General features: G+C 41.0%; 4 protein-coding genes and 3 long non-coding RNA genes across 21 annotated transcripts; 1 reads left to right on the top strand and 6 right to left on the bottom strand.

The window, feature by feature from the left end:
* Positions 1-339: 339 nt before the first annotated feature.
* On the bottom strand, positions 340-149678 carry MTHFD1L (methylenetetrahydrofolate dehydrogenase (NADP+ dependent) 1 like). Of its 5 annotated transcripts, none has more exons than XM_068677083.1 (28): positions 149528-149673; positions 148509-148593; positions 145067-145117; positions 144937-144990; positions 142069-142193; positions 140875-140975; positions 139865-139989; positions 132148-132259; positions 127568-127647; positions 126756-126853; positions 122515-122688; positions 112610-112746; positions 111337-111383; positions 110080-110187; positions 109106-109180; positions 107565-107667; positions 104617-104693; positions 101240-101380; positions 92387-92455; positions 86762-86873; positions 66427-66566; positions 64701-64742; positions 63128-63228; positions 62533-62710; positions 50092-50199; positions 48227-48379; positions 6732-6840; positions 340-3196 (listed from the first exon to the last, which is right to left on the bottom strand). In XM_068677083.1, the coding sequence occupies exons 1-27, from the start codon at positions 149626-149628 to the stop codon at positions 6751-6753; spliced, it is 2787 nt and encodes a 928-aa protein (XP_068533184.1). In that variant the 5' UTR covers positions 149629-149673; the 3' UTR covers positions 340-3196; positions 6732-6750. The 5 variants fall into 5 exon arrangements, 4 of the variants coding, with proteins under 4 accessions (XP_068533184.1, XP_068533186.1, XP_068533188.1 ...); XM_068677084.1 differs by lacking the exon at positions 340-3196 and adding an exon at positions 6200-6540; XM_068677085.1 differs by lacking the exons at positions 112610-112746; positions 122515-122688; positions 126756-126853; ... (7 more) ...; positions 148509-148593; positions 149528-149673 and adding an exon at positions 111857-111960.
* Positions 149679-149797: 119 nt separating this feature from the next.
* Positions 149798-348081, bottom strand: PLEKHG1 (pleckstrin homology and RhoGEF domain containing G1). 9 transcript variants are annotated; one of them, XM_068677079.1, is made up of 20 exons: positions 348059-348081; positions 271496-271564; positions 246201-246275; positions 201006-201544; positions 182092-182192; positions 176127-176196; positions 169248-169294; positions 168566-168716; positions 167439-167570; positions 164921-165103; positions 164737-164832; positions 164534-164620; positions 162258-162291; positions 160974-161069; positions 159690-159728; positions 159202-159224; positions 158129-158347; positions 157581-157697; positions 155123-156791; positions 149798-152986 (listed from the first exon to the last, which is right to left on the bottom strand). In XM_068677079.1, the coding sequence occupies exons 3-20, from the start codon at positions 246247-246249 to the stop codon at positions 151884-151886; spliced, it is 4755 nt and encodes a 1584-aa protein (XP_068533180.1). In that variant the 5' UTR covers positions 246250-246275; positions 271496-271564; positions 348059-348081; the 3' UTR covers positions 149798-151883. The 9 variants fall into 9 exon arrangements, with proteins under 9 accessions (XP_068533180.1, XP_068533175.1, XP_068533176.1 ...); XM_068677074.1 differs by lacking the exon at positions 348059-348081 and adding an exon at positions 308495-308689; XM_068677075.1 differs by lacking the exon at positions 348059-348081 and adding an exon at positions 288642-288718.
* On the top strand, positions 185416-190051 carry LOC137854090 (uncharacterized). The gene is made up of 3 exons (XR_011094952.1): positions 185416-185568; positions 186137-186766; positions 189525-190051. It is a non-coding gene; the product is annotated as an uncharacterized lncRNA (long non-coding RNA).
* Positions 348082-354125: 6044 nt separating the features above from the next.
* On the bottom strand, positions 354126-382762 carry IYD (iodotyrosine deiodinase). 2 transcript variants are annotated; one of them, XM_068677072.1, is made up of 6 exons: positions 382715-382762; positions 382147-382294; positions 361006-361200; positions 358822-358981; positions 356767-356923; positions 354126-354747 (listed from the first exon to the last, which is right to left on the bottom strand). In XM_068677072.1, exons 2-6 carry the CDS (start codon positions 382172-382174, stop codon positions 354565-354567), a joined length of 723 nt encoding a protein of 240 aa, XP_068533173.1. In that variant the 5' UTR covers positions 382175-382294; positions 382715-382762; the 3' UTR covers positions 354126-354564. The 2 variants fall into 2 exon arrangements, with proteins under 2 accessions (XP_068533173.1, XP_068533172.1); XM_068677071.1 differs by lacking the exons at positions 382147-382294; positions 382715-382762 and adding an exon at positions 370702-371079.
* An 8981-nt stretch (positions 382763-391743) lies between these two features.
* On the bottom strand, positions 391744-400479 carry LOC137854087 (uncharacterized). 2 transcript variants are annotated; one of them, XR_011094949.1, is made up of 2 exons: positions 399885-400479; positions 391744-392660 (listed from the first exon to the last, which is right to left on the bottom strand). It is a non-coding gene; the product is annotated as an uncharacterized lncRNA (long non-coding RNA). The 2 variants fall into 2 exon arrangements; XR_011094950.1 differs by lacking the exon at positions 399885-400479 and adding an exon at positions 398990-399126.
* Positions 400480-415640: 15161 nt separating this feature from the next.
* On the bottom strand, positions 415641-417007 carry LOC137854085 (uncharacterized). Its single transcript, XR_011094948.1, has 2 exons — positions 416870-417007; positions 415641-416778 (listed from the first exon to the last, which is right to left on the bottom strand). It is a non-coding gene; the product is annotated as an uncharacterized lncRNA (long non-coding RNA).
* An 8571-nt stretch (positions 417008-425578) lies between these two features.
* PPP1R14C (protein phosphatase 1 regulatory inhibitor subunit 14C) lies at positions 425579-474615 on the bottom strand. Its single transcript, XM_068677070.1, has 4 exons — positions 474150-474615; positions 437843-437926; positions 436470-436502; positions 425579-426906 (listed from the first exon to the last, which is right to left on the bottom strand). The coding sequence occupies exons 1-4, from the start codon at positions 474414-474416 to the stop codon at positions 426832-426834; spliced, it is 459 nt and encodes a 152-aa protein (XP_068533171.1). The 5' UTR covers positions 474417-474615; the 3' UTR covers positions 425579-426831.
* Positions 474616-487587: the final 12972 nt, after the last annotated feature.

Here is a 487587-nt window from a genome sequence, read left to right as displayed (position 1 = left end):
GGGGAGCCCTCCTGTGCACAGCCCCTTGCGGCAACAGCCAGCAACAAAACGCCTTCCTGGCTTCTTGGGGCTGGCTTGGCTCTGCTGACTGCCCTGGTCACTGAGGGAACCTGGAGAGCGCCCCACACCTTGCTCACTTCTGGCACTCCACCATGATGCTGCTGAGCTCCCTCCTGCCTTGCTGTGGTCGTGTTCGGCTGGAGCTGGGGCCAGAACAAGATGAAGTGACTTAAGAGAAAAAAAATAGGTCGCTATGTAAGTAGACAGGACGGTGGGTAAGAAAAATATTAAATGATGGATGTTCGCTGTTGATGAAACCAGACTTGAGACAGGAGCCACTTCTGCAAACTGAACATCAGCACACATTCTTTATTTTTACGTTTACAACAACTGAAAACCCAGAGCTTTTAATTTTAACGTACAAACCAAGAAACCTGTTTTAATCAGGCTGAAATATTCCAATCTCATTAGTTTTCAGCAGCAGCAATAACAAAATACTCAGTGCCTACAAAAAGCAGACTTGGATAACAAACACCCGTGTGGTTTTTAACGCGCTCTAGGCAAGCCACCCCGCAAAGCTGCGGGTCTGCAATGCTGCAAAATTGGTCAGAGTCGACGCAAAGGCAGAAGTCCCACATCTGCAAGCCCAGCTGTGCAGCAACAAGTGACACACCTAGCCATAGCACTCACCTTGCAAAGATTTCATTTTAAACCCTTCTTGATGAAGGCATTTGGCCTCAGAAATAGGGTGGCCCAAGGGAAGGCACTGTGACTGTTTCTGCAGCTCAGCTGATGGCCAATAACTCAATCCCTGCAGACTGCGAGGCAGAACCTGCAGGCCAGCATGGATTACTCTTAACAAATCTTCTGCTAAAATATAAAATGAAGAGCCAAAAAATGGAATAGCTCGAGGGATTTTGCAGATAGTTAACTAGAAGGGGGAAGAAAGCTAGGACGAAACAAAAGAGAGTCATTCCAGCTTTCCTTCAATTATTGAAGCTATCAAAATAGTGTAACAAATCCTAGGCATGTAACAGTAGAAAAATTACAGGATGTTTTTTAACTCTAAACGAACAGAGTTGGAATGGTGCTTTAGGGAGAGACCAGCGGGTCAGAAAGACAGCCCCAGTGTGCGTGGCCTGAAGGGACAGTAAGCACGTTAAGGATGCTCCACAAGTGGACAGCTAGCACCATGTTCAGCAGCCCACACTGCATGGTCCCATCAGGTAGGTCCCACACACCAGCCAGGGAGCCATGGTGACCCCAACTAAGGCAAGGGTATGGTTTTCTGAATTTCACTGGGCAAGACAGAGGGAAGACCTCATTTATATGTCTTGAACGAACTGCTGGAACTATAGGAAAACTATGCCTGGAAACCACTCTTAATTTCCTTCCAGAAGTCTTTGGGTTTTTCCAGGCTATGTATGTGTGTGTGCACAAGACGGAATTACAACACAGTTGTGTATACAAATAGTGCAGCTGTATTCTGGGGCACAATTTAATAGAAAATACCAGAACTCTCTGTCCGCAGGAGCTGTGAATCCATATTAAAGCATCCACAGTGTTATGAGCTCTATCACCTAATCAGGCTAGAGTATCAGATAGCTTTATTTTTTATGTTTACCATCACAGCGATCCCTCTGGTGCTGGGAGACAATGCTATGAATACAGCCGTCCTGCAATGCAGTCAGCAGACATTTCCGTACTACTCCAGGGAAGGCACAGATAATTACTTTAATTGCCCCCAGTTTGTTCTTTGGTCCATAATTACAGTTTGGGGTTTATAAATAACCAAGCGTGATTTTAAAAACCAAAACACACCCCTCAATTACCTCAGGAACTGTGCTGCAACTCAGGCTCCAAAGGTGGCTGTGCAAAAGGGAGCCCAAATGGCATTGTATCGGCCCACAACATACAGATGTGCGTAAGCGGAGCAAAGCAACAGGATGGGAAACGTCACCAGGAAAATAAACTCCCTCATCATTATTTCGCTGCTTTTTACCTTAAAAAAACCAATGGCCTATTGTCTCGAATAAACCTATTGTTCTGCCACATTTTTTGTTATTGAGGGAACCAACAGTCCGTCAGTGAGAGTTTCCTGAGGAGCAGCAGCTTGGAAAGCTAATCGCAGTATCAGAAGCTTAAGGCACGTTTTGCTGCAGATTTGGGAAACTGGAAAAGATAAGTTACAGAGGTAAATTAACACACACTGCTGAGGATTTAACTTGTTTGAATAGCCGCTTCAAATATAAAACACATTCCAGTTTTGCTAGGTGGCTGAAAACTGCACAGCAAAGTCCTGTCCTGTCGCATCCTCGCGTGATGGGCATTCCTCTCATTCCCAGGCGTTGTACGCTGCCAGGGACAGGGTACAGAAACCTCCAGGTCTGGAACCAGCACAGCAGGAGTCTTCACTAGCCAGGAACTGGAGCATAACAGGGCTTCTGATGGAGCAATGCCCTCTCTGAGCAACCAGCTCCACCACAACAAGCACATCATCAGCCGGACAGCCTCTAATATATGCTTCAGATACAGAGACCCATGGATATGAGACAGCTCTGGCTGAAGTGTTTCAAAGGACATTTGCCCACCAAGGAAACAAATTATATATTAGAAACCCTTCACAAAATACATGCTCTGCTCTTTCTCTACTTAATATCTTCCTTGCTTGAAGCTTGGCTGTTGCCCAAATGCATCCAGAGCAACACTTGATGATAACTCAAAAATGTGCAGTTAATCTGTGTATAGTTTCAGCTCCTGAATGCCAGGAGCCAAAGTGTATTTTTTTGAGAGAAACAGGCTCAATCACACAGCATAATCATGTTTGCGTAAGTTTTTAGATGGCCAAGGATAAGGGAAATAGTTCTGTTAACTCCTTTGAGAAAAGATGAAAACTCTAAAGGCAAAAAATCCAGTTTTTTTCAATGTCAGTTTATCCACAAACAAGTATAAGACCCTGCAGAGAGCTTTCTGCACTACAGTGAGAAACATTTAGCTTGTCTTTTTTTTTTTTTTTTTTTTTTTTAACCTCACAACTATATTTCATCATAAAAAACTAGTTTGAAGAAAGAGTAAACTTTTGCTCTTTGGTCTATCTTGACATTCCTCCAGAGACACATAACAGGAATACTTCAAATTCATTTTTGTCTCCTATTTGCAGGAAATAGGAAAGCTGCAGCTCTTAATTTCCAGACTTCTGAAACGAGAAAGATAAAGAAGTTATAGGCTGAAACAAAAAGTCATTAAAGAAGAAAAGAGACAGAAATATAATCTAAAATGTACTTGCAGTGTTTTAGTGAAACTGGATATTTTTGCCTTAACCATAATATACAAGAATGGAGGATGCATGTGGCATAAATAAACATTTGTTATCTGTGTATCCACACCAGGAGGGAAACAGAAATATGAACTCATATTCCCGTCTGATATGGACTTCAAGTTCTACATTATCACAATAATTGCTGCTAACTGAAACCCCGATATGTAATACTGCAGAATGAGACTAAAGCAAGTCAGCTTTTTCTTTCATAGGATCAATCTTGTGGGCACAAAGAAAAGATCTTCAAACAACTTCTATTCATATCTGAATGAATTAAGATGAAAACATCCAGCAAATATTTCCCAATTTTACACCAGTTTTGGCGTCCTCCTCAAGAGCTTCTTTACAGCTATGTAGATGTTCACAGGCTGAGCCCTGGGATTCCTCCTGCATTCAGTAAAGCTCTCAGGGTGGAAAAATACCTGTGCTGTGTATTGCAAGTGCTCTGATGCTCTGCCAATTTTGAAGAGGAGACAAGTGCAAGAATATATCTGCAACTGTGGACAGTCATGGCCTTACTCAGTCAGAGCCAACTGAGGAAAAGCACCGCCTCCCCCAGCAACCCAGATTCCCAAAGCAGTGCTGGCACAGTAAAAGCAGACACCTGCTGCCGCTGATTTCATTAGAGGAAGCCCTAGAGCTCACAAGGGTCCTTAACAAACTGTACTTTTGCAGAGTGGGTTGGGTTCATAAATTCTCCTCACTGGGCAAATAACACTTTTTTTTTTTTTTAATAGTTCTTCCTCCTGGCAAGCTTGTCTGCATTTAAATAATTATTATTATGACCAGTGCTATCTACAGATAGCTCCCGAGGAAATGATTTCAAATTTCCTCTAAGTGTAAGCTGGGCAGTATAGGATAAATAGGGTAATGGCCAGTGACAAGGAACTAGCCAGATTCTTTTGGGTTCATTCCCTGGTATTCAATTTTTTTTAAACAAAATTTTTATTGCTCCTACAGAGAGAATGCAATAGCTTATGTATTAACTATTTGTCAACAACAACAACAAAAAGCTTCAGTTCAAGAAGAGCACCACACAGTTACCCTACAGCAGAAAGTTTTGTCTGCAATTCCTTCACAAGTGTTATGAAGCTACACATTGCAGAAGAGGATATAAATGCACACTAACACAAGAGTTCTCAGCACTGACCATGTTTATAATGAAACATCTGCAGCTCTTAACTAATCTCTAAATATATTTCAATTACCGCATCTTAAAGATCTGAATCAATTCTAATGAGTTGGCTAAATATTGTATTACTGGAAATTTTACATTGTACACTACAACTTTAAGAAAAGAATTCAAACCAAGTAGAAAAGAATCCCTCAATCTGCCATTGCAGAAACAAACCCAGATACCTTGAAGTGTAATATCAGCTACAGTGTGGGTTCACTTCAGTGAAATTGTGAAAACAAAGAACTATACTAAGCTTCTCGAAAGAAAGTTGTGAGTAAAGATTATCTGGGGATGTATTTTCTCTCTTTATCCAAAATGACAAACGTACAAATCTAGTTCATGAACTGGATGAGTTTTATAGCTGATGAACAGTGTCTAGCCTGTATGGTGCTCCCTGGGTGTTACAACATTATCAATACAGAACATGTATTTAGATAGTCGAAAGCAGGAATACGGGTGAACATGTTCCATTTTTCTCTTTAAAAGGCTCAAGTTTACTGAATCATCTGTTCATCTGATGCCACCAACACCACCAAAATGAAATTAAAATAATTTATTTGCAGTTGGATATACACCATTTTTTTGCCTGACTACTATGTTTTTGTTAGCATTTCTTTTTATAGCTAAGAAACCACCATCACTGATTGAAAGCCAAGGTTAACATTTTAATTTCATGCACTACTTCAAAAGAAAGACATTCACGATTGGAACAGAACATTTTATCCGCTTATTCACTATTGTTCTTTGTAACACACCAATCCAAGGGTTTGATGGATTTGTGAATGACCAGGCAGTAACCACTCAAGCAGGTTACGTGAATCTGCATACAGATTTTACATTAGGATCCTGCAGTCACTTTAGATGATTCAGAGGTAATTACATGATTGACACATGATAAACTAAAATGCATGCAAAAAGCCATCAGGCATGTAATGTGTATCAGTAACAAAGACGGAATATATGTCAAGAAGTGGTAAACAATGGAAGAGTCAGGGACGGTTTGCATGTGTGTAAGCACTGCTTATTACTAGCATGTCAGGTAGTAACTACCTGTGCATCCCGTTTAATTTTCAAGCTAAAATTTTTTCACTTCTCTTGATGGGTACATGTGAAGTGGCAGAATACATTCTCACCAGGTATTATGTGAGTGCTGTGAGGGAACTAGTGGTTAATTTGGTCTGAACAGTATTCTCCTTGGGCTATGCAAACCTCTCCCCTCCTCCAAATAATCCTTCAAAACACAGAAACAGAAAATGAAAGCTGGTTCTCTTAAACCAGAGTAAACAAGGATTGCTCTGGGCACATCCAACTCAAAGCTCAGCTGACCTGGGCTGTCACCGCAGCCCTATGAGCTCATAGTGATATAGTTATTCTGTGTAAAAGTAACCACTTTGCTTTCCAGACTGATTTACTGGGTGGGGAGAGAGAGAGGAAAGTAATAGGAGAGTCCCACCACAGACGCACGTGGTTTATTTCAGGTAGGGTTACATCGCTTCTTATTCCACTTATTATAATGCAAGGTTAAAATGAAGTAGCATGAAATATTTTAACTTGGATTTTCAAGTAAGGAACATGTGCTACACAAAATTAAAATTGGACACCATGAAAATTAAGTACTTAAGAGAAGAAATGGTGGGAGAACTGCAGCATTCAGGGAAAGAGAGAGAAGCCAGGGTGAAAAATGCACAGCCTAAGAGGCCAGATTTGTGTTCCTGAAATGTTTATTATCATTTGAGAGAGATGACAGCAATCAGGAAAAACAAACAAACAAACAGAAACAAAAAAACACACACACACACAAAGCAAAGCTCATGATAAAGCAGAGAAACGTCTCCTCTGATATCTGGGTAATGACAGGAACACACTGCCACATGATAATATCAAAGATGAACTAGATATTTCTTTTTAGGTGACTAACAAGACACGAGTTCTTCAGACTAACATTTTCCACAGCCAAAAGCAGTATAATTGCAGAGCCAGCTCCTTCTCAAACTGGCAGAGTCAGGAAATCCAAAAGGCATCATCAATGCACACCAGTAAAGTGCTGGCAACCACGCAACAAAGGAGAAAGACACATTATAAACTGCACATTATGAAACTTCTTGCCAAATCCCCGTGTGAAGTCCTCAGTGAAACTAGGGCTTATATAAACTCCTGATAGTCTTTTTCATGCACCTACCAGAGACAAACATCCTCCCCCAAACTGGAATAGGAAAATAATGTCTGTTGACCCACCTGAAGTTGGACGTCAGTCTCAAAACAATCCCTTCACTTGCTCTGTGACGGGGTCGAGGTCAATGTCATAGAAGCACGGCCTCGTGGGCAGTCCTGGCATGGTGCTCATCTGAGGGAACAATGAAACAAAGTTATACGCCTGTACCTGTAAGGAGATAAATCACTCCATCCACATAAACCTCAGAGTAAGAGAAAGGGGATTGTTCATTGCGGATTCAACTATAGATGTGAACTTCATCACATTTTTTGTTTCTGTTAAAAATGTCAAGCTCTGCACTTATTCAATTCATTTTAAAGCATACACGTACATTTCTAAAAAGGCAGAAAAGAGGAAATAAAAGCCACAAAATAGAGGCTAGTAAACTAAACATAAAAAGTAATCTCCTTAACAAAATTACAACACTCTGGGACTTATTTGCTCCTCAGAATATTCATCCATAATGCTTATCCATTCATATCTACTTGGAAATTCACACAGCAAAGAGCAAGGACACAGCTGACTGAATTCACCTGGTTTTACAAACATGCTAAACCACAGACCTTTGCCATACAAATTCAGAATATAGGAGCAGAGTTAACCACAACACTTTTATGACTGAATACTTAATATGAGAAACAAATTGAAACAGTTCAACGAGACATACATGGATTGTAGTTGAATCCTAATTCAGTAGTTAGAATTGGTAGGCTGAGATATGAAGCCAAAGCAACCCAATTATCTCAAGCTATTTACAATTAAGATCCTGATCTAGCATAAAACACCAGCATCTGCATACTTTCTAATGTGAATAATCTCATGGACCTAAATTACACAATTTACTACAGTTCTGCTTACGCTACTTATATTGTTATTTACAATTAACATTTTAGCAGCAATTAAAGGCACATGAGTGACTTGGAAATCTTGAGGTGCAAGCCCACCACAGTTTATGCCACATTAAACCAGATGTACCCCAGTTTCTTACCTTCCCTACCTCAGCCCTCCCACCTGCTCCCTCATGCAGATGATGTCTGGAAAGCAAGTTCAGCAAAATAATTCTATTTTTTGATCCCCTTGGGCCAGAAGGGGCTTCTATGGCTCTAATACCAGCACTGGCACAAGGTGAAAGATGCAACTGCAGGGCAGTTTTAAGGCAGCACCAGACTGGATCAACCTGTGCAAGCGTGGGTTCCCACCCTGAGTCTTTATGAAGTAAATATCTCACCCTATCTCCACTAAGTCAAAGCACTCCACAAATAGCATTTGTCCTTACGAACTCCATAAACCTTTTCAATATCCTAACCTCAGAATCAGAGTATATCCCTAGTATATTAGGTTCTACATTAATACCCAAAGGGATGAGAAACGTTACAACCTCTAGAAAGAAGCCTGCAGTTCAGCGTTAGCTGACCTGTTTGCTAGCTAAGAGCCTTTAAACATTAAAAGTTCTTTAAGAGATGCTAGATTCTGACGAGCAGATTTTTAGGTGGGGCCAGTCAGCTGGGACCTCACTGAAGCTGGTGGTTAATCTGACCCCAGGAGGTAACCTTCAAACAGGGTTGTACAGGAACAAATCACATGGGCTTGAGCACCAAAACCACCAGACACCATATCCTAAGGACAGGGGGAAACTGGCCCAGGCGGGTGGTGAGAGGGCCACAGCAGGAGGGCTGCCACCTAGCAGAGCCCTCAGCTAAAATGGCCGGGCCGCTTCCCACCGCTGTCCTCCCCAATTCCCCAAGGAACACAGCTCAGCAACAGTGATTTTCCCGTCCAAAGGCAGGCTGTAACAGGCTGATCAGCCTCAAAGGAGAAAAAACAAATGACCACTATCTTAGTTGCTCCAGAGAGATGGACTCAGTCTCCTCTCCGGCTGGAGCAGGCTGTATTTCTTCATAGGCCAACCGGCACCTCCAGTGACCAGTTTGCATCTCCCCTGGGCTTCAGCTCTGCTCTCAACGCTCAGCACAGTGTTCCCATCACGGGGACACGAGGACAAACACGTCTCTTCGTGCTGCCCTGCCTCACCCCACAGCCCTGCCATCGCAGAGGTTAATCCCGTTGCTGCAAGGGGAAAGCAGCTCGGGGGGTGCAGTGCCGACACAGCCATCATCCTACTTGAGGTCTGAGAAAAAACAATGCAACCGGCTCTTCTGCTGGACACAGTACATTTCCCCTGGTTTTAAATATAGCCCTTCCTGAGAGCTTTTGTTATCGCACACAGTAGGATTAAAAGACAAAACTGTCTGTTTGCATTCACTGAAACCCTTCCACTGATTGTAGGACATTGTTTTATTGGCAGACGTTGTCTCGGCACCTAAGTTAAGTACTAAAACACCTTGCTGCTATTGTTTATCTGTTGGCCACACCAGTCAGACTACTCCATTATTCAGGTTACTGAATTATTTTCTGCCCCAGATTCATCCCTGTTTATGTTTTAACTCTTGACAAGGAACAGCCATAATGAATTAAATTTCCCTGGGATGGGAAGGGAATGAACACATCGCCAAAGACAACTTTCTGGTTACTCCGTGTAAGTCAGTTCTACGTCTACATCTACATCTGAGAGTAAACTCCCAAATTACATGCCTCTCCCTTGTTAAAAAAAAAACAAAAACAAAAACAAAAAACCTATATCTACAAGCTTGGCCAGTCTTCGTTTTCCCTGTATAATAAAAACAATAATAAGTTCAGTGGAGTTTTTCCTTATTATTATGTTGTTAAATAAATCCTGTAATCCTGTATGTGCTTGGAGGTTTGGAGGTTTCTTTTTTTTTTTTTTTTTTGTCTACAAAAATCAGAGTGGAGTAACCGGGCCCATATTAACTAATGGAAATCTATTACATCTATAAAATGTAAATATCAAAACAGTTTATTGCCAGTTCAGGGAGTATAACTAGTCTTGTATTGAAAATTTAAGTCAACAAAAGGGAATAAGTTCATCTGAATTAAAATTACTGCTACACAAAATGAAGTACAAGGCACAAAACCAGAGAGGAAACACTTTCGGACAAATAGTTATGTGAACTGCAGAGTGCAAATAAAACACATCCTGTCATTTTCCCCATGGCCCAGACTTCCAAACAGGCAAAGCCATGCAGATTTACGACCATGTCTCTCTGCTCTCATTATTTGGACATGCAGAGGTAACACGCAGCAGAATCTATCCCTTTTTCATTACTTCACGGTCAATAGCAGGAGACAGCTGGCTGGTCGAGGAGATTACTACCACTTATTCCCTCACCAGCACTCTGTTTCTTTCTTGAGGCCAAAAAGGCATGGGAGCAGAGGGCTCGGTAGGCTGCAAGGCTGAACGAGGCTTCAGCTGGCTGGCTTTCCACAGGGCTGCAGACTCAAAGTAATCCTCTCCCCCTGCACTGGGGAACAACAACATATGCCCTCTATGCACTGCACAGAGATCATCGGGAATCTCCACACCCATATAGTCTTGTTTTGGTTATAATTTGGTGGCTACTCTACAGCACGTGATGTGGCTGTGGGGAAAGGCAGAATAAGAAGTAGTGAAAGAGACCACATTATCCACTTCAGACCACAAACTGGATTTACGCAACCAAAATAATACTGAATTTGACCCAAACTGTTTTTATCACACTTCCCTTGAGAGAAGGAACATATAAAGGCATAAGCTTTGTATCTTAAGACTTAATGCAATTCATCTGAAAGTTTTATGCAGGGGAGAAAAAAAAAATTAAAAAAAGGTTTAAGAAGAATTCATCCAGCTACTGCCCAAAATGTATCATGAAGGAATTAACAGGAATTAGTTCCGTAGGAACTCAACGGAACCAATCAATTTCTTTACAAACTCTGCAGCTGTCTACACATCCATGAGAGCAAATCAGCTTCAAAAAGACAACATGAAAAATACAATGCATATTTCTTACTATGCCATTCTATGTTTAGGAGATAAAAAGTTCAAGTCTTAAATCAACCATCCTGAGAACCATTTATGATCCTGGAAACGAACATCTAGTGGAAGATAAAATATGATTCAAGTTAAGGAAGTCTGTAATCTACCATTATTTACACCAGGCACTTACTATCTTCCAGAGTCATGCTTCTATGACTAGACAGAGTAAAACATAATGCGCTTCTTTATGAAAGGAAAGTGTCAGTTATTTCCAAGGAAGCTGTATGAGAGTGGTGTTTCACACTCTCTCCAAAAACACATCTAGGGTCACTGGATGAGTGATTAAGCTGAGCTTCATTGGACTTTAATTTAAATTACAATTGCATGTTCCCTTGTAATTTTGTTTGGCAATCAGGTCTATGTAACAGTTACCATCAAGTCCTGAGGCTCTGCTAGCCAGGTTTGCCACCGTGCCAATAGGAACTATCCTGCTACAGTTCCTTTTTTATAGTACAAATTAGTACAAATGCCTATTAGTGGTTGACGCATCCTGCCTTGTACTTCAAGTGTGCATATACACATATGTACAGACATTTATTTATTAAAAAAAAAAAATACTAATAGGACCTGTGATCACATTAACAGGTTTAGCACAATGGCATAATTTGCAAAACAGATGTCCTGAGGACTAAATCCAACTCACGTTTAGTGTCTTTTTCAGCTATAAGACAACATGTGGCCGCATAGTAGCATGATTTATAAATACAGAAGAAACAAACAAGCAGGAAAAAAAAAACACCCCCAAAACCAGAGAAATCTGTACTTACATGAAGTAGGCAAAATAGAAGACTAGAAGATAACAAAAAATAAACAAACACCTTACTGAGGAAACATCTCTGTTATGTGGCTTATGGAGTTAATCTTGCATTTGACAAGAAATACAAGTAATTCACATTGTCTCATTGTACCCTTTTGTTAATTGAACAAGTTAGGACAAGGTGCAACCATCTGAAACTTGAAATACTGCGGAAAACAGATGTTGTTTCTCAGGAGAATCTAGCAGACATGACTGCGGATAACTCCTTAATAAAATCTGATGGGGTGAATTGCACACTCCATACTCCCTCATCAAGAAACAATACAAGAGGAAACTCAAGGGATTTATAAATAGCACTGTAAACCTGCAAGCATAATGTTCAACGTGCTAGCATTTGTTGGACCCTTGAGGCGTGGCACAAAGGAGCTCCACTTGAGGGTTTCAATAATGTCTCTTAGTATGAATTAGAGCTCTGAAAGACAGATCCACTACCAGAAATTTGCTTCCCTGAAGTTCATCTGTCAGTCCCAATGCACGAGAAACTGAAAGAAAGTTTCTCTCCTTACTTCTGAAAGCATCCTCACAGGTCCCCAGCCCTGCATACGTTTAGTCACGTTCTTTATCTCCACCATCAGATTACCTCCACTGACTTCTGTGGTGCTGGGCATGCACTGGAAGTTGGCACCAGGGGAACTGCACCCATGGGCTGGGAGAGAGAGATTAAACAGTTGCACGACTACACTGCACGACTGGAGAAGTGCAGATGTTAATGCTGGATGCCTTAAGATCCCTGTACTCTCCATAGGACCACAGCACTCCATAATATGCTCTTGTGCAAACCCTTCCATGGAGAGTTATTTCATCTTCAGACTGGACTTTGCTACACTGCACAGAGACATTCAATGTGTACTGAAAAGGGATGCTAGTGCACAAAAATTAGGCAGCATATCCTAGACAGCTCCAAGTTCAGCTTTTCGCTTGTTCCATAGAACCTGAAAATTTCCCCCAGTTTGCAGAGCATCAAAAATCAGCTCACGTTTGGAATGACAGAATAAATAATTTAACAGGAAAATGAAAGAAAAGAATATTTTGGCTTAATTAAAAGAAAGAAATGTAACAGACGTGAAATGGCTAAAACAAAATAGGCACAATATAGTATAAATAGCCACCCACGTATTAGAGAGGGGAACAACACTGTACCAGACAAAACCAACTCAAGTGATCTTTCACCACCTCTGAAAGGTGGAAAAAAAAACACAAAAACAACAACAATAAAAACACATCCACATTAGGAAAAGCAGACACACAATGAAAGCAAACTAGGGCTTCCTTCAAAAAGTACTAACCTTTAAAGACAAACTAGTAAATTCAGCCTTGGAAATTGCATTAATTTCAAAAAAATCTACTTTAATAACTACATAAGGCTTAAGAAACCATTATCTCATTATTTTTCATTGCCTGAAAATAACGGGGATTTCTAAAAGCCGTTAAGCAACAATTTTTAGTCAGTGTTTAAATAAAGGTTCACTCACAAGTTTTAATGAAAATTTGCCAAACCTGATGATAGCCAGAGGTGGTAAGGAGAGGGAAGCTCATATTTCATTCTCAGGAAATCTTTAACAAAAAATGAATCTTGTTGTAAGGTATAACAACAGTCACACTAAGAAACTCCACACATTAACAGCTTTCAAAATGACCAAAATAATGTTGGAAAAGGTGATGATCCTACTCCGACACAGGTTGCAGTATTCCTTGCAAGAAATAGCTCCGTCTCACTGGCATGCTGGCTGATATCAGGTGCAGAAGTCCATCTGGCATCAATTATTCTATTATCATTTTCTCTTGCATTAACATTTGCACATTTTTGGCAACTGTCCAATATTGGGAAAGTATTTACAACAACAAAACGCACAGACATTGTTCTTCTGCTATCAGCATCTGGATGAAGTTACAGCAGTACAGAACACCGAGTATGCAATCCCAATTGACCTTGCTGCCAGGTGCTCAAACGAGGTGGAAGTAGCTTGTGTTCAGTAATGTTCTCTGGGGGATTTCCAGGACCCTACGATTTACTCATCTTGAGCGGAAATCGTCTGAATCTGAGAGCAATCCCCTGGGCATCCTGAATTAAAACACAAGCCCTCACAAACAGTCCTCATCTGTCCAGAACAGTTTTTTGAAACTGCTACGGGTACATATCCCAAAGGAAGCAGGGGACGAGATGTTTGGCCAGTGCTCGGTTGGCCAAGTTCTTAGCGAACAGCACTGTGCAACATTGCTGAAACTCGAACGTTGCTGTTAGCGACGTGCTAAGGCACTGAAGACCCAGAACAGGCATTTTGTTAGTTATTAAATAAAATACTTCGGCAGAGATGTAATCTGTAAAAGAATGAGTAAATTTTCCCTTTAAGTAAAACATTTGTGACTCACATACATGACTGCAGTTCCTCTTAGCAGAGTTGTCTCAACTCAAACATTTTCATCTTAGAGGATATAAAACCATATTTGTAGTAGAAGAAAATAATCTCCCTAATAACAGCACAATAGTGTAAATATTTTAGGTTTTACTCAAAAAATGCATCCTTCTGAGGTTGCATATTAGATGGGTTAAATATTTGGTGTGTTGTTTGCACTACTGACAGTGCAGTAGGATGTTTCACAGGGAATTCAGAACTGTTCTCTGCCACGGACAGTTCAATAGATAACCAAAATGCTACAATCTCCCACCACCCAAAAAAAAAAAAAGAAAAAAAAAAAAAAAAAAGGAAAGAAAAACCACCAACAGAGGAGATACAGCCCAAGAGAAAAAACAGTTACAAATGCCAGGTAACTCATTCCAAAACGGCCCCCTCCATCCCATCCCACTCAAATCCTTTTCCAGCAGTAACTGCTCCCTTGGGCCAAGGCCTACATCCTGATTTTCCCTCCCTCTGAGGCTTTTGACAGAGCCCCTGGCAGAGAACTTGCTCTCTGCGTCTCATACAAAATCACCTCCTCGGTCAGAAGAAATCCTTCTCTTCAGCTCACTCCTGAGGGTCAGAGGCTGCCAGGGCTGTTCCCATTCCTGACGAGCAGCCAGCACATCAGAGTGCTGGAAACATGCCCCTGGGGGAATAAATCTAGAAGATGTTTTATAGAAAGGTGCTCCTCTCACGTACTGTTTCAGCAACAGGAATGTCTGAAGTATCTGACGCTTATGGGTACAAGATCCTCCTGTTTTATCCACTGCCTGGGTCTCCTGGTGACCAGGAGGTGATCAAGCTGTACAAGCACCTCAGGCTTTACTTGCTCAGAGCAGAGGATCACAGGGTATTTGGGAAGGAGAGGTCTTGGGTGGGCATATGCCAATCACCTTGCCTTTGCCCAGGGACTGTGCACCCTTCACTTCTTCTGAAACCTGTTTATTTTGTACCAATTGTTTCTCTAGAAGGGCCATCCCTCACACCCTGGAAGCAAGTCTCACTTTGTGCTCTTGATCATCACTATGCCGTTTTGTTTAAAAGTTTCATAACTTTCAGGAGACTTCCCTTGCTGGTCAGACAGCCTGACCTGCTGACAATGGGAAGTACAGAGCTTTGGCTGTAGCCCAGAAGCTGGAGTTGGTGGCACCAGGAGACAATGTAAAGCACGTATGAGTTCTACACGCAACAAACTTTGTCCTTCCCATGTAAGTCATGCTAGGAAGTGCATTGGGAACAAGTGCATTGCAGACCTCTAGCAGTAGGTAACATTCAGTACCATGTGTCCTCTAAAATCATATCAGAATATACTTTCTTTGTTGACAAACAAATAAAGAATGGAGGATATTACTTAGATCAGCAATTTTCATCCTATAGTCAACCAACCCACTATTTTAAGAAGTTTCTGAAAAGGCTGCTAAGAAAAGCAAGCCTTGAATAACTTTTGCTGAAGCTAACATTTTTACTGGAAGATGAAGGAGAATACAAATGCTTTGAAAAAGGCTGAGACCACCATCTTAAATTTTGTGGGTGAACTGATAAAGAGAGAAGTGTGATCAAGAACAGAGTTGTGAAACAACACCCAGTATGAATGCACCCAATTTTCCATAAGTCTTATGTTGTTAACTTCAGGTATAAAAACGGACCTCTAATTTCAGTGAGGAATTCACTATTACTATATGAAAGGGAAGAAAAAAATAACTCATCTGCAATATTTTGGCTTTAGTTTCTAGAAAGAAGGAATGCACAGGTAATGCACTAGTGACTTCAGAAGAAGCACCTTCTTTGCAAGTTTCCTGAACTGCAGTAATAGCTGTAAGGAGAAAGTAAAAAAATAATAATAATAATAAAATAATATATATATATATATATATATATATATATATATATAAATCTAGGCATGAATATGCAACTTAACTCTCTTGTTGTAATACTGATTTCCAAAGTTTCTCTGAGGAGATACTAAAATTTGAATTTCTATTTGCTGAATTTACACCAGGAGTTAATGTGGTCAGATAGATTTAATTTTCAAAGGAAACCAGAGAAACCATTTTGTTAATTAAGGGCACAGTCTTTATCCTACAAACTTTTATATACTAAAGATCTGCTTCTATATATGGATAAAGAAAATATTTTCCAAAGTACTTAAAAACATGAATTAAATACATCTGGAAAATACATGAAATAAAATCTCCATTTTAAAAGGTGTGTGAGATAAGAGGCAGAAAAGGTAAAATGATTTGCCAAAAGTTAGAAAGGGAGCTGAGGTGATGCCAGGAGAATGGAACTTGGAATAGGTAAATCTCATTCTCATCTTCATCTCATGTAACTGAAACTCCAAAATAACTATGCCAAATAGCTACAGTCCGTGAAACATCTCTTTCGATTACATAATGAAGTCTTTGCATCAGTGTTTTTTAAATGAAATAAAACTTCCTCCATTTCTCACACTTTGCCCTGAAGTACTCAGTTTAAGCCTGCAGCAAGTTGGGTTTAAAATCAGATTTCTGCAACACAACAAAGGATAACAATACATAGAAATAACAACAACAACAAAGAAGTTACTAAAGCATACAATTAAAATCAACCATATTTGGAAATGCACCTACTTTTCAGTGTGGAAAAGAAAAACAAACACCACCAAACAACCTACAAACAGATGTTTTGTGTGGGGCATTAAGTATTTTTCCCAGATGAAGTATGTGAAAGGACAAAAAAAGGGTTGGGTAGTACTGAATTTCTGCATCCTAACACAGAACAAGTTAACAGTTCTGTCTCGCTTCTTCACTAAGACCTAGCAGAGGATAATCTATGGGAAATTTTTCTTGAGTATTTAAAAACATGTAACACATACATCATCACAGAAGCGAGAGAGTCCATTTGTGCATGTACACACAGGCTAAATCATAAAAAGACTAAAACAAAATGATAACAGAAATTAAAGAACAGTGAGAATACCATCTCTGCAGTACCAGAGTGAACAAACTGGCACACAAAGCTGTAGGCTTTAGTTGTTCTCCAGGCTGCTCCTAATCAAAACAAGGCCAGCTTGTAATGAACTCTCATTTTTGGCAAACAGATCCTTCACAGCTTCGCTGCTCAGCCAAAGGCACAACAAACACAGCCTGCAACACATCCGCTCACGCTCAACTCGCCTCGTCCCCTCCCGGTGTCCCTGCGATGGCACGCCGGCCGTGGCCGCAGAGCTGAGCTGCCAGCCTGCGGCTGCCCACCCGCTTTGGCATCATTCAACCTTGGTGACAGGCCACCAGCAAGTAAGAGCACTCGCCCTTGGATCCAGCCACAGGTTGCCCTGTGGAGTTGTCATCAGCACCCCTGACAGTCAGGACTTCAGCAGTTTCCCTCGGAAAATCGTTTGTGGTTTATCTGTGGGAAAATTCTGCTTGATCTTTGCTTCCACGTTACATCTCTCCTTCACCAGACTGCTTAAGTACTGTGAAGCTAATATTGAAATTGATTTTTGTGAAAGTTATTAAGATTTTTTTTTCCCCCCAGAGAAGAGCAAAGAGAACAGGAGCTTCATGAACACAGAGGGAGCTTCCCTGCACTGCCACCAACATGCCTTGATCCCATTCTGGACAGATTATCTGCAGAGCTCTTGGTTTCTGTGTCTGCTCACTGCTTCACACCCTAACTGCTGCTGCCAAATACCACGGCACTGATGCTCTTTCTTACAGACAGGATCAGGGCTCATGCAAGGTCCCAGGCAGACAAACAAATCTGAGTTACGTAGTGCCTGACACATCTGACACATGCAGGCACAACCTGCACTGTCCTGGCCACTACTGAGGAAGGAAGGAGTGGGAAAAAGTCATCAAAGGCTGAGGAAGATGGGAAATACTTGTACTATCTTTGCTGCATTTGTTTGTGAAGCATCATCTTTTAACTTCATTTGATCTAGTCTACTACCAAAAGCTCCTGGTGCCCTGCTTTCTAGTTGTACAGAGCAGCAGGGTGTCGTGCACGCACAGAAAACTAGCGCAGTACAATCTATTAATACAGAAGTTACACATTTTAAATCAGGCAGAAGGCAGGCAGGGAAGGTCTTGTATCAGATCAGAGCAATGTGCATCTTCAAGGCTTTTGTCTCTGACAGCGGCTGATGCCAGATGTTTTACGGAGGAAAGCTAAAACTACGGAGGCTGACAAAACAAGCTCTGTGCAATGGTGGGAGCTGGCAGCTGAAGACTGGCCGAACCCCTGCACGCTACGCTTAGCGCTTTTTCCAAATTACTTACCTATATTAATTACTACCCTGCGTATCGTTGATGGCTATATCCTTTTATAAATCTTGTTAAATTCTTGGCCTCAGCAGCTTTTCCTGTGTTAATGACTTCCACATTTTAATCACACGTGAGAAAGTATTTCCTTCTTTTATAGAGGTATTAATATGGACACTTGGCAACCTCTCTTCACAGACCAAAGAAATATTTCAAAGAGAAACTGGCTTCCAGGCAGTAAGGTGACAGTTTTAGATAACCTCTAACTTCTCCGTAACAGTGTGGGGACATAATACAGGTATAAATGCAAGTCTATGAAATGCACACGGCTTCAGATGTTAGAGACATAAATTTTATGTGAATACAGCAAATTACAAATTCTAGGCTTTATCAGTATTTCAAGTATTCGAAATGAGTTAACATGTTAGAGTCCTAAAACTGTTTCTGTGTTAAAGAAACTGAAAATGACCCAATAAGGTTTAATTAACTGAGAGAAGAAAAAAGGTCAAATTGCTAAAGAACATGAACCTATTACCAAATTGATTTGGGGATAACAGCCAAGGTCAGATAATAGTAATTAGCTTTGAACACACATTTTAAATTAGCAAGTCTATTAAAAATACTATACATAACAGTGTGTGCAAACCAATGTTTAAAAACAACTTCAGTACTCCCTAATTTCAGAAGAAAATGCTTGAACATTTATGGATTGCTGCATTAGCAAGTCTGTAATATTCGCTTGCTTTTCAAGATTGCTGTATGGCTGCTTACCCACTAATTAAAATTTTAGCTGAAAGAGATACTTTAAATGAATTTTCATTTTATGGGATATAGGTTATAACACAGAAGTAGCTTGGATTACATACGCCTAACAAATATGGTAACTTTCAACACTGAAAAATTTTCTTTCTTGTGACTAGCACATCATTGCTCCTCCAGTTCTACAGTAATTTCTGAGTTTCAGCAAGCCAGACGAAGTGACTGTAATGTCACATGAACAAGGATCTTTAATTTTTATGTATCTGCTGGGATTACTGGGGAGGGCGATGCGAAGCCCGGCAGAACACCGAAAAAGCCAGCACAGGTCAGGAAGTCATTTCTAGGAGCAGATGTTTGTTCTTAATTGCATTTACAGATGGATGCCATACAAGGGAAAGCTGGCATTTAGCAGGTACTGTACTCACATCCATTTTGCTGTCATTAAGGCTATGATTAAAAAGAAAAGACTCAATGAGAGGGAAGGAAAACTGTTGGCATTTGCAGGGCATGTCCATATGACCTAGAGATGCTCTGTGACATCCTCGTTATTCATTTGCTCTCAGATTGCGACTCTTGCCTAGCTCATTCTGGTATTTAAGGCTTGCAGTCTCTTTGCTAGTGAAGGCCCCTAAAAAAGCTGCAGGAGACTGAGGTGAGCCCTTCACAGCACTCTGCCCTGGGAGAGGGCTATGGTGGGCAGGGCAGGGGTGCCCAGCATGGATTTACTGCTTCCAGAGTGCAGGCACCTGTGCCCAAATTGCTACAGAGAGGGCTGCAAGCCTGCCCATCTGGCTATGTTCTAGTTCATTTAGGGGCTGCAAGAGGTCTAGGACACCAATTAACCAGCAAGAGCCAAGCTTGGAGCAAGGGGTGAGATAGACCCTCCTGCTACGCCTCTCTCAGGTCCTGCCGCCTAAGTCACTCCTCAGCCAGCTCTTAGACAACTGCTTTATTTGGCAGGAGTGGTATAAGACAAATTGAAAATAGCAGAGGCTTACCTACCAAACACTAAAAAGTAAATTATAACCACTGTGGAGCTGACTCATGAGCAGATCAGATGTCCCAGCACTCACGGCACCACCATCCCACAGAGAGGCAAGGGCTGCTACGGCTTCGGCAATCTGATTTTCATTTGCAGACATGTCTGTCAGAACCCTAAATCTCGTACTGCATTACCTTTGTGCTTGATATTAAACATGTGTTTGGAAAGAATAAAAGGGCAGTCAGTTGTCTTGAATTTGGGAAAACGCAAGAATTTTTCTTACTCAGGTGTCAGAAAATATGAATGTAACTTTGTACTTTGGAGCCTTTCCACTTTATAAAACCAGTCAGTGCTCCATCTACCTGCAGCGATAAGCAGAAGAATGTTTAGCTAGGATACAGTCCTATAAAAGTCTCCCTAGTAAATCCCTTTCCCATCTGGGAGAGTACTACAATTCCTCCAGGAGAACACCAGCAGTAAACTGCAATGCCAAGATTTCCTCTGCAGTGCATGTTTGGTTCTGAATCACTTCCAGAGAAGATACCAGACAGCATCAGAACAGCAGCTTTTAATTGCTCCATAAAATGTAGATGACTTTATCCCTTTCAAGCTGAACTTTTATGATTAAATCCCTGGAAAATGGTATCCCATGCAACCACGAGGCATTGCACTGCAGTTTTCTGTGATTCATCTTTTTTTTTTTTTTCTTTCTTTCTCTAACTGTACTGGAAATCATGTTGAAAGGCCTACAAGAAATCACATTCCTGGATTACCAAGGCTTTTGTATCTGGGAAATAAGTTCAGAACACATATTTAATTAAATGGTCCATTTGACATAATCCAAGGAAAGAAAGAAGTTGCTCCATTTAGAAAAAGTCAGTTTAAAGCATATCCACTCTTCTTCAGTTGCATGGCATACACAGGCCTGGCTAACATTTCAGAGTGGATTCAGATTACCACAGAAATCCCCCTTTACCCTGCAGTAACATTGCTTGCAGACAGATGTACTAGAATTGCCACTCTGCTTAAATTTTAGCCGTACCTCATACCAGCATGGCACATGTGCACGTGTGTGGTGGGCATTTGTGTACATAGTCACCAACTCTCTCACTTCAGTTTCTCTCTTTTCGACTAGGGAGCAAGTGGTCCCAATTTTTGCCCATTTGAAATGATTGCTGTTGTTTCCTTCAAAACCAGTGAGAAAACCTGATCTTACCCCAAATTTCTGCCAGCAGCACGTTTAACAACAGTGCAAGGACATGTTGTCACTGATGGCCACAGCCTGTCCAGCTGCCTGGGTTTCTCGTGCAGGTGGCTTTCTTCAGCCAGCACAAGGCAAAACTCTTCTGGTAGAACTACATTGATGGAATAGAGGTAAAACACATCTTTCAGCAAATGTGGCCTGTCTTTAGGAGCTGCCATTCCCCGGCCTATTAGCTAACTCATTAAAATGGGCACGTCAGGAAAGGCAGCAAGGCTCCAGCTCTCAGAAAACACCATTATGGGACTTGATGGTCCTTAGCCAAGAGGGGAATTTTGCATTACTGACCAACCCAAGCTATTAGGAAGCCTTATTTGCACTTGCGGTCCGCCCTATTTGATGCTTTTCCTTGTAGGAAAGACAAATAAGTGCTTCAAAATGAGCTACCTACAGCTTTTAATCACAGCTTCTCCTTTACTCCTGAGTGGCTCCAGCTCAGCCAGGAAAATGCAGAGCTGCTAGCACAGCGCTGCTGCTTCTGTCCAGCCTCACTGGGGGAAGGCAAACCTGCACCTGCCCTTGGAGGTTGCAGCTTAGGCCACGGCAGCTCTTTCCCCCGAGATGACGGCCAGAGCATAAGTATTTGGGTATTTTTATTTCCTTTGTGATTGAGCGTCTAGGAGAGAGAAGTCTAGTCAGTGCACTTTGGAGGCATTCTTATGAGTTGATGTCTCTGAGACATTTTTTTTTTTCCTCTTCTTCTGGCTTTGATCACGTCAATAAGCTTCAGTGTTGCTATGTTTCTCTCTCTTACATATTAATCTCTTATGGAGTACATGTCCTGTTCACCAGCAGGGGAATATTTGAACTAATACATCTATTTGTATAGCTGTGCCAGACATTCCTCCCATGCTCTTCCTGTGCTGTGTTTGTAATTGTATCTGTCTTTCAAAGATTCAATTAAGGGACAGTTAATGAAAATTAATTAAATTACTCTTCTGACAACACAGAGCAGCGCTGCGCAGATGACATATTACAAGTTCCTGATGGAGCAACGAGAAAGAAACAGCAAAGTACCAGTAAGTCTCATCTGCATCCCTCAAAATACAAGGGAAGGGTCACGGGATCACAGAACAGCTAGGGTGGGAAGGGACCCTAAAGATCGTCCAGTTCCAACCCTCTGCCATGGGCAGGGATGCCACCCGCCAGACCAGGCTGCCCAGGGTAGCTTGTTACAAAGGATGTGACATGACAAAGTGTGAAACAGTTGCTGGTTTCTAAATGAGACAAGAGAGAAGCGAAATGAAGCAGAAAGGTAAAAAGGACACACATGTTGAGTCCACAATAAAAAAATGGATACCTTCTCTTTACTCCCAATGAAAACAACATCTCAGCATTTTTTTGAGGAACAAGGGTGTAAACATGTCATAATCCTACTAATGAGGTTAAAAAAGGCTATGTTCTTTGGATGAAGACAGGCAAGCTGGGATTTAAAAAGAAATCTAAAACACTAAAACACTGCATCAGGGAATTCACTCTTCTACTGCCCAAAGGGTTTTGTTTTCCTTGAAAGATGCAAAAATACTCAAACATGTTACAGTGCTTTTTGATTTGACTTTTGTATTTGATTCTTTTCCAGCACACCCAATGCATTAGGGTGGAAGGAAAGAGAAGAAAAGAGGGGGAGAGATATCCTAATGATCAGAAAGGCAGCCACTGTGAAGTATGACAAATTTATTTGCCAAATCAAGATGAACATGAGAATATGCATGGGTATTTTCTCCCCATGAACACTTACTAGATTTTTTGTTATTGTAGTCAAACCATTCATATTTGCGACTATGCAAACAAGTTGTGAATGTTTCTAAAATCTGATTCAAGTGGCTTAATTTATGCTGAAAGTACAAATTCAGAACTGAAAGCATCCTTAATTGCATCCTGTTGTTACTAAGTGTATGTAGGTATGTGGATAAGTAGGTATGCCCGTATGTGTGGGTAGTTATTCCCATTGCTCTGAGTACCCGTGAAGGAAATGTTTTCTCATAAAACATAAGCGATTTAATAATTATATTGCAATTTTGATTCAAGTTTTCTTACAAAGTCTTTTCCTACTTGTACACATAAGATCTCCTTTTATAATTCGGATTTACACCAGACTCAGTGTGTTTATTTTTTTCCTTTGTGCTCTCAGCTATCCCAAAGCAGGACAATGAGTGACAGGCTGGGGTGACACAGCTGACTATGCAGAAATGCTCCTGCCATTTCTGGCTTGTCACACCTGTGGTTCACAGCACGCTGGTCACAGCGCATGCCACAGACCTCCTGCATGCCACATCTCCAGGGTCTCGCACTACAAATTGAGTTGAGGGACACGGCCAAGCAGCTTAAAACCTTAAGAAAGCAGTGCCGGGCTGCAGCTCTGGGTACAGCTTCAACGAGCAGCTCTGAATGCTGGAGGGTGGTGAGCGAAAGCCTCCTAAGTGGGTATTTTGAGAAAATGAGAATCAAATGATGCATTTAAACACAGCTCATTACAGTTATGTTGTAAACAACCAATTAACCTTCTCTGAAGTATCAGGCAACCTAAGGTTTCAAGAAATCAAATAATATTAGTATACTTCATGCTAGTTCATCAGCTGCTATTAGTAGTATACTGTGTTTTATCATAGTAGCTCTCCTCTTACTTCACAATAAAGCAACACTGAGTATCAATGTTTTTGTCTGTGTGGACTAAAAAGAGGATTAAATAAAGTTGCAACTTAATATTACTAAAAACAAGTTATTGAAAGTAGCAATTATATTAAAAATCATATAAAAATTAATTATTGCTAAACCTAGCACTTACTTTTCAGCTGTTTTTCCCCTGAACCACTCTGGGTACAAGCAACAAAGTCCATCTGAGCTCCAGCCTCATAGCCATAGCTTGTCGGTTCGCTGTGGGTAACCAGCAATAAATTTATACGACCAAACCCACTGAGGCACTACTGAGGTCGTTTGGATCACAATGCAGGAAAACAGCTAACACAAATTTTATAGCTTTCAATAATACTGTGTGTTTCAAAGACCAGTCATATGAAACTAATAACGGCTGATGAGGCTGTTTATTAAGGAAGATCCTTCCCAAAGTGCAGGAAGATCTATTAGCCCAGGAAACAATCATGGGAAAAAAAAAGCCCTCCACTAAAACTGTATTACTGAGACAGAAAATAAATGAACTTCATAACATAATGTGAAAGCAGAAATATCTACTCTGTCGGCAGAGAGCACGAGCTGCCTTCTCAGCACCACAGCTCGTACTCGCAAAACAAGAGGGAAGAGCTGACCCTTGCTGTGTGTCCATCCAGGACTGCTGTTCTCTTGCTAATAATGCTCCATCTTGATATGACACAGCACAACCTGATGTCATGGACACAAAGCACGTAAGCAGCCTACCGTGTCTTTGGAAGCAAAAGCTAGCTACATATTCAGATGGACAGAGCTTTGGAGATATCTGTATTTCAGAGGGAAGATTTTGGCCATCTCCTTCCAAAACACTGAGGTCTCTCATATTGAACTATAAGGGCATTGTTTGACATCATTTTTCTTCAATTCCAAATTTCAAAATCAAGTTAGATTATAGTGGCTATAATTCTTATTTATGCATTTTTCACATTGTATCTTTTGCAGCCCCTCTCTATGGGCTAGAAAGCCAAGTAGAGAAGCAGAGGAGAAAACATTGTTAGTGATTTCCTGACCTGGAAAACAAATTCCTGAAACTACCACCTTAACAACAGATATTCAAAAGCCTTAGCTTTGTGTCAGTGACTAGACTTTGGGTAACAGTCCAAAATTTGATTTGACTTCTGAAGTCCCCAAATATGTCTACTCCCATGCAGACCTCAGGGCCACTCTCCTTTCCTTGTTCTCCCCATGAAGGCACATATGTCTGCCCGCTTTCATTTCCATGCCTTGGCCCCCTTCCCAGAGCAGTGTGATATCCCCCTTCCTCTCTTTAAAGGCATGACAGAGAATCCAGCTGCAACTACACCGAGATTTGGCCAGAAACACCACGTATCAGTTCCTGGCACTTCTATTTTGCTATACAAAGCAGCATGTTGCTGCAGAGTAAATAACAGATTACACAATAGCAAAAACAACCCGCTTCCTCAGAAAATATCATGAGCTTCACAACAGTGCTTTAAGCTATTTTGTATAGGAGAGCAAGGATGATCATGGGAGTCATAATGAAAGAAAACAGGCTGGGATTGTGGTGATAGGACAGTCAAACTGGCAGTAGTTTTAAGAACTAAAAAAATGAAAAGGTCAATTTCAGGGAAAAAAAAACAAAAAAAAAAAAACACAACACAATAAAACAGTTCATTCATTCAAAGACTTTCAAAGCTTTGCAACATTTGGATGGATCCAGCTGTCCTTAAAAATCATAGGACTTTTTTAGCCCCTAGTTCCTACCTAACATAGTAAAACCTCACTCTGTGCATCTCATTACCAAAATCAGTTCACCTATACCTTACTGAATCAAACTTCAGCAATTCCTGCTTAAATTTCACTGGACAGAGGTTCCCTGTAAAACACTGTAGCTCTGAAGCCACCAGAGGAAATCTTCCTACCTCTCAGTGTCAGCTATATCCCCCAAACAAACACTGCCAAAAGGTTTGGTTCTTGACTGTGCTCTGCAATTCCTTCAATTGGCAGCTTTGTCTCCCTTACTGTCATTTCAGCCCATCCCAAGAGAAAAATCCACATACTTTCCCTGCATCAGTTGTCCCGTAGCACTCACTATAGGCTCAGCAGCAGCAGTTTGTGCACAGCTGTGTAACATCTGGCAAACAGGTGTACGCAACTGCATTTGCTTGCTGCCTGGCTAGTCACCACGCATTCTTTGGAAGGCTAACAAACAGTTATCTTGTAAGGAAGACAGATAGTAGTGTTGTGCTTGCTGATCTAGGTAACATTTATCTTCAACGCAGTGATCTCTAGTCCATAAGGAAAGAGAAAATGTCACATTCATTTATTAGAAAAGAAAGCTTGTATGGACGACAAGCACAGTCCTTTGCTTTGGTACCAATAACAGGGCTTGGATCTGGTTTTATTTCCAAGTAGGAAATGGGTGGGGCTGCAATGCACCCTTTAAATAAAGTCTCCTGCGTGCTCTGAAATGGAGCAGGAGCAATTACTTTCATCGACCAGCCTAAACTTGCAAGTTAATGCCAGCAACATTGTAAACATTAATCTTAAATACAGCACCAAAGACAGATTAAACTCTCCTAAAAAATAAGGCTTGCATAAAAGCAAAGTTTGCATTTAAAAGGTGGTCAAATCTTACACAGAGCATGAGAAAAGTATAAGACATTAGATATTAGGTGGGGAAAAAAAAAGATCAAGGTCATTGCCAAAGGCCTTGATTCAGCAAAACAGATAATTCTAAAACTGCACTAAAAGGGTACAAGACAGACCTACACAGCAAATGTGAGGACGTACCTCATGTCCGATGGCACAGCAGGCATACAAGTGTGAGCTTCAATATAACAGGTGCAGCAGCAGCCACGAAGATGCAACGAGATTTCAGGATGGACTAATAAACCGTATGCACACAGAAACCCTCAGCAGCTTGTACTGAAGCTGCTAGTTGCATCTTCATTACTACCATCACCTGGGTATCTGTTTGCTTACTCAGTATAAACATCTTAGATTTCTGCACATGTATCAGCAATGGACATTGCTTTACACCAGTTTGTCCCCAATAACCTGTGAAAGCAACTTGTTACATGAGAAGACACTGGTGGCACTCTGACTTTTGCTACCTGACCCAAGTTTTCAAACAGCAATCTATTAAAACCATTTTCTGATTTATAGTATGTTATGGATTTGTGACTTGGTCCATAAGACAAACCAACACAGCAATTTGCAAAGCTTGCAAACCTGCTGTGAACTCAATGTGCTCACCACAGCAAAACTCTGGATTTTCCTCTGCTCCCCCCTTTCCATTAGAAAAGAGCACATTCTTTAGCGATACAGTGCCAAGCTCAAAATGGAGGCAATACACCAGAAAAATATCACCTGTGTAACCCAATCGAATTATCCCAATGTTGAAGTCAGGGAACACTGACTGGTCTTTTTCAATCACTGACATACACTACCAAACGTATGATTTTTCTTTCTATGTTAACTTTCTCCAGAAGGCATCCTCCCTAGAAGAAAAGGCTCATCACTTTACATATCTCAAAACCCTCCTGTTCTGAAATGAAACTGAACATGAACGAGTAGTAAATGGATAGTCATGAAGGCAGCAAACACAAGACAGTTATCTTAGGAGGAAGGGCAAGTCCTTACTATAAATCAAAGCTTTCCAAACATTTCTAGCACTAAAATGGATTAGTAGCAAGAGCTGATAGGTGCTTTGGCAGAGAGAAAACTGTCAACGTGCAATGAAATATGGGTAGATTATTAAAACAGCAAGCTTCACTGGTACCTGTGGTTTGCTGAAATTCTAATCAAGTTGCCAAACAAAATTCCTATTTGGAATTAATAAAGGAATACCTCACCTACTGTCAGAAGGTTTCAGGCTTATTTAATTAGCTCTGAAAACAACTGGGCACAAAATTTTCTTTAACTAACATTATGCAACATACACATCTCAGTTTACCTGTTTTTCTATGGTTTTCATCCTTCTCTAGTCTTGCTGTTAAAGCAGCTGCAGTCAGTTAGGAAATGTCTCATTCTGGTGCTCGAAACCAGTACTTGGCTATATCCACATCTCCTCACACAGGCACTGTTCTCCACTGAGTCACCAGTGCAGGGCAAAGCCCCCTAAGCATATTTCTGGAGGGTTTTTGATTCCAAAGTAAATGCTATTAAGATTTACCCAAAAAAGAGAAACTACTTTACCTCCTAAAAATACTTTGTAGCTAGTGTGGGGAAAGGTGCAAATGGAAAGGTCCAAATGAAAAATTACAAAAAACTTTTATTTCGGCCAAGAGATAAGGACAGATATTCTGAGCCATTACATCCATGGTTGACCAGCAGCCACCCCTATCTTGTGCTAATGCATAAAGAACAGTCTACAAAAGATGAAGTACAGACCTGATTAAGAGCTAGTTTTTACTAAAGAAACAGCAAGTGGTCAGAGGTGGTACTTCCAACTAAAACACTGAGCATCACTATGCCCTAATGCACCATCTGCAGTGTAGCAATATTTCATGAACTACTTCAAGAACAGACTTTGCAGCAGCTTGACCTGGAAGGCACATCATGGGACCAGAACTCAAGATGAAAGCAAAACAAATTATTCAAATACTATTAAGAATTTGTGTCTGGAAAAAAGATTTTGTTTTCAATTTTGTTAAAAGCCTGGCAGATCCCACCAAACGGTTGCAATCAAGTAGCTAAACATCAAATCACAAACAATTTAAGGGTTTCCTACTGCTACAGGGTTGCTTGATTCTGGTTATCAGAATTTTGTATTATTTTATTAAAAATAAGTGGATAAAACACCTAAGAACCATCCTATTGCTTCAATATTTAAGACCATGTGAACAGCAGGGAGCAGGCAGGATAGAGTGATAAGTATTTACATAAACAGATGGAAAACCCACACTGATGAGCAAATAGTGCAGAAATAAGCACAACTCTGCATTTCTCTTTGCTCTCTGTCCTGCTCCTTACTTAAGCCTCCACACTGCCCTGAGGCCCCAAGTCCATCTGCCCTCTGGAAGGGGAGAACTACAGCCTGAAGGTGATGGGCTGCTGCTGAGCAAAGGTATGTGCACACCTTTCACGCGTGTGTATGCACACTTGTGGTGCCAGACTACTGCACAGCCATGGAGGAAGCTCTTCTAACCCACAGGCAAGCAGCTGGTCCTACTGGAGCCCAGGAGCTTTGCTGCTCCTAATGGGCAGGTGTACTATGGAAGCTCATTAGAGACCAGCAAATATTCCTCTGATGTGGTAAGCCTGAAGTTGAACACACGTTCAGGTCAGCAGCTTCCTAATATCTTCACGTTCGTGGCATCTGTCAGTTAACATGCCGGAGGCTAAATGGAAGGGATGTGCTAATCTGGCACTATGTTTAAGGAAATGTTATTCAATAAATACAACATGCTTCAACATCTCAAAGGATTTCAAAACTCAGTTTGTGCTGTTGCTCAAACCATGCCCCGGGCTGCACACACCACTGCTTGCAGCACCTGCCTGACATCCAGGAAACTCGTGTCATTTCCCAGTTCTTGTTTGTGACGGACAGTTTCCTTCTCATCTGCAGCATAGGGATTGTGTCTTACTTGCATCTCCTCTGCAATGCTTAAGAAACTTACACATGAAAAGCATTATGTAAGATATGGCATATTACTGCAAATATATTAGATGATACCGTATCAAATGGGAAGGATGGCATTGCAAATTGATCTTGAAGAGTACATTTGGGAGTTGCCAAGGATATCCATAGCGCAGTAAACATCTACTGCATACCATCTTGTACTGCATACCATCTTGGTTTTCTGCCCACTGACAGTAGATACCAATTAACGCACAGCCACCTCAGTAAACTTTTCATACACTTTATATAAAGGCACATGAAGTAACTTGTGATATAAGTTAAATAAACTACTTGAAGTATGAAAATAAATCAGTCCTTTTACTGTAGGGTTATTTACAGTGTACCTTATTTATATTTCATAAATGCCTCTAGGCATACATAGGCACACTAAGAAATCAACATGCACTTTTACAATTAGGTAATTGAGTCTGCAAATTTCAGTAAACATCCAGTTTGTGACTACAGGCTAAATGCATTATATTCCAATAAGAATCTTAATCCAGAGAGAATGCAAGAGAAATACGAAAAATGACTAAGTACATAAGTGACATTCAAATGGATACAAAAATATATTTCAGGAGAAAAGACATTGCTTGCAAAACCATTACCAATTTTGATTGGGGAGGTAAAGCAAAATTATTAATATAAAGATGAATTAAAAACATTGACAGTCTAGAAGCTAGAAGAAAAGAAGCATTAAGAACAGAACTCTGAAGACAGGTTAGGAAATAATATGCCACAAGTGGAATGATGCACAAAATGTGTAAGTAAATACAAGCCCCTTCACAGCAGGAGAAAGGACTAAAAGCTGTGAATCCCAGTGACTCTCAGAGGCCGATGGGATGGAGAGGCCAATGATCCTCCTTGCTGTCTGTCAGCTGCCAAAGGGTTTGCCACTGCATGCTGTACCGTCCAAGTACACCCATCTTGATACCCGAATGCTGGAGGTGACCTGAACAGGTGCATCCTCATGCTTGGGAGTAGACGGCAATGACAGCCAGAGCAACTGAAAATAACTTCATTTTAAAGTAGTTACCTTCCCTTCCTGGTTTTACATAAGTATTTGCTGCACTGTTGCAACTTTATTCCCCCTATCTCTAAAAATCATTTCTTCTCTAAAGGACAGTTAGGAAAACAGTATGGGGAGAAGACAGAAGTGTTAGAAGAGGGAGAATGGGTGGGACTGGAGAACCAAGGGAGACAGATGAAAGGCAGAATATTTCACCAGCAAATTGCCAAGAATGGAGGGACATGACCTCCAAAGACAACTGCTTAAAAGATGAAAATAAGGAAGCAGTGGTAATGACATTACACAGTGCTCTCAGAGGCCTGAGAATGATTATCTCTGATATGGTACAAGTAATATCCATCCCAATGGCCAATTCTGCCTTGGTGCATGTGAACTAGGGAGAGTTTCTATTTCAAAGATCTTAAAGTCTAAATAGCCAAAGCAAACAAGGAAAGGAATAGTAAAGAAAAGGAATATTAAGATACTGAGGTTTTCTGAGAAATACGTGTTTCAAAGAGCAATAATGAACTACTTATTAAGAATTTATCACATCCATCTTAAATCCCATTCTCCATGGAATTGGAAATCAATATGCCACTGCAGTCAAAGCCAGATTTTAATTGAAGTTAATTTTTTATTCCATGCAATTTATATGTTAAAAATGTGCAATGAAAATAACACTCTTCAGATGCAGTGAAAAGGCAGAAATATCTACACCTCATTTCCTTTTTTTCATTTTACGAAACAGTTTTCTTCCATTATTTCTACAGATTTAAAAAACAATTTTAACAGCTGGAAGTCCAGTCCTTCTACAGCTTCTTCTAGAAGCCTAACCAAACATAATTAACAGTTTTGACACATTTAATGCTCCTGAATCCCACCCATTTCAAATGAAAAGAGATTGCACTGAAAAGCAGTCAGTGAAAGTACTTAAGTTCTTAATTCTGCTGACAAATCATCTACAAAAATTAGTTTCAGTATGTTTTTTTCAGCCTCACATCTAGTTATCAGATATGCACTGCACTTAAGTTTAATATAGCTCATTATTTAGAGGTACCAGCACTTAGCATCAGTTGTTGGCACTGATGCTCAACGCTGGTGTCAAACATCTTGTACTGCCCATAGCAGCGATCAATGTTGGCTTATTATTCCACCCTACTTCCCTACCTGCTTCTATCTGACTCTCAGCCTGATTTTCATGAAATCCTCTGGTGCAGGGAATTGTTCTGTTCCTCTCTGAAATGTTGCTTATGAAAACATCTCACAGTGGATGGTTTGGGCTTGAGTACATCACAAAATACATGAAATAGAAAATGATGGGTTCAAGATGCATTTACCTTAAATAAAGGCATTCCTCCCCATTTTATTTAAAAAAATAATAATAATAATTTAAATCTTGACTTGTTTTCCATAAAACTACAGCAGCCCTTTGGGATGTGCTATTTTGCTGTTGGATTACAACAGCTCCTGCAGTTGTTTGTCATTTGTAAGAAAACAACCCTCCTATAGCACCTACTTTAAGTATTTCCTCAGCAGGTTTATCTTCTGAAATCCTCACTACAGTAAGTTGCATTAGAGTTATTTAAGACATCGAATCACAGAATGGTTTGGGTTGGATGGGCTTAAAGACCACCTACTTCCAACCCCCTGCCATGGGCAGGGATACCTCCCACCAGCCCAGGTTGCTCAAAACCACATCCAGCCTGGCATTGAACACCTCCAGGGATGGGGCTTCCACAGCTTCTCTGGGCATAAACAACATTTTGTTAATGGAGCAAAGCTAACACAAAGTACCTTTCAAAGCTTCCCAATGACTTTTTATTTCTATTATACTGATCACATAGCTCCTCCAGTTAGTAATGCAGACCTAATCACCACATCAGATGAGGACAGACTCAGACTGTTTTCCTCTGAGTGTCTGATGGTTTCTCCTAATTTCAGAAATAAGAATTCCAATTTCAGTTCAACATGATCTTCTAGGTGATTATACCTCATACAAAACCACATACTAATACAACACGACCACTCACAGCATTGGCCTATAGAAGAGATCTTCACACTTCGGTTAAAATTGTTTTATGTGAAGGTTTGAATGAAGACATTCATTCTACAATTACAGCAAATGCATGCTATTGTGTTTCTCAGCCTTTTCCTCCTAATCTACCCTTAATAAATTCCTTGAGGCATCATACAAACTGCCTTTTCACTTTCTTTTGGGTTGTTCGTCATGAAACAAAGTAGGTGTACTGGAAGAAGAACATTTTATTAAAAAAAAAAAAAAAGCAAAACGTTAACAAGAGGAGAACCTGCAGCTCATTCTGTGGGAAGGGTAGAAGATGCTTTCCAGGTATCCAATCTGGCACAAATCTAACGCTGCAGGCTGCCACAGGTTCTAGAGATTACGCCTGATATTAATAGAGAGTCAGCAGCATCAGCCCATAAACAGTAAGACAAGATTTGAAGGAGGGCTAGGGCAGGGAGCAGAAGATCAGGAAGAGTTCAGTGCTTTCTGAGAAGGGACCTGGGGCAGAAGAGCTGCTTGCTGCTCAGGCAAGCAGCACTAGGAACACACCTTCCATTCAGTACATTCCCTGGCTCGCTCCCCGGTGGAAGCAGCCAGAAGCCCTCTAACCAACATCCCTCCCCACCCTCTGTCCTTCTTGGCAAGCCTGGGAGAACAAAACACAGTGACCCTAATGCAAAAGGATGTAACACTTCATAGCCTGGAAGTACAACGTGGGTTTGGACAACACAGTGACGGGGCCAGGAAGCCTCCTCTGCAGGGCTGCGGGGGCACAGGAAAGGAGGCAACTGCACACATGCTTTTGGGGTATGCGTACTTCTGCACTTGCACACAGACAAGTCAGGCACTTGGGGACACGTAGAGACTTTTAGTGATCTCAGGACAACCTACTGGCTTGCTCATTTTGACCACACAGAAAAGCTCTGCATTTGGATGCGTGTCTTTCTTCCAGAAGAAATCCCCATAAGAGCATATGTGAGCTTCTCTTTTTTTATTATTATTTTTTTAACATACAACTTCCTCTTGGCTGGATACCCAAAGTTGTAAGTTACACATTCTATTTCTAATATATACCTTAATCTGCTTTTCCATTTTGTGTCCATAAAATGCAAGGTTTTATGGTGCCAACAACATAGCTGAATTTCCCCCCCAACACCTTTAAATAAATAAGACACCCTTAAATCGCAATTTATTCTTGTGTATATCCTGAGTGGAAAACAAAACCGTTTCTCCTTAGCAGAATGCATTCTCTAATTTCTGTATTAGAATGATTGAAGGGTTTTTTTCCCTATCCTTTGCCAGTTTTTCTGCTTCCAAAACTGAACACATTCAGTACTTTATGTCCAAGGTATCAATCTTAGGACTGCCTCTGGCTGTCAAAACAGTTTCAAGGGGTGGGTGGGTGGGTGTAGGGCCACTAACATGAAGAACTGATGGTCACCTATGGAAATGTATCAATTTCTTGCAAAGCATAATACAATTATACAGAACTAAGACAAACAATGCATGGTTTAATGCAACAGTTAAATAGCTGCATGCAATTTCAATGCAGTCCATAATGCACACAAAAATGGGGATAAACAATTAAATTATGATTTTTAAAACTGACAACAGTCAGCAGAAACCTCTCTTGCTCAGTTACAGTGAGATTCGCCACAAACACCTAATGATCAAGCTAAAAGTATCCTTCTTGCAACTGACCCATTCTTGCATTTTACATCTCCCTGTACTTACAAGGAAATTCTTACATCAAATGACAACTGCTCCATTCACCTCCAGTAATAACATCATGAATCGAGCCAACTGTGTACAAACTGATGGTTGGGATGTTGCCCTTCAACATAAATATAGAGAAATTCTTAAGCAATTTCAGCATTAAAGTTGTACCATGCAAAACGCTGGTCAGTGAGCAGCAACTGAACCATATAGCATAGACATTTCTTCTGGACCACTTACATAGCACGTACAAGAAATTGAATGCTCTGTGAGGGCTGGATTTGTGCGGGCAGTTACAAACCAGTAAAAAGCCAGGAAAGCAGCAGCTCTGTGAAAGCGCTTCTTTCAAACAGGCACATGTCCTGCAAAATAGCAACACTCTTGAAACCAGAAATTGGCCTTGGGCCAAAAGCATGATTTGCAAAATGAGAAAAAAGCTGCAGGACACCCTTCTGAACAAGCACCGGCTGCACGAAGCCCAGAGCTGCTCGCAAGGGAACTCCACTGCAACCAGGAAATGGCGCTCCAACTTGTAAATGCAAGATAACCAAGTTCACCAGCATTTTTTCTGGCATAGTAAACACAGGCTCCTGTATTTTGGCTTATTTCCTGGATCAAAGAGAGGTAAAAGTCACAGCTCTACATTCATGTGCTGTACAGCTTCCTTGACAAACTCCCAGATTAACACTTCATTTCTGAGCGCTGCAAGTTTTGCTATACTCTGATATGTACAGTATTGCCAGAGCTCAGACCCAAAGGAAAAAAAGCATAATACAAGGTTTTCTTACACAATCTTATCAGCATTTCTCAAGAAGTTTAATTAAGACCACCAAGAGTCAGCACGGTACTTCAGTGAAGCACCTCCGAGGTTCCAGCAGGGACCTCCCTGGGGACAGCTCGCCAGCAGCAGCCTGGCTACTGGCAGCAGGCTGAAAATCAGGAGCTGAGCATGAAATTTAAGCCCTGTTGAATTTCAGGTGGGTTTTTGAAAAAGATAAATGAAGAGTAAAATGACGTCAGGAGATTTATTTTCACTTATCTAAATGAAGCTTAAAAAAGACTACAAAAAGTACAACAGGTTTCTACAGGTGACAAACTGTCGCAGCTCTTCTGGCCACAGTCTACTGATTGGCTTTATTGAGCAAGGAACAAAAACAGATTACCTCAGCATTAGAGTTTACTGATGATTTACTAAATGGCAAACACATTACCTGCATTCCTCTGCTGTTCTCATTCATGGTATGCTTGATTGCAACACTGAAAACTAAGAGGCTATCTCAAAACACACCTAATATTCAGCATTGCTGGGTGTTAGCTTGCCAGGTAGTTTACTATATAAAAGAGCTTTGCCACCTTTGTAAGAACCAGAAGGTTTTCTGAGATTATAATGAATATAAATGATGTTTCTGTGACTATCACAACCCTGAGCCCATTTAATAGTTGATGGATTGGTTGCTAAACAATGATTAAAAACTCTATGTTATTTTATGTTGCTTAACTTTATATTAAACTTTGTTATTTTCTATATTTGTTGAAACAAGAACCAGTTGATTTGGACCCAACATCTATTTTAAATTGCTGATACATACACTTGGTCTCCAAAAAATTAAGTGTAAGTCTGTAAAAGCAACAAAAAGAACAGCTCTTGATGAATTTAGGGCAGCTGTGTAGAAAAAGAAACCATGACCCCATTACCTAATTCTCACTAATTTTCCTGAAAGTGGGTACTCTGAGGTTAAGGTTAGCCTCAAATCTTCAGAGCAGTGTCAAGCTTTAAGCAGGACAGCATGCATAGATCTTTAGAATTTTTCAAATATTTTCTTTCCATTTGCAACATTCCTATATATGATTGACTGGCTACTTCTGAAGCTCTTCGTGTCACTACCTTTTCTTATTAAGGCTGAAGCCCAGCTCCTTATGTTGCCTAAAGAAACTCAGTTATTAAAGAAAGATGCTGTGGTCAGACGCTCCAGTTTAAAATATCATGCAATTATAGGATTTTACCTTCAGAAAATCCCAAGTCCCTGAAGAGAAACCACTTACCCTACCACTACCTCCAAACTTTGACATGTTATTAAAAAAAACATTACTAAAAATGTGAAAACAGTTAAAGACGATGTTTGCATTTACATTAGGCCTTTTTACATGACTTCATGCAAAAGCCAAAAGTCCAGCTGCCAAGCATTAAAGTGTAAAGAAACAAGCATTGGTAAAGTTAACATGGAATTATAGCCCACTGGATAGTTACAGAAGTAAGAGATTAAAATATTTCAATGCGTATGGCTATGCTACAGAAGTGAACATCTGCACGTCTTGTTCCCGTACCTCACTCCCATTCCTTGCAGCTGTCCCAGACCATGCCACAACCCTGCACATCACCCCTAGGACTGTTGGAATGAAAAGATGGGACTTTCCTGCATGCCCTTGGGTCTCACACAACACCCCTGCACATGCAAAAACAGGTATTTGAGAGATGTGTGGATGTGGCACTTATGGACACTGTTGAGTGGTGGGCTTGCAGTGTTAGGTGGTGGTTGGACTTGACGATCTTATGAGTCTTTTCCAACTGGAATGATTCTATGCAAACAGACAGACCGTGGCTTTGGTTGGCTCTATGTCAGCCTAGGCCTTTCCACGCTGAGGCTGTTGTAGTTCTGGGAACTAATTATTGATGTTATTTTCCTCTATAAGGAAAATATGCCATAACGCAGCTGCTGCATCACATGCAGCACTCAAGATGTTTTACTGGAGTTGTTAAGATGCTTCAATTGATACTTTTTTGTATGCAATTGCAGTAAGTAAATGGTGAGGAGAGACAAAGTTATTTCTTGCCTTACCTGTCTTAAATTAGCTCAGACTTGATCTTATTTCTTCTTCAAAGGCCCACGAAAAGCTCTGTTTCTTACAAGTCCACCTTCAGACTAAGAAATCACATTCTTTGCTTTAACATAAAAGAGAAGGAAGCGCTCGGGAGAGTTTTCCCATAGGTGTGTGGAACAGGCATGTTACTGGAGAGGCTTAAACTTAGTATGAAATTTAATATATTCTTATCAAAAATGTGAGGAAAAAATGATATGGAGAAAAGGGGTAAGCTGGCAGACATTTCCACCATGGAGAAAAGTGTGCAAGAGAGGAAATTCACTGTTCTGGACCAATTGACAGGGTGTCTATACCAGGGTTTTACTCTCAGACACAGGAAACTATCAACTACTGCACTATTACTTCTATTGGGGAACAGAATTTCCTCAGGCACACAAGAATATGAGCCTTGCCTTTTTTATCCTTCTATTAAGAAAACAAACAAAAAACCACACAACAAAAGCACACAACAAGATCATCATCTGGTAAGTTACGTTCACCAACATGCCATCCATCCTAGGAAGAGCAGACAGGAGAAGACAGATGACAGTCACAGGGCAGCACCAAGTAGTCTCTCCAAATACCAGAAATGCTGCATCTGCTGAAGCCTGTGGGTCGCTGTTGTAACATGCCAAGAATACTTGTTTTAATGGACTTCTCGGTCTGGGAGATATCTTGTGATCTATAAGCTTCTAGCACAGCATCAAGCTGGTTTTACGCAACCCTCTCCTCAGTTCTGGTCAAAAGGTAAGGCTCAATTCATGACATTCCTCTGCCTCAGGAAGTGAAGAAAGATTGGCCCTTTCAAAGAAAACCCATCACTGCTTATCAAAAGTGAAATACGGCGTGCCAATATTTGTACTTTCATTTTTCTCAAGGACACATGAGGAAGACATCAGGAAATACTTTAGGATTTCGGGGTGGATGGGTGGAGTAGAGGAGGAGTAGCAGCATGGATTTCTTTCAGTCCACAGAATGTAGGTCAGCCCACTCTGATGGAAACACCCTGAACTTCTCTTCACATTCTTAGATGTATGCATCTCACAATTTTGCAGGCCAGGAAATCATGAATTTTAGTCATGGTCCTGCCCCTGATTTGTCAGGGGACCTTAATATTTGCTTCTCTCAGTTACTTATTTTAAAAACTGTGTCAAAATTTTGCTTGTCTTGCAAACTGTTAATAAGAAGCGATATTATATAAATGTTGAGCAGTGTAACTTCTATAAAGACTATGTCACAATATAATAAATTAGAGAAGCTTGACTTCCTTATTTCCCAATAAAATACTATTTTGTGAAGTATGTGCAGGATTTATTTACTTCAAAATAAAAGAATTTGGAAAATGCCCTTCCTTCCCCATATAAGCTATTTTTAACTAGTAATAGATTTATATTTTACTCTGTGAAAGTATAACCTATTTTTAACCTCACATTTTCATGTAAAGTTTATGAACAAAATACTTTAGAACAGGAAATCAGAGACCATTTCCTGTTTTAACAAGGATAATCCCTTGACTAGTAGGCAGAAATATTCAGTCCTCTTTATTGTTAATTAGCACACTATTCATCCTATATTTCACAATTTAATGAAAGAAAGCAAGTTACTGGGAACATTATTAAGTTCAAACCATCTTTCACCTTATTTATCCAGAACTCAATAAAACTGTTCAGTCACAGACTTGCAGCCTCCAGCTAGGTTCCTGCTATTAGTCTTAAATCACTTTTAGAGTTGCAATAACAGTAAGTTGCCAAACTCAAATACACATCCATCTACATCTGCTCAATAATTTGTCTTACTGGGCAGTCTGGAAGAATTTCAGTTATTTGACCAAAGCTTTAAGGTCTTTATTTTTTTTTTCCTGCTTACCACAGAATCAATACTTTCTAAATCTACAAATTACCATTTGAAAAAATGTATCTGGAAAAATGTTGAAGGGCCAGTGTTTTCTTTAAGGGAGAGTGAGATGGCCTCTAAAAAAAAACACCTGCATGTCGGCAGGTTTAAAAAGGTAATTATTGCTTCCATAGCGAATAGCTGAATCTCAAAATTTCCAGCCTTAACTATGAGGCACCTTTTCAGAAACTGATTTATTCAACTGAAGAGGCCAATCAGGCCACAACAACAACGACAACAAAAAAAATAGGGAGCATGAAACATCATTTCATTTCATCCCTGCATGGTGGAACAGCAGAAAGCTGCCAGTGACAACAGCAACACTAAGCAGCAGCCACCCACCCTAAAGGCTTAGTGATCCCTGGGTCTGGCAGCATCAAAGGGGTTTGGCAGCATCAACCTCTTCATGCAGCACGGCATCTAAAATATCATGAATGGGAGAAGTAAATATCTGGCTGCCCTCTCCAGTGCCCACTGCAGCACATCTTCTGCACAGGTATCATAATTAAAGTAGTAACCCTTAACACTGCTGTTTTAAGATGATAAACTGATTTTTGAGCTCTTCACATTTGATTGAAGCAGACACGTACAAGGCTGATTAACTGAATGAAGTCCTCCCAGAGGAGGGCCATAAAGATGATCAAGGGGGTGGAGCACTTCTCCTACGTAGAAAGGCTGAGAGAGCTGGGGCTGTTCAGCCTACAGAAGAGAAAGCTCCAGGGGGACCTCATTTCAGCCTTTCAGTATTTGAAGGAGACTTATAAAAAAAGATGAAGAGCAATTCTTCGGTCAATTGGATAACAAAAGGATGATGGGGAATGGTTTTAAACTAAAAGAGGAGAGATTTAAATTAGAGGTTAGGAGGAAATTCTTCACTCAGAGGGCAGTGAGGCACTGGAACAGGTTGCCTAGAGAGGTTGTGGATGCCCTATCCCTGGAAACATTTAAGACCAAGCTGGATGGGGCCCTGGGCAACCTGATCTAGTGGGTGGTATCCCTGCCTATGGCAGGGAGGTTGGAACTAGATGATCTTTAAGGTCCCTTCCTACCCAAGCCATTCTATGATTTGAGTCTTAATCAAAGCCATTTACTCCCTCTGAATTGGCACAAGTACAAAACAGGCATGCTCACCAGCACAGCCAGTGCCATACGCTAGGATCAGGGAGAGCAGGTAAGGCTGCTCTCCCTGGAGAAGCACCATGGAGAAGCTGCTATGAGCTACATACTCTGGCCACCCGCTTCCTGCTTTACCCAGCAAGGCAGCCACAAATTGCTCAGACTTGCACTTGCCTATATTTCCAACACAAGTTCCCTGTTTCACGTCTGAAATTATGTAAAATCTAGGTAGTGGTCCAAAATTTCTGCTGCTTTCCATCCAAATTGTGTTTTCCCCTTTTAACTGGGAAGTACAATTAATAGCAAGCCTATGCAAATAAGCTAATATATGTTATTCAAAGAAGCCCTATCTCCATATAGAATATCAGTCTCTTGATATTTTTCCTTTCTTAAATGATGCAGTTTTATCCATTCTCACCTGGATTCACAGACTGTAAAGCAGAGACAAAGGGAATGAAACAGAACACATGACCACGCTCATAGTTAGGTCTTACTGGAACAAACAGCAAGGATCTTAATGACTCCCAGAGTTTCTGATGGCCTCGAGCAAACTGCCTTCACAGAGGTGCCCCCTTTGGCTGCATGCGTGGCACAGGTGATTCTAATTTTATTTGCTTCACTAATGCCATCTGCAACCTTAAGACAGCTGCGCTGAGTTCATTACATACTGCTTCACAGGTCTGATAAGGGCAAGACATTAACTACCATGTTGAAGAAAACTGTTTCAGAGCATAATGAGTTGTCTTTGCTCCGGCATCACTTAAACTTGTCCACACTAGCCAGGCACTACCTTTGATGAAGGAATCAATACTGCCTGAGCTGACGTGTCAATTGAGCTAATCTTAACTGAAAACAACTGCTACTGTACTTCAGATCTACACAGACTGGTTTAAGAAAATCCTGTCCAACAACTCTGATCTGCTGTACCTCCCACTGAACAGCATGGCTGACTGCATCCTTCACCCCTTTAGATGCGAAACAAAGGAGGCTAGATAAAATCACCATATCAAGGGATGGGAGGCTATAAAAATGAAATTTCAGAGCTCTTCTGAATTCAGGGTATCACTTTCAGACTGTGGTGAAACATGAAAGTCACTTTCCCTATGTGTAAATAAGTGTCAGTTTTAAGGAACCTATTCAAATAAACTAGTTTAAGTTAACAGTACCACATGCTTATTAAGTCCAAAAGCTTGAACACAGTTTTACATTTGTAGGGATATACTTGAAAATACCTTTGAAAAAGATTACAAAGGAAACATCATTGATATAAGAAATACACACAGGTCATTCTTGCTACTAAAAAGTTAATTTTCAAGTTTATAGAGCCAAGTTTAAACATTTGCGTAATAAAATTCTCCTCTGACAAAGCTTAAAGTATTGTAAGGTTGAAAAATATATATGGACACTGAATACAAAGAATTAATTTTACAATAGTTGCGAATTGTAGTGGAGGCTGTACTTAGAAAAATTTCATCTACTCTAAGTACTAAATAGCTTACCAAATAATGGGCTGTATTTTATTCTGTGGTATTTTGTCTGATGGTTTCATTCTATCCCAAAACAACAAGCCCTCCTCCAACTATTCAGTTTGCTGAAATAATATACATGTCTACACAACATTTTGGTTTCCTTCTCAACTAAAACCAAAACAAAAAGTTCTTCAGTTCTGCTAACTTTACAAATGCTGGCACTTCAGTGTGCTGAATGCTGGCTAGTGTGAAGGAAGCTGCGATAAAGCCGTAATTTAATTTTGCCAGTAGGCCAGCAACAGGATCCAGTCTTTCAATCAGAAAAGGTAATACATTGCACTATATTACACTGTAGGTTCAGTAATGCATAGTGGGAAACAAAAAGAGCAGTAAAGAGAAGCATGAACTACACAGAATTTAAGCGTCTTGCCTTTCAAAAGTTACAGAGATGATAATACATTTTTAAAACCAGCTAAACTCTACTGTCTGTTCTCCCTTAGTCATCAGGGAGGCATGTCACTACTCTCCTACGTCCCCCAATTACTCTGATGACTTCTTCCTGGACGGATCTTAGATCATGTCATTGTTTCAGATAATATTTTTGGAATATCTTCAAGTCTTTCTTCCTCAGAGTGCCCTTTTCCAGTTCTCTATATATGTCCAAGATGCATCTTCATGTCATTTCACAGGTATCTCCTCCCATTGGTATAACTCTCAATTTAACTTCTTTCCCTCTCTAGCCAACCTCACCCTTCCAATCCTCTCCTGTCTTCTGTTCCCATCTTCTCACTACAAAGGGCCATGATCATCCTTCATTCTTAACTGTCTCTTGGTCCATACACACGGGATGTTTTCAGAGGCATCCATATAGCTCTTTTGATTATAATCTACAACCCTTCCCTTGTCCCTTCAGCTAAATCATTCACTTAGGCCTATTTTTGCCTCATCTACAGTGATCCTTTCTAGCCAACCCAATACAGCCACAACCACATCATGCAAGTAACATGGGTAGATTTGTTGCTGCTGTACTATCCATCTCTCAGCCTCTGGCTTTTAAACATACTGAACTTATGTTGACTGTTCTCACCTTGACTTTTCACCACTGATCTTATTTGTGTGCTCACCCCTTGCCCTGCTACCCCTACCCTGAATAATTCATCAGCCTTCCACCAAGCATAACATCATTCAGTATTTCCACATGTGCACGCCTGGCCACTGTTCAGAATGATGCGCCTTGTGTAATTCAGAAGACCCCTCCTCCTCTTCCCCGGGAGGAATTACACCTACCATAATGAATGCAAAGGCATATCACCTAATGAAGAGCCCACAGGCTTTTCTATTCGTGCTAATACTTTTCAGTTGAGACCTACACAATTGCTAACCTGTTTCCCACCTGAGTTTAACTTTTCTTTCCTGTTACTTCTTCCACTCTTGTTACAGTTATCTCAAAACCGGCCTGCAAAGTCTAAGGGCTGCTAGTATTTTTTACAGCTGGCTTTAGAGCACTGCTATAATACAGCAGCAATGCAACACTGCAGACAGGTGCAAATGCCGCATCACCAGGAAAATACTTGGACTCGTAGAGGTCAGAATGCTGAATAGGGCACTACCCCCTTGAAAACCATATAAAAATGTACTATAAGCCAAATGCTTTACAAGGCAGATATAAATCTCGCAACTCTCCTGTTTTTGAAGAATCACCCTATGTTACGCAGATTGTCAGGAAGAGGCAGGCAAACCACCAATAATTATTCAGCTATCTCACTGGAGAGCCTGAGAGCGTGCTCAGGCCTCATGTACCACTGGAAAACTTTAATTTCCCTTTGGTGGGCCTGGACTCCAGCTTGTGTTCAAAGGACACCTTCAAAACACATATACCTCTTAAGCTCTTAACCACTATAAAAGAAGAAAGTCATTCAATGGGGAACAATATTTTCCTTCTCAATATATTCATAAAAGGGTCTCTTCCCCCTCACAATATTCAGGTAATATTTTAGCAGGACAGTCTTGGCTCTCACCCACCAGTGCATTAGGGCTTCATCATTTCCATAAACTGATTTAAAACCCCTCTGTTTTGTCCCAGGAATTACTTCCCAAAGGGTATAGTTTCAGAAGTGGTTCCAGAGACTTGAAGTGCTTTCTTTATGAGGAGAAATAACAAATAATATTTCTGTAAAAGACTATACTTTCTTCAGAAACATTGGTATCTGAAGGACATCAGTTCACTAGAAGATTTTGGGAGCTGGTGTGGATCCAAAGACTCCTTCACTGGGAACTTGTCTGTGATTTTAAGCCATTAAAACAAAAGTGCATCTCTGGAAGAGGCTAATACATATTTTAAAATCTCACTGTGAATCAAATAAAGCTAAATTATTTGCACCGGTGATTTGCTAAATGTCACTTCAGAAATGCGAAAGAAGGTGAGTTTTACTTCTAAGACCAGCTTGCATTCCTGCACATCACTCGGAAGAGAACAACGGAAACGTGACTGAATGTGAGAAAGTACCAAAGTGCAATGTGTGGGGGTGGGGAGAAACACACATACTACAAAAATGTAGTAATTCTCCACCCAAGCATTGCTAGTGAATGACCTCACTGGTTTCCTACATGTACTCCAGCAGCCTTCCTGCCATCACTGTGTTGAGCCAAGCAATGATGTCAACAGTCCACCTGTGAGAGTGATGTAGCCCTCTCGGTCAGGGTCACAGAGAACTCGGATAAAAGCTGTGCCAGTGTTAATTAAATGCACCTCTTGTTTCACTGCTGATTTCCTCTGATAAGGTTCAGCTCATTTTTCCTGGAAAGACTTCCATGCTGAAAGGGAACCAGAGCCAACTATAATACAAAACAAATATTACTTAGAGAATATGAAGACAACGCACTAAATATTTAGTTAAAAAAAAAAAAAAAACAAAGTCTGACAGTTCTAGGAAAAATACAAATCTAAATAATTTACACATGCTAATGACGAGACTAAACTACAAATGCTAGTTACTGCAGATAGCTTATTTTTCAGCAGTACTTAACTCTTCTGTTTTAATGCTCCTCCCAATTCAACTGGAGCAGATTTCTAACAATCTACTTTACCACTGATAAGTTCTGACAGGTTAGAATGAGAGGAGCTTATCCAGGAAAAACATGCTATGAGAACGGAGTTCAACTTTTAATTAGCATCAGAATTACCATTACAACTTTAACAGACACATCGCCCAATAGCATGTGTTGTGCCATCAGAAGGACCTCGGTTGTAAAAAGACTCCAAACAGCTTAGCTATTAAGGATCCTTTTCCACTAACACAATTATCCTGCAAATAATGAAAGGGAAAAAATATATATATATATGTATTTCTATAAAAAGATCTACCCCCACTGTCATGACTGGATGCTTTCACCGTATGCTGTCACCAGGATTTCTGTCATTTTTTTTACTTTGTTGCTCTAGACATTTTCAGATAGCTTTATTAGTGAAAGAATTTGCAAAGGAAGACTCTCAGTATAGTAACCTTACATGAAAAATATTCCTTCTTGGAATTCCTATTAAGTCTTAAGACTTAATTGTTGACAGTAATACACACAAACAAAATCCTGAGCTGACAAAATAGAATCCTACTTTTGAGAGCACTTTCCTATTACAAGAGTGTGTTTCCTGAAAATCACAAGCATCAATTCTGAAAGGTGACAAGTGGACCTCTTCCCATACTTTTAATTATAGAGAAAGAATTGTATCACAAAGGTGTTAGGAACATATTCATATTCATTCAGATTTGTAGCAACTGTAATAGTTCCAAGGAATGTTCTGTCCCACATTCCTTATCATTAGCAGTATTTTCCAAGTAATTAATGATCACTTGCTGTCTACTTAGTTTTTTATCTCTTGGGGATCTTATGTCTATACAGCACCTTACCCTAAAAACTCTTCTAAAACACATAATATTAAAAATATACTATCTACCCTGTTCCTGGTGTGGGAAAAGATCCATGGCTATACTACCTCTCACTAAAGTCAGGATAACTAACTTGGACATATTTTTTAAAATTTCCTTCAGCTGGAAATCATATTTATATGTACATATAAAATGTCCTTCATAAGAACCATATTTTTGGTTCTAGGTGGCAAATCAAAGATGTGAGGTATGCCTTGAAATCATTTGGTCTATACTGCTCCTATGGACAGTTCATATAGATTTACGAGGCTGAACCACAGTTAGTTTGTGTTGAGAAGGGCAGTGTGACTCATTCAGAAAGCTTAGCCCAAGAACATTTCACTCCAACATCCTACAGAATAGCTCCCTCATGGATTTGAAGCAGTTGCTGCCCATTCTTCATATTTACTCCTTCTCACAACTTTATGACACACAATTTCCAGTTCAATCTTGAATCTAGGCCATGAAGGAGATACTAGAACTTCTGACAAACTGTATTCTGTCACCAGTGATTGAGTCTTACACAATTTAAACACACAGCTGTGCTGGACTTCTGGTGGATTCTCATCATGTAGTCACACAGAAGGAAAGCACATCCCCATGTCCAGTGAGTTAAAGTGACACAGTTTCCTGAACTCCAGGAACTCTCCTGGTCAGAAAGTACTTCCTTCCTTGTTTCAAACACTTGATTGTTTCAGAGGGAATTCAAAACAATAGATTAGAAACTTTCAGCCTTTCCTAAGTGTACTGCTACACAAGGAAATCAGGCCGTGCTCTGGGAAGATGAGATAACATTGGGAGAGGACTCTTATCCGGAAATGCAATAGCTTTTGCATCCCTTCTCTAGGACCATCCCATGAATCAGCTACATATAAAGTAATAATTCATACTCTAAGATGTCAGATACAGTTCAACTATTGTTTGAAATAAGATGTGCATGGTTAGCAAAGGGCACGAGCAGTAACTTCTCAGATACTTTCATAAGCCATGTCGGAGGACAAAATAGTAGGAGCTTCCTAATCTGAAGTCCATACTTTAAAGGAACAGTTAGAAAAAATGGATAATTGCCATTTTTAATACCCCATTGTTTACATCTCTAAAAATGAGAAAGAAGGTGCTACTACTGCAGTTACAAACCAATGCCTTTCACACTAGTTTTAAAGAACAGGCAGAGAGACTCCTAATAGCTGAGAACGGATTGGGCTCAACAGAACCTACAGAAAAGCATTCTTTTAATCAAACACTTTTTTCCCAACATAATTCCTTTCATCTATATATGCTATGGAAGAAAGATGTAACATTTACAATACCATCTTCCTAGGGAAGATACAGGGAAGCCAGTTGATGAGATTTTTTTAATTTTTCTTTTTAGCAAAGCTTTCAACACTGCCTCTCACAGTATCCTTCTGGACAAAACAACTAACACACAGCTAGACAAATACGTAATAAAACAGTCAAACAATTGGTTGACAGGTTGAGCTCAAAGGGTAAATGGGCTTACATCAGACTGACAGCCAGTCAATAATGGGGTTCCATAGGGCTCCATTTTGGGGCCAATTTTCTTTAACGTTTTCAGAAATGACTTGGATGCAGGACTAGAAGGTATACTAAGTAAGTTTGCAAATGATAGTAGATTAGGAGGAGCTGCTGACTCCCTCGAGGGTAGAGAGGCCTTGCAGAGATATTTTGATAGATCAGAGTGCTGGCAATCACTGACTATGAAATTTAACAAGAGCAAGTGCCAGATTCTGCACCTGGGACAGGACAACCCTGGCTATCCATACAGACGGGGGGATGAGAGACTGGAGAGTAGCCACGTGGAAAGGGATCTGGGGGGGTTCTGCTCGATGGCAAAATAAACATGAGTTATCAGTGTGCCCTGACAGCCAAAAGGGCCAAATATGTCCTGGGGTGCATCAAGCACGGTGTTGCTAGCTGGTTGAGGGAAGTGACTGTCCTGCTCTACTCTGCACTGGCATGGCCTCACTTCAAATATTTTGTGCAGTTTTGGGTGCCATAATTAAGAAGTATGTAAAACTCTTAGAGCATCCAAAGGCGGGATATGAAGATGGTGAAGGGTCTACAGGGCAAGACATATGAGGAGCAGCTGAGATCCCTTGGTTTGTTCAGCCCAGAGCAGAGCAGGCTGAGGGGAGGCCTCATGGCAGCCTGCAGCTCCCTCACGAGGGGAGCGGAGGGGCAGGCGCTGAGCTCTGCTCTCTGGGGACAGCGACAGGACCTGAGGGAACGACAGGACCCGAGGGAACAGCATGGAGCTGGGACAGGGGAGGGTCAGGCTGGGGGTTAGGGAAAGGCTCTGCACCCAGAGGGTGGTCGGGCACTGGGACAGGCTCCCCAGGGCAGTGGTCATGGCACCACGCCTGACAGTGTTCAGGAAGCATTTGGTCAGTGCTCTCTGACATAGTTTGATTTTTGTGTGGTCTTGTGTATAGCCAGGAGTTGGACTCAATGATCCTTGTGGGTTCCTTCCAACATAGAATATACCAAGATCAAGTACAGTTATTTAAAGGCTGCAAATTGAATAATCAAAGGTAACAGATATGTAAATATATATATATATTTTCAGGATTAGGGTGCCTATGTACCTCAGACTCAAAAACATCAGAAACAGGAACAATGGGAAGAGTCATTGTCTCAGACCCTGTAGTCAGAGCTTTTGTATATTATGTTTTCCTAATTCTCTTTTCTTATCAACGTAGAGCTACACAACAGGGGAGGATAAAATTATTATTAAAAAAATGAGGACTCACCTGGTTCTATACATTTTTAGTGACAAAGGGGAAATGCACTTCCCTATCAAGTCAGATCAGAAGTAGGGGAGTAATCAAGTTGAACGCTCTACACTCACCGTTCCTACCAGAGGGTAGATGAATCCAGCTCCAATACTGGCTCGCACATCACTAATTGGTAAAATGAAACCAGTGGGAACACCCTTCCTCTCAGGCTGATGGGAGAGGGATAGGTGAGTTTTTGCCATGCAGATGGGAAGATTTCCAAATCCCTAACAGAAAATGGAAAAAAATGAGAGAAAAATGCTTTTAAGATCGCAGAAAACATAGAACACATTTTTACTTTGTAATCAGCATTTCTATAAATCCTAAAATCTATATAAGCAACAACTAATCTCAGTTCCTTTACATCTAATATTTCAGAAATGGACAGAATACTGTATTTTACACACTGAGCTGAGTCTTTCAGCTCAGGCCAATACCTCCAAAGAGACTTGCCTGTAGTCATATACAGCTATCTGAGTGGATTCTCACTCTGCAGTTAGGTACAAAAGGTGCCTATACAAAAGTTAGTGTGTGCTATTTTCAGAAAAGGGTGCACAACAAGTACCACACTGAACAAGAAACCTACATTACTCAATACAATTCCAGAAGGGCACGTCTCTCTAGACAATACTTCCCTCTGGGACTTAGCGACCTAGTTAGATAACCTAGACTGGGATTCATAGCAAATTTTCTAAGAGTATCAACAACTTCTCAAGGGTGAAAACAAATGGCTCATAATGCTCACTTTGTTTTTAAACAGGATAAAAAGCATAAGGTGATGACAGCCACTTATGACAGTGCAGCAACTAATCAAAAAGTAGGAAAAAATCATGGAAAGGCCATCCGGAGCTTTCCCAACACTTTGTCTCCCAGGTTATCAATTAGCCTTGGGTCAGACACCTTCCACTCTTCTGTTCAATGCCTTAACAAACAGGGATGCAATTCTCAAGGCCAGGAGGAGAGGCAGCACTGCAGGGAATTGACTCTATAGCCCAGTGCTGACAACAATCCTTTAATGACATTGTGAAAATATTTCCTAATACTGCTAACACTTAGACTAAAAGTGGATTAGAGAATCACAGTGGGAAAAGATAAAGAAATGGATTATTCTCCTTCAAGTAGACTAAGTAAGCTTCTTTTCCATCTAGAAAATCAAGTTCATTCTCATGAGATTTACATTATAGAGAAGACGGCTATACTTCTGCTTGTCTGACCAATTTGCTGAAGCATGCTCAGGAATTTTTCCATGACACATCATCCATAGTTTCTATTTTCTGACAGAATGGCTCCAGCCATGTTTACTTCCAGAAGCTGTTACGTTTACAGAAATACATTCACCTCTCCGCATGGTTTCAAAACTGTTTTCAAGCTGTAACAAAGCCCACTCCTGTATGTTTTAGGAACAGCGACCTATTTCACCTTCTAGCATTTATAATCCCTTGAAAATAACATGAAGGAAAGCAAACAATTTCACAAGTGGTTAGTAACAAAGCTCCCAAACGTGTAACTGTGCACAGGTCTTTTGTGATGGCAAACTCATTTTTGAAGGAACAAATGAACATTCATATGCTCGTTCACCAGCAACTACTTTTGCAGATGTGCAGTTGTCACATTTAAAGCAGTAAGCCTAAATTACCACTCTACACAGAAAGTGCATGATTTCATCAGCAACCTCAGAATGACTCCAACCATCATCCACATCTCACGTAGATATGTATGAAAGTTATAGGAAGGTAACTTTCAAGGTGAAAACCATTTTGTTCAATCTCTTCTAATCCATAGGAATCCATACTGACCACAGTTCAACATCACAGGTAAGCTCATGCCTTTTAGCAAGGCTAGTCTAAACACTCCAATTTGAGGATCTTTTTACCACCTCAGGTCTCCCGAGACTCTCATCTAACAGGTAATCAACCACATAATTCACTGTTGATCTTACCTGCCGGGTGTAACGATCAATTTGTGACTGTGCAGCAGGAGACAATTCTATATCTTGAGCTCCATACACCTTCTGAGCAATGATCCTTATTTTTTCAACAATAGGAAGCTGCAGAGACAGAGAAACAATACAAGTATGAACACAAGCCAAGAGAAACTTGGATCTTATTTGCTGAGTGAGAAATCTGAATCTCTCATTTAGATTCATCCTTCTTAAACAGGCTTGCTAACAAGCAAAGGGCACTCATGATGGATATGATGCTCAGCTACAGGTACATGAATTAGAACCATGATGTCAGCTACTCCATTATGTAGAAGCTGCACTATTTGTGCATTACAGAGTTAGCAGCATGAAGTCACTAAACTCAGTTCCAAATGCTATGAGTATCCACATCACATTATTAATCTCAAATTGAATGTGTGTTTTACAGCTTCCACTTGAAGGCAGATTCAGACTTTCACATTTAGGCCATTAGAAATCCTTTCACAGATTTTCAGCATACAGCTCTTTGTGGAGAGGTCATGAATTTACTTTTTGTGCCATCATTTCTTTAGGGTAAATTCTCATTCCTTTTGTTTTGCATGGCCTTGAAGACAACAGTTATGACCCCCTATAGCCTATTCTAAACAAACCAACCTCTTCTGCTTCTTTCAGTGTGAACAGGATGATGAGGGATGGACCATACCTCTCTGCCCTAGTTCAGCTACTTCAGTGCTGACCACAGATGGCCAGAGATGCATATGATACCCCAGGGGACACCTCACCTGTAATTTGTACTTGAGCATATTTAAGTCACAACACATGCAGAAGAAATGCTGAACAAAGAGACATCGCTTGGGAACGAAGACTTGGTAATCTCAAGTAAGTAATATACAAAAGTCACCAGAAAACAAAAATGAACAAGGGCACGTAGTTGGTATGTCTATAACAGACTACCCAGTGCATTTATAGGAAGTTCCATAGCTAATTATATTTTTGCAATGCCTATCTAGAAGTAATGCCTTTTTTTTTTTTCCTGGCAAAAAATGCATCAGTTAAAGGGCCCATGTCAAGCTGACCTTTTTTTTTTTGTAGTTATGATTAAATTTTAGAAAAATGAATTTTTAAAGTAGTCTGCCTTTACAGTAATGAAGAACTGCAGTAACAGAGACATCACAAGACAAGAAGCTTGCCGGGCTTTCAAACAGCCTAAATATAATACAGCTAAAAGCTACTAAGTCTCAAATAGAATCCCTCCCTTACATAAGAAATTTCAGAGAGTGGTTTAAAGATGTACCACAAGACACCTTCTGAACATGCTGACTACATGATTATTGCACCTTAATTGGGTAGAATGATGTCATGTTCCTGACTCCAGGCTTTTTAAATGAATCCAAGCAGGGCAATAAAATCTAATGAGGATTAGAGATAACACATTGTGAATATCCTGGATATAATTTCTGGCAGCATTAACCTGAGTAGAATACCTCAGTGACATGGATAGCCATCAAAAGATGAAAACTCCTCCAGGTTGATTATTAAGTACATTCATGCCCACTGCAGTCTAGAGTGCAGTGGAAGAAATGCAAAACACATTTGTTAAGCTTGCCCTTTGGGCGCTGTTTGCTAATAGAAACGGCCAAAGCAAAGGCAAGAGGAATTCCCCTCCTTGTTACCAGTATGCCAACATCAAAGCTAACAGCTTTCTGCTTAAATCTCAGTAAACGCATTGAGATGGAGATGCTCATTTAGATTCAATTTGCATTTGCCTCAAAATATTTCAAACTAATTTGACAGCAGCATAATTACTATGTCCTCAGCCTCCTTCCAGCAACTATAACCATAGTTTCCAAACAGACTGCAGCAGGTTTCTGGCTAGCATCACCACAGACTGCTTTAACAAAGGCAGGGGCACCCTGTCTCCCAGGATCTGCTACGTTTCTTGCATGACTGAATCTGTGCTGGACAGTGGGACGGTATTCTACAGATTTATTTTTTTTAAAAAACATCATATTTTTGGAAAATTTTCAAGCCAGTAACCACACCTCAAATTTTGCAAATTTAACCTCAAAAGAATCACCAGTTGGAAAGCAGATGCAAGAGCGTGACTGGCAAACAACACTGTTTTCCTGAGACCACCACATGCACATGTCAACTGGGTGAGGCAAGCACATGATGTTATAAAGTTTGAGCCTATTTAACCTCACAATGCATGTGGATGAGACTTGGCTGAGCACAACCCAGACAGAAAGCAGCAGGGGGGCACACATTAACACAGCCCATGTATGTGCACACTGTCGGAATATGCTTCCTTCCTGAAGTTTCAGAAGTAAGCTGAAGAGTCCACTACACTGTGCTAAGGATCCACCTGCTTCCTAGTATTTAGTGGGATCTTCAAGGGATCATCTATTTAGAATCACAGTGTAAGAACATTTTGAGCTAAAAAGTTTCCTGTGTGTCAGTTAGCAAGCAATATTGCTGGAAAATTTAATTTAAATTTAACCTATAGAAGTATTCTCAAAAAAAAAAAAAAAAAAAAAAAAAAAAAAAGCCATGTACTAGATTATATGAGAAATACAAATTAATTTCAGGTGAAAATAGCATAATGGTACTTACTAGAAAAGAAGTCCTTGTAATTCAAGAGGGTTTTTACGCATTTGACAAAGTAAAACTCTGGATGTTTACAGGACACTTGTAGGAACAATTCTATGTTGTTTTTATCTGGTCTTTGTGGGCAAGTTTAGCTTTAAGTTTTCAACAAATCTGTTGATTAATCAGCACTTTACTGTGGAAATACTTTCATTGATGGTAACAGGGATCCACCATATGTAGCAATGTTTCACAGTGCTAACTCATATGGAAAAGAGTTTAGCTGAATTCAAAGGGGCTGAAAAGTAATTTAGTACCTAAATAAATAAGATATTTTAAGCAGATTTCTACTCCAGCTGATACCAAGCTTCTAAAAAATCTTGTGAGCTACCTAGTTATACCTTAAACACCTTGGCAGAATATCTGCCAGCAGAAGCCACATCTCTCAGGCATTTCGAAAAAAATAAGTCTTTCTGTATCTGTCACGTATTTCATCCAAGAATTTCCTACAATAGCCCAGGGCATTCCTGAACTAGTTGTTCATTCACACTGTGGAGTTCCCTTCCTTGGAGATCTCGAAAAGCCATCTGGACATGATCCTGGGCAGCCTGCTCCAGCAGGGAGGTTGGACCAAATGACTGCCAGAGGTCCCTTCCAACCCCAGACAGTCTGTGATTCCCACTCTCCAAGTGCAATGCACCACCTTCAGCAGCACTGATGCAAATGTTTACAAGTCCTCATTAAAACCTTCTCAATGAAAGAAGAACAAAAAGTCCTGCCTGGATGGTGTGGGTAGAACTGCACCCTTACAAGCACCAACCTAGCCCCACAGCACCTCTGCTAATTGACCTGCTATGGTGACAATGATATTTAAACAATGTGCAGACAACTCAAGTGTCAAAAGTATGTAAGATTTAGGATCAGCAATAAAAGCTGTTCCTGTTTCATTTCCTTTAAGGAAGGTTATGAATGTTATGCAACTAAGCACATTTAAGTAGAGGACAGGTGACAGCTACACAACAAGCAACATGAATTTAGACAAAAACTGACTTTTATAGATAGCAACTATGTATTAGTACTAATGCTGATGGAATCGTGGCTTCTCCAGAGAATTCTTTTCAAATTCAGTTTTAACTTCTTGAGAAAACAGTGGTATGAAATGCTCAAGGTAAATGTATACTGAATGTAAGAAGGTGCTACAGGGCCATACTGCACGAGTATCTGCTGACAGCTAAGTAGCTTTGGTGTTGCTTTGAGAAACAGCTGATCATCCAGCCCTACTAGAGGCAATATGCATTTCTGAAATCTTGCACATGCAGAGCTACCAAAGCCATATGCTCCTTCTGAGACAAGCACAAACACACATGCTTGTTGAGGCTGCCAAGCACCCACACCATAAACAGGATTAACTCCCAGCTAAAGCCTAACAAGTGCTACAGCAAAGGCGCACAAACTGCTTTCACAAGAACAGTATCTGCGTAGCAGTCCATTTCAATATTTGATAGAGAACAATCAAACCAAGAAACCAGCAGTAATAAAGAGGAGAACCTGTCATTCTCTAGACTGAGCTGACTATCCAAGATGAAATCACACCAGTGTCGTCATTCAGCCATACTGCTGCTTCCAGGCCACCTTGCAAGACATGACATTAGTACAAATTAATGCTGTCTATACACAGTCTTCAATCTTCCAAAACTATCATCAACATACTTTTTACTACAAGGTAATATACTAAGCTTTAATTTATGCTACCTTTTACTAACATTGCTTTTACTCTCTCTCTCAAGTCAGAACAGCAGCTTGAAGATTATCATTTTTACAAGTGGAGCTTGACGAGGATTTCCAAGGACAGCAGGCCAACTTACATGGCCCCTCCTTGCTCCTCCCTCACTCTGCTGCTCACACTCACCCTTGTGGCAGTGCAACCGAGAGGGCAGCACCACTGTTTGTGCAGCTGCACATACCAGAGAAAGTGATCCAGGCTAAAACATAACACAAGAACAAAAAATCGCTATCTTAACCCAAATCAGTTTGCAGATCCAGTTTACTGTAAGGACAAATAGTGAAAGAGATGGTTTAAACATCATCACTGCAGAAAGAAACAGTCAAAGCGTTGGAAACCGATCACTGAAACATATTGGCACAGAGAGTACACTGGGGCAGGGATGCTCTGCTAGGGATGGGATTCTTGATATTGGTCTTTTCAAAAGTCGGTACTATGTGAAATGAGACATTCACATTACCAGGGACCTGGCTAGGGACTGCACCTGGGATTCCCATCTTTGCACACACATCTGGGCACTTGACTTTATGACTATAAGCTCTTTGGTTACTGAAGAAAGGAGTTCGCCTTCTTAACCGCCCAGAGCCAATCTCAGAGATTGCTAAAAACAACTCCTGGTCCTTCCTTCCCTCCTTTTTATTAAATACTCCTGCTGACTCCTCCCTACCAAGACAGGGTCCAACAGAAAATGTCTCTGAAAAGCCAGAGCCAACATCTGTAAGTCTGTAGTCAGTCTTCATTCTGTGAAGTCCCAACAAATGGCACAGCTACTACGAGAAGCAGTGGTGTTATCTAGCTTAAATTGAATACCTGAATTCAGTCAGCGTACCTGTCTGAAAGGATCTCTTCACAGTTATGACAAATATTAAATTTACACTAATTTATTACCTCAGAAAACTTAAGATTTGCTGAAAAACATGCAGTTAACCAGAGAATATGGAAAAGCCACTCACTGAACCATCACTTGCATTGCACACTGGGTACTTCAAGCTCTTTAAACATTCGTTTTAGTCCCACTGCCTATAATATTGCCACTACTTCATTTATGTGATCACCAGCCTCTGGATTTGTCATAACAGAAATTCTTAAAATAGTTTAAAAGTCAAGGCAGTGGCACTTTAAAAAAAAAAAAAAAAAAAAAGTTATGCATTCCCTGAAAGCAATAATAAAGAACTAGTGCTTTCACTTAGCACTGGTTGACTAAGTGGAACAGTATGCAGACATCACTCATTCCTCTTCTTGGGAACATGGCCAAATGAAAACATATGATGGGAGTATGGCTGAAGGTGCTGTGCGGGGTGACAGAGTGCAGTGCTAAAACAATAGCTGACTCTGCACATTCAAACTCCTACTTCTAGCTTTTCCCTTGGATAAAATAAAAACACATTTATTAAAGTATCTGTATATTCTGGTTCCAGAAGATCTGTGGCTGACAGAAGGATTCCCAAGTCTCTAGCACTCTTCTTCCTTTGTTGGCACAGGACGAGATTTTGTTTTTTAATTTGCGGAAAAGCATATTCAGTCAAGTTAAACAGTTTGTGAATCAACACCTAAGCCTGTGGCCTTAGAGATTTATATTCCATTTCCCCAGCTTTGAAATCCCAGCTGTGCTGGGAAGAATATTGCTTCATGAGAAGAATAGGAAAATAATAAAAACAAACATAAAAGTGCAGTGCCGTCACAGGCCTACACACACCAAAAAGAGATGGAGTGGAACAAAGATAGCTTCCAACTCCAGAACATCCCATTCAGTGAAAAAAAGTGTCCAGACTCCACCAAAACCCCTTTGATGGGAGCGGGAGGAGAGGCTGGTACAGCCCCGTGGGATTCTTCTTTAATGTGGCTTCACTGCTAAACGCTCACTAGCAGTGGGGTGGGGGAAGTAGTTTAAATACTAGCGTATCCTAGAGGTAAGCACAGCCGGCATTTCAAGATGGGAGATGATCTTCATTGCCTGTTAGGAAAAGTTTCTGTAAAGGAGCATATATAATTTTATTTATTTATACTACTCCAATAGTGCTTAAGGACGTCACTGAGTGTCTATACCTTGCTGAACTGTGCCTTATGTAGGACTTAACAAAAGAAGTTATTTGCCTCCAAGGCAAAAGAACGGAAGTATATTGGGCCAATGAGACAGAAGACACGTGATGAATGGTTTCCACAGCCCAGGTTATCAGTGGAGGGAGAAGAAAATCTCCCCACTTCTTAATTACACTGGAATTAAAAAGGTGACCAATTTACCAATGAAGAGAAACATCTTCTGCCTTGGATCTTTTTCCTGGAGCTCAGTGTCCTCAAAGGCAGGCCCTATGAGCTCCTCTTGACTGCCCTCCTCTTAAGGCCACTGTCCTTTCCCTGGCTATATGTACAACCTGGTTCATCCTTGTTTTTGGAGACTGCTGGCAGTGGATGGAAGAGAAGCTAATGCACACAGAGCTCTGTTTTGGTGCTTCCCTTAGCCTCCTCTGGCCCATCTCTAACAGCTGAAGCTACAACTGGAAGAAATGAGCACACACCACACTGCCATAGCACAACATAGGCAGGGGCAGCCAAAACTGGAGGCTGAGATGCTCAAGATTTGTGCTAGTTATTTCTATGCTCCCAGCATAGAAAATACTGGTGCTGAAGCTGTTGACTGCTTGAATGCCTCCCCAGAAGTGCTGCTTAGCCTCACATTCCCCATGGATGGCTTCAGGTTGACAAAGCTCCCCTTTGTTCTGCAGGCTGGACAGGCTATTCACTGCACTCAGCCAAAATATTTGTGTAATCAACTTCCACAGTACAACCTGGAATTATTTTCACTTGTCATGATATTACTTACAGACAGAGCACTAGCAAAAATAGATAAACTTGGAAGACTGGAACAACCCCTTCTCCTCCCTCCCCTTCATTACCTTTACACTCTTCAACTTAGTTTTCCAACACAGCATAAATCAGTGACTTGAGGTGCTTCAATCATATTTTGCCATGTTTTTTTAAAAGGACAATGCTAAGTTACTGACTGGCCAGATTTGCTGATCCTGCCTCATGCCATTTGCCTGTCCTTCTCCTCTTTTATCTCCTGGAGTGTTTGCCGACCACATTCCTACTGCCTTGTAGGCAGGGGCAATGCATCTCAAAAACCCAGTGCCTGCCTTCATTCAGACCTATGGTCAATACCCCTTGGTTGAGGAGAGCTGCTGCAGCCATCAGAGAGTTTAACAAAGGAAGAAACAGAAGAGACCCCAAGTATTCCCCTCCCAAAAACAGAGAAGTCTCACTTCTGTGAAGGAAGGAAGGCTCCCCACCAGGCATGCACCAGTGGGGAATATAGCTTACCTCCCCCACCACACCAAGAACAAGCACTAACGCTAGAGAAGTTTGGGAATGGGATGCGTATGTTTCCATCCTCTCCTATCCTCCCCACAGTTATCTAAACTCACTTCTAATGGGTCAGTCAACTTTGAGTAATAGCTTTCTGCTGCAGCTTAAAGACCCATACTTCAAGAAAAGTGAACCCAGAAAGGAAGTCAACAGTGATAAGAGAGTTGATATTTTGATATTTTCCATATGTAGCAAGAATATATATATATGTTTTAAAAAAGCACAAATTATTTCACAGAGTTCAGGAGGCCTTTAAAACAAACCCATCCTCCAAACGCTAAAGAGAAACAGTTGGCAAGAAACTGATTCAACAATAAAATAAGGGGTTAGTTTACACTGGAGGCAAAAATTCATATTAAAACCACACATTGCTACAGAACTTATTACAACTACTGCTAATAATTGTTTAAACTATATTATACTCTGAAGCCTATCATATAAAAATCTCATCCTTGGTCATGAACAACCCCTCCCTCCTCACCCCCAATTCCTAATACTGCAAGCATTTCATAGCATACTGTACCTGTTTATGTCCTTTTCTTACACTTTCATAGTGACAACAGAGCAGGGGTTACTTGTCAGAGGCTGCTTTTTGACACCGTTACATATATATGCTCCCCAAATAATACATGCAGTATTCTTTTGAGTACCCTCAAAGTATGCTTGAAGCTTATTCTGTTCTCATTTCAGCTCTTGAAAAATATTTGTTCACCTAATACCAAATGTCAAATGAACCCTTGCTAAAATCAAAAAGTATTAAAAAAAAAGTACAAACATTGACTAGTAGGATAAAAACAAAAGCTTGACTGCTTAGAGAAATAAAGAAAATGTGAAAAATAATCTAAAAGTGGGACAGCACTGTGTCATGTAGAGACACCTCAGGAAGTTTAGAACAGACCAACTGAGATGTTTCAGGGAATATAAGCAGACAAGCACAGTCCTCTAATTAGACTAGCTCACTGTGATACTCAACAGGACCACTTAGTTGAGCCCAAATCCTGAACTGGTACAACTGTGTTGTGTCCACTGTCCAGAATCGCTCATTCAGCACATGCTTGGATATTACTTGACAACATGGAACAAATGTATAAACATATCTCAGGATTCAGAAAAAAAAAAAGTGAAAAGGCTGATCCTCAGCTTTTTACTTGTATTTGACAGACAGAAGAAAAAAAAAAAAGCACCTTTCTCGTTCTTCTCACATGATATGCATTTGTAAACACCTTTCAGCCTTTGTTTTCAGATACATTTGGAAATTACAAAAAGCACTGCAAATAGATATATGTCACTTGGAAAAAATCCAAAGAGTACCCAGTTGTCCTGGGCTACCCTGCAATTAGAAGACACACTGACAATCAGTAATATAACTTGCTGCAAACTTTGGCCTGACTAGTAGAAAGAGTTCTAAAACAGTTTCACACGTAAGGGAGTTGGAATTTTGTTTCTGAATACTGAGGGTAATGTTTTCTTCAAAACATCAAAATGTTCAATGAATCTATTGCAGCTTTTACCTTTTCCTACAGTGGTCTGTGCTGCTGGGAGTTGTTCTAATTATAGACAGCTTTGGAAGTAAATTCTGATGAATTTTTCCAGACTGAAGAAAATGAGACACATAGACATCAAAGGACTAAATGGAGATGTGGATTAAAGGGAAGCATGGAGTAATCTCCAAAGACAGACAGAGATATGAATGAAGGGGCAGAATGAAGGGAAAGAGAAAAACCCACAAACCCCATCAAACTTGAGGCAACTGAGACTTGAAAGTATTCAAGCAACTTGATAAATCTTTATAGCAACTGCTGGAACTGCTGCAAAAAGACAAGGGACAAAACTACGTCCTAGCACTTACACCCCCTTTTAGGCATAATGACGGGAGAAACCATGTGTCTGAATCCCATCTCTCTTGTTTCTTGACTTTTCTTTCATGGGTACCCCCCTTTGAACAGTAGAATTCAGCCCTCAAAACTGCTGCATCAAAAAAACCCATTACAACCATAATTAACATCTGGTTTTCCTTCATGTCTCCATGAGCATCGTGAGTAAATGACCTACCATACCTTACAAGTGACAGATCTTCTGTTTCACTCCCCTGTCTCCAAGTTGCTTCAATCCCCATCCTTTGCCCAGTAAGAATGAAACAGAAGCCCAAAACTGGTATTTTAGTGGTTTTGTTGGCCTGAATTTACTTTTTTCCCCAGTACTTTAAGATTTTTATATGTTTTTATAAAATCCCTTCAACATAGTTTTGAGGCTTATAATATTTGTTTTAAGTTACAGGATATTAAGGTGATGTAAAGATGTGATTCATTCCCTCTGTGCTACAATCACATTGCTTATGCAGTACAGCACAAGAAGATGTGCTTGGGAAGGACATTAAAGTAGAAATCAATCTCATTTTATTCCCTCACAGAGGCAGTGACCAGCCCTACCAATCCTTTCTACTCATTCATGCCACCAGATTCTTAGTTACACAGAATATAGTAACTTCAGAGCTTAAATATGGGATTCATCAAATGCTTGTGTGCTATGTAACACAAACGTCTCGTGGGGAAAACTACTACGTGTGTTTCTGAAATAAACTTTTTTTTTTTTCATTTTATTATGCAAAAAGCATAAAATAATATCCTTACTTTCCAGAGCATCTCAATTAGAGACAAACTGAGAAAGGCATATTCATTGTTTGGCTGTAAAAATGTTCCATGGACAAAAAGGCTGGAACAGATGCCACAGCACTTCCATTCCCAAGGTACTGCCATCAATTATGTAGGCAATTATATAAGGCAGTATTTAACACTAACAGGAGCTGGCTGGGTTACTGACATTTGGGAAAACAGTTTGGGAGGTGAAAAGAAGAAATAAAATGTGTGCAATTGATACAAGGTATGTATCAGGGAGGAGATAGACTGAAAGACAGCAAGTAGGGCACATCTACCTCAGGCTGAACTTTTTTCTGGCAAGAAGAATCAAAATAGGAGCTTTCAGCCATTTAAAAGAATGAAGCTAAGGTTCTGCTGTTAAGAAATAGCACTCAAACTTATTTTTTTCCCTAAAAGAAACTTAAGCAGTGCTGTCAAGTGGGGAACAAGATCTGAAATTTGACAAGGGCTGCGTTGGTGCCAGATAAGTCTATTTTGCTGCCCAAATTTTAACCCACCCGCATTTGGATAGTCAGGAAGGTCCCGAGAAATTGTTTATGCAATTTCTCTAGCAGTATGTCCCTCCAAATGTTCTGCCTTTATGTATGGTGGTACTCCAGCTCAGTGCTTTCAGGGACACACAGCCCTTCCCTGCAAGCTGCTCCTCCTGACAGGCTCACCTTGCTGTGATGTTACCTTGCAGATGACTGCAATAATAAAGTTTCTAAGACATGGAAAAAAAGTCACCATCTTCAGCAGAGATAGCATTGAAACTTGGAACAAACTATTCTTTGTTAGGTTATCTAACAGCTAAGTGTATTAAACACAAAGCCCAACCAAGGATCAGAGGAACAATGATAGGTGGAGGAAACCTAATGATGTAATCAATGAAAAAACCTTATCAGTGGTAATTACAACACACTGAATCAGTTGTTTCCTAAGACCATCCAAGCAGTAGGATGAGACCATTGTCCCTAGTGAGAAATCCACCAAGATGAGTCAACAGGAAGACACTTTCCTCAGAAAACTTTGCAAACTAAAGAGGTGACAAGTACAGAACTCATTATGGGATGCAGCAAGAGCAGTTGGGACCATGTAAAACCTTTTTTCTTTTTTTTAAACAAATGGGAGATTTTTGAAGGGGAAAGGAAATAATCAAAGCTGATTGGAGAAGAAGAGCTGTAGAAAATAGAGGGGAAGAAATGGCTGGTTGAATGTAAAGGTCAACAGCAGCTTGTCACTGAGCCCTGTGCTTGATCAGCACAGTCGGTTCCCTGCCCTGTGTAAATTTGATTCCTGACTGCCTCCTGCATGGTTGTGCTCTCTGCACGTGCAGGTGTGAACACCACGGGGCAGGAGCAGAGGTCTGCATGCCAGCAGTTGGATGAGACATGACTTTGGGGCTCCTGGTGCTTCTGCCAGTGGCTGGAGCAGGACAGGGGGGTGGGGGCTGCTGGACAGGCTAAGGGCCCAAGGCCCATAACGGGAGCAACCCATGTGTTGTGGGGCCATATTGCAGCAGCAGACTCCAATCCTGATCAGTAGGAGAGGAGGCGCAGGATCAGGCCACCCGTGCTGTGGGCATGCAGCTGGGTGCTGGTGAAGACAGAGCTTTCTCTCTATGTTAAATGGTGCCTTGGACAGATGTGCAGTGCATACATGCTATCTCTAACACCTTCCTCTTGCAGGGAGTGAATGTTTCAGAGAGCCACAAGTCAGTGCAATACTTACGTGAGACCTACTGCAATACCTACGGTGAGACAGTAACCGTATTTCATTTTACATGACTGTCAGGAAAAGCTTCATGACTTGTATCTTTGTGAAGTCTCCTACAACAGTTTGTAGATGATACCTACAGATATATTTTTATGCTAAACATGAACTTATCAAAAACATTCAGTGCACTAATAATAAACGCTACCAGTAAGTATCCTGCGACAAAGATTGCTTGCTCTCACCAGCTTTTATGATTTTAAGCAAAGTCCCTTTCCAAGTACGCTAGATAGCTTTGTTGCAACATTCTCATTTTAAATCCAAAACTGATGTAGCAAGCATTCATAAAAGAAAAAAAAAAAAAAAAAAAAAACTTACCTCCAAGCTGTAGAGGTATTTGAAACTGTTTTTCTGATTGGCTGCCTTTTCCACAGCTTGAGCTAGTTTTACTGCTCCTCTACCACCATCCGACCAGTGATTGCAGGGTACAGCATCAAAAGCTCCAGACCGCTTTGCAATCTCACACACCAGATCAACCTCAGCAGGAGAGTCAGTTCTGCCAACCAAACAGTTCTGGTTTGTTTAATAATTAGTTCTATTTTATAATCTTATACATTTAGCATTACTCTACATCTGTAGCTTTTATATAAAGTTGACATATGCATAGTACTTTTATATGCAGCATGTATACTTACATTTCCGGGACACCTTTAGTAATTGTTATAACTAATTAACATGGACATTAATATTTCCATAATATATACTTTTTGTTGCTTTAAAACCTTAAGAACAAGCAAGGATTTAAAGGATATTCAGGAGGAAGGAAGAGAAGACAAAAAGGAGGTAGGAGGAAAAAAATAAAGTTCTTCAACACTTCTTCTTCATGCCCAAACTATTTAATTTATAAATCAAGAAAAAGTGTGAAATTTGATCTGTAAATTTACTCACAAAAGTAACAAATGAACAGACTTACTTGAAGACATTTAGAGCAACCACAACAGGAACTCCAAAGAGCTGAGTAATTTGAATCTGTTTCTGTAGATTACAGCAGCCATCAGCTACCAGCTGGAGGTTCTACACAATTAAATAAAAATTAATGGAAATGGTCAAATACATCAAGCCTGCTCCTGCCAAATGGAATGTTTTAATGGGATTTTCCATAAATTAAACTGAACATAAACAGTGCTGATCATGACAGTTGCGGGCAAGTAAAATGTTTCCAGACAAAATATTTTGGTAGTTATTAATTCTTAGTTAAATTAATAAGCAACAGACATATTTAAGTGATTACGCAGTGTCCAAAATTTGTACATGAATGCTTTGCTCTTTTCTAGGACATGAGAAGAAACTGCAGCTGATGATTGGCAATATAAAGGATTCAAAAAAGGGTCTGTGGGCAGGTTCACACAAAACACTGGCAGCCTTGTTGCCTGTTCCCCTTTCCCTCCTACTCTGATCAGTGGCTTCCTTGAAGGAGATAGCTTCACATAGTAATGCAACAGACACATGTTGCCCCAAAACTGGGGTGGATGGCAGATCATTTTTCTCCTCAGCTACTCTGGTCACCTTGTGCTCGTGTCCTCTTGTTCTCAGAGGACAAATCAATCTATGGGCAGAGGAGACACCTTAAATCTCTTCCATATTCAAATGCAGGAAGAATGGACTTGGATCACAGCCCTTTGTGCAATGCCACAGAAACACGTCAATAATGGAAATCCTGCTAAGGTACTCACACATCCCACTGACTTCAGAAGGATTAGACCCACAGAGATGTAGTTTATAAGACTTACACACTTGGGAGACTTCAAAATATAGAGGATATAACACAACACATACATCCACTACTTAAGTCAGATATGTGCACCTATATATTCATCAGTAAACACAAAGTTTGGAAAATTTACTACCTCTGAGTTTCTGAAATGTGCTATTTAATTGATGACGTTAGATACATATTCTAATCTATGCATGTGTCCCAGATAAAACCACATTACTAGATTTCCTTATTTACTCTATTACCTCAGACTTCGTAGGGCTTGTCTTAATTGCAATAACACACATATCCTTAGCCTGATATAATCAAAAGTCTTAAAGTGGCTGTTTGAATTTGTATTCAACCTAAAGGTGATCTGATTGTAAAACTCTCAAAATACCAGAGGACAGCAAAGAGACAAAGAAAACAAACTTGAAGAATGTACTTTTGTTTGAAGAATGACATCCAATTTCAGATTAAGCCTGCTGTTTAATGAACAGGTTAAGCTGTCATGAATTGCAGGGAGTGTCTTTGACCCCTGCACCACTCTGCCCTTGTGCTGCCATGAATGCCAGAAATGCTTGAGAGGCTATATGATGGACTTGAATGAAGAGCTGATCAGTCTGAAAACTTACTGATCCTTGAAAGTTCACTGAAAAGTTATTTTTTAGCTGGTTCAGTTCCTCAGTACAATCTACCATGCAGTGACACACATAGCACACACAGGAGGGAAAACCACCAAGTGGTTTTTAAACAAAAACTCCTCCTAAAGTTTTGTAGTAGCTCCTCTTACCTCTTCTGTGTATTCCTTCTTCAGGGGTGCACCAGCAGTTACCTGGAATAATAATCAAAGTCACCACAGATTTAACACTTGTCATGATCCTAAGTAGTCAGAAATGCACTTTTGCTTCTTTTCTATACTGCCTGGCAGTACAAATATGGCACAAAAAAAATCATAGGGTGATTGCAGCCTCTATTTTATTGCAAGTTACACCGATACAAGGAGAGTAGCAACACTTCCCACTGTATCTGATCAGCAAGACACAGGTAGTTACTCAGCAACTAGTTGTAAAAGATTTATTAGAGAATGTAATTGGACCCTGTTCTACATGTTTAACGATGCACCAGCAGTGCAAAGACAGTGGAAAGCAACCTCCAACAGTTGGCTGAAGGAACAGCTCTGACACAGATAAACAGAAGACAAACATCATCTTTGGGTGCTCTGTAATTATTGCCCATGGCAAGGAATTTCATGCAAGTAACTTCCTTTGCTGGAAAGAAAACAGGTATGGCAGAGTATGACTGGTGTACTATTCTGAGCCTCCCGGGACCAAATATATCAGTCTCAGGTACTGGACTTGGTCACTTTTCTCCTAGGCACTGGTCCTGGTCCATTTTACAGCTAGCTCCCAGTAAAAGTATCTGGCATTCAGCGTAGCTCTATGATGTATTACATGACCAAATGAAAGCTCTATACTTGCTAAAGACACAACTCAGACAGAAACAGACTGCTATGAGGACATATTCAAGTGGTGTATTTACTAGATTGAATGATAAAGTACATGACAGTATACCAGCCTGACATGCAAGAAAGAATGTTATTAAAAATAAAGAAAACTTGCATTAGAAGTGGACTAAAATGATACAAAGTTATATAATTATGCCAACCTGAAAGACTGGAAAAGGAAAAAGTTCAGCTCTATGAGATGATTTGCTGTAAAGAAAACCACGCAGTCCAAAATTTTGTGGCTGCGACAACAGCTCTGGTATTTTCATCCAGTAAGACTGTTTCCCTGGCAGCATCACTCTCTTGCATACCGTCGGGCAAAAAAGTGTTTTTAGGAGCTTAGTGTCTGTCTGCTCGGCTAGCAGAGTCCAGTCTGATTGTATGACTGAGGTGTACTTCTAGAATCAGTTATCTATACAAGTGTCTTCTTGGCTTAAATAGCAAAAAGTGATACACTTCTGGTACATTGAGAAAACACTTGCACACTTGTACCATTTACCTTTGCATCCCTGAGGGAATTAACCTGAGCAGACTAAAAGGACAGAAGGAGTTCCCATTATTGCAGTGAAAGAAATCTCAAAACTTTCATAAACAATGTTCCCTACTTCCGCTCACATACTGCAGCCTGAACTTTCGTCTCTGTCCTCCTCAGCTGCCAACTTTCCCAGCTTGTGACTACTTCAGTGCACTCAGATATGCTATTTCAAAATGCAGGGAAAAGAAAATATATACATTTTATAGCCTTTTTTTTTTTTCTTTCCTCCACACAAACAAACTTCCCTCCTTCACAAGATTTAGTGCTTCTTCAGAGCTCTTTCATCCCTCTTCTTTCATTTGTGCCTTTGCATTTCTGCATTGCCTTTGGAGCTAACAACTATGTGATGAGGTAAGTCAGAGATGGTATCTAAATATCGATCCAAAAGCTATCCCCATTGTTTCTTAAACCAAGATATTTTACTTATTTCAAACTTTAGCGACAATTTTATTTTCCAAGGAAGGTGCAAAAACTTACATTTGGCCCACCTCCATGCATCTTCAAAGCCCTCACTGTAGCAACAAGTACGACCACACTGGGAACCAAGCCAGAGGCTCTGCATTTGATGTTGAAGAATTTCTCCATCCCGATGTCAGCACCAAAGCCAGCTTCAGTCACTGTTAAACATTAAAAAACAAAACAAAACAAAACCACACATAAAACATGCTTTCGGTTAAACACTGGGGGATACTTCTACTTTACCATACAGTGCTTTTAAATATACACCAGTACTCAGTTTTGAATGAACTTTCAAATAGAGGACTATTTACATTACTGAGTCTGATTAAAAAACTATTCCCAACCCAGAAATAAATTCTCTTATTCTTGATATGTACAATATGTCATCAAAAGTAGTCATATGGGGAAAAAAAACAAGCAATCCAAATGAGTTGGAATCAAAGTCTTTTACAAACATCTAGTCCTCCAAAATAGATATTTCTGTATAATTAGATTGATTTAAAATGTTTGAAAATTCTTACAGATATAAGACTTCCCTATGTTATTCCTTCTCCATCGATTGCACTGAAGATATGCTTTCTTCACAACTATCATATCTAAATTCCCCTGGGTCTGCAGAACTTTTGGTCATCTCTTGCTTTTGTGGAGCAGATGTTTAATTATAAACACAAGCCAGCATCTACAGTCACATCTCAGTCTCGAAGATGCTACTGAAAAGTGAAATCTTTACCAGTACTTTGCACAAAAGTGCTGTGAGATGTTAATGTAGTATGACAAAGGAAAAAAAAAAAATCTGTGCAGAATTAAGATATACCAGGTGAAGTATTTCTTGTAGAAGTATAGATAAAAGAGAAGATATTCTGTATTAAATGACAATCTCTTTGGAGATAATTTGCTCTGGTTTGTCAAATATCAGTTACTTCAAGTGCCTCTTTTAAGATCCAAAGGACTTCTTATTCATCAAACATAAGCACACTGCAATTCAGAAATTCAAGGGATTAAAACTATTGGCTGAAAATTTGCCCATGTAACTATTTTCCACCAGAACACCCTGAAAGATGGGATCAAAGCATGGCTCTGGAAGATGGGAAGGGACTTCTTGGCAGACAAGCCAGGGTGGTAAAATAGCCCTCTCTAGAGGCTTCTGGACCTGATTCCAAGCAGGGCTGGTAACATGCCCCCATAATCCCAAGCAGCTTGCAAAACCTAGCAAATTCCTTTTCAGTCTCCCCCCCTAGCCAGCAGTTTTGACTCTCAAGCTTTGAAGATGATCACAAGGAGCTGCCTGAACACTTGGGGGCTGGAAAGCTTCAGTGGGGTCAAGGAGGATGAGGAGCAGCTTCCAGATCAGCTCTTGCTTCCGTGGGAGAAAGTCCCTCTCGGTTGGCAGCTGATGGACTTTAGGAAGTCTCAGCCTTCGTGCATTTGTCCTCACTCCCCTGGCCCTCTTCCACCCCTTTCACTTGGCACAGGCTGAAACAATCGCCTGCACGGCTTGCTCCGAGGGAGGAAATGGCTGCTGGGGCTGGGGGAGGAAGCAAGAGCTAGCAAACAGGGCGGTGGGCATGGCAGGGAGCAGAAACCTCTTGAGATAGTAACTTGACAAGCGTCATCATTAACGTTCCCCAACATCGCTGTAATAAGTATGTTATCTTTTTTTAATATTCCTGAGAAAAAAAACATATCAAATATGGAAGCAACTACAAGAAAAAAAAAGGGGGGGGTTACACAAACACAATGATTCACAGGAACAAAGCTAAAGTCAGGACATGTCATATTAAAAGCAGAGCCAGTGATCACGTCTACTTTCCAGTAACCCCCATTCTTCTCCTCCAGCCTCTTACGTGGCTCAGGGTGATTAATGAGAACTCTGTCAGGAATACATAAGCACGATCAATCTTTAATATAAACAACAGATAAACTACCAAGTACTTGAGAGGGTGGGAAAATAATTTGTCTCTTACAAAGGTTGCCAGCACATATACATAGCAGTCTCCTAACGTTTCCAAACAAAGTTTCCAGGGACTTAATCCTTTTCATGCCAAGCTTTTCCAAGAGTCAATTTTCATTCGACTTTGGATCCCCCTTTCGCTACCTTTCAGCGAGCAAAAAGCAGAGATTTCAGCCCTCCAACAAGTGCAGGAACAGCACACATAGCACTTTAGGTCTCTGGGGAGGTGCTAGACTTCCTTCACCAGCCTAAAAAGCCAGGGCAAAAACCCAGACACTTATCTGTTTAACTATGCATATTCATCTATTCCCTGCAATGCTTTCCTTTGATATGGAGGGCAAAATGCAGGCTTGCCTAAACTCAATGCATGTGAACAGCCCAAACCCTATATCAACAGCAGAAAAGTGAACAAAACACGTGTGTTCAGTGACCACTACAACGCAGAGAACAGGTTTACTCAGATTGGAGAGGAATATCGGTGCTTTCTCAAATGTGAGGAAGGAAACAGGATGCAGTACAAAAGCTGCCTGGATGAAAGTCGCTAAGTCCATTTTATTTCCTCTGAGGAATAGAGAGAAGATGGAGTAATATGCCAAGCTATTATATTTTAAAATCTTTGTGCTGAAACACTTAATACAATTACTTTCAGATTGTTTCCTGCTTCCAAATTAAAGTGCCAAAGAAAAACAAATACAGGCCATGAATGGGAAGTTTCAAGCTAGTCGACATTCAGAGATTATGAGATAAAACAGCTAATCACTTTAAATGAAAGAACAGGAATGCAAAGTAATACATGTTGTTCTATTTCGGTTATCGTTTCTCGTATATGATTTGTCAACAGAAGGTAATTACAGCTTATGAGCGAACCGATGAAGATTTCAGGAACAAACGTCTACCTAAGCATGGATGTGGTCAGCTGCACCTCGGCTGAAGGCAGGGAAGTTTATGATGCAACTACTACTCCATGATTAAACAGTTTCTTTTTATTTTTTAACTGCCTTTAAGAAAAACACTCTCCTCCATGCATTTCTCTTAGTTTTAGACTAGGAGAGGCACTCTGAACTAAGAGCGTGGTTATCTCAGCAACAGCAGTGGCTGAATTGTCCATTTGGAGACCCCCTCATGTCCCCTGCAATACACTCCAGCTTCCCAACATCAGCACCCCACTACTCTGACCCCTGTGGTCCCCCTGAATCTCTGCTCCCTGCAATCAGGCGAAAGGCTTGTAATAGACACTAGGATGCCAGCATGATGTTAACTGCTTGCTTTGATTTCTTGGCCACAAACACAGTGGTTGTGATGAAAGTGAAGAGGTAAATGATTTACCTTCAGCATGCTTACATATTTGCCCTTCACTGCTAGCCTCAGAGTGCAGTCTGAAGGCAACATATCCAAGGTGGCTCAGGGCTGTTATGGCCCCAGGTTTAGCCTTCTGCTCCAAATCTCCTCCTTGCACTTCTGAGACTGGACAATGATCTAGACAGATACTAAAAGATTATTTTCTGAGCATAATTTTCAGGCCATACAGCTCTCCAGACTGTCACATTACATGGTCATATAAAGTGCAAAACCTAATTACAGAATCACAGAACGGCTGAAGTGGCAAGGGACCTCTGAAGATCATCTGGTCCAAGCCCCCTGCCGAGCAGGGTCACCCAGAACATGTTACACAGGATGGCATCCAGGTGGGGTTTGAATATCTCCAGAGCAGGAGACTCCACAGGCTCTCTCAGCAGCACGTACCAAAGCTCTGTCATCCTCACAGTAAAGAAATACCCTCTCATATTCAATCAGAACTTCCTAATTCTACAAACATTCTGCGTGATTTTATGCTTCAAATGTATAGTCAAGTATCATACAAATGATGGAGTCTTTAGAACGTAAATTACAAGTTAAAATTACATGTATCAGCAGTGCACTACCAGTACATTACTTTTCACAATGGCCCACAGGTCAAATCTAGCAATTAATATAGACACACATATCAGAAATTAATTCAATCAAAATACTCCAGTCAGTTCAACTTCTCACAGAAGACCCACATGAGGGTGACCAAAAGCTAAGCTTATTCTCACACACCAGGGAAACTTAGGGGATCTTATTTCAAAGTAACAGTAGGCAAAACACAACACACAATTGCTACAGGGCTTTCTACAGGTCATTTACACAATATCTACTTGACTGAGTTTGACTACCAAAATAACCAATAACCTGTAACTTTCTTTCAGAGCACAAACCTGCAACATCCAAATTAGGTTGAAAACAAAAGGGGGAGAGGAGGAATGAAAGCTTATAAATGTGAAATTAATCAAGAGAGATGATAGGAAGCCTGTCAGGCTGTATAAAGTCAGAGCAAGGATTTCCCCTCTGAGCAATTGATACCACTTGCTGAAGTCTCTAATTCCTCTTTAGGGTTCAGGCAAATGAACAAATCACTCCAATGGTTTTCTTTCTTGTTTGTAATTACCATAGCCTTTTGATGGAATTATGCCTTGCCAAGCACATCTGGGAATATTTTATCACCTATGCATGACAACAGCTTACATAGTCAGTGTCATGGCTTAAGCAGCTAATCAGATTTCACAGTCATGCTTAATACAAAATGTAATTTTTTCTCCACCTAAAAATGCATCTATCATGCTATAACTGCATAAAGTAGTTCCACATTAGGCTCACATTTACATACAGCTTAAACCCCTTACAGAAAGTGATTTTTTAAAAAGAAGATATTTCACTAACAATGTAATTTCATGTACACTGAGGCTAATTCCTACTGTAAGTAGCTTCTCCCTAGTCAGCACTTTCTATCAACAAATCAATGTCAAAACAAAACGCTTGCACCACAACAGGCCAAGTCAGATGCATGCACACGAGGTGAAGCTTTGGGACAAGAATTGTGAGCTTGGATTCCTGAACAATGTAAAAGGAAATGGAAACTCTGAGCTGCGAGCTGCCATTTACTCCCCACATGTAAACATATCTGTTCTGGTGCAGCTGTCTGCTGGTAAACTCAGGAAAAGAAGAGTTCAAAGTCACAGAAGCACATGAACTGTGAACCTGGATCTCAAGGCAGGCTAGCTGTAGAGTACTGATATGTTCTTGTTTAAGTGAAAAATATCAAGGTGCACAACCGCCAAGATAAACTAGGATGATCAGTGAACAGGATATCATATTCATCCCTAGCTATACTAACAAAAATAAGCCAGATGTTTGTCCATACTGACTGGCAATTCATCTGATGTGAACTTCCAGTATTATGACTGATTTTGGAATGGAACAGATTTTTATTTTTTTTCCCCTCCTTTTTCCTCTTTTTTCTCCCCCTCCCCAGCAGGAGATGGAGTTTTCCTGTTCATTTTTCTTCTGATGCGTTGTCAGATAGCATGCAACAACAGCTGGACACAAAGTCCAGCACAGTAGAAAACTACATGCAAGTATATTAAGAATGAGCATTTTTCACACCATGAAGAAAATACCTTCAATTGTCTCTGAAAGGTATATGCTGTTGTCTCACTCTGTCTCAGTTTTGGGAGAGAAGGGAATAGGAAAAATATCTGCCATTAGTTTGGCAGAACACAGGATCAATGAAAGGAACAGGTACTTTTTATTCTGTGCTAAAGAAAGATACCAGAGCAGCATGTGCTCTGCAGAGGTAAGGGCACTGAAGATGTCTCCAGTGATCACCAATGCAGATCTTAGACTGAACCAGCAGATGTGGAAGATTTGGCATCTTAGGTGAAAACCGTCACTAGTGGGTTTTCTCCAGGAAGAAGACCTGAGCAAAAGACATTCTGTTCTCAGAAAACAAATAAAATGATACTGAAGTTACATTCGATATTAGATTACTATTCACTGGAGACTCTGTGTAAACATCACTGCAAAGGTACACAGACCCACCTGCAGAGGCACCTCCGGTAAGAGATGCTAGAAATGCCCAGCTCCTGCCTCCACACTTACTTCCAAGCTGCAATACTCAGTGCTGCAGCAACCAAGACCTCTGCTGATAAAAATTTATTTGGAGTAAAAAAATCTGTAAGTTTTCAACTTCTCCACATAAAGAAAATGCATCAGCTGAAGAAAATATTCATATTCAAGTACTCTGCCATCCTACCTCATGACAGGAGCAATTTGATTCACGTTGCCTTCCTCCGAAGGACAGACTTTTCACATGGCCATGAGTCTTGTGTCGCTCCCTCCTGAGAGCAAACACTGCACAGGGGTGCTTGGCTCCAGGAATATCCTTCAGCTCAGTGTCAATTCCCTTCAGACCCCCTAACAAGCTATTTCAAGCTTTTGCGCAGAAACTTTTTTTATTTTTATTTTTTACCAAAAAAAATAAATGGATTTTCCCATTTAAATGGAAGACAGCATTTAATGAGAAACTCAAGGTTATAGACTAACCTCTTCCAATTAGTCACTTTAAAATTAAACAATTGTTGTTAACAGCCAGTATTTTCTGAGATTATCCTATACATTAAATAAGCAAATCTGCACAATGACTTGTACAGGTTATTCCCAGATGATAGACAGAAGACTAGCAAAAAGTTCACTTTATTTTCTACAGTCCAGATTTAAGACGATAATTTTTAAATCTTGATTCTCTTGCAGTTAAGAGTGTAAGACCTCTTTGAGTGATTTGCTTATATGCGTATGCTGTGTATATTGGATTTTAAATTCAAGGAGCATAAAATCAAACTGAACAACCCAGGAGCTGGCAGGAGTGGCACTGTGTGACAGAAAGCATGCTCTGTGCATCTGTCCAGCTCTGCTTGCCTCCTCCCTCTCTTGAAAATACACAGAAGTGCAACTGCAATGATTCCTGCCCACAAAACACCAATTTAGGGCATGGTTTGACACTATGGCTGAACCAAATGTGTGCCCTGCCTTGCTGAAAGGGGGCATTGCTGCTCTCTCTTAATTCTACCTCCCTTCTCCACTGCTCCATCCCTCCCTCCCCACTGCCCAGACTTCCCCCAGGCTTTTGGTATGCATCTAGTTGGAAGGTAAACTGTTGTAATTTGCTAACCAAAAAAAAAAAAAAACAACAAACCAAACAAACAGAATTTTTTTTTTCCACTGGGTTAGACTTAAATCAGCTCTTGTGAGACCAGACAAGTGTCTGTGTCAAACAAGCAGCAGAAGCAGAGGAAAGAAGGAAGAAAAAGCCCCATTTCAACAGTATCAAGATGTTAATTCATTACTAGTCACCTTGTCAAACCATACTCTAATATCTTGAATTTAAAATTTGATGTCTTCTCACAGCTCACTAGTAATGAGCTCATTATTTAGATTTATTACTAGAAATAATGACTAAAAAAAGTGAAGATGTCTTATAATCTACAAACAATTCTAATAGAAATATAGAGAGCTGCATGTGGCTTCATGGGCTATGTGTTTCTCTGCATCCCTCTGCTAAGTCTGGTGGGTAGGTTACACCCGCTTGTTCTTACCTCCTGGGTCCCATAGTCAGGTAAGGACCCATTACTCACAGGCTAAGCGTTGGGTCCCGCAGAAGGGCTATGTAACGCACAGCTGAATACATTAGCCAAGTTTAAATAGTTCTTTTCTAACCTCCTTCATTTATAATGGTCTTGAAAGTTACATTGCCCAGAAAAAAACATCAAACAAAAGGACTGATTTTTAAATTGCAGCCTTTTACCATTCGTAGCACGTTTTGTTTGAGGTAACAGGCTATCCTTTTGCTCATAAGACAGATGACCACGTTTTTAAAATGGAATACAATTAATGGCACAGGAATAAGGCAATTACATTATCTCATACTTAAGAGATCATCACAGCCTTTGGCAAAGACTTATTAGCCTTCTGGTAATTACAAAATTAAAACCTCACCACTTTTTTTTATTTGGCATGGCATGGAAGGAATAATTAACAGCAGCACTGATTGATCTTCATTTAAGGACGTTCTTTTACAATTCCCAAACTATAAGGAGTGTATTAACTTACAGCATCCACAGTATTATCCAGAGTGCTTATAGAAAATTTCGTCGCACCTAGACCACGTTCCTCTGTGTGTATCCCACCACCAGACTTTCATTTACTCTCCCTTTTTAAGGATGCAGTTGGCTGAAACTCCAGCCCCAAGCACATCTTTCATCAAAGTGAGGCTGCTCTCTGTTGAGCTCTCAGATTTTGGCTCAGCCCACTCCCCCAGGAAGAGCTACGGAAAAGGCACTTGGAACAGGCATCGAGAAGTCACGTTATAAGCATCTGGAAAACGCTGACTTCAAGAAGTAGAGAGCCTCAAGATCTCTCCTGGAAATGTTCTACCCATTTCAAAGGGCTGTGAATTAACACCTGTCCTAGCACTAACGTTGCACCAATTCATAAAACACGAGAGAGGGGAAGAAAAGGAGCTTATTCTCCAGATAGCACAGCGCCTCCGCACGTGCCTTGGAAGATGATGTGCTTTCTAAACAGCAACAGAAACACGATCAGGTGATGAGTGACAATAAAGACAGCCAACACTGAATACGTTACATTTTGCAGCCACACAAGGCACCCTCAGAGACCAAACCCATTTAGCTAACCACTGCCACGTGAGGTGCCAGTGCTCCTGTGTCTCCCAGCAGCGGCGAGGCCAGGAAATCCCCTCGCCAGTCAGTCATGTGCACTCTTCCTTATCCTGATCCTAAAACAAAAGTGCCTGCACAGGGATGGCGCAGAGCAGTGTCGGTCGAGGCCACGGCAGCCACACAACAAAGAGCGCGGCCGAAGCAGAATGATCAATGCTGCTGTCATGTGGCACAACCACCCGAGGCATGCCAGGCAGGGAGTCATCCATCATTTCGGTGTAAACCTACCCCATAATGCATGCAACTATTTGCCTCGGGCTAACTCCTCCAGTCCCCCAGACTCCTCACGAAGGCACACATCTTGAGAGGTACTCCCTGCTCTGCCCTCCTAACATCACAGCAGTGCCTGCTTTTTATGATAATGATTTTTCCCATGATTTAGGTGCTGTCTTTTCAGCATAGGCATATACTGAATCCTCCTTCTAGGAGCAGAAGTTTCAGGTTTTATTTTATTCCACTTAATCTCTGCTAGAAGACAATTTCTTCCCTTCGTGACTGGCCTGGAAGGTGATACCACCAGCACTGTTGTTGACAAAACTACTGAGCCGTGGCTTAGAAATTCATGGAAAAGGGCATCTCCTGTTATGTATCTGCAGGAAGAACAGCATGCCACTGCACTAGCAGTTTGTCTTGGTGGAAAAAAAATTGCCCAGTGCAACATGGGCTATAAATAACTGCACAAGACCTTAGGTGGAGAGCTCTTTGTTGGCAGAAATTCTATCAAGAGTGCAATACATGTTTCAAACACATACACAATTTAAGATATCAACACAGAATGACTTTCTGTAGAGAGAGAAAGCACAAGATACAGTTAGTACTGTTAAGGAGATAGGAAAAAATGCCTGGAGGTGAGAAGATGTGACATAAGCCAAAAAAGAGCAAGTGAGGGGAAAGAGCCAGTGATGTAAGGCCACTGTGCTGCAAAAACATTATGAAATAGCCATATGCATGTGAAATGCAGCAGGAACAATTCTGGAAACTGCAGAAACTTTTCAGCTGTAAGCCCTCCTATACCTCTTGCAGGTAGGCATTAGTTTGGTTTTAATCACCAAGGTTTTTAAAAGAAATTGTGCTAGAGCAGCATTTGAATCTCTCCTCAAAGCGTAAGACTGATGGCCTGTGTTGAACATTAATATGCATTTACTGTTTTTCCTAAAATTTTTGGATGAGGAAAAAGGACTCAGCTGGTTAAAATCACTGTGGAAAATAACTGTGTCTATTGAACCGTGTGTGCGTATACATGCAATCTATCTTACAGAAAGAATCACAGACCGAGGAGAGTGACAGTCCTGAGGTCACACACCAGCAAATCCCACATGGAGAAGGACTTTCCTATATGGATTTCCTAACTAAGAATAAAAAGCACACAAAAAAAATCAAACCAAACCATAATTCTACGCGTTTACAAGCCAAACCCTTTCAATAGCTCATGGCTAAGTCATTTGTTTAATGCTTAATGTGAATTTCTCCACTTAACCACAATTCATGTAATCAAGGCAACAGAATTCCCATTGCAATCTACCCATTACCATTTCTGAAATATTTGTACATTATTAGTGGATCCTCCTCCAGCAAAGATTATAATTTATTAATATACATATTTTTTTCAGTTCCTCTTCATAATTGCCCATCATCTTGTCATCCCAGCTGCTCTTTTGTGCTCGGCCCTCCCCCGCATTTTTGTGCTTTTTCACCGCTTGTGCAAGCAAAGGGCCCCACACCGTATGCTGAATTCCTAATTGACTGCAGGAAAAGCTGAACCTGCAACCCATGATTTATGAAGCTGTTATTCAGCCTCTTGGGAGCTCTGTTTGAGATGCAGGAGATAGACACAGCATCCTCATGCATGTAAAGCATCTGCTCTGTCCCTGACACTTCATTCCCACTCAGATCTTGTATTGCAAGCATGGGACTTATTACTGCAGGAAGCAAAGTTGAAGAGTTTGAGTTTGTCAGCTTCAATAAAGCTGTCAGCACAGAAAATCAAGTATAAAGGGACCAACAAAAAGGACCCAGCATATAAAGGCAGATAGGCCACCCAAAGCTTAAAAATAGTTGTGACCCACATTTTCTCTTCCAGCATTTGAATCTAATCTATTTTCTCAATCAAATCAAATTAGTTACACAGTACTTATATAAAACTGCAAAACTAAAATATCCATAACGACAGGGTCAGAGCAGCAGACTGACCCTGATATACCATCTAGGGTATTAATCTTCTCTTTTAATGTATTATTTTATAAAATCAGAGAACAGACATTGAACACTTTCAGATACTGTCAACATCTGACCTTCAAAAGCACTTTGGCTCTTTGCCAAAGCAACACTCTTCCCATTAAGAAATCACACTAGCCATATATAACCTAGTATTATTTGCAATCCAATTAAAGTATTTGGAAATGGTTAGAAAAATGTATATCCCTCATCGTGTATTCTCAACATTTTGAATGCTCTTCCTTCTAGGTCATAAGATCAGATATGTATCAAAACCTAACTTCTGTTTTCAAAAAGAAATAACTGTATTCAATTAAAATTATTTAGAAATTCCCAGCATAGAATAGCACATATGGTTTGCTGTTTGCAGATTAACAAGAAAAAAAACAACAAACAACAACAAAACACAAGAATTTGAAGTCAGCACACTTTCTGAGAAATCATACTTTTTCTCTTTTATGTTAGACTATTTCATAAAATTTATGAGGCAAACAAAACATCTGCAAATAAAAATCTTAGGTGTCCTCTGATGCGCATTTTTCTTCTGAGACCACCTGAAAAGATACCCAAACCTTTTCACCAAACAATGATGTTATTTCATTTGGACTGGTAGAGAGGGTAGCGCAGGACTAGAAAAACATTTCTAATTTCTACTCCAAAAATCAATGTAACTTGCAACAATTCTTCCTGAAATATTTATTAACTGGACACTCAGTGTGCATGTGTGTATGGAGTACCACTGTAAAAGAGAAAAACAATTTTGTTAAATATAAACATGTAGTAGATTAAATTAAAACTCTGCCAACCATAATTGCTGTAATCAAAAATGGAAATACACATTTATGTCCTTATCAAGTTTCACATTTGTATTGACTTTTCTGAAGCCTTAAAGGCTAAGTCAACATTTCACAAAATACACACACACACATTCCCTCTTCCATGTTTGTACATTGTTAACAATTTAATTATAAAAGGTTTATAGAAAACAAATCACTCCTGTCTGCAGATTCACAACTCAGAAAATAAATTAAAAAAAAAAAAAAAAGAGGGCTATTCTGACATGATGGAAATGTCTGAGCAAACCTAATTCTTATGCATGTAGGCCATAAAAAGAACATTAGGTTTCAGTATCAAAAAGCCATTAAAACTAACAAACAAAAAAAATCTATTAAACAGCTTAAATTTTCAAATGGTATTAAAAATAAACCATCCACTAAAATTAAAATTCGGCCTTTGAAATGGGACTTGAATTCTGTATGCATACTATGCCCTGCTGACCCTTGCTAAAGAGTGCAAGTCAATATGAAATACTCATAAATGGAGAAAGAATGATGGATTTTCTGCCAAATAACCCTAAGCAAAGGTAATGCTGTTAGCTAGGGAGCCTTTGCCAAGCGATGAATTAAGACAACCTCCTAGCATGTATGATGTTTTACTATTTGCATTTTTTTTAACCTCCGATTCTTTTCTTTTTATAAATAAAAGCAATATAACCAGTAGGTAGCAGAAGAACAAAGAACTGCTTATTTGCTTCTTATGAGTTGAGAGCTTTCAACTGAGGTAAGACTGCCAGTGTGGGGAGGGAAGGGGAGGGAAAACACAACAGGACAGAAGTTCCAATGTCATCTGTTTCTCCTGAGTAGATTGGTATCCTATTTACTAGGAACTGGGCTTTCCTCTGCTCTGAAAGAATGACAGATCCTTCCCAGCTATTTTTACACCTTTGGAGAACTGTCCTGGGACCAAGAATAATGGACAGGTCTCACCAGTTGTACAATCTTTACTTTTAATTTATGAATGTGATTGAAAGAGGAAACAGCTGTATTAAGTTCTAACGCTGCAGAAGTCACCACACACAGCATTAAAATACTATTTCAGCTTGTCAGTGTAGTCCTGGTAGCTGCCACTGCCCTGCAAAAGCCCCGTTACCTGAAAGTTCCTATTACTGTGGTGTTTGGCATCTCCCTGTAAGTCATGAAGAGACACTTCTTGCCCCCCAAAAGTTTACAAACTACAGTCAAAAAGATTGGGATTAACTGTGCAGGCATGGAGGCTGAGATTATTTGTCTAAATTCACAAAGCTAGTCCAGCATGGAGCTATATCACGAAACCTTAGCCTTGCTTTAACAGTTGAGCAAAAAACCACCCCACATTTGTTCATACAGCAAAATAAATGTAGTGGCAACTGCATTTAGTTTCATGTGAAAGTAAGCACTGAAGAAGATGGAGATGAAATAACACAACATAAAAAGAAACTGGCTGGAATCTTAAAAATGAAAGCTCTCCAGAGGATCACAGCATGAAGCCCCTTTCTAGTGGTAGCAATAAGAAATTAAAAAATAAATCCTTGAAGTCCAACATTTAAATGTAATATATTGCATGTTGCACTGGTGCCAAAAGAAGCTTAGCAAAAGTATTTGGGCTTTATTTTTCCTTTTTTGGAAAAAAAACTACTACTAAGAAAATAGACTGAAGTATTTTATGGCATTAAAAAAAATCTACTGAAGATTACTCCTTTAGTGCATTAAACACATACTGTTTTTATAAGGTGGCTTGTAAACTCATTCTGTAATGTCTGCTCTAAGTGCATGTAAAATGGATACCCTTTGAAACACAACTTTGTATGTACTGAGCAGACAGTTAGAACAGCTAGCATTGTTAGTTTATCCTAACAAGAGTACCAGTACAATTAACAATCAGTTATTTAGCTCATAAGAATTTACTGCTTCTACCTAAGTTTATACCATTAAAATGTGTGACCATTACACCATTAAAAAAGTGGACCAGCTAAAGCACCAGGAAGTGAATCTTTCCTATGGAAGGCACCAAGGGTTTGCGATAACCCTCCTCTTGTCATATTATACCAGGGAAGACGGAGTTTGGCATGACTTTGTTTAATGCAGTGTCCTCTCAAATGCAGTGTGGAATGGGATGTGCTTATTGGGACTACAAAAGAAAGCAATTGCCCAACATACAGGCCAAGCCTGAAAAAAAGTTCAGAAGGAGACTGGGTTAGGATTCCAAAAACATATTCAGGCTTTACTTTTCTTCTGATTTAGAGCAATTCTTCTCTCAGCTGAAACACCTTCAAGAGATTAAAGAGATGGATGGGACAGTCTGCTGAGTTGTTTATTGTAATAATTTCTGACATGCCAACAAACACGACACAAGGAAGCTCATTTCTCTTCCTCTTTCATCCCTTAAATCTTCAAAATACCACTTGGATAGCCTATATTCACTGACCAAAAAACCCAACAGCTCATCCTTTCCATTTACCTTCACAGAGCATCAAGAAAAAAATCTGACTGATGGAGAAAAGGACCTTGGAGGTTTACATGGTAAGTATTTTACTGCTTTACACTAGCACGGGGAGGGATAAGCAGCAGAGAGGTGATGTCAGAAGCCTTGACAATGTTAGATGTGTTAAGTGTCAGAAACCATGACCTCTTCCTAAGCTGAGCAAGAGACTCATCACAAGGAGCAGCCAGCTGCATTCTGTGTTGAAGTTAGCAATGTTTCCCTTTCCTTTTTTTTTTTTTTTTTTGTCTTGTTTGTTTCCTTGTTTATTGGTTTGGTATCTCATTTTTGGTATCTCATTTTCCTTCTTAGCAAAACTGCCTATATACATGTTCACAAGAGTAAGCAAAGATTGCAAAAAAGCCTTTTCCCTCACATGCCTGAGCAAGTTAGAATTGGTTCTATAATCTAGACCCCAACATTTCTGGGTGCAATTTAAACCATCTGTCTCTACACAAACCTTCGTTCTTAGCGAGGCAATTTTGACATCAGCAACCAGAAGAAATTCCATCTCATTGCTGCTGCTTTGTACTCTTCCTCTGCTCACAAGAGATGTGCCTGATGCATACCTACAAAACCCCATAGTTTTTGTCTCCCTGCAAATTATACTAAGTTATTTTGCCTTGAAAGCTATCACAAAAAAAAAAAAAAGAAAAAAAAAAGAAAGTTGCTGAGTGCACGGGATGAAAACACCACTGTGATACAAGCACAGTTTCCTGCGCTTTTGCCAGCTGCCTGTCAGTAGGCACTTGTCACTTCTTGTCCTAGAAAGACATGCCAGCTACTCAGAAGGCAAGACTAATTCTTGTTCTGCACACATGAAGTGCTTGTGACTCTGAACCAGCAGTGGTTAGTTTGGTTGAGCCCCTACACTATTTCCATCATATGTCCTTGAGAAATGGCAGGGGGATGCAAAGCCTTATGTCTTTAAGAACATCCAGACACCTGTTTTCTGAAATGTTTCTTTCCCATACTGCAAAATTTTATATGGAAAAAACATTATCTAGAAAACTTGCCTCCTGAAATATGTTGGGGTTAAAAACTTAGAGTCTTAGATACACACCATATGTTGGGGAGTCCATGCGCAGGACTTCTGCTGTCACATGAAGAAATATACCAATTCTTTGTTTGCATAACATATTCATCCTAACCTAGACACCCAGAGGCACAGTAATGTTCTTGTTTGCAAAAACTGCCATGACACTTAAGAAACAAAATCTTTTTCAAAATGATGATGGGACACTACGGAGGCAAGAAAAATGAGGCACAGGGGGCATTTCAGAAGAGCACTTTCAACAAATTAAAATACACTGCCCTTGATCAGGAAGTAAGAGTGCAAGCAATGGGAGAAATCTGTGCAAAACCAGAACTTTACAGAAGTGGAAAATTTATCCTGAAGGCTGCCAGTAAAAACTTCAGTTGCAATTTACACCACGCTGGGCCTTCAGCATTGACTAACTTCTGTAGATCAGCTACAAGTTTGACATTACTTCCACACCTGAAGATAGCAATGAAGAACAAAGCGGGAATGAAGGAGGTTGATACTGGAAAATAAAACAAAATAAATAAGAAGTGATTGCCTAAACACAGATAAAGACAGATTTCCCCACTCAGTCATAACACAGGACTCTGCCTAAACCCTGAGCAGCCTTCCCAGCCATCCTGCTGAAGTGACAGCAATGAGGCTGAACCAAAAACAAGCAATCTAGAATCAGTCTTCCAGGCCAGCTTAGACCAGCTTTCATAAAAAAAGGGGAATGAAATGTCAGGAAGCCTGCAGGCTGCTGCCAGAGAGGCTGAAGAGACGTGTGATGGACTGCAAAGCTCAGTCCTCAGCCAGAGCCCCGCGCACACAGGAGCGATGGGAGAGGGAAAGGAGAAGCTGAGCTACAGAGCTCCGGCTATCTCCAGCTTAACGAGGGTCTGTGATTCCCCTGGATACCTGACACCGAAGCAGGGAATGCCTTCCATTAGAGAGCTCACAACAGGGCTCAGCGGTTGTGCTTTGTTTAGATTTTTTTCAATCAGACTCATACAACATTGCTCTCCGGCAATATTGAGAAGGCACAGCACGTTGCAACTCCAGCTGCAGAGCGAGCACAGAAGCAGGCAATGCAGACAAGACAGAGAAAATCAGATTTTAAAATAAACTTTAAAAAAACATTTTGGGAGGAGTTTTTTTTTTCTTGGCCATGGAACATGGTCACACAAACAGCGGGACCTACACAACCAAGACCGGTGTCACGCTGCTGGCTGTCCCAACTCACCCTCCCTTGCAGCAGCTCTGGTGTTTTTGTGACTCTGGGCTGAACTGCTTCTGTGTTAAGTCAGCAGAAAACAAAGCCAACAAAAAGGGCAATAGGTTTCTGCCGGGATGTCATGCAAAAATGGTCGAGCACAGGATGAGAAAGGAGACAGGCATAGCTGCTCTGGCCATGCTGGCTCAGTCTGATCAGCTATTTGTGGATGCTAATCCACATTAGCTTTACTGGCACTTTATAGCTCAAAATGAGGCTTTACTTTTGTAGATAATTATTTCAGCAAAAATACCATCTTATGTGGTATTATCTCATCTCTCTGCTGCACATACAACTATTTGTCCTGTCACTGTCTGGGAGGGGAAGGAAAGGGATTTTTTTTTCTTTGCCGTTGTTGCAGTTGTTTTCAACCAAGAACAATTCTCCAGTTTAGTTTATCACGTGGCTCCATAAACAGGTGTGCTGGCAAAAGTGAGGCGTTGCACGGGACTGGAAACAAGCAGCTGGAGGAAGAAGGCTGCTTAGACCAGGAGAGAAAATGAAATAAATATGTGAAACTGGTGCATGTTCAGGACATAGAATTCTCTTTAGTATGGTCTGCACACTTAGCAAGAGAGTTCTGCTCTAAACTAATTATGGCTTAAGTAAAAAATAATATATGAGATTTTAAAATAATTACCTATATATCACATGAGTGAATTAACATCCTTAGAATAAGATTTTTATTCTACTATACAGGAAATGGTTGCAGACCCTGTCACACATTTCTCATGTTCCTGCTTTGGATGCCTCTGCACAAGGCTGAGAACCACGCTCGTAGCTCATGGTCCCTAAAATACCTCTCCTAGCCATGCAGTCTTGCAACGTACCTTACGCTATTTCCAGCGCTTTTTGAACTCTTTCGTAAGATTAGACAGCTAACCTACATGGCAAAACGTGAACTGAATTTGCCCAGACAATAGCAATAAGTGTCACATCCAATCTGAGAAAAGGACTGGAACTACAAAAGAATGGGTCAGGGCAAAAAAGAAATACAGAACAGGGAATCTTTTTTTTTTTTTTTTTTTTTTTTAATGCTTTTAGAAAGAGTGAGTAAATAACTAGTTCATCTAGTTACAGAACTGCAGCACAGCTGTCCTGAATTCCTACCATCTGTATGAAAGACTGGATTATCTTTCCTCCCTGAATTTCAATGGCAGCATGGGTTTCAGGCACACACTACACTGAGCTGAATGTGGGGAAGTTTCCTGCTAGCTGCTTTGCTGTGTATCTTCACAGGGCAGCCGGCTCCTTGCTTGTACGGATGTGACCAAAATGTGGGTTGGTGCACACCTTCTATCTGTGATTCCAGAAAGCAGACTGATTTTGAGCCCAGTTTCATGGAGATTTGCGTTCTGTAGAAGTCCGGAACAAGAGCCCTTAAATGGCAGCTCATGAAGGTTTCCATCTATTGCAGCTATACCACTTTGTCTCCCAAGAGAAAAAACAGGGCCAAAGACAAACAAAACAAAAAGAAGTGTTAAACACAAACAGGTGAATAAGAGAAAAGAAATAAAAAAAAGCACGAAATGCTTGCATATGCCCTCAGTGCCTGAGGGAAGCACTAAAAGCTGAGGAACCTAAACCCAAGGCAACACGTTTCAGGCTCCAAAACCTCTACCAAGACTCAAGACCGCTGTTAACCTACTTCCATTCAGATGATACAAAACTGACTTCCCACTTGAATGGATTGCTTACTGCAGAGACAAAGTTACTGCTCCCAGCCTATGAAAAATGTTAGACATCCTAAATGCTTTTGCTTTTTACTTCACAAAGCCACACACCAACTAGCAAGACTTCATAAAATACTTATTCTATTATCATTAATAAATGTACTCAAAATGCAAAAATGTTCTTTGAATGGAAGTTTGATTCTTAGGGGGAAATAAGCAGTAACACAACACAACTGTAACACTGGAGAACACAACCCTTTTCCTTGAAATGGCCATGCATTTTGAAAAGAATACACAAGAACATGAAATGCCCAGACTACCTTGGAAACATCATGTTTCACCACCTTACGTGCAATATTTCATTTTCTTACAAAGGCCAGCATTTTCCCTCTCCTATCTAACCAGAAGTGAGAGCAGAATGCTGAACCAAACTTTTCCCAAGAATGCTATTGCTAACAAAGTATCATGTGCAAATGTCCAACAATCTTATCAAATTATATTGAATCAGAAGTGCAGAGGTTAGCAAAATTGACTCTAGGAACTGATTTTGTTGATAATATTTTAATGGAAATCTAAAAGTAATTGCATGTACTTTGCTCTTCCATTAAAAAAGTTGAAGAGTATTTCTTTTACTCACATAAGGCTTAAGGAGATTAGAAACTTACTTCTATAAAGATGAAAAAGCAGAAATGAGAAAATAGAACAACAAATATTCTTTAGAAAGAAGAAAGCCCACAAGACAATGGAACACAGATAAATGAAATTTCTACCCGTTCAACCTTTTTGTTTTCACTTAGGTAACAACAAAGTGATATATTTCTCATTAAAAAAAAAAAAAAAAGCTTTATTTCCCAACCTCACCCCCCCTTAAAGTCATTATGATCAACAGGTTTCAACCCTTTATTTTTTCCTGGTATAGTTTTTGCTCCTTTTTAAGATTCCTGTAAGAGATCTGTCTTCTTGTTCACTAGTGAACAAGTTTGCGTAAGAAACCTTTCTAGTCCTTATCTATTACTATATAGGCTAGGCTGATTTATATTATAACAACAGGTTCTATAATAATGCAAATGTCTCCTATCAAACAATATTTCCAAGTAATTTGGTTCTCTTTATGTAATTTATAGTAACACGTAAGTAAGATATAAGCATATCCATGTGCATTTCTCTGGTAGTTTCAGGGCACAAGCACATTTATGTTTCAGGTTACTGCATCTCTTCAAAAGCATTGTTCCATAGGTATTCAAAGTGCAATTTTATGGATTTACTTAAGCCAACCTGGCCTCTGCCTGCTCTCCCACTGTTCCTAGCTGGATATTCTTAGCACGTTCTTTGCTCTAGCACTAGTACAGTTATAGTAAGCAGGTTCAAGAAAGCTCATCCAGCTGAAAGCTGATCATTCATTCTCATTTGATTATGATATCGCTCCAAGACAATTAATTTAAATTGGGGCTGCTTAGTCCCCCTTGCCTCTCTCTCCAGTCTCTTTCATATGTGCATTTCTTTGATAGTTAGTGAGGCTGTTCAGGACACAGGCAAGAGAATGGCTGCAGCAGTGGAAAGGCATTACGACTGTGAGGTAGCAACACCCCTTTCATTTTATCAATCCTCAAGTTTAAAAAACACCTTTTTTTTTTTTTTTTTAAATAAAATCTAGTTTGCTGTAAAGCACTTGAGCCACAAGTTTATTTTGCCTACTACCATAATAGCTGTTTCTACATGTCTACTGTTGCTCCTTCTGTAAGACTTGCTTGTGCTGAATTCTTAATATCAATAGAGCCCATCCACCCACATGCTTTCATGGGAACATGAGGGCCTCACGTTGAAGTTTTACAATACAGCTGAGCCAACCTAATGGCTCATTGTCACCAAAATAAGGTAGTCTTACTCCTCCTTTCACCACCATCTGTCTGCTGTTGCCTTTGCACGGGCTCAGGGACATATGATCCCTGATTTGTCTGAGCTTCCCGTACTGGCAGAAAAAATGATGAAACAGGAAAATTGAATGGTTTTCATCAGTTATCAAGAGGGGTCAGGTGAATACTAATACAAGGAAACATGAAGTTATTTAATGGCTTTGGCATCCTTGTAGAACTAGAAGCATGGTGATGGGAACACTTGAGGCAAAGAGCAGGGTGAGAGAAGTAGTGTTTTGTGGTTTTTATGCATTCACTTTAAGATTATTTAAGATTACTACATTTTAAGATTATTATTCATTCTGGCAGTTAATTAAGTAGCATTCTTTACTTTTCATTGCAATTTTATCTTTTCTTTTGCACCACTGTTTGCCAACTTACCAACAAATCATAATATAATAAAATAACTACTCACCAACAAATCCTTTTTCCCCAACTAGTTTAAGGGCAATTTTATCTGCCAAAACAGAAGAATTTCCGTGTGCAATGTTAGCAAAAGGTCCAGCGTGAACAAATACTGGTGTTCCCTGAGTAAAAAATATATATATTTCGTTAATATCATGGATAGGTAAGAACACAAACTCAATTGACTTGCAAGCTAATCAAGATGATACACAAATCAAAAGCTCATAGAATAAAAAAGGAGGAACTTGGGAACGATTAAGCGAATAAAAGCTGGTTGTTTCCCTCTATCCCTCAAACACACCAGTGTTAAGATAAAAAGCTTTAGACAAAAAAGTCATTTTTTTCCATGTAAGATGAGAACTGTATAACAGAAGTGAAATACTCATGTTACATCTTCCTGTTTTACTAACACTGAACAAATCTCACACAAAATATAAACAAACACCTGTTCTTACTGCTTCCTCTAGAAGTGATCATACATAAATAACTGTTTTGTTCAGAGTAAAGACAAATACATTTTTGCCACTGGTACATTAAATTTCAGGTTTATTCTAAGAAAACTTTTATTTATTTATTTAAATTGAAGTAAGAAAAGGAGAATATGCATGCACATTGGCAGAGGATATTCTCCAGAGACCAAACAACTAAGTTAGATCCTAAAGACAATTCTGCCCTATACACATCAGAGAAGAAACAGTAGAACAGGAACAGAAAAAGTAAATAAACCAGAAATCAAGCCCTGTAACAAGACTGATGTAGATTATTACCATCACAAAACACTGATATCATAGTGTTTACTTAGGGTTTATCTTTTTTCTTGGATCCTATCTGTTACCAATAGCATACTACAACATGAATAGGGCTTTAGGCATTTACGCAAAAATTAAACTTGAACTAGGTACACCATCAAACACAAGGTATCAATCTAATAAGAAGTACTGTGCAAAATAAAAGATTATTCTTATTCCAAAGGGCTTGGAACTTACAAATAAAATGCAGACCACTTCTACCAACCTAAGTCTATCTTTCCTCAAGTTTTATTTCTACCTTAATCCAGTATTTTCCCTCATAGTATTCAAATAAATAAGACCGCTGTTTTCAGCTACTAGATTGAAATCCACAGGATTTATTCTCATTTGTGTTTTATCACTAAAAAAGTAAAATTACATTTTATGAGTCCTTAATTTCTTGTGGCAAGCAATTACAAGTCCACAGCTTACTACAGCCCAGAGCACACAATGGCAGATGTGACACACGGAAACTCCAGAATATCAGTACCGAAGAGGCCCTCTGACACTAACTTGAAATGAAAACACACCACTAAACCACTGCCATTGCAAGATACTCCCCTGGAGAACTGAAATCCACCAGAAGACAAGGGGGAGTTATTTGCAGGGTCTTTTGACAATGGCAACCCTGGAACAAAGATACAGTTTAGGTCCTTATGGGAGCAAACTCCAGCAGAACCTCAGGAGCCTCCAGCACAGCCTGGAAGAGAGACAATAACGTCTTCCCTGGCCAACTTCAGGCTCTCTGTGTCAGTCCAGCTATCTCACAGAGTGCCCCTTATTTTCGTTACACTCTTAATAAGCTATATGAGGAAACAAATAGTGGCACAGGGATGCATTCTGCTGACTGTTTTCGGTACAGGAAACTTTATTATCCAAGCATTAGTAAAAGAAAATAAACCCTGAATGTCAATAAATATCTGAAGTTATCTGGCATCTAGAAGGATGTTTATAATACTTATTACCATCTTTACTGTGCGTGGCACTTGAAATGTAACATGAGCAGATGAGCACGGAGCAGCCAGACTGCAACTACAAAGAGTTGTCCCATACAGCAGCAGCTGCTCTGTTACGCATGGTATAAATAAATGCTAAACATTATGGGATCAGTTCGCAAGGGAACAAATCTATCATGACAAATATGGATAAACACTATGAAATCATTATGTATATTTCAAACAAAGTAATCTTAATTCTACAGCATTAGATACAAGTTCTGCTGAAGCCCACATTTATTGCAGGTAGAGTCAACAGTACTAAGCTAGCATTTTGCCATGTTTCTCATTTTGAGATTTTCCTGTCACTCCTGTTTATAAAACACTAACTCCTTGAGGTGGCACTTCTGGTGACGGAGTAGCAGGGTTGTGATAGAAAGTGCCCCTAAGAAATCTCTTTAAAAAAATAAAATAAAATATATATGTATACACGTCAACTCACATGGGGAAAAAAAAAACAAAAACATTCACACAAGTTCCATAACATGCAGGACTAACATTCAGCCATTTTTGATTTATGAACTACTAGACCTCTTCTCCAGTGTGTATGGAAGTCCTTACAAAGCTAGTGCACATCTGCTGAGTAGGCCGTTCTTCTCCCTCTATCACGAGCTCTTTGAAGCAACTCCTCACAACTCCAACACTCAACAGCATACCTGTGTACAGACTCTTTGCCAGATCACATAGAAGTACAGCTATCTCTGCAATGGGTGCTTGTAGCTGCTGCAGCCACAGTCACTATTAATTACAGATTATGCCAAATTAACTGTCAGTATCAGCTAGAAATCACCCAGATCTCCTGCTCCCTCTCCTCGGGCAGTCTTTTTGCCATTCCCCAACACCAAAGTGGACCTGCCTTGTGGAGTAGTTTCATCTGTAACTTGCAGGACAGGTCTTTTGCAGTCTGAGGTACATTTGTGGTCTGTGTAATTATATCATTCTGTTTTTCACCACCACTGCATTGTAGACAGTGGATGTGCTTGTCACAGGATCATTTCTCATGTTGCTATTGTCAACTCATGGTGCTGGTGCTAAAGGTCTTTACATTTGTATAGAGAACTTGTTCTTTCTGAAGAAATAGGATTATGTTGCCCAATTACTTGCTATTGTTAGTCTCTTTGGAAACTTAAAAGGTCCCTCTTCTTTTGGATGCTGCTTACTACGATTATTTCAAGTGTAGTTTGGGCTTCAAATTTCATTTCTGGCTTGTGAGAAAAAAAAAAAAAGATTTGAAATTTACACACACATCAGAAATATATTGTTTCCTATAACAGAAGGCACATTATTACATCCACCATCTCAGAGTACAGTAGAATTAGCTTGGCTTAAAATCTGTCATGCTGGAAGACTCTACACTCTCAGGTGGCTCAGTGCACTACACTCAAATGAACAAGGCAAAAGATTGCCCTTATTAGAGGAAAAATTGGAGCTATCACAAGTAGCAGCTATTAAAGCCATTAACTTAAAAATTAACAATAATGAGAACTATTTATTCACAAAATGGGCCACAAAACAAGCTTGAAGCTCAAGAACAGTAACAACAGCATGGGCAGTAACAAAATAAGCCATTGCACCTCTATACACAGTGACAACACAGCCCAAGGGGATCACACCAACATTATTATGCACAGCATTATGTTTTGGGCCCTTTACTGCAAGGGCATCGAGGTCCTGGAAAGTGTCCAGAGAAAGGCTACGAAGCTGGTATAGGGCCTGGAGCACAAGTCCTGTGAGGAGCAGCTGAGGGAGCTGGGGTTGTTTAGTTTGGAGAAGAGGAGGCTCAGGGGAGACTTTATTGCTCTCTATATCTACCTGAAAGGAAGGTGTGGAGAGTTGGGCATCAGATCCAGGGGAGGTTCAGGGTGGAAGTTAGGAGACATTTCTTCTCAGAAAGAGCAGTTGGGCATTGGAACAGGTTGCCCAGGGAGGTGGTGGAGTCACCGTGTTCAAGGAAAGGTTGGACCTGGTGCTTAGGGACATGGTTTAGTAGGTGACTTTGGTAGTAGGGGGATGGCTGGACCAGATGATCTTGGAAGTCTTTTCCAACCTTAATGATTCTATGATTATCTTGGACAAGATTTTGACAAGCTGGAGATTTCCATTCTTGGATATATGAATGATACTAGCCTGCAATTCAACAGGTACTCAAAGAGTGACAAAAGTTTGTCATTCAGACCCATATGGCAGAAGCAGAACACAAAGCAGTCTTCTGAGCTGTTTTAGTTTGCTGGAAGTAATTTTAAAAATAACTTTGTAAGAAGAATTTTTGGGAAAATATCCTTGGGTACTGCAGTCAGGGCCCTCCTAAAAAGCAATAGTTGCTGCAGATGTTTCAACTATACTATAGCTTTGACTAGAAAAGAGCACCACATAACAGGCAGAAATTTTACTGCATTGAAATACAAATATAAAGAAATGCAGTGAAACAAACAAAGGAAATGCATGCCACATCCAGAACCCAATGCCTGCTAATCAGAATAAACTCTTCTGACAATTATAGTCGCCTTCTAGAACACTACAACAAAACATTATTTTGTAAGAAGTATGTGAAGTGCAAATAGAGTGACACATTAAACAGAATCAAAATTACTGTGTCAATGAAGCTTAATAAGCACTATCTGAATAACAATTTAATACACATTTCTGGCTACGACATTTTTCATTCTGCATGACCTCCAGTTCCTGCTATCAGATTTTTTATTAAGTTCTGATACACACACTCATATGTCTCATACAGCCACATGAAAGAATAGATGTCCTTTGCAGGAGAAATCAATTAGGATGGCTATAGCAAAACAATACGTAGCATGACAAATTCTGGTTTTCTAACATTCCTTGAGAATAGCAAGTCGTTGCCATCCAAACACAAAAGCAAAAACATAGCTATCACTTTGATATGCTGTAGAAAATTAGACTTTTTACCATCTGGGGACTGCTCTGGTATCTTTCTACACTCTTTAACTTCTCACCATGCGAAGAATTGTTATGAGATAGTCCAACTATGTAATTTTGATGGCCAAAATTCCAATAAAATTGATTAGATTTCTTCCAAATGCATTTGTTTTCAAATCTGCTTCAGTATTTCCCATTTTTCTCCCCTCCCCGTCCCCCCTGTCCCCATGAATGTCATTCATCTTTCAGCTCACTACTGAAAAGACAATACTACAGTGCCCAGTCACTAAGTTCACAGTTGTACCAAATTCTACATTCTTCGAGCTGTTGAAGAAAGCTTACAAGGATAAGTGTAAAATATTTGTTTTACAGACCAGCAAAGCTTCATGTAGTCCCTGAAGGCACTATAACAAGAGTGGCTGGTAGCCCGCTTTTCAAAAACTGTAAATGGGCAGAAGGACTCTCCTCTTTCTGAACAGCACAAAAGATAACGCCTAATAGAATGGCCTCATCAAAGTATCTGCCTTCCACACAAAATGATCCATCATAGGAACATACACGTATGTATGTGTATACAGCAAACAGATTTAAAGGAAACACCTCTAGCAGAGGGGAGGGGAACAGAAGGAATTTTGCGACTCAGAAGCCCAACCTGCTTTCCAGTGTGCTCAGAAGCAGATCAGCAGTACACTGCAGCTTGCTTTTAGCTCCAGGCAAAATTATGACTAAAGCCAGACTCTCAAACAAAGGAAAAAAAAAAAAAAAGGACCAAAAAGGTACAGATGCAGCTAGGGTTGATTAATTAACATATACAAATGAACATTTGCTAAAATGCCTTTACAGAGTCGACCCTGGCCTGAACCGTGAAAGTTAAGTGCAGTCACTAGAGAGAAGTATGACAAGCACAACATGGAATTTGAAAGCTGGAGAAGAAGGGCAGACATCACAAGCTATACTCACCTCTAATGTTTGCATTAGTGTTGGCTTAATTGCATCTTTCATCAAAACTGCCAAAGCACCTGTTACTCCCTAAAAAACAAGAGTTCACATTTTAAGGAATTCAATTCTAAGGTGCAACATTACCGAGCTTGAGATTAAAGTTAAAACAAATACAAAACACTTTACAGTTCAAAGGAAAAAAAAAAAAAGGTTGCTCATAAACCATAATGGATAAGTAGTGTTAGTGTTACATTACAAATCTATCTAAATGTTAACTCAAGATTTCTAACACATTCACAAAGTGTGCCAGAAACAGTAACGATTGTACTGTGGGTATGAGTACCCTCTAAACCTAGCAGGTTAATATTCTTCCCTTTTCATAGAGAAACCAGAAACTGAGTTATTAAGTGATCAGCATGACATTCATGGAAACAAAAGATGAAATGAAAGCAAAGGCTACTAAGACTTGAGAAACCAAGACAACAATAACTTGTTAAAGGTGCCTAAAGAAATGACAGATGTATTTCTTTCATGACAGAATCAACAGCATGAATCAATAGCTAGCAACAACCAGAAAGGGTATTTTGCAAGACCTGTACAAATAACAGACACAAGGTGAAAGCAGGCCTCAGAGTAGATAATGACTGAGATCAAAAATTAAAAGCGCCTTATTGTAATGACAAGAAAACAAAAGGGAATTGAGGGAATTGATGTGCTCTAGTTAAAAGAAAAAATAAAATAAATCTTACTCTTCCCTAGAGATATCAAGCACAAATCTTATCTAGTGTAGGCTAGATAAGAAATATAGGATTCGCACTGATTGAATTTAAGAGAATACCATGACATCATTACACAGCATTTACACTAAAATTCAATGCCCATTTTAGAAAAAAAATGGCTACAGAGTATGCACAACACTATCAAGCTACAAACTATCTAGAAACCATAAGCATATATTCCCATTTATTACTAAATTATTTTGATTCTGAGAAGAAAATGTATTTGGTTTTAAAAGAATTAGATCACAGATAGAAAAAATGTAGCAGTGCTACAAGGAATATCTTATAACATTGCTGGAGAACACAAAAAGCTGATTTAAAACATCATTTAATTGAAAAGAAATATTAAAACCAAATAAAAATACCAGCTTCTGTAAACTGTTTAAGGTTGAAAACCATGGATCTGTTATCTGAGTAGCCTATTAGGAATTAAACAATAATGTTCAAATAAAGAAGAGCAATGAAAATAGTGTCTGTAGAACTCTCCACACAGCTCTTGCCCATTAACCCAAATCTGAACAATCATACTCTGTGCTAAAATCTTAATGATAGACAGATGAGAAAGATTAAAGTACACTGTCATTACAGAAATACAGTGTTTTATACAAACTACTTTCCTCTTTCCGAACATCACATCCAAACACAGACTTCAGAAGAAAATGAAGCGTTGTATTTGACCTCAGATAAAAGTGAACTGAAAGCAAAAGAGTAAAACTGATTTCTGCTAAAGCTTAGCAAGTGTTTCCTTGGAGGAGAATGAAGGAAAGGAAAGGAGGGAAGGATTTTATCTTTTTAGGCTCCTTTCATTTTACAAACTTCCACCGTCTACAAATCCCAACAGACCCATACAAAGATGTAATATGAGAAACTGGTAGCAAAACAATACAGTTTTCCTTCTTCCAGATGAACAAAGAATATTTTTTTGTTTCTTAGCGGAGTAGATTCTACAAGTTTTATTTCTAGCTTTAGGATCCAAAACCCAAGGAAACTCCAGAGTGTCAGCTCTCTGTGACAACGTGTGAGGCTCCACCTCTTCCACAGAAGACACCTGGTGCTATTCTGTACATATACCCAACTACTCATTTGAGTCCAAAGCTGAGTCTGAGTACAAAGAAAAGGAAAATATCTTAAAAAGAAAAACAAAATTATTGCCACTTTTCACTTTCACAAGTTCCTTTACAGATACACTGTTTTAATTTGTAAAAGTTATGAACTAATTTCAGATAAAGAACTTAAAAATGCGTAACAAAACTCACCAGTTAAACAATGCTTCACCAGTATCCCATAAAATTTTCTAACGTTAGAATACGATGTAAATTCAATACTTTATCAATAAGTCTTCTTTTCACAACCACATAAAAATAACTGCTACTGCTGTTGCCTTTGATTTTTTGTGTTTCAGTCACCTTAGTCACGTTTAAAATCCATCTTTATAAAAAGTGGGCATATTTTTTAGGATATTAAATTTAAAATTTGTTCCATATAAACTTCCTTTATAAAAAAGGTTAAATGGATTTTAAAAATTTGAGGCACTTAAAGTCCCAAGCCTAACAACGTTACATGAAAGGGAACAAATTTCATTGTTAGTTATTTCTTCAATAAAACCTGTTTTTTAATCCTTCTAGTTTACAGAAAAAAATATTATTTCTCCTGTTATCACAGTGCAAAATTTGAATTCATGAAAAATCAGACTTTTCAATACACTTAACTAATGTATCTGTAAGCCTGTTGTTTTCCTACTGCTTGATTAATTCTGCAGCCAGCTGGTACAGCTTTTCTCACACTACAGGCACAACTCTTCCCCTCCCACCACCAGCTGACCTAAACAATGTTTAGGACTAGCTCCTAGCTGTAACTGCTAGTTAAGTTGTTTGTATTCTGTCCCCCAAAAAGCAGTATTATGTACTCATGCTAGTCAGGAGGTTACAGGCAACAGACATCTGAAGAAAAAAGCTGGTCGATTTTACCCATTTTCTTCCTGCATCTCAGTTTTTCCAATACCATACAGAATAAGCTCTACATTTACCATCTATCGTGCTAAAAGAGAAACAGCTGCTGATGCTTTCAGTGCATTAACACTGAGATATTTTACAACCTTACCACTGAGATATTTTCCAACCTTACCAGGTAAAAGACAAGTGTAATTGTAAACAATATTCAACTTTCTGGAGAAAAAAAGCCAAATGGTAAACTTTATATCAGGTCTTTCAGCTGGTCAATAGCAAGTTTAACTAGCTGATCAGCCCTAATGCTCTTCTTCTGAAACGTGCTTGAGGACTGACAAGTGTTAACTCATGCCAGCTGTAACATTCGATTAGAAGTAAAGTTTCTGTTGTCTGCTTCATGCTGGACCACCAGCTCATTCAAAACAAGCATGCAAACTGCTATTTGCTGACTCAAGCTATATTGAGTGGAAAGATTTTTGGGGAGAAGACAATAACAAAGAAGAAAGGGGAAAAAAAGGACATTTTCCCCTACCCCTCCTAGTCAATAATGGCTCATATCTTCTCTCCTTTGCTTTCTGATAACTCTTCACTAACCTGATAAAACAGTGAAGTAAAACAATAAATAAATAAATAAAAGAATAAAAAGAAACAAATACTTCCTGTATACCTATACATTTTTACTTTTTGGAAAATTTCATTCATACTAATCGTACATCTGGACACATCTCATTGTATCTGAAGCAGAAAGCATAGAAGAAGAGACAAAAAAAAACCTCCAATTAGCACACATATCTGTCTGCCTTCATGGTTCTTAAATCTGCATTGTGTCAACAACAGTCCTTAAAAACTAAACAGCCTATGAAGTTTTCATATCCATCTACCATCGCTGTCAAATTTTTTGTTCCTTCATATCCCCAATCCCCCAAGCAGCTAGTAAAAAATTGCCATAGCTCACTTGAAGTCCTGGATCTGATTTGCAAAGCCATGTGAGGAATCAGGTTCCCATTTCTAATTCAGAGGTAGGTAAATTTTTTATAGAAGCATTAGAGGCTTAGACACTTACACACCAATTAGGCATGTAAGAGCCTAAGGATCATTAGCTTTCTACTAACTCTCTGTCAGCAGAAAGAAGTAGAACTCAGGATCAAATGTAATACAGACACGCATCTCTCTTGGGTTCCCTTCTGGAACTGATCCCAAGTTCTACTTCTGGAAGCAATACTCCTTCCATCTTCCCATCGGCCAGCGGGGCAGGTGCGCTCCCCAGGACTGCAAAGATCACAGAGCACAAAGTAAATTACACACGTGACACAGGAAAGGCAAACCTAGATGAAAACCCCCCACTTTCAAAACCACTTCCATAGGAATGGTCTCTGAAGTTTATCGAGAGTGGAAATGAAAGCCAGCATTAGATGACAAGCAAGGTGATTGAGAGCAACTACTGTGAAATGAGTAAGGGTTATACAGACTGATGGGCAGAGAAACAGCACATTTCTCTAAAAGAAAAATAATGAAGCACTTATATCTTCCCTTTGTTTGAAACTATAGTCCCTAACAAAATGATAATATTTTTCTACAATATCGGTTCTGTAAAAAACCTAAACCTTAAACCAAGAAGGGCTGTAACTACTTGCGTTTAAAGTAAAGTATGTACACAGTGTTTCTGTTGAACCAGGGAACAAAACATATTCAGCTGACAGATCATTTATAAAAATAAATATGAAGCTTTTTTCCCCCCCGGAATTCTTGAAATCTAACAGCATGGTAGAGATAGCAAACTGAGAAGTCTTATTAAAAAAAAGAGACTTTTATTTAATATTTTTTCATAGCTGCTGAAATACTAATCTAGGGCATACATACCCATTTAATTTCACATAAAGATATGGCATGTGTCCATCAAAACTTTTCTAGGCTGTAAAAGCCAAAAACCAATTCAGTCTTCAAAATACTGTACAATGAACACCACATTTTGGCAAAGACTTCTATATATTCCACTACAGAGGCTAGATATTTAATCCATTACTCTTATGGAAGGAGTCTTCTCAATTCATGAAATATTCAATTTATCTTTTTTCTATTACTTCTAGCATGCTGCTGCATCTGGTTTATATCTGCCAATGTATATTTTAGGTTTTATCATTGTATTTTTCTAAATATACTGAATATAAAGTCAAAATTAAGAGCAATTGTGTTTTTGTGAAGTATAGTGTGTGTACTTCTGGAAACAAATCACAGAGAAGGTTTTAGTGGTTTTGTTTCACATAGATTTCAGTGAACTAAGAACTACTGTCAAACATTTAAACTTAAATAAATTCAACCTTGGTTGCATATATAAAAGCACAAACCCCAGATTTTATTTTATTTTTTTTAGTTGCAGATAGGACTGACCACCACCCATTACTCATGTTGGGCAGAAAACACACCTTTAAAATGATAAAGCCACCTTTACATTTGTTAAAGCTATAAGCAATTTCAGTTTTTTGGGCTAAAATGTTCCATGCCAAGTGGTTATGATAGATTCAAGCTTTTAATCTTGATTTTGTTTTATGAAAATTTAAGCCAAAATGCTTGAACTGTTTTTGGAATAAGAGTATTGTAAAAGCATGTATAGCATTTTTCCTATATTCGCTGGTCTTGATGTCTTTCCTTTCTGAGCTGTAAAGATTTTACACCTCCTCTCTGCCCCCAGTTCTGAAGGAGGATGAAAATTCAGGGTTCAAACCTTTTATCACATGTGAAAATTTGCTCAAGATAAAAACCTTTGGAATACCAAAGTTACAGTTCACAGATGTCCACTTGTAAATGCTTAGTCCTGCCCCATCCCACCTATAAAGCTTTAGCTGCAACGTGCAGTGTGCTTACAGCCTAGGGTATCTACACTACACATCAGGCTGGACCAGCACTTAGTCTGGATATCTGCACCACAAGTGAAGATCTCTTCTCCTTGATCCTAAAGGAATCCTGTTCTAACACATAGGAGGAGGGGATGGAATCTGTGCAGTCCAAATGAAGAGGAGTCAAAAGCTGGGATTGAAGAAGCACAGTAACAACACAGACAGCACAAGCAGCTGGGGTAGAGTGGATCACAGAATCATCTAGGTTGGACGAGACCTCAAAGATCACCTAGTCCAACCTCTGACCTAACACTAACCAGTCCTCCACTAAACCATATCCCTAAGCTCTACATCTAAACGTCTTTTAAAGACTTCCAGGGATGGTGACTCCACCACTTCCCTGGGCCTCCAATGCCTCACAACCCTCTCAGTAAAGAAGTTCTTCCTAAGATCCAACCTAAACCTCCCCTGGCGCAACTTTAGCCCATTCCCCTTCGCCTTGTCACCAGGCATGTGGGAGAATAGACCAACCCCCACCTCGCTACAGCCTCCTTTCAGGTACCCGTAGACTGCAGTAAGGATACTACATTTAAAGTCTAGAAACGGTAGGTTTAGTTGCAGGCTGTTCAAACAGACTGATCACCAATAGAAACAAAGACGAAGCACCACCCAACCTAATTGAAACTTATCTTCTTTTTATGTATGAATTATGACATGGTATACTCTCTGATCATACACCTCTTGCTTCTTGTTTCCAGCAGATTCAACTTCATACAGGATACTTCACAAGTGCAGTACAGTACAGTTATTCGTAAGTGCTCTCCCTTGTACAAAGTAATACATATTTAATCTGAAGAAGAAAGTCAGAAAAGCCACTACTAATTTCCTTTTTGGACATTTCTTAAATCCCAACATCGTAACATCTGACTTCATCACCAACATTAATAACTATGAAGAAATTCACCAGTGTTCCTGTTTCCAGAAAAACAAACAAACAAACAAAAAACAACAGTATAATCAAGGATTAAACACTAAACTCAAAAGTATTCACTAATTTTGGGTGCTCACCCCTAGTCAACATAAAAATCATTTCTCCCCGTTCAAAGTTTTTGATAGCGTTTCACCCTTTACACAGATTTGATTTGTTTAGCTCCCGAGAATCAAGCCAGACCTGAGGAACACACAACTCCTCGTGTACCATGAGAATGAGTTTGTAAGGAAACAGCATCATACACAAAACTCTGTGAAAAAACACCGGAATAGAATTCAACTCTCCTAAGAGGCACTTTTTTGCCTTAACTGTGAAAACATATTCCTATTCTTTGTATAGTTTTCATTCTCACTTGTAGCACATCCTGCAAAGGAGGTAGGAGTTTCCCCACTTCAGTCATGGATCTGCACCAAAATTGTCCCTGTACATGAGATGAAGAAACCTTGCAGAAGACAAAGAATGCAATAGTATAGCTGCAAGATGAACCTAACACGTATCTTTGACACTGTGATATTTGTTTTTTTTTGGGGCAGTTCTTCTTTTGTATAATATAGAAAAATGCTTTGGAGAAATACTAGAAACATCTGCTCAGCACAAGTGACACTATCAAACAACTCAGATGCTAAGCACAGCATGTTTGTTTAGAAAACGGCAAAGAATAACAAATTACAAAGACTTTTTACTGAGCATACATTTCATTTTATGGACATAATGGAAAAATTTTGTAATTTTTTGTGCACTTTTCAGAATTTCAGCTCTAACATTTTCACAGAACTATAGATGAAACAGACCATACTGCTTTCATTCATCAAGCTGATTAGCATTAAGTGGTTGAAGACAGGTTAAATATTTTGCAATATTAATACATTAAAGTACCCTCATACAAGGGTAGCATCAATAATTAATTTAATTATTTTTAAATTCAATTAAATTTAATTTTTTTGGATATACAGTATAAGATACTGTAAGTATCCTCACCCTCTGCCAGCTGAGCCAGACAAAGTCAAACCTTCAGCAACTGGAATATTAAATGCAGTTCTTCGTAAAGGATATTCCAGAATTTATATAGCCCATGCAAGGGTGCCTTAAAATGTGAGTGTGTGAGTTTCCTGTATAACTGGGAATAGCTTTTACTTTGAATTTTAATGATGATTTTACTTAGAAATTTTTATACCCTTTTCTTCATTTCAGTCATAAGCCCATGAGAGCCAGATACCATATTTTCATTTATTTGTTAAAATGGAATCTGTTATAGTTGTGAAGACATTCCCTGCTTGCGGATTTGCTATGTTTGCTGACAAGGTTCTTTTGCTCATTCTTAAAATGCAGCAAGTTTGTGCAGTTGTCCATATAAAAGGGACAAACGGGATAAAACACTTCACTGCATAAAGGGAATCAGTCTGTGTGATGCTGGCTGTCATTGCCATCACAGTGGCATGAAAGCACAGCTCTAAGGCATATCACAATTGCCACAAGGACGTATTTTGATGACAGATAAAGAATGAAAGCAAAGCATTATCTCATTTCTTGTATTTATGGTGTGCTGTTTATCTGCAGTACATGATCTTAATTTGGCAATTAGGCTTCAGAATACAAGTAATGTGATTTTATAGTAAATTAGTACCAAGCAGTGAGCCTAGTCCTGACATGCAGCTGGATTACAAGGGTTAATGGGCAACTTTTGACTGCACCAGAACCTGCCACACACAGACACGTGTGAGCTTCCAACCACTGCCTACTGACTCACACTCTAGCTATAAGAACTAGGATTTGACATAAAGGAAGAACATATTAACCTTTTTCAGAAGTTGAAGGAGGGAGTTAACAGAACCTATGAGGGTGTAGGTGAGGAAAAAAAGTTTTAATGATGTGAGGAGATAATCCTACCCCAAGCACTTACAAAACATGAACAGTTTGTTTTCATTCTGATCTAGTGGTATAAGCATTCATGTGGTAACTATCACTGTAATATCTGAGCACACTTCACAAATACAGTAGCAAACATTACCAGCTCTCTCAAACAGGAAACTACGCTCTTTGACTCACTCCAGCACCAAATTTGTTTGTCTTAATAACTGCAGAAATCTATCCAAGTAGGTTATGGAGAGCAGAGACATCCTGACCCAGATGTTACCAGAAGACTTGGAGGAATAAGTTCTACATCTTGTTCTCATTGCAAGCAAGTTTTGGCCAGAAGATTTTTCTTCGATATCTGACTGCATTGTTCAAAGCAAAAAGCTTGGCATGCACCTGCCCTTACAATGCTTCAAGAAGCAAAACAAACGAATCAGAGGTTATTCATAACTCTACAGCACTGAACATACCAGATCCTCTGCTGTTACTGGTTCTCCTTTCTTGTCATTGGCCACCACCATTTTCCCCAGCCTCTCCTTCATATCTTCCAGGCTGTTGGTGAGTGCCAGGATTGCCATAATTTCACTCGCAACAGCAATATCAAACTGAGCCTGTAAAATAAAAATGAGAAATTAGCCAAATCAAAGTCAGGTCAAATATTCACAGGGAATTACCAGGAACAGACCCAGGAAAGATGCTGGAATTCAAACAAGTTCTAAATTGTAACCTACAGCTTTTGAGATTACTCAGACTACAGTAACTTCAAACACTTTGTTTATAGTTCCTCACTAATGTTCTCTGTTACACTTCATTTACTTGGGGACTATTCTTGCAGAGTGCGTAGCCCCTTGGCTCACATTATCCTTAGCAGAAGCTCCCTGAAGGACCAAAAATTTTTCCTGTGGCAGAAAAAAACAACACACACAAGACACCAGATGTGATTTCAACTTTACTGGCATGAGCACAACATTGTTGGGGCTTTGTTTTTATCTTAAATTCTGGTTTCAAAAACATTTTTGTTACATTTGGTCATTCTTTTCAATGTAAATTCAAGTTTTAGAGTCAGTGCTGCCAGGTTTTATGCTTGATTTATGACGATGTAAAACATATGCCCCCCCACCTTTAGTAAATGACCAAATATCTGTTAGGAAAAAGAAACAAGAAATATGTGCTATATCAATCCTATTGCTCTTTATATTATGGAAATATTAATATTTCTTCTTAATATTATGGAAGTTCATCCATACTGTGCTGTGCCTCAGCAGAATGAAAGCTGTGGCCTTTACTTTTCTTTAAGACCTTGCAGAACATATTAGCAGTATTTGCATTAATCTACTCTTAGTACAGCCCAGGCCGCATGCTGTCAGATATAAACAGAGAAGAAAGGCACAAAGACTACTCTCTTGTGCTAGAAGGATGAAATTGGGGTGAATGAGAAGAATTTCTTCCCCGCGTTTCTGCTATAAGGTTCTGTCTTGATGGCTACAGCCCAAAGCAGTCCTATTGAGGCTGACCTCTATGTCAGCCTGCAAGCTTAGTCAAAACTCCTGAGGACATCTGAGCACTTTCCTGGATTGGGCAAAAACAGAGAGATACCACAGAAAACAAGAATTAATATTGTAGTTGAGATTTTCAGCACAAGGATTCAAATGAAATGCTGAAGTCATAAAGCGAGTTTTCTGTACCCTCTAGAAGCAGTTCTATACACAACAAAACAGGTGGGTACACAATTAATATTGTTAGTGTTGAGTTGACATGCTGCTATCTTTTCTCAAGTTAAGAAGAACACCCCTGCAAGTCATCACAGCAAATGTAAAGCAGGAAAAAAGCCTCAGAAATTTGTGTAACCCATATAGTGGAACATACTCTAACTTCATCAGGATGTTTATCAGGACACAAAAATTAAGTTTTTATTATCATTGCTGCTTGATAAACCCAAAAGGCCAGGAAAAAAATAATCACTGGTAGATGCTCAAAGAGTGACACAATATTTAATTGAAAAAAAACAGGCACAAAAGGTTGTGATAGCAGGTGCTATTTTAACTCTAATAACCTTTATACACCTATGAAGTGCTGACAGAAGCCTTAGCTGGGAAGCCAGTTCTCTGTTGATGAAAGGATCCACCCACATGGATTCAATTGCAGGATCAAGGCCATCAGTCATGTAATACTCTTTAGAAACCACAGCATCCCCATTCATTAAAATGCATACTTTTGTGCCTGCTGTGCTCTGCCATTTTACACAGGTGTCATTGATTTTTTAAGAGTGCTAGAACATCACTCCAAATATTTATAAAATGCATCTGTTAGTTATGAAGTCCTGTTTTATCTGGATCTCTGGCTAGGCTCTGAAATGAGTTTTCCTAACTGTTCTCTATTTCTAGGTGGTAAGTCCATATAAAATATGAATGGGTATGGCAGCATTTGACAGCCATAGTCATCAACTAGTATTCTGTACTAAAACAACCCACATTTAACTCAGCAGCATAATTATAGTGGTAACATGTTGCACACTAAGGCTGACAGAACTTGGCTTAAAGCTAATAATCACAATGAGTCACGGAAACAAATCTAAATATACAAAAACATCTTTAACAAGTGCTAGAGAAACTTGTACCAAACACTGTAATTTAGTCCCAACCCATTATCAGAGATAAGTATTAGCTAACACTGAGTTTTCTTCAAGTAACAGACAGAAAACTCTCTACCTATGTGTTCAAAAGCAATGAGTGATTCTCTCCAATGTTTCTCCAATCAGACTGTTTTATATGCTGAACTGTACAATAACATTGGCACTATTTTTTGGTCTCTTTATTTAGACACCAACCTTAAAGGATCTGAAATTATAAAGAAGACAAGAAAAGTTCCAAAAAGAAGCAAAACCTGATATATAAACCACAATAACCATTTACTTCACTTCAAAATAGTCAGAACCTCATGAATTTCATGATGCAGAGTGTTAGATGACAATAACCCTCATCAAATTGGGAAGAACTCTACATCATTGCAATGAATCTGCTTCACCTGGCATTTGTATTCTACCCGGCATTTTTTCAGGACTGGATTTACCCACATGACACCACAAACACTTTTCCAGATAACGTCAGCAAAATCTGGCTTTCAACATATTTTCAACAGAAGTTCCTTAAAAAACTTCCAGAAGCTCTCACACAGTAATGGAGGCTAGCTTTTTACACTGCTGAAAAGTACACAAGATCGTTTTCAGAACAGCACCTTCAAGACAACACATTAAAAGCATTAAGCACATGTTCAATTTCTTACAATTTAGATCCCAAAGCTGAGATGCACGATAGGAAAAGAAAACTTGACTGGAGAAATAACAGTCATTTTCAGTCCTCACCAATGGAACCAGTGACACATGATACACCCTTCCCCTGCAGTTTTTTAACATTAAATTTAATTTAAAATTAAATTTAATTTAAAATTAAATTTACATGTAATTTAAATTACATAAATACTTCACATAGTTTGGGGAACTTAAGAAAAAGGAATAAAAGTTGAACAAACTTATCTTATGAGGGCAAAGATAAATGCAAGTTTTTTCTTCACCTTTTTTATATTCATCGGAAGACAAGGTTGGATCCTTAACATACATTTTTTTTTTCAAGTTTTTCCAGCACTTTGTGCAACATGCATTGATTTCTGTTTCTGAAACTTCAGTTACTCATTAACGCAATCAGTCTCACTGCAAGAATGCTATACAATATCAACAGATGTTAGCATTACAATTCAAAGAAACATGCTGAAATAATTACAGGATAGCAAGTATCTCAGCCTCTACAGCAAAGCCTGTCCAGAATGAGATATATTAAATCACTTCACATACCTGACGGACAAATCCTTTTTCTGTATTCGCCTGGCCAACCGTTATTTTGCGTAGGAATCTATCATTGGTGTCCACCACTGAAATAAGGGAATAGCAAAAGCAGAACATTAGCAAGGACTCAGGGGTCTGCATGTTTTCCAAGCATACCTGTTACGTGTGTAAGATTCAGCTACTTGAACAGAACCATGTAGCCAGACAACCACACTTCTGCACGTCAGCAGTGGTGCTGATTTGGTTTCTGCCTTCTGTGTGATACCACTAGATGACAGGATGAAATAACTTGAATATAATTTCTCTGAGCAATATTTTCAGCTAACAGATTTTAGACATTCACTTGTACAACTTAATGTTTTACCTACGTCTGAGAAATCGGTCTTAGTAGTTAGAACGCACCTCAGACCTACCTCAAATCATTTGCTTCTTCACTGACTTGTTAAGAGTTGATTTTTAAGACTCATGATGTAGCTTAAACTTGGTCTGTTTCTCTTTTAAAGGATGATTATGTTGTCAGATCGGTTCTTCCAGACAAGTCACTTTCTTACACATCACAGTAACTAACTCCACATTGAATTGCACAGCATTCAAAGAAAGTTTTTTTTCAATTGCCAAGACCAATCATCTGCTATTTAACACTACTTCACTTTTAGACAACTGTCTTTCTAACCTGCAAACACTTTAGGTATTGCAAGGGCGTGTCCAAACCATCCCGTGGAATTGCTAACTTTGCTAACAATCACAGCAACCCAAGTTCTCCAATGCTGCACTGACAACATGCAACTTCAGACGTGCCTTTATAGGAACCAAAAGGAAGGATGGCGAAGAAGTGCTCTCATCTGCTGGGAACTCATCAGGATATTTCTTAGGAAGAAACATTAGGAGGTTGTGTCTGTTAGAAAAGACAACTCCAAGTCCTCTCACTCCCAGGAGCAGCAATCCCTACAAATGCAGAAACAGGCCCTCTCTTTCTTACGGGTTTTTAGCTTTACAGATGTTTCAGTCTGCACCAGCCCTAAAGGAAAGGGTGGAATGTACTCTTGAGCAGTACAACCTGTAGCTTGGCAATTAAGTCATTCTTCTGATGAAGATTTGAGCACTGTTCATTCTGAGGCAGAGAATCAAGAACCTCCAGACAGATTGTCTGTAGTGAAGGTCAGTAACATCATCTCCTCCTACTTTTCCTGCTGTTTTGGGAGATTAACAAATTTGACTGTACAGTAAAGGACAGCATAATTACACAAGAGGGACTTTAAGTCTCATTCCTCTACAAATCCCAGTTCAGGATTGTGAGTGGGCTGGGAGAAAAGCAAGAACTCTGTGAAGACTGCAGTAGCTGCATGTAGAAGTCATATCATATGAAAGAATTGTTTTTGACACAGAAATAGTTTTTCCTTCTCCAAATTTTTTCTCCTCCTTACCTAAAGTAAACTTTTCAGGGAACTTTAGTTTCAACTAAATGTTAAGTTTGATATATCTACTGTCTTATCCTCTAAACAGGAAATGAATACCAAGGGAAGAGTAAGCAGGGGGAAGGCTTTCCCTCTTTTAGTATGCTGTACCTCTTCAAGCTAGCGTAAGATGAACTTTAAGCTTGTGACACTTCCAAGGAAAGAGGTCCTGAATAAAATTCATCCTCAGACAATTTGATAGCTCTCTCTTCTATCCTACAAAGTCCCCGCTAAGTAACAAGCTTTGCAGATACATGGATTGCAGAAATAGTCCCAAATAGAACACTTTTGAAATTATCTAAGCCTTTCCTAAAACAGCTTTTCCTGAAATGTTTAAAATCTGTACATCATACAGAGTCATGTAGAATGAAATTTGCACTAACATTATATAAAATGAATAATTCGAGGTTAACAGCTGTTGAGTAATGTTGCCTCCTCCCAAACCAGTGCTGATAAAAAAGATGAGTCACATTACACTAAATATTTTTATTATTTCTTCATCCCCATACAGGTCCTTTCCACACAGACACACTGTGTGATTAATAAAACATGTCTTATGCTGCATTCCCCAGTATTATCTTGAGAAAATATCCCAACTCTGAGACAACATGCCTGCAAAGGGCACAGTAAAGCATGGCTAAGTCTCTCAATACATTCAATGAGCTGCACCATTATATATTTCTCTGAGCATCATCAATACATTTTATTTAACAGTAATTTTAATCTAATAATGTCAGTGCTTAAGAACTCAGGAAAAAATAAAATCTAGTATCATTTAGCATAAAACTTGACACAGTCTATTTGTTTAAAAAAGAAAAATACAGTTATTGAAGTCAACACTGAAACTTAATCCAGCAGTAGAACTGGAAAACGCAGAGGGGAGTTGCCTAAGAGCAAGAAAGTGGACACTGGTTTGCTTGGCACACATAGTTGAAACTGTATCACATCTTTCACCTCTTCTTCCTAACAAAGCAAACAACTCATGACATCTTAAAAGTAGGATATATAAATGCACATACAATATTATATACAGTCCCTTAGGTCTAGTGTCTGAGCAACCCAGACTGCTGAACTGGGGAGGAACAGGGACCAAAGCCAAATATAATAAATATTAAAAACAAACAAACAAACCAAAAACCATAACAGACACAGTTAAGAAAAGAAAGATAAAAACTTGTAAAAATGCACAGAAAAGGCAGTTTAGTATGTTTTAAGATATATTATCTAATGGGAGAGAGACAAGGTACTTGAACTGTCACTCAGCAATCTATTCTTCAACATATTAGCAAAGTCTCTTGAGTTACTGTAGATATTTAATGTAATATTAAATTTAGAGCTACATACTACTTCCAAACCTGTTACGTACCCAGATTTCTCTCTTGCAAATGGGTTATTCTTAAGAGTCAGAGAGCAGACACAGCTCTGATTCAGGTAAAATGAAGCAAGTTAGGAAATAATTTATGATAAACAGACAAGATGAAGTGCAGCTTTCTGATTATATACCTCTTTGCCATGTTATTGTGGATGGGTCAATATCAAGACGCACAAATTTATTGATCTCTTCTTCTGTTAATGTTCCAGGATCAGTCTTGTTTATTCCCAGCCTCTATGGGAAAAAAAAAAAGTTTTTAAAAAAGCAATAAAATGGCTATTTTGCTTCAAACGGTCTAACTGTTCTCGTTTTCCACACCCACCTTACACAAGCATTTGGGAAAGAAGCAATTCAGAACTGAAACTATTAAAAAAAGCACATACAAAGGTGCCTGTAACTAAAACAGAGGCATTGTTGATGGAAGAATGAAATAAAAAAGTAGAAATACTTATAGGAAATTAATGTGAGCGCCCTTTCTTATACAGAAGAAACTTAACGTAAACCAAAAAAAACTATTCAACCTTATCACTTGCTAAGAAAAAGATAATTAACTGCTTGCTCGTTTGTGAAAATCTTTGAAAGACCCATCCATGTGTTGTCTTGTGTGATTCATCTTCAAATGAAATGAAAAAATTCACTTGAATAGGCCATCACCCATAATGAATGAGACAATATCTTTTGGCTTTTACAGATTCATGATTTTAGCAACACCAACTTTTTTTTTTTTTTTTTTTTTTTTTTAAGGTGAACCTACATAAAGCTGGATCAGAAAATTGTGTTTAAAAACTGCAGTCTTCGAAAAAAATCTTAATTTTCTCTGGCACTAGAAAGCATTCCTCAGTGAATTAACCAAGCATCACAGATGTATTTTTTAAAACCAGAAGCTGGTATTACTTCTATCCTTTCTTCCCCTCTCCTCCCTCAGTTCTAAATGCACCTGTGTATGCACTTGGCAGCTATCAGTTGCCACCCAGTGCCTCTGAAACAACACTGGTCAGGACTCCAAAGCCAACAACAAACATGGAAATGGAAATAGAAGATTGAAGCTGTTCTTAAGGCTCATGTATAAGGGGTCTATATTCTCCTCTCCCAACACTAGTGGACTGCGTTGCTCTCTAGTTATTTATCTTTCTGAGTGGAAGCCTCATATCCAGATACATTCTTCTTACAAGAATTGTATAGAAGTTCTTCTGGAAGCATTCAGGAAGCAAGATGGGTTGCAAAAGCATATTATGCACAGAAATATACTTCTGTCCCTCCAATGAAGGAGGTTATTTAATAGACATCAACAAAACCCCAGCAAAATGTGTTACAATAAACTTTCAAAACCAGAAAATACTGCAACACCAAAGAATCTGATCTTTCAAATGTGACTTTACCATAATAGGAAAAGTATTTTAAAACTCTGACTTCAATATTTCATCAGGAGAGACACACCATTTGAAAAAAAAATTGGTTTATTTCAGGAGAAAATAGCAAAAATGCTAGTTATGAAAATAATATCAGACGCAGATCCTATTTCTTCAAGTAGGATGCTTTTAGAAAGATCCTGGTCTTGAGGGAGGTTTATACAAACTTGGCCCCATACGTCAAATAATTTTCAAAAAGTTGCATAAGATAATATTTTATGAAGAAATACTGTAACTGGGGAAAGACTACATTAACAACTTACTCTCAAACGGGCAAACTGAATAGGAGAAAATCCTCTCACACCATTAACTACTGGAACCAGTCTGTTATACAAAGCCTAGAAAAAAAAACAACACACAAAGTTAATGAAAAGATAGTTTTTAAAATAAAAAGCTCCTAATTTTCTTTTATTTAGATTAATTTCAGTAAGAATTTCCCAACCACCTAAGCTGTGGACTTCCGGATAGACATTTAAAAAACAGTTCTCAGAAGGTGGTAAATTTTTAAACAGTGCCTATGATTTAGTAGCCTAAATGCAATTACCCAAATTACTGTGTTTCTAAGTCTCCATAGAAAAGTTTTGGATTATTTTTGAAACTGGGATCCTTTAAAGCTTTAACCAAGGGCCATATTACTCAAACTGTAACTGTCATTTGCAAATCAGCCTAAATGCACATTTGTGTTGCACCCAGGGGGACAAGACAACCCTGCTCAGTTTTAACAAGTAGCTGAAAAGAGGAGGTTCTTTTCTTCTCCTTTCCTCTTTAAATACATGTACTCAAGTTAGCATTTGTACTAAGTTCACAAAAGACTTGGTAGAGAGAAGAGGATTTAATTTTTTTCCCCACACCTCTTCTTCCTCAGGTACATCATACCCAACTATATATCAGAAGCATAACTTCTAACTTCAAAAAGGACTATACAAATCATTAAAAAGAATAAAATTTGGAGAGAGAGAAAACATCTTTTATTAGCCTACTTAGTAAAGTCTGAAATGGTTGACAAGCTTCTGGGCATAAGATGCTTATCTTAAAGACTATTTTATGACAGATATTTGCCAGAAAAATATATTCTGTAAGCATCATTTCCCAGCAGAATACAGAATGGCTTCAGCAATTGTTTCCACTCACACAGTGAAAACAGAAGATAGTCAACTTAGTTTACTTTGAAATTCAATTTACTGAAAATTCAAAAAGAAAAAAAAAAGTAATGTGGATATTAGAAAGTAATTCTCACCTTATCAGATTGAGTGCCCTCATGCAAGATCCTAGCATCAATAGCAGCAGCCAGCAAATTATTCGCAGCCGTTATAGCATGAATATCTCCAGTCAAATGAAGATTGAACTAGACGGTGAAAGCAACAGAACTTCTTTTTATAAAATGCCTTTAACACAACCTTTTAATCTCAAAAAATGTAGGAAAAACAAACAAACAAACAACAACAATGCTGCCATCTCCTTGAGATTGCAGCTCAAATTAGTCACCTATCATTGTAGAGGAAATATTACAGGTTGAGAATGTACAGAACTATATGAAGGACTTGCTTTCACCTGAGTAGTAGTAAACTACTCTGAGCTTAGTCAAACAAAGCCAAAAATGTCTTTATTCTTTGCTAAATGACCCAAGAATGGAAAGCCCAGGGCTACAGTTCCACATGATTGATACCACATCAGTTTATTACCAACAGTGTAAATTTGACATGGGTCAGATGTGCAGATTACTGCCAAATCCTCCAGTGCACACAGTGCTTGCTGGTTTTATGGTTTCATGTCAGCTTTCTGCAAGCCATAATAGAACAGGTAGTACCAGATCAGGCATGAACTTTGTTGATACAAAGTTTGTCCAGCAAATCTTTGTGGAAAAATCTGAAATCAGCCATTTAAATTAGATTAGTGTTACATAAGGTGGTTTTATTTATATATATATATATATATATCTTACACAAGGAGATGAGAGGTCAGTTTTAACTGCACTGTAGTACTGACAGCTGAGATGCACCAACAACAACTGACACCAGCCCTTGCTGTGATGGTACTCTAGTGCAAACAGCATCCAAACATTGCATGACTGCTCTGTTGGGACTAGCTGTGTGTACTTTCGCCATGACACTTCACCAGTTTGGACTGGCAGTGATCTTGCAGAGCTCTAAATTGGACTTTTTTCACCAAGCTACAGACTAGTTGGATTGGCAGGAACCTCTGGAGGTCACCTTGTCCAACCCTTCTGTTCAAGCAGGGACACCTATAGCCTCTTGCCAAGCAACATGTCCAGGCAGCTTTTGAAGATCTCCAAGGAAGGAGACTCTTCAACCTCTCTGGGCAACCTGTGCCAATGCTCAGCTACCAGCACAGCACAGAAGTGCTTCCTGATGCTCAGAGGGAACCTCCTGTGCTTCAGTTTGTGCCCACTGCCTCTTGCCCTGGTTCTGGGCACCACAGAGAAGAGCCTGGCTCCCAGGGGGACAGGGATTTGGTGCCTCCACTGTTGTCTCACCTCCTCCATGGGAATCACTTGAGCATATCCACCACCAGCTGCTCCACCTGCGCAAGAAAGCACACAGTCGCATCAGATTTGCATCAGTTTTGGGAAAAACAACACCTTAAACACACAAAGTTAAACATACAGCTTTGATGATACATTTCTCAGTATTTTGAATTTTATTAGGGAATTCATGATGCACCCAAATAAACAGGATTTCCTCAAACCTTGATGGCTTTTTTTCAGCAGGCAATAAAATTAGAATTCTTGAACCGAAAAGAAAGTCTACACATAATGGCTGGCCCAGACTTTAGCTAGATAAGGGTAACCCTCTGCTCTTGTCTAGATTTGGGACACCATCATGCACATGCAACAGTTGGGTGGAAAGACGCAGCAGTAATGAGCAAGCACTACTTCTGCATGAAACCTTCACACTCTTGCCTGAGCGCTCCTTCCCCACTGCCTCCCATGGCACAAGCAAAGAATTTTGCTGTAGCCTATACAAAAGTTGAGCGGAGGGATTTAAAGCACTCACATGCACCAGTCTTGGCTGAGAAGCACCAAGCACCAGGAGCCTTCCAGCTGAAATCAAACTTGTTAACTTAAACTTCAGCAAAGCAAAGTAGAGCAGATGGGGAGTGTTTGCCCAGTTAGGCACCAATCTCAGCTGAGAAATGGCAAAAAAAAAAAAAAAAAAGATTGTATTACTTCCTGTCAGTGTTGAAGAGAAGCTTGAACTCTGGCTGCCTCTTACTTGGTCCTCAGGCCCTTTTAGGCAAAAATGCAGCAGCCCAGTATGTGAGGGACAACTCAGAAAAACAGGAAGATGAGGTTGAGACTTTGCTAAACGTATGATGCAGGCACAGCTGAACCACACATGACAGCCAACTTCCTTGGCTTAAATATTTCATATCAATATGGGTGGACTTAGGACTCCTTCTCAAGGGATAATTAAACGGTAACATTTAGAGACATCTCTGTAGCGTCTCCAAGCAGAGGTGTGGCTGGAAGGGTGTGTACTCACTCAAAACGCCTCGTGGATAATTCATTCCCAGGCCTTTCATTACGTTTGGCCTTTATCTGCATCATTAATACACGTAATTACATGAACACAGACATGAACCTTGCATGAGATGATGTATGAGAGAAACCTTTATAAGTTACTTAACAAAAATACAATATGCTCCTATTCAGGCAATCCACTGCGTTAGTGGAGTAACTAAGACACTAAAAAACTGCAGTATTCTTTATTCTGGAACAGATCATACAGTTTGCAACTCTTACGTACCTTTAACTCCAAAAGTAGGTCCTTGGGAAGGCTGTCTCAGACAAGCAAAGGAGTTAATGTTAAGGTGTGCAGTAAGAGCTTGAACAAGACCAATTGTGACTGTGCTTTTCCCTTCTCCTAAGGGTGTAGGGGTTATTCTAGCAAAACAAGAAAAAAGATTAATCAAATTCTTTGCTGATGTCAGCCTGGCTGAGGATATCAGAACTTACAGCTTTTGATTTCAATGAAGGATATTTGTACAACAAATTTCAATAAGATTACTTTATCACCACAAAAATACTGCCACAATGTTATCCCCTAGCTCAAGCTGGAATGCTAATATACATGTGTCTTCTATTTAAGCAATTTACTATGATAGCAGAAAAAGAAAAGATTATTTTGGCAAAAGTTCTGAAAAGAATAAATTGAATTTAGACATTTTCATTACAGCACAACAGTGTCACCAGTTTCATTAACAAACCATCCATCAAGATACTTTGAGCATCTATTAATGCTTTTCTGTAGCAATGCAGATGTTTTATTCCCACTACTTAAACTATGAATTAAATAGCAGCATATTTTAAATTAAACCAACACTTTTGTTTATAGAGCTTAACTATACCTCTCTATACCTGATTGTGACACAAATGTTATGGAATAAGGGGTGGAAGTTGTGTTGGGTCTGTCTGAGCTGGAGTCACCTTTTCCCTGCAGCACTGCCATGTCATCATAATACTCCTTAATGACAAAAAAAGCATTTTTTAAAATAATACAGGACACAAAAGTCACTATATTCAACTAAATATGATTTATTTAGCACTTAAGTTTCTTGATACCTTTGCTGATTAAAGGTTGATGAGGGACAATTACAATCACCGCCTGTCCTCCTGCACAACACCTCTAAAATCTCATGCTATAAAGAAACCAGGACAGTATTTTAGAAAGACATCCAATCTCAAATCAGAGACACCTCAAATCAGAGATGCTAACCTCCAGTCAAAGACTCTGTCCTTGTCTCTTTAAGGAAGGGACAATGATGGTTGACTTTTCAAAGTGGAAAACTTTACCAGCCCTTTCCCTTCTCCAACCCATGCAACAGACAAGGGAGGGAATACATTTATGGGTTGGGAAAAGAATGTTGGACATGCATGTTGGACAGCTAGAAACAAACACGCAAACCAACCAACCAACCAAAAACTCTCAGCTTATCCCTCAGTTTTCTGAGCAAGTTTGAACTGCATCTGAGAAATGCAGCTCAGGGAGTGCTGCTCCCTCAGCAAAAACACACATCTTCCTTTAACAACAGCGTGGTCTCTACAGGCACTTAATCTTAATATGTAAAAGATTCTGTGAATGAAAGACACCTTAGGTTAAATGATGTCCTCGCTGATTTCAAGGCCATCAAGTCTATGATCCATGTTAAAAATAGGGGTGGTAGCTCTTCCCCCTCCCCGCCCTTAGAGTATGAACACATCTCATTCTCCAAAACGCATTCAAACTCTTCATTTGAGACACAACGCTTCTCCCACTGACTGGCAGAAGAAAGCCCTAGTCCACTGACACCACTCTCACATAAGTCTTGAACTTTTGCTTTTAAGCAAGGTGCAGTTTTTGACATCTTTGTTGTCTCTACTACCAGCAAAGCAGGAAGTACCTTAGCGAAGCTGACATTAAAAAGTAATCTTCATTCCCAAGCAGATGCAAGAACGCACATGAATACTAGTAGAAGACAAACCCTTATCCTATTACCTCTATGAAACGTGAGCTAACACATCTCCCGTTAATTAAAAACACGTCCTTCACCAGCTAGCAATTTACGCAAGGCATTGCTATCCTTAGGTCACAATTCAAATGGCATAAAACACTAATAAAATTGTCAAGTGCAAGGAGATGTCAGTTGACTTAGTTCAGAAACTGACACAAGCCTTTCTTTGCCCCACAAAATATAAATACATGACAAACATCATCGTGTCACAAATCTATCTTTTACATCACTGGATCCTGATGTTCTTTTTGTTTGCTTCCTTGTTTTTTTGTTTAAAAAAAAAAAAAGAGCAAAGAAGCCTTTGTTAGACATATCTGAAAAAATATGGGCAACAAGAGGCAAGCCTAATTAAGATTCTATAGTGTTTTAGAAAAATAATTTTCCTATTTAGAAATGTAATGTTTTAACTCAAGTTCCAGTAAAATAATGGGATTTAGTACATCTATAAGAGAATTCCTTAACTGAGACTATACAGAAATAGTACTTTGTCTATTGACAGCTTTGAACTACTCTTATATGACCATGTAGTATGTGGATTACTTAATTTGGGCACTTGTTTTCATTCATTTTCCCCCACATGTATAACATTGTTTGTCAATGATCAGAGCCTAAAGCACAGCCAGTAGCTCACTCTCTAGACAGTCATCCAGCTTTCCTAGAACTGCACTCCTTTAACTGAAAAAGGGAATTCACTTCCTCATCTGTGATTCCTGTCAAGCACACACAGAAATACAGTCCACATCACATGCCAATAGAAATCTTCTCCCCTCAATGCTGTGCCATTCCCTCTGCCATGACCTTACTGCAGAAATTCCTGTTCAGTCCCAAAATGCACTGCATTAATACTATTTTCCCCACTTCTTACGTGCTGGTCATCAAGGTTATTCTGCACAATCTGCTTAACAGCTGAGGTTCTTCTCTATATCAATACACTTCCCAGCTTTGCACCATCATCAAAATTTCAGCAGCGCTGTCTAATCTGTTGCCCTAAGGTCATTAAAAATATTAAATGACTAAGCCCTAAGATCACTAGCTAGAGTGACCCATATCATCATCTCTTCCTCCTGACATGCCCAGTTTTAGCATAGCCAAATATATGGCTAACCTCATTTCTCTGACTGAAAACTGTCCTTTCTCATGTGTTGCTTATCTCATTGCCTTTACAGTGCAAAAATATAGCCATTTCTCTCTCAATGAAAGGTAGAAACTATCTTACCTTTACAAGCTAACAATTAAAAAAGCTAAGGCTGCCATACTTCCTAGGAACTTGCTCCTATGCCCATATCATTAATCTATCAAAACCACCAGTCTGAAACAAAAACCTCTCCATGTTTATCTTCTCATATGATTATTTGATTCAAGATATTTTGCTACAACCAGTTCTTCACTTGTATTTTTATTATTTCAACTTGAATTCAGAAAAACAACATCAGATCTTGTTGGTTTAGCAAATGCTTTGTGCAGAAAACTGACAGTTATTGCATTTCATGACACCTGGACCCTACAAGTACTAGTTGCATTTGTTCTCAGATCTCCCTGCAAGCCTTTCCTGCAGCAGTTGTATTTCCTCACTCAGAATTTCACAAAGTATTTATGTAGATAGATACAAAAGCTGGGAGATTTAGAGCAGATGCTGAGAAGAACCTACTTTATCTACTCTAACGAGCAGGTTTGGTCCCTATCTTCTTTTTATCAGTACCATGCCTTCTCAGTTCCTTCTGATCTACTGCAAGAACACAAAATGCTACTTCATTTCTTTCACTTTCCTGTTTGTAATTCCTACAAGAACAGATAGTCTGTAATCTCTACAGTGTTACCACAGCCAGCCCTCCCTGTTTTACTCTTGCTAAACTGCCAGCTCCCATTTTCCCCACTGCTATTTCTGGCATCTCTCTTTTGTTCCAGGATTCTCACTTGCCTGGAAATATGGTTCTTTCAGAGCACCCCAGCCAGATTCACTCGCATTCACTACCAGTCTTGCCTCCTTGGCTACTATTCTAACTCTAGTTGTCCAAAACCTCTTCAAGTCATTATTAGTATAGTTTCTTCTTGTTCTATTGTCTCATTCATTTTTGTCTATTCCCCTAATCCCTTTTACTCAATCCTCTTATTCCTGTGCATTAAAGCCCAGATTTAAATAATAAAAAGTAATCCTGAGGCATTGCAGCACTCAAAGATGTAACAAGATGACAACATTTTAAGCTACTAATTCTAAAAACAAACAAACAATCCCTGTTTGCTAGGAGACAGACTCCTCTAACTGCTATAACCATTTTCTAAAACTTACTAGTAAAGGACTTCCACAAAACCCCAAAACTCAGTGCACGCAACCCCTACAACACTGCTAACAGAACAACTTGTATTTGCACAGTGTTTCCTGTCAGTGATTACCGATGTGTTTAAATATCAGATGCATGATAGTTCTTATGAAGTTCTTATTTGACATTATTCAGAGACACCACTGCTAGCTTATTTATTCAAGTGCCACTCAAAGCACAGCACAAGACTGATTGGGCATGCAGAGAGGCATGGGGACTTTATGACTCTCACAAAAAAAGGTAAAATCAAAGATGTGGTCTACTATTCAGTATAGGAAAGGAAACCAGAAAAAGGCAAGTACTTTAACAGTAGCCAAAATGCACATTGGTTGTTGTACCAGGAATAGTGTCTACCTGTCCCAGAAGATACACACAATCAACAGTAACATTACCAAAACGCTCTGCTGACCTGGCTGGCCTATTCTAATATGACTATGTAAAACAAACCAGAAAGCACTGGAAATTTTTTAGTGACAAAGACCCTTTTTTAGAGAACAAGAAGGGAAATACACTATTGCTCAGTGCAGATTGGAGAAACAGGTCTTACATCTGCTGAATTTCCAGTACATTGATACTCTGCACCAGCCACATCCCTAACATGAATGTGACACTCTGGGAGAACCAACCATCACCAAAACGAGGGCAAAAATGAACTAAACTAAGCTTATTTTCCCCAGAGTACTCCTGCAGGCATGCAACAGTTTACAGGTACACATCACTGCAGACAGGACCTTGTCATCATAAAATCTGCTCGTCTTTAAAAGCCTATGTTTTCAGTGTGTTCCTCAGATGGGTTTGTTCATTTTAATAAGCTTTCTTCCCTTCTGAGAAACTCTGATCAGTAGTTTTCCAGCAACTACAATTTATTAGATAAATACCTAAAGGTTCAAAATAACTAAAGGCAGGTGTGATGGAGGAAGGCAACCAAGAACAAGACTTCCAGAAACAATCTAGAGCACTTGGGTGACACGCTCACAAGAACGCTTGCCCACTGCAGCAGGTAGGAATGGGCACAAACCCCTGAAAAGTCAAAAACAGGCACCTGACTTTTTAGATTCTTCCCATCTCACAGAATTAACAACCACGTGGACTCCTGGCAAATCACACTATTCAGTGAAGCCAGATTGGTCTTGACAATTCACCTACTTATCCTCAACTTCTCTTACATGAGACATCCTGTCAGGACTCCTTTGATTCTGAAAGGTTCAGCAGCAGCCTTGAGACTACAGGACAAACATGAAGAGCTGTACAGTTATTTAATATTTTCAATAGATACCTGAACCTCAGTTTTAAATACTGGTTAAAAAAATAGCCTGAAATTAAAACAGATTTTTATTCCAATTATTTCCTTAGAAAGTTTACTTTACATATTTTCCCTTTTGTACCTGGCCTACACTTTGATCGAATTTTATAAATAAAATAATCCATTTAAGCTGTTTTGTGGACATTTAGATGTTTTTGCTGGCTATACTACTGAGCCTGCACACTTGGAACTTAGGTCACTACCTCACATGAATATAAAATTACAACTGCCAACGGGTAACTTTAGCTCAGTTGTACATTTTTAGATAGATATGCAATGCTATGTTTTGACCTCGTGCAAATCTAGGAAAAAAAAAAACTTTAGAGTAAATTTTAATGAATTTTGAGAGACTTTTATATACGTCTGCATTCTTCATATTTAATACGCTTTCAGTCTAAACACAGAAATCCCGCAATCATTTCCCTCCTTAAAACTTACTTTGCCACCTACCAAGTGGTCACCAGCTCTTTGGCAAAGCAAGTTTTCCATAACACTGGAAAGCCTTCTCCCCTTATGTATATCAAAACAAAGATAAGAACATGCAGACTTCTTGTTTGTTTGTTATACCTCACATTAGCTTACAGTGGAGCTATTTCTGTGGGAAAGCTGCATGAGGTCTGACAAAGGGAAAATAAACAAACAGTGAGATGATACACTGCACCAGCTGCAACCTCCTCACAGTTACCACAGCCATTCTGACTCCAGCAAGAACTCTACTACTTATGTGACAATTCTGCTCTTGCAGTTCCCTATCCTCAACTTATCCGTACCAGCTGTTTCAAAGATTTTAACGAGTTCACCATTGTCATGATGCACATGGAAACCTCTGAAGAAGTCTTGTTATTGAGGTGGTGGGCAAGAGAGCTTTCATAAATGAATTTCACATCTCTCACCCAAGATTACAACGGTCAGAGATTTATTTCTGAGCATAGAAGTGTTGCAATTCCTGTCACTTCATTGAGGTTGGATTACAGCATTGCAGTGCCATCCTTAAAGTGGGATTGGAGCTTCCGGATATGAGAGTACAGTGACTGCTGTTAAGCAACAATGATTGAACAAAGCCAGCAACAACTGAAGAATCTACAACTACAAACTCTCAGTAATTGATAAAGACAAAATAATCCCCCTCAGCACCTATGCAACTATTTGGCAAATACATGACAAACAGTCTCAGCCATGACTTTCCTTTGCACTGCCAAATGTTTCTGTATCAACACAATGATATTTTTTTCCATTTAGTATTCTTTCTTTTTGTCCACCTTTTCATTGTTTGTTTGGTTTTTTTTTTTTTTTTTTTAAGCACCTATGGGCCAAGAAATATAGTGAACAGAAATACCATCCAACCCATCTGAAGTTAATGAAATCCAAATCTGCAAATTCTGTTCCTAAGACATTTACCATCGTACAACTTGTACAAACATTAAGCAAGTATCTACTTCCACGTGGTCTTATCTTACCAATAAGTAGTTTGTTAAAAAACAGTCACTAATGTTAGTGTGAAAAAGTCCTGATTTTAAATTTTTTAGCATTCAAAACCTAATATGCTTTTTGCTACAAGCAGCATACGTTTCATATTGTGGTTACTAATATGCTGTGTACAAGCTTGAACACATGATCCTGGGCACTAAACTCGGCTCCTGTCTCATACAGGCTTTGCTCATTTTCATACTTTCAGCATGCGGAGAATGAGAGGCAGCTTCACTTAACATATTCTGAATCATAATTTGTTTTAGTGTACTGAGAGTCTGTATACAGGCAGTTGATGGAGAAGAACTAATTACTCCATGAGAACTCATGAGTCTGACCCCAAGGTGTCTTAACACAAGCCCTATAACAAATTACACACACACACACACACAAGAATAAAAGAGAATGAGAAAAATGCTCTCCATAGAGAGGAAAATAGAATTTACAAAGAAACGATGTCTTCACCTGGATGACTTTTTGGGTAACGTGATCTGTTAAGCAAACTAATTTTTCAGCATTCAAAGCGTGTATTGCATTTAATTGTACTTGTGTGCATTCAGAAAGTGCACATAAAGCTTTCAAATTACTAGCAACATTTTAAAAAGCAATCTTAGGATAAGCATTGCATTAAAGTAAATTAATTACTTGCAAAAAGTAAGTGTTAAGATAAACATCTAAGGTTTAGATAGCACTAAGGATAGCATCTAGCTATCCTTAGAAATGAAAAGGGTACATCTTAGTTGCTATCCAGACCAAAATGTTCTGGGCTCTAGCACATCAGGAATAAACTAGAAGACCATTTGCACCAAATATTCATAGCTCCTAAACATCATGAAATACTTTAGCCCTATTGTGGAATTACAGGCACAAAAGTCTCTGGCTGCACTGTGGTCAGAAGAGGGAGATTCTCCAGCTTGCTGAATACACACATCCACTTTTTGCTACCTTTGCTTATGAAAAGTTGACATCATACACAGTTAATATTTCCATCAGACCAAATACTGAGAACTAAAGAAAATGTTTAAGATACATGCTTATGAAGCCCTGAAAACTTACTCTGAAGACCTAAACACTGCAGCTTTCTAAGAGTGTCTAAATATCTACGGTTATTGTAAGCCAACATAATAATCCAGATGGTAGGGTAACTCATCCTTGCCTTAGTAGGGAGAGGATGAAGAAGGCAACTGAAGGTATTATTTTGCTCTCTGATTTCCATATTGAATGGTGTTCAGTCCTCATTGTACTAAATATTCCCTCACCAGATACAGCTCCCCAGCTTTGTGAAAACCATTGTCTGCTACAGTCAGTTCAGCAAACACGAACAACTGAGAATACATGAACACAAGTCATATTTGATATGTACAATATTTCAAAGTAAAAAGTTGCACTCTCTCAGAAGAGAAAGTTCCCACTATTACAGCCACCTTGCCCAAGCACTCCTTATTAACCACCTCATGCAACAGATGTGGTTTCATACTCATTAAGTGATGCAATGACTTCAGAGAGACTGCAAATAGCAACATATTACATAATCAAGTTACATAGGCAACAAAAGCAGCTATTTGTTTATGAAATGCAGTTGAGTCTTTATACAAACCATACAAACTTATGAATACAATTTTCTACTTGTTCCCAGTTCTTTATTCAACTTGTGGAAATTCTGCCTTTTTTTTTCCATGAGTATATACTTTTCTGTCTGTGTGCCAACATGGCAGAGACATACCTTCCTGACATACCCTACCTGAAAGACAAGACTAGGGGACAACAAGGAGTGAAGATGCTTAAGAACTTGCGCATGGTCTGACAACTAAAATCCACCTAAATGTAGTCTTGCATCGTGCTATCTCCCATCTCCAGCTATTTTCAGATTTCTGTGAGTTTCAAATTTCTGTGAGACTGCTGCTAGAGAAGCTTGGCACAGCCTACAGCATCCTGCCTAGCTGATGCAGTTGACAACATGAGCCTGAAAGTACACGGTAGCAGATTCCTTCATCAAACACAGTCAAACGCTGTATCTGCTTTTCATTCTACAAGCAAAAACACAACAAAAGTAAACCTAAGTAAACCAGGCTCAATCAGCTATTATTTCCTTCTTTTAAACAATTGCTCTGAAGTCCTCCAGGCACATCACTATACACTGCAATTCTACAGCATAGCTTTGAAGATAGCTTCATAACTCACTGGCCTCAGACACATAACATCAGGTCTCTCAATCTACAACGGCTCCACCTCAGATAAGGCCAGAAATCCAAGTAGTGCCCACAAGAAGACGCTAAAGCAAGCAATTTCCAGATACCATCTGACTGAGGAATTGGTAGATCAAGGCAGTTAAAAACAGCTTTCTCCTGGATCAGCCTAGAGCTATGTTTTAAACCTGACTGGTTGTAGTTACAAGGAAGCACCCATATAGATTAATTCAGAACATAAAGAACACATTGCAAGTTAAATATTAATGTGAAAAACCATAGTTGTTCACAATTATAAGTCTCCACTTAGCAAACCAGGTGAATGAAAAATGTGCACAGAATGCAGAAAAAATAGCTCTTCAGAAAAGAAGCACATAAACCCTGTTGAGCATAGCATTTGTTGTAATCGTGGGAACAGAGAGCAGGATAAGCCTGCCTGGCGACATGTCTACATTTCAGAGAAAAAACATGGCTTATTTAACTATGTAATCTGTTCTTCAATAAAAAAAGTATTTATTGTTAATATCAGCAGATTAGCATGTAGCTTCTGTTACAGTTTGTTTATAAACAGCCACAACAGACTTAAATATTCTAGTAAAATATTTAAAATTCTGATAAAACAATAAGAAAAACACTATAAAACAGAAAGGATTTAAGCGTAGAACACCCTACCTTTATAGAACATACTTTACCTCCATAATAACAGTTTGAAAGAAAGGATGTGTTACTTTAAAAAATATATATTGAAAATTTCAGAACAGAGAAACATACAGCCCCAAACACTCAGGGTTCTTATTTGTGCAGTGTATCAAAAAGATGTAAGTTGATTGTTTATATTAATATGAGTAGAAAGAGTGTGCATTGATCACATTACCATGCATTCTTACCCAGCAACTAGAACATATTTTCCATCTGGTTGATCCTTTAACCTTTCCAGCAGGGACAAACGTACTTTGGCTTTGGTTTGGCCATAGATTTCAATTTCATCTGTAAGCAATCCTATCTCCTTGGCAAGTACATCGACAGCTTTTGGACTCTGTGCTCGGGAAATCTCAATATCACTGGAAAAGAAAACAAATAGAAGCCAGGAGATTTCTCTCAGCTTAGGTGGTCGACAACAGAACACAAAACAACAGCAAATACTCCAACAATGGGGCTTATTGTAATCAGTTTTTCAATCCTCTCTTGTATTTGATTAATCAAACCTAAATATTAGCTAATAATGAAAAATCACATGCACTGTTTGTTGGTTGTTATAATTTCACAGAGCTCTCGTTTAATCAGATTCCAAATAACACGTAATGCTTTCATATCAAGCTAGAGACATGTCTGCTGGATGCTCCAGCACATCTCACTGGAATAGATGTTTCTGTTTTTGTTTTTCTTCTCCTCCCTCCCCGTACTCTTCAGCACATACACTTTACTAAAAAGCGTATACTTTCCTTGGCCAAGAGTCACATAAACACATTAGCTAAACTTGATACTTGTGCATGTAGTGCCTTTCATCAGAGGGTACCACCAAACGAGCTAAGCCTTGCTACTCCCCTGAGGGAGCCAAGGGAAACCAGGCGCTAGAAGATCAATTCACACACTTCGAAACCACAGCTAAATTGAAAATGGCCACATAGCAGGAGTTTAATGCACAAGGCTCAAGCCAGAAGTCCATTGAGCTTATAACAACTTCCTGCAAGGACTGCAAGTGGCAGCCTACGCAAGAGAAAAGCACAGAGCAAGAACTGCCTGAGGGGAGGTGGCTGTAGGCTGGAAGACGTGATGCATCCACAGTTTCTGACCTAGACCACCTGAACTCTTTAGATTTAATACCCCTATATGGATTTTTCTTCTGTGAGCTTGACCCAGTTGTCCCTGAAGCCCCCGTAAGCTTTGAGCAGCTGCGAGGTCCTGCAGCAGTAGTGTCTAGGGTCAGGAAAGCAAGATGTTTGGAGTCCCTCAGCTTTGGATTGCTCACACCACCACAAAAACTGGCTAAAAAAACTGCCAAGAGATTAATTACTTTCAGCCTATCCAGACTAAATTCCTTCCTGCAGTTTTGGCTGATTACAGTATTTTTAAGATCTAATCTGGCAATGGCATCAAAGCTAATGCCCTGAACCTTCAAACAGTCTGCAAGACCTCAAATATCCACAGATTAACACAGAACTACTGCCAAATCTCAGCTCCAAGCATGGACTTCAGCTGTTCTGCATCCACCAGCAAATGATCAGTTTGTGCAAGCTTAATTGCATGCATTTCTTTGATGATATCAATATCCTAACCTGGAACTATTCAATTACATCTCAAATATCCCACTTTTACACCCTGCAGCTAGGTGTACCCCAGAAATCACCCATTTAAATACTGACACAATCCAGTGTGAGGGGGCAAGAAGCTACTCAACCACAGGACTCAATGGCTGGGCTGCAGACTGTTTTGTTGCATGTACTCATCTGGAGTCTGATTACTTCCAAAGACGTACTGACTGCATCCCCCTTGCATAGAAGGATATACCTTTGGCTTTCTTACACATTTTTTCAAACACAATTAGCTGTAAAAATGTATCAAGAACACAAGATGCAGTGGCTTAAAAACATCAAATGACTTAGAACATTTAAAGTTTTCTTCAAAACTCTGTCTATAAAAACAACTTCAGCCCCAGAAAAACATTGGTAAGGTGATGGCAGTGTGGTACCTTGAAGGTGTAAGGGAAAGAAAACATGTTGGGTCACCTATTCTCTCATTAAAGCAATTGACACATTCAGCAAAGGGAGAAGAATGTAGATGCACGTGACAGAAAGTTAATGTGATTTTTCCCCCCTCTCATTTTCTTCCTACTAAATAAATCATCCTCTACCAAAAGACTGAAGCTGCTATTTGAAATCTCAGGACAGTCTATCAATACTCTCTGCAGCAACCTCAGCCCTTCCCATTTCCTTCATCTCTCCCACCACAAACACCCCCCTGAGTTCTGGAAGAAACAATTAGTTTTTTTCCACCCTGCAGGCACCACGACTACCAAAAAAAGGAAGGAGCAAAACTGACATAACTGCACATTTCTAATTCATTACAAGGTACATAATTTCCAGATAAATAGAATTACACATATTTTTAGGAGTCAAGTAAAATTGGCAATGGATGCTGACAGTTCACCCTTTGTAAAACCACTGCTGTTGTCATTTCCTCATCAGAGGTTCCCTTAAGAACCTTCAAAGCAAGTAGATTATTAATAACTTAGAAAACCCTTAAGGATAGATTACACACTGACACATGCAATAAGGTGATAAAACAAATAATTCCAGAAGTGACATTTATACCTTAATGTCTGTGGCTAAACAACACATACAAAACATTTCAGTCTATTACATTTTTCCAGATAAAACCTATTTTCTGAAACACAGGAAATTAAAGACTTGGTTATAACTAACTTTTAGAAGTCTACATTTGCAGCTAGTTCTTTTAGTTTGACAAAGTATTCTATATATTGGGAATCCCAGAATTATTCAGTAAGTTATATTATTGAATATTAAACTGCAAATGTGCAACACTGGTTCTTCTGCACAAATGAAATTTGTTAAGCAAAAAATGTGCTATTGCCAGCAGTAAGCCATAATTCATGAAATGCAAGAAGATTTAAAAGACACAGGGAAGGCTCTACATCTACTCAGCCTGTCATGGAATTTTCTTACTGAATATTTGTAAGAAAATCCCCCATTCATTTCCAGAACCTTTGGAAATATTTCAATTAACACCCAGATCTTGAAGAAATCAAAAAGCAGATGTTCCTAGTTTTAGTGCTTAAGCAGTTTTGCCTCATTTTCAATGAAAACTCCATCTGCTTCCAGCTGTGCACTACTCTAATATGCAATTTTATTGCAGGATACCTTCCACCTAATGACTTATTTTACACTTTAAAAGAAGAAAAATAATAAAATAAAGTTAGAGTAATCAAGTAAATAGAAGTCCTATTACCAGTTATACTGCCTAGCATTATATATCAAATACATAAAAACATATGTACTAAATACAGAACTCCATAGAGAGGGTGGGGAATGCTTTTGGAGGGTTTCTTCCACCATCATGTTCATGACAAGACATGCTTTGGTCTATTGTTTAACTATTTAAGGACAGATTTTTCAAGTTTTTACTCTAGGAGTGAGTGTTACGTGTTGGCCCAGGGAAAGCTCAAGAATTTCTTCCCCCTTGTGCCCCTGAAAACTCATTCTTTTGGCATCTCTGAAATTTCAAGTTGCCTCCATTCCCATTTAACTCTTGTAAGAGACAGTGAGAAGTGAATTAAAGTGCTTAAAAACCAAAAACATTTCACTACAGCTTTCTGAAAGCACAGCAATGAGATTCAGAAGCAGGCACACCACACAAATACACACGCACAAATTTCACGGCATTACTCCATGGCAGAACCTCCCTTCAAGCCTTTGGTTCCTCTCTGTGCCACCCACCACAACCAACGGGTGAGAAAATCACTTCAGCACAGCAAAGAGCTCAGGCTGCCCAAAACTCTGGAGATATCAGAATCCCACTAAGACAGACCAAAAACCCTGACAGGGGCCTTGGGAGGTAAGGGGAAATGAGAGAAACCGATGGAAAAAGAGTTATGTGAATAAACGTGTTTCCTGCTCTTCATGCCTATACATAAATTTAAAAGTCTAACACAGAAGAAAATACTTCTGCTGAGGGAAGAAGAAACAGCATCTAATGCTATTAAAATCACTGGACCTTAACAAGATCCATAAACACTCTCCTCCATTAGGGGTTTCCTATACTAGGAACTTACACTTTTTGTTGCTGTTGATATTCCACACAGCTTCACCTCCCTTCCTGCAATGAAACCTTCCAGTTTTAGGTCTTCAAAAATAAAGTTTGGCATCAATTCACACCACAAAAATAAAAACTGAAGCAAAGGGGCATGGTCACAAGAAGGCATACAACAAAAGGCACAACGTGTAGACCATGTAAGCAGATTAAAAAATAGGCTTGGGAAAATTTTTGGCTTGTTGTCATGTTTAACACTTGGCTACTTCTTTTTTTCTTAAAAAAAGAGGGGGAGGAGGGAAGGACGGCTTTCTTAAAAACAAAACAAGCCAACAAAAGCAAAAGATCAAACGTTTATTACCTGGGCACTGGTGAGAGAGGTTGAAGCTTCAAGCAGCGGAGGTCCCACTTCCTGAACTGCTGGGACTGGATCCATCGCTCTGTGTTTTTTACCATGTTCTGTTTTTAAACAAGAAAACAGCATACACCAGCTGCATCATAAATGCTGAACACTAATTTGAAGCAATCTCAAGAGTGTGTTGAAATAACTTTAATGACAAAGGCCAACAAAAACCAAACTAAAAAAATTGTTCCATCTCTTGATTTCAGGATGTAAGAAAAAACAACTGCTGCACTATGAGTGTGCTGTTGTTTATACAGATTTCAAAGAGACAAAACCATTAACACTAAAATGGCTGAAAAAGATCTCTAATTGGGTGCCTGGAGATTTTATTCTGGTAAGATTGAGAATTACTGTTATTCTCTCACACCCTAAGAAGAATATAAGATATTAATTGCTCACTGACAACCTCATGCTGCTTCCACATGAAACAAGTTTTTGGATCCTTCATCCATCAAACCACAAAAATGTGTGCAAGCACAAGTAAACGTCATTGCCTTGTAAGAAAAAATAACATTAGTCTATTGATAAAAGTGCTTCTGGCAAGCTTTACAACAGTTATCAAGAATTGTGAAAAGTTTGATTTTTGATTTTTCTTCAAACACAACTGGCATGGTTTACTTTAACTGATTACAAGTTGCTATTAAAATGGAAGGCAGGTAGGATTTTCAGTTGAGCAGAACAGAAATTAGAAAATTTAAATTCTGGAAGCAGTTTTTACAACTCACAGGAAAAGTACACAAAAAATGTACAATGTTTGAAGTTACACTAACCTGCATTCGCATTGCTACTGCGAGAGAACAAACTGCGTTTTCAGCATCATGGTTGTTTTGCTGACCATAGTTGTGTTTCCCTGTAGAGAATATTGCACAAACAAATCATGAGACTTTTGTGAGTGGGAGCAAGTGCATTTGAAAGCTACCCCCAAACAAAATAATTCTGAATGCTGACTTGAAAGGTAACAATGTCACTGCCAAAATAGGAGGCTTCTTTAATACTTGAACTGAAATAATTCAGTAGGATTGATATAGTGTGAAAATTAGAGAGCAACTGGATGCTCTGAAGTATATTATGCAAACATTAACATGCATATGACAAAGCTTATGTATACTTGAAAAAGAAATAAGGAACAAAAGAGATCAATTCCAGTATTAATTGCTTCTGGACCAGAGAGAGGGAAAAAAAAAAAAAGAGAGAAAAGAAAAAGAAAAGCCTGACAGGTACAAGGATTTGAAAAACTAAGCATATTTTTAACAAAACACCTAACTGAGCATGGTAAAGACAGTCTTCTTTTTCATACTCCCATGACAGTGAGCGAGAACAATGAAATGATCACAAAAACACTACACATTATTATACAATGGGATATAATATGGGATATATAAATGGGATTTGCAACTGGGAATCAGAATATGAAAAAAAAATTTGAACGGCAAGTTATCTTCGTGAGTGTGCCATTAAAAGCAGATATTCTGAAGAGTCTGTACAATCTAGATTGACTCCAACTTTAGAGACAGTTAGGATTATTATATGATACGCTGCCACTAGAAACAATCATACATCAGCTACCCTAACTAAATATATTATTTTAACATTTCCTTGTAATCCTTCTTTTGGCTTGTTCTTCTGCTGTTGCTTATGGGCTTTTATCTAGATGCAGTTTCTCCAGAACAAAACTCACATCCTAATCTCTATGGGCATTGCAAGGCCCTCATCTCATGGCGAAGGGCGTAGACATAAACATAATAAAAAAATAACTGCACACTGACAGTGTTAGTGCTTCTCTTAGAGGGGAGCTGGAGTGCAAACCCTGACCTAGCCAAGCTCTCTCTCTGCTCGCTCTGGCTGTTGCCATCATGAAACACCCTCGTCAATTTGCAGAGCCACCCCTGCCAGATGTAGGCCCCCATGGTGGCAACGGGGCTCCGGAGCCTAAGGCTGGGCCCAGTGCCACAGGCAGGAGCACGGGGAGGAGGCAGCACAGCACCAGCTCCAGAGCTCATGCCCATCACCAGCAGAGCCAGAGGCACAATATATAAAACATTTTTTATATATATGTTTTTTATATATATGTGTATACACACATACACACACACACATCTCTTCTGAAAACAATCAGTTTTCAACTTGAGCACAGGAGTATTTTACTGAAAGAGCCCATCACAGTCATAAGCTGAGCATTGCTGCTTTGAGACCAGGCTGGGACAGCTGCCAGAGAGACAAATGAAGTAGGGAGAATGAAGTTTAAAATCCCCTTTCAGACAGCTGTGCTTTGCACAAACATTTCAACTTTTTATATTATTTGGCTTAATGTGATTTCTTTATCAGGGCAGAGCTAGCATGCTTGTAAATATATATTGGAATTAGATGTTCCCCTTCAATAAAGTGCTTGTCTCAGCCTGCCTACGCTACACGCTCACCACACAGACAACTAACCAGGCTTTTACAGGGGTGAAGGTGAAGCCAGAGATAAGTTATGCCCCCATGAGGAACAGGATAATCACAAGATTGCAATGGTGCACTAGGGATGCGTTTTTCCAGATGGGAACTGGAACAGTGCTCTCTGTTTTGGATTCTGGTCAGATCAGATGGACTGCAGACACTGCTCCCTCCTCTGCCTCACCCTGATGAAGGCCCACCTACTTGTAGCACATGGCCATGCAGATGATTGGATGGATTTAGAATGGAGAAGATGTGGTGAAACAGTCACATTTCCCACTTAGTTACTTAAACCACATTGGCTTGAGCTTTCAAATGAACCCAGAGGAGCTGGGCATCAAATCCCAAACAATTTTGGCATAGTTTTGTTCAGAAATTCATTCTTCACTTCTATACATTTACATATGAAGGATTTTGCTGCAAGAGGCTACCAGCACCCACTTTGTTCCAAAATCATTAGTGCAGCAGAATAAGATGTTGCACTGCTAGCAATTTTAGAATTGCAATCATTAAAAAAACCTTTGATCAGATTTAAAAAGAAAAAAAAAAAAAAAACAAAACGTGGAGAAAGAATTCCATCACCTGGAGCAAGCACTTTTAGCTCTATTTTCCTGGCATACATCACTGCAGCTGCCCAATATAACTACATCCTTGCAAATTTGGAGCGCTTTTAAAGCATTCAAGTGCGTTAGGCTACATATATATCTCATGTAGCAAACTAGCACCATGTAGCAACAATAAAAGTCACTTCACAGCCATCATTGCTTTTGGGCCTCATTTAGCTCCTGTGACCCCACAGATGTTAAACTGGGCATTTCTAAAGCAAGAGAAAACATGGAAAAATTTCTGAGCACCTCAGCCAAATAGATTCTGCTATGCACTGAAAGTGAACAGTCAGTTATAAGACTTAGTGGTTTCTTCAAGATCGTAACTGTTCCAAAATATGCTTTTAATACATATCTTGCAATTCAACTAAGTGCATTCTTCCTGTCAGACAGACACCTGTGTTTCATGTACGTCTCTAGCAAGTCTTCAGGCCAACGTTTCTATAAGCTGCTAAAATGTGTTTCTGCTATTCTTTCGGAGTTTCTCCAAGTTTCTGACAATCTCAAAAGCATAAGCATAAGGACAGACAGACGTTTGGTAGGTAAGTTTCTTTTTAAACTATCTTGTTAAAATCTCATGCTGCCTTTCAAAGAAAGGCTATACATAGAGCAGCCCACTGCCACAACCTGAAAAATTCAAAGAAATCTATAGGCACATACCAAATCTTATGATTCCTGCCTTAAGAACGGATTTTACTGTGGTACATGAACATCTTTCAAGTGTTTTAGTAGTTCTCAAATTTTTCATTTTTAGGAATAGAAAACAATAATATTACTGATGGCTCTATAGAGCAACTAAGGCTTGAAGATTTTTAAGTCTCAAGACATGTCAAGCAGATAAATTGTGTAAATGAGCCCGTGAAGGGAAGACCCAGATTCCCCTGCAATGGAAAGTGGGAACTGGGTATCAGGAAATGGGATTCCACCAGCAGCGCACAGAGCTGGGCGAGTTCAGTCACCAGTGCTGCCCACTCAGGCTACAAGAGCTTACCCCAGCCTGCCTTCACAGAACTACACCTCCGCCCCAAGTTGGACACCTCAGTAGCTCCTGAAGAAGGCGATTAAAATGAGGATGGGCCATTCCTTTTCATTCACATATTCATAGGTGCTACTGTTGTACCTCCATTCCCTTTTCCTTTCCCCTTTCCTTTCCTCCCCCATTCATACTTCATGCAAGGAGTGTGTCACACCAGTAGGTTGGGTACCTGCTGAAGAGACCTACGCTCCAAGCACGTAAGTAACAGACCTGCTCTGTAGATACTTAACAATTATACCCCATTGACCCTATGCAAAACAAAGGGCCACTAAAGACTCAGAGTCTCCTAATCACTACACTAGCGTATCATGATTCCCCTCAATCCCTCTTTGGTTTAAGAAAACATGAATTATTTTTGGACAAGTTGTGCAGCATTAGCTAAGGATGAGGCTTAGTACCCTCCCCTCAGATTCCCATTAGGATCAGAGCACTGTTCTGGGAGGTGGAATAGGAAGAAGTCCAAACACCTTCAGACAGGTGAGTGCATTTAACCCTGATCTCCCACATCCGCAGTGTGTGTTCAATTCAAGAGGTTATCAAAACAACAAAAAGAACCTTAAGGTCAAATTGATACATGCATTACTAAAAAAAATGAAGATATCTAGGGATTCTCACAGTAGTTGAAGGAATTTTATAAGAAATGCAATTCTAGCAGTGGAATACAGTAACTTCTGGGAAGCTTTCATAATTTCAGCATTTCTCAACTAAGAAATTAATGAACCTATACCCCCTTTCCAAACACTAAGCTAACTTACCTTAAAAGGGGTGGGTGGAGAGGAATCCAAATTCATTTTGTAGGAGTAATGGCTTCAGAGGATATCTTGCCGTTTTGAGCTACACTATTTCTCCACTTTTCCCCTACACCATTCTCTGTACACAGTTCACAAATAATATTCTTAGCCTCTTGCCTTTTTCCCATGCTCCAGATGAGGCCACAGAAGTCACAAGATAACACGCTGTACAAACCAGGACTGAAATAACAGCTCATCTGATGACTCCTCTGAATGAATCCACAGGATCATTGCTTATTTAACAATTCTGATATGAAGAATTTATTCTAGTATTTCCTCTCTCACCTGACACATTTCCTCCCCCCATTTATTTACCAGAGATGCATTCACTCATCCCGTGTACAAAAACACCCACTGTTAAAGGCTCCCTCCCAAAGACATAGCTTTTAACCACATTGTGTGATCATTGACATGCCACACGCTTACTTCAGCGATTCATCATACATCACTTTCAGGAACAATTCACTTTTAATGCCTCTTACCTGACAGCAAGTCCCGAGAACAGTTGATGATGGTGGTTCCAGGCTTTATCCAGCTCACAGGAACATCGTCAGGTTTCGTACTGCCAACTACTACCACATCCGCATGATGGAGCTATGAACAGCCCAAAACCCACCCCAGAAACAAAACAAGCATTTAATGTTAGAAGTACATTCTTGAATACGCAACTTATATTCAGACCTTTTTAGCAACAGTCTTTTGAGACTTGCAGATAAATGGAAAAAAATAATTGATGGCTGGATTCTTAACCACACATGACATTTATGAACAATAGCATTTTAAAAAGAAAAAAAAAACACAAAACAAAGTAAACTGAAAATGGGCAAGTGAGGATCAGAGTTAGCACCAATAGTATTTAATTGGGATCATATATTTCCAACAAAAAAGTCCCATCATTGTCCACAGTACTGTCCAACAAAGTAACTTGGAAAGGCTTGGGAAAAAAAGGATTGAAACACAGTAAATAGGTAATTATAAAGAGCACGTTTGGTTTATCTGAAAGTAGAAAACCAGGTCAGCTCATGGGAATGTGAGATGACCTGATCTGAAAACATCAATGACTTTGAAGAACACCAATTAAAGCATTTTTTCCCTTCTCAGTTCATACTTGCTAATCAGTACCTCTGATTTAGTTCGACCTTACAGATGTTAGACCAAAAATGCTTACTAAAAAATTCTTATAATCAAAGAGATAAGTGTCTTCCTTTCCTCCCTGTTCTGAAACAGGGCCCTGTAACAATTATTGGAATCAACATGAGATAAGGGACAGCACCAGAGACAGATGTATAAAGAACCACTCCAACAGGAAATATGGGCACAGCACTGCCTCACGCTGGACCATAAAAAATGATTCAGAGAGACAGTGATTTTGGATTTTTTTTTTTTTTTTTGAAAATTTTAATAAATGTCAAGTGTCACACTCTCAGCAAGCCTCTCCATGAGTTGATTTGTGACTGACAAACATTCCAGCTTCTTTTTTGGCCAAAAGTGCTCTGACGCAACCCTGCCCAGCACTCCTGCCAAGAAAGAACAGCTACAAATTCTATCAGGATAGCAGTTTTTTGGCACAGCTGAACATCCAGGAGGGGAGAAGAGCGTAACTGTGGCAGAAAAGGCAGAAAGCTAGAAGAGCTCCAGCTTCTCCCGAGAGGACACACGGATGGCCTAACCCTCCTCAGAGATCCACATGTGGAAACACAGCCAAAAGTGTGGGAGAAGGTTTACTTGCTTCACAGATGACTAATGCTACAAGCTGATTCGAGCTTCAACCAGGAGTCCTGTGACACCCCTATGATTGCCTGCAAATGTACAGTCTCAACAGTCATTCAGTCTTATACAAATTACCTGCGTTCCTGCAAATATCATCTTACATGCCACTCCGAGGAGGTCACACAAGTAATAGTGCTTGACTAGTATCAACTCAACTTATACTGTGGAATTTGCAAGCAAATTTGAAAGACACTGCAGTGACTTACGTACCAAGTGTATTATGCTCTTGTGTACCAAGAGTACAAGAAGCAAATCTCCCCTGTAAAAGAAGACAGCCTCTGCCATAACAGCCAGTGTCATCAACACCGAGAAAAAGTGATTACAGTGATTATTCCCAGTTACTGAAATCCAGTCTTTTGAAAAACAAAAAGAAAATAATATTACAGAAGTTAAAATTTATACACTGAAGATCAGGAATGTCATCCCATGCAAAGCCTCTGAGACAAGGACTATGAGCTTTATACAACGCTTTGCATCATGAAGCTATGAACCAGTCGAGAGCTGTATGCAATAAGTGATAATTTTGACAAATGTTCAGCCAACATACTTATGACAGAATTGATTCAATTTAACTATAATGTCAAAAGACAATTGACCAAATATTCATTTCTATGATTACCAATCATAATGCTCAAAAATGTTCTTTAACAGCTGAACACAATCACTTTTTTTAGCCAATGTTAGCACTGGTTCAGATGGCTAATGTCAGACATATCCATAAATGTGTCAAAAAAAGACAAACCTTTGATCTCATTGCCCTCCCCCACCTCCTCCATGAAAAGAAAAATTATCATATGGTACAGAATAGTTGTCTCACAGGCTGAAGATGGACTGAGCACAAAGCCTTCCCCCATGATTTACTTTTCCTCATTTCCAAAAGAAAGTAAATGTAAAGAAGGAAAAAAAAAAAAAAAGTGGAGATGCATTTTTAACTCTCTTGCTATAAGTACTTTTACGCGCAAATATTTATTATATGGATAGTCAATGAAGTATATGAAACAAACATTTATGGAACTTTTTCCTCCCTTGGTGATTAAAAAAATTATATCCAGAAACTTGTTTAACTGCAATATTGAGTCCACTGGAAGCAAAACAGTTGCTTACAGAATTTTGAATGTCTTTGGAACAGATTCATGTGATCTCCCCATCAGGGCATTTTGGTTTCCCTTGCAAGAAGTCGTGCCCCTGCCCCTGCCTCACCTTTTTATTTTTTCTTTTGCCATAACCTACTCTTTTGACTGCTCGTAAATCACAAAGGCAAGCAGCAAGCCCTGGGAGTCATGTGCAGACCCTATCTCCTAAATCAGGAATAAATCACAGACATTAGAGATGGAAAAGACCTATGAAATCATCACATTCAACCTCCCTCGCAAATGTACTGCACAGTCCCCAGACAGAGGATGCATCTGATAGGAACCAGATGCTATAGGCAAACGTCGCCAGAAGGCTGAGGAGCTATTGACAGGCGCTAGCGTGTGGCCAGGGGGTGACCCATCAGGCAGAGCTCGCTGATGGAAGCGCTGCGTCCCACCACACAGCCCTGCAGAAGGAGCGACAGCCTCATCTGAAACCATCCGCAGCGTGCTAGGCAATGGGTTGAAGACGAAGTAAGCCAATACTCAAGTAGCATCCTGCCTTCTCACTGGTAAATATTTTTTCAGTTGGGAAGAGCTGTGCCAATAAATAATCTGAAACCTTACCTCATAACAAAATACGGTTCCCTCCACCAGGACTTAAGTAGAAGCAGATTAAGAAGAACCACCCATTCCCAAGACAGAACATCAAATGTTAAAACAACAATGCAGACACTCAAGCCAAGTAGTTAATGATAATGGTAGAGAAATTGTATATTCCAGATAATTGAAAACCTATTTTGACATCAAGCCTGCATAAACATTTTGTTTCCCCCTATTTAAGCTGAGTGGTACAAGAGCCACTCTTAAACACATGACCAAGGAAAAAAAATCCATTAACATTTGAAAAGTAAAAGCCCTCAGTTTCTTGGGTCTGAAGTTAGGGCAGCTAAAATTTAATAGAGGGGATGAAGAATAGGAAACTGATTCAAAGTTGTTTTTTTTTTCCCTTCCCACATCTGCTAATGAAAAAACTCATTTTACGCATCAGTGTACAAATTGATTTCCAGATCAATCACTGCTAATTACCTTCTGAAATCTTAAAGTTTATTGAATAAATGATTAGTTCCAGGTATTTTTTTCACCAAGACACATTCTCCTTGTGTGGTTTCCTCCAGCTCCATCTCTACCTTGGGAAATTTAAGCTATGGACTGTAAACCACTTGCCGCAGCCCACCAGGGCAACTGCTGCTACCACCTTCTTGCCCAGACACCTGCAGCCCTTTCCCTACCATTCCCACACACTCAGTGCTGCTACAAAATATGTAGGGTGCTCCTAAAACTCACCACCCTTCCTGGGCACCTGGTCACAGCGTACTTGCAGACACAGGAGAGGGAGCCAGGCTGTGCCCCAACTCACAGCCAGGGCTATGCAATTCCCAAGTGCAGAGGTTAGCCCCTACAAAAGCTACATCCAACAATATCAGTTCTGTGATGATTAAAAACCCCAAAGGAAATTTTGCTTTTATTTTTACATACTTTAAAGCTATGCCAACTAAAAAAACAGACTTTTTTTTTTTTAACATATGTAATTGTAATGGTCCTATAAGGTGATCCACTGTGCTTTACTCACTATTCTCTACGCCTTGTTCGTAATGCCAATATGCAGCCTCTTCCTGAGAGAGTAGGATAACTGGACTTGAAAAGAAAATAGGTGGGGCTCACACAGGAATAAAAGGCTGCCAACCCACACATTTCTCAGCTGTCACAACCAACCTCCACAGATACCCTACAGCTACAGCAGGAGGTATTGACTGGGAATGTAGTGCCACCCATCCTCTCCTTACTCTCATTGGCCCCACAGGCCTCTGCTGGGTACCTCTACTGCAGGCTCAAGCCTCTTGCCATGAAGCATGCTTTAGCATCATACTGATCTAGCTCACAGGCTGGGAGATAACGTTCGAATCACAAGGAACAGATATGATATGCACAAAGTTATGAAACAGAAATACCCACTGTGTCTACAGCATCGTCATTGGAAACTCCATGCAGCCTCTTTCTCCTCTCCTGTTACGGGATCAGTACAACCGTCCTCACTTTGTCATGTCACTCGTGTCCAGCAACATGAAATGCACTTTTCTGCCAGTAGCAAAGCTCTTTGTCTTATCAAGACACTGATAACAGGACAGCAGATGACTAAGAGATTTCAAATACACTGATACTTAAGTGGTGGCTCTGAGAAAAAGTAGACTGTGGTCAACAGAGGTTCTTACTGAACCTGAGAAAACCACCATTAATTTATTCCAGCTGAAATACTGTCCTATTTCTCGACCAATCTTCTATAGACAAATTTTCCATTACTAATTATACCTCAATAGACTGATTTTCAGTTATTTTACAAAAAAAAAACAACAAAAAACAAAAAACAAACAAGTAGGATAGTAACTCTCTTAAAATATGCATAATGTGGTTCACAAACTTACATGTAAAATAGCATGTTGAAATTAGGATTGAATTTAGATGACTGAATTGAAGTTTCCTTATGAGTAATAATTATTAGCCAAGTTTTGGCAAGTTTTGCAAGAAAATTACTAAATAGATTCCAGTTGAACAGTTCAGGTTATCTCGTTTCAAACTAGAAAGACAGTCATTTGTCATGTTAGTATTAGGATAAGTATGTCATTCCCACTGTTCCCCAGTAATACTGAAACAACTTTTGGTTGTCATTTGAAAATGGAACTACCAAATGAGATATTCCCAAAAATGTCACTAGGTCATTCTTCAGTATCTCTGCACCAATTGCACTTTGAAGAGTTACCTACACAAAGCTGAGCAATCTTGCCTATTTCCACCAAAATGCTCAAGTCTTTATCCTTTACTTCATACCTCATTTTACATACAATAAATCAATGCAAAAAGAACAGCATTTCTACACAGCAACTATACACAGCTGTGCCAGAACCTTCTCAAATATTTTTTTAATTTGTGATTTTATTTGAAAACCCATAAATCTCAAGGCTGTTAAAGGAGATAGCTCAGCTGTGCTATGATTATTTTTAATAGATAAAAATCAAGTCAACCCAAAATGGAAGAAAAGGAAATATTAATAATCTGTTCACCTTAAAAAAAATAGTAGGGGGAAGGAGAAGAACATGCAAAGTGTGTCAATTATTATGCAGGTCAAAGCAAGAAAATTAAAATGTCCCATTATTTTATTCTCTTTTCCTGACATGAGATAGAAATAACTATCTCATATCTCATAACTATCAAGCCAGACGGTATTATGCTGTTTGCTGGCAGAGCTACCTCTACACTGTTAAACTTTTCCTAAGGTTGTCTAAAACATACCTGCATCTTTTGCAGAAAGGTTTTTAAAATGATAAAGTGCATGAGTGAAAGAAGCATTAACAAGTCCACTGTGATACAAAACCCGATCTAAAAAAATTGCCAAGATTAGTATTACATGTCTCATTTAAATCAACATAATTGCTAAAGAAAACGATGTTATGCTACCCTTTAAGACAAAGAACAAATCAGCAAAGATAATACCTGCTTCAAAAAATGTATTACATCACTAGGTTTGAGATTTGTGATTCAGTGCAAATGGGCCTGGCCAAAAGACTAAGACAGAAAACGTACACCTAGACTTGAGCTCTATTTTTCTTCTTCTGGTATATACTCCAAAATAAATGCATCTCAATGAAAGGTTCATACTCTTCATCAGTTCATTTCTCACTCTGTAAGTGAAGTTATTGTGCTACCATACATCATACTTATGAACAGCACACAGAATGGTATTGTAGAAGCATAGCTTTCAGAGGAAGGAGCAAAAGTGCATAGCCATGCCTGAAGGTAGTGCTTTGTGTAGAAAATAAAAATGATTTTTTTTCTAAGTCCTGGAAAAAACTCTACTTCAACTAACGTATTAGCTTACTTGAAATTCAAATGGAAAAAAAAAAAAAAAAAGAGAGAAGAAACCTTGTGAGCCTTTAAACTGTTTTTGCTTAACCAGTGTATCGAATGAGCAAGAGAAAAATTCTCATCCTTAGTTATAATCATGTCATCTAACAGTGTTGTACTGCAAATGCAGGCTACCTAGCCACCACATCAGAAATCTGTGCTTGGTTTCTGATTCTTGGGCTTCTGGGAATCCAGTACAGGACAATCTCCATGCACACGTTTCACTTTACCTATGAGCTAGAGTTAACTGCAACAGCACTGCATCCAGTCAGTTTGATCAGTGCTCAGGGTTACTGGTGACACACTGCTACAGGTTTACAGAGGAGGAAGAGGAAGGTAAGTCTCCCCAGACAGCTGCTTCTGGGTCCTCCAGACAAAGCAGAAACTCCTTTATTGCCAGAAGTTAAAATGAACTTCTGAAGACTGATGTGCAAAGCCTCCAGCTTCCTCCTGCTTCAGCCTCATACTCTGTTTCCCATGAGTGACCTGCTGTGAGAGGTAAGCCAAAAAGCAAGGCTGGATGATGGGAAAGCATCTAGTGGGAGGAAACAGATCTTTCTCCAACAGACAGCACTGCACAGCAGCTCTGGCCTGGTCCAAGTCTTTTGCCATGACCCAGCGGAAACACCTCCGGGTACCCCATTACCCTCCCCACCCAGCCCAAAGCAGCCCTCAAACTCAAACAGCAAAAAAAGAATGACAGCAGAAGACACTGCCATATGAAGTTCACAGTGCTTTCACCTCTGTCAGGAGTATGTGTTTCCTAAGCCTTGTCAGTCACTCGAAGCACAGAAATGAGACAAGCCTAACAAAAACATCAGCAGCTGTGAAAACATGGGGTTGCCAAAGGACTTTTGAACTGTCACAGCTGCTTACGGGTGTTTCCTCCTCCTGTCCTTGAGCTCAGACCCGAGGGGCTGGATACCATCAGGTTGAGTTAGCTGCCACCCTGTGGTGTGTGCTGTGTAATGCGAGGTGACAGCCAGCCTGTGCTGCAAACTGAACAGAGAAGGGACCCTTTCCGTACAGACACCGGGGACAACGCACCCCCAGATGTATTATTCTGTGAAACTTGGGATTAAGGAACAAAATGGGAAGTTTGGCAGGAAGTCGTATCAACCTAAGAATTGTTGGTAGAAACTCTGCAAAAAACAACCAGGAAAATAAAGTACATGAAATCCTTTGAATTAAAAACCCTGAATTTCTCCAAATCCCCTTACAGTTCCCTTCAAAGCCAAAGAGAGGTCCCAATCCCCTTTGTCCCCAAAGAGGCGGCATTTGCAAATCTTTAAGACTCAACACAAGTGAGCAATGCTCCAGTGCTGCTGGTGGCATCCCAGCAGGGGACCTTGTGTCCCTGGGGAGCAGTGCACGGATGCCTGAGGAGAGCTCTCACCTTGTTCTGTAGCTCACGGGACTTCCACTGGCAGCTGGCGGTGGTGGCTCCCCTCCTCTGCAGCAGGCAGTGCAAGGAGGCCCCCAGGGCCCCGTCGGTGCCCACCAGCAGCACCGTCTTCCCATCTGCAGGACAGATACGAGGCGTTGAGCTGCCCACAGCTGTAAGGGCACTAGCACCAAGCCCCACATGCAGCGTTCAAGTGAACACCCCCAGCCCAGCCAGCCAGCAGAGCACATCCCCACAAGGCAGCTCCGTGCTCCTCAACCACAGCAACCACGTCGTTAAAGGCAACTTTTTTGGAGCCCACAGAGCAACACGAAACATGGGTTTTAAGTTGTTTCTTTGGGACTCTCCAGTTCCAGTAAGCAAATATTGCTCTTCTGGTTTGCTGGTATTTTATTTCCACAAATCCTTCCATTCATATTTGTTAGTAACTACATTTGACCACATGTTTACAGTTCTGTTACATAAATCCTTGTCTCAACAATGCTGAATCACCCTAAGAGAGGCTATTTCTGATCCCCCGCCTTGAACTAACGCCATCTTCACAAGCTGCAATGGCACCTGTTTATATCTGCCACGTCAATGTGAGCACTTACAAATTCACTCAGCAAATACTTACTGGCAGACCTGGATTTCTTCAAGTGCTCGCACTAATCAAATTTGCCAGATGAAGTCACTAGTAATGTTTGCACCCCAATATTTTTTGTTTTTAAGGACTCAGATGTCTCAGGTAGCTTCAGTGAGATTGAATTAGCTGATGGAAGGAAATCTTTGTCTTATTTCCCCAAACTAGAGCTGAGACCTATTTATGCAAATATTACATTAGATCTCACTGAGGTTCTTTTCATTAGTGGGAGACAAATATATTGCAGGTGGGGAATACCAAACTAATCAGAAAACAAAACTTGAGGAGATTATATTTGTCTTGGTCAGGACTAATACTGAGAGCATTAAGATTTTAGTTACATTCGAATTAATGTTGCAGTTAGGACAGAATGACGCACCTAAATCTTCAAGAAGCTCCAGCACGGCACAGGCAGTGGGAGAAACTAAGCAGTCATAGGCATCTCCACGTACCAAGCGCCCCAGGTTTACATCAGATAATCTGCAGTGGAAAAATATGGCAATTAAAAAAAAAAAAGAGCTTGTGCGATGTAAATGTAAATCCTCAGTAAAGCTTGTAACATGAATAATAGCTAATCCCAAGAGCAAACACGTCTCGTAGAAGTAAATCCTTCAACTGCATCATCCCACATGCCCGTTAGACAGATGCTGAGCCTCAAGAGGGACCAGAAAAGGGGCCTGAGAGTGGGAACAAGTAACATGAGTGCAGCATGCACAGGCAGCTCTCCGCTCTGTGGCAGGTTAGACATGGCACCTGGGGACAAAACTCCAAAGTGACTCCTGTGGAACAAGATCAGCCCTGCCAGAGGAAAGCTGAGGCAGAGATAACGCAACCTTCTGGGACGACACTGGCCTGCTCAGGACATTGGAGGTGTTTCTGCACTATGTTCTCTACAAGAGCATTCTCAGCATTTTCTTTCTGTGTCAACCTCCAGTACTCCAGACAATGGAAAGTCAATTAATTTGCAAGGTTTTCAGATTTTGCCCTGACGTGATGTGAATGGAGAAAGGAGGAGGGGGAAGGGATGGAGACAGGTAGCAGTCTTCAGACAAGAACAAGAAGGCTGCAAGAGCAGCAAAATGGTGACCCAGACATTTCAGTCTCTCTCTAGACAGCTCTGCAATTCAATTCAAGACTGATTGCAAAGCTGTGCTAATTGGTCCAAACTGTCACAGCCTGCTCTCCCACCAGGAGAGAGTGCTGTGAGGAGGTTAAAACCTTTTCTGCAAGTTCTCCCTCAGTCCCTCTTGCAAACGTTTTGGGGTTTGTGTTCAGTACTGTGCAGCTATCATTTCTATTACTAAAGCGCTGAAATAGCAAGTATTCGCTGTAAACCAGAACAGTGTTTTCTGATTTCTTTGAAAAGATCATGTCCTGAATAGAAAGATTAAAAAGATCAAAGTGACTTCAACAAAAGATTTCTTATAGATATGCTAGGATCTTTTATCACTGCTCATTAGCACAGCTGGAGACTTTGACTGAGGAATCCATTAGGGAAATGCAGTGGGCAAAACTGATTTTGAGAGATGTCAGCCTTGTGTCTGCTAATATTATTTCTCAGTGGTTCACTTACCCATCCACGTCCTTCTCAGGTTTCACAGCATTTAATACCTTGCTGCTATATGAGCTTTCTGGGAGGTCAAGGGCAAGGCCCTGCACATTAGGATCTTCATTAAGCCTCAAGATTTCACTGACAATCTGGAAAGTTAATAAAAAGCATTAAGGATCAGAAAAACAGACAAAAGAAGAATCTAATTACAAGGGGATACAACCTATTTTTTAATAACTTGCTTACGGCCACCTTTGCTTCCCTCACATATTATTGCGACTTTTAAATGAAAAAAGCAATAACCTGCTTCCTCCGTTTTACATTTGCATGGCTTACCAAATTAAGCCACTCTGACTCTATTGTAAACATTGTGCAAAGCCCACACATATTACATGACATTAAGCAGCATTTTGTCTTTTGCCATTCTAAATCTCAGCAAAAGCTCAACACTGTAGTGGCTTTCACTTTCACAGGATGTTTTCGGGTATAAGACAGCTTGGTTAAAATATAGTTCAAAATAGGACCAGTTCATAGCCCAACACAGAGCACAGGTGAAAAGCTGTCACATTAAATGAACAATTATATGAGCAGTAGGGCAAAGAGAATTTTCATTTCCATTAGAACAGCACATACTGTTACTGATTTTCATTCTCAAAACACCCTGATCCTAAGAGCTGACAGTCATCTTATGAAGAATTATTATTTTTACAAGGCACTGCATAAATGTTTATGAATTTCAAGTATCGAACCAGATGTGAGTTCAAACATTTTATTGTTGGTCACATTCAGCATCCACATCTGCATTAACTGCCCTTGTCTGCTTCCTATCTAAAGCACAATACTGATCCCTAGTGATACGTGCTGTTCTGCAGTGGCCATGAAGAATACAACGCAAAAAAAGAAAAAAACAAAAAAAAACAAGCAGAAGTTTTCTCTTGTGAGAAATGTCATATAAGCACATCTTTCCACTATTTAAATAAAATTAGTGTGAAATCACCACAAAGCTGTATAATTTAACTCCATTAATATCCAACAGAAAATGATAATAAGATTTTTTTCCTTAACTAATGCCATACCTTCCTGAAACACTTTGCATGTGAACCATTCAGTCTAACTGCGAACTCCACTGTCCAAACATTTGATATGCAGTCAACATAAAGTGGGGAAATTTGTTAGGGGTTAGACCATCTGCAACATCTGAACCACAAAAGCATGCTGTGCTGCTGTTAACGAAGCTTGTACCTGCATATCACCCATATACAGATGTCCCTGTAGTTTGCTGACTTCTGAGATAGAGAGAGGCGTATGTATCAAGTGCCTGTCACTTGGCAGCAATAAGGCTGGTAAATGCTCCGACCAAAACGACAAGGATTATACATCACACAATGGATGTCAAAGTATCCACTTTTCTTTAACAGTCCTGATATGCTAGCAAATGTCAGGGGTCTACATGGTAAGCAAAGGTAATGTAGTTCATACAAGGCCTGAATCTAAGGATCTTTGAACAGATTTGTGCCTGCTCCCCAGAAAAAAAAAAAAAATATATATATATATATATATTTTTTTTTTCTATTATTACTGCATTTACAATGTACACAACTCATGCAGGGTAAGCAATCTTGCATTAGCCTGCCTGTACTGTACACAGGTAGCTATGGCAGAACAAGGAGTGTATGGCATTGAAATGCCCCCAGCCTGAGGAAGCAAGCTAACCTGGATTTTAATAGATGGAAAAAATAGCAGCAGCAGCAAACAAGTAGGCAAGATAAGCAAACGTAGCAACTTTCTTAAAAGTAGCTTACCTCAAATAACAAAAATACCCTGTTATTCCTTACATATAGCTCAGCCACTTTCAAAGATATTACTCCAATACTACATCAGCTACTGCTCCACACCCACTAAATTTTTCACCTACATGTATTTCCTACTGTGTTATTCAGCAGATAATACTCATTTACTAACAGCAAACTGTATTTGATCTTCATTTCAAAATCCCATCTTTCTTACATAGCTAGCTTACTATTCATCATCCACAAAACTGGACTCCTAAAATTAGTCAACATAAGGAACATATAACAAATACAAAGCTGTAAGTTCCTCTCAATACACATGGAAGCCATTTTTGACATAGTGCAAGACAGTAACATTTTAAAAACAAAGTGTACCAAATACAAAACAATACACAAAATCAGTAAGCATGCAGTATTATCAAGTCTCCCAAGCATGAGGGGACCAGCTGGGAACAGTGGCATCTTCTACTACAAATTCCTTTGCTGTTTTCACTATCTGATGCCTCAGGACTGTGTACATTAATATGGTTTGCAATATGTAAAACATACTCGATATTAGTGCTGTGCCTCCAAGCTAATGCTTTAACAAGGTAAGAAGGTAGCCCTCTAGTGATTTGGGGTAGATGAATTTTTTAATATGTACTTCAAGCATTACAAGATCGATAAAAAGGCAAAATAATTCAATCCCCTGCCCCCATCCCAAAGCAATTAATCTCTAATTTCCCTGAGTAAAACCTGGGCAAGAATCAAGAGCTCCATAAATAGATTTAAGGTCACAAGAGCAGCTGTGGGAGATAGAGTATCAAATGGGAGCCCTAGCCCAGAGCTTCCACCAAACACAGAAGACACACAGTCTTTGCCTGCTATGACGAGACGCTGCAGTGATATACCAGACACGGAAACAAAACATGACTGCTGATTCTGCCTCAGGCTTCTGGGGACAGCACTTGTCAAACTGGGATTAACACTTACTATCTAAGACAGTCCCAAACCTCATTTGAGTTAACAGAGAGATCTGCTCAAATTGATAATCAATGTCAGCAATAAATAAAAGTTTATGATGAAAGCAAAAAAGGAAGAGTCATTTGGGTACTGTGGTTACCTCATCTTTGCTGCTGCCTTCAGGGAGACAGATGTGAATAACACGTAGACCAACCTGCCAAAAGAAAAAATGACAATTACCACACACAGGTAGCTCATAAGTGATAAAAAGCATATTGTCTAAAGCTTACCTCCTCAGCAAAGTTCTTGTTTATTTCTTGGACCAAAGGGTCATTACGTGCCTTGGGGAACAAAAGAGAAAATAAGTTCTAAAACAATAAATTTACATTTAAAAAATGTCAGCGTACTAATACATAGCTGTATGCAAGAAACATGGTGAGGGTGCCTGTGTCCACTAGTGTTAAAAAACAATAAACAAGCACATGACCATTCAACAAACGTATTTTGGATTGACTAGTGTAAGTGTGTGCTGAGATTAGCATGGCTTTTATAGATAAGACTGGCCATTTCCTTAATGTGAGTTTACCATTTGAGAAAGGTGCCAGCCTGTATCTGGAAATACCATTCTCCATCCAGCCATCTAACAAGGAAGAAACTGGCAACAGCAATGCTAGCATTTTCTGCATTATCTGCCTGCCCCTCTCCCCCCGTATTACCAAACAACACTAGTTTGCCTCACCACCAAAACCAATGCAAATCATTACCATCACACATTACAGTGAGCTCTGTCATATGAAAGAAAAAGTTACCAGCTCCTCCCAGCTGCCAGCAGACACCTGCTCCAGGCCAGAAACATCTCCTGGGCAGATTTACCTGGGAGAAGCTCCATCTCACCTGGCACTCCTCCTGCCCTGAGGTCTCCACTACTATTTGCATCATATTTATCACAGTATTTCCTTTTTTATTTTTTTTGGCTTACTACTTAATCTTGAACTTTAGGAGACTTTTCAATTTTCATATATTGCAACTATAGAACAGAATTCAATATCCAGAACTATAAACCTCCTATCAACAGGACACCAAGACTTCCACCTCTTAAAAAGCAGGGGCTTTATAACAAAACTAATAAAAAAAACCCTTATTCTCACAATTATATGATTATGTATAAAATGTGTTTTCCAATCCATACAATGGGACCAAAATAAACTGTTATGAAAGGGTTCATTACAATTCAATGCATACATTCTATGTAGTTTCCCCCGTGTGAATGATTTCTCATTGGAGACAAGACATTCGCTTAGTGGACAGCCTCCAGCACTGGCTTCATCTGTGACTAGTGTCACCCAAAACGATTTTGGTTCAAGCCCGTAACAATTCACTGACCTGTTAACCCCCTAAAAAGCTAACAATGAAAAAATCCCACAGGATTTAAAACAGACACTGAGATCCTCCATATCCCACACAGAGTCCAACACTGCCAGTATACTCAGTGTGGCATTGACACTCTTCTTCCACTCCCCAAATCTGGCACCTGGGTGTGAGGGGCATTGCAGAGACCACTGCATTGAGAACATGAGTGAAACCAGCACTGATGCAAAGGAAGGAGAGGTGACGTTAAGGACAGCTCAGCAGCTGCTCCTGTATGCCACAAAACATGGAATTGTAACCCCCATGCTGACACCTACATAACAGGACTGTTAACACAAGGCTTAATTGGGGTTCAGGCACCAGCAGCATGATACCACCCCCTGATGAGAGTTCTCCTCCTGGTGGTGCAGCAGTCCCTGAACTGACCCAGCGCCACCACAACCTGCAGGGAGCACGGCCAGGCCTAACGATGCAGGCCAGCAGGCTGCAGGGCAACAGCTCCAGAGCTGAACAGGATCCTGATGCTAGATACTCATTTTCAGCTTAAATATAATTAAACAGCAGCCACCAGGGATTTTTTTTGCTGTTGTGCAGGTCCAGTTCAGGTTCAACATGGATTACAAGCAGTGCAGGTACCAATCACGAAATCGACTCAGGCTCAGGTGGCTGGAGGGGAAAAGCAGGCAGCTAGCGCCATTTCCAGAGCAGGCTCAGCCTGAAACTCCACGTTCCCAGCACTGCTGCACTTGAGGTGCTGCCACGCTGTGCCAGCTGCTGCCAGCTATGAACAGCTGGATGAAAAGATCATTTTCCTCTGCTCGTCTGGCTGCAACGTGTCACTTGGAGAGCAGCACAAACCTCAGGGCTCTGCCCATGTTACCCAGGAGAGCAGAGCACCACGAGAGCATTAACAGACTAAAATAAGTCCTCTTTGTACCAGCAAATATGGATGTACAAGGAATTCTACTTCAGCCCTCACTACCAGGCTAGAGCTAGAGCGACACACAGCTGAAAAGTATCAGCTGGGTGAATTTCATGCAGAGGGATCAAGCCACATGTTCTGCAGCCCTCTCATAATGCAGATCAGGTGGGGTACATGGGGATACCAGAGGGACATTTGCTTAAAGCACAAACGTGATCCAAACCAAAACACTGATGTTAAACACGTCCTAAATCATATTATAAATGAGCCAGAACCTCTCCCTTCCTCACACAATGCCCCTGACAACAGGTGACCACTTTTTTTTTGTCAGCCCTTAAAACTCACAGCCATACAGAGAGCTGTCTGAAAAGAGTAACCACTGTTACCTGGAGGGTAAGAGATGGGAGAAAGCCTGCTCACTCGGCCTCTCTAGATGACCTACTGAAATAAAGCTGGTGCATCATCTCTTAGATTCATTGTTACTGTTTCAAAATATTTATAGTTAGGTTTTAAAACCGAAACCCACTAAGTCAAAGATTCAGCACACGCTGCTTCAGAGCCACCAAGACCACCCTAGGAAACAGGACAATGATGTTTCTGCCTGTGCAGGTCTGGGTCCTGCTCTGAATGGCCAACAGCCCAGCTTCTGGGCCCCTACATCTTCAGAAATCTGAAGGGGAACACGTTTCAGCTCTGCAGGAAAAGCAACCCTCACTCAGGAGTTTGTTTGCCTATTTCAAAGCCAACAGTTCCACCTGGGTACGAAGCTCTTCAGAGGCTACCAACACACCAGCTCTCAATTAGTAAGAAAGTGCTCCACCTTAGGAAGTGCTGCTCCTTTTGAAAGCTAGCAGTATTTTAGGGCGTGTATTGCATAAAAGCCCTTTTAAGGTGCCTGGGACTTCTCAGGGTGGCTCTTTCCCCAGGACAGTATAATGCAGTCACACATCAGAGCTGCCCAGAGGTAACCAGGCTGGCAGGAAGAAGCTGTTTTTTCCTCTGCCCTGGCAGAGTTATTTCGGGGGAGGACAGCAAAGAAAGGCCCAGTTTTTCAGGCCTATCAAGATGTTATGCAGGACTGCAACAAAAGCTTCAAGCTAAATAAAGGCTGAGAAAAACTGTTTTAACTCCATTACATGAATTGACTTAAACAATCTAAGAAAAGGCAATCTGCACTTGCTATAGGGAAGGTTTTAGCAAAAGGAGGAATAAAACAATCTCCTTCTCCCTAACAACCACTTTGCTGCCACCTGAGGCTTGCTGGGCCTGTTTTAGGCCTGGTGAATGAATTATGAGCCCCAAAACTCTGAGTCCTCCCTCAACCTTTAAGCAGATGGGGTGACTGGCTCCTATCATTTTGCTTGAAAGAGTTGCTTTCTCCATCATTTGCTCCTGAAGTCTCAAACAAGAAATGACACTAAATGCGATCTCTCATGTTTTACCTGGATGATGGCAAGCGTTGGCTCAAGCCGAGGGTTTTCTCTCTTAAGAGAGGCCAAGGATTTTCTTGCATTCTCAGCGATCTTGCTGCAACAAAATAACAGCACAGGGTGATTTTTAGCAGAAAGCAAACAAACAAGAAACTGACCTCCCATGAGTCAGCTGAAACCCACGTTAGCTAGCAATAGAGAATAAACGCTTAGGCACACACATTTTTAATTACCAAAATGCCTCGTATGCTGCGAAGGGCGGCGTTTAGCAGACAGGTAGAGAAAACCTGACCAGCTCGGGATGCCTTTGTTTTACAGCATCAGTGCTCCAACATGCCCCAACCTTTATAGCCGTGCTGTGTCACCGCTTCGTGAGGAGGCTTGCCTGGCCCCACGGCATGGAGATGCCACCGAGCTACCACCCCGGGGCCAGGCGGGTCTGCAGCCCGAGAAGGAAGCACTGCAGCTCCTTTCCACCTCGGGCTGCTACAGCTCCCCTGGCATCCCCAGCGCTAAAACTGCCGCTTTCTGGATGCCGTTCAGAGCTGCGGGCGGCAGGGAGACAGAGGAGCTCTGTTTGCCGCTCTGTTTTCTTGGAAAAAGCGGCAGAAGCAGCGGCCAGGCACCGGGCAGCCCTGCTGGAAAATGTTATGGGGGAATTCCTGGCGGCTCCGCTACCTTAGGCACGTACAGAGGGGGGATGCTGCGGCGAGCGGGAGACCCCCGCTCCCATTTATCCCCCCCCAGCAAGCAAAATGCAGCCTAGAGAAGCATTTTAGGGCCGGACATCCCCTTCGCAGAACCCAGCACCGCGTCCCGGATGGGGTTTGGTGGCCACATGGCCGGGGAGGGCTCACAAGGTCTCTCGCAAGCTCTCTCCGCGGGCCACCCCCAGCCCCCCCGGAGCCGTACCCCCGCAGGCAGAGCCCCCCAACCCCATCACCCCCAACCCCATCCCCGCTTTCCGCCCCCTTCCTTCCTTCCCCCCCATTCCCCGGTTGCATCAGCCGGCAGCGCCGCCCCCCGCTCACCGCGCCGCCCGCGGCACGCTCAGCTCCCGCCGCGGGGCCCCGGGCAGCGCCGGCGGCAGGAGGCAGCCCCGCAGCGCCGGGAGCCGCAGCCCCAGCCTCATCCTCAGACTCCACCGGGCTGAACACGGCGAAGCCGGGGCGGGGAGCGGGGCAGGGGGGGAAGGCGGTGCTCGGATGAGCACCGCCTTCCCCCCCTGCCCCGCTCCCCGCCCCGGCGGAGCCCCCTTTGCTTCCGCCCCCCCCTGCCCCGGAAAGAAGAGAGACGCGGCGTTTTGGAGTACTCGACGTTTATTAAAAATATATGAAATGGTCCCTGGGAGACACGCTACGCGCTGGTACAACTCCCTTTTCTTTAATAATTATTATTTTTTTTTTCTCCTCTCTTTTGTTCCAGCTCCACCGATGGCGTTGAGGTGCGGTTTCAACGGATCTAGAGCGCGCGGGGTGGGGGGGTGTCAAGCAGAGATTTAACTCCTGTTCGTATTTACAATACTTTACAAGCTATATTAAATAAATACGGGCTCCACTACATCTCGGCGGCGTAACTATGTACATCATTCCTCAGCCAGCAGGCCTGGCACATGTTGGTAAGCACCCCGACCAGCCAGCCCTCGCCCTAACACCTCCTAGCCGATGCAAGACACGTCTGGTAAATAATTTAAACTCGGTTCTAATGAGTTCCAGTCCTTAAATCGCAACCTGCAAGTAATTAGCTGTAGGTTGATAACCTCATTTTTTCCTCATCGTAACCAGTGGTGGAAATAGGCAGCGGTTCTGGAAGCGCAGTGCTCGGCGACTGAGGGGAGCGATGCGTGGGTAGTGAAAGTAGTACTTCCACTCCTTGATTTAATGGTATGTTTAACTCAGTACTGGCTTTATCTGCGTAATCTGGAGAACTTCAGCACCAAAAAACAACAGTCACTCAGATGGTCAGTGCAGACATATTTAGGCTTTCCTATCGGTACAATGTTTTCAAGTAACAGAATCCAAAGCTGTGCAATGAAGATGACAAAAGGGAGTAAACGTGCATCATACCGGAAAGTCTGTTCCTATAAATGGGAGCATTTACTCTGCACATCATTTGCGAAAGAATGGAATGTATTCTCATTTTTAAGCTACTTGTACATGAATTGAATGAGATTCAGTGCTGCCTGGTTTAGAAAATGCCTCTTTCACCCCGCTCTGCCAGGAAGGATTGCTTGGATTGCTTCCTACGATGGAGATGCCTCCCCTGGGGAAGACAGCTTGTAACTCACCCAGCAGTATTGCTGAAACACCCTGTGGCTCAAACACGCCGCGTGAATGAATGGTTCACCCCAGCATCCAGCCAAGTCCCGTTCTCTCTCAGGGTTACTGATTTTGGGACCTGACCAAACAACCTGCAGGCCACTGCATGTAAATGACGCTTGGGAAATCCACACCCAGCGGCTTTCAAGTGCTAGGCTCTGAGCTACAAGCTACTCGGATTTTGCCTGCATGTCACAAACACTGCAAACGCTAGACTTAAAAAGCCAGGGCTCTGTCTAGTCATGTCCACAAGCAGCAGAGCTTCCCTTCTACTGCCCAGAACATCCTCCACACAAGGATGGTGTCATGCTGACAGATTCACGTAAAAAAGCTGCCATGGCCTGTCCTCTGCCTACTGTGCAGCTATAGAAAGTAGAAAAGGCTTCAGACACAGCTATCATCTGACGTTGCTCATAAGCACAGGGACTAGATTTTGTTTAAAACAAGTCTGCTCTAAAGTAACATAGCATATTTGGTGTCACATGCATTGGTCCTGTACACTTGGAATTTCTCTGTCAAAAGTAACATGAGACAAGTTTGTGCAGTTGCACGGGTGGCATGTTGGTGTCGTTACCAGAACTGTGCTCAGAAATACGCGCCCTCAGAGGAGCAGCCACTCAGCCAACTGCTACCACATGCCACCAGAGTAATCGCATGGATATTTTGGATGTAGAACCAGTCACAACTCAGAAGTCCAAATACTAAGCTTTCCACATGGTAACATGGCTTAACAATCAAATGGTATCATACCTGGATAGACAGTACGAACCAAGGGGTATCACACCTAACAAGAAACTCAGCTGAGGAGAAGGAAGGGAAGAGATGCAGAGGTTAAATATGAGATCTGAAGTCCACCTGCATTATGGAGTGAGACAGCAGACAGTGCACATGTGGCCTTTTAACTTCCAGGATTCTAAACCATTAAAAAAAAAAAAAGATACATTTCACATCTATTTACAATATTACTGTGATACAATGCCTGATGGTGTAATATTACAGAAATACGTAATGCCAGTACTGATTGTCCTAGTATATACTCTTCATGTACAGCTAGAAATCACTGGAAGCATCAAGCAAAGCTACTTGAACTAAGACACTGAAACTTTTCCCTTAAAGACTGGACGATATTCTGCTGGTTAGGAGATGGTACTCTCCACAGGTAGTCGTTCAGTTTGTCTGAATCGCTGTATGCAGTCAGATATGGGGTAAGCGCATGCTTGCTGCTGGTGGACTTTGCAGGAGTACAAGACACAGTTTTGCTGCAGAGCGTTTCAGAAGGAGCAGTGTCCGTGTTGTGCAATTTGGGATCCAGTTTCCTTGTTTGGTTCTGAGAAGTTTCCAGGTCAGATCCCTCATCTTCAGACTTTATTTCTACATAGTCATCATCATCCCCTTCCCTTTCTTCAGTGTCTTTGAAGTTAGAAAAATAGTTCTGAGTGGCCATCTGTGCAGTCAGAGGGGAGGTCCTGTTTACTCTCAGGACCTTTTGAGAATCCTGCAGAATCATATCCGAATAGTTTTCAGGGATCTGCTTTCTTGTATCAAGCCCCGTACATGCTGAAGCAATACCCAGTGTGTGATGGGTGTTGAATCGGAAGTTCCTACTCGAATGAAACTTTTTCTTGTCCGTTTCATTAGGATATACAATGGATTCTCCAGACCTGTTGACGACAATTGAGGAAGACGACTGTGACCGGCTGTATGCCTGTGGCTTCATATTGCTTACTCTCCTCCCAAGGGAGTTATAGATGTGATCTTGATGTAAATTTTCTTTGTTAGGTTGGCTTATAATCGTGCTCCACCTCTGCGCTGGGACATGCAAACGATTAGAAATCTGAAGGGAAGGCACTGAGCAAGCTGATGGCAACTGCCTTGAATTGCTTTTTGTACCAGCTTCTGCATATGAGCCCTTGGACTTTGGGTCTTGGGACTCAGGCCATGGAGAATAGTCAGCCAGCTCGCCGTTGCTGTATGTAGAATGCAAGAGCCAATCCTCTGCTCTTGGGCATTCACTGGCAGCCTGGGAACGGGGGGGAGACGCAGCCACGGGAGTGGAAAACCTCACGGCTGATGGCTCCTGAGGGCTGGCCCAGGCTTCCTTTTGGACCTTAGGTGAACTGTCTCTGAAGACAATCTGGTCATAGAGCTGGGAATATTCAGCTATTCTGGCACCTAGAGAAGAGAGAGATTTAAAATGAGACAAACAACCCATTCAAATGTGTTGCATGCAAATTTAAAAATCCCAAAATGCTTTGTATTGGCAAGAGAAAAGTTTACAGCTTTGTCAGTGTCTTCAGCCTCACAGGCAACAAAGTAACACGAAATAACGAAGACTAGAAGAACCACACCTCACTGGCACGTTTGCATTGTCTTCAATGCATTTCATTGCAATTCAGTAAATTGCAGTGAAAAAAATAAAAAGCCTAACGTGTTGCAACAGCAAGCAGTCAATGAATCACAAATTCCACAACGCAATGAGAGCAATATAATCACCAGTTACAGACAAAAATTACAGAAGAAGTTGCTATTAAATCTGAAACTGTTTAAGCCTCCAGTATTTCCAAGTCACCAGACTGGTAGTTTTTCATCTTGAAAGACAATGATTTTACCCCTCTAAATGTGAATCGTACTGGTGTGACACAGGCTTAACTGTACTGCCCTGTGAAGGGAAAGAGCCTAGAGGAGCTGCTGCCTGCAGGTCTGCTTGTTTATCCAACAGTTTTGTTTGATCAGACCATTGCAAACATACCTGTGCTTGCAGCCAGTTCACTAGCTTGAAGACTGCCTTCTAAATAATATCTGTCTAGCTAAATGCAGAAAAGCATGGGAGAAAGCATGAAAGAACACAATTTTCATCTATTTTCCACGTCATTTTTACACCAGAAAAAGGTAGGAATGGCTAATGATCTGCTTGATCACTGTTCCTCTTCCTTTCCCTCCTTATCCCACAAGAGCCTGAGAGCTGCAAGAGAGTCAGCAAGCAAGGCACAAGAGCATGCTTGTAGAGAGCTTGCTGCTGGATGGGACTAACCTAGCTTTCAGGCCAGCATCCTAAACAGCTCGATAAGCTGCAGCAACTACCTGCAGTTCTCTTAAGACTTGTCCTGCTTGGGCAGACACAGCCTCTGCTCTGGAGTGGGGTTGTATTTTCATATATGGCTTTCTTGAGACAAGGAGGCTCCTTTTAAAAAGCCAAGGAGGCACTAACCACTGCCTGGGAAGAGAAAAGGGGACAGACTAACATCCTGTGGAAAGGCTGGAAGTGGGAGAAAGGATTATGTGTCTGAGAGATGCCAGAGGGAGCAGATTCACAGCTGCTTTCAAGCCATACTAGTTCAAGGAAATGCACCACTGGGCTTCGAGAGAAAATGATGAAACCAATGATACTTACGGGGAGAAACGGTTAGCTAGGAAATGGTCAAAGGCCTTTCAAGAACCTCTGAAGTTTGGTTCAATACTGCACTTTGGGATACTTATTCAAATAGTGTACATCTTTGAATTCTCCCCACTGCTTAATTCATGAACAATTCTGCCACTGTGACATGATGACTGGTGCTCATAACATTTCCTACAACATGTCCCATACAAAAGTACTGCAGGCAGCACAGCAGCATGCAAGGAAACAGTTCCAATTAGATTCTTTTTGTTTCATGACAAAATGGAGAAGAACATTCTGAAATGGTCTAGTGAATAAGATATTTAGGGACTTTTATAAATACCACCAGGAGGCAAGAATGACACTCCAGTGTGTGGAGTCTGCTGGCTCCATGGCTCCAATTTGTTTTGATTGAATATGGACAAAAATAGTTCCAAAGTTGTTGCATACCCATGACTTTGTATGTTTATTAGAAAGACAACTAGCTGTATCTTATCTGACCCCACTCCTTATTCTTGTTAAGTGTGATGTGGATAGTACCTTAGCGAAACTACCTGACCTGTGAAGGTGAACCTATATACGTTTTTAATAAAAATCTGAAGATCACGCTATTAAAGGAAATAACTACTTTTCTATAAAGAGGCCAGTGGTGCTTCAGGCAGGATTTCTATTTATGGCCTAAGCTGAATTGATCTTTCCTGACACTGTCCCAGGATTTCTTACCAATTTTATCAAGTAACGGCAAGCATTTGTTGAGATACAAAGGACTATTCATGTCAGAAACAGTCACAAAAAAGTCCTTTAACTGGTAACACCAAAAATGCAATACAGATATTCAGCGTTGAGAAAATTCATAATTTTCCAACTGCATACACAAATTTCACAGAAAGTTACTAAAGAAATAAATCTGTATAGGAATATTTTTAACATACCAATAGCAGGACCACCTTGTTTCTTCTCCTCCAGAATAGCAGCAAGATCTTTGTGTTTCAGCTTCTGTTGTCTGCTAGCTGGCTGTTCCTGCTCTGGACTTTTAACTTTCAAAAGCTGGTTAGCCTTCTTAATTTTCTGACTGTATTGCCTGGCCATCATAAAAACTCTGTTCTTTGTTTTATCCATGATAGCCGTGTCATTTTCCATGCCCTCCATATGTGCATTGGATAGAATACTATTGGCAGATTCATATGGGCTATCTACAAAAGGCATCTCACTGGAGAAGGAAGATCTGTTCAGACTTGCTAAAGAGGTCTCCTTGCATGCTGTAGTGTCTTCAAGTTTGAGACTGGTCTCACTTAAGGTGGCAGCCCTAGGCTTCACAGTTTTAGGGAAAATTGGAGTTTCTGGCAGAGAGAGAGTAGACAGTGAGTACTCTACGTCTTTACTCAGTTCAGGTGTACTACCAGCATGCAGCCTTTCCTGCATATCATCTTTACAAACAGGAAAGGCTGCGAGAAGTCGGTCTCTTGTCTTTTCCTGATTCTTCTTGATGTAATTCTCCAGGTCATTCCAGATCTCATCTACCTCCTCTGACAGTTTATCTGCTGCAGATTTATGGGACAATGAATCGGAGTTGGAAGAGCTGTCTACTAAGCTCAAATAGTCATTGTCAACAGGAACTCGATGGTAAGGACTCTCATCTTCACTGAACTGGAGGCTCTCCTCAGAAACGAACTGCTGCAGACTGTCAGAGCATGCCAAGTCTTTTTCCAGGCCCAGAAAACTCCGCCTTTTAGAACATTTTAAGGGGTCACACTTAAAATTCAATAGCGGTGTTTCTGGAAGTGCTATGGTGTCATAGATGTTATCTTCAACAATTCTGAGTTCATCCAAACTTGAAGTAGGTGCTTCTCTACTGAGTAGGATCTCATCCCTGCTAGCACGGAGGGAGGCCCTGTTTTGATTTGTTATCCGCTTTTTGGTGGGTGAATCTAAGCTGCTTTTGTTTTCAGCCTCATAGAGAGAGTCTCTAGCAGATCTCTGGGGACCATGGTGTGTTTCCTCCCTTCTTGTCAGACCCATCAGCTTTAAGTCTTCATAGCTGATATTGTCATAAACATGTTCAATATCATCAATGGTCAGCTCCTCTGAAGATTCGGGATATGCATTCATACCGCTCACCTCTGTTCTCTTCACATCCCTTCGAGAACTGCGCTCACTGATTTTGTACCTTGTGCTGGCTGTGTTACTTTCACCAGCGCTACTGGCCCGCCTAACGATTTTGTGACGACTGGAGCTGGTAGTTTCATTCTGATGCATTACCCCCAAGTGCCAGCTGCATGGCCGACCAGAAGGACCCCTCCTTTCTCCACCAGCAGCTGGACTAGTGTTGGATGTAGACACTGACGGTACAAACATCTGATAATCGTCTTCATCGTCTTCATTCTCGTAAGGTGGACGTCGGCTAGGAAACAATGCCTGCCTAATTTGATGGTCAGTCCAGATGTTTCTCACAGAGGTAGTTCCCCCCAGGATATTCATGATCAGCGAGTTGGTCTGGGGCGTACTGAATTGTCTAGGCAACTGTGGCTGCCTAGCTGAGCAGGAAAATGGAAGATCAGCACTCAATTGGGTGGACTCTTCATCTGAAGGATCTTTGGAGCTCTGTGGAGATTTGAAATATGCAGTATGAATGAATAAGTTAGTCTATTCCCTGCAATTATACAGAGATTCCCTCAATACACAGGACTGCCCTGCAGCATGAATTCAGGTGGAGATGGGTAAGGCAAGCACACTCCTTGCTAGAGAGCCAGGCAACCACAGTGGCAATGCCAGACTACTTTGCCTCCTAATCCTTATCCTGGCTCATAGTTCACTGTTGGCATTTAATATTGCCTTACTTCAAATACAAGATACCAGGACATATTAAAGCATAAGTAATTAAAGGCAAATTTATTTGGCAGGGGTTAGATTAAACCTTTTATGCTAGCTCTGCAGTTTCACAATTAGATAAAGTTAATCTGACTCTGGGCTTGTGCCAAAAGTTCTGTTCTCCTCCCTTTCCTATTACCTATAACCCTAGCAGAAAGGTATGTTATGCTCTCTAGTACATGCCACTAAAAATCTTTCAATTTTTTTTTTGGAGTGAATTTTCATCCAGCTCAGCTAGCAGATCTAATTTACAGCAAGGTCACATCCGCTAAGGCTAATATGAAGGATGCTGTAGGTGTACGTGGGGGAGACAGAAAATTACTTTTTTTGGTTTAAGTTAATGCTGACTGTTTGATTTTTTTTTTTCCTGCTCCTGAAAGAATTCTCTTTGAAGTCCACACAGATGAATATTAATACATGAAAAACACAACATGACTTACCTGTCTACCTAGAAAAAAAACAAACACAGATTTGACATATCTATGATGCCTAGCAAAACAGAAGTAAAATATATATACATACCTGCATTTCACACTTGTTGAGATTAACGCTTCTCCGTTTTTCAACATTTTCAGCAGCTTGACTATTAAGTCTTTTCCTTCCTCCTTTTGATTTCTGTAGTGAATTCTGTTGCATTCCCTGTGATTTAAAAGAAGGGAGCAAGGTAGGGCTATTAAAATCCAGTACTTTTTACAGTGTTATTTAAAATAATTACTAAGCAGCTAGAATAGCAGAGCCAGGTCAGGTATCCATAGCTGAAGGATGTGATGCTCATTAGTACACACAAATATTTCAGAGTCAAGAAAACTTTCTTTTCAATAACTAGTTAAATTAAGTTAATTTGCACAGCTTGACAAAAGGGGATGAAAACAGAATGTGTGTACAATAACACAGGTGTAGAATACACATGAATTGGACTAGGAAAAGCAAAATAAAATATTTATAAAAATAAAAATCTTTGTAAGGAGAATAAGTTGCAGATGCATGCCTCCTTGAAGTTTTGCAGATACTTTTAATCCCTCTTCCATCCTCCCCAGAACAAAAGGATTTTTCCCCCCTCTTTTTCCTACCTGTTCAGCTTCTTCTTCATCATCAGCATCAATCTGTTCCACAGCAGAAGTCTGGAGATTTTCATCCTGATCACTGCTGTAGGCTGGCTCAATGGACTCTTGAAATTGGCTCTCTAGCCCACTGGGTTCCAATGAAACCTTCTTCCTAGAATTCAGCAGGGTTTCATTTGATCCTAGTTTGGTGGCTTGAGATAATAGGGCTCCTTCTATACCAATCCGCTGGAAAAAAATAAAAGTACTGACTAAGAGTCTATATATTGTAGTATGACACTGTCTTATATCGTACTTATCAACCATGTTTTAGCAACATTCAGTTTGCTACACTGAAATGGATGCACATGCAAAGAATTAAAACAATTTGTGTTTTTCCATAGAATGTTAGGAATGGAAAAAAATGCAAAAAAAAAAAAAAAACACACACACAAAAAACAATAATGTAATGATGGACTTCAGTTTTATGGCATCCCAGTGAAGTCATATCTAATGTACCCTGTTAATAAACCTAACTCCTAGCTCCTAAGCTCTGTCCCAAATAAGCCTAGGACCTGGAATTCAACAGGAGACTTTCAAACTGCACTGGAACTTTATAACAAATTCTTACAAAAATGTATAAATGAAAAACACTCTTTTCCATCTGTTCAAGCTGTATTCACTCTGTTCAAATGTTATGATTTATATATAGCATAGATATCATATCAGAAGAAGCTCAACATCTTTTTTTCATTTAATATAGGCACAACATCCTGCAAAGAACAGACACTATCTTTACACACAGCATTTCTGTGATTATAGTGGTATTTACAAGTACCCCATAACAGTAGCATTTGATTGGGCTGTACTTAAAAAGTACAAGAATTTATGTATCAGACAATTTTTGGCTTCTAGATATTCCTGAAATACCTAGCTGTATTTCTGTTTCTTTCATTTCAATAATCTTATTGGAGATACTAAACAACATTATGGTTTTGTTTCTTTCTTAAAATGAACATAACCAAGAAGATGTGGATTCTACAGCAAATACATTCCTCTAAGTTATATGCTACTTGAATGTGCTAAAACAAGAAATGTCTTACCTTCTGCATATCTGGACTTATATCTGAAAAGAGAAATACAATAATTCATCATTAAGAGCATAAACAAACTGGTGTGAGTCTACGTCACTGGCTTAACACTACACAATTATGAATTCCCAAAAAGGGATAAAATGCAACAGCAATATTCACTTGAAGGTCTCTAAAACAGAGACAACAGCAGTTTTCTTATGACAGTTCCACCTCAGGTCCTAATATCACAACAAAGATCCAATATGGACAACTACTCACAGTGACTGACTCCTGGTATTCAATTACCAGTTGCCAAGACAATTACGGGACCAGAACCCACACGTGGAAAAGCGAACATTAAATTTCAACACTAACATTTTGTTTTCTTTGCCCACTTTCCCCCTCCCCCCTCCCAAAGGTGTATTTGAGGAAAGTTACAGGACCAAAGGATCCATTTTTACTTGTTCTACAAAATACAGAAACACTGGGTCATGAAATCAGTACAGAAAGTAGCTTACCATTTGACTTCAAAACTTTATGGACTCTCGATGAGGGTTCTGAAAAAGACAACAACATGTTTAAGCACTCCAGCATCCAAAAGGAAGTTGTGGGTATCTTTTTATAACATGGATACTAAAATTTAATCTTCTGGTCCCATGCAAGAAAGGCAGGTTTTCTGATCTTAATCACTTAGCTAACTCACACTCTTGGAAAAAAAAAAAAAAAAAAAAAAAGGATACATTGCAATGTGAAACCTACAGCTGCTACCAAAGTACTTACATGTTCCTAATGCTACAGCACCTGCTTTCCACACATGTAAAGTTTAAAGTAAATAATCCACACACGTGAAGTTTAAAGCCGTGTTAAGCTTCCTGCTTTTTAAAGACTTAGTCCTCATCTATGCTATTGCTCTAAATTGCTGGAGATTTCCTATATTCAAATTAGAAATATGTATGAGGTACTGAGAAATATGTTTGAGGCACTTCAAGCAGTACTTTGAAAGTATAAGTAGCTGAATGTTACACAGAATTTCATTCAATCAGTATTTTGAATTATTCCTTTTATAGGCAAAACAACATCCATGGAATTTTTTACCTCAGAAACAAAGGAAGATGCCTGAGAAGTAATTAAAATTTGTTTTTTGTTGGTTTTTTTTTTTTTTTTGGACACGGTGATCAACACATGTGATCAACTGCTTAAAGACCTTTCCAAACTTGGAATCACAGTGACTGCGATATGAAGTCACCCAACTACAAAGACATTTGTAATGGCTTCAGGAGCAAACTAACAGTAATTACGGATGTATGTGTGAACTAGGAGAAAGAAAAGCAAAAATCAACATGACCATCTCTCAAATCTCTATTATGCGTAAGGCAGACATTACAGTAAGTAAAGGTAGTAATTATATTTTGAAATAACAAGCCTATCATAATCAGGATGGAACCACTTCTGAGACAGTAACTACTCAGGGGTGAGGGCAAGAAAGGTCAGACAAATAATGTGACTGGCTTTCCAGCATATGCATTCTTCGTCCATTAGGAAGTATCACTTGTTCTTTATGCATCCACCATTAGGAATGCATATATTCATGAAATGAAATGCAAGTGGTTGATAAACAAAATAAATCACACAAGCAACAAATGCTTAATAAGATCTTCCACTTGTGTATCAGAGTTACTGTGCTCTGTAAAATCTCAGTGGAATGCAAGCTAAAGACCAGTTCCATGTGCCCAGTCTCAAACAACGCTAAATACTCCTGCTTGCCTTTCCTCATCATCTTTATGGTAAATGAGTTCATTCACCTGATTTCCTCCTCACTCTTTGTTGAGTAGTGCCTTCTTTAGGCTGGTATGATGATTTCATTTCTCCCTCGGGGCTATAATGAAACCCTGGGTGATCTGTGGAATAAGCAGAGGTAAAATAGTGTTACTTCACACTTCTCAGCAGCTCTTTGGAGGCAGTGCCATCTTCTCTTTGTGATTCACCCAATGGCACTTCATCAGAGCTTGACGCAAAACAAGTGAGGTATTCAACTTAATCATCTAGCCATAAAAACATTTTACCCGTTTAGTTGTGCCTTGCTCCAGATTGCTAACCCAGCAACACTGATGGCACGAGCATTGTGTTTAATTGTTTGCCAGTGTCTCAGTCTAAGCCTTCCTGACCCATTCTCCACAGGAATAACTACATAAATAAATGACAATTCTGCTTTACTCCAAGACTTCCTCAGCATTTATATCTAAGACTGTTGTTTCATTTCCCTACACTGCCAGGGATCACTGGCGATGTGAAGAGCTAACACAGCTTGCACCAGGAGAGGCAGCAAACAAGAGATGCAGCAGAAAGAACAGCACAGATGGGGCTGGATTCGGAACACAAGGCAGCAGCAGCTGCATGCATGCTCCCTAAACCTGGCTCCTGGGACAGGCCAGGTAAATAAACTTTTCAGTCAAACCTATGGAAAGAACGAGCCTGCTGGGTTCAAGCAAGAAGTTTTCTTGGCGCGGTACCACGGGTGCATTTGGTTTCTGCCACAGCCACAAGTCCAGCCGTAGACAGAGGACAGCCAGCCATGCTGCTTCTGTAGGGCACTGGGCTCCCTTGCTGGGCTTCCAGATTATCTGCACTGTGCACCAAACAGCTGCCAGCTGCCCTCACAATCCTCCAGTCCAGTTTTGCCAGCATAAGGAAGTCATATCAGAGCTATGTACTTCAGGCTCCATTTGCTTATTCCTAGCCTTTCAGTGGGTCCAAGCCAGGAGTGTATGCTATAAAAGCAGGAAACATCATGCATTTAATCAGCATGGAATAAGCAAAACAAAATGACCAGTATTTACAGAAGGTCTAATCTGCCTTTTCCTTGCTAATCGTGAGACGGAATTTGCTGGCTGTGGATCCATCAACTCAATGCCTACAGAGTTCCATGGGATCTGCATGCTTTTGTTTTTTTTCAGTAAGGTCATAATTCAAGGAGCGTAAGCATGGCTTTCTCTCATTTCAGATAAAATCAACAGTCAAAGCCAAACTTTTGAAGACACTTTTGTTCATTTTTTTTTTTTTTTAAGTGAAAGTGAAAAATAACTTACGTATGGCATCCATTTCCAGAATCGCCTGTTTGGCCTGAAAGCACCATTAAAAAAAAAAAAGTTAAACTTTAAGTAGGACAAATTATGTTGCATATTACAGATAGTTGTGAGTTTACATGCAGACAACATCAAGTTTAATTTTTTAGCTATTAAATATTGCTAGCATTGTTATTCTCTGTCTTTCTCTGTATGCTGCATACGTTACATATGTAAAGAAGAATTCTCCTGGCAGGAGCTTCCCATAGTTTATCTTCAGAGCAGCACACAAAAGCCTTTTTTTCACTGCACACCACTGCTCTGTCTTGCTCATCTACCACTCTGGCAGTGCAAGAGGAAGAGCACGTACCTACAGCATCAACTGGGATAAGGAACTTCTGGGGGATGTAGTGATGCACATCTGACACTGAAAACTACACTGGTATCACCCACATCAGCTCATGCTGCACACATTCTGAACACTCTGGCTCTTCTCCATGGGGACTCATACCCCAAAGACCTGTCAACATGCCCCAGAATTTAGAGCCATTGATACACCACTCCATATGCTCCTGGGAGTGGCAAAAAGACTAGCCCTAACATCTAGGAATCACACATATTTCCTTTTTTTTTTTTTTTTTTTTTTTTTTTTGTGTGTGTGTGATACATGAAACATTTCCTCCCTAAAAATAAAATAATTTAACTTTACTATTTTTTTTTATCCTTTACTATTTTTGCAGTTCTGATGTTGTTGGCATAGAGAACACTACCAACCCTTCTTCCTTTAAGTGTTTCCTTGACGAACTGCTATTAAAAAAATCATCATATTGTTTAAGTAAGATGAAACAAGATAAACAGCTAATATCTCATGATTGCTTAAAACTTGACACATTTCTTTAGGAAAAATAAGCAGGATGTTTTACCAAGTTTATCAGATAATAAGAAAGAAAATAAACCAAAACGTAATACCCAGATAACCTGCTTGACCCTCTATGGGTGCAATTCCGTGATTTTCCACGAGGTGTCACAAGTGGACTAATATTAAATCCCCCCCAATAGCTGGACAGAGGGAAGTCTCTTCTGTGCAAGCACAGATTTATCAAAAGATATGTGCAGACAACCTCAAAGACTTATTTGGTTAAACTTTTCCTCAAATAAAATTATTTCTAAGAGCTGAAAATGGCATTATGGTGTATTTTGGCGATACTTTTTTTTTTCCACAGATAAAATAAAAATCCATCGAGAAAGAATAATCTTGATACAAAAGCTGAAGTCATGCTGAAACGTTTTTTACAATCTAATAAACTGAAACCAGTATTCACATTGTAAGCATGGATACCAGCATAAACATTATACCTTCCATAAACTCTGTCAACAAAAAAATATGAGAAGAATTACTAATAGCAACTGCTAGGACTGCTTTATCCTATAACTCTCTGTGTTGAATCGTCGAAAACATTAGTTAATGCACCTCTTGTGTATGTTAGTCACATTTGTACTCACTACAGCATAAAAATCATTGAAAGTAATACTTTAAAAAAAAAAAAAGGAAGACGAGCAGTATAACTCTGTGTAAAAAAAAAAAAAAAATCAACAGAAAAAATCCAAGTTACATTGGGAAACATCACCTAAAGGTCTAAAACAGGATTTCATAAATAAAAGGACCAGATTTCCCTACTTGTAGGCATTACAGCTATGAATATGGTATCAACAGGTATCTGACAACTGTGATGAAATGTAGAACTGTGCCTCATTTTCTCTGGCATAAAGCTTTCGAGCTGTCTCACAAAAAATAAAAATAAAAATGGCCCAAGCATCCCAACTAAGGATGCGGGGTTCGGGATGGGTATTTGTATTTGTAAAGTGAAGTGTGTGTTGCAAATGCCTTCATTGCTGTGGTATCTAGCCAAAACAGATTAAAACTAGCTTGGTAATGTCTACACATGCTGCAATTAGCACACCTCAGCGTTGTGCAGACAGGCAGTTTCAAGCCAAGGAATGCTCCTCCAGTAGAGCTTTGTGATGCTGCATCTCTGTTACTCACATCCTAGTGGGCAAATCCTAATGTGGACAGCAATGTTGCTAATCCAGTTAAATTCTTCTACTCCTATACCAAGCCCTGTATATGCATTTAGTGGAATTTTCCCACTGATTCTTAGGAACTTTTAAAGATGTAAGAAATAATATATTAATCTCTTGGAGTCTAAACTTTCTCTAAATTGTAATGCATTTTTGCAGTTAACAAGATTGCCCTAAGTTACATGCACATTCAAAGAGCAGGGCTTCATTTATTTATTTACCTTGGCAGGAATCTTAGCAGGATGATTTTCCAGAATTAACCTCTTCAAATGAAGAATCCAAAGCCGTTTGTCTTGCTGAGATTTTGCCTGATAAAAATAAAAATCAGCACTATGAGAAATAGCCTTACTGCCTTATGCAGGGTCAGGAATAGCATATGGTCATCAATCAAGCTATCCAGTGGGCAAGGATTTTTCTGTCATACCTGGACAGTATGTTGCATCTTAGGATTTTTGTAGTGGAAGACACTAAAGCTGAGTGGCTCCTTTGGTATCACTTCAACAAGCATAAGATTCCCACACTGTAACAAAGAGAAGCAGCACTGTGAACTATGGAGTAATTTCAGGGAAATCTAGAGCCAGCACATTGCTGTTTACTCTCTGACATACCAATATGTGAGCTTTGTAAGCAAACATTTCGTCCCTCTTTTTTGTGATTAGCAGCAGCTTGTCAAAGAGGAACAACGTGCGCTCATTTTTGGCTCGCTGAATGCGGAACGTTCCCTCTAGAACCAGCTCCCCGTAACTGGTGAGATCGGGTCCTTTCCAGTTGGTGAGCAAGCTCTGTATCTCCTGCAACAGATCAAAGTAGAACAACCAGAGTTCATATCAGAGGTCTTACTTAAATAAAGATTCAAAGGATAATCTGCTGAGGCCATTCCAGCTTTCCCATATAACATTCAACAGTGCAAAGCCACCGGTACTGAGGTTGTTGGGTTACGTGCACATCATAGCCAGGTGCTTCCAGACTTGATGCTAAGCCCAGACTAAAGCATGGCCTCCTGAGTACTGGTGGCCTCTGTGGGGACACAGCAAAGAGCCCTGAGCTCCCCAGGGCTGCCATTGGTGAAACAGCTCAACCCCTGGGACTCACTGTGGAGGATGGACTGTAATGCAGGCACCAGTCTCTCTCACATCTGCTTCTCTCCCCTGCCTATGTCCATAAACCCTCTGAATGTTTGTTTCTTGCCCTGCAATATTCTCTTGAAGCTGTGTGGTCCCCAGCTGGATGAATTATAATGCCTTCTCTGTGTCTTGTAGGCGCATCCCAGAAGATGCCTCCGTGAGGAGTTCAGACTGTAGAGATGTTTCTCAGAAGACTAAAGGACCAGAAGTGGTTTGGTCAACTGATCATTTGAAGATGCCAAGATTTATATGCATTTGGAGTGATTTGTATACATACCATAGATATTTCTCACCTTATTTATCACTTACAAAAAAAAAAAAAAAGATGGAGAAACATCTAAGAACATCCTCAAAAATCTGTGCTACTTTGCTATGACTATCTTGTTTCCTTCAGTTGTTCATTTTTTCTGTCAGTGGCACAGACAGGATTTAAGCAGGGTAAAGCAAACTAAAAGCAAACTCAACCTTAAGCAGGGAAACTTTAAAAACATCCATTGAGCTTTAACCTGGGCAGCATTAGCAAAGCAGGGACAGATTTACTCATCCTAGGCTGATCTCAGTAGAACACTGCACTGTAATACAGCATTCAGCTATAAAACTTCTTGGTACTTTTGAGCCCAAAGGCAGCCTAGAGCACATGCAGGAAGAAAGAACAATGCACACTTTGAAAAGAACAGCACACTTTGGACTATATGCAAGGCTGTTTTAAAACCCAGTATATAACAAATGAAAAAAAGGTCTGTTTTATCAGGTCCCTTAAGGAACTTGTAAATAAGTCAGGGTACAGCACAGCCATCAGTTTCACCAGTGTTAAGGGAGAGTTGGTGCTGGAGTCACTGCTGCAGTACTTGCTGAACTACAGACAGAATGGCAGTGTGATAGCTCACTGAAGACCTATCCCTATGGCTACAGAAACAGATTTTACTTGTATAAAGGGTAACCATGAACATAAACATTTTCCACAACCCTATACATTTGCCAGCTCAGCTTAATAAATTAAAAAAATACACTTTTCCAAATGCATTTAGCCCTCTTTATTGCCAAATATTACTGGTTATCATTATTCAGATTTACAGCACACTGTTTGTAGAAGTCATTAGCATGCATTTCCAGCAATGTGTGGCAAAGGTTACGCTGCTGCAGGCAAGGCATTATCAAATGTAACCCTATTCCCCGTATATATAAACAAAAAAATGAGAGCCAATAAGCACAGTTTATGTTAAAAAGACATAAAGGAATAAAAGAATAACATTAGACAGATTTCTGGAACCTATTAAATTCTTTTATTAACTAAAAAAAATATTAAAGCTATATAGATACTGCTGACAAAAGTGTAATGTAAAATGGTGATTCACTGGCATGTTTGAAACAGAATGATGTATCTGTAAAAAGTCTACCGAATAGCTTACTCTTGACAACAGAAGTTATTCTGGGTTGCTTTTTTTCTCCTAAAAATTCTTCACTCAAAGTGAAGTTAACCCTTTTCTAACTATCATATTTCTAGGTTTATACTTTTCACATACACCAAACAAAAATTAAAAAAAAAAAAAAGAGAGAGAAAATAAAATAAAATAAAAAAAAGATAAGCCTTCAGAAGCCCAAGAGGAAAGTACTTAAACAAGAAGAAGAGCAAGAAATATCTTAAAACAAAATTAATCAGCACAAAAGGAAGAAATCGGAAACCACAGGATTTCTGAACAAAGGCTTGCCCTAGGGTTGTACAGCACTGCTGTACAATTGAGGGAAAGGAAGAAAGAAAAGTTATCTCAAGTTCCATATTACTGCAAAATAAATGCTTTACAGGATGCTGCTTGCAGAGATTTCTGAGATTTTCCTGCAGCAGCTATGACCATGGTTTCCAAGATCAAACAGCCAAAGGCACACTCAACAGGACTCTGAATTATGACTGACAAAGATAAGAAGAGAAGATAACTGAAAAATGCTAACGGCATATCTGTTGACAAAAACAGCTTACACCAATAAAATATTTTTGGGAACTCACCTGAAGCCTGATGGCATGTTCATGTTTCCTCTTCATGTCATTTATGTGCCACGCCACTCTCTGCATCGTATCTATGGCATCTAGCACCACATCATAGCCCTCAGTGTCCTTGTCAAGGTGGTTTTCTATTTCCTATGACAAAGGAAAAAGAACAAAGTCCCATTATTTTTAAATGAATTTTCCAGCCTGATATAATACTGACTATGCTTTTATCTATACTATTTTGTCTTTCTGTTGCAGTCTCCCAAATACAGTGCTTCTGCCCTTGCTATTGCATGTTGTTATCTAATTGACTAACACAAGATGACTAGCAACGTAAAGCCTTTAGTAGCAGCAGTTTAGCAGCAACTGTACTTTCAGCAGCTGCTGCAAACACAGAGGCACAGAAAGGCAACACAGCTTACTTACAGGAAGAGACCTTTTCAGACAGTGCTTACTGGCTTTCTTAAAACACAGGATGTATCTACACACTTACAAAATACTGAGGGAATTACACTAGGCATTGCTTTACACTTGGAGAGAAGAAAAGCACCAGACATTTTAAATAAGGATCAGTGTCTTTACACTTCACTAGAACATGACTCTGTAATATGAAACATATGTGGAAACATTAACAATAAAGCAAGAATTTCCGAAACTTGCTTAATTCAATTCACTGAATATGGAAAGAGTTCCCACTTCCTCAATCATTCCTCTCCACAAAAATCTTACCAATCAGGGGTGTTTATATGTATTTATTCCATCTTTCAGCCACCCCCAGCATTGTAACGTGGAAAAATACCGTTGTTCAATGGAACAATAAATTCTGGTACAAAACTGTTTACTCATGACAAGAATCTTCCATACAACTTCAGAATTACAGACAACTCAAAAAGAAATATAATTATTTGAATGCACAGACTGATTCAATGCGTCTAAAACAATTACCATACATTCCCCACTCAAAACATATGCATATGTATTATGAAGTGACGAAGACAGAAAGTCTCCATATGTAAATATCAAACACTCCCAAAAGAGTGTCTAAAGAAACCCAGAACTGTTCTAACCATCAGGTCTTGTATCAGAGGCAGGAACATCAAAGCGTAGCTGCCCTAGCTGGGATATATATTTTAGTGGGTGCTTACGTGCAAAAGTAGGTGGTACTTGAGGATTCGCTGGACAGGTTTCAAGAGATAGGAGCCCAGAGGCAAAGAATGCTGCAGTGCTTCTTGCCGTTCTCTGAAGAACTTGGCCAATGTCTTGTTCCTCATGCATTCTGTCAACACGGCTACTGACCTGAAAACACAACGTGTTTAAGTATCTCCATAAATTGTAGGTAAAGCCAATAATTGTTTCTTTCCTTCCTTGCAAAAAGGGGACAACAGGTTCCTAATCCAATCACTGCTTTTTCTTGTTATCTTGTGCATTGGGCTATGTTTTCTTCTGACTTGCAGCCATTCTCTTTACACCAGGAATTACACATTTGAAGCAATACAGAATAAGACCATCATTTTCTAATGAGGATAATAGCAAAGAATGACAAGATCAAAGTAAAACTTCAGATAAGCATCTTTCATTTTTTGTTTTTTTGAGTTTAAAACAACAACAAAATAATCCTTTTCCCTCCCTCCAATTTGTAAGGGGGAAAATATATATGTATATATATATTTATATATATATATTTATAACCAACTACATTTAGTCTTAATACAATACAGTTCAGTAAAAAAATATATATGTATATACATATTTACTTTTTTAGATTGTAACTTGTATTATATGAACAGGCCAAGGGACAAATGAAGAAAGGGAACCCAAAATTCCTACCTTGGGTAGTTGGTGCAGTACTGTGTATATATGTGGAAATCTTCACTCTGCATGGATAAGAAAGATTTATATATGTTCAGATTTTGTTAAACTAGCAACTAACACACATGTGAGACAAAGACGATGACATCAAGGCAACATATTCTCCAGTTCCTGATCAATGAATTCCTCACTCTCACAGTGATAGTCTTAAAGCTAACATAGATCGACTTATGTAATTTCACTTTTTGGGGAATTTTCCTTAACTTTTGTAGAAAAAAATACACAGAGAAAAAGTAAGTGGATTGCAACAGAGCCTCCAAGGTCCTTTATGACAACCTATAAACCTTTTAAAAACTATACACCCCCCCCCCCCTTCAAACAACTGACTAGTTTTGTATGTGCTCATGCACACACCTGCAGAATTAAGTTTTGTGGAATATGTTCACTGCAATTTTCTAATAGCTATGAATACTTTCACATTTGAGCACAATCTAAGTATGAAAATTAGATGCCACAAACTTTTTTTTTTTTTTGAAAGCAAATTATGACTCTGTGCAAGCAGAAAGTGATTACCAAAACAAGTTTTAATTAGATTTAGGTGGGATTCCACGCTTGCATGTCACTGTGAAATTGCTAACTTAATGCTGACAAGCCTCTCAGAGGAAGAGCCTGAGTTTCCTTTCTTTCTTCCTTGGCAGAAGATTCTTTCTTAATCATCATAATTTAATTCCGTGCAAGAACAAGTCTCCAGAAATGTCCCCATATGCTTTAAGTTCAAATCTGCCTATCAACTTATATCCCAAATAATGCTCAATTTCTGCAGCTCGTCAGAGCTGTAAAGACTAGGAAAGCACTGCAGAACTGCAAATTGCTCCTAAAATCAATGACTTTTCTGAGCCCTAGTGCAATATAAAGCAATCGTTTGGTGGTAAACAAGACATGCTTCCCTGTGAAGCATTGTCAAAGCGTGCTCTGACCCGCTACCCCACGACAGCTGTGCCCCACAAGGGGCACCCGCTCAGCGGTGGTAGCTCATGAATGGCAAGACCAAAGAGCCAGAGCGCAGTGCTCTGCGGAGCAACAGCACAGGGGGAGAGGGCCGATGCGGGCTGAGCCTTTTGTTTCTTATTGTTGGGTTGATTTTTTATTTATTTTTTTGGCTATTCATCAGAAAAAGCCAGCTGAGGCAGTGCCCTTCCCCCTTTCCAATGGTGCTGTTCCCTTCCCCCTCTCCCTTGTACATCAGACCATGCCATTCATTTTCCCAATGAGCAGCAATTCAAAAGGACCACATAAAAAGAAAGCTGCTACTCAACCTCAGTGTAAGTCACTGCAATTAATTTCAGTATTTCTTACAGGATTTCCATACTAACTGTTTTGAAAAAATAAATCTAGCAAACTTCTTGCATGCTGCAAACCTCTATTACTTTAAGATGCTCTTATCTTAGACAGCAACCAACTACATTTAGTCTTAATACAATACAGTTCAGTGATTTAGCTTTCACGCCTGGACTAATTCTGCTGTCACAGCCGGTTTTTGTGGTGGTTTACATACGCCCAGAGTCCACACCCAAAGACAACGAGCTTCTGCCACAAACTATTAGTGTTCCCGCTTGGAACTTGCAGCAACAGCTACAAACCGTCCCAACACAAAGCTAAGCATTAGCAAACCTCAGTGTGTTGCGCACATCACACTGTCATTTTCTTCAGCAGTCATTCCTAAGCCAGCAAGCACTCATAGCAAGTTAGGGTGCTTATGAGAGAGCATCGTGATGAAATTCAGGGTCATAGAAAAAGGTGATTTATTTTATATCTGCATATATTAATACGAGGTTTTAATTTAGGGGCTTTCTGATGTAAATTGTAACACATTCCCATGGCTACAATCATGGAATAATGCAATTTATAGAATGACTTCACAAGCAAAGTGCAGACCATTTTTTTGACAGTTATTTATATGTGTATACCACTCATATACAGTCCCTTGACTGTTCTGCTTTTCAAACAAAAAGAAGAATATGTGTTGTGAAATTTCAGTAAATGAAGCATTATCCGTAAAACAAACACGACCAAACTTTTCAGGGTTTCGGAATGGATTAATGCACATTCCCCACAAAATCAATAGCAAGTCCAAAATCCCCAGAAGCTTTTTCACACTCTTCCACTTTTTTCATTTTGTTTTATACATAATGTCAAAACTATTTTCAGTGGATTTTTTGGCTTTAAAAGAGCTTTAGTCTAGCTATTATCTGGAACAAGTCTGTATACCAAAAAATAAAATAAAATAAAAAATTAGTTCCTCATGCCCTCAATACCTCTAAAAATTTTAAAATGGTTTCACAATCACCCCTGCTTTCTGATGGGAGTTTATTCCAAATTTCATACTGAACTTGTATGTGCACTTACTTCATTTCACCACAACTCATTTCATCACACAAAACCATTAGATAGCATTTACTTTCACTGAGCCATGTGCCAGTAGAAGGTCAGTTATATGTATTTTGTCTCCAGAATGAGATTGTTGATGCTCGCTCATACTTAAGCTGGTACGAATCAACAACATATACCTTGCTTAGGCATCAGCAGTAGTCGTGTGAACACATTGGGAGGGTGGCCAACAGAGCCGCAGATTTCCATTTCACAGTATGTAAAGAAACCTGATCTCTTAGAAATGCTGATCAGGTAGAAACCAAACGGGTATTTTCTGTAAACTTTTGCAGATTTGTTCTCAAATACATCTCAGTTACACAATTTAGAAGTTAACCTGTTCCTTCTCCACCACAATCAAAGAAGGTTGTTACTTGATAATAAATCCATCCCACTGATCTAAAACATACCCCATAATCTCTCCCCGCCACCACCACATATAACCACAACCTCCTCCTAAGGCTGAGGAAGGAAGCCTGAGGAAAGAGTCAAGATGTCTGTGCTCCCATGGACTGCCTGGTTACCTCGCACCTCTGCCACCTTGAGAGAAGGGACTACAAGTTCACGTGCACAGCTGATCCTACCCTAATTTACAGCAGGCTTCCCAGAGAGAGTGCTGTATTACTGTGGGGCATATCAGGGCAGACACCACGCAGGCTAAAGCCAATGCTGTGAACTATGTTCAGAAGCAAACTAAAAGCCAGGGCTAAAATGGATTTAATATATTTCAATCAATATTTTCACACCACAAGTTAAATAGTAGCTATGCTCATTGGTATTTCTTTAGATGCTCATGCTTCCTCAGCTTGAAAGCCATTACATTCACCTTAACTGCCTTCAAACCAGATTAAAAGTGATCTCTCAAGGGAGACTGGAATCATTCCAGAGATCATTTTTAATCTGGGGGCCAAAAGCTGTTACGGCAGAGGAAAAAAAAATAAATCTGAGACCAAAGCCAAGTTCATCAGCACTGACTACAAGTCACCCTGAAGAGCAAAGCCAAGCACAATAAGATCCCAGCTATACTTAGTTTGTCCCCTGCTGCTGAATCAATTCACTGTGTGTCTCCTACGCATGGAGCGAAGAGCCAAGCACATGGCTACAACCCTGATCTCTCAACTCTTGGTGCACTGTGCTTTTTTATAGCCATAAAAGGCACTTTAAAAGAAAATAGAGACTGAAAACATGAGCTGAGTGAGAGCGTAAGCTTAAGCCAATTGCCTGGATCTCCTCTTCATTAATGAGATGGGAGATTAGAGTAATTCTCCCTTTCCCCTTGGTTAAGCTGTTGGTTTGTCTTTCAGAAAACATATGTTCTAAATTTCTGGGGTGCTGAGTGAGAAGAGCAATGTGCCAGAATTAAGCTTTTCTTTTACAACTACTCACTTAAATGTAAACGTGTGGAATACCGAAGTCTATCTTCTAATTAACATTGGCATCATTACTATGAAAATTAAAGACTGAGTTGGCAAGAAAAAGTAAACAAACTTCTACGTGAATAATCAAGCTATAGCACTGGAACCTTTTATCAGCCTCTGATTACAGATAGCGGCAAAACATCTCCAAGACATTTAAAACAGTTCTCCTACATGAAGAGGCAGGCCCAGGGCTGGTAGAATGGCACTATTACACCACGACCCTACGTGACAAGTTATTTCAGAGCAGCAGGCCCCCCACACCATTTAAATAAAAACCCATTCATCCCCCCTCACTTCTTGAGGCAGATAGCTAAAACCAGCAAATCATGATCAGACAGCAAATTAAGAAAAGGTGTGCTTTTCTGCGCTTGTATCTTTATTTCCCCATGGGTTATTAATGGATTTTAAAAACATTTGGAAGAACAGGGGCTTAGTATAATGTTGTAAGCAGTTGTTAAATATTTCTACTGTCAGATAACTTTGCATGGTTATTTTATCTGTTAGTGAGTTTTATGTTACTGGATGGTTTACAGTAAAGATGTCTTGATGAAGTTGTTAACAAGTAAAAGCTGCCACATTAGGAGCTATTTACTTTGGGCACTCAACAGAATAAATGATAAAGACTCAAATCCACAATTGTGAGTCTTTGTTCAAAGTATGCTTATGTGATTTGATAATCCTTACTGTTTTTCCCTCAGAAATAAAAGTTGCAAGGCTGTTTACTACTCAAACATGAATGCTATACGCAAGAAACAATGATATATGATTGCGTAAGGGAAACATGAAAAGCTATGCAACAAATTTTACTAAACAAAACCAACTAACAAATTCAAGTTCAAAGAAACAGTCCATTGTAAACAGTTCAAAACTAGACCTTACAAAACTAAGCTTACTAGATTTTTTCAAGAATAGCAAACATTTCAATAAGCTCCAGTTACTTTAACCATAACTATTCTATTATTCAGGCAAAACAAATTTTCGCCATTTCACATGAATCCTGAAGAAAGAAAAGGCTATTACTTCATTCAGTTACTGAGTTTCATGAAATGCAAAAAGCAAACATAGTACCTACAGTGAAAACTTGATTATGTGTTTAAATTCCTAACAACTAGGATATTCACAAGTGAATCAGTAGGGTGAAAAAAAATGGAGCCAGCATAACCCAAAGCACAGCTCCACTGAAAACACTAAAGAAGCTCCAGTGGAGCTACATCCATTAGCTAAAGCCATGAGCTATGACTTTGGTATGAAATTATCCCCGTGTGTAAGTCACAGTGAAGATCTAGCACACTCAAAGTAATCAAACAATAAGTGGCTAAAGTCCCGTAAGACTTTAAGGACTGCATACTGCCAAAAAAGGATGTTTTGTTTCCACTACTCAATGCTGGGAAGATACGAGCAACCAAGAATGGACAACTGGAGTCTGTTAAGACAGTCACCAGTTACTGTAATGACATCTTCACAGCCAAAAACAGAACTGTGGGGTATTTTGGTATTGTTTGATTTTGCTTTTAAGTGTTTGCACTCGTCTGGATGAAGTTAAAAAATGTTCACTAGGATTGCAGTCTCCAGCAATTTCTGAGCCATCAGGCAGTTGCCTGCCAATAATACAAATGCTAAAAGCATTTGACAAGGGAACAAAAAAGCACAAGCAAGCAATGATACACAGATGGATTTTGGAACTAATGGCCAGAACGTCTATCAGAAAACTACTTTCAGCTGGCCAATATCACTGAGGGAGCAACTTTTTCCTGGACTAGTTATTATCTCTTGCACCACCTCTGTTTCGTGTCTCAGCCAGTAGTAGTCCCAGATACAAGCATGCAATATGGCAGAACAATGTACGAACTCCGAATTCCGACATCTGTAAATATCATGGAGGCCTCGCAACTGGGCGTCAGCTCAGGAACAACTTACATGACACACAAGGTATGACAATGGTGTCCACATTTTCTCTGTGGTAGAACCCACAGGAATAACTGGGACCCTCAGCTCTGGAATGACCCACAAAATCAGCATATCGTAGGATAATTTAGATTGGGTGGGAACTCTGAAAGTCATCTCATCCTTCCTCCTGCTCAGAGCAGGACCATTTAGATCACATTGCTCATCTTCTAGAGCTCTAAATATCTTTAAAGAAGGAGATGCTACAACCTCTCTGCAGTCCATTTGATGCTTGGCCACCTTCTTATGGCTAAACAACAAACCTGAAAATCATTAAAACAAACTGGAATTTCCCTTGTTGTAACTTGTGTCCACTACCCCTTATCCTATCATTGTACTCCTTCCAAAAGCAGTTGGACTTTGTCTTCTCTATATTTTCTTGTTAGGTAGACAGCAGTAGACATTTCTGCTCAGCTTTTTCTTGTTCAAGCTAAACAAATCTTGTTTTGTCAGCCTTAGTACAGCGTATTTTTCATTCTCCTGACCTACTGGCTCACTCCAGTATGTCAATGTCTTTCTTGTACCAGAATTCCAAAATTCGTCACAGTATTCCTTATGTAGTCTTACAAGTGCTGCATAGAAGGGAAGAAAAGCAGGTTCTCTAAATCCGCTGACTACATTTTTGCTAATATATCCCAAGATGCTGTTGGCCTTCACTGCAATGACATACCGCAGATACACTTGTGCTCCATGACCCCAGATCCTTTTCTGCTGAGCTGTTCACTGGGCAGCCAGAACCTGCCCGCAGGTGGGGTTGTTCCATTTCAGGTATAAGACTTTGCATTTGCCCTTACCACATTCTCCTTCAATTCGACATAGTTTGTTTGAAGTGATAACAACATGCCACAAGCCCGACTGCAATGTGGCAAAAATACATCCAACACTAGGTTCTTCCAGTGCTTACAAAAGATCAGCTGCTAGATAAATTTTTAAACACGGAACAGAGACATACCACTATTGTCTACCAAGAGAAATTCCTTTGTTTTCTGTTGATTTGCTAACTTTTCTTGGTTGAAATAAAAATTAGGTCTCGGAAGTAATTAATTTTACTTTCCCATATCATTCTGCAATAGGCGTTGTGCTGCAGATTCTTGCAGTAGCCTCTTACCTTGGAAACAAAACAGTCTGCTATAGCCACAGGATCATTTTCACAGTTTTCTAAGTCTTGCAGAAGTTCACTAAAACAAAGAACAGAAAAATCCAAGACAATTATTGCACATCTCAGAATAGACACACACGTATACCCTAGAGCCAGACACTTCCACTGTTCATGGCAGTGATACCCAAAGCACTTACGATGGAGGTAGTCCAAAAAAGGGTACTAGGAACCCTCTGGCTCCCCTGCATAGACCTTCCATTTTCCAATGAACTGGACCACGTAAACAGACTTCTTTGTTTCTTTTCAGAATATAAATACACCATCTTATAAAACAGGGTCAAAACTGGACTGAGTCAAACATACAGTTCTGGTTCCTAACGCATAAAACACAACAGTATCTTAGCTCTGTTCAGTGCTACAGCCATTGCTCCTCTCCCATACAGATAAGACACTAAGATTTGGATGTCCACAGCTGCACAGTATCTCCACATGTACCAAACATATTTTTTTCTTATGCACAATCAAGCTGTTACCTGCACATGCACAGAAATTCCAGTTCTGGTACCACAACATGTGATCAAAATAAACAACTGCTTATCTTTTTTGCCAATATGTTAAGCCACATTAATTGACTTTACATACGCTTTAATTGATTCTAACAAATGGTGGCACCATGGTAACTGCAGCACTGGAATACTCGCTCCTATCAAAAAAATAATAAAGTCAAGCGACCACAAAACTTTATGGTCTCTTCCTCCTAGGTATGAAGCCATGTAGAGAAGTTTTCTCTTTGGAGACAGATGAGCATGCTAGGAAAATGGTATTCCCACATACTTAAACATGCAAGTCACCACAATGACCATGGACTGCCAATCTATGCAAAGATGAGTGCCTTTCTCCAGAATGACTGCTCTTCTATGACACGCATAGTGGTGTAGTCAGAGGGCTGTTTAGCTTGTACATCAGCTGACACAGTCAAACCAAACAAAATTTAAAACACGCTGAAGCACATGCCCTGTCCTATAAAGATTTTGTATGTTCCAGTAGCTTGACGTGACTGAGGTGGATGAGAAGCTAGTCCGAAAAACACGGATGAGAAGCAGGAATGTGTTACATATACAAGAACAGTAATAAGTTCACACAGGAAGATTTGTCTACCTTTAGTGGGTCTCTTCACTGAAGAAAAGTGGTGAGCCAGGAAAAAGTTTTCTGGAAGGGAATATATAAATTCTACATGCATAAAAATAAAACCTAACTGAGAGGATTTTATATTTTTGACATGCCAAGCAGGAAATGAATTCATTACAACAGGAGCAAAGCAATAATGGAGTATGTTCACTATCATATGAAATTCAGTTCTGGAAAGCCAATTCAGTGAAAGAAAGAGTTCAAGCAGCAGAAGAAAACCTCAAAGGTCTCTCGTTGATCCTAATATTCTTTAGTCCTACTGAAAGATGTACTCAGAATACCAACAGGAAAAAAAAAAAAAGAATTTTCTTCCAAATGGTTCTCTGGGAGACCTTTTTTTCCTTCTCATCAGATGTTTTTTCGTTTAGTGCTACTTTTCTCCCAGTTCACAGCTGGTTCCCTGAATGAGTTTTGCATAAGAGTTGCTAAGCTTGTATCTAGGGAACTACCCTTTTCCCTTCTAAGCAGACACAATTTCCCTGTGTAAGTAAGAATGGGAGTAAAACAGAAAAATTTCCTGACTTATTCTTTGCTCCTGTAATTACTGGGGGAAGGAAGGGGAGAAATCAGTAATCAGTCACATTGAAAAAAAGACAGACAAAGAACTTAGGTTAGGCGGTCACTAAGGCACTCTGTATAGCAATAATTTAACCTCCACACCTCAGATTTTCCCTTCATTAAAATCAAAATAAAAATATGACCCTTGCTTGATAGCCCACATCGGTGAAGATCCTTTAAATCAGCAAAAGAAAGAAGCTGTACCAATGCTGAGCATAACCATTAATTATAATGGCTGTTTCCACAAATGAGTTTTGGAAATAACATCAAATACACTGAACAAGCTCAGCGTATTCCTGTAAGTAGAGGTTCTCCTGATGGCTTAGAATACATTTAATTGCCATTTTGTTCCTACTGGTCTCCTTTAATACCATATTATTTTTCCTGCATGATACAGTAATATTGCATTTAAAGTTTTCATATATTCACGCAATGAGTCCAGGTTTATGCAGTAAATGTGTTGGTGTCTTGTGTCTTCAGCACAAGCACAAAATGTAAGGGTTGTGATTTGAATCATTTTGTTAGCTGTACTGCACTCTCTTCTGTCTCATCTGGCAGATGAGACAAAGAATGGGATTGGTAAAAGCAGCCTGCCACTGTGTAACAACAGCGAATCTGTTACACCCAGGAATCCTGAAAAACTTAAAGAAATCCCTATAACAACACACTGACGTGTGAAAGAGCGAGTTTATAATTATGCATTTAAACACCTGACAACAGAAGTAGTGGAGAGAAAGCAGAAGTTCCCTTCACCTGGGTATCCAGATGTTTTACACTTTCCACAGATAGTAATGGAGCTCTTAGCATCCATGGTTACTTATGCCAATGGCCCAGGCAGGAAGGGAGCACAAGGAAGCACTGGGAGAAAATGTGATGCTCTTGCAGCTGAACTGCTAACAAGACTCAAGCTGAAATACATCACGAATGCCAGTGCTCTTTAAAACCATGAACTAAATTATGCAGCTTGGGTTGTTATGGTCTGGAAAAATGTGATCATCATCAATAGCTAATGATAAGTCCTTTGGGATGAGAGAGGTAAATGTAGAAAGACAGAGAATTTTTTATGAAATGAACTTGTTACCTTTACAAGTCAAATGAACATAAGTCTCATTAAACTATCTTTTAGGATGTTCTGACATTTTGGAGCATGAATTATTTTCACGATGAAACACTTAACTTCCCCTCTCAGTGGGTAAAGACTGTTAGGTCCGTATGAAGATGCTGACTACAGGAGGTGAAGAGGAATAAGTTAAATCCATTTACAGGTCTGTAGATAACTAATACTTGCACACAAACAAGTTACACACTTTTTCATTTTATTCATTGTATCATCACCACACTATTTTAAAAAAGCTCCAGGATTTTTTCATCTTGTTCTTGATCTTAATTGGTGAAAAAGAAAGATGATAATGACAGGCATCTTGGATGGGCCAGCTTTGGTGGAATAGAAGGAACAGAAAGAGGCAGAAAGGGAACAGCATTATTTGTCCTGCTGAAAATTTCACCCATGATGAAAAACAGTTGCAGTGTGCAGCTTAACCATAAATGCTAACGTATTGTCAAAAAAAACCATTATCATGATGCCTAACAACGTTCAAAGCTAAAAGGGACATAGCAAACACAATCTGGTCCTTTTGGTTGAATAATTTCATTATATAAAAATCTAGAAAATTTATCTGAAGAGTTCAGATTTTTTTACTAAAAAAAAAAAAAGATATAAATTATACTTGATATAATCACACAGCTACAAACATTTTGTGACAAAAACTAGTATCTCCACACTCAAAAAACCTCCTTTTCCTTTAAAGGCAAGCTCTTATAGGTTTTATGAAGGCTCTTCCCAACAAGAAGTCAACCACTGCCATCATGAAGCTCAGAGCAGAGGAACTGCTGAAGATGGCAGCTGTACAGAAGAGCCCTGCACAGCATCTGTGTGCTTCAGTAATCACTGATGGACAAAGAGCGTCCATGATCTCTGTTGGCAGCAGAGGTTTCAGCTTGGCCTCTCTTAAGACCGGCTGAGTGTTGGTAGAAGTATGAACCTATGCATGTTTCACCACAGAATTCCCATTTCAGAATGAAGTCACGCTATTGCAAATATATCCCAAATCGTTGCTGGAAAGAATCTCAACAGGAGAGGCCAGAGAAGTAAGGCAGCAAATGCTGATTTAGAGGATGCTTCCCCCTTCCGAATAAATCAGTAAATAGTGAGGGAGCTTTTTCCAACAGATGGAGAAGGACTGGTGGAATATGGTCAATAATTCTACTTTAAGAAACAGCTTTCCAAAAAGTGATCACAAAGGACTAGCAGTTAGCATCCTGACTATCATTTCCGCTATTCAATACAACACCTAAAAGTCATTTCAGTAAATGGCATTTCTCACATCTATACAGGCCACAGAAGCCCAAGATTAAAAAGTTTCATCACTGATTAATCGTCACATTCAGAGTTGAGAAAAACATGGTCATTCTGAAACTATGAAATCATTCTCACAAAAAGCATCTGAAACTACTAACTCAGAACTGCCAAGTGGAACTTATTCAAAGGTAAAAATAAACTAAGAGGCTATAGAGTATGTTCAGGACCCAGAAGCTACATGCCAAGTTTCACACAGGAGGGAACTTTATCCTTGAAGCTATATTAGGATCTACAGTGCGTGTTGGCTCTTAAAAAATCTCACAATTTCCATGTAGAATTTTGAATCGTGATGCCTGAAATATATTAGCAATTTACTAGAGGCTTTGGACAACTTTCCAGTGAGATTTAACCATTCTAACATATCTATCCCTAGGAGCTCCCAAATTATTATTATTATATCTTATTTTTTTTTTCTTTCTTTTAACCTCTGGAAATCCTTTTTTTCTCTCCCTCAAATCATTTATTCTGTATCATGATTAAAAAGGTACTTTTATTCAGTAATATTTGCAATGATGCCTATATAAGTGTGTCCCAACTACGTATCCTGCTATTTCTCTGGCTTTGAAGGATCAGAAAATACAATGGCCACGTCTGTTTGTTTTTTGTTTTTTGTTTTTGTTTTTTTTTCCCACCCTGTGACTATTAAGAAGCTCACAGTCATTGTCTCATGGCTCTAAAACACAGGATCAGACTACCACTATGTATTTTCCATCGTGTTAGATATTCAGTCAAGGCAGAAGTTGTAGCTGAAGCAGGACTTAGCAGCTTTCCTGAAAGTGTATTTCCCATACTGTGCTGTAGATGCAAGATTCAGAAAAGGATTTTAGGTTTCAACTTTGTCCAACATTTCTAAATAATCTACCTCCACTCTCCCCTTTGATTCTGAACAGTGATCCCCAGCAGCAGAAGCACTTTAAAATAGTTTCCCATGATGACAGAAAAATACCAAAGAAGCTCTTTGCCGGGGTCCTCCACTTCAGAATCCTCTTTTCATTTAAGGAAATTATTTGGTGTTCTTCAAAGATTACAACAGTTTGGGATATCTTTTGTCAACTACAGTAAGGCTAAGACATCTTTTACAGGAATAATGGGACATAGAAGACATGGGAACTTTATGCCATTAGGTTTGTTGCATTGATTGCATGTTCAGGTTTTCCTTAAATACTGAGTAAGTTAATTATTTTTTATAACAGAGGATTCAGTCAAAAGTAGCAGTAGCATGCTCCTAAAACTGCAGATACTGCAGATCTCACACAATCTGGCACCAGCTATAGAAGCAAGAGAAATTTTACTTTAAGTTCCCATTATATGCTAGAATCCCATTTGCAGAGTTTCAGAGAAGGCTGTAAAGATACCTAACAGAAGTATTCAATACATAGCAAGGTACTTGAACACAGCTTTGATAAATTATTTCAGGGAGTGCCTAGCAGTTTAAAATGTTACAAAAGCCAGATATGTCAGTACTCCAAAGGACCTAATGTAATAGGGATAAAATATTATCTGTTTATTGAGACTGAAGTTTAAATCATGGTGGTCTTGCACTAGGTTCACCTGGAGCATGGAGCAGGTTAGGTTTATATTTATGGAAATACCCAGCATGAAAACAGAAGTAGTAAATGCAGACCACGCTTGATTCATTAAACCAGCAGCTACATAATCTGATCTCAGCAAACCAACCCAGTTGAGAATCAAAGAAATACCATTTCTCAATTTATATATCTTGGCTGTATTACAGTGATAAACTATTTACTTGGTTTGCTCCCTTCCCCATCAACACAGGCTGCTTCATTTAGTTAAACACTAATTTACCTGTTGAAATGGTAGATATCCCGTATGTTTCCAAACAAGGCTGATCTCTCTTCTGTCCCCAGGGACAGCTTGGATTGGTCAGTGATACAATCGAGGTAATCCTACAAGAGAAATGAGAATGATGCCTTTAGACATTTCCTCCTTTTCTAGGTCAGTAAATGGAGCTACCTTTTATTGTTCAAGATGAGTTCCTTCATATCAGTTTCACATTATTATTACAGTAAACCCTTCAGTAGCCTCTCCGTGAACAGTCATTCTATTATGAAAGGTAACAGTACTTACCTGTTCACTGAAACCAAGAAAATAACAGAAGACTGAATGCTAAGTTATAGTCCTTAGACTGGACAGCCAACATTTCTCTTGCTACTGATATACAAATGTTTTCAGATTTCATTCACAGTGACAGCTTAATTGATCATTTAACTGGCTCAGAGACAAAAAAAAATGTACAAAAAAATGTACAAAAAATGTAGAATGTCGTTTAATAGTCTTAGTAACAGAAAACCTATATAATCAAGAACTGAAAACATAGAAACAAGGGCTCAGAAAAGCAAAAACTACCAAAAAAATCTTTTAAAACCATAGCTGGAAAAAAACAAACACACACAACACAGAGTTTGTAGAGGACAGAAGATCCCAGAGTATATACACACATGCAATTTAACCAAACGTACAGTTACATTGCAAACTACTGTGGTATATGTTTTAGCAAAGACTTTAGCAAATACTTTCACATTTACAAGAGTGTCTCATCCAATGACTTCAACTGAATAGGAACAAGAGAACTAGAAAAAAGATCAGGCCAGCATTGTTCTAGCAGAACAACTTTCCCATTTCTCCCCCATTTTGATAAGAGCTCAGCTCCCAAAGCATCACCTTTCATTCCATTGCTGCTTCAGTGTTAAAATTTCCTCAGCTAAGGGCAAACAAATCCACTGGGCTTTTTAACTAACTTCAACTCATAAACCAAGAAACCCAATGTGCTGCCACATCCATGAAGAAATTCTGCTAGAGGATGGAAAACAATAAAAGAAAAGTGAAAACAGCTGAAACAATGTGAAATAAAAATAAATAAAATCCCTTAGCCTAGGGTTAGACAACGTGGTGTGGCAACCCACCAAAAGCAACACAGCATTCCACTGCTCGGCAAGGAAGGAACCCTGTGAAACGTCAACTAGACCATGAAAACTTCTAAGATGCAACTGCGTGCCAGAGTCATAAAGAAAAAAATATTACACAACACATGCACTGGACAAGATCCATTCTCCGAAAATCCAAAGACGACAAAGGGTTTGGATCAGACATTGATCTGACCTTTGGATTTTAGATGCTCTTGTTAGGATGGTTATGAATTACAGCACTCAAGTCTCTATCCCCATGTTCTTTGCAACTGAGATGGTATAATCAGAATCACAGGTCCTAGTCCTAACACTCAATAATCCACATTTGGTATTTGGTTACCAAATTAAATCTACCCCTCATCACCACCAAAAAAAAAGAGTTTTTTTGTTTGTTTGTTTGTTTGTTTTCCAACAGGAAGAAAACAAGCATATTCAAATGCAACTTCAGTGTCTTTAAGAACAACAAGCAGCAGTGGGCAAGCAAGTAGGCACGTCCCAGAAAGCCTTCTCATCTCTTCTGTGATGGACATCTGTACCGTATCTTCTTGCAGCCTCCTAGTCCCAGCCTGTCCTTGAAATGCATTTGTGCAGTAAGCCATTGGAATGGCATCCCTGGGACTGCCTGAATTTGTTTTCATTTCATTTATACTCAGATATTCATTTTAATAATATTCATTTATACTCAGAAGCTGTAGATGAGTAAAAGGTTTGGGAATTCTGGTGAGGCAGGCCGGATTGCAGCATGTAGTATGCTAGCTCAAAGGCAGTAGATGATAGTTTCAGGGCTACTCCAATGACAGCAATAAATAACTTTTTCTGTCCACTAATACAAATCCACATTTAACAGTGAAGAACAAAAGCTCCAGTGGAGCTGTGATTCTCCGAAAACATTTGAGCATTGCAGGAGCACTGTAGCATCCTTAGCTGGTGCGGTGTGTTACAGAGGAATGAAAATCTCACAGTAACTCCAACTCTCAAGTAACTCCACACAGCCTGTTTATTGAATACAGAGGAGTTTCTTTCAAACTCCATCTCAGAATGGGTTTCTTAAAAAAAAAAAAAAAGTCCAGAGTCTTTTCTTTTTCCCCAGTATTGTAGACAGTTTTAAAAGCATAACCTCCTATGTGCTCCTTTTGTCCTCCCATCCCATTTTTCTCCACATATGTACATGTACATTTTTCTCAGTCTTTTACCAACTTTTAGCAAGAAATAAGGAACCGGGCCCTTTCTAAGGCTCCTGCCAAGAAAAAGCCTGCAGGTGCTTTGGCAGTTTTCCAGCATTCCAGCAGCATGTGCCAGGATCAGGTTATCCCACGCACGCACAGCTTGTGCTCTCTGCTGCGAAAAGTTCCCCAAGACTGCACCTCTGGCCTCCATGTCCTCCCATCATCAGATCAGAAGCAAACTGGAAACAAATGGCTGAGTTTTTGCATACTTAGGGTAAAGGGAGACCGTTCTTCATTAAAAATGCTCGGGTGCGAGGATGGCGGTTGCAGGCCCATCCTCACAAAGCGGTCTGACAAAGTCCGGGCACGCTGCAGCAGCAGCACGTGGCTTGCAGTGACACAGCAAGTGGGACCTTTCTGGTTATATTGCTTTATAGAGTACGTGTGCTCTCATAAAGTTTCATGAACTCATCCGGGAAACTGATGCAGTATCGGTGTATAGCCTTCTGCAAGGACAACAGCAGGAGCAGATCAAAGCTACCCCGCCATGGGGTTTTTCCTAATTATTTCTTAGCAAGTGGTACTTTACCCCCATGGTAGTCACTGCAACCTCCTGCAGCATATCAACAGCTGTTATCATCTGAAGCCATAATGAAAGGTTTGGAGCTAGGAGATAACAGGGCGGGCTGCAGCCATAATGACACGGTGCAGAAATCAACAGAATTTATCAGAACAGAGCACTGGGCTTATTCGCTTTATTTGTTTCTTGTCAGCATCTACGGACCTTCTGTCAGCACCGAATGATTTGTTTATAACCTTTGCCTTCACTGGTGTTTTATTGCTTCTCTGCAGTTAGAGCAAAACATTTAGCTTACTTTATAAGAGAAACAAAAATAAATGCCGGTCTCCTTAGATTGATTTATGGAGCAAGGTTTGTTCTAATCGTATTGCACAATTTTTCCACCCTATTTCCTGAATCTCTCCACAGACTAGAAGAGGCTTGCCGAATGGCTCTGCCTCCCTCGCTGGGTTTGACATTCTCCCCATTTGTCTTTCATCGCTCCGAGTCTATCGGGAAGAACGTCTGTTAGGAGCTTCGCATCTGATGACTGCCTCCTCCTCTGCAATCACCTGAGAAAGATCTCCAGAGGAACAAAATGATGACAACCCTAACCTCTGAGGATAAAACAGTAATTGTACGAATTGGAAATGAGAGAAAACTGTCAAGAAAAGAACAAAATGAGCAAAAAGTTCTTTACAGATTGATTGAAACTATTTTTTTTTTCCATGGCCAAAGGTCAGAAACGAAATGCAAATTCACGTGGGACGTTTTCATCTAGACACCTATATTATTATTCTTTGGAAACAGGCCCCCGCTTAGCTTTAAAAACATAATAAAAGCTAAACAATAATAAATAATAAGCCAGACATTAATGCGGTTATGTTAAAATTACATGTTAAAATTAGAAATTTTATGTTAACATAGTAATGTTAATGTGGGTAAAAGTGACATTACCTTGTAAAATATTTTTTCCTGCCCTGAAAGAAACAAATATATCTTCTCTATATATCAAATATATCCTCTATAGAGCAGGAATCTGCACGTATGAAAATCATTGGAGATAAGCAAGAATGTTGAAGGAGTAGTGCTGTTGCATGTGTACACCTTTACCAAATGGCAGACACATGAAACACTGTAAATCTGAATAAATATCAATAACAGGAAAAAATAAAAATAAAAAAATCTTTGCATTCCAGTGCCTAAACACAGGCTGAAGGAGAACGCAAGGCTGCTGTACATCTTTGGACTTCAACAACGTGTACTTGACTCAAAAGTTGAGTACTTTCACCAAGAAAACTCAGTCTCTGACCAAAAAACGCCTAAAACCAGGTACTCATCAAAACTCCAGTGACATCTCATGCTGCAGCAGGAGGAGGAACATGCATTATTAAATCAAGCTAGACCTGCATCCAGGTTGCACAATACCATCGCTCAGACCCCAGTTTTCTGATATTCCCTACTTCTGTACTACCAGAAAGGCAGCCCCTTCTCCTGGATGCTATACCAACCCCCTGAGCATGTCATTTGCCCAGCTGCCCTCTACCCAACACGAGTGCAAACAGCACAGATCAGCTGGTTGTGGACAAGAGGAGCCACTGACATGCTTCAGCAGCCCGGGCTGCCGGCATTATGTTCCCACACTGCTTTGAGGGAAAGGCTGTGGGCCAGAAAGAAAACACGCTGCAAACTGGATCCCAGTTGTAGCCTGCTAGCTAGAGCCACGCTGACCAAACCACAGCTCATCCTTGTAGCCAAAGAGAAGGTTGGGCAACTGCTGCTGTACAACAGTAACTGCTAGAACATGCTCCATGCTGCTGATTACAGAGGTAATTATAATCTCTACCGATGCCCCTTTTGCCTGATTTTTTTTTCTATTCCTTTTTATTATTATTTACTTCATTTGTGGATTTATCTGGTATGTACAGAAGCATTGTCTGAATGCCTTGTGGGGAAAAAGATAGCATACTATCCACAACAGGTGGCCGAGGACACAGTGCATGTCAGAGCAGCTCTTCTCAATTACTTAAAGTACAGCTGTAACCTGCAGAGAGAAGGTGCACTTGGAAACAACCCCTATCTTGCGTTCTCAACCTGCTTCCTTTGGCTGTATCTGGCTGAGGACTTAGAGATTTAAATCAAAGCCCTCTCCTTGCCATATCAAGGCCTCCTGTCAGTATTTCTCCTTAAAGCACATCACTATCATTATTGCTATTACTTTCTGTGATAGAAGATGATAAATCCATTATTTTAGTGTGGGTCTCATAATCTGCACAGTGGTTTACCTGGAGACCCCTGTAGCAAAACTTTTCATGCAGCCAAAATTAACACTTTTCGGACTGCTTTCTTCCCTTCATTTTCTGTCTTCCATGTTCATCCACTTTATTCTCTGCAAAGGGTCACATATCCGTAGGAAGTTTCATTTTGTCTGAAATCCTCTTTCTCTTCTGTGAGTGAAAAAATGCTCGCTCAATTGCTCTTAAAACTATTTCCCAGCTGCCAGTCCCTTTTCAAAGCCCTTGCTCTCTTTAGCCTCACCAGAGAGCCTGACGTGTTCTCACTTGGAAGGCAGAAACCCATACCCACCAAGATAATTAGCACCCTAACTCCCTGCTTCAGGAGTTCCTCTGCAGGAGAAGCAGGAGCAGCAGCAGCTGGGCTTCAATGCATTACCTGTTTGATTCAACAGAGAAAGTACTAACTTTTCTTTTTTTTTTTTTCTGGGATGGTGAGGATTTGCTAGCTTGCAGAAGGTATCTCCACCTCCCATGAGTAACACAACCACTATCCTAGGCTGCAAGCAACACAGTCATGTTGTCATACAATGGGCTAATACAGATAAATACTTATATTTCATTAATATAAGCTTTTTTTTTTTTTTTTTAACTGTAGATGCAGTTTGATTACTATAAAACCCTGCATTTTATTTCTGCCACAGATGTTACATATTAATGTCACCAGTAAATCAAACTTTAAAATAAAATAAAATCTTGTACTGTCCACCATATAGCGGACTTCTCTACATGCAAAAATGGAATTAAATAAAAAAGGAAATTTCTGTGAGCATATCTTTCTACCTTCTACATGTACTTTAAGCAGAAAGTGAAGACTTTTATTAGTAGCAGTATTTTTACAGATATCTGAAGCAGGCAAATCCAAACATAGGCCAAAGCACGAACAGGTCTGAAAGGACAGCGCCCGCCTGGGGCTAAGCACAGCAGGGCACAGCCCTGCCACCAGGTGACCACCAGAGCCAGGGGCTGTGAGAGGAAAACCCGGGCTCAGAGCTCTAAGCAAAGCCACACAGTCTCCTTTGCTCATGCCAGCAAAGAGAGCAGAAAGGTCCTGGGTGCCGGGTACCTCCTATTCCCTTATTTCCCTTCATGTACCCTAGGACCTTGAATGTAAAACTGACACTTCATGCTGGGAGAGAGAGCCCTGCCATTGTGGGGATCTCAGCTCCCCACAGCCTTGTCTCCCACGCAGCCGCCCCCATGCTGGAAGCAACCTAACCCTGCTGTCAGGGGAGAAGGGCAAGGAGAATATATCCCACCGCAAACAGCCAGCAAGCCTCTGAAGAGGAATGGTAGAAGTAAGCCCCAAGTTTTATACAATCCATTACTACGTGTGGTGTGTGACTGATCCCCTTCCTCTCTGATTTTCACGCAGAAGTGGCAGGATGCTGCCCCGCTGATATCAGTCCTCTCCCCAGGCACCACGTGGATGGAGGTGGTGGAGGAAGCTGTATAAACTCACCGTTGTTTATGGCCAGCTTCCTCGGCATAGCCAATTCACACATGCAGCCGGCTTACAGCCTACAGATTACAGCAGTAAAGCTGGCGTGGTGATCCAGTAAGACGATACTGCCCACTGACTGCATGCAGCAGGGCAAAGATTGATGGGGAGAGCACTCGTGAGAACATGATATGAAGAAAGACTAAAAATAGAGAAGCGCATTTCAGTTTTCTTTCCACTGTTCAACATTGCAGAGAAAGGTGACCATGACAGACTTCTTGCATTTTCCACAGTTAGGGGTCTACAGGATACGATGTTTACAGAGCATTGTATCAACTTTCACCTACAGAACAAAAGAAGGGTATTTTTTTTTCCTCACATCACTATTCTCAAGCAACAGATTTTCTACAACCAACATGCCTCCCTCCCTCATCTTATAGATGTTACAACACCACCTCATTTGCAGATACTAAGGACGGGAAGTAGTGACCTCTGGTAGGTTGCCTTGGCTTCTTCTGCATGCATGGAAAGCCACAGTGGGAGTACATGTCAGCCAAAATTAGCTGTGACGAATTCCTGAGTCCTAACACTATGCCTTGCACCTCTAGAACATGCTCACTCTTTGGTTTTGACTGCCTGTGAGCAGTTGTGCCCATAAGCACGCACGGGGCTGCATACAACGTCTGAAAATTTCTAGGGCATGTCAATGTCAACAGTGCAAGAATCAGGAGACCTGGTTGCAGGACCTCAAGGATGGACTGCTTTCATGGATTTTGCCTTCTTAGCAGAGGAGAATTTTTGCTTGAATGAAATACAATCGAAGTTTAATAATATTCCCCTGTTCACCTGCAGGTATTTCACACCAAAATCTCCCATCCTAAAAAGACACCCTGGAAGGCAGTCTGTCAATTAAATCAAGGTGTAATTTGATAGAGATGTGCTAAAAGCACTCATAATGTGAAACTGGGATTCATGGATCATGCACAGACACGTCCCCTAAATCATCCATCATCTCTGAAGATGATATGGGTAAGTCACTGGGAACAGAAACTCACATGTAATGCCACTTACACACTTCAGCACACTAACTTATTGAAGTCGTAACCCACTGATTAAAACCACGTTCCATGTTTATCTTCGGGTATCAGCAAGCACCGACTGATAAATCACAGCTACAGGAATTTTGCCCAGAAGCTGGCACTAAGAATTGCTACTCAGAGGTATGATAAGACGTAAATTCAGAGAGCAGATGGAGATCATGGGATGATAACAAATGCTATCAGTAGTTTACTGACATGTCATTGAAGAGCTATGTGAGGCCCCCATCCAACTGGCTTCCTAAAGATATAAGGAAACAGAAGAAATAAGCTACAATAGTAAGGAAAGACAAATGAAAACATTAACCAGCAGTTAGGATGTCAAATGGTTTGTAGTCGCTAGGCAGATGAAGTAAGTACTCTGCAAACTTCTGTATCAAAGTCTACAATTGAGGCTTGACATCATCAGAATAAATCAGCAGCAGCACTCAAAAAACTAGTGTTGCTTTTGTGTTTTTTTTTTTTTTTTTATAGAAAATATCATCTAAAGATGTGCAATGATTATGAATTCTAAAAAAAGAAACTCAAAGTTCTTCTGTATTATTTACGTTAATCCTCACAACAGTGCTTACTCTGTCTGACTATAGCCTTATTAAACCAGTGTCAAGCAAAGCGCAGAAATTTTGTAAGGTGTATTTAGTCCTTAAATGTGGGACACAGCTGGGAAAGGAACCTGAATCTTATCCTGTTGACTATTGCCCGTTACACAAACTGTCCCCAGTTTGTACGGTAAATGACTGTTGCCATTTTTTTTAAGGTGATCTTGATATCCCTGCTAGTTAAATGAGGCATTCCAAAAGAGAAATATTAATTTTAAAACACAAGAAGGGAAACTGCAACAGTCTGTTTTCCAAAGAATGAAAATGCAAACCCAGCATGATGAAGAAAATGTGCACACATCCTAAACATGCATTTATCTTAACCTTAGTAACCACACGATTCCCAGAGATTTATTGATAGATTTTATCAGTAATATATGAACAGCAATGAAGTGGAAGGTTATAGCAGTGGGTGGTTTCCAACTGAAAATGTAAGAAAGTATCTTATTTGCAAAATGGTCTTCTCATGAAACCACAAAAAATTGCAGCTAGCACCACACCTTAATCCATGGGAGTGGTGAGAAGGAAAAACGAGAGTGCTATGCGGTCTGTTAAGCCTTCAGGTTTAAAGGGCATGGGTTACTAGAAGAACACAGTTCAACAATAAGTAATGTTTAATAATGATGATAAAACAAATTAAAAATGCTCAAATATTTTCATGGACCAGAAGGGAAATGGTCATAATAAGTTATTAAAATTCCAGAAACCATGGGCTGGCGGCAGTCTCAGTAGTTTGTTTCAATTTAATATATCGCTTCCAAATTTCAGAATTCCCTCACAGAAATCCCACTCATTGTGCAAAAAAATACATCATCTTATTAAGCACTTAAATATTTACTGAGAACTTAGCAGCATAAGCCCACAACTCCTCTTCCCTGCGTCTCAGCTCTCATCCGTACTCCTCCCAGTTGTGCTACCTACCCGTGCCAGGCTTTCTTGCCTGGAGCCACCACACTGCTCTTCAGAGCTCCCCATCCACTGACAGTGAGCAAATGGAAGCCACAAGGCAGAGGTTAACAGGGCCATCTTTTGTAACTTTCTAAATGACAACAGGGCTCTACACATCTCACTGAACAGTAATATAACCTCATGGTCCAGCCTCAGTCTTGTTTTAGGAACAAAGTTTCATGCTCAGGTTCCCTTGCAGACCATACACCCTCCTAAACTGTGCATTCCCTATTTAACCTTTTCTTACCTCCCCCCTCCAAAATGAAAAGAATAGAGCTTTCCGGAACAGAAGATTAATTTTCACCCTTTTATTTTATTCATTTGCATTTACAGAATCACGGAATTGTTGAGGTTGGAAGGGACCTCCAGAGATCACCTAGTTCAACCCCCTTGCTCAGGCAGGGTCAGCCAGAGCATATTATGCAGGATGGCATCGGGGCAGGTTTTGAGTGTCTCCTGAGAAGGAGACTCCACCACCTCTCTGGGTAGCCTGTTCCAGTGCTCTGTCTCCCGAACTGTAAAGAAGTTCTTCCTCATACAGCAATGAAACCTCCTGTGGTTCAATTTATACCTATTACCCCTTGCCCTGTCACTAGCCACCACTAAGAAGAGTTTGGCCCCATCATCTTTACATGGCCCCCTCAGGTATTTGTAGAGATTGATGAGATCCCCTCTCAATCTTCTCTTCTCTTGGCTAAATAGGCCCAGCTTGCTTAGTCTTTCCTCCTGGGACAGATGCTCCAATCCCTTAATCATCTTTGTAATCATCTTTGTAAGCATTTAGAAATCATACAGGAGGCTGCAGACAGCAGAGCCCAGTGATGTACCACTGCTGAAAGATGAGTCCACCAGCAGCTGCAGTCAGGCTTTTCAGCCATTCTTTAGCTTGCTGGCACAGCAGCAGCTATCACCGCTGCTCATCTTCCACCCACAGTGTAGAAAAAACTCACAGTGCATTTACTGACACCTCATTTAGAACCGCAGCCTAACTCACTTTTTTGTGCTGTCCAAGCAGAGCTGACCTACAACACAAAGTTACAGCTATATATTTATACTGCCATGATGCACACAGCCCATCCATACACTAAGGCTCTGCAATGGGTCTCTGACTCAAAAAGTTTCTACAGCCTTGGACTAAGATAAAAGCTAGATGTCAAGTTCAGGTGCAGAAAACACAAGGCAATACTGACATTTTATCCAGCACCTTTCAAATACTCAGAATAAAGTATTTTTACATATCTTCTGGATAAAGGATATTAATGAATATTAGTAGCAGAAATAAGACTGTGCAGTGATAATGCAGCTAAGAAAAAACACGCATCTAAATATTTAATCATGATTTTACATATTTTGTATGAGGTTTGTATACACACGGCTCCCTGTCACAATACGAGCACTTCCCTCTCACCACGTAAGCTAGGTTACTTCTGGTTGTTCACAACACTATATTCTTACTATACAACTAGAAACAAACTTTTTTTCCAAAACCCAGAATGCTTCTTACATGCCCAGAAAAACAAGTTCTAGGTTTTGTTTGTAATTAGTTTTGGTATGGTTTCTTTTCAGGGTGCATACGATCCCATATACATAGCTGGCAAAATATTTTTGTTCAAGATCTTGGAGTTTCAGAAACAACTTCATCTTAGATTATTTAAAACACAAATATGAACAATATTTAGTGTATACTTCCATCATTTTTGGATGCTCTAGGATGTTTAATATGGCTCACACCCAGGAAGCAAGATGTCCACCTGGAAAACTGGACAGTCCTACTGCCTCAGAAAAAAGTAGTCATCTTATTAACCATAAATATTTCTCAAAGGTAGCCAGAACAGTTTGTTTTTTTTTTTTACACCTGTTCGGTAACATACCTGGTGTTGCTACTAGATACCTCACCTTTCAGCAATCTCCAGTGGAGAAAATGGTCTTGATCTGCAGACAACAAATCCAGAAAAAAAGACAACACATTGGATTCTCCAATAGAGCTGCCTTCAGATTTATTACTGATTTTTAAGTGGAACATTTTCTGCTCCAATTTATATTGATGTAACTCTGGATAAACTAGGCTGACGTAAAGAAGGTCTTTTAGATATGCACTGAGATAGTCAAGCACAATTTAGTTTCAGCTATCATATCTCAATATTACTGGAAAATACTTTCCTTGCTTTTTAGCCATGCTTTCCCTGAGGTCAATCTGAATTTGACACAGCCTTTCCTTCACGGATGAGAAGCAAGCGGTGGGAAAATTCATCAGCTCAAAGGAACACTAACCACAGTTAAAGTTATCACTGCCACTATCACAATATTTGCTTTGCAGGTAATTTAAATTGCTCATCCAGATTTTCTCAAAGCATTAAGGACCGACTCCTAGTCAGAAAGAACAGCATAAGCGATAAAAGTAAACCAATCTGTGTTTATCTACTTTTTAAAGTCATAGCAAGACAAATTTAAAAGAAGGAAGAATCTCACTCTGAACATTCAAATCTGAACTGAATTAAATCTGAACTTTGCATTCTGTATGGGATATGCTCTGCAGCCGGTCCCACCAAGAAGGAGAGCCTGTTTCAAAATCATAATTCTATTAATGAGGAAATTAAAGTAAACTGGTTAAAAATCATGCACCCAACACCTGCGCTCTCTCTTTTGTGCTGGAGATTTAAGACAAATAAATGAAGCATGTCAGCAATCTTGCAAAACAGCAGTGCTTATGCATGCAGCTAAAGTATTGCTCCCCTGCTTTACAACCACTAATGTCATATGCTAACTTCTGGCCTTAATGAACTGTGAGGGGGGGGGGGAGCTGGGAACACCATTAATTGTGAGGCCACACATCACTGCTCCCTAAAAAGGATGAAATAAAAACGATGAAAAAATCAGAATGCCATCATTACTGCCTGCTGATTACAGCAGTGCCTCAAAATTCAGGTTGCTTATACAAGAGGGACCAGTTCATCCTCTCACACCACAGGTAACCTTCTCAGTAGTCTCAGTAAACTTTCCATTGAAGCACTCTGAAACTTCTCATCTACAAAATGCTCAGAAAGGACAGTGCTAATAAGAACCAGTTCTTTTATTTGATGGGTGCCAGAATGCTGCAAAACAAAGGTTCTCCTCCAATAACACGTGCAATTTATGTCAGTAATCTGTAGGCACTGTCCTCGGGCATGTAAGTTAGCGGCCTTAATAAAAGAGATTGCAAAGAGGGAGATTGAGGATAATGTGGGAACAGACTTTTGCAGCTGCATTAGCTGTATCATGATTCCTACCTGATAAGAGGAATTAAGTTTCTTAGAGCTATGCTATCCAGCAACCCAGTGCACAACCCAGCAGCTATACTTCTATTGACACACCACAAGAAGTGACAATGAGCACACTGCAGTCTTAAGTGCTTTGGTTTTTTGTTTGCCTTTTTTTTTTTTTTTTTTTTTTTAAACTAATTGCCTGAATTGTAGAAAGAGATATCCTCTAAATGCAGAACAAGGTGGCAGGAAACTTGGAACAATAAAACTCTGATACTGACTTCCTCCCAGCAGAGCCTCCTTGGAGCCTCCTTTGGTGCCACAACACCGTCAGACTTCCAATATTTCCCTTTACAAGGCTTCCCCCCATCCTGCAAGGAGGATATAACTTCGTCAAATTTGCTCACCTTGGATAAAGCTTTCTACACCAGAAGCCTGCCTCCTTGCTGAGTTGTTTTAGGCAATTTCAGGAAGAGCATACCCCCAGGCCTTTTTCAGAAAGAACTGAAAGCACACTTTTCTGCTCATGTTGAAAAATTTTGTTGACCTTTCCCCTCTAAGACGACGAGCACCCCCAGGCTGACTAGCAGGGACATGCAACATCCCCTGGCATTTCAAGGAGGGGCAGTAGCAGATGGGAACATAATGGAGACTCTGTTTCAGAGTATGGCTTTTGCTACCATTGTGAAAACCTCCCTGTAGTTGAATATAGATGGAGGGGTGGGGAGTGAAACCCCTCAAATTCATGTTTTCCCAATAGGAGCTTTTAGCAAAGATCCTTTGTGTGTTTCAGCTCAGGACTCACTAGCTCTTCATCAGCAACTGCCATTCTTGGATGCTAAAAGCCACATCTGGTTCAGATCTGCTCCTATGAAGAAAGAACAGGAAAAAGATTGTTCCTGTGTATCAGTGAACCTCTGCAAGTGTTCTGCAACATGGAGAAGCATGCTGTGCAGTTCCAGGCCAGAGGAGACACAGTGGAGTCCTACAGAAAGGTGGGAAGGAGAAATTGGGACTGAAGCCTGATGGACACCAGGAGATGGAGACTGAGTATCAGCATAACTTAGAGGGCAGAGAAATTTGGAATGATGAAAATGATGTCAGGAGAAAAGAAAAACCTAGTGAGAAGCTGAGGTATAGACAGAGGGGAACAATGATGGGCCTGGCAAAAAGACTGACAAGCTGTGACAAGCTGTTTGAGAGAGCATCTTCAGATCAGGAAGGGAACTGTGGGGAGAGACCTGGAGGCAGCAAAGACTAAGATCATGGAAAAGAGAAAGATCAAGAAGTGATAAATCACATGAGGAAATGTGACACCATGGACTGATGAGGATGGGATTACACAGAAAAAAAATGATGATAGGTGGTTGTGAAGAAGACTACAGGCAGTAGACTGCAGAGAGCAGGACTTTCTGGGTACAAAGGCTTGACTGAGGAGTCTTAAGTAATAAATAAATAAATAGTCAGGCAACAAACCACATGGAGAGGAGACAGAAGACAGACTTCAACTAGAAGGGATGGTTTAAAATATGTCACATCTGGAGTGAGAAAAGAGAAACTCATTCATAAAAATGAAGTCTCCCTGACTTCAGATACAGTTCAGTATTCCTGAAGCTCAACCTCCATTTGCATCAGATATTTGTGCAATGCACTGACAAATTATACTTTACTCTAGTTACTGGTCTGTATAGATGACAACAACTTTTTAATGGCATTATTTTACTGCTGAGTTCTTAAATCACATGGCTGAGTTTCACTGTGAGAGTATATTTAACGTAACATGCCAAATACAGTCATTTTCTACAGTTATTTTATGCCATGTACAAGAGTAGGGGCTTCTAACTTCTGTGAAACACTAATGCAAAGTACCAAATTTTATTATAAAATCAGGGGAAGCATTTTACACAGGAAAAAAAGATGCTGCTTGAGTAAGTAACTCTAAAGTTTATGAGTATTCTAACTCGACTGCTATTTGAAATAGTCAGGCTGGGTCCTGAAGAGGAGAAAGTCTGCAGGTTTTGCCCTGACCAGTACACCTGTCAGCATGACACAAGCAGGAAGCCAAGGTATCCGATTTCTCATCATAAACTTGCCTGAAACACGCTTCAAGCTGTACTAATTCAAAATTGAAATACCCTTAACAGATCATCTGATAGAACACACCAAACAATGTTCAGTCTATCCTTGCTACAATGCTTGCCTGTGCAAGAATCACAGCAGCATTCCTCAAAACAATAATAATTCAACTGCTCTTCCAGGTCACATACAAAATGGTTGTAGTGCTTAGAAAAGCAGTTGTTTTAAAGCATGTCCTGAGGCACAGGGAGCCAAGTGGTGCCCTTACGGCCTCCTCTCACTCATCCTAAACCAATGAAATACTTCAATTTAAAAGCTGGAGAACATCAATAGATCTCCAATATCAGTTAAAGATCACATTAGCCATGTCCTTTGAGGTTGATTTCTACCTGTATCTGACAGTTTGGCACTGTTTAGAAAAAAGACCACCTGGATACTCAAAAGCCAGTCAAAATCTGTGCCTTTTTAATTTACTTTAACAACGTTGGGTCAAAGAAAACATCCAAAGGGGTGAAAATCTGTTTTTCCCCATTCGCTCCATAGTCTTTTATGGGGAGCATGCTAACACTACATGTTCAAAGGATTACACAGGTTGAAAAGATATTCCCTAAAACACTATTGTAGGCTAACTCTTAATGAATGAGCTTCAGTAAGATGAACAGTACGAGGATCCTACATGCAGTTTCACACCATTCATGTTAATGGGTCATTTCTGTATGTCTTATACACGTATGTATGACTAACCCTGGAAACCATTTCCAGGCACATCAAGGACACAAAGGTAAGTAAGAGCAGTCAGCATGGATTCACCAAGGAGCTGTCATGTTTGACTACCCTGATAACCTCCCATGATGAAAGAACTGGCTTGGTAGACAAGGGGAGAGCAGTGGTTATTGTCAGCCTGGATTCCAGGAGGGTTTTCAACACCGTCTCCTGTAAGAGCCTCACAGACAAGCAGTTGACATGAGTAGACAGTGAGGTAGATTGAGAAGTGGCTGAATGGACAGGCCCAGAGGGCAATCAAAAGCAGAAAGTCTAGTTGGAGGCCAGTAACTAGCAGTGTACCCCAGGGTGCAATACTGAGTCCAGCACCGCTCATACGAGGAAAGGCTGAGACTGATCAGCCTGGAGAAGGCTCAGGAGGGATCTCATCAATGCACTAAAATACCTCAAGGGAGGGTGCAAAGGGGACAGAGACGAGCTCTTTTCAGTGGCAGGACAAGAGGCAATGGACACAAACTGGAACACAGGAGGCTCCCTCTGAAGATGAGGAAGCACTTCTGGTCATTGTGCAGGTGACCAAGCATTGGCACAGGTTGCCCAGAGAGGTTGTGGAGTCTCCCTCCTTGGAGATCTTCAGAAACTGCCTGGACATTGTTCTGGTCAAGTGGCTCTATGTGGCCCTACCTGAGCAGAGAGTCTGGACCAGATGACCTCCAGAGGTCCCTCCCAAACTCAACTAATCTGCGATTCTGTGTAGCTTTGAGTTGCTCCTTTCACAAGTTAATGTGACTTGCTAGATGGGGCTGAACTCCTCTACCTCTTCATATCTCTTGGCACAACATCACAACTGGATGCATGGATGTATTAAAAAAAAAATAAAAGTAAAAATACTTGATGGCACATTGCAGGCAAACATGCCTTTCTCTGCACCAACAAGAAATTTAGAGAGTGGGTTTAGAGACTTCAATTTTAAAGCCATCTCAGTTGTAGAGCTGGAACATGTTTCAAAGTGCTGGAAACACAGTGAGAACACGCTCCTTTTAAGCATATTTCCATTGTCCACAGAGAAGGTAATATCAGCAAATCCCCATTGCTGGGAGGACAAAAAGCCTGTAGCAACAGCCCTCAGCTGGGGTCAGAGGGCAATTAAAATGGTACCTATTCATTTCTCTCTTTTTGTCCTCATGCCATGCTCAGTCTGACATTATTTCAGTTGCTAGCTCTTTGTACTTGGGTTGCTTTGCTTCTGCAACTATCCAACAAAAAAAGGTGGTGGTGGGGGAGAAAAACCTCCTTAGTATTTTTAGTCTGCATACATAAGCTGTTGTATTGCGGTCTGCTGCAAAAGTCACTAACTCAACTAAATCACTAGAGTGCTCCAGTTCCACTTAATTCCTACTCCCCCCTAACTTTCCACTTCCTGGGTTTTCCCTTATTTCCTTGTATTGTTTCTCCTCTAATTATTCACTCTCTCCACTTAGCACTGGTTCATTTGCTTGTGCCTTCCTCCAGAAGCTCCCACCTTCATGTTTCCATACATGTCATGGGCAGCACTTGTCCTTCGACCTTCCTCCAGCTCTCCTTTTCCTATTCTTATCCCATTTCCTAACTAGCTGCCAAAACTTGACCCAAGTTTATTTGGAAAATAAGACAGATTGAGCTGCTTCCCTTCATCTTAGTTTGGCTCTGCACCAGTCATCTGGCTGCCAAACTAAATGGCCTCAAGTCACAGACGCCTAGATAATCAAACCCTCAAAGGCTACAGTACTCCTACAGATGTCTGCGGAGGCTTACCACCCTTCTTACAACCACCACCCTTGGATAGGTGAAGCACTGCAGCATTGCTAAGCTAGCATGTGGAGAAAGGAATCTTGAGAAACATATACAAAGAGGCTGCTCCGTGACACACTTCCAGTCACAGCTCTCTCCCCTGAAACCACGTAGAGAACACGCGCAGGCTGAGGTAGCTGGCTCCCCATTGCCCTCACCATTTAGGAAGGTGCTCCTTCCAAGCCCAGGGATTCTGAACACCAACTGAAACAGAGCCCCACTGCCAACCCCTCCACCTCTCAAATAGGCTGCTAGCGCCACACAAAGCTTTCAAGATTCTTTATTAGATGCTGTAGAAAATGCCCTTTGACATTTCACAGGTAAATTCCTCAAGTTCTTTCACAACTTCATTTAATCTACATTTGCTGTAGTGATGCTTCAAGTGTTTCTAGTAAGCATTTTTTTTTTTGGCCTTTCTACTTCTAAATGGAAAATTTGTTTCAAGATGTTAATGATAATTTTCCAGTTTCTCAAGTTGTATAGTTTACTGCATAGGAAGACGAACGAGGGGTAAAGTTTCCAAAAACATAGAGGTCATGCCTTGTGAACAGTGACTACGCATAGATATTGACTGACTTCTATAGCATATGACAACCTTTAACACTACCAAAATGTAACTACAAGGTAGAGAAACAGCAACAGCTACAGAAACCAACAAACCTTGCAGAAAAAGATTTCTTTGTGAGAACTTGGGGAGGGGATGACAATCAAAGTATGCATTTGTTACCATTTGTTACCAAAGCCTTAACCTTTCTTCCTCTTTATTTAATTTTTTCATGATTTGTTGGGAAAGGGGCTGGGATTGAGGGGGATGTCATCTTCAGCTGACTGATATTTTCTTTTGCAAACCAGCTCATACAGCTGTTTAAAGCATGTATTCTACAAATAGTGCACCAAACATACACCTCCCAAGAAATTCTTCTCTGTGGGTGGTCATAACACACAGGCATGGGTTAAGTACTTGGCCTACAAACAATAGCCGAGAGACTTCACTGTCATCATCAATAACACAAAAGAACATGACTGATGGGCACAGTTGTAAGCACATGGAGTGGCCATAACAATCCACAGAAGGACTCAGCTGTATTTTAGCCCGTACTAGAAAGGGAAAATGAAAGATATTGTTGGACTGGGGATTGGACAAAAGCATCACCGCTACTAATACATGCTACAGTCACCACCCATTCAGAACTGATACTAAAGAAAACATAGTTCCCTCATGCAACAGACAAACAATAGGGTTATCCAGCAAATGCACATGCCATATTCAATAATATAGGCCAAGGACTTGGAGCGAACAGACTGCAGCTGTGACCTGCACAAAAGGGAGACTGACAAGGCAGGAAAGAACTTGCAGAACTAGTATTTGGGGAGTGGGGGTAGGGTGGAAGAATCAAAAAGGGAGACCCTTCAGGAAAAACCTTTAAAGAGCCAAACAGGTTTTCTGCAGTTTGCTTCTTACTATATATTCCAGGGTGAAAAAAAGAGCTTTTTTTTTTGGTAAATAAATGTTACTGCAAAGAATTCATCACTCTTTATTCGCTACTCAACTATCCATACTACTAACTATCACTATATCCTATCAACTGTAGGATATTTTTTCTGTTAATTCTTCATGAACAAGTAATAACAGTTCAGATTTATTTAATCAAATAAAAACTAGAAATAAACAAGAACAACGATGTTACACACACACATTTATAAAGATTGGGTCACCAGCAAATGCCAGTTCCACTTTCAGGTCCATCTGTTCTGCTGTAAAAGCTAAAGATATTAAATACAGCACTATGGAACAGTTAGCACACTCATCAAGACTCCTACCTCCACAATGCTTTTCAGGTCCTGCACGTACATCCTCTCTGTTTCCAGAATCTCTTGGACAACTCTGTCTACATAGAGGAGCTTCGGACTGGTGGGCTCCGTCACCAGGGACATTGCACAGTTTTTGCTCACTCCCTTTGGTTCTGCTTTCCTCGTCATGCTGAGCTTTTTTTCCAGGCTCTCCTCAGGATCCTCTTGCTCCGCAGGGGTGTTTTTGCATGGCTTGGTGCTGGAAAATCGTCTGGCTGGGACTAGTTCTAGCTTGATGGCACCCGTTTCTTTATCCTGGTTAAACAGGCCCAAGTGGCTGTTGGAAACTAAGGTCATCCTGCTTCCAAAGGAACAGTGGCTGTCCCTGGAGGAAGCAGAAGAGGAAGTGGAGCTAAAGCTGACGGGACGGTCACTGTCTGATAGGTCCATGGTTTTTTTTTCACAGCAGCGGAAAGATCTGCTCTCCTGGTGCAAATCTTCTCCTTTTGTCTTGGAGTCAAGGGCCTCTGTCACAGCTGGTAAAACATCAAGAGGTAAGTGGAAGTCATCTAAAAAATAAACAGAAGGAGTGGTCTTACTGTTGGTGCTCCGTGTAACTTAATAGTTGGCAACAGACATTTTTACAGCTTTGCATACAAAATTGAGACAAATCTGTTTTTCCCAAAAGACAACCAGAGCAACATAATTTGGGGATCACATTTTTAGGTGGTGGGGATTCCCCATGGGAAGCTACTAAATAGGCATTGCATGATTCCAGTTCGTGTATATACCTCTGACACATCCTGTCTTGGCCCCATGTGCTATGGTGCTGGACTTAGTGATAGCACATGCACCATTCAGGCTCAGCAGAGGAGAGAAATAAGACTCAAAGACTTTCCCTAAGGTTAAAAAAACTCTATTGGGAAGAGACCTTGCTACCCCCAAGCTGTGAGTTCACCATGGCTTGGAGGCTTTTGAAAACTCAAGGACTGTGTCATTGATACCAGACAGTACCTTCCATTTTGAACACTGCAAGGCCAACACGGGCAAGCAGAAACTGAAAGCAGTTAGTTATCAATTACTAGCTCTGCAGCTTGTACAAAAACACTAAAACCAGAATGATTTCCCAATGAAAATAACATAGCTTCTGAAAAAAAGAACTCCCACAGGAAACAGTGCTGCCAAATAATTCTGTTTTCTACTGGGAAAATAAGTTTTTCTGAATTTGTACAGCTCAAGCCAGAATATTACCCCTCGTTGAACTGACCCAAAGCTGTTTTTCCTATCAGTGCAATAACAAAGTAAGATGTCTGTCTTCCTGTTGGCACATCAAATCTAGTTTCTTTTTATTGACCACATGCCCTGAAGGACATGGTCCATGATGTAGTGCAGATTTCTCTCTGGACAAGTTGTGTGCCGTGCAGCAACGAGAACCTGTAAAAGCAGCTGCAGATACATTGAATACTTCAAGGTTTTGTTTCAGTAAGAAGTATCTACCCAAAAAACATGTTTCAGACTCAGCAAAAAGCAGTATGTCAGTATTGTGAAAAATAAACTTGTGACAATTTAGAATGAGAAGCAATACTGAAGCCACCTATACAGTGTGAAGCTCAGTCCTTATTTTACACTGGTAACAACCTAATTTTTCAAAAATCATACTGCTGACTAGAACTCCAGAGGGTGGTTTCAGTAAAGAAACCATAAAGTCTTTAAAATAGCAAATTAAGCTCACCTAACCTTTAAGGTGGATCTTCTTAAACTAAAGCAGACTGGTTATGAAATTACAAGGAAAACCACCCCTACACTGACTGGTGCCAGGGGTGGGGGAGGATTTTATTCAGAAAAGAAAAAAAAAAAAAACACTACTTTTTATTTAAAAATAAAAAATAAAAGAAATCCAAAACAAACAGACAAAAAAAAAATCCCAGAGAAGAATGTTTGCTTTATTTGGCCTATCTTGAATGCATACGATTTGATTTGTGCATGAGTAATTAATACTACCATTTCAGTGACAATGATATTAGCTTTTTGTTACAGAAAAGTACTGCCCTTAAGGTAACACATAGAATTAACAGAGAGTAATTTGCTCATTATATGGGTCAGAAATTGGCCCTTAGACTAAAATCTGATCTGGCACCTCTGTCCTCCTGGTTTTATCTCAAGTCTGAAAAACTACAGCCCTTCTTTAAGCCATGTTCTTCCATTTTTGCAACACAGGATCATATTTTCTTCCTTTTCTTAAATTAAGCAAATAAAGTATAAACTTCAAAATAAAATATAAAGCAAAAATATGGAAAGTGTTTTAAACTGAAGAATGCAGTGAAGTTCTCTTGTTTCAAAATCAGTATGGACAAAGATGTTTGCTTTCCTATTGCTTGTGATAAGAAAGTATGCATTTTTGATAAGAATGTATTTTTGTTATCAGCTTTGGATCATTTTTCAAGTTCAGTTAGAAAGCATAATGTTACTGTGCAGATGTAAACCCCCTTGAAAAATGCACAGGATAAACAAGATAACAGGGATGCCCTTCCGCTAACTTACTTCAAGATATTTTAACTAAAATTACACGACAAAGAAACACCTGATTAGCCACATTTAGGGGGAAAATAAAGGGTTCCTGTTACATTCCATTGCTCCATGCTCTTTTCTTCCCATTTCACTGATATGTTGTCTGCCTTCCAGATAACCTGAAGGCATTAATATATAATATTTGCTTCACAAACACTGTGAGGCTCATTAATACAAAAACCCAACAAAACACAGTTCAGGTCAATGAAACAGATCAGAATAAAAGCAGGTTTTTTTTGTTTTTTTTTTTTTTTCTTTTCCATACAACATACTCATAGAAAGAAACATGGGGAGATTCCAACACACCTTAAATAAAGCAACAACACAAACTATTTATTTCCTTGTTTAATGACAGTGCCATTGCTTATTAAAGACTAACAACAAGGATTAGTTGTAGCAGTTAAACTGTGCTTGCTCAAACACCTGCATTCTCCCTGACCCTGGCAAGCCCCAGGTCCCTGCTAGGCACAGCTAATTAATTGCTCACAACACATTTGACTCAAGTTCCTCTGTTTTCAGACAAATTCCTGCATATTTCTATATAAATTACAGCAAGCAAGCTATTTGTTACTTGAAAATCATCTGCTTCGTCCTCAGAGCTTCATCCTAACTACCAGTCGCAAAGTTACTTTTTACTTTAATTTGTCTTTATTCCAGCTGTAAATTGGGTGTTTGGCTTCTCTGTGAACAGACTTTGCTCAAATCCTGCCACGTTGTCCCTAAGAGAGGCGTTTTGCCAGGCAGAGCACATCAGCTCCAAAGAGCGTCAGGCCCTGCTGGAAGCCCACCTCAGGTCACAAAGCTCAACTGAAAGGCACGCCAAGGCCGGCCGGGCATTTTGGCGTGACAGTCTACCAGGAAGCAGACTCCTCTCTCTCCTCAGCTTTCAGGCCCTGTAACAAACACTCTGCACCCTGCTAGTGTCACTCAGAGCTGAAGGACGGGCCCTGGCTCGGCCTAGCCCTGACTTTCCATCTGAGCTACAGGTACCTGTTAAATAGCCACAGCCCTTCCCAACAACACAGCATCTGAACATCTTCCAAGGTTTTGCAAGTTTATCTTCAGAAACACCTCTGAGGCTAGGCAGAATTACCCCTGTTGTTGAAACCAGTTTCCGAGAGTTGAGATGATTTCTCCAGTCACAACCCCATCAGAAAACGCAGAAACTGAATCCCATTCATTGCTGCAGTCCCATGCCCATCCTTCTCTTTTTCAGGGTTTGGATTTGGCTTTTCAGAACCCTGGTCCAGTTTTAATGTAAAATAGCTTCACTCTTCTGCCAACTGCCTGAATTCTGCATATCCTGGCTGCTGAAAATCTCACAGATAAATTAATGCAGGGGGAACAGCCTCCCCCAAAACTGATCTCGCCATGTCACAGCTGAGACAGCTGCCCTCTACTGCCTGTGCCTTTGCAAACACTGTAGCCTCTTACGAATTTCTCTCTGACACAAACTTGTCATTATGAAAAGCAAATTCACCTCTCAGATAGCCCACAGGACTGATTTATAAGGCTCTACAGCCCCCCTGCATCCACACACACACCCCTTTCCCCCTGATTTCACAGCACCACCAGCAGCCAGCTGCATTGGGCTGCAGACGAGCTGTGCAGTTCCAGTTATCGGCACATCTCCTGCAAAGGACACACTCTGAGCAGGGCTTGTGCTCCCTGACCCACATCTGGCCAGGTCACCACGTTTTTGTTTGGCATTCCTTTGTCTACTGGGCCTTTTCAATGATGAGCCAAACTAATATTGAGAACTTTTGTGAGTTGTGAATAACGGTATTTAACTCAGTCTGGGGAGGAAAAAAAATCTTAAATTTGCATACTTTAATTAACGAATAACAGTAATGACTTGTTAGTTCAGCACTGAAAGGAGGATAATTGCACATTTGTCCGGACTCACAAGGCAACACGCTCCCCGAACAAAGTCGTTTCTTGTTTGTGCCTTTGCATGAATCCAGCTAGCCTTCCCCTGGACCTGCAGACCTCCCTGCTCCCCTCCGTCCCCTGCACCCCACTGACAAACAGACAGACACACACACACACAGTGCATGCTGGCATGACACGACCCCAAAGCTCTCCCAAGCAAGAACCACAACTTGTGCTTACCCTACAGTGCTGCAGGGGCAAGAAACAGCATTTCACCCCAACAGGCAACTGCAGTAGTAGTTCTGACATTGAAGCCACATGCAAAACAAATCTTTTAGCGTATCTAATGCTTTCAGCATGTGATCATAAACAAATGCCCAGAGAAACGTGCAAACTTCTTCTATTACTTGCTTTTCTTTAACTTATACCTCCTGCCTGTAACTACAGTCAGAGTAATGACAAATGATTTACCATTATCTCTACAGCCCTGGCTACTCTAGGACATGCAAGACAAAGCACTCTAAGTCAATTTTGTATTTAAATACAAAGATCCGCAAGCCCTGTCTAAATATAGGTGTTTATTCCTCCACATTGTTTACTGCATATGACATCTTAAGATACAGTGCATGACTAAGAACTCACAAGTCAATTTATATTCATAATTAGTATTGTTGTTGCCTTTCTCCCGGCATGAAAAAGGGCACCAAAGATGTTATCTGCAAAGTCAACATTACCAGAAATTACAGGCTTCACATCCTCTGGAAGTTCAGCTAAATAAAAGTGATGAGACTACAAGAATCCTTTCCTGTATTTTCTTTGAAATAGCTGCTTATTTCAAAGAAACCATTTATATTGTAGACACAATTAAGCAGGACTGTTTACAGCAATTTCTACATTTAGCATTAAATTCAAATGCAGCAGTGCAATTTAGAAACATAAATGTTATACAGCTGCCTGACTGAGAAAGATTAAAATACATTCACTACAATGATTCCAACACGATCTTAAGCACACTCCCCATATCCTCTCTGAGTTGAATACTACACAAGTGAAGGTCAGCAGATTACTAGTTACTAACTTCTGAATACGAACATGTCACTTCTAAGACTAATACCCTCTGTGAACAAAGCCACATTAGAGACTTAACAATATTTGCAGGATTAGATCTCTTGAGATTATGAATTCAGTATGAACTGTCACGAACGATACATTGCCAAGTACTTTAACTGAACTTTGAGCAACAGAAATTCCATTTATTAGCAATCTTACAACAAGGAAAAAAAAAGCCATCAGCTAATGTGTCTCTGTCTGTCAAGCCACCCTCCCCACCATGCAACGCTTAGAGCAGAATAGCCTCTGTCAGAACCAAGCCCGCTAATGCCCGAGAACATTATTGCAAGGGAAAATCCTCTGCGACAGTATCTCACCACTGAGGAATGTCTCTGGCTCCCCGCACAGAGAACGAACAAGTCCTCTCTATTTTTCAAATCCTCACAGAACAACCCACGACCTACCTGTGCAGCGGGGAATAAATGCACGCTCTGCCTTCAGCTGTTCCCAAATTACCTCACCGGGCACTCAGGTAAAATGAGAAGCACTTACTAGTCCGTACAGCTCCTTCGCCAGAAATATTGCATGAGTCAGCTTTTATCTATCAAAACCCTAAACACAAAGGCTTTACAGAAACCTGATTCACAACTTTCTCACTGCCTTTTTCCCAGTGCACCGAGAGTCTTCAGCATCGCTAAGAGCCTTAAATGAAACATTACATCATTCAATTCAGGGACAGGACAATGGGCATCGCTGTGGGTAACTTTGAAACGTACACTTCACTGAGCAACACCCAGTAACTTCCATTTTTCCGGGCACAAAGCTGTAAAAATAGCGAATAGAGCCCATGGTTCCATGGCATTTCTTACGCTTTGACCCCTTGATTCGCCGACAATATTGATAAGCATGCAAAGCAAATAAATAACCTGCTGGCATTGTGAAATTCCTGTATTTATATTAGAAACTCCCATGAACCTGCAACGCTAATTAAAAGGGATCGTTCTGGACCCTATTCTGCCTTTACATAAACAGGAACAGGCTTTTACAGTGTGTTTGCAAAACTTCAGTGTTTTTTAAAGGGACAGAGGAGAGACTTTCAGAAGAAAATGTGAATGCTGAGCCACCAAATGCTTCGTGCTAAATCACAATGAAGCAAAATAAAAGAGAAAGGACTTCTGAAGGGAAGGGGACAATGAGAGGACAGATGGGAGGGAAAAGTTAAAAATAGAGAAAAGGAGAAAACTGGGTGTAGAAGGAAGAAAACAAGTGTGTGTAGGGATAAGAAAAGAACAGGGATGCAAGCAAAAAAAGATGAGAGACAGAAAGAAGGTTTATCAGAAAACCTTGCTTGGTTGCTTGGTGCCTGCACGTCCTGCGGTCCAAGTCACTCCCCAAATCACTGGGCTTTGTAACCAGGAAAAAAAACAAAAACAACAGCGTATGATGCCTGTCTGGACATTGATAGCACTAACTTACCTAGAAAAACAAAGAAACTATTGATCCAGAGATGAACTATTCCTGTGCATCTTAAAGCAGGGCTGGGTGCAGTTGTTGTGTGCATGACAGGGGCGAGAGTTTGACAATTCAATTCAGCCCCAGTCCTACTCCTCACACACCAGTGCTAACAGGTGGGAAAGCTGATGATGGCTCCTCTGCCCAGGAACTCTTCTGGCCCTTGGAGGGGGTGGTGGCATTTCCAGCTTGGAGCTGGGAGGCAAAGGAAGTCAGAAGAGTTCCCAGCTGCTGGCACCACTTCCCAGGTGTGCTCTCCCAGCTGCATGCTCAACCCTAACACACAAAGAGCTACTCTAATCTTTAAAACCACACTTCACATTCACTCCCTCACTCCTTACATGCAACATGGCCTCGACTTCACTTTGAGCTTTCCTGAAGAGCGTATTCATTGAACAACACCCTTGCAGCAGGAAGCTGGGGGTAGAAAAGGGAAGTGAAGACGGCCTTGAGGCCGTTCACAGAGCCGTGAAACACTTTGATCTCAACATCCGGGCTGCCAGGGTGAAGTCCCATTTACCCAGGCTTAAAGATCAGCTGTTTACAACCCACTGCCTCACTGCCGCCAGGGATCTTTGAGATATGCTCTCTCTCAAATATATTCTCCTGTAGTTTTAGAGGGTTTTTCTAACATATGCATATTTACATTAAAAGATACACATGCACACTCCCAATTTTTACAAGACCTGCATAATACTTCAGACAGGTCACCATGTATCTGCAAATCCTGGACACATTCACAGGCATAGAAAGTCCAACACCAGCCCCAGTGTCCTCATCACACATGCACGCAGACCACAGCACCCTTGGTCAAATAACCCGAACGTGGCAAACACACCGAACATTTGCTGTACTTCAACATTCACACAGAAGCCAAAAATTCACTTCCCTGAACCTCTGCTTCCCTCACATGTGGTGCCCGCCTTGCCCATGGAGCTTTTAGCACCTCTGAAGGAGGTTTCATCTAACCCTTGGGCAGATCTGTGCAGCATCAATGAGATGCAGGTCATTGCTTGGTCACTTCTGTGAGCTACTGCCCTGTTACACACAAGCAATACCAGCAAAGCAAAAATGCTCTGTCATTTAGCAATGACAAACCTCCTGAATTCCAAAGGCTCGAATCAAGCTCAGCAATGGGCCAACCAAGAGGCAGCCAGCAACAGAGAGCTTCCCACGTTTGCCTCAGTGTGCTAGGTGCAAGGTCCTTACACTGTTCTGCTTTGTTCTTTCCTCTCTACGCATCCACATTTGGCCTTGGCTCCCATCCCCACATTATGTCAGCAGAAGTTTACCCCACAAGTGAAGATTTCCCAAGGAATTCCCCCCATGCATCCCTTTAAAGATGTGTAGCACTGAGATCTGTCAGTGCAGAATACCAGCAACTCAAAGCCTTTTGTTTTTAATGTGCATTGCCAATAAAAGAGTACATAGATGTGCCAGAAAAACAATGTTTTCGCCTCACTTCTCCTTATTTTCTGTCGTTTCATATCTCTTGGATTTGGCTTCTGCTTATCTGCAGTATCTTCCAGGAGCTGGCATACTGCTCATTTCTCTGCCCTGTCTCCTCCTCCCTCTCGCTGCCCGCAGAGTGCCATAGACTGCATTATTAATGCATCAAGGATGAAGAGCTGAGAAAGGTGACCTGTTTTTGTTTTAGAATAAAGCCGTGATATTTCTAAACTTAAACATTACATGTAGTTTAGAGAGGTTAGGAATGATGTTATTCTGTAATTGCCAGTTGGCTAAGGATTTACTGAAGAAATAAGTTATTCTCAGCAAAACTCAGGGGAAAAAAAAAAAAAAAACATAACTCAACCACAGGGTACATTCAGGCTTAAGGACAAATTGACATCTTCACTGAAAGTGCAATGTAATGTATTAATAACTCTCTGCAATGCAGTAGATATTTGGTCTGTATACAGTGCTGCAGAGACACCTAGAAAAAGGAACAGTCCACCACGTGCTGCTGAGGTACTGCAACGCAAATAGGGGCATATGGATCCAGTGCTCCATTTACAGGCCTTTTAAAAGGATTATTTTCCATCTCCTTGGGAACTTTGGAGGTCCACAAGGAGATGAAAAAAAAAAAAGGCCCATTTATGTAAGTAAATCAGCAAGTAAGATTAAATGAAAACTCAGTGAAGACATGTTGATATGAACGCATATGTAGGAATAAATACACAGTTCTTATCTCTACCATGGATGATAATGCAATCAAGGCTTTCTTCTCTGTCCGTACTGGTATTTATGGAAGACTAAACAGTAAGCATTCAATGTGCTGCTGCCTGAATTTTTTAAGCATGTTTACATTCAGATGTCCACACCACAACCAGAATGAAAATCCACACGTGTTCTTCTTTCTGCACAGCACCACACTGGATCAGGCCTTGCTGCTGCCACAATACTATGCCTCCATCATACACCGCACCACTGTAAGAGTGTTTGGACATCAGGTCTGTTTTATACTTCTTCCTGAATCAGTCTACTGCTGCCAGCAAATGCCCCATCATGCCAAATGCTACTGCTAAGGGCAGTTTCCAACTTATCTAACCGAGCTGAAGTTCACCTTCAGAGCCTGCTGCAGCACAAGCACACTGGGGTTCTTGGCTAGTCATCCCTACACAGCACAACATGCTGGTTGCTTTACCAAGAACACTGTGAAGTTTTTAAGCTGAAAAATGTTAAATACCTTGCAGTAAGCAAATAAACTTCACAGAGGGATGCACAGTTGCAGTAAAAGAAATGACAGCATCTAGGGATTATTTTAATAGTCACAGCCAAAAATTTAATTGCGTGACCACAGAAAAGGAATCTTGATACGACTAATCTCTTAGAATTTAACACAAACTCATAACTACAATATCTAGCAAAAAACGACCAGTTCTTTAAAACTCATTTTAACAGATTGTTGTTGACTTCTGCTACTAATTTTTTGTTGACTTCTAAACATTTCCATTGAAAATGTCTTTAAAAAAGGCAAACAAATGAATAAAAAAACACATTTTGTAAAAGCCAGATCTTTGAAATAGCTGATCTCCTTAATTCTAAATAAAAGTGAATTTCAGAAACTTTAAAGACTCAGTATTTTCCTTTAACTCCAGCAAAAGGATTTCTTTGATTTGTTTTTGAATTGGAGACACTTACTGGAACCTCCTCTGCACCTCAGGAAGTTTAGCAACTGGAATTTTGAAACAAAACTGTAATAATAACACTGGACTCATGCTAACAGATGTTTGCATTTACAGTAAAATAAAACCTTTCCTTTGGGTTTCCTCTCTTCAACAAAAATAAAAGCTACAGAAAGAAGCATTCATGTTTATTTCTTGAGGGGAGAAATCCTTACACTCTGCCCATGCTGGAATTAAGAGACACTGATGGCCAGGGTCCACCACAAGCTGGCTCTGCCCTTTCAATTAATCAGTCATTTTCTTTTGCCCACTCTATTAAAATGCAACAACAGGTCTTAATTTTAAGGTGGTATTCTAACAGTAAGCAAATAGCTCTTTGAAAACCCTAATTCAATAGGAACGTCTTCAACTTGATAAATGACTGGAACAGATTTTTGCAACATACAGTAATGGTATTTTAAAATCTTGCAGCACTTTAAATGAAAATAAATAAAAAAAGAACCCAAATAGGTGTTCAAGTTCAAAGCAGTAGTGTACCACAGTTCCTCCTGCTCTGTTGCTTTCATAGCTAAGAATGGTATTTCATGTCAATAAGGTCCAGAAGACTCAGACTGCCAAATGACAACAAACCAACTGGTCACAGCAGTAACTCACAACCTCTCATTACTGCCATATACAAGAGACCTGTAACAGTGCAGTCACAACCAACAGTCATTTTTTGCTTATTTGTTTTCTACCGATGATCCTTTTACATCCAGACCTGTTGTATACCTTGTTTTGGTCCTCCCCTACCATATTGTCATTCAACTAGAAGGTATCTCTGTGAAAGCCACTCTAGCAGAGCCAGCTTTTGATGAAGTGGCTTAACAATACTTTCAGTGTTGCTTTAAGGCAATATCGCAGCGTGCTGCTCCCTGCTACTCTTTAGCTGCTACTTCATGAAGAAAAGCCATTAACACCAAACTTCCTTTCTCAAACAAGCACTTCTTTCCCTAGGACTTCTGTGTGCAAGAAGCAAAGCAAGAATTGAGGTGATCTGAGATCCCTGCAGTGTCAGTGTCCCACTGCAGTGCAGCCACTGCACCCACGTACAGATGGTGCTAATGCCTGCAGTATTCACTGACGCATCAGCAGCCAAGATTAGCAGTGCCAACAGTCACACACTTCCGAAGCCACAGGGCAAGAAACAAACAGATTAGAGGCTTGGACTTGTCTAGTGTGAATATTTAGTGCATAATTCACAATGACCGACTCATTGAGTCATAAGACTTTCTCTGCACTTTCTTCTTAATAAAACAATGTAATGCTTAATTTGAACCAGAAAGGCAGTCAGTTTATTAAAAGCTACATGTATTACAGAGCAGCCCACATGCCTTCTTCACTAATTCCTACAGAAAAATAAGGACTGGACTTAAAAGTTTGAATTCTCTAACATTCAGAGCTATTTCAATTGATCTTCTGTACAGGGAAAGTCAGTGAAAAGGGGTGTTCAAATTTGTACTGACCATTTGATTTATTATGCTTTTTTTTTTTTTTTTTTTGTCAACTCAGAGGAACAAAACCTGACAAACAGGAAAGAGGCATAAAATCTCATTTGTAAAAGGGTACCACTACATGTCTTACAGCAAGATAAGAGAAATTGAAACCATTCATGAGAAGACATGAGATAACTGCCTGCCACTACCCTTCTGCTTGCCTTACTTTTACAGTTACAGTCAATGCCACATTGCCTCTCTCTTACAGTCTCAAACACACTTTTACCCTGGCCAGTTTTCAGACTGCAGGTAACTCCAATCAACATCTAACACCGTCTGTGTGGCCCAAACAGGCAGCAGTGGTCAGTACACAGTTCAGATTTGCCTTTTCAGTTCTCAGGTCAGATAGAGAGAAGGGAGAAACTTAGACTCCTACTCAAACCTTCTTAGTGCAGCAAATCAGAGTTGTTTTTCTCAGGTTTCTCCTTCACACTGTATCTTTCTTCCAGACAGGGACATTTAATCCCACTGTTTTTCTTGTTGTTTGGGTTTTCCACTTGCTCGTTTTCTGTGAGAAACAAGTAGCAAATCCCTCTGTTTAAATATTCAGTTGGGCTCCAAATCAAAATCTCAAAACCAAAACTCACAGCTCAGGCTTTGAGAAACTTTGCCAGAAAGGTAAATACCATGACCCAGAAACACTGAAGGCAGGAGGCAGAGCATTTGAGCACATATTACAGCATTGTTGTAACTGCGGAGTTTTCTGAACAAGCCATGCAAGAAAACAATTCGTTTTGTTGCTCTTCCTTTTATACCATCACGGGTTTCTCAACTCCATAGCCCCCTTACACATGGGAACTTACCAGGTAATTCAGTGCCTGGTCTCATCTTTAGGAGCCATTCTGACTCATAGCCTCTGTTTATTTTTTTTAAAAAACCTCACCCAATAAAACATTCATTTTCCTCCAAGACCAAAATGTCACCATCAAGCTGTAAATCTTCGATGAGCTATCTTCTGTCACATTCAGCACGAAAGGGCTGCTAGGGCAGCCGGGGAGGGTGAAGAGGCTGAGCTCCACACTTCTCCCAGCGGAGCAGGATGCAAGCGGGTCTCCCTGCTCCTGCCTGGATTTCCATGGTCAAACAAAGCTGCACATTCACTACTGAGTGCTGGGGCACACCACAAGGCTGAGAGGCCACTGCACAGCTATTATTCCACCACGTTCAGCCTGTTACCACAGCTATTAGCTGGCATTCTCACTTTTCAAATCCCCATCTCTTTGGAAACCCTGACTACCATTATTTTACTACAAAGAGGCACAGGTTGAAAGAGCAGTAGCTGGGCCTTCTCCTACTCTCCCCCTTTTCCATGACCTATAACATATTCCTCCCAGAGGAAGGGTTTCAGTAAGGAGCATCTCACTTTTACAGGTATTCAGAAATTATGTAGCTATTAAAATGCTTAATTAACAAGGATTTTGGCAAAAGATTCGTGAAGTTTGTATAACTTTGATCAGTAACAGATGATCAAAAATAACTCTTTAGTAAGACACTTGTACTGAATCTGGGCTTGCAAATAATTTCTGCATTAATTTTATTTAGTGAAAAAGGATGGTGGCTCTCCTCCACATCATTTTTCTTCTTTTACATCAGTTTCTATATACAGCCACAGATGATATCAGTTATATTTGTTTCTGCATCCAAAAACATTTATCTCACTATCCATTATGCCACAGAAATGGCTACATTCTTCCCCAGGATAATTTGAGTGAGGAGAGTAAACCAGACCCCTTTTGCAACTGATCAGCATCACTTAACAGAGCACCAAAAGATATTAAAAAATCCACTCCAATTTTTTCAATGAATACATGTTCTTTATAATCTAAACTAAAGGACTTGAAACATTTTAAACTTCTAAACTATGCACAAATCCTGCCAATTACAAGTTAATTGCAAAATAGTCCAAAGCTTAGAAAAACAATCTGGGGGAAACATTACCCTCCAATGAAATTAGAGCAAAATTCTTTGAAAACAATGTCAAAGGCTGAAGGCCTGAGCACCAAACAATGAGTCAAACCGACTGTGATCATACTGCTGCCTTTCACAGGGCAGTAGTTGTAGCTGACTGCAGCTCAGAAAAAAAGGAACACAAAAAACTGGAAGAGCTCCATGGCTAACCTGTGTCATTCACATGTACATTGATGGATGGAGGGGAAGTTCCCAAGCTGGTCTCCACTGTTAGGAGATCTCAATGACAGAGTTAGAGAGACAGTGGAGTCACAGCTCCTAAAAGCACCTTTTTACAAGCACAGCCCACTACCACTGGAAGTATCAAGAAGGGTTTTCAACATCGATGTCCCTCTGTGCCCTTCAATGAACAACAACGTAAATCAATTTTAAGGAATTGACACATTGACACAAACCGCGTTCCTGAAGTATGACATCTTGCTCACCAGAAGGGTGTGCAAACACTAAGCCAGTTTAGCCACATTAAATGTATGCTTATTTCGCTATATATGTTTTATTTATAATTTATTCATGCCTAGGGAAGAAGGGGTCTTGTGTTAGGAGAACACTTAGGAGAAACTTTCGAAGCTTGGGATAATTTGTTGTTAATATTTTTGCATCTGCCAATAACTCTGTCTTGGAAGAATACCACACAGACAGGAATGTGTGAGGATGGAAGCACCTTGACGTCCTGGGCATTCCACATACTCTTAACCTGTCACCATTGTCAATTTATAGGAATTTGAGTTGTGGTTTTCTGTTTTATTGATTTTATTATTTTATTGATTGCATGCTAGCATAGCATATCTAGGGATGTGAGCAAAACTATTATCATTAGGATTTACCAGAGCTCTTACAGCAGGAACCATGGGATTTTGTTTGTTATCAGCTTCTCTGTACCCTGAAAAGGATATTTTGAACTTCAAGTCCCACCATGTCAGCACTTTGTCTCTAACATCCAGAGGTGGCAAGAAGCATATTTAAGATAAAGGACTTGATAATCAACATTAGCAAACAGGAAAACAATTATGGAGTATGCACTGAGTGTGTTACACTGGGGCCCACCATTTTCCCCCAGTATTGACATTCCTTTCTCTTATGTTTACTTTTCTCTTTTCAGACTAACACAGCTTAAGAACATATCACTGATACTGGTAGTTAAGCTTTGAGACTGTAATATTACTCTATACATAGCGATGTAGCTAGGAATCCTTCCTTATCGATCCCATTGACCCCTCCATTTATCCCGTGTTACAGAGATGACAGGACATTGGAAGTGATAGCTTCCAATACTGTTAGTTTAAATAAAGGTAATTCATTAGGCACCTCCACATCCTCATCTGAACTAGATTCATTTTTAGAAAATCTTCAGCTGTGTCAAAGTGGAACTGAAGGGATATAGATGCTGCATATCAGGGTTTTCAGATTTCCGAAGTATGCAGCCATTTTCCCATGTGAGTTTTAAGGAAATATTTATTCCATTTATTAAGAAACTGGAAAAGCCATCCCACAAATCCTAAAAAAAAATTATACATCCCTTTACTAACTAGGTATCAGTAGCCCAAGTTTTAAGTTTACTTACTTAAGAAACAAGCTGTTCTTTGTCACTGGGATTTAAAGCATCAATCATGTGCTTGGCCACCTAAAAAGTTCAGTTGATATCCCATTACTGTTTATATCTAAAAGTTTAAAATTAAATAAACCATTTCTGAGAAAAGAGTTATATTCTAACCTGCCATAAAAAATAAATGAATTTGGCACGTTTTCTCCACACATGTAAGTCATGAGCTCTTAATGTGAGTGATTTACTCTTTTCCATCCTCAGAACATGAGTTGATGCAGGAGTGTAAAGCCTTACTTCAGCTAATACTCTGGAGTCCACCTTGTGAATTTGGTTAGATAAAAAGTTATAAAAAATGAACAATAACCCACAGTGAACAAAAATGTTATCATCTGCACTTCTCCAGGCTATCTAATATCATTACTTAGTTATGTGTATTCTTGACTGGAAAGCTGATGCTGATTGCATGGAAGCTATTTCATAGGATTTTAAGAAATATGAGTAAAGCAGCACAGTGAAGGCAGAGGTTACGCGTAATAAAGTCTTAGCATTGCAGTTACCCTGGTAACTTTGACTGTCCTCTTGCCTAAGCTTCTACATCTCATCAAGGCATTTAGGGCCAAATATAAAACAGTCCTTTGCTGAGGGTTTCCACATTTCATGTCCCTTGTCAATGCTAAGCACTCAAGACTTCAAGCAAGGGGAAGCTGAAGGAGAATGGTAGCTTTAGAGAACAGGTCCTTGAGCCAGACATTTAGCTTCTGAAAACCGTAACTCATTGATTTTAACAGACTACAAAAAAATAAAAAAATACATAGTTACTCCATACAGAACGCAATGCACACCCTAATTTCCATCTGCCATAGCTCTTCACAGTCGATTTTTTAGGAACACCACTATATGTAACCTTCATTAGACAGAACCCTAAAGAGGCTGTGAACCATGTTGATATCACAAAAGTCTGTCTAGACGTAGAAATGAATTCAGATACAAGGCAGTGCTAAACTTTCTCCATCACAGCAGCCCAAAAGTAACACTGCAGTTTCTGCCAGTGCGCCCTAGAGCTAGCACGAGAGCTAGCACGAGACTGGCTCTCCTCCAGCACAGCCAGCTAGTAACTAGTGAGCCCAGAGTCAGGAACAGGATTAATGTCCATTTGGGTACTTCTGCTGCAGCAGACAGATTCTTATCTTCTCTGAAACTTAGCCTGAAAGCTATCTTGCACACATTTAGATGATATCTAACCAGTGCCGTGTTTTATGGCATTACAACACACTCATAATTTTTATGACAGGAGAGAGAAAAAAAAAATCTTTCAATTTCACACATGTATTTACCTGATAGGCAAGAAATATCAACACCACATTCTGCTGCATAATACATGTTTATTTTGTCTAGATAGGAGGAGGATGAAAACTTGACCTGTTGTCACACCACATTATTACAGACCTCCACTTTTACTGGGAAGATACTGAAAAGGGCAAGTAGCATATAAGATTATGCTTCCCAAGTGCAATAAAAGCAGGATTGGCGTTAAGCTGCTGAAGCCTAAAGGCTTGATGGATATAATACCATTAGATGGAAGATGGATAAACTACTTCTTTCTTCAGCACCTACATGCACCAGTGATTTAGAACTCCCTTAAGCTCAGGGTTGAAGACAGTATGCCATCAGCACATAGATCTTTTAAACCGATTCCTCTGTGAATGCTTTAAACTTTTGAATTTGCCTGCTTATTACAGTGGCGTTTTGGCATCTTCACATGGAAATCAGTTGTCTTGACTTCTGAGACCTGACTTGCTTGCTGCCATGAACAGAAGGAAGGATAGTCTTGACTTGGTTGAGCCTGCCTTTATGGTAAAGTATCACTGATTTCAGGTGAATGTTTACAGGTGTGTGTCTAGTATACACGAATAAGACTTTTAAAATTCACGTTTTACTACTGCAAATCTATTCTGTAAGGATGCTACCCTCCCGTTGCATTACGCTCAGTTTACACTCTGTTCATAACAGAAGATGTTTCCTTCTGCAGTGGTTATTCTGTATTTTAACTCCCCATCAAAAACAAGCAGGGTTGTAAAAAACAGACGTGTCAAAAGGTTAAGAAATGAACAAATGGATTTTCTCCAGCTGTACATCACACATACAGCTGTACAGCTGTTATTGTAGCTGACAATCTCATCTCTCCAGATCACAAGAGAGAGGCATTACTGAACCAATTATCTGGTGTTTAACCAATTATCTGGTGTTTCCATTTAAAATGGAAATAAAGGAGGGGATGAAATTAATCCAGCAAAAAGTAAGCAGTTGCATGAAGGAATACTTATCAATCTTTGAAAACTGGATGATGCCTAAGTAGGATGAAAAAATCTTAATGGGTATACAGTTTAGCACATAAATTTTAAATACAAAACAAAATGCTTTATATTAAATACTCAATTTAGGTAAGCATTATTAAAAGAGTATTAGAAATAAATCATTTAATGGAACACAGGTTGTTCAGCAAGGACCACAGACATTTTTAAGCCTTGTATTTATTATGCAGGTTGCATCAAAACTGTAATACTCCTAAATATTTGATACTTTGCTTTTAACATTTGCCTTGTGTGAAGAATGCAATATAATCTATATTCCCCTTCTCCCCATCCCTCCACATGCACCTTTAAACCCAAGTAAGACTAACAAGGTAAGCTACCTTTCCTGTCAGAGTGGGGAAAAAGCATTTCCTAAGACCCCTCTTTTTTTTCTTACCTTCCCATCCTCCAGTAAGAGAAATCAAAGGTCAGAAAGCATTCAGTGCAGTAGAAAGCACCAGGATTTAAAAATAAATGAACTAGAAAAGCTATGAAAGATTATAACTGGACATTTACTATCTAGACCATTCTTCAACCCAGACACAGTTGTAGAAATACACTAGGTACCCTGACATTGCTAGCAAACATGATTCAAGTATATTTATAAACATTATGAAAACAATCACACACAGGTAGCATCCTTCCCCAAATATTTACTTGTCATTCAGGAGATTAACCCATGAAGAAAATGATCATATAATGCATTTACCATCTGCTTTTTTTTCTGTCCCTACTTTAAAAGGCACAAATAGTATCTTTTTAAAAGGTTTTTAAATAATCTAAGTATTTTCTTACTCTTTTACATAGGCCACAACAAAATATTTATCTGTTTGATATGCTAGTCAGAACCTTCACAAGAGGATTAAATGCTAATATATCATAGACAGTGAGAAAAATATATTTAGGTTCTTAATTTTCAAGTCAGTTTGGTCTCTATACTGCCTCACAGCTACTGTAAATCCACTTTAAGCCCACCCATGGGTTTGGCTCTCTCCCTCTCACCCTGAACACCTAACCCCAACCCTTCATTTCCCAACTGCACCCATCCTCCTGGGGCCACACAGCTCAGTGCTCACCTGCAGCAGACCTCTGCTCAAGCTGTAACTGCACGAACACCCTCACCAAATGAAGGGATGAGGCAAGAGCACGTGGCCCAGAGGCTCCCAGAGGAACAGGACTGTCCCCTCTGTCACCACACCAAAGTGCATCTTCTTCCTTTCTTCCCACTTTCTCCCACAACAAGAAGTGCAACCTCACTGCAATTCATCTTCTGTAGAGTGCTTACATGGACACCAGCACACACAAGTAACTTATTTTGAATCACAAGAGGATAACAGCATTACAGTTCTATTTCCTCAAAAACCTGCAAGTTAAAGGGAAAAGGCTCCTGAGCTTTTAGAAAAATTAATAACTTTTTCCCCCTTATAGATGGCAATTTCTAGAGAAAGCAAATCTAAAAGAAATTAGAATGGTACTTGAGAACATGATCTGCCAAGTCTTTGACTAAAGAAGACTACTTATGCTCTCACATGTCCCTGTGCAAAACAATTCCACAAATTAATCACTAGCAATGCAACAACATTAAAATGAGAAGGTATTACACTGAAACAAAATCGAGCATACTTTGCACTTCTAAGGCTTCTGTAAAAATTCAGCATAAGGCACATCTGAAACAACCACAGTGTGCAGTTTCTCTCTATCTTCCTCTTTTTCTTTCAAGATTTCAAGAGAAATGACAAATGAAATGCCCAGCAGTAATATAGTTAATGTTTTAACATTGCTTTAATTCTTGTACAGCTCTGCCAACCCATACAATATGCAATTATGATAATGACCAAAACAACCCCACAGCAGTTCATACTTGCCACTTAGGTAGTGAATTAAAGGATTTTGTAACATCACTGAGAAGACAGAGGTACACACACTCAGACAAACAAGCTGCAATGGCCAAAGAGACTGATCGTGGCAGCTGTGCTGCACTCAATGACCAATTTAGGAAAAACCCTCCGCAGAGAACTTTTGGCATAAAAATACAGGACATTGCTATTAGTTGTTTTTCTTGCTATTTAGTTCTTGGAAATTAAAATTACGTTAGAAATTAAAGGATGTACCACAGTATGCTTCCTATCTTAAATTACTCAACAGTCATTAAGTGCTTTCTGTACTGCACTTACGTAGTTGGCCAATAACAAAGATAACAACCCAAAAAAAGGCCACAATTTTTTACAAAACTATATTACCAGATTTTTAATTTTTTTGTTTGTTTGTTTGTCTTAATAAATGATGCTTTGTTTTTAGGGTCTACTACAAACAGTTCCTTCCTTTCAGAGGATGCAGGCAAAAGCAAGAAAGATGGAAAAGGTAAAAGAGAAAGAAACACTTACCCAAAACCTCATCCTACAGCACATGCAGATTCATTTTCACTGAAGGCACAACTCCATATACACTGTGTATCACACTTAGCCCAACAAATAAATACAATTTCCAGCAGCTAATTAGTTACCGCTGTTTTCAAACATTCTCGGAGTGCTGCTATCCAGAAACATGTCTGCAGAGCAAGCCCCCCCGGGATTACTTCTGCACTTGTGAAGCAGTGGAACTGGTAACTCTCTTGGAGACATTCAGCACAAGATTAGCAAGTGGCTAAGAGCCACCCTCTCATTCCAATTTTAAAACCGCAGTTTTGATACCACAGCTGGACACCTGCCATCACTGCAGGCCTCAAAGAGGAATAAGGTTTTAACTTTCCGGAAAATTCTTTTTCCATGTCTGCTGCTCTGCAGCCTCCTGGGGCAGCTCAGGGTGCCCAGGATTTATTCCACGGCCAGTTCTACACTCCAGTTCCAGAAAGCCGTAGACATACCAAGCGGTATCTTTTGATTATTTAAATTTGGGAATCCTCCAGAATTTCTTTCCATAAGCTGTCCGGGAAATGCTGCTTGGCAAATTATTTGCACTATGGCTAAGACTTAAGCTCCCTTTACAGACTGCATGACAGACTGATAGAAAAGATTTTCTTAAAATAGTAGCATCCCCCCCTTGCCCATGCACACACAGCATCAGTAACCTGCATTGAAATAACCTTGTCAAGTGCTACAGGATGAAAAGTAGTGTGTTTGTTTTTTTTCCAGCAAAAGATCAAATGTTTTATTTGGATACTAAGCAAACTATGAAAATTTAAGAACAGCAACAAGAAAAAGAAAACAACTCTTCTTCAATGCACACGGGTATTTACATATTCAACACCTCTCTTGTAGAGATACATTTAAGTCACTGAAGTTACCAAGTAGCACCAAAGCCACAGAACCCACATACACACGCATCTCTCTAGCAAAAACAGAGTAAAATATACCAGCCTAACTTCTTTCCCCAAAGTATGCATGAATGCTACATTTTCACTTTTTCCAACACAGTTGTAGGGTGTTGTTTTCTGGTTTGCTTCGTATTATTTTAAAAGAACTATTTTTCCAAAACCAAAGCTGAAAGTCTGCAAGTCCTTAGAAAGAGAAGAAAAGAGAGCAAAAGAAAGAAAACATTACTGATGTGCAACTACACAAGCAAGAAAGTCTTGGAAAAACAGACTATGTTGAACAAAAGCATCCTTTTGAATAGAAGCCACACTTAAATAAAATAAGTCTCGGTCTGCAGCAAAGAATTAACTCTGTAAATAATATGACATATAAACTAATGAAGGAAATCAAGGGAGACTTAAAATAAGGTGAGCAGAAATCCTGAAGGTAGATAAAATTCACTGCTAGCAAAGGCAAACTCATGCTTTTTGCAACGTATTAGTTTCACATACAAATAATGCTATTTGATAAGCCAATGGTAAAAATAGAGACCCATGTGTTGTAAGGAGCCAGCCACTGACATCTGTCGTATGCACAATAATAATAAACACTGATTTTCTATTAAATAGAATTAATACTACAAAATGTACAAGAGTTTAGGTCCTAGAAGCACAAATTAGATATCCAATGGGCATAGCACATCAGGTGATGTATTTAACACATCCTTTAAAACACTTCATACTGGCTGCTAGCACTGATCATGTTCACTATGGCTTATATCAGGTACATACATACCTGTATAAAGTATTCATTAAGAGTCAAAATGTTACCTGAAATTGTCCTAGCATTAAAAGATAAATTGGAGCTGCATTGGAGGGCCTATGTATGAATTACAGCTACATTTTATTGCTCTATGTTTGTCAAACAGTTGTCATGTCATTCCATGAATGCCAAACAGTAAATTTAAAAGAAGCCTCTAGAAAATACAGTGAACTAACTTCAGCAGTTCTGAACATCACCAGCTATGCACTTCCTTGCACTTCTTAAAATACACCACACAAACCTAAATAAAACACTAGTGGGTAGGGTTGAGAGGCAGCATCTTATTTAAGTTCAAAGCAAATTACCCATCCCTGTTTTCATGCATTATGAGCAAAGTTTGCAATAAGAAAATTGCAAGTGGCACAAGACTAATTAACGCAGGTTTTCCACTAACTCTTGTTAAACTTCAAAGCTGTGTGAATTAAAGATGAAATAAATTTACTCCCAAGAAATGGTATTAAAGTACGAAGGGAGCCAGGGTCCCTAGAGAGATAACGGTAATTACATCTTCAGATATGTTTTAAAAAGCTCAATTTTAAAAAGAAATAATTGACCAAACCTGAAATTTAATTAGTGCTGGCAGGTCTGCACCAGTGGGAACAGTTCCACAACTTTAAATTATCAAAATATCAAACAAATAATTTAAGGTTTTAGGGTTGGATAATGGGGAAAGAAGGTGTGATGGCAAAGGGGAAGGAACAAATGAGGCAGCTTGTTTCTTGCTACCATCACAGCAACTTATTTTAACTTCTCAGTTCTACACCTGATTTTGATTAAAAAAAAAATCAAAGGAAAATGAACTTGACCTAGTGCTAACATTCATAGTCACTGTACAGACACACAGAAAACTAATTTAATCGTTTTCCAGTTCTCTCCCTCAGGCAGCACTAAGCACAGGGCCATATCTTCTTGAGCTCAATTTCACAAATAAATATGTAGTTTGTGTTCTCAGTTCCTTCCTGGGAGACCAGGAGCACATTTGTTTGTTTTGTGATCTGCACCCAATTATTTGGGGATTTGATATCACACTTGTCCAAAAAGGAGTTATTTGAGGTATGTCAGGACCCTTTCTAATATGCCTGAAAATTTTGGAGGAGAGAGGCTTTGAATTTCAGCTGTGTGTATCAAAAAAGAAACTACCTCTGTCAGGTAACCATTAGGCCTGACCCAGATCTGAGTTTCACCTATTTTTAACAACCTTTGATTTGGCCACTGTGTTCAAATATCGATAAAAGCCCCCAATTCAAACAGCAATGGCCACTTTTATCTTTATCACAGATGCTTAGCTTTGTTCCTGTAAGCAAAGAATGAAGGTCAGAGCAATTGCACCCTTCTTCTTCAGCACAGTTCCTCACAAATATCAAACATATCCTACACGCATCTGCTTAGAAGTTGCGTGTCCATTAACTCATTACTTCATTAACAATACTGGTATTTATTTTTTAAGTTAAAATCCTTCCATTACAATTACACAGCACAGACACTATATTTGCCTAGACCACAGTTATATCCCAGATTTGTTGTGGATAGTATTATCCACAGTGCTTTTTTGTTTGTTTGTTTTGTTTTAAGTAGATAGTTTTACAGAGTAATGTTGCAGCAAAAAGTAAAATTGCAATTTGGAATTCCCCCAAACAAATCAAAAGACCAGAAACCAGTGTATTAAAGGTAGCACCGATATCCATACCGAAGACAAGACCGTTCCAGTCATGCGACAGCCCCAGTGGGCAGCTACAACACACAGGTGCAAATGGAGAAGCAGGATGGCCACCATTTCATCAGGCTAATGTACAGACAAGCTTGCTGGTTTTGTAGAGAAATAGGCAAATACTTAGCTTTAAGCATTTATTAAAAAAAAAAAAAATAAATAAATCACTTTTCTTCTAGTTAATCATGCATTTTTGCATTTTTCATGGATCATGTTAATCACACACTGTTTATATTATACAAGTTAAAGGAGTGGAAATGAACAGAAACTGCTGTAGATATATCCTTATAAACTACATCTTTGAAATTTTAGTTTAAGAACTAATTCTGACTACTGATAATGCTATAAAATAAAACATATTCCCTGACTTCCTCACAGCTTTTCTCTGCCAAAACTAATTAAGAGTACTGTACCTTCTGGGAGGGATAAGGAAGGGAGGGAATGCTTGATGAGGTTATGACCGTTTTTCTGATAAAAAACAAAGATCTCCGACTCCATTCCACAAGAGACTGGATACCAAGAATTACTATGTTTCTGATTTTCCCCTGGAGTTTGTTCATTCTTTTTGTTTCAAGTCTTCCAGCAGGATCAGCATTAAATTCAGAACTATTACATTCAAAAATAAAAAATAAAAAATAGTTGGCCTCTTAAGGTCAGAGCAAGTCTTTTGGTGAAGTTTCCCTTTTGATCTAAACAAGTCCACCCTGAATGTTGAGTTATATGCCTCTGAGAAGGCACATTCTCTGTTGCCATTACGTGTTAAACTCACAGCAGAAACAACATTCTTGCACTTGCTTTTATTGGGTTTAAAGCCGCATTTGACTTGCACTCTTCTGCCAGTCAGAGCCCAGGCAATCACAGTCAGTTAAAACATCCAAGGTCTTGACAGCTGACTGATGTGTTGTCGTGTGTAGTTAACCCTTGGAATAATTGCAACTACTAGGATCTGCATTATGAGGATAGCAAAGAACCTTAAGGAAAAGTTGACTAATCCTAATCCTCCTCACACAAATACATGCCATAATTTAAAATATGCTGAACTAACAGATTGGATCAGATCATCTCTCTTTCTCCACACACACTCAAGTGTGCATGAATACTTTCTTGAGCTTCTTCTGCCTCTGGTCAAGACAACTATTATCCATAAGACAAACTTCATGGTTATTCTTCTTCTTTCTACTTGTACATTTTTATTGCCTCATGCATCAGGGATAAATTTCCCTGAACAACCTCCACCATAACATGACCACTTGTAAAATACCCTTAATACATGTTATAAGGGTTTGGTCTGGAGCACTGGTTTTCCAAGTTTCCTTGCATAGTGCTGGGAATGACTGAATTTCCAGCTATGGCAACGGGGGTCAGAGAAAGGGGTATGCTACAAAATTTAAAGGAAAATGCCACCTCTGAAATCTAGGGGAAGGGAGGAGGGGGAGAGAACTTCTGTGTGTTCAGGTCACTGAGACAAGAGTTTGTAAGACATCATGACCACACAACTTCATATACCAAATCCACAGAACCTTCCATGGATGCCTCTGGCATCATCTTCCCAGGGTCTTCACTCTCTCCACCACTTTACTGCAAACCTCACATTTGCACTTCGGCTCCCAACTTTCTTTTCTTTAAACTAATGACCAGGACAAAGATTCTTTTTTAGCCTGAGTAGTTAGACCTCAGCAGAACAGTGGACAGGGTTTGTCAGGGGTACTTCAGTTACACTGGTCCAAAACACAATCTTTAAAGCTCACAATACGGAAAGAAGAAAGCAGTAACTTTTGACACATTCCCTTTCTCTTCCTATGACATGATACTCTCAAGTGCAATGATATACTATTATAAAACCAGAAACCTGAGAAATAGAATATAATGGTTTTTACAGATTTTCTTTTTCAGCCAACTCTATCAGGATTCTCTAGGATTACCTTTATTCTTGTAATCTGAAAGAACATTTTACAATGGGGCTAAGCATTTACCAAAAACAAAATAAAATGATACCTTTCTATGCCAAGAGAGTAAAGCTGAGTTGGTTCCATCATCATAAGACAGAAACAGGCTACTGTTTTGTTCAAGCTGAATTGGAGAATACGCTGTGATCTCAGCTTGCTTTAGAGGAAAAAAATCTACCTGCCCACTAGGATTTCACACTGAGATTGCTATCACAAATTAGCTATTGTGGTTTAACAATTCACTTCTTTTTAGTGCTGAAAACATAGTCCTGGACATCTGATTAACAAATTCAGTCCTCACATGCATAAATACAAGAAAAGATTCCTCTTTTTTTTTTTTTTTTCAAATGGTACAGCAAAGGATAATAAACCACACCAGGAATAAGCACATTAGCATTCTTTCTGAGGTTAATCACAGGCACCCAGTCTGCCATCAGTGAGAAGAAACTTCTATTAACATACATTAACAACTTGATTACCTCCAACCTCACTTTTACCTGACAGTCTGTTCACTTCCCATTTATATTGCAAGGTTGCAAAAAGGCATTTCAAGGGAAATTCCAAAGCTCAACACAAATAAAGGATTAGTTAGTGGATACTGCTTTCAAGATAAGGAGGTACGCCAGCACTAAAGGTATCTGAACTAATTAAGCCCTTCTAACCACAGAATGTTGACTCTGTATGAAAATTAGCTTCAAATGCTTTCAGTGCAATTGCTAGCTACAGAACAGACAACAAAAGTACTACCTATTTGCACAAAGTGAAATGGAAACAGAATGACAAAAAACCTTGTCCAAGTTTGAAACTGTTTGATTTCAGTATTAAGTTTCTCAGTTATGAATGAATGATGAAACAATGATAGCCAGATAGAACATGCTCGAGTAAGCAAAAAACTTTTAAACAGGATTATATAAACCACTGAGCAAATACTGCTAGAAAAAAAATAAATCCACTGAGAATACACCTTAAAATCAGAGCTGCTATTTTCACTGCTTCAGACAGAAAATAATACAGCTTTAGAAAGCACAAATCATAATCACAGGTTTTATTTAATTATCGTTGTATGAAGGATAAGCTAAACTGTGCACTGCATTGTATATACAGACAAAAAATATACCAAGGAAGTGGTATATACAATCCTAGGACTTTGAGAAGAAGCACTTTTTCGTGAAAAACCCACTTATTTGCTGCGTACAAATGCACTCCTCTATGTCACTTCTCAACCCCTGAAGTAAGGTCAGGGTCTCTGTTCTGCCACCCTTTATGGATGCATTTTCAAAGTAAATAGCAAGGAATATATATATATATACACACACACATATATATAACATATATATTTCCCTCATACACATATATGTATATTCCCCCCTTGATGTATGACTCCTCCAAACTGCGACAGTTTAATCTGTCAATAAAATGCTACCCGTCTTTCTTCTGCTAATGATACTGCAGCCTCAGTTTTCTGTCCTACTCAGAACTTACCTTTTTCCAGCTGCAAATAAACACTTCCTTTAACAATAGTAGCAGTAGTCATTAAAGAGCCTTGTGGCAGTGAAGAGGCACTAGTCTGTAAAGATATGATTGACAGAAGCTTCTTTTTTTGCTTCTGGATAAGATCTGGCAAGCATGAAGAGAAAGGAGGTGGGCAAAATGAAACACTAAGTACTGAATGGAAAAAAAAATAAAAATGAGGAAATTCCCCCAAGATAAGTTAACATTCCTCCTTATGGGTTCCCTATAATACAGTCAAGTTCCTATCAGGATCCTCAGGCAAGTCAGAGACTTGTTTAAGTATTATAGGCAAGGAAGTACGCACACGCAGATTTCAAAGCCTAGCCCTCAAGCCAACAAAAACATCACTTCTGCTCCGCAGGCCGTGCGTGTGGTTCTGTATACAGCTATCATTTACATCCTTACGCAACACAGCCTTAGAAGTATCACATTGCCCTGGCTGGAAGAGGAACAACCCCTCATTTACTTCAGAGGCGAAGCATGTTTTCATTGCTTGATTCCATAAGCTTCATTACTTCATCAGCACCGAGCTAATGAAATAGAGAGGGAAAGTGAACTAAATTCACTTCTTAAGTGCACACAAGGCAGAACACATTACTCAGCGCTGAATTAATCTTGAATTCAGCCTCCACATTGATAAGTGCTGGACAAATCCACAGCACTGAATATGGTTTTCCCTGCACAATGTTTGTAACTGACATGGATGATTAACAGCAAAGATCCACAGCAAGTTGGCTCAGGGATGGCTAAGCACTTTGTATTAAAAACAATAATAATAATAAAAAACTGTTTCCTGCTGAATTTGCTCCTGAAATATCGTGGGAAAGCAAGCAAAGGTAGATGAATATAGAACTACAGTTTCTTCTTACCTGCTAAGATGAAACATGAAATCATATCCTTTTTCCTGAAATGTAAGAAACCAAACACAAGTGCCTAGCCTCAGGCATGTCAGCCTCTCTGAATCTATGCAATACTTCAATCACTTAAGCCTATGCATTTGTTTAAATGCATTGTTCTGATAAATTTGCAGTACTGAGTCCAAATATCCTGGTTTCTCTTGCAATAAGCACTTTAAGATTATGTTTTATCTATACTAGCGCTAGAATCACTTTTATTGGCAGCACAGCTTACAGGAACCATTTCAAAACTTTCTTCATTTTTAAAGCAGAGAAATGGCATATCCAGTATAAAAGTTTTCTGGATGTTCCACTTCACATCTCACTCAAACACAAAGTGTTGCTCTAACATCTCAGAGCATCTTAATTAGTAGTTAATCAGTAGTCTGCTGAAGCATTGAATGAGCTTCACAGCAGACTACTCTGTGCTACCAGTCATAATCATATTGCAGCACAAGGACACACCACAGCGATATTAAGGTGTTGTGCCACAGTCATACAACAGGGCAGTTGTCTTCACAAGCCCAAAACAAGCCCATGACCCTCCTGGTGTGACTCAGCACCACCTCAGATACCTCCTCACACATGCGGGTACCTCTGCAAAATCCAGCTGTGCTGCTGGAGCCTCTCACCGGATACAGGAAGAGGGAAACACAGTATGTAATAATGCAAGTCCTATAAAGGATTTTCAGCTGGGCCCCGGTTTTAACCAGGTGCATGCAGCAATATCTTCCTTCCTCCACACAAAGCACCTTGAGAATCAGAGTCTTCCACGCAGTCCTGGAAAATCATGTAAATAAACTGGAAATAGAACAGGGTCTACGTAAGCGTACAAAGATGACTGCTTTCAACCGGCTCACAGATTGCTTAACCATCCCATGGCTAATTAAGACAAAAGCCTAATGTTCTTAATGACAAATTTGGAGATTAGGCCTTGGGTAAGGAGTGACAGGGTTCAACAGTGGTGGCCGCAGGGACTTGGACGGACTGCTGGCCAACTGAGCGTGACCCAAAGATAACAAGTAGATTTTTGGTGTGTATTTGCCTCAGGACACAGTTTCTTCAGATTTTGTTATGTTTTCAAAGCTGGTGGCTCACTGATCAGCCTAAATTACTCAGCTTACAGGGCAAGGTATTACTCTTTCAAAAGGGACATGTTTTAAGCAGAAAATTAGAGTTAAAGGCAATTTCTTTAGCACTTTTAACCAAAAGTAGTACATCAATTTTAACTGTAGAACTAAACATAGTGGTAAATATACAGTGATTCACCAGCTTTATTTCATGTGGCATTTCAAATACCCCTACATTTTTTGCATCAGACTATTTAACAGTACACTGCTTTCAGTATCCAATATTAATAAAGAGGAATCCTAGCAGTTTTAAACTACAATTTGGTATGTAACCTGAAATCACAAAGGAAAGTGTCAGATCCTTACAGGAAAAAAAAAAAAAAAAAAAAAAAAAAAAAAAAAAAACAAGATGTAGAGATGCCTCCATCATTTACAATGAATTGACTACATTTTTGGGGGGGGGAGGGGAGACACATGACACGTGCAATAGAGGGGAGCAGGTGAAAAGATGTAAAGGGTTTAAATATCACAGATATTTAGTAAGAATAGCCTACTTGGAGAATCTGAATGAAGAAAAAAGGGACTTTGGCAATGTAACTCATAATTAGGACTAAGTCCACAACAAATTTATGAGCCGTTATTTTAATATCATTTTAATCACTGTCATATGAGGAAGATTAACAGACATACTATGTGAAAACACACTTAATATTTCTGCTTCTTCAAGTTACTCATTTGTACATACACATTAAATCTATACAACTGTGTAACATTATGAAAGTGGTAGGGGTTTTGTTTATTTGTTTTGACTGTTTTTGAAAATGAGATCTCTTGCATGACTTTTAGGAATTCCTTCACTGATGACTTATGAGCCTGGCTTTCAAAGTTTCCACTCAGATAAACCCGTTTCACTTTTGAATGATCTTCATAGTGTTTTCATACTAATCAAAAAAAAAAAAAAAAAGAGTTCTGGGCTCACACACAAGAACTGAAGACCTTTCCCATCTGTTTAGTAAACTAGAATTATTTTCTTTGGAATACATCCCCCCCCCATTTAAAGATCTGACCTCTTTATCAAGCTTTGATTGGTGTTTAGATTCACTGACATTTATACAGAAACACCTAAAACCCCTCCATTGCATGGTTATTGATATTTTCAACACAACATATATGTAGAAAGGCAGGAAGATATCTAAAGCAGAGACATCAATATATTCTCCTCCTGCTCTACTGAAGCAATGTTTCTCAGCCAGGAGGCACTTCTTTGGTGAGGCGCAGCAGAAAGGAAATCAGAAACACTGAAACCTGCTTTCCTTTCTAAAGCTTGGCCAATCTGATTATCAGGGTTTTAAAGTACTCTGCCAAGGTACTGAGAAAAGACCTCAGGATAGTTAAAGACTAACAGCTACAACTGTGTGATTTAAAGAGACATTAAGTCATCAGGTTCAGCACTGTTTCCCCTAATTACAGGATCATTTCCTATCTGGTCATTCATAGTTCAGATTATAAATCTGCTAAAATACCTGTGATCATAGATGTCTGGTATATCAACAACATCCGAAGTTCAAGGTAACAAACTGAGCTCAAAGTAGCTTTTATATATCTTGCTTTCCCTTAACCCCTTCAAATACCCTGAAAGATGGCTATTTAATATAAGATTTTGTTTGCCTGTAAAGTACAGAGAAGAAAAATAAAGAGATAAAGAGTGAAAAAAAAAAAAGACCTCTTCCCCCGCATATCCCCTCAAAAAATCTATATTTAAACATTTTATGTAAGAGAGGCTTCTGCTATTTAGTAGTTTTGTGCACTTTTACTCTGCAACCTGAACTCCATTCAAAACCTTCAAAATCACTTCAGACCAGCTCAGAGCTTTAAATGAGTGATTGCTCCCTTTTTCTTACCTAAGATGAAAAAAAAGAATGTGCATTAATTACAAGGTACTGACGGACCTGGATTAGCCATTCTTCCATGTCAGCAGAAAGGAATTCCTAACATCTGCACCAACTAGGAGTACAGAATAGGCTGTTCCAAGTGGATTTCTTGTGGGAAATAAATAAAGTCAACTTTTGTTTTACTTGGGTGCCTAAGTCTAACAGTGTGTAATCTACTAATGAGACAGTAGCTTTCTTCTATAACCTTTCAAGTTATTTTAGGAATATGGCAGTATATAACCCCGTCAAGTTTCTGCTTGTGCTGTTTAATTCCAAATTGTTACAAGACCAGTTTTCCCTTATTTACAAGTAATCCTAAACATCTTAATCAAGTGACAGTACGGAAATGATGATTACCTCAAGAGAAATAAGAAGGGCAGGCTTCAAACATAGTCAAGCCCTAGCACTTACATTTCAAAAAGAACACTGAAAAATTGTGAGGAGTGCAAAATAAGGCATGAGAATGATTTACTGTCAGAAAGCCTGCATCATACCAAAAGACAAAAGGATCTTGATCTTTTCAACTTACATAGCCCATAAGTGCCTGTCTGAGGGCGACAACCTTCTCTTCAAAGCTTACTGTTGGAATCTAAATACACTGACATGTTCAGTCTAGAAAAATGACTGAATTGGTGACATAAGTAGGGGTAAATTCTTTTTATCATGCTTGATTCTTCAGCATAAGTTTGTGCTTTAAAAACTACATCTCCTTCTACAGTATGATATAGTAGAAAAAAACCTTTGCAATTCACACCATCTCCCAAGGACACATTACGCAGAAAATGGGCTTGAACAACTAAAGTCCTTGCAGGCTTTAAAAACTTCTAGTGATCTTTCCCATCAGAAAGTCCACATATCTCCCTGAGCTAAAACAGAACTCATTTAAAACAAAACCTAAAATTAAAAAACAAACAAACAAACAAAACTTTCTGCCTTTTTGCCTACGCATCAAATCCAAGTATGTGTTACTTTTATCGACAAAAAGAATCACTGCTGTGGACACCAAAAATCTAACACTGGGCTTTGAAGAAGAATCAATTAACATTTACAATCAAAACCATAAAGAAAGAGCTTAGGTTTGCTTAACATTTTAAGTTTTCACTTTATATTAAAAAAAAAAAAAAAAGCATCAAAAGTATTCAAATAACCCCCAGCAAATATAAAACGCCTCATATGTAATGATTTTGCTGTTCTTTATAAATTCATTTAAGATGAGGATATCCCCTTCTGCAGAAGCATTACACGTGAAAGTTAGATTAAACACTTTGAACAAAGACTTCACAAAATATTGTTGATTTGAAAAAAAAAAGTTAGAAGGAAGGTGACTATGTTTTGATAATAATTTAACAAATGTTACTATACACAGTTGAGTAGAAATAGCATTTACCTGTTAAAAAAAAAAAAGTTTCACCTGAAATACACAGTAGCAGAATTTGACACTTAAGTGGAAAAGCTACTTCAATATACAGAACATACTGTAAGGAAAACTATATGCAATATATAAACTGAAATACCAATTTGTTGTGCTTTTCTACAGATTGTAAAAATAGTTATAGGCTGAAATGTTTGAACTTGGATTTCGATATATCATTACTTAGTAACACACTAAGTCTGCAAAATACATCCAGACTTGAGGAAACTTGCCAGAATCTATGACTTAGCAGAAAAAGATTAGGCAGGTTCTAGTCTGGTCAACAGCAGTACTTTCAGCTCTGCAAGACATGTTTGTTCATTTGTTTCCCTCTTCTGGTTTTTAATCCACATTAATTTCTAAAAGAATTACAAAGGCTCAAACATGGAACCAAGGAGTCACCCTGTATATCAGAGCTTACATGTGTGTTTATTGACTTATGTCAAAGGCAACCTATGTTGTATCATTTATCCTCAAACTTAAAAGAAAAAAGTAAATAACTCACAGAATCAAAGGTAATTTTTTTTTCCTTCTACATATTACCTTCAACATGCTTTTTTCCCCTTCCCCTTTTCCCCTTCAAGCTTTTTCCTTGCCCCGCCCCCCACCCCCCCATGTCCTCTGTATTTTACATTAAAGATTTCCTGGTATGACATTATCAGTGTGTCCTTTCCAGTTCCTTTATTCACATTCAGAGAAGGGTGTGGGTAACTTATAAAAGTAGCTGTAAAGTAAATACACCTATAAACTTGGACAATTTTATAAAAGGACATTATTTGTCTGTATTTAGAAGCAATAACAATACAGTGACATTTTCCCACCATAGATAAGTGCAAGTCTGCTTCAGTTTTGGTATCCAAATGACTTCAGTCACAGAAATAATGCCATGGCTTTTAAATTCATGAACTTTTAAAAGCTTGTACGCCAATTTTTATTCTCATCAGAACTTTAAAGACTTAAATACAGGCTTAACATCTTATATGTTAAGTCTGGAAATCCAGACTTAACATATAAGTTACTGGAACTGTTATGGAGAGCATTTTCCCCAGAATCACACTGCACCGTGAAGGATGCACTGTGAGTTCCAGTTGCTGTTTCTCCACATCAGATAAAACTTTTCATATCATTGTGAGCAACTTTAGCTCTGGGGGGAGGCCAAAAATAACTCTCAATACACTTCCAAACTAGCAAGCTTGTGCAATAAACAAGCTTTATTTCTAGAAAAAGGCATAAACCTAAGACTTTTTCAAAAGCTATCAGTACCTGCTATGATAGCTGTAGTCATGAAGCTTGCAATCTTGCAGTAAAAGTTAAAGAACTGTAACCCAGTAACTCAAGTTCTCTACCACATTAGACCTGGCCATATGAAGTGCAGGCACTGTTCTTCAGCACTTTACTTATGAAACTCTTTGCTTAAAATATTTCTGAATACCTCATCAAATGCACATTATCAATAAACATACAACTAGCCAAATACTTGATATTTGTATATCCCACTTGCATATCGTTTCACGATGCAGCCTAAAACCTGAATCCTGCAATGCAACTCAGCCATATAGTTTCATGCACTCACCTATGGCTCCTTAAATAGCAAGAACCAACCTCTTTGTGGGCTGGTAGGATAGTGCTCTGTTAACACAGGAGTCCAGATAAATGGGTCCAGGCACATGAAAAGATAGGGTTGCTGATTTTAATTCTGAGAGCTGGAAATGAGAGGGGATGACAAGCAGCAGGACTAAACTATGTTATATATATATATATATATATATATATATATATATATATATATATATATATGGTTTTGTATTAAAAGTAGGACATTCTTCATAATTATTTCTGAATAGAAAAGTGAGCAACTAGTTTATGACGGACTTCAAACTCAATAAAATTTTCTGTCTTTTGGGGGGATATTCTGGCTAACAGCTGTGAGCAGAATGAATCTTTAAAAATACTTTGCCTGTTTTAGCAGCTCACAAAATATTTGTGTGGTCAGGTTGAGGAGGGGGCAATTCTTGGACACCTTCAAATTCCTATTTGAAAGCCAGCTGCCGTAAGAGCAGACCAGCACCTATAATTAATGCTGCCACTTCTTTGGAAAGTGGCAAGCCTATCATTTCCAAAAGCTTCAGACAGCCTTTAAATAAAATTAATTTATATTGCTAGTGTTCAAATGTGGAGAAAAACAATCAGAGAGAAAAAAAATGTATTTACACATAATTACACTTCTGGCCCTAAACAGGCCCTCTTATGTTTCCTTTGGAATGACTACACAGCTCTTAGGGCTGGGATCTAATCTTAACAAAGACTGTCTCACTGGGTAGGGATCCTCATCAGGGACAAACCTTGAAACACAGCCATTTTCTGTGAGAGTCACAGCACAGTCCTATCTTCCTCAAGGATTTCCTGCTGACTGTGAACTATATATTTAATTTTGAAAAACATTCAAGACAGGACATCCCAGCTTTAGAAATGCTGGCCTGCTTTCGACATGACTAGACTGAACCATCTCCTGGCCAGACATAAGGCAAAATTCCCTAATGATTAGCCTCATACTTTACATGATTCTTAAAATAATGCTTTTTATTGTGAAAGACAGACTCTCTCATGAGATAAGACTTAACCATCAACACAAATTTTTAAGCAGTGAAAACTACAACTACAGAAACTGATAACCAACCCATCCTACAAACACAGACTTGAGACGAAGCATGTGGTTCCTAACTATCTTGACATAAACTAGACATAACAGAACCCAAACAACTTGGACTGATTTTCTTTTCTGGTGAACCACAAGACTCAGACTTGCTAGGATAGAGGTTATATTCAGGCTCTTATACATTAAACTGTTTCTTAGTCCTTCCATCACTTGAAGTACAGATTGTGTTCTGTGCATATGAAAATTGTGCATTGCACCTGCAAGTTGTGTCCATCTTAAATTATTCTATAAAATACATATTGTGGGGACCATTGCCAAGATGTGTGTAATGGCATTTATATTAAGTACTGTTCCAGAAAAGCCACAACTAAGAACATTTGCTATTTTCAAAGGATTCGCTAATTTTTCATGTCTTGAACTACACAATCAGTTTTTACAGCATGTTCTGACCAAATCAGCTACCAGAACATAATGTGGTTTTAATTTAAAGAATAAAAGCCTCCTACGTGTTCACTCTTTTGCCTGGACTGTTAATGGACCTGGAAATAATAAAACAGGACCCAGTCTCCCACCTTTCCCCATCTTTGCCTTCTGTGGTCAGAAAGTATTTCAGTAGTGCTGTAACCAGGCTGCCAGTTTGCTGACGCTTCAAGAAGTTGACTTCAATCACTTGACGTATCACTCAAACATGCAAAAAGTTTCTATTAATTTTTTATTGCTCATAAAACTTCAAAGCTAGTTCCCTTCTTGTCTGTCAGCAGGCAGCAATTTCCCCCTTTTTAAGCTAAATTAAACTATAGGGAGCCAATTAAAAAAGCAAAACCTAACAGCTAAGATTTTCTCTCTATTAATCTCTCTAAATTTATGATATATCAAGGCCTCTAAGCCCACTTCCATTGTTACTGGCATAGCCTGAAATTACTGCCAGACATGTAATTAGGTGACTGAAAGATCTAAAAAAAAAAAAAAAAAAAAGGGGGGGGAAAAATGCAACACTTACGTGATAATTAATATTAATTAATATTAGCAGTCATTAATTTGCTAACTACATAGCACTTGTCAAAGTTCTTCAGAGTAAAGCAGTAAAATAATTAGGAGGTACCTGTGCTGGCTCTGTAGCTGAAAGGGCATAGTCATCATATCTTTATTTTTACCACTTTGGATCTCCTGGTTTTAAGGCTGCACTCACCTCAAGACAAAAGAATGTAACCTTCATAATCTAATTTATCTTAAGAGTTGCAGTTCACTCTAACTGGCACTAAGCAATCAATTTTTCCCTCTTATCCTTCAATGTCCTTTAAAGTAGTTTGGAAGAAAAATGGCTGGGGAGGGGGAAATCAATGAATCTGAAAACAAATTTTAGCATTCCACTTGAATAAAGCAGCGAGATAAAATATGGAAGAAATCTCAAAAAGGGAAAAGCACTTTTAGGGGTATGAAAACTGACTTTCATTTAAAAAACAACTGACTTTAAAGTAATTAAATGTGTTTTACATCCTATTACTGTAAGGAAAATCAAATATTAACACTGACAGAAAGATTAACTTTAACTGCTACTTTCGCTCATTTTCTATATATTAACCCTGTGCATTTGGAAGAAGTTTGGAGATCTTTGTTGTTCGTGTTTCCACACAACAGTCTGGAGAACACTACAAATCCTGTAATCATATGACTATCACATAACAGTCATAAAAAAGCAACACACAAACACACACAAACATAAAAAACCCTCCCAAGCCCAGAAAGAGACCGGCAAAGGAAACTAATTTATATAATGTTTTCTAGGATAACAACTTCCATGATGACTGCATCACTTTAGGATGCTCTAAGTACTGCTGAACAGTAATTTAATACACAGTAACCACTTTAACAAAAAGTGACTGTTCTGTTTGGTGACAAAGTCTTCCCATAAAGAGATCCCAAAAGAAGCAACTGCTATCATGCCTGACCTAGAAAGAGCAGATGCAAAGTATACACCTAACTTCTCCATTTTCACTCCAGGTCATGCTCACGCATGATTACAGTATTAGAGTTATCACAGTGTATCTTCTATCCTGGGTCTTCTCTGAGAACAATAATGGCAGTCCAACTCTTCTTGAAGATGAGAAGAGAATTTAAACCTGCAATGGCTTCCCTAGGGGCTATGAAGTGCATGAACTGCAGGAAAACAAAGAGCTGAGAGAGGAGTCTTCCAAAGAATCCACTCTTTAAAACTTAGCAGCCCCAACATTCAACTAGAAAGGATGAAAAGCCATCAGGTATGACAAACAAGCTAAACAGATGGCTTCATCTGTTTCTGGGAGAATGCAGGTGGACAGAACAAGGAGGAACATATTGCTAGCACAGGAGTTGGGGAGGCAACAGCACCCTGGATGCGTCCCACCTTGCTCAGCCACGCCAACTGCAGCACTCCGGCCCCCATCACTGCTGTGCTGTGCTGCATGTAAACAATTTAGAGCAATGCAACAGAAACAAAGCACTGGCAATATTTTACTTGGGATATGAAACCTCAGTTATAATTCAGGCTAACATTCAAGTCACAGATCACAGCTTAAATGTAAACACTTTAAAAAAAATGTTGGGAGAACCAGGTAATCTCCAACCTGTTTTAAAGATGCATCTGAAAGGAATACTTACACTAAAATATACAGAAAATTAGCACACCTTGTTTGCTTGCTCTAACAAGGAACCTTTGCTCCTTCAGAAATATTTGAATTGTTTCAGATTTTTCTCATCTTGGTACATAAATTTAGAAATAAATTGTGCTGTTAGCATTCAAAACAGCTTTAAAGAAACAACCTGATTTTCCTCATGACATCACATTGGATTGTTCCATGGAAGCTGCATTCAGTATTTCATATTTGTCATAGTTGGCTATTTAACATGTGCACAGTGTTTGTAAGTGATGATATGGTTTTTATAACAATATACTTTTCATACAAAAGCAAAAAGTGCATCAAAGTCAAATGTTACATATCTTAAGTACTTAAGACTGAGGAATTAATTACCGCTGAGACAGAAAAGCAAATGTAATTCTTTAAATATGGGATTATCAATACATACTAAGGGGAAAAAAAAAAAAAAAAGGAAAAAAGCATACTATTTTCCAAAGTTCAAGGTTAAACAGTTCTGGCCACAATATCCTGCTGCACTGGTTAGAGGGATTTAACTAGCAGATGACTAGAGCACCAATCTCTGACTGGGCACCAACCAGCCAGAGCACCAAGGAATCTGCTGGGCACCTGAAGAACAAGTCATTGTACCAGTTAATAGCAAACCTTTGTGATCTGTGATTCAACCACCATTCTGGAGAAGAGCAGATTTTATTGTACTCAAACATTTCACAGCGTCCAGCACAGTCTGCCTGTCACCACCCTTCACTGCCTGAGATCAAGGCAGCAACAGTCACTGCTGCCCACTCCCCTCTCCACTCCACTGACCTCAGGAAGCTTGAAGGGCACAGCCAGATAACATCCTGTTGGCAGCTGAGAAAGAAAGTAGGACCCAGCATGGCCCAGTGACTTAGATAGTCAAAGTGATTAAAAAAAAAAAAAAAAGAAAAAGTAAAATGATTCAATATTGTGGTGTAACGCATCATAACACAACCAGGGAATTTGAGCCGTGCTATAGAGCACAAAGCTGCAAGCAGTACAGAGCACTGATTTTTGTTTTGGCTGTTACTATTATTCAAGCCCAGTGCACTAGAGCTAGCCCAAAAGAGCTTTCCCAAAAGAGTTATGACAACAGTCATTATGCATTACAACTAATGTTTCAAAAAAAAAAAAAAAAGTGCCAACCTCTCTTAGTATGCAGACAGAAGCCAACATTATTTTATTTCTCAAAAAGGGATATATTAATAATAAAGTGCAATGGCAAATTTCTCCCTAACTATAGCACTTCCTTGCTAAGTGTCCTTACCCTGGGATTCCTGCAATGCAGGAATCAGTCTTAGAAAACTTTGGAGGCAGAAATTAGGCTATTTTCTTCACTCATTTGAAGTGGACTTTAATATTTGAAGATTCATTGGGCAGTCTACAGATCTACATGGCTGTACTTGCATGTTCTTCCACTGCAACATGCTACCTATTATGGCCAAAATAACATACAAACATATGTCTGAGAAATTATAAAACTAAACGAGACTTACCATAAATAACAGTAACAACTGGTAGGCTCCTGCTATTGTCATCAGGTAGGCAATGCAAGGAAAAACACTGCTGATCCTATCAGAAAGTTTGCAATGATACCAACTCGTTGTCCACTGACGTTTGTTAGTGCCTGTTTACAAAGCACCCATGTAGCATTAGTTTCCTTTAGGATGTTAGCATGAAGCACAAAGACAGTAAGGATCCCAGATGGGGGAATATGTGGAACTTGCTTAATGAATGGAGATAGGGTGGGCAAGGGGAAGGAAGAAGTGTTTGGGGGAGGTTAACTTCCTCACATCTTTCCCTACAAAGATTTCTGCTTTTTAAGGCACAGCAAAGCAACCAGACAAGCTGACTGGAGAAACCTAATAAAGGTTCCCACATCTGTATAACTTTCTAACTACTGCTCAGGAGGCATTTGACAGATACCTCAAAAACTTTGAGTGTAAGAGCCTTCCAAGTGGCTACCAAGGTAAACATCATGTTACAAAGAGCTGGTCAAAGGTATCATGACCAAAATATATATATCTCAGAAGTCCACAGGATAAAGCACTTCATTGTTATGAAAGCCATTCAATATCAGAAGTATTCTCTTATGCTACCAAAAAGAAAAAACAACATTATCAAAATCACTGTTTTTAATTCTCTAAGACAGATAAGTCATGATGAAAAACCTACAAACATTCCCCTAAATTTTTGCAAATGACCAATTGCCCAGATCCAAATACCATTACGAGCAGTGACTGTGAATGACAGCAACCGCTCTCCAAGTGTAAGATGAATTTACACAAGGGGTGAGTTACTTCTGTCAGTCTAACTGCCAAGTGTTAACTATACCACAAGTTTAAGAGTGACTTTTCAGCAAACATGAGCAGAACAAATGCTAATTCCTTTGCAAGCTAAAACAGAAATACACTCAATCCACTTCCTGGTATTGACATAGTGCATTGTTCTAAATGCATCCATTGTAAATAGAATAGAATAGCTTTGCCGTAGGAAAACAGTTAAGAAAGTTATATGCGGATCGTGGTGGGGTTTCTTGTTTTAATTTGTTTGTCTACCACTCCTTGAGAGCCACACAAGCTTCTTGAAAAACTATTCCTCCTGTGTGATGTACACACCCCTACATCTTTGCAACAGTATGACTTCAAGGTAGTGTTGTGGGTTTTTTGCCTTTTTTTTTTTTTCCCTCCCTAGAGCACAAAGCAACCAGTGAAATTTATAAATGTAAGTGTTGACTCAAAAGGGTTTGACAGAAAAGGCAGCAGTAAAGCAAATAATCTGCCCACTCACTGGGGACCCTCAAGTCAAGGACTAAGTCACAGAAACTTAATTACAGGAAACTCATTTCTCAATTGTCTGCTCCTGTCTGCTCATGGCTTAACCAGAGCAGTGGGCCAGTGGGTGAGGGGCAGGGAGGGGTACTGCTAGGTTAAAGCAACACTGATTTTTTTTTAAATTCCAGATAATCAGTTATCTTGCCAACACTTCGGTCAACCCAACTTGACCCTTATAAATGAGAAAGGCTAATTGTCAGATGTTTGTAACAACAAAAAGACCATTTTTGAAGACTTTTTGAAGTCTTTTGAAGACCACTTGTAGCATGGATATTTCTCTGAAAAATATTTCTTTGAAAAAAAAAAACAAGCAGTGATAAGATGTCTGGAAAAAAATAATGACGTTCATATAAATGTTTATGCACATAAGTAGCAGTGATATTTTAAACTTGAATAATTAAACACTCACTTCTTATTTCTGACTCTGTCATACTCTGGACCCGTGAAACATTCCCGTTTATCAGCAAACTGTATAAATGCTAAGTAAACATAGACTTCCATAATATTTGATCACATGCATCTCTATCTTACAAGTCAGTGCTAGAGCAGCTATTGGCATGTCTGGCAATTCTTTTTGAGCAAACATTATTATAAAATTCTGTAAAAGTATTTATGAAAATAAAACAGTAAAACCTCTTACAGCGTAGAAATTCTAACTTTCACCAGCATTGATTTACTATCATTAGAAGACATTAGTAGCATGTTTCTGTCTTGAGTAGAATGTGAAAATCAGGACGTACCGTGAGGTTTCTAAGATCCATTTTTATTCATCATTTCCTTTTGTTAAGAGGAAAACATTAATTTCAGAAGTGACTAAAAGCAAAGCATCCAGATGAACCCATAATTTGTTTCACTAAGCATTGTATGTGCTAAAGAACATTTTAAGATGTTTAAAGCGTGAACATACACTTCCATATACATATATGCATATACGTTCACTTATACATACAATAAACACAGTTACACCGCCTCATATACTCATGCACAGTTTCTTAATGATCTAGATGATCATTTTGATCTGTCTTCTGGTATATGGGAGATTTCAAGTCACAAGAATCTTGTATGAATTCCATCGAAACATGAAACTTAGGATTCAATTAAAAAAAAAAAAGATCTCTGGTTGATCTTGGTGTCAGAAAGCTTTCCAGATTTAACTTTCCTTGATAACTTGCAAGACACCGCATTAGTTGTCTGTTTCAGACATCAGAAGCTACTAAACACCACAAAAACCTTGAAAACATACACCAGCAAAGCACGAAGGACAGCTGTAAGAGGAAATACCATTGGAAAGAGGGCAATGATTTGTATTCATGTGTCACTTGCACAGCAAGCCAGTGTCCCACTGTTGCAGAAGTTCACACAGAACAGTTCAAAGACTACAACACACATACCTCTCTACAGCAACACTTCGATTACCTGTGCTTTATAAGTTCAGCTCCTCAGCAACCACTGTACACTAACTGAAGCTAGTCTTACAGCAATAATCAAAATGCCTTTGTTCAAGGTTTGTGGGTTAGCCTTGGTAGGCAATGAAGCCTTACACAGCTATTCACTCACTGTCCTCATCCTCCCCCAGCAGGGTGGAGGAAGAGAATCAGAAGGGAAAAAAAATAAGAAACTGTCTAAGTTCAGAAAAGGACAGGTTAGTAAGAAAATAGAAAAAGGAAACAAGGAGAAAAAGTAATACAAAAAGCAATTGCTCACCACCAGCCTACCAATGCCCAGCTAGTTCCCAGACAATCACCCTATCAAACTTTCCCCTCCAGTTTCAGTGCTGAGCATGACTTAACATGATACAAGACATCCCGTTGGTCCATTTGGGACCTCTCTGTGTCCCCTCCAGTTCCTGGTGCACCGCCAGCCTCCTCACTGGCAGAGCAGCATGAGGAGCAGAAGAGTCTTTGACTCTGTGTGAGCACAGCTCTGTAACAGCTGAAACATCGGGGTGTTATCAGCACTGTCTTCTCTACAAATCCAAAACACAGCAACATACCAGCTACTATGAAGAAAACTAACTCTATCCCAGCCAAAACCAGTACTTCATGTTCAGACCCTAGTGTTGTTTTTTTTTTTTTTTAATTATTGTTCATCCTGTGCTACCCCCAGCCAAGTGAAGGAAGTGACCCTGTTTTGGGGAAACTGAAAGATTTTGAAAAACTACGTTTCCTGAAAATTTCCTAGAGTTTATCATTGTAATCCATATTGTCTGAGCTTCCAGTGGTAATAGCAAACTTCTTTGTACAAGTCTGCAAAAACATAAGTATCTGTGTTACGTTTAGTATACATTTTATGTCTTCAGGCTGCAATGATACTACATTTATTTCTTGAGACATATACAGGATACAACGTTTTTTGCCTTTATTTTCATTAAGATTTTATAGTTAAAGCTCTGAAATACAGCATCTACCAGGGGAGGGTTGCATAGATGTAGAAAAATCATCTCCCTGGAAAAGCAGAAGACTTTTTCAGTCTTAATTTGTTCTTGATACGAGCAGTACATACATGAACCTCTAGTGTGAGAATTTGGTTAATGGGGGCAAAATAATAATAATAATAATAATAATAATAATAATAATAATAATAATAATAATAATAATAATACTAACAACAACAACAATAACAATAATAACAATAATAATAATAATAATAATAAAAGACAACCTTGCACCACATGTCCCTTTCTCCCTGAATTCCAAACCCACTGGGCACATGGTGAGCTTTGGAAGTAGAGGAAATAATGCTGCTGAAATGAGTTATTTTTCAAGTACATGAGAGTCTGTGGCCACCTGAGGGTTTTCTATGTATTTTGCAAGATTGACCTCATTTTTACATCCCATCATGCATTTTCCAAGATGCAAGTAACCTAGAATTGACAAGGTACCGAACAAGATCCTCAGGGCATTTTCTAGATTTGCTTAATTGCAGAGATGTTTCTAGAATTGTATTTATTTATTTACCTAAGGACACTTCTGGTGAAATGAAACCACATTTACAGAAACAAAAGAGACACTGAAAGCTTCATGAGAGTCTTCCAAAAATGAAATGAAAACCAGCTTCCTGCCTCTCTTCTCCTGTGCCTAGACATGAACGATCCCTTGTTCAGTTTCAACATTGTAATTTGGGGCTGGAGTTCGCAGGAAAATATTTGGCAGCTGGTATCTGTTCCCAGCAACCTTAAAAATAGTTGTCTTTTCAGTGTCTCACTGACGCACATGGTAGTTCTCAGCCCTCACCCATCCCTCTTAACAGGGGTCAATCTCTGATTGCCAGCATAAGGAGGAGAATCAGCCTGTGCTTGATGGCCAAGGTGACTGTCAATGACCCCACCATTAACAACACTGGAGGATTCTTTCCGTTTCTTCCCCTTCCTTCCCCAGACCCCTGCTCCCAAGGCCACCTTCAGCTTTACGCTATTACCAGTCCTACCCACTTTAACTCCTGACGTAAAGCCAAAGCACACCTTACCACTCACTTACGGGAAGTTGCTTATGTGGTAAATTAAAATGTAACAAGAGGAAATAAAGTTACAGACAGACATTTTCCCCCAGTTTGATCAGAAGGCTTTACATCATCCCTCACTAAATTTACCAGAACTCCTCTCAGAGACTGAAGGACTGAACCACAGAATTATCTGCCACCACTCCACAGCCAGAAAAAAGAATCAATGCATGATATTTATTACCACAGTAGTAGTAAGTATAACACGTTTAGATTTCATTAGCACCTATGATAGCTGTAGATGTGATCCCATAATCTACTTGTAGGGAAGCAACCCAGAAGGTACATGACAATTGTTCCACGTCTTAATGCACAGCACAAGTGGAGACCTTGCTTTTAACTGGATTTAGTTACAGCATTTTAGCATTAGATTTATTTAGAAGGTGAGCACACAAAATATGTATCAGAAAGAGCACTCAATCCTTTGGAAGCCTAGCTGGACTGTTTCTTATCTGGTATTGAGAGTTCTCATAGTAGCATATATTAATCTTGAAAAATAAATTAATAGAAAGGCCTTTTGCAATTACACATAGCTTATTACCCTTTACAAGGAAGGAAATTTCTTTCTTGCCTGTTATTGATGCACTTTCTGAAGTTATTTTTGCAGCATGTTTGTGATACCTTTCAAATGTCAACAGTAAGATTTAAATACAACTAAAATACTTTTTAAAAACTAAACTTTGAGATGGGTATCCTAAGGTTTAGACAGAAAGCCTTATAACACAACAGACAGAATGCTGTATGACACAGTCTGAGTTGCAAGTTTTATTTAAAAAATTACATATAATAAATACAGTACTTACATGAGGACAGGCATGATATAGAAAGCAAGTGGATGGAAGAGAGACACAAGTTTTGTCACTAGACATTCCGAAACACCCCACAACCTTGACATGAAATAGCAAATAATTTCTTTTATACCGTATTTTAATAAAACACAATTCAGCAGTGTTTCTGAAGGACTAAAACATGCAAGAACTTAACTGTTTTTAGATTTAAAAAAAATCCTTAAAATCAAGTACCAAATATTTGTATGCGGCAATTTAAAGTTAATGAATGGGGGGTGGGCGGAGTCTTATTCTCAAAAAGACTTAACCATTTCAGTATTCCACTAAATTTAATGGAAGTCACACGTTTTTGCTTCCTCTTTGTATCAGTCAGTCCCGATTACAAATGCCAGCTTTGGTTCTATGAGACTGAAGTACCCCACACGAAAATCTGACCCCATTCCACAAGATCTCCCCATATAAATGGGAAAAAATTAATTCTCCACGTGCGAAATCCTAGCAGCCCACTGGTTCTCACAGCTCAGATAGTTACTGCTACTTAGATGAATACGCACACACTAAGTCAGTTCAGTTCTTCCTTAAGGTTAAGGACATGAAGGGAAGTTCGCCTATTGACTTAGTACTTCACAAATACCATGACACTTCATGAAAATGAAAGATGTCTGAAGGAAAAGAAACTACTCACCTTCATTCCTGGGAACAGGTTCTGTACCACCAGGAGTTTTATCTGGCATCTCAGCAGGGACAGGCTTAGCAAAATCTAACAGACAGAAAGCAAACAAAAGGAAAGAAAAGCATTCTTAATCAAAAACAGTACATTTCCGAAGGACACTCCCCTGCCCTGTGCCCATTCATGAAGGATGAATTTTCAGCTTTCATAATTTCCGTGTTTAGATGTAAAATATGTAAACAAACAAAACTCCCTAGAGTTTATCTACAGTACGGTTCCGTAGAACATAACTCGGATGTGAACAAATACTGTAGCATTCGTTTATAGGCAGGCAGGCCCCCTAATAAATCGCAATGGTAGCCTGGTAGACTTCACTCTTTGAGCTTGGATATTTTTCCCCACAAGCGAGAGTTTCTAGTCAGAGGCCTATGAATTGGGATGAAAGTTGCTTGCTCCCATGGACTGCTGAAGTTAACAAAAGAGTGGTTACTCAGAGTCACACCAGCCATTAAATACAAAAATAGCTTAAAGCTTTACTGTGCTATGGAGTACCAATGTTTCTTCCATCCCAGCAGTGCGCAGACACTAAGGGCTTCTTAGGCAAGCAGTGGACCCATCTCCTCTTAGCAACATAATGTACCTCTGTAGTACTGCCTGATGGTCAACATATACTGGAATTTTGCATCCTTCTATTTAACACCTTTGAATATTTTCCCATCAACAACTGGGTTGACACGCCATTTCGTATAACACAAAGCTCAAGATCAGACAGGACATGGTAGTAATAATAACAAGACAAAAAAGCAGGATTTTCTGCCCAAAGGAGGCCATGCATCACCTGGCAGAAACATTGCCTCAGGTGACAATTCAGATAGCTCACCTCACTGCTGTGTACAACATTGCCCAGAGCTTGCAGTACTGTGAGGATTAACAGTCCAGCCTTAATCCTAATGATGTCAATGAACCACCCTGTTTCCAGCAATGTTGAGACAACAGTGCTGATTCAACACAGAATTCAGATACTTATCAGACACAAGGTTCTGGTAGACCTCCCCAGCCCATCCTGCAGTAAAACAGAGACTGAACACTAATGAAATAAAAGGGCAACGCTCTATTTCCTACACAATTATTTTGCTCTCAAATTCATGTGGTTTGTTCTGAATCCTATCAACAGACCTAGAATTAAAATGTTTCTTAACTAGCAACCAATTAATTTACAGTAAGTGCCAACTACACAAAATGCATTCGATTTCTTAAGCAATTTAAGTCACAAGTAGTATTTCAGGTGTGCTATCCAGGACAATTACATTTGTCATTTTTAATTCACATATTTTTAAAAGCTTAGAAATACCTTAGATGCATCTAAGGCTAAGATCCACTAACACTTCCTAAGGTTTCACTCATTCAGCTAATTTATATTTAGCTGATGGAAACTCCACTGTATATGCCGTTCTACGTCAGCCAGTTCATCTCCACTGAAGATAAAATCTGCCAGTTCTTACACAGCAATTGCCACTGATGTAGCAATTTGCCCTTAACACAGGCGTTACATCTGCAGAACATGACACATACTGAACGTTTGGAACTACCCAAAAAGTCCTTTCTCAGCTCCTCAAAATTAATAGTGATAATGCTTATCCACCTAAGAGTCTGTGCACATGACTTCATGAACCACAGCTGGACAGTGTCACAAGATGAATAAACAAGTGTGCCCTCAGTGGAGTATTTGAACAACCACATCTCCAAAATCTTTATAAATTTGCTGAAAAACAGAAACACACTCTCCAAAAGACATTAAAAACATAAAATCTGTTGCTTAAAGAAGTTGCTCCAAGTTTGAGGCATTGGAATGCGCTGCCCAGGGAAGTGGTGGAGTCACCATCCCTGGAGGTCTTTAAAAGACGTTTAGATGTTGAACTTAGCGATATGGTTTAGTGGAGGACTTGTTAGTGCTAGGTCAGAGGTTGGACTCGATGACCTTGAGGTCTCTTCCAACCTAGACAATTCTGTGATTCTGTTAATTATGCATGCTCATCATGTCTAAACAGCTGACTAGAATAAACGCACCAACTAACTCTAAAACTTGACAAGCTCACATCCAACCTGCAGTGATGTAATACATACTTGTGAATATTATGCCAGTTTATAATGCCAGTTATTTAGCAGTTAAATAGTAAAGTAGACAGGAACTAGTTAATCCTTTTAGTACATTTGAACTAGGAAGTTACACCAATAAATAAAATATTTATTTTCATGATTCATTTCAAGCTTCAAGAAAATGGTTTATTTAAATTCTACATTTTAAATAAATTATCTCATATCACAAATTCAGGGTACTACTACACATTTAAAATAATAAAACACAGATATCCATGTAATTATTTCTGGTTTGGGTTGTATCAAGTTGCACAGTATTAAAATAAATATTTAAGTAGAGTTCAACATGAAAATGCTTAGTCAGTAACTTACTGACATATTAATGAAATAAAATTGGCAGTCTTAGAAATAATTTTTGATTTTTGTTGACACGTTTTGGATGAGCTAAATAGAAGCAAGGAAAAAAAAAGTAATTATTTTTTCTGGCCTCTTCTGCCCCAGTTTTTATTTATGTAAGTACAAGCTTCCTTGTCTAACACAGACCAACATCTCTCTCTGTTTGACCTTCCAGAGAAGTTACCTCTTTCTTTTGTGTCATCCAAAGTCAGTACCAGAAGGAACTTAAATTAAGACACCTACCAACATTTACTTCTCAGGAATTTAATGGAGTGTCTGTGCACAACCCACCATTTCCTGCACAAAAACACTAGGATTCAAATAGGCATTGAATGACCTTGGCATTTGCAGTAATGGAATGGTAAATTGAAAGCTGGATCATTTGATTTAGTGCACACAAAGGGTATTCACTGAACAGGTTCAGACTTCCCATAGCTACAGCAGCACTCTGTTTCAGGAACTCACTCAGACAGTACAAGGCAATTTAAAAATTCGTATGCCACAAATTGCTTTCAAAGTTTACCAATTTAGCAACTCCACATTACAGTAAGAGATAGCAAGGGAGGCTCCACATAGGTATACCAGGTTGAAGAAAGTCAACCTCTGTGTCCTAAAAAACAAATCTTCAGAACACTATCAAGAAACATTTGTCACTCTGTAATGATTTTTATCAAGGAAACAGCCTGAGAAATGTGTTGCCATTTCCTAGCTTTTTCTAAACTGCATGGGAGAATAGCAGTACCAGAACAGTTCAGTGGGTGCAAACTTTATATTACCAGAATACAGACTTCAACATTTTCCCGCAGCATTATCAGCTGCATTAACATTATTTTAAATGTTCCATCTATAAATTGAGGTCCAGTTATGTGACACCAAATAGTATTTTAAGGGAATTCTTTAGATAGCATGGAAATCTATGTATTTCAAATACTAAAAGTCTGTTTTCCTCCCTGCTCTCTCATTAATGCAAATTGGTTCCATACTTGCTAGAAGTTGCAGAATAAACAACTTAAATTCCACTCCCCTCCCCCAAGAAAAAAAGAAAAAAAAGCCCATTTTATTACTCCTAGACACATTACCAAGTAACCACATTTTCTCTTCACATACCCCAGATAAACTTATTTATTCTTTGTTTTGCTTTAGTTTTCTTCTCTGAAACGTATAGCAAATCTACTGGAAGGAGGAAAATTTAAATGGAAGAAATACTGAACTCCACCCTCACCTCCTGTAACATGCCAAGTTCTCAATGACTCAAAAACCAGACGTTTATAAATAAATCAATAAAAAAAAAAGCAAAAGTTCATGGTTTTAATCTGGGAAGTAAATTTTTGATAAGTACTATTTACCAAAGCAGGAAATGAAGTCTCCCTCTTTCTGCAATGAGGTTAAATAGGACTTGTAAAAACGCAGCAGTGAAGCAGCATTTGGGGTATAAGCTTCCTAGCAGGATACAAAAGAATTTCTTGCCCACTTTTGAAACAATCAAGCTCTACTTATCCAAACAATCTTATTGCAATCTTTAGGTTACTGCTACTACTTTCAAGATTAGTAGGACCTTAAACACCACTCCTGTTAGACCCTTCTAAATAGTCTTGCAATTTAATTATTGATACATCTTCAATTGTCCCTGCACCTTTAGCCCACCTATTCTAGTTGTCCATAGGGTACTTGGTGTTTCTGAATTTGTCACTCAAAACTCACTACCTATTGCTAACTTGTCTAAGCAGTTTTTCACAGAGCATCCCAGTCAGAGAACTTGAAATATGTATGTATTCATAACTTATGAATAAACACAGCTATACTGTTTACATTTCTTAATTAGGCAAAACTCTTAAGAGTAACCAAAAACATTCAGATGTACGACCATGCATTTTCACAGGCCATAATCTGCCTGGACCACCCAACTGGACATACTGGGAGGTCCTAGTTCAAGAGATTTCTTGTTCCTTATAGAGGATTGTTTTGCCTTTAAAATTCTGCTAAAAATTGAAGATCACCTTTGATTTTATGAAAAAATAAGATCTCAGTTCATTTAAACACAGGATCCAAATCAATAGCATGTGATAACTGAATTCATGAGAAAGCATTCAAACTTCCAGCACACCAGTGACTTTTTAAAAAAGCATGCCAAGGACAAACATGCAATTTCTGCATTTCATAGACAAATACAGTCTAGTCTCTTAAATTAATAGTATATTGCTAAAAACACATTGCTTCTAATTATTCAAAATAATTATTCAAAATAATTGTTCACTGAAGTATTGCAATATTCAAGTTTCATGGAGAAACTCATTAGAGAGATTTCTGTTCCATTTTTGTTTTCTCAGCAAATTATTGCTCTACTCTAAAAAAGCATCAAGCAGCTTGAAAGAAACTATTGTTAATCACAGTACTGTTTGCTGTCGTAACTATGGAGCCCAGCTATGTATTTATGTTGAACAACTAACATCACTAACCAAAATCTAACCTGAACCTCCTTTGTGTCACATCACCAGCCTCTAGTCTATGTCTGATCCAAAGAGCTGGAAGCAATCACATTAAAGGAAGTTGATTGTGTTTCTTCAAAAACATCTCAATATATAGAACCTTAACCAGACATTACATTTCTTTCCAATCTTCCAAAGAAACAATCAACATTACTAAGGTCTGCTCCAGCTGTAGCCACTTTATTCATGATCAACACAGGTATTCCTTTAAAATACTGTATTTAATTTTTAAATGCAGCTTTTTACAGAATAAATAGCCATGAGTACAGATGAATATATAATGAAACAACTGAAGCTCTGATGTTCAACATTACACACCATGCTGTTAACAGTAAAGCCTTCTGCTGATTTATTTTTAAAGAACATTTGGATGATTTCTTTCTGCTTCAACTAAATAAAAAATAAAAAAAAGAAGTGTAAGAGTGGGAAGGAAGAAAAGGGATAATAGCACTTTCCTTGACATAAAGTGTTCTGTAAACCAACAAGAAAGCTTAGATGCCCATGCACCGCCTGCACAGAATAACACTTCTCAAGTGAATGGTACAGGACATTGTTTCCAAAGGCAGTATCATTCACAGAGCCCTCCCAAACCAGTAATCAGAAAGCCTCAGGCCACAGGATGAACTCCATGTTCTGAGGAAGGCTATGGCAAAATTCTCACCCACATTAATGGAACCAGAATTTGACATTTGGCTCTTAAAGGATGCGTATATCTTTGTTAGAGAATAAGAACATCCAGCTCAGATTTTTTAGTAATTTATTTGCCTACAAAATCCCTTCTGGATCAGAAGCTTTGCTGCTTTGAACCCCTTGAGAATAGCTTTGATCCTAGGTCACATAAACCATGAAAACTAGTTTACATGTGAACACTAACACAGTTCTTTCACATGAACCAAGAGGTGACACTGAAGAAAACTCTAAATAACAGGGACAGAAAGGATATAAATTATGAGGACACAATACACTGTATGCCATGAAGCCTCATTGCTGCTCCTATTCACCACCACCCCTCAGTCTTTCTAAGTAACATAGCAGTACCTGTCTAAGATTAAAGTGTTATTTCAAGTTAGTATTTATTTCTTCCAAACTGCACTGAATTCTAATGGCTCCTTTCATTCCCTTCCAGCAGAGCTCTGGATGTGGGTGTGAATTACTGCTTCCCTTCTCCAACAGTCCTCTCCCACAAAAATCTCTCAGCCTTTTTTCCCTGCAATGCAACACATGTTAAAACACTCCAAGCCCTTTTTTGGGGGGTGGGGAGAGGTGGGTAAGATGCCTCTTTGCCAAACCAGGTCACCTTTGCACCTCATTTCTCACTGGCAACAGTGACACTATGGCAACTGCACCAAGAGGTGAGCTGGTTCAAACAAGACCATCTGAGCTACATGGGCAAGAAGGAACAAAATATCCTTTGCATATCATTTGCCCTATTAATAAAATTCACGTTAACATCAGCTCTTTCTCCTCTGACATTCAAAACAGCACAAGGCACCAGCATACTCTGACTAGTTTCTAGAGCCAATCATTTATACTGCAGCTGCAACCAAAAAACCCAACTCTTTCCCCTCAAGCAAAGACCAAATCACAGAATTCCCTTTGTCACTTTCATTTTGGTTTACTGTAATCCACTGGTTTTGAATCTGAAAAACATCACAAATGTTCCCGTATAAGGAATGAGCTGGCTGGCTCCTCTGTGGTTTAACTGCTACACATAACATCTCCCTCCTCCAGTCTCTCCGATAGCTCTGAATCCATTCCCAGTGCTACTCCAAAGCTTTGGCCATGGTTTTTCAAACCCACTAAAAGATCAAGTTCAGCAACTAATCACCATGTTTCAGTCTACAAGTCAAGACAGCGAAGTAACACGGGATATGAGGCCTAGAAGGGAACATGACACGGGCTCTTCTCCTTCAAACTTTATATAGAATGAACTTCTTGAAAAGATGAGACTTACTCAACATTTGATCAGGATCCAACCATGTTTCAAGACTCCTTCCTTAACACCACCCGTTGCCATATTCCAAGTGAAACAAAGAGGAAGCCTTCCCTGTCAGGTTTTCCGTGAGGAGGAAAAGGGATCAAAACCTCCACTGAAACTCCAACAACCTGTACAATCCCAAGTACCCTTGTGCAGTGCCAGTTCAAAGCCTACACCGAAAGATTTCATTTTTTAATGATGAAATATGTGTATTTACTCAGAGTTAATGTGTCAGAAGTAAAACACAATTCATCAACTCAGCAGAAATACCTTTCAAACTCATTTCAGCTCAGATTGTGTGAAATTATTTTAGTGTAATTAACCACTAGCATTTTTCTTTATGTAAAGACCAACTGTTACCGAGTATTTTTGAAACTATCACCTTTTAAACAAGTAACTTTGCTTAGAGATCAGGCCTACGCTGCATGTCATCACGCTGTGCGACAGCAAACTGATAGAAAACAACATAATGCTTCTCCTGCTGTGACACAAAATTGCAATAGCACTTTCCCATGTGGCTTTCTAATGATACTGCATCTCTGAATGATAAAACCACCTGTTCCAGCAAAGCTCCCGCAGGTGGCACTAGCTACTGCTGACAACACAGCACGGACAAAGGCAAGTGTTTGCAGCTGAAACTGCCAGTCCCCTTCTGGTCAGCATGCCAAACAAGCGTTACAGATCCTTACAGCTTTCTAGTATCTGGTACATCCTACTTCGTGCTCAAGTCTGGATCTGGGTTTAGACAGCCTGCTGACTGAGCCATTCTACCACTTTTTGCTTATTTCACAACCTTCTATCATCATAAACCAGATCATTTTTAAGCACTGTGTGTTTTTCAAAATACATACACATACATTGCTTCTCTTATGCATTTGTACAGGATAATTACATACAAACAAAAAATCCATCAAAAGATCATGTTTCACTTGCACACGGTTAAGTCTGTCTCTATGGTCACCTTCTTTTGAATTCATGCTTGAGAAAGTACACAGCCTTGAGTGAGATAGCTTAGCAGGTGACATTCCTGAAATACACTCTGAAGAAAAACGAAGAGTGGGACAAGTAGGTCGGTCCTAAAATATTTAGGGACTTGGAGGCAAGCCCTAGTGCAGGCTGTACAAGTCGAGCAGTAGCAAGCCATTGCTACCAAGTATTGCTGTCACGTACTCAACTCAAAGAAGCCTTCTCTTTAGTATGTACGAAATGCAGGACTTTTAGCAACATGAAAGTTCTTCTTTGATAACATTTTAACATTGTAAGGACTTGCACAGTCACTTTATACTGTCACCTGCGGGACCTACAGCCAAATATGGTCTCTAGCCATTAGCTCTACAACTGCACTTCTACCTCGCCCACCTTTCACCCCTCTAACACACACACACCAGCTAGGTCCTAACTTAGATTTAAAAAAAAAAAAAAAAAAACAAGTCTTAAAACCTACATTTGCTATTTTCACTGGTCACTATCATCTCTTCTTATACTGCATATTTTATCATAATAAAAGTTTCAAGAAAAACAAATATAGATGTATAAGGTTTCTCAATTTCCAATAATTTCATCCTAGTGAGGTGCACAACAGAAACCTCAATACAGGGCTAATAATTATGGTTTAATAAATTTAAAAGAAAAAATACACCACTTCCATATCTGGATACAAACCTATCAAACTCCAGCAATAATACGAATTCCTTTATAGTGTATGAGCTTATGGAAAGGAAACTGAAGGGAAAGAATTTCAGCAGTTTTTATCTCAGACTTGCTCAAATTCTTTTTCAAAACCCAACTGCTACAATCATGAGAGATGCTGATTTGGCAAATACATGGTACCTGCTTTCCCAGGCTTAAAGTCGCTTGCAAATTGCTTTTCTATTACAGAAGTTGTGTGTTAGCACTTAAGACATACATCTTATTTTCTTTGATCCCTGTGCTTAGGACACCACTATATACTGTCCTGGAAAAGATCATTGTTGTGCAAATTCATCATTTCACCACACACTCAAGTAGTAGAGGAAATAAAACAAGCTGCAAGGAATGAATGGTGTTGTTGCAACACAAAGAATTCAATCTCAGCAAGCAAGTCAAACAACAGTGAAAGTAAATTATAACACACAAAGCATTAAATGAATTTGAATCCATTCCCATGTGCTCAATAAATATTACAGTGATAGATAACAAATAACCAGATTTCAACATATCCTGAGAATTTTGTTTCTCCCATAGTAACATATTTAGCATGTCTGCATGCATTTCACCTTCTGAAATTTCATTTTCATACATCAATTTCTGCTATAGAAAGTTTCTTGGCATCCAGCTAAAGTTCATTAACATTGTCACACTTATTTTATAGGAAAAAGGCAAATAACATTGCTGTCAGCTTGGTGAGGACATCCGATTGTTTATATTATGTCACATAAGCCCTCCTGAAATCACAGAACTATGACAATAAATAATGTTTTTCTGATTGTTTTTGTTGTTTTGCTTTGTTTTATATGAAAGTTTTATAGCACTCTTACAGAGAAAGTTTGATAATTTAAAGGTCAGTAGAAAAGATAGCTACTGTGAGAAAAATAAAATTCGTAACTATTTTGAGTAGGACCAGAGTCAAAACACTGAGATATGAACAAAGTTTTCATCAACTCAAATAACCTTGTAACTGCAGTCATGGACAGCTTAAGAAATAGATAAGGTGCATCCAAAAGTAAATGCTCAAAGTCAACCGAACATGTCAATGCTTTTTAAGAATATAGACGAATACATTTCAGAATCAGCTATTTTAGGGGTCTCCCCTACTCACTTCAGCACACGTTTCTGAAAGCACCCTGTAAAGAAAAGGGGAGAGAAAGCAAACACAAAAACACAAAATACTGCTCTGCACCCAATCAAGATCACAACTTCATTCTCTAACACGTGTTTTTTCAAGGCACAGCTATTTTTAATTTTGCTAACAACAGGCTGATTAGCATGCAACAATTCTAATTACACTGTTTTACCTGTTAAATAAAATGGTCGCAATATATTTGGCTTCACTATATAGTTTGAAAGAAATAACTTTATACCTTATTGCAAGGGATAAAAGGAAAAAAAGAGAAAACTTCCAGAAGTAGATCATACTAACAAAAGACAAAATGTCAGCATTGTCCTGATGGTTCATTCACTTTGTTAAAAAATTTCCTAAACAAAGTTAATTCCAAGTAAACATGAGGGAAATATATTTTTCTCCTCAACTGTAAACTGTTTTGGAAAGCTAGGGGGGAAAAAAAAGTACAAAAGAATGTTTGGTTTGGCATTGCTGCTGCTTATTCACAAAAGGGAAGCCTACTTAAAACCATGATAATGGATAACTATCACTTACACTTGGATCCTTCGCCGAGTTCTTTTCTCTCCTTAGCAAATGGTGACTCCGTTATGTGTTGCGAGGAAAGGAACAGTTACAATTTTACAGACTCACTGTCAGGAAAAGGACTCCTTGAAAGTTGGTTGTGTGTTTCCTGCAATTGGGATAGGCTTGTGTAAATGCTGAAATGGGGGGTTTAGGTATGGCCTTCAGAATGATTAGAAAAGGAGTATTCAGGCTGGCTTTTCCAAAAAGTGTCAATTGAACTGCTAGCCAAAGTACAGCTACGCATAACAAAGTTCCTTACACATACCCTGTAAAACACATTTTTCTCCTTGCAGCCATCAGAAAAAGACCATTAATTTTTGCTTATGGTGAAATGCAATTAATGAAAATTTCCTAGGTTTTGTTTTCATCGCAGAGTACATAAAATTAGGAAAACAACAGAGAAAAGGTCGTAAAACATTCAACAGTTAAAGCTTTCTAAACTCTGACATGTTCCAGTTACCCAAACGCTGATGTTGGCTGCCTCCCAGACCTAGTGCAAGCAGCTGACAGGACAACCACCGTACGCTTCTTCAACTTTTCCTTCTTCCTACTTTAAGAATATGTATGCCTGGGTGTGCACATGTATTTATATACACACTGCACACACATGGAAAAAAAAGAGGAAATTAATAACAGTCAAACTAACAGCACCATGCACGTTCACTTCTAATTTGTCAGAATGAATGGCCTCATAACTCAGATTGGGACATTTCCTGTAGAAACACTACATTATTTATCAAACCACTCCAGAGCACAACTGTTGAAGTGCAGCTTGCAAATAATATATTTTCTAGAGCCAAAGTTTGCAGTTATCTACAGAACACTTGGACTAATGGTTACAGTGAGCCAAGGCCCTCCCTCCATGTACGAGCTTTGAATATCTCATCCCCAGTTCAGCAGAATGCTATAGTTGAAAGTTTAGCCCTAATTGTTTCTGTGGCATTTAAATACATGTGTACAGTGCAGAGCACCAAGAAACTGTATGGTTTAAAATTACAGTCCTGCTTAATCTCTGACTAATCAGAATTTTTGTATATACAAAAACAAACGTGCATATATATAATCACTATAAAAAATTTTAATATTAAATCAAATATGACTAGAAAGAGAAAGGAAATGTGATTTCACACAATTATGATTAACACAAGCAGTGCCTAAGAGACTAATACCGCTGAAAGCAAAACTACACAGAGCAACCATCTTTAACCTGCTACAATTTGCAAAGGAATCTGAATGACCATTGTGACAGAAGTAGTTGATAAACTGCTGAATGAACATTTATTCTGGGTTAAAATTAAATATTCCCTAGATAGGGAAACTCCCTCTGTAATGCCATAAACATGCAAAGCGTCTTATCTCCAACATGCTTTCCTAGAAATGCTGGATTTATTACTGTACATAGCATGGCCACATGCAGACCTTCACTGGCCCCATATGAGAACACTAGTTTCATTCAGAAATACACATGGGGGAAAAAAAACATTGCTTACAAATGTTATAGTTGGAAAGGTGATTTCCTTCAGCTGTATGTCCACCCCCATCAGTCAGAAAGCCATTCTGCATTTTGACAGGACTTCCATTCCCCTTCTCAAATAAATAATTTGACTTGGGTTTCAAACACAGAGACAAAGAAATACCTATCATGAAGTGAAATGATAGTCACTTCACATTACTTCATGGACAGCTTATAAAAATAGTATGCAAGCATTGAGAGTCTTTCAGAGATTTTCAAGATTCTTGAAAGAACTCTACTATTCACAGCTGGTGCCAAGTGAAACTTTTTTTTTTCATGAAATGCATGTTGCTTTGTACCTTTCCATGAGATAGGAGAAAAATCATCCAACATCTTTTAGTGTTTTAGATTGAAAATTATTTGAAGTAGAATGATCATCTGGAAATATCATGTTTGAATACAGATTATCCAGAGGTAGTCAAGAAATGGTTTCCATTAATTTTAACTTACAGTTTTAAAAGGTGTTAAGATCGCACGCCTTTTTTAATCTGTACATTAACAGACACTTTTCACCTAGAAAAGGAGTCCAAGTTATCCTCTCTTCACAAAATGGTTCACACCACTACTGAAGGTCACCTTTCTTAACTTTCCATTTCAACCACACTAAACACTGAAGCTTTTTCTCCCTTTTATACCGTTACTACAGAATCAGGAATGAATCATGAGTTGAACAGTCAGCTTTCCTGCTCTCATTGGGTTGTTAGAATTGCCATCACTGATCCAGGGCTATCTCACTTCCTATCTCTTCCCACTGAGTTAAGTGTTACTAGAGCGAAAGATGTACCTCATCCATACTTGAATAACAGAGAACAATCAAACATTTCATTTCTATCCTCAGAAAGAGATGATGATACAAAGAGCAAACAGCTACAAAAAGGATTTTGTTTTTCCTTAATTAAAACTAATGCAATTCCCCAAAATCTGCAGTTCCAGCAACAACTAAAATTTGTGAGTTACATTGCTTTCCCACCGGCAATGCAATTCCACTGACAGTGAAAGATCTGCAGTACTAATACCAGCCTTTCCAATTACTTCGATTTATGTAAACGCCAAACACAAAGTCAGGCCACAGGAATAAGACAACCACTGGAGAACCCATCTACTAGAGGCAAAGCTTTGCATTTCTTTGGTCATTTGATCAAGTTCTGGAAATCAATACAAGGACGGGAGGGGAGGGATCTCTGAATAGACTTGATTAAAGTAAATATTCAAGGGGATATTACTCAACTCAGCATCAAGAATTTCAGCCAACTTCCAAAGGCTTTTGAATTCTCAGAGGAAAGCCCAGTGAATTCAGATGAAAGTTCCTTTTCTTCCACTTTTACGGGAAGAAATAACTTAAGTGAACCTTCTACAAAACAGCCTCCCGTATTCAGCAGTAGGGGAACAAACCTAAGCACTGCCAAGATAACAACTAAATATGCATACAGTTATAAGCCTTAATGGTTTATTCAAATATCAAGTACTTATTAACTGACACAAAAACATAAAGGTATTCCCATTAATGTTGTTTCAAATTAAGTAATTCAGTCCTTGGTACATTAAAATCCCCCTTCCTCTACTCTTGCTGGCTGTCCCACATTCTGAAGGACGCTGGCACACCAAGTGCATACTGATGAGCCCAAGTTTCAGCTGGGTCCAGCAAGAAGCACGGCTAAGCAAGACTACCACCTGGCCTTGCCCAGGCTCCCAGATTACGTGAGCATATTGAACAGGGCAAAAATAAATAAAATAAATAAATAAATCCCCGCTGTATTTCAAATGCACAAAGGGCTGTGTATCTTACTCCAGAAAGCAGGAAAACATTCTATTGCATGAGCAAATGAGATTCTGCAGCCCTCTAAGCCTCACTGCATTGAAGCAATAGGAGTAAGTGGAGAAAGAAGCCTTTGCTTCCTCTAGATTTGATTAGTCATTCCACCTCCCTTTCATCCCCATCTTCTCCTTCTCCCTGCCACCACCCCCAGCCCCTGCAGTGTTCCCAGGGCTATCACCAAGCTGCTGGCACTTTTTGCCCAACAGCGTTTCTCACCCCCCACTAAGTGCTGACCCGTCATGGCACATCAATCCAACAAGTACCAAGCCAGTTTCAAATTCTTCTCTTTCTTTGTACAATTTTTCTTAGCCTCAGTCCCTACCTCCCCTGTTTTTCCCAGCTCTCTTGTAGTGATAGGACATTTCCAGATACCATCTCAGGGAACACACAAGTCTAAAGTTCAGGCAGCCCTTCTGACATTAGCAGGGTAAGGCTAGCATGAAATGGAAAGCAGACCCTCAACGGAAGTGAGATTTTTGTGGTTTGGGTTTTGTTGTTGTTGTTTGCTTAACTCCAGTACAGTTTAAGCAGAAACCATTAAAAGTTAGGGAAGAAGCTGCAAGGCACCGTAAATATTAAAAAAAAAAAAAAAGGCCAAAAGTTTCAAAAAATGACTAGTCTTTTTGGCATCTGCCCTAATTTGAGGAAAATAGGAGCCCAGCATACTTTAAAAGATCACTTCAGTTCAGGTTGAAATAACTACCAGAATTAAAAATAAATAAATAAATAAAAATTGAAAATTTTTGAAAGTCTTAAATCTAAATTGTTATTTAGAAAAGTTTTGTGTATTTTAAAACACGTATGTGTGTGATGCTTCTGTCAAAACATTCTTATTACTTGGCTTTATTTTCAAAGTAGGTGTAAAAGAAAACAAGCAAGAAACAGGGAACAAGATTTGGATAATGTAAGCCCCAGAGGGTTAAAGTAACATAACTTTTGTAGTGCTTGTACAACTATTTTGTCTTTTTCCAAAGTTAGCTGAGGGCAAAATTTACACACCAACTCAACTATTTCATTAATTTATCATAAATTAGTATTACTGGTTAAAACAGACTACCTGTAACTACCAACCTCAAATCTCTGAGGCTGAAGATTTAGCAATTTTTCTAAGGAATTATGTGAGCCTGTACCATTTTTCAGAGAAGCAATTATAAAATATGATTTGTACTTTCCACTTTAATTATACATTAAAACTATGGTAGATAAAGTCCATTTGAACCTCACATATGTTTTGTGGGGTTTAATTGAAGTTTTGCTCTTTTTAGCTCCTGCAAGGAGTCTATCTAAGAGGTACTTTAAGTAATGTATCAGAACGCTTATTTGGCAAGGTTATAAGAAGATACCAGGAAAAAAATAAAGCTTTTCCACCTCTCAACTGAAATATATAAAATTTTTAAAATACAAAAAAATGCATCGGGAAGACCACTACAAAGCCCTACGCATTTAGAAGTGGACGAAGGTAGCATACACATTCCCCAATGCCCAACAGCGTTTTCCATCCCTGTTTTCCTCAGGGGTGCCCTCACCTGCCCTAGGAGGGCTGTGTTCCACAGAAGCTGCATACAGCCACTATTGCTTGTGTGATGCTTTTGAGTCTCTTCAGGATTAAAAGTGCTCCATATAAAACTGAATTGTGTCCTAAACGACAAATGTATCTATTTCTGCCCACACCTAAGCAGCTTTTATGTTAAGACTAAAAACAGTCACAGAATGAAGTCAGTACCTTAAGCTTTGCAAAAACAAACAGGATGATCTTCATATAAAAATAAACTTAAATAAGTCTTTTCCACACTCCAATTTTTCTACATTTGATGACATACATCCAATCACAAAACATATGGCTTCTCTGTTTTTCACCTAGCAGAGCCCGTAGCCACCTCTGGCCTTCCCATCTCTTACCTATGCCTTTGTTTCCTCCCACATAACCCATTGTTATATTTAAAACTGTGGTTTTATTCCTAGACAAAATTAAAGTTTTGTTACCTCCCCCCCCCCCCTTTTTTTTTTTATTAAACTCCTCCATATTCTTGTCAACTTTTGCGATTTGATTTTGCACCCCACTAAAATCATTCTCATCAGGAGAGTGGCACCAACTTCTGTGCATGGTTGTCTTTCTCCTCTGCTACCCTACTTTGCTTCTGGGAACTAACAGCTGCTAGAGCTGCTTCAAAAGGCAGTATATTTCTTTCCTCTCCTCTCTGGCACTAGCAGAAGCTGTCCAGCAAAACAGTAAGATGAAGAAGAAAGCAGGAGGGCTGAAATGGTGTTATTTATGAAGTCAGAAGGCAAACCACAAACTACGACAGCTTTCTTAAAAGTCATCAGAACTTTAGACTGATAGACATGATTGCTAAAATCTTTGAGTAAGTACAATTAATGTTAGGGTATATGTATTCTTGTATGTATCTTATTTTAAGATACATACTGCTGCTGTAGACTACAGTAAAAACTTCATACACAAACAGCCTAAGTTCAGCACCAATACTTTATGTAGGGCATGAAATATACTTTGGAAATCTTCCATCCTTTAATTCATCCTATCGTATTGAAACACTAGTGGACACTGGCATCTTCAATGATCAGAACAGCATCTTTAAAAATACAGGTTTACAATCCTAGAGTAACACACAAGAATCATCTAGGCAAAATGATTTGTTTACTTTCAGTGATAGAGATCAACTGCAGGAAGTACAAGAATATAGACATATTAAAATATTTATATTATGCCTATTTATATATAAATGTATATTTACGTTATGTTTTCCACACACAGAATTAAAGTATGCATTTTTCTATCAGTACTGCCAATTTCTTTCTAAGGAAAAGCCCCAGCTACTAATCTCATTTCCAGCAAACACACAACAGGCTTATGTCACTCACCTTTGAAGACTAATATCCAGGCAACCAGGGAAGGAAATTGCTCATGCAGGGGAATTTCATGCCTCTCTCATTTACACAGTTATTTACACCGAAGAATTTGCTCGAGTACCTATATCCTTACACTTGATAAGGGTACATATAAAACAAAATATGCTTTGACAATATGAAGAAATTTACATCATTCTCAGTGTTGAAAGGCTGTAAAAATGTTTTATGAGTATTACTATCTCAGACGTTTAAACTACAGCTTGGGTTTCAACCTAGGTGCATGGGATGAATGAGAACAGACACAAATAGTTGGGGACTCTTCTGATTATCGTCCATTCCCCTTGGCACCACAGCAGATAAAATGGTTGTGTGGGACTCATCTAGTCCCTAGAGTGACAAAAATTTTGGTTTTGTGTCTCATCTCCCCTGGGAGCTAGAGGAAATCATTCAGTTCTCAGGACTGCAGAATAACTGGAAAAGAGAAAATAATGCTGAAAGGTAAATTTGCTTGCTAGGATTTTCTTCTTTCTGGCAAAGCACTAAGCACTCTCAGTTCAGTGGCAGAGCAGTAAACTTCCACCTCTACCCTATTCAGGACAAGTTTGAGGCCAGTGTGTCTACCACTTAAATGACTACTGTTTCAATGAAAAACAAGAAAAACACAACAAAGTCAAAGAAGACAGTCCTCTTGAAAAAAAAATCTGAATTTTAAAATTTCATCCAGCTTTTATTTCTTTGTTCTGTGCATAGTAACAATATGGACACTATGGTGAGCACAAGTGTGTTATCACAGTCACAGCATCTCTTGAAGTCTACTGGACATTAACAAAAGAGCAGATGGTCATTACTTCAGACTCCCTGCCCTTGATCATCACTAATTCAGGAGCAAATGAGCTAGTGCCAATTCATAAAGAACTCTTTGTCCTCCCCCAAACTAATAGCATTGTATCTTGCGTTACCAGATGTGCTTCAGAGAAACAATACATTTTCAAATTATAACATCCTGTTTAAAGTCCACTTTACTGTCACTTCTCATAAATATTGGCGTATGAAGCAAATTTCAAAACTATGAACTTACTCCCAAAAATAAACAAAGAAAACTCTGATCATAGTTTTGGTTTAGATTCTAGACAGATCTAGCACAAATGTATTTAATTGTCCTCTAACCCAGCTGACCAAAAGCTCTCTATTCTGAGTCTAGAAGTGGCACACAGTCTTTTGAAAGACTTCACTTTACCCTGAAGATTTATAAACCTTCAACACTGGCACATCCAATAAAGAAACAAGCAGTTATGGTGACCATTACATAAGCAATGCAACTTAGACCTGAAATATTATTAGGTAGTCATAAAAGGACAAATCAAACTTCTAAGAATTTTGAGTAGGCCTTAATTTCATTGACAAGTCATCAGCAGCAGTCTTAAAATATGTCAAGTGGGGAACAAAAGGGAATACAGTGAATCATCTGACATGATTCCAGTCATGTCACGTCTGACATTTGAGAGGCTGTTCATATTAAAACAAAGAAAAAAAAAAAATCTTTTCTTTGGGAACAAATCCCAGAAATGAACATCAGTATATTGGATACAACTATTTTTTTTTAAACTTACCCAAAATAAAAAGTATACTTTTGAAAATATCTAAGTTCTTTGAGAGGAAGAGGTAGAGATCATAGGAAGGCTGCGATCCACACAAAAATGATTTAAAATAACTTTCCAGAGAATAGAAGGTTTGGTTTTAAATTACACTGTTATTTCTGCAAAAAAATGTATACCAGTGCTGGGGAATCCTTTATCTCAAAAATTCCTCTTGCTAGTTGTTTTGTTGAAACTTGCTTTTTTTGTGTGAAACTCTTGTTTTCAATAAATTGCTATTTTCCAACAAAATATTTTTGGCCAAAAAAATAAATCTTAAATGGCTTCATTTTAAAAATCATTTTTCAAGTATAATATTTCTCAAAGTACGATGCTGTTTCTTACTTAAAAGGCTACATTGGGTATTTTAAAGATATACATCCACCCACTCATACTCCCACAACACAAGCAACATTGGTGTTTAAAGATGTATGGAGGGTATTTTTTTTCCCAAGACATTCTTTTTCTACACAGAAGAAACAAAACAGTTGTGACTTTAAGGTCTTTTCTATTCTACATTGCAAACCAGGTTAGAAGCCACATCTCTAGTAAACTTTGTCCTCCATTTGATCACAGATGACTGGGATATCCAAATACAAAATATACCATCTTTACTAAGCAACTTCACATATCTAAATTATTATATACTAAGCAAATACAATACAGGCCGGATTTACCCTTGAAGCAATGTTTATAGCAATAGCTGAAGGAAAGAAGTTAAAGTCGAAATTTCTGTGGGGGTGACAAATACGCTCTTGGGAGATGATGAGGGCGTGAGGGAAAAGAGGAATGTTTTATTTAAAAATATAAATAAAAATAAAAGGAAAAACATAGTTATGTCTACCATCAGATTGCATACTGGTATTATTCTGAATCACAAAAGAAACTCATGAGTAGAAAACAAAACAGTATTTTACGTACTGTACTTATGCCATTCTAGCTACGTATGTAAAGTATTCTTTTTCCCATGTATTAAATATTTCTTCAAATTCCTACAAAATGTAACTAATATAAATATTTACTTTTACAAAGGGTCAAGTGGACAAAACGTAATTCTCCCAGAAGGAAACCAGATGTTTAGTATCTTCAAAGTGATGTCCGTGCTGATAAAAGCAGTAGCTAATCTTTCTTTTAGGGGTTGAAGTTCAGGATACAGTTTCTTTTACTAAACAGCTATGTATCAAACGCTCTGATGAGTATCTGCCTCAACAGAAAAAGTATTTTTAGATTTTTGAAAGATTTTGTTTTGTGTGCAAAGTAGTCAATGATCAAGCTAAAGAGCCGCCTTTGAATATTTTGTAAAATAATCCCAGTCCTGCTACAAGTCACCTACTGCTATCTTTAGCTCGGGAAGAAAGCTGTCACATCCATTCCCAAATCTGGGATTCCATAATACCAACATTTTAGCAAATTTCTATATAGCAAATGGAATATACTAAGTCTCACAAACAGTCATGCAGTTGATTATGAGTCATGCAAGAGGTGCAATTCTATGCACTATGGTGTTTCTTAAAACTTACCATATATATTAACAGTGCCCCTTTAACAGAATTTCCAAAAATGAACAAATAGATTTAAACGGATTCTATGGGGGTTTTCCTGTATTACTTGGCTGGTGCCATGACTAATATTTAGCTACAACTTCATGCTTGCCAACAGATGCAAGATAAGACTGAAATCCTATGAGAATAGGCTAAAAGCCTTTGGAGGCATGAAAAGAGTCTCTGTATCTCATTCAGAAAGCAAAACGATTATTTAATTGCTTAAATTACCCTTAGACAAGCCTTAAAAAAATAAAAAAAAAAACAGCAATGACATAAGTTTAACCTTGACTATGCTGGATCATTACACAGTTAATTACTCTACACAGTCCACAAATTCATAGTGCAGGTGGAAATCAGACCCAAGAAGGCGGGTCACACTTTGATACGCATTCTGCCAAGACACTAAGTGCATATGTACTGCTGGGACGTAACTGCAGTATGACTGATTTATGGTATCATCAGCTTTGTATTCAGCTATTTAATGTTCATCTGCAACACTATGTTCTTGATTACTTTTCCCATCTTTAGTGGCCATGTGTACCTGTTATTTGAAAAACCTGTTTAACCTAAAAGAGGCTGTAAGCCTCCAGCTAAATAGCATCTTATGGATGCAAAGTTGTACATCTCAACACCTCCTCTGTTAAGTGATGGAGATGCTCTTGTAAGAGGACATGAGCAGAGAAGATTTTGGTACAAAAAATGGCAAAAAAGAACTAGAGAAAAAAACACACACACACAACCCACACACTATTTTATCTAACACACATCAGAAACTCCAAAGAGGGCAGTGCTGCCCAGTGTACTAATTTTAGTCAACCAGCTTCATCCAAGCTCAACATAAACATTGTCAGTTTAAGTACCAAAATATTTAGCTTGTGCAAAAACAGAGTACTGGCACCTTTCTCACAAGAAATGCTGCAATTAAACATAATAAATGGGAAAAGGAAGACTCAAAGAAAAACAAATTAAGTGGTAAGGACTCTGATTTACAGAGCTCCTTCAGTTCGCGTGTTCGCGTTTTTCCCACACACCTTGTGATGCAAGAGAGAGCAAAAACGTTTCCTGTGGACACTCTCGGGGGTTTGCACATCCCACTTCCACTTGCTTCTTTATGATACAAGTCAGAAAGACAAAAAAGCATGGTTGGTATGATGCACAGGACAAGTGGTGAAACACTGCACTACCACCCCATGCCTGTTTCACCCAGCTGCTTTACTGGCCTCCCTCAATCATTTCCCAACATCTGTCTTCTCCACCTTCAACCTTCAAGCCCCCTTCTGCACTCATGCCAGACCCTTTCCTAACTTCATTGTTCATCAGTTCCCCAAACTTGCTTCCCTGAGGTCTGTAAAGCCAGATAGGGATCTTCCCCAGCTCTGTCCCTGGAAAAAGCACACCTGAGTCCTCCAGGCCTCAGCTCTCCTGGGAGTTGTACAACACAGCAAGCAAAAGATGGTCAAACAAGAGATGAACAACAATCCCACAGGCTGAAAAACTGGATCCTAGAAACTGTAGTGGTAGTGTGAATGCTTCAGCTTTCATACCCTGGCTACATATGCTATTTTGTTTCTCCCTCTCCCCAGCAGAAGCCATTTCCAGTGTGATTTTGGAGCTTACACCTACCATGCAGGGAATGCCCTCTGAAGACAGGCCTCTTTACCTATCCCAGACAATCAAAATACAGTACACATCCCCAAAGCTTTAACAATTTTTTTCTTTTTTTTTTTTTTTTTCTAAAATATAAACAACTCTATCTGTTCCAGCTTGCAGCTTGTTTTTCTGCTCTGGCTACACCTGCGACAAAGGAACAATACTGTCACATGTCACCCATATCCCCCCTGTTAACTAGTCCCTAACAGGAAAAAAAAAGTAGTCTTCAAGACAGTATCACTGCTGCACAGGATGCCCGACAGAAAACAACAGATGTGCTATAATCACTACTGCCCATTCGTTTCCTTTATGTCAGAAAGAAAGCAGCAGTCATCAATTAAGAACTCCTATCTACTGGACACAAAAGGAAGCATGCACTTTTCCTTGATCATTTGACTGTAACAATAGGAGATGGCAGTGGGAAAGGACTGACCACTGAGCAAGTGAAGGGGGAATACAAGGGTGAATGAGCTTGTCTTTGGGGATCTAATTTAAAAAAAAAAAAAAAAAAAAAAAGGTACATATAAGAAATTGTGTTCAACAGTTTAACATACAAAAAAAAAATCAAAAGAATCCTTTGACCACAGAATATACAAAATCCTAATTATGTTATTACTGAATTTGTCCAGACAATTCTTTTCACTGAATCTTTTCACAGTTGAAAACGTGAAACACATGAACTGACAATAAAATTAAGGAGCACCTGGATAAAATGTTTTTACCAATTAAAAAAGACTGTTTAAAGAGTTACCATGATTTTTATAAAACTGTTAGTCTAAATGTAGTAAGTGTTTAGACATTCAGTAGGTCACCGGCAAATTATTTGTGTTTATATTTTGAGAAATCTAGTCAGATCTGCGCATACTTGTGTTAAACATCACATTTACCGGTCAGCTTCTCTGTAGCAAAGTAGAAAGACAGGTTTCATAAAACCATCAACAATTTACAACCCTAAAGATTCACTTCACATTGTTTCTATTTTAGCCTGGCTACAATCAGTTGCAAAAGATTTAGGGGAAACTTATGAAAAATTTCTAGCCTTAATTATGGCACTAGACCCTAATCTAGTATGCTAAATTAAGCCCTCAATATTCCCATGGATACTAATGCAACTGCACTAATAATCCAGTAGGCACTTTCTGCAATGAAAAAGCCTTCACAGGCCTTCATATCCCAACTGAAACCCTATTCTTGCACTATACCTCTGCTCCATTGCATACCAAAAATAGACCAGACTTACAGAAAACCTTACGCATGGGCATGCATCATTCTTTCCACCCCCACACAGTTTTGCAAGCCTTCATACCATTAAAGACCTGGCCTAAACAAAGCAATCAGTGACGCACAGATCCTCAAGAAATTTTTGTTTGTTTTTTAAATATGTATTGGCTTTTAGCATAAACACATTGTGTATTAAAACTCATTTTCAATTGTTAGAACATGTAGATTGATGTGATATTTCCTCCTCTGCTACAGCAGATGTAATGATTTTAAGAGTTGCTTGCTCATATTCATTAATTCTTTCCAAGGATTACTGTATTCTAAACAGCACCTTATTGAAACAATTAAAAGCACACAATGTTGTTATACAAGTCACATGGATAACAAAAATATAAAACAAATTTCATAAACTGTCTGCCTCATGCCCCCAAAACAATTCCAGAAAGAAAACATTCTTAAAATTTACAGATGTAATTCTGGAACGTGAAGCAAATTTACCAAAATTACTAATAGTTATTTGCTACGGAGTTAACATCCATCCCTAGAAGCTGTATCTGCCCAAACCATTAAGATATCCCTTTTACAGAACACCACTCATTATAATTTCATGGGACAATGAAAGAAAACTAATTCCTTACTAAATACATTTCACCTAGCCCTTGAATAAATATCCATTCAGTAGAAACATTTCCACACACCCTAGTTTTGTTGATACGATATTCTGGAACACCGTAAGCTATATGCTTGTCTGCCATGTATCCCAAAGAATTTTAGGAAATCCTCTGCTTCTTAGGACATGTATAAGCCCCATTGTCTCAGCTTTCAGAAAATAAGTTATTAAGTCTGACAGTCTCATTCAGCTTTTCTGTTCATCATGCAAGCATATTAAAATCAACCCCAACTCAAAATCAAGGCCAAGTGGCACATTTGAAATGAAATGGAAATCAGGGAGAAGGGAAAGAATTTGTGCAAGTAATTCACTTCCTAAGGTCATGAGGCCAATACTTAATGGGCATTTTGATATGCATAAATTTCAAGCTAAAAAAGACAATTTGCTGTGTGGGGCCTGGGAACGTACAGCCCAGCCTCCATAACTGTGGAGGAAAAAAAATATGCTAGTAATTAACCAATCATCAAATAATAGATGCAACTGAATAGTGTACCGAATTAAGGTCACGCCTTTTTTGTTGTTGTTAACATATGTTAAATCATGCAACGTTATTCAAATCAAAACTGCAACACTATTCAAATTCAAGTTACTATTTTTAGAAAAATTTCTGGTCTTTCCTCTCTCAGCCCAGATCTGCAAAATGCTTTCCTGCTTGCAGACTGTTACCCTTTGGATCCACAGGAAAGATCTTTCTAATGTTTATCAGATGTAAGCTTCAGCTGAATGCTAAGCAATTCCACTACTGCCTATGTATTAAGGCTATGCAATCTCAAAATATTGGAAGTGACTTAAAGCTGCCACTCTCCTAAAATTGTGTTAATATTTGAACACAACTGGATTATCAATACATACTACAAAAATATATTAAAAACCCTACCACCAATAGTATAAAATAAATATTAAGAGGGTGTCCTAACATAGCACATTAGTATTCCCTTTGCAGCTCACAGAAACCAGAGTGGCAATTAACATTTTTTTTTTTTTAAGTTGATCCACGCTATAGCGGTTTCAGCATTAGATGCTCTATCTGAAAGCAGTGAAACAGGTTATTTATAAGTCAATGAGTTTTTCCAAATACCAGTGCTTGTGCAGTTACCCACAAAGCCCATCACTAAATGCCCACTTTCTCCAAAGAGAAGAAAAGACTCCTCTGGGTTGGCACTGAGACTGAGACATTTGTAAGAAAGGAGGAAAAGGAGTGAAAAAGGGACCCTGCCTAAAGCCATCTTCTTGATTAACATTTACTGGGGAATCTCAAACCACCCCTATCATGGAGTTGGATTCAGTGATCCTTGTGAGCCCCTTACAACTCAGGATATTCTATGATTCTATGAAGATCTCTGCAACGTCAATATGGTTTAAATAGTGAGACAAATGAAGTTGCCTACTCTAATCAAGAGACATTTCCATGATATCTAAATCTGTTTTTTCCTATTATCTCAAGATCTTCAGGTCCTGCAGGACCTTTAGGTAGTAAGAGTACATAAAGAAAATTAAACCCTTAAAAAAATAAACTCAGAAAGAACAATTCCTTCTCAAAATGACATAAGCAATATTAGAAATCTCTACAGAATGCAGATGTCCCAGATCTTCCAAGCCCCCTACTCCTCATAATTACAAGACCATTCCTTCACCATAAAAATAGCACTCCTACCTCCAAAAGGATGGAGGAGTCAAGCGACTTACCAAAACTTTAGCTACAGATCTTTAGCAAAAATTGAGTTACTGAAACAGATGCTGAAATTGCAGACTTGCTATAACTGCAACAAAATTACAGACCTGCTACAACTGCTTAGGTGCCTCAATTTTTTTTATTTCATTAGTATAAAACTCCACTTGCACACACATCAATAAAACCCACCATCTTGGCTAACATCTCTGAGCTTTATTGTACATAGACTTATTTGGGATTTACATGTTAAGCAGTCTTATGGTTAACTTGGAGTATTTTCACTGAATGCCAATATTCAGCTCAGACAGAGGCACAAACATGATCTCTTTGCTTATAAAAAGAAAATAATAATGATAATATGTACTTGGTAGAGCACTCACCGAAGAAATCACTGTTAGGTTAGGCAAAGTGGAGTCAATTTTCCTCTCTTCTGTTCAAGCTACGACATTCTGTAAAAGGAGAACAACAGTTATGGAATTAGAGAAAAAATAAAACAGAGCACAACTCTAACCTGTCAGGGAAGATGTGCTGTATGCACGTGAAGCCACACTCCCAGCACTGCCTTTGCATTTTGCCTTAGACAAGCTGAATAAAATGTAGCACGGGCTGATTTTGGTTCATACAGACTAAAAGGTATTAGGTTTTGAATAGGAATTAGACACTAATGTGATTCTGAAAATCCCATTACCACCTCTGCGAATACCTACCTACCTACGTGTTGTTAAAATCTAGTTGAAATAGATTATCTGAGGTTACAGTCTGAGCCTGATTCAGAGCAGGAAAGTGTTCTCAAATTGCCAAGATCTAAACTCTGAAAGCTTCAGGCCACATTGCTTCTAGAAATTGTTATCACAGATTTTAAACCTAATTGTCTTTAATGCCTGGAAACTCCTATCTAATGAGCCACCCACTTTCCTGCTAAGCAATATAAGGACACATCAGTAGCTCTAAAGCAAATCTGTTCCGTTAGTTATCTCCTAGCACCTGCCTGGTAGCTGCATCTGATCTAGCTATTTTCATAGAATCAACAAAGAATGAATCCAAATGAAAATACCATTTTGGCTGGCACTTCACAAAACACAACTGTTTTGATTAGTGGTAAGGTGATTGTTGGACCAGATGATCTTGGAGGTCTTTTCCAACCTTTGTGATTCTATGATACAGTTGTGATGCAGATCTTTCTAGCAAAAGTTATTGACTTATCTTTAAACCATCAGAACCACAGGTCTCTTGATTTAAACTTAACCTTTCCTAAATTTACAATCCTTCCAGCCTCCACAATATTATTCAGAAGGTCAACCAGAAATCAAACATGGATAACTTTTTTTTTTTTTTTAATTATTATTTTCATTTCTCTGAAACATGAGCTTATGTTTGCCTCTTCTGGAGCACATCAAGATTAAATTGCCTCGCCTCTCCTTCATAGCTATTTCTGTGCTATGGACGCAGCCAGACACGACAGGGAAGAACCCAAAGAACAGAACATCAAATGTTCTCACTCTGGACTTCCAGGTAGCTATTAAATGTAAGACTGGATTTTTCTTTTTTCTTTTTAATATCACCATAAGGCATATTTATATACTTGGAGTGGAAACAGCGCACAGTCAGCTGCAATTGATTTCCTGTATGGCAAAATACCTCAGGCATTCAGCTGGCTGGGAACATTACAGAGGCCTCTCACCATTACCAGGTTTTTGGGACCAAGATGCTCTGCCCAATGCCTGTTCTTACGCCAGAATAAACAGAATCCCAGCCGGGTGTCCAAGTTAATTTGGTCTAGGGGAACCAAACCATAAACAGGCAAGATTTTAAACTAAAAATCCATTTTAAAAATATTGGTCTACTTTCAACTTAAACAGTATACAATCAATTCAATCTTGCTAATGTGGCATGATGTTCATCTCTACTTCCTTTTCAAAGTACAAAAACACTGCTCCATCTGAGAGATGCTTTTTTATTATTATTATTTAAATGAAATACCAACACTTTTTCTCCCCATGCAGTTGCTAAATTTACAACAATAAATACACTCTACATGGAAACTTTACAGATTTTAAAAGGCGTATTTTTTGCCCCATCACTGAGTGACAATTGTATTTACAGTTTTATTTACAGCATTTAGTTTTTCTCCATGTGTAATCAAGTACATAGCACATAGTCTCCACTAACATTTCTATGAATTTGCAGAAAGGAACATATGAGTAGTCTTACTAGGTTCCTGTGATTAGACTGCAACAGTTGTAACATTCAAATGCCCGACTACCTTCCTGTACCTCAGACTGTAAATTAAGCGAAACCAAAATACAGCATGAGCTGTAATTACCATGCTACTTTCCATTTAGTCTGTGCAAATTCCCTTATTCTGAAACCCTCCAGAGGCAAAGGACCCCATTTCAATTGCTAAAGAAAGTAGTTTATTTAAGAACCGTAGACAGAGCCAGACTATCAACACATAAGAAGTAGCAATAACCATGACCATTTAAACACATACACACAAGAGTGTGAGCAGATAAGGAAACCAGGAAGAAACCTAAACTTTCTACAGTGGCACTCTGGTTTGATGACAGTTTCATCCACAACAGCTTCTTAGTTCCCAATTAAAATAAATGATCCAATGCAAAAAGATATTCTCTAAACTCCAGAGCATCCGACAGCTTTTCAAAGCCTTTGGGTTGATGACTTCTGGCAGGGTCCTACAGTCGCTTATGAACCAACTGAAGCACAAGCTTTTGGACACTATGGGGAGATCTTCTATCAACCTCCTTTAACTTTTTCGAAAATGTTTTCTACAGGTCTTGTCTTTTTCTTTCAGGTTTTCCTGTCATATAGAAAGATAAATTTCTCATTCTGTGAAATTTTTGACCAATTAGACTGACTATAAGGTTTATTTCTCAAACATCAGTGTAACAATATAACACGCTGTTGCACTAGAAACACTATTACAAGGAAAACATGTGCATGTCCACTAAAAAAAAATTGATTAACCAAATATATTGTCACTTGTTCTGTAATTTCTTTATCTGCTTTAAAATTGCCTTAGTTGTTCCAAAAATACATCATAACTATTAATAAAAAACTTTGTTTTCCTAATCATTTTTAGAAGATACATAGGAATCAAATTCTTATTAATAGATATATGTAGCAAAGCATGCAGTTTAGTTTAGTTTAAGCTAAAAACCTTACTGGAGTGTCAAAAATGTAAAAGAAGCCTTGCACAGGACCCAAGGTAAGCAGAACCTACATTCAGCTATAGAAACTTATAAGAAACTTATATTCAGATATAGTCACATTTAAGTTGATTTGAATGATTTGACTGTAAAACATTCTGCCACCTGGAAATTTCACTGTAACATTAAATGAAAAGTCCAGAAATCAGAAAACTATCTTTCAAAACCCAGTTAGATGAAACTTCTATTTTTGGGTATACTCCAGATACAACCAAAATGACTTTCAGTAAGACCGGTGGGTTGTTTTTCTCTTGGGATTCTTTAGGTTAAGATCTCAAAAAGTGACACAAAACCCTTTTGTGCTACACACTAATGGTCCAGGACTGAGGTGCTGACTGAAAGGCTAATATTATCACTGTGCTCCAACAAACTGACTTCCTCAAACACGTAAGTATGGTTTTGAATCTCAAAATCTCTGCTCTTCAAGGACTTCCCTATCCCGTTTCTGCTAGGGAAAAAGACAAAAGCAAGTGAAACCCACCCAACTATGTATCATTGCACTTCACAAGCTTACAAGTAGGAGTGACTCAGATCTGCTTTAATTATAAATATTAAGTCACCCCTGCTCTCACTTGGTCCCCAACCGTACTAAATTGTATCTCGTATTCAGACAATTCTCTCCTTAATGCTTGGACAGTATTATGCGTTCAACATAATAAACCATTGTCAATATAGGTTATATAAATTAAAAACAAGTACTTGTGCCAAACAATTCCACACAAATCTGACAAGAAAATTACTCGCAGAACGTCACATTTCTTAGACAGCAAACCACTGCGCAGGTTTCATCACCAACAACTACAACTAAACTAAGAATTTATTGGGCATGATTATTACGGAGTCACATGCCAGTACTTATAGCCCAACTTTCCTAGCCAAGGAAAGCAGTTTGCCTATTACAACATCAAGGGAAGGCCACATACTGTAGCACCTTCTTGTTGCATGATGTAACTGTGATGAACGGACAGAAGATCTGCCGCTTCCCAGAGAACCAGATTTATTCCACATGTGATCACCTGAGAGCTTTCCCAGATGTATTAAGCTAATTGCATGAGCTAAGTATATGCAGCCTTCCTACCTCTCACAGCAGTGAGCAACACAAAGGTGGAGTTGCATGAGAACGTCAACAGCTAAGAGTAATCCCTTGCCAGAACTCCTCCAGATCATTTCTTGCGTGACCTCAAACTGTCCCAAGGAAGGAAGTCAGTGTTTGGCAGCTATGGCATACACAAGTAACTCTGACCTAACTACCAAAACTAATCGTCTGCTGATAAGGCGCAACACTTGTAACTAGCAAACAAGAGAAACCAACCCAGTATGTTTCTGAAATTGTCACAAAACAGGCATAGCCAATCCTCTATTAAAAACAAAAAGGACTCTTCATGCAGCACAGTCATCAATTTAAGAACCAAAGGGGAGAAAAAAAAAAAAACAAACACAGAGTGAGCAGATCCCTCATCACTATAACACAGTGGCAATGAAGAGGCATTCAGTCTGTCCTGGCACCCTTCTCTCTCTTGAAGCTTCAACAGCCGCGTGATGCACACAGCCAGGGTAGGCAGATGCACCCATCAGGTATGTAGAGAAAAGCTATCCCCTAGAGATGAAACACACTGCAAAGCAGCAGATCTTCAGTGACAAAAGCTGACAACCACCTTTCTTATGAAGGCATCATGGTTTTGTTTTCCAGAATTCTTCCTTGCAAAGCAGGCACAGCTAACCTATTCAAACAGCATGCAGTGCCATGCGGAAGAAATCCTTTCTCCATGCCCCAGCAGTACGTATCTGATACTTGATATAGCAGGTAGATGTTCAGATGAGATATTAAGGGGTTTCCCCTGGAAATCGGGGAGAAACTCACAAGGTTAAGTGAGTGCAAGGTTTGGAGGAGGAGATAGTGGAGAAGATACCATCCTACGACAGAAGAGAACAGACTTGACAATATGACTGACCTGATAAGGAATAGATAAAGCTAACTCAGTGAGGAGTGGGGCAAGATAGCCTCTCTCTGCAGGACAGACAGTAACCTCTTCAGGTGGCAGGAGCACAAAATGACCAACATAGATCATATCAGAGATTAATAACTTGTGTCTCATCTAACATGAGGGAGACTGACAATTATCAGAGAAGACTGAAAGGAAAGATTACGAACATCATACGCTGCTGGTGTGTAAGGGAGGGCAAGCTGTCTCCCCAAATGCACTCATGACTCATTAAAAACACTTTTCCCTCCCATTCAAATAGGCTAAGTCAGAAGAATTAGCTGTTTCTGCAACAGACTGAAGTCTATGTTGACATCATTCAGGTACTAAGGTATGACAGCTCTCTGAGCAACACCACAAGGTATGTTATCAGGATAATGAAAGCGAACTGTGAAGTAAACAGTGACGAAGCTTTATAACCTCTGGAGTTGCAGCATGATAATCTCAGCAGCACCAAACCTGCTTGCAAGTTAAATTGATGTTTCCGTTCATATTAACTTGGTTACAGTTTAAATAGCGAGTAGGAAACTTTGTGCATGCTGAAGTGATAAAGAAGATAACAGGCTTGCATAATCACTAGTTCTATGTTTCCCTCATCTATTTTCAAAATAATTCTCAGAGGATGAATTGTAATTTCCCCTTCGTATCAGTCAATTCCTGTATTAAGGAACCAAAGCACCATGTTACTGTAGATTGAAGTGCCATAAATCAGTGACAGCAGCAGCAACCAAGCCGTTCTGCCACTGTTTATTTCAGATTTCTGAAATGCTTTGGAACCCCATTTATGAACTTGACCTCACTGTGACATGCAAAACAAATACAAAAGAAAGAAAAAAAGAGTTCATACTGGTAGGTAAGAATCACAACAAAGCTGCAGCTGACACTGGCTAATTTTAGGGTACATGGGGGAAGGTTTAAGTATTGGTAAATACTTTAAGAAAAGTTATTTTATAGCCAGTTAGCAAAGACAAACCTGCCTGTGTTTACAGATAACTCCACCTAACACGAGTGGAAGCATGGGAGAAAGTACAAATGATACAGACTACGTACAAAATCTAAGAGATAGGGACTATTAATGTGGACTGATTGAAGGCAGAGCCTTTAACCTTGAAACGCACACCCAGATGACAACGCTGAAAAGTTGTCAGCCATGACCGTGAAAGGAAGCTGGCTGTTACACTGTCCCCAGCATTCCTTAGGGCAATCTAAACAACCTTCCCTTCCTAATCTGGACATCAAGGTTTTATCTACAACAGCTCTGAGTAAGCCACTGGGCAGGTGATTCAACAACAAGCGGTCCCACAAAACCCTTTTACCCCTGCTCAGTGCTTCCAGTGAGAGGATGCATGGATCCCATCAGCAGAAAACATTATCCGTATGATATAAGCGCCTGGGGCATGATCCTGAAATGTCTGAACGGATAAGAATGCTCAAATACTTCAACGTTAACATTCATTAAGTCAGATTTTAAAACATCTGGGCAGGGCTCACATGCAAGTTTCTACAGAACGCATGCTTACAGGAAGAGGCTTGGCACCACTTGTAGTCTGAAATTCAATGACAGAGCAGCCAAGCAAGACTTATAGGATTCAAAGATAATTAGTACTGTTTAGGAGTCAACTTTGCAAGGGAAACAGCTGCCAGCCCAAGATATACCTGTTGATTACACCTATAAACCGTACATGTAACTTCCACTGGCATAACCACCCACGGTCCTGTGGAGGACTAGGAAGCAGGACTACTGGAACTCATACCATGGAAGGAAGAAAGAAACCAAGTCATGAGCATCAAGTTTCTGTCCTAGATAAGATTTTGAACCTTGCTCTGTATTTTCACAGCAGGGCTCTGCATCAGGATCACTGAGAACATAGTCAGTGACCACCCCAAACCCCGGTCTCGCATAAGGCACTCCAGTCAACAGCTGACAGTGGTCTGAAGCAGCCTTTAAATGCTTGGACAGCTGCTTCTTTTAGGCCTCCTCAGCAACTATCAGCAGCTCTTCCCTCAATTTCCTTCCCCAGTCCACCCTGACTAGGCCCCTCTTTTCCTGCACCTGCAATCGTGTTTGCAGTTGAATCTATTTTAGGCCAAGTAAGTTCATAAAAGCTCAACTTGGTGAATCAGATAAGGCAGACCTATTTGATACAACAGCCATATATAGACAAATGTTTTATATCCTTAAAGAGTCTTGAGAAACTGTTAACACTATCAGCTACTTTGTTACACAGACTCTTTTGGAAATGGAATTAACACAAATAGCCTTTTCAAGTTATTATTTAATCTGTTCACATTCATCTCTTGTATTCATAACCACACACACAAGAAGTGTACCCAGCACTTCCAATCATAACTGTTGCCACTGTGCTGCTGATATGACCAAGACTGACTTTACTTCTTTACTCGCTCTGCTCCCATTCCCCCCATTCATCCTTATCTGTGATGTTTTCATCAGGGAATTTCACTTCTTCTTTCAAAGTGAAGTTCCTGCACATAACAGTTAAAATAAAAGAACTGGAAGGTATAACTTTATTAGTCTTAAAACACTAAAATAACTGAAAAATACTACAAGATTAACAGCTAGTAAACCAAATGCACAAGTCTGGGAAGTCTGAGCCATAACAGGGGTTGGGGGAGGGAAGAAAAGTATTTGGGATTGGTGATGCTACACAGCTCTTCCAAAGGTTTTGGTTCGTTTCCAAAAACGAGCAGATTAATTAACAAGTAAATGAGCATCTATTAGAAGTGCTTTGAAAAGCATGTTTTATAAAGAGGTGAGGAAAAAAAAAAAACAAAACAAAAAAACCAACTATGAATTCCATGTCATCCCATCCTCTGTATTCTCAGTTTACAAGAATAACGCTTTTTTTCCACTTTTTTCCTCATTGCCAGTTCCACAAACTAAAGCTCTCTGTGTAACCACAGCAATGCAGGTTCTCAAAGCTAAGCATTCAGCAACACCTCTGCAAGTCCTTTTGCTACTCCAGACTGTGCTGAGGGCTGCAATAATTCTCTGTTGGTTGGTTTGGTGTTTTTTCCCCTCTCTCAACACTGTAAAATAGAAATGCTGTTTAGAATAAGTAGTAGTAACATCTTCGTCATCCCCATGAGCAAAAGTTACAGATCATTCTGAAAGGACTGCCACACATAATCACAACCAATCCATATGTCTTCAGTAGACATGATTTTATTTTTTTTTAAACACAATTTTACTGCATCTTTTCTAGTCAAGATACCTTTGTGCTGTATTTGGCCCTCTAAGGAATTTAAGTTAATGTAACTTAAAGCCATAACTACTTTAATGTGTCTATTTGTTGTTTTTACCAGAACAATCACCCTTTTCAACACATGAGTGAATACAAAAGAGAATGGACATCAGAAAAATTCCTTTCTAGTAACTTAGAACTGCCATGGCTTTACAGAGGTCAAATCCAAGAAATGCTTCCCAGAGTCCTTTAAATGGGTTCATCACCATATCGGATATTTTGATTATTTCCTGACCAAGTGTATGTCCACCCTATGACCATGGGGTGCATGAAAGAGTGATGCTGAGCATCTCCATTTGCCAGCCAGCAGTGTGGCCTCTCTCCACTTCGTGGCCATGAAGATGGCCAAGAATTGCAGCTCTGGCTTGGGAGGGGAGAGATTTGGCCCAGCCAAGCAAATGCTGAGGTGGTGACAAGTATGAGGGTAATAAACACATAAATGCAAATCACCTCTTCGAGGAGTCTTTGACATACTTTGATAAGTCTAGCTTTAACCTTTTAGATAATAATAAATATAAATAATAATAAGGACACACAAGAAGGGTACTAAGAACTCAAGTCTGACAGTTCCACAGGTTTTTTGCTAAGCACAGTTCATACCAAGACCTCAAATTCAACAACTTCAGACCCAAAGTACACCACTGGACAGTTAGCTTGTATTCTCACATCCTGCCCAAGAAAGAGGGAAAACACATTAGCAGATGTTCTGAAACCATGAGAGCTTCCAAAAAATGAAGTTCACTATTTGAAGATTTCCAAAGCCACACATCGTTAACTTCCACCCTTTGCTAAAAAAATCAAAACTGTCTTCACAAGATGTTTTCAAGTAAGACTACAGCTTACAAATCAATTTGATTATGCACCCATATTTTCTATTTCTGAAAACCATGAAGTAAAACAACAAGAAAAATGACACATTAACACCTCGTGTGGCAATCATAACCTGCCTTTGCAGGGATACACTCAGTCATACAGCCACAGGTCAATATTGTTTACCTAGGGCTCCACAGACTTGTGGGAAAACGACAACATTCCAGTAAATGAACACATTCAGAACTGAACCATTTTATCAGAGCATCTTGCATCGTTCCCATTTGTCAACTTTAGAACACAGAGAAGTAGAGAGTCAAAGCTGAACAGCAAAGCTTTGGGACGAACCAGAGAACAATACCAATATTCACTAAGAGGCTGATCTCAGACTGCCCTCTCATATTTTCAAGACAAGCACCCTATTAATAAATTTTCTAACCTTAGCATAACTCTTATGTTTTCCTCTCAAAGCACCCCCACATCTACTGGTGAAGAGCTCTCAAAATCAAGACAACTGCACATCACAGGCACCAGAAAGAGTTTTAAATAAAACTCAAAGAAGTTATATATTGTGCCTTGCCAACCACAGTGAATTACATAGCCAGGAGTTGCTACTGCCAGATTTAGCTTTGTACGAGCTAACAGGATTCCTTTATAAATTTAGCTAGAGGCACAGGCAACAAACGCTTGTGGAAATTTGAACTGCAGCTCTCAAGCTGCAAAGATTGTTCCCTCCAAGAATGAAACGGTAGCAAAGGAAGACTATTAGAAGGATCCCATTACACAGCTTTCAAAACACCTATAAGCCATCAGGTTCTCTAGGCAGCATCATAAATACCGTAATTATCAGCAAGCAACATGAAAAGAAAAAAAGCAAGGCCACAGCTGTTTCTGTGTCTCAATTAATAATCAGAGGGAGGGGGAAAGCCGAGCAAAGAGGAGCGTGTTAGTTGTACGTTCAGCTGGCATCAAAGTTTGTTCCAGGTCCTCTTCCCTCACACCCAGAGCACTGTTACTTGTGAAGGAAGGAAATGAGAGCCTCGGGGTTGTCAACACCGGCTGAGGGATGAGGTCCGAAGGGCTTCCCATTCAGCAAGGAGGACAAGGGCTAGGACACACAGCCCACAAAGCAGGGGAAGGACGGGGACGGGAGAGGGGGAAACACATCCGTGGTTCTGCTGGACACTGGAACACTGCTCTGCCGCCTCGCTCTCCTCTTCCCACCCCAGGATAAACATCCTTGATACTTAATGATAAGACCAATCATACTTTTAACCCCCTCTGGGCCACAGTCATCACATCCCGATGAACATTCCTTAAAAGCATCAAAGTTCTTAGAGATGGTTGCCCAAAAGACACCGGTTTAGCAAAACACCTGTGTAAAACCAGAAACGCCAAGCAGTTTTAGCGTGCATTAAGGGGAGCACGTCCTTCCCCCCGAACCCCAAAAAAGGACCCGACAAAGCCTTGCGACCTCGCCTAAGCCCGGAGCCCCGTAAGCAGAGCGCAGGCGTGCGCCCGACGCCCCCCTTCTCCTGCCGGGGGCTGCCCGGGGGTGGGGTGCCCCCACAAAAAAAACCTTCTGGGTGTCCCCCAGCGACCAGCAGCCGGCCGGAGCCCCGCCGAGAGCAGCTCACGGAGCAGAGGCAGGGAGAGGGGCGGGGGGGCGGCTCGCACAAAGGCTGCGGACACAATGGGGGCAGGCGGCGGGGCCGGGGGAAGGGGATGGGGAAGGGGATGGGGCCGGCCCTAGGGGGGCTGCGGGCTCCTCAACGACCACCAGGACCCCCCCCCACAACCCGGGGGTCGCCCCCTCTCCCTCCTCCTTCCCCCCCCCCTCAGGGCTTACCGGCAGCCTCTCGCCCTCCGGTGCCCCCCTCCCGTTCACGCTCGGGGCGCAGGGGCTTCGGACGGGGGTCACCCCGTCGGTGCCTCCCCCTCGCAGCGCTCCGCGGCCGTGCCTCGGCTCCCTCCGTGCGCTCCGGCTCCGGGCAGCGGCTTAATCCCTAAACTTCCTCCTCCTCCTCCTCCTCCTCCCGTGCGGGCAGGGGACTCGGCGGAGCTCCCCTCCTCCATGCAGCTCCCGCAGCCCAGCCGCTGCCTCGGCCCCTCCCCGGGGAGGCCCGGCCCGGCCCCGGGCCGCAGCTGACTCCGCTCCCCTTTTCCTCTCCTCCACCCCCCCGGAGGCTGGGGGAGAGAAGAAAGATTAACCGCCTGGACTTATTCCTGGAGCCCGGCCAAGGCGAGCAGTCAAATTACAGCCCCGGGAAGAAGAAGGGAGGAAAAAAGGAGAGGAAGAGAGGAAAAAAAATAAATAATAATAGTAAAAAACTCGGCTACCGTTTTCACGCACGGAGCAAGCGCTCCCCGTTCAGCCTCGCCGCCGGCTCCTCTCCGGCACCGCAGGTTTGCTGTCCGCTGCTCCAACGCCCCGTTGAGCTCCAAACCAGAGGCTTGGAGCTCCCGTAAATGAGTTAAAACGTCCAAAAAGTGCAAGGGGCAGGTCAGCGCCGAAATACGGCCCGTAAAAAAGCAAATTCAGAGAGGTTTTGGAGATTACATCTGCCCCCCGGCAGTCTGCGCGGCCACCTTCTGTGAGAAGGTGAGCCCGAGCTACCTTTAAATTACAGCTTGGGAAGGTTGTACAAGACACACGCTAAGAAAGAAGCTGCTTAAATAAATCCTGAATTCTTCACACACTCAGCTGTCCCCATCCTTCTGGCCCCTAACAAAATACAGGTTTTCTTGTAAAAAGCCTGCTCTGGGCTTTGCGTTCGGTAAAGCCCTGCTGCTTTTGTTCTCTAGCACAGTCTCTCCCTCTACTCGTGATAATACAGAGCACATGGGGTGTGAGGCAGTTTGGGAGGTCAGAATAGCTCAAAGTTTTAAGATGTCAAAACAAGTAATTACTTCAGTAACTCAGTAAACCAGGAAGTTTTGGCGTTTGCCCTCATCTTACCTGTTCCCATCAGATTCCTACAAAAAAACTGCTCTGGCAAGGCCTGTCCCATTAATTTAAAAGCTCAGAGCTCCTTCCCAACATCTACGCAGTGTATGTTTCAGACCAGTGCTGAATTTTAAAAGCTCAACACATTTACAAATTCATTCTGGCCACATTTCAAACCAAAGGTTTGCATTAAAAGAAGTGGGAATAAATCAGCTTATCAACCAAAGAATAAAAACAAAAACCCTCAGCAGCCTTAACGGCAGCTGTTCTTAGAAATAATATTTATTCACATTGCAGAATTAGAGCACAGTTATTACTGAGGGGTAAGTCCTGACCCACCTCTGCTTCCTTGTGAACTGTTCCTGTCCTATCGGACAGGAAGGGCAGACCATGGGAACCCCGGGCTCCACAGTGAATGTTCTAGAACAGTGCTCCACAAAATGGCTACAGAGGGCAAGCGTGGAAAGGGCAAGACAGCCTGGATGTGAGGGGTGCCTCCACTCACCCCAGCCCAGGGGTTGTGACCTCCTGCAACACATCGCTGCTCCGCGTCTGAATCCAGCATCCCACTGAGATGTCCTGAGCTCACCACACTCTGCCCTTGTGCTGGGGACAAAGATCTGGCCTTCATTTGCACACCAAAAGAAAAAGAAAAATAAATAAATAAATAAAAAACACTCATGAAATAAATAGGAGATAAATATTTGGAAGTCTTCCCCAGTGGGAGAGTCAGGGAGTGTTTTTCCTTTGTGAACAGATCTCTCAAAGGTGATAATAAAGCAAACTACTGGTTAATGCACTTCACTTGGGCCAAATTAAAATGAATGAAAATGCACGCACATCCCCAAACGGCAAATGCAAGAACAAAACCCCCAAACCACGTGGTATTCCGAGTCCCTTTAAGAAACTGCACAGCCTCTGCAAATATGTTTTAAAGGCCTGACATGATCTGTTCCATATGGAGTTTGTTTTCTCTCAGCGCTGTGACTAACAGGAAAAATCTTCAAGTAGAGAAGCCTCTTCCTCTTTCCCCATCCTTTTACCTCCCTCTCCCCAAAGGACTGACCATGAGCCAGGTCAGGCTTTACAGCGCTGTCATACAAACCGCTGCATTGGGAGAACCACTCCTTTTTGGAGGAGTTACGCAGACAGACAGGCTGTGAGAACCCTTATCTCTGAAGGCACTCCGGGTGACTACTGTGAAAAGGCCCAGATAACCTGCACAGGAGTAACAAAGAAGCTGCAGGCAGGTGAACCTTTTGCCCAGGTATTTCCCCTGTAACTGGATACAAGTGGCACATGTCAGGGACTGCAGTGTCAGCTGTAGGGGCTCCTGACCAGTTTGCCCAGTTACCCTCTTGCACAGGCAAGATGCAAGCCTCTGCTCCCCCCTCCTGAAGCTTTTTTGGCATGTGACGGTGTCTCTCACTTGAGCCTTAGGACCTCTGCCTTCCCCTCCTCGCGCAACATGGGATCCCGCTCCTCATCCCTGTCCCTCCTGCTGCCCCCAGCAGGAATTGCCCATGTGCAGGAACCTGTGCCCATCATCTGCCCCCCATCTTCCACACAGGGGGTCAGGACTTGTCTTTGGGTACCACCTGAAAGCAGTTTGCTGACTACAGTTGGGGATTTATAGCCTTTTTTTTCCCTGTTTGGGATTTTTCCTTTCTTCTGAAAGGTATGCTTATATCAAGTCTACCAGAAGGTTTATATGCATATATTTGATCTCAAACACAGCATTTCCTTACATCATCAGCACTGAATTGCACTAATCACTGTGCTATTCTCCTTTTGGCTGTGACTCAGCAGAACTCCAAGCAGTGCTTTTAAACATATGGAAATCTGTGTCACTTCAGTGCTGCTGACTGATGATGAATGTCAGCAATCACTTGAGGACAAGCCCAAGTTTATACATTCTGTGCTAGAATTTTTTGGGAAAAAACCCTTTCCTACAGAAGCAGAAAACTGCTATTCATTAAGGCACCCCACAAAGAAAAGCCACTAAGACACAACACAGACTGCCAGTTAAGGCAGGATCTGCAGAAGCAAGCAGCTACATCCATGCCATGCACACAGGTGTACAACAGGAAAATGGATGCAGTCTTAAATTGGCCACTCCCCAGTCAGCCTAAGTCAAAAAAAAACATCTGCAACGTGCTTCTTGCCTAGCATCCAAATTAATTATTCCACCCACAGTACAATTTAATTGGCAGGCACAGGTACACTTGTTTGCTTTGGAAAACTTATTATCAACCTTGTTGATTTTTTTTCTAAGAGCTATGCCCCTGCTTAATAGAACATGCTCTTTTATTTATGCTAATGCCAAGGAGCACTCAACCATTCCAGTAATTAGATGTTCCAGTCAAATCATTAATATCAAATAAAATGCCTGCTTTATGCCTGGGTCCTGCAGGTATTTAAGTACCTCCAAGTTGATGACATAGCTGCGTGAAAAAAAAATTGGAAGCATGTTTAAGTCTTTGTAGTAACAGCTGCTAAAGCTTTTAAATTCTGAACTTTGCAGTATCTGATTCTTACTCCCAATCTTAGCACGAGATTTAAATGGAAGTACTTTAAATACAAGTTGTCTCTGCATGACACTTGCCTTGAGACATGGTACACATACAGAATAGGAGATGATGAGGTTTAGTGGTTACAAGTATGAGCACTGTCAACATAAGAAAATAAAAAGAGATTGTACAGAAGGAATTAACTGAACCTAAGCTTTCTAGGGAGAGGGCTTGGTTCCTCCTTTGGGAATGTTTCCATGCAGAAGTAAACATCTTTGAGATCACTTGCTTTCCCATGTAGCGCTATTGCTTAGATCCTCCACAAATGCAACTGTATTTCATAAAAAGGCATGCAAGCCAGCTGCAGCTTTTACAAAATATATTTCTGGTAAACTCCAAAGCTAGCACAATTACGGTGTCAGCTCAGGCCTCAAATTCTTACAAGTCTTGGTCCTCAAGCGCTACCTCCATGTTGTTATGCTTTCTCAAGCTTTTTGCTAGACAAAACATTCTGAATTTCCCACCCATTCTCCTCCAGAAGGCTTTTCTGCTGGCTTGATCCCTGAAAACATTTTCATCTACAGCCTTAAAAACAAAAATTGTTTTTCAATCTTACAAGGACTCCTGTCTCTTCCCATGCATTTTTCATTAGAACATTTTAGGTTTTGTGGTTGGAACTGAGCAGTAAGTTCCAGCATCACAGACAAGGACAGCCTTCAGTCTCCCTGCTCTGGAAGAAAGCCACCATCAGCTCCACACTCCTTATATCAAAGGCACGAGGCAAGGGTGAGCCACTGCATCCCCTCCAGGACGCTTCCTCCTCTTGTCTTGAGAAGACACTCAAAAGCACTCAAAATAAGGCTAGACCAGGATCCCAGTCATTCCCTCTTCTCTGTTCAGACAGGCTTTCTGGGCATGTAGGAGGTGTTTGTTTCTCAAAACTCAGCTGCCTCTTTTTAAGCTTAAGTATATTATTCAGGAAGAGATGTCACAAGGAGGCTTTTGGTTTGTGTGTTTGATTTAGGGGCTGCAAGATCATGCCCTATAAAAGTATTTTTTTCATCTTGCATGCTTTGTGGTGAGTCTGCATGCTCAAAAAGCAGGATCAAGTCTGAGGCCATAAGAACACAACAAAGAGTACATAAGAATCGCTTCAAGCTGCAACCGAGAGTTACTGTTCAACATTGCAATGCAGGTTGCTCAGATGGCAGATGGGCTCATCTGATTACAGGAATCCGCTTCAGCTGAAAGGAAACTCCTTAAAACACATAACCACCAGTGTCTTCTGGCTCATCCAGGTTATTAAAAGAACTTTTACCACTTAAATGAATATCTTGCGGTTCTCTACTTTCAGCTGCACCTTTTAAAGCACAATGCTCCACAATAATTAGACTAATTGTTTTAAACTACCATCTGAGTAATGAGTAATAACTTTTTTTTTTTTTTTAATGCAATATTCAGCCTCTGGCTAACTGCTCAGAGATCCCCAACCATTCCTGCCTGTATTTCTTCTCTGAAGCACAAGTGGCCTGAGGTTCTCCCTTGCATTTAGCCCCTGGTTTGCCACCATCAGAGTGACCCTGAAGCAGGCAGTTTGTAAACTGACCCCACACATGCCAATTCTCTGGGCACAGGAGGGAAAGGATCCCAAGGGGCAGATTTGCAAGAGGGAGCTGAGAAGACTGTAAGCTCCTTTCTGTCTTACTGCCTAGTGCAGCAGACATTCCCAATCCTGTATCAGGCAACTGCTCTGCTACTGATTATCTATCTCAATCCTCAACAAAGCTGCATCCCATGCTGTCCTAAGATAATACTGCAGGAAAAAAAAAAAAAAAACATCTTGAGGAAAGACTTTCCCATGTCTTAGTGAATTGTAGGAGCAGAAAAAGCCAATCAAGTCACTGGCAGCTGGCATAATTTATCACAGCCCTTAGGCAAGTCTAAATTACATCGAACAACTCATGCTTAGACACTGCAGACAGGTCAGAGGAAGGTGATATATCAGATGCTATCAAGCCAGAACAAAGATTTAACAAACACACTCTGGTTTTATTCTGCACATATATACACAAGTACAGACAGGGCAGTGAAAAAGGAAATCCCAAAGCTTTATCAGAAGTTGTAATGACCATGGCTGTTAACCCCCAGATGAGAACTTGCACTGACCTCAGTCAGTATCTATCCAAAGAAGAATGTAAGCTCTGAAATGAAGGGCTGTCTTTGATAAAAAGCCAGAGTACCTCTTAGTTTTTATAGATCTTGCCACTTACAATACAGATGTAGCTTTTGATTCTCTAAGAGTTGCAAATTACTCTAAATAGAAGGGAGAAAAAAGATTGTGTCTCAGCCTCGGGTATGGGAGGGCTGTGCAGACCACAGTGTAATAGTGAATTAAGGAAGAAAAACGGAATAAAGAGGGAAGAAAAATCAGACAGAATGCCAGAAAACACATCACTCAGAAAAGGCAACGTATTGTAGCATCTTGAAAATATCTTTATATGATAAAGATGGATGATATTGCTTACTCTATCCCTGGTCATGAAGCATTTCTCTATAGCAAAGAGTATGATATCTATGAATGAATCATAAATAATTCCCAGTAATTCTCAGGTAGAACTAAGCATCAATTTTTGGTATTTTGAAGGCAGAATTCCTCTAGTCAAGCAGCCAGTTAATACACTAGGCAGGCAACCAGTACACTGCATTATCATTGCAGAGGCGAGAGTTACTAATTAAAGTCACATTAAAAATTAGTCTTTGGAAATAGCAGATCAGAGACTTCCAAACCTTTCAGAGTGTCCCAGAGTAAGTGATGACCAACTTTCACTGACTACTGTTAGTAGATTACTGTGAGAACTTTCTTAAGATATAGCAATTAAATCACCTTCAAATTTTTTTTTCTAGTCACACAAAGCAACTGATACAAGGAAGAGACAAAAGTCTGTTCCGTTTCCTCAAGCCTCCAACTTTATGATGCACCTGGCCCAAAATAGTGTCCCACTATCCACTTTAACTGGACAAAGAAACCAGCAAATACTTACATCTGTTAACTGCATGTGAGTGTAAGCAGCTGTGTTGTGAGTCATTTCAGGACTCTCTAATTGAATAAACAATTGTAATTGTGCTCCATGGAACTCCTGTGTTTTCCTTCAGTCTTGGCATCTCTTCTCATGAAAGCTGTAAGTTAGGGTGCAGCCACACAAATTCAGTCGCCTATGACAATGTTTACCTCATGCTTCTAGTCTTTACAACCATCATGAAGCAGATCCTCCTGCTGGGCAACTAACAATTTCCAAATTTTCAAAATCCACGGATCAGAAACTTACAGTGATTTTTAATGGCCCTCGGATGACAGCGCAATTTATTAATGGTACCACAATAATGCTCAAAAGGCACAATGACTAATGTACTGAATGCTGCACTGGTAGAAAATACATTGCTGTTCCCTACACCAGAGGATTTACAATCCAAGTGTTACTGAGTGTGTCTTGAACCCCTAAGTAAACGTACCTTAAAGTTTAACTGAAAAGGAGGTCTTTTTTCCTAGATCAGTGGTCTACTTTTAAGAACTTATGGTCTACTTTTAAGAGACTATGAAAAATAACTGAGAAAAGAGGGTTTATTTTGGTAGACATAGAGTCATTTTACAGGGATTCATAAATTTGAAACATTGAAAATACAAATTTAGATTTTTAAACTGTGCAGTGGAATTGCATTCTTCTTTGATGAGATTAGAAACATGCAACTCACTAAACAAGAGAGGCAGTCATCACAGGAAGTGCACTGAGAGACACTGAAAGGGGGCAATACTCCTAAGATCCCCCCAACTTCTTCTGCTTTCCAGCAAAGGATCGCAGACCTCAACAGTGTGAGAAACAAAGTTGTGTTTTTGCAGTAGAGAATTACTTTTCTGTATTCCAAGGTAGTTGTGTAGTCATAATAAGGAGAAATGCTAAGTAGATAAGTGGACAGTAGAAGGCCTCACTATTCCAAAATAAGGTAGAAGCTTGAGAAAAACAGGATGAGCAGCATGAGAATGGTAAAACAAAGATCACAAGTTCTCAAAAGGAGAAATTACAGGGTGGAAAAAAAGAAAAATTGTACATATATGGTATAGAGGAGCGTTGAGTAGCTTGTGAACCTTTAGTACTCAGCCAATGAGGAAACAGGGGAGGTGATCAGGCATCAGGTAATAGGGAATAAAAGGTTATGATTTGTTTACTAAAATGTGCTCCTGATTGACAGGATGCCTGCCATTGCAACCGCGAATAAAATAGCTTCACAGATGATCCTGTCTGAAGAAAATTATTTGAGATGTTTCTCACAACAGTCAGCAGCAGCAACTGAAAAAAAAAGCTAAGAGATAAGGGCTTAGGAGCCAGATCTCAGCTCTGGAAGGTACTGGAAAGAGTGAAAATAAATTCTAGGGTCTGTAAAAATCCTCAGATTTTACTAGTAGATAAAGTAATTCCTCTTAAATCTCATGAGGTTTATATGAGAAGTTTGTCATGCAAAGATCCTCCACTTGTGAGCAGATAGCTTTGCTGCTGTAACTCATTCAGCCTATAATAGGTTTGCCCAGGCCATAAACAAAGTTTCAGGCTTTCATGTTTTGTTGACACAAATTCCACTGGAAAAAGCTCTGACACCCCTCCAGCTGCACATTTCTTTTCACCTACAAGACACTGTTACGGGTCACACAAGACTTCTTAGGCAAAAAAGTAGAGTGCTTGTGCCTAGAGGCTAAATTTGCTTTGATACCTAACAAGACTCTGGTTTGCCATTCCTGGAGGAATGTCCTTGCAGCTGTGATTCCTAAAAGACAACCACATCAGTGTTAATACACTTGCTGTACAGTGCTTCCCTTAATAAGTGGATATTAATAAGGTTAGGAGATACCCTCTAGAGGAGTAAGTCCAAAAATGCAGAGACAGTCAGGGGGAAAACATCCCAAGACTGACACAATAAAGGAGACAAGTTAAACAGAGTTACGAAGATCCATTTAACCCTAGGGAGCTGGGGTTGCTTGGCTTGGAGAAAAGGTGCCTCAGGGGAGACCTTTTTATACTTTCCGGTTACCATAAAGGAGGTTGTAGAGAGGTGGGGATTGGGCTCTTCTCCCAAGCAACAAGTGATAAGATGAAGAGAAATGGCCTCAAGTTGTGCCAGGGGAGGTTTAGGTTGGTATTTAGGAGAAATTTCTTAACTGAAAGCATTGTGAGGCATTGGAATAGGCTGCCCAGGGAAGTGGTTGAGTCACCATCCCTGGAGGTATTCAAGAAACATGTAGGCATAGAACTTAGTAGCACAGTTTAGTGGTGGACTTGTCAGTACTACACTAAAGGTTGGACTGAACTGGAAGATGATCTTGAAGGTCTTCTTCAACTTGAATGATGCTATGATAAATAAGGCTGGCAAGCCTGCAAATCTGTTTTTAACCTACAGAGTTAAGGCCTGCTTTAACAGGCCTGTTGTTATGGTATACAGGAATATTACAATTTATTTATCTTTTAATATTATAGACTGGTACGGTGCAAAACTGGTGGTTGGACGTGGCAATCTAGAAGGTCTTTCCCAACCTAAATGATTCTATGAAAACTGATTGACTCAGTAAGATACGACCTATGAAAGTAGACACCTTTACTCACTGTTTTGTATTAAAAAACAAACAAACAAACAAAAACATAGCTGAGTTGCAGAGATTTGTCTTTGTTTACCACACAACTAGTATGCCATTCTTTAGGCCTAGAACCATGTGTTTTGACAGACTTAGTCTACGGTCCATTATCTTCCACAAAACAAATTAAGCCAAATGCTTGTTACAATTCAGTTGTACCTATTTAGGGGAAAAAATTTAACAACTAAAAAAAAAAAAAAAAAAAGTGGTGTGTGTGTGTGCCCCACAGCACTAAATATCTTGAGCAATCTCTCTGCCACCTATCCTTTCACCCCTTTTCTCACTTTTTAAGTTCTCTGTGGGAATCCTGAACTGAACATGACTATTCTATCACTGCATTCATTGATGCTGATGAACCTTTCTGCAACAGCCCAGGTAACAACTTTGGCCACTAGTCTTTGCAAATCTTTTCCACAGGCAGCTGACTTATTGTATAAGTGAGGTCAAACATTCAGGTATTATCCTACTTGATACAGGTACATGGAATAAAATGCCCAAATTATATTCTGAAAGAAGTCATCTTTCTGACTGAACTTTAGTGACAAGTGGTCCACAGTTTTCAAGTGAAAGGGAAATAAAGGAAGACTTTCTGAGGCACTACTTGTAATTCACAGTCTAACACTTGATGCTCTCTTCTAATACTTGGCCATTTTCCTTTTCTTTTCCCCTCCCCAGAGCAAATTCTGAGGCTTCAGTGAGCAGTTTTGGCATTATGCTACTCCTGGGTTGCACAGGCTGTGCCACTTTGTTTCATTAAATGGGTTCTTAAAATCACCAGCCAGCTTTACAGATTAGTTTTATTTCTAAGAAAAGCTATAAAGCTATAGGTAAACAGCTCCAACATTTCCACTTCAAGCTTCCTTCTATTAGAATTAAACCTGAAATTTTCAGGTCTGGGTTTGAAGCTGTCGGTAAAGAGCACTAGCAAGCAGGTATGGACAGGCTAGTGAGAGATCTGTTTGGGAATATCCTTAGACCCAACGTGACTGTGCTATTGATATGAAGAAAAGAATCAAGAATATTCTGCAAGAAACTTAACCAGATGAATACAAATGATGCAGATAGGCAGTGGAAGAGACTGTAGTTATAGTTCAGACAGTCTTTCCTAGCACAAGGAGCACATTGGCATAGTGCTTAGCTAAAGACAGGTCTGAAATAAATTTTGAATATTAAGCTTAAGAGGGACAATGGCCTGAGTAGAGCTGAGCTAAAAGACCACCTCATGCTCCAAAGAAATGAAAATATTCAGTGACAGCTTCTCAGGTGTGATATGACTTTTTATTCTCAAGGGCCAAATCTGTTCACACAGAATCAGAACAGAACCAAGCAAGAAAGTGGAGTAAACCACCCCAGAAAGAAAGAGACTTCAGATTTTATCTCACAGTAATTGTTTCTTTTGCATATTAGCAAACATACAGTGGCACAAATTACAAAGGTAACATAATGGGTCTAGCAAGCATTGTGCTGCAGGCAGGGCTTTCCATGCAGTGCACATTTAATGCACAATGGAAGACAAATATTATACCAAGAAGGTACTGACAGAAGAGAAACATGCAAAGAAAAGGGAGGAAAAAAAAAAAAAACATGATTTCTGATCATTTCTAATCTGCTCCATACCCCTTCCTGAAATGCTGGTCTTTCCACCTATGAAAACACTTCAAAGCAGACAGAGTAGCACAAAAAAATCTGCTCTCAAAGGGGCAAGCAGAGAGGACGCATACACACACCCTTCCTTTTGAGTAGACTTTCCTGAATGTTGCCTCAGCTGTCTGCTGAACCCTCATGGAAGGACTTTCCTTTTTATTAAAACAAATCATAAAAACCTTCCTCTTTGTATTTTGGAGCCAGCAGCAATTCTCAGTGCCAGTGGTTTCCAAATCTTTTATTGCAAAAGCCACTCCCTGCTCCACACAGACTTTGCATTTGGCTCTGCTTTTATTTCACAGCATTGAATCGAATCAGCTGGGCCACTGGGTGTCATGCAGCACTGGAAAAGCTCATGTGCTGAATTCTGCCCGTTTGCCACCCAACATGACCCCTGCCAGTACTATGCTCAGTGCAAGCAACGTACCTTCCCTGACTGGGAACCCACAGACTACTACTCTCGTTTTAAAGCCTATCAGCAGTCAACATGCAGCCACTCTTCAAGCCAAATTCTGCCTGAAGACAATTCCCAGCAGCTCCAGACTAAAAGGGGATGATACATGGTCATACTAGATGTGCTGTTCCTGTTTGCTGTGGTAAGTGCTAAATTACAGGCACATACACAGAATGAGGTTAATCAGAAGAAAAATCATATCCTTATGATTGAAGAACACTCTGGTTTTGGACAATGATGCTAAAAGAAGTAAAAGAAGGAAATTAAAATAAGTCTTGGATATTTTTCTCAAGAAAAGAGATTACTTCCAAAATTCCAGTGAAAATTGGTTTTGACCTGGCAGATTTATGAGGCTTTGAAACTTTCATTTGGAGCCTAAGCAACAGTTTGTTTTGTGTTTAGAATAATAATACTCTTTAACTGAGGCAAAGAGGGGCGGTGACACCACTATTTATGGCTTGTTGTCCCCTCTCAGTTTCTGCACAGGGAATGCAGCTGGACTGGTTGTAGCTTTTAAAGTTACTGCACACTTTTTGTATTAGCAATCTTCATGGAGCGAAAAACCATGAAACTGCTCCTCCAGAACAGGGGCTTAATTAAAATGAAGAACTTTTTTTAATGTAATACCTTCAATTGCTGTTGCTCATCTTGTTTAAGCCATTAATGAGCATTTGTTCCAAGTTTCCAAATTTTTCCCCAAAACAATGGATACTAGAAACCTTTGAGTCAAAGCTGAAATCTTCATACCTTTTAGGATTCTGTGGTCTGGGGGCAGATGAAAAGATACCACTAAGTATCATAGGATAATATGAGCAACAAACTGCCAATCACCAGCACAGACATTTGACAGGGCTGTTTTTTCTTCTCAAATAGCTTTCTACATGAAGTGCTGGAAAACATTATGAAAAGTTCGCATAACATTTTGACAGGTGTAAATGCAGTTCAAAATTCTTGCCTTTCTTTTATGATTGATAAAAATTTGGGCTACTCTAATCTGAAGTTTTCTTAATGTGCTGAAAGTAGTTCTTTCTGCACAACCTCCTCAAAACTGGCTCAGAAATGTAGTCTTCCTTCTTTAAGTGGTGATACTGAATGTTGTGGTTTGGATTTTTTTTCTCTATTGAAAAGGCAAATACCATTGTTTCTACAGGAATTCTAGAGCTGCAGAATCAATAGGCTGTTTCATATCCCATCAGCAGCAGATACTGGGCTGAAAGCCAGTTTCATCACGATGGCTTTGTTTAGCCTACAGTTTTGGTCATACTGTAATTCTAGTTAATTGATTGCTGGTTTGTTTGAGTTAGCACAATTGAAAATGGTAATGTAGACATCCAAGAAATATTTGGGGCAGAACAGTTCATTAATCAAAGTTACAGCATGTCCAAAACTTTAAAACACAGTAGGTTAGGCTGGATATAGATTCCCCCCCATCTCTCTTCCACCTGACACTCAGAAACTAACACCTCCCAAGGGTCCGCTGCACTGAAGAATGAGAGCTCTCATCAGGACCTAGGGTGTGGTACATCAGTCTTTCAGTTACAGATGAGAGCGAACAGAGTCCCATCAGACAAAGCAAACCTTCCACTCAATCCCCTGCACCAAAGGGAAACAGGATGATGCAAATGTACTACTAATAATAAATAAATAAAAAATAAAAAAAGCAAAACCAGATGCAGTCAAGCATCTTTTCCCCATTAGCACAGAAAGTTGAAGCACCAAAGGTTGCTGAAGCTGTATCTTTCCTTTCACCTCTGCTTCACAACTGAGTGTGAAAGAAGGTGTTGATTATCTGCCGTTTCACATGTAACAAAAAGTGTATTCATGGACGGTTCTTCATGCAGGACAGAACTGTGCAAAGCAAACCATTGTTCCACCAACAAAATGTCAAAAATAGGAAGAGACATATGCCATCACATTTATGCACACAAGTAAAGAAGAATGATGGTCTCTCTTACATGAATGTAAGAAGACAAAATGCTAGATTTTTTTAACACTATTGTATAAAACATAGTGGAAGAGAAAGTAGAACTGATCTGGACAGTCAACATGGCACACTGGACTGATGTAAGGCAATGAGTGAAAAAAATGACACCATTCTTTAGGATGTATGTTCCTTAATTTTTAAGAGGACTTGCAGTTCAGGATCCCATGGTGTAGCTGCATTCCCACTGGTGAATACTATAACACAGATGGGATCTGAATGTGTTTACTATTCTGCTGCCTAACTTTACTGCTGTGTAGCATGACTGAATATATGACCATGGTTTGAGTCTTCAGTACTGTTCAGCTTCCACCACCCACTGAAGAGATGTAAGTATAGGAAATTTTAACTTTAAATTTCATAGTATAATGAGTTAATATTATCCAGACTGGAATCTGAGCAGTGGTCTCTTAACTCCTAGCTATGTGTTTTAAGCCCAGAAATACCCTGCTCTCCACCAATGACCTTGCATACTATCTGATATTACTGTTATAGGGCGTGAATATCACGAAAAAGTTTGCATCTGGTTTCAGAAAACAGACAATCCTATACGTACCACTTCTGGAGAGTAGATGTAAGGCTTGATTCTCTCTTACTCATTTCTCTGGAATGACTGAAAGCAGATCGCCTCATGTGGTTTGGGAGAACTTACATTTCTTATCTTTTCTCTTACACACATCAGCAGAAAGCTTTACTGTACTTATGAGGGCCTGAACTCAAACAGGTCCCTGGTGCCTAAGCTCTGCCCACCATGGAGAGCCATAAGCACTTTTTAAAGCATCCTAAAGCATAGAAAGATTAATGACAGCTCAGCATGGGGATGCTGAAAGACTCAGACTCATGACTGATGCACGTGAAAAGACTGGTGAGCAGAGGGTGGTCAACTCTGAGTGAAAAAAGACCCATCACTGAAACCAGTGAAAGCTGCTGACAATTGTTTTTGCACATGGAGGCTATTTCTAAACACACGAAAGCTTACTGCTATTGACTGTAATTTTATGTTTCCTCTTCCTCTTGTCATAACCACCATCTTCCTGTAATGTTTATTAAGGAAATCTGGAAGTAGGAAACGAATCAACAGGGAGCCCCACCTTTATGTAGGGAGACTTCTATGTTTCGTGGAAGTGTCGTATGTAAAGTAAGGGGAGTGTTTCTAGTTTTAATCAATTTTATTGATGCATCAGTCAACTGATGTATTGATCAAGTTATTATATTTGATACATTTTATCTCCTTGTTCTAGTATACCAAATGTCCAAAACAGATGACAGATGTCTGCCCTTAGAGTTCATCTAACATGGGAGGAGAGAGGGAGCGCACAGATGAATAAATGTGTGATTAAAGTAGTAATTATGGCAATTTGTTTAACTAGTACAGAAAGCCTTTAGACTCATTTGCCCATCATTCTGCTGTCTTCATTTCCATCACACAGGTTTACCTCCTCAGAGTACAACAAAGAATATATCAAAATTAAAGGGACAAAACCAAAACTCTCAGAGAGGCAGACTGGCTCAAAAAAGTTAAACACACTTATAAATTCTTTCCCTAGCAGCCCCAGCCCCAAACTTTATGTATTTTATTATTTTTTTTAATAGTCAGTAATGCTTAAGGCATACTTGGATTGGTACAGCTTCTTTGATATATAAAGCATTTCAAAATAAGGAAAACTTCAAGGTACCATGGCTCTATATCAGATTCTATCCTTGCTAGTCAAGGATACATGATACCACATATTTTTACACTATAACCACAAAACTGCATGTACACTGCTCTAAAGATAAAACCAGATAGAATACCAACAGTGACATCCAAATGATAGGACTAGATTTTTTCCCCAGTGGGAGGTAAGGGTAATTTTGGCTTTCAGATCCACAGTTCACATGCCTTCAACAAGAACACAGTCCATTTTCCATCACTGAGAAGCCTTCAACTTCCTTGTTCTTGGAATCTGCCAGGAATTTCCCCTGTATTCATGGAAGCCACAATGACGGTATCCCGGACACCCTAAGAACAACTTATGGGACATATTAAAAATCACCTTGTGTGGGAGCCAGGACAGCATGTCACTTGAAACAATGGTCAGTGTCCCAGCCAAAAGTACATAGCATGGATGGGAACTCTCAGCCCTGAGACGCAAGTCTTCCAACTGTCCCTCACTCGAGTGAATCTTCTGTTCCATTGTGCTCAGCAGTGCTTTGTCCTTCATCTTTAAATCACTTGAAGAAAAACAGATTAATAAGAAACATATGTCAAGCTTGTTTGAAAAAGACCCTCGCCTTATTAGAAGATACTACAGGGAAGGACCCCACACTGCACTATGGAAATCATTATCATCTCTTTGAAGCTTCAGTTAATAGCAGTGATTTCTCTTACAGTGTGGAAGATGAGTTGTCTACATTGAAAAAACACAGAACTCAACAGCAAAGTTCAATACAGTATTTTTTTTTTTTCAGAAATATTTACAGAAGAGGTTTTCATTTAATTTAAACCACACACTTTTGTGTATAAGCCTGAGTTGAAGCTCTGAAGTACAAAATTATTCTGAAAGAAAACATGCATAGTCTTCATAATATTTAAGTCATTCTTACTAAATGGATACTGGTTAAAACACCAGATACCAAGATGGGTGGAGTTTTCCTAGTGGAGGTTCTGGAATTGTTTCCTTCTAACAAAACTTTGTAATTCTTTTGTCAGCACATATGATTTCCTGTGCTCTTTGCTATATTCCAAAAGCCAAAGTAAGCATCCTATTGTGAAAACTGGTTTACTGAGAAAATACAAACAAATATCTGCATGGTGTCAGTACTGAAGGCAGCTTTTTGTATGTGCTGGAAGATCTCATTGGGTTGTGGAACATTAATTATTGGTAGACATGCTCAAATATTGTCAACAGAGATCATGTCAAAAAAAATCTGAGACCTTTCCTCTTGTAGCTGCAAGGTTGAAATCTCCAGTAGTAAACTTAAAATCGACCATTAGTTTAACTTTGTCACGTGGCATTCAGCTCTGAAAAAACAAAGTACATTGATAAAGTGAAGATCAGCATCCTAGATTAACAAAATATACTGCCCCATTATTGAAATATGTTTACTGCTTTGTGTCACTGTTAATAGGGATATACTGGGGATGGAATATATGAAATAAAGCCTCTAGTATGATGAAAAAGTGGACTTCATACAGAAATTGAGCAAGCCTAGAGTTTTAGAAGCCTCTAGACTACAGTTCCACAGATATAATTGGAGACAATTTTCCTGTGGTTCCACAGACAACTGAACAAACCTAGTGTCCTGCGGTAGCCAACAAAGACACTCCACACACCTAACACTTACTTTGTGATGGCTTCTTTGCTCTTTGGGCTATTTTGAATGCTACTAGAAAACTGCCTAGGTCTCCTGCTGAGTGACTGCTTGCTGGGCTAGTTAGTGGCTTAACCTCCCCTGTGCATAGAAATGGATGCATAGGAAGGCCCAGGGCAGCACGTCCACAGGCAAGGGCAAGAATTTTCCTTCTTGATAGCTGTGAGCCATTAGCTTGTCCAGCTACCCAAGGAACCAGAACTAACTAAGCAGCATCATGACAAGAGACAAAGAATAAGAGTTCCTAGCATCACTCACCTCAGCTTCTAGAAAAGACACTTGCTGCTGACCACAGCTAACAGTTTGATTTTACTAATTCCATGAAATTACAAAGTGGATAAAGATGTCCTGCTGGCAAGTTTAGGCAATCCTCTATAAGGGTGTGTTACTTGCTTTGCAGCAGAGAACCTAACCAGCAGACATGCAGCCAAGAAGAACTGCATTGTGCTAGATTACAAATACATAACAGAATTGTCTTCTGCAAATAGATTACAGGTGAGCAAAACAAAAAAAAAAGTCAGAAAAAAAAAAAAAAAGACTGTCTATACTATAGGTCAACAACAATATCAGAACTCAAATCCCCTCCTGGCTCACTGTCCACTAGGTATCTATTTCCCAGTGGCTTGGACCTAATCAGAGCTGCACCAGTTTGTATTGTAGAGTCTGGGACAAATCCATCAAGGCTCCAGAAGAAACCATTCAAATGAATGAAAAATGAACACTAACACTGAAGAAAAAGATTTAGTTCAATGACTATTTTTATTCAAACAATATACCGTAATACCAGAAATGTCAATTAGGAGGACCTGTGGGGTTTGATGTTTAGCTTCTTTGTGTCTTGTTACAGATTTCGGCAGGAATGAATGGACAACAGTTGCCTGCTACTGAGTTAAAACTATGGGGAATATTCATGTTTCAACACAGAGAGAGAGAGAGAGACAGACTATTCTAAAAGGCAATTCATTTCTTACCACTGTCAAAAAAGCACACAGAGAAGTTGGCATTCACTTAGTTACCTTACTTAGATGTTTATTGACCTGAATATCTACTCTGTCAGAGCAAACTATTCTGATGAAGCCTTTTGAACACCTACTTGTGTTTTTGGTTTGCAGACCACACAAATTTCCCAGAATAAGGAGAACCTCCATTACATTTTAACTTATAAAACATCTGCAGTCCATATGAGAAGAAGTGTATCCCAGAGGAACAGAAAATTATAGTATTCTTAATGTGTGGATAAGAAGCAACTGGTGTTGAAGGTAATTAAATTTTGGCACTGATGAATTTCAACCCGCTGTGTGCATTAATTAATCCACACAGTGCTCCTGAGAAAGAAATGCAGAAAGGTCTGAGATTCAGGGCTTACCTGTAGGTGAAAATCAATGCATAACAGGATAGGGAGACATTTTTAAATGGAAAGTTATTTTGGAATACTTCTGTGAGTGGACATTTCTATTCTGGACTGTGTGATTTTTTCTGGTTTGCTTAGTCCAAATGTAAAGCAGCTTGATCTCGTTCAGAAAAAGGGAAAGACCAAAAAATAAAAATAAAAATACTGTTCTATTCAAGATAGGACCATCCAAAAGCCCCCAAACCAGTTACTCATTCTATCTATAGACAAGCCTCAAAATCTAATTTTACATGGACCCAGACATCTGTGGTCCTTCAGTACTTGCATATTTTTCACATCTGACAAGCGTATTGATATAATTCTGATCACGCTGCCTCTAAAAGGATACAGTAGAAATAGCACTATGCCAAAAAGTGATGAGGATGAATGCAAGTATGGCTCAGCATCTGTGCATGCAAAGGCTAAAACAGGCTAGCTTTCCTCAGGTCTAGATGACTTGCGTGTGTGTGGAAAGGTTTATAAAATCATAATGAATAAGAAACAATTGTTCATTATTTCTCACCACATAAACAAATGAATTTATCAAATGGCAAGTTTAGAAACAGATAAAAACAAAAGGAACATTTTCCACCCAACAAGAAATTGAGCTGTGTGACTCACCACTACATGAAGTTTGGATGCCAAAAGTATTAACAGGTCCAAAATTGTATTGGGCAAGCCAATGGAAGAAAGGTCTGTCGAGGATAACCAAACAATGGCCCTAATGTAATATCAAGGGAAGGAAATGCCTGTAGCACTGATTGCTAGAAGAAAGGGACGAGAAAAGGATCATTGCTCTGTTAAGTTCTTTCTCTAAGCTGTGGCTACTGGCTGTTGTCTGAGGCTGTCTAATGGGATGATCTACCAGTGTGGTACTTAAGTTGGTGTTTTTATGAGTTTCCAGTGACTTCATCTGTGTTTTAATAGATTTCGACAACACAATACATCAAAAAAAGTAATGGTAACCTATTACACACAATACAGAGCACCAGAGACAATTCTGGATCTTGTTTTGAACCTGACCCTTTTATGTTTGCTCTTTACAGTAGCAAGTACAATGACCCAGGTTCTATGACTTCTATGTTCTCTAGCTAAGGAGTTCTGCAGCAGCACAGGAGGGATGGTGAGGACTACCAGCATGACATCAGAAGGCCACTTCTTATAAATAAGTCAATTCCTTCCATGCCCTATATTTATTAATCTCTTGATAAAATAACCCAAATGAGTGAATGATTTCTTTATGAGAGCCTTGACATTTCGATCACATTTCATTAATTTAATGTTATGGTCATTGTTTCAAAGGCTGTATATTGAGAATGAATTTGCCTTGTAACCATTTGGATCTGAAACTTGACTGAAATACACAACGAAGTCTTTATGGCCTCTCTGGGCTCTGCCAATTCAACAACAACAACAAAAAATGACAAGAAGCTTCTCTTCTGTTCTCTCTGTTTATTTCCATATTTCACTGTGATTTTTTGACTTGATAATGCATTTTACAGATTAAAAGTCTCTCCAACCTATTTTTGTTCCCAGTGCTATTAATGTAGGCAGTAAAAAGAGGTTTTCAGTTAAGACGGACAGATTTATTCTGCCTAATTTTGACGACCTCATAGAAACGACGGGATCAAAAGTTCAGTTTGACCTTTTTATGGTATCATTTATGTTTACTCATGAAAGAAGAGACAATGCAAAATAAACTGCAGTGAAAAATAGAAAACAGTTCAGAAGAGAGAACACGTAATGAGGAAATGAAGACTAAAGTCACCCAATTGTGCTGGGCTATTTTCTATGGGCCAGTGGAGAGCTTGCCATCTCTACTAGAGAATGCAAGGTTCCACTTAAAAAAAAAGACAAACAAACAACATCACATGGGAAATCACAAATTTAAATTGCACGAAAAATATAAATTCATACTAAAAACATACTAATTACATCAATAAAATCAAAATGATAAGATGTGCAGTGGACCACACTTGTTGCCAAAACCAAAATTTTTTTTAAAGCTAGCTTTATATAAAGCAAGCAACTGAAAGATGATTTCTGAATCTATTCCTACATTAAAAATAAATTCATATTTTGAAGAAAAAAAAGAACACAAAATTGTAAAGGGAATAAAAACACACCTAAAGACATCCTAACTTCTACAAAAAAAAAAAATCAAGAATAAAAATATTGCGCGATAAGCTATTAGTTAACATTTTAATAACGTTATATGTTGTAAATGCTATATCATTTAAATGTTACTTAATGCTTCATATATATCCTCCAGCAGTCACATTGTATGAGATATTAAAATGCCAACACAAAAACAGATTCCACTGAACCAGTCTACATAAAGCACCTCTATGGAAATCCAAAAACTTTCAACAGAGGAATGGTATGAATGGTTTCTAATACAGTCTGCTAACCACTTGTGGAGTTTTCAGCAATACAAATTAACCTACAAGTGTAGCTGTAGCAGAACATTTAAGGAATCAAAATTTGTTTATTTGCTAATCATAGACAAATAAAGAAGAGTACTTTTCTACCAAAATATGGTAAACATATAAATTTCAGGAATGACATACCAGAGTGTCATGCACTTGTTGGAAGCCTAAAAAAGATGCAAATAATGCAGAGAAATTGTGCTGGGCTGAAATAATCAGCTTGCAATACTATTCAGGGGTTCAGATACTATATAAAAAATTTTTAGAAGCTATTTATAAATAAGTATGAATATATTTTTTAAAAATCAAGGAATAGTAGAGTTAAATTAAGACTTTTTTTCACAAAATACTAAAGGCTTGTTAAAAATAATGAGAGTCACGAGAACAAAACTGGGAGAGGTGGAAGGTTCTTGGTTTTCTCAGAAAGTAAAGCTTACATAATCACATTTCCCACTGTGAAACATTTTGGGGTCTTCTGGCATATTTCAACCAAAGTTAAATGTAGAATAAAAGTCTCAAAGACTTAAAATATCTAATAAAATACTTTTATATATTTTAGTATAACTTTTAGTTGTACTAAAATAACTAATAAACTTACAAGCTTTATTAAATTAGAGATTGGGAAGGGGTAAAATAAATACTTCCACAACAGTAAAGGCATGTAGGAGTAAGCTTTTCTAGATTCCCATCCAGGTCTCCTGTTCAACACTTACCTGGCTGCAAACCAGCCAAGGAATATAACCAACCCCAACAACCTAAACTTGAGGATGCGAGCCCTTCTCTGGGACATTGAAAACCACAGACCAGTTCCCTCCTCTACTTGTGACCACTTGAAGATCTGCTTCTCACTTTCAAGAAAAGGTTCAGATCATGAAAGTCTGGGACACACAGAGACCTGAATTTTCAGCCTAAATCTAAAGTAGAAAAAGCAACCAGGGCCCAGGGGAGGGGACAAGGCTGGGGTCCCTCTCACAAGCATGTTCTAGGAGGGAGGATTCAGGAATCTGCTACAGCCTGGGGAGGCCTCATCTTGGAAAACTTGAGGGGACGGCATTTCTGAAGAGATGTGAGCCAGAACCCCTGCAGTAGGGAGAGAAACACGAACTCTCATCCCAGGACAGAAGGGCTATTAGACAAACAGGCAGTCCCTCTGACAGACTTTTTAAAGCCAGACTTTCTATTCCTCCCCTCTTTCTCTCTGCTCTCTTCTAACCCTTTGTAAAATAAAATATCCAGCAGTGAAGATCTCATTCTATGCTGAACACAGCAACCCTCCTTCATCTTCCCCTCACAGCCTGTACCACACAGTGCAATCTGAGATGGCTCTGCTGGAGTTTTTGTGCCTGATAAACACAATGATGAATACATTTACATACAAAGCCATATGAACAACAGTGCTCTGTGAAATACACTACTCCAACAAGAGATGCCAAAATCTTTGTCCCATTGTTTCTTCATTCAATGAAGAAATACAGAGAAGACAAAAAGAAGCAGCATTAATTTATGCCTCTGCTTCACACCCACCCCCATATCTCAGTGGGATTTCTGGAAATAATGCAAGGCCTCTCCAGTGTTTAAGATGCAGCCTCTCCAAATGCAACAGCAGATCTCTACAGTCAAAAAGCAGAAAAAAATGCATAAATGGAAACTAATTTATTTCACCTAAAAGAACACTTTCTGTATCTGTATTTGCATACACATCTTTGCAGATAGTACTACAAGCATGGTCAGATGCGTTCTGCTGTTACTATGAGAAAAGTAGACATCATTTGTCTAAACTGTTATTTATTGTTCAGCAAATGAATTGTTTTAGGGCATGCATCAAGAAAATATACCTACATTTTCCAAATGTTTTTGAGTACAAGCATGTGTAAGATATTATAAGAAAAAAACATTTTTGTCAACATATTTTTCCGTTTACTCATCAGCTTCTTGATTTTTCTGTGGAATAGCAAAACAAAGCCATGCTATGTTCTCAGCATGGCTATTTTCATAGTGGAACAAGTTTCAGACTAGTGACTTGGTGCTCTTCCCCTATTAAAAACATAAAAATACAAAACTGGTCCCTTGCCCTTCCTTCAAAAGACTAGAAAACAGAATTTCCAGAGATATTCCCAGTACCTCTGCAAGCAAAGAAACAACATCAGAAGTCTAATGAACATCATGGAGGAAAGGAGAGATAATGAAAGCAATGCCTGTGTTTATTTTACACTGTATATGCACTCGGCTGTCACTGACTTCAATGCAAATTCCATTTCTATAACATCTACAGTATGAGACTGGTGGTGTGGGAGCCATACACTAACATATAAAATTAGACAGGCAAACGACCAACAGTCTCCTTGGAAGCTGCTGCGGTGTGGGATGGCAACATAGACTCCTTTTGCCTAATCTGCCTTATTAGGACTTTTCCCATATCCTCTTCTCTCATTCATTTAAATAAATGAAAGCAATAGGTCCCCTAGCTACAGTAAACACAGGTGGACAAAACAGATTAAAAATTCACTTCTGATGGCCTTATATTCAAAAAAGATAAAAAAGCTCACGCTGGGACTTGGAGTGGTGTTTGAGAACACAGCTTGCTTTCACTGCTTACTTGTCTGACCTTTGTACGGAATACCAAAAACTATCAATACAATATGCAGAAATTATGTCAGCCCTTTGATATGGAGGGTGAGGGATGGCTCATTTTGGATATTTATTTTAATGATATCACAATCACACATTGTGTGGTTTGAATTAAATGGATTCTTTTGAGCTTAAAAAACCCCATTGATCTTTCAAAATATTCTTTTATTTTTGTCTGGCACTCAACTGTGCTTCCTAGCACTGCTGCCATTTAAATGACTTCACAGTTGATGCAATAAACACATGCAAAGATATAAACACCTCATGTTTATTTTTAAGCAAATAAGAATTAAAAACCAGTTCCTGGAAACTGCAATGGCAACTGAAAAGTGGCACATGCAAGATCATTATGAATCAAACTGATATGGAGTCAGACCCACCAAAAGGAGCCATTTTCCTGAAAATAATTGTATCTCCAAAAAACAAATTTCCAGTTTATGCCTCTGACCACAATAACAAAGAATGAGACACAAATGTCTGTAGCTTTCATGCACTGAACTGAACAGCCACTGACTCCAATGTGAATTCCACTTCCACATGCTTTACAGGTTGAGACAGATGCTGTAGGAGTCAGTATAACCTATTATTAATGAAAGTTATATTAAAAAAAATACATTCATAAAATATCTTAAAATGTGTTACTTTAAACGGTCACCTCAAAACTAAATTAAATGTTTCATTCTGATTTTAAGCTTCCATTATACTTAACTGGTTTATCATCCCTATCTTCAAGTGAATGAAAATAAGATCAACACTTAAAGAAGATTTTTGGTTTGAAACTGAATGTAAAAAATAAATAGAAAATAATTGATTCATGTAGAAATTTTATTTTTCTCTTTTCCTTCTCTCCAAGCCCCCAACACATCCAGTTTCAAGATCTTATTGTAATAGAGTTTAATTGACTGAAACAAAGCTGCTTTTCAATGTGATGACCCAGATGAACTACTTTAAATTCTTGAGTTTTATTTATTTTAAATTAATTGAGGAGAAAGGCTATTCTCATTTTCCATTTAGGATTTTCAAACTGGCTCAAATGAATCCAGCACCCATCTCCCAGTACTTTTCCTTACACCTCTGAAGTATACCAGACTGCTTGCCATGTACAGTGATACCGAAAATCATGGACAGGACCACAGCTGGTGCCCAAGACAACATTTTATAAACAACCGGAGAAAAAGAGCATTGCTAGAAGGATGAGGTGACTCGGTCTTTTCAGAGTAGCAGCTTTAGCATTCTGCATGGTTATGAATCAGGAAGGAATAAGAGAGCACTGTCACGTCCTGTTTTCTCTAACTGCTTTTCAGCAAGGAAGAGCTTGAACATAGCCTAGATATATTCTTAGCACTGTGTACTTGCAAGTGATCAATAAGAAAGGACGCTGATAAAGATCTACAAGTACTAAATATCATAAAAACATTACAAACATTGTCAGAAACATGTCAAGGGCATGGGTATTCCCCAAATTTTCCTAGTGTCCTTGATTTACTATCAGGTCCAGTCACCAATGCTCCAAACGAAGAGAATGAATTAGTTCAGGACATCCTTGTTCTAAAAGTAACAAAGAGAGATGAAGGAGGCAGATCGCTAGTACTTGCTGAATCAACACACAAAGAGATAAGGACATAGGCTAGTCCCACAATATAAAAGAAGCTGAAACAGACACTTTCCTTTAGCAGGCAGTCTCTTCAAAAGCATAGGAAAATCTACCATAATTGATACCTGGCTGTTTTATAACAAATGGGCTGTCCTAACAGCAGGTTTATTTAATATTTGCCCTACTCGCACTTGGGGAACTTATATATTTACTTTGATTTCTCTTGATGGACTCACAGAGCTGTATGTTCTTAGATGGCGCAAGTTTCTGAGGGTAAAACTTACCTTTAACGTATATGCTTCTGTTGTATTTACTGTGATCTCTAAGTATATAAATGGCTACAGCTTGGAGATAAGAGATTTTTTCCCTATCACGTGTTAGCCTACTTCCAGAAAGTGTAATGAAAAATAATAATATTTCCTAACAATAATAATGGTAATAACATTTAATTCAACTATAACTGTCCTTTTTTTCCAGAACTAGTCTGACAACAGCAGCTCTTAATTTAGACCAAGCTGCACTCTGCACATGTGGATAAGCCAGTTACTATGGCAGCAAAACACCTGGGATAAATTGCTGGGCTGCTGAAAAAACAGTTTTGCTACTGACTTCAAGAGGACATTGTTTAGGCTTCTACCACACAGAACAACAGAAAATGAGCTCTTGTTAAATAGTCTGGCCTGTCTGCTCTTTGGTGGATGTCTTCCCTGTTAAATTTGTCACTTGACATGAGAAAAATCTAACCTTATTCTTGCCAAATCAGAAAAGACAAGACCCAGTACCTTTAGACCACGTTTCCTTTAAAAGAAGATAATGTGTTTACCATCTCTTTCTTTTATCTTGCTTAGTCTTCATCACCTTGGCTTATCTCCCATGCAACCTCATATTTACAAGTTCAGTCGTTAACACTGAAAATAGTGCAAAGTATTCTCATCATCACACAGACAGAATTTCACATGTGCTTTTTCACAATGCATTTTCCTGTGACCAGGAACAAGGACATATGGACTTAAATCCTCTGGCACTCCACTGATATAAAAATACACTGTCCCACTTCAAAAACAGTTCAGTAAATTTTCTGAATGAGTTTCACACAAACAAAAGCGTGTGTTCCAGATGTAAAACCCAGATACACAAGTCATCTCTCACTGATGAGAATGTAATACTAGCCAGAGCCTAAACCTCAGGGAGCAGACCTGTACTGTGTAAAACATGGACAAATAATACAGGATTACAGTAACAATATCAGTGCTAGAATAATACTGACTACTTATGCCAGACACACATGCACACACACACAAAAAAAAAAATCCAACTTGTGGAGGTTGAATGTTTGTGAATCACCTAAACGCTGAGCAGCTATTAAGGCTCATAAGGCTCAGCCATCCTTCTACTGTTAATAAACACGTTTCTAGTTATGAAATAGCTAAAGATATGTTTTTCTTAGTAAGGTAAATGCAAAAAAGCAGAATCCTTTCACGTAACATACCTGGTCTCTGCATTCTGAGCTCCCATGCACCCAATATGTAATCCTTCCAAAAAGCCATGGACCATCAGTACAGCTAAGTGGCTGTTTTTTATACATCAAAACTTCAACTCTATCCAACTGGTGTCACAGAGAAAACTCCCATTAACTCCTTGGAGTCAAGTTGCTCAAAGTCAGCAAGTCAGTTTAGGAAAATCTGCTACAGGTGAAGGTGGCCAAGCTGTTGCTGAAGAGTTGAGTTAAGGCAATGATGACATGGACACCTGCCCCAAATTGGATAATCTGAAGGTTATTAGCTGCCCAGGTATCACCCAGTGGGCATACTGGCCTGTAGAACCCATCACAGCTTTGGCTACCCACTCTTAAATCTTTATAGTGGGAACAATAGACACAGAAATTTTATTAATAAAATAGGTGTTAAAGGGCAATAAGCACACAGCTATTTCATCTTTTTTCTTTCTCTGTCATTCACAGCTATTATAGTCCTTTTGCATGTTAGTAATGATTATTTCTATCTTTTGGCAATTTAGAAGGAAAAAAAAGAAGTAAAAAGGGATATAATTTTTCATTTTTATCATGCTTTACAGTATTGTGGCTGTAGGAAAGAGGAACTCTACAACTGTCCTAACCAAGTTATTCCTCATTTTATTTATTTATTTTTGTCAAGTGTTCATCACCTTTCTCATTTTTGTGAGCTTTCCATTAATGGCTGTTCCTCAAGCAGCACAGCACCGATCATGTTGGAGTTGGACTCAATGATCTTCATGGGTCTCATCCAACTTGGGATATTTCGTGATTCTATGTGCAAATCTATCCCATAGATTGACTAATACTGACCTTTAATTGATTTGAGCATTTGGGATTTATAGTTGCAGAACATGCACAAAATGCACATAATACCAGGGTAGGTGTGAAATACCAAGAAACAAAATATAAATTCTCATAATCGTACTCTGTAACTTCTAGTTAGACAGCTTGCAGGCTCATTGAGTAGCAGAAGAAAATAATTTGCTGAAATAGGGGTGACAAGGGAAAGATCACCATCTCACTGCTTTATGAGGACAACAGAAAGAAAGGACAGCCGTATGATGGGAGTCTTAAAGCCACAATTAGCACAGAGCCTAATACAATGTAATACAATTTAAAAAAAAAAAAAAAAAAAAAAAAGTAACTTATGCTACTGCTTTGGATATATTCCAACAACTTCACAATAAAAAAAAAATACAAAAGCTTATGCCAATCTTCATTTGCAGTTACACAAGCTTACATATTTTTCCTAGAATACTAATCTCCGTTTTATTTATTCATGTTAGAGCGATTTAAAAAATTCCTCCTCGGCCATGCCTCATCATGTCATAATTATTCATTTTCATGAAGGCTTCTTAACAGCCTCTGGTTACAACACCATGACATTTTCTAATAAATTATAAAGTGAAAGGATAATTTAGTCTCCATAACCAATTAATCTTTGGCTTCTTAGCAAAACTTAGCTCCAAAAATAATGCGTGCAGTAGTGTATGCAGAGCTGGACTCCAGTAATCAGCTCACCTCACATTTCCCAGGAATAGTCAACAGATCTAAATGCTCTCCTGCTCCAAGCAGGACAAGCCTTAAAATACTTGAAAACTGAGTATGAGAATTAGCTGCTTTGAACTCTCTGGTCTTCTTCAATGAGAAAGCAAACCAAGGAATGCATTTGCATCTGGAAATGGAGATGAAGGATCCTAATGAACGTGCCTCAGGCTTGCTGTAGAGCGGAATCTCATGCATTTTCCACAGACCTTTTGCTAGTGTCTGCTGAGATCAATGGAAATAGACCCTTGATTTCATGGCTTCTGGTGTGCATGCTAAGGACAGGAGGCACAATCTTACACAAATAGTAGGAGCAAACAATGTAAACTTTTGGACTAATTGCAGTACAGTAATCAAGTTGATGGCTTTTTAATTGTAGATGTATGAGCACCAAAAGTAAATATTCTTATAGAAAATCCATTTTTGCAGAGCTTAGTCTAATTTGAATCAACCTTTTATAAGAGCAAATGTTTTGAGTTCATTTAAACTCAGGTGTCTGCAATATCAACAAACATGAGTTCTGTCTTACACACACAAGGTCAGTGAGATGTTTTAGGTGTCAAGGGGGAAAGTTCTCACATTTCTGGAATGGTGGAAGGAAGATTTATAAAGTTTTTACTGGCCTGAAGGAAAGAAAGAAAGCAGAAACATCTGCCAGAGTCATAAGTGGATTGTTGGCTAAATTCATTCAGCGGGGGAGTCTGAAATAGATCATCTCTGCCTTGAGCAGTAGGCGTTAGTGGAGTCATCAAAAATAATTACTACAGAAGAGTCCAGGACATACCTATAGGGAATAAAACTAATCTGACAATGTAAAATAATTCCACAAAATATGGATAGAGAAGTCAGCAGTTCTTGCACTCCTGGGCTCACACAATGTACTAAGCTCTTATAAAACACGAGCAGAAATACTTTTCGTTTGAATCTGGAATTATACTTATGAACTAAGAACATTAGAAAAGGGAAAATCACAGATATCAGAGGTGGCTACAGATACACCTATGGTCACACCACTCAGAACATCTGTGGTAAAACATTTACTCAAAGATACAAGCATGGATTTCAAACACTGATATTGCTTGGGATGTTTCTCATTTGTTCTAGAAACTCACCTGTGCTAAGACTAGCAAATGCAAGGGGGGAAAGGGTTTAAGCTGTTGAATAGCAGTGAGTTGTACACATTTAAACAACTCTCCCCTTTTTAGCTTTTGAACCAGATCAAAAAGAGGATCTGCAGCTCCCAAGATGAACTATCACATGTGTGGTTGTGCTAGCCACTTGGCACTATCCTATAAACAACATACAGAACACCATAGGAACAATGACGTGACCATTTCCCACAACAGTTCTTTCTTTCTCCCTGTAAACAAACCCAAGGCAGCACATACTCTTAAGAGCCATGGCCTCTCCTCAGGAGCTCACATGAAAGCATTTTGACTGTGTTTTGCATTAGCTTATTTCCAATGCCAAACAGCCTCCAGATTCCCAAAGCACATACCGTAAAATCCTCTTCTGGAAGCAGAGCAAGCAGGGTCACATGCCACTAGAGATTCGCCCACGTGCATGGATGCTGTTGGACAAAAGCAGACCCTCAAGCTGTCTCTAGGGGCAAAGATGACTCCTCCCTGCTGTATGATTGATGGCAAGCCCTCCTAAAGATGTATTTTGCTGAGGAACACTGAAAAGGTACTGTATTATTTCAAGGGTACACTCTGTAAGTGCGCATTCAAGCAGTTTGAGCGTCTGGGAATGGCTGCAGTCATGGCCAGAGCTGCTGTTTTTTAATCTGGGTGTTAAAAGTCTGCCCTTCTGACTGCACTAACACGTTTCCACAGTTAAACCTGTCAGGCCCCAGGTATGCGTAATCCTTCAGGGTTGTTGAAAATTGATTAATCCCATTTTAATGATGGTCAAACTCTCAAATGAAATATTATATGGAAATTATTTTAATTCTTTCCTTTATGAGGGGCTGCTCTTGGTTGCTACTACTGCAGGGAACTATTTTACCCTGAAAATGACCGGTAATGGTAGTTAGACTTATATAAAGGGAGTATGAAAGGTATTCATAACTCTGGTTCTTAGCCTCTACCTCCATTGTCCTTACATGAGACTGCTACAAATATATCTACAAACACAACCAGCATGCAAAATAAATAAAAAATGCCACAAGCTCAGCCTATAATTTTTGCAAGATAAAGCATTTGTGGCAATTATACCAGTTTATATTCTGTTTTTCCTTGTCTGATTTTTGCAAAATTTTCCATGTTGGCTTTCTTCTTTGAACAGTAGTAGCTTTCCATGGAGAAAGAGTATCTTCTGTGAGATTTTAGGTCACATACAATCCACATAGGCGACTTTACACACTCTCGTGCCCCAAGATGCCTCCAACAGAAAATATTGAGAACTCAGATTTGCTGTCAATATGTCACTAGCTGTTCCTTCCTAACCTACTTTTCTCTAAAATGTCTAGGTTCAAAAACTGTTACGTACTGAGCTACTAGGGATCATTTGAACTGAATCAGATGACGGGAAAAAATGTATTTTTTAAATTATCCCAACGTGTTCACAGGAGTAATAACCACTCATTTCCAGCAACTTGTGCGAAGAAAGTGGGAAAGAGTTTGGAAGCAGGTAGCAATGAGCAACTGGAGCTCATGACAGAGAGGATAACTTTTAAATAAGTTCAACTGCATCCAAAACAGACACCTTCCTTTTAATTTTAGTGTATTATAGCAACGGAGGGAGAAGAAAGAGGCAGCACAAATGATTCAAGCCTTGGTTTTGTAATTTCTCTGTCAAGCAGAGCATTATGAAGCACTGGAAGTCCCAATGCTATGTTGTATAAATTACATGTGCTCCAGACCTCACATATGTTCACAGACAAAGCAAGAAGGTAACTACATAAGCACTGAATAATTCTATAGAGCCTGGTGCTATGCCATAATTTAGCTTTTGAAGGAAAATAAGGAACAATTTTAAGTCAAAAATCTTTTTAATCATGTAGTCCAACGTCTCCCAACTGGGTTTTCAGACATACAACACCATACAGTCCAAAATTAAAATAAAATAAAATAAAATAAAATAAAATAAAATAAAATAAAATAAAATAAAATAAAATAAAATAAAATAAAATAAAATAAAATAAAATAAAATAAAATAATAAAATAAAATAAAATAAAATAATAAAATAAAATAAAAGTAAATAAAAGTAAATAAAATAAAAGTAAATAAAATAAAAGTAAACCCTCTTTTCTTGTTAAAATATTAACTGTCTTCCCTTCACTGTGGTTTAAACTGCTTAATTTTCCATTTTGTGTTTAGTGTGGTTTTCCTGTAGGTACCAAAAAGGAGTCATGTCTATTTGAAATACAGATATCAAGCCTGTAGAGTTACCAAGGTCTGATGACTTCCTTATACATCTGACTTCCTCAGATATTATTTCAAAGAGATGTTGGGTTATGCCTCCACAAAACAATACATCACTGTGTGTGAAATGAGGACAGCTCTGAGCAGAGTAGTTTTTGATAGAGAAAGCATGTAAAAGTAGCTTTAGTTCAAGTCCCCGAGGGAGTACAGCCATGCCAGCCCGGCATGACTCTTAGCTTAATGTCCCCAGCTACTTAGCACAGCCTCTTTGCAGGGGCAGATTGTTATTCCAGTGAGGAGCTGTCATTTCTGCACATGACACACAGAAGTCTGTGTCATACACTACTGGCTTGGCAGGAAACTAGAGCTGTAAAAGCACACTTTCTTTAACTTATTTACAGCCTGTTTTATTAACTTAGTAAAGCAGGAGTTTAAAGTGCAAAACAAGCACTAAGCTACTGCCCATCCAGACTCTCTTTAGGAAAATAACCATACAAGAAGTTTCACACATGGTACAACAGAACTTGCCATCTGAGAGGAAGCTGGGAAGAAAACAGTTAAGATTATGTCTTTCTAGCTTATGCTACATTTTGGTTTCTGATTCTAATGTGACTCTCACCTAAGACCAGGTCCACGGGAAAAGGTCCATCCATTTTGATAAGAACAGGATTTGAAACTGTTGTGGTGAGAATATGATAAAAAGTTACCCAATTGTTTTAAGAGCTGTCAGATTCATTTTTCTTATGGCTTGAGCTGCAGCTTGGGGGTGGAGATGAGGAAAAAAAAAATAGCTCATGTAATTGAGCTTTTCAGAATACAACTTAAAACTATGTCCTGCCTACTCACAGCAGCCGGGTAGGACAAGCTTTCAATGCCCCACAGAGAAAGGAGTAGGCATGATCAGGAAGCTAGAAGGCATCCTCACTTAGCAAGAAAAGTTGTTTTGGCTCAGTCAAAGAGGAGAGAAAGAAGCAAACTGGTCGACCAGGTCCAGAGAAATGCCCAACAGCTGAAGGATGGAAAAAGACTGCCCCCTGACACCATAAAAGTTAAAAATAACAAACAAACAAGGATTTGAGAGAGAGAAAAGGCTAAATCACAAACAGTAAACATCTCTAGCAAGAGGAGGCCTCAAAGACAAGTCTCTTCATCAGAGTACTAGCAGATACAAACAACGGAGAGAACCAGGTGCAGGCAGGTAGAAATCAAGAGCAGACTAGATTGTGTAGTCTGTTTCAGACACATGGACATTGTCTGCAGGGAAATAATAATAATAACAATAATAACAATAACAATAATAATAATAAAGTCAAAATTCAGAGAATAGAGAGTAGCCCATGGAGGCTGGGGAGGAAAAGGTCAATTCATTTAGTTTGTGTTAATCTCTGCCAATCGCAGCTATGAAGGGACAGATCTTTTTCCCTCTGATTTCAGCTTTCAGGTCTCAGTCTTCTATTCTTCCTTATTGAAGGCTAGCTCCAAACAGAAAACCATTACAAAATAATCTATGTCTGATCAGAGCATCCGGTGTAAACATACAAATGCTTCTATGATAGCAAACCAGCAAGGTGGTATGAAAAGCTATTCTACGCATGTCTGATAAGAAAACAAAACAAAACAAAAACAAACAAACAAACAAAACCAGATGCCTGTAACTCATTACATAAAACTGAGAATCAAATGCCATATGTCTGAGCTGAGCTTCCTTCTACAAGGGATGGCTGAAAGCTTGCTTTGCAAGCTAAAACTGAAACTTTATGGCATGGTTCAACTGAAGAAGTGAATCTGGAGATGCCCAACTACAGGGGGATCTTTCTTCACTTAATAGGGAGCAAAGGCTGCTATGAGCTGGTCAGAATACTCTTCCTCCCAACAAACCAAGAGAAAAAAGTATATGAAAAGACTGCAAGCTGCAGAGGGACTTTTATACATTATAAAAGGTAACTTCAGAAGGTTAGATCAATAAACCTGAAATACATCAATAAGCCACATTACATTTTATCAGCCCTTACCCAAACAATACTACTTCATTTGGATAGTTTGCCATCAAAGGGCAATAGTTTAATTGCATTGCATAAACAGGAACCCAATTAAATTCACCTCAGCAGTGCACAGATACTGTTCAAATAACTCTTCCAAGCAACATAAATGGTCTTAAAAAGGCACTCTGCGATCATAAAGGAGATTCTTAGGTCACCATCAAAGAAATGCAAGGTGAAAGACATAGCCCTTTAACAACAAAGTCTGTGTTTGTGCCCTCCAAAATGCAATTGCATTGCTTGCAATACTTTGGCATGTTCTCAATGTTTTTTTCTTCTGGCAGTACAGTGAGATTGGGCTACAGGAAGAAGAGCACTGTGTTAACACCACTGTGTCTTAAGGACTATTTTTATTGTTCCTGATTTATTTCTGACCTCCTGGTTTTTGTTGTTGTTGTTTCTTTTTTTTTTTTTTTCTCCTTGACCTTTTACATGAAGACAAGGAAAGCAGTACATTTCATCTGCCAGTTGAGTGCATTTTCTTTTCTTCACTCACAGAATTATAGGGTTTTAAGTGAACGTCAGCTATTGTGCCTGAAGGCTTTCACTTCACAGAAAAGTATACCTGGCCACTTCTTTCCTCACTGGTAATAGCTTTTGTTAGGTAAGGGAATGTTTACCAAGTAAAAACAGTATAGCTCCTCATAGTTTTGCTGAATGACAAGGTTTTAAAAGTCAGTTTGCCCTGGGAGTCATAATCAGTGATGTGTAGTCAGGTATTTTCTTAGTGCTATTAGCTTGTTTACCAAACCTGCATATTTGCTATCATGGTTCCTCTGAACCAAGATAATGAAAGGCACACAGGCAACTTCCTAAATGTGGATCAGCATATCACCATGTGCTCAGGAACTGCTGTTCTGTTTCCCCCTTCCCTCACCACCAATTTACTCCATGGCTCTTAAGTTTATGGTCCCAAGGTTATTGCAGGTACTTCAGTACTAAATATACCCATCTTCTGAACCTGAGATCAAAAACAAACAAACAAACAAAAACAAACAAACAAGAAATCAACCAAAAAACATTTATATTTGAGAACCTCATCACTATATTAGCATCAGGGCTATGATAGCATCCTTGCATTTAGGGAAGCTGAGAACATGTCACCCTCCCCTCTCTGTCCTCTTGTTCTCACAATTCCCTGAACTGTCAGCCCGTAACTCAGCCCCTCACCCCTCTCACATCACCACTCCTCCTAACTCTTATCTTACATCTAGAGCTTCTGGGATGACAGGAGCACCACTGGAGTCAAAGGTAGGACATGAAGCTGAGGTGGGTGTTGCACAGGATCAATAAGTTCACATCCCATCAGCCTCAAAGAAGGCTGCTGCCTCGGGGAAGACTGAAAGCTGGATAGCCCATGGTACAATATTTTCCTTCCTGTTCCCTTTCCACTCTAACAGACCACTGGAACTCCCTGCCTCAGCTGTCACTGCTGCATCCATGGCCTCCTTTCTGGCAGCTGTGATTCTCTCTACAGCCAGTGAAGGTAACAGAGGAGGAATTTTTTTCCCATGATCCTACTACAAAGTGGGACCAGCAGGAGCACCAGCCTGACACAGGGAGCTCTTCCTTGTGGTTAGCAGTTTTTCCTGGGACACCATATCCCGGGTACCTGGCACTTAGGGGCCTTGAAGCTAAACAAAGAAGAGGGAAGACAGGTACCAGGAAGGTCCTAGGTGCAGGAGGCTTGCCATTGGTGCCCAAGTTCCTCCCTAGGACCCCATGGATTCCTCATTAGGACACAGGACACCCCAGCACCAAGCAGGGGACAGCAAGGGGTTTGTGTGGTTCTTGGATGAGAGGCAGCGAGGGCTCTAGAGCCCGAGACTTCAGCCTGAAGCTTGCAGTGTGTAAATGCGTGCAAACCATTAGGACCTCCTGTCAAAATGATAATATTTCCAGTCAGTCTTTAGAAACAGCAGCTATGATTCTCCATTTTCCACAGTTGTGACAACAGAAAGTAAAGGCCCAGTTAAATTAACTTAGCTGGTATCTACAGACTAACAAAAAATGCCTTAGAACTAATTTGAATGTCTCCAATTTTCCCCATGTATTCAAAATATAAAAAGTGTTTTTCTTTACCCAAAACAAGTCATCAAATTCTAAAAATTACAATTCTGTCCAACAGTTGATTCTCTCTGTCATATGGACTTTAAACATTAGGACTTTTATTTTTGTCATTGAGGAATGTACTTTAAAATATTTCCCACTACATTTCTATTTGCAGAGGGGCTGTTGATTCAGTTGTTCTATTCATACCCCATGTGCTGGTACTGAAATGTCTCTTGCAGTCACATCCAAACAGAGAAACTGTGTCCATTTAACAATAGTAAAAATAGTGCAAGATGTTCCCATCTTCCCCAAGTATAGTACTGGTACAAAAATTCCATATAACAGTATAGTTAAGGACATAAAAAAAGCAACAGTGGACCATGAATAGCATTTAGCACAACCTTCTGTGTCTGACAGCAGCCAGCAATGAATGCCAAAGAGGAATAAAGGAGCATGGTATGCTCATACTGACACTCTGCAAGATTTCCTACCCTGTTTCCAGGGATATGTTCATGACAGACTACAGGAACCATGGTGGCTATCTTTGAGCCTGTTAACCCTCAACAGGTTTTTCATCTGTGAACCTTCAGAGTCTGTTCCTGAAGCTCTGAGTACTTCTAGACCCTGCAACAGGCTGCTGCCAAGGTTCCCACAGTTTAAACACCCAGCCTGGGAAGAAGTACCTCCCTCTGTTTGTTTTGAACCTGCCGCCTGGTGGTTTCAGGGCACACTCACCTGCTTTGGTAATGAAAGCAACAGAAAAAAAAAAAAAAAAAAAAAAAACACTTTCATACTGACTTTTCCCTTCTGACTCTGCCTTGCACTGGCATCTGTCTCCTCAACCACCTTTTTCTTCCACACTACAAAACCATAGCCTACTGATTCTGCTAAAGAAGTTCCACAGGGAAGGGAATGGGCACCTTTCTTTCAATACTGCACTTGAAAATAAGATGAGTTAATTACTTCACCAGTAAAAAGCACATTTCCCAGGTTTAAAGTACTAGCAAGTTAGTGCCAGCTACTTTACATTAATTGCTTATTTACATGCCACTTCTCTGTAGTTAATACCAGGTACATTACCCTTCAGGGAGAGTGAATCATCACCGAAACAGAGATAAAATTTATCATGTAGCACGAACACATACCCAGGCAGGTACTGAGTACCTGACACCCACGCCACAAACTCGTATCTTACTTTGCCTGCCAAATACTCAGTCCTTGTTCAATTGAAAGGGCCTCACTTGGAGCTGGTGTGGCATGGTTTGGTCAAACAGGCCCCTGACATTCCCCTCCAAACCACTTCAGCCTCTGCTGTCTTCTGTACCCTGAGCTGTATCGTCAGCACGCAGACTGGCAGGCAGCCCCTTCCTCCCACCAGTTGCAGCCCAAATCCCTGTCCTCCTCTGCCTGCAGGCTGCCAGAGCCCTGCTTCCCCCCTCCATCCCGAAGCACACCATACTGAAAGACCACAGGCTCCCGCCAGCTGCTATAAACTATGGAAATGCCAGAGCCTAAGCAAAGGTCTTATCATTTATGGCTGGTTTGTCGTCACTTCAGCTGTCACAGCCTGGCACTGGCAAAATGGAAGTGCCACATGTTCACATTCTCCTTCTGCCACTACCTTCTCTCTTCCATGGGAGGCTGACAATTGGACAGTCACCTACAACATTAAAGAAAAAGAGCACTGATGAATGAAACACAGATGTCGACAGGAGGCCAAGGTCAACTAATGCTATGAAATTCCTGGTCAGAGATAAACCTCAATGATTTTTGGGCCCCTCGCTACAAGAAGGACATCGAAGTGCTTGATTGGGTCCAGAGAAGGGCGACGAAGCTGGTGAGGGGTCTGGAGAACAAGTCCTACGAGGAGCGGCTGAAGGAGCTGGGCTTGTTCAGCCTGGAGAAGAGGAGGCTCAGGGGCGACCTTATCGCTCTCTACAGGTACCTTAAAGGAGGCTGTAGCGAGGTGGGGGTTGGCCTGTTCTCCCACGTGCCTGGTGACAGGACGAGGGGGAATGGGCTTAAGTTGTGCCAGGGGAGTTTTAGGTTGGATGTTAGGAAGAACTTCTTTACCGAAAGGGTTGTTAGACACTGGAACAGGCTGCCCAGGGAGGTGGTGGAGTCACCATCCCTGGAAGTCTTTAAATGACGTTTAGATGTAGAGCTTAGGGATATGGTTTAGTGGGGACTGTTAGTGTTAGGTTAGAGGTTGGACTCGATGATCTTGAGGTCTCTTCCAACCTAGAAATTCTGTGATTCTGTGATTTTTAAGCATGGTGCCTGACCATTTAGTCAGAGTAAGGCAGTCCTCCCCCTTCCTTTTTCAGTCCTGATGAACAGAAAATTCAGTGCTTTCATCAATAAAATCCATCAGAAAGCATTTCACTTGTTAATCCTAAATAAAGTGGACTTTAATAGTCATTCAAAGAGACAGGATTCCTCATGTTGCTCTTTCATGTTTTCTGAGGTTGTAATAACCTCAATCAAGCAGGTCTTTCTTTAAACCTGTCTTTTTTTAAGGCTTTATTTTTCCCTAAATGATTTACTGCAACGATTATAGTTTTAAACTAGATTATCCAGCAGTGTTCAATCATGTGTCATGAGTCATTAAGCCACGTGGTAAATCTGGGCAAGCACTTCTGGCAGGAATACACCTGTGTGCAAATTTTAAATGGGGTCTCTTCAGTTCCCAGTTTATGAAACTGAGATATTTCCCATTAGAGCTTCACTGGCACAACATACCTTCTGGGTAGCTCAGTAGAAATCAGTGCTGTGCAGCTGTAAAGAAACAATGTGCTAAAGGCAACTTGTAACTTGAAAAATTATCAGCACAGATCAGCAGCTAATTAAGTTCTCACACCTTTCCCATTCTTAGTGTCAATACAGGATACCTCCTGCTAAGCCACTTGAGTCACACACTTGACTATAACAGAAACACAGGCAAGGAAGGGACTTTCAAGGATTGCATAGCCCAGGCTAAATATTTCAGTCTTTTCTAGGAAAGTTAGAGCCAGTCTATCCAACACGAATAATTTTTCTCAAGTAATTATGTAGGCTCTTTGGAAAAGCTGACATCACTACGGATCAATTGATCTGAGATAGTGGAGAAAGGAGAGGCAGTGAAGGAAATGGAAGAGGAATATCCTGCATTCGCCTCTAAGGCCACAAAAACAGCAGCGGGAAGGAAGAGTGTCACATGAAAGCATGTCTCTTCCAGACACAATCTATACAGATGACAAAAGAAATTTAAAATAAATGTTTATGCCACAGGAAACAACAGGAAAACAGGAACCGTCCTGCATAACATCAGGGAAGCAAATGCATGTTGCAGAAGAAGGCTGTAATTACAGCATTTTAGTTATTTGAAGTCACCTTACCCTCATAATGATTCAGAAGCAGAAGAGAACAGTGCTGTCAGTGCAAATGATGCAATGTATCTGGGCTTTTTTCCCTCTTTGTGCCTTCTCTGTTTCTTCTTTAGAGTCTGCCAACAGCTGCCCAGGATGTCTACAAATAAAGTAGTGTTTCCTGGCCTCCTTATCCAAGTTGGGCCTTTTGAATTGCTTTCAGAGGCATAACTTAGATGTGCTTTAAGTGCCAACAGTCATAGCCATACCCCAAACTTTTGCTGCTTCTCAAATATTATCTTCTGACGGAAGTTTCTACTCCCACCATGCTCATGAATAGAATTTACTCCTCTATCATTAAATACCCTGCTGCATGCAACTACATTTGCTCTACATTACTTTATCAAAGTGCGTCTATGTTCTTTTTAACAGTCTTTCTCAACAGAAGGTATCTGAACAGGCTATTTATTTTAAATGCCTTCAAGATAATCATAGTGTTATAGTGTTTTGTTTTGTTTTTTGGATGATTTTTGTTTGTTTTTTAAATGGTATTTGAGCACTTGGAAAACACCTGGAGGCCTAAGTACTATCAAAATGAACTCAAACTAGGCATCTATGTCTAGACAACTTAAATGACAATGTATTGTTTCCTAAAAATTAAGCTTTTCTAAAAACCTACATCCAAAATATGTTCCTAAGGAATCTTTGTCCCTGATTGTTCACTTAAGCTTTAACCATGGGTTTTCATTTACAGGTCCCTCATACTAGCGTGGAGTAGCTGGTGGGAACTGTGACAGCCTGAGGTGAGATGGTCCAGTAAGTTTGACCAATGTTACTCATGCCAAATTTATGGAAAAAAATGCAGTGCTAGGAAGTTAGCTGATATTTTTAGGACCAATTGATCCCTTTTTGATTGCCAGGAAAAAAAAAAAAAAAAAAGAAAATAAAAGAAAAAAAAAGAAAGAAAATAATAATAATAAATCAGTATAGTATGCTGCCACAGTCAATTCAAATTCAGATTTTTCTTAAAAAGGCTTTTCAGATGACCAGAACTAGTTCTCAAGAAAGAGGACTAAGGGGCACAAACGGCAACAAATGACCAAAAATGTGAAGAAAGGGACAGAAACCACTTTGATGTACCACATTTAATCTTTAGCCACTGAGCCAGTTTCTCTTCATCCAGTCACAAATGGTCTGAAGGCTGGCAGGAGGCAATGCTCCTTCTCCTGAAAATATACGAAGTGGGGTGTCACCCTCACACCCCTGGCATCTTGAGTCCCTGACAACTTATGATTTCCTCTTCTCAGTCCCCAGGGATGCCAAACAGGATGCAAGAGACTTGCTTTATGTAGTCAGTGACATCCCGAGCGTATACACCTGGAGCGTATACTGCTCTAAAAGTCAGACTGCTTCTGTCAGCACGTATTCAAAGTGAACAGATGAATCAATGTGTGTCAGTATTTTATCCATCATGGCAGGAAGCAGGAAATTCTGTCTCATAAGTAGATCTGTCAATATTTCCTGAAATGTTTGGCAATAATGAAATCTTGTACATGTTCTGGTTTTTCAGAGGCCACTGGTAATTTGTCCTTTGAACTAAAAAGAAGGGAAGAACTACACTGTCAGACTTTAAATAGATATTTTTATTTGTTCTTTGAAGGTTTTATTACACAGCCTCTCTCCTCTTTACCATCTGACTGATAGGAAATCAAAGGATGCTAAAATGAAAAACATCTGATTGAAGCAATTAATTGGCATCAATAACAGCAGCATATCATTACTAACAAAAGCAAGTCTGCAACAACCTAGGATCCTTAAATAGAACATTGAAGGAAAAAAACAAAAAAAGGCACACCAACTAGGGCTAAGACCCATGCTGGCTTAATGGGAGAAGGAAATGGCAAACTGACACTAGCTTTACCTCTTGTACTAATTTAACATATTTGCTCTTTGCCATTGGAACATTTTATTGTCTGTGATAATTGCATAACAACATTTCCATGGCAACAGGATGAGTGAGGTGGCTCTGGCCCTCATTTCTTTCTGCGTAAAGCTGCTGAGCTCCGATTTCAGTCAGTGCTGCAAAGCAACATGAAGTGTCATGGTGTTGACTGTCCTAAGTCTCTAGATAAGTCTTACATGACCTTTGACAAAGGAATTGGGCTATGAAACCCTCACACAGAAGCCCAGAATCAAAACTGTCCATTGCTTGGAAGTGTTTTTTAGCTCCCTGGAATTTAAAAAGCTTAATACACAATCATAATAAATCAGTAATAAAAGCTTTGCAGTTAAGTCACTTTCCTTAGAAAACCAGGAAGAAATAAACAAAGTGGCCTTGGTCTTTGAAGTCTGAATAAAAACACCAAGAGCAATCCCTCTAACCATATTAAGCGGCCTTGGTATAATCACAGTCCAAGAATATCTGTTTGCTTAGCCTACGTTATGTGAGACTTCCATGTGACAGGCAAATATGTGCCAGTCTGCTTGGCTGAGTTCATTACTAGACATAAGTGACAACAGAGATGAAGGTAATCTTTAAAACTTTGTGGAAAAGGGGAGAACAAAGAAAGAGAATTTTATTCTTTGTCTTGCTGCAGCATCACTTATTACACCACTTTTTCTGTCCTGCCACAGAGGATGGCAGGACGTCATGCTCTCTCCCCCTGCCTAATGATTTTCTCTGAATACATGCTCGGTCTGTCTCTTCAAACTTGGCAGTTGGCTGGCTCTCTCACTTCAGACAAGCTCTTGCCCTGGGTTTCTCTCCCTCTGAAAGAGGAAGGGCTGGGAAGGCAGCAGACAAAGCCAGGGCAGACCTCTGCCTCTGCTCTCCTGTCTGCAGGGGTGTGCGACAAAGGCAACAGCTGTACGAAAGGAAAAGGAAGAGAAAGGAGCTGAGGAAGGGGGGAGATAAGGAGAAGCTGTTGTGCAATAGATCACAGTGAACAAACATGCAGGTGTGCGAGCAGCTAAGACAAAACGCTCAAAGGCAAGAGGACTAACAGGAGCAATCAGGGTAAAACTAGGCTGTGCGGAGTGTCATCTCTACACAAAGAGATCTAACTGAACAACTCCGTGTAAAAATAACAACCTGCCTTGCCAGCCACATTCTCCCTTTGGCCCCCAGCTGTTTCCACTTCCTTAACATATGTTGAACCAAGTAAAGTGTTTACTAATTTCCCATCCAGCTTTCTTTTTTTTTTTGAAAAAAAAAAAAAAAAAAAAAAAGCCACTAGAGCATGCTCTGCCAAGACCGGAAGAAGGTGAAAAAGACCAAACAAGAAGAATAGTAGAAGATAACTACAGCGTTTTAATCAGTGCATTTCTCTTGGGTTTCATGCAGGTCTTACTTAACTGCTTCGTTACCACAGCAGGCATCAGGGAGGACCTTCAGAGTTACTAGTTTGGTGGAGCTGAGTGGATGTCCATGGCAAAAGGTATCAGAGTGGGACATCTTCACCCCGCAGAGGAACCAGTGTTACCCTTTGAGCAGCTAGCAATGACTGTAACAAAAAATAACTACAACATACCTGTCATTCACTCACTAGAAGAGGTGTCAGTCAGACAGGAAACCTTTTTTTTTTTTTTTTTTCCAATTTTGCTCTTTTTAGTAATAATAATCCATAATGAAACAACAGTCAAAAGTTGTTGGTATATTTGCTGTTCTCTATCATGCTTTTCATCAACTGTGCTGAAGGGTAATTCAGGCGTGATTCCCTGACACTAGTCATTCTGCTTGGTCATGAATGCACGTCAATAATCCAAGAGTAATCCTAAACAGCTAATTCCCACCCACTGTTATCACATAAATAGTGAAACTGCAGATGTACTCATTCACCAAGGAGAGAAGGAAAGAACTGAGACCAAAGCCTTGTTGTTCGTGTTCAAAAGCTCTGCTACTGAACATGGTGCAGCTGGTATGCCTTTCCGCGTGCTTCACACCGACACACCAGTTGCAGGAACACACCATATCTATAAGAGTACTTTTCTATCTTTATAATGGTGTTCATATGAAACTGATCCAGTCCAAAGTCGCACTTTGAACAGATATTTACACCAGCGAAAAAGCTCCCAGCAGCAGCTGCATTGCACCCTGAAACCACAAAAACAAATTTCCCTTGGTTCCTTTTCCCATGCTTTGTGCCTGTGAGCACGGCTTTGTCAAAGCAACAGGCAACAATGCAGGTGAGCTAAAAACTGCAACAACAACAACAAAAAGTAATCCTTGGACTCACATGTTTAATGATGAGTCCAACTCTTTAGAGGTTTATTGAAGTAAAAACCTGGAATAGCAGCATGGATTTCCTGTCAGTGGAGAGGTTTGGGCCGAGTTTAAGCCTTCAGCATTTATTATAGCTGCTTATTTCCTACTATTTCTTGCACTTAACTAATATGGTCCAGTTAATGATGGAGGAGAAAAGACCCTTATGTTGGATTGCTTGTCTCAACAGGTTCTCCATCAGCATGTAACTACTACAAAGCAGAACAGGGAAGAATTATTTTTCAGTTGTAAAAATAAGCAAGGATCTTTGTTGCTCCCACATTGGCTAGCAACAGAGGGTAAGGACAGTCTGATTTAAAATCTGTGTCAGACAGCTCTTTGCTCTACATCTGCAGTGTTGAGGTAGGCTACCTCCATCCACTGGGACATAAGGGGATGCAATCTCATTTCCTTCCTTCAGTCCGGGTGGCTGCTCCCCGTGATGAGCCCAACCTCTCTACCCTGGCACGCTTCTTAAGGTCAGATTTCCTGGAATCCAAGGAAACCCCAACCAAAAGTAGAGATACTGGGCTTCCTTCCTCTCTCCAGTTACTGCTCTTTCAGTTGTCAGTCACTTCAACACTGCAGACTCTAAGTGAGAAGGACACGGGCAGAGGAAGCTTTCAGCATCATTATCTTTCTGCTTCCAGATATTGCTCAAAACTGCCTTGACTTCCAGTGCCATGCAGAGCAGTTTTGTGGCTGCTCTGATCTGTTCCGGTGTGCTATCAGCCAGAACACCATGCATCCCAGCCCTGACCCCTCCATCCTCCTGTTGGCACTGGCGGCCCTATAGGGTCAGCAGTTTCATCAGGCAGGAGCTAATCATGTTCTTCAGCACTTCTCGTTTTTTTCAGAGTGCAGTAAAGAAGCCTGGATAATAAGGCTTAAAGAATTAGTTCACAGTAGTTTGCTACAGAAGACAGACTGAATAAAAAGAAATAAACTTACACAGCAGCTGCTGGCCCTGCAGACCAAAACAGTCTCCATACTGAAAGATGGGAAGCACAAGTGTTAGGCCCCCTTGACAACTATAGCCCTTCATGGAATAGAATGAAACAAGGATAATACCAATATAAGCAAGTGTACTGCTACAGTTAAGACACTCTTCATAGCAGAGGCAAAGGGAAAACTAAACAATAAAAATAAAAATGAATATATGCTATAGAAGTCTAAACTACAAATCCCTTGTCTGTAGACATCCCTGTATCTGTTCCCCTTTAGCTTTGACAGCCCAGTCTTCATCCTTTCTCTGCCAACTGCAGCCTACCATACGTGCCTTCTTCCACTTTCACCTTGCTCACACAATCTCCCAAAGACATGTTGTAAAGCAATCTATTCCCTACCTTATTTGAGTCTGAATGAGGAAGTCTCTCCCCAGTTGTTTCTCATGTGGTTTATAATTAATCAATCTAACAGCCCTTTGATTTCACTTCCACACCTGCCTGATCATGTAGTGGCTTGTCCTCCTGTCTTAAAGCCTCAGCCTTCAATCCCGTTGTAATTTATATGCTGTTAGCATGTTCTTAAAACACCTCTAATCAAGGAGCCTTGATTTCTCTAAATCACCTAGGCTTACATTCAGGACATTTTCGTAAGGTCTAGCATGAACTTTATGTCTACAGCTGAGGCTCATTTTTTTTTATCTTGTTTCTAATTGGGAAGATGGAGAAGGAAAGCAGGACAAGTGCAGAGAGGCAGCAAGACAGGGGCTATTATTCACTTGTTCCATTGGCAATGCCCTAACAGATTTGCATGAAATCTGCTGTGTTATAGGAGCAGCCTATGGCTGTAAAACAATTTGCCTGTTTCTGAGCAAATCAACTGCATCTCAGCTAAGGTGTGGACGCAGGGCCAGTGGCTGATGAACTTTGAGCCTTCTCTCTGACAAGGGCTGGCATCGTCACTACATTCAGGAGCAGCTTTTCCTTTGCATTCCACAAAGGGCAGGTAGAGAGTTCTGCCAGGGCACGAAAACATCGCTGCAGCAAAGCTAAAAAGGAAGAAAATGCATTGTGTCTTACAATTTATTCTTCATTTTTAAGTTGCCTACATGTTGCCCATAGGCTGATATTTTAGTGATAGCCATTGCCTAAAGTCAACGGTCCTTTTGCTGACACATTTGCAGTAACTTACATGAAAAAACTCTAATCTACTCAGCACTCAAAATCCATCCTTATAAGGTCAATCACCATTCAGTCATGCCTTCAATTCATTTTTCCCACTTTGCTTTACACTGTCCTGCAGGCATAGTTTTTCTGCTTTTTCTCCTTTTCCAGCACGTTTACCATAACCATACCAGCCACTATTTCTCCTCCAACCCCACTTCTGTTCTCTTTTCATACTCCCCAAAACTCTCATGAACCCTGCTCCCCATACGTGTTCCCTGATCCAGCACAATTTCCTCTTCTTTAAATAGTCACCTTTTTTTCTACTTGATTTTCCCTTTGCCTTCTCCTTCCTTCTCCTTGCAGTCTAACAGTGCCTGAGGTCTTTTTACCCTCTAACCTCACTTTCTATCCATCATCAACCCCTTCTGTTTGCGTACTACCCTCCCTCATTCATCTCTAACTTCTTTTTCTCAAGCAGATGTCACTCACCCATGAGTTTCTTTATACCTCACATACTTCCCTTTTCTCCTCATCCATCTCCGCCATTATCTCCTTTGTTTGTTTCACCCACTTGCTGACATGACTTCCATTTTCTCTTCAATACATCAGTGCATTCTTTCCTTTGCTAATATCTAATTTCTTTGCAATTCTGGACTCAGGACTTGCAGTGTTTCAGGAACAACATGGGGGTCTATACATGTATCTGTAAATGGGAAGCTTTTGAGAAAACTTTTCTTGAAAAAAAAAACCCTATGGATAAAAAACAGTGGAAATCACTGAGAGTATATAATAATGATAATAATAATAATAACTGTAGCCACTGTAGTGGCTCCTTCAAAGGGGGCAGATGCAATTGTTGGATTACACTGAGTTCTTGTCCCTTGCTAGGGAGACAGGTGACCTAAGTGTCTCAAAGCAGCAGTGTCCCAGTGCCCCAAAGGGAAGGAACTTAGTCATTTCTCTTTTCTCAGCTGACTTACGACTGCCTCGGGAGTGACGTCAGCAGGGAAGCTTATCAACGGGGGGGGAGAGAAAAGAAAAGGGAGTGCGGTGGCTAGGAGGGGGAAATGTGCAAAAAATTAAATTCTATTTCAGGTCCAAGCTGTTATCCAGACAGTGCTGCTGAAAAGGAACTCTTTATACATGAACCCTGCTGCCACAATGCTCACAGGTCTTCCACATATCCTTATATCTGCTAAAAGACTTTTGCTTCCCCATCACAGTAACTACAGCTCTCACTGCACAATCAGGTTCTTCTTATGTCCCTCAAATTAGGGATATTGCAGTGGAAGGTGTCTCTCAGAATCCCATATTCCATCCCCGTCCTCTGACTTTTGCAATATTTCCTTTTCCCTCCTATATACTTCATCTGTTTTTCTGGACAAGAGGCAGCAAAGATCATGGACAGCTCAGAACATGAGTGCTGACTGCAAAGCTTGCAGATCACACAGGCAAGATAAGCATTGAACTCAAACTTTCCCTCAGTCTTCTTTCCTCACAATGAATATTCATGAATGTTTTAGGAACTTGCCATCTACACTTCTACTTCCAAATAACTTCATTACAATTTAGAATTTATCGGTGCAGTTGTACACATCGGTAGATAACACAAAAGCTTTGTATTCACAGGACCTTGTTTCTTCCTGTTGCTCTTCTGGATCTTACAACAATCCTAGATAAATGATCCTTTACCTGATTCTACAACACAAATAAAACAGCCAAACAGCAGACGAGAGGCTATAAAAAAAGTGAGGTAAGGGAAAAGAAGCCAGTTCCCATATCAGTCCTTCATAATTTTGGCAAACCGTTAGTTTTTGTTTAGTCTCCTTTCCTGATGCTTAGGAATGGCACTGATGTCAACATACAGCCCACAGTTACAATAGGTCAGATGTAGACACCTTCCAGGCAACAAAACCAAAGGCAATCCTGTAATGAGCCATAGGACTCTGAAGAGCTGTTAAATTGGCGGTGTTTTTTTCCCACTCCCCCAGATCTGGAAGATTGTTCAGCCTGGTAGCTAATAGTATTTTGTACTGTAAGATGAAAATCTGAAGTCTCGTTATTTTTAAAACACAGAAAATAAAACAACTTCTGTGTTTACCTTCCTGTCTTCTCTCAGGTTTGAAGTCAATACCTGTATAGTAGCACATAAAGGTTACCACTGGAAGCTGTAATTTGCACCTGGCCCGTAACAAATTAAGATGCAGGATCTTCAGCAGATCTTTCCACAATTTTTACTTCAAAAATGAAATAAAAAATTAAAAAAATAAATCCATTGTCTTAATTCAGACTTCAGTCTTTAAACATGCACACAAGGACATAGAAGGAAAACATTTCTTTAAATTTAGTTTGAAAAAAAGTGAGTTGTACTGCCATTCTATCTGTAACACTTCACATTCCTCTTGTCCTATTTTCACAGTCTCTAAGTAAGGGCTGACAAAAGGAATACAACTTGATGACTAGCATTTCACTGTATCCTTGTGAGGACAAAGAATGTGAGGCTGCTGGTAGAGGAGTCACCAGAATGTTTTTACGCCCTCTTGATTTTTATGAGAAAAATAAAAATTGTTCACAAACAATATCACCCAACGAACGTGCTTTCTCATTGTCTGTCATAAACCCAGCGCTATACCTGCCATCAGGGAGGTAATGATCTAGAACAGTAGATTTTCTAGACTGCTGCTTCAATAAAACCAAGGTCTATTCCAGTGCAACACAGTTTTTCTTTCTCATTGAGAAGTCTGAAATACTAACCCCCAGAACAGTCTTTTCAATTAATGACTAGTGTTCTGAAAGCTGAAGTTTTACCTGGCAACTGTAAAGAAACTCTGTAATTTCTCTCTATTTTTGTTTTGTTTTGTTTTTTTCTTTTTAACCTATTCTGTTGTCTCCCTCATTCACACCATGAAATGTGCTGTAGTGCAAGTAGCTGTTAAGCCAATAACCTGAGGTTTAATACCTGCAGAGAGCTTTATCTCTAAGTGATAGGCGTTCCCCTCAGCCCTATCCAGAACCCATCCTATAGCCACTTCTTACTGGTAATTTGATGGTGCATTTGATGTATGTGACATTCAGGTGTTACTCTCCATCAGTGGAACTGCTGCTGCTGGAACACTGCAATATTCTTACTGGCTCCTCTCTGCTGGGGTAATCAGATATCAGAACTGTTTACAATCCACCATCTGCATATTCACCTCTGAAAAGGATTAAATAAAAGTTAAATCTCTTCAGCCTGGTTTCAGCCCAGAGCTGAAGAACTCCATTTTCTGCTTGATTATGAATAGATCATGAAGTTATAAGCATTTGCTATTCGAATATACATTTATATATATATAGAGAGAGAGAGATAATGGAGTCAGAACAGATGCTTGAAATTCAAATTGTATTATTTCAGTGTCATCAAACAGGTAAGTTTTACTTTCTGCTCTTCATTTTCACCCCTGATTTGATGAATATGTAAGCACTTCCAAAGTAAATGTTTACATCCATATGTAACTGGTATTTTTTGCCTGAAATACTCAAATGGGAATGTGTAAAAGGCATTTTGGTAAGCAGGTGTATCAGTAAATATTGGCTGACATTCCTGATGAGTGGATACAAAATGGGGAAAACATCTTCAGAACCAGCGATGTAGTTAAATATATATATATATATTCAGATGTGCATTTTTTGCATTAGTCAACCTTGCATTACTAATATGTCTGGAAAGACAGATAAAACTGTGGAAGCTGAGATGACTTGTCATATGGCTCTTGAGGTCTATGACAGGCTACTTAAGGAAGGTTATTATATGTCACTGGAAAGGAATTTTTTTTTTTAAGAGCTATTTTTATGTTTCATTCTGTCCATGTATAGATGGTAATTTGTGATCAGCTTGCTTAGTTCACTCAGTGCTGCCAAAGAACATCCCATGTTATAATCCTCAATTAAGTCAAAGAAGGTCAGGTGGGGCCCAGCAACCTTTCCAGGAAGGCACGCCAAATATTTTTTTTAACCTACCAGCTAGATATATACCACATATTGCTTCTCAAAGAGACAAAATGCTCAGGACTCTCATATACACAAGTCTGTGTTTTTGTGCACAACAGACACTTCCACTGAATTTGGAAGAAGGAGTAGAGAATGCCTGTGAGTCACAAACATCTTCCTCAAGACATCACAGCTCCTATCGTTTGCTTCTGCTCAAACCCTCCTGAGTGCCAGCCAGAGGCACCTGCGGTTTCCCATTTCTCAAAAGACAGAATTACTTAGAGGGACAGCCCCTTTCACACAAAATAAATAGCTTACACATCTAACCTGTGGGGTGGGTGCTTCCACTGGAGTGCCCCCTAGTCTGGATTTCATGACTTTGACTGCAACACAGTGGAACTCCACTCAGCCTAGGTGCTTGGGTTTCTTGTTTCCAGAAGCTCAGGAGCATGGGGTAAGGAAGAAAAGTTGGAAGTTGGTTCATGAAAGGAGACAGGATACAGCTTGAGCATAGTTCCTTACACAAGACCTGGGGATAACTCCTGGGTCCTCCAGTTCTGATTTATCCTTAGCCTACACTGTCATAAAGTTGTTAAATGGGAAATTGATTATACCTTGCACTGAACAGAACAGCAATTTGTGGGATGATCCATGTTAAATACACACCTGTGGACTTTTGGACATTTAGTCCTTTTCAGCCTTGGCATTTTGAAAAGGACCTGGGGATGCAGGTCAATAGCCAGCTGAATATGAGTCAGCAGCATGCTCAGGTGCCCAAGAAGGCCAACAGCATCCTGGCTTGTATCAGAAGTAGCATGACTAGCAGGACTAGGGAAGTGATTGTCGCCATGTACTCAGCTCTGGTGAGGCCACACCTCGAGTACTGTATTCAGTTTTGGAAGGAAGGACATTGAAGGTGCTGGAGCATGTCCAGAGAAGGGCAACTAGACCTATGAGGAGCAGCTGAGGGAACTGGGGTTGTTTAGTTTGGAGACGAGGAGGTCCTGGGAAGACCTCATTGCTCTCTACAACTACCTCAAAGGGTGCTGTAGGGAAGGGGGATCAGGCTCTTCTGCCAACCAACAAGTGATAGCAAGTGATAACAAGACAAAAGGGCCTCAAGTTGCACCAGGGAAGGTTTAGTTTGGATATTAGGAAAAAAATCTTCACTGTGAGGCATTGGGACAGGCTGCCCAGGGAAGTGGTTGAGTCAGCATCCCTGGAGGTATTTAGAAGACGTATGGATGTTGTGCTTAGGGACATGGTTTAGTGGTAGATTTGGCAGTGCTAGGTTAATGGTTAGACTTGATGATCTTAGAGGTCTTTGCCAACCTAAATGAGTCTATGATCTTTTTCATATGCTGCAGCCATACATAATAAATCCCTCAAATGTCACCACAGAAAACAAGATGCCATGAAAACTGAACACACTCAGTATTTGTTCCATTGTGCTGATGCAGTAACAACTTTACTTAGTTGGCAACTACAGGGATAAATTTTTTAACTGCCAACATTGCAAATTTATGGGGACATGAAACCAATCAAGCTTCTTATGGCTGTTAATTTTATTAATAACAACCATTACAAGTAATTATGCAGCCAGAAACCAATAGACAAGATCTTAATATGTAGAAGACAGTGTAATCCACACACAAGGGGTTATGTGGCTGAAGTGCAAAGGCTGAGCCTTGCCTAGTTTTGTATAGAGGGAAAACTATTTGGGAAAAGAAATAGCTCCCAGCTTCTTCATTATGAAGCTCCCAGCTTCTTCATTATGAGAACTCATGTACCGAGTGGAAAGCCATGCTGACACCATTCTGCTGCTTACACTAGGCAATCATGCCAAACTTAACAATTATTTTAAGCAGCTTCACGAAACACATTTTCCTAGTGATGTATTTGAACAACTAATATTAAATGAACTCACACAAAAGCTAGTTCTTTTCAGAAATAATTCACTGGGAACTAATCAATACTGTATCTCTGGAGTTACTGTTTTAATGAAATTAGAAACTAAATAGGCTTTGCTTATGCTTTCTGTTTGCTTACATATTTCTTACAGTCAACATCAACACTGTTTAAAATGTTGCAGATGTGTCTGCCCACAGATCCTTGGTCTCTTTTTTTTCCCTTAGCCTTCACTTAATAGAAAACTCAAATTGGTAGTGTGAGCTCCTAAATTATAGCCATTTGTACTGAGCAGTAATCCCTGCAAAAAGGAAATGAAATCAGACAGAAAAGATATTCTACAACACACAAAAAGCATTGCTGGTGTTGTGCAGGAAACACTAAAAGAAAACAAAAACTTACCACATCTCTGCAGCTGGTGAGTTTAAAGTAACATCACACGTGATAGAAGAGAGTAAAATGGAAATGAGAGGTTTACCTCCCAAAGCCACCTAAACACAAAGGTTTGTAAGGTCCTGTACCACACATCAAGTACACACAGTGGACTTGTCCTCTGGATATTTTTTTAAGTTACAAGGCACCATGCTCCAGAACCTGGCCTTGCTTTATAAGCTGTCAGAATCCCAAGCACTAGTAGGTCGACCTTCACTGCCTAATCCTGAGTAGCAGCAGCTGGAGAAAAAACTGGTACACTAACTCCACTAGCCCTGTCATCTCAGATGTCATAGTGATGAAATGCCAGAAGTCCTCTTTGTGTACAAACTTGTTCATGAGTGCTCTCTGGGAGAGCACAAGTGAATGCTTTTACACATCTATGAAACATCTCTGGGCTGTTAATGTAAGGAAACTGAAAGTAAAACATGGCTGCAAACGGTAAGTCTTGGTTAAAAAAAAAAAAAAAAAAAAAAGAATTGCAGTCCATTAATGTGATTAACGTGTACTGTAATAATGACATATAGATCTAAAAGAAAACTTCTAAATATGACTAAATATGCTAGGTTTCTGTCTTCTCAGTGTGTATTCTAACATTCATAGAAGCCAGCAGACAGAAACTGAGTAAAGATTTACTTTGGTGGAACTGCATAACTCCTCTCCTTTCTCTCCATTAATAACTGGATTTAAACCCTCTCTGGCCAAAACATCTGAAAAAGGCAAAGTAGGAAATAAGCCGTCACTAGTCAGAAGGTAGACTTTCCTGTCTCATGATGGTTATTCAACAGGGGAAGTACATATTTGAATCACCTGATCCAAATGGTGTCGCATTAAGTAAAAATGACACATTAGGAAAGATAGTGGAAAAGGTAAATGGGTAACAGATGGGAGATTAAAAACAAAATTACACTTGAAAAGCATAGAGGAAAGGGGGTCAAAAACATAGACAGAAGGTTTATTTTGCTAATAGGTATATTCATTATAGGAACCTACGTTCATACACTGCTTTCCTCAAAGGAGGTATTCTCAGATGAGAAGCACATAAAAGAGACACAGCAGCCATGCAGACTGCAAACCAATCATGAAAAACATAAAATATTGGCAAACGCTGCTCGTAAGTGCTAGGAAAGCCACTAAGCTTTATTAAAATGCACATTAAAACTGAGCACTCAGTTGTCGTCACTTTCCACTACTTTCTCTAGCCTATTTTGCTCCCTTCCTACTCCCCTTCTGCCAGGATAGGTTGGCAAAGCAACTGAGCAGAATCATTACTTGCACAGGCTGGAAGAGAAGCTGGCCTCCGTGGACTCATGCCAGGAAGGCAGGATTGAGTGGCAATCATCTTACCTGCATGGAGACAGACAGTCCTTTCCTCTGCAGTGAGATCAGTCGTTCCCAGACTGGAGAGAAAGCAGGGACTCCAGCCAGCCTCCCTGTGCCCTGCACAGCGCCTGTTCTGCTGCCTCCCCACCTCCAGGAGTGCACCTTGGGCACATGGGGAGCCTGCCAGCAGCCCAGTTCCCAGGACAGAGCACTAATGGGCACATTTTCAGGAAGCAGCCACATTGAGATGCCAACTTCTGCACATCACAGATGTATTTCAGATTCAGAGTACTCTACTATATCAGGCACCCACGTCCAAGGCAGGTTAAAATCTACAGTGAGGAAGGCTGTAACCCCTTACAGCAAAACTGACATTGATTAATCCAGTACATATGAATAGGATTTGTGCAAGGAAGAAAACTGCCTTTCAGAGAACATCTAGATACAGAAGTAAAGGCCTTTTATAACCTTTCTATCATGTACCTCTATCAGTGTGAGGCACTTTGAAGAGACATTTAAGAAATAGAGGAAGGAGGTCTCAACATCACTGAGCCTCTAGAAAACTCCACCTCATTCAGTTTTCTTCTGAACCCCTTTCTTCACGCCTTCAGCTGTCACATCCTTTCATCCTTACTGCAGGAAGATGATGTTCAATGGAGAATGTTAGCACAGTCCTCAGAAGAAGCTAATTTTCCTTTCTTTCAGCTTAATCTACAACAATGAGCTTCAAGTACCTTCACAAAGATTCTAAGAATACATAATTTTTAAACTAGAAATAGGTGGCGAATAGCACAGTGAAACAGGTAAGCTGAGACAAATATATTGAACACTGGTATTAGGAGCGTATTACAGTAAGTCCCCACAGTGAGAAAGAAAACAAAAAAGTCACAGACATCATTCAGGATTCAGAAATATGCCATACAACAAAATGTGAACTCTTGCTGATATGTGCAGTATTCATCACCTTGAAACTGAATGCACAAATCTGAAACACCATTTTCTGGTTTCCTTTTCGGGCTGGACCCAAAGAAGAAACTGCATGGGAATGATTTCAGTTATAGTATATTGTGTTAGAACAATGCACCTTCATTCTCAAGCAAATGTTATCTCCTGCCAAAATTAATCTTGACCAATATATACTTCCTTTCACTACACTGGAAAATAATATTATATCTCTAGCATCCTATGCCAGAAAAGATAGAGCTCAGACAGGAAAAGAACTGTCTGCTACCCCCAAATTCTCTGATGTTTGTTGAAATCTGAAGGCTGTTTAAAACAAAGAACCGCTTGAACCCCATCCTTGGAACACTTTAGTCCACCCACTTTAGAATTGGAATAACTTCATGCAATCAAAACTGACTGCCTCGCCTCATCCTGGACAGTGTGTATGCTAATGATGATAGATTCCTAATGATATTACAGGAATGCTACACATACTGACTGGCTCCTAGGTCCCAATCCCTACTAACACAGACTCCAGAGCAGTACTAGCAACTATGCCACAATCATGAAACCACAATCACTACTGCAAGTGAGATTTACTCTTTACAACATATTTTTCCTAAAACCTCTTCTCAGAGTTTCAGAAATAATACTCATTGACCCCAATTATTGAAAATGTTAGTGAGTTTCTTCAGTGATTGGATTCAGTAGCACAACTGTGGATAAGTACCACAAGAACTATTTATAATACTATAGGCAAATTCAGAAACAGCATGTCCCTTCCTGCTTGCACTTCATTAACAGTCCAGGTAAATGCTGCCTTGTTGACTGTTTAGCAAAGTTTATTTTAAAGCTACATGTTACCTGAATTGTATGTAAAAGAGCTTATGCATACCACCAAAAAGGGTTAGCACAACACATCGCATGGTTTACCTGATCCATTGCTACTTGACAAAAGCTAAGCATCATGCTTACAAAATATGGCTTTAATTTTGAAACAAAAATTTCCCTTCAAAGGGGACATGTACTAATTGTTGAATATATTCCAATAAGAATGAGTTTCATGAAAATGAATTGGTTTGCCCAAGCCAAAATAGCTTCATGTTCATTACACCGTTCATTAGGATGCATTTATTCTGCCCTGTTCAGAGTCAGAACAAATTTTAAATACAAAAGGGAAAGAAAGCTTTATGAAGAATATACCAGAAAGCTGAGTCACTGAGAAATTGCTGAGATTGGTCACAAAGTAATCCATAGCACATCCCGAGAAGTAACATGCAGATGACTGTTTTGTACTACTTTAATGCTTATAGAAAAGAATGACAGAAACATTTTAGACTGTGGCTAGGATTTTAACGTACTTGTATCCCATGCCATTTGGGTTTATTCAGCAGAACCACATGGATATTCTGAAGTCATTCACTTTGAAGAAGGTTGCTGGCTGGACTATTGCCAGTGACCTTATAAATTACATAATGCAGAAAACCTTCTCATGGCTTTGTCAGACCAAATACGTTTCCCCCCTCCCCAAGAGATCCAGGCATTCAAACATAATCCCAGGAAATCCTCTTGTATTTACAAAAGATGCTGTCATCCCAACTTGCTCTTTACAGCTCCCCCCCAGGTGTGGTTGGATACTTCCAAATGAAGTCACAGGAAGTACAGGCGTGTCTGTGGACTTGCAAAGTGCCCTTCTGGTATCAAATACCAAAAGGTAGAAACAATACGTAGCCTTTATGCTCACCACTTCATATTAAGCAGCCATCTGAGGAAAAGTTTTGACAATATTACTAAACCCTATATTTATCTGCTCCGTTGGAACACCCTCAGCCTCGTACCCCATGAACAGCAAGCAACACAAGGCTGAGAGCTGCATTACACAGGCTAGCCAAGTTCTCCACCCTGAGCATAAACTTCCCATATTGTGCTTTATTCATGCTGCTTAGAAGGCAGTCAGACAGCCCCCGCTGTTTTTGTCCCTGTGGCCCTCTGTGCCCAGAGCAGGGCATGTTTGAGTCCGGTAGCTACAGGTATCCGGTGCCAAGGGGGCTGGAAAAGGCCAGAGGCTGCACCCCACGTACTGGCCTAGATCTGTGATAAGGCCTGGCATGCGGTTTGCATGAAACGAACTGGCAAGCAGCTTGCGTGAAGATCCAGGAGGGAACTCCCTTCCTAGTGAAACTGCAGATATTTCCCACACAGCGTCCTGACTCCTGCCCACACACGGCGCTGGTCTCTCAAAGCCCTAGACCTGGAGGGATCCGCCTTTATCTCTTCGTGCCTCCCAAAGATCTCCTCCCCCACTTCTGGCACCGATCCCAAACTGCAGCTGTTCCAGAGAAATGCAACAGCTCCTCTGCCCCTGCTCCTCCTTTGACTCGGGCTGATAGCAGACGTCAACGCGTGGACTCCTTCCCAGGAGGAACACGCGTGCAGCCGGAGTAATTAGGCCATAGTGCTGCTTATAGGGCGCCCAGCTCCGAAAGGAGACAGCTCAGCTTTTCAGACATGGGCTGTCTACATGACTGAAAGCATGCGCTGTGCCAGTGGGTGCAAACTGTGGTAATTAGAGCCCCTGGTCTACACAGTCTAAGTCTGACTCAGTCTGATAATTCCCATATTTCTATGAAAGCAACTAGTCTTTTTCCTTTAATCTCTCCTGCTTTTTCCATCTTTAAAAACCAAGGCTTTCCCTTAGGCACGTGAAACCCCAAGGACATCTGCGATGCATTTGGAGATGCCTGTAATTTTATGTATAATCTTTTAAAGGGTTGTTTGATTACTGGAAGGCAATTTACTCTATAAAAACAGAGTTAAACTGAAAAGCAGCTTGCCTGCACCAGGCAGGAAAGAGCACAGTTAATTTTCATACAGCTTAGGCATTTGGCTACCAGTTCAGGAGGAGGGTTTTGCACTTAGGAACTTTGGGAACCTTCAGAGGGGCCTGAGCTCTGCTCTGTGAGGACAAACCAGGTAGGGGAATACTCTAGGACAAGGCAAGTAACATTTTCATACAGATGTAGAAGAGGCTTGTACAAGTCAGGCTAATCTACTAAGTAAAAAATCAGGATAAACTTGTGTAGGACAGACCATTTAATTAGCTTTAAAGGAACAGTTCCTGAAGTAATCAGACTGCTAAGGGACACGGACTTCAGTCCCACCTTCCCTCCACTCACAGGTCAGAGTCCCAGTGGCCTCCATTTTTTAGCAGGTAGAATTATAAAGAAGCCAGGTCTGTACATGGATTATTTGTTTTCATCTTTCTTTAGTCCTCCTCTCCAAAATTCACTTCTTAGCAAATATATAGTGCTGTTTTATGTACAAGCCTCTGCTTCTAGACTGAAAGGTCCTATGCTAGTGCACCTACAAGGTCAAAAAACAAGGCATGGCCCAAGGACTAATGCATCACCAGTCTGCTGTGAGGGGCTGTGACCTGAATGATTGAACAGAAGAGCTGAAGAGAAACTCAGACAGGGTCAGACCATAATTCCCAGTCTGTGAGGATCTTTTCTGTCTGTGCAGGCCCTTCTCATTCCCACTCTTGCTCCAGTTAAACAAGAGCCAGCTTCTGTTACCACAACACCTGCAAGCTGCCAGGCCTGGCCAGCTGAAGCTCCAGCTGCCCTTCCAAATACCTCCTCTCTGGGGCAAACATGCTCTCCCAGCCTCTTCCTTCTTTCTGTCTGGGAGATAAGCCATGCAGCACAGCCAGGAAATTAGCAAGAACTATCTGGCAAAGTGCAGCCTTGAATATCCTATCCTGCCCAACCCACCCATACCACCCCACAGTGACCAGACTGCTTTGAACAATGTTTAAACATGTGCTCCAAAAGGTAAGGTTAGACAGCACCTGGCCTAGAAGGGTTGAATCCCCAACAGCTGTGCAGCATCCTATTTGCTGCAGCATGACAGCACTACTTTCCAGAGCCTGGATGCCTGGCAGAAAATAAGGGTAAATAAAAATTCTCTCCAGACTAAGCAGGGGAAATAGAGAAATGGGCATAGAGAGCAGAGGGAGAGAAAAAGAGAGAAAACATCTTCCCACTCAGTCCTCAGGCTCTTCTGGACACTTACACATATCAACACCACTGAGTGCAGGAAGCACGGGTGGTGAGAGGAGGCTGAAATGTTTTGCCCCAGGATGATAAACAGCTCTCAGAGGCTACCCCTGGGAATTAACAGAAAGAAGTCGGCCTAAGAAAAGCTAATAGGAGAAGCAATGACAGGAAAGAGCAACTGCATCGCTGGCTGCTAGTACTTCAGCTCTCCAAGTTCGGCTTTCCCCTCCTCCACATTCCTCCCTCCCTCCTTCCCCCCCCCCCCCCCCCCCAGCTTCTTATTTCACATCAGGATGCAGGTGTGATGGAAAGGAAAGTGCTGCAGGAGAATTCTGGTCTGCTCCTAACAATGGTTTAATCTACTCGACAAGCCCTTCCCCTAGGCTCTCTCTTGCTAAAAATATTCAACTCTTCAGCCTTTCATGGGAGTTTAGCCTTAAGACTGTGGGATCGGTGCTTTATTTCCTCCTTCAGCCAAACTTTTCTTTCTTCAGGTGGCAGAACTAGTTCTTTCTGCCTTGCATCACCACTAGCTTTGATAGGCTGCCTGATACTGAACATAAGAAAGCTCACTAAGAGCCACGTGCTAGTCTGGGTGAGGCAGTGGTCAGCCCTGCATTCCTCAGCATTGCTATGATTCCTCCTCCTTCGTTTTAACCACTTCAGGCACAGCCCCGCGAGCCAAGCAGGTTTGTCCCAAGCTCCAGGTGCAGTCAGGGAGGGGGAGAGTTCAGGGGAAGCTTTGCCAGGAGCACTGCAAATGCCACCTCTGGGCTCCTGCCCTGTGAGGGCACTCGCCTCACTGACCAAATGGCCCTAGGAGCCTCACTGCAACAGTGCTAACTTCTGCTAACACACCTGAGCCCCTCTGATCCCAATGTGTTCAAGGATTTCTGGAAACTGCCAGATTCCAGACAAAGATATTCAAGGTCCGTCATGGTGCCATAGAGCTAGTAATTTTGTAATGACTGTGACTTACAAAAATGTAAAGGAATACCTGGTAAGATTGCTGTAAACTGTTTCGCTTCAGTAATGCAGATCTGCAAAGCAGTAACTGCTTATTCCCATATACACTGTGGATTCATAAAACCTTTTCCTCACCTATTTCTCAGTGCTCTCTCTGCTTCTACTTCCCTTTTAGTGAATCTTTCAAGGTAAAAATGAAAGATGTTTTATTCTTCACGTAAGTTTACAACTTTTTCATCAACTGCTCTGTACTGCCTCCAGTGACATGCGTGCAATGCAGTGTAGACTAAGTTACACAGTAAGGAAGTACAAATTAACCACATTAATGGGGAAAAAAAACAGTCATTTATCTAAGCATCATGCAAACACTGTGGTAAGCAACCTTTCATTAAGTGAATCCCACTTTAAAAACATGTCTTTCACCCAGTGCCTGGCCTTTGTAAGAAGTTGTTTTCTTCCTCATGAGAACAGGAACACAGAATAAAGAGAGAAAACCCTGCCTCACAAGGCTTTCTATTTTTAAGTAGATATCTGACATAGTCCTCAGGAGACAATGAAAGTCTGAAAGCAGCAGCCAAGAGGAGCTGAAGTTTAAATCTTCATTCCTTCCTTCCCCCAGTGCACAGAGTTCACTGCTGTCAGTCTGTCCAGGGTTAAAACGTTTCTGCATTGTTTTTCTATTCTTTCTCAGTCTCCTGTTTTCCCAGTATTCTTTCAGCATCCATGACTATTATGGGAAGAATACTTCCATGATTAATGATCAAATACAGATAAGGTTCAATCACTGATAATATGAATATGAAATCTGGAAAACTGTCGGAGGCAGCAAATTTGATATTATCTGATCAAGGTTACCACAGGCTGCTCTAGTAGTTTTCACCCTTCAGAGAAAAAGATACTGAGTGATTTGTCTGGTTTATAAGGGGAGGAGTTCCAGTATCCTGCCTTAGCCACCTGGCTGAATCTTCACTAAGGGTAATGCACCAGATGCATCTTCACTTTATGTTGGCATCTGACTTGCTACTTGGGCAACCAAGTAACTCCTCTGCATCTGAAGGCAAACCCAAGCCTACCTCCCCCAGTAAAGCAATTCCTTTGTTGTAACACAGCAGCAGAGCTAGCCTGAACACAGCGTTACAGACATGTCTTGCCTTCAAATCTGTATTTCCACCCCAGGCTTTTTTGCCCTTCTGTGCTCCCATTAGGCTTCTAATGCCACCACAGTCTACATTATAACGTGACTTGTACTTTCTTCCCTATTTGTTTAAAGCTCCAAGCTTAATTCTTACACTGTTTATGGAAATGGAGTTTAGTTCTCAAACACAGCTCATTCCAAAAGCCCTTCACTTGAGTAGAGAGTAGATGAAGATTTGCAGGACACAAGTTGGGGAAAGCTTTTTCTCCACAACTCCTCTCAGTCTAATGTCAGATAATTCACTCATATCAATGCCTGAAGAGAAAGAGACTCCTTTGTGGTTACATTCTTTCAAGCAAACTACAGAAATTAAACATAGGGCACCTGTGTGTTTTACTCAGAGGACAAGCCATGCCTTGTGGTTTATATTAGCGAGTAAGAGCCTCTGAGTAGACTGGAGCTGGATCTGTTCCTCCTGAGAAAAGTGACAGCATGCCATGACTTAGCTGCTTGCTGGTTGGGCTTGCAGCACTCTGAACCTGAGCATGAAGACACATGGGAGAGGAAGGGAAATAAACAGTAAATGAATTCAATGAAAGGAAGTGGCTGGAAAATAGTGACTGTTTTCTTTTTTAAAGACACCTGCTGAACATGACAGTCTGTTGGACGACTAACACGAAATTTTCTGTACCTATATCACTATATAGGCATATGGTAATATACAACTGTGACAAGATAAAGCTGGGTCCCGTATATAAGGAGGCAAAACCCCACCTACAAGGGCCTGAATGAGGCAAGTCTCACTCTTTGCATTTACAGTGAACTGTTAAGCTTTTTGTGCACACACAGTATTCTGTGCTTTTAGTTCAATCTCTCTTTGATTACAGACAAGATTCTAGGTTTTTATTCTCAGATACATATTATTACATCTGTGACTTGGTAACAGCAGTAAGCAGACCTAATGACCGACTCATTCCCAAGGCAAAGTCTTCTGTTTGTACATGGTCTTCTTATGCCATCTAGCGGCCATCAGGAAATGGTAGTAAATAGAGTGGAGCACTTCATGTATTTCCTTGACAAGCAGGAGCAGATGGAGATAAAAAAAAAGATTATCGTTTCTACATATGAACAAGGAAAATCTCAATACAAATGACTAGACTTTATCTGAGAAACTAAATAATGCAATAAAAAACTTTTTTCCTACCTTTCCAATATACAAGAGATAGAAGGAAACACATCCCTCCAGTGAGAAAAATCTGCTGCACGACTATGTAAGTGAAAATACGTAGCCTTTGATCCAGAAGGATTTTCATGCTCTGCAAGGAAATCTCACAGATAATAGTCATTCAAAGGGTCTTCCACCTCTCAAGGCTGCTCTCCATGCTCTTTTTCACACAACGATCGATCACTCTGCCCTGCATCTCCAGTGAGATGTGAAACTGTGAAGTGGGAACCCACAGATATCTAACAATGTTAGTGCAGTCAGAATTCATAGGAAGTGAATTCAATTTTTGATACAGGCATGTTTGAGAGTTTTCCACCTTTGATTCCCGTAGATGTTCTTGTAGTCTCCTATCTCAAGAATACTCAATAAAAGAGTGTCTCAAGTTGTATGTTTGGTTATGAAGCCTGTCATTTGTTCAGCATAAGTTGATTGGAAGTCAAGCCGCACTGACTCTGTATTCTGGATGGATAATTGGTTCTACCAAACAGCACAAATTTATAACTCTGCAGTCATTTGGAGTGAGCACTGCACTAGCTAATTGCAGCATCAATTACAAACTGTTTTCAGCTGCTAATCAAATGATCCACAGAATATCAATTATGTGCTAAAGAAATTCACTCCTAATTCCAAATAATTACATTCTTGAACTTTGCAATTTGTTCATCAACAACTTACTAAATGAAACTGGAAAGTAATACCACAGAGAGATGCACTCTCTTCTATTTACAGGGAAGGAGGTATTTAGAATCTCCCAAATTTCCTGCTGGCAGTTAAAATAGACAAATGTTAACAGCAGCTTGCTGTAACCTTTCTTTATTGCTCCATTCATACTTCTATTCTGTGTTTCATTGTCTAATTATACGCAAATGATATAATAAACTCAGTAGAGAGGAAGACACACTGTGGAATAAGAATTGCTTTTTGTTGTGAATGGAGTCCAGGTGCTGTACTGACATAGAAAAGGAAAGGAACAAAATGCACAAAGCTCAGAAAGTACCTACATCAAAAATATAGTATAAAATGGATGTGAAATGAAGGGCAGAGAAGAGGCTGAGTTAGATCACACTAGAAAAATGGATAAACAAGAAGCAGTCATTACTTTGCTATTGTTCATTCAACATGAAGGCACTCAAGGTGTACCAGGTGGAAGGGAGAAGCAAATTGTAGCTATTGTAGCACAGTGAGACATTCAAGACACAGTTTATTTGAGGTTTGTGTATCAGGTTTGTCTCTCGGGTCTCACTGAGCTACAGAAATGAGCTACCAAGCCCCATTCAACTCATAGTGTACCCATAAGCTGAAATGCAGTCTAGAATACTACATACAGATGATCAGCTGTAGGCCTGACTTCCTAACATAGCAGACAGCTTGGAAATACAATTTCTCATTTCAAGGGTAGGCTGAAATACAGTTCAGCATGAAACAGATCCTAAATCTCTTTCAAGTTATTACACTTGCATATGTAGCTTTGGTCTCCAAAGCAGTAAAAGGAAATAATCACAATTCTTTCATGCTTTCTCAAAAAATGCAGTTAATGAAAATGAGTCAGTATCTCCAGTGGCTTTTGATTTCTGAAGTGATAGCGCATTTATAAATATTTCAATGCTTCCTTTTGAAGTTTGCTTTTCTTTCCTTTGCAGAATCAGCTACTACCAAAGTTAACTGACAATACACTCTAAAAATCTGAGAATCTTCTACCTTCTAACATTTTAGAGAACTACATAAAATACTTGATTACTTAATACTTAAATTTATAAAGCCACGTATAACTGTTCAATACTCTGCTTATAGATTATACCACCTCTTTGTTTTGACCAATACTTATACTTCACTGAATTTAAAATAATTCTGCTCTCAACACATGCCTTGTCTCCATTCTCCATCAAAAAGAAATTACAACCAAAATTAGAGAATAAGGTGCAGTACCATACTAAACCTATAAAGCACTTTGAGAAATAAAAGGCACAGTAGGCAGGTGTGGTGCCATAACTGTCCTACTCGGCAGCAGCTAAGTCTTCACTCAATAGTACCCTTTCACATATTCTCAGGAGTCACACAGATTTTTCAGTAGCCCCACAACCTCTGTAAATTATGTCTGCTCTAAATTTAACACATCTCAACTCTTCAGCAAGAGCAAACAGAATGGCCAGAACCCACACCACTATGACAATGTGGGAAAGCTTTTTTTTCTCCTCATCTCTTTCACCATTTTAGATACTTCTGTGTTGCCTACTAGTTTCCACTTGTCTCCCTGTGTTTCTTTTTTCTTCAGGTGTAATACCTGAAGAACAAGCATACTGGGGTACAGAGGTCACACTATTATAGAAAGTGGCCTAAGACCTTCAGACTGAAAAAGGGCTGACCACGCTAATTAACTAACACACTAATTACTAATTAATGCTATGACGCCAAAAATACCCTTGCTAAAACCTTTCACACGCCTTACCCCAAATGCCTCTCCCCCACATAAAGTCTTGTGCTTTTAGGTCATTAGGCCCTCATTAACTTCATCCAAGCAAGTCATGGTCAACTTTTGCTAGACCTTGAGATTCCAGCAAGACCTCTCGGTCTGTTGCAGAAGAAGCATTCTCACAGGCTCTTGCAAGTTTAACAAAATATTTTGGCTTTTTTTCCCTTTTTTCTCTGGCTACTGGTTTATAGATATGTCTATCCAAAGCTATTCTTTTAGGTCACCATGTTAGGGAAGTGACTCGGATGAACACTGAGTATGCTGCTTAAACAAAATCAGAAGTCAGAACTGACTGATTACCTCACATCACCAAGAATAGTTGCTGTAAGAGATTTACATCACATCTCATACCTATTTGTCCCTGGAAAGCAATGCCAAAAGTTTTTATTACCCCTTCTACCTTACAATACTACTTTTGTGTACATGTGGTTCACAGTAAGCTCGTGGGGAACATATTTCTCTTTACCAAAGACTGGTACCTTTGCCTTGGTCCCACAGAGAATTGGTTGTGACAGCCTTCTGCAAGCCGCATGAATCCCATGATCAAATTAAATGAATGTGTATGAAAACACTTAAAGCCTTGTGATGTTTGGACCATTTACACAATAAAACAATGACACAAAAGTTTCATTAAAATCCAGCAAGTAATTTACAGAACACTGTCCCCACTGCATATCCAACAGAAAAGAAGTCAGTCTGTTAAAGCAGATCCTCTGATCTGCTCCAGATTTAAATCCCGCCTGTATTATGGCTTTTATGGTTCTCCATAGCTGTGCTTTTGTCTACCCTACTCTCAATATACATACTTTGAACTTGATATTTTCAAGAGCTGTTCCTCTGGACAACTCCACCAATACAGTCACATTCTAGGAAAAACTGTGACTCCAGTCTCTCCCTTTCAAGCCAAGTCACTAATGATCTTCATGACAAGATCTTACCATCAGGTAGGAGAGGGCTCAGGGCAGCCTTATAATAACTCCACATAACTCACAGCTCTCTTCTGAAAAAATGCCTCAAACACTTCCTCATCAGCTGCTATGTCTCAAAAGACTGGGTAACTGATGCTTAAGGTTATGGTCATCGCATATCTCGCTGATCAGTGTTGTTTTCCCACGTCTTGGACTGTGCTACCTGTGTCTTGGACTACCTTTGTTGTCTGTGTTTCCACCAGCAGTTCAATGCAGCTCCAGTTTTGTAGCCAAGGTTAATAGTGATTCCACCCACACCACCACAGGGTGTGATTTTTAGCTGGTAACTTGTTCCATTCCTGATTTGAGCTCCAATGACTCTCTCCAATCTTAGATTTGAAAGGACACATTGGCCAGCTTTCATACCATTAAATGCTCTCCTTATCACTTACACTCCACAGACAGAGGGGAGATCCATCCATATGAGGCAAAGACTCAACAGGTTACAGCTCCCTTGGATGTCTTATACAGGTCACGTTAGCCAAAGAAATAATGAAATGCCTTAAGAGTTATGAGTCATGATTGCAATGCCTGTTCTGCAAAAGCTGAGCGGATAAGTAAGCTCAGGTGGGCAGAAATCTCCAAAAGTAATACAGCAGACAATCTCTTCCTAATGATGTCTATGGAGGTCTGCCTGATCAGCAACAGCTGCATGAAACCAAGGCTGAGCCCTTCTGGAAAAAATAAAAAAATCCCAGCTGTCAGAATTAGCTTTTATGCTTTATTTCTTCCAAGTGCTTTGCTCAGAGCAATGGACTACTGCTGTTCTATCAGTACGTAGAATTCGGGACCTAGGGGTCTTGCCTTGGAGTGGGAACTGAACATTTTCCTCAAGATTCATTTTTCAAGAGTCTGTGAGATCTATGTAGCAACAAGAGAAGTAAATCAATCCAATGCTGACTGCACACCTATGTACTTGCTTAAAGGTCTCTGCAGTGCTGTGGCTATGAGCAAAACCACAGTCTGAGGCTACAGCTTGCATGCCTCTGTTCATCTGGGGTACACAGCACCAAGTTACTTACACCCAAAACTTGCTTTGCTTTTATTGTATTAACATAAATTCACATGGTAAGAAGTGCTCAGATACACATCTGATGGGGTCCGGCTTAATACAACCCCATGCAGCAGCTCAAACCCAGCAGCTGTTCTTGGGCACAATCATCTCCATGAGGTGCAAGATAACACCACTTAGCCTTAAAAGCTAAAAGCTTATATGGTTACTACACTAACCACTTATATGGTTACTACAGCTCAACTAGCTTGTCAAAATCTTGATCACATGGGTGAATTCTAAGCTACAGAAGAAATGGGCATATACCAGCATAGCAGAATCCTCAGAGCTCATGCTCTGTATCAGTGAGATTAATTTAAACAAAACAAAACTTTTCTAGCAGGATCAGCTATCTGTTGGGTTCTGGCTCACCTGGCAGGAAAAGATGACAATTGAGTGGGCAGGGATGCTGCTGCTCCTTTGACGCACAATAGCTTATAGCTCAGTACTTGAGGGCAAACTGAAACCAATGGCACTTTGGCCATCCATGCAGCAAGATAAAACAGGCAGTTCTCTGTGATTCCTAGCTCCAGAAACAGGTGATACCCATTCCTTTAATCACCTGGGTTGTGATAAAATCCACCATCTACCACAGACACCTGATTTCAAGCCCACTTATTCAGCAAACCTCAGACAACTAGGGTCCTTGAATGCATACAGATTTGTCCATACAGTTCAAGGAAGAAAGCTCTGCTCTCCCAAGAGTGCAAGCTGAGCCAAATATTCCTCCCAGCAGGGTGGGTAGGTCACTTAGCTCAGAAAGGCTGCCAACCGTGCCCTCTCGCTAAAGGGAGACTCAGGAACAGCCTGGTTTTGGACAACACTTCTCCCTGTCTCACCCTGGTGTTTCCTTCTATGTGAGACAATTGTGATGCCTTTCTGAGCATCCCTGAGCCACTCAGCATCTGACCACCAGTAGTCCTCTCACAGATATAGAAAGCCATACACAGGCACCTTGTGCTCCATGGTGACGTTTCTCCCACCCTCCTTGGTGCTTCCTTCCTCGAGCTAACTAAAAGGAAACCCAATGACCTACACTTGAACTTGCAAATGCTGTAACATCACCCTCGCTACCTTCAAGGCAAAGGGCTGCTGAGCACAGCTGTCCTCCCTCCCCGGCCATGCTTTGCTCCATCCTCACCCTTTCCCAGAGAGGAACACTCCCTGCCCCAACAAAATGCTGCTTACTCAGCTTGTAAGCTCTTTTTTTTTTTTTGGGGGGGGGGGTAGGGTTACCATAAACTAAAAAAAGCAAGGGCAAAAGATAACAGGGCAGGGTGCACACTTAACAGGTTTGGGAGAGCAGGGATGCTATTCAGAAGGAGCTGAACAGTCTGCACAAATAGGCTGATAGGATCCCCATGGATTTCATCAATAGTATATCCACATCCTGCATCTGGGATAGAAGAGCCCAGTGTCACAGCAGAGGCTGGGGCCAGCTGTCTGTGGATCAGCTCTTCAGAAAAGGACCCCAGGGTACATGGTGGACAAAGAGCTGAATGTGTGTCAGCAACGTGCCCTTGCAGCAAATAAGGTCAATCACATCCTGGGCTGCATTAGTAAAAGCAGAGCATGCAGATCCAGGGAAGTGATCCTTTTTTTTTTTCTCTATTCGACACTTGTGAGATCAAATCTGGCATACTGCAACTGATTTTAGCCTGTTCAGTACAAGAAAGATAGTGACATGATGCAGCAAGCCCACGAAGCTGGCCAGGACTGTGTTTTTTGTCTGGAGAACACAAGGCTCAGAGGAGACTTGATTGCTCAAAATACCTACAGGTTGCCCAGAGAAGCTATGGGCTCCATCCTTAGAGATGGTCAGGATTTGACTAGACAAGACCTCGAGCATAGGCCTGCTTCGAGCAGAGGTTTGAATAGGATGAACTCCAGAAGTCCCTTTCAACCTCAGTTATTCTGTGATGCTAGAAAACCAGTATTTTCAGCTAAGTTTTCTAAAGGACTCTGTTCTCCTCTGAGTTCTGTTCACGTCATTTTATAAAAGAAGCAGTTAGACCAAATCCAGAGCCTTTCAGAGATATGGCCATAAGGTATTATGAGAATAAATACTAAAATTCCATCCTGTTTTGTTAATCCTGTCATGAATGTAAAAATTAAATCTCACCTGATTCCCTCAAGATGTTTTCTTCCTGAAAAAACAGTTTGCTCATCCAAATAAATGAAAAATCCTTAGTTAAGTCTAAAAACAATTTAAATGATAACTTCAATTTTAAATTTAATTAATAACATTCTGCATTGAAAGGCAAAATTTCTTCTTATTTCATTTGTGTAAAGAGCACTGGGTGTGCAGGGAGTCTGGGCTCCTCCAACATGCGCACACATTACATCAGGCAGCTGCTTTTTATGCTCCTAGGCTAATACATGTTCATTACTACTTCTAGAACAGGCAGGGTTATTATAATTAGTTCCCAGATTCCAAACCCTCCCACTGGTGCATCAGTCCCCGGTGGTCCTTCTGGGGGTCACTCCTGCTGAAGGCTCGTAGTCTTCTTCCCAGCCTTTGTCCTCATCCTTCTTTGTCCATCTTGGCCGGATATCAGAGACTTGCCTGGTGTCCCATGCAATAGTCACAATAGTTAGCAGTTATTCTGAGACCCCTTTGTTCTCTTATCCCCAGATATCAGAGACTCAAGGTTTACCCTTCAAGCCCTCTATTGACATGAATCGCTGGAACATTCCATGCAATATTCTTAGATCAGGATTCTGATTCTAACAATGGTGCCTAGTGCAAAGAACAGAGAAACAAACCAGTCCTGACTGCTTTGAATGAGATAGCAAACAAATGTAAAATGGAGAAAATAAACCTGTGGGAATGTTTTCAAAGAATTGTCATAGTCCAAAAGCTTTAAATTGGTTCAGTCCCTGAAAGCTGATTAGCATAAACTCAGGTTGCATCACTGAATTTGAAGCAGTAGGAGAGACTTGCACCATTGCAGAGCCTCAGTTGCGGATTAAATTGGCATTGCCTCTAACTCTATACAAGAAAGAGAGAGAAGCACACCTTTCTACTTTGTCAGCTACTGGAAGACCTAGAGAGGGAAAAAAAAAAGTTGTTTAATTAAAAAGTACTGTTGTTTTAAGGCATTTCACCAAATAGATAATATTTGGTAGAAACCAGACAACAAATGAAAGGGAAGAAGAAACAGTATTAGGTACCTGCAAGGCCTTAATTTACATGGCAATTGACAATAATGACAATCTGCAAAGATTTATAAGTGCCTTACACCATTCACCCTTGAGACAGAAAAATAGGATTCCCACATGAAGTAAGGGGAGTGCAATCTATCTCAAAATACAGTAGTCTGGGGGATGCTACTGAGTACTGAAAATGTTGAGACTAGGCAGCACCAAACTCAACAGAGAAGGGAGGCTGAGTCTCTCTGGCTGTTCACGTAAGAGAAAAGAAACTCAGATGTGAGTCCTAAGCAATGATTCTTAGTGCTAGACAGGGAACTAGTTCGTTTTAAGCCAGGGACCATCTCAGCATCTTTAAAGCTAAAGAAAGGGTTGAAGACTCCATGGAATGCTGTCCCTAGCACAAAAATCTAGGGACCAGGACAGTAGAAAAGCACCCTAGGTAACCCGAGCCTCAAACTCCCCTGGGGAGGCAACTCCTCCCATAAGCCCTCATGCTTTCTATATAGCAAAGGTCAAATGATCCCCACCTGGCAGATTTCACTTCACAAGGGTGGAGTCAAGAGGCCTTGTGGAATAAGTTCATCTACCTGGCTTCAATGTTTTAAGGTCAATGGCTCCTTATCACTAATAGAAATAACCTGACAAGGGGCTTAGTGGTTAGAGTTGACCTAAAGAATTAACTACAAAAGATGCGTAAGGGTCATATTTCTGCTAGTCATTCTGTGAGGAAAATTAGTACAGAGCCTGTTAAAATAAGATAAATAAACATAAATAAAAGAAAAAAGAAAATGACCTAAAAGGCAAAATTGCCGTCATAGATTTTCATCTGTCTAGTCACGACAGATAAAGAATATAGCAATCAGGAAGACTTTAATGTTATTTAAATATGCTTTTCTGAGATCTCTTCTTTATGCAGGACTTTTCAAAATCTAGTGCCATGACCTCTGACTGCAGTATTTACTTTGCCTGCATATAAACTATCACATATAAATGCCAGGATCCAGATCCTCACTCCCCATTCAAGTCAAGGACCAGGCTGAAAGTTTTGGCTTTAATTTGGTTACATGACTACATTGCTGTTGTTGCGGTTTCCCCCAGCCGGCAGCTAAGCACCACACAGCCATTCGTTTGCCCTCCCCCCTCCTTCTCTGGGATGGGGGAGAGAAATAGGAAAATGAAGCCTGTGGGTCAAGACAGAGACAGTTTATTAAGACAGGAAAAAAATAATAATAATAATAATAACAATAATAGTACTGCTACTACTAATGTGTACGGAATAAGTGATGCACAACGCAATTGCTCACCACCCGCTGACCGATGTCCAGCCTATCCCCGAGCAGAGGGCCCCCCATCCCGGCTAGCCACCCCTATATATTGTTTAGCATGACATCAGAGGGTATGGAATACCCCTTTGGCCAGTTTGGGTCACCTGTCCTGGGTCTGTCCCCTCCCAGCTCCTGCTGCACCCCTAGCCTGCCCACTGGCAGGACAAAGCGAGAAGCATCCTTGGCTTGGTGTAAGCACTGCTCTGCAATAATTAAAATATCAGCGTGTTCATCCTAATCCACAACATAGCACCCTACCAGCTCCTAGGAGGAAAATTAACTCTATCCTAGCTGAAACCAGGACAGCTGTTTTCTGGCAGGTCACAGGGAGAAGATTAGCTGGTTTGGGGGAGCTTCTGTACACGTGGCTTTTAGGCTGCAGCCAAAGCGTTCCTCTAGATCTGGAAGTTTGAAGATGGCTGAGTAGTTAGAAAGCTGCCTGGCAGAGAAGGACCTGGGAGTATTGGTGGATAGTCAGCTGAATATGAGCCAGCAGTGTGCTCAGGAGGCCAAGAAGGCCAACAGCACCCTGGCTTGCATAAGAAGCAGTGTGGCCAGCAGGGCTAGGGAAGTGATTGTTCCCCTGTACTTGGCTCTGGTGGGGCTGCACCTTGAGTACTGTGTTCAGTTTTGGACCCCTCACTACATCACTACAAGAAGGACATGCAGGTGCTCGAGCGAGTCCAGAGAATGGCAACGAAGCTGGTGAGTGGTCTGGAGAACAAGTCTTATGAGGAGCGGCTGAGGGAGCTGGGCTTGTTCAGCCTGGAAAAGAGAAGGCTCAGGGGTGACCTTATCATGCTCTACGGGTACCTTAAAGGAGGCTGTAGTGAGGTGGGGGTTGGTCTGTTCTCCCAAGTGCCTGGTGACAGGATGAGGGGGAATGGGCTAAAGTTGTGCCAGGGGTGTTTTAGGTTGGATCTTAGGAAGAACTTCTTTACTGAGAGGGTTGTGAGGCATTGGAATGGGCTGCCCAGGGAAGTGGTGGAGTCACCATCCCTGGAGGTCTTTAAAAGACGTTTAGATGTAGAGCTTAGCGATATGGTTTAGTGGAGGACTTGTTAGTGTTAGGTCAGAGGTTGGACTCGATGATCTTGAGATCTCTTCCAACCTACACAATTCTGTGATTCTGTGAAATATGCCCTAACTGATTTCAGATAAAGTGAAGTGAGTTAACTGGAGCAATCCATAAGGAGGGCTGAGGCTAACCTAGCTGGATTTGCCTGAAGGTATTTGTAACAGGGAGTGAGAGTAAATAACAGCTTCAGGAAAGGACTACTCTCTTCCAGCATTTTTATCCCACACTGTTCACAAAATAGGGTTGTAGGTACAGAACTGGCTACACAGATATAGCCAGCAGAAACCTGAGTCCACGAGAGGGCTCTGCCGACACAGGCATCAGCAATGCAAATTCCTCCAGTGCAGTAACTGAGTGGTGCCAGTTCAAACCCTGCCCAGAGACAAGGCTTTTAGTAACGAGCCTTGCTTTTGTGAGAAATGACCTTAAAATCAACTAAAATATGCCTGCTATAATATGACATGGAGCACCTCTCATGCATTAGAGTCTGTAAAGCAGTTTAAATTTCAGAGTGTTAAATTGATATAGTTTCAGGTATAAACAGGGAGTTCTGGGCCTCTCCCAGTGGAAGCAGCAAATATAGAGGGCATGACTGGGAGCTGCCCTGGGATCCAGCTGTGCCTGCCACAGGTATAAATAAATGGCAACAAGGAAATCACTTGGATGCCTTGTTCATGCTAGATCCCCCACAGCTGCAGGCACTTGCACTAGCAGTAGTTTAAGAAACCGCTGTCTGGTATAGAGAAGGCTTTTGAGTTCAGTCAAGTAGGGAAAATGCTCCTGTATATGGGAAAAATATCTTCCTCCTACACAAAACTGAACACAGCAAAGTGAAGTAACATTTAAATAGTACACACTGATCAATAGCAAGACAACTGAGTTGATTATACCTCTTTATACCTTTAAATACAACCTCCATTAAAATTCTGAAGTAAAAATAGCTGTATAATGGTAATCACAAACACATAAGGAGAAGATACATTCCAGTTCAAGGGAAGATTTGTCCCAACGATGCATAAGAAAAAACAAGTGATGAAGGTCATTTAAATGCTATTGTATGTATCCACTGGAAGAACTGGCTAGGTTCACTGATAATACAGCACCTGTCAAGCACACAGTGCTTGACTGCTTGCTGCTATTAGTAGAAGCAGTCACCCTGATTATTAGCACTAAAAGACATGCAGGTCTAAACAGCCAGAGCAGCAGCGACATATGAGCATGAAAGCTGGGCATAATACACAGGAAAAGCAGCAACCAGGTCAGCGGGCTGCTGCTTACTCTCTGGCAGTAGGGTGTGCTCGTTCTTCGTGGCACTGGGCTCACACGACCACCATGATGTCTTCCAGGGGCTTTCGGGTCAGCACAGGCACAGTGGCATCTCTCTTCGGATAGCCCACAGGGAGCAGCAAGAGCAGCTTCTCGTTCGCTGGGCGCCGCAGCAGCGCCCGGAGGTGAGGGCCGCAGTTGAGGGGAGTGGTGGTCACGGTGTAGAGGCCTGCGTTCTGCAACAAGACCCACAGGAAGGGAGTGAGACCAACAGCTGTGCTGGCAAGCTGCATCCATTACTCTTGTGAGACCTGTGCACATTTCTCATATCGCCTAGCCCACTTATACCGGTTTCATTACACTCTTCTGCAGGCTTTACAACTGATTTACTAATTGCCTCGACAGTACCATGAAAGATGCCTGTTTTGCTTACAGAAAAGTACAACATTTCTCCACTGCAGCAATAACACAGACTAATGGAAATAGCCCTGTTCTTTCTGACGTATCTGTGTTGTACAGCAGGAGCCTGCCTGGAGTGTACAGCATGAGGGTGGGCCCGTGGCTACAGGAAGCTGGGAAGCAGTTGTGGGGATATATCACTGGAGTGTCATCCCATGGGGATCGTCTGGCTCACACAGAGAGAGGCTTTGGTTCTTGCCCTCATATAGTTGGCAGGAAGATGTCTTTGTGAACACCTGTTGCTGCTCAAGAGTGGTACCTCACAGGAACAGGGAGCAGAGGACGTGCCTCAGAATTTGTCCAGGAGCCTGTTGGTATCTCTCACCATGGCCAATGTCCTGGCTTATATCAGAACCCCAGAATAAGTCTATGCATCATTCCTTCTCCTCATACAAAATCTCCCTAACACAAACACACACACACAAACAAACAAAAACACACTAAATGCTCTTAGGTAAAAGCTAAATGATCTGACAAAAAGTAAATAGCTGACACTATCCAAAATACGAGCATACAGCTGAGGTGCTTCCTGAGAGCTGTGCCTGTGGATTTCAGTCTCTTCCTGCATCTAATGAAAGCATTCGGGGAGTCTTCAAGATATAAAAAGCAGCCAGGGAGACTTACTCAGGCAGCGTGCCTCTCATGTTAACATCTATGATCTTCTGAAGAGAAGAGCTGGTAGTGGTGGTGTTGAATGCTATGAGTCCATGGCACTGTGTCCTTTAATGTTGTCAATTAACTTCTAAGAGCTGGGAAAGAGACAGCACTGAGGAGCCTAACAGTCAGTAGGGAGCCTCAGAAGTCTCACCTGATGGTGGGCTGGCTGGGGGGAAAGTGGGGCTTTGTCTCTCCTGCTGCTTCTGATTTGATTAAGGCATTAGTGACACAGCACCGGTTCTGCCCTACTCTTTGTGCATCCTCTTTGCTCTCAGCTCTCAAGACCCCTGTGCAGCTGCAGAACATCTGTACCCCAGAGACGTGCATCTGCACTGCCTACCTCTCAGATTTCCCATCCTGAAGAACCTCCTAAGGAACAGAAATGCAGGCAAGGAAATGTCACTCAGAACAGAATGGAGGAGAAATGGCAGTTCCTGGTAGGGAATTGGCCTAATAAAAGAGGTGGCAGCTTGCTGTTACCCTGCTGACAGGCCATGCTAACAATCAGAATAACTTCACTAGTTAAGCACTTGTGTGAGTACATCAGATACATCGAGCAGAAAGGAACACTGAGAAACCACTGAGAAAATCCAATTGGTTGGTATCAAGCATGCTGAGCTTTAGAAATCAGTTCATTTTCAGAAATGCCTCCAAAAGCCTGATTGAAATAGTACAGCCTGTTCTGTAAAATATGTCCCTGATATTTTTCCAGTATTGCGAACTACAATGATTTGGACTCAAGCCATTTTTTAGGGGTTACTGAAAAGACGGTGTTAATGCAGTACTGTACAGCCAAGCTTTGCTAACCTGCAGACCCTTGCTGTCCCTGCTAACATACAGCAGAAACTGCAGCTGCTGACATTGTGGCAGGAGAACAGTGACAACTCTGGAAGGAAGCTGCACCACGCTTTTCCTCTTGATAAGCAGCACTGAGGATAGGAATCACCACAGACGTGGACCTGTGCAGAATAACTTTTAACCTCAAAACTAAGACATTGCTAGAAATTGGAGCAGTCTGAAGGACTGATAATGTTAAAATCTAAAATGGGTTTCCTCCTCATTTGTGCTGAATAGTTTTGGTACGTAATCCAGACCAGTATACTGACTCCCAGCCCAGCATGCCAGTGCTGTCAACATACCTGCAAAGCAGCAAGCAAGATGCCACAGGCAATAGAAACACTGATTTCATTGTAGTAGTGGGTCTTCTTTTTGCCATTTGGAAGCCTCCCATATACCTGCTTGAAAATGAGGATCAGATAGGGAGCAGTGTCCAAGTACTCTTTGATCCAATTTGTTCTGCAAAAGAAAAACATTAAAGACATTTATTTTGCAACCCTTTCACTTTACTGTAAGTCACATTTACTGTCTGTAATGTTGCAGTAAAGTTATATGACAATTATAGCAGTAGGCTAAAATTTAAAACATAATCCCCATACAGAATAAGTGTTATCACCTTAAATAGAAACATTTCTGCAAAAAGCTTGAATAGACTTCTGAGGTTTAACACATTCAGCTGAAGAATTGATGTGCTCCCTCTGAAGAGTAGAATTGCATAAAAGTAGGAGGTAGGTCTTGACCTCTTATCTCTGAACTGGCCTCAGGAGCATTTGTCCTTGAGATGATTTAATTCCTGAAATTTTGCAAACCTGCAGCTCTACCTGTTACTATCAGTGCCAACATTTTTTTGTAATTGCAGGGAAAACTGCTGGCAGAAAATATCAAAACTACTTGGTCTAATGTCTAAACCTGAATATGTTCTCACAGCAAAAATTGCTATTCTATTTCTGGATATTTCAGCCCTGTTAGAATTTATTTTGTTCCCAATTTCCTACTGTGAGAATATATACAAAAATGATGTCAGATTTATTTAAAAAAAAAAAAAAAAAAAAAAAAAAAAAAAAAAAAAAAACAGTTTATTTTGTACTGCTCTCACTCAAAGTACAAAAAATAAATTATTTTAGTAGTTTGCATAGCATATGTTTACATAGCACAAAACCACCTGAAAAATAATAACATTATGAAACAAATTGGGCAAATTAACCCTATAAAGCTTGTGCATATGCTTCATACGACAAGCCAAGACTTAGTAGATGTCTTCCCACTGTGTGAAGCTAAGCGAGTCAGGCAGTCTTTGCAGGGCATTTCAAAAAATTAAATACTGCATAATTCAACACTTGCATAGGATCTAGCCTTGGGGCTACCACAGTCAGCTGCAAAACTCTTAATAACTTTGGGAGTTTCATTGTTTGACAAACACCAGGAAAGAAATAGGAAAAAAGTTCAGGAAATAAAGGCTATATATATAATTTAAAAAAAAAAAAAAAAAAGATGGTTCCAAATGCTTGGAAAAGTCTCAAAATGGAGAATATGTAATCACTTTTTACTGGAGGCAATTTTACAGATCAGACACCAAGGCTTTACTCACATTTTTATATTTTTCTTTGCAATCATAAGTCTTAGAAATATCTTAAAAGGGGGAGGGAGAGAGTAAGAAAAGGATACAAGGAGAAATCAAGACACGCTTCTTTCATCACTTCAGTTTCCTAGACTGTAGTGCTTTCAGTAAGATTCCCATCATCTTGAGAATTAAGACAAATCCATACAACGTGGATGGGCGAGGTGAATATTTGAATCATATATTTCACTCTTCCTCTGGTAAAATTGAAGCACACGTGGCGTGAGATTTTTCATAGTTTCTTTGTTTTTTGTTTGTTTCTGTGTGTGTCTGTCAGGTGCTGCATCTCACCTGACCCATAGAACAAGGTGGCCAGAATTAAGAGAGACAGTCAAAAAATATGTTAGCTCCTCCTGGGTGGGAGCTCCAACTTTCCTTAGACAGGAGATTCTTCTTCCCAGATGTGAGTTAGCAAAAGGACCACAATATATAGACCCTGGCAACTCACCAGCTGGGAGTCTCTGATCTCATCTTCCTTCTTTTTCTGTAATCAGGAAGTGGGAAATATTTACAGCTGCCCTCCTAAGCAGCACCACAAAACTGGGGAGTTTAAGGAGCACAGACTTGAAATAAGATTTTGAAATAAGATTTTTTTTAAAACTGAACTGAATACTTTCAGAGTTTTTTTTCTCTTCCTGAAAATATGTGGAAGAAATTCAAAAAGAAAAAACCTCCCAATACAGTCTTCTCTAGAGCAAAACATGGTTTTGAACCCCTTAGCCACTTGATTTTTTCATACCTTAGTCTCTTCAGGTCATTAACCCATTTGTCTCCCATCCTTTTTTTGTAGTTTATTTCTTCTTCTTCTTCTACTATCTCCCGAATCTTATGTTTTACATCTGGATCCTGCACCACCACAAAGGTCCAGGGCTCGGTGTGCGCTCCACTGGGTGAAGTACCTTGGTAAAAGAACAGGAGATGATGAAAAACACTTGGCACGATGATGAGTGAGGGTATGCAGTGAAAGATATCAGCTCTTTGTGGGCTTTCAGACTGGCCATCAGAGCGATGGGAAAGCAAGCTGATGAGCTGGGGGAATAAAGGACTGAGACAAGTTTTGGCAGGCAGACTACACATTTGTTTCTCAAAGAATGTGAAGTCCCAATCAATGACAGATTAGTCCTTTCAGGTAGCCATCTTACAGGAAAGAAACATTAGGGATTTGTAAAAATTCCTTTGTGGTTCTTTATGATGAGGCAATCTGACGATGCAGTAATGTTAATGCAAATATTACACCCAAAGCAACACATCGTCTGAATATGCAACCAACTCTGAGAAATGATTTTAGCTGAAGGGCAAAGCTAATGGCTTTCAGGGAAACAAGGCTAACGAACCATCCGCAGGAATCTGTTGCTGGCTGACAACGATGAGGAACTGCACAATGCAGACATCTGCCATATAGCACACAGGTCTGCATTTGTTGTCCCAAAGACAGCTGGTGCACGTAGGTGTGCACATATTAAATCTGCACTTGCTCATTCAGCCCTGATCATTACACACCAACACTATCAGTGAATATTTTAACTGCCTAACAGATGAAAGCCAGAGGCTGAAGAACACAGTTATCTGTACTAGCTCACAGAGAAATAGGCTAAGGACATTTTTCAGGTCTCTCTAGACCCTCATAAACATTCTAAAAATATTTGAAGGTCTTGAATACATATTATATTTGCTTATGTAAGCACTGATTTCAGCCTGAGAAGCACTGAATAAGCAGCTTGAACTACCTATCTCTTATATTAAAATGTGTTTGTATCAAGAACCTCATCTCTCTTCTGTTTTGGATAAGAACTGATGACATTTCTGTTTTGCCCTTTTTTTTTTTTTTAATTATTTTCTTCTGCACAGCCCAAAGCTTTCAGGGTTACAAAGTACTTCATCTGCACTCCAGGCTTGTTCACTTTGCTGCATTTGCCAAAACATGTTCAGTGTTTTAATGACTCCCAGCTAATTAGAGGAAGATGGAGACTCATTACAGTGCAGTAACAAAGCTGCTTACAGTTTTTAAAGGGAAAACAATGCACCTCAAATGCTAAGATTCTCTTTATTATTAATCCTACTAGGGGCTATTGAATTTTCCTGTAAGGCAGCCTGTGAATACTTTGCTATACTAACAGTGACTGGTTCACAGAAGAAGAGAAATAATGAGGGTCAAATCCAATACTGGCTGAAGTCAATGTTATTAAAGCAGAAATGAGATTAGGTGAGGACATTACAGTAATGATTTGAAATACAAGTTCCCCAAAAAAATGAAAATTCATATCTGATCCTTAAGCAACCTCAATCAGGGTCCTCAGCGTAACACTCCAGTCATATAGGGGCCTGGCACTGATGCTGAAAGGACTGGAAAAGTTGTTTTGTTCTCAGACTGAAACCTTTTTCCTATAATAATCCTTAACCATTTATGTCATCCAAAATGCTTCACATAGCTGGGACAATTTAATCAATTTGTCTGGGGAAAAAAACAGCAACAACAGGAAAAAAAAAAGGTATAATATCACAATGAATTAAATTTTGAAGTATGTGAAGTACACATGCTTTGACGCTTCTGAGAGAAAGGACTTCAGTGTTTATATTTGGAAGATTTTTCACTTAACTGTATTTAAACTTTAGTTTTAAAAAGATCTTTTAAAGCTTAAAACAAAAGATTTTGTTTCATGCTGTTGAAATGTTCTCTTTACATTTTGGGTTCACTGAAAATACAAGAGAATTGGAAATGCTCCGAACTAGTCCCCAACACACAGTTGTTCAAGTGAGTAATTTTCAAACAATCAATGGGTGCTTACTTATTGTGGCTCCAGGTGAGTCTAGGAACACCGTAATCCAAGTGCCAATTCCCTTGGTTTTTCCATACTGCTTTTAAACAGTGGAGCAGCAATGCTGAAGCTTTTGTCTTTCAGACCTTGAACCATTCAGTACCCACCTGCTGTTCTGATGACATTATCGATAACCTCCCTGGGGACCGGCTCATCACTGAGAAACCTGACAGACCTCCTCTTGTTGAGAAGTTCATAGAAGGCCTGTGACCTTTTAATCATTTCAGCCTCAGAGTAGCGCTCCGCAAAGAAGGGGACATGGGCAACATTTTCATCAAGTCCTTGCCACTCTTCATCAACCTCTGCAAGAAAATAAGATTGGTTAGGGATTTTGTTGTTGGAGAAACCTGTTTGCATCTTTGCCATTCTCCACTGTAATGCACTTTGGCCAGCATTGGCATACATTGCATTTCTACACTACTAGCAAGCCAAAGTCTGAGGTTCCAGTTGACACAACTCATTGATCCCAAGCTGCAGCTACTGAACAAACACATTGTTTAAATACCAAGAGGCAGAAGAGTCCTGGCTGGCTGTAGCAAGTGCCATCTAGGAAGAAGTTACAGCCTTTTGTACTTCAGTCTACAAGTGTGCCTGTAAAAGTAGAGTACAGGCTGAAACAGTAGTGAAAAGGTACTTTTCTCAGTAAGAGAATGTGAACATGTATGTGCATCCCCAAGCAGTCTAGTGAGAAAAAAATACCAATCAAATTACTGAAATTGAGATGGCTTGACTACTGAGATGTGTAAAATTTCCTCTGAAGAGCTGAATGTCAGCTTCTTCCTATATTTCTGTTTCATAGCAGAAGCATTACAATCTAGGCTCTGTACAAATGTGACTTTGTGGTTAAGTTCTTTGGTTTCACGATACTTTCAGCATAAGGGTAAATGGCATCTATACTTAGGATAACAACATATCAAATGCAGGATATCATGTTTCTTGTCTTTAATTTAAGAACTCAAAATGGTTCCTCATTTCTCTGAAAGCTGTCCCTTTGGCTTTCTTATACCATAAAATGAATTTTCTGTTGTCTCTGAAATTTCTTGTTTCTCCCCTGCATTCCTAGAATCAGCAAAGATAGCATTTTTTGCAACTATGACATGGAAGTTAAAGCCATTTAAATTTTGCATTTCTGCTAGTCAATAGTATTGAGCAATCTGCTACAAAGGGCTGAGTCAGGAAAAAGTATTCCAGTTCTTTTTCAGTTGCAATTAGGTTGTTATTCCAAAATCACAGCAATCTGCAGTGCAAATTCAAACATCAATTACTTCTGTGTTTTAGTAGTATGCAGTTGCCTTAGAGACCAAGCTGATTTTTTTTGTCCACCTTATAATCAGCAGTGAAATATTAACAAGTGTGGCTTAGCACGTGCGAGAGGCTGCAATATACCCAGTTTCATGTGCTGAACCTAAAGAGCGATTCTGGACCCCAAACAACAGAAATTTAATTTTACATACAAAGTAGTTACCCAGAAAGTTTGTCCCTTTTAGCATTTCATGTCTGCATTGTCAAGTCTGGAAGAACCTGGCTCCAGGGTAATGGGAATCAGAGACCAGATGTAAAAAATATTTTTGTGGGAATCTTGCACACTCAAACTGAAGAGGAGGAAGAGAACAGCTCTTTATAGCATTCCCTTTGAGTTTTACACTTAGCCCAGTAAATTATCCATTATTCAATAGCAATTAACTCCTAGAGCTTGCTCTTTGCTAGGATTCTGATCACCTTCTCTTTCAGAAACTTTCACACCCTCTTTTTTGCTGCTTCTCCTCCACAGTCAGTGAAGGCAATACCACTGGATTACAAAGGCTATGTTTACACTAGCAAGTAGCGTGATGCAACACAAGTGGATATGTCAAAAGAAAGAGCTTCTGCCAAGGACCCGGTGTTCAGCACTGTACATGTTTTAGAGCTGTTATTCTGCAGGAGGTCTAAGTTGTTCCAATGAACTAAACATCCATCAGTAGCTGGAGCACTCCAAGTGCTTTGGAGGAGCATATCCATGGTTTACTTTTATTCTGAAGTAGTCCAGTTTGCTTATTAGAACAAGGAATATGATGTAAACCAAAGAAGTGAAGACAATTAAGAGATTCCCTTGAATGCTTTATCCCTACCGAAACACTCACAGATGCATCCAAAAATACTTTTCTCTAGCCCAAAGAAATTGTCTTTCATATTCCTTAACACACGCTTCTCAAAGAAAAAGTTGGGCACCGTGTCAGAAAGCTGGTAAATACAAGTGTGTTAGGACAGGCTGGCCCCACTCCCCCTGCACCAGCAGGGCTAAAAAGTGAAATGTAAAAGTTAAAAACCTTCCACAGACATAAGCTGAGACAGTGATTGCTGACAGTTGAAGGATTGGAGAGAAGAATTGATGAAACCAGAATGTATTAAACCCTAAGGGAAAAAACAAGGAGCTGCAGGATAGCAAATCAGCAACCCATTCTGACTTGCCTGAGGACTGTCTTGCCAGTAGAGAAATTCAGGTGTCTCATTAGGAATGATAAACGTATCCTTGTTCAGTCTAGTAACTCATTAGCCCTACCTGTCCACCATGTGTATTAGCCAATGCATAATTGCTTTGTAGTCTTAAGCTGTATATATGTGAACTTGAATCACACGTTGTAAAAGCAAGCCAGAAGGGAAAGGTTACGGAGAGAATGATCTTTCTCAGGCCCATTGATACAGACAGAACAGAAAAATATGCTTTGAGTGCATGAATTCTCCTGAAAGCTTTTCTTGAAGGTCTTATGGGCCTGGAAGATAGTTTGCAGCCTTCAGCTGGTCTCTCCAAATTCATCTTATGTATAGTGTTTTTTCTACTACAACCAAGATACTTGTTGCCGAACTAAGATTTAACAATAACACTGACTGACACACGTCTTAATGTTATCTACAGGCATGTACATAAGAGGATTTTCTACATGGGTAAAAAGATTTTTATGAAAACAAAACAAAAAAATCACTTAAATCAGCTGAGGTTGTACAGGTGTGTCAGAAGTTAGAATCTGACCAGAAAACTATACTGAAAGTAGGTATTAGAATAGAGTCCTGGTGAAAATTTCAGGTCAAACTACACTACTTGTGTTCATATCAGCATGCTGTAGCGATCATCCCTACCCATTTCTCAAGCTTACAAATCTGAGTGCCCTGGGAAATAGGAATAGACTATTTCTATTCTAGAATAATTTAGAAATAGTCAAATAAAAACTTAATTCCGGGACCCAAGAGTTCTTATGTGCTCTCACTGTTTGCTTTCTTCTAATGAGGTTTTTATCAAAGTTCAGAAAGCAGGAACTACTTTCAATGCATTGTACCTTTTTATTCAGCCACTGATGGAGGAGGCTTTATAGTCTAACCTTGGCTCCTAAACTAATTCATGTCCTGCTTGGTCATCTCTTTTTCTACTATTATTGCAAAACCATCAGAAATCATTCTGAATCACAGATACTGGGACTGGTCTACAAACTACTGAAACCTTTACAAAAGAGGTTTGTCAAATGGGAGCAAAGGCTGGAGGAAATTTATGTAATCTATCTGATTTTGAAACACAAGGAGAGGAATGTCAGGTAGATGATAAGCCATCAATACATACATAAATGTTGAAGAACAGAAGGATAAACAGCAAGGATTGTTGAATCCAGCTCCCTTGAAGCCCTGGATACTTTAAAGAGTGATCAATTGCAGTATGAGTTCTAAGGACTACATTTTTAAGCTTCTCTGTCTTCTCTCCATCAGTTTTTTAGAATGGACAAAACACTCTAGAACTGGGATTTAGCCGACAAATTTTGTTCAGGTTTCTCACTTAAAAAAAGACATGACGTGGAGGCAAAAAACAAGATGCGGGAACAATAGCAGTACCTGCTTTGACATGTTCAAGAAATTAATTAATAAAATTAGGGAATAATTCATGTTGTGGTAGATTGCAAAGAAACACAAAAGTAGCATGACTAAAACAAGTCATACTTGAATAAGGCCATGTCTTTAAGAGAGAGTTGCCTCAACTGCGTCATTGTTATAGAGTATATGGTGGAAGCACAGCTTGGTAGGTACAAACTGAAAAGGAAATACTATGACAATACTAGAAACCAGTCTTCCCATCTGAACAATATAATACCTTTATCAAATAACTGGTTCTTTTCATGATGTGGTGATTATCTTAGCTTTGGTTTCAGTGAGATGGGAGGACACTCCAAAAAAATTTAAAAAAATAAATAAATCTCTACACTGAGATTATCAGTTCACTCAATTTAATTGACTAAATGGCAAGTTAAGGAAAAGTAAGTCTAACTAGGGGAAAATGGGGGATTAAATAAAAATGAGTTGGAGAACTCAGATTGAAGAACTTGGAAATCAGAAATCAGGGAGATTTGGCATTTCTTTAAATCAGAGATATAAAATTCATCATACACGTAACTGTTTGAATAAAAATATCAAATAAAATATCTATAGGCAACTAGGAATAAAAGAAAATTATTAGTTAGCACAGAAAGTAAAACTTCGTAAGTTAGAAAGTATAAAATTTGCAGTATTACCTACGGTCAAGCTGAATTAAATTTTATGTGGTTTGTTTGCATGGATTTTTTTTCCTTGTAAGCAGAAGAGAAGAAAAGCAGCTGCTGTGTGGCCAAGATGGTTCAGCATAATATTTGTGTGGCAAAAAAAAATGAATATTTCTTCAAAAATCTTGAACATGGGGCAAAGGTGAGGTGACTAGGGAGAATTAAAATATGAGAAGCATCTTATCTAAACTTAAGTTTTAAACTTCTGAATGCACTCAAAATGGGAATACTGGATGAGGCAGGAGAAGAACCTAGAAATGAGAGAACTAATGCACAAAATCAAAGCTCTCCTGGAAATATTCTTTTAAATAAATTCATCTATTATTTATTCTTTTCTACCATGTGTCTACCATTCATTCTTAGCAGTTAATCTTATCCATATGCTAAGCTAAAATCATTATCAGCACCATCTGCTTAGTACATGCTCTCTATATCTTTAATATCTATGTTTGGACATATTTCTGTCTGTATGGTCACGTTATATGATACTACAAATTTCTTGTTTACATCTCTGTGTATTCCATCATTTGATGGACAACAGACATCCTGCTAGTCAGTCTATTATCTTGTTAACCACATTATCAACATTCCCATCAATTCTGTTCTGTTGTGCATCTACAATAGTCATCAGGCTTCCTGCTTTTTGAGCAAATCTGAAATAATTTTGGCTTAGATATCCGAAGTGAAATCTCATAGTAGAAGTGCTATTTCTCTATCTAAAATTCCACTCTGGATGGATTTTAGGATGATGTTTGTGTTGTTCCCAGCATTTCACATGGAAACTTATAATCAGCCTACAAATCAAGGAATAAATTTTCCGTTTATAACAGCAATACTTACTAAGTTCCAAATAATGTAAACTCGCCTTGAATACAATGACATCGTATCTAATTTCTGTTGGCCACTTGTTTTACCCACACTGATAGTCTCTGTGTTATTGGCTCCTTGTAATTTATGTCATTAAGAAATTTCACTTGTACATCCTTGGTATTGAGAAAGGATACAAGATAAAATCAACCATTGGTCTCAAGACTGATCCTTGAGAAACCTCACTAGTAACCTTAGTCTAGACTAAAGTGCTTGCTTTCAAAGGAGTTCTTTCAGCTACTTCTCTAAGGAATTGCTTCCTAAAGTTAGAATTCCTCTTCCTATTCTCTTTTCCGTGTAAAGATACAATGTACAGGAACATGATTAAATGCGTACAAAGAAAGGCTGTGGATTTTTGGACCTAAAGTGCTGGGCAACTGACCATGTGATTTTTTTGCTTGATTGATGGCAGACCGCTACATAATATGCCACTACAGGAATTCCAGTAATTAATCCAATCCTGAACTGAATGTGTCACTAATGGGAAGCTAAAGGAGATAGAGTGCCTTACCTGCGGGATATAAATAGTTGCTAGCATGCTGACCCTTGAAACCCCACGAGTTAGTCAGGGATCTTAAACAAAATAAGTGTCAAGTGGGAAAGACAGACTTTGGAAAAAAGAAGTCAGCAAAAAATATTGTGAAGAGAACTTCAAACTGTAATATGGTTGCAGAAGGTTTCTTAAGATTTTCAAAGGAATGGAGTGTTTTACCTAGTAAATGGAAAGCTGAGAATGAATCTGATTTCTGTCTCTAAACCACAGGAGGGTTATACACCAGGTCTGGAAATGTAGCACTGGAACTAGCAAAAGAGGATGGAACATGAAAAAATGGGTATAGACTGCTATTAAGTAAGTTTAGGCAGGCAGACAGAAGAGGATTTTTAACCCATGGCATGAAGTTCTGGAATAGCCTTACAGCAAGGTATTGAAAAGGGGTCAGTCTTCAAGTTCAGTCAGCTAATGGCAAAGACTGGAGGTGCGTGCAGAAGGGAAATAAACACAGTGATGCACGATGTCCATGTAAGTCTTGTGTTCTTCAATGACACAAAACATGAATTGTAATTAAATTGGAATATTAAATTGATACTGTCTCACTCGTGTCAGTATTATCATTATTAAAATATATGGGGAACCTTTGAACTCAGGAAGAGGAGAAATACTTCTAAGTGGGAGAGGTCTATTACAAAAAATACCATAAGCAACAAGCACTGCACTCTGAGAAGAGATGGAACTTTTAGGCCTTTGCACATTGCTTTACACTCTTTATGAACACCACCAGGTGAAGTCCCCACAATTAAATACATAGCAATAAAATGCATTTGCTAATAATCTCTGCAACTATCCCCAGACTAATAAGGGTGTAAATAAAATTCATTCTGATCTTCCACACCACTGTAAACTGGGTCTGTATTTACCTTATCCATCAATTGTATTGATCTGAATATATGACCCAGAAACTAACTTATGTTTGCTCCTGATTTGAGCAGGGTGTATTGTAGTAATTAACTAGGGAAGGATGTGATTTCAGAATGAATGTGCACTAAAATCCCTGGGCTGAATAATCTGCCAGAACTCCTCTTTGCAACAATCTAGATCTAACTGTGCAAACCTGAAGCAGTGAGAGACCTGGTACCACCGCTTTGGGATCAGATGCCCACCACTAAGAGAGACCCCCTGTGATTCATGCTTCAACACAGGGCTGAAGAAACATGTTTTTGAGCTGTGTCTAACTGGTAATCAGACAAGGCCTACTGTAAGATATGGCCACGTATACAGGCCATTCCTACCAATTTGCAGCAGAAGAGTCTCTCATTCTAGATCTCATAAATTAAGGAAGAAGATACAGGACAGATGGGTATGCAAACAACTCTGAAGTACTGCCAGCTAAGGCATTAAACAAATAGACTGATTGAATGCTTGCCACTTAACCAAAGAACTGTGTTTCTGCACTGAGAAACATCCTTCTCTTCAGATGCTGAAAGCGTAACAGAGACAGGAGCACTTGGTCCTCCCCCTTCCTCCATTAAGAGGCTCTACTGAGCCTGACCAAGCAGATCAGCTAACTACACCAAACACTTCATTGCTCAAAGGTATGCCCCTTTCAGGGAAAACATCCCCTGCTGGTGCCACTTGAAAGGAGGTTCACAAGGCTGATGACGCCTGAGCAAGCTCAGTGCCTTTCTAATGGAACTGAAGAGCACAACTTGCCCTTTGCAGTGAGTGTTCCAGCACTGTAAGAGGGCTGTGCATGGTCAGCCTGCTTCATTCCCTTGGCAAAGTGCCCTTTGGTCATGGCCAAGCATCCAAAGACTTGGTCTTTTCCTACTCAGGGGATGTTCAAAATTCATTTTGTTTACCCAAAGCAACCTACCCTAGTCTTAGGCAAGGACTTAAAAATGCTTCATCTCCTCTAACTCGATTTTTCAATCAAATTCTCTTCAGAGGAACTTCATCTTAAAGCACAAGCCAACTTAAGACGTTCAAGTAGAAATGAGTTTTTTAATAAAGATACATTCGTAAACTAGAAGAATTTGTAAGACAGGTAAAATATTCTGTAGTGTTAAGAAAAACTGTTTATATTACATGTTTACATTTTGACATCTATTGTAGTCAGTGAAAGTTTTAACACTGACAACAAGGTGAAAATGGTTTGATCCTTTATTGTAGCAGTAGCAGAGTAACAAATCCCTTCCAAGGTGGCCATATGCTCTCCTCACTGAGGCTGGGCTTTTTCCTGCTGAAGAAAAATTTCTCAAGCATGGTGCAATTACTTTATTTTATCCGGAGATAAAGGACATGTCTGTTTTGCAAATACGTTGGCTTTGAATCAAATAGCATTAAGGGAAAGATGATTATTTCTTGTTAAAAGCAACATAGCAAGAAAGCCTAATTTACTGTTGGATTATAAGGTACATTGAGAGAGGTTTTATTTAAGCAAAATCTCCTTTCAACAGGAGCACAGATGTGTATTTACCTGTCTTTTTTTTTTTTTATAAGCAATTTTAAACTAGTGCATTTGAATTTAGCACCTGAATAAAAGATAGGGAGAAAATAAGTCATAAAAGAACAACATTTTATATGTGGAGCTGCGACACTGAGGCTCCTTGTTAGGTGCTAATAGGTTTGTTTATTTAAAGGATCTAAATGACTGTAGTCAGATGTAACAATGATAATTCACAGATTTTTCACTTGAACTACCCACAAAAAGTTTAATTTGCAACAGTTTAGCTGAACAAGTAAACAATTAGACAAAGGAAATATGGGATTTTCTAGAAATCCTTTTGCATTGCATAAAGGAGATTACAACACACGAACTAACTTTCAAGCAAATGTTGTATATTTGGGAAATAGCATGGTTTAAAAGGTTCCAAGTATCAACTCTTCCTGGAAACTGATACACAACACTAACTCAAACTACACTGAACATTAAGAAATAGAGAGAAATAACGGTTCTAAGAAATTGGTATATGACACAAACCAGAACATTCAAGATTCCAAGAAAATGACGTAGAAAATGTGTGGAAAAAAAAAAAAAAAAAAGTATTTGAAACCAGTTGTGTTAACTGCAAGTTTAAAGATTTCATAGGAATAAATGAAGGGAACTTAGGTAGGATAGTCAGGAAGCAAAACGAAGGAACGGTGCACCTAATGCTCATGCTTTTGTCCAAGCTGAGCATCAGAAACCACTATTTCAAAAAAAGGCATTCCATATACAGTTTTAAATATGCAGTTGAGTGATCAGAGATTACCACAGTCACTACATTTTATTCTAAAATATTTAACTTGACATACCTCCAGAATGATCCCACTGCTAATCCAGCTAAAGCTCTTGTGGACTCTCACAGAAGTCACAAATAGAAGACTTTTGTAATACTGTAATAAACCCATTTCCATATTTTCTGGGGGTGCTGAGATGAAACAGGTACTGTGCTGTAGCTCTAGAAGGTAAAGTGAGATGGAGGTGTCTACAAAGTCAGCCTGCAGGCAGAAACTTTCTGCTCAGATCCTTCCTTACCGCACCCTAATGAAGCCTGAAAAGAGGTTAGGGGGACTCTAGCAGCATCCCCTTTCTTTTCCTACATTCCCCACAGAATTCCTCACAGGTCTGAGATCCACTGGGTAGAGGGATAACAGTGGACTTTGGAAATGTGTTTTATTCTTGCACTCTGACCTGCGGACTCTGGAGGAAAGAGATTTAAAACAAGAGGGACACAACACCGGGACAGCCTCCTTCCACCAGCTGACAAGCTCACGGTGTAGCAGCAGTATCACTCTATGCATTTCCATCACAGTAGGGAAGTCTAGAAGCTTGCACCTTGTTCATATCAGCAGGCAAATTCAAACAACAAAATTGCTCAGCTAGGTTAGATTTTTCTTACCTTCTTCCTCTACCGGGTGGTCAGTGCCATCTTTTAAATCTTCATCTACCCATGGGCGAGATACAGGCTTGCTTTTAGTCTCATGTTTTTCCTTCTCTCCATTAGTCTTCTTCAGTATTACCCCAATCAAAACACATATAATGGCTATAAAGACTGGGGTTAGGGAAGAAAGGAGTGCCATGACTACAGAAATGTGGAGACTTCCTTCCAGGTTCAGGTTCCTCTCCTGAAAAGGACAGGATTAAATGGGAAGAGCAGAAGGGCAGCAAGCAGGAAGGGGTGGACCCAAGGTTCACTCCTCAACCCTATCCCACTTCCACTTTCCAGCCACTGCCCCCACAGCCTCATCTGCGATGAGCTTCTGCTATTAAGCAGACCCAGATTTCGCTATTCTGGAAAGAAACTGCTTAGAAATATCAAGCAGAGGCACTGACCTCGTACACACACATAAATGCCAACAAGTGCAAAATAAATAAGATCTTCCTGATTCCCAGGCCAAGTAGAAACTCTTCTGCCCCTTATTTTTTTAGTTACGGTGATCCCAGTAATCCTGCCTGTAACAACAAGTACGAATAAGTGCCAAGAGGGAATGTGACTTTTAAAAACTGATGGCATCTCTTCAATGTTTAACTCATTGTGCTTAGTCACATCACGTGGACCCCAGGAAATCAGGATATCACAGAGAATGCAAGCTTACAGTGCCACCCTTGGCTGGGTAAACTGGTCGATACTGCAGATAAGTAAAGCTGTAGCATTACCTCTGTGTGAAGCATGAAGGAGATCAGCCGCAGAACATTCTGCTCTGGATGTTTGGGGGAAGAGAAAAGGAATATTTCTTCTCAGCCCTCAGATTATTCCTTGAGTAAATTCCTTTCTCAAGGAATAATCTGAGGGCTGGCAATCTACGCTGTGGTGAATTTTTAAACTGCCATTCAGCTATTTTACCAAAGGAAAGATTAAAAGGTGATCCTAATCCAAGAATGGCCAATGTCTCAGGACTTTAACCCATTTTTTCCTCAGTCAGCTGCTTGGGAACTGAAACAATAGAGCAGCACCAAAGCTGTGGGCTTTCCCAGCTCAGAAACACAGTAACTACATGCACACTGTTTCAGCATGTCCTACCCCATCAAGCAGTCCCTATGTCCAAGACAGCTCGTGGTCCTTCCAGGCAATGTGCGGGATCTGTGTAAGAAGGGTGTCCCTCAGAACCAGCCAGATATGTGTAAAAATACATCAGAAATCAAATAAGGAGGACATGCAAAGGTCATGCTATCTAATCCAGCAAAATTGGCAAAAGAAAGTCACCTGCCTCTGATTAAGAGGGTAACCTGCTTGAAAACACAAGCTGTGAATTTTTTCTTCTGCTTTCCCTATACAGGTGTGACCTTGGTTACAGGCTTGGATCACTGATCCTTGGTTGCCTGTTAAATAAATAAATAAAATTTGCACTGTACAAGAATATAAATGTGGGGAGAAAAAAAAAAGTTTAATTTATCCTCTCTCTCCTTGATTTAAAGCAGATATTTAAATTAATTTGTCCTGCCTGCCAGCCATCCAGTCAAGGAGAGAGATACTTCATCTAATCCCAATTAGAAACATCAAATTTGTTCATGTGAGTAGCAAGGGACCTACAGTTTCATCATACACATTTTTGACAGCCCCCTGTACGGCAGGGCAGGAAAGAGGAATTCAGGCTGAATGGCACCGACTGTGTCTCTCCCACAGGGAACATATTCTTGTTAACCTTGAATATTCGCATACATATAAATTAGTATCTGGATGCTTTGCAGCTGAGAATCCATCCTGCAGAGAGACAGGTCCACGTTGAAAGAGAGAGGGAAGCAACACAGAAGGATGAATATTATTGTTTAAAATAACTACCTTTATTTGCAATGCTGGAAACTATAATCTCTCACTTGTCTGGAATAACTTTGACTTTCTTAGAAGTGATGAGGTATTATTTTTCCTCTTGCAGAACAGAGGAAAAAAAAGAAAGCTAAATAAAAGTCCCTTTAGGATTAACTTAGGCCAAAGTCTGCATTTGCTGTTATACATTCAAGGCCATTAATTTGAACTTTAGCCCCACAGAAATCCCACAATACCATGTTTTATTAAAATTTGATTGAGTTTCAATAACTATGCCGCAGACATTCAAAATATAAACACGGTGATGCTCTGAGGAACTGTGAAAAGGGGTGGGTGGAAACAGTCAATTTTTATATAGTAGATTTTCATCATTTTTTCTAAATGCACTGTTGGATTTTCTTCAATCCAAGCTTTATATAAGTATAATGATTATTATCATTACAACTTCAAGCAAATTTATTATGATTATCTCTTCTGTTCTATTGTAAGCCCTGAAGCCTAGCAGATGGATTATTTTATTTTTTTTTTTTTCGAGTTACAAAAAAACTAAGGAGATACACCACAAATACCCCTACTCCTAAGAATTAATGAAGCTTTTCTGAAAGGTTGGAAAGAAGATAGAATTTTTAAATAGACATACAGCTATTGCAGACACCAAAGTACTCAAGTATTATTGCATGAAATCCATATAAACACTCTTAAAAGATACAAACCATCATACTAAAAGCTTTTGGACCAAAAGCTTTTTTTTTTTTTTTTAATGTATTTCCTATTCTGTGTTTAGTTGCCATTCTGGGGAAATAAATGCATTCAAATATCAAATACAGCTTTTTTTTTTTTTTTTCAAAGCAACTATGTGTTGCTTTGCAGATGTCATGCATGGGCTGAAAGAATATATGTGTATGATGGCACAGCGCAGTGTGTTATCTCTGCCCTAAGCTAGTGTGACTCCACTTGTGAGGGCTGTGGGACTGACTGACTACATCTGCTGTTTCACCCTCCTCCTGGAGGCGCACTGAGTGGCAGCAAAGCCACCTATCAGCACCCAGCCTTGAGCTCTGATCTCTGCTTTGGATATTTCTCCTCAGTACTTCCCATGATCACCATGACATTGGTGCACCCTTCTCATCGTGCTCCAGGGAGTCTTAAGGCACTGTTACGGGATCACCTCATGGCTAGGCTTGGACAAGGCTCTGGCTGAATTCCTTTATGAATATGTCCACCTAACACAGACAAAAGATGTAAATAATAGGAGAGTCTCCAAATGCTCAAATTATTGATGAACACATTACCTGTATGGGGTGGATGCAGGCTATATGAAAGGCAGAGTCAGAAGGGAAAGAGACTGAGAACAGCCAGGCAGAACCAAAACGATCTTCTTCCATGGTCTCTCCTACCTGTGTTTTCCTAACTACTTTTTTGGAGAGCTTTAACTTGGAAAGATATATGGAAGGAGGGACCACTTCATGCAGCCTCAGCCATCTCATTTGTCCTCATTTCTACCTTTCTTTGGCCATGGACAGACATGAGCTATAGCAGAAAAAAAATGTTAACGGGGAATAAAATTTTCTGTTGTCTTCAAGAATACAAGCTAATTTCAGATCAGTGTTGGTGTTTACTGAAAAACAACCAAAAAAAAACCCTATTCAAAGGCAACCAATGATCAGCTACCAGCTCAGTATGTACCTGTTATGGGCAAGGCAAAAGTGCACATGAAACACGTAATCCAATTTCCCAATCAACACATAGAGACAAATGTCTGAGATCAATTGAAACTTATACATCACCAGGTATTGGCGTTACTAAAAATATCATGAGCCTGATGAGCTTCTTCATCCCTGTGCTATATCTAGTGCATGCCCTCCTGCCTCCACCAGTGACCAGCACACAGTGCTTCTGAGCAAGGTGACCCTCATTCTTCTGCCATCTCTTGCCTCCTCTGCACTCCACTCACACAGAACTGCCTCCTTCCCTTCCCCCGAGTCAGCTGCATGATCTCTTCATGACCCCTAAAGATATCAGATATCATGCCCTGTAGCATTAGATTTGATTATCTTTTTCATTAACTTAGCTCAGATTGCCACAAATGTTATTACTGCTTATGAACTAGCCTTTTGAAATCTAAGAGTACAGCAGCTAATACAATTACATCCCATAGCAATGAAAGCACGAGACAACAATGCACAATTCAATAGAGTAATTCTTTTCATTTGTCCTCAGTGTACCGCCCTTCAGTTGCAAGCTCACTCTATTTATGCATTACAGGACAGAAAAAATAACCTAGCAGTAGGCAACATGATTCATTAATATCTTTCTAAATAAACTAATCCATTTATTAGGATCTGTGGTACCAGATAAACCATTACTCATACCCAAGAGGACAACAGTGGTACTAAAAATATTTGTGATTTCAAAAAGTAACTTAAATTTTAACTCAGAGACTAACTTACTCTCAGATTCATACCAGAATTTACCAGTGCAATTTGCTACTGCTGTACAACTGCTACCACAATGAGCACGTAGGACTGAGCTTACCCATAGCAGGAATGTGACAGACACTAATGACACTACTCACTGGAGCAAAGCCGCACACGTGAGTTTGTATGAATCTACAAAAACTTTCAGGTCTCTAAACACGAATCCTGAAAACATCACTAAACTTACATGAAAAGATACCAAGGGTCTGCAGGCAACGTAGACCTTAAAAGGTATTTGCCCCAATGGTAGAGATACAAAAATACAGATAAATACATAAATAAATACATAAATAGATACACAAATTCAGGGATAGATATATAAAAGCATGGATATAGACCTGAACCAGCTGTCATCAGAGCCATATAATCATCATGAATGTAATCATCATGATGCCAAAGTCTTGAGGCACCAGCTTATCTAATAGTCCAGGTGCATACTCAAGCAGCTCCCCATGCGGGCACGCCTGCAGCTGCAGCTCTCCAGCCTTCATCCCAGGCCCATGCTGACACTGGTACACCTGTATGTGCTCTGCCTGTGCTTCTGAGTGCAGCACAGCCAGCCATCATCCCTGATCCCTCCTCATCAGCTCACGACAGGGGAGGAGTGTTTACAGTGAATTCATAGCAGCGCCCTACATGAGCAGACTTCAAATGGTGATGTGAAGTCAGGTAACTGTTAGTGGTAGAGAAATGATAACTGGATATCCTTTGGAGCTGACGTAAGAAACACTGCTACTGTCATTTTGATGTGAAGAAGAAATACATGGAAAGTATAATAAGGGGGGGGGAGAATAAAAATAGAAAAACCCTATTTTTCAGAGGTGGCTTTTTATTTCCATTTGTTTATATATTTGTGTGTGTGCTTACAGAGAGGGAAATTGTCTTTCATTCCAAATTATCATGATGGGACAGCCAAATGGCAGCATGCAGCATTTGAAATCAGCATTTCAAAGCCCTAGCTATTCTTGGAATAGCTATTTCTATTACTTCGCTTCTTATTTGCACCAAATCAAAACACGGCTAGCTTGTTTGAAGAGTTCCTTAGCTGATTACATCTGAGCCTCTAAAAACTTCATCTAGGGAAGCGGTTTCTAGCTATGAAAGTGAAGGAAGCTTTCAATTCCTATGTCATTATAAACAGCAATGTTCAAAGGGTTTTCTTCTTCTTCTTCCTTAAATGCTTTGAATGATAGCTTCATCTTCTTCAGTCTCCCCCTAGTCTCCCAAGGAAATCCATCACCACGCTGAAGTCCTGCCCTCACCACAGAGGGCACCCACAGCCTCTTCTCCTCCTTGGGTGGGTCTGACCATTTTTAGCTTCAATCCTCCTCTAACTTTTCTCCTTTGCAGGGGCTGCCTTCCAGTTCACAGTTCTACTTGGGCTGTGGATTAGCCACCCTGAAAATGCCTCCAAGTAAGACCCTTTCTTCCACTTGATCTGCAGCACCAGTGGCTAAACATTACTTGTCACCATGACTCTGGTTCAGCTGTGTTCATGACTCTGGCTCAGCTGTGTTAAGGATGATGTTGTTCCAGTATTTCCCTCTGCATTGCTCCAACATTTGTTGCTTGCAGAGTTGAGATGGAAATCAAAAGTTAGCCATTACCCTACACACACGGTCTAGATCAACACATGCTGACCGGTAAACCTCAGAGGCAGTCAGGCAAGGTGGGTGCCTTTTTTAGAGGGCCAGATGGTGTGAAATGCATTGGTATCTGGAGAGGTTGAGATAGCTGGATGGTCAGGTCAGCTTGCTCCACAGGGTCCCCAAGGCTGGAAAATCACACCCACGGTACAGATCTCCTTCCCATTTTGAGGCAGCATTTCAAAAAGCAATTCCAAGCACACAGACAGCTTAAAGCACCACCTCAAGGAACATGACAAATGTATTTTCACCCTTCACTCTAGGGCTAGAAAAAAAAAAAAAAAAAAAAAAAAGAAGTCCCCCAATCACTGATCAAAGACTTCTTGCTCTCTACTTTTACCCTGTGCCTAAATATTTATTTCACAACCTATGACACCAGTTAATCAGCAAATTGTTTTTCTCGGGCTGCAGTGCCACCACCTGACGGGTTGCCAAGGGGTGTTAAACTTTTGCCCTTTTCCCTCCTGGAGAAAGAAGCTGAAAGAAAGACCAGCTTTCTCTGGCTGGTCTGCAGAAAAGCAGCCAGTTCTCACAATAATGCTTAGTTCAAAACCCCAGCACTTCTTGGACAATTCACTCACAGCTAACACTTGGTCACTCCCTGAAACTGAATGTTAGCAGACTGTTTGAAAAATAAGACCATGTAGCACAAGTAAACTGTCTGAAGTTTGCTGCTCCACCAACCAGTGATTTGTGTGTGGTTTCTTCTGTGAGATTAAATCTGATTTAAGCATATAGAGCTTGGAAATGGGCTCAGCTGATTTTTTTTTCCTTAGGATCTTTGGGATCTAAAGTCTTTGAAGAGCTCAGACTAATTAATAGGCAAAATTCTTTCTGTATCTCACTGTGAATATAAAAGCTCAGGCCATGACAGCCTTTTGAAAAGAATCATAGAATCATCTAAGTTGAAAAGACTTTCAGGATCATCAAGTCTAGCCATCAACATGACTGCGTAGTCCCATCACCAAACCAAGTCCTTTAGTGCCACATCCACACATCTCGTAAATACCTCCAGGGATAAGAGCTGCTTTCTGAATGAGAATCAAAACCAACCTCTTATTACTTCAAAAATAGCAATGTGGTCCTTGATATCAGAGGAAAAGCTCACAAAGGGAAATGATGACCAGTAATATAATGAAAGATCTGGAGAACCTCATGTTCAAAACTTTGTTCCACCACAGATATGTCATGACCTCAGCCATTGGTATGAAGGAGTGGAGGCTCATGTTCCATAGATGTTATTTTACTCAAAAAAATATGAATTGGCATTTATGAAAAAAATATCATGTGCACTGTTAATGAGTAAACTCAGAGATCCAGGCATTCTGCCAGCACCCTCCCCTTGCTGTGTCACTGCAGCCTCTTTGGTACTGACACAGTGACAGACCAGGCTGCTGCACTCCATGATGCTCCCAGATCATCTTCCAGCAGCAACAGAGTTCCTGTTTATGCTACAGTAAATTTAGTTTGGGACAGTTCTGCATTTATGGCTGATGTTCTCTTAAAGATCACCACTGTGCTGTCCCAAGACAAAACATCTTCCCAGCAGTGATCAGTCATACCTTACCTTGCAACTCATGCACTTGGTCCATTAGCTAATCAGTGCTGGATTGTCTTCTGCATCCAAAAACATAAGTAAGCTCATTTCTCAGTATTGACTGCAACTGTTTGCTTTTCAGCGTAATTTCTCTCCTAAATTAAAACAGAATTAGGAGCTCTGTACTGCTTTCCCTGTGCTATGGACTCCCCTGTTCCTGCTAAGCACAAGATAGCTTGCCATCACGTCACACGCTTTGCCATCGGGTACACACACAGCGAGGATCCTGCCTTAGCACTTCGCCAGTGAATTTTTGTAGCTTATGAGCCCAATTGCTCATTTCAGTCAGGTTCTTCTCAGTAAACGAAAAAGCAGCTGAGCTTTATCTACAAAGCCAGGCAGGGCCCTGTCCCGGCCCTGCTGTTAATTGAGGTGACCCTCAAGCAGTGTTACCTCACACTCGGTGCCAGCTGCCTTTGAGGTTGTGCTGACAGCAAAAACAGAGCTGGTATGTGACCGGCGCTTGGTTATTTCCCCCTCCTCAGCCTATTGCTTATTCCACAAGGCTCTGAGGGCTGTAGATGTACAACCAACAACCTGTGAAAGCATATTTCCCCAGCGGTTCCTTCTGAGCAGCAGGGAAGTGTCAGATGAGGACAGCGCCGGCTTTATGCTGCTGCTGTGACTGAGTCGCAACAGGAGCTCTGCTGTTAACCATTTAGCAGTCTAAACACACTCTGCAGCACTGTCTCCTCTGGTTTCTGCCCTGCATTACTCCTATTAGAGAAGGTTCAGGGAGCTAATTGTCCAGCAAAGCTACGTGACAAGCCTCTGAACAGACACACATGGACAGACCCAAGCACTGGCCCAGCTGTCCCAGCGTCCTGGCAGCACCGGTACAAAATGCCTCAGACACTGCCAAACCTTCTGCTCCTTCAGACCAGGTCCCCTTCCGGCAGTGGTTCCAGCAGATAATTGGGGCCTGTGGAAATACATCAGGCTTCCCTTCAGAAGGTAAAGACTTGCATTATCACGGGCCTTTCATTGACGGTCTTCTTGTGCCACTAGCCTAAAAAAAAAAAGTGGCACAAGACTAGGTCTTTTTTCCACGCTGCTAATTACATTTGTATGAAACCCCCTTGGGGGTGTGTTGACAACATGCTGACACAAGCTGGCAGCAGCAGCCATAGCCTGGTGGAAGACAGTAAGCTCAGGCCTCCCTGAGACAAGTTTCTCTTTCCCAGCATCTTCTGGGAGCTGCTTGTCAGCAAGCAGCTCTGCTCATTCACTGCCGGCCATCCCCCTGTGCTATGCTGCTTCTCTCTGTCCTCCTGCTTTGAACCCCACCGCTCCCCTTTCCCATTATTCTCTTCCATCCAATCCCACAACCCATTCTCCATTGCATCTTTCCAGAACACATCTGAATACTTTTCAATGGTACGAATGGTGCCTTCCCTTCCACACCAATGGTTTACCTGAGCTGCACAGCCTGGCAGAGGTCCTGGGAGCAGGAGGACAGCACTACTGAAACACCTTTCCTGCCATCAGTCCCCTATCAAACCCATCCTGTAACTTGATAGGGCATATTAGCAGTGACATTCAGGGCAAGATGATGCCAGTTTTAGACAAATTCTGTTACTCTAACATTACTTCAACATTCTGCCATGAAATCTGACAAGAAGTGTGTTGCACTCTCCTATTTCAGCCACCAGAACACAGCTACATTTCTGTTCACAGCTACGTTTTTCTCTGTACGTGCACAGTACTATGGCTCAGTGCCTTGCACTACCGCCAGCCACAGCAAGGTTAAAAAGGTAGCAAGAATCATGGCCTTACAGCTCATTTCATTTGTCATTTCAAGTTAGCTACACAATATCCTCATGGTTTTATATAATATGGAAAAACAAGTTCTTGTATTCTTCCTTTTAACTAAATCCACCCCTTTTCCATGCAGCAGATAGTAAAATTAATGTCTATTTGCATAATATTTTATGATCTTTAACATCAAATATTCCCTGGTTGCTGAATCAATCAGGATTCATTGACTCCTATTAGCAGTTAACAGGGCACTGCTTTCTCTGCGCAGACACTCGTATTAAGGCTTTTACTCTGTGAAATCGTGCTTGATAGCCAGGAAGTCATTTATGCTACATGCAAGATCTGGTTTGCAAGGACTAATAAACATGAATACATTTATTTCCTTCTGTGCATTAAAGTGGAATAACATTCAAAGTCCCCATGGCATAACTTTAAAATATGATAAAAAATATGATAAAACCTTCATCACTTAGATATAATCCCATTTATTATTTGCTGTGTTTCTGTGTTTCAGCTAGGTAGAAAGAGACGATTTTTCTGATCATCCTCTAATACGAGACATGAGGAAATTCCGGGTCTGTAAATTTTCAGATAACATTTTGTAGGAAATACATTTCTGTAATACAAGTAGAATGTTCCTGTTGGTAATTTAAATGGATTATGTAGGTGATCTTAAGAGCATGTTCATTTACAGTTATATGCACAGTTATACACACACACATACAAACTATCATGAATAAAAACAAATAAAAAAAACGGATATCTTAAAAATAGAAATGACTCCATATAGAAGCCCATACAACTGTTGCTAAAATATGACACTAATGTGGGACATTTTATGGTCTTCTACTCATAAAGTTTAAGAAGGAAATTAATTTATCTCACTTGTGAGATCAGCATCACCCTCTCCAGTTGTAGATAGCAGCATAAAGCAAATATCTTTGCATCTTTGCACACACTGTGCTTCTCAGAATATGCATTTGAAAAATAATTGCTCTCTTAAAAGAGTTAAGCGCCTCTGCCCCTTTTTAAATGTGGCACTGTAAAAACATTGCTCGCTCTCTCACTGACAAGTATGTTTCGGTAATTGTAAAGTCATTTTAAATTCTAATTCAAAGTAATTTGATTTGCAGGAAATGACAGCTAATTATTCATGCAGATGCCTCTGCTAGGTGTGGCTGGACTGTGCACAACCCTCACAGCAGGTGAAAGCACACACTTTGGTGCTCCAATCCAGTCTAGGATTTCTTTCACAATATTGAGTAAAACTTCTTTTTTTTTCCCTGCAAAATCACTTCCCGCTGAAAGCAATTTCCATGTGGAAGCTGAAATTGGAGGTTTAGTTCAACATAAGGGATAATTGTGCTCCAGCCAGTTTTAACTGCTGTTTACATGTCTGAAGCCAATATGCACCTCTGTGACAGCTCTGATCTGCTGGTCTGCATTTCACAAAGCCCACCTCTTCCCACCATCCTCGTTTCACTTCCAGACCCCGAAGAATTTCCTTCTGATTGCCAACATACCTGAAGGTGAGGTTTGACAGTCCTAAGCCCAGAAGTTCACATATAGATGGTGTAGCCAGACAGAAGTTGACCTATTTGAACCACACTGCATAAGGGCAACATTTTGACAACGGAAATCTCCACAGGACTGCATGGATATTAAATAATCACCAAGCTAAGCATCCATGGAAGGTCATGGCACAGTAAAGGAATAGGAACGTTTCCTCAAAGGAGAGCCAGTTCAAGAGGAGTCTGTGCTGGGGCCTGTGCTGTTCAATGTATTTATAGGCAATTGACACAGCTTACCAATGAGACAAAGTTATTAGGGGTAGTAAGGACAGGCACCAACTGAGAAGGATTGCAGAGGAATGCTATGTAACCGAACAAGAAAATTCTTCAAAAGGTTTATAGCACAAGTGGAAAATGTTCAGAGAAAGGCAGCACAGAAGATCAAAGGCAGAGAAAGCTGCTGTGCAAGGAACAGATCAGTGAGGTAGGACAGAGCAGAGTGTGAAAGAGGTGACTGCTGGGCTCAGAAAAAAGGTCTGCAAAAAGGTGACTGTGTGTAGGGAGGGTGGATAAATACCCCTTGTCCTCACCTCCTGCAGCACCAGCACCAGGGAGCATCAGCTGAGGTAGCAGGAGCCAAATTCAGAACAACAAAAAAGGGGCAGCAGGAATGCCTTAACAGAGGGTGCTGCAGATGCTAACCGTTTCTGTGGCTTCAAGAAAAGGCTGGCTATATTCCTGCAAAAAAGAACCAGATCTGCCCATGAAGTCTCTAAGGAGAGCATCAAGCATCATTTATATTTGTCTCGCTCAGTCCCTTCCCAAGGTCTCCAACTATTGACACTCCTAGGAACAGCACTCCAGGTGAGGCGAACCTTGGGTCAGGCTCTGCAACACATAGTTACCTTCTGAAAGCACTAAAATCTCTCCTACAACAAGCTTTCAGCATCTTTATGGATTAACTCGCACCTGAGGTTTGTGTTAAATACGCCATTGTCCTTAGCTCCTTCCCCAGGCATGTTATAATTCTGTCTGAATTGCCCATTTTTTAACAGTTGATAGCTCTCCTCAAAGCAGAGGGAAGCTTGGGTGCACCTCCCCGGTTCAGAAGTAAGAACACAGCCACAAATGAGCACAGCCACAGTTCTCACAACTCACAGCTTCTGGGCTTCTCTCCTGATGACTGCAAGGCTCAGCATTAGAAATAAAGCTCTATGCACTGTTCAGCCTAGACAAAAAGAAGAAAAAAAGCTTAAAACTGGGAAACCTTGGCACTGCAATACGCAGTTTTAAGGGTGCAGAAATGCTCTAAGAACTGCATGGCACATGTAAGGAAAAGGAAGATCGCTAGCACATCCATGAGATGATTGGCAAGTTCTATTCCAGCTACTCTCCTTGGCTGAAGGTTGAAAAGAGGCAGGAACTGGATTTTCACTGTTGAAATCTGACACTATTTTACACGAGAGGAGTTTTGAGACTGAGGGGGAAAAAAAAAAAAGAAAATGAAGTGGCAGTAGGAGTCTAGTCATGATACAGTGCTGAGCAAGGCCTGCTTGTACTTAATGATTTTTTTCCACTGTGTTGCTGCCTGAATTCTCCAGCAAATCAGTATGCCAGGCAGGGCAGAAACTACTGCAGCAAGGCAAGAAAAAAAAAAAAAAAAAAAGAAACAGGAAAAGAAGGCTGTTGCTTTCTATCTGCACATTTCCGATGCAATACGAGAGACACCACAGAGGTTATCCCTTAAAGCAAAGCTCACTTGGCATTTTTGGTTTCCTTCTCATGACCTTCACGGGGAAGGCAACAGTGCGGGAGCAGCTCTAATTGGAAGAGATCTGGTTTCTGCTGAGCAGCTGCATCCCACCTTCTTCCCCTAGAAGGGAAAAATAAATATATGTTGAAAAGAATGCTGAGGCAGAGCTACAGGATCAGGGGAGCGGGTGACCCCTGCAAGCAGGTGATGGCCCTGATGGTGGCCACAGGGCTAGGGCACAGACCTGGGGAGCACCCTGCCAGGTTCCCCCCCCCCAGTCCTGGCTGTGCCTTCCTGGCCTGCCTGCCCTGCTTTAACAGCCTGGTCTCTCCTCACACGCTTTATCAGCAGAAACAGGGGAACGGGCTGATAGGACCGAAGTATTATTTTGCATTCCTGGATGTTGAACTACATGTGTAAATTGTCCACCAAGATACAGGCAGAGATGCATGAGCATCTCCTCCTTCCACAGAGCATTGACAAGCTGTCCCACTCCCAACAGGATGAACGAAGATGGATTCCTGCCAACCGATGTCCTACAGCCCTAGGACAGCCCCATCTCCAGCTGCCTCTCTCCTGACACTGTCCCCCAGAGTCTCCCCTCTGTCCCATGTCCCCCATCCTGTCTCACTCCCCATGGCCACTTGCACTGGCTGACCTTATTTTCCCATTTATTTCTCCTTAAAAAATTTAAAAAGTCCCTTAAGGGGGCTTCAAGAATGACTTGAGGTTGTTCATTATGAAAGGACCTACAGAAAAAAAAAGACATTTTACCTTTAGAAAAATGGCACTTATAGAATGAAACATGCAAAGCTGTGAGGAATCAAGCTGTGCCTTTAGGGCCATGATTACACTGAGTGTGACTTCAGCTGAAGGCCACTTTATTGAGATGTCCAATTTATTCTAATGACTGCTGCTTAGCTTGAGTAGCATTAGAAGTCATATATAATTGGGGAGATATTTAGATGAAGCCAATAGACTATATAATGTTTAACCAAGTATTAAACAAGTGTGGAAGTTTAATCTCTTTTTGATTGACAGGGAAAGCAAAAGATCCACAATATAAGGATAGGGAAAATGCAATTAATTTCACTTTCCCTCTTGGTTTTGTGTGTCTTTTTAACTCAGTTACTTTATTTTCAGGACATTTAGGCTGAAACAGACTGTGCTGTCCTGTATACACAGACTGTGTATACAGGAGGTCAGACTAAATGGTTACAGCAAGCCCTTTTGAAACTGAAGCCAGCATAATCCCAAAAGACACAATTTCTTACCATGCCCTAGCAGTCACGGGTAAGATTTGCATGTATATATACAACTTAGACACCAGCCCTCAATACCCTTCAGAATGAAAGCAGGAGTGCTTGCCATCTTCACCAAAACACAGGGGCTTCTTTAGAAAAGCCCAGGGCACAGATCAGTGCTTATATCCCAAAAAACTCAGAGGTGCCTAAGCAGATAACTGTTTTTTAAACCTTAAAAGACCCCTGTATATCCTAAAGAAACAGACTCAAACTTGTGCATATCAATAACAAAAGCAAGGACAAAATCCTGAGGTTAGAGGGGAAAAATTCTGAGTGGAGCTATGAACACATTCCTGATTTATTATATCATAAAATGGACAGGTCAGGACCAAGATAATCTACGTGCTGCAACAGACAGTGCTATCAGCATACCCAAAAATGTCAAAATGTCAAAAGCACAGCTTGCTTCAACCCAGTTTTGGAGAGAGAGAGAGAGAAAATTCCCTAGGTTTCTCTCTCCTGCAGAAACCAGCTTTGCCAGGACAGCCCCCCAGTCACCTGCAGCACATCCACATCCCCCTCCCCCAAAATTGTGCCTTCTGGTCCTGCAGCCATCTCCAGCAGAGCAAGGCCCAGTGCTGTTCCTGCTGGCATTGGACAACTTCTGCAGCACAGCCTGCAGCAGACAGACAGGCAACTCCACCGACGTTGTGTGGAAATTGAGAACACAGCAAGCAGGGTCAATGAAGGAAAGAAAATCTGCCATGAAATAGAGAAGACATCATGCACTGTTTTTAGAAAGCCCTTGTCTGCACTGTGACAGTAAATGTGAAAGAGGTGGAAATGCCACCGGGAGCTACAGCTGTGGAGAAAAAAAGGTGTCCAGATCTGAAGGCAGATGTACCTTTATTACTAGACACTTAGAGCTACCCTGAATTAATGATAGTCCTGCAGCCCTCGTCCACTACAAAAAAAAAAAAATAACAAAGTATGCATTGATATGCTGTGCACTGCCTCTGGAAAAGGCAGTGTGGCTACAGAGTTGTAATGAGCTTGTCTAGACTGGGACCCAAGACAGCTCTGCACAGGCATATGGGACTGCATGCTCCTGCCCAGACATCTCTGGCAGCCTGTCCCTTAAATTGCCATTTGCACGCTCCTCGGTAATTGCACTGATATGGGTGGTTTTGCTGAAATGAGCAGGAAATGAGCAGGAAATCAGCTGACTTGTACTGATGATGCTGGAAGATCATGTCTACGCTGAAGGAACATTTCGTTTTACCTTTCTACCCTATGCCGCCAGAGGATGTGAAGAACATCCCACAGGACATGTTTGCATTGCAATGGAATTCTTAAGCCATGAATAGCCATCAAACTGCATCGCCCTGGCTGAACAGATCCACGATACGTATTTCCTGCTCTGTCTGCAGTAAGTGCAAGTACTGAGGCAAAACTCCACAGGATGGATCTAATCATGGCCTATAAAGCTCAACTAGATATCTGCACAGTGCTAAACATCAATATCATGTTCAGTGTTGAAAGACACTGGCTACGTTACTGGAGTACAAACTAGACTGATGAGATGGGATGCCACCAAACAGCACAGGTTCTTTATGACAAAACCTTTTTGGCAGGAGCAACTCAGAAATCAATCATCATCAACTGTGGTCAAAGCATTAAAAAGAAAAAAAAGTTTACAGGTTTTACTGAAAAAGGTGCAGGAACCTGTTTGGTTTCATCAAAGCTGGGGCAAAGGAAAAGGGAAACAGTTTCCCACTCCCAGGCTTAGCATATTCATGCTCTGATGAATACAGAATTCTAAAAGCTCCGAAGAGTGTGAGAGTTCAAGAGCTGATACCTGGATCTCCCTTATCCCTACCTGGATGCTACACAATTGCATCCGAATGTTGGACTTTTGGCATAAAAGAAGATGCAATTAGCACAACTACAGATTTGCAAACACAGTCAAAAGGTTTTGTTTCTTAATTGATACAAAGTGAAAACAGGTTTCAAAAACTGCCTTGAAATGAATTGTTGCTGTCTAGCCAGCCCCAGTAGTAACAAGGAACAGTGAAGCATCCTGCAGGAAGCCATGGAAAATTTGGCAGGAAAAAAAATATGTGCTTTAGAAATGTCCACAAGTTATTGTGGTAAATTTTTCAAGGATGGCAGAAGTAGAAGGGATGAAGTTACCCTTTTTTTTTTCTTGATAATTCCTACCTCAGCTGATGTAGCATTTCATATCGGATTCACTCTCTTATTGCCTGATTTTAAGATGTTATCTATCCTAATGATTTTTTTCAGCCTTGTTCCAGCTCTTCCCCCTTCCTCTATCAAGAGAGCACACACATGTATGCCATCTACCAGCCTTGCCTTCCTCCAGCACTTCTATTCAGCTTCTCTCTTTTTCTACTTTCAGTCCGTTTTTGTTTCCCTCTCTCATTCCATCTCGTCCTTCCAGCTTCTTCCCTTCTTTGTTCCATTCCTCTCCCTTGACTGGTTATTTTCCCTGTCACTCCACTCAGCATGTTTTCCTCTCCCAGCCTCAGATTTTCATTTGTTTTCCTTTCTATTTCCTAGCCTTTCCTGCTGTAATGTTTCCACCCCATCAGTATCACACACAGAGCATCACACAAACAGCTTTCACCCCTGATGGGCTCCACGATGATTAAAACCTGCAAGGTTTGGACCAACTCTATTTGCAATGTGTCCTTCAGAAGCAAGAGAGAGGTTTTTGTGTGTGTGTGTTTTTTTGTTGTTGTTTTCTTCTCTTTAAAAAAAAAAAAAAAAAAAAAAAATGAAATCCCTTGTTCCCTCACTCTCCTTAGCCTTATCATCCATCAAAGCAGTCAGCCCTTTATAAAACAAGCCATGAAGGGAGCCTGTTGGCAGGGAACCTGCACTGACTGGGAAGCTGCCAAAGCCTGCAAAAGCTCTGAAAAACATCACGGGAGACAGAGAAGAGGAAGCTGTGCCCAGTGTCTCAGAAATAGGTTAGTATTACAAAAGGGAAAAAAGGCGCAGAGACATTTCAGAAGGAGTTAGTGTCTCTAATGCAAAGCCATCACATTTTAGTCAAAGAGTGATTTGGAAATGATTGCTTTCCTCAGCAGTTCCCAGTCCAGAGCTCACAATGCTCCTCTCCCTTCCTCCAGCCTCACGCTCACCCAGCAGCTGCTGCTCGGATTCCCAGCATGTTGACAGAGCACGAACACAGCACCGACCAAATTCTCTCCACTCAAAAAACACCCTCCTGCCAACAGGCATTTGCAAAATCAGAGTGAAGGGTCCTCTGGGTGAGACCAAATTATAATATTTATTTCCTCTACATCCTTTTATACCAAATTCTGCTTGGGCATCCATCTGATGGGCCGCATGCTGACATCCAGGGAGAAAGTGAGTAAAGCAAGTTTGGGAGGTAGTATTTGTATGCAAGTATTATAAATCATTCAAAGCCACTTAGTTCTGTTTGCTTCTGGCCTGCAAGCATGCATCTGTTCCCATGGCTACTTTTCCCATTTGTGCTTCTCCTTTCTTTTCACTAGTTTGCAGTGTCCATTCATAGCATCTTGGCTTCATTAGGCTATAAACAATTTGGCAACCACTGCCCAGCACCTGGCAGGCTGGGAGTTCAGCACTGACTGAAGTCTGCGATGCTATATCCCTAGAGATAACCAGTGAAATATTACAATCTTTACTAATGAAAAAGATGTAATTCAAAAATATAATCTGAAAGCACAACAGTATTTAACCATATCCCCTCTCTTTTTTTCCATTCCCTTTATCAGCATGAAGAAAGAGGTTTGGGTGAAGCACACTGTTAGCCTGCACCCCAAGAGCCACCTGTGCTCTGCACCCCAGTACTGAAGGAGGGTGAAGTGCTTCTCAGTCCAGATGGTCACTGCCACTTTCGATAGCAGCTGCGAGTGAGTCACTTTGCCCCAGAGAAAGGGATTATTTGAGATGAAGTTAAGGACACTGACTTACTGGAAAGGAAACAGTAAATTTGAGGTTTTCAGCTTCTCAGGAAGCTGGTTTGAACAAGCCCAGCATTCGCAGAGGCTACCCAAGGGACCATAAAGCTGGTCTGGCTTTAAATAGGAGCAACCTAGAGGGTGATATAGAAGCAAATAGGACATGAGCTGACTTTCCTCTCTACAAATGAGCTCAAGAATCCTCCACACGCATGCAAAGCAAAACAGTAAAAAACCTGTAAGGCCTTTTGCTTCACCCAGCAGTTCACAGAGGTAATATTACTGTGTCATCGAGGCCCAGGATCCTGAAACAGGGCACTAACTAGGGCGGTACCTCAGGTAGAAACCTCTGGACCAGCTGATGACTAACCAACACATAAGACACTCCTGGTACATTTAAACCTAGGTCTCCTAGTAAATCTACATTCATGTGTCGCCTTCCTTTGGTGGTATTTTCCTTTTCCATTTTGAATTGGAAGGACAGAAGCCAGGACTCAGCACCATCAGAACTTGCCATGGTCATGGAGCCTCCATCCCCAGGCAACGTGAAGAGCTGCAGAAGATGAGTGCTGAGTAGATGCACACTGGGCATTTGAATGCCAGACCTGGCTGTTTCCTGTAACTAGTCATGCTCTTAGGTATGGCATAGGTACATATACTGGGCATAGACTATTTCTTTCTGTTCCTTCATTATTCTCAGATGAGCCTTAATTTGCTGGAAATTGTCTGCTTCACAGCAGCCATCCTCTTCTGGCAAATGTTTCTTCAGCATGGGAGCTGTTCACCAAGTAAGACATAACCTACTTTAAACTTCTCAATGGCAAGTCCCTAGCCACTGAAGCTGGGAACACAGGTTTTGCCCTTTCATAAAAATGCTGAATCATTTTAAAGATCTTCTAACCTAAGTTTCTGAACTAATAACTCATGACAGCATCTAGCAACTTTTCCCCTCTACAAAGACTAACATTTACACTGACTTTTCTAATATTTAGACTATGTTTTTCCTTCAAATTTAGTTTGTATTTAACACAGATAATTGTTTTTCTACTTATCTAATGACTGTGACTCATATACATGTAACCTGTTTAGTCTTTTTCCCCCCGCTATTATTCTCATGTGATTTTGCTGCTGTTATTTCTGACTACCAAACAAGCCTATTTTGGTAAAGAAAGAAACTGAATCTTCTAGATCTCCCAAATATTTTTTTAAAAAGTTAGTGTTCACACAGGTATGCATGAATAATTCATAATGCAACCTCATTTTTAGCACCATAATAAAGTCAGTCCATTAATTTGCAAATCCATATTTGCATTATTCATTTTGTTCTAATTGCAGGAATTCTCAAATAAAGCATGGAAACACTGCAGCACTAGGAACTGTTAGAAGTTAGGAACTAATACTTTTCATTTAGAACTAAATCAGGAACTGAGGCTCCATTTTCTGTCTGTTATGTTCAACTTCTGGGCAAAATGCAGCATGATTTCTAGCCCAATTTCTGGTGGAAACATGGCTGGTGCAGTCACACTGGGTGAACATGTGCACATACACTAGGGGTTTCTTAAACCCTCAGGCCAAATTAAACCAAATCTGGAAAAAAAAAAAAAAAAAAAAGAAGCAGGCTCAGAAATTTTCAGCTACTTCAAGTTGCTTGAAAATAGATAGCAAAGAATAGAGTGATATTTTATATCCCCTAGCTGAATAATATACACCTCATTAGAAACTAGGGAAGCCATATGGAAGGGAGCTCTAAAAAAGCCCCACTTACAAGAAAACCTCGTTCAGCTTTCTTTTTCAATTTCAAAGACTGCTGTATAGATCAGAGAGGAACATGCATGTTGGCAAGCACCAGCTTTGAAATATATTCATGCACTGGCCGAATATTTGTTTCTGTGCTACCATATTTCCACATTCTCTGGAATAAGGCAAGTTATTACACACAAAGCTAATGTCAATGCGAGACACTTACCTTACTGAAACCCCTAGGGTTTTTGGTCCCTACTAAGGTCCAAAACTCTCAAAGCAGAAATGGAGGGAGATACCAGGCTCTTTTCCATGGTAACCAATGATAAAGCGTGAGGGAACAGCATAAAGCTGCACCTGGAAAGGTTCAACCTGGACATTAGGAAAAATGTCCTTACAGTGAGGATGGTCAAACACCAGAACATGCTTCCTAGAAAGGTGCTGGCTATCTTTGGTGTCACTAGCACCCAAAATTAAGATGACTGCATCTAGTTAAACAAGAACAGCAAACAGTGGGCTTTCCCTTTTCCCCTGGTGTGCAGCTCAGGGTCTGTCTGGCACAGCAGCCATTTGGTGGGGTTACCCAGGATGAGCACCGCAAACCCCCACCAAGCAGAGCTTCTCTGCAGCTCGCCTGTCACAGAGGGCATGGACAAAATCAAGAAGTGCAGATTGGTCTGAGATTGGCAGTGGTGGTGGTAACTCTGAGCCCTGCATCAGATGTAGTGTCCCATTGGCATCACCCACACTGCTGGGTCTGACCTTCTCAGCACACACCATGCACACTTTCCATCTTCTCCTTATCCCTCAGCCTTAACACCTAACCCCCAACAACACTCCCACACCTCTCCTAGAGCTATCACATACTAAATAATAATAAGACAAAAATAAATAATAAAATAAAAAATAAATAATAAAACTAACAACAACAAAAAACACCTACAATAAATTGTAGCTTTGCAACCAAAGAAGTGCTCCTAGTATAAAATAATTTGTAAAGATACATCTCCCTCATAGTACTACCATGGAGTTAAACTGTGTGAAGATTTTCTGCCCCCAGAAAAAACATTTCACCAAGAAACACCACCAGCAGAGTCCTGGGAAGTCCTGGAGAATGCCAAGCATTGCTCTCAAGCGGGTTGATGAGCACCATTTTGACTGTTCCAACTGCTCATGACTTATTTAGCATTCTCTCACAGGAGCCAAGACCTGTGTTCAAATTCAAATAGGGCTGTAGCCGTATTCAGTGATTTGGGCAGCCATCCAGCTACTAGAAAGGATTGATATATGTGCACACACACACACCAGCTGTGAAAATTTGTTGAAGGAGCTGGGGTATGTATCAAGTACCTTTCATATCTGACCAAAAAAAAAAAAAAAAAGGCAATTTTGACAGGCACAGAAGCTACACCTCAGCCCTGCAGCTTTGTCCCCATTGGCATCAGTAGCAAGATTGCCACGAACCTGAACGGGATCTTACTTTGGGCCATGAGTGATTTTTTATTTTCCATATAGGTTACGCAGTAGGGTCAGACTCACACTAGCCCCTGCTTGGGACATGAACAAAACATTTGAGATTTGTACAAAATTTGCATGTCATGTTAGCAGTTGACATTCTGGATTTTCTCAGCTGTTTGATGAAGTGGCACATTACTGGGGACTCTTGACCCATAGGTCACAGATTTTACAAAATATTTAGCCTGGAAGGTAATGGGATAGTTAGTGGTGCTGTAACAATCTAAGCACAAGCCAAATAACTCTTTTGAGTCCCTTCAGAGAGGCTGAAGCCAAGAAGTAACACCAAGTAATGCCAAGGCTAAACATGCCTTCCTTGCAGCCTAGTCTCTTCCAGTTAAACATCTCTCTGGTTTCCCCCTAAGTGAATATTAAACTTATACTTTGAGAAAGCATTTTGAAGTAGCTACATGAAACTCCAGCATTAGGATTTTGAGAGTTAGACACCATTTTATCTATTTACTTTAAAGAGGACTTAAAATTGGTCATCTCTGTCACTCTGCACAGCCCCAACCAAGGGGTATCAAGCGCTAAGAGACATGCCTGAAGATGTTGCTAAAGCAGAGATGAAAACCTAGAGCTAGGACTCAGACTGTAAGGCAGTACCAAGGCCACAGCTGCCAGCATTTCCAAATAAAACTTCTCAGAACAGGCTTCAAATCCAGAACACACCATAGGCTCTATCCTGCTGCTTTCTCCTCACAGACATCAGTAGGAGTATCAAACTTCAGGACCAGCCCCAGCTTAAGGAACATTGTCCACCAAAATGACTCAGAGGGTATCCAGGACATATCTTGTGTGCATGTATGTGGAAAACTAGGTCACCACCAGTCCTTCCTTTTTTCTTCTGCGGATGCTCTGCAGTGTGAGGTAAAATCCTGCAACAAAAACAAGCAGGATAACAGCATTACAGAACCCATCAATAGATCAAGTGCCCAGGGACACAGAGGTCTGAATCACATTGTGTGAGCCCTCTTTTAGCTAGCAATTCCCCATTCATCTTATCTGCAGTTCAGTGAAGCAAAGTATTCAATCAGAATTAATTCCTACTATATACAAATGAAAGACGATGCATTTAGAAAACCCTCGTGCAGCTTTATGTCAATAACAGAGGCAAGCAACAGCAAGTTTCTCTGCATTAGATGCAATAATAACAATAAAAAAAAAACTATATGCCTTTAGTTCTTTTGAAAGAGCCCTTCAAACTATATAGATTTGAGCAAAGCCAGGGTCATAAAAGAACTCATGGCTGAGAATTTGCTCAATCACTACCTGTGCTGGGAGAACACCCACTGAGAGCACATCTTCTACCGTAAATGGGGCAGATGAAGTGTCTCTTCAAGATTTTAGTGCTTTGGGATGACTTTCTTTGGAAGTGAAAACTCCCTGTGCTGAACTGCAGTAGGAAGCATTCTCAGAAGGAGAGGGTAAGGGGAACTGCTTGTGCATAAATAAAAGCGTGACTTTGGTTAGCTATTGCAAAAGTCAGATTTTATTTTTATTAGCAGAAAATGAGATGCAGTCACCTGTCCTGCTTCTGTCCCCTCCCAGCTTCTCTTGCACCCCCAGCCTCCTTGCTGGCAGGGCAGTGTGAGAAGCTGAAAAGTCCTTGACTCAGTGTAAACACTGCTCTTCAACAATTAAAATGAGTAGGAGACATTTCTTCTCAGAAGGAGCGGTCAGGCATTGGGACAGGTTGCCCAGGAGTCACTGTCCCTGGGGGTGTTCAAGGAAAGGTTGGATGTGGTGCTTGGGGACATGGTTTAGTGGGTGACATTGCTGGGAGGGGGGTGGTTGGTTGGACCAGATGATCCTGGAGGTCTTTTCCAACCTTAATGTTTCTATGATTCTATGTTACACTGATCAGAGGCTAAAGCCTGAGCTGGAAAAAGCCACATGGAACATGAGGAACAATGTAGATAAAGCTGCAATTTGCAAGGTCCTGCAGTTTTGCCACCTAACCTAATCCATAAAAGCAGCCTAAAAGAAAGCTGGAAAGGGACTCTATCAGGGAGTGTAGCAATGGAACAAGCAACAATGGCTTTGAACAAACGGAGGGGGGATTTAGATTAGATGCAATGTGATGAATAAATTCTTCACTCAGAGCACAAAGGACACATGGCAAGTAGGGCTGAAGATGCACCTTGCTTCTTTTCCTTAAAGAATAGAATCACAGAACTGTGGGGATTGGAAGGGACCTCGAAAGATCATCGGGTCCAACCTCCCTGCCAAAGCAGGTTCCTCAGAACAGGCTGCCCAGGTAGGCGTCCAGACAGGCCTTGAATATCTCCAGAGAAGGAGACTCCACAACCTCCCTGGGCAGCCTGTTCCAATGCTCCATCATGAAATTACCTAAAAAACAGTGTTAATAATAAACCCAGGGCACAGGAGGGGAGGTGGAGGGCAGTCCCTGTGGCCAAGGGGCAGCCTTTCTCTCTGGCAAGCCAAATGGCCTGGGGCAGCCAGCCCCAGAAAAGGGGCCCTCAGCCCCCCAACCCTCCTCCTTCCACGTGAGGGCATCTTCCAGGCTGCTCCCAACACAGCCACCCTTGGCCACACGTGGGCCACTCCATCACAGAGGCTTGCTGAGGTCACAGTGGCCACCACTGCCCCATTTTTGCTGTGGACCCTATAAAACAGGCCCCCTACAGCTGGCCCACCACTTGCTGCGCTTCTAGGCACTCTGACAGCCAGCTTGTGCAGCAGGAAGAAGAGCCAAAGCAGCAAGGCGAGCAGCAGGCCTCCTCATTGAGAGCAGTCTCCTCATGCAGTCTGAGGAAGCACTGAGAAGGATGGAGCCGTAACTGCTGTCTGGTGCCATAAAGTGAATGGCCCCATGTAACAGCAATTCACACCTCACTAATGGGATGCATTGGGAGTCTGTCTCTTACCTTGCTTCTGGTCAAAAAAAAAAAAAAAGCCATTGGATAAGTTCTGAATACACCTGGGAGATGTGTAGTAGTGGTCTGCTTCCTGTTCACAGATTTGTTTATGATGGGAGAAACTTACTTAAAATACTATATGTGAAGAGACTCAGATGCCCAGACGTCTTTGAAGTTTAGAAGGATTTGTTACTGTACCCTGAAAATGCCAGTCATTGCTAACTAAATGATATATATGCATTTCATAAGCATTTTAGACTGAGGTAAAGTGTGACTTCATATACAAACCCCTCTACTATATAGCAGACATGTCAATACAAGACTACTAGAACTCTTATGATGGCAGTCAGCCTCTGGTATACTGAAGGCAAGAGCAGCGCTCCACATCCTTGTAATTTGCAAGCTGTTCATACAACAGTCCTCGCATATATTCATTCTTCAGAAACCAAGATATTCTATGCATAACGTGAACATAACTTTTGAAATTACTTCATATCATATTGGCAGAAAGCACCAAATTCTCTTCCATTAGCAGTTCCCATAGTAACTGACATTAAGTGAAGGAAGGAGGAATCCAAGCTAGGTAGTGCAGCAGGAACCCAATGTTTTCACATTAAGAGGAAAAAAATGGACGAAGATTAAGCAAACAGAGATCTCATCCAGAGCTGTCTGGTACAGCCTGCATAGCTCAGTGCCTGACAGAGCCCTAGTGCCTTCCCCTGAGGTGCAGCACCTCAGCCTTCAGGTTTTGCAACACTTGACTATTGCTTTAAGTGAAGTCATGAAAAGCAATAGATGGTCTTACGCAAGGATTGTTTAAGAACAGAGTGATACTAATTGCTTTCAAATTTAGTTCCTTGTGTAACACACTTTCACTACTGGCTGCATTGAGAAATGCAGTGTTGCTGGTGGCTTCCCAGCAGAACCTGGTTATTCCTGACAGAAACTGATCTGTCTCAGGTCCTTAAAGCTGGCAAGGAAGAGGATGGTGCAGAAGGAGGCAGGGGATGTGAGAGGGATGCAGCTGCATACAGGAGCCAGTGGATCCCCACGTGAATCATTGTCCCACAAAACAGCCTCACACTCACTTGTGAACAGGTATATTCTTCAACAACTCACAGAGAGCACATCTCTGGGTGCTTCATGCAAGTCTCACTTCCTTCACACTCAAGCCTCATGCTCACACACAGTATCTGATATGAATCAATTCACAAAAAGTCACCAAAAGCTTACCAGCCAAACAAGCAAGATGACAAAGCATCTCCAAGTGCCCTGCCAGAGCATCACAGCACAGCTGTCACAGCGCTCCAGTGGTTCCAGCCCATGTTTGCTCCAGACATCAAAGCAAAAAAACACTAACAGAAGCCTGTAAGCAAGGTGCCTGAGCAACACTCTGCCACACACACCTCCCTGCCTTGCAGCTCTGATTTCCAGATCTGCAAGAAGCCAGGAAGTGTTGTTAGACAGACATTTACATCCAAAATAAGTCACTTTTTTTTTTTTTAAAGAGCAACCAGGGACCATAATTAAGCTGCCAGTCTATTACTAGCATTTAATTGCTCTAGTAACGCCATTGTCTATCACGCATGTTCTGCGCCAAGTTCGACCTGAAGCGCAGCATTCAGTTGGTTGTGCAGAATTTGGAATAACTCACACTAACTATGCAGGGAAGTGCAGCCTCAATTATTTAGCAGTCATTGACTCAATATATAGCTCAGATGGTTTCAGTGCATATATTTTAGTCTAAAACACTGTTCTTGTTATCATGAAAAATGCACTGAACTGCCCAACAACTCAGTTGGGAAGTGCAGCAGAGCAGTTAGTGGAGAAATAAGTAAGATACAGGAACTCAAAAGGGAGAGGCTAAAGGCAACCAACAAGGTGATATAAACTTTGCATCATTTCTCGTGGTTTAAGTTGGTAGAAGCTGCTGCACAATTCATCTGTCTGGATGTAATGAAATATGCACAGAAATATACTGCCCATTTACTCTGCTATGCGATCTCTTTGGAAGAAAAAGCCTCAAGGCTCCTTCAGTGCATCTCAAGGTCAACGATCAGAGAGTTCTGGATATGCATCAATCCCCACGCAAGATCAGTGGCTGTTTCTGCTTCCTTCCTACCCATCCATACAGCACACAGGTCCCTCCCCTGCTGTATGGAGCTTTTTTCTTGCTGCGTGCCCCCATTTCCTGCATCTGAAGGGAGGAGGGGGCTGGATTCAGATCCAAGGTCTGAAGCCTGTCTCCTTTCTAACAGGCAGATTTCAGCCTTGCGCAGGAGCAGATCCAGTTAAATTACACGGGATGATATCTGCAGCAGCAAGGGTAATGCCTGGAGCTGCAACGGATCACCCAGAAGGGAGCACCACAAAGTGCCAGTCCAGCAGTTTTATGAATGCAATCCACAGAGTCCCTTGACTTCTTACTTTTTCTAAGGCATGCTGTAAATCACTGCCATCTAGTTCAGTGTACACACTGAAAGAAAAGGTCCAGTGCTTTCTTACAGTACTGCCTGAGCAACATTAGACTCTCAAGGGCTAGAGGAAGACGTAACGCATTCATGCACAGAAGTATTGTAATAGGTGCTAATCAAAGCAAGAGCACAGAAGGGGGGCGCCTGCTTGCCTGAAATCACTGAATGAACATCTTGTTATAATGCATGAGTGATCTGGGGTATTTCCCCTCTCAAGCCAAAAAAATAAAAATAAAAATTAGGAGGCTTCAGTGCTGAAAGTCCACAGAATGGTTTACCAAGTCAATGTAAATCTTATTAAATCATGACCATCAGAGGGGAAAATGCCTTAATGTGCCTTTTGCACAGTAAACTTAAAATGTCACCTGTAAAAGAAGAGCCTCTCGTGGAGCAACAGGGTTATGTGGAGGGAAGTACCTTACGCTAAAATGATGCTGGGGAATTGTTTATTTTTAAGACCTAAGTAAGCAAGCTCCCTGTCACAGAGAACTAAGCAACACAGAAATAATTCTTGCTTCCCCAAACATGGATGTTTTGATGCCAGCTGCGCTCTGTATAAGGATTTCAGCCTCAGAACTCACGTCAAATACTCCTTGGTGATCCTAGGATGCAGTGATTTAATCTCCGCTGACTCTGATTGCCACACTCCCCCAGAGCCAGAAACAGCCAGAAGAGCACAGAAAAGCCCTACCCCCTTCCACAGCACCTCACACTAATCCAGCCTCTCTGCTTCCCATCTTCCCAGCTCCATTGACATGTCCACCCCACCTCATCCTGGCCCCATTCCACAGTTCCCCATCCCCACCAGCAGCAGCCCAGGTGCTCAGGTCCTTTGCAACTTGTTTTCTGTGCACCCTGAGGTGCAAGGAGACAAGGCTTTCCCTTGGGCACCTGATCTCTTAGCTTGCCTTTGGGGGAGGAATATAATTAGTTTGCATTTACATGTATTAGGGAAACTAAATGTCACTGCCCATCAAGCTCTATCATCTGTCTTTCATACTTCTCTCCACAGCAGAATATCAATAGGTAAGCACCAATTCCTCCTTTATTACTGAAATCATTGATCTAAGCTAGAAATAAGAGGGCATTGGTGTTAATGCTCTCTCCACGACAACAGCATCTGCCGAGCCAGTTCATGCACCCTGATGAACATTACCACTGCAGCGTGAAGACTAAGCAGATGCAGCCATATATCTACATCAGAGCCCTTTCTCCATTCAGAGCTGCTCTGCTAAATATTTTGGCTTGCCTCCTGTAGTAGCTGCCCCACAAATGTACCAAGTGGAGAATAAAATCCTTTTCCAGCCCACGCATACCTTTCAAAAAAGCTGCTCCATCAGAACAGCAGCAATGTATCTGACCAGCCCGCTCCAAGCCTAATGGAGAATACTGCCCTCAGTAGCCCCAGAGGAGGGATTTTCTGGTGAACAGGCAACCTCCTGGTGAATCTCCATTCAGGACAGAGGTGAGATTTTTATGGCCTTCAGCAGATCAAAAATCACTCCTGACCACACTCTGCCCAGCTGTCTGCTCACCCTCCCCTGGAGCTGCTGCACTTTCTGCTCATGAGCATCAGTCCCACTCATATTTCATGCTTCAAGTAGAAAGACGAAGTCTGAGTGGTGAGACACCCTTCCATAGTTTTTTGATAGTCCACCTGAAACTTTAACATGCTACGTGTGTCTCATGGCTGAAAGCCTTTTCATAAGCCCTAGCAGAACCAAATGGATGAAGAGATTTAGAGATAATTTTCCCAGACAAAAAATTCCAGGTTATGGTGATGGAAGAAGTATGGTGGAACATCTGTAGCCATCTCATAACAGCAAGGCTTGTGGAAAACTCAGCACTTACCTTCAGGAGATGCACACGTTGACCAGCTTCTCCTGAGAAGGACAAGGAGAGCAGGCGGGCATATGCCGGTTAGCAAGGGAAAAATGTCACCTTGGGAATAAACTGATGCACACACAACAGCCTCTGCCATGTTTATGTCTGAGCAGAAGGGAAGTTAGATGGATAAACAGCTAAGCTACAGTCCTGGTTATGGATGGCATAAGGATCTGCCCCTCGTCACTGACTGTTCACATTGGTTTGCTCCACTGCTTGGCCAGGGCAGCCCTGAGGGCAGCAGAGTGCTTGAGGAGAGGTAATGGAGCTGCGCAAGCATAGAAACTGAGAAATGCCCTTCCAATAAACATACTGGCTCTGGAGAACGGAGTGCAAGGGTAAGAGGAATAGATGAGGGTTAAAACATGCGAAGGGTAAAATCCTAAGAACAAGAAGGGGCAGCCAGAAAACCAATACCGAAAATTACTCCAGTTCCTGAACTATTTACTTATGAGCTATTCTTCAAGGCTGTTATAAGCACAAAAGAAGGAAAAACAGTTCAGGAAAGGTTCTGAATTTAAAAGTACAAAATCAGAACAACATGGTACAGGAAGAAAAAGGAACTTCAGGATGATTTTTTTCCCCACAGAAGGATTGATTGTACTTCATTTTTTTTCTAGGACAGAGTAGCTAAATCCTAAACATTTCCAATGACAAAGCCTTGACAACATTGTCACTCTGAAATCTGTCCCAATCCTTTACTATCCCTTATTTCAGGAAGATTATCCTAATGTCTGAATTGAATCATCTCTCCCACACTGCCAGTACAGTCAAACCCACTAACTCTTACCCTCGCCACCACAATTATGGAAATATTTTGTTCTCTTCTTCCTTTCAACCATTCACATAATCAGACACCTACCTTTCCCATCCCCTTGCTTTAGACTGACTAACTTCTTTCTTTCAACCCAGCAGGTGATATTTGCTAGCCCTCCAAATCATTCTCAATTTCTTCACATTCATCCTCCCAGGTGTTCCTCATTTTTCTTCAATCTTTCCGCCCAAAATGAGCTGCAAAGCCCTAGCCCAGGCCTGACCAATTCAGACAAAGCAGCAGGTGGCTGGCTGGTTCCAGTTGTGTGCCCCTTTCTTCCCCACACTGACTGCAAGCTTTGTCTTCTTCCCATGGAGGTGCTGGCTCCTGCTCAGCCTGGGCTCCTTTGTAATCCCCAGACCTTTCCCAGAGACTGCTCCCTTGGCACTGGCCTCCCTCCCCATACCTGCATCGCCTTCTGCACATGCAGACTGATTGCCTCCAGGCAAACACTGATTGCTCCCACTTACTGACTACCTCAGGGCAGTACTTTGCACCTGCTCCTACTGACCTCCCTCTTCTTGTTTACCAGCAATTTCTTCAAGTTACCAGGGCCATTTTGGATCCAAAAAGGAAGAAAACCCAATACATATCACCCAAAATCCTGTTTGATCTGTCCTTCCATTTTGGCTACAAACCCCTGACACCACCTGACAGAATGGGTATTGAAGAAGTTTTGCTCCTACAGTACAACGATTTCATTTTGACTATTTTCCCCTAGCTTACTTATTACAGTATTTGAGATAATGTCAAATGCCAACTCCTGCAGATTCTTTCCTACCTGTAATATGTGTTACCATTTTGTAAAATGATTTTATATTGGCTTAGCACACTTTGTTCTTGACAGATTCATAATGGATGCTACAGACTTTCTTGTTTTCCTAGGAGTGCCTACAAAAATACCATTTAACTGTTTCAGATACGTATATATATATATATATTTTTTTTTTCAAAAAAAAAAAATGAAGTTAAGTTACTGGTTACAAATAATTCTCCTCCTGTTCCCCCAACCTCCTTTTTTTAATTGTTAAGTGTCACACTTGTCATTTTCCAGTTGTCTAGGACCCTCCCTGACCATCCTGTCACCAGGATGGTCACCATGAACTGTGTCATTTCATGATCACCATTACACAAATTGCTCTCCACAATGAAACTGCCAATTCTCCCTCCTAGTTAGAAATAAATCTGCAAGGACTTTCTATCACAGTTGCTTTTGCCACCTCTGTATAAAAACTTTCCCCCACACATTAAAAACTGGATGAACCATCTGTGACCTGTCATCTTTTATTTTCGACAAGTGTCTGGGTAACTAAACCCTCATTAACACCACATCCTGCTCTGACTAATCTGTGAGTTCACTTTTGCTGGGACATCTCTGTGATCTGTTAGTAACAGGCAAATTATACTTGGTGATTTGCCAGTCTGAGGAAATGAGCTGTACATTTTCAGGAAAGAGGTCTAGTTTTCCTTTTGCACACTGTCATTAGAAAGCACAAAAAGGAGGAGAGCAAGAACAAACACTTAACTGCTTTATGAGCAGGTAGACACTAAAGAAGACAGACTGCAGCATCATATCACCAGCTCACTTTGCACCATGCACTGAATCATCGACTTCATTCTACCCGCGAAGAGTCACAAGAATTTAAATCTTACATCCAGGACCAAAGAAATGCCCCAGCAGATCAGAGCGATGGTCCACCTAGGCTGGCACACTGAATCTGGAACATCCATGCTGCAATACACCAGCCAGAGCCCCCAGTCTGTGTTTTTAATGCATGTATAAACCTTGAGCAGAAGAGCAAGGCAGGATCCCACTGCAGAGATGGAGACTTTCCAAGCCAACTGTGTTTATCCACACTTTCACTGACCTTGCTCTTTCTTACGCTGTCTGGCCAGGGGTGGAAATCAGACTCACTGCATCCTTTCTAGCCCAATTTTGTAGGTGGGAATTACAGTGGCAATCCACTAGTCTGCTGTCTGTGGCCACTCGCAACGATGAGTTGCACAGGCATAAGCTCTGTAATTTCACCGCAGAGTTACTTCAGAAGCCCATGCTGCATGCTGTCCAGACCCAGGGACTTATTAACTTACCTGCTTGGTCTAACCAGATCTGGGTCTCCCGACCTTACTGCTGTGAAGAAAATGTTGGATGTAGGAATCTCCTCAGCAGCAGAGAAGGCCAATACAGATACACTGATGTTCTCAGGTACGGAGCACTGAGCACAGAGAAGCACTGAGAGCACCTTTCACCTCTGGCCAGCAAAGTGGTCCCACCAACTCCACGTCTGGCTTCCCAGCTCTGGTGCAGCTGAAGAACTCTTTACTAGCAGCTCAGGTATCCTTTGTAAGGCTCTCGTTAAGTAGTTTTTTGGGGGAGAGTTTTTTGTCCTCCAAATTGCCTCTTTACTATTTGACCTGCCATAACTTATGGGCTCTCTTTGTTTAAACCACATTTCCATTTTTTAATACTGAACCTGTCCTTGTGATAGCCTTGACTCTCCTGTTAACCCATAAAGGCACTTTACTAGACTTATGTTCTTCTCTTTAATTTCACTGCAGAATTTACCTAAGCTTCTAATTGCAGCACTTTCGAGAAGCCTCCAATTTTCTCACTTCCTAGACTACTGCTTTCAAGGTTGTTTTGTTCTTTTTTTGAAAGGGAAAAAAAAAAAAAAAAAAAAAAAAAAAAAAAGCCACATTTTTACTAAGTTGCCTTTCTTGAAATTGAATATTCATGTTCTGGATTCATTTGGCTTATCGTCCCTGAAATTTAATCATGTTTAGACAGCTGCTATAGAGCAGTTCTCTCAGGAATACCTCTTGAAGTGGGTCCCATGCACCACTTGGGACCAAACACAGATCAGCATCTTCTCTTGCAGGTTATTTTAGGAAGCAGCCGCACAGAATGCGAAAAATGTTTACCTGTACACCTTGCCCTAACACGGCATCGATCCAAAATATAGATGGAGGTTATAACTACCCCCTTTACTGTCTGTCTTACAACTGCATCTCCTTCTATCTCATGTAACATTTTGTGGTCAGGTCTCGCCTACTGGTCCTCATCCCAAAGGGGATCATCAGTATGATCCTACCATGACGCCTTGTTACTTGGTATTCCATAGCACACCTCTTTTTCCTGGAGCATTTTTATGCTGTTACACTCTGTATTATCCTTCAAATACAGTGGCACTCCCCCGCCAATATGTCCTGTTTTCTCATCCCTGCAAGGTTGGTAGCCTGGCAACACCATATCCCACTGATTATCCTCCTCCCACCGTGTCCCTGGGCTTCAGGGCTGCCATTTGAACCCAGCCATTCTCACATGCCCTTCCTATTTTTTTAGGCACAAGGAATTGCTGTAAAGGCACATGCATGTGTTCCCAAGCTCTGTTGCTCAGCACTGCTGCCCAAGGGTGACCACAGGCAGTCTCATTTTCCTCGTTTATTTCAATTGAACTCTTTTCCCTTTTTTCCTCTCCCTTTCGCCCTTTCAGAGGTGCACAGCTTTGCTTCATTTTAGCCATGGTACATCCATACAGGCTGTACAGGTCCCTCTTATCCCAGGAGCTTCCTCATTTCCCCAAATGCTTTAATACTACCCCTGTGCCTGCACACTGGGGCACTGGCCCTTTGCCTGCCTCCCATGTCCTGGCAGTATTTCAGGCAGCATTACCACAGAGGTCTGGGATGCCATTCTCCTGCCTCCCAACCTGAAGGCAGGCCCCAGAACATCCATTTATTGGTTCGGATGGGGACCACAGCCACCAGCTTCCCCTAGCACCCCTGGTAACAGACCTCTGTCTCCACTTGCCTGCTCCAGGAGGTGATTGCCCACAGAGCAGCCCGTGCTGTCTCATGGGGAGCCACCACTCTCTTCCTGGCCTTCTTCCTGCACCTTCAGCTTAAGGTCTGTTTGGGTTTGGAAGCTTATTGAAATTTAGCTTCCCTCCTTTGATTAACGCACTCCCTCTGTACCTTACTGAGCCCAAGTTAAGCTAGGCAGCTCCCAGCTGAGGACGAGGGTCCATGCTGACCTGAGAAACTCAAAACCAAATCCTCACCAGCATCATCTCCCCTGCTTGCTGCACCCCCAAGCTGCTCACCTACTGCTGGTAAAGTAACCCAGGTTCACCCACCCTGCTCCAGCTGCCCTTTGGTGCCTTTTGGTCACTGGAGGGCTCCATGCCACCTCTGCCAGTGCTGTGAGACCTGCCAGAAACCCGCAGGCACTCAAGCGGCATTAGCTGGCTGTTGTTTAGGCGACTGAATTGAGGGCTTCAAGAATGTCAGATTTGGCCTAGAACAGCAGGGAAAGGATCCCGAGCTGGAAACAGAGAGATGCTTTGGCACAGCTAGTTAGCGTATACAATAGGTGTTACTTCCGCTGAGGAAAATAAGGAGGAATAAGAATTAAAGATTCTTTTTTTTTTTTTTCATAGCAGAGATTTATCTTGATCAACTTGATGCAAAGCCAGATGCTAAGAAAAAAAAGAAAAAAAAAAGAAAAAAAAAAGAAAAAAAAAAGAAAAAAAAAGGAAAAAAAAAGTCCTGTGATAGCAGGGAAAATGCAAATAGGAGTGAAAAAGCAGTCAAATGCTCTGGTCTTTGTGCATTATTTTGGGGCTGCCCCCAGTACACACCTCCTGGCAGAAATCAGCTTTTCTGAGCAGTGCAAAAATGCTATAAAAATACCCAAACCCTTGGGGAACCCTAGAATGCTCTGAGTTTTAAAATTGAAGTTTTGATTATTCCTTTCCAGCAGGTGTTATAACCTTGTGATCAAGGGTGTTATATGCTACACTTTTTTATTTTTATTATTATTATTATTAGCCCCAAATTCTTTGCCATGAGGTTTGTAGTCTCTTTTACATTGCATGTTGTTTTAGGCATGAACTGAAGCATCTCAAAGAGAATATTAGCGATAGTTATTTCTAACCTCATAATTAAATGTCCTTCAAAGCCCTAATTTCCGGTACACAGTGATTGAGGGCTTCATAGGATAACTTCTGTGCTTTCGGAGGCATTTAACATCCACACAAAAGAATCAAAAGGAGACACTCTTGCTGAAGAACATGTAATGTAATTTGCCTTGCTTTTTCATGCAGCTACAGTTTCTGCATGTTCCTTCCAAATACAATACAAATCTGAAAATGCATTGGTTTTCCATACAAAAATGCTCTTCTGCACGATCAAGGACATTGTCTAGTGCCCCAGTGCATTGTAACACACCCTCGTGTACTGGGTCTTTCATTTTTCATTCACATGTAGCTTTTTTTGCAGCCTGTCTCCAAGGCCAGTGAGAGCTGCAGAAAGATCCTGCTGGGATTTCTCCCAGAATTTCACGGAGCATTCATTTTACATTTGTGGCACTTTATTGATTGGTGTCTTTTGTGGGTGTCCTTACAAAGCAGCTTCTACTTATGCCTTGTGGAACAGCCCCATTATGGGATATACAGAGCCACACATTGCAAAATATAGGACAGCTAAAAATAAAAGTTTTCCTTCAAATGATGTAATGCAACAGAGTACAATGCAATCTATATTCAAATATGGATTAATAGAAGTGGACTTAAATATGGACTAAATATGCAAGTGCTTTTGGTTTGAGTATGACTGAGCTTACAGATTCTCTGGAGACAAAATATAAAATTGCACAGCCACCCCTGGAAAGTTGGTAAGGCTATGAAGCAGTGACTCACTGGACATTTTACTGACTCAGATTACATTCTCAGCTTCCGAGAAGGCATATTATAATTAATATAGCAATGCACAAGGGGACTAAGTCCTCCTTTGAACTATATTGCAGCATCAGTCTTCTGACTTCTGTGAAATTATTCCCAATCAACATCAATTAAACACGAATCTGGCCAAGGGTGGGCCCTGTATGTACAAGAACAAACATCACAGCAAAGAGTTTCAACAGATGAGCTATAGCCTCAATAGGAGTTTTGCAATTCAAACAACACATATTCAGGCACTGAAGAGAATAAAGACCTAATTAGAGAAGTCTAGGAAATATCATTTTTGCCCTAAGCCAGCATCCGAAGAAGTCATTGAAGTCATTGGATACTTTTTCATCAGTCCTTCATTTCACGGGCGTATTTTTCATTAGCAAGGACAAAAAAATCCCAGGTACTGAAAAAAAAAAAAAAAAAAAAAAGAAAGAAAAAGGAAAACAAAACCAAAATGGTGGTAGTGGTTCAGCAACGCCCTTCCCCCTGCATCTGTGCTGTTCGAAAGCCAAGATATTTGGAGAGGAAGCAGAAGATCTCTTGTTTGTTGTCCTCAGTGCTGAGAGAAGTTAACCTTCGTATCTTGGGAAAACTGCACAGCGGCTCGTTAGCATTCTGCCCACACAAGCCCTCCCTGCCACTACGCTTGGGCTTTGTGCTCCTGCCACTGCATCCCATAAACCAGCCTGTAGTACTGCAGCACCGTGTTGAGCATTGGCCACATTTCTTCCAAAAAAAAAAAATAAAATCGTCGTATTTCTTTCAGTGGCAGATGAAACAAGTATTTAATGTAGGGGCTTCAGAACAAAAATGTTTTCTTGACCTTTTCAGAGTGAAGATGCATGGGATAGCAGTAATGAAATGCAAAGCCGACTGGCTAAAAGTCAGAGGGGTCAATTTGGGTTTTATTTTTTTGTTATACAAAGCAAAATAAGCCTATTTTAGCACATAGGAACACTTCCCTATTATTTTTAAACACTGAATAGCCTTGTTTCCAATCCATAAACTAGATAAATCCTACTTCTCCACCGGAGAGATTTTTTTGAATCAAAAGCGCAAGGGGAAAAAAAAAAAAAAAAAAAAAGGTTGTGTTTTTGTTTTTTTCTCCAAGTTAAGTGAACTGTTCTGACCAGAAGCTGCAAGATGTGTGATTACAAAACCACATAAAGTACTGAAAATATGTATATCAAACTCCATTTTACACAGCTCTACCAAGGATAAAAGTGCTACTTCAGTGAAAGATATTATTAGAATTTGTAATGCTCTTGCCATGGAAATAGCTGTCATGTCACCCACCAGGATTATGGCTGGGTGGACAAATAAGAAGAGCAGATGATACATGAAAGCAGTAGAAATGGGAGCATTTTTTAGAATTAGACAGCAATGGCAAGGGAAATGAAAATGACATGTAAGGTCTAATTGGAATTCCTTTAGTCATTTGCAAAGGATATTAAAAAGCCTTTCTCAAAAGCACTCTTATCAACATTTTCTTCAGGAATTAGGGTACAGCATAATTTGGTCAGAGCATAAGCATATTAATTTTTCATTCCAGGAGCAGGTGGCAGCAAGCTTGCAGATACTAATGCCAGCCCGTGAGCTCTTGGCTGAGCCTCCACAGCAAAATTAAGCCTGGAACTGCCAGCAGCGGGCTGGACACTGTCCTGCCACCACCCTCAGCCACAAAAGATCCACAGCCATGACCTGGTTGCACAAGCCCAGCACCCTGCTAGCACTTAGGATTAGAAGACCAGAGCCTCAGGCCTCCCGAGCTGTCTCATGTTCACCCCTCAGAAAAGGGTTTCCAGGTCATGAAATTTTGCAGTCCCCAAACTTCTGACACTAGGAGGCAGAAAAGGTCAGAAGTAGTGTTTTTAGTGTTCCCATACTGTTACAGAGCCTGTAAGGATCAAGTGCTTCTTCAGGTGTAATGAGGAAGGACCAAAGAGTGCACTCAGCATGGAGACTGGGTCACAGCAAGAGCGTGCTCACCAGCACAGGCTGAAGGAGCTCAGTGGGGAGCCAAGTTATTGGACTGGGGAGAAAGGTACTTGCACTTCATTGTGCTTCTTCACCCTGTTCTACAAACCATGCAAAAAGCAGACAAATGAAGTGTTTAAGGAACAGTTGTGTCTGCAGCTTTTGAACACCCACTTGATCCTGCCAACATGCACACCATCCCTCACTTACAGGACAAACCTACCTTTGGAAGTAGGGGCCACCACAACAGCAATGGAGCTTGCTAATGATCCAGATGGGGCAAAGTCTGGCCTTTTCAGCCTTCTAAGGAGTTTCACCTATGGAGACTGCAAGGCCCAAGGTTATTTCTATTAGGGATGACAATTTCAAGGCAAACAGAGAAAACACACATGGCAATCAGTCTGGGTCCAGTGAGAGTCCTAGTTCCACCCAGTGGCTGGCAGCAACCAGCTCTTGTGGACAGGAAAGGCTGTTAACTTCCCCTGACCTTGCACAACACAACTGGGATCAGTCTATATCACTTCTCAGAGAGGACAGGCTCAAGTGTCACAAATACTCAGCTCATAGTATGTGTTTGTCATTGACTCTCCCAACTCTAACAGGCAGCAGTTGCCCTTTTATCCCAACGTCTTGAGTGAATTGGCAACATCCCAGCCCCAGTGAAAAGCAGGTAATGTGAACGAATACAAGAAAAATATCCAGCCTTGCAACATTCATGACTTCTTCACAACCAAGACTAAGACATAGTGATCCAGAGATCATTGCACTGGGACTTGCCAGGGCTGAGCCTGGAAAGACAAATTGCACAAAGCAGTCAATGAATCACAAATAGGCCCTGAGCAACCAGACTTAACTTTGAAATTCACTCTGCTTTCAGCAGGCAGTTGCATTAAATGACCTCCAAGTACTCCTTCCAGTACAGCTATTTAAGCCTATTCTTCCAATACCTCCTCATTACACCTGACCATTTCTAGCTGTCTTGCATCAGCTGTATGTCCATCGCAGAAACTTAGTGAAGATTCCTACTGTCTTCTGAGATCATCCTGAGCTGTATCCTCACTCTGAGGTTAGTTTTTGCTGGATTGACCTTACTACAACCAACAGGAAACCTGACAGTCTTTGGAGTGAGATGAACTAGAGCAGGGGTGGTTGAGTTCCCCTTCACAATGATTATTGGAGGGCTCATGCTGTTCCTTTGCATGGAGCAAAATTGACCTCTTTTGGCTTAGGAACTGGTTCTTCTCCATACTGAAGAAAAAACAATGGGACATAGTGGGTGAAGAAAAATCTCCTTTATTAGCCCTCCCCATTCTCACTCTCAAACAAGGAGATGACACAAGGACACTCATCACCCAGCCCCCAAGGAAAAGTCTAGGAAAACACAGTCTAATGAAGGTCAGAGCACAAAACATTGTTTTACCGAGCAGTATTTGCAGTAAAAGTACCATATTTGCTGCCTACATAACATTGGAACAAGGGCCGTGTAGCTTGTTTTGTCATGAAACGAGTGTTGGACACAGATGTGCTTTTAAGAGGATCAGGAACATTTAGACCTAGTTAAGACATTTCAAAATAGCAATTCAAAACATATTTTTAAAAATATTTAGCATAGTTCTTTAACCACTTCATCGTTTTGCATGAGAATTTCATACACTACAGTGAGATGGCAAGTTGTAACAGGCCTACAGTCCTGCCCCTTGACCTGCTCTCTCCAGGAGGTAAGATCTGACCGATGGGATCAGACCAACAGCCACCTGGCCCAGGAACCCCTCCCTGCCAGTCACCATAAGCAAATGCCTAGGGAAAAAATGGGAATAAGATAAGCACATATGATTCTTCCCCCTAAGACAGTCCCACCTCTTCACTTATTCCAACTCTGGCTTGTCCTGAATCAGAGTTTATCTTTTTTTAATAACCACTGAGTGTCCCTCCTTTGAACTTCAGTATCCCTTGAACTTTTGGCACCCACTTCTGCATGTCTTCACAGCTGGTTTCCTGCTCCTTACTAATAGGAACAATTTAAGGCCATCAGCAGATTTTGGCAGCTCGTAGCTGACCCCCTTTTCCAGGTCATATATAAATCTGCTGAACTGCACAGATTCCCAGGGACTCCCCTGGTGATAATCCTGCTCTGCAAGAACTGCACATTTTCTCCTGCCCTGGTTCCTGACTTTAAAGCCATGTAAGGATTTTCCTTCCTGTGGGGAGGGCATGAGTGGTACCCTGGGAGGCAGCAAGTTTGTATTCCCTACTCCGTGCTGGGCTCTAGGTCTGGAGCTTGTTCTGCTGGGCTTGGTGTCTCACACACATTGCATTAAAAACCACATCTCTGAATTCCTGCCATCACATCACTAACGTTGCTGCCCTGCAGATAAGATACACGGCTACAGTGGCTGTCTGCCTGCACCCATCCATCGCATACCTCACAAATGGGGGGCTACAAACGTATCACCACATTGCTAGCAAGATGCTCCTACCCTGGTGTCAGGGGCAAAGGAGACCCTGGCCTGAAAGGCTGCTGCAGTGATTCTTCCTGCTCAGACCTGCCTGAACTGAGCACAGCATGGGTGAGCAAATCCTGGGGAGAAAAAGACATCAGTTCTGTCAGGTCCTCTCTTTTACTATATGGCCTTTGTAATGTCCTATTTTTTTATTTTTTTTTCTCCAAAGGACTCTTGCCTTCTTTACTGTATGAAGCAGTTGGGTTTCACTTAGCAGTTACACAATATTTTCTTTTTCCCTTTATATTTCTGTATGGAGCAAAATTTAATACCTGCTCTGAAGGAAGAATTAGTCATTTCCTCCAGTTCTTTTGAAGGCTGTCATCCCTATCAGATCTCTGAGCATGCCAGAAACATTCACATGTCAAATGGGGAAAAATATGTACAAACACACCCGGAGTTCAGACACACAGTTGACTGCTGCCACTCGAAACAGAAGCATGACCAGGAGCTGAGCCTGGTTTGTCTCTTTAATCATCTCTGGCACCAGGGAAGATGGGACATTTTGCCCGAGGCTTTCGAACACGTCTCCTGACTGCAGAGGAACAGCAAAAGAGAAAACCTTGGGTTCTCATTGTGGGCTAAGGAGTAAAGGATGCTTTGATGGACAGTACTTTAGGTCCTCTACCCATGATCTAATAATATTCAACCTCTTTCACCTCTCAAAACTAAAGTACAGAGATACTAAAGCTTCTCATTTCAAAAAGTGACTTCAGAAAGTAACTGGACTTTTTTTCTGGCATAGTCACAGCAACAACTTCCCCAGCAGCACCACAGAACCAAGGGCTGCCCTCCCATGCACATCAGGGCTATCAGCAAAGCCATGTCAGGTCAGTCACGGCTTTGTCCAACTCAGTCCCAAAAACCTCCAAAGCCTCTCTGACACCTTTCCTGTGCTGCAGTACACCCTTTGTTCCTCGTGTTCCTCCTGAACAGCCTTTGGGCATTGCCCCTTGATACATGGGCCAGCACTACTGAAGGGGGTATTTGGGTCCATCATCGTTATGACTGTTTTTCAAGTACTTGAGCACCTCAGCCTTTTCTGTGTCAGGCACGGCTAAGTTGTCTCCTTGATCTGTGGGCAGACCCATGCTTACCCTGAATTTCTTTCATCAGCTAACATACATGCGGGATTTCTTCTTGATACCCTTAAAGTCTGCCTCAAGTCTGTGCTCCAGCTGGGCTTTGGTCTTCTGGATTTTGTCCGTAGGCACACAAGTGATGCCTCTATGCTCCTCTTTTGTTGCATGTCCCTGTTTCCATCTGCTGTGAGCTCCCAGTCTTGTCCCAGTCTTCTTGAAATGCTGTTTGTCAAAGAGTCAGCCTGAGGCAGACAGCTGGTATGGAAAATTACAGCCCGTCAGTTTCTCAGTTGTAAGTAACTGAAACTAGCATCTTATAATGAGCAGGGTCAGGAGATCTTAATAATTAGTAACTCTGCCCTTCCCACCTATAATTATTTATTGTCACATATTACAGCCAGCACTCACTATGCTCTGGCCAGAACCATGCAATCCTTTTAAGCAACCCTGATGTGTATCTGTTACCCAAATAAATACAGCATTGATGTATGCTAGTAAATGAGTGTGCACTTTCTCTGGTTAATGTATTACCTTCCATTCTTCCTGCAGCCCCAGTTGTTCTTACTTTATTTCCATGGTTTTAATCTTTGTTTTCCCCAGCCACACCTCATTTTATGCTCTCTAGCTCTTGCTGAGTTTTGTATTTGGTCTTTTTTTGTAATTAATATCACTTGCCTGTACTCTGTTCCACTTTTTCTCCCTTGACCTCAAGCTCCCTCCCCCTTCCTTTCCTCCCCTCTCCCCCATATGCACACTGCTCCCTGCCTCTTGCTCTTACAGGCAGTCAGTTCCCATCCCCATCCTTCCTCTCAGACACACCTCTTCTGGCCCGACCCAGCTCTCACTGACACCCCTTTTGTTCCAGCACCATCGGAGCTGCTCAGCACCCTGCCGCTGCCATGCGGAGGGAGCAGGCCCCAGCTGGGCAAGGTGGAGCCAGGCCCATTCCTCCCGGCAGACATCTTGTGGGTGCCACCAGTGGTGGCAGCAGGGAGAAGAACAAATCAGCATTTGGACAATGCTCTCAGACATATGGTCTGATTTTGGGGTGGTCCTGTGCAGAGCCAGGAGTTGGGTTCGATGATCCTTGTGGGTCCCTTCCAGCTTGGGACATTCTGTGATTCTAGGTCCAGAAGACTGGAAAGCTGGTGCTTTCCTACACCTACTTAATCACCCACCGGCCTGTGAGATGCCCCAAAAGTATATAGGGTGCCACGAGTATTGATCAGATAAGCAAGACTTTGGAATAAGCAATCAATCAAGCTGCTGAGGAATGGTTTCTCTTCTCTTTGCTGTGGGGGAAGTGCGCTCACTATCCATTCACTTTGGCAACATCCACCCATATAGAAGGGACGATGGAGGGAAGCTGGCAGAGAGGTGGCTTCAGCCCAGGGCTGTAAGAACATACCACAGTGAGGTCTGCCCACAGCAGATGCACCTCTAGAAAGGAAGAAACGTGGGAGAAAGTGCCCAGCTCCTGCAGTGGTGGACGGAGAAGATAAGCAGGGGCCGCAGAAGAGCTGACCTTGCAGGATCACGCCCCAGCTGCACCAGCACAGCACTGGTCAGGCAGTCCTGCACGATGCTGGGAGCAGCCAGAGGAGCTCCTGCTCTGCACACAGCTGATGGCCTTGGTGTTGTCGCCTGCTAAGTGCTGCCTAATTTGCTTTTAACTGCTTAAAAATTAAGTGTGTCCTCAACACTTTAGTTACTCTTGTTTGTTTGCTCTGCTCTGCTAGTAAGTACTAAATATTTAAAATGGGCTTGCGAGGCACTGCCTAACAGCAGGTTCAGTCACTGCTGTGCTGCACGTTAATAATTTAAAAATGCCTGGAATAAAAATGAAGCCTGCAGTGGCGTATTGGTTTAACCTTGCTATCCCACCTCTGCCCAGGCACGTGGAGGCAACAGCAGGGGACGATAGAGGTGACTCCTGGTGCAGAGACCTCCCAGCCCACCTCCTCTCTCCTCCACTGCTGCTGCCTCTCTCGCACCTTCTGCCTCTGCAGATGTCCATCAGCCATGCAGTCATGATGCAGAAAATGAGCTGCCCACCCTGTTCCCCCTGCTGTGTTTGCTTCACGCAGGGGGGATGCCTGCTTGTTGCCACAGCATTGCAGCAGCAGCCAGGTGGCCTCCAAACGGGAGCTTGGTGCCTACCATGACATGACCTGTCAGCCCACCCGTGTGCATCCAGCACTGCTTGCGCGTGGAAGCGGATGAGGAGAATATTGGGCCATCAGGCTGGGAGTCACAGAAGCCATCTCCTGCTAGGCTGAGGCTACAAGGGCAGGTGGAGGATGCCCCATGCCTTTACAAGTGCAACTCTGATTTGAGCCAGACAACAAAAACTGTCAAAATCATTCTCCTGGCTTCAAGATTATTATTATTATTATTATTATTATTATTATTATTATTATTATTATTATTATTATTATTATTATTTTCATCATCATTATAAATACAAGATCATAGTTGTACTTATGTACAAATAAAGGGGTAAAAAAAAAAAGCAAACAATGAGAAAGAAAAACAATGCAGACACTGAAGTGGAAACCCCAACGTTGCCTCAAGTAACCTGGCAAGGGGAGGCACTGCTGGGCAACAATGATACAAACAATGCAGGCAGAACTTTAAAAATAGTAACACGGCAATTATTAGCACACGGGCTTGCTATTCCCCTCCAGCCCTGTAACCCGAGAGGGCTCTGCTTCTGCAGAGTAAAATGCGAGGCATGTACTGTAGGTAGCATTAGCCTTGTAAGTACTGCACTTCCCACACTGTTAAAAATAACCTCTCTCGTCTCTGTGCGCCAGAATTTGGGGCTGATTTTGTTCTCCACGTTAAAACATCAGCACAGTTTTGAAGCGATCAGAGGAAGTTCACCCGCAGAGGTGAAGCTCTGCAGGCGAGTTACACGGCCTGCTCATTGCCTGCCTCACAAGACAGCCAACCGCCTCATGCCACTGCCTTATTTCCCTGCTTCACCTGTGGTTATCCTGATAACACCCCCAGGACAAAATCAGCCCTGGGACATTGCTGAGAGGGGGTCCAATGTGCAGGAGCTTTTCAATGTCTCATGGGGTGCCCAAAAGCAAGCCTAAATCTCAGCATGTGGAGTCCCTGACCAGCCATGTTTTTTCTCTGTTCCAGACAACCCCACTTGCAAGACGGTTTTGCCTGGCCTTCCTCCCAAGCTGGACCAAGCCACAGCCCAACATAGGCTGGCAACATCTGAAAGGAGAGGTGCCAAAGCAGTGTGAGGTAGTTCTTTGTTTTTATTTTTTGGTAATTAAAAAAAAAAAAAAAAAGAGCAATACACAAGGCTAAAACCAGACTAGGTACCCAAGACACCCTGCACACGCTACTTCCTTCCCAGAGCAGCTGCAGTGTTTCCATCACACATTTGAATCACTCATCCCTTTTCAGGCTGCCCACTGGGCTGGAAACCTTGCAGCGGGGCACACGCTCTGGTTTTTCCTTCCTCCACAGCCAGGTCAGAGAGCCCCGCGGTGCTCTGCCACCTCCCAGCCAGCGGGCAGCAGAGCCCAGAGCTAACTGCTTCACATTAAACCCCATAACAAGGCACAGGATCCAATGCTTCCTCTTTCATTCACATTCATTAGTGCCCACTCACACAGGAATTCACCCACCACACTTGTCAGCAAACACTGTTTGAAGATAGCCTTCACTCTGCCAGCATCCTGAGACCTGGTAGCAACCCCAGCATCCTCCAAACCTCACCACATGTTCAGAAACGCACCATGTGGCCCCAGTGCTATCTATCAAAATACTATCAAGTGCAAATGCATTTGAAAAGGACTTGTTGGGGTAACAGTGGGTGGTTTGGGAGGCTTTCTAATTCAAACCATTGTTTTTATAGGAGAAAAAAGCCCACTACACAAATCAGATAACATTAACATTGTCCCTCCCGCAAATGACAGTTTATGTAAGCATAAAGCCTGTCCTTTTTTAATTATTAGTATTTACTTACTGCTAGGGCACTAAGCACTCACAGCCACTGCCTAACCAGACGCCCACGGTTCATCCACATTATCAGTACCAATGGGCATCGAGTCTGGGAGCCTCACCTTCACAGTGCTGCAGATGAGAAGCATTGTGAAGAGAGAGTTACGCTATTTATTTTTTAAATAAAGGTCTTTTTAAATTGTCCATGCATGAACAGAGAGCAACCAAGGCCCTTCAAACCAGTAGCTAATTTATGGGCATTGCAGCCTCTGGTCTTAGCAAGCGTGCAGCAGAATAAGCGGTGTGTAGTGTTAGTAATGAGAAAATCCTCAGCTAGGCTGGGTGAGCTTCAAGCTGGACTACTTAGACTGCAGAAAGCTTGTGTTTACCCATGCAGTATTCCTCCGTGGCACCACTAATGTTCTGGAGAGATAAAGATTATTTTACTGTTACTAACCATCAATATCTTAATCCTATTTAAACCTTTGAACCATACCCAGACAACAACAACAGTCCCTCAGCAGGGTTCCCATTTGCTACATCTGCCATAGCCGTTCCTCACCAGCAATCTCACTCTACACAGCTCACATCAATTATTTTAAGTTTTTCAAAGGCATTTTGAAAATATTACCATGTTATTTACGACTCCTGTCAGTCAACAACTGAGAGGTGATGGAGGAGAGAAAGGGAGCTGGAGAGGCACTAGCAAGGCTAGGTGCACACACTGAGCAGGGGAAAGCACTGATGCTCACAAACCAGAGAGGTCAGCCTGCTGACTCTGCCTGGGATGCGAGCAGCTCGGATGTGTCCTTTGCTGCCAGGAGGCTGGTCCAGCTCAGTGAGAGTGGGCAGCGCGGGTTGGGAAAGATGTTAGAAAGCCACTGAATCTGCCAGGAGGCTCCCTGCAGCTTTGCTTCATTTTTCCCAGGCACTGCCAGCTTCCTGCAGTCTCCTCCTGGATGCTTTTGACATGGCAGCTGCTAAAAGGACCGACGCAGCTCCTTTAGGAAACTAGAAAAAAGGCAGCAGGGGAGGAAAAATACTGATATACCATCAGATAATTGCAGCACTGTGTCTGGGAAGCTGCTGTCCTTATGAGCCCTGCTACCTAAGCTGTGAAGGGCACTGAGGGTTGAGCTCGAGACTTCTCCTTCCCTTCTCCGGAGAGAATCACCACAGTCTGTTTACACGATGCGGCCGAATACTGGATGCAGGAGAGCGTGTTCGTTTTCCTCAGGGCAGCAGGTTGTGCAGCACACAAACCTTTCAGTGCATCCACTGTTAGGAGCAGTGTGACCAGGAGGGAGGTGCTGCGCCTTCTGGCACTGCTGTTGACTAAGCACCGGTGACACGTCCCTCTGAGAAGTGCTTGGGCAGACAGCACCACCCATGTCCAGGTTTTTTTGGCTGTGGCACTTGCTGGCAGCACTTCAGGCTGCTCCAGCATGAGTGTGCGAGGCTCTGTGCTTTTTACCTGAGCCCCAGGAGGACCAGGCAGGCATGCTGTGCTCACCCCTAGGGCTCTTTCCTGAAGCAGAGATGGATAAAAGGCAAAGCATACTGCCAGCAGCCAAGCAGGGACAGGGCAAGAAGCGGGATGACACAGCCAGTTTCTGTCGTGGCAGTTGGTTAGTGCAACGTGCTGCCTCACACCCTTTGGGGGAAAACATATTTCCAAGATCTGCAAAATGGAAGAGAACAGTCAGACAACAAAACGACAGAGAGAGAGACACTGAGGTCACAACAGGCTGAAGGGGAAAAAAAAATCAGACCGAGACAGGTGAGTGGGCATCAAAACAATAGCTGAAGTAGAAAACCCATTTCCATTTAATTAATGCCAACAGGTAAGGGAAAAATGATTGTGGCATTTACTTTAAATGTAAGAGCTCACTTCTGTGCAGCTCCCTGGAAATGAATGAAGCACTTACCAGGCTCAGCTGCGAGTCATGAGGCGCACAAGGCCGGTGGGAACACCTCCCCTTCCCCGTGGCCCTGCTCCTTCCTCACAGCTGCTCTGACGCCCTGCATTACCCTGAGAGGGGGCTCTGAATAAGGTATTGCTTGTTTTGAACAACTCCCCGTGGCAGTCCACACTTCTTTTGTGAGATAATCCACGGCCGAGGCTCTGCACTGGCCGTGCACTTCGGCTCTGCACCGAAGCAAGCACCAGCTGCCCATCTTTTCCCTCTGCAGTCCTTGGTAAATTACAAGAAGTTGTGGTTATCCCCTCTTGTCTAATTGTGGTATTCCTTAAAGCAGAAACAGAAAAAAGGGTTTTGCATGACCTAAAGGAAAAGCATACGTGGGAAAGACGTGTGGGTATCTGAACCACACCCCTCACCTGGCACTTGCAGAGAAGGGCTGTCATGCAGAGCTGCCATTTCAGTTCGCTCCCCCTGGCCCACAGACGCGGGGCACAGGGAGCTGTGGATCCATCTCCCAAATGCCATTACACAGCTCCGAAACCTCCTGCCAAACTTTGAGTGTCAACTACCGTTGATTTATGAGTTGTTTGCTCACAGTAAGTGACCCTTTTAACAATGAGAAGAACTCAAAGGCTTCTATGATTTGCAGACAGTCCAGCACTTGACAGCCTTTTCCTGTCCCCAAAGGGCAAAATTTGGAAGTATAATTGGTCGGGGTGCTAGCTAGGCTCCACTGCGACACACTTGCAATATAAACACATTGTTTAAACCAGCTTGTTTCTATCTTCAATTATTTACACAAAAAATGAGCTGTTCGTTTCCAGCACCTACCCAAGAACCATTTTGCCCACCAAGGTCCCTATGGAGCGCAGCTGAGCACAGCAGTGAAATACAAAAGACATCTATTAGCAAACTGAATTTAAAGAAAGCTTACTGTCTCCTGAATGAAATAAACAAGTAGCCTGCATTAAACCAGATAGAGGGTAAACTACAACTCGAAACCCAAGTGATGCCAGCACATTTCCATTTTATCCGGCCTGTCTACCTCATGGGTTTCTGTGCACAAGCTGACCAGTGCAGGGGGATCCTCTGTGGGCTATGTGGGATACACCAAGAAGGGCACCACAGCAAATGCTAATGTGTTTTCCTGATTGCTCACGACTTTAATGTTTTCATCATGATCCCAACATCGTTCTTAGGATTCCTGTTCCTAACTGCTGGAGACAGGAAAGTCTCAGTCTTCATTTAAAGGGAAATTTCAGGCCATCAGCAGCAGAGGAAAAGAACCACAAGTGGCCCCTGAGAGACCGTCTCAAGAAACAAGCACACAAACCAATATGCATTACAAAAGACACAGGAGTAGGTAGCCTCAGAGTGCCTGCATTACTTACCTCATCATTTTTGAGCATGTGAGATGAGCAAGGTTCAGACACAGAAGAGATTTTTGAAGTAGAGCGTATTGTTGTGCTGTACCTGCTACTTGATCTGGACTCCAAGCCCTGATGCCTATTTGACAGCTGCTCCTCAATCTCTAATTAACAGTCGGTGGTTGGATAGAAAGGCTCTGGATGATCCCACTCTTCTAAACATATATATAACTTTTTCTAAAAGACAGCCTTATGCACAAGCCCAGTCTGAGATTTCTGAACCAACTCCCAGAGCTTTAAGTACTTTCTTTCAGGTGCTTCCCACTCTCTTGTGGATGGCTTTGCACAAAGGAAAAGATGTGAAACTCAGGACTGGGGCTGGGCAAGATAACCTAACTTTCTTAGCAAAGAAGAGACAGAAATATTGTGGGATAGTCTGATGTATTTAACGTCTCTTGAACCCCTCCCTAGTTATCTTTGCTGGTAGTGCAGGGGTGGTACAATTTTGACACATCTGAATTTCTGTTGCAAAAGGGGTGAGAGCAACAGAGAGAAATTCTGAGGGAGGGGAAACACTTCTCAGATCAGAACCGACTGCAGCCATAAATAAAAGCTGTAAGAAATAAGTACTAAGAGAATTAGGAAGCAGCTAACAAGATCAGGCTGAAAAAATCATACTAATTTCAGAAAGCATTCGGATTTTCAGATTTGAGAGGTAACCAGAAGGTGAAATGTTAAACAATTATCACTTCACTCAACCCTGGCATTAAAACTACTTGCTTATTTTTCAAGAGCTGACATATTTTTAAACACTTTGTCCTTGTGCCAAGGATAGAAAAGCCAGCCTCAGAGCAATTAAGTGCTGAGCTCAATGTACAGCTTCATAGATGAAGCAATAATCAATATAATATACTAAGTGGCAACTCTTGACCAAGACACATAGGAAGACGAAAGAGCAGGCACTGAGCTAGAGCATTAAAATTAAGGATTTACCATTATATGACATGCACTACTGAGGTACATTGTTGATATGGGAACAGAAACACCTTGGACAAGTATAAATAGAGGAATCTTAGCAACAACTTATAGCTTATGCAGCCTTTTTCCAACATAGGATCATCTGGTGGTTGTTTTAAATCTAAACCAGGACCAGAAAAATTCTCAAAAGAAATATGTTAAAGCATTTCTGATGACTGGGAAAGCTGCATTAAAAGGACAGCTGGAGTGTAGGAGGCAGGAATTAAACAGGTCCAGACAAAAGAACCATTGAACAACTTCATTTTCTATCAAAAACAGAAGCTGTCAGTTGGCAATAGCATATGTACAGCTATACCTGTATTCAAGATACTTGGGTTTTAGGTATTTATATCAGAGGATCCAAGTTGTTTAAGTATGGGTTGGCAACAAATTCCTGTCCCTCCCAAATGAAGAGGAAAGCTGAGTGGAGCCTGGTGGGAGGACATTCATCTTCACGGGTGCTGAGCTCAGGAGACACGGATGGCTTTTTCCTGAAGGATACGAAGAAGGTCTGCACTTGGCAAGTTCGTGCACCTGCCACCCATTCCTTCTTGGTAGTTTGTTTGTTTTCAGTTGTGCTTCACCCTCAGGTTTCCAAACAAGACCATTTCTGTGGCCTTCTGCAACTGCTGCTGGAGTGTCTTTCAGATATCAGGGGATTAAAAAAAAAACCTAAAGGCTATACTTATCTTCTTTCTCCCCAAAATGTAAGAGAAATCACACAATCAGTTCCAGGAGCTTTGTTCTCTCCTTACTGCATGTGGCTTAGCTGCACTTACACATTGAAGACTTACTTGGGAAAGTGAAGTAAGGAAAATAAGGAGCAAGAGAATATGTCTCATCAGTATGAGGCCATATTTCATAAGACACTTGAATTTTCTGCAGCCTTTCTAGTCTTTCAGACTGATTTGGTATTGGCAGCAGAGCCTCTGTGGCAGAAATAGCATCAGGTGACACATTTCCCATTTCCACTGCATAGTAAAAGGTCCTGAAGAGAAATAATCAAGGTACTAAACTTGAAGGAAAGGGGAATATTAACGCAGCCTATAAAGAAATGCATTGTGACAGTACCGGAGGCAACGAATGCTAGAACTACTGTTTTGGTAAGCTTGGAAGGAAGACTGGAGAGACCCAAGAGAAGACATGCAGATCACTGACGATCATTAGTTGCAAGAAGAAGGTGAGAAACTGCTTGAGGGCCCACTCTAGCAAGGGCTGAGCCCAACTCCACTGCTGGTTTGGCGTGGATTGTGGGGTCCTCCACAGTCATGAGGCAGCACACCACCACTCCCTGCCCACAGAGAGCTGTCCGGGTACTACCAAACAAAATATCACAGAATCACAGAATTTTCTAGGTTGGAAGAGACCTCAAGATCATCGAGTCCAACCTCTGACCTAAAACTAACAGTCCCCACTAAACCATATCCCTAAGCTCTACATCTAAACGTCTTTTGAAGACTTCCAGGGATGGTGACTCCACCACCTCCCTGGGCAGCCCGTTCCAATGCCTCACAACCCTTTCAGTAAAGAAATTCTTCCTAACATCTAACCTAAAACTCCCCTGGCGTAACTTTAGCCCATTCCCCCTCGTCCTGTCACCAGGCACATGGGAGAACAGGCCAACCCCCACCTCGCTACAGCCTCCTTTAATGTACTTATACAGAGCAATAAGGTCACCCCTGAGCCTCCTCTTCTCTAGGCTGAACAAGCCCAGCTCCTTCAGCCGCTCCTCGTAGGACTTGCTTTCCAGGCCCCTCACCAGCTTCGTCGCCCTTCTTTGGACCCGCTCAAGCACCTCGATGTCCTTCTTGTAGCGAGGGGCCCAAAACTGAACACAGTACTCGAGGTGCGGCCTCACCAGAGCCGAGTACAGGGGGACGATCACCTCCCTAGCCCTGCTGGTCACAGTGTTTCTGATACAAGCCAGGATGCCGTTGGCCTTCTTGGCCACCAGAGCACACTGCTGGCTCATATTCAGCCGACTGTCCACCATCACTCCCAGGTCCTTCTCTGCCTGGCAGCTCTCCAACCATTCCTCTCCCAGCCTGTAGTTCTGCTTGGGGTTATTGCGCCCCAGGTGCAGGACCCGGCACTTGGCCTTGTTGAACTTCATACAGTTGACCTCAGCCCATCGGTGCAGCCTATCCAGATCCTCCTGCAGAGCCTTCCTACCCTCGAGCAGATCGACACACGCACCTAGCTTGGTGTCGTCTGCAAACTTACTGAGGGTGCACTCAATGCCGTCATCCAGATCATTGATGAAGATGTTAAAGAGGACCGGCCCCAGCACCGAGCCCTGGGGGACGCCGCTAGTGACTGGCCTCCAACTGGACTTGGCTCCATTCACCACAACTCTTTGGGCCCGGCTATCCAGCCAGTTTCTAACCCAACGAAGTGTGCGCCAGTCCAAGCCAAGAGCAGCCAGTTTCTTGAGGAGAATGCTGTGGGAGACGGTGTCAAAAGCCTTGCTGAAGTCAAGGTAGACCACATCCACAGCCTTTCCCTCGTCCACCCAGCGCGTCACTTTGTCGTAGAAGGAGATCAGGTTCGTCAAGAGATCAGGTTCGTCAATATGTTAATCTGCACCTCCACAATTACTTCCATTCTTAGAAATATTTTTAAAACTAACTTCTCAAATAGCCTGGTTTCTTCAGTTTTAAATAGCTAATGTCAACTTTTGTTGAAAAAATAGAAAAGTCTGTAAGTATAAGATAATAGCTCAGAGAACTTGGTCATTATTTCTACCACAAAAGTAAAGCTGAAAAAAAATCCCACCATCACTAGATAAATTATAAACAGCAATTTCGGAACTAGAGAAACACTCTGCATTTACGCTGATGGCAGAGTCCTCCGGTGACAAGAACAAATTCTGCAGCACTGGGTGCTTTCCAAACACATTTTCTCTTCTTCACTTCAATTTCTCTCTTGCTTTTGATAGCAGCATTAATTATACTCATACCTGCTATTTTCTCACCATAAAGAAAAAGGAAGAAGTAACATGGAAGTCAAGTAAAAAGCCGTGGAGCTGTGTGTTATATATATAATTGATACTGGTAATCTGATTTGACCACTGTGTAAGCCTAATATACAAGTATACAAATCAATTTGTCTTGTTTCCTCTGCTTTGCACAATTCCCCAAAATAAATATTTGAAGCAGATGTTTAGAGTTTTCAGGTCTTTGATCATGTTGACTGAACTGAATATGAACTTACCTAGAAAAGCATCCAATTTCGATCTGAGGATACTAATAAGCAGTTATCTCATTTATCCCCTCAGCAGCGGGCTCAGAGGGCTCCTCACGCTCACCACCAAGGTGTGCTGTGTCCTTCCTTACCTCCAGCTCACTTTCTTTATCCTCCAGGCATTCCTCCTCCTTATGCTTTTCTCCAGTAAATGAAAACGTTTCTCATTTTCTCTCCATACAGAAATATATGCAACAGCACAAGACTCCTCTCAGTCTTCTTAATGTCTGAAGATACAACAGGGCAATTTCCCTAGTGATTTTATTTTCTAGACTTCCTAGTACTTGAACTCCTTTCTCCCTCTCAAAACCTCAACATCCTTTAAAAATCATTGCACGCAGTAATTCAGTACCTGTTTAGCATCTGGGGAGGATGCTGGCAATGGCAAACCTTAAGCAGCCAAGAATCAATTAATCCTCGCTCTTCACCAGGAGTTCAAGTTCAGCTCTTGGTACAGCACGGGCCCTGTAGCTTCTTCCAGTTTCCAGGTGACAGGCACTCTGTTGGTGTCTGGTCCCCAGACACCCCCTGCACAAATGGGAACCTTAGGAGTGAAACCCACCACAGGAATAATTAGGGAGAATGGCAAAAAACAAGGCTGGCAGAAGAATGGCTGATCTTCTTTCTTGTGTCCCACAGGAATACACTACCCTGTCACTGCAGCCTCACGGGGAGCACTGAACACAATTACAAGCACTTTCCTCCTCTTTCTAAGCCAACTGGAGGAGCAGCCATGGAAGACATCACACTGTTGGCATGCAAAGGCTAATTCTGCCGTGAAGCAGACCCCAGGAACACGTGCTCTCACAGGCAGTCTTGTGTACTGGAGAGGCACTCCGAGGCCAGCACAACAAACTCAGCTTTGCTACATATTTATTACAGGGCACTTCAGTTCCTTTCATTAGCCACTTTAAGAGCCCAGAGGAAGTGCTCGTTGCAGGCTTGGCCCTTCGAAAGCTGACCAGCCGAGGAGCCTGGGCTGTAAGATTTAATCCCAAGTTGTTTCAGCAACAGTGTGCTATTGATATGCCCCCTGAACATCGCCCAGAGCCAAGAACACCCACACAGTATAAAGATGTAGAGCACAAAGAAATCTTTAGTGAATGGCTTGGTTCTCCCCACACTGACACCCAGGCCAAGAGCATCTCCATTAAGTGAAAAGCAGCGAGAATGAGACCCTGTAAGTATGGGGGAAAATCATGCCAGCTGCAAACAACAGCTATTTAGATTTTTTTGCTCACTGACACTTGTAAGATAGCGACACATGTAGAGCTGGAGGGAAGGAAGCCCTTCACAGAAGTGGCTGTCCTTTCTACGCGTGACAGATGAAAGCAGTAGGGACTGTCCCAATGTTCATTGTTTACAAGCCTATTACTTGTTCCAACTACCTCTGATTGCCTCCAAAAGGCACAGACTGGTATTTTCCACAACTACTTCAATGCAAGAAAATTAAGACAAAAGATGCAAATGGGTGATGCACACAGTTAGGCAATTTTCAGCTGAGTAACATGAGGGAAAAATACTTGTGGAGCAGCATTTTGCTCCAGGAGAAAAGAGATAACCAGCACAAATGCCATCACCTCACATTTCTGATTTTGCACACCACTATTGGAAAAGAAGAAAAAAAATGTATATATTTGAAGTAGTAAGTGATAAAATGCATCTGTGAACATGGAAATGACTCAAACCTTTCTCTCCAGACTTGGGGTCATTTCTAAACAGCAGCTGCAAAATGTAGGCAGCTGTGACCACCCCAGAAGCTGAAAAGGTGCATTGCATGCCAACAATTGCTGAGGCATGTATGCACTTACACTTAAGAGTCAGGGAAAGGTACCCATGAGCAGACTGCATTTCAGGCAGCAGCTCAAAACTCTGGAGTTTACTGACAAATCTCAAATCAAAAGATTTTTATCCATTTTTGGACATAACAGACTTGGTGCTTGCAAAAAGGATCTCACTAGTATATGAACCAATGCATTATCTAGAAAAGGGCTCGTGAAAGCCCTTGCCTAGCCAAACACCAGGTGTTTGCTAGGTACTAAGACTTCTTTACTAACATCAGAGACTTTTGGCTCAAGAGTTAAGTGAAAAATCTAACAAAAGGCCCCTAACCTCAGGAGTTGGAGAAGCTTTGCAAGTACACATCCCTCCTTCAAAGGGATCAGCATGATCCAAGCTTGGTCACTTCAGTCTAGCTACATCAGAGCCTCTGCTACAAGCACAGACCAAGGAGAGATAACCTCCTTGTGATAAGAGAGGTCACTCACAGGGGCCTCTTTCTGAAGATAGTTCACTGATAATGCTGACAGCAATAGTGGGAGATATCGACATACAAACAGAAGAAATCACAAGCTGTCACCCCGCTCATTTTCCTGGATCACCAGTCTCTCGTCACATACTGATTTAAAAATAAAAATAAAAAAGTTTGCTGTAAGTCTCCATTGGAAACCAGAGCAGAACTGCAGCCTCAGCTAGGTACAAGATTTAAACTTAACATGCTGCAAGGCAAAACAACCAAGTCTTTTCTCATGGCTGCTGAAGTTTCTTGGAAAGGAAAAAAATAAAATGTAGAGGACCTCTTGCTGAAAGATACCCCACTGCCAGACCTTTGATAGAGAATGGAGTTGCCCAGTGGTAAGCCCTCCCCCAGTCTGATCTCTGGGAGAAGGAAGGCAGTGAGCAGTGGTATTTAGCTGAGCATTTCCAGGGAAGGCACATCTCAAACACAGAAGACTTTCAAAGGTGAGGCTGTCCACCAGGTTACAGGAATTTGGCCGAGTGATACTGGGCAAGGGCTTTGGTTGTACCTTTAAAAGCCAGGTAGGGCCTATGCAGCTGAGTTCCCACGTACTTACCACCTCACAGGCTTCTCTTTCTGGTAAGCAAGTCCACTTACCAACCTACTCAGCAACAGTAGCCTTGTAAAGTGTACATGTAACAAGTCACAAGTTGTTCCATTTATTTGAGTAAATATCTGGTAAATAAAATCATCGGTAAACATTACAAAATTAAATACATTAAAAAAGCTTGCCAGTATACATAAAATTCACAAACATGTACTTCTTTTGAAAAATAAAATATGTTCAGAGCACCCTTGATATAAAATGCCTGACTAGTGTCACCTACCAGCATATGGTAGCTTATTCAACGTTTTACTTAGGACATTTTCGAGGAGGGAGCAGGGATCTCTCTATTCTTGCTTTTACAAGTACGAGAACCCAAATCATAGTCTCCCTGCTTCTCAGGGCAGAGCCATAAACAAAGACCATAATATCCTTTGCCTACTTGAACGGGAGAGGAATCTTCACTTGATTAAAGACCACGTTACTTAATGCAAGGCAGTGCTTTTAAGTCATTCTGGTGGTAGCACTGCCTTTTCCTCCACTGTGAAGCAGCTTTAAATGGTGATGGACATTTCTCTAGATATCACTGCAGGCCCCTTTTCAGTACAGGTTAGCACAGTTCCAAGACACCATGAGGCGGGGAGGAAATGATCTGGCAAAGCATCAAAGTTAAAATAACTTTAAGTCTACAAATTAAGCCCTTAAAATTCCCAATTCTCATATGCTGCGGTCTAAATAAGGAGATATGATGAAATTCTTCACTGGGTTGCTTTAAGGGTACTTAGAAAAATGGCAGCACTCATTTTAGTCATCTAAATTGGTACCTTCTGGTAGCAAATTTGCAATAACCACCATTTAAATAATTTACCGTAACAAACTTTTCCTTCCATCCATGTGAAACAGTATTCACAACCCACTTTATAATTTATGTACAGACAAGCACAAGAAACTTGACATCCATGAGTTAAATGTACAACCAACTTAAAAAACGTTATCCAACTAGTTGCAAGGAGAAGTCTCCCAGCTCTGTAAATTTACAAGATCTTCTGGTTCACCACGTAGGCTTGCTGCCCCCCATCACTAACTCTTGGATTCTTCTCTTGCTTCAGTAATCCTCAAGTGAAAGTTGAGCAGCATCCAAAACGTTGATATTCTTGATAAAAAAAATAATCGACATTTAAAAAAGAACCCTTAAAACACACAAAAGAAATTCCTTGAGTCAAAACTGAATGAAATCAAAAAAGTTGTGGAGAAAGACAACTATTTTAATAAAGGTCTTGTATTCAAAGTCCCATTTCCCTTGCCATGTCTTTTACAGAGTGCTACTACTTCGAGTTATTTATATACTCTTCTTTTGAGGGGGACTGAGTTTCCTCATTCCTCTTATCCGAGTTAGCAGCTCTTTGATAAATTCCTAGGAAAAAAAAGATTAGAAAAGATGAGTAATTTTTAAGATCCCATAACACCATGATTTTGAGTTTAAAAAAATTCAAAGCAAGTTACATTTTTATTTAAGCTTTTACTGCTAAGCTGGGATGTCTTTAGCCTGATCTGCAGGAATCTTATGTGCATACACTTGTCACATATTGGAGGAGGGAATAACCGTTTTTTGACTCTGCGTGAGTGTTCTGCCTTAGTTGCTAGTCATCTTCCAGCCTTTTACTACACGGGGCCTTCTACCAGCTGTTGAATCGAGTAAAATCTACGACTGAATACAGTGCAAATTGTCAAAGGAGAATTTCAGTTTCAGCGCGCAAAGAAATTAGCGCTGCTGCCAAAAGAGGTGTTTGTCTCACCATTTTCTATGCTGGCACTAGCATTTTGGTTGGCTGCATATTCAACTGGAGCAGAGAGCTAGTCTGGCTAAAAACTCAGCTGTTTTCCTGTTGCCCTGCTACTTTCCAAGCTGGCTCAGCTCTCTGAGTGGGCTCACTGCTCAGCCTCACTCCACCACTCGTGCCAGTCTGAGGGAAGGCACGACCAAGGAGCCAGAGGTAGCACCACTGGATTATTCTCAGCAAAACTGGTTGTGGAGCTCAGTGAATGACACTAATCTGAAACAAAAGACATTAATGGACCAGAACTCTCTTCACAGTGACATCTTCCCCGGCTTCTGTGGATTTTCTCCTTTTACATTGTGAGAGAACAGGAGCTTAGAGAATTGCACCATTATCTGAAATTCTTCTGGCATACAATTTCATATAATAATTGCAGATGCACTTACTGTCACTCTGGGAGAGTGATGTTTACCCATAGCACTGCGTATGCACCTACAAAAAGGGTCTTATCTAGAAATCATTGAGCTTTAAACTGAGCATGTAATTATTGATTTAGTCAGGTTGATGTGCAAGGACAAAAAGCACGACTTCCTAGCCGAACGCTCGAGGCTAGAAATTCCAGGGAGCAAGGTCACCACCTGCATGACAACACAGTACCTTTCCAAATAAAAAAAGTCACATTGCAACACGTTATACAGGTGCTACAGTGTGCGTAAGGAAAGTCTCTGCAAATGTGTATTTCCACTTGACAGCGGTCCATTTTTTTCTGGTAGAGCCACAGTCCTGGCAGGTGCCACCCCAACAAACCAAATTCCTTTCCTGGCCGTGTATGCACACCTAAACTGCACTGCACGCGCTGCTGTGCCATGGCTGAAGCACCCACGCTAGCTGTGGCTTCAAGTAACAGCACCAAAGGCCAAGCACCACTCATCAATGTGGGCCACAAAAGCTCACCAAGAACCATGCGTATCCATCCCATCCTCTACTCCTGAGCCGGCTCAGCCAAGGCCAGTACAGGAATACTATTGTGCAAATCAATACTGCACATCCCATACAGATAAGCCTGTAGCCTAAAGAGATGATTGGAAAAGCTTATTTGTTAAGATCCAAAATCCTTGTTCTCCATCCCCTACAAACTGTATTTTTCCAGATATGCACAGGCCACTGCAACAACATCCACTTGCAAATCGTCAGAGGATAGCACTTAACCATTCAGAGGTCAGAAGAAGGGCAGAGACATTCACTATGCGTTGCACTATGCGTTGATCCTTTCAGCACTGTAAAGGCCTGCTAGACAACGCAAAACTAATGAGGTATGGTGCTGTCTGAAGGAAGAAATTCTTTACTCTGAGGGTGGTGAGGCACTGGCACAGAGAAGCTGTGGATGCCCCATCCTCGGAGGTGTTCAAGCCAGGTTGGCTGGGGCTTTGAGCAACCTGGTCATGGCAGGGGGCTGGAACTGGGTGGCCTTTAAGGTCCCATCCAACCCAAACCATTTTGTAATTCTATTAAATACACTTTAGGATATTTTTTATTATTATTGTATTAAATGAAACCTTGCAGTGAAATCGTTATAAACTTTCTAAAGTGATCTTAAAAGTTTTTTACCTGGGATTGAAGCACTTAGTATTGCCTTTCAACAGCTCCTTCAACAAAAGGTTATGCTCTTATCCCAAAACATCAGATTAAGACAACTTAAGAAAAGAAAGTGCTGAAGTTGTGTTGTTCCCTTTGGACGACTTGATCAGTCTTTTGCTAAAGCTACCACTATTCTACACCACTCTCACCTACCATAATGTCAGCAACAAGATACTGCAACCAGCAACTGTCCAAGAGCTTCACAGAAGTAGGAAGGAAGGATGGGGCATCTGCACAGTTGACAGGGAAATCTACAGGCATTATTCTGGCTGTAGCTGTGCAGGGTGTACCTCTTTGAAAGGGCCCTTTCCATTCCTTTGTCCATTTTCTGCCATAACTCAGAAGAATTTGGAGCAAGTTTCCCTTGGGTATGAAATGCAGCCAGGGGTCAGTTGCTTTTCAACACAACGCTACAGCAAAAGGGGAGAGCTCCTCCCCTTGTTGTGGCAGCACCGCAAGCACCTTCTTTTGCAAGATAATCTACTTGCTTGAAGTTTGCAATCTTAAAGGCACCAAAAAACTCCTTAGTGCATCAAAATAAATCAAGCTGCGTGGGGGTAGTCCCTGAAAATAAGATCTGCGGTAAGTGAGGCTGTTTTCTTCTGGAAGGGGAAGGCAGCCATACACACTTGAAGAAGTACATATAATAATGACTAATGCTTTACCCCTCGGGAACGAATTGTCTTGCAATAAGGGCTTGCAGAACTGAAGAGTAAAACCCAAAAAGAGCATTCTGTACATGGCAGACCTTTCACACAGTGCAGCAGCGCTGCAGAGCGCATCCCACAGGTGCGCAAACCAGAGCACTGGCTCGGAATGGTTCTGATTTGCTTTAAGTATCAGTTTGCATCTGATGCTTGCACTGAGCCTGTGTTTATTCGTACATTTGTGCTCTGGTGCTTGTGCCTTTCTTGTTTTGCGGCCCTCCATTAGGGAAAAGCAGCATTCTGGAAAAGATGCACATTTTCCCTCTTGGAGGCAGATAAGAAGGCTTCACAACATTTTAATAAGCCTTCACTTTATAGCTAACTGAGTCAGCTTTATGACACACAGTAATGCTCATTTATTTTCTTTAAACATCACTCAAAATTGCAGTTTTATTCCTTGTGGACATTTGGGTTGAAGCTTAATAGAAGGCTTAATACCCACATCTATCTCAACCTCATACACAAAACTCATTTTACACAGAGCATTTTCTTGAAATCCCCCCTAGGATTTGGGCTGAAGTTTAGCATCATGCGTTTGAAAGCTAATCATGCACCAATCTAAGTTAAAAGTAGTTGTGTAACGCAGGTTGGATTATCTACTTATTAATACTTATTTGATTCTCATAGCTGGAAAACACTTAAAAATAACTCAGTTAAGGACTCAAGAACTCACAAACTATTCCTTTGAGGACTACAGCCAGAAATACACAGGGCACATCTGTACTTTTAATAGAACAGAAATCCAGTGCCAACAGTTTGGGCCTTGGTTAACGGAAAAAAAAAAGAAAAAAAAAAAAAGCACATAAACCTAGTTTAAATTCTTTTTACAGATTTTTGCAAGGAGATCACCTTTAAATACCATTTTGTTACAAGTATTGAGAGTCCTGCTAATTTGCAACACAAGATTGTTTCTAGAAGACGCATCTTTCTAATACTGAAGGCAAAGTCAAGAGAGAAGCAGAGACTAAATCCATACTTCATTTGAACTCATTTATATTCAGCCTTAGGCAGTTGTCTTCTCCCTTGCCTAATGCTTTTCCTAGAATCCAAGGCATTCAGTTCAGCCAAAGCATTCATCTAATGCAGAACAAAAAATAAGGAAGGCTGAATTATCATTTCACCTTTGCTTGCGAAGGGGAGGAAATCACTTCACCTCTCTGCTTTGGAGGTGTGATTCATTGTTTTAATGAGGTCACTTGACAGACAATGAATTCGAGGCTTACTATTCAAGTCTTCCAATTAATTCTGGAGACTAATTAGACTTTGTCTCTCCACATTTCTCTCCCACAAACAGAACACATGTAATAGGACCAGGTCTTAAACTAAAATGAAGGGTGTTTCGTGCTCCTGCTTCACCAGAGCATGAAATGAATCCTCAACCAGCTTTGCTCCACAGCTTTACTTCCCTGCAGCCAACTCAAAAATCAAGATTTCCTTCACTGCTTGCCTGAGACTGTTTCCTGGAGAAAGCCCAATCAGTTGAACGTACAAAGTTGTCATCCTGGAGAGCACTCTACACAACAACTTGGGGAAGAAACTCAAGAATGCCATATGAATGGGGGAGTATAGAGAAAAGGAAGAGGGAACCCTGTTTCCAAACACCTTCCCTTCTCACCTGGCTCCAATCTTGAAACGGGGCCAGACGCTGTCTTCTATTAGCAGAAACTGGTGCAGCATCTCTGTGGCCTCACTGAACAATCCTACCAGCCAGCCCCACCAGCACCATCCGTGCCCAGAGGACAATCCACAGCAGCTGAGTTTCTTGATGAGCCCTGAACAAGGCATTGACTATATAGGACAAAGCTTAGCTGTGGTCAGGACACACAGTCCAGTTACTCTCCAATTCAGCAGCATGTATGCAAGTACAGCTTATTGTCAAATCACCATTTGCCCCTCCATCCTTAAAATACTGCTATGGGTCCTTCTCAGGTGTGTTCAGGAGCACTTGCTGAAATGCAAACATGCAAATTTAATTCTCTCCAACGCTGTAGCACAATATAGGGCAGATCTCAGCAGCAGGCATATCAACAGTGTTAGTTCACTGAATTCAAAGTGGTCAAATGCATACACAGTAAAACGTTTTTCTAGAAGTGCTTGTCTGCATTGTTTTAAACAAGCACATTTCTTAACTTTTTTCTTTACAAAATGCCCTATTTGGATTTAAGTAATATGGACATACAATACAGTTACTGTTACTTCATAATTACCATCCATCAGCTGAGCTGCCATGAATGAGCTTCTAGGCTCCCCAGGCTGTACGGCAGTGCACTGCACAGAGGCTTTAGGACACTTCTTCAGTTTCTATTACTTAGAAAAGGCATCCCACGTACTGCTGCCTTGTGATTATTTAAATATCAGGACCAAAAAAATAGATGATCTTTCGGAACTTTAGAAGTACCATTTCAAAAGGGTTGAGTTTTCTATTCATCTCTGTATACTAAATACAAACATTATTTGAAGACATACCCAAAATAGTTTTAAAAACCACAGTGCTTGGACCATTCTAAAAAGCTGCATCACAAGCCTGTCATTTGCTCCAACTAGAAGATAAACTTGGGGAAACATACAGTTAAGCAAACGCTTCTCTACCTTTCTCAAAATTAAGTGTTGAAAGCTGCTACAATAGTCCAGACACTGAAGCAACCCTGCGTAGTGTATGGCTTAAATCTCTGACCAAATTTTTCTGAAAATATGCAGCAATTCAACACAGGGTTGTTTGTTTTTTTTGGTTGGGTTTTTTTTTTTTTTTTTTTGAAATAACATTGCAAATTCTATTAATTATAAGTTCCCAGCAAAAGAACTTTCTTTTATGATGCTACTTCATCTCCTTTTTCTCCTCTTTGCACTGAGCAAAGAATTATACTAATGAGATGGTCTGGATAGATTTATTCCTGCCTGCCTCAGTGGAAGAGATCTTAGCCCATTTGCCCAAAGCTTGTATATTCCTATGAGAAAAGAAAGAAACAAAGAAACACCAAACTTTATTTATTGCATTCTCCTCAAACATTTCTGCAAACATTGTGTAGCTCAACCACAGCTTTGAGCCTGTATCCATTCCATTTCCCTCTCACAGCAGTTTGAGAGTCTCCTTATTTCTCCTGACATCACTTTGGCAGTCCCACCAGCAGATGCTTTAATTCGCATCAAGCCACAAGTACTTCAGATGTTCTACAAAATCCAGTCTAAACAGGTTGTCTTTGCTATTTATCCAGCCTTCTTTGAAGTTTGTCTTGATAAAACCTCATTTATCTCATCTCCACAACAGTCTTCCTATTCTGAACAAGCCTATTCTCAAATACAAAACCCTATTGACGAAGCTACAGATTATACTTAAATTTCCTTGTTACGTTCACCACTAAGATTCAGAATTCCCTGGGACCTCTGATGAGTCTCTCCACCACACAGACCTGATGTAGGTACCTGAGAAAGGTCTGGGTGGGATTTTGCCCAGGCAGTGCATGGCACAGAGAAGCACTGACTGCCCCAGCCACGTGGACAGCACAAGAGGATGTCGCTGCTCCCTGCTTCTTTTCAACCACAGAAGTGCAGATCCAAGATTTGTTTATGATGCTGATTTTGCACATAGCATACCCTTTAGGTTTACGCAGTCCCAGAAATGAACTGCTGTCTTCTTGTAGCTTACGTGGCTTACATCAAGTCTCCATGACTTGTACCACTTTTGAACTGGGTATGGCAGCACCAGAAGGGAGAAGGGGAAGAGGAGAAGTACAGACTGTCTGAAGGCATGGAAATATCTTTTTTTGTTCTTGTTTTTGTTTATTGTTCTGTTTGTAGAAACAGCCAAGTTGGAAAATGATGCCCAGACACTGTTTTTCACGTCTGGCACATTTTACACAGTTAATGCCTATCACTGAATGACACCTCGGTTGTAAGGCACATCAATCTTGATTAGCAGACCAAATCTTTGATATAAGGATCCTTAATGTAAACTTAACAGTACACAAAAAAAAAAAATCACACTATGTGCACTTTCCTAATTAACTTTTTTTTGCCTTGTTTGAGATTAAGCCACGCTTTATAGGAAGGTTCCCACATTAAATGTATTTCCATACAGATTAAAACAACAGCAGTAACTGCTACCTCAGGAAAGCTTTTAAAATGTTAGAGCACATTCAACAGCCTAGCCATAGTTCCTTGTTGTGGTTTAACCCCGCTATGCAGCTAAGCCCCACTCAGATGCTTCCTTTAGAAGGTTTCATAGCAGTTCCTCCTAAGTTACTGTCAGCTACTGTCTTTGGCCAATTTATTACAGAGGCTGAGAACAGAGACTCAAAATTCCTGCCACCTTTCAAGAGACCTGGATAATTCTGTTTCTTCTGATGAAAACACAATCCAGCATACATGCATAAACTCCTCAGTTGTTCTTTGACCTTTAGTATAAGTGGAAGAAACTAAGCAAAACTGACTGAAGATATTGTTTATTTATTTATTACAGGCAGTATAAGAGCTTCAAGTTACTGAGTTTTCTGCCTGCACTATTCTTCCTTATGTTCTCAGTAGCAGAGACATCATACCACGTATTTTTTTCTCCTGTTAGGGCTTGCAGCCTTTTTCAAACTGCACATTTCTTGATGCTAAAACTGCTGGTGCACTTGATGGATTATATTTGATTGGTAAAGACAAATTCCATCAGCTCACATCTTTTCTCCATAAATTAATTACCTCAATCATTCTCAAACGACAGCAAATAGGAAAGGATTGCAGATTTTCTAGAAGACTGTAGATCCTCATAAACCGAATTTAAGCCGGCTTACAGGTTTTTCTTAGTCCACAGCTGGCAGGTGAAAAATCATTTATTTTTAAATGGCCTAAATTAGCAGTGATGTGGTATTATTGGGCTTATCATGCTACAGATGAAGAAGAAAAGCTGCTGTTTTGAAAACAGTCACAGGGAACAAACCCAACTACCCTCACAGCAGACTGGATTAAGCACTTCTCTCAACTTGGCTATCTCAGAAGATTGTCAACGAAGATGGGTATTTTGCCAGGTAAGAGCTACCTCCATTCCACCAGCAGAGGACTAAAGAGACAAGTCAAAAGTACAGTATTAAAATCTCACCTTATTCCAGTGCCCTGAGGACAGTTTAGCACCAGCATACGTGTTCAGGATGTTGTTTCATGTGATCTGCCATGTAACTTAATTTACCTGCACTGCACAAATACTTTCTGCAGTTCTGTAAGCAAGCTTTCCAGTGGAAAACTCACTAGTATCTGTCATGTATCCCTGCAAGAGCTCTGAATTTTGCCCTTGTATTGTGTCAAACTTTAGAGCTGAGAAATATATTACATGTTCTGCAAACTAGGAAGGAAGGTAATTGATTCTCTGCCTTTTCCTTCGACCTTCAGCTAACAGAGGGCTGTAAGAGAGAGTACAGAAGTGGCTGCTAAATTCGTGGCAACCTGTTCCCTCCATCCACTCACCACCCCTACTTTCTCTCCCTGTCCTGTGACAAGAACCATAGCAGGCTCCAAACGCAGTATCAGTCTTCAGACCCGCATCACAAAGAAAATCCAGGTTCTAAGGTGCTTTATGGAGAAGGCTGGAGGAGGCTGACAGGGGTTGTCTGCAGAGTAGCATAGCGAGACACCTGGAGATTTGATATTTTGGCGTAGCATCTTGATATTGGGAGATGTGTGTTACCTGCTGTAAAGGAGCCACGGAACAGCAGAGACCATGTTATACAAGTGTCTCCAGGCGAGTCTTTCTGGGCCAGCTCCCTGCACTGTCAAAAAGTTATTACCAGCAACGGGAACAGCAATTCTGGACAACTTGCCCAATCCACCACAGGAATCAATAAAAATGAAAAGGCCCCAAAAAAAGTATCTGGGCGGCTGGGAAGTGTCTGTAACTGTTCCTCCTCCTGACAGTCTGACTGTCTTAAAAGCCCAGCTGTTTAACTGGCTACAATTACAGGCATTACAGCACTGCTTATCATGGGACAGGAACCAAGCTGTACGACAGCCTTGTTTCTGAAACCACCAGCCTGGCTTCCAGTCACGCACAGCTGAAAGGCTACTGACTGGGGGATGCTTTAAGCCATCCACTCTATTAAATACTTTACAGTGGCTGTTGGTCAGAGTGCACTGACTGTAATAAATTGAAATTAGAAACAAACCAGCAGTCCAGACCTTGTCGTCTGTTTCATTACTCTAGTTATTGCACTTGGGTTTTTCTTTTTTTATTTAATGAGCCCTAGTTTTTAAAAAATATTTACTCTTCCCGATAAACATGCATTACTAGATGAGAAATAGGCTATACTGGCACTGTACGTGTTAATAAATATTCAAGTTGAAAGTTGAATACTTTTGAATCCCACTAGTTCAGGTTGTCCCACCACTACTGAAGTCCACTCACAAAAGGAACTAGCTGAGAAGTGTATCTACGTAACAGTTTCCAAAACAAACAAGTTTAGTGCCAAAGGTGAAATTACGTGGTTTGAAATTGAAAGGCATGCAGTCTATCAAATAAAAATTTCATGCAAACATAGTAGGTTTAGGGGGAAGGGGGGCTGACCATATGATAAAAATTGTGTTTAGTTCTCTTGTATCATAACAGCCCTAAGCATCAGCGAAGTCAATCAGGACATTACAGAAGACAACATTGGTACTTCAGCTGGTACAAACAGCAGTCCCACCACAGAGCTCAGTCCTGTTCCTACTGTAGTCAAATGAAAGGCATAAACATTCCCAGCAAATAAAGCCCCAAGGTCATCAGCTCCCCATGGATATTGCTATCTTAGCTTTATCATAACTAAAATCAAAACACATTTACTTTAACTTGAGCATAGCTATAGTATCCACAGGTGAATAGAAATTAAGAAAAGTCTTTTTACCTCTGTTGGTTTGTAGCAATCTACAAGAGTTTCCTAGAAGCAAAAGACAAAAGCATTAGTTTCAATACAGAGCACCAGTGAACATAAACAACTCTACAGTAGGAAACCTGACAAGGGAGTGGGGAAAGAGAAAAGGAGCAAGAACCAGACACCACTGGATGAAGATGTTACCAAACACCGAGCATTGTAGCAACAATCACCTTTGCTCCCCAGGCAGACCAAAACAATTTGCAGCTGGAGAGAAATGATGGCTGCTTCCTCCAAGCTGGAAGTTACAAAATCCCCTCCTCCAAGACAGCTGGGGAGAGGAGAATCCAAGAACATTTCTCCCAGCAACACGCATGTGAAACTAGCTTTCTTTGAAAGCACCACAATATTTGCAATGCAGAAATACAGACATTAGGTAGGTCAGGCACTCCTGGCAGGGCAGCTGCAAGCTGCTAGTTTAAGCAGAAACAGCAAAGCTATTTATGAACGCTGAGTAAACAGCCTGGGGACATGCCCCACAGTTCTGTGGCTGGGCAGTGGGCACTGAGAAAAGCATGCTAATAGGCACTCCCAACAGAGATGTGCACCTAAGCACCAAGTTAGTGATTCCCTAGAAGTGGGCTGAAGTGCAAACCACTGCTCTGGTACAGGTTTCCTTCCTTTTGTGCACCTGGAAAGTTTATAAATGGAGACCCTCACTTGGGTTTCACATCTTAGCTGATATATAGGTATCTCATTTAAGACAATTATGTCTTTTTTCCTCTTCACCTCATTCTTCCTTTCATTGACTTTTACCACAAGCAGGATTCAGAGAACTGGTTTGAATTGTACCACTTCAGCAGACAGGTTCTGAATTTCCCTGCTAACTCCTGTTGCTGATAATCTCATCCCCACTAACTTGATGGGTTCCAATTTCTAGCTGGTACAGCTAGAGAAACAGTTTCCAGTATCCTGAGGACAAGGGAGAATTTGTGGTCTGTATGTGCACACATGCATATCGCTGCTGCTGCAGTCAAGAAGAGAAACTATCTGGTCATCATAACTGCCTCTCAGCCACACTCATTTTATATACTTATTTTATATACATATTTTAAAGAAGAAAGAGGAGGAAATTGTAGGGCTTTCTAATCTGTCTTAGCATATCCCCCTATATTACTGGATCCTTTGAACTCTTATTTACTCCCGTTATCACTTACCTTCCAGAAATATCTTATCCTAAGTGACTGTGATTACCTTCACACAGCCCAGCAGATTATGCTAAACTCAAAACTTGGAACCTCTCAGCTCTAATGCTACACTGACAGTGGATTCAATCACAACGAAGATACCAACCCAGGTGCATTAATTCAGCTGCATTCAGATTTAAAATTAGAAAATAATATTACCTGTAATTTGAGAGCTCTCTCCTCTTCATTGGCTGCGTCAAGAAGGTCATCAATGTCAATTTCTACATCTGGCATCTCTTCTTCCTGAAAAGGGAGAACTCCCAGTTAGTTCACAGAGATAGCCCTTAATTAACCTAAAAAGCAGCCTAATGATAGCACCCATCACCCAGTCTGCCTGGAGACAGACAGGAAGAAAATCAGTAAGGGCTGGTGGCTTGCTGCTTGTAATGGGCAGGCATTAGGCTGAACCCCAGCCATGCAGAAGGTGATGGCTCTTAAGAAACCCTTCCCCAAACGTGGGAGTTGTGTTACTGTGCCCAGCAGCACAAGTCAAGCTCTCCTCACAGCACTGGACAAGAGGATGAAAAGAGGAGAAGAGGTCAGGGAAGGGAAGTAGAAAAAAGCTGTGGCAAGCTACCAAATTGCTTTGAGAACATTCTGAAAACATTTGGTTACGCTACAGAAGGTCTCTCTTGCTCAAAGGTGGCTTACAAGGCTGATGATACACATGCCCCATCAGAGGAGCTCGGATTTCCAGTGCCTGCAGTGAAGCAAGAAGTCTAAGGCACAAAATATCCTGCAAGTATTTTTAAGCCTCCTCCATCAATACACCTCTCCTTTTGCACCACCAGCACCCCAGGCGTGCTGTTTCCCAAGCCAGAGCTGCAGTCTCCTCTTTCTGAAGGACTCTTTTTGAGTTCTGGGATCCCCACGAGAATTCACTGTCCACAGATCTTGCTGTTCATTGCATCTACAGCTCTGCAAAAAGCATTCTGCTGGCTGGTTTTTGCATTTCCTAACGACGAGAGGTGCCTAAAAATGGTACAGACAGGTACAAAACACCGCAGCCTCAGCACTGTGCTGCACACACCTCCTCACCAAGTGCCCAGTCCCACCTCACCAACAGCTCAGTGCCAGACACCGGCCCTGGGAGCCTGCCCTCCCCCAGCCCCGTGAGCACTGCTATCAGCTTGCTAGCACCGCATTGCCTCAGCACCTCCTGAGCAATGACAGGGACCTGGCAGCAGCCAAAGGGGAGGGTCACGAGTCACGAGGAAGCACCCAGACCGCTATCCATAGAGGCAGCTGCTCTCCTGAACCCCACAGATGCTTTTAAAGATCCCTTAAGGAAGCATTTTGACAAAAACACGGTAAACATCAAACTTCCAAACAATTTTACCACCTATGACATAGCATAACAGCTTCAATACCAGCCACTGGGGGTGATACCAGAACTAGTCCTCTACTAGGTAAAAAAAAAAGAGTTCAAACAGTTATCTAATGAAGGTACAGTACCCCCACCGAAGTGCCAAACAACTGCTGCAATCAGAAGCTCCAGCTGAACTGCCAGCTGGTCTGTCCGGGTGGGAGGAGTGGGGACACACCAAGGATGATTTGAAGTTCCCCGCTCCCCACCTTGTGAGGAAAACGTGCAGGAACACGACCGAGCAGACGTGCGGACTGCTGGATGCAATGAATAAGCAAATATGAAGCACGTCCTTCGCCCAATTAGCACGTTCGCTCTTTTGCAGCTTGTGTTTTAGTCAGGAGGGAAGTGTGGGCATTTGCTGAGATGAATCATAAAAAGTCCTAGCTACTGTAAGGCATGCTGGTAATGAGGGGATTTGAACAATGGGGGGAAGGGGAGAGAAAAGAAAGTTCCCGACCACAAAGGCATTTAGCAAAAGCAATCAGAACGGGAAGGGATAAAGATTAATCCACAACAGCGGAGCACGCACTTCGTCGCTTACTACCCCAACCCCATTCTAATTCCCGTATCACACCAAGAACCAGAAATTCGCCACGCAGACAGCAAACCTCCTGAACATTTTATCTAAGCAGCTTACTATAAATACTATTAAGGCAGGGAGTCTGGAGGTATCACTAATACTGCAGACACCTATCAAAATACGCGTCCACAGACCTGCACAAACGCTGACCGTGCGTCTGTCTCCACCCAGATGAGCTGGTCAGCACGCTCAGTTTTGGTCAGATTCACATTTTGAACTCTTGCCTGCTGCATTCTGCCAAACTGGAATGATGTAGAAAGACAAGAGCGAGGGGGAAGTCCCTAGAAGGTATATAAAGCTTTATTGTGATCACACTTCATTGAAGCTGAGAGCTCCTGAAAGATTAGTCTTAGTGGCCCCATGAGCGAGGAGCCCATCAGGACACCAAAGCTTGCTTAACACATCCAGCCAGCAGGCATTTATGGTCCCACGAACAGATGATACTCCAGATCCTTTTTTAAACCATTTTTAAGCACTGTTTTGACCACTGACACTTGAGTCCCACGGTTCCACCCTAGCCAGCAGCAGCCTCAGCTTCTTGGTTCAGGACCCTCCCGGGATCCCCAGCACACCTCCCCAAAACACATATTCACGGTAAGACTCCCGGTGCCTCCCGCATCCTGTAGGTAGCTGCCAGATCGCCTTCTCCAGGACCTGACCCTTCAGGTTCAGTGAGGATCTTCTGGCCCTCTCCCACCTGAAGGCCTCAGGTTCTTCTGCGAGGTTTCTAATCCTTCCTCCTCTGGCCAAGTATTTCCCATCCCTGACACCCATGCTATCGCCAGGGCTCCCCAGGGTCTGAGATGCTGCTGCACGTTACCTCCTCCTGGAAATGATGGCCTGGAAATGACGGTCACCCAGCCCTGAGTTAGTACCCACTGCTGTGTCAGCTGGACTCACTTAAAAGCAGCCACCAGTCCACAGGGCAGCATTATCAGTAATTCCCTGAAGTTTTGGTGTAGGAGCTAGCACAGCTCTTCTGCATCAAGGAATGCCGTAACAGGAACAGTTTAGGAATACTTTAGGAACGGGGGGATGTAATTCTGTCCGATACACCGGCATTTGATTCAGTGGCACCATCTGTGATATGTTACACACATCTTCAACACTTCACAGCAGATTTAAATGCTGACACAAAGCCAAACAGAGGGGGGCAAGCTTAAAAGGTAACTCCTGCTCCTATTTTTGGCTGAACAAACACAGGGGCATCATAAAAGCCTTTTTTCTCTTCTGAAACACTGAGCAGGCAGGAGCTCAGATTTTTACGTGTTGAGGTCAGCAGCCTGACCGCCCCGTGACAGCTGTAGTGGCAGAGGACAGGGAGAAGCAGTTGTCTCTCCTGGGTGCATGACTTTACCCATGGGATAAATGCAGCTGATCCTACCTCAATTAAGCAGCCAAATCCTGCTTAGATCAGGCAAGCCCGAAAGGGGCTGTGCATAGCAGAATGGGGGCGTTTCAAGGGGCTTCTCAGTGCCATAAGAAGAAACCACAAACAGCATGCCAACGGGGGGCAGCCCCCTGAAAAGCTGAAAGAGAAGAGGTACGGGGCTGGGGGTGCAAACATCTGCCATTTGAAGCAGCTGGGGGAGGGAGAGGATGGACACTCTCCGTTTAAGCACCTCTCCAGCCTGCTTTCACAATGTAAGCAGGACACAGGACACGAGCTGACTCTCACTTGAATATTCAGAAGTCCAAAAATATCACCAAAGTTAACTTTTGTGCTATTTAATGCAACTTAAATTCAACCTTGCATTGGGTGACAGACTCGTGGTTGCTTAAATTGCATGAATTCTTTGCAGGCAAAAGACCTTGGGGCACAGACGTGCATTAATTAGTAAATAGCTGCGGCAGTTTGAGACATTAAAACCGTCCCAACTGTTTGCAATTTGGCCTCTGGCAGAGGTTGACACTACCCCAAAGAGCGGATGGAACAACAGGTGAGCACTCCCCAGCGAGGCCAACAAACAGGTCTGAGCCTCCCAAACCACGTAAGCCATGAGGCTGTGTTTTGCAAGAGGCACAGCACCAGCAGGTCTGAAATCCTTACCAGTATTTATTTATTGAACATGGATTTGAGGCTTTAAAATTTCAGGGGCAATACCTGCTCTATGGTTAAACCTAAAAACCCAGCTCTCAAATTAGCCTGCAATACCACACTGTAACTGCCCATACGCTCTATGCCATCAAGGGGGCAGAGACCACGTGTCTGAAAGTTTCAGGGAGAATAAATCAGGCTTTGCTCTGGGAGCCCTGGAAGGAGGCTGGTGTAAGTGTTTCAAAGAATGAAGACCAAACTGGGAAACAGGACCAGTTATGCTACAAGTATCCATTTAATGTGTGAAAAGCAGTGTCTATTTTTTAAGAGCCTTCTGCTGGACACCTAGCACAGTCAGCCCTAAGCAAGTCCACCTGCAGGTATGGGTGGCACTGCCCCAGTGCAAGATAACAGCTTACACCGCAGGGTGATAAATAATGCTATGAATTACCGGGACTAGCAGGTGTTGGCTGTGTGAGTATCCTGGTGGGATTATGAGTAGTCTGCACCTAGTACAGGTGAGGGAGTGCTACCATCTAGTCCTGTGTGAAACACACAGGAAAAACCCATGCATTCCTTTTCTCAATGCATTCAAGTTGTCTTTGGGGACTTGTGAGCTGGGACGAAAGTAGATGAAATTGAGAACAAAAAGAGTAGTTTTAGTGGTCAAAAATTACAAATCTGTAATCAAACATAGGCATTTTGCACTTAAAGCTAATCCTGGCTAAATGGTGAGTAAAAAAAAATATACAACAGCTAAAATGAAGCCATGTGCAACACACAACAGCTGCTAGTGTCTATATCAAATGGTGTGAGGAACAGAGGATTAGAAAGAGATGTTAACGACCACAAGAGGAGGTTCAGAAATGCCTGCACTCAGCACACTAAATAGGATGAAGAACCTTTACAGCGGTTACATCAGACTACTAAGTGAGCATGTGTTGTCTCCAGTCCTAAAATACTAACAGCAGTAATGTCAGAGCATGATGATCTAATGACAGAACCTAATGACAGAATCTAATGACAACGAGGTTGGAATTAGATGATCTTTAAGGTCCCCTCCAACCCAAACCATTCTGTGAACCATAATTTACCTATGGCACTGAATTTATGGTCTGTGAACCATAATTTACCTATGGCACCCCTATTTACAGAAACCTCCTGTACTGAGCCTGCCTTCAAGCAGGACCTCACATGGATCAAGTAGAATAGCCAGAAGAGGGGCACTGAGTGCCCAGCAGTCAACGCAATGGCTTAAGCAAGTTGTTAATATGGTATGAATGGCTGCATGCAAGTTAGGGGCACAGGGAGTTATCGATAGGGTGGATCTGACCTACCCTTGGCCCTGAAGCTAGCAGGACTGCCCAGGGCCTTGCACACACACCACTAGAGGGAGGTAACACTTTACAAACACCCCAAGGGCCCATGAAGTTGCTGGCAGGGCATGAAAATGTCTTCTGAGACCTAGACTCAGTTCTCAGGTCTGGAGAACAGCGGTCTATTTTTGTCCTCAAGCACCCATTTGCCTCTGCTCCTGTTGTTAAATACTTAGTTCTCAACTTTTATTCTCACAGTTTGGGTCCTGGAAAATCCTACCTCCTCTGCTTCTGTTTGTTGGGGTGTTGCTTCTACCTGCTTCCCAAGTACCTCTTCTCCCCATCTGAGGGCCAGAGGAAGGAGTGACTCTCAGCTCCCAGGCCCTGTGACCAGGGCTCCCTGCCAAGAACCGCAAGAAGAGCCCAGCCGAGTTCCCTGTTTGGAAAGCTTGTTCATCCTTGGAGCCTACTGCCAAACTTTAACGAGTCAGGGCACAGGACAATTTTCTTTGAAAGAGAATGGAAGATGCTTGATTAAACTGAGAACACTTTCAGCAACCAGCCATGGGCATCTCTGACACAAAGCAAGCCTACTCCCTCCCATGTTTCCAAGATAAGTCATACTAGAGCTTCAACTAAGCTGTTGAAAGTGCTCACACAGTGCAGCAAAACACTGTTCGTTTTTTCCTCCTGACTTCAGCTCAACATCTTAAGTAACTGAACTCTTACCTAAAAGTCTTTCCAAGCTATTCCAGCTGAGGCAGGTACCTACCATTAATATTTTCAGCTCAGATGGTTTCAAGCTGGACAAGCTCAGCATTTTAGAAGTGTGTTTTCCAGTTGTTAAACCAAGGGCAATGCCAAAAGCAATGCTTACAAGGCTCTGCGAGGAGGAATCCACACATTGCTGTGAAGCCAAAGGGGAGCTTATGTAGGAATCACTAGTGCCTGAAAATAAAGAGGATATAACAGAAAGCTGTGGGAAAAGGCTATTTAGCTAGATGAGAAGGATGGGTAGACATGCCCAATGACAGTGTCTACGTAAGCAGGAACAGCTGGACCTGAGCTTGCTGTGCCCTATGTGCACAAACTGCATGGATGGCCCAGAAATTACAGCTGCATGCGTGCAGTTTTAGGACCAACCCAAAAAAATCTGTTGGCAGAGTGTTCACATTCAGGTGCCACAGTACATTAACATGGAAATCAGACTTCCAGACCAAAGCTCATGCACATCCAGCTGGCTCAGAGAATAAAGAGCTAGCTAAAGCCTGTCTGCATCTGCCAATTCACCCTATGTTTTTTTTTAGCAGATAAGTGGGCAAAAAGCCTGAAGCTAAATTTAGGAAGGGCACATCTTTACCCAAGGAACTCCCAAAGAGAAGACTTGTTGGAGATCAATGTCTGAACCCAAGGAAGAAGGAGCACTTTCGGGTTCCCAGGTCTACAGTACACCCTAACAATATCCCAGCTCCGTATCAGTATGCAACCTAGATGTGTGTTGCCCCCAGAGACAAGTGAGAAAAAGCACAGGATTACAAGTTGAAATGGATACCACAATGCTCCTTGGATGATTGGTTGAGCTTGTCCATCCCAGCACTTAGCCCTCACTGAAGCAGAGTGGTTAGAAATTCTTCCTTCTCCTTACTCCCCTTCTCCCACCATGAGCAAACGCACCCTTCCAGCACATCCACTTCAACATACAGAGACAGATTTGCAGAAATAACCTTATCTGAATTAAGTCAGTGATCAGACATTATCCCTAGTTAAAAAACACTAGCCCGGAATGCATCTGAAATAAATGGTCTCATTGGGCAAAATACACAAAACAGACAGAGGAGAGGGATCCTGTGAGAATGATTACTTAATGACTCTTTCAGATTTTGAATAGTCAGGATCACTAATTCCTTACTGAAGAAAGAATCTAAAGAACAGAGTAGCTGAGAAAGAACAATGTTAGCTGAGAAAGACACAGAGGGACAGACACAGAGCTGAAGATGTATAGGGGCAGCCTCTAAGTAGCTTGGCCTCCTCTATTCCCACCCCCACAATCATTTCATGTTATGCTGGTGTATATAAAAACAGGTATACCAGTTTGAGAAATATGTTCCTTAAAGGCAAGAAAGAACCCAAGCTGGGATTTAACCAGCCTTGACAATGACAAATTTAGAGATGTACTCGAGAAGAAAAATTGCTAACCTTGGCAAGTGGTTTCGGGCTGTCACAACTAGATGACAGTCAAGGCTACCAACTGAGCACTGTGAGGAAAACAGGGACTTTCTGGGACCAGAATTTTTAGAATGCAAAGGGATGCAGTCATGCAACAGGGACATGCTCTCTATGAGTTAGATCACCTGAAAAAAAAAAAAAAAACAGCACATCATCCAGTACTCTCTTGCAAGCTGCTTGGCAAGGATAAAACATGAAGGTCACAGGTCTGGGGGTAGGTTTTGGGTGGTGTGAGGCATCATTCAGGTCAGAGTGATGGCAAACAGGACAATCCCGGTATAAAGGTATCGTCCTGGGCAAACCGGACACACATCCTCTATGTGTTACTTACCAATAGCCAAGAATAGCTCTACCTTCCTTATTTACAAACAATTATAGAGAAAAAACATGGTGCAAATCAAATTTAAAAAACATCTGGGAATCACTTAAGTATGAGGGGATCTTAATGTCTGTGTGTCTGCCAGGAGTTAGGTACAGCTGTAGTTTCAAAATTCAAATGGAAATGAAAGATATATTTGCAGGGCAATGGCTATACAGCACACGCAAAACATTTAAAATTCTGGTTGTGAACCTCATTAAAGCAATTAACAACAACTGATATCTTCACCAAACAGGGGAGGAGAGCCAACTCAAGCCAAGTTCTTCTGTCTCATCCAAGCTGGCTCTGTCCCTTCCCTCCGCCACTGCACGCGGCTGTTGTTTGTTTTGAGCTAGCACTGCCACAGATTGTCCTCTCCTCCTGGGCCCCAAGTGACTGCGGAGCTGACAAACTGGGCAGATGCTATTCCAATCACAAGTTCTATCCAAAGAGCCAGCACCTCTAAAGCGACATCCCACAGCCCACATTTTTATTATAATATAGAGCACCAGTATACCGAAATAGCAACACCACAACCCGGGTGCTTCAGTGATGCAAAAAGAAGCAACTCAGTTGTGCTCTCGCTTCAACTGGAGTTGCCCCTGTCAGTGTGGGGGGATCACGGTTACGGGCAGAGGTATGAATAACATCCCTCAATGCAATTCCTATGAAAGCTCCCTTTATGGGCAAGCCTCTGTGAAAGAGGATAGGGAAAGGACCTCCACATCCTGAGCAAGGCCTCTCGCCCCCATGCAGCCTCCCTGAATATCTTCACCCTCCCCCAGAAAACAAGCCGGCCTGCATTGACACTGCACACAGCAGCAGCTGCTGCCTTTATGGATGCCATTGCAGTTTTGCCTTCCTTTCGATGAAAGGGCAAGAGGGCAAAAAGACAGTGGGAATGCACCATGGTTTCCTCTGGACAAAGTCCTTATCTAGGCTACAGGCTGCCCAAAAGCTAAATTTAAGTCAGCTGCTTAGGTGCCACCTCAGAACACAGTTAGCACGTACACCACGTTACCCTGTGCAAGGGGTACGGGAGACGTAAGATGGCTGCCAGTCCCCGCAGCGCCTCACAGGCCAGCTGGAAGAGGGGAAGGGGAGGCCGAGCACAGCCAGACAAGCACAAGTACCGCCAAGCCATTCACCCAAGTGAAGGGAGGCAGGGCCAGTTTCAGAGGAGAGCTCGTAACATAGAGGCTGTGCAGCTACAGAATTTCAGAAGTGGCGCCACATGAAGTACGGCCGCTCTGCCATGCCTGCGCTCTGACACACCGCCGGCAGGTGCTGCATGGCACGTCTAAACTCCCCCTGTGCCACCCAGCTGTGCCGACACAAGGCGTGTTATCTCCATGCAGGCTTACCTACACCCAAATGGAGGTCAGGGTGTGTGTGACAGGGGCTCTCTTTAATCAGTAATGGTTAATGAGCCATCCAAATTCAATCTATACTTCAGCATCAGTGTGACTGCCACTGTCAGGGACACTTCTGTGTTTATGCAGACCATATGAGGGAATGTGGTGGTGACCTCAGCCAAAAACCTTGTCTGCATAAGAAGAAACCTTGGTCCCCTCTTTCTGCAGTTCTCTTTTCCGCTTGCTAGCAGGGCCACAAAGCTGCTTTTGAGAGAATAATGTGCTAAGAGAGCTAAACTGGAGTTTTATTGCACTTCAAACTCTGCCAATTCAGCTGAGGCTGGGCTTGTCTAGCAGACACACTGCCTACTGTTGGTAGCTACCACACCTGTCAAGTTTTCTTGGCTGGGAGGAAGGCTTTCTGTTCTCCTTCAGAAGGCCGTGCCTTTTTACTTATATGCCCTTGCAGCCGGCACGGGCTGGCTGCCACATTTCGCTGGCTGCCTTCTCCCGTCAGCAGCAGGGAGGTAGCTCTGCACGGATGGATGCAGCCGGCAATTCCATAAACAGCACTGGAGGCTTCTGCAGGCACCTCAGCCAGCGAGGATAAATAACAGACCCTTTCACTCTTCCTCTCACCAATTCTGTTGAAGGCTTTTTCCCTCCCAGATTTTTTGTTTAAATGTATGAGAGCTAAGGAAGTAATTTGCAAAGAATCAACAGGAGTAACCTTCCTATAATTAGCTGCCAAAGGGGCTTTTGTAAAAGGAATAAAATGCATACATACACTACGCAGATTTTTTCAGCAAATGAATTTCTTAGTATTCTGTGTTTTAAGAACAAGTTTTCAAAAGAGTTCATTATATAGGTGACTGAAAACACTTATCCTGGGCCTTGGACTTGCTATTTTTAGTTTGGCATTTCTCCCTTTCTTGAATGGGTGACTGAAACACTAGTCAGGGGTCACACACTTACAGTACTGACTCTGGTCTGTCCATACACAGTAGCTCTTGTATGAGCAGCTGTTTAGGAAGCATTTGCTCAGATCTGCCACAAAACATCCAACAGTGAGAAACCAAAATAGGTTCTGACTTGGAACAGAACAGCTTCTGGGAATCCCAAACTGGCCAAAAACACAGTTTGGCAAGCCTTGCTTGGTTCGTGGCCCTATCAGTCACTCAAATACTTACATTGGTTAATTCAGAAAATGGAAGTCAAGTGAAAATTGTGACAACCCTTGAAAATCAGATTATTTTAACTATGTCACTGATGCAGCTGCCCAGTACAACAGAAACGTGGCAACTTCTCTTGAGCAGGCAGAATTCCTCATTGTGCTTTCCTCTCCCGGCAGGGAAATCTTTGCCTGGTCTGCAAGGAAAAGTCATTGCGATGACAATGGAGACGCAGCTGCTAAGTTAGATAAAAACACCTTTTCCCAACATTTCTCTACAGAAAGAAGAGCACAAGACAGTAAGAAACACAAAAGGAAAGCTCAGTTTTATTCTCACTTGCCAATTTAATAAAAGTCTCATCTGAAAAGTTGGTATCAAGGAAAAACAGAAAAAGTGACCAAGCACTGAAAGGTGAAAATTGAACATAAAAGTTCATACTACGTTCTCTGCACACTACTGGTAAGGGTGTATTAATTCCTTTCAAAATGGAGATTTTCAATGGAGGCATTCAGTTTACTTTCTTGAACAGAAGCATTGTTTTCCCAGCTGCTATGTTAACTAAGATTTCTGTCTTGCAGCATCACCCCTCCTACACTCTTGCAAAAAACACCGTTTCCCTGCTTGACATATCAGCTCACTGGTCCTATATGTCATCTCATCTAATTTTAATTGAAGTCTAATTGCCAATATGTTTTAGCCCAGTTCTTTTCCCAAAATTCTGTCGTTACACTCAAATACAGCAAGTTTGGAAGGAATTTAAGCTTTAGACTTTATTGTAGAATACCTCCATTTAAATGCTCTAAGAAGCCTAATAAAAATGTCTTGCCATTCATTTATTTTCAAGTACACACATTCATTCTTTTCTGAGAGTCTCTGAAAAACAGGTTTGTAAGGAGACTGTACTTCTATATTAAGGGCACTTCCTTGGGACCACTGCAAAGCATCACTAAAAGAAAACCTTCCATAAAACCTTTCTAAGCTCCAGTTCCTCCCACTTTCTTCTACCTAGCTGACCATGGAGCCCCCTCCATCCCTACGGGACTGCTTACAAGTCCTGAGAGAAGTGAGCTTTTGCTCACTGCTGAGGAATCATACTCTGAACAACCAGCCTTATAAAGGGTTACGCTACTGTTTGCAGGATCCTGCCATCTTGAAAATGCACAGGGAGCAAGTATCATCTGTCAGAGTCAGCAGATAATCTGCAGCAACTGTTTCAAGAACGGATCCCAGTCTCACTGCCTTCCAAGGTACCCTGCAGCATCACCACCTCCCATTTCAGCTCCCAGGATCCTTAAATAAGGCATTTTTTCAGCTGAATTCCCACTTTGCTGTGGTCAGCCTAAAAGTTTGTTCTCTTTCTGCTTCTACTCCAAGATTTATCTATTTTAAGCCGCAAACATCACAAAGATATGTTATGATATTTTCCTCTATTTTTCACAGAGACACAAACATGCAAAGTCAGGACTTGTCAATGATGTCTAATCATCTGTGTTGCTGGAAATGGTCAGAGACCAAAGAAAAATGTGTGTTTCTGTTACTGGCAGCATTCCAGAAGAATTAAGAGTTATGGATGATAGGGATATCTTTATTCCTTTGAGGAAAGAAGGCTTTGTGGTTCTATAACCATAGCCTGAAGAGTCAATTAAGGCATACTGAAGGAGCAAAGTATAACATAGGGCAAGATATTTGTTGTTTTGGCTTGGTATAAAAGTAAAAAATGAAGTCATTCTGAAGTGTCTAATTTACTCACAGCTTTACTTGTTTACTTGTGAAATGCTAAAGCCCCAGCATCTTCAAGGACATGCTAACTTGCCTGCAGGAAACATATGGCAGACCTTTTCACATTGGGTAACAGAAACTTGTGGTGGGCTACCTAATCATGACAGGGTGAGCAAGCCCAACACAGAGTGCTGCCAAAGCGCTGAGGTGTCCCCCTACTCGTCGGACACACAGGCAGGAGATATTTCCAGCACAGCCGCAGAAATCCCAGATGCTGGTGCAACAGCTGCGAGCCCTCACAAACCACCGTAGCTGAAAGATGATGCAGGCAAACAGCAAGCCCAGCACTGCCGAGGGCCTTAAAATAAAATGAATTTACAGGCTGGCAATACCGAGAGCGAAGAAATTGTGGTTGGGCGGAGCCGAAGGGAAAGATGCCCAACAGGCTGCTGAGGGAGGAACACAGCTAAATGTTGTTAGTAGCAACCCCCCACATACATGCTAAAGAAAACAACTACTAAAAGTGTTTCCTATGACTGAAATACAGCTCCAGGCAAGGGCTATTTTTAAAAAGCTACATCAAGCCCAGCCCTTCTTTACCAAGCTGGTGCCCTGGCAGAAGTGCTATAATCCTCAGGTTTTCAAGCTAACAAAAGAGCAGTAGTCTACTCTTAAACATGCTAATTAATACTGTAAGTTTAAAAAAAAAAAAAAAAAGGTGGGGAGGAGAAGAAGGTTTAAAGGGGAATGCAATTTTCTCAAGTGTGCTCTAAATGCCGGAAGGAGCACCCTCAATTAAGAGGGATCCCAAAGCTTCAGCACTTCCCAGGAAGGAGAGAACTCACATGCACGCTCGAGATCCCATTTCTCAAAGAGCTTCCTGCTTCTGTCAGGATAACAGACAGCAGGACTGCCGGGGTACAAAGCACTGGTGTAAATCAAAGACCCTCTGCAACTCCTGAAGGCAAAATGCAGTCAGAGGGATGCTCCTGGTCGGAATCGAGATCCCTGAGGCCAAAACAAGGAGGTGTTCAGCAGGGGCTTTGTCTGTGGCTGACTAAACACAGCTTTTCAGACAGAATCCCAACCAGTACAGCAGTCTTTCAGTTTTCTCCTACAGTTATTTACCTACTCTGCAAAGCATTTCCAGCAGCTCTGGTATATTAAACATATAGCCAAACAGTAGCTTCATTCAGTCTGACATTGTGCTGAATTGCCATACTATTTCATGTTATGCCATCCCACAGCACACTATACACACAGCCTACACGTATACACACCAGTCCTTCAGAAGCCTATTAACAGACCACAAATATGTGCCTCCACACGTCTATGTATGAACAGTTACCTGTTGTTACAGCAAGGTACCAGCAGAAAAAGGATCTGCACACAGACTCTGCAATGAAAGTGTGCGTGGCAAGGCCTTGGAGGAGCTTGCTGCTTGCCACAGCACGGCAGAGCACACTAACGAGCCATCTGCTCATCACAGCAAGCTAGGCAGGATTCAGCTTCTAGCTGCAGAGACTCTACCTACAGCATGTTCCTCGATCACGCAGACAGTTGTTGGGTATTGCCAAAATCTTGCCACAGCCGTTCCAGAGAACATGTTGTGTGTCTCTGCGACCAGCACAGTCTGGATTCGAGATCTGCCTTCCCAGGGGGCCATGCCTTTAAGCAGAATTAGCTACGCCACCAGGCAGCCCAGAGTCAGGTTCCTTACACTAGATATGCAGGCATGACCAAGCTCTGAACCTCTGCTCTCACCTCGGAGAAGGGCACACTGAATTTCCTGAAGCACCAACACTGAAGAACATGAAATCTGTTCTCAGAAGAGATACTGGCTCTTAAAAAAAGAGGCAAGGACAACATTTCTCTCTAGTCCTGTGCAGGCAAGATGACAAGTCTTCCAGCCTCTCCCCCCTCCCCTTGCTATGTTCCTGCCTTCAAACAGGGAAATTATGGAACAGCTGTTGCTTTTGCCAGCTTTGTGAGAGGCAAAGAGCAGCAGTCAGAAGGAGCAGCGGGGGGACAAGACTGTAATATACTCCGTGTCCCATCTGTTGGGAGTGGGTAACAGAAGACAGCGGGCGAGGAGGGAAATAGTGACTCCGAGATACAGCCCAACACCTCTTGTCTCCCCACTTATCTTATGTTCCCTGGCTCCATATCCAGCAACTGCAGCAAAGGAAAGGACAAAGTTAAATGCGTAATATCAATCAGTTTAGCATCCTGATAGCGTTCGCAAGTAAGTTGTTTAATTAATACACTCTGCAGTCAGTGTTTTGGCTTACTTGTACTCTGCCATGTGGCAAACTAGACAAAGCAGATGGTCAATAAGCTCTGTTAAACTGTCAGGGCCAGCTATTATAAAGAGACACAAAACAGCTCTCTGATAGTTCCAAAATTTTTAAGCTAAGTCTCAGCAATCTCAGTTTCACTCCTCCTCCTAGAAATGCTGGCATCAAAAGAATAAAGATTAAACTAATAACTTTCCCAAGCTCAGAGCTCTCCAGGCTCCATCCTAAAAGATGCTCAAATTCATTAAAAAGCACAGAAATGTGAGAATAGCCAGTATCATCTGCAGCACGCTGAGACACCACTGATTTGTGAAATCAGCTGTTTTGCATCTTAAAAAATAATAAGTAAGCATAACACTTAAGTTTAGAGAGCTAGGCTAAAAGTCAAATATTAATCCCTCTGCCTCTGAATGTCAAGCAGGGAGACCAGCACAGCACGAGCCTTATTGAAAAGCATGAACAGGTTGACAACGCAAATTTCAAACTACTTGCTGCTCTTCACCAGAACAAGTTGTTGTTACACTTAAACTCTGAAACAAACCTCAGACACTTCACCTCTCGTGTACTTCGATCCTCACAACAAAGACAGATGCTCTTAAAAAATAACCAGAGTTGAAGTCTGGTTCAGCAGGGAGCAGCAGCTTTGCCAGGCCGGAGCAGAAGGGATCAGGCAGGGCACGGCACTACGCCTGGTTTTGCTCTGCTGAAACCCATCCGTGCCTGCTGCAGTGGTTTCCCTGCCTGCTGACCCAGAGCCACGCACGTGGAGGCCTTGCTCTGAGGCACCTCCAGAGACGAGCGCTCACATTTTGACAGCAGCGTGCCTTCCCCTCCCCTGACACTAACCATGAGGGCAGGCTTTCCTGCGAGGCCTTCAGGTGCTACGGGTCAACTCCTGCATCTTACCCCAGGAAAAAAGCAGCGTGCACTGTTATGACAGCCCCGATCCCAGCTGCAACAAACTCAACCAGCAAAACACAACATGTAGGCAGCCCTGGGGCTCCACAGAGCTGCCCTGAAGTGAAGCATCAAGTAAGGAGACTGGTATTTCTGTAGTGCCCGAGCAAGATAAGCTGCCATTTATCTGAAGAATGTTCTGCTTCCCCACATTAAAGCGGCTGAACCTCCACACTGGGAGTCTCAGAGCAACAAGGTTTTAAAGGTTTTGAGTCCAGTTCTCTGTAAACCACCATGAGAAGTTCAAATGTGTATTTCAGGCACATGAACTGTGTCTTTCAGGCACTGTCTTACAGTCACCGTCACCAGACCCCTCAGCAGCACCTTTTCAGGAAGGACTAATTCTCATTTATGTTCCTAACTAAGCTCCTGTCACAGTAGGGCTCCAATATTAGTTGCTTGGTCTGACAAAAGCTCCTGCAGCGGCCACCGAAGTCATTATAATCACGGGGAGTTTGCAATTGCTGGTATCATTCAGGAGCTGCTGGCTAGAGAAATTAAAGTGTCAAGAGGCAGATCAACTTTGTTTTTGTAAATTATGATTTGTGTAACGTGGGCTCGATGTCTCTATGTCTTAGACTCAGCCCACACAACCTATTTACAACGAGGAGCCAGACAAGCTTGAGTAGCACCAGGTAAAGGCTGCAGCAGCATAGGTTTCATCCTTCTGGACAACGCTGGCTAGTTTCTAGCCTCTAGCAGACTTTCAAGGAATCATTCAAGCTATCTACCTGGATTCAAACTTCAAATACTCATCCCTGTGTGTTGCTTTTTCCTTCCACTGCCTTCCGTCTTGGAAGCACTTGGAGGTTAGTCTTCTCCTTCCGTCCTCTTCCCTTCTTCCCTGCTTTCAAATAAACCGTCCCATCTTGGGCTACATTTTAAAGTACACCTACAAAACTTTTTTTTTTATTGGTTTGGTTTGTGTTTTGTTTTTTTTAACCGACACCCAGGACTCAGAAAGCTGAGATTTCTCTTGCCTGGCTTCAGTTGTCTACCATCTACAGTAAACAAAAGGAGACTCAAAAGGGAGAATCAAGCACCTATAGCATAGAGGTCTGTCTCAGGGCAGGTGAATCTTACTCAGATACCAGCATGGAAGACCTGCATCCTCCTGGTATGGCAGACACTGAAGGTCACTGTTGCTATTGCTGATCCTGAAGGCAACATGCACACAGAAGTCCACCCTAGTCCGGCAGAGCCAAGCCAATGCTCTCCTTCAGATCTTGATAAAGTTATCCCGTGTACCTTGGTGAAGGTTGAGGCAGGACATGAGACCAAGGACAGACTGTCTTAAGGACTGGCTCATCCTCCTTAGCCAAATGAGACATGTTACAAATCACAATGAATGTCATTTAGTTCTTCCATCTGTTACACTGTATTTTAAGATGAAACTTTCTTGCTACCAGCTGAAAAGAAACACATCAGAAGTTCTAAAGACGGGCACTACCAGCTGGCTACTCTGACCACCCAACAAACATTAATTTCAGTGCCAAAAAAAAAAAGGGAAAAAGGGAAAAAAAAAAATAGCTGCCTCAAGTTAAATATTAACATGGACAGATTTCAACAAGATTAACTTGTTAACTTGGACAGATTTTAATTAATTTGCTCAATATAATGCAATAGTCTTTTCTGTAGAAAATAGTTTTCTACCTGCAGACATCAAGAAGGGAAAGTAACACTGCCTGAGCATCCTCCCTGCTGCACTTCCTAGAACAGGAGGTAGCTCTTCTGCATTAGCACACCTTAGTCAAAGACGTGACTGTTTCACATTCTTCTCATGCTGTTTCACATTCTTCTCATACAACTTCACCTTTGAAATCAAAGATGTGATTGGAAGTGCAGGGGAAGAAAATGTCAAGCAGGTGAACATTGCAATTTAAAATAAATATTTCCAAGAAGAGCAGTGCTCCCACTGACACGCTGTATTTAGCACATACATCTAAATCCAGAGACTGCACGGCAGTGAAGCGTATATAGGAACCATAACATCACCATCCCGTGGGGTGTAGACACAGATGAATTCAAATGAATTCAAAATAAAGCCTACTGAAAGACTCCTTTGCAGACGACCTAGGCCACAACAGCACAAACATGTTCACGAGGAAGATTCCTACAGTCTTTATCCCTCCAGATTCTCACAGGCCTGTTTCTATTCCCACCTACAGATCTTTGCAAGTGGGAGATGTTCCAGGGGTACCAGAGACAGTAATCAAGTCTTCAGACATGAAACTGCATGCACAGGCATGCAAAACCAGGTGGAAGGAAGGAGTAAGATCAAAGTCAGGCACTCCCTTTCCCTCTCTGGGAAAAAGAGCTAAAGGAGGAAGCTCCATTTGCTCCTTTCTCTTATTTCTGTTGTTTCCCACTCCAAAAGATTTCAGTTTCAAAATAGCTTTCAGCACAAGCTACATCCAATGTGTCCTGAAACAGCTGATTTTTACAGGGCTTCTTGTAGGTGGAACAAGAGTGCTCACCTAGCACTCAGGGCACAGTATAGGACCACAGGAGCTTGAGGCTATTTTTAGGTGGTTTGTTTTGTTCTTTTGTTTGTTTTTTAAACTGGGGCACACAAAGAGCAATGACTCCCTTTGACAATGAAGTGGCACATCAGCAAAGTAGATGCAGATGAGGACATTAGCTTGAAAACAAGTTTCACATCAAAGTCTGACTTGCTACTAACAGGTAATTTTCTTTAGGACAACATGCACTTCAAAGTCAGCATGGGAAGGAAGGGAAGGGAAGGGAAGGGAAGGGAAGGGAAGGGAAGGGAAGGGAAGGGAAGGGAAGGGAAGGGAAGGGAAGGGAAGGGAAGGGAAGGGAAGGGAAGGGAAGGGAAGGGAAGGGAAGGGAAGGGAAGGGAAGGGAAGGGAAGGGAAGGGAAGGGAAGGGAAGGGAAGGGAAGGGAAGGGAAGGGAAGGGAAGGGAAGGGAAGGGAAGGGAAGGGAAGGGAAGGGAAGGGAAGGGAAGGGAAGGGAAGGGAAGGGAAGGGAAGGGAAGGGAAGGGAAGGGATAAATTGCTGGTTTCAAAGTAGCAGATATATGTCTGGTCTGTCAGAGACCAACATAGGAGCTACTCGAAGAGGGCTGCATACCACATTTGTGGCTGGATTCCTTACAGCTGTTCTTACACAGAGCAGAAACAAGGACACAGGTGAGGAAGCTGTGGGTCCCAGGGAGCCTGGGCTTCCTGTGATTCATGTCTCAATTCCTAGGTGCCCAAATAAAGGTCTTCCCTTGCTAGATGCCAGCAGCTTAGCTGTGTGGATTCACTACCAGCTAATAAAGGACAAAGATCTTCCCTTCAATGAAGGTACTCATGGGGCTTCTAAATTTTGTGAAAATAGGCAGCTAAATCGTCAAGGTATCATCCCAGCCAATTTCAAACTCGTGTTATAAAAGTGAGCCTGGCAGCAGTCACATACGCACACGCAGATTTTCTGCCAAGCACCTTTGGTTCACCATTTTAGCTTAATAATGGAGACAAATACACTCAGTGCCCCTGACACAACCCCCCTGCTCTGGTGGCAGTCCAACCTGGTACTGGCCAGACAAGCAGCCTTCAGGATTTATATTTGAATGGGCTCAGCAAGCTGTTTTGGGCTTGCTAAAAGTGTTGATGCCCATAAAAGTAATCTGTTCCTGCTCAGCTTTTAAAGCATCCTGTAGTACCAGCTCCAAAGACTCCACAGTAGAAGGGGTCCTTCTTAAAACTGGCAGTGATCAGTCAGTGCTCAGGTGGTCCAAAGACCTCTTTCCTTACCAAATTAATACACTGAGCTTCAGAGGATTCCCCATGCAGCACCAGGATTACACGCAGTATCTCTTTGTCCGACCTGCATTACCACATTTCTGTAAAACCCAAGTTCTCATTTTTGTGCATTCTGAAGTGTGTTGGTGAACCACACGAGCCACAAGCCAAAAGGGATGCACGCTTTAGTATTTTCTCTTATCAATGAGCAAGGGGGAAAAAAAAAAAAACGGAAAGAGGATAATGAAAGTGGCAGGTGGATTTTGAAAACCACTTCAGGCTCTGGCTAAAAATAGAATACCCAGTTTCAAATTAAAAGTTTGGATGAGTAGCCTGACATGCTCCAGTGCTAAAGAAACACTAGCAATTTTCCAAGAGCTGGTCAGGGAGCCTGAGCGTGCCAGAGCACAGCAGCAGCATGAGAAGCTTCTTGTACAGCAGCTGGCCTGAATCCAGCCTCCCGGGCAGACTTTTTCCTCCGACGAAGGGGAGCTGGACTCCGCACTTCTGCAGCATCCAAAGGCAAGCTTTGCTCCGGCAAGCCCTAATAAATCCTACACTCATAATAAGCAGTGTTTCCTTCCATAGTCATTGTTCACAGCCTAAAATCTACTGCGTGCAGAATGGGCGCAGCAGCTATCGCCTGGGCGTTTCAGCACAGCAGAACACAGCACCCAGGGAGCACTTTCCGAAAAGGAAGGACTCTAATCTCATGGAATAGAGAGTTAATCCATTGCCACTTGCTAAAATTAAATGTAACCAGTTCCCTTTTGTTAAAAAACCCATTACCTACAGCCACAAGCGGGAGGTGAGCTATGCCAGGAGTACTCGTACATGTGCTCCATCTTAAAAATGCTGAAGATCCTTCATATTATGCCTTTGGCATCTGCTGCTGAATAGACAAGCCAAAACATAAGACGATTTGTAACACAAAAATATTCAAAACCGAAATACATGCACTTGCAACACCATTTTCCAATCCAAAGGGATTAAACAATTATGTATTTAATTAGAAAAATTGGGACATCAGTTTCACTCTGTTTCAAGGCAGACCAAAACTCATTTCCTGCTGTGGTTTCAGAGGCAGCTCTGGATAACTGCTTATGCAAAGACAGTTAGGAAAGCAGGTTAATTTCTGAGTCTCTCCATGTCGTGGTTCTTAACAAACAGGCAAAAAATGTCTGTACATAGAAAAAAGGGGAAACTATTTTTTTATAGTTTAAAGACAGCCCAGGATATCCACACAAATAGTGAATATTAGTGTGGTTAAGTCCTTAAATACTTCAGATATAGCCGGGGAGAAATAATGGTTCACAGCTTCCAAGCTACAAGGAAGATTCAACCTACACAGAGGAACAAGTGAGGGTAAATTAAAGTTGCAGTTTAGAATTACTCATCCCCTGGTAAGCACAGCCTGATGGCCTGTGTTACATACACGTTCAACACGGCAGTCTGGCTCAGGTGATAGAGTTGTTTTGAGCGCTGGGCCAAAGTTTTACATCAAAGCAACTCTACATTGCCCTAGCAGTCATGGCAGTGGTATCTTTCTTGTATGACTTTTTTTTTTTTCCCATAAGAAACTATTCTGGCCTTCTTTAAACTCTTGGCAAGTCAGCTTCAGCTCATGCCTTGCTCCCAGCGAGCTCGGACCACACGAGAAGTACACCATACACCCTGGTGCTCCACTCCCAGCCTGTTTGGAAGTACAGGCAAATCCCCCAGTGCTGCTTACTCGTGGGCTGGTGCTCTTCCACCTTTTGAAGATTACAGCCCTTTGATGAGAGCCCTACAGCAACTTCAGTCATTTGATGCTTTCCCACAATATCTTCCTCCCTGCCCCCTCAAAACATGCCCCGAGGACAAACCAGCTCCCCCAGCTCACTGGGAACTGAGGAGCAGCTCGGCTTGCCGCAGCAGAAAGCTATGGGAATAAAGCCCCGGCAGTCCTAGCAACGAGCATATGTGACCCAAGTGCCCGGGCACACGCTGCAACCCACGCTGTTTACAAGTGCTCCGGGGCTAGCGACCCAGGTTAGTCCACCTGCTCTGCAGCTGGGGATGGTTGACATGCAAGGCGTCCTGGCATGCAGAAGAAACATCCATCTGAGCACCGAATTCATTCGAGCACTGCAAGACTGCTCTCCAGGGCTTGCAAAAGTTTACCGCTCGCAGTTAGGCTTGTTCTGGCAGAGAGAAGAGCTTCACACTTTGGAAACGGGAATTACAGATAGCAAATAAAGGTCATCTTCCAATTAGATGGCAAAGACTAACAACCTTACAGTCACGTCTTCCCAAGGAGCACGTGTGACATTGGGCAAGTCACAATGTGATCATTTTCATCTCTGACGTGGATGAAATCCTTAGTTAGCCCTTATTTCTGACGCTTCGTTCATTAACCTTTGAGCACTTGAGACTGACTGCACTTTAGAACTAATGCAATGCAAATATTTACCTGGGAATAATAAAATACTGCGAATAAGAGCCGAACTAAAGCTAGCCTCAGTTTTAAAATCTGTCTTGAAGTTGCTTGACTGTCCTCAGTCACACAGCCATGATGTTACATTAACAGGCTTCTTCCTGTTTAATTGCATATAATTTTTCTTGAGATGTGTGTTTAATACTGGCAGTTAAATGGATCATTAGGACTAGAAATGCCCATCTCTTTGGAGATGAATGGGATGGTGCAGGGTAAGTTTCTGTTTTCAGAGCTGCCATTAGCATGCTGATAGTTTTCTTTAAGGCACCATTAACACAGCACTGGCCAAGAATGGCTTACACAGCTACAAAGAAACTACTATCCAACCAGTTTAATTCTTTTTCCTTCACCTACATGAATCTCTGCAGAAATCTGCAGGTCTGTTTGTACACTGTAGATGAGGAAGATGCAACTGGAGGAGTCAGACGTTTCTGTACTCCCTTCTTCTGCACTTGTCTGTCACTGCACTCCCATGACCATGAGGTAGGAGGGAGCTGTATGGCTGACTTTCGGGAGAATGCTGGATCCACATCAGCCCTCGGGCTCTTCCCATCTTTATTCTTTCACACCTCTGCCCAGCACTCAGCCCCTTGCAGAACTGCCGTCAGGGCTCCCATGTCAGGCAGGTCCACGCACCTCGCCTCCACATGGACACTTGACCCCGACAGCCTTAAAAGACACCCAGAACTAAAAGCCTTTCATAAGAATATATCCCAAAGCACACCATGCTCACAGGCAAGCCAGCCCCAGAAACCAAACCAACCTCAGTGCAGCACCCTGAGGGGACCGCCAGCCCTGCCTGTCCCTGCTTGCCCCAAGGACCCCACATCAGCCCAGGGCCACCAGCCCCAGCCCCAGCGAGGCCACAGCAGGGCCGGGCTCCAGCTCCCCACAGCCCAGCCCCACCGCAGGCCCTCGTCCCGGCCTGGCTTCAGCCCAGTATGCATGGTACGGGTGCCAGGCCCGCACATTTGGGAACCTGCAACAAGGCCCAGGGCTGCTGAAGCCCTGCAGCAGCATCACGGCTCTGCTGTACAGCACAGGAAGGGAAAAGGAAGGTGTCTCACCAAATATTGTATTCGCAGTCAGCCGCAGAGGCAAGCTCCAGAAACGCCTCCCAGCCAGCACCACGGGAGTGCTGTCAACCTTTCTGCTTTCTCCTTGGGTGCACAGGTTTTCCGTCATTTGTCACCAACCAGCCCGCCAGGCAGGCCTGCTGCTCCAGGGCCACACTTTGGCCAGGAATCAGCTTCAGCATCGCTGCTGCTCTGCGCTGAGCATTACAAAATGTGAGCAGGGAAGGCTTTAAATTGGGAGAGAAGAGCTCATGCTCCCTTTCCTCCAGCTTTCACTCTATTTCTCATTTCCAGCAGCATCTCAAACGCTAAGCTGGAGTAATGCCAAGTGGGCATGTCTTTGCATACATTAATTCCCCTCATACAACACACGCACACACGCTCTGCTTCGCTTCCCCGTACCTGAGAGCAAGCAAAGCCCCCGCTCATGCAGCAGCAGAGCAGCTGTAAGGCAGCCGCTGTGCTCAGCTCCTCTGCCAGCCCGCCTGCCTTCACGCATGGATGGCTTCCCCTGCCTCGCCTCCTCTGTGTACCTTGTCTTTTGAGGGAAGAAATCCCCAGCCTAGGTTTTAATCTAACCTTCCTGACATCAATTTGCTAACTGACCACTGGCAAAGCAGAGAAGCAGAAAGGCAGATGAGTGCTAAAAGAAACAATCTGAGGGGTTGGAGTCGCCATCAAAGACAAGCCAGTGTTGGAGGAGGACAGGCAGACATACTCCAGCCTCACTGCTTTTATGCCTAACAATGCAGCAGTGAAAATCAGAAGGGGGAAAAAAAATATCTGCTTTTTCAAGGCATAGCCAGACAGTCAGCGCTTCAGAAGCACATCTCTGTTCAGCACTGCGGAAGTAATTGCATGTATAGTTCAGGTTTTGCCTTCTCATAAAGGTTAAAAAAAATACCAAAGGATGAGAAAATGGTGATAGTCTGGAGCAGAAGCAGATGCTGTAACGTGACGGTGAACAGGTCACTTTGAGCCTAACGTTAAAAGACCACCACTTTCTAACACTAACTATTTCTAGCATAGCTGGAGTACTAAAATTAAACAAGTGTTAAGATGGGCTCAGCGAGTGGAAAATTGCTTCTATTAAAAAATTTGCCTCATAACATTCCTCTCAGAGGCACGGGGTGCAGAAAAACAGCTCGTAGCTGTCTATTATTCTGTTTCTACTACAGCTTGTACCTTAGACATTTGGACCCTGCATTTGCTGTTCCATGAAATGCCACCAACAATTTATCTCGCTCAACTTCTGTCAGCCCAGAAAAGTCTGAGAAGACCATTTCACCCACTAGCGGTAGGCTTCGAGCAAGTTGGCAACTGCACAAGTGTCCCTAAAGACACTTGCCCAGACCCCCTGAACAAAAAAGTTACCAAAACCAAATACTTTGAAAGCATTTGGGAACATCACATCTCAGAGTTAAATGTACAGATATCCTTATTTATTTGTAGGAAGGCCAGCAGCTGTTGGTAGTGATTGTAGTATTTCTCCCTTAATCTGTTCCCAGTGTTACTGCAGATTCCTCAATATCGGCATTGCTTTAAACTTTATTCAAAAAAAGTTTTCTTAAAATACAAAATTACAGTACCCACTTGTCCCAAAAAGCAACCTCTAGAGCCAGATAAGCCCACTTAAAACAGAAGCACTGTCAATCTCATTGTCCCTACAGTTCCTAACTTCAGATGTTCCCTCTTCCACCATACCTACAGTGTGAGCATTGCGTCTTTAAAGCCTAACGGAGAAGAGATGTATCTTTATCCTTGTATCTTTATACAAGGGGACGAGGTGGATCAGGGGCTTGGGGGAACAGGAAGAAAAATAACTTACTGAAAAATTACTTACTTGTATCAAATTGGCACCTTCTATCGACCAGCAGAGCTCAGGCAAGGGAACATCTACCCACATACTTAAACCCAAGGTATTCAGTAGGGAAAGAAATAACATGGCAAAACAGAGAAGGGCAGGCAGCCTGCCAAAGACTCACTATTCTCATCCCACCATCTCTACCTTACTTTTGCCTCTCCAGGCCCACCCAACTTTCCATTTTCTCCTTTGCTTCTCCAGTGCCTACCTGCCTGGTCCTGATAAGCCAACAGTTGGCTCAGGGACAGTGGATACCCATCTACTGCCTACCACACAGATGGACAAAAGCAAGCTTTAGAGGAGAGAGGAGTATTTGCTCTCCCCTAGTAAAATACATGGCGTTTAGGACTGAGCAGAACTTGCTGACACTGCAGTGGAGAAATAAGTGGAGGAAAGGTGCGAAATTCTCTGTCTTCTCACAGCCCTATCAACAACTGCAGCCTCTGCACTTTCTAGGACAAGGGGTCCCAAGAGTTCCCAACCACTCCATTCTCTCATGCACTTAAATTTTAGAGCAGTTCTCAAGGCAGGAGATATGCCCTTGTGGTATGCATTTAAGTGGGTAAATTACCCTAAGAGCCACAGGCAGTAAAAGCGGGGATACAGCCAGCAGGTGGAGGTGTGGGCAAGACACAAGGTGGAGCAGCAAGTTACCTGGGCTTCATGCCATTGCTGCTAAATTATGGGAAACAAGCACCACAAGAAATACAAGACCAAATGCCATAAGATTCCGAATTTTGGAAACTCTACAACTCATGGTGCTCATAACTGATAATAAAAGTCAATCCTCTGTTACGACAGCTGTAGCTCTCTATCTGCTCTATCACAACACTGAATAAAATAAATTGGTGAGAAGATGCGATCATAAGAAAAAGATTTTAAGATGCCAAAACACTTTTTTGCTTCCCCCAAAAGAACTTCCTTTAACAACACAGCACATCAAGAATTCCATTCAGGCATAAGTTTAAAAAATAAAAATAAATAAACCTCTGCTCATTATGCAGGGAAAATGAAGAATCTTGCATTCTGCAACTGCAGCATCATTAGTAAGCACTGAGAAGGAGCTGACATCCAGTCACGGTAAGGTTTAGACTTCATTTAGGCTTCTTGAGTACTAACATTGGTATTTTACTGTTTTCATAACTGAACTGTCAAAACAACTTCAACGTACCCAAAAATATCCATAACACACTGGTTAAGGAATTCTTGTCTAATTTGTGTATCTCTACAGAAGTCTAAAGGAACCACTAAAGTGTGAAATTGCCAAATGACGAAGAGGCATTGATCACAAGCTACACTGAGAAGAGTAAGAGAAGCATTCAGCACTTTCTAACCATACCCATGACATGGATCCAATCTCAGTGAAACATCTGCTGAAAATCAAGCGCTGTCTCCAAAGCAAATGCCTTGTATTCTTGATATAAAAATAGGACATGCTAAGTCTATGCATGGTTGTCACTTCTCTTAAACAAAACACTCCAGAGCAGATATGGAGGACATGGCATGTTTTTTGTCCTCATCCACTTTCGCACAAGGCAGAAATAGTTTGGTATTAGCAAATACATGTTGTACTCTAAATCACTGTTACACAGTCACCCTTGGGCAGGCTGTGCAGTAAGTTAAGCCATCGGGAGCTTTCTAAATGGTGGTACTTTGGGCATTACACAGGTGGGATGATTCTCCCCACAGCCATCACAGGACATCCCCACCACTGCCTGATCCGCAGCTGGATCTGTAGCCACCACCGAATAATGGGAGCCCAGTTGATTCCTCCCTGCAATTTGTACACAACTCTGCATATGGGAAGAACGCAACAGAGAGAAGCCAGCTAAACCCATACTGTGTTGGTGCACCACACAGAAGGTAAGGGTGAACCAGAGGAACTGGAGAGAGGACTTCTCGTCTAGGAACAAAAAGTGCTCATGAGGGCAAGCCGTGCTACATGGAAGCAAAGCTTGAATGTGCTCTGAGCTCCACAGCTAGACAACGCAGGAGGAACATGCAGGGCATTTTCTGCAATTAAAGGTTACACACCTCATCCCTGCATTTCCATCTGTTTCCCTTTCAGAATGAAATAAAATTCATACAGAGCTAGCTGTGGTTCCTAAGCACCAACCTAGCACTTCAGAGGAGCACCAAGATTCATCAGCAGTTTTCTCCTTCAGAAAGACCACAGTGGTGTCAAGCTCTCCCCGCATGACCCCTGCCAACCTAGGACCACCCTAGATCAAATCTGACAGACTGACTGCTTTCGTCTAAGAGTGGAGGTGAAAAAGACCCAAGGAAGAGAGTTTAAGAAAAAATTTCAACCAAATAGGATCAACACCAGGTCTTTTGTGCTCTGGGAATTTAGGCTAACCAGCAGTGCAATTAAGCAGGTTTGCCTCTTGGGGCACTTCAGGGATTAATTACTCCATCAGGACACTTGAGAGAACACAAGGGGAGAGCATGTGAGATAATGAGGCCTCTAAATAGCCCTCCTCACCTCAGCTTCAGCGGCCTTGCAGAAACCATCTGTTAGTTTCCAGAACTCATTTTCTCTGCGCCGAGAAGTTGTGCATAAATTGTCTTCCACCATCAGTCACACAGGATGGGTACATCGAGCATCAGACACAGTCATGGTCTCCTCACCACATTTTTGTCTGACCAGTCAATTAAAGCCTTACTGGTCAGAATAGCAGACGGTTTCTCAGCGCCAGTATTTCTTTGGTCAGAAGGATTAGGTCATGCCAGATTTGACATGGTAGACAAGAAGCCTGTCTTCTGGGGGGGAAAAAAAGTTGTATTGAGTGGAAGCAAAACAAGTGCTCTCACATTCCACAGAACCCAGGAGCAACACAATCCTGTCAGAAATTCAGTTGGCAAGAGACCTGGAGACCTTTCCGTATCCCTCCAAGTGGTGGCTGGGCCGAGCGGTGTCCTCTGCACGGTGATGGCTCCTAGGCCTCCCTCTGCCTCCCCCCAGACACTAATTTTGAGCAGAAGATGATCCAGGCCTTGCAGTTGATGCGTTTTGGCCCGGGTCCACCAGCATCAAGAGGCATCAGCAGGAGTTGTAACACGCTCCAAAGCCGGCACTCCTCTTCCCCAGGGGCCAGAGACATCGGTTAGCTCCCCAGGCAAGTCCCCAGACTGCCAAAGATAGAGCACCGCCTGAGGAATCTTTAAAATGAATTTATTAAACTGCTTCAGATACAGGGAGTGGAATAATCTGCTGCGACTAGCCCGCCCGGGACAACAAACCCCAGGAGAAGGGAGCCAAAGACTGTGTGGGTCCACTGTGTGATCCTGCTGTTCCTTCTGCCTCCCAGTTCCCAAAAATGTATTTTGGCACCTTGCCCTGCCTTCTTCTACTTGCTTCGTTCAAACTACTGCTTGCTACACGCAAACTACTAACTCAGAGTAAGAGCTAAAAAAGGAGTCGTGACATAAACATTTCAAATGGAAATCTAGCAGGAACTTAAAGAAATGACCTGAAAGAAGTGTTCAGAGACCTACTGAAAAGGAGGCAAAGGAGAAAGGTCATTGAGGTGTTTTCTTTCATAGAAGTGGTCCTAGAGGCCTCCACTGCAGGCAGCCTGAGACAAGGCAGCCTCCAGATGACAAGGACAAGGATTGGCTTTGTTTCCTCATCTTGGTGTACTTGGTGGTCAGAATTACTTCAAGACACTACAGAAAATCTCCTCCGTTTGGTCTTGACCAGCACACAGCAGGTGGATACCTACAAGCAAGTCAACTACTAGTGTGTTTAGCTAAAGGTTTAAACTCGCACTGCAGGGACAGCTGAGTAAGGGCTGAGGTGTACTAAAACAGCACAACTACCAGCAGCATAACAAAACCAAGAACCAAGAATTTATTCCAGAACATCTGGAGCTCTTTTCTGACGTAAACTGCAATATGTGTTTGGGGTATTATCCTTCAAAACGTAAAGCAGCCGGTCACAAAAGCTCAAGGAATTCCCTGTGCTTGAAGTGAACATGTCAAAATGTTATAATCAGTCACCTGAAGAAGAACAAATCATTTGTACTATGCTAGAGTCAATTCATATATATATTTTAAAGAAGGCATCATTCACGTGCTGAAGTTAGGATCTTGAGCGGTTACCATCATATATTTTCCAAGTATTGCTAAATTAACTCTATGAAATATTAGTGAGCACATTTCTCCTTCAGCCTGCAGACATCTCATCAAGAGGCAGGTTCTGTCGTAAGGTAGTAAGTGATCTACAGCAGTCACTGCCTCAATACTTCTTCCCCTTTCCTGCGGTCATCACTTGACCCTCATGATGCTCAGAGTAAGGACATGATAAAGTGCATTTAAACTTTGCCCCTGAGTGAGAATCCAGACAAAAAGATGCCAAGCAAGCACAAGTCTTCTGTCTATGGCCTTCTATAATTTATGACAGAAGTGAGAAAACCTTAGTGCCTGACAGGTATACTTATGAATTTATGAAATAATCTGGAAAGAAATATCATATAACTGAGTTGCTCCGTTACAAAATGCTATCAAATGCAAAGAGCTTATCTATAAATGAAAAAGCAGACTCTAGGAGATCCTTCCCAACTCTGTGTTCTAGAAAGTAATCCTATTAAGACAGTCTGATATGAGGTTTTTCATTAGGCATTCGCTGTGCCATCATTTTTATTTATCAAGTCCAACACACGGGACTGAAGTGTGTGACCCTGTTGTTGGCACCACACTCAGAAAAGTGTTCTCCATCCAAAAGTCGTGTCACCTGTAGCCTAGCTCCCACCGCACAAGCGAGCCACTTACACACTTGCCATTATATCTCTTCAAATGAGTGTTTTTGTGCTAGATTTGCTCCACTTCCATATTATACATGGAATTAATTAAGCTATCAACATTCTAATAATTAAAGATCTATAGTACACATAATTTTACTCTAGGTTCAGATCTACTAGATCTGCACTGCTGATAAATATCACGTATATTAAAAAGATACAAGATGCCTTCTGGGGCTGTGATCTGTGTGTTCCTTGAAAACAGCTTAAGATACTGCGTTGAACTGGTTCCTAGAACAGATACCATGCTCCTTCGGGGGAAAAACAAGGTAACAGTTCTGCTATTCAAATGTGAGCCTCAGAATTAAACACTTATCACTTCAAAGGAGTCTTGATTTGTTTCAGTGTGCACCTCTGCCCAAACCCTTCTTCGTTCCAAGATCTTTAACACGCTAAATTTATTCTACCTTTGAAATACAGTCATACTTCTGCTGTACAGACTGCATAAAATTAAGATTTTATCCTTCTCCCCCCCCCTTTCTCCAACATTAATAACTTCTGGAAATCTTGACTCAGATAATTCCATGTGTCACGCTGGGGGGCAGCAAAAGAAACTGCCAATGTTTTATGACAGGCAGCCAAACGCTGCAGTGACATAGATGGATGGCCATGTCTAACCTACTCAATTTGTGCTGTCAAACAGAACTTTCTGGAGTTAGATAGAAGGAAGGAAAATAAAAAGAGAAGGGAAAAATGAGAACTTGGACTTCTTATACTGCAGGCAAGGCGCAAGGCTGCTGGGAGAATGGATTGATGATGTTGCTGCGGCTTTATCACCTGTGGTGACAAGAGACAAGGTGACCATAACTCAGGCTGAATCAGGTTAGAGATGCGATAGCCTGTTTTTTTATGAGCATTTCCTGTAGTCCTGGAGAACTGCTTCACGCAGACTATATATAGAAGCATGCTCTACAAAACTGCCCAGGGTTTTTTTGGTTGGATATGGGGCCAGGTACAGTGCTTTTTCAAGTGGATGGACACCACCTAATCTAAAGGGAGAGCTACAAGAATGTGTGGATCAACAGCAAATTAGTTAAGGCAGGCGACAGCCCTAATTGCAGAAGTCCTGCAACAGTTAAGTTCTACGTCAAGTAGAACATCTTTTTATTTAGATCCGACACCTCCTTTGAAATATTCACTATGCCTTTTAACAGGAGGCAGACGTGCCATGAAAGACGAATCTTTCTCACTTAAACAGAGCTATTTTTGTTTCAGGCACTTGGTTTTATAGCAATTTAGATCCGCTCTAAACATGCAAAGCTCTGAGAATAATGGGGGAGAGCCTCTTCCTTCCTGCCCTGCCAGAGCACAGGGGTACCAGGCAGTGCAACAAAGCTCGAAGTAACCAGCTCGCAGCTATCTGGGGACAGATCATCCATGCTGTAGTTTGTGCTGCAAGTACAGGCACATCCAGGGTAGACTCGAGTCCAAAAGCAAAAGCGTTTGATGAACCTGAGCGGGAGAAAAAGGTAGAGAAACGACCCGCCCCCTCCCCGCCTCAGCTGTTTGTTCGCTGCGTTATTTGTAGCAGAGTTTACAATTTTATTTTATTTTTAAATCCACAGTTTTTCCATGTTCTCCACCCCTTCCCAGTCCCCACCCCAGTTACCACGGATAATCAGGCACTGAGTGTATGTAAAGCACTTTGCCTGGAGGCAGAAGAGGCTGTAGCCACAACGGTTGGCAGATACTGTTTTTAAGAAGTGCAATTATGAAAGGTGATGTAAGCAATCAATTATTTCTTTGCTTCGTCATAAAACCACCACACCTACCCCTTCGGCAAAGAGACCAGTTCAGTCCTGAACAGAGAGGGAAAGGACAAGGCTTGATATGGAATAGCTGGTGGAAGATTAAGATTTACGTTGTAAAGCTTCTAAATTACAAGTCGAAAATATTGCTGCTACTGAATATAAAACAATGAGCTATGACACTCAGGCCATACAAAGCTCAAGTGGTTTGAAAAATAATTTTCCTGGACTCCTCGGGACGTAGCAAAAATTTTGCATTTAAAAAGGAGGAAGGTAGCTGAATGGCGGCACATTTCCTTCTAGATTAGGGTCTTCAGAACCTCAACTCAGAGCTTAAACTGCACATTTAGAAACAAAAGGCTCTGGCCTCACTGCCAGCAGGTGCTCGGCACCCTCACAGGTACTTAAGCCCATTCCTTCTTCCTGAAAGCAGCAGCATGCATTTTACGAGGGTTGTTTTACAGCTGCAAGCATTTTATAGGCCATTTTGAGCTTTCTGTTTTGTACCCTTGGGACTCTGCAAATACTTTCCCGTGGTTGCTACATGATTTGAGAAGCCTGTGCTGTTCCGGTGTTGCCCATATCCTTTGGAGGTCTCTGATGATAGCAACCCTCCGACCTGCTCTGGTTGTTGAGCGGCATCCCTGCCCTCAGGAGAGAGCTCTGAGGTTCATAACACGGAGATCTGGCATCAGAAATAAGCGTCCAAATGAAACAACTCAAATACATCCAGAAACAGTCAGGCAATTTGATGAGCCTCTAAGTATACTCCAATGCATCTAGACTGTCTTACTCGTTTTCCTGAAGAAAGAAATCCTTTACTACACTTGCTACTGACATGCTTCTTTTTACAGAACAGCTCTAATTCTCAGACCTCTCTCAGTCTCTTTCCACTTCGGATCCATTTAGAAACGAGTTCACACACAATTACCATTTGTGAGGTCTTTGTCCAAGTTAGAGGAAGTCTATTCAAAGAGTCAGACAGTCAGCAGAGTTTGTTGCCGCGGTGTTTTATTCAGTTGATTTCCTTACAAACACCTTTGTGAGAAATGAATAATAAATTTCAAACGTTATCTCACAGTAGCCTGAAGAATAAGTTGTACCTGATCATACCATCAGCTCCACATTACTGAAGGGCAGCCGCAGCAGCATACTAAGCAGGCTGTTTTGGAAATAATGGTGTGTTTGGGGGAAAAATAAAATAAAAATAAAGCATTTGGCCCTTGTACTCAGTGTTCTTCCAAATCCGGAGCGAAACAGATCGCCAGTAGCCATGGCAACTCCTCAGCTACACAGGACTCGCGGGCACGCTGGCAGGATGGGCTGGAGGTGGTGGTCCATGCTGTGCAGAAGGGCAGTGTGAATACGAATACAGGCCCAAGGTGCAGGGGAAGAAGCAGCTGCAGCTGAGTCCATCAGCTCACAAAACTTGCCTGGGGTACCCTGTAGAGCATCCAGTCATTCTGCACATGCAGCACTGCTCCTGCATCCATCAGCAAATGGATTCAGGACCGAAAATACATCTTGGAAAAGAGTCGAGGCACCTCATTCCTTCGGAGGTCACGGTTAAGTGATTCGTGCCCCTCTTGCACCAGTCCATCCTTCCCGGGAAGCCTGGCAGGAGGCAGACAGCACACCTTCCCTGCTGCCCTCACGCCACCTTTCACAGCCTGCCACCAGCTCTAACACCGCAGCCAAAACATTTGGGTGGCAGGAGGGGAGAGGGAGGGCCAGGAAGTTTCTGCTTTCGCGATCTGGCTCTTCAGCCTAGATAAGTGCCTTCCTCTTGTTTTCTCCCGTCTAGCACCGAGCAGTTTGAACTCAAGTGCCTACAGACCGACAGACTCCCCCCGATGCTCCGCTAGGCACAAGCTGCTGCTGCTAGCACATCCCAGCGGCTCCAGGAAAACAGCCAAAGAGGGTGCTCATCCACACAGCACCCAGGGGAAGGGAGATCAGCCTGTGCTGGAACAGACTGAAGGGCTCCCTTCCCTCCCATTCCCCACCAATATCCTTTTTTTTAAACAAACAGCGGCAATGACTGGCCCTGCCAACACGAAATCCCTTACCCAGCGCAGGGCTTTATGCCACTCCTGTCCTTGCAGTCCCCACGTACCAGGCAGTGGAAGAGAACCCTGTGTGACAACAATCCTCAGTTTGGCACAACCTTGGGTCTGGCACGGCTCCGTGCTCTGAAATAAAATGCTTGAGGGGCTTTTGTGGGCAGCTCTTCCAGTTGTTTTTGCTTGTGTGTTGAATTTTTAAACATAGAATCCCACAATAAGTGTATATTGCCCTGCAACAGAGAAGGCATAAGCTTGAACGTAATTTCCCTGTTGCTTCTAAACCAAGATCATATCCCAAGCACTGACATCCATACGTGATTAGACACACTCATAAAATAGTGGATTATCTCAACTATGCTCAGCAACAGCTCATATTAGAAGAAAAAAGTTTACCTCCAACTTTTAGAGTCCAAAATCTAAGGGCTCGTTCCATTTGACCATCCATGCCTCTACATGGAACGAACCCATAGCACAGCAAAATCTTTCTTCACTGTTTATTAATGCTGTGTAAAGTCCATATGTCTGTCCTCTGTGCTCTTATTCCACCAGCATTCTGCCACCTACAGCAAATGCTGTACTCGGGGGTAGGCAGTACACCTGAGCACAGTGACGTACTTGAAAAACAGAATGGTTTCTGGGGTCAAATCTAGCAGCTTTTTCCATATATAAAGTTGTACTAGTTCTGTAGGAGCGTACACTGCAGATCCTATACGTGGAAAACCGGGCTGTCATCACTTATGTTCTGACATACAAGTTGCAAATCATTAATAGCGGTGATGCAAGTTGTGCTGTGCAGTGCTATGTAGCAATTCTTAACCAATAATGAGTTTAGGCCAAAACATGAAGCATCCTTAGAGAAACTATTTTTAGAAACCAGACACGTAGTAAAGATCAACGCTGAAGTCAGTTCAAGTCCTGTGATTAAGGCACTGCATTTTCAATGCCCTAATTTGAGACTGCATCCTCAGTTCTAGCATTCATATAAACCAAAGTGAACAGGTTATAAAACTTCATTTTTTAATGACAGCAGCTCCAGGAGCAAACAGCCAGACTGATGCTCACCAGAAGCACTTGCCCTTAGCCTGACGGATTCTGGTGCCAAATGAATCCTGCTTACAAGTCTCTGGTCCGAGTGAAGTTTACTGCCATGGGAATCCTTCACCATTCCGGTTGGTCTTTATCCCTAAACTCTGCTTCATGGGGAAGCAGCCTTTCTAAAGCTGATCTTTGGATGATGTATGTGTGGTCAGCATCAACACCAGTCTCAAAGAGCTCTTTCTAAACTACATTCCCCCAGCTCCGTTACCCAATTTGGCATCTAATTTTTGAAACTAAAAACTGTACAGGTAAAACCAAGATTCACTTGGAAAAGAACCTGAAAAGCAAACCTGTCTCCTTACTTCCAGACCTCATCTCTTAAACCTTGTCACCAAGCCAAGACATACTCACAGGCACATAGCTGACTTGACTTGCAGGTACTTGAGAGGCTACGAATACATGTCTAGCTTTGAATAAAGGCAGTCTTTCTGTAGGTGTCCACTTACTGATAGATCTTGGCATAATTCAGCAGAAAACATTATTTACATGGAAAAAAGTGGGTAGGCACTACATGTACTCAGTCCTACAAAGAGACACCCAGGTCTTTATGCAGCCTTTCAGCATATGGCACTGCAAGCATTGTTCCTGCAAGCTCTTATTTCTGTTCTTCCCAGGAACGGTGTGCATTGCTCTTTAGAAGAAGCTAACACCGGTTAGCTCTTTCAGGCTTAGAAATTTCAGTCTATTTCTGACATTCCAGAAGATCTGAGGCTGTTTCAGAACTTAAGTGTCACCACATCAAGGAAGTCGTGGTAGATCTAGAGGTTGAAGCGAGCAGTCCCCACACTGCCCCCCGCCTGCCGATGGGCAAAGTTACCAACGCTGCCTAGGAGATTTTGTTTCAGCACAAGAGCTGCATCTGTAAGCCTAGAAGTCATTCAGGCAGATTCAAGCAAAGCATCTTACACCAAATTGCTGTCATCTTTATTGGCTACACACATCATGCATCTTCAGCCTGATGTTGATAGCACGTTAATTTCTTGACCTTTTCACTGCTGCCATCGGTGTGAGACTGGACAGAGTCCCAGCACAGCAGCAAAGACACGACAACCTACACATTTTGCCCTCAACCTTCAAAGCTAAAAACGTTTTTACCTGTTGTCTCAAACCATTTTTTCCACTAAAGGACATCTGAGAAAGCCAATTATCAAAGAAAAACCAGCCATATTTTATGCAGCCATATACGGTCCCCATCTCAATGGAGAGCCCCCCTCCTAATGCAGACCTCCTTCTGTTTCAGTCATTGGTGGCACCTATGATAAGGAAAAGACTATGAGATTTATTCCTCAAGTGTTTCCACGCAGCAAGCCAGTTATTTGAACACTGTTAAGAGCAGCATTAACTCCTTCAGACCTTGGTTTGGTCCCACGTACGACACGTTTTTTTTTGCGTAAAGAACAACTCCACCTATGTGTCAAAAGCACACAACACGTTGCCCAAACAGGCCCCGGGGTTACAGCAGCGTGAGTCAAACAGCGGCAGGAGGTGCAGCAAGCCAGCTACTGACCACGTTATCGCTTCATGCAAACACAAATCCATCAGCTCATGCAGACCGACTGAAGCACTGCTGGCCCCAAAGAAATCCTTTCAGCCTACAGGTTACACGGCCTCATAAAGCAGGCGGCTGCAGAGGCGAGCAGCGCCAAGGCGGAGAGCAGCAGCTGCTGATTTTTAACCCACCAGCTCCCTTCCCTCCCTTAGTTCACAGGCACGGATAGTTCAGGAGGCTTTCGCTCCTCACGTGCGCATTTCTGGTGAGTGCCAGTCCATTTCTGGCAGACCTGCTGCTGAGCTGCTTCTGAGAGACAAGGGGCTGTCTCCAGGCATCAGTTTGGGGTAGGTGCACCGAGTCCTGCACACCTCGGGCTCCCCGAGCACACCTGGGGCCCTGCCGAGCCCATCCCTGCATGGTGAGCCATGGGGCGAGCCATGGGGCGAGCTGCGGGCTCCAGGGATGTGGGAGCTGCCACCCAGCCCAGCTCCCGATGGCTTCATTGAGCCAAGGCGGGTGGCACAGCCGGGCGAGACCCTCGGTGCGGGCTGAGCACCTGGACCCTTTACAGCAGCAACCAGCGGGGGTACCACAAGGTTATGCTGCTGGCGGAGCTGTGCCAGGGCGAAGCACCAGGCACCAGCCCCGATCCCCCCCGCACACCGCCCTCCAGCCCCCGGCACCCCCAGCCCGGGTCGCCCCGCACCTCGCAGCCGTAGAGCTGCCCCAGCTGCTCCACGATCCACTCCTCCAGCACCAGCCGCTTCCGCAGCTCCTTGCGGTCGTACTTCACCGTCACCTTCCCCTGCTGCTGCCGCCGCTGCTGGACCTGCGCCGCCGCCACCGCCGCCTCCTCCCGCGAGGAGCCGCCGCCGCCTCCTCCGCCGCCGCCACCGCGGGGGCTCTGGAAGAAGACGCGGCCCCCGCCGCCGCCGCCCGCCGCCGCCTCGCTGCCCCCGGTCGCCACCGACATGCTCCGCTCCGCAGAGCACAGCACAGCCCAGCACAGCCCAGTACAGCCCAGTACAGCCCCACACAACACGGCACAGTCCCAGCCGCTACCGCCGGGCCGCCGCCGGTGGCGCGTCTGCCCCGCTCCCCCGCACCTGCCGTTTAAAGGCGGGCATGGCGCGGAGCCTCGGCCGGCCCCGCCGCGGGGAGGGAGGGAAGGAGGGAAGGAGGGAGGGAAAAAGGGAGGGAGGGAAGGAGGGAGGGATGTGCCACACCGGGGCGGGGACAGCGCCGCCGCCGCTGAGGGGAGGGGAGGGGAGGGGAGGGGGGGGTTGGCGGGGCCCGCCCGGCTCCGTTAGCGAAGAGGCTTCCCTGTGACAGGGGCAGCAGCCATGGGGGCAGCCGCTGCCCCACGGCTGGGGCAGGGCCGTGGGGAGCACAGCCTGCCCTGCTGACCACACACAGAATCGCTAAGGCTGGACAAGCCCTCCAAGCTCACCTGGTCCAACCACCCCCTACCACCAGTGTCACCACTGACCATGTCCCCAAGCACCACGTCCAGCCTCTCCTTGAGCACCCCCAGGGACGGTGACGCCACCACCTCCCTGGGCAACCCGTCCCAGTGCCTGGCTGCTCTTTCTGAGCAGAAATGTCTCCTCACTGCCAACCTGAACCTCCCCTGGTGCTACTTGAGGCCATTCCCTCTGGTCCTATCACTGGTTACTGTGAGAACAGGCTGACTCCCAGCTCCCCACACCTCCCCTTCAGGTAGCTGCAGAGAGCAATGAGGTCTGCCCTGAGCCTCCTCTTCCCCAGACCAAACACCCCCAGCTCCTTAAACCATTCCTCACAGGACTGAGTCCTCCAGGCCCTGCACCAGCACAGGGAGGATGTCTTGGGTCAGAGGTGAAGGGGATCACAGCCATGACCACCACTTCTGCTGTAGCCAGATCCCTGTTGCCACTCCGCGTGCCCACATGCTACCCGCCGTGTTTCAGCCTCTTCAGGTCTCCACGCTGGGCAACACCACTGAGCACAAGGCTGGCGTGAGTCATCTGAGCCTCATCAGGCTGCTTAGGTGAAACCCAGCTTGTGCTGCTAAAGGGATCATAATCTAATATGATCAAGAGATAAAATACTATTATTGGGCTTAAATGCTACAATAGCTTTCAGATTGTCATCTGAAAAAAAAGCCAGTTCTTCAAAGCAACGCATATAAAGTTAAGCTCCTTATGTGTATTTAAGCACCACATGATTCTCAGCAATACTGAGCAACCACAGCTGGGCATCAGGAGATGATGGTTGGAGCTTGGGCTGCAGGCAGAGCTTGAGCGAGTGCCACATCCCACAGGTCTGACTCGGTGCGGGGCGTCTGCCCTGTCCTCTGCCATGACCCAGGCAAACCCAGACTTCATCTGTGGCTGCGTGGTGCTGCCTGGCTTTTATAAATCTGGGCTTGGGTAAACACAGTAAGAAAACACCATTTTCAACAGCTTGTGCTTAGAGAAACCAAAACGATGCAGAGGACTTTTTGAAAGAGGGGAGCGGCTGCCTTTTAAGCTTGTGTGTTTGGAGTGGCCTGTAATTTGGGCCTTCGCCGCTGCGTGTCTTCTTGGAAGCCCGGTCCTGAGGTTCTGAACCACAGAACTCGAAACTTTCCTCTTCAGAGCAGAAACACTTTCATCTTTATGGACTGACTTTGTTCTCAGCTGCTGGAATTCACTATAGGTCAGGAGTTATCTGAGAAAAAATGGATTTGTGCAAAAGGCGGTAAAAACTGCGTTTGAGATATTTTAAAGCCATAGTAAGGATTCTACTTGCTTTTCCATGGGATATAAAGCAAGAATACACAAATCATTGCCATAACAGAATATTTTCTGCAGCCAGAAGAACTCTGTGGTGTTCCACACCGGACCTAAAGCTCCAGGCATTAGCCCTGGTTGGAAAATACTGAGATTTTTTGTTCCCTGGTGCAGCAAATATCAGGTGTACAGGTGGCGGAGTCAGGAATACCGGGTGTACAGATGGCTAGCACACTCTTATTGACTCTGAGCGTGAGAATCCAGAAAGTCTTAGCTGAAGGACTTTTTCAATACTATTATTAATAGGATATTATAATCACTGCAGACAGTTAAAAGCTGTCACCCGCTATTCAAACAGCACTTCCACAGCACTCTTAAAGTAGAAAATGAGGTAGTGGGGATGCAAAAGCACGTCCTTAGAGGTTATCATTTCAAAATTACAGTTCTAACATAATGCGTAGTGGTTGGTAAATGTGGGTGGATGAGAAGCTGGCAGAACTGCCAGCATTGTCATAAGGCAGTTTTATGTGCCACTGGTTTTTCATTCAGTTTGTAAAGAGAGTGCATTCCTCAGGAAGCCAGGGCAAAAAGCACTGCCAAGAATCTTTCCTGAAACAATTTTGTTTCATGTGAAAGAAAGATCTAGTTGTTTAAAAGTCAAAGTTGAACAAAAATGGCTAGATCTGTTAACATCCTGGGAATGAGCAATGCAACCCTGTGTGGGCACAATCTCTTCTCCTGAGTGTCTGGAGGTGTATGAGAGCATTTGTTGGAGTAAGAAGATATGGAAGTTTCCTAGCAAATTCTTCTCAGTACCCTGATGGGACCGTAAGTGGTTATGCCCTTAAGAAAGACAAGAGTTCATGTGGCAGAGGGAGGAAGAATCCCTCCCAACCCTTCAGCCTCGGTTTCAGAGCTACCTCTAGAAGTGGACTCAGGACATAAGAGATGAGGCTTCACAAATGAGCATCTTCCCGCAGCTAAATCATAATCGTGATGCTGCATTTCATCTGAAGCTAATGGCTGATCAATAAAACTGAAGAGAAGCTAAAATACAGTGCCACTGAAATACTGGGCTTTTTCGGTGTGATCATGTCCAGGTCGCTCACACAAGAGCACGGGGTGAAATACAGCAAGTATTGTAGTGAGTGAGAGGCCCAAGGTCAGTGAAGAACAGACAGCATGAATTAGGAAACACAAAAGGCAGAGGAGCAGTTGCATCACCCGCACTTCCCTGTTTCGTTCCCAAACGGTGGCTGTGGGAATCTCCGTAAGAATGCAAACTGCATGACGCTGTATGCACTTCCCCTGCACGTATTGCATGGCCCTAACCTGTTTACAGCCAAAGAAAACATTTAAGAATAGCCAGATTAACCTTTCAGGAGGCTTATGCCGTGATCTTTCAGGGTTCAAGACTCTGACCATTAACTGTCTCTTCACCTACAGTAACCCTGCTTGATAGCAGGTGTGCTCCCTTCCTAAACAGTTGACTCTTCTGTCAGCGCTGGCCACCAATGCTGTTATTGACCCATTCCTGTGGCTAAAGGTTCTTCTCTTGCTGTTTAGGAAGCAAGATTTAGGCTTGCTATCCTCAGTGACATTCTAAATACACATTTTTCCTATGCTGTCAAATACTACACCCCATCTTCCCTGTGTCTCCCTCCACAAGTTTTCCTTCCTGGGAGACTGCCCAAAGGGAGAACCTTTGCCCTTTGCCTCTTTTCTAAGAAAAATAAAAGAAATTAGAATTCTAGGGAATTAGAACTGAGCAGAAGACTCACAGGCTGACCATTAGCTGGAGATCTTTAGCAACCCAGATTTGTTTAAACTACAAAATACAGGCAGGTCGCTGATTTTATTTCCTTCCTGATATGCACGCTAGCTTTTGTATGTTCTCAGAGCATGGGAATTGTTTCATGCTTGTACTCCTTGGCTTGCTAACAAAATATTTGGGTTAGGAGTTGCCAGGGAATCTCCTGCGTGTGTAATGACAGACTCTGTTACCTGTACAGTGCTAGGCTGCCTTTGTCTACCAGGTACCCTGCCATTTAAGAGCTCTGCCTGCCATTTTTGCTGGTGAGCTCTGACACTTCGCTCCAGGCATGGTAGCACAGTCCCAGGGTTTCTCTTTTCCATAATTATCGTAAATTTCCATCAAACAGATAGTCAGTCCTCTCCCCGCTGACTGCCTCTGAGAAGTCTGAAGACACTTTCCCAAGTGATTTCCCCCATCAGTAAGGAAAACCACTTTGGGGGAGCGCTGCATTGGCCATGAACAACGAAAAACTGAGCGCTGATTTCAGCGCAGTGGCAGCCCATCTGTGTCCCTCAGTTTTATAAGTACCATTTTTGTGTCTCCCACTTCAATTTAGCTTGGGGCTACGAGCTGTTAATGGGCTCTGTGTCTCTAAGTGATTTTCTACTTTCCATGTCCTAATTAATGCCCCTCCCTCTGACTGGTAACTTCCTCGGCTCCCCAGCCGGGCTGTGATGTTGTTTTCATTTTCGATCGCTTTTCATCAGTTTGTGATGTTGCATACTCCAAAGACGCGGTGTTTGCATTCATCTACCCTCCTCAGCACTGGACCTTTTGTTCTTGCAGCCGTCCTTTTATTGCTTCAAAAACCCCACATTTTTAGTTTGTTTTGCCTTTATGAAAAAGCTCCTCAGAGTCTGCCTCCTACAAAAGCTGTCACAAAGGGCTGCCTTTTCCTCTTTCTCTTTTCTTTCAAGGGAGAGATCACGGGCTCATTGCTCACCCCCCCAGCTGCAATAAAAAGCAGTAATTCTGACACTCGTTGCTGACAGGCAAATGACACACAGCAAACATTCGTTACGTTGGGGTGTTTGCTCTGGCCCCCCTTGGTTATGATGTAATATGTTCATAGCCTGGGACTCAGAAAGGAAACTTTGGAAGAGTGCTGCATTTCAGGAGGAGGTCGGTGGCACTCACGAGATACACAGGCCCACCTACATGCAGGTACAAAGGTAAATGCTACACGAGGAGGGAGAAGAAACACAAGTTTGTACCTGTACACGCTTTATTTCCTAAAAAGTAAGCAGGCACAGTGACAACCTCTTATTGTGTCAGAGATCTGAGCAGGACGTGTGAGCACAGCCCCCTTTTCCACTGCACCGCCAGCACTCGTCTCGGCAGTCGGCATGGGACCCACGTGCCATTCAGCTCCTGCTGCCCAAGCTGCCCTTGGACTGGTGGTGGGGAGACAGGATGCCCTGTAGAGCAGGAGGTCTGTCTGGAAGGGCTGCAGCTGGCAGGGGCAGGCAGTCCACCTACTGCTGGGACCCTAAAAGCAGCCAGAAATCCAGAGCACTCCCAGGTATCAGGTGCAGCATCCCTGAGCATCTCTGGTGCGTGCTGTTCAGTCACGTTAGGACACGCAGGCTGTGCTGTGTCAGTACAAAGACGTATTTCCTGCTGAGGATGGGTGGCAGCTAAACAAGAAGTAGGTAACCTCTGTTTACTTTCACTTGCCCTCAATAACATCGGCAATTCCTGGTACAAATAATCCATGATTGCTCATCTGAGCGCTGCCACCCAATCTGTCACTTTCATTTAGAACGATGTGGACAGCCTTCCTTTTTTCTGGAAGGGATTAGTGGGGAGGTAGGGGATCAATAAAGGAAAACATTTGAAAAAAAAAAAACAAACAACAGCAAAATAAACCACGAAGCAGGGCTGGACAATTAACATCCCGTAGCCTCTAGTAATATTGATTGTTGTTCTGCCCTCGAGTCCTGCTGTGCTTACACGGAAGTATTAACCCTTTGGTAAAATACAAAGGGACAAAATGAGTGACACAGATAAAGTGTTTGCATTAGTCCGTGAAGAGAGACAAACAAAATCATTAACAGAAAGTGTGGGTTAGAGACCGAGACACTCACAGTGTCTGGAGTAATGTTATTCTGGACCAGCAGTCTCCCAGAGCCGTACCTGTCACCTGTGCGCCACAGCCTGCTTCACTTGCACTCAAGAAATAATGACAAATGATGATAATTTACTCTGCATAGCTTGGCTGAAGAGGGAGGTAGCATGTTTTACCATTTCGTTTGGCAATTAGTGTTGAGTGATGGCACTTAGGATCTGGAAAAAACATGACTGCGAGTTGAGCAGAAAGCAGTTACTTAGAAATTCGTGTGCCAGTACTGCCACTCTGCCTAATGTCCCCTCATGCATGCACCCCAAAGCACTCTGCAGAAGAACATATGCAGAGTGAGCCCCAAGACTGTCCAAAAAATGGGGTGGATGTGTAGCTAAAAGCTGGCACTGTTCATGATTGCTGCGCAAGAATGATATGCTGACCTTCACAAGTCCTTCGTTACCTCATTCGGGAAAGCAGGAATGATACTGGGCTGTTCAGCCTGGGAAGAGGCTGTGGTCTCTCTGGCTATAACGAGAGACATCGATAGCACAGAATTGTTAAAAGCAGTAAGTAATTGATGCCATCCTCATGCATGCTCTTTCAAGCTAAAAGCTATTTCGGTGGAGGAAGCATAAACAATCAGGTGGGCTAGTTGGTGAAAGCTAGCAGCTATAGTCTGAGCAAAGTGAAGAGCCAAGCAGAACAAGCCCTGCTGCTCACGTGCCTTTTTGGATGATTCTTACAAGAGGACTGACCGCACTTTTCTAACCTTGAGGGTATTCCAAGTCGCCACTCAGAATCCAGCAAATGAAGAACGTGGGGGATGGAGGCATTAAAGAAAGGAGCTCAGCAGAATGCAGAGCAGCCAGAGAACTAATAAATCATTCTGGCAGTATATAGTGTACAAGAGGATGCAATTCAATAAAAGAAATCCAAACACTCCACATTTGTCTGGAGTAATCAGCTGTGGAAGTACATGATTGGAAAAGGCAAATTTGACAGCACTTCTACCAACAAGGACCAAGGGGATCTGGATCACAGACTGAACATGAGTTAGAAACACACTGTGGTGAAAAAAATCTACATCACATCAGGATGTGTAAAGAGAAATGTAATTTATATGAGCCGTGAAGTAACTTCACTGTGCTGGATTCTGTTGGTAAGGCCTCTGTTAAGGAGTGACTCAACTCCAGGTGAGATTGGACCAATGTGGCAGAAGTTGGAGAAACGCATCTGGAACGATAAGATATCTAAAGCATATGTCCTTTCTTTAATACCCTACAGGGAAAAACTAACAGAATGAGAAATACATAGTTTAAAGAATGCAGAAATGTCGATAAAGACGAGGGAAATACTGTGCTCTTGATCTCATGGGGTGAGCACAGGGAATAATGAGTTTAAACTGAAGCAAAAGAGATTTTGATTATACCTGATGAACAATTTTCCAACAGCAGTGATAAAGAAATGACAAAACACGCTGCCTAGGGAGGCTGCAGAATCCACATTTTCAGAGGTTTTTTCGTGAAGAAAAAGGCAAGTATTTGTTGTTTCATTGTTTCTCTACAGGGAGAGTTTATCCAGCCCAGCAGCAAGGAGATGAACCAGGAGCCTTTCAGGTTACTCCTCTCCTCACAAGCTCTGCAGGGCCAGGAGCAGACTCAAGCGCTGGTACCCAGCCACTGCCCAAGCTGCCAGTGGTGTCCTCAACAGCTCAGCCACGTCCTGGGCACTGTCCTGGGGACCATTGCTCCAGAGTTTGTCCCCAGCAGCCCCTGTGGACAAGGCCATCACATTCAGGGGAAAAACCATTCAACCACACCATCGTACTGGCCCTCAGGGCCAAAGCACAGGCCGTGGCCCTGTTGCTTGCATAGACATAGCCTAAAAGTGCCCACCGGTCCTAATTTCTGTGGGTATTTCTGTACCAAGCTATTTTTAACAAGGAGAATCCAAAAGCTCTCTCAAAACACGTGCAATTTAAATGAATAAGCTTTTATGTGTACAAGAACCATCCAGCTCTGGGCCATTCACGCAATTTTGATGCACTTAGCAGCTCCGTATAAATAACATATGAAAAGAAATATTCCACGTGTAAGCAGAGGATGTTCATAACTACAAAATAGTTACAACAATTCATGGCAGTATTACCAGGGTGAAAGTCCCATTATCCTAAGTATTTTTTACAAATCAGCAGCGCGAGGCCGTCCCTGCCCCAGACATTGCACAGCGTGATCTGAGACCACCGAGCGGCGCGTGGAAAGACGCGATCGTGTAAGCCATTTGGTTCCAAAAGAGATTTTTCTTAAAGAGTAAAAATGAGATTGTCTGTAGCCATTTTCAGCGTGAGGCACAATTTAGAATTTCCTCCCCCACTTACTTTTAAGTCAATTTTCAGGAGGTTTGGCTCAGTAAGGTTTACAACATGGTATGACTGCTTCAGAATGGGATCTTCTTGTACAAATATACACCTTGGTTAATCTGTTAAATGCTTGTCTAGGTTGTTTCCATTTATGAAGTCTCAAAGAACTGGGTACTATGGAGATGATTTAAGAGCTTTTACCTACAGATTTGGACTATATTTGTATTTCTCATTGTAATGGGAGAAAAGAAACACTGTCTGGTTCTACAAACACAAATTATTCTTTTCCAAGCTGTAGTCAAGTTCAGGTTCAAGTTCTGGCCTTCTGGCCTTGAACTTTTCTAAGCACCACTGGGATTTTGCATATCTGTACTTCATAAAACTTTTTGCTAAAGCAACACTCAGAGAAGTGCTGCGAAATGGCCCCACATATTTCCTGCAGTAGTGACAATACCATCTACACCAGTGTTAGTTTCTTTTGCTTTCAAATCACCCTAAGAAGAGCACCACAGGCATGAGCTAGTTAGTAACCTCTTAGTGCACTGACCTGTTTGCTGTTCACAGGAGGGGTAATCAATATATTAGCTTTAGATAGGGTACCATTAGTAATCTATACATGAATTTTGTTGCATAGCTGATCTCCATCTGTCCCACAAACTGCAAATGCCCCTCCATCACGCACTACTACATAAAAAGGTGAGTTATGGAAGAAGAAAAGCATCAATTCTATTTATATATCCCATGTGGTGTGAAAAGCGTGGTATTCAGGTACGTTTATAATACTGTACAATTAAAAACTAGCAATACCGTGTTACTAGTTTCAAATATGGCATCCTACAAAACAAATTAACTGTTCTGATTGTATTTTTTAGGGCATTTCTAATGATTCCTGCTGTATGATCTAAACCCCTCTGTACTGAGTTTCAAAAACTCACTAAATTCACTTCAGAAAGAAGCCTTGGCATTTGAAGAAATCAAATCTAGACACATGCTAGCTTCTGTGTGTAAGTACATTAGTAATTTATCTTTAAAGAACAGACAATGAAATGTCCCTGGTATGTTGTAAATGAGAAAAGATTGCAATCTGCCATGGATCATCTTGAGAATGGGAGAAGGAACTTAATGAATCAACGAAAAACTGCAGAAATTGAATTTGATACGGCTTCCTGCTAAATTATGTGCTTTCTGATGATGAGGCCGAATCTAAAGCAGCTGGTCTAGAAAATGTAAGGTGACTGAAAAAAACAGAGAGAGGTCCCATGGAAATGATTAAACCAAAGCTTGGTGCTACATGAAAGGGTCCTTCAAATCAGGCACACTACCTGTCTATCCCTATTTTTTGCTATATAAATGCACTTTGCACTCTCATTTTTCCTAGCAACAGTGTTTATATTCATCCATTTATATAATTCCCGAAACGATACATAATGCAGCTGTATAACACTAGGAAATGAGGCAATTATAGGTAGAGTTAATAAATCTCGTTTGACTGCCTTCTCCATTCAGAGCCGCATCCCAAGCCCATAGTTAGGGAGCTGCATTTTCTACAAAGTGCTGCAGGCACCTCAGAAGAGCAATCCAAAAAAACCTCAGATGCAGAAAGTGGTGGAAATGAGAGGGACGTGGTGAGCCTTTGCAGCATAACCCACTGCTCCAGCAGAGGTTTGGGTGGACCAGCTGGCCTCCAGAGGTCCATCCCTGCCTCAACCATTCTGCGACCCTGTGATAACGCAGTGCCGCAATGTCACCTGGACTGAGCCTGAGCAAGTGCTAGAAGCAGCGCAGCAGCGTTATTGCTGCACTCAGTTTGGGTTTATTCATTCTGCTTCTCACAGCGGGACTTCAGCAGGGGCTGCGGAGGCTGGGTTAGCAAACACTCTCCTGGGAGGAGGCATTTTTTAGGGTGACTCTGAAATGATCCTAGAACAAACCTCTCCTGTTTTCTAAGTGAATCTTCCAACTGTGAGGTGCTATTTACGTGGCATAAACAAAAATTGTCTCATTTCATCTCCTTAGCAGTTAGTCTCTCGGGCATCTGCCAGCAATTGTCTTGAAAAATGTTAACATACAGCCTTCCTACAGACTTTTAAGTGAATAAAAGTATTGCATTCTTTCGTGGTCGGAGATAGTGTCTCCAACCATATGGTCTGGTGGTGAAACAAATAACACTTCCTTCAAAAGATGCATGCGTGACTTCATCCCCAGTCTGACGTACCTGGTAGCAAAAGCACTTCCCTGCATCATTCAAAAGAAGGCAGGAAAGTGCCTTCAAAAAAGGCTGAAAGGAGGTAGAGAAATTCATTCTGAATTTATTCTGAACTGATAGCACTCTATATTGCACCACATCTGCATTAATATATTAGAATATAAAATATTATTATTATAACAGGATATTAATGGCAGTAAATCTTTTACCTTAAAGTAACTCAGCAAAAAGCAGCTGTTTGTTTAATAGTGCTTTTATACAGCTGATCTCCATCTTTCCTATATTGGATATTGAATTTGTGAATCCTCTACGTTCACAGATTAACATGGTATGAGAGAACGATAGTTTCTTTTCGTGTGAAAGCATTTACAGTATTTTGATCAAAATTAACAGAAGGTATTAAATAAGTCCCTCTGCTCACAGCATGGCAAGGTTGTTTATTTCCAATTTTCCTGTGAGTACTGTCATTAAAGCTTGTTCCTCATAACTGGGGTCCACTATATCATCAGTAAAGTCAACTGAAGTGCTTTCTCCATTAGCGTTCCTATTAGCCGTGACAAATCTTTCTCCTGCTGCCCGTGCATGCTCTGAAGGCCATTTCATCACTGACTCATGACTGAGAAGAGATTAAGACTTTGACTTGACAGGTTATAATCCTCTGCCTGCAATGGCAATGCCTGCTGCCTGCAGAGCGAAGCCGCGCTCCGGTATCTCACAACTGCCAATCTGTGCCTAAGGAGGCATGATGGCCCCATCTGATGTAATTCAGCTTGTCCTGATTAGATATGGGAAAATACACACATATCTAATTGAAGCATGGGAATTACTTTATTGGATTACTAATGCACTTGGAAAATCCATGGCAGTATTTATTAAATAAGTGTTTGGTCACATGTGTAGCTGGGCTCACTTCATTACACAGGATGAAGATTGGAAACTGCATCCCGTGAAGTGGCTGGAGCTTTTCTTGGCTGCTGAACTTGCAGCATTTTCCATGCTCTTTCCAGATCATCCTTATGATTCACAACTATCTCCTCTCTCTTTCTGAAGCTGGCTTTATGTCATTTCACAAAGGCTGAGAATGACACCTGTTCTACTAAGCTTTGCCAGCACTTTAGTATGCATTACAGTATATTGTATTCATTTAAAAAAAAAAAAAAAAACTTACCTTAAATAGAATGTAGCAACAGCTACACCAAACATGCCTCTTTTGTATTTTTCTGTGCTTAGTTTCCTACCATCTGCTTTGCACGCAGTACTCATGCTTGTGGGGTAGCTTCCAGGATTTTGGCATTTCTGTTGCAGATGCTGTGCTTCTTCTCTGATGCAATGCCAAGCTTTCCTTTAATTTGAAAAACAAGATACACAGGTTACACACTGGCTGACGAAGTTGACATGGTATAAATGCAAAATAACGATTTCTACGGGAATCTGCCTAAAATATCTGCTAGATCTACATAATTTCAAGTTGGCAGGTATTCATTCCCAATTTATACTTAACTGTCATTAATTGCCACACCAAGGTGATGTACCCCTCCAATACAGGAAAATGCCAGGTGAAGTTCACCTGGTGTCTTTCTGAAAGCAGTGTCCAGCCCTAACGCCTGTGCATGAATATCCAGCAGCTGGCAAAGTACAAATATTTGGGGAGGAGGCAGGAGGAGGTGGGATTGCCCATTTTGGAAGCATCCAGTGCTTCAGTCAGCTTAAATCGATGGTTAGGTCATGTACTCAGGTAGCTCAGTGTGCATTCTCAGAGCACAATGCTGGCCCTCACCAAAATGTGGTTACAGATCAGGCTGTGGTGTATCATTAACCAGCACAGCAGCAGTTCCAACACTTACATACAAAATTCACAAGTAATTCGTAAGGGTGATGAGGCACTCAAAGAGATTGCCCCAAGGAAGCGGGACATCTCCCTTTGTGGCTACATAAGACTGGGACAAACACGGACCAGGTACCTCCTCACCGCAGCCTTCCCTTATCCCCTTTTCTGTGATTCCACAACAGGAAAAACACTGTCAAGGGAGGCAATTCCAAAAAACAAAGGCATCTAAATATATCAACATGTGTCTCAGCCAAAGAAAGCATCAAAACCATCCACATGCTCAGTCAGCCACTCGCACCACAATCTCTGACAACCAGTGGAAACAGAAGTTTGGATTTTCATAATGCTTTTCCACTCCTTAGGTCCACTTCATCTGATCTCTTTAATAACAGAACAGATTTGATTAGGAGCAAATTTGGCCTTTTCAGCTTTAGGTCTTTCCCTTTTGCCAGCAAGATGTATTGGGTCTCTATCTATTGTCCATTTCAGATTTTTTTTCCCATTTATTTACTTGGGAACCACGCACATGTGGGGGCTTTTCTTACATTTACTGGGCACCAGAAAACAATCAGAGCATGGGAAACAAAAATCTTGATGGTTCCTCAATATTTAAGGCCCTGCCAACAATGCGTTCAAATTTTTTTCAGAAAGGGAGTGGAAACTTTGCTCCTTTTGGGAGTGGGTTTGGAGTGGAGCCAGTCCTGCCCAAAGACTTATCTTCTCTGCAAATTTTTAATTTTCTACAATTAAATTCTCTGGTTTCACTCTGTATTTGCTGTGACTGTTTCCTTTGAGACTCAACAGCCTTGTGCCAGTGCAAAGTGTGCTGGATTGACTCACGGAATCAGCATCGTGAGCCTGAAGAAGTATTTCCAAAGCATGTATGTGCTTGCTCGGCTCGGCGCGCAGCGCTCCTCGCAGAGGGAGAGTGACTATGCTTAGACAAACACGTTATGCACCAGCTAGGCAGGTACCCTGGTGATGACATGTAGCTTTTTAAAGCAATACCATGCCTTTTTGTGCAGTTTTGACTTTCTTTTATGCACTTTTTTGGCAGCTTTCTCTTTCTACTTTTTTTTTTTCCCCCAAACTGTGCTGTTGTTTTCCAGAGTCTTAG

Source organism: Anas acuta, chromosome 3 (genome assembly GCF_963932015.1).
Source record: "Anas acuta chromosome 3, bAnaAcu1.1, whole genome shotgun sequence".
Lineage (NCBI taxonomy): Eukaryota > Metazoa > Chordata > Aves > Anseriformes > Anatidae > Anas > Anas acuta.
The sequence above is the reverse complement of the archived record's forward strand: the minus strand, read 5'-3'. Positions and strand labels throughout refer to the sequence as shown.

Bases quoted from the DNA above. Each gene is read 5' to 3' on its own strand.
- MTHFD1L (XM_068677083.1), bottom strand. From the start codon at position 149,628: ATGAGGCTGGGGCTGCGGCTCCCGGCGCTGCGGGGCTGCCTCCTGCCG. The intron at 112,747-122,514 runs GTAAGAATGCAT...TTGTTTTGCTAG, and splicing joins AAATATGTTCTAGTTGCTGG to AATAACCCCTACACCCTTAG. The intron at 86,874-92,386 runs GTGAGTATAGCT...TTTTTTACTCAG, and splicing joins CACTAATGCAAACATTAGAG to GGAACACCAGTATTTGTTCA.
- PPP1R14C (XM_068677070.1), bottom strand. From the start codon at position 474,416: ATGTCGGTGGCGACCGGGGGCAGCGAGGCGGCGGCGGGCGGCGGCGGC. The intron at 437,927-474,149 runs GTGCGGGGCGAC...CTCCCTTTTCAG, and splicing joins GGCAGCTCTACGGCTGCGAG to GAAGAAGAGATGCCAGATGT. The intron at 436,503-437,842 runs GTAATATTATTT...TTTTGCTTCTAG, and splicing joins AGAGAGCTCTCAAATTACAG to GAAACTCTTGTAGATTGCTA.
- IYD (XM_068677071.1), bottom strand. From the start codon at position 370,882: ATGGCACTCCTTTCTTCCCTAACCCCAGTCTTTATAGCCATTATATGT. The intron at 361,201-370,701 runs GTAAGAAAAATC...ATTTTCTTGCAG, and splicing joins CCACCCGGTAGAGGAAGAAG to AGGTTGATGAAGAGTGGCAA. The intron at 356,924-358,821 runs GTATGAAAAAAT...TTTCTTTTGCAG, and splicing joins AATGACCTGAAGAGACTAAG to AACAAATTGGATCAAAGAGT.
- PLEKHG1 (XM_068677079.1), bottom strand. From the start codon at position 246,249: ATGCCAGATAAAACTCCTGGTGGTACAGAACCTGTTCCCAGGAATGAA. The intron at 164,621-164,736 runs GTATGACAGAAA...TATTTTTATCAG, and splicing joins AGATGCAACATACTGTCCAG to GCAAAATCTCAGCAAGACAA. The intron at 159,729-160,973 runs GTGAATGAACTC...TGTCTTTTTCAG, and splicing joins AAGAGTGAGGAGGAAATCAG to AACCCTCATCGAGAGTCCAT.